This window comes from Trachinotus anak, unplaced genomic scaffold, assembly GCF_046630095.1.
Source record: "Trachinotus anak isolate AG129_WGS33_773 ecotype Australia unplaced genomic scaffold, CSIRO_AGI_Tana_v1 ptg000002l, whole genome shotgun sequence".
NCBI classification, from domain to species: domain Eukaryota; kingdom Metazoa; phylum Chordata; class Actinopteri; order Carangiformes; family Carangidae; genus Trachinotus; species Trachinotus anak.
Genome location: NW_027273853.1, coordinates 13,038,979 through 13,539,164, shown reverse-complemented (window position 1 = coordinate 13,539,164; position 500,186 = coordinate 13,038,979). Strand labels below are relative to the sequence as shown.

At 40.4% G+C, this 500,186-nt stretch overlaps 28 protein-coding genes, 1 long non-coding RNA gene and 1 other non-coding gene across 57 annotated transcripts; 15 read left to right on the top strand and 15 right to left on the bottom strand.

The window, feature by feature from the left end:
- Positions 1-34,559: 34,559 nt before the first annotated feature.
- znf710a (zinc finger protein 710a) lies at positions 34,560-40,384 on the top strand. Its single transcript, XM_071499520.1, has 5 exons — positions 34,560-34,700; positions 36,755-38,245; positions 38,998-39,189; positions 39,283-39,457; positions 39,886-40,384. The coding sequence occupies exons 1-5, from the start codon at positions 34,656-34,658 to the stop codon at positions 40,053-40,055; spliced, it is 2,073 nt and encodes a 690-aa protein (XP_071355621.1). The 5' UTR covers positions 34,560-34,655; the 3' UTR covers positions 40,056-40,384.
- A 1,377-nt stretch (positions 40,385-41,761) lies between these two features.
- Positions 41,762-53,603, bottom strand: idh2 (isocitrate dehydrogenase (NADP(+)) 2). The gene is made up of 11 exons (XM_071499532.1): positions 53,347-53,603; positions 47,920-48,011; positions 47,297-47,462; positions 46,694-46,854; positions 46,439-46,582; positions 45,221-45,357; positions 44,809-44,960; positions 44,556-44,668; positions 44,238-44,335; positions 44,072-44,164; positions 41,762-42,175 (listed from the first exon to the last, which is right to left on the bottom strand). Exons 1-11 carry the CDS (start codon positions 53,462-53,464, stop codon positions 42,091-42,093), a joined length of 1,359 nt encoding a protein of 452 aa, XP_071355633.1. The 5' UTR covers positions 53,465-53,603; the 3' UTR covers positions 41,762-42,090.
- A 3,540-nt stretch (positions 53,604-57,143) lies between these two features.
- On the top strand, positions 57,144-60,978 carry LOC139633678 (retinol dehydrogenase 13-like). Its single transcript, XM_071499505.1, has 7 exons — positions 57,144-57,336; positions 57,935-58,075; positions 58,155-58,346; positions 58,492-58,653; positions 58,775-58,891; positions 59,025-59,229; positions 60,374-60,978. Exons 1-7 carry the CDS (start codon positions 57,264-57,266, stop codon positions 60,468-60,470), a joined length of 987 nt encoding a protein of 328 aa, XP_071355606.1. The 5' UTR covers positions 57,144-57,263; the 3' UTR covers positions 60,471-60,978.
- A 675-nt stretch (positions 60,979-61,653) lies between these two features.
- ankrd34c (ankyrin repeat domain 34C) lies at positions 61,654-64,471 on the bottom strand. Its single transcript, XM_071499491.1, has 2 exons — positions 64,342-64,471; positions 61,654-63,429 (listed from the first exon to the last, which is right to left on the bottom strand). The coding sequence occupies exon 2, from the start codon at positions 63,377-63,379 to the stop codon at positions 61,790-61,792; it is 1,590 nt and encodes a 529-aa protein (XP_071355592.1). The 5' UTR covers positions 63,380-63,429; positions 64,342-64,471; the 3' UTR covers positions 61,654-61,789.
- A 38,440-nt stretch (positions 64,472-102,911) lies between these two features.
- rasgrf1 (Ras protein specific guanine nucleotide releasing factor 1) lies at positions 102,912-129,505 on the top strand. Its single transcript, XM_071499445.1, has 27 exons — positions 102,912-103,625; positions 108,080-108,186; positions 108,490-108,637; positions 110,764-110,856; positions 111,269-111,522; positions 113,338-113,417; positions 113,638-113,831; positions 115,638-115,747; positions 116,039-116,157; positions 116,676-116,836; positions 118,052-118,115; positions 118,437-118,579; positions 118,714-118,796; positions 118,892-119,140; positions 120,649-121,019; positions 121,113-121,232; positions 122,243-122,413; positions 122,558-122,664; positions 123,207-123,319; positions 123,429-123,489; positions 124,153-124,256; positions 124,339-124,423; positions 124,534-124,731; positions 124,822-124,901; positions 124,983-125,100; positions 125,195-125,263; positions 126,868-129,505. The coding sequence occupies exons 1-27, from the start codon at positions 103,350-103,352 to the stop codon at positions 126,958-126,960; spliced, it is 3,771 nt and encodes a 1,256-aa protein (XP_071355546.1). The 5' UTR covers positions 102,912-103,349; the 3' UTR covers positions 126,961-129,505.
- A 523-nt stretch (positions 129,506-130,028) lies between these two features.
- Positions 130,029-135,431, top strand: ctsh (cathepsin H). Its single transcript, XM_071499479.1, has 12 exons — positions 130,029-130,537; positions 130,695-130,726; positions 130,904-131,009; positions 131,093-131,163; positions 131,242-131,346; positions 132,685-132,771; positions 132,919-132,974; positions 133,086-133,167; positions 133,279-133,347; positions 133,438-133,544; positions 134,892-135,017; positions 135,103-135,431. The coding sequence occupies exons 1-12, from the start codon at positions 130,474-130,476 to the stop codon at positions 135,170-135,172; spliced, it is 975 nt and encodes a 324-aa protein (XP_071355580.1). The 5' UTR covers positions 130,029-130,473; the 3' UTR covers positions 135,173-135,431.
- Positions 135,432-136,112: 681 nt separating this feature from the next.
- blm (BLM RecQ like helicase) lies at positions 136,113-144,864 on the top strand. 3 transcript variants are annotated; one of them, XM_071499435.1, is made up of 22 exons: positions 136,114-136,465; positions 137,465-137,525; positions 137,616-138,240; positions 138,335-138,473; positions 138,903-139,006; positions 139,126-139,240; positions 139,334-140,007; positions 140,426-140,602; positions 140,692-140,810; positions 140,924-141,037; positions 141,145-141,243; positions 141,335-141,483; positions 141,579-141,685; positions 142,068-142,228; positions 142,375-142,570; positions 142,715-142,905; positions 143,007-143,154; positions 143,310-143,509; positions 143,622-143,817; positions 143,916-144,038; positions 144,146-144,353; positions 144,455-144,864. In XM_071499435.1, exons 1-22 carry the CDS (start codon positions 136,371-136,373, stop codon positions 144,639-144,641), a joined length of 4,188 nt encoding a protein of 1,395 aa, XP_071355536.1. In that variant the 5' UTR covers positions 136,114-136,370; the 3' UTR covers positions 144,642-144,864. The 3 variants fall into 3 exon arrangements, with proteins under 3 accessions (XP_071355526.1, XP_071355518.1, XP_071355536.1); XM_071499425.1 differs by having other exon boundaries at positions 136,113-136,465; positions 137,465-138,240; positions 144,149-144,353; XM_071499417.1 differs by having other exon boundaries at positions 136,113-136,465; positions 137,465-138,240.
- Positions 144,865-144,974: 110 nt separating this feature from the next.
- On the bottom strand, positions 144,975-202,889 carry frmd5a (FERM domain containing 5a). Of its 2 annotated transcripts, none has more exons than XM_071499459.1 (14): positions 201,897-202,889; positions 164,044-164,148; positions 162,293-162,335; positions 161,607-161,685; positions 159,579-159,676; positions 158,717-158,840; positions 157,605-157,692; positions 157,350-157,438; positions 156,628-156,691; positions 156,406-156,497; positions 155,381-155,455; positions 154,294-154,362; positions 153,982-154,088; positions 144,975-150,511 (listed from the first exon to the last, which is right to left on the bottom strand). In XM_071499459.1, the coding sequence occupies exons 1-14, from the start codon at positions 201,996-201,998 to the stop codon at positions 149,934-149,936; spliced, it is 1,713 nt and encodes a 570-aa protein (XP_071355560.1). In that variant the 5' UTR covers positions 201,999-202,889; the 3' UTR covers positions 144,975-149,933. The 2 variants fall into 2 exon arrangements, with proteins under 2 accessions (XP_071355560.1, XP_071355568.1); XM_071499467.1 differs by having other exon boundaries at positions 156,406-156,488; positions 201,897-202,887.
- Positions 202,890-203,391: 502 nt separating this feature from the next.
- Positions 203,392-203,463, bottom strand: trnah-gug (transfer RNA histidin (anticodon GUG)). Its single transcript has one exon. It is a non-coding gene; the product is annotated as a tRNA-His (tRNA).
- Positions 203,464-203,915: 452 nt separating this feature from the next.
- On the bottom strand, positions 203,916-212,248 carry malt3 (MALT paracaspase 3). Of its 2 annotated transcripts, none has more exons than XM_071499395.1 (15): positions 212,110-212,248; positions 211,744-211,814; positions 211,507-211,631; positions 211,033-211,171; positions 210,676-210,851; positions 210,413-210,509; positions 209,863-209,901; positions 209,557-209,760; positions 208,633-208,810; positions 208,359-208,433; positions 208,026-208,153; positions 206,446-206,595; positions 205,639-205,793; positions 204,846-204,962; positions 203,916-204,730 (listed from the first exon to the last, which is right to left on the bottom strand). In XM_071499395.1, exons 2-15 carry the CDS (start codon positions 211,784-211,786, stop codon positions 204,389-204,391), a joined length of 1,968 nt encoding a protein of 655 aa, XP_071355496.1. In that variant the 5' UTR covers positions 211,787-211,814; positions 212,110-212,248; the 3' UTR covers positions 203,916-204,388. The 2 variants fall into 2 exon arrangements, with proteins under 2 accessions (XP_071355496.1, XP_071355505.1); XM_071499404.1 differs by having other exon boundaries at positions 212,128-212,199.
- A 1,755-nt stretch (positions 212,249-214,003) lies between these two features.
- alpk3a (alpha-kinase 3a) lies at positions 214,004-227,620 on the top strand. Of its 2 annotated transcripts, XM_071499362.1 has the most exons (15): positions 214,004-214,316; positions 214,617-214,905; positions 215,276-215,305; positions 215,670-215,791; positions 216,251-216,368; positions 216,517-217,885; positions 220,627-223,012; positions 223,488-223,635; positions 224,202-224,329; positions 224,427-224,462; positions 224,572-224,846; positions 224,951-225,039; positions 225,138-225,355; positions 225,445-225,493; positions 225,606-227,620. In XM_071499362.1, exons 2-15 carry the CDS (start codon positions 214,766-214,768, stop codon positions 225,943-225,945), a joined length of 5,448 nt encoding a protein of 1,815 aa, XP_071355463.1. In that variant the 5' UTR covers positions 214,004-214,316; positions 214,617-214,765; the 3' UTR covers positions 225,946-227,620. The 2 variants fall into 2 exon arrangements, with proteins under 2 accessions (XP_071355463.1, XP_071355472.1); XM_071499371.1 differs by lacking the exon at positions 215,276-215,305 and having other exon boundaries at positions 214,005-214,316.
- Positions 227,621-227,702: 82 nt separating this feature from the next.
- On the bottom strand, positions 227,703-234,432 carry slc28a1 (solute carrier family 28 member 1). Its single transcript, XM_071499383.1, has 18 exons — positions 234,300-234,432; positions 233,974-234,053; positions 233,819-233,895; positions 233,315-233,406; positions 232,944-233,133; positions 232,676-232,817; positions 232,299-232,412; positions 231,527-231,601; positions 231,353-231,433; positions 231,171-231,251; positions 230,897-231,022; positions 229,469-229,599; positions 229,202-229,370; positions 228,783-228,980; positions 228,597-228,678; positions 228,407-228,505; positions 228,201-228,303; positions 227,703-228,097 (listed from the first exon to the last, which is right to left on the bottom strand). Exons 1-18 carry the CDS (start codon positions 234,301-234,303, stop codon positions 227,977-227,979), a joined length of 1,965 nt encoding a protein of 654 aa, XP_071355484.1. The 5' UTR covers positions 234,304-234,432; the 3' UTR covers positions 227,703-227,976.
- Positions 234,433-236,979: 2,547 nt separating this feature from the next.
- On the top strand, positions 236,980-245,329 carry znf592 (zinc finger protein 592). Of its 3 annotated transcripts, XM_071499187.1 has the most exons (10): positions 236,980-237,097; positions 237,186-237,295; positions 237,902-240,138; positions 240,229-240,407; positions 240,518-240,691; positions 240,778-240,937; positions 241,383-241,643; positions 242,643-242,755; positions 242,882-243,023; positions 243,140-245,329. In XM_071499187.1, exons 3-10 carry the CDS (start codon positions 237,922-237,924, stop codon positions 243,635-243,637), a joined length of 3,744 nt encoding a protein of 1,247 aa, XP_071355288.1. In that variant the 5' UTR covers positions 236,980-237,097; positions 237,186-237,295; positions 237,902-237,921; the 3' UTR covers positions 243,638-245,329. The 3 variants fall into 3 exon arrangements, with proteins under 3 accessions (XP_071355288.1, XP_071355298.1, XP_071355279.1); XM_071499197.1 differs by lacking the exon at positions 236,980-237,097 and having other exon boundaries at positions 237,181-237,295; XM_071499178.1 differs by lacking the exons at positions 236,980-237,097; positions 237,186-237,295 and adding an exon at positions 237,321-237,460.
- A 1,288-nt stretch (positions 245,330-246,617) lies between these two features.
- Positions 246,618-250,454, top strand: kti12 (KTI12 chromatin associated homolog). Its single transcript, XM_071499326.1, has 9 exons — positions 246,618-246,854; positions 247,703-247,754; positions 247,841-247,893; positions 247,989-248,044; positions 248,165-248,244; positions 248,383-248,542; positions 248,658-248,720; positions 249,420-249,490; positions 250,252-250,454. The coding sequence occupies exons 1-9, from the start codon at positions 246,704-246,706 to the stop codon at positions 250,391-250,393; spliced, it is 828 nt and encodes a 275-aa protein (XP_071355427.1). The 5' UTR covers positions 246,618-246,703; the 3' UTR covers positions 250,394-250,454.
- Positions 250,455-251,358: 904 nt separating this feature from the next.
- Positions 251,359-252,546, bottom strand: ch25hl1.1 (cholesterol 25-hydroxylase like 1, tandem duplicate 1). Its single transcript, XM_071499339.1, has one exon. It carries the CDS (start codon positions 252,409-252,411, stop codon positions 251,587-251,589), a length of 825 nt encoding a protein of 274 aa, XP_071355440.1. The 5' UTR covers positions 252,412-252,546; the 3' UTR covers positions 251,359-251,586.
- Positions 252,547-252,630: 84 nt separating this feature from the next.
- On the bottom strand, positions 252,631-257,563 carry LOC139633510 (uncharacterized). 4 transcript variants are annotated; one of them, XM_071499213.1, is made up of 12 exons: positions 257,448-257,563; positions 256,106-256,681; positions 255,596-255,655; positions 255,461-255,513; positions 255,220-255,364; positions 254,732-255,084; positions 254,386-254,614; positions 254,132-254,246; positions 253,911-254,022; positions 253,697-253,808; positions 253,273-253,385; positions 252,631-253,134 (listed from the first exon to the last, which is right to left on the bottom strand). In XM_071499213.1, exons 2-12 carry the CDS (start codon positions 256,667-256,669, stop codon positions 253,065-253,067), a joined length of 1,926 nt encoding a protein of 641 aa, XP_071355314.1. In that variant the 5' UTR covers positions 256,670-256,681; positions 257,448-257,563; the 3' UTR covers positions 252,631-253,064. The 4 variants fall into 4 exon arrangements, with proteins under 4 accessions (XP_071355314.1, XP_071355306.1, XP_071355330.1 ...); XM_071499205.1 differs by lacking the exon at positions 257,448-257,563 and adding an exon at positions 257,240-257,412; XM_071499229.1 differs by lacking the exon at positions 257,448-257,563 and adding an exon at positions 257,086-257,266.
- ch25hl1.2 (cholesterol 25-hydroxylase like 1, tandem duplicate 2) lies at positions 257,445-259,909 on the top strand. Its single transcript, XM_071499316.1, has 2 exons — positions 257,445-257,570; positions 258,962-259,909. The coding sequence occupies exon 2, from the start codon at positions 258,963-258,965 to the stop codon at positions 259,794-259,796; it is 834 nt and encodes a 277-aa protein (XP_071355417.1). The 5' UTR covers positions 257,445-257,570; position 258,962; the 3' UTR covers positions 259,797-259,909.
- Positions 259,910-260,742: 833 nt separating this feature from the next.
- Positions 260,743-266,124, top strand: tspan3a (tetraspanin 3a). Its single transcript, XM_071499349.1, has 7 exons — positions 260,743-260,935; positions 262,608-262,799; positions 263,134-263,208; positions 263,352-263,453; positions 263,578-263,730; positions 263,843-263,926; positions 265,196-266,124. The coding sequence occupies exons 1-7, from the start codon at positions 260,873-260,875 to the stop codon at positions 265,286-265,288; spliced, it is 762 nt and encodes a 253-aa protein (XP_071355450.1). The 5' UTR covers positions 260,743-260,872; the 3' UTR covers positions 265,289-266,124.
- A 1-nt stretch (position 266,125) lies between these two features.
- pstpip1a (proline-serine-threonine phosphatase interacting protein 1a) lies at positions 266,126-274,432 on the bottom strand. The gene is made up of 15 exons (XM_071499255.1): positions 274,293-274,432; positions 272,877-272,977; positions 272,709-272,783; positions 272,504-272,538; positions 272,288-272,394; positions 272,135-272,197; positions 271,344-271,448; positions 270,098-270,143; positions 269,764-269,843; positions 269,176-269,274; positions 268,976-269,072; positions 268,721-268,805; positions 268,494-268,570; positions 267,711-267,808; positions 266,126-267,589 (listed from the first exon to the last, which is right to left on the bottom strand). Exons 1-15 carry the CDS (start codon positions 274,320-274,322, stop codon positions 267,458-267,460), a joined length of 1,230 nt encoding a protein of 409 aa, XP_071355356.1. The 5' UTR covers positions 274,323-274,432; the 3' UTR covers positions 266,126-267,457.
- Positions 274,151-277,833, bottom strand: rcn2 (reticulocalbin 2). 5 transcript variants are annotated; one of them, XM_071499268.1, is made up of 9 exons: positions 277,813-277,833; positions 277,268-277,485; positions 276,621-276,761; positions 276,419-276,521; positions 276,137-276,333; positions 275,929-276,042; positions 275,713-275,806; positions 275,458-275,600; positions 274,151-275,268 (listed from the first exon to the last, which is right to left on the bottom strand). In XM_071499268.1, the coding sequence occupies exons 2-9, from the start codon at positions 277,316-277,318 to the stop codon at positions 275,125-275,127; spliced, it is 987 nt and encodes a 328-aa protein (XP_071355369.1). In that variant the 5' UTR covers positions 277,319-277,485; positions 277,813-277,833; the 3' UTR covers positions 274,151-275,124. The 5 variants fall into 5 exon arrangements, with proteins under 5 accessions (XP_071355369.1, XP_071355398.1, XP_071355389.1 ...); XM_071499297.1 differs by lacking the exon at positions 277,813-277,833 and having other exon boundaries at positions 275,980-276,042; positions 277,268-277,415; XM_071499288.1 differs by lacking the exon at positions 277,813-277,833 and having other exon boundaries at positions 277,224-277,338.
- Positions 277,834-278,025: 192 nt separating this feature from the next.
- On the top strand, positions 278,026-335,536 carry scaper (S-phase cyclin A-associated protein in the ER). Of its 4 annotated transcripts, XM_071499174.1 has the most exons (32): positions 278,026-278,338; positions 282,468-282,585; positions 283,587-283,663; positions 284,381-284,578; positions 287,047-287,147; positions 287,599-287,715; positions 288,333-288,460; positions 288,583-288,662; positions 288,738-288,869; positions 289,377-289,727; positions 290,958-291,125; positions 291,241-291,307; positions 291,417-291,534; positions 291,906-292,017; positions 292,456-292,596; positions 292,869-293,024; positions 293,133-293,275; positions 293,678-293,759; positions 293,863-294,015; positions 295,159-295,266; positions 298,960-299,096; positions 303,501-303,566; positions 304,206-304,332; positions 311,509-311,624; positions 319,412-319,535; positions 321,192-321,418; positions 323,077-323,232; positions 325,395-325,629; positions 327,161-327,310; positions 333,362-333,553; positions 334,430-334,478; positions 334,774-335,536. In XM_071499174.1, the coding sequence occupies exons 1-32, from the start codon at positions 278,171-278,173 to the stop codon at positions 334,869-334,871; spliced, it is 4,395 nt and encodes a 1,464-aa protein (XP_071355275.1). In that variant the 5' UTR covers positions 278,026-278,170; the 3' UTR covers positions 334,872-335,536. The 4 variants fall into 4 exon arrangements, with proteins under 4 accessions (XP_071355275.1, XP_071355270.1, XP_071355277.1 ...); XM_071499169.1 differs by having other exon boundaries at positions 278,027-278,338; positions 288,583-288,869; XM_071499175.1 differs by lacking the exon at positions 278,026-278,338 and adding an exon at positions 279,356-279,501 and having other exon boundaries at positions 288,583-288,869.
- Positions 335,537-337,230: 1,694 nt separating this feature from the next.
- isl2a (ISL LIM homeobox 2a) lies at positions 337,231-342,200 on the bottom strand. Its single transcript, XM_071499242.1, has 6 exons — positions 341,883-342,200; positions 341,190-341,379; positions 340,486-340,745; positions 339,776-340,062; positions 338,663-338,830; positions 337,231-338,011 (listed from the first exon to the last, which is right to left on the bottom strand). The coding sequence occupies exons 1-6, from the start codon at positions 342,121-342,123 to the stop codon at positions 337,895-337,897; spliced, it is 1,263 nt and encodes a 420-aa protein (XP_071355343.1). The 5' UTR covers positions 342,124-342,200; the 3' UTR covers positions 337,231-337,894.
- A 1,567-nt stretch (positions 342,201-343,767) lies between these two features.
- Positions 343,768-351,388, top strand: etfa (electron transfer flavoprotein subunit alpha). The gene is made up of 12 exons (XM_071499144.1): positions 343,768-343,915; positions 344,867-345,016; positions 345,185-345,266; positions 345,570-345,652; positions 345,954-346,053; positions 346,365-346,475; positions 346,652-346,753; positions 347,376-347,444; positions 347,529-347,611; positions 349,002-349,067; positions 349,501-349,581; positions 350,915-351,388. The coding sequence occupies exons 1-12, from the start codon at positions 343,877-343,879 to the stop codon at positions 350,948-350,950; spliced, it is 1,002 nt and encodes a 333-aa protein (XP_071355245.1). The 5' UTR covers positions 343,768-343,876; the 3' UTR covers positions 350,951-351,388.
- Positions 351,389-351,390: 2 nt separating this feature from the next.
- tmem266 (transmembrane protein 266) lies at positions 351,391-376,524 on the bottom strand. Of its 2 annotated transcripts, none has more exons than XM_071499131.1 (11): positions 375,634-376,524; positions 374,075-374,173; positions 368,498-368,686; positions 358,784-358,938; positions 357,428-357,501; positions 356,378-356,434; positions 356,086-356,224; positions 355,199-355,314; positions 354,386-354,578; positions 353,272-353,334; positions 351,391-353,184 (listed from the first exon to the last, which is right to left on the bottom strand). In XM_071499131.1, exons 2-11 carry the CDS (start codon positions 374,086-374,088, stop codon positions 352,547-352,549), a joined length of 1,638 nt encoding a protein of 545 aa, XP_071355232.1. In that variant the 5' UTR covers positions 374,089-374,173; positions 375,634-376,524; the 3' UTR covers positions 351,391-352,546. The 2 variants fall into 2 exon arrangements, with proteins under 2 accessions (XP_071355232.1, XP_071355223.1); XM_071499122.1 differs by having other exon boundaries at positions 374,075-374,184; positions 375,648-376,524.
- A 1,425-nt stretch (positions 376,525-377,949) lies between these two features.
- Positions 377,950-379,598, top strand: LOC139633443 (pro-neuregulin-4, membrane-bound isoform). Its single transcript, XM_071499157.1, has 5 exons — positions 377,950-378,075; positions 378,292-378,325; positions 378,440-378,533; positions 378,713-378,865; positions 378,994-379,598. The coding sequence occupies exons 2-5, from the start codon at positions 378,316-378,318 to the stop codon at positions 379,064-379,066; spliced, it is 330 nt and encodes a 109-aa protein (XP_071355258.1). The 5' UTR covers positions 377,950-378,075; positions 378,292-378,315; the 3' UTR covers positions 379,067-379,598.
- Positions 379,599-380,792: 1,194 nt separating this feature from the next.
- On the bottom strand, positions 380,793-384,289 carry lactb (lactamase, beta). 2 transcript variants are annotated; one of them, XM_071499100.1, is made up of 6 exons: positions 383,748-384,289; positions 383,560-383,626; positions 382,367-382,557; positions 381,936-382,254; positions 381,676-381,841; positions 380,793-381,462 (listed from the first exon to the last, which is right to left on the bottom strand). In XM_071499100.1, the coding sequence occupies exons 1-6, from the start codon at positions 384,126-384,128 to the stop codon at positions 380,937-380,939; spliced, it is 1,650 nt and encodes a 549-aa protein (XP_071355201.1). In that variant the 5' UTR covers positions 384,129-384,289; the 3' UTR covers positions 380,793-380,936. The 2 variants fall into 2 exon arrangements, with proteins under 2 accessions (XP_071355201.1, XP_071355210.1); XM_071499109.1 differs by having other exon boundaries at positions 383,760-384,288.
- A 1,850-nt stretch (positions 384,290-386,139) lies between these two features.
- Positions 386,140-397,712, bottom strand: tpm1 (tropomyosin 1 (alpha)). Of its 8 annotated transcripts, none has more exons than XM_071499080.1 (10): positions 397,479-397,710; positions 396,946-397,071; positions 396,633-396,758; positions 393,062-393,195; positions 392,535-392,652; positions 391,927-391,997; positions 391,045-391,120; positions 390,753-390,815; positions 390,597-390,666; positions 386,140-387,064 (listed from the first exon to the last, which is right to left on the bottom strand). In XM_071499080.1, the coding sequence occupies exons 1-10, from the start codon at positions 397,590-397,592 to the stop codon at positions 386,982-386,984; spliced, it is 981 nt and encodes a 326-aa protein (XP_071355181.1). In that variant the 5' UTR covers positions 397,593-397,710; the 3' UTR covers positions 386,140-386,981. The 8 variants fall into 8 exon arrangements, with proteins under 8 accessions (XP_071355181.1, XP_071355153.1, XP_071355144.1 ...); XM_071499026.1 differs by lacking the exons at positions 386,140-387,064; positions 396,946-397,071 and adding exons at positions 388,921-389,137; positions 389,898-389,976 and having other exon boundaries at positions 397,479-397,707; XM_071499034.1 differs by lacking the exons at positions 386,140-387,064; positions 396,633-396,758 and adding exons at positions 388,921-389,137; positions 389,898-389,976 and having other exon boundaries at positions 397,479-397,705.
- Positions 397,713-409,390: 11,678 nt separating this feature from the next.
- On the bottom strand, positions 409,391-488,272 carry tln2b (talin 2b). 2 transcript variants are annotated; one of them, XM_071499001.1, is made up of 57 exons: positions 487,757-488,272; positions 458,011-458,184; positions 457,826-457,923; positions 457,505-457,634; positions 456,708-456,863; positions 456,069-456,211; positions 450,359-450,486; positions 449,998-450,061; positions 449,688-449,792; positions 447,386-447,541; positions 446,545-446,646; positions 446,351-446,427; positions 444,911-445,094; positions 444,312-444,425; positions 443,787-443,895; positions 442,952-443,160; positions 442,605-442,703; positions 441,855-442,022; positions 441,216-441,510; positions 439,666-439,832; positions 438,799-438,927; positions 437,489-437,602; positions 437,190-437,303; positions 436,937-437,071; positions 436,578-436,706; positions 436,379-436,481; positions 435,124-435,332; positions 434,593-434,712; positions 434,225-434,422; positions 433,544-433,683; positions 432,882-432,975; positions 432,310-432,399; positions 431,674-431,796; positions 430,945-431,088; positions 430,562-430,723; positions 430,270-430,410; positions 429,363-429,544; positions 428,417-428,549; positions 428,202-428,303; positions 427,908-428,078; positions 426,922-427,068; positions 425,248-425,349; positions 424,993-425,112; positions 424,169-424,315; positions 422,963-423,129; positions 422,405-422,588; positions 421,816-421,941; positions 419,988-420,104; positions 419,222-419,407; positions 418,633-418,740; positions 417,610-417,715; positions 416,298-416,422; positions 413,681-413,806; positions 413,520-413,582; positions 413,239-413,421; positions 413,030-413,155; positions 409,391-411,676 (listed from the first exon to the last, which is right to left on the bottom strand). In XM_071499001.1, the coding sequence occupies exons 2-57, from the start codon at positions 458,144-458,146 to the stop codon at positions 411,548-411,550; spliced, it is 7,635 nt and encodes a 2,544-aa protein (XP_071355102.1). In that variant the 5' UTR covers positions 458,147-458,184; positions 487,757-488,272; the 3' UTR covers positions 409,391-411,547. The 2 variants fall into 2 exon arrangements, with proteins under 2 accessions (XP_071355102.1, XP_071355092.1); XM_071498991.1 differs by having other exon boundaries at positions 430,538-430,723; positions 487,757-488,271.
- Positions 488,273-490,548: 2,276 nt separating this feature from the next.
- Positions 490,549-492,364, top strand: c2cd4a (C2 calcium dependent domain containing 4A). Its single transcript, XM_071499014.1, has 2 exons — positions 490,549-490,708; positions 490,891-492,364. Exon 2 carries the CDS (start codon positions 490,918-490,920, stop codon positions 492,262-492,264), a length of 1,347 nt encoding a protein of 448 aa, XP_071355115.1. The 5' UTR covers positions 490,549-490,708; positions 490,891-490,917; the 3' UTR covers positions 492,265-492,364.
- Positions 492,365-495,599: 3,235 nt separating this feature from the next.
- LOC139627563 (uncharacterized) lies at positions 495,600-496,471 on the top strand. The gene is made up of 3 exons (XR_011692584.1): positions 495,600-495,763; positions 496,078-496,251; positions 496,338-496,471. It is a non-coding gene; the product is annotated as an uncharacterized lncRNA (long non-coding RNA).
- Positions 496,472-500,186: the final 3,715 nt, after the last annotated feature.

Below are 500,186 nucleotides of genomic sequence, written 5' to 3'. Positions count from 1 at the left end.
TCTAGTTCTCTGAACTGGATAATTTTGACACCACAGTTTTTACTGTCTTCATCCTCCATACTGGAAACAATTGGGATTTGAAAGGTACAATTCTGATGCATCACAAGAACAACTGATGAGATATTGTCCTGACATTTAGAGTAACTATCTGATCTCGTATTACAACATGACAGAAGTGCAGGAGGGAAAATAACTCTGTAGTAGATGACAGTCATTCTGGAGGGTAACAACTTTAGAAACTAGGCCCTATTCTATAACCTCATTCATTCATGAACTGAAACTAGAATTACCACCTCACCGTTGTATACCTCCACCAACCAGCAGAGTTGTAGGAAATATGGTAACAATCTCCCCTTCCTGAGTTACAGTGTTAAATAATGGCCTGTAGTGTTTTTGCAAAACATTATGATGTCACAATGAAGTTGACCTTTGACCATTTAGATACAAAAGGTCATCACATCATCATTTTATCTTATCAGATATCTGTGTTAAATTGTGTCATAATTAGCATTCCTTTTTTGCCAAAAACATATTTGTGAGGTCATTGTGACCTTTGAGCTTAGCCCACCAAATTCAAATCAGTTCATCCCTGAGTCCAAGTGAATGTTTGTGCCAAATCTGAAGAAATTTCCACAAGGCATTACTGAGATATTGTGTTCACTTGAGTGGGACCAACGGACAGACATACAAAAACATAATGCCTCATTCGTTGGCTGTCACCAGCACGAAGCATAATAAGGCTAAATAACTCTATTACCACACAATCCTACCCACACAAAAAGCTAACATTAAAAACATTACTTTCATACTTTCATACATTATGTTCATACATACTTTGTGAACTTGTAAAATTGTGCAGCAACTTTCATGAAGTTTAGGTGGCACATACATGCCAACAGTAGTCGTCAGTTTACTGAGATTAAGCCAGACACTAAATTGAATTACGCAGTGTGCGCAAACTTTTGTGCCATGCCAGGCCTAATAATATGCTGACCAGAGCATACGGGCCATAGCCTATACAGCAGCAGTTGAGGCCTCCATTTCTGTGCCTCACCCAGAAATCCTCTCAGGTCACTCCTCTCCGCAGGCCACTAAACTTAGCTCAGCCCAGAAACAGACCAGATCAGAGGATGTCTGCCTGCTGCTGGGTCGCGTGGCAATCCCACAGAGGGGGCAAAGAAATGTGACAACTGCTCACATTCTCAGGCAGCACCACGGACAGGATGGAACCACAACGACAGCTTAAATCCCTCCAGATGACAGGAAATAAAGAGAAAATAATCAGTCATTGACTTAGAAGAGGTAAAGTTACATAATTTAACACACATTATAATTGCCAAGGCAATTTGGAAATCCCAAAGACCAAAATTCACATCAGTCAGGGTGAAACTCTCCATTTCTCTACACCTGCGTATAACCAACCTCACGGTCAAAAAACGGTCGAAGCCAAAGAGGCTGAAGAACAAAATTCTCTGCAGTATTTTTATTCTTAATTTAACTGTGATTCACCTTGGTGTCACAGTTCTGAATCCCAGCCCCAGAGTTATGGAGCTCTCATGGTCAACAATTCCCCAAATAACTCCGGACATCTCAGAATAATTTTAATGTTTCCACAATCACAATGGAAAGACCAACTTCAGAAGCTCCAATGACACAGGTCTGTCTGTGGCAGACAAGTCAAACCACATGTGGACGTCCCCACCCTTTTTATATTACCACCGCCTTGACCATTTCAGTCTAGTTTTATCCCATGAGTAACAACAGTGTATTAGGCTCGCTCCCAGCTTCAAAGCTAACCCGGAGACCTGGTCAAAATTAACCAGACCCATTGCTACAACAGCAAATCGCCAGTTTTCCAGCTTAATGTCTGTCTCATGCTGAGCCAAGCAGACAGTTTCAACAGTTTCACAGCCTTTGTCAGCACTAGTTCTCTAAGGTCATCTTGATGTGTTACAGCCCTTACCAGCAGATGAACAGATGCAAGCATACTGACGGGTGTTTGACATTGATCCTACTAATTAATAAAGAATCACACAAGCAGCTGCAGGAAATTTTATTAGTTGGTGTGTGCCGTGATGGCTCTGCAGTAGAGAGGAGAGATTTTTTGGCACACGACACCGGATAGGCAGACATGTGCACTGCACTAACAATGTACTAGAATATTTGCAGTGTTAACCCGGTAATCAGTATCTGGTTATGCCCAGCGCCGCAATCAATTTATGTGCAGCAACAAACAACTGCCATGCAAATGTGATTCCACCACTCTTTCCTGGAGAGAGGAGAACAAGGATTTGGAAAGGGAAATGCTGAGTACTTGCCTGCATTTTAAAGGGATACTTCAGTTGAGTTTACTTTACATACTTTACTGATCAGTGTCAGTAAAGCAAGAAAGAAAACTTTACTAACGTGATAAATACAGAGTCTTGTGCTTCTTCTCTTTACAAGCATCACCACCAAAGAGCTGGCCTCCACTGAGTTCTTTATTATCACAATGTCAGCGTGATCTCCAAAGTCTTAGATTTAGAATATCTACCAGCTTAACATTTCACCATCTTGCCAAGGGCATCAACACTGCAATGACGACCAGCACTGTGTACACTCAGGTCTGAGACAGTCAAGGATTCAGGGCTTCAGACAGAGAATGAATCATAATTATAGTGACTTAGTCAGCAGAAATGAGACACACCTGAATCGTGGATTACACAAAAAAAACAACAAAAAAAACTATGTCAGCTCTGTTCAGCCATGCTAAAGTATTGTTATAGTCACTGAAATGTGACAACAGAAAACAGACTGGGAAGCTGCTGTACCTTTTCCTTCTCATTTATGCCAAGATGGAGCTGCAAAGAGCACTGCATGGCTCGACTCTGACCTCTCATTGGCTTTTAAAAATAGATGCACTCAGTCAAAGACAAACATTTGCGACAAATGGGCTTGTTCATAGTCCTGGAACAGGGTTGAGAGGTTACAGAGAGGAAAAGCAAGCTCATTAGTGTCCCGTACAACCACATAGAGATACATTACCATTAACAACCTTTCCACAATGAGAAAACAAACTGATGAGCATTGACAGTTTAGCCCGGCTCCGGTTTTGAGTGATTTTTTTTTTCATATTAGCCTGACATACATAAGAGTAAATACCAAAAAAAATCGGAAAAAAAATCAGTAACACAACTTAAACATAAATCCATGTACTGCACTTCCTACCAATGTACTGAAAGCTTCATGCTTCAACAGGCGCAATTACTAGTTCATATAAATATAGTAATTATAACAGATGTGTGGCTTTACCCTAGACAACATCTGCAGGCTTAATGGTGTAAGTCAATGTCTGAACATGAAACCACAGTAACAGCAGGTTTTATTCTGGATTAATTGATTGTTTCCTGCATGTGACAAATACAGCTGAAAATGATATCATTGAGTAGTACATTCTGATATCGATTCATAAAATCATGACATCAATCTTTTAATATATGGCCTTTTCCAGTGAATGTCTGAAGCTATAACCCTGTTAGTGTCATGTGACCAGCGCAATGAGATCAGGCCATGTGAGAGACAAAAACTTGGCTACTATTACCTATTGCATCTTGAGATGTGTGTCTTAAGTGTTGGTCATGTTAAATCAAAAGTAAAAATATTTTTAATAACACACCAGGTGAGAGGTACAAGCATTACCTTTCTGAAAATCTCCTCCATATCCAAGCAAAATTGGTTTTGTGACTGAAACATCTATACCTGAATCAAAATAGAATCAAATTGGAAATCACATTAATCTGCCATTTTTTTTTCTCAGTACATGGATTAAACATTTGGTTGACAAAATAACTGATAAGAGCCCAATTTCCTGAAGCCCAAGGTGACATTATCAAACTGCTGGTTTTGTCAGATCAATAGTCTAAAAAACCCCAAACCCCAAAACACAGAATATTTGATAGTTTTGCTTGAAGAGTTAAAAAACTGCAGATTATTTTTCTGTTTATCGACTAAAGGTTTCAGCTCTAATCCACACTGTAAACAAAGATGCTCATTTTTAGTATCCAACTACAGCAATGTCACCACATTTAAGTCCTGTCAAGCCTGCTGGAGATACTGGGTGCAAGCCTGTAAAAATACAACAGTGTCATACTAACCTGGAAATAGCCCAGTGCTTTGGAGTTTGAAAATGCCTCATCATATGAATGCTACAGTACTTGACACAGAGACAGAGGAAGCCCTGAGCTGGTGCATGCTGTGATCTAGCCTGGTCACTCTTGTTTCTGACCATCTGTCATAGAAAGCACTTGTGATGTTCGCACCTCCTGTGTATATTACCTCAGGTGTTGACAGAAATTGCTCTCTGATGCATTATTTGAAAAGATATATTTTGACAACACAGGACTCAATCTGCCAGGATTACTTCTGACAACTGTCAGGAGGAGCCCGCAGAGATGATTTCAGAGGGCTCCTTTCTATAATTTTAGCTCCACATGCTCGCTCTGCCTTACAGGTCAAATGATGATGCTGCGATATAGCACAATTACAGATTCATGGTTGCACAGTTATGCCAGATCCATGAGCCAATTCTCCTTTCTCAAGGTTAAGAATCGTCAGAATCTAAAAGTGGTTTTGGATGTTGATGATGTTTTAAAGCATAAGCAGTGACCAAATACCTCAGGCATTTTGTCAAGACATTGTAGGTGTGGAGAGAGGGACATATTGTAGTCAAAATAAAGTGGAAAAAAAAAGTGCAAGTATCACACAGTATCTGTTCCACAGTTCAATCCTGAATGCTGTCCATGATGATTGAGGCTATTACTGTTTCCATAAAATGACCACAGAGCACAACCTCAAGCCATCCAGCATTTTTAATATCAGATCAAGAACAGGAACACTACCTTGCCTTCTCCCCAAGTTTTCATGCCCCTGGTCTTTCTGGTTTGCTCTGTCATCTCACATACAACTTGACAGCTAGCTATGTGTGAAAAGGGTGAAGTTTGAGTTACTGGCAAAGCTTTGATAATACCACATCAGTCACTGAGGTGGCCACCATGCTGACGAACTTCCACAGTGATTAACTGTTTAATAACAAAGGCCATACACGGATCCAGCTGCCTGATCTGATAGGGGTTAAAATGACAACACTGTAGCCTTTAAAAGAAAAGTTGAGACAGCCATAAAACAAATTCCACATTGGATATGGGCTCTTCTCTTCTAATCCAGAAATAAAGAACAGGTGTCTAAACATCTTTGCTCCTATATGAGAGAGTGGAACAATAACAACCGTCTGATAAAAATCAAAGTAGCTACATAACCTATTTCACACTCTTAGGATTATCTATGACTTGGATGTAAAAATAAACTTTAACATTTACAGCACAGCATAGAAGAGTCCTACTCCAAAGCTTAAAAAAGTCTTTGAAATGATTATCTTTTGCAAAAAAAAAAAAACTTAACAGATACAAATGAGAATGTGATTACATTATTTTTCACTTAATTATATCATCCCAAGGGTAACCTTAAAATCACATCCAGCAACCAGCCTAGTTGCAGAAAATATGGTAACAATCTCCCCTTACTGAGTTACAGCATTAAATAACAGCGAGAAGTGTTTTTACACAACATCACGATGTCAGAATGAAGTTGACCTTTGACCATTTGGTCCTCACTTCATCATTTTATCCTATAAGACATTTGTGTTAAATTGTGTTATAATGAGGTCACCATGACCATGACCTTGATCACCAAAATCTAATCAGTTCATCCTTACGTCCAAATTCATGTTTGTGCCAAATCTGAAGAAGTTCCCTCCAGGCGTTACTGACATATCACGTTCATAAGAAGGGGACGGAGAGACAGATGGACAACTCAAAAACCTAATGTCTCCTAGAGGCATAAAGAAAGGTCCAAAAAGCTTTTTTTTTTTTTTTAAAGTTATTTTTTTGGCCTTTTAATGCCTTTATTGGATAGGTCAGTGAGAGAGTGACAGGAAAGACAGAGAGAGAGGGGGGATGACATGCAGCAAAGGGACGCGGGTCGGATTCGAACCCAGGGCCGCTGCCTTAATGGTATGCGCTCTACCAGGTGATCCACCGAGGCACGCCCCAAAAAGCATTTTTATGTTAAACTCCTATTGGCAGCCCATGTGAAAATGATTTAGTCTGCACAATCCAGCCTGGCTTCACTTTAATTCACTGTTAAATTCAAAATACAAAATAAAAAAAAAAATCCAACAAATATATATTATTTTGTTGTCCAATCCTCTGTTGTCCAATTTTGGTGAGCCCATACGAATTGCAGCCTCAGTTTCCTGTTCTCAGCTGACAGGAGTGGCACCCAGTGTGGTCTTCTGCTGCTGTAGCCCATTTGCTTCAAGATTCAACGTGTTGTGCGTTCAGAGATGCTCTTCTGCAGACCTTGGTTGTAACAAGTGGTTATTTGAGTTTCTGTTGCCTTCCTATCAGCTTGAAGCAGTCTCGCCATTCTCCTCTGACCTCTGGCAGAGGAGGCATTTTCAAGGCATATTCGCCCTGAGAACTGCTGCTCACTGGATATTTTCTCTTTTTTGGACCACTCTCTGTAAACCCTAGAGATGGTTGTGCGGGAAAATCCCAGTAGATCAGCAGTTTCTGAAATACTCAGACCAGCCCGTCTGGCAGCAACAACCATGCTACTTTCAAAGTCACTTAAATCACCTGTCTTCCCCATCCTGATGCGTGGTTTGAACTTCATCAGGTCATCTTGACCATGTCTACTTGCCTAAATGCATTGAGTTGCTGTCTGTGATTGGCTGATGAGATATTTGCGTTAAAGAGCAGTTGAACAGGCGTACCTAATAAAGTGGTCGGTGAGTGTATACACAAACACGCATATATGTATTTAAAATATTATTGTTATTATTATTATAATGATTATTATTATATTAATATAATTCTGTGCAGTTGGATGATTTATCAGCTACAGTTTCAGTCTCAATACTTTGTGCACAAGGGGTTCACTTGTGTCATACGAATGGGTCAAATGTAGGAGTAACACATGCTCAGCAGACCTGCGTCGACACTCAAATATCAAAGTGCCCAACACTGTGTAGGTTGCTGAGTAATGTGAAGTGAACCTAATGGCCTTTTATGGCCTTTCTTGTGTCCTAAGGCTACTGCAGAAAACCAAAACACTGAACTGATATTTCACAGGTGAAGCTAAAATAACTACAAAGTCACCCTTGAATCTTAAATTTCTGATGCAGTTTCACCATGACAACGACCAGAGTTAGCTTTATGAACACTGTGGATGAAAAACAATGACTATAAAGAGAAAAGGGGGATTGTACTAAGCATCTACACATGACAGAAACTAATGTATTCTGAAGTAACTGAATACCGCACCAAAGCCGAGAATTAGGCCCGCAGCACAACATCACACATAGAACCTAGGCCTATTGACTATCAGTAGCCTGAAGGGGTGTTGTGATGAAGTTTCAGTCAGAATCAGAATACAAAGTACAACTAAAGAACAAGACAGTGGGATCTATTTGCCTTCAGTCTCTGATTGTGGATTTTGGAAACAGCACATATCCACTTACAGAGCTGTATACAGATCAAACAAAACAGTTTCTGTTTGACCAGACTTCAGGCACACTCAAACTGGCCAAAGTAAAGGGAGCGGGAATATGTCCTGACACAGGTTAAAAACTTCACTTTTACAGATGATATGGCCAAAAGATTCAAACCACATCTATTATGCTTCTAGACCTGCCTTTTTTCTTGTTTCCAGTCCTGGCCCATCCAGTAGCATTATGAAACGTAAACTGCCATTTGCTTGTATGTCAAAATGAGAATATTTACAAGCTGAAATGTAATTGTACTTTTAATTTAATAACTTTTGATTCCCTGCAGCCCCTGTCTTGGGCAACTACACTGCTGGCTAGTTTTTATGATTTCTTAAATGCAACAAAAATTTCTAAGTTTAAAACATTTAAAAGAACTTACATTAAATGAGTTATAAGTTCACTTGGCTACTTGGGGAAATTGTCTCTCTTCAAAAACTCACAAGACCTACAGGATGTCTGCCTGCATAACTGGCTTCTGTTTGAACATCTGTTTTGGATAGGAAAAGCAAATCTGCATCTAGACCTGGACTAATAAATTAATAACCTTCAGTACTGTTACTATATTGTGATAGGGACTATTTTGAGAAGTTTCACAAGTGGGCAGAAAATCAGAATCCAGTTAAAATGGATCTGAAGAAAAACCTTCACCTTCTTATCTATGCCTTCAGCATGTTTTAACAGCTCAATGATATGATACACAAGGGCACAAAACATGACATATTTCAGAAAAACACATTTCCAATAACATGACATTTCAGAAGACTTGTTAAAAAAACACTACATTTATGAAAAAAGTCATCTGACTCACACAGACTCAGTATGGAGTGACTAAAACCAAACTCCTCTTCCATTATTCCGGTGGATTTTAACCAGGCTAGTAAGATAACTAGCTTTTAATTAGATTATGAATGTTTTGTAAAAACTGATAACAGTGGTCCAAGATGGCACTCATTCATTTCAACAAAAACTGCTCGCCCTGCAGATTAACCAAAGACACTTCAGGCTTGTGTCTTTCTCTGGCTGAGCTGGCCAACTGCCAGTAGAGTAGCCTGAAACAGTGATAATGAATCACTTTTTAATGGCTTTTAAATACGAGATCCTTAGTGCCTTTAAAAAGCATTAATAGACTGTGCTGTTTAATTTATTTCCTCAACATGAGTCTATTCTATATTTAGCCTATCCATACATGGATTTTGATCCATCGTAAAAAAGATACAGCATCTAATCTTAACACAAACTCTTCATTTCAAGCCTACACTAGCTCTATAATTTATTATTTATTCTTTTCAGGTCATGGTCTGACTAACAAACAGGCAATGCAGGAACATACTAGTGTGATCCAGTTTGGAATATCCATATACTGTAGCTATTCTATACTACATTGTGAAATAAATACACAAAATCAAAGACTCATGGCCACCCTTGGAGCACAGATTAGTGAGTGCATACGAATGATAGCATCAGATTTTGCATCAGAGTCACACACGTGTGCACACACATACACACACAACCCTATATCAAAGAGCCCTTCTTGAGGCTTTGCATAGCAAACAGGTGCTAGATTAAATCAGAAGGGTAGAGACAAAAGCTTAGTGTCTGCTACTTGGCTTGTCACCACAAAAGTCAAGTCAAAGCCTGAAACGATAAACCTAGTCTCATGTTTAAAAGCAAGGAGATTTAAAAGACACATGTGAATGCCAAATAAAGACAAATAAATCAATTCTACTGACTGCTCAAAAGCCATTAAACTGAGGTGGCAGTGGAGATTTCCATGCTTTGTGTGTGTACTAATAGCGAGTTTAGTTTGGGAAAAGACCATGAACACACAAGGCAGTTAGTGAATTAAACCAAATGTCACACTCAGAACGCACAATTAATAAACAAACAAACAAACAAATAATTTTGTATTAGAAGTTTTGAGGTTAATTAATCAAAGCAGCACCAGATCCACCATATAAATATATAAAGTAGACTATATGGCTAGTGTTAGTCTGTTGTTCTTTTTTTTTTTTTTTTTTTTGTTTGTTTGTTTTTATTATTTTTTTTTATCACCCTCAATAAATATCAAGAAAATATCAAGACCAACCATATGTTAGTCCATCAGTCATTTTCAAGCTTTCTACCCTATCTGTGGCACTCAGCTCCAAGGCCATTCATACTGAAGATGTAAGTGAAACAGGCCACAAATATATTGCCCCATCTTCTAAAAAGGCTCTAATACAGCTGGATGGTGTAGTTTTTACCAAAATGTTACTCAAACAGTAGGGCATAGATTTTCAGCTGCAGCTCATTCATACATATTTGGGGTAGTACCGAGAATTACAGTATGTGGGACTCCTGCAGAACAAAACTCCAGTGAGTGCCCAAGGTCATGGCGATGTGGGCTCACTGACATGCATTGTAACCACTACATTTTCCCCTGGAAAAAACAACTGATTGAGTAAAACGATGAATCAGTAATAAAAATATCAATCAGTTGTTTCAGATATATATATCACTAGAACACAAGGTCAGATAATGAGCTTTGTAACATTATCAAATTTCAGAGGTTAGTGTGGACAAAACTAACTCAGTAACTTTTTTTGCTGCTTGTCGGTTCACTATCTCTACATCCCCACATGTGTGCACTTGGATGAAAGTCCCTGACACTGTGATCATAAATATTGCATTAAGCTTAAAGGTGCTGGCTGTTCTGAGAACAAAAGGAGTAAATCAACAACAAAGTCATGGGCAGGACAGGTCTGCACCTGTACAGCTGGGTGCTGCAGGGCCGTGACATCATGCAGTGTAACACAATCTCCAGGCAGCACTGTTGTGAGCAATGTCGGCCCAAAGGGGCATCATGGTCCAAACCACGAACAGTGAACAAAATCATCCTGTTTTCTTAAAAAAACTGTTCTGTAGCTTTGAAGTTCTTCATATTATACTTCTCTATAATAATATATTTTCGAGCAATAGCACAAATCTTGGCTGTTTCCTTGTGTCCAGTGGTTTTCAGTCAAGGTTACTGTCACACTGTCACGCAGAGCTGCATCTTGAGAGCAGCCAGACCAATGAATTTTCTACTTCCATCCTGCGTCATCTGTTCAGTGTCAGTCTCAGCGGCGTCTCATGTATACCAAAGCCTCACTAAACACATCAATCACGAAAAACACACAGAGGTTATCTATGACTCTCTGAATTTGTAGCTGAAGCTAAAGAAAATTTTGAATGCTTATGTTGTTTCATGGCTGACAGTGAGCCATGACTTTGCCAAGCTGTTACTGACAGAGTAAAAGATAACCTTCAATACGATTACTGTACTGAATGCTAAAAAATAAATTCAGGGGAAAAAAAGTCTTGTTGGGTTACTCAAACATACCTAAATGACAACAACTTTGTATTTTGAAATCTACTTGAAAACATTAAAAGTAAATGAAGAAAAATTAATTCATTCACTCTGATGTAACTGTTCATCACATTATTGTGCTTTTCCCTATTGTTGCTCATGAGTAACATTACTGTTACATACTCTAAGTTAATGTTCCTGTTAGATTGCACTGCATTACTTTAGAGTAAAGTGTCCCCAATATTTTGCTACAAGATTATTGAAAGAAATACCACCGAGCTTAACTGATGTCTGTCTTACACCATCTTACCAACAATTGAAAATGTAATCTTTAGAAAGGTGGTATACATTACAAAGCTGTTGTACTGGCTTGTGTTATTGTACACAGTTTGCTTTTATTGTGCACACCCCTGCAAGATACAGTCATCTTATGCTGCACCCAGATCTCAAAGTAGACTGCAGTGAATTATGCCATATGATGATGGATTGGGTTCCCTCTAGTGGCCTCCTCAGCAGACCTCTGTTAACAATCTGGAGCTTTTCTCTCAGTCCCAAACATTGCTCGTCAGGTCAGAGGCTTTGCTGCTTTTCTCTGTTTCATGTCACTGTAAATTTAATAAAAGCTCTGGGCGATCTGGACCATTTGTCAGAAAAGCTGAATGAAGACATTACTCTGGGCTCTGAGAGACGCTGAGAGGCATTTCTCAAAAAATGGTTAATCAATAATCCAAAAATAATCAATTAATAAATCAACATATTAACATGATACAGGCTTAATGAATGCTACTGTTTTCATTTTGGGGCGACAAACACTCTCTGCTGTTGTGTAATTAAAAGGTCTATGAAGCTGTTAAAGTTAATTACATACCAGATCTGATGTATTAGTTTGTAGCAATAAGACCAACTGACTGCACCGCTTACCATCATTTAATTAACCTATTAAGATAAAAGTATAGGAGGGCATGCAGCTGAACTCCCTGTCTTTCACACACACACACAAACACACACTCACACACACACACACACACACATATTCAAACGTAAATGCTGTATAAAAACCTGGGCTGCTATATTGCTAATTCCTTCCTTAAACATAGACAGAAACTATTATTGAATTAATTGATTAGCCAATTGAGAAAAAATTGGCAACTTTTCTAACATGGGATTAATCATTTGTCGCCTTTATAAAGAAAAATGTTAAACGTTTGCTGGTGTCGTCTTCTTAAATGTGAGTATTATCATCTTTTCTCGGATTAATATCATTAAACTGACTGTCTCTGGGTTTTGGACTGTTGGTCTGACAAAAAAAAAAAAAACACGTTTGAAGATATTACCTTGGACTGCACTGGTTTGTTGGCAGGAAGCTGGTGAGCAACCATGTCTTTGACACTGCACTAGTTTATCACAGTGCATTCAAGTAGGGGGTGGGGCCTTGAAGGGAATATCATAGACCTCTGCATGTATGCATGTATTATATGCTCCCCTGCAGACCTCTACATTGGCAGGTGAAGAGAAGTGTGTTAAAGATGGGGCATATGGCAAGTGTTTAAAATGTGTTCAGAATGAACTTGAAGTTAATGTCAGTGTCAGCCAATCTGTATGCAAGGCACGAATTGAGGTGAAAACCCATAGGCCTACTCTTGATCTAAAAAGGTTTCAACCTGAGCAAAAAGTGCAGACCTATTCCAAACTGTATGACTAACACCTTGAATGCAGTAGCCATTTAAAATTGTAGCATGTTTGCAAGTTAATTCAGTGCTGAATGGCAAATGAGCTGTATCCTGGGAACAGCAAGGAGGGGGTGGGGGGTCACATCACTGGAAAAACACTGGTTGATCAATTTTAGTTTAACAAAACAGCAATGAATTCTTTGTAATAAAATCATATTGGCAATAAGTGGAGATTAAATTATCGTTCCGAGTTACAGCAATATAATTTTATTGCTCTTGGCAGCCTCCCTACCCTGCAGCTTTTTCAATCCACTCAGGTTCTTGAAGACCTGATTCAACTGAAAGCTACACATTTTTGTTACCTTTTGCACAAGACTGCAAGACTGGACCTAGACTCCAAGACTTTGGAATATTGCAGACCTATTACCTCTAATTAAAATAGTAAAAATTGGGAAGAAATAGGTGTCCAATCATGTGTCCACCAATAATGTGTTCATCCAGTCCATTTAAGTCTTAACTCACCTAACCACCGCCATATAAAAGCCCATTAGGTACTTAAGTTAGAGCTGTGAGATGCGAGTCAGAGATAATGTCACCAGGATACCACAATACCCGTGGCCAGAGTAAGGTGAGTTACTTGAGAGTAACGTTGAATGTCTGTTTTTAAAGGTAAGACAACACTTTCACACTCACCGCGGTTGTGAAGACATTTTCAGGATTGTCGTAGTCTCTTCTGTCCGACTGAAATAAAAAATATTCCGTCTGTGGCACGGGGCAGAGAAGAGTTTAACAAAACTGTGTCGCATGTTTCTTCAACCAACCAAAGATGGCAGCCGGAAGTGACATATGTCTTCATTGGTTTAAGATCAAGTACATTAAAAACAAGGAGGCAATGAGAACTTAATATATTTTTATGGCATACACGCAGTGTATTGGTTTAATGTACTTTTAGTTTTATTGATTTATATCGCATTCAATATATAGCATATATGTACATACCCTGTATGCTTGCTATATCCCTGATATAATCAGTTTTGTTTATATATATTTTATATGTAGCCTATATATTGTTGTGTTTATCCAAAGGTTATCGTTATCTTTTATTCTATCTATCTATCTATCTATCTATCTATCTATCTATCTATCTATCTATCTATCTATCTATCTATCTATCTATCTAAAAGATATCTAGAGTACAATCTTCATTTCATCCTGGGTTTTAAGAGAGTAGCAGTTATTAATGCTGTCATATGCTGCAGTTCAGGTTCAGATTCAGTCTCAAGTTTGTAATCTTTTCAGTACATACAGCAAAAATAATGTTGTTCCTCATGGACCTCAGTGCAACATAGAACAGACATATAAGCAGCACACAGTCTTAATGGTAGGAATGGGCACTCTTTCAATAGCAGTCTTTAAATGTCTCGCACAGTCTCAAACATCCCATGAACCAAAAGCAGAGCACCAGTGCCATCTACTGGAATATTTTAGAAGACACATGTTCACATAGGCACCTATGCAATGACTCAAAACTGAGTTCACGCATCTAACTGTTGCCTTCACCACAGTCACTGTAACAAAGGGTAGCAATGTTTATTTCTCCATTTTTATTAAATCTACAACTCATTAACCGACTAACTTACTAGTAGTAAATTAACTTGTACCACCAATGGAGTAAATAAAAAATGTTCTAAAATGTATTTTTGGCATAATGAAAACACATCACTCCGGTGTGATGTTGTCACAAGATAACTGGCTCTTGTGCATAATAAACCTACATGATCTTTTTATGGTTAGACTGAAGAGAATCCCAGTCACTGTAATTTAGTCCTATGTATATCCTGAAAACGTAGTAAGGCTGAAAACACAAACAAGAACATTTACGCACATCTGTTAAAAATGAATATTAAAAATTAAACCAGTAACATATGACAATATTTGTTTAGTACAGGAGACATCAAAATAAGCCTTTTGGTCAAAAACCATACAGATTGTTGCTTGATTCGAATATTTTTTTCATTTTTAAATTCAGTCTGCTTTAAAATGTAGCCTGAGCACAAGATCGGTGAAGGTAGAATTACTAATTTAAAAATAGCAGAATGAGCAGAGAGGTGTATTGAATTCCAACAAGCTACTCTGCTAAATCAGGCAAGATATACAGGATTGAAGATATACAGGATAAACATCTTTTATCCTTATAAAATCGAGTCATATAGTATCTCACTAGATGAAAGTATGTTACAGCTCCTAAAATCTCTTTCACACCTAATATAACTACAGAATCAGATACAACAAATAATCATTTTAGAGCCTGTGTGTTTTATCTTGAGGAGGAAGCATGTCTCCAGCCCTTCAAAGAACTAATCTCCCACCTCCCTTCATCATTACTTTACAGGGAATAACAACACCTACTAAGAAAATGGCTAAAGATGCACATGACCCATCTGGAAACAGCAATAATGCACAGTATGTCTAGCTTTGAAGAGATGTGTTTTCAACCTTATTGGTCACAGAGCGACCAACAAAATAAAAAAAGTCAAAAAAGCTATCTGTACAAAATTATCACTATTATTTCTATGCACATTATTTTTTTAACCACCAATTAAATATCAACGAAAATGCTACCAAAGTCTGCAATTCTTCTTAAATATTCATGGGGCACCATATGGCAAGAGGACATGTGTATAGCCAGGACAAGAGTACAGGTGTTTTAATTCATTGGGAACATAGTTATGTATTTTTTACCAATAAAATACTGCACCCCATATATTCTGCGATTCTCTGCATAAACAAGAGGCAAAGAGCAAGAGTGGGGGGGATCTAAGCCATTTTTTTTTATCTCACACTCGGTGGGTGAGAGTTGGCAGCCCTGCCATGTTCAACCAATAGTAGAAAAGTTTTTTCTTCCTCTCTCTTTGTGTGAATCCTAGGGGAATAGCACCTCTCTGAGAAAGCACTGGCTAAGCAGAGTAGCACCATATGTAACCCACAGCATATAATGCATGGTCATTGTTAAATGACCAGTGGAAGGTAGATCAATGAAAAACCAGCACAGGTGATACAGTTTCTGTGTTTAAGAGGTTTATAAAAAACAATTCATCTTTCAGGACGAGTATATTCAGTACCTTTGAAATGAATATAGTGCAAGCTACATTAAATGCTCCACAAGATTTCTAGACATGTAGCCTAATATAAATATCCTTAAGTATGTAATACTCAATACTGCAAACCTTACAAACCCATCTGAACTCAAAACAAAAAGAACCTGATAGATGATCTGACTTATCTTGCTTGATATCTGGATCAGTTGTCAAAGCAAGTCCTTGATAAAACGATGACCAATCATGACCTTGTTTGTTGAGATGGAACTGACTTCTGTCCTTAGAGGCAAAAGATGGAAAAATGATCTAATTATGAAATTTGATAATAACCTGCAAGTCACTGAGAAATCATTAAAATATTTTTCTGTGATTATCAAAACCCTTTTTTCACAATGAGGACTTGAATACATATTAAATAGGCTAGACAATGAAATGAAATTAGATGCCTGACTGTTATCAGTAAAGAGGAACCAGCAAGCGTGGCATTTATTTATAACATTTCAAATGTAATTAGTCAAATACACACTAAAAAGTATTAAATGCACTTGCAGAAATTTAGCGTCAGATTTATAAATTAGGCCAATAAGTATATTAAGCCAGCGATATTGATTACTGAACTCAGTTTGCTGGAAATTTGCCGTAGAATTCAATTTCTAGTTTTTAGAGTGATCTTGGTAGGATTTTCCTGTATTTCATAGCTTGAATACTGTATGTTTATGGTGGTCTCTTAGTTTGAAATTAAAGCTTCACTGTGCAGTCATACTAAAAAAAGTTTGGCATATGTTGTTTTATGCAACCATAGAGCCAGCCAATCATGAGCGCATTTACATAAAAAGCACTCAAACAGTCATAGGAGTGTTCATCATTTTTGACATCAGTTTTGTCTTGGTGCTCAAGGTGCATTTCTTCTTTTCAAAATAAGAGTGCACTGCTTATCTAAGATTAACAAATCAATCCTCCGGCTACATTTGAAAAAATAAGTTAGTTGGATGAAAATTATCAGGATCAAATTATGTGGCATCATCACATTAGCCTGGATTAGTTCAGCTGCATTTGAAGAATGGAGAATGTTTCTTACCAAAAGACAATGTGTCTAAGTTGTGACATGTTGAGGGCCTTTAATACCTGACAAAACATTCACAGAGCCTTGATGTTTTGTAACATCTATTTACATCAGCTGCTACTGCCTTCTTCTTCTACAGTTTTCTCGTTGCTACCTTTTACAGCATAAAATCACCATCAACTATTATTGTCATCTGCAGTCTAAATGTACATCACATCATATGTTCATGTGCGCAGGTACATCATGTGCTGCTGAGAGACCATTAGAAAAAGGAACCTGCTCATCAAAACATTGCTCTACATCACAACTAGGTTTTTAGGTTCCTTTAACCTAAAATTAAAACAAACAAACAAAAAACACCTTGGTATATTGTAGCTACTGTTTAGCAGCATTGTTGTGCATACATGACTGCTACATGTGCAGGTTTTTCCTTTTTGTAAATGTAATTTTCACCCTGTTATAATCGACTAATTTAGAAATGTGTAGAATATTTTGTAAATAATTAGATTAATTTAGTATCCTGCAGAAAAAAGGATTGTGAGGTGAATTGTGAATTTCTGTAGAACCATGCTACCTATGGATTAATGAAAGAATATCTGCAAAATTCATTCATTGAGAACAAAAACAACAGGCATACTATGGATGGGGGTAAATAACAGACTTTTGAGGAGGGAGATGAATTACAAATAAATTCAAATTAATCTGAAAATAATAATCAAGTGCCCCATAAGTAGATTAATACTTAGTCTAATGGATGTCAGTACATTTTCAAGTCAGTCTGTGAAACCTAGAGGTACTCTAGTCTACAGTGTGCAAAGCTGCATCGAGGCATTGCTTACAGTAGGAGGTAGTCTATGAAACATGTCCAGGATGCTATCTGGAAATGAGGAAAACAAATTTTTAGAGTTGAATAGATTTGGTACAAAAATAGCTCTGTACCAGCAGCCAGTGATTAAGATTTGACTGATGTGATAATGATTTAATGACTATGACAAAGTAATTTAGTGCAGAGTCAAAACCAAATTCTCATATAAATAGGTGTGATGCTAAATTGCTTGAAAGGCAAATATGAGTTTAGTGGTGGTCCATGCATAATCAAAATACTTTTAGCACCCTGTACTGGGGAAGGCTGTATGGCTATCCAAACAATTCCAGAGGTCACTGTAAAAAACTCAAAACAATTTAAGCCATTAAACTTAGGAACATATTCTTTCATTACATTATTAAAATATGAGCACAAGTGGTGTGTTTTATTTTTTTAACCAGAGTGGGCACTTAAGGTCAGTATTTTTATTTACGCAAATAGTTCAGTTGGGAAGAATACAGGGAGAAAGAGTAGAGGATACACTGCACAGGACAGTTCTACGAGGATTCAATCCTCCGCCAGAAAGGGGCTGTCCACATCTTCCTCTCTTTCCTCTTCTGCTTGCAGTTCATCAGATAAATTTTTGTTTTGTGCATACTAAATTCTATGGTATTGCCAAAAAAATGTATTCTAACTATTCAAGCTCTATAGTGAGTTTCCCTCTCCACTTGGTTTTTCTCCTGCTCCTCAGCTCCCCCTGCTTGCTCTCTGTGGGCATCATCGACACACAATCACTGTTATCAATCCCTGAACACTTTTCTGGTGGTCCAGGTGCATACCATTGATTTGCATTTATTACTCAATTCTTTGTCAGGCTAGCAGCTCACAGCTACATTAGCCACTACTAGCATAACAATCAAATTTCTGACCAAATTGTAAGCGATTAAGCTACATTGTGGGTAATATTAAATTCCAGGTTATGACAAGGCAGCAGACAGCATGCGATACAAAAGATGACATGTCTGTTTCTGCTGCACCAATTTTGATTGAAACTTTTTTTAATGGTCTATCATCTGACAATCTTTAGGGTGCAATGCTAAATCTTTGGGTACTTGTTTATTCCCTAGAGCACCAGGGCACCCGTATACTATCCATTCCTCATGAATGCTTGCTAAAATTGATCTTTAACCTTATTCTTTCTCTTCAAAGAGGTCGTAGCACTGTACCACATCTCCCTGCTGAAGAAGAGCTTAGCATTCATCCAAGTAGGAGAAACAATCACACCATCTGGACTGGCACTACCTGAGGGAGAGTAAGAGGGAGAAATGGCTAACTTCCTCATCATGCCATCAGACGGCCCTCCGCAGTTGTGAGTGCTATGCCAGACATAGCAAAACTCATGGAATTAAGGTAAACTTTATTGTCTGGAGAATGATAACATGGCCTAAAGGAGTGTTTGTTTAGTACCCATTCAGGATATTTTGTGTTCACCTTTTTGCTAAAAGGAGGGGCTAATCGGTAGAGGTCCTGCTGAGCCAAATTAACCTTTCCTGTCAAATTGTTTTATGGACACGAGTCCATGATGTGGACATTGGGATTAGGCCTATGTTATTTTCCTCAGTGAGTTACCCTCACTGAGATTCCTCCAGAACATAAGGAACTAAAAGAAGTGTTCAACAAGTTACATTGCTCCCTGCCCTTCCAGGCACACCCAGTCCTCAGGAACCTATGTACTTGCTGTCTCAAGGTCTCCACACATTCTTTTATTGTATTTCCAGGCAGTGGGCAGATAGATAGGGTTTGCAGGAAGCTCCTGTATTTTTCCAAATCCTGCAGGGATTTCACACTATACCTTGGCTGGTCCCATAAATGCACTTGCTTCTCATTCTGTTCCTTGAAAGTAGTCATCAATGTAGGATTTACAAGATCTCAGGCGGTATTTTATCTCAGGCCCTGTCCGTGTCAGCCCATATCCAGCTTTACAGTTTGTGGTTGTAGTTGATGCTCCTTCTATGGAAGTGGGAAGTCTCTTATTCCAATGTTCAGCCCAAAACCAAAGTCTCCAGAAAATACATAGCTGCAATCAAGATCCTCCAGTGCAGCCATGTCTCAAGCCTCACTTGCCATATAAGTATCAGTTTCATACTGGACTTCTTGAGACATTGCTTCTGGAAACTGTCACCCAAGAACATGTCGCAGCCTGCCAAAATTGCAAGTGTTTATTCCATGTTGGGTGTCTGCACGGACTGACGTGTAGTCACTGTCAAAGTACTACACTCATGTGCCTCTGACCTACATTCAAAAAGGTACAGTTTGTTGGAGGAGACACCTAGATTCCCAGCATTACCCACAACCTGTGCTTAAATTCACTCACATAGGCCAAGACATTCTGATGTGGCTCAATGGTTTTGAAACCATGCTACAAGAAAACCAAAGGACTACAAACACTGTGGTGAAACTCCAACTAGTTCAGGCTGACACCAGAGCTCTCCTGAGATTCCTAGCTGCCAACATGAGCCATGCCAAACCTTCCTTCCAGTCCTATTCTAGTTTTACACAATATGCTCTCAAAATTGATTTTAGTGTCTGGTGGAACCATGTAAAGATGCCCTGACCTGGGCACTCTGGGCATAATCCCTTTAAGGGATACTTACAAGAAGGTAATTTGTCCCCTGATCACTGGCTCCAAGTCTTTCAGAATAGATTTAATTGTTATAAACTGAAAGTGATACTAAGCAGCATGAAATCACATAAATTTGCTAATTACTGCAAAAACCTGTGGGGTTCACAAAGAAGGCACCTTGGATATATGTGAGTCAGTGCTGCACATGATAATTTGACCTTGCATTAGGTCAAAGTCAACATTCAGTTTCTGTGTAGGAGAAGAGTCAGAATGGTTAAACCAACACTCTTGAAACATGCAGACTCTGGATTAAAATAATATAAATACCTGCTTCCATCATTACCAGGTCTCCACTGCTTCTTTGCCAGAGCACAAACAAGCCCTCACCATACATATACAGAAATAATCATTTATGTCATATAGCCAAGGGAAATGTACTGTATTTAAGAGTTAAAGACAAGGCGTTGCATGTACTCTAGTCAGGGCTTAGCTTGAGTAAAGATGGGGTAGGTTGAGCACTTAGTTACTTCTGTTGCTGCCCATTAATCAGATGAATTAAATAATCCCAGACCAGATTTAATCCATGCCCATGCTGTCTATAGTTGAATTTCTTGATGCAATAAATAGACAAGGGCACTACTTTGAGGCTCTCACACCAGCAGACTGTAGCACACTGCAACCATTCACTCCTATCTAGTTCTTCATTGTGCTGTTTCTAGCGTTAACCCATAGTCATCCAAAAATGCTGTATGGTGTCTTTTAAAGTCAAACAGACCAACCCTGTCGACTAGAATGTATGTTTATATACAACAAATTTGCGAAACAGAAAAATAAGTTTTGTCAGAAACATAATCGTAACCAAATTACCAGATTTTCTATTAACGTAATAAGGATATGTTGTTAATTTAAAATAATATTGGGCAAATTGCAAATATGTTGATACTGAACATATCGGTAAAATGTTTGGAGACAACACATTTGTTTTCAATTAAAATATCCACTTGTAGTGAAAACAGTTGAGTGGTATATGAACATAATTTCTAGGACACAGAACAGCAACAGACTATAGACCAAGTTATTTTTCTTCGCCTGATCAAAGTTGCCTGAAGTTTTCTTTGAAGTGGTGCAATAAGTTGGTTCATTTGTTAGTGCTGGAGTTGGTAGTTCTGTTAATGTTAGCTACTGGGTGATGTAAAAAAAAATAACAACATAAAAAGTTTTCACATAGATGAGATTTCTTGGAGAACCACTTGATTGCATTCAGTTGTAGTGTAGTGTATCTCATAAACTTCGACCATTGCAACAAACCTCTTATGCATGTGTCTCCTTTCCTGTTGGTGTATGGATCTGTCAGTCTGCAGTTAAAAAAGCAGATTTCATTTCCAGCTTTGCTAACCAGCTATCCCTTGAGCTTCTGGCACTCACTGAGACCTGGATCAAACCAGAAAACACAGCTACCCCAACTGCACTGTCCAATAACCTCACATTCTCCCATACCTCCTGTCTGTCCCACCAAGAAGGCATGACTGGTCTCCTCGGTTCCAACAAATGGACATTTACTCAACTGTTGCCTCGAAACAAATATTCCTCATTCGAGTATCATGCTGTTATGGTGTCTGCTCTAGTGACAGTCTCTGTGGTTGTTATCTACTGTCCACCGGGACAACTAGGTGATTTTGTGGCACACTATTGTGTTCTGTTCCTGACCATGGCTGTCTGCTACTCATCCTAGGTGATATGAGCATCTACTTAGATAATCCAACCTCTTCTGATTTCCTGTCCCTCATACACTCATTTGACTTGAAACATGTCTGCAGCCCTCCAACTTACAAAGCTGGTAAAGCACTTGACCTCATTCTCAACTGATATTATGCCACAGACTGCCTAACAGTCACACCTCTGCACCTCTCTGACCACTATTTCATTTGCTTCACTGTTTGTCTCCCTGATCTGCCATCCATCCCACCACCTCTGGGTTCATTCTGCTGCAACCTCCGCAACTTGTCTTCCACTCATTTTCCTCAGTGCTCACCTCAGCTCTACCTTCTTCTAGCACTTATTCTTCATCAGAGGTCAACGATGCCACAGAGTCTCTCTGCTCTGCTTTGAGCTCATGCCTGGATACTCTGTGTCCTGTAGCCACCAAATCTGCCCAATCTAACTTGCCTCACCCATGGCTGACCAATACCATTTGAAAACTGCGTACCAATCTCAGACCTGCTGAGAGAAAATGACACAAAACCAGTGAACCTGCTGACCTCATGGGCTATCAGTCACTCCTAGCCTCCTTATCCAAAATCATAGCTTCAAAACTGCTTTTTACAATGGTAAGTTCTGCAGTACCACAGACACTTGGAAACTATTTTACGCCTTTAAAACCGTACGGGATCCTTCACCACCCCCACCAGACACAAACCTCTCAGCCAATGTCTTTGCCTTCTTCTTCACTGAAAAGATAGTGGCCATCAGCTGCCAATTTCCTGAACCTCTGAGAGACAACCAGCCTCTGCTAATTAAGGGCACACCACTCTCCACATCATTCTCATGTCCTTCTCTGCCTCCTCTGGTCAGCCCTCTAGCTGAGTGCAAGGCTCCTAAAATATGTAGTAGGCCTACCACATTTCCATCCAGGTCTCCTCCGGTGACCTGACACAACTTTTTTCTTTCAGCCCTCTTACTGAGAACAATGTGTCAAAACTTGTGACAGGTAGCCATTCTACTACATGTTCACTGGACCCCATTCCCACAAACCTCCTTGCAGCCATATCTCCATCCACAGTGCCAGCAGTCACACACAGGATAAATGCTTCACTGGCTTCGGGAACATTTCCAACTGATTTCAAACTGGCTCAGGTAACTCCTCTGCTCAAGAAACCCTCACTTGACCCTGCTCAAATGGAGAACTATCGACCTGTCTCACTACTTCCATTCTTACCTAAGTAGATGGTAGAGAAGGTGGCTTTTAAGCAGGTTTCAGAATTCTCATCATGGAACAATCTCCTCGATCCAAATCAGTTGGGCTTCAAGCATGGCTACTCCACTAAAACAGCTCTGAAGTCTGTGACAGAAGTCCTAAAGGCAGCCAGAGCTGCAGGTCAGTCCACAGTTGTTATCTTGCTGGACCTCTCAGCAGCCTCTGATACAGTGAGGCATCATATTCTGCTGTCCGTACTCTCTTACATGTGCATTTTGGGAAAAACACTTTTTTTGTTTGAATCCTATCTGGGTCCTCCTTCATTGTGTCGTGGCAACGGAAAATGTCCTTAGCCTGTTCCCTCTGAAAGGAGTGCCCCAAGGATCAGTTCTGGGACCCTTTCTCTTTGGGATATACACCACCTCCTTGGGTCCAATTATCTGCTCACATGGCCTCTCATATCACTGCTATGCTATGATAGTCATCCTGGCCAATCAGTCTCTTCATCATGATATCAATATCAAAATCGTCTCTTCATCCCCTACCCCAACTGAGATTGCAAGAAACATGGGTGTTGGAAACCTGGTAAATGTTACAAACCCTAAAATACTATATTCATCATAGAGAGAGTTGTTTAATTTGTTGCCTTGAAACCAAAATCATTTTTTTGTAATTGACCCATGTGCAGCCTTTAGTTTAGCAACTTGAGCTCCTCTTGAAGCCAATTTATTATGTACATATTTTAACAAATAGCTTACTCTTCAGAAGCAAGTACATCGCATGGGTGTGGCTCACTGTATAAAGTACACCAACAACTAAACAAGATCTGCAAAAAGTAGGAAACTTTGAACATGGGTAGGTTGTTGGTGGTAACCAAGCAGCCCTGTCCCCTTAGGAATTCAGTTTGTAAGGAGACACGACTACTGCTTGAATCTCTGGCAAAGGTTTTCCAAGAATAGCAGGGATGGAGGATGGAGGGCTAACATAAAGACATGGATTTGTATCTGGTGTGTGGTTAGGTTTAGCCAACAACAGCACTTTGTGCTACTGGTGAGGGAAGGATCATGCTTTCAAAGGCTACCCCCATTCTATCTTGTGCTTCAAGTCACTTTTGATTTGATTTTGAAGACCACAATCTTTCACTAACCTTAACCAAGTGCTATGGATACCTAAAGCAATCATACTTTAGTTGTTAGAAGTGGGTTGGAAAGAAAATGTTGCCAGTGAACATTTTTCAGATAGTTTCTCAATGAACATTTTTCAACTTGGAAGATATGGTTATTGAAATATTTCCCAATCATGTCATTCAGTTGGAATCATGTTTCTTTAAAATTTATTTTCTGTTCTGGATTAGTATTGTATAGACATAATTTCTAGGAAAAGGTTTGAGCCAAGGCACCAACTTGAATCAATGTCCAGACAGTTGGAATAAAAATGTATGATTAGGAGATTAAAGGGTATATTTATGATAGCAAGCAAGTTTCCTCTATTCTTACAGCTCAGTTAAAATGGCAGTTTTAGTTTGGAACCAGATGATGAACAGCAGCAGAGGACGTTCAATCAAAATTTATTGTGAGGGTACGGGGGGCACATGATATCCAAAGTCAGACATCTGGATAGCAGAGGAACTTGAAAATGTCCATAAATATTCTGAACATTTATATGCACTAATTTCTTAAGATTAAGTTATATATTTATAAATTAACTTATAAACGCTGCCTATTGCAACTGACATGACAAACAGAGCTTGGTTACTTGTCAATCTTTTAAATTATTCTTTGCATGTATCCATTAATCTGGTTTCTTTCTGTGTGGTTTGATTTGGTGCATGCACCACCAAGGTAACAGAATATAGCAGATACAATCTGATGTGTTTGAAGCAAGAGCAGTGTAGGTAGCAACAGGGGGGACACAGATTTTTACAGTGAAAGAGCATTCATGTTACCAATCACTGTAAGCACAGTTGCATTAGGGCATTCTACAAATTAATCCACAAGGATACACAATACATATAAACAAATGCATACCAAAAATAACGATCATCAAATTTCTCTGTTTCACGATTCTATCCCTGATTCCTTTTAGGCAGCAGGCTAACACACATCCATAACAGTTACTGAGGAAGACAGTCTTCTGTGAACACCTTCATCAAACTATTACCTTATTCTGTATATTAAGTGAGTCGCATGTAAAATCAGTGATTGTTGTTTCACAGGTTTATCTCTTAATGTCACAGTTCATCAGTTTTTCAAATGAATTTTTTACAATAGAATAATGTTGAAATTTTACCTGGAGCACGATAATAATGAGGTTATTTTTTGCTGCACAAAGATGCCTTCAAAAATCTGCAAGATCTGCATGATGGTCCAGTAATGATTGTTTGTAAGAAACTGTAACAAGCTGGCCATGGCTTGCTTACTAATATGGATGTAATGGTACCTGCCATGCTATTGCTGTTCCTTATGTAGTGTAGTAATAATATGGGCCTGTTACTGTTAAAATATGTGATATATTTTTTTAGTGACTTTAAATTTTGGTCTATATGTTTTTGCTCTGGACCCTAACATTGTTAATTTGCCAATTTAAAGAATGTGTAAAACTTAAATATGACTACATTGTGACTGTAAAAGAAATTGTGATGGATTTCAGGTAAGGGAAATGTTTCTATGTTTCTATTTCTGTTAGATATTATACTCTAATATGGACTATCTTCCCTATGTAAACAAAGAAAGGAAAAAAGTTCTAACTTAACATTCCTACCACTCATTTGTGTAGGGTGATCTTGGATTAAAATGTAGATTGTATCCACACTGTGTTACAGACGCACACAGCTGTAGCCACTCATTACATGATCTTTCATATTGGCCAACACAATTATTATTGTTTGCCACATGCATCTTTGCTACAGTAAAGCTGGAAGGTCAGTGTTTTCAATTACAGATTGTATTGCTGATATCCAGTATCAGATTCTTGATCATAACATCACTGGTGCCAGTGGACAGAGTTAACCTCCTGCAGGCCACATAAGCTGAAAACTAAGCACTGTTCCTACTTCAGTTGCAATCAAATAAATAAAAGTCAATGTGGGCATAAGTGAGATGTGTAACAGTTTCTCAAAAGAACATCATAAACATCACCTTTACAGCTCCATTATTTGTTTCTGCAGGGTGAATGTTTTAGAAATAGCTCAGTCTACTTGCTGTGAGAAAATAAAGGAAAATAAAGAAAATCTTTATTTTATAGGTCTCCACTTTCCTAATAAAGTCTTGAAAGGTTCCTGGAAAGACCTTTGTAGTTTGGTACTAATTACAGGGAAAAATTATGTTAGTTGGTGCTCTCAGTGGTCTTCAGGTTATTCTTGACTTGCAGGTAAATTTCCCAAAGGGAAATTTCTCAATTGAAACCCCAGTGAATATTAATTTATTCTTCATTTGTGCTGAATTATTATTAACACTTTGTATGTGCAGCTCACATGCTATCCTCTGAACAAAAGTCTCAACTGATCACTAATTATACCAAATAATGTACCAAATTTATATGGTTCTTAGTATATGGTTATTTCCAGGAAACTTCCACCGAAACTATAAGAATAAAGCATTACTGAATGACTGTTGGTGTAACCTCTGAATTTACAGAATAAAACCGGAACATTTTCGCAGTTAAGCTTATAAGAATGGCATTTCATGGGAACATTTGAATGTAAATCTGTGTGTTAATAAGGGGATAGCTTTAATTGTTAAATTGAAAAAATAGTTTGTCATTATGGGAATTATACTTATTTGTATGTGCCAGACTATTTTAACTTGATGAAATTATGTTGTCCACTATAAAAACTGCAACCTGAGCTTTAGAGGTGTTGGTGGGGGGATTTTGTTTCATTGTACGAGGCTAAGCTAATCAGCTGCTGGCTGTAGCAATTTATTTAATCTACATGACACTTAACATTGCCTTCTAACTCACTCTTTATATTTCCCAAGATGTCTTGTGGTTTCTTTAAATATTGAAGTCAACTCTGGCTGGTTGTGTATTTTTAGAGATATAAAGATGTAGGATGAATTCTTCTTGCCTATTTATCATGAAAACAACAAGTTAATTTTACTCAACAGTGTGATCGTTGTCAATTTATATATATATATGATGTTACAAAAATACAATTTCAATAATACAATAATATTACACAATGTATATTTATAACCTATGCAATGTATGTTCTAAACAGTGCAGAAGGCTACATCATATAATTTTTTTCCTTTTAATAATTTCTGCAAATTATAATGTGAATGATGAAGTAGAACACAGGGAAATACATAGTCCAAACCACATGTATCCCTTCTCTCTGGTGAGAATACACCTTGCATTAATAATGATAATAATAACAATATCCTGGCAGACACACCGATGATGACTAATGTCAACTAAAACACAGGGAGGTGAAATTATGCAGTCAATTGAAAAGGCCAAATCTTTTTGGTTCTCTGTTTGACATAATATGAACAGTTTCATGGAAATAGTCAAAGCATTTGTGTGTGTGTGTGTATATATATATATATATATATATATATATATATATATAATCTGTTCTTTGTTGTTTCTTATTATGATTGAAAAGGAGGACTGCAGTCAGCTAATTTAATGCAATTGTTCCTTTAACACAAATTAAAATATAAATGTATCTTTAGTATTTGTGCAATCTCTACTAATTCTAGTTTTTTTAAAACCATTTTGGCCAATTCCAAATAAGCCTTCTCCTTTCCAATATATTGCTCTCTTCGTTTTCTACTTAGAATTTATTTCCACTGAAATGTTCCTGTCTTTCAGAGCTTTCAGTCTTTTTTCTTTTTTTTTCTCTTTTTTTTTTGCCATGCTTTTCTCTCCTTGCTTTATGCTCCTTTTGCTCTGTATCTTTTTCTGTCTCCCCTCCCTCTCTCTGTCCTTCTTTCTCTCCTTCCTTTTTTCTTTAGCTGCTTTTCATTCTGTTTTCTTTCATTGTTTTTCTTTTCTTTCTCGCCTAGGGACCCCATTTTTTTTCTCTTCCTCTATTCAGGTTTTCTTTATTCTCTTTTCTGAATAGTTGTGGTACTTTAAGGGGAAGGGGAAGGCGAGGGAGAGGGGAGGGAGGTTAGTTTCAGTCAAAGCTGCAGAACAAAACTTCCTCCCACACCACATGCAGTGTCTCTTGGAATGAGTTTGTCACTGACTTGAAGACACACTCCCCCACTCCAACCCCCCCACCCCATGTATACCACCAGATGACAACCCTACAGTGAATTGGCCAACAGACATACATATGTTCTATAGTGACGATTGTCCTCTTAAATATCAATGGGACATGTTGTGAAGAGCCTCTGTGTCCCAGTCTGTTTGTGGTTAAGTGATGTCAGTTCAGTGTGCAGTATCACATGGTGACACATGATGTGGTGGTGCATTAAACCAACCACAGCTGTGTGTGAATACGATTATCTCCCAACTGAGGTGCGTAGAGGGAGGCATTTGTGCTTCACAAGAACATCTTCATCACTGCAGAGAAATGACAGGCTACCTTACAGGAGGCAGCCCCATGTCGAGGAGCACTGCCTCCTCAGCGGCTTCTGTCTCAGTGGGACTGAAGTCAGATAAGCACGATTGCAGTCCACTTCTAAATTAAAAATTATAAAATCATGAGGGCCAATTTGTAAATTTGTTGACGTACACTAGCTGTTGATGTGGAAATGAGAAAATAACACGGGGGATAAAAAAAAAAAAAAAATCCAGTACTGCACTCCTGAAAGACAAAACCACAGCAGCCAGTTAATCTCCAGATATCATGACAGAAATCATTCCTCTTTCTTTATGATAGCAAAAGACTACAGCCTCCTGCACCTATGGTTTCCATCTCACAGTCACACACACTCACACATTCTGCCCAAGACAATTTAATGCATGATTCAATGGCATTGAAAGCGGTTTGGATAAATTGGAAATGATTAAAAATGCAGAATTGACAGGGAAACCGATAAAACTTTCTCTCTATAAGTAAGAACCAAAAACCAGCATGATGGAATGGCAGGCTTGAAGGGGAGAGAAAGGTGAAAGACAGATGAAAGTGAAGAGAGATAAAAGCCGGAGTGAGGAGGGTGTGGGATAAAGCAGGAGGAAGGGAGGCAGAGATGAAAGCAAAATGAGAAAGATAAGAACAGAGTGAGAGAGACAGAGAGGGAAACGGAGGAAGAGATAGATAGTGTACAGAGCAGAGAGAGAGGTAACCATGGAAACAGGAGGAAGGTACAAAAGAAGAGATAGACAAAGGGTTTGATTTAAAAGAATGAAACTTGGACGAAAGAAAAGTAATTCCGACTGAAATTTGTTACCGGGAGGTGGAGGAATAATACAAAGGAGTGACGGCCATAGAGGGACAGTGGCTCTGTCCCTACTATCTCCTACAGCCAGTTTGAATGTGGTCGCCTCTAACCAGCATATAAAGGCACTCCAGAGACCTCTAGTGTTAATAGGCTTCTGTGGTTCATTGTGGGCCTCACCTTGAGTAAATCTGGGGCCATTTCACTATGTAGGACACTCACAAGATCGTCAAAATCGCATGTTTCCTTTATGTACATCTGTCTGTCACGCAGTGATTTCAGCACTGACAGAAAGAATATGGTGAGACTGTACAGTATATTTTATAAGCATACTTTTCCATGAATCACATAGCAGGAAGAGACTTCAGAGCGACTAAAATAGGATAAAGTACCTTGGTAAAATTCCTCTCCCACCTTACTGCAATGAAAAACTGCATTCCTGATAAGAAGATATGAGTTCTCCATGGTCCTACATTGTGTTTGCTGACTTATTGAATGAACTTGAGGTGCATGTTGAATTCTGCACTGTTGACTATCCTTTCCCGCTGAATAAATGCAATGTGCCCATATATTAGGATTCATATTTGTATATCTATATAGAGTTACAGACAGACAGAGGGTTTTTATTCTGTGGTTTTTGAGTCTCTTGTGGCTATCCCTCTTTCTCCCTTCCCCCTCTCTGTTTTTCTCTCCTCTCTGTCTTTCTCTTTCGTCCTCTGTCTCTGTTTCTCTCACTCGCTCCCCCTCCCTCCCTCCCTCTTTCTCTTGATCTCTCTCTCCTCCTCTCTCTCTTGCTCTCCCATGCCCCCCTCTTTTTCTCGCTCTCTTATGCTCTCTCTCTCTCCCTTCTCTTTCTCTCTTTCCTTCCATAGCTCTCTGTCTCACTCCCTCGCCCCCCTCTCTGTTCCTTTTATATCCTCCTTGCTGAATGCTCTTCTCCTCTCCTCCCTCAACTCTGTCTTTTCTCCTTTATATTCAGTCTTTTTTTTTTCAAGCTCTCCCCACACTCCTTTCTCCAATGTTGTCTCCAAGCAGAGCTACTTCATTGCTAATATTCTGTCTTTCCATTTAGTACCCCCACTACAAAATGGGGAGAGTAATCTTTTATTTAGGGTTTTTTGCTCTGGCCATCTCTGCATCTTGTCTTGACGTTTCCGTGAGAATGATTTGTTGAGGGAATTTAAGACTTGATTTGTTTAAATTTTAGAATACAAAAAGGAGTAAAAACAAGCAAACATGGAAGGCATCAATATTGAATCAGAAATGCAGAAAATGCTGCAGATTCTTGTTTGTTTATTTGCTCGAAGTTGATAGTGATTCACCTATAGTCTACCTCGTCTAATCACGTATGCTTCACATTTAAAGTTGCTCTGCCTCGCAGCAGCGGCGAGTGAGGCAATACTGATAAAGACTGTAGCTTTGTTTTTTTTTTTCAGTTTGTGTTCTCTGTCTGTGTGTCCAGTCTGTTCTTACTGACCTTAATGGAAGAAGCTGGAGGCGTACAAATAGGGTGTGGCTGCTTTTATACACTTTTGCTATATTCCATCTGCATTGCTTAGATTCATGCTGTGTGAGATTGTCTGTTCTGTGCTTATGAAAAAGCCTGCTGTGTTTTTTTTTTTTTGTTTTTTGTTTTTTTTTTGTGAAAGCTTAATTACAGCAGCTAATCATGCTTGAGACTTACTATTATATCAGCATGCCGTGCAGAGGTGAGACTGATCCAGCACTGAAAATAACAGAAGGTGTGTGGGCTTGCTGCCTGAGACACAGGTCTGAGAGGAATGGCCAGCTAAAACATCAACATCAGTCCAATAACTCAAAGTTCAAAACACAGAGCAAACTGATTCCTCTCTTCTCTTCCTCGCTTCCTGATCATAAGAAAATCCTCACCTGAACACTGTAGCTATAACAACCCTATACAGAAGCCTACACAGCTTCCAGTTTGCCTGACAGTGAAAGGATGTTGAATTATAGCCATCACCCAGCACAGCGTCTCACACACAGCCAGAGCAAACTCGGGCTGTATGCAGCCTGTCACTGGGCTGGATGAAGAAACAACACTGTCAATGTGAGCTCGCTAACATGCAGCAAGAGGAGTGGGGTGTGTATGTAAGAGACTAACATACGGCTGATGCACTTTCTCCACTATATTGTCATTTGCATCTGACAGAGTGTGTACTCACGCTTGTTTTAACCATAAGAAAAATAAAACAGAGTTGTCATCAATGAGTCCTTTGCAGTTCTATGATTCATTGAGGTTCTCTCAGGGGTAAAACAGACAGCTGATATCTGAATCTGCCCCCCACTCCTCTACCCCCCCGCACCCCCCTTCTCTCTCTCTCTCTCTCTCTCTTTCTTTCTCCCTCCCTCACTCTCTATCTCTCTGACTTGCTCTTCCTCTTGCTAGAAAAAAAAAAGTTATAACTTTGACCTATATCATGGAGAGGATGTGACACTGCACTGCATGGTTGTCCTCCTGTAGATAAACAACACAAAACCAGGCCGGGGTTTGGAAATGGACAAGTAGTTGCTGGTAAAAAAAAAAAAAAAGAAAGAAAAAAATACAGCATAAGTCATATGGACACCCGTGTCAGAAGTGTGTTGTTTCTGGGCTGTAGGGAACTGAAAGCCTGTTGGTGTCAGGGGTTTGTGTGTGTGTGTGTGTGTGTGTATGTGTGTGTGTGTGTGCTTGTCCCTGATCTCAGACATCAGACAAATGCGCACATGCAACCACGCACAAACACACATTTGAAATCCCTGTTGAGGGTTAGTACACTTGAGAGCAGGGCAATGGCTTACTTCCCTTACGCTCTCTTTCACTCTGTCTCATATGTACATAGGAACCTGTAGAAATCTAAGAACTGAATGAAATTTTACGCTTATTATCCATCGTAGCCTTCTCCACTGTTCATTTTCTGTATCTCTACACACACAAATGTACCCAAAGTAAATGGACAAGCAAGCAGGTTTTGCTGTTATGAAGATTCAGGCCTGGAAAGGAGCCAGTGTATTTCTTCCCCAAACTTTTGTTGTCTGTGTCTTTTTCATTTTCCCCATAGGCTAGTTCTGTGTTGTTTTATGTACGTGTCCCTTGTTGTTTCTTCCATGTGGTTTCTTTGTCTTTCAGCCTCTTATCTCTTTGTTTCTTCCCTTGCTCTCCTTCTATTTTCTCTCCCATTCTCTCCCTCGACTTCCTGCTATCTCTCCCCCTCACTCACACCCTCACTCAATCTCTTTCTCTTTCTGTCTCTCCCCCCTCCCTCGCGCTCACTCTCATTCCCTATCTCTCCCTCCTCCCCCTCCGCTCCCCTTTCTCTCTATCTTTCTCATTCTCGCAGCACTCCCAGCCGCTGATGATTGATCAAGGTTTTCAAGGTTTGCCCTTTCCTGTTATTTAGTAGGAAATGTTTATGCACAGTCCTCAGCCTCACAGTTACAATTGGCATGTGTCCACACAATGTTTGTCACGCTCGCCTGCACCTATAGATATATGTTTAAAACACACTTTTTTCTCCCCCCTCCCTCTGTTTACTAGTTAAAAGGTAAGGTAGGCTCTGGTATAATAGAATACCTGTCTAATTATCAGGATCATCTTCAGTGCCGACTACTTAAGCACACAACCTGTACTTAGCCCGCAGGTACTCTGCCGCACTGTTTCTCAACACAGCCTGAAAGAAATCTGGAAGTTCAATAGTTAATGTCTTCCCTTGCTGTTTTTCCTTTTCCTCACTCTCTCCGTCTCTCTATCTCCTTTCCTCTCTCCATTCCCTTTGCTCTCACCTCCCCCCCTCCCCTCCTCCTCCTCCTCCTCTCCTTCATTCTGCACACCCCCCCCCTTTTCTCTTTTCTCTTGCTGATGGACTCTTCTTTTTTATTTTCACACTCCACCATCCCCCTTTTTTTCTTCTCTCTTTTTCTCTCTCCTTCGTTCCTCCTGCCCCCCACCACCCCCTCCTCCGCTCTTCTCTTTCACTGCATTTTCTTTCAACCCTCCCTCTATCTCTCTTCCCATCCCCAACCCCCCTCCACCACTCCCCCTCCCCTCTTTCTTTTTTCTTTTATTCTTTCTTTCTCTTTCTTTTGCCACATCCTTTCTTATGCCTCAACTACCCCCCCCCCACCCCCCCCACCCCTCCCACCCCCTCTCCCTTCCCGTCTCTCCTTTCCCTTCTTCCTCCTTTTTGCTGCATTCTCTTCTTCCCTCCCCCACCCCGGCTCTCTTTCCTCTCTCCCTTTTTCTTTCTGTCTCTCTCACCCCCCCCACCCCCCCCCCCACCCCTCCTCCTCTTCCTCCACTCAGCTTCACTCCCCCTCCCTCTGCTTCTTTCTTCCTTATTCTTTCTCCCCCACGTCTGTCTCCCTCCCTCCCTCTCTCCTAACTGCTTTTCTCTCCTTTCTTTCTCCTTCTCTTTTCTTTTGTCACTCATTTTTTTCTGAATTTCTCAGACAGTATACTTCAGGCTGTCTCAATAGTTAATTAGTTTGAATCTAGAAATAATGGCAGCAAACTACACGGTCTCTGGAAAGTTAAAATTTTAGCATTTCTCAGACATTATCTGTCTGACTGTTTTGCTACTGACAGACGCACCTCCACCCATAGTCTCTCTGAGTGTTTGTGCGTGTTGTGAAAGTGTGTACGTGCCTCTGTGTGTAGCTGCTTACATACATATATATATAAACATGCTTGTGTGTGTGTAAATTCACATATATCTGTCTGCACACAGAGAGGAACTACTGACTTGATTTTATAATTGTTTGTGCGTTTGAGCACACGCTCATGAAGAAAAAAGGAAATGCAAAGTATAAAGTGTGATCAAGAAAAGATAGAGCTTGTGTCTCTGTGTGCCTTAAAGAGAAATGTGTGTTGAAGGGTCATGCTAAATTGTATGTAGTGAGAAAGGGAGATAAGATGTGTGTGTGTGTGTGTGTGTGTGTTTGTAAGAGAAAAGAGGAGAGAAAGAGAAGTGAGATGGGAAGGAGAGGGTGGGAGGAAGAGAAAGAAATGGGGTGATGCTGTGTGTGTGTGTGTGTGTGTGTGTGTGTGTGTGTGTGTGTGTGTGTGTGTGTGTGTGTGTGTGTGTGTGTGGTGGGGTGGAGGGCTGGTGGAGGGGGGCAGGCACAGTCAGTTCTGATAACAGCAACAGTAGGAGGAGGATGAGCCGTGGGACCGCCCCACTCTCCCACAGATATAAATAGGAGGTGGATTTTTTTACTCCACTCATTTCTCCTGAAGGATGAGATCCCTGAAACACCTCAAACATCACTCCAGGAACAATGTGGTGAGTTTGAAACCTAAAGATGCAGAATGATGTGTTGCCATTCAGGGTTTGGGGGGTGGTGGTGCTTACTTGTTTTGCAGGTTGCAAAGCAGTTGGTGAGGTATTTACACTCTTGTCTGTGGGTGAGTGTGAGGGGAAGCCTGATTACTTTTCACATTCATATGAGTACCGCAGTGGGAACATCTTTTAAAAAAAGATAAGAGTTGTGTTTCTGTCTCTGCCGCACGTTTTCTGCTGCTGCTCTAATTGTTTGTCCTTAGGTGTCTTTCAGTTGCAACTTTAAATGTGAAAGTACGGACTCTTGCAATTACTACCCTACCTTCTCTGTCTCCTTGTCATTTGTCTTTTTCTCTTTCATTTTGTCAGCCTTTCATTTTGCTGTGCTTTTTTCTTCTCTCTCCAGCTCCCCCTCCTTCCCTCCCTCCCTCCTTCCCCTCTTTCTCTCTCACTCACTCACTCACTCACTCTGTCTTTCTGTCTCTCTCCGGCCCCCCCCCACCCTGCACCCCCCCTGCACACCCCTCCCACTCCTTTTCCTTTCTCTCTTCCCTCCTCTCACATGCTCACTCAATCTCTCGTTCCCCTTCCCTCCCCTCCCTCTCCTCCCCTCTTTCTTTATCTTTCAGCCCCTCCATCTCATTTCTCTCTCCGTCTCCCTCCCTCCACTCCTCCCCCGCCCACAGCTCTTTCTCCTTCTCTCCATACCTCCCTCCCTCTCTTTTCTCTCACTCACACACACGCACAGACACACACATGCACGCTTTCAAATACACACCCAGTCTCTTTCCTTTTCTTTCTCACAAACACACAGTCTGTCTCTGTCTGACTACTTTAAAAGCAGTAATTATAAATGACGTGGTTATCAGGGCATCCAGGTCTACTCCCCTCTCCCAACACACACACACACACACACACGCACACACACAGATACACACACCTTTATTCCTGCAATATCACTATCTGCTCTTCCCTTTTCCCTTTTCTCCATCCACTCTTTTCTTTTCTCTTTGTATTCTGTCAGGAAAGGAAGCAGCTCTTGCTTGTATGGCACAGAGTGAAGACTAGTGTATAGTCTGAAAAGAAAGCAGGAGTGAGAGCTGCTCTCTACACATTTTCCTACCAGTTAGATTCACCTGAAACCAGCGGCCTATAATACTTGCTTCTCCTTTACCACAGAGAGCCAGTTTGGTCATACCACAATTTTTTTCCTCACAGTTTCACTGTTCTGCTTTTACAGGCAGCAGGGTAAACATGTGCATGTGAGTCTGAAACATTTCCGAACCATACAATTATGTTAGCAAGTCTTATGCATCGGTCTGGAATACAGAATGAGCTCGAAGCTCAATCTAATGTCTGTTATGGATATGAGACTGCCTGCTGGCATATATCATCTTGTTAAGGAAGCCCAGTGTGGCAGGCATTATAAAGTCGGCTACGGCGAGAGTCTCTGAGTGTAAAGCTGAGACACTTGCTCCTCATGAATGGGACAGATAGCTCTGATGAGCTGACTTTGGTCAGCCAGGCTGCCCCGGGACCCCACAGGAAGTGCTGAGGACAGTCCACGGAAGTCAACTTCCTGGCTGGACCTGCATCCCTTGTTGTGTTCTTTATTATTCTAAAGCCTGTCAAGGAAGGAAGGGGGGTGCTAACACAGATCTGCCTTATCTTCTAAATCTAATGTTCTGTGGATTCAGAGCAAAGAAAAAAGGCGTAGTCCAAATGCGGCTTTCACAGAGTTACCCTGAAAAACATGATCTTAATACTCTCCTTGAGTCTTGGGCAAGAAGACTGTATAGTTTCTAGTGTCAATCTGGGACACTGACTCTCCAAAACTAAATAATAACATCATCATTTTAATATTATAACCACAGAAAACCTTTTGTTTGTATTAATAGAAACGTTATCATGAGGCTACAATGGGGAAATGGGGTTATATGAGGAAACATTGTGAAAGACAGGTTTTGTAACATCGGAAAAAAAAAAAAAAAACGAAGCTCAAAGACATATTATTACTTCTAGTTTTTTTCTGACTTATGTTGTATGTTTTCTTCCAGGAGGAGGAGAGTAGCCGCTTGGTGCGAACCTACCCCAAGATGACTGAGGGCCAAGTGGATGTGGGCACACAGACGGAGCCTGTGGTGGTGCTATCTCTGGCTCAGGCAGCTGTTCTTGGCCTCATCTCCCAGAATGAGATCTTTGGGGCCACCATCGCTCCTAATGGTTTTTACACTGGGGAGCCCCGAGAGTGCCCCCCTCCTCCACCTGAAGCAATGGAGTATGAGTACGCTGACCAGCTGATAGGAGCCAACGGGGACTACCTCGCTGAGCCTGCTGGAGAGCCTGAACCCCAGCCCCACTGCAGTGAAAGAAGACGGCCTGGGCCTCGTGGGAGGACCAAAAGGCCCAGGAACGATGGAGAATTAGAGGGTCACCCACACAAAGCACCAAGTCCGCAGGCTCAGGTTAAAGGTGAAAGACTTGACACTGATACCCCTCCTTCTTGCATTCACATGAACAGCAGGCGTAGTCCTGGCAAGTCAGAGGATCCAGTCACCCAACGAGAGTCTCTGAAAGAGGAGCAGGCCTGCGGAAACTGTGCCTCATGTGTGAGAGATACACCCAGGCCACAGAGAGATGGGCAACCAGAACAGGAACAAGAAGAAAGCACTGGTAGAGACAGAGAGAGGAAGGAAGAGGAGCTGGTGGTGGCGGAGGAAGAAGAGGAAGAAGCACTAAACCTCAAGACCAGTGGAGAGACTGGCAGTCCTCTGGAGAACCGCTATTATGAGTCCAATGAGGTGGCCTATGAGTCTGCTGACATGCCCCTGCCAGAGTATGAGGAGAACGGTCAGGCCATGCTGTGGTCAGACCCAGAGGGTCTTGCCAGGCGAATGCAGATTGACCGGCTGGACATCAACGTTCAGATTGATGAGTCTTACTGCGTAGATGTGGGAGAGGGTCTGAAACGCTGGAAGTGCCGCATGTGTGAGAAGTCATACACATCTAAATACAACCTTGTCACTCATATCCTGGGCCATAATGGAATTAAGCCTCATGAATGTCTACACTGTGGAAAACTCTTCAAGCAGCCAAGCCACCTCCAGACTCACCTGCTCACCCACCAGGGAACCCGTCCTCACAAGTGCACAGTTTGTGAGAAGGCCTTCACGCAGACCAGCCACCTCAAGAGGCACATGCTACAGCATTCAGACATCAAGCCCTACAGTTGTCGCTTCTGTGGCCGTGGCTTCGCCTACCCTAGTGAGTTGAGGACCCATGAGAACAAACACGAGAATGGTCAGTGCCACGTCTGCACTCAGTGTGGTCTGGAGTTCCCAACCTACGCGCACCTGAAGCGCCACCTGACCAGCCATCAGGGCCCCACCACATACCAGTGCACAGAATGTCACAAGTCCTTCGCTTACCGCAGCCAGCTGCAGAACCACTTGATGAAGCACCAGAACGTGCGTCCCTACGTTTGCCCCGAGTGTGGCATGGAGTTTGTCCAGATCCACCACCTCCGACAACACGCTCTCACTCACAAGGTACTGGCAGCGCACACCCTCTTACTTAAGGTACTGAAACTCAGTGATGTGCTTTTGTCTCCCAATTTATATGATCAAAGCCAAAGCAATAGAGGATAGGCCTCATGCAACCATACAACATCACTAAACCTTCATTTAAAATAGAAAAATCAATATCTAAGCATATAAGGAATTTAGGAAAAGAGGAAAGTATTTTAGCTTCTTTCACTCAGAGTCCTCTGTATGAATTCTCATTGGAAAAAAAATCGAGGACATACTGCACACTTGCATCAGTCTTTTTTTTCCAAAACCAGTTGCTTTGTAAACATAGTCATCAAAGACCTTGAGTTTTTTTGTGTGGCTCAACCCCCCACTTGCATGTGTTTTGTGTTGTGTGACGTTCGCACAGCTACTTCCCTTTGTCTCGTGAATCATTCTGGTCTTTGTCTCCATTTCATTACATAGTCTGTTTTATTCTATAGGAAAAAAACATTCCTTTTCATGGCACTTGCTTTTGTTTAATATTAAACTAAAAGATACAAAAAGTTTATTCTTTCCTTTGTTAGACTTTTCCACTCCGTCTTTCAACACTTGGGGGGGCTAATGTAATCTACATGAGTTGGATCAAAAGCCAGAATGCAAATGCTCAAAACACGTGACACACGCAAGCTCCCCGTGTGTTTCCTCACTATGACTCATTATTTATTTTCCTCGAAACCATATATTTAGCCAAATTATTTGGAAGACCCAAACACTTTTTTCTGTTTCCTCAGGGTATGAAAGAATTCAAGTGTGATGTCTGTGCCAGAGAGTTCACCCTGTCTGCCAACCTGAAGAGACACATGTTGATCCATGCCAGTGTGAGGCCCTTCCAGTGCCATGTCTGCTTCAAGACCTTTGTCCAGAAGCAGACCCTTAAAACACACATGATTGTCCACCTGCCAGTCAAGCCTTTCAAATGCAAGGTGAGTGAAGCAAGTGGACTTATAACAAGTCAAACTGGGTCCTGTTGAGGTGGAGCAAGGAGAGGTACTGACTGTTTTGCTCTTGTGTCTCAGGTGTGCGGAAAGTCGTTTAACAGAATGTACAACCTCCTCGGCCACATGCATCTCCATGCCGGCAGCAAGCCCTTCAAGTGCCCTTACTGCACCAGCAAGTTCAACCTGAAGGGCAACCTCAGCCGACACATGAAGGTCAAACATGGGATCATGGACGCCTCAATAGATGGACAAGGTGAGCAGCTTCATTAGTTGTCTTTAATTACACTCTACTTTAAAACAGATGCAACTCCTTGATGACATTTGAAATTGTTGATGAGTTATGTGTAGTAAATTTCCTACTGGGACTTCTCAGTGGGTTTCATGTCACTTTATTGTCACTCAGTCTGTCCCTAATGCACTTTGACTCAGCATGTACTGTAATCTAGTGGCCAAGTGTTTTGATGTTTCTCTGTCACTCCCTCCCTGTGTGTTTAGTAAATATAGAAGTGCCTGGATTAGACATGCCTGTCTCTATCAGCGGAGACTGATACTGAGGCAGGGGAGGAGGGGCAATCTACTGCCTGTCCTCAGTGGGGCCATGTGTCTTTAGAAGGAGCTCTGTATCTGCGTGTTATTGAGGACAGAGTGGGATCATATTTGTGTCTTTGTTTCCTTCTTCAGAACCCCCCCAAGACACAGAAGGCCAAGAGGACTATGAGGAGGAGAGCTTTGAATTCAGTGAGCGAGAAAACCGGGCAAACAACAACAATACACCAGACATTGCTAAACTATCTCAAATGGAGTATTACAGCACCTATGGGAAGGGCTCAGGTCGCTTCAGTACTGCATGAATTATTAAATTGACCCTAAATTGAATTCAAGCGTGAACTAATGAAAATGGGATTGTTTTTGTTTGTTTGTTTTTTGTTTTTTTTTGGGGGGGGTTCTTGTAAAAGCATAGTGTTTGGGTTGTTCTTCAAGGGCATGAAGAATACCGGTAAACTGCACATTGATATGCACTGGAATCACTCGTAATGCTACAAAATTTGGAAATGTATACTTTTTACCTAATTACATATTTTTCACCTCTAAAACACTGCAAATCTACTGAATACATATATTATATTTGAAAAAAGGAGAAAATAAAGAAAAAAATAGGATCATTTAGGTAAAAAAAAAAGATCTATATAAATACGTATATGTTGTCAGTTGCTGAAAAACAGGAACATCATCTGAGCCTAATTTGGAAAAGCACATTTTTAGCTACAAGCGTAAAAGCGTATGGTGATGTTATACTGCACTTACTCATTCAGACACTGCAGTCTCTCTCAGTCTGCTGGGGTAAACTAATGTGAAGGGTTAAAGAAGGGAACAAGTGTTACTTCTCTTCACTTGCCAAAGCTTTTCAAGTTGCAAAGGTTTCAACAATTCTCTTTGATTTATACTGTGATAAATTAAATTTGAGGTCTGAGAAATGACTGAAATTCCATTGGATTTGCAATCCGTGTTTTATTGTATATTACTGTACAGAATGTATCAGTCCTCTTGTATGTTGGCTGGTACTGTGATCAGTGCATTGCACTGAGGACCACTGTGTCTACTTTTTAGGTTTCAGCATTAACAAGCATCACCCTGTATTGATCTCTAGTCTATGAATGTAATCGTTTCTGTGGAATGTTTTAAGATACTAATGAAAAGAAAATCAAAATACCCTTTTTAATGGACAAAACCCTTCTACCAAAGAATTGGATCAAAACTTTCAGCTACGGGCAACATCATTCTCTTTTCCTTGATGTTGTGTAGAGCTTGTACATTGGATTTCTTGGGGTCCAGTCAAAGACCTCATGAAATTGCATTCAGGTTCCCCTCCCACCCATCTGTAGATCTCTTCAAAAGATTACCACAGAGAACAGACTGTGGTACAGCTTCTCTTTCAACAAACCTCACCATTTCCCCCCAAACAGGGCTTCAAGAGACAAGACTGCAGCATTTTTCAAAAGCAATGCAAACCCTGCATTCACATTGCAGTTTTTTTTTTTAAATGGATGAATCTCAACAAGAATTGTCCCAAAAAACCCGGACAGAAATATTAAGTGCCCCAGTGTGTCTGCGAGAGCGTGCCATCCATCATGCTGTACACTGGTCTCAAGTGATGAACGACAACCTCCCAACATGTGACAGGGCCATGGACCTCATGGAAAATGATTTGGGAAAAGCTCAATATATTCAGTTTCCCAGTGCTTAGCTTTTCAAACTTGTAACCTGCAAACAAGGTATCCATTTGCAATGTTGATATAGCGCATTTATAATAAAAATGCTCAGTTTTGTGCGTTTCTCAGCTTCTGTGTTAACTCATCACTGTTCTAGTGATGATACAAAGGGAAGATGTTCAGCTTCAATGGCTTTCTGTATTAGACATTAGTGTGGAGATAATGTGGATAGAAATGTTATGTACAATGTTGTGTACCAGACAATAATGTAAAATAATAAATTTATTTACCTTTAAAAAAAAATGTGGAGCTTTCATTGTTTGTTCAAAAACAAAAATACTAATAAGTGGATCAAACGAGGGATTTATTGGCAAATATGTTTGACACAGGCTTCAGTCCTGCCCAAGGCATTACACAGTACTGAATACAGTATTTCACATTACAAAAATAAAACCTTGCAAATACGAGAACAGATAGTAAGGGAGGCATCAGGTGGAAGGACATCTCTCAACTGTTTAATAACCTAATAGAACACTACATAATCCTATAGACAGTACATTTTCTTTCCTTCAGACAAAATGCAAGTGGATTTATTGACCTTTAAGTTAAAAATGAGGTACAAAAAACAGAAGAGTGACATTGCCATCTCCAGGCCAACTATATTCTTTCAAGTCCTTCACTTGCCGAGGGCTTTATCCAGATTTGTCTTGATGGCGTCAAGGAAGTCTGTAGTATTGACGTAGTGCTCGTTCAGCTTGACACTGAGAGGGAAAGACAAGACAGAGCAGATCAGAAAATTCAATTCTACGCTTTAGGACAACAAGAAGACAATAAAACATAATAGCAATTGAATTAGTAATTATTTTATCATTAGGGTTTTGCACCAAATTATGTTGTTGGTTAATAAAAGCATTATCATTACTTAAACTTTAGGATTGGCAAGGTGCCTGATATTAGCAACTATATTAAAACACAGTATGACTTGGCACTACAGTCGTATTATTTAAAAAATAGCTGTCCTCCTGTATTGACGTATCTCTAGTTTCTGGAGAATAGTGCCTTCGTTAACAAGAATAATATCCAATCATTAACAGATGTGTGAAAAATGCTTAAAATCAAAAGACAGATGTGCAGGAACATGTTGGTGACCAAGACAGCACATACAGTACCTTCATCAGGGCTACCCAACCCCTAAGTAGGGGTTTAAGAATATGTTTTCAAACAATCTGTCATCTATACCTGCATCTAGATGGACAATCATGCAATGCATGGGCAGTTTGTTCTTCATTTGAAATCAGCAAAAATGCACTCTTAATTAATATTTCATGATATTAGGAATGCTTTAAAATCTCCTGGATCCACATTTTGAACTACAACAAAAACCAATCAATTTTCTCTTGGACCATGGCCTCACATTCCAGACTTCATTGATATTGGCAGTGTTTTTCAGATATTCAGCTAACAAACAAATGGTAACAAAAACAATCCTTCTCTGACAGAGGTATAAAAATTCTCAAACATGCTCAAAGATGAGGGCATGTTTGGGGCACAGTTTCAAGTTTCCAACCTGTATTACATGTTGGCAGAGTAGAACCAGGGTAAGAAACACCCTGTCTTATGCCAGTGTTTTAGACTGATGGTGGCAGTTTAATCAAAGGGAATATTTTCATCTAAAGTTAAAAGAAGGAAATGTGCCTGTAAAAGCACTAATCATTTTTTTTTTAGGTGCCATTATAGGCTTAATAACCCATAACATAAAGATGCTTCATGGACTAAATGATACATTATTCAAATTAAGCCTGCAAATAATGATTATTTGTATTATTGATAAATCTACAGATTATCTACTCAAATCATTTGGTTTATAAAATGTCAGACAATAGTGAACAATTTTTCTAAAGCCAAAGTGACATTGTCAAAATGTCTTGTTTTGTCTGCCCCCAACAGTCCAAAACACAAAGATGTTAAAATTACTGTTAGAAGCACATCCTCACAATTAAAAAGGCTGAAACAACAATTATGTTTGGTATTTTTGCTTTTTAAAAACAATCATCTTAGCTCAATTTTAATCACAGTCCCTGTCATGGATTAAATGAAATATTGAACTTTCTATTTTTTGTGTACTTATGTAGTATTTCCAGAGCAAACAGAAACCTAATATCCAAATAGTTCCCTCATTCCTTTTACTCAACATTTTTAGGTGTGATTTTACATAGGTACCAGGAGTTTTCCACTCTTTATTTTTAGAGGTCTCTGCAACCAGACACTTCCTTACACCTTCAGATGCCTCCCAGGTACAACATGTTGGTTATGTAACCATGCAGTACACCTAAGACATTTAAGTTTGTTATTCGATGCCCTGATGACTCCTTTCAAACTACACATGTTATGGGTGTGCTTTCATTGACGTGCTGCATGACACTTTGTGGATAAAGATCCCTATTGGATATTTTCCAGGACATAGCTGAATCAATAATGATGATGTGGAAACAAAACTAATAGTGGTAAGAGTTAGGTGTGTCTAATGAAATGACTAGTGAGTGAATCATCATCATCATCATCATCATCGTCTTTGTAAGTAATGTGTTAGAGAGCAGTCGGTGCTACATTAACAACTGCATGGTAAAACTAAAGCATAAACTGGAAAATAAACCTACTTGGAAAGGCCATGAATGCAGCCTGCCAGGTCCTTGGTCATTGTACCGCTCTCAACAGTCTCAACACAAACTCTCTCCAGTGTCTGAGAAAACCTGCAGACAAACAAAGATATTAATGTCTCATCTAAGGGTCAGTATGTTCACTGTAATGTTATATTTCTCTTACTTTATAAGGTCAGGATTGCCGTCGAGTTTGCCACGATGCTCAAGGCCTCTGGTCCAGGCAAAAATGCTGGCAATGGGGTTGGTGCTGGTCGGCCTTCCCTATAAGTAAAGTTGAGGACAGTGTTAGATTTTTAACTACAAGACAGACTTTTTTCCAATTGGTTTATAATACTAGTATTTCACCACATGATGGCAGTACAACTCCACAGATGACACAGTCTGTTTGCTACGCCGTGATTTGGCTACTAACATTTTCTGTTTTGTTACCATGCTGAGATGCTTTCCAAAACAGCACTGACAGAACTGTGATGGTACTAACCTTCTGGTGCTCACGATAGTGCCTGGTCACAGTGCCATGGGCAGCCTCAGCCTCAATAGTCTTGCCGTCAGGGCACACGAGAACTGATGTCATCAGTCCCAGAGAGCCAAAACCTATAACAAGAAACACAAAATCCTGCTTGAGTGCAACCCACAACTGTTCAAAAACTGGCAAGTTCTTCAAACTCTTGTAGGTTTCAGTATTTCATGGGAGCATAATTTTCAGGAGCAGAGGAGCTTTCCAAATATCTCACCCTGTGCAAGGATATCAGACTGAACATCTCCATCGTAGTTCTTGCAAGCCCACACAAAGGCTCCAGAAGACTTAAGCACCTGGGCGACCATATCATCAATAAGCCTGTGCTCATACCAGATCTTCAGTTTGTCAAACTGAGGCTTGTAGTTCCTGTAGAAAACAAATACAACATTTCAAGCTACTTTTTTGTCTTTTTTTTTTACTATGTCAAAACAACATTTAAGATGTGGTCTAATTTACCATAATACTGTACTACTGTAATAATTTTATGCATGTACAATACATTAAAAAAAAACCAAATACTACCACTGTTTTTATGTCAACAGAAAAGAAAGTTTTACATAAACTCATACAAGTTCATATGTGCAGTAAAAAAGGGATCTAATCAAACAAAGAGAGGGGACACTTACTTTTCAAAGATATCCTCAAAGATGTCTTTAAATCTGCCATCATAGGCTTTAAGAATGGTGTTCTTTGTGCTCATGTACAGGGGCCACTTCTTGGCAATAGCATATTGGAAGCAGCTGTGTGCAAAGCCTGTAATAGACTGTTGGAAGAAAAAAAGCAAACAGTTCATGACTGCTGTAAGTTTTATCAGTAGTACAGAGGTTAACAACCTTCCTCTTGACAAATTGAGAGTCATCTACTGTGACCTCTGATGTTGTTAAATCAAACAGACCCGCCCCCTCTGACGAAAGCAACCAAAACAGTAGCGACACAGGTTGAAAAGAGGGTAGTCCACTGCGGCAACTGTGTTAATTTTACAAAAAGCCTTAGGCATAATTCAACTGCAGCATAACATTATCTTTAAGCATGAAAAAGTTAAAAAAATGAAATGAGTATATGAATTAGGGAAGTTTTTATGAATATTTGTAGAGCAACAAATACAAAGAAAAGGCCACACACTGTTTGAAGATTACACCAACAGCACTTCATTAATAAGCAGACCTTTCAAACTGACAAACATCTTACTCAAGTATATGGGACTTGTTGGTGTCTTTCATCCAAAGAGTGGCTTTTAGGACACAACAGTCTCAACATTTTCATAGAGCACAGAGGGGGATCTTTTGTCTGAAGGTGATAATAACTTCAAAGTAAAGACATTTCTTATTGTTGACAAATCCCATTAAAATACCAAAGCAACAAATTGATCGTACTAACAAATATCTTCTATGTTGCCAATCTTAATATACTGTAGATTATTCCTCTGGGCCATACAGCTCATACAGTTGTGCTGGGGGACATGTACTGTTATGATCAACATGGGCCCTGCAATTTATTTGTTGATAGTTGATCGCACATACATTGTCCTGCTGCCATAAATATTTACTAGTGCACAAAATCAATAGCAGCAAATAGCCCCGACAAATACACTACTCACTGCTGTTTTGTCCATTTTCTAAACCTGTTTTTAAAAAAATGAAAGTATTTATTCTTGACCCATTTTAAAAGATTAACATCTGCAGTAGGAACAAATGGATCTGGGGCTGGGAGCCACAAACGCAGTGTCGTAGTGAAAAAGTACTCAGAGTGGGACTAACATGGTGTTGAAGTTTGTTTTTTGATGGGATTTGTTTAGAATAACAATTCAGAGTATCTCCAGTTTTACCCATTAAGTGTATGCTCACCTCATCTGTGTTGTACATGCCCATGCCACAGCCACCAGCAGGAAAGTCATAGACCTCCCATTCCTTGCTTGCACTTCCATCAGCAGGTGAGAAGATAATCTTGAATTTGCCGGGCTGGTTCACAACAAAGTCTGTTGCTCTGTACTGTTGAAGAAAGACAAGTTAAATTAACTCTAAATAATTTGTAAAAAAAAAAAAAAAACATTACTGGAAACTGAACTGCAAAATTTTCCTCAGCATTTAGGGGAGACTCACCTGATCACCAAAGGCATGTCTGCCGATGGTGATGGGCTGTGACCAGCCAGGTACAAGCCGGGGAATGTTCTTGCAGATGATTGGCTCACGGAAGACGGTGCCGCCCAAGATATTCCTGATGGTTCCATTAGGGCTCTTCCACATCTTCTTCAGGCCAAACTCTATACAGAAAAACCCAGGAATCACTTTAAGAAACATGTTGTGGAGCAGAAACTATCAAATCAAATGTATTTCCATCATCCAACATTTTAACAATGCCAATTAAATATGCAGAATGCTCACTGTAAATACTGCACACTGAAGAAGGACATTTGACTAAAACATCTATGCATTAATAAATCAATCAACTGGAGTTACAGCTTATCCTTTTTAGCAATTGTCATCCCTCAGTAAATGTAGTAGAGCAGCAAACTGTCTAAGCAGCCTTGCCTCCTTAAGTTTTGACGTCTGTTGTAGTCAGCCTTGCGTAGAAACAAACAGACCCTCTTGCCTGGACGTGCTTTTTGATATTCCTTTGACTGGCAGTGAATATTATTTTTTTTCTGGCAGCAAGGCAAGTGGTGCAAGTCTAAGCTACTGTGAAACTAGAATAGTATGATAAACCTTCCACTCTGGCTTCATCGGGTGTGATGGTGGCACATTTAACCGCCACATGGTACTTCTTTGTAGCCAGGGCAGAGTCGATGGTGACCTGGTCATCAGTCTGGTCACGGTACGGCAGACCCAGGTCATAATACTTCAGCTCAACATCGACGTTGGAAAGGATGAGCTAAAAGAGCACAAACAAAACAATTGCAAAAGAATTAGCTTAATCTAACTACAAGAGTACATTGTTTATAGAACTAATTTCAGTGTTTTTTTCCCCCCTCACGGACTAAATTAAAAAAAAAAAAACTGTCATGCAATGCATTCTGGGATCACTAACAGGAAATACAACTCATCATAACATGTCAGAAAACACTCAGAGATGTTATCTCGTGCTTCTCCACGTTTTCTTGCTGTGCCAACACACCATCTGCTCTCTCCCAAAGGCAATCAGCCAGTGACTGAATGAAACATCACAAAAGCCCCTCCCCCGCATCAAACATACATAATCTTCCAAATAACCCTCCCCTCACAACCACGTGTTAGTCTGTGATATAAAAATAGTCAGCCAGCGTGGGCTATCCCTCCTCTGAGAGTCACACGAGTGTTTACCCCTCCATCCCTGACCGCCACTTTATCACCTTTTCTTTGATGAACTCCCAGATGATCCTGGTCATCTCGTCTCCGTCCATCTCCACCACCGGCTGGGCCACTTTGATGCGTTTGTCGGCATCTGTTGATCATACATACAGAGGGGTATGAGTATAACCGGCTTTTCATTCACAACAAAATGCTCATTTATTTTTGGGTGAAAGACTGCTGAGCAACAATTATAAACACAGGAAACTACACTGATTGGGAGAGGGAAAAAAAAGAGATCCTGTTTTCAGGCTATCTGCAGAGGACAGGCAGCATTTTCAGTTTCCTGTTTCCTTTTGTCTGATAATATCTGGGCCTCAGCAATAACCCTGCAACAAACAATTAATCCCACTATTAATTAATCTGCCTACTATTTTCTTAATGCAGATGCTATTTGCACCCAGGTGTCTGTAGCCAACAATGCCAAACTGTAACTGAAAACTCAATACAATAGAGAAAAAATAATAATAATTTAACTAAGTCTAAAAATAACTAAATATCTTAATACACACAGGAGTCAAACCCCAGTTTCCTTTGGGGAAAAACATACGCTGACCCTTTCATTCACCAGAACCATATATAATTATCTCTTGCCTGAAAACTTCCTAAAAACTTTATGTTTTAGTGTTTGATAAGTGCAGCACACATTTAGAACACCACCCGATGTATGACCCTTGTTAGGAGGTACATTGCGAAAATTTGCATCGCCCAGTATAGCAGAAAATCCTCCAATTTTGGAAGCGGGAAAAGGTTTGCCATTTTTGCTTGAGGGAAGACTGAAATGACTAATTATGTTAATATCACATTACACTTTACAACACGTGTTTCTAACCACAAGTGTATGTCTAACAAATGTGTTTAATACATTTTCTTTCTCATAAATCTTTTACAAAGCCAAGTATTTTTTTGGATACTGAATCCGGTGTCAGGAATATTTCATATTAGTGCATCAAGCACATGTGTGCATGCACTAAAGCACTGCTTTATAGTGGGATTAGTTGCCAAAACTCCACAGGATACCTTTAATCTGTTCCAACCCTAATCATAAGTTATAACTGGCAAATCTGAAAATACCAATTCAAGGTCTACAGTTACATCTTTGCTAAGATTATTGCTTTTACTCTTTATCTGCAGTCCATGGTTTTCGTCCAAAAACCATACATTTCAGTTATAGAGAAAAAAAAAAACACTTTCTCAAAACTCATACATTACTTCATGTTTAACAACATAACTACAGTCCCAAGGTAGCGTCTTTAAACACATCTACACTTAATAACTCAAAGTGTGCTTTATGTTCATGCCAAAAACGACTTTTGAGAGAGTGATTGCTTAACTTCTTTGGTTTCCTATTGCATCAATGTAAATTAGTAATCATATCTGCTTACATTCTCAGAGTGCGAGTGTCCTGCCAGCAGGATCATTTCAGTGAATAGAAAAGTACAGGGGGAGGGGCTGAGGATCAAGTGACTCTCAGATTTCCCTGCCAAGTTAATGCTCCCCCACTGCTACCAAAGCCTTCCCACAATAATGCAAGTAAAAATAAGGTGTCTAGTTTTTCTTACAGACAAGACTTTAAGATATTAGTGTAATAAAAATCAAAAATCCACATGAGTTTGTGAAGACTTTTGACCTACTTTGGAATATGAAGCCTTGGTGGCACCTGTCACAACAGCCTGTGCTCTGTTCCCATGCACCAAACATGACACATGAGCCCTGCAGACTACAGATGCATGGTGACCATGAAGCACTGAAAATAACCTCATAGCAAAGAGTAAGTTGTGACCTTTATGTTACAATTATGTTCCGCAATAGCATAAATCATAAAGAGAGCAAGGAAATAAAAGCAAACGAATTATCTCAGTGTCACTGGTTAGAGTGAACATTACATGCTCTTTAATTAACTAAACACTCACCACTTGGGCCTTGCAAAGAGGCTGTCATTTTGGCACAGTAGATCATCTGACAGAGGGAACTATGGCAATCATTTTGTTAGGTTTATTTTACTCTTTTCCTCTGAGACGACTGAATTTAATCCACAACAGAGAATGGAAACCATAGACCATTGTCCCTAATTTTATCTTATCAATAACTTGTATAGCGATTCTGTCATTAAAGGTGAAATAAGTGAAGAACTGATAAGCCAACTGATAGGAAAATAATCATGAACTTTTTTTCATAATTGATTCATCTTTTAAGTAATTTGTGAAGCAAAAATGTTTAAAGCCCATAGTTATATCTTATCTGTTGTAAGTATGTGCTGATTTTCTTTGTGAAATCAAAGGTAAACAGAATATCTTTGGGAAATTTCATGGGCATTCATTGAGAAAGTAGTTGACAGATTAATCAATGATGAAAATAATCGCTAGCTGCTGCTCTATTCTTCGTCAACAGGTTTGAAAATTGAAAGCAGTCTATCAGACTGTGACCAGAAATCAGCTTTTGCAGTTCGTTGAGTGTTTCACTTTCAATCAGCTGAGATTCGGTAACAAGATTTTGTTCTTCTTTACCTACTACAGCAACAGCTGAATCTCTGCCTCAGTGCATCATGGGTAAGTCATAATTTCTTATTCGTCTAACCTAAATCTGCAAAAACAGGACTATCACAGTGTAGGGGGGAGGGGACCGCAGGAGGGAGCTGAGTAGGTTATGTAACTCTGGAGCGTATGAACAAACTGGACGCTGAAGGGCGAGCTGAAACAAAGTCATGTGGGCCTGCCTGCCACATCATTTGCACATGCATTGAGGATAGATCTGTGAGATTTTTTTCCTTATTGCACTGGTAGCTAGATACAAACCTACACAGTAGTAAAAATAGAAAAAAACCAAACACATATGATTTGGCAGATCTAAAGCATTGCACAGGAGATCACACTGCAATCCAAAGCTTAGCATAGGTCTTTTGAAAAGAGCTTTCACCATTAAAAAAAAATAAATAAATAAAAAAACTAAACAAGAGCAAATGGAAAACACAAGAAAACAAGTCAGCTATTACTTTTAGTCTAGACATAATTTTGACTAGGACTCGTATCATTCAAAATGTTTTTATGCCTAGGTTCAGTGGTCATACCAAACACTGTTTAATACCCAACTTTGCGTATAAACACATTTCTCTACAAAACCTTTTTTAAATCTAATAATGCTATTTCTCAAATGTCTCACTCTTGAACTTTTGTCAGAACTCAATCAGCTGTACAAGAATTTACCTAAATGAAGTATGTCAACAAATTGTGGTTTAAGCCCAGGAAATATCTGATGAAAGATAAAATAAGTAAACAAGATTAACAATCTGACCTACCATTCAATGCCAACTTTCAGTATCTAGCGGTTTTAAATACCCTATCTGTAGAACAAGGTATTTACAACTAATTTTAAATCGAACTATGAGGTTGGATACTGAAGTCTTTACTATGTGCTCATTACCTGTGCACTATATTTTAGTGGCAAGTAGTCAAAGGCAATCTAACACAATGTGTGCCTTAACAAGATGACCTGAATAACCTCTGGCTATGCGTCCTCTGTGGTTAACTTTCAACACAGACAGGAAAGCCTCAAACCATTTCAGCTTTAATCCTACACCAAGAAATGGCATTCACAAGGTAAACAAAATGACGATGTTTGTGACAAGGTTGTTTAATGAACTGTTTAACTGAAGACAGAAAAAAAAATGCAAGGCTTCAAAGATTATAGACTAAAGTTGGAGACTGACAGGAGTATTACACCTTTCCTCTCCGTAAAATCCACAGCCAAGAAACAGAAATTGGCCAATTTTACAAGCAGTGTGAAATTTAAAGGCCATGTAATTGCAGCAAAGAACTGCTAGCAAAGACAATGCAACTTGTGACTGCAATAAAAAAAGGAAGCAATCAACATGGTCACTCTTACAGTCTGAAAAAAAAAAAAAAAAAAAATGTATTTAGTCTCAAAGACTGAAGCAAGATTTATACCCTAAATAACTGTGAAAGAAACACTTAAAATATAGTTAAAATGCTGCTGTAGGTGGATGTCTTAACATATTTCACACCTATTGCGAGTAAATAAAGAATCTTTTCCCCCTACTTGTGTTAAAGAGCAGTGTTTTATCTACTTGTTGATGCAAATTGTGCAACTATCATTCACCACGGACAGCTAGGTACACTTCAAAGCTCAAATGACATGTTGATTCAGTCACACAATGAGCCAAAGTGCCCTTCAATTGACCCACTGCTTTATCAACACAAACTGGTGGTGTTAGTACGCTTTGCATGAAGACTTGTGTCTACAATACCAGAGCTTATAGTTGCAAATTCCTGCTCTATGAAAATTTAGAAATGTCTGCATGGCCCATATGATAAATCTGGGTCCCTGCTCCAAATCAGAGACCAAAAAAAAGCAACAGATTTAGATTGGTCTCCTGGCACTAGTTTAAAAAGAAAAGAAATAAGAGTCAAAGTCGTAAATCTAACGAGCAATCATGAAAGTAACAAGCCACACAGTGTTTTACAGTTAAATGCTAGGGTCAGATGTGGCATAATATGCAGCTTTAGCAGCAGCAGCCTGGATGTAACCCAGATGGAAAATATTATGTAGGACAGACCGAGCACTGGCAGCCATTGCTCTCCATAGTGAAGTCTCGTATGCGGTGGCTGACCTTGGCAAAAGTTTTTCCACATAAGAGTTGCACTAATAACCCGGAGGCTGAGGCGCAGCACATCATTTTCGATGTAGACACTTGATACGACATGATTTTTAGCGCCAGTTATTGTATTTTCGGCTTCAGTGATGAGCGATGACATTTCCGCAATAAAAAGAAAACAGAAAACGGGAAGATTCATTTGATTCATCCACAGCCAATTATTGCAAAGCAAATTCCTCCTTATACATCCGCTTCTTTTCGAGGGAAAACGGAATCTAAACCTGCCCGGTCATACTTGTTTTGTACGTGGGGACTGTTCATTCAATGCTTCATTCATTTCTGAGACAACATATCTTCAACCTTGCCCCCAACTGTTCCTCAAAGTTTACACCGGGAAGACAAAGACCGCTCTCCCCGGCTCGTCGGTTTACCGTCTCGACCCTTGTCTCCCGGGGTTTACAGACACCTCACTGTTTAAACAACCTGCACTCGACCGACCACACAACAACCATTAACACACACCGAGAAGCATCGTTGCCCTTAAGCTCAGCAAACCATTAAAGCTATTAACAGCATCCCAGTTGGCTAGCGGCGCACACAGGTTGGCTAGCATGGCTGCGCTAGCTCGGCGCCACCGGTTTCTAACTGACGGTTCATGTAGTCGCTCACCAGGCTGATACTACGCTTGTTTGCCAAATGTAATCGAGGACACATTGAAAAGCGCCATCTTATCACAAAGGTAGCAGTTAACCGTCGACACCGTGATGCTGAGGATGACCCCGGTTATCTCTCTCCCTCTCTCTCTGTCTCCACTCACAGTTTCTTTGTTGCAAAGTCTGGCAGTTTGCAGCCGGCGCAAGCACCGCGGGGTTTCTGGAAAAAGCAGCACCGGCAGACCTCGAAAGAGAGCTGAGGACTTTCAGATATCCAGCCATGTTTCCGCGGCCGAAGTCACTTTGCGGTGAAACACTCGACGAAACTCAGAGCAAAGAGAGGGCAGACCGTTCCGGGGCTCCCTTCAATATAGAGAGCAGCAGCAGCACCGCCCCTCTCCCCCCTCCCCGGCGGGACACGCCGAGGTCTACGTCAGAGCCACACGGACCCTGAGGAGGGGACTGGATTAATATCACCAACAGCCGCCTTTTACAGTCTAGACAGCAGAGAAAGTCCTGACCCCTGACCTTCTTATGTCAGGACGACCCCAGGCCAGTCCGCCATCACCAGTGTTTATACATAAAAATGTAGGTTCTTGATTTCTTCCCTCACAAGCCAAATACACTGTATATGACTACAGATTAGGCATATTGGTTCTGTCAGTATAGGTTTGAAAATTGCCTTTTTTATGGTTCTACACAGAAACTGTGGATGTGCAATGGATATTGGACAACTTATAGGGACAATCTACGTCTATAAAGTTGTGAGACTGACAGGGGTCATGTATTTTTACAAAGAATTGTCAAAATGAAACTGAAGCAGCGCCACTGACGAGTCTCAGGTAAAGGTCAAGCCCCCTAAACACAGGACCCTACATTTCCAATGATGTACAGCGTCACTTGTTGACTCCTGTTCCCTAGATTTCATGCAGGTTTTCCCGATGCAAGTCAAATCAGAATGACCCTGGTGACATTACCAGTTTTTTTTTGTTTTTTTTTATCAAACTTTGTGAAACTTCCTCCAGAGCCACAGAAGACATAGTTTAACAGTTTTCACAAGCTGAGTGGTGGGCAACTCCCCGTGATACCTGCAATATGAATTGTAATCTGAATTGTAAAATTAGTGCCATGCCCCTTTAAAAGGGTGTCCTTAAAAGCCCCTTTAAAAGCCTACCAACACTTTGCCTGTCTGACTTGTTGCATGTTTGCAAAATATATTGTTTGTAGAAATATTATCATTCTAGTTTTGATAATAAGAATATTATTATTATTATTATTATTATTATTATTATTATTATTATTATTATTATTATTATTATTATTATTATTATTATTTCCCACAAGTACCTTTTGGACTTGACTGTGCCTAGTCCACAGATATTTAAGATCATTGTTATTGATCCAGGCCTATAATATATTATGTGAGCTAAATGTACAGATGTGAGTTGCAAGAATATGGACCAAAAACCAAGCAAACAAACAAAATGCAATTACTGCTCTTTAATTAATTCTACTTATTAAGCCATGTCCCGATTTATTTTAAAGTATTTACCACTGCATCTCTGAATACATCACACTTGTTAATTTTGCAATATTAGAAAGAGAAGAGCCCATTAAAATGCACCTTATGACACAGGAAAGTAAAACTGTTTAAGTCAACCATTCATTACTTAGCTGATCTATGCAGATATTAGAAATATACAGATCTTGCATGTATGGTTATGTGAAATTATAGCTGTTTACCTAATTAAAAATCTAGTATGTCATTAGACAGATGGATGCTCAAAGACTATTGATGGCGTGCAAACAAACCAGTGTGAGCTGCTAGATGTGTATTGTGCAGAAGCATATTCAGATCACCCAGTGAAGAGATTTGCTCAAATCATATCCACTCTGCCAAAACACCACAGATTTAGAACTATAAGACTGACACCTATCTGCATTGCACTGATATGCTTGCACTATTATTTCACTGCTTCTCACTCTTTATTGACAGCACTGCCACCTTAAAGCCAAATACACCTTAGACTGTGACCCAGGTGCACACGTTTCTCACAAAATCTTAATTCCTTTCCATGCCTACTTATCTTTCTTTTTTTTTTTTAAATCATATTCATATGTCATTTTTCATTCCTCCTAAGTTGCATGATACAACACACTGAATCTCATTGTACATGTACAATGACATTAAAAGTGTTCTATTCTATTCTAAATGTCTCAGCAGACGGCCCTCTAATTTTAGCAGGGGAAGGTTACCATACTGGGAGAAAGACTGGGAAGTGTGCAGTGCAGTCACATGATTGGTTTGGTGGTGAGCCAGTAAAAGAGACAACCAGGTCACCTCTAAAGTACTCTTACATTTGAGAACAGGGGGCCTTGCACTGCCAAATGTCAGATATACAAAGACTAATAAGAATTCATCAATTAAACATACAATGTCTTAATCTGTATAAAAATGACATGATTCTTCAACTAGTGTTTATAACGTTATTGAGAAGGTGAATGAAGGTCAGCTGTCCCTGAAATGCACAGTCTTGTCCTGCACATGTAATAAGAGACTATAATGCAGAATGTGGTTATGCGGTCAGACAGGGGACAGTGGCAGTTATGTAATCCTCTGACTTTCTACAGCAACCTTTGAACTCATGGTATGTAAACATGTCTACATGCTGCCCACCTTCACAGATGCTCAGCGTTTGAGTCACTCTCACATGTAGCCCTGAAACCTCAAAGCTCTATATTTAGTACCTGTTCAGACTCATTAGCCTACTCTTTTGTACTTCAGAGCCCAAAGAAAGGGGTGACCTATTGATTCGACACATTAAAACTTTACTCTGATCAATAAAGAAGGAATTAAATGTTTTATTTCAAGAGTCAGTTGCTGCTCAGCTGCAGCTCTGATCAGGCTTTAATTTACATTTGTGGGTGTGATGCTATTATTACTGTCATCTTAGTTCGACTGATGGATTTCTCCTTTGTCTGCTCATACAACAGCAGAAACGCATCTTAATTTGCTTGTTGGAGTTTAGGATATAATTTGATGCTATATAAAGTACTTTCCCAGCATTCTTAGACTTGATTGGTAAATGTGGATGTAAAAAATAAAGCATCGTTTGAGGCCTAATATGTTGAATTTGCTCCCTCTACTGGAGTCCTTTAGAAGGCACTGAGACTGTGTTGGTGAGCCTCTGGTGACCTCTGCAGGAGGATTGGTTGGAATTGCAGTAATAACACTATTCAGTAATGCATTATAGTAACAATTCATTTTAAACTTAAGCTTTAACTTCATTTTCTCCAGAAGGCAATTTGTCTTGCAGCCAAGTGAAACACACACACTTATTCATAAGATATATTCATCATAATGAAATACATGAAACATCATATTAATGCTCAAATCGCTACCCATGATCATCCATCATCATCCAGCCCAATTGTAAATAGTTAAAAATCAGTATAGGATACAGTGTAAGATTGCCCTTGACTACTTGCTGACATGCCCCTGGTAACAAAGACAAAGCTGCTTTTCATAGTTCTGGACCCGAAATGTAGACAAATGAGGACACGCTTGAGGTATTAAAAAATCACGTTTTTAGGCTTGGTTTTGTTTAAAATCTGTCATGTTCACGTCTGCTTAATCTTAGTTGTCACTGATATATTCTTCATTTCACTTCTTTCTTCCGTTTTGTTAACATATTTTGTTCTAGTTCCCTTCTTAATTGTATTTAAATTCAACTTTTTACTTTACTGTACTTTTTAGATCAAATTGTTATCATTATTATTATTGTTATTATTATTATTATATTTTAAATTTAAAAAAGTACACTTTTCTCTCTGAACAAACAGACTATTCAATATGGCCACACAGCTTGACAGGTTTAATATTTTGCTTTAAAATATCTTTTAGTTGATTAACAGGAGGAACCAATAAGATTCCTCTATTTAGTGACTGTAGGCGGTACTTCCTGGTGGAGCAGTGTTATGTAGCTGTACCGGAATGAGAGCTGTGATCGAGGGCATTTCTTTTCGTTAACAGGGGAAGGTTTAATTCACCAGTACAGGCAGTGTAGGGATTGGTGGGACAATGCAGACATTCACAGCGATGCGATCGTTTGTTTTCCAGTATCCTAAAACTGCTGCGCTAGTCACAGTAACAGGTAAATGATCTTTGTTCACCTTCAGTCTACTACTGGAAAAATAGATGTTATCTTTACCGGAAAAAATAACTTGCTGTCATAGTCTGTTCATACCTGCTCACTAATGACTGATAATATGCCGCACAGTGTAAAGCTTTAGTTAATGCCATTTACATGCTTCTCTTGATTGTTGTTTATATGCACATGCAAAATGGACAGATCTGTGTACTGTATGCTGTTGGTCTAGATAGACAGACAGACAGATAGATAGATAAATGGACAGTCACCTATTCCTAACATACAATTCATTTATCACGGATAAAAAAAAATGGAGTTTAAATTTCCATTGTGCTCCCCCCGAAGAAAGGGATTTTCAAGCCAGGTTAAAACACCTGCAGTACCTAAACAACTACTAGGACAAAACTGACTTTACTTTTTTGTTTTGTTTTTGTAATGGAAAAAAGAAACAGTGAATTATTATTTTTGAGATGTTGGTACCAATTTCACCTTAAGTCATTTTTAATCTTTTACAAAATGAAAAGCTGTAAACGTTTTTCTTAGTTCTCTTTGAGGTGGGTTGTGATTATGACCTTTTTATTTTATTTTATTTTTTTTACAGGAGTGGGACTTTTTACTGTGAAGAAATGGATGGCAGGTGGAGTATGTCGCAGCAAAGCCCGACTGGATGGGAAGGTTGTCTTGATCACTGGAGGCAATACTGGAATTGGCAAAGAGACAGCTGTTGACCTGGCTAGAAGGGGTTAGGGACTAATCTGGGTTTTGTATTCTTGCCATTCGTAATCTAATTTAAAGTAAAACTGTTATCTGCTGCGTTACAGGTGCGAGGGTCATTTTGGCCTGTAGAGACATGGACAGAGCTAATAAAGCTGCAGAGGATGTGAGGAAGAGGAGCGGAAATGACAGTGTGATTGTCAAAAAGTTGGACTTGGCATCTCTGCAGTCAGTACGACAACTAGCGAAGGACATCCTTGCCAGTGAAGAGCGACTGGATGTTCTTATCAATAATGCGGGTGAGCTTTATAAATCACGTGTGACCTCTGACAGTGTGATAAATCAACATTCTAACAGCTTTAAGACAGTACACAGTAATTACATAAACAGCACATAAACAGTAAGAGGTGTGAAGCAAACTTCCATGGATATTCTTGCTTTTAGGTATTATGAGCTGTCCAAAATGGCAGACTGAAGATGGCTTCGAAATGCAGTTTGGTGTGAACCACCTGGGTCACTTCCTATTGACAAACTGTCTGCTGGATCTGCTGAAGAAGTCTGCTCCGAGCCGCGTCGTCAATGTCTCCAGTTTAGCTCATGAGAGAGGTGCAGTTTTTCTCCTTTATTGTGGTTTTTTTTTTCCTCTCTTGATAATGTCATCCTTTAAGTTGTATTTAATGTTAAATACAATGTCTGCGACGAAATGTGTATTGCTTTTACTCAACAGGTCAAATCTATTTTGATGACATCAATCAGGAGAAAGATTACCGCCCTTGGAAAAGCTATGCACAAAGTAAACTAGCTAATGTCCTCTTTACGAGGGAACTGTCCAACAGACTACAAGGTACTGAAACCTTTGATATCTCACACCAGATGTTAGGCAGGATTTAAACAACTGTGTCTACACCACTATCAACTCTTCGATTAAGCAATGTTGTGAATAAAGTGAATACATTATGTCCAATGTAATTTTACAGGTACCGGAGTAACGACATACAGTCTCCACCCTGGAGTGATCCGGACTGAGCTCGGCCGGCACTTCTGGCCCACAGTGCCTCTGTGGAAGAGAGTTGTATATACACCACTCATGTTCCTCATCAAGTCTCCAACAGAAGGGGCTCAGACCACCATCTACTGTGCTGTTGAGGAGAGTCTGCAGAACCAAAGTGGACTGTACTACAGGTCAGTCATCGAACAGGGGTTAGACAATCAATATCAATGCAGCATATTGCACTATAGTGAGAAATGGTGCCAGTCTTGGCTGCGCAGGAGCAAAAATAAGCCTCCTTCCTCTGTCTGTGCACTATATTCCAAGGCTAAATTATTATATAACCACAGGTCTGCTTTGTTTTCATACAATTAAACACAAGTAAATTTAAGAACATATACCGCGTACATATAGTGTACCATTAAGTCTCCTTAAAGCTGCACTGATTTTTGCTTTTTTTTGGCCACTTGGGGGCAACGGAACAAACTCAAAACACAATATTGGGACTCCCGGGGGAAATATCTGTCTCTTTAGCTGCCAAATGCTCCACTATGTTCACCACTGTTCACCAGCTGGTTGTTAACTTTGTCAGTCTACTGTTAAGTAATAGACAGGTAGTGGGTTTAACAGAGAGTTTTGTTGAGAACAGCTGCCTGCTACAGGTGGAAACTAAATTGATGAGAGCCGAACTGTGAACTCTATACATGCAATACAGAAATCACTTGATCTTTTGATACTGTAAAAATATTGATTAGTGCAGCTTTAAAACTAGTATTTCAGCACTTTTCAAGACAGAAGCTCAAGATCAGGTAATAATAGTCCCCATCTAAAGACCCTCATTTTGTTAGTGGATACTGTGCTTTAGCAGTGCACACAGTAGCCTTGGTCATTTGGGATCTGGGGCCTTCAGGCATTTGGCCACTTTGCCCAGTTGGTAATCCTGACCTGGCAGAATGTGTCTTTGAATTGTCTCTGAATTGAACTGTTCTGCTTTCTAGCACTTCAGCCATTTGCTCGTGAATGACTGTTTGACATTTAAGTGTCAGTGCTTGAGTTCATCTTGCTCTGCAGGAACTAAAGAAAGAAATCTAAGAAACTGAATGGTCCTTATAAATAAAATAGATGTCCTTTTCTCCTGCTTTGTGGCTGTGGTACATATTCCTCTTATTAGAGAGAAAAATATGTCAATATCTTGCTTATCACATAATTATCTGAAACTATCAGCTTGGACAAAATTGCATCCTCTTTCATCGTGATAACTTGTTCTTGTGACTAAATCAGCACAGTAGGAACAGGTGGAGTCGTGTGTCTTAACACTAAATTCTGTGCTGATTACAGTGACTGCGCCCCTAAAACAGCGGCCCCCCAGGGTCTAGATGATGAAGCTGCCAAGAAGCTGTGGGATCTGAGTGCCTCTATGGTTGGTTTGACATAATCACAGTGACATCGATGATGATGATTGCCATCATCACAGTACCAATGGACTTCCAAGGGGCCTGAGGAAATACTGGTGCTCTCTCTAATGAGCATCTGTGCGGCTACTAGTGGCTGAGCTCCTGCTTAATGTGATAAATGAATAAATAAACAAACACCAGAAATTCACAAGTGATAGACATTTATTTAGAATATACAACAACCTACTTGCAAAAATACTAAAGATTAAATTACGTTTTTTTTTTTTTCTCGAACAGAAGCAATGCTTCACAGGTAACTTACATGGAAGCTGTATGATCTTTAGTTTTGATTGCCATTAGCGTGAAATGACATTATAATCGACAAGTTTCACCAATGTCTCAGTTGACTACGGGCTTGAATGTCATTCAATGTTTCTTGAATTCATCTTAAAGAATTTTATGTGCTTTTTATGTGTTTTTCTTAACACTGTTAATAGAAACTTTTGAGGTTTTTTTTCCTCCTGGGCAATAAAGTGCGGTTATACAAAGCCCATTGGTTTACCTGTTTCTTAAGGCATATTGTTCATTCATTCACATCACATCTAATCTGAGACTACATTTTGTTCCACGTGAGACCAACAATATTGAAATAAAACACATTTTGGTTACATCGTCATGAATTAAAAATGGTCTTAATACACAAAATGTATCTGTCCACACTCTTTTTTTTTAGGTTTCTTTATCTTGAAGGCACTTTGTACAAATTTGCTACAAACAGTCAAATTTCATCTTACTCAAAGCTACATCTCAGACAAGTGCATCACATTTTTTCTTTTCAAAGAAAGTCCATTAATGGTGCTAATTACATATGCACAAAGTGCACCCAAGTGGCCTGCTGGCTACAAATACACAAAATACCCTGTGTGTTCCCTACACATTACATTATCATGTAAGAGCTAGTTCAGAGGAAAAGTACCATGTCTTGGCATTTACATTCAAAACTGTAATACATAAACAGCAGATGTAGTCAAAAGATAATAATCCGTAAGATTGGGTGTAACAGAGTGGAAATCTATCTATATTGCTCAGTTTCTATATATATATATATATATATATATATATATATATATTTATATTTATATATTTATATATGTCTCATATATATGTGAGTGTGTATATATGAGTGTGTGTGTATACACACAAACACACACACACACATACATATTCATATCTATATAGATAATATAAATTATACGTTATTCAGCATCTAGATGGCTGTGAGTGAACTGAACAATTCTGACAATTTATGGTGTTAACATTTATACTCCCACAAAATGTGCTGCATAAACACCATCACTAACTAATGAGCCAGCTCTTCAAAATCAGAAAGCTGTTTCATCTGCTCCACTTGCATAGAGTGCCTTCTCACAAGTTTCTTCTTGGACTTGAGGCCGCCTCTCTTTGGTGTGTTTGGTGCTACTGGAGCTATAGATCTAATACCTGTGGCCAGAGGGGAGGAGGGCTTGCTACTAGCCCCAATATCAGGAATGGGAGGGTTGGGGTTGACATTGAGAGGGGGCAGGTGGCCAGGTCTGGTGTGGGAGATGTGGTCCAGCAGCAGGGTGCCTGAGCCTCTCCTCTCCAGGAGGCCAGGTGCACGCCTGCGTGCTGAGCTGGGAGAGGATGTGCTGGCGTTGCTGTCTAGAGATTCTCTGGAGCTGGTCAGCATCGCTAGTGGAGAAGTGTTTAGTTTTCTTCGCTCCACTGGGACCTTCGGAGAGTCTAACATTGCAGAGTCTGAATAGAGCTGTGAGTCTGAGTCATAGTGATCATTCCCCAGACGTCTCCTATGCATTGTGTCTCTCAGACTGGCTAGTCCACTGCTGCAGCTGCTGCTCTCTTGCTCTGTGGGTACAGTACTACGCCGTGCCAGCGGCTGGTGCTGGCCTAGAGATCTCTCATATGATGCTTTAGATGTAGGAGGAACTGATAGTGAGGTTGTCATTTTGCAGGGTTGTTCACCTACTAGTGGGAATAAGCTGTCCTTCCCATCCACACTATTCTGTCGAGATAAAGCTGATCTCTTGCTCAGACAGAGTCCGTTTACTCCTGTGACAACGTCCTCATCAGAGCTGGCTTTCTTACCCTCCTCGTGGGCAGCGGCTGCAGCCAGGACAGAGGGAGCAATCAGCCCCCAAGGCTCTGACTGCAGCCTCTTCAGCTGAGGCAAACGTGCACGTTTGGGGTTTGCAGGCCGCCGTGTTGGAGATGTGGGCCCGTTGGCAAGCTTTGCAGCTGAACTAGACGTTTTCAGTTTTGTCTGGAAACTGAAGAGTGTGTTTTGTTGCTCTTGCTCAGGTGTGGGAGATGCAGCAACATCGATATCAGAAGGAGAGGTGCAGTATGCTGGGGTGGACCTCTCATCCAGCTCTGGCGATGGGGGGACATTTAGGTACTGTTTGGTAGTTTTAGTACCAGATGGTGACTTGTCTGTGGTGATTATGATGACCTCCTTCCCTTTAGCTTTGCATGCATCCAGGAGCAGTTTTAGAGTCTCCTTGTCATCTGCATTGATGGCGTAGACCAGGGCTGAGGCCCCACTCCTGTCCTCCAGACTGGGATCAGCTCCATTGCTCAGCAGATGATCTACTACCTCGTGACCAGCCTTGTGGATGCAGGCGTGCATTAGAGCTGTCCTGCCCGTCTTGTCCTGTATGTTGGGGTCTGCATGGTTGTCCAGCAAATATTTCACCAGCTTTGACTTGTTCACACTTTGCTGGTCAGTATGTGTGGACATACAGGCCACCATGAGCGGTGTCTCTCCACGCTCATTGCTCTCATTGATATATGCACCTCCTTCCAGCAGGAGCCGGGTGAGTCTCAAGCGTCTGAGCCATACTGCCTTCAGGAGAGAGTTTCCATCTGTCCGCAGCTCCAGTATATCTGCCATCTCCCAGTCAATCACAGATCTTCTCAGTATTGAACTTACAGCTCACAGCCCTTTGAACAAATCAGTGAAGTAGTTCAGCATACACCACAAAATCCTTGTATTTTCACACTCAGATTGTGTTTATTCCTCTAATTTGCAAAACCACCACTACCAGCAGATGGCAGTCTGTTACAGCATAAAAGTTACAAATATGATTTACTATTCCAGATTTCTGATATGGAAATATATTCTTTATATAATAATTCTGATGGAGGTAATATGTACAAAATGTAGTGGAAAATGATCATGCCTATGGCCAGTAATCATGAGACAGCAAGGTAACACCACCTGTTGGATTCACAAACATTATTGATGGATGATCAGGCAATGTTATTTGGAAATCAAAACGAAAGTTTATGTATGCAGCACTGTCAGAACAGCATCTTGTTTCTGTCGTTTTTCATCATATTTATGGAAGAGGGACGAACGACGCACAAAAGCATCCACCAACCTGTAAGTGCGTAAAAACAACAGCCTTGTTCATCTGTTTATTCGAGCAAAATATGTCAAAGAGACTTCACGTCAACCGGATTTTTATGTTAAATTAGATTTAAATCTGAAATACTGACAATAGAAACATCTATGTAGGCCGGCGACATGAAATAAGAGTCGCTGTCCATGGTCCTCCTTTTGGATAACTTGGCGACAGAGACGCGCTCCATTAGACACTGAAGGGTTGGTCATGTAATCCTCTGCTCAACTGAGCATTTGAAATCTTATTTATGATGTAAATATTAATTTTCAAACATTGCCCATAAATCTGACGGTACTGGCAGTTCATCTAGTTTTACCAGCCGCCTCCAAGATGAAAAATGCAGCGACGCAAGAAGACGACATAAAGGTGAATTAATTAACCCTCGATTTCAACAAATGTGCTGTTAAATAATTTCGCAGAGCAACTTAGTGTCTGCTAATTTTCTTACCTGGTCGGAGGAGAGGCTCTCCATGCTCAAAGTACCCAGTGCTTTGTCACGTAAAAGGCAAGAAATCGGGATAAAATTAATTATTCAAGAAAGAAAGTTTGTTACAGTTCTTCGCAAATGCCCCTATTTTGCAGCCGTGACGGTTCCCATCGATGCGTCCTAGTTTAGGTTACAGGGTGCCGTACCTCTCTGGCACCATACCACAGGAGCTGTGAGGCTTTTGTTATGGAGGCACACTACATCAGTCCAATGGGGAGTATTCCTTTCACTGCGCACTCAAGGATCACAACCTGGAGACGCTGCGGGTTATAAATAACTTACTTTCTTGCCTGTTGAATGAAACGTGTGTTCTCTTGACGTCAGAGTCGACCAAAATAAATTGCGTCTGATGAAAACCTCTGTCCTGATCTTCCTATCTGCAAGACACAAACAAAACGAACCTTACCTCCTAAAGACATGTAAATGTTCTGCGTGTGTGTGTGTGTACTTAATTTTAATCATTTCAAAAGGATAATTTGTAAATGAAAGCAGTGGGCATAGTTGGGCCTACACATAATGGAAATGAGGGAGTAATATTTTTGCAGTGTTTGCTGGTTATGGTACTTTAGAAAAAAAATTAAAAAAGAAGGGAATTCATGCCTCAGATAGAAAGTCTGTGCTATAAATAAGGTTTAATCTGTCACCAGTGTGGAGCGTCAGTGCCTTTTGTTGGAGTAAAGGCAGGTCTCATATCTGCAATGCACTAAAGGGCAGAGCTAAGACGTTCAGCTGGGAAAAAAGATGTGAAATGTGAAAAAAGATTTTTTTTTTTTTTTTTTTTTACAGATCACCATCACACTGCTTGTTGCAGAAAATGCCAGTATGTCACATTCTTGGGCTTCCTTACACATTAAAATCAGATGTCATATTTTCTAAACAGTGATTATTTCAGTTCATAAATTGAGCTCATTTATGCAAATCTCCAACCAGCTGTGTCTCTGAGTGGCAGGTTTCACTGCTCAGTAAATTAAGAAAAAACATTTCACACCTATATATATTCACTGCACAACTAAAGAGGCCAAAACTTGTAGCCGCCATCATAGCTATACAGCCTAATAGGGACATTTCTATTTTTAGGTTGCTATGAGACAGCACAGAAGCAGTTTCTAATGAGAACAGTGATATTCTCAGCCCTGCAAGGAACAGGTAAATCAGACATTTAACATTCCACCAAGCACCGGGAGGCTTTTATGGCATTTACACAAATGCTTTTTATTTTTTATTTTTTGGATGGTGGTGTTTTTTCCCAATTACACAAGTAAGCCACGACCACCACCACCATGTTCGATCATTAGTCCTCTGACCCCTGCTCTTTTCCCCTGAGACTGGGACTAATCACTTTATTACCCATCCAAACACTTGACGTCTGAGGACTGGAGTCGTCAATGCTGGCAGCGATTTCTCACCTGTGATTGCCTTCGCAGTCCCCTGGGACATGTTGTTTACGAGGCACATGGATAAGGTGGTTTTATAAAACCAAGTCACCAAGTCAAAAGAATGTGTCTCTCCCATTCAAGAGGCATTATTATGTGCATTGAGCTGGTCTTGATTTGGTCAAATAGTTTTTATTATAATAACTACTGGTATGCTCAATGCTTTTGGGAATAGAAAATCCAAAGTGTATCAGTTATACAATTTGAATTTCGGTGCATTTGACTGGAAATAACCTGTATCATGGACAGACCTGCTGTCCACAGGGACATAATGGATCAGGGACCAGACCAAGGCCAAAGCTCACTAGTTTAGACACATTCATTAGCACAGGGAGCCAGTGGGACGTCAGCAGTCCTCATGTAGCATGATCTTTGCCCCAGCGATGCTGTCGTTGGCGGTATATTACAGGGAAAATAAATAATTAAAGTGGAGAGAATAAGCGCTGTCACCCCTGGGAGCGGTTTCCATTTTCAGATATCTAACATCGCAGCTGCTGCTCTTCCGTTCCTCTACCATCTAAATATAACCATTTCTTCTGTCTCCATTGTGAGACTTTTACTCAACAGACTACAATAGATCTGCAACTATTTTTAGATCCTGACAAAGTGCACATAAAAGTTATCAACAGTCATCAAATTTAGAGTCTGTCTCATGAAGCAATCAGCAGCTGAAAATGCCTCATTTCTCGCAACATTCAAGAAAAAAAGATGGAAGTGGGAATGGATTCAAATAAAAGCTCAATATAAGCTCAAAATGAATGTATGAAATCTGGAATTGATTACAATGGTACCAGACCCTGATTTGGCCACCATGTCTATTTTTAAAATGTTATGTTGATTAAATGTCTGGAATCAGTCACTTATCAGAGGATGGTGGGAAATTCAACAATCATGTCAGCCAAGTTGAAAAAAAATGTTCTGCTGATGTGTCACGCTCTTTGTATTTAACCCCTACAGTCCAATGCCACTTGCATTTGTCTGACTCTCAAAGTCTCTCATTAGCTTCAAATATGGATGCGCTGCATGCTGTCTTTTTCAGGATAACCAAGGGTGATGGCTTATATGTATGTGCAGATAAGTCTGCCTGGAAAATTTCTGTAAAAAAAGACATTTTACTTCATATCTAATTCTCAAGGTTTTAGATATGACAGCTCATTGCAGCATCAGTGACTCTCTGAGGTTTTTTGATGTAACTGGTGCTATGGACAGCCTCATTACCAAAAGATAAAATAAAAACTTGATTGACAACAACAACAAACATTTCTCAAAGCAGCTTCCCTTCTAGTCAAACCTTTCTGACATACAAATACTGGCACTATTGATATTGACTGATAAGCACACCTCATCTAAATAGTGGCTGATTAGGTTAAATTCTTGCAGAGTTAGACAGTGAGGTTGATGCAACTCTCGTGTCTGCATGCTAAATATGAAGCTACAGCTAGCAGCACGTTAGCTCAGCTTTGCAGACTATAAACGAGGGTGAGATGACCACAGGCACCACGGGTTTTTCCATAATTGTCCCGGTTTCAAGCTGGGTGTCTCGAGTCCCGACAAATATCCTGGTGTTCAGCATTCACTACCAAATGGTCCCCTTTCTCTCAACAATTAAAACAATGAATTGAATATTTGACTTCCTTTCAGCACTGAGATGTTTATCACATTTTGTCCCACACATTATTACCTAACCCAATATAAAAGCATAAGCAATGCACCATGCACTGGCAGCTCTTTGCACTGCACGGCTCACCGGTGGCTTAATATACAGTACACAGACTTGAGAGTGCTATCAATGTACAGATCTTGGCAAGAAAGCAAATAAGCATATTTCTCAAAATGTAAAACTTTTCCCTTAAAAGACTGAAGACAGGGCCTGATAGTGGAGTGGTTAGGGTGTGCACCACATGAGCTGATGCTCTTAGCAGGCATGTGCCGGTTCGACTTCCGACTCCTGCCCCGACTCTTTCCTGCATGTCATTCCCCCTCTCTCTGCCCCTTTCCTGTCACTCTCTACTGTCCTGCCAAATAAAGGCAAAAATGCTCAAAAAAAAAAAAAAAGATTGAAGACTGAAATAGAAGATAGAATTTTCTATGATGCACACTGATTTAGACCGGAAAACTGTGTGTATATGAATCTGAACTGAGCCCAGACACATCTCCATTGTTCCATTGTAGAGCTGATTTGAATCTTCTTTCACAATAAATTTGCTGCTTTTATACAGAAAAATGTTTGATACTGAGAATATAGAAAAATCCACACAAGCACGTTTTTAAACAATTAACTCATAAGAGAAATCTTTTATCCTGCCCATCTTTTTCATCTTGACTTCCCCATTTGCATTTTGACACAGACGTTGATTTTTCCAGAGCGTATATCCTGTGTTATTGTGGTGCTGTTTGTGTTTCTTCCTCAGTGCTGGTTGTCTCTTTAAAGACTGAGTTTGACATTCTCATGGCATTTGGTGTCTCTGCGATTGTATCAGGCGAATGTGTGGGCTGCGACAGCAATGAACTGGCACGAACCCTGCTACAGATTTGCACTGGACGGCTCCATGCCGCCCTCCCACCTCATCCACCCATGATTATGTCCCATGAAGTATAACATATTTTCAGACACTTTGATCTTTTCATATTGAGAAGTGCTACTTTCTCATACTTGAAATCTTGAAATGGTTCCACACCTCTTCTGCCTTCTTCCCCTTCATCACTCCCTCTGTTCTTTCACATCTCACAGTGCAAACCAACACCTGCCCTTCTGGCAGAACAGTAATTGAGTAGAGAATTATTCAAGAGCATTATACAGGCAACAATTTTGCTGGGTGATCATTGTGTATGTCGGCTGTATCCTAGGAGATTGGTGCATGTCTAATAAGGAGTTTGTTACTCATATTGCAGAGTGGGTACTTTGATGTCCTCCGTGTTGAATTTTCTGTTTTAGCTCAACATCCTACTAATGAAGCAGAGGGCTTGAAGCTGCAGAATTGGTTGCTTATCAACTCTACACCCCACTTATTAGGAGTTGTTGTGGAGCCTTTAATTGGATTTTGAAAGAGGAGGCACCTTAATGGTTTGTGACTAATAAAGTGGTCAGGATATATCCACAGGTGACAGAACTGTTAACATCATCAAAGATTTTGCCATAAATGTCCAAACCAAACGTTCATGCTCTCCCACTTTTTTTGTCATGTTTCATCATGTTTCATGACTGTTTTTCTTCCCTGTAAATCAACAGGTGTTTCGACAGTGTAGGTTCAGGCAGTTTTATAGATTCTGTGCAGCCGCTTCACTAACTACAAAAGTAATTAGTTGAAAAATGGATGTTTTGGGAGGATCTGTCACTCCTTTGTTCACACCACCAAATCAAAAGCTTACCAATGTGTCTGCCCCCCATCTAGCGGAGAGCAGAAACTCTCCCTGCTATTAAATAAGTTATCTAATGAAACCCTGAAAGAGAAACCCAGAGAAAATACACAGCCATCAATAAAAAGTCCATGGGAACTGTGTATCAAGATTACTCAACCTTCAACATTTTTTGGTATAAAGATTTTTTTTTTTTCATCTAATCCTTTTAAATATTGCTACTAGTTACAGTGTGCTCTAGGCAGAACAAGGTAGAAAATGTTGATGTGGCTTTCAATGAATTTCAGTGCAAAAAGTATTTTACGCTATGAATGCATCACAGACTGTTTCAGAACTGTATCTGTAAGAGGTTTGGGTCTGTCAGAGTATGTGGGTACATCAGTGTGGATGAGTGGAAGTTCTGACAGGCAGTTAGAGAACTTCACTCTGCTCATGGTTCACACCCCTGAGACTGTGACGTCTTTGACACCATGAGGCACTCTGACCAAAATACACCTCCTCTGCAGCACAAGGTGGGGAAAGAGCTTTTTCTGTCTGTTGTTGTTGGTGACGTCAAATCATTCCTGTCTATCCTTGAGGATGTCAGGGCTCATCTGTAGAATCAGACATGACAGGACCAAACACGATCAGTGTGGCCTCTGCAAAATGAGTCCTCTCTAGGTGACAGAACTAACAATAGATCTGAAGCTTCATACACATGGCTGCAAGGCAGGATACCTGCCACCTATTAATTTAAGACTGAATCATGCTCCACTGGGTACATCCATAATTAATCACTGAGCAACTGATTCAACCATACCAGCCTATAGTAGTCTAAAATTTACATCTCTTTACATATCTCCTATAATAAATTCAAGAAGGTGTTTATTCAGCCATAATCCTGTTCCAACAATAAGAGGCTAGTGAATGGAGCTTTTGTTCAGAGAGGTGATTGTTCTCCAGGTTCCTGATAAGAGAGTAAGACGGCACAAGCCTGTTGCAGCTGGGTCTGATCAGCTGTGTTAGGAGGTGGGAAGAGCTGGCAGGTACCAAAGGACAAACACAAGTCAGTAATTATTGCTGGGTGCTGTAAGAAAGGCGCTGCGAGACAATGAAAGCCGTCACAGTGAATGCACTCCAACTCCTGAGAGATTAGCTGCTCTTACACACACTTTCTGATCTGTTTCTCCATAAAGTTGAACATGCAGGTTGTTAAATAAGACTGAGTCATCTACAGCCACACCAAATGATGCTAAAATAACAGTATGCTAAAATGTTCACAGTGACAAAGTTAACATGTCGATGTTAAGCAGTTGTGTTTACTATATTCTCTATCTTATTTTTAGCTTATTCGCATGCTGACATTCGCTATCTGCTAATAAATACAAAATGGTCAGTATTTCAGGTTTGTGGTCATATAATTCAATAAAGCATAGTTGCGTCAATAAGCAGGCATTGATCTGAATTAACCAAAAGGGAGGTTACATCATCTTTAGGGTGTTTCTTTATGTCAAATAACTGCATGTACTGGCAAACCAGAACTTTTAAAATGTTCAGCATCCTGGTGCTGAGAGTGTAGTGTCACCTGTGTATCCCTCACGCTCTTGCTCATTCTCTAAATCTGAGAGGTTTAGCTGACACAATTGGCTGAGCTGCGTGTGTTTGTGTCCTGCTGTTTGCGCACACAGCCCAGGCAGGATTGGTATCACAGTGTCCAACAGGAGGCAGAGCCAGCGAGGGCTCTCTCTGCTTGAATCATAACTGTCCCGGTTTTTAATCCCTTATCCTGTCTGATTTCAATTCAAAACAGACATGACAATAAAACACAACTACAGTGTGTTTTATTGTCATGTCTGTTTTGAATGCTTAGTGCGTGGAAGATAATAGACATAATTAAAATACATGATGCTCAGTTAAAGGGAAGGAAAATTCATCTACACTCTGGTGCCCAGTGTGCTTGTGAGGCCCACAGCGCTGAGATCCCTGTGAGTGTTCCCCTGGGCCAGGGCCTCTCATACCTGACTGAGCAGATTGAGATAAGAACCAGTTATCTTTGCCTCACAGCACTCCACATCCCAGAGGGAGATCACCTCTCTAGGCAGACCCAGCAGCCTGGGATTCAATCAAGCCAGAATAGCACCATTTACTCTGTGTCTTTCTAACTTCCATCTACAGCGCTTTCTGCGCTGAAAAGTCATTAATTGTTAGCAATCACAGAAGATGGTTTCAAGAAAGAGTGCCAGCTTTGAGGGCTTAAATCCTATTTCTGCCCAAATTATCTGTAGGTAAGATGTACAATATTAACTGTTTGGGGTTAGTTTTTTAGACGGATCATTTCAATCCTATAGTGAAATCTCTTGTATTCAATTAGGCCAGTGCTTGATTGTAGTCATCTACGGTGCAACAGGCACAGAACTGCTCCATCATATTTTATGCACCTTCAGCTATAATGTATAAAAGCCTGGAGTTAAATGAGTTTAAAAGGTGACCCACTGATTTAGTATTGCATTCCTATAACACTGTCGGACCCAGGGACACTTTAAAAAACGGATCAAAAATGATGCAACAGAACCAGAGCTGTCATTTTTATTTCACATGTTCTTCTTTCTCTGCAAAACCTGGTGCTTGGTTACCTACAATGCAACTCAACTGCCAACACTTCACTCAGAGGTTCGAGTGTGTTATGCTAGCAGTGGCTATGTAGCTTCAAGCTGCGAGCCTTAAGCAGGAACTTGACATGCCCAGATTTTTTTATATATTTATTTATTTTTATTAGACTCATAGTCTTCAGACCAAACCCATGTTTATCAAACATTTTTTTCACATATGCAGTAGTATCATCATCAACCAACACCTGTAAACAAACTTTGATCTATAAAATTCAAGTAGCTCCTTACGAGTCTCTGAAATCCTGAGATCCCTGACATCAACAGGAATTGTCCTGGATTGACACACAACATCTTAGCAATATGATGTTGAGAGTCTACAGTTTGTTAATGTTGTTAACCACTGACTGTTGCACTGATAATTACAGGATGGTCAATCTCTCCATTATGCACATTTTAAAACCAAGAATTCATTACAAATACTACATTGAAGAAATGACTCAGAATGTGACAGTCATTTAGACTACACGGAGAGTCAAAGCAGAGATAGACATGATTGGTCTGATGCTAAACTCATCATATGTGAAGTGCCACACTAAATCTCTGAAAACCATTATTGTTTAAACCACGCTACACCATTAAAGATACATTAATTGATTTTTTTTCTGGGCCACTTGGGGGAAGATAACACAATGTTGACATATTATTACCTCATAACGTTCCTGATGAACATCTTAGGAAACAGTTGCTTTTTCAGGCACTGGGCAACATTAGCAGATGTGTTTCTGGTCACCTGATGAATTTGAGTCCAATAAACAGTCTCTTTTTAGCTGCTTTTGGTCTCCACTATTGCCTTAGAAATTTATTGGGCTCTTTAGCTGCTAAATGCTACGCTGCGTTCATCTTGTCGCCACACATAGTCATTTGGTTCATAGCTAATATAAAAAAATATTGATTTGTGCAGCTCTAAGTGTTTTTTTTAATGATTTAGTCTTTGAGCAGATGGAGGATGAACTGGTGTAGGCCCTTTTCATTACACTGGGCTCTCCCAGCATTTGTGTGAAGAGGAATCAGTTTAGTTTGGCTCTAAACTCAGGATGTGAGCCCTCCAGTTGGCACATATCTGAGAACAATATCTTGTGTGGTGGGATGACGGCATTATGTCTTGTTTTGAAAGGCTTTCAAAGGTATACCGCTCTGCCCAGATAAAGATTTCCTATCTGCTTGGTATAGAGCTAAACCAGGGCACTGCTTCATTTTGCAGGGTCACACAAGGAAAGAGTTGGATCAACCTAATCTTTGCTTTGACCTCAGAACTGACTTCAAGGGGAAGCTTAAAGGTTTTTCTTGAAAATGTGCTCCTTTTCTGGTCTTACTGATATCATATTAATTTGCATTTTATTAATTTTACTGCTACATTCATGATGATTCATTAAATTCAAATTTTAAACATCATAACAATTATCAGGCTCTTATTCTCAAGGATTCCTGGTCTAAGCCACACAATGGCACACTTCCCTTGGAGTTAGAGAGACTGGGATGTTTTCTATGGCACAACTGTGTCAGTGTCACAATGTGGTGACTCATGTTTATCATCTTCTCTCCTGCTGTGCCTCCTCCTAATGTGCGGTTTTAAGAATGTGGCAGAAATAGTGTGTACATATTTGTGAGTGTGTCAGTATCTACAATGCATTAGTGCCTATGTTTATGTTAAAAAGTCATTAAACAATTCATTGTAAAACTATCTATATCATCGAATACATGAAATACAGTATATTATATACAGTTGCAGTAATGTTAACATACTAAACATCCATAAATTAAAAAAAAAAGTCTAGTGATATTTCTATTCACTTTTAAATAATTTGTCTTGTCTGGCAGCACATAGCTCTGTGTCATCCTCACATTCAACCTTCGATGCTGCTCTCTATTCAGGGGGATGTGCTGAATGCTGAACAGAGAGGGAACTTGATTTCATTAGTGCTGATCAAAGGGTTCACGGTGCATTTCATTGACCAAGTGTGCCTTCACGAAATGGCCACATAGTGTAATGTAGTGGCTGTTATATCACAGCAACAGATGTGATCCACAATAAGTTGTGTTTCCTAGGAAATGATGCAGCAATTAAGGCATTACTGATACAAAACTCAGCCATTTATTTGGACCTCGCATTGATCTGATTTATCTGCAGAAGCCCGTACACACTGGCATGTGAATTTCATGAATACCCTGTCTTTGCATGGTTATAACCACTATCTGGATACAGTTCTCTAAAGAAAGCAGGCTTAGAAATACTCATTAATCTATGCTCACAGCCAGCTGTGGTTATCTTTGCACCCAAATTGGTAAGTAGATATCAGGGAGGAAGATTTTGGGTCATCACTGTGAAATCAATTACACGCTCTGCAGTTGCACTGCGACAACACAGCTCCAAACCTGCGATTTATCCAAATGATACATGCTCCACATCAGCGTTGCTGCAGAACTAGTTGTATTTATTCTCTGCTGCTGTGATCTTGACTTTTACACTTCATCACAATTGAGCACATATGTTTTACTGTGTCACGGTTTGTGGGCTTTTCTATGTGTCAGCTAAAATATTGTCGTATCACAAGTGTTGCACCTCCACAGACATGAGAAGATGTGGTTGTTTCTGTGTTTTCAGTGTCACTGTTGATACAGGCACAGATGGAGGGGATGTGCCCTAAATAAATATGTAAGTAGCCATGCTGAGTTCCTGGTCCTCCTGCTGCTCTCTCTCTGATGCCATTGATCTAATTGCTCTTTTAAAGCCCAAATGCCTCAACTGAAATGTTCCCAGTGTAAGCTAGTCAGCAAAAGAGGATTCAAGGTCCCTTATTGTGAGCTGCTCACTCAGGGATCATCCCATTCATTTTCACAACTCTCCACTCTCCTGCACACAGTGACTTTCCTGACAGTGAAAGAAAGAGATACAAACCAATAGCCAAGTTCATTATTCACACAAATGTGTTATCCATTTATCCATCTTGCAATGTTCATACGGTATCATTCCTCGGTCCCAGACGAGCTGGGTGTATTGAAGTCCATAGTGTGAACCTTAACCCCTGATTAAACACTTTACATTGAATTTATTTCTCCTGAAAATGTTCCAGATTTTTATACAATCCACTCCAATGCCAGATATAACCAATTAAAATTTTCACCAATTACTGTCATGTTCCACTTAACAGTTATTGAGCACAGAAGAGTGAATTATGAACTTTTCACACTGGCAAAGTAATACCAACAAGAATATTTTTTTTCTGTGTATTTTTAGGAATGATTTATGTGATTCTCAAACCAGGACAGTCGACTTGAGAGTGCAATCCTTGAGGGACTGTGGACGGAGCTGAATGGGGTCATCCACAAGAAGAAAACACTGAAGCAGTGAGCGTGCAGATACAGTAGAGTGCTTTTACTTCTTTCTTGCACTTTCAGTTTTTAGTTGAATAACACCTGATCATCTTTTCCTGTTTATACAATTAGAACTTGAGGGTGTAATTCCTAACATGTTCATCACATTTCTATAATTAATGCTACGTAATGTCAGCTCTTTGTACTCTGCTTTGATCTCTTCCAACTCCTCAGGAAAATATGTAGCTCTTTAGCTGCTAAATCTTGTCATCATCATTACAATAATAACCATTTGGTTAACAACAGCAGCCATGGTAAAAAGAAACCAATGCTGACTGTCAATGAAAACGAAGGGCTGTCTCCAGTGTAAGTCTTGTTGACGTGTCCTCTTCCCTCTGTGAATTTTGTTACTCAGTGGTAACATCAACCAGCTTCTTTCCTCGCTCCCCATGCTTAAGTCATAATTACTACAGTTGTTTGAAGGTTGTGGCCCTTTGATGTGAAAAATAAAACCTCGTCACAGAGACACAAATATTGTCTCTGCATATGACCAAATATAAACACAAAAACCACCTTCCTGATGAAACTATTTGAAGTATTGCAACTTTTATTACCTTTTTACATTAAATCTCACAAGGTAAAAATAAAATGTAACTTTTAGTAATGATTTTTCAAAAAGACCCTCCTCTGCTCTAACAAAATCATTTTAGACTTCAGCAAAAAGAAAAAAAAGCATGCCATACATTTTCATACAGTCCCTTAATTAAATTAATATCTGTCATAAAATGTCTTTCTAGTGTTTGATAATACATCATGCAGTGTTCTTGCACATTAGATGTCAGTTTTATTTTGTATGTTTTGTTTTTTGTTTGTTTTTCCTTTTCTTGTTTTTTAGATTCTTGTTTTGATAGTGTCACATGCACAATAAAGGTTTTTGGGTCTAAATAAATTCTACTGTACCTTTATCTCAACATCATACGGACATTTGACAACAGAGGTATGATTGACATTTGTTGTGGGGACATTTAAAAAAGAAGATAAAACATGGATTTGAGGTGTTTAAGGCACGCAGTTGTTGTTGTTGAGTGCTCATTGTTACTAGAGGATTTGCTCGATCAATGTGATCAGCCATGCATAGCCAGGTGTGTGGAGAAGCTCAGCGAGGCACAGGGACAGGGTTTATAAATAAACCAAATAAAGGACGGTGCCGTCAGTGACCCTTGAGATGTGGCTTTGGAAGGGGTGGAAAGGCAGGCGTTTATCCTGAAGAAACTAATAAAGCACTGTCTGTCAGCTGGGAGGTGAGTCAGCCCAGAGTAGCATCATTAGAGAGAAGCAACGCTCTGATCATGTCTCTGAGGGGAGATGACCACCACGGTGCACCACACATCCAGCCCAGACCACCAAGAAATACACAGAACAAGCAGGCTCACAATACAGACTGTTCCTGCAAACAGCAGCTCTGCAGCACATGTAGGCTCCAAAATAGAAAATCACTTTGGTGTTACAGTCAATTGTCATGGTGATAATCTCCAAATAGAAAAAAAAATCATTCATCTTATCAAGCATCTTTTGTTGGATAATGATGTGTTACCTTGCCAAAGCTGTCATTACACCTCTCTCACACAAATAGTCATCTAGAGTCCCTTTACATAAGGATATTCTTTAACTTTTCAAAAGGTGACAGTTGGCAAATAACCAGATAACTGCTGCACTTCAGAAGTCCAACATTATTGTTTCCTTAAATAGAAAACATAGCATATAATATAAATCATTGATCAAGTCATTACTAGCTTCCATAGACCATCACATGACTTCCAGATTTCTTTGTGCTTGTCGGTGACAATGTCAGAATTTCATTGAATTAAAAGACAGTGATTTTTATGAGTAATTTTCAATAATTATAAAGCTGATAAATGTACAATAGCTATGAAGCTACAGCCAGCAGCTGGTTACCTTAGCTCAGTATATAGACTGGCCTGGCTCTGTCCACAGGTAAGACAAAAAAAGTAGTACATCTAAAGCACTTAACATGTTGTTTAATCCCTGCAAAAAAAAAACAAAAAAAAAAAACAAAAAAAACAAAAAAACAAACAAACAAAAAAATAAGCTTTGGACAGAACCAGGCTAGCTGTTTCTAAGCTAAAACTAACTAAGCTAATCACCTGCTAGCTCTAGCTTCATCTTTATCTTACAGATATGATTAATCATTTAACTCAAAGCAAAAAAAAAAAAAAAAAAGATGGATGTTTCCAAAAAATGCTCAACTATGTCTTCAGCATTTCGTAACAAGGCTTCAACAATGGTGAAATCTCTCTCACAAGACATAGACTATGGACCTGGCTTCAAGTCTGCATACAGTATATTCACTGCTTAGCTGTACAAGGCAACAGTTTCTTCCTGTGTTCAAGCGCTGAGACATTTTTCAGAGCTGATGAAAGTCAGAAAAGGTGCAAGCTACTGCAGATATCAGGTACAAAGACGAAACAGGGGTATTGTATTTTAAGCTCTTCCACATTGCTGAGCAGTCCTAGTCCTTAATGGGACACTGAATTTGCACTGCTGTGGAGTATATGTAGAGGGACGGTTGGAGTCAAGCAGGAGTAAAAGCACTCACATTAGAGGTAAAAATACAGTCTATAGTGGCATGTCACTCTCTTGATGAGCTGTATAAATCTTGGTCTTCTGAAGGAGATGTGGCACGACTTTTAGACATGGTTGAAGATGCTGGGTTTTGCACTGTTTATATTTACAGGCTGATTAATGTTTGAAGGGAGGGGAGGGAGGAGGTGATTCAGTCTCTTCCCACAGAGTTACTTCAGACCCAAATATGACATCTAATGATTAGACTCTTGTTGTTTGAGCTACAGTGGGTATCATTCAGAACGACTTGTTTTTGATTAATTGAGGCACACAGGTCCATTGACTCATTGACCATTTTTTGCTTTATATAGTTTTTAATGCTTTGTACAATATTCCAGTCTTTCCCTTTTATTTAATTTACAACTACTGAAGGACATTGGAGCAACCTATTGTGGCGTACCAGTGGCAGGTGTACCAGACCTCATGGTAGATCATGGTAACAATAATAAACATGTGATTAAGGTTATGCAGCAGTCATAGATAAGAGAAACAACAGTGAATATTGGTTTCATAGAGGAAACTAACGCTGGTCTCCTGTATGAAAGTCCTGTGTTTTTTTGACGCATCCATCCAATCCAACCTCCAACAACATGTAACTTCCTCCTTTGCTCCCATGATAATTCATGTGGCCACTAGAGGGTCGCAACTGTGGGTCGCAACAAGTTGATTTTACAGAAGACATATGAGTGCATTTTTTAGTCTCTTGACTTTAATTCTCTGGTCTTCTTGTGCCACTGTCACATTATGTTTCAGTCTTTAAACATTATCCCATAATCATCATTTATATCCACAGATGAAATTTGCTTATTATTAGTGACCCACACCTTTGTAAACCTGCTGAAATAAATGACATATGTGTCACTTCTCTCTGGGTTGAAACTGTGCGTTAGAGCTTGAAAAAGCTTCTAAGCTAATTGTGCGTATTTTTCCTCTGTCTCTACATTTTGATGTGGGCTTACACAATTTGTTTACCTGCCCTGTTTATGTCATATGCAATTGAAAAGGTCAATTGATTCATGCTTTTGGATTGTTAAAGGTCAATAAGATGATTGGCAAAGGCCATGTGTCCTGGAGGGAAAGGCTCTCTGGTCTTTTACCCGCACTTAGAGTGTCCAATAAAACACAATGGAGTGAAGGTTTTATAAAAAAAAAAAAAAAATCCAGACAGCTAATGGGAGGAAAAACTAAAATAGCTGCTTCCAGTGTTTTATTTATTCTGTTGCTTGTTTGGTGGCTCATCTTTGGGTGTGAATTTCCCTTCCTTGCCTTGCCGTATAGTTTACTAGTTGGTGGCAAACATGTTTATGAAATAAGAACATTTGGCAAAAATATGCTCATTTTTGGCAGCACATCTCTTATTAGCACTTTGCCAGACTTCCTGTCAAAGCTGACACATAGAGGCATGAAGATGTCACTGGCAGATTCCTCACAAGCCACCTTCCCAGGTCTTGTCAGCATCCTTTGGCACATGAAAGAGGAAAAATGCAAACGCAGTGTCACAGAGCAGCTGGGAACCACTTGGGATCTGCAAAACTCAATTTGTTATAGGGGAAATAATTTTAATGAGTTAGAGAATTTAATATAAAGTTACATGAGTTTTCATTGATGATACAACTCGATGAATTTATGGGTTAATTTCTTGACTCACATGTATCTACATCGCTATTTGCATGAGATGTGCAAAAAAAAGAAAGTCTTCAGGGATCGACCCTGCTTTTTTCTTTTTGAAATTGTTGTCGTAGATCCCCAGCCCTGCAGCCTTATCTTCGGTGTCGTAGATGCCACTTGTGAGTAAGACTCTGACGTCAGATCTCACAGCAATTAGTGTCAGCAATCGCTTTGCTGCGTGTCAAGCCATAGTAACTGCTGAGCTCCATACCAAGCACATGGATGCAAACTAGTCCCAACAGGCACAGTGTAGCTCTCCAAAAATTAATTGCTGGGCTCCTTCTCTGGGTGTCCTGAACCCACCCAGGGATTGTTTCAATGGGATCTGTCATTCAGCCTGTCTCCTGTGGTTGGCTGATGTACAGATGATGCAGGTCTGAAAAGACTGGTTTTGTGGCACGGCGTCTGAGGCAGCGGCTGCCTGGGTAAACACTTAGCACATGGCAACAGCTAATGGTGGGGAGCTTTAAGCATCAGTGGGTGGTGTGCTGTTAGCTCAAGATGATGGGGATGTGTTACCCACTTGATTTAAGGTGGGCTTCATCTCTTTTCCTCCTATAAAAAAACTATGAGCAGGCCATTTTTCATCTCTTGAATATCCTGGACATAATCATATCTCATTAACTGTTCTATATTTTGACCAGTGAGGAGCTGCCATCCATTCAGAGGGACCTCATGTGTCATGATGTCGCCACAGCTGATCTGAAGGCCGTGTCAAAATAAATTAGCAGCAGATATTAATAGAACGCAGAGATCGTATCACGAAATTATAGCCAAACGTATGGTGATGCGCTGTGCCCTTTCCACTTCCCAGGGATGCACACCAACCCCATCTTCCTTCACCTCGGTCTTTTTATTGTGTCGTCATGGAGATGGGTTTTCGTCTTTGTGTCTAATTAAAGGGAGAGCTTTAGATGTATTAAATATCTCAGATCACAGAATACTTCCAATACATTTCCTCGTGTGTCGTCATCAAACGGTCAGTCTTTAATTAGAAACGTGCACACGCAGCCACAAACAACATACAGAATACACGAGGCTAGAAACCAATGGCATCAGAAACGGAGACGGTTGTCACACATTGTTATTAATTCAAACTGTTATTATTCTTGATTGACTGATCCTTTGAGAGAAGATCCTTCCTCCTGTGATCAACTCTCTCACAAATAAACTCTGTGTGACCTTTGCTGACAGACAGTGGTGTCAGTAAACAAGTTTGTTTTTAGAAAGACACAACCCTGGAAGTGAGAAAATCAGAAATTTATCCCAGAGCGTGTCAGCAATCAAAAATCAAGTTCTTAATTAAAACACATAGTTTCCATAGTTACCGGGAGAATGGGAAAGAATGAGCCAAAGCTCTCCAGTTTCAACGTGACTTTTCACGTCATGTTTTCCATGGTTCCTATTAGAAGAAGCATTATCTTTTTAAAGTCATCCCTTATTGTTTTTTTTAATATCTCAGAGTACCTCTTTACTGAGATGTTTGGTAATAATTTGGGGTAACTAAACAGTCCAGGGTGTCATGAGAGAAGAAAGCTCTTGGTCAAAGATGAGAGAAATCCAGTTATTGTTATGTAAATATGAACTCAGTTATAAACACAGTCATAATTGCCTCCAAACTACAATAAATAGTGGCTTCATAATAGCAGTACAGCCAAAAGAAAGACTTCAAAGCAGCATCCTTGTGTCCCCACATTATCCTTAAATAAATTGAGGCATCTTTTTTTGTCCTATTATATGGGGTATTACACTTTAATCTTTTACTCTACTGGATTTCATTTTTGTGATACACTTACTCACAAACAGTATTGCACCTAATCTTCTGAAAAATACTCCCCAGTAGTTTTTTTCCTTGGTCATTTCCTGACCTTACTGTAAAGAAGAACTATTCTTAGAAAATTCAACAAGCTATTTCTTGCCCATCAAGACATAAGAGAGTGTCCCTTCAAAGCTTTGACTAACAAATCAGGTAGGACGAAGCCGGAGGGTCCTTTACCTGACAGGTGAGGATGCTTGAAGCACAAGTTAATAATCCCTGCATCTAAAGTCCACCCGGTACCATGGATCAGCTTCAGGTGACATTGGCTGACCTTGCACATTCAACACGGTTGATGGTCATTGGATTAGATTTGGTTGATCTAAGTTGATTAAATTTGTTACTCTTAGGGATGTCATTATAGGAGATGGGTGTCTCATTGGTGTGTACTGTGTGTACAACATCCTCTCCGCATGTTCGTGACCAACCAGTGAGCTGCTCTGCAAAAGTAGTGAAACAATACCCTCTTCTGTCGACTGATGCAGCTGCACTCTGTATAATCTAGATTTTTCTGCAGTGTATTTTTATTTTTTATCTACTGTTAATTCCAATAATGGTCCTGTAATTACTTTAATATTTGTATTGTTACATTTCACACTCACAAATACATCCCACCACACCATAAAAACTGATGATTCATAAAAATGTAATAACATTTTTTTTTTTTTTTTTTTGAATGTTTTCAGAATGACTATTGTCATTGAGCCTGACTGAGCCTGACTGAGGGGTTAATATTTGTATCTGTGTCTCACACACAGAGCAAATCAGTGATTGTGAAACTGAGTCATTCTCTATGTTTAGCTGGTATTGCAAACACTTGCTAACACACTATTAACTGATAATCTCTAAAATATGCATTAGGATGCCCTGAAGACAGAAGGATTTCCTTAAGCAAATGCTACGCGAGACATCATGTACAAATACTTGTGGTTAGGTCTGTCAACAGATGAAAGAAAAGTTTTATTGTTGCTGTCAGAGCAAGTGGAGCCACACAAATGATGTTTAGGGAAAAGTTCAACTTCATATTTAGCTAAAAAAACAAAAAACAAAACAAAAACCATAAAGTACAAAACAAAAAGTTTTCAGAAAAGTAAACCTGTAGTCTTTTAAAATGTGTTAGACGTGTACACTGCTAAATAAAGAATAAAATTACATTTCGATGAAGTGAAACAGGGTTTGTAGGTAAATGTGGTCTCATCTTTAGTTTTCAATTTAAGGGGCAGAGTACTGTTTTCATTCACATTTTTTAAAACCCAGGCTTTTATCACAGGTGAGGTCGCCAGCCTATCGCAGTTATAGCTATCACTAGTAAGGCATTATTTGTGGATTCATCCTTTAATCCTGAATATTACCAGCACCACTGTTGTGTGACAGTATGCGCTGAAATAGAGGTTAATCATACATGTGCACATAAGAGATGTAAATCAAATCTCCATGAGAGAGAACAACCCTGATGAGCATAAAAAGACTGATAAACTGGGTGCTTTGACAAAATTCCACCACACAATTGCAAATCTTACAAGAGCTCTGACGGTAGTTTTCCTGCAGAAATGAAGATTGTGCAAATTGCCGAAATTTTCCCTCAAAAAGAAAAAATTCTCTCACATAAAAAATGCTGTCTAAAAATGACAAAAACAATCAGTTAATCAAAAAACAAAAACATAGTGCAACTATTTTTGCAACTATTTTTTTGTAGACTTGTCAGGTGAAAATCTTTTCACGTTAAAATGCCAAATCCAATGAAAAACAGTTTTGCTTTTAGCTTGACACTTTGAGTCCAACTGATTTTACAGGGATTTGATTTCCTTAAAATGGAAAAATGTTCAAAAAACATACATAGAATAAGTGTGAAATATTATAGCAGAAATTATAACACAAATTTCACCAAATACTGGGTGTATAAGATTTTCAGCAAACAACAATGATATGCTATTGAAATGAGAGTAAAAGAGAATCAGACAAATTTCGAATCACTGAAGCAATGTAGTTATACTTTTGGGAAGGTTAAGACCTGGTTGACCTAATGACCCAGTCACTGGTTCATATAATGACATTTTTTTTCTTCCCCATGGTGAAACCATATTGTGTCCAGTTATCAGTGATGGAAAGTGTCAGACACATACCCTTATCAGTTCTCCGTCCAACAAATATTTGATAGATAGCTGGGCTGGAAAAGTGATAAGGAGATGTGCTCGACAACATTATAACCTGAACAGCATTTTCTAATAAAGCAATAATGGAAAATATATAATAACATAAAAAAATAATAAAAATAAAGCAAAAGCAGCTCATAACCTGACTTTAGCAAAGGTCATAGAAAAAAAAAACATATCAAAGAAAAAAGTCTCACTTAGTCTTCATATCATCAACACAAAATGTTCGTCCAAAACATTTATGAGAGGTTTTTGTCCACAATTTGCAGATAAACACAAACGTCCTCAGAGGAAGCTGAACACTGCATCACTTCATCACCAGAACCAAAACGCCGTCCAGCAGCAGCCTTTGTCCGCTCATGTTAGCACAGCTCAGTGTCCATCTAGCATTCATCTGCATTCAACAGGCAAAGTAAGTTTGAGGACACATCTCATGAGCAGTTTTATGTCACTCTGGCCCCACCTCATCCTGCTGTCCTGCCCTGTCTCTTACGGGTTGAAAATGAATACTCAGATTTTCTTTTCACTGCCTGGTATCTGCTTTGTCAGTCATTGTTGCACAAGGCGACTGACTTTTTTCCCAGGAAAAGAAGATCATAGTTATAACTTTGCCACAAAACTGTAACAAAGTGCTTTGCAGTAAAAAAATGCACAAGTATCAAAATCGTAACAATAATAAATCATTTTTAATGATCAAAAATAACTGAAAAGCTAAATAAATCAAAATTGTAAAGGATAAAACTCACATTCACGACAAATTACAATTTGTTAGGAGAGAGCTATAAAAGCTTTTTATAGCTATTTAAATAAATATACTCTCTATATATATTTTCATTTTTTCTCATCCTGAAGAGGAGGAGGATCTGATCACATTTACACCTACATTACAGCTACATTTGATTATAGAGGTAATCAATGTGTCAACAAATCAGTAACTCATTAATCTAACATGTCAGTGTCCTAATTTCATAATTGTTCACCAATTGTAATTCTATAAACTAGGTTGAACTATTAGTTGAAATAAATATTAGTAGAGATCTTGATCTTATTCAATTTTCCAAATTGCTGTATGAATGAATAAAAAACTATGTTCATCATTTGAAAAGCAGAAACTTTATCACTTCACTTGTGAAACTGTGTAGACATCAGAACATGCCATTTTATTTCTTTATTCGACTTTTATGCATCAATGTATCACAGGCAACCATCACATTTTTAGGAGTAGGCTCTTTAAAATTTGCTCTTCACCTTTCATTGCAACACAGTCTTGAATCAGGATCAGTGAGGATGAACAGACAAATACATGTGTGTGACATGCTCTGACCCCTTCTGCATGTTATCTATAGTCACTCCTGGGCATGCAGTTGGCAGAGGAAGGGCAGCAGACGTCTCTGTATGCTTTGGTGCTGGTTATCTCTGCCTAGTTCCTCCCCTCGGTGTGAAAAGTCCCGCGCAAATTAAACACGGCTGGCTCGCTTTCTGATCCAGTTCCGGATTTCTTCTCCACACCAGCCGCCAACAGCAGTCACACGGATGAGGGGAGATCTGCCAAGCATCTCCTCTGCAGTGCTCTGCTCTCCTCTGGGATTAGCTGCGCTGCATTCCCACCGTCAGCAGCACTGGGGCCATTGCACACACACACAGACACACACACAATTCAGTGTAGGCAGGGGCGGGGGTCGTCTATACAAACAAACACACACACACATAAATTCCTTTTCTCTCTCTTCTCTGTCTCCCACAGACTCACACCAGCCTGGTTTTACCTCTGTTTCCTCTCTAACTCTCCAGCTTTATCTCTCTTTATCTCTCAAACTCTCTCTTGCACACACACACAAATACACACACACACACACACATACTTGTACTTCTATCTTTGTGAGGACACTCATTGACATAATGCATTCCCTAGCCCCTTACCCTAACCTTAACCATCACACCTGAGTGCCTAACCCTAACTCAAACCCTAACCTTAACCTAAACCTAATTCTAACCATAACTCTAAAACCAAGTCTTAACCCTCAAAATGTGATTTGAAGGTGTCTCAAAAAGTGAGGACCGGCCAAAATGTCCTCACTTTCCCAAAATGTCCTCACTCTGTTAGTAAAATACTTTTTTTGGTCCTTACTATGTAGCAAGTACAAGTACACACACACACACACATACACACACACACACACACACACACACACATACACTCAGTGTACAGCAACATCCACTTTGTTCACTGAGATGCAGATGCACTTCCTCTCAGGTACAGAGTTATGCTGTAGGTTGACAAAAAGTTTGTAAAGGTTGTGGTTTTGTTGTGTCCTCCTGCACTGACAGGACCCAGTCCCCTTGTCTCACCCACCCTGGGGACGATGGATCAGATTGTATGAACAAGAGGTCAGCGCACACATCATCGCATAATGCTGAAAGCCTGCAGCACTACGTTGCAATGCAATCCAGCCACACACAACCACAGCTTATTTTGTAAGAAGTGATTTGCACTTATTTGTAGCCATAATAGATAGAGCAAGAGAGCTGCAAAAAATGTCATTTATCTCTGCACTGAGTTTATGGTATTTTATTTTCCTCATGATATTCCTTAAAAGCAGAGACCAGAAGCTTCCTAACTCTCACCACATTTAATGAAATAAATTAGTTCTGTCTTCCTTCTTTTATGCTTCCATGGTCAATCTTCTATCTCTTCCTCATCTGGTCTAAAGACTCCTGCATCCAAACAGAGGGCTGGCCCCTGGTGTGACCTTGGACCCCCTGCTGCATCCTCCTGGGACATGATTGTCAGTTGTTAAATAATGATAGATGATTAGCCCAAGACAGAAGGGGATTTCCACTACGCTACTTTGTCTGCAAACAAAAGAGGCACTCAATTTAGTGGAGTCTTGATTAGGCTTTTCCTGGGGAGACCAGGTAATTCCCACTAATGACGCCCTGAGAGAAAGAAGGCAGGAGGAGCTTGGGGACTGGCTTACTGCAGGATGATGCAGGCATACATGTGGGAAAATGGTGAAACAAGCTGGCTGTCAACATCACAGAGCACAGAAACATCTGATCAGTACTGCAGTGAATTTAAAAGTGTCAGTCTTAGCCTTTGTTTTTGCAAGAAACAAGCAGCCTAGTCTTGCTTACATGAAATCCAAAATAACACCACTCTATGAATAGTCCTGCAGCATTGCTTGATGCACAAAATGCAGTGCAGTGCACACCAGTGGCTCAAATTAATCTCCAGCAGAGGGCATCATAGATGCTTTCTATTTATAGAAGTTGACTAAGATTTCTAAAGGGGATTAGAGGCTTCCTGAGGTTGCCTTGCTCTGTTTTCAGAGAAAAAATGTCTATTTTCTCTGACTGAGCACTAACAGGAGACTGCACAGCAGCCATTTATAGTATTAACAGTATTAAGCAACAGCCATCATTGCAATATTTTCAATATTATATCAGTGGATAGATTTTGCCATGCCTTTTGTGCCATGGTATTTATGTACCTCACACCAACAGCAGCAATATTTTGTGTGTAATTTGTTTTTTTGGGGGGGCTGTCACTGAGAGGCTGTTAAATGCAAATGATTCTGCAGACTGCAGTATTGAAAATCTTTGATTTGTTTAAAGGTATGTGCCATGCAAGGTGCTGGCATCTAATACACATATCTCACATCTCTGAGAAGACTTTTGCCTAAACCATTTTTGGCAGCACTAAACTTGACTGAGTTGCTATGGACACAGATGATGTTTTCTTTTTCTTTTTTCCCCATCTTTTTCTTTCTATCTGTGTCCATGACAACAAAATGGCTGTTACAGGAAATGATATGCATTATAAGACTCTAGAAAGAGAGGAGGGGCAATGTCTTCATTAGTAATGGCAAGTTAACACAGGTGAAAAATACAATTTGCTGATAATTCTGTTATTTATTGTGTAGACATCTGCAGAGTCCCCAGCATATGGAACCAATTACACCATCTACTGTTAACTACTACTGTTTTGCAGTCTGTCTAAACCAAATCAAAAGTCTAATTTTAAGCCATCTAAAAGAAAAGCATTTTTCCTTTTGAACCAGGCATCAATCCTGGAAGATTAAAGACAGGTTATAGTTGTGTGAAGCAATTTGATCCAGAGCTTGAGTTTTACAGTTGATGGTCAAATTGGAAATATAGATATGTGTGCACTGATAAGCTGACTGCTCACACAGTGAGTGGATTTCAGCTGAAGCCTGAGGGCAGGATGAAGGCAGATGGAAGTAGGAGGGGTATGGTGGGATATCCCTGATGACGGTCTGTAGCTGTTGGTGTTTTTTGTCGGTTTGTTTTGTAAAGGCTGACAACTGAAGATGTGGCTTGTGGAGAAACAAACTGGGAAGATGTGAAATTATCTGACCAAAAATAGTTGTTCATCATAAAAATGCAAGATATCAAAGACACTCTATTAATTATTAATTAGACATTATTTTAATTACAATGGAACAATTATATTTTATTCATAAATATGTCTAATTTTTATAGATTTCATAGACTTTATTTTAATTCCCCTGTTTCCCATTCAGGGGCACTGTATACACATGTCATAAAACACATTGTAATGAAAGTCTAAGCAAATGTTAACTTTTAAAAGGTTTCTCAATGTACTCATAAACAGTTTTAACTCCCCCTGTGAAGCATCCATAACAGGTGTACAAACAATTGGTAAATTTTTAATAACATAATAATAAATAGTCATGAACAATTACATATCTTTTATGAGTTCTGAATACATCTATAAACAGTTTTTAAAGTATTCACTAACTTTTATATAACAGTTGGGAATGCTTTATAGCAGGTATTAAACTAATAAGGCCACAGCATTTATTAATGTATTTTTTTTTAACTCTTCCTACAAAGCATCCATAACTTTATGCACCTACTTGATACAGACAGATACTAACTTTTCATATTTGTAATCATATGTAATGATTATTAACACATCTATAACAGTTTAAAACAGGCATAAGAATGATTGGTGCACATGTATAAATAGTTAATACATGCTTTATAACACACTGTAAGGGTTTGCTTGTTTGTGTAATCATTTATCATAAAACGTGAATAAAACTATGTTATAATGTGTTACTAAGTGTTTATACACCAGTCATACTGCATATTTACCATCTGCTCATACACATGTACCTGTGACAAATCTGTCACAGGTACATGTGTTATCATATACAACTGATAACAGATGTGTTCAACAGTCTTTACAAAATACCAGAATACATGATTACAAATATGTTGCAAGGTTACGGATGCTTCTCAAGATCAGCTGTGGACAAATACGCTGATTATCACTGGAAATGCCACTATATCTGCTCATGACTACATTATAGTGTGTCGTCTATCAATCATTTAGATACTGCTTATAAATGCAGGAGTGGTTAAAATAAAGAGTTACCCAATAGTTTACTACGCTGATGCCTATAGTACAAGGTCTTGCTTCTCTTGAATGACCACTAGGTGGTAGTGTCAAGTCAACCATCATTAGGATGGAGCTGTGTGGCCACCAGGCTCATTATTAGCACATGATGAGGCTGCACTTCTTGAGAGAGGCAAATGCAGGCTGCTCGATAAATATTTAAGAGGTATAAAGGAAACAAACTGAGTAGCAACAAATTTAACATGAGTAGACATCCAAGGTGATATAAGAAAACCACCCCTGAGGCTCTCAGCTCAGCAGCAGCAGCAGCTTTTATATTCATATTGGATGAATTACAGATGGGCTTAAGGTGTGCACATGTTTTATGTTTTGAGTGTTGGTCATTACAACAGCTTTACATCTCATGTTCAAAGGAACTTCTAGCTGCTACTAGTTTGTAGTGGCCTCTTTTATGGCATTTGTATTTTCAATCAAGTCTCCAATCACACAGGACATGCTGACATCAAAGGACCTAAAATCCAGCTGGTTAATACTGAAAGTGATTTTCAGTGCATGGATCGATGTGTAATATACATGATAAGTAATATGCATTTTAAAATCACCATGAAGAAGAACGGCATTCAAGCCAAATTTAACCAACTTCATACTAGTAACCTCCTGGAGTAACACAGGCCAATCAGGACAAAGACAAGTTACGGTAAGAACACCTCGAGCAGACCAAAGCTTATTCAATAAAAGAAGCAAACAACATGTCTACGTCTGTTCTGTTTAAGTTAAATAGAACTGCCATTTTAAACTCCTTACAGAGCATGAAGATAGAAATGTAATTCATTTGTGCTGAGCAAATGGAAAAGATTTTTGTATAATTTTCACATAATTGTGCCCTCTTCATTGACTAGTCAGTTCAGTAGTCAAGGTTCATATAAACAAGTTTGTGCTGCTAAACCGACTTTGCTGAGTAAATGATTGTAGATTATACTGCATGCACGCTTTTGACTATCAAGGCACAAATGGTTAAGGTTTAAACTGAATGGCGTCACAAAACCACCACAATATGCAAATGTGAGCCACATATATTGACGCCTTGCACATTAAACAGTACTGGGTTTGAGGCAGCCAGGATGTGACAAAACATTATTACACCAGTTTGTTCCAGGGTGTGTGCTTGATTTGGGATGATTGCTCTACTTTAATGATCATTTCCAGATGAGAGAGTGATGACCTCTAATGACAGCACAGGCCTAATGTCTCAGCAGTTGTGACACAAACACATTAAGGGTGAAGGTTGGACAGACACACACACACACACACCCACACACACACACACACACACACACACACACACTGTAAATCATTTCCAACAAAATACTGCAGTAAAAAGGGAGAGAAAAAGGGGTATTAAAGATCACAACCTCAAATATCAACTCTGCACACTGTTGCCAAGTCTTGTTGCTATGGAGATTGCATCCTACTGCAGGTGTGAGTAACGACAGAGGAAGTCAACTGTGCTTCCCCCTCTGTGTCTCTTTCTGTTCCTGTGTATCTTACATGGTCCCCACTGCATGTGCGAGCGCATGTGTGTGTGTGTGTGTGTGTGTGCGTGTTTCCACCTGAGACACGCTAATAAACAGCCTTGAAGGTTAACCTTGTAAATATGTTTGGATGTTGTGCACTTTGGAAACTTTCTATGATCTCCATGTGTTCATTACAGGCACCAGTACATCTCAAGAGAAGGCTCCACTGTCGTCAAATCTCAACAAATTTTCTTCTCTGCCGTGGAGGTCTCGCAAAGCTGACAATGGAGGACCTCTGGACTGTGCAAATGTAATTAGCCCACAGGCAGGGTATGCACAGTGTAGGCTGAAATAAATAGATGCACGCATCCGAGTACTGCTAGGAGATCTCCAGTGAACCGAGATGGCATTGCTATGTGTCAACGCTGTTGGAAGAAATCCAGTTCAAAAAGCCAAAAAGATCTGGCCTGGCAAAATGTGATATGACCCTTTCCAAAAATGTACGTCTGTTTCTTCAGGAGATGGTGTGGCACCTGTTTTTAAGACGTTTGTCTAATATAAACATGAGAAAGGAAATAATTAAATCAGTAACTGTTCAATCGCTATCTGTTTTTCTATTCTCTATCTCATCTATCTTTGTTTGCAGTAACCAGTTCATTAACACTCTTTATCACTTATCGCTATGAAGTGATCAGTGCCATGACCTGTGATCTTTGATGTTTTACACACACTCCTAGAATTACTGAAAATTTCAAAACCCATTACCAAGAAATGATTGGTGAATGAATTGATTAGTCAACTGACAGAAAATTGAATCATTCAATTTAGTTTCAGCTTCTCATTTGTGAGGATTTACTGCTTTTCTTTGTCTTATGTTATATTAAACTGAATGTCTTTGGGGTTTAGACAAACAAACAATTTTTAGACATCACCCTAAACTCTAGGATATCGTTGGGGGCCTTTTTCACCAACGTCTTAAATTTTATTGACCAAATGATTAATACATTTATGAAAATGATATATAAAAATATGGAAATGATTATTAGTTGCAGCCCTACAACAAGTTATTCAAGATACTCTCCCTCTATTGAGTAATTCTACAGCTACAGTGTATGAAAACGTTACATTTTAAATGGTAACTATACATTTTTTTTCCACAAGAATTACTCCCTCACATTGACTTGTCCAGTTCTATCAGATTTGGAGCCGTTGTTATGCACTGCAGGCGGCTGCTGCTCAGCTTCCTTGTGGCTTTGTGGCTTTGAGTCTAACCGAGGCAGACTGAGAGAGGCTTATTAATCCTTTGGCTGCAGCTTCACTCTGAAGGCCACAATCAGGGGAAAAATGCACTCTCTGTGAAACCTAAATAGACTCTGAATGTTGATCATCGAAATATATAGTATGAAGTGCAGACGTTAAGGTTCAGCATGCTTGATCCAGCATTGTTATTAACAGTGTCTGACATTTTCACAGTTCACGGCTCAATCACTCTGTGCAAGCCTTGGTGAGCCTGCACATTTGTATTACGATGTATAAAAGCTCACCCAAGTGTCCGAATGTGTTCATAACTGCATCTCAAAGTGAAGATAAAAAGCTAAAGATAACTGTCTGCAGTAAAAGGACACAGAGAAGTTTCTACTTCCACGATTACTTCTGCTAAAATCAACAACAACAAGAAGACATCAAGGGAGAAGAAGAGGGCGATTTACAATATTTCATCATCATATTTGTCATTGCGATAAGAACCTGTTTTGTCACAATGCTCTATGTACATGGCTCATAAAAAACCCTGACAAATGAATGACAAATTGAACACCTAATGATCTGTATCTCATTAGCAGCAAAGTGGAAAGGGCAGCAGTTTGATAAGCAAATATAAATCAGAGATGGCAAGTCAATGATTGTGGCAGATACAAATTCAACTCAGTGGATTTTAGTGTGAGCAAGTCATCACCGTTGTGCTAGTTAAATCACCAAGACCGAGCACAGTCATTTGTAAACAACATTGGAAGAATTCTCCAGCAATATGCATTTAACATGGTGACCAAACAAAGATACTGTACATATATGCTGAGCAACATATGAAAGGATAGGGAATATTATTTTATTGCCAACAAATCCAAACCAACAATGTGTTACTCCATCTCTCAGTACTTTCCAATTTCCCTACTCTGTCTGTGGCTCTCAGCCCAAAGCATAAATCTTTAAAAATGTGTCACAAATGCAGTTTATAATCTAATTTTTAAAAAGGGCTCAGTAATTCCATGAAACAGCTGGGTACTGTAGCTGACCTTGTTTCTAGCAAGATTTACTCAAACTACAGAAAATAGTGTATTTGTAGGGGACTATTTTAAGATGTGGATTAATATTAATAAATAAATATTTGGATTTAGGTTGGACTGACTCAAAATAAACTGCAGTGCCCACGTTCAGTGTAATAATAGATCATTTTATGGTGCAATGGTGTGCCTCACTGATGTGTTTGTAATAGTTTTTGAACAGTGGGGGGTCTATGGCACAGAGGAATAAACTTACTTCTTTTAGGACCAGTTCATTGTTGGTTTGGGTCTTTTCAATAGATTAACAGTGACAAAAACATAGAATACCTCCAGCCTTATCCTTTAAATCTGAACTGCATGAGTGTCACCCAGACAAGAAAAGACTTATACACTGAACAAGCCTGAAGATGGGTTCACACTAGGTGGGGTGATGGTGTTGAAGGGGCTGTTGATGCACTGCAAGAGCTGAGATAATAGGGTTTTTATTGAGAGCACTCGTCAACAGTGGTATAACCTTGCCTGGGCCTGGTGAGCACTGGACTGTAGTGTAAGTGATGGCGCTCTGCCAGGATGTGACCACCAAGGCTCATTACTCCCTATTGATAGCCCGGATGATAGGCTCTCTGAAAGGACGCAGCCAAGGAAAAGGTCAGCGTATGGATCTTAATTTGACCTCACTAACCCGTCGCTGATTGGCAGCATCTGTCATCCTTAGATTTAATTTAACAGTGATTGAGTACTGCAGACACCATATTGGCAATAACCCCTGTGGGCCATCTCATTGCTCCTGTTCCTCCAGATGAAATCTGTACCTGCCATCCTTTACAGCACAACTGTCTCCTGTGCCCATTTCATTTAGGCTGTGAATACAGTCAGGGACGTGTACCTGCTGTGGCAATTTCTTCTTTGTTTCTCACATTATATATTCTTTTTCTAGTTCCTCTCTGTTATTTGTGGTAGGCAGAGGCGGACAGTAGTGGAGTACATTTACTTGAGTACTGTACTTAAGTACATTTTTCAGGAATCTGTACTTTACTCGAGTATCATGTTGGGGGGAGACTTATGACTTTTACTTCACTACATTTGAAAGGCAAAATTTGTACTTTTCACTCCACTACATTTCTATCCATAAGCCAAGTACTCATTACTTTTTCTAATAAAAAAGTGGAAACCCTGTGGATTTAGTAATTTGTTGACGTTTTCCTTCCAAAATAACATGATCGGATTGTAAAGATGTCACTAACAGGGACAGCCTGTCAGCAATCACGTTCATTTTTCCTTGCACGAACACACTTGGTTTAGTACTTACTTGTTGATGACAATATGGCGGACAAGGAGGCAGGTACATCCCAGCAACGCATAGGCTGTGCCAACCCATGGCCATATCTCTCAAGTATATTCAAGTTTCGTGAAAAGAATAGCGACAGTTTTCGCTTTCAGTGCTTACTTTGCTTGCCAAAAGCAAACTACATCACAGCCTACAAAAATTCGCCATCTAACCTGAGGAAGCACATCCAGGTATGTATATGCATGCTATGCCTATGTTCAGCCCAATAATCTAAGTCCTGAAATGGAGTTGCCTTACTTTTTCTACTAGCCACAGAGTTGGTTGATAAAGTGCACTAAAGGATCGGCTGAGGTAAAAGTGTTAAATAAAGTAACATTTAAAATATGAAAATGACTTACCTCTTTTTTCAGTTAAGTTGTTTCATTTTTGTTACATTCTTCAAAGGTATTTACATTAAAGATTCTACAAAAACTCCATCCAGTAGGTTTCTATAGGTGAAGATATTGTGCTAATTATAATCGATATTTAGAAAATTTACTTTTACTTTTAATACTTAAGTATTTTTAAAAACAAGTACTTCAGTACTTTAACTTAAGTAAAAATTTGACTGTAGAACTTTCACTTGTATTGGAGTAAAACTGAACACACAGTATCTGTACTTTGACTCAAGTAAGGAAGTTGTGTATTTCGTCTGCCTCTGGTGGTAGGCCTCTCTGGTTGACATTTTGCTCTTATTTGCAGTGTTTGAAACAGGTTAGCATACTTTCCAGTGCTGTCTATCGATGCAGTTCTAACCATAAAATACATTTTTGATACACTGAGTCTACAGCCATGTTAGCAGCTCGGTGGGGTAGTACAGTAACACAGGGTAGTGCAGACAGTAGTATGGACAGTAGCACAGACAGTAAGGACAATGACAATGCTATGATGCTGATATTTAGAAGGTATATTGATTATCATGTTAACCATCTTAGTTTAGAGTGTTAACATTTGCTGCCACTACACACAGAGTACAGCTGAGGCTGATGGGACTGTGAGTTTTTAAGGTAGGTTATAGTGTAGGCTCAGATAATTTGAAAATGTTTGACCTAATGAAGCCACTGGATGAAAAGTTAGGGAAGGTTATTAGGATACACTGTCTGCAAACCGCAAATTTCTGTACAAAAGTTTGTGTGAGTCCATCAACTGTAACAGAATCTCATTGAATAAGTGAAAATCTGCTCTGCTGGTCAAGCTAGATGAAAAGTCAAAAGATCACCAAGGTCTGTAGGCTTCATCCTCTGGGGATCATGAGTGTCAGTACAAAATTTTCCTCTTAATTCATCCAGTGCTTGTTGAAATTTTGCGGTCTGGACCAAAGTGCTGGACTGACTGTTAGCATTGCTAAAAGAGTTTTTCTTACTATGAGCACTGGATGGGCAATGGATCAAGTAATGATGTAGCTATACACTGTGAACGCCAGAGGACATATGGAATCACATAACATCAACAATCCTCAGTCCCTGCTTTGGCAAGCAAGCAGAGAGAAGACATGACGAGGAATGGGTGTGTAAAACGAGAGATGCTGCAAGGAGGAAGGGACTGATTATGTAATGGAGGGACTTGTTTATGTGTCCCTTCTGAGTTCGTGTTAGCTGAAGGAAGACACCCTGTCTTTGCTGCTCTTCTTGGGCTCTGCCACATTGCATTAATGTCTTTATTCATAGTGAGTGGCCTATTTTGAGCCAAGCGTTTGTCTCTGATGTGGAACTGTACAGTAAGGAAAAGTGATAGAAACTGCTGATTCCACTTCAGTGGACGTGCAAACACAAATGCAGGAATTAAAATTTGAGAGAAAGATAAATTCTAAACCTGTGGAGAACCACAACAGCTCCAGGTCATTCTACAGTACCTCCAGAATGTGCTTTTAATTGAGTACAGGTTTTTCACTTGCTTTAGGAAGGGACTTTTAATAAACACCAACAAATTCTTAATCTGCTATCAGATCTAAACTGTCTGCATTTGAGTTGTAATAGGGCAAGTTGTAATAAAATGCGAGCTGAGATGGCTGGAAAAATATTTTGTTTTCTGTGTTATTATGTAAAAAAGGTTGGATCATCTAGGTTGAAACTAGATAGTGTACACAGTGGAGCATTTAGCCGCCAAATAGTTGGTTATTACCCCCGGTAGTTGGTGGGGCCCTAAAAGTAAGGTCAGTATTGGTTTTTTTAGGCCCGCACATTCCCTGACTGGCTGACTACTATATTTGTGCTGATTTTTTTGTTTAGTTTTGTTTTGGATTTTTTTCATTTTCCCCACAAACGTGCATCACTTTTTAATTACTTTTATATTTTCATCATTATATTTTACTGTAATTGGGAAATGTGGCCCTTATAATATCATTTAAGATTAATTTCAAAGGAAACATCTTGCTGTCATTATTCAGTAAAATGAACTTTATTATTGTCAAAGTTGTGAGGAAAAGGTGTGTAAAGCCACTTTTTTGTAAACTGAGGAGCTGAAAAATCGATAAAGATCATGTGACGTTTTGGGAAGACAGCTGATAATGTTCAAGCACAGGGAACAGAGTGGCCAACACAAAACCCCAAATGTCCACATACCTCACCTTACAAATCTACTGTGCTGTATACCTTGTATCCACTGTATTGATTATTAGAGCTGTTTGTGGGCTAGCACACAGCCTGGGAGGAGGTGCAGGGGGGGATAACAAGTGTTTCTTCATGTTGGTTAAGGCCTCAGTGACTAGAAATTGAGGAAACCAAGCGGCTTTGCTGGAGAAGGTATGGAAGATTGATAATAACATCCATATAATGGCGTACTGTACCTTTAGAAGGTCAAGGTTCTGGGTGTTTACACAACATCTATGTTTTTTACAGCTATGATGCCAACAGTGTATTTTAAATTAGCAATAGCAATTCATAGAGTGCAGGGGAGCAGAAGTTTATTCTCCCTCATCACGATAATTCTCAAGCATATCAAGACAAATTTTTTCAAGGTACACGCACCTTGCAGAAAACACAGTTAAGCTGACTGTGACATGTGTGAAATTCAATTACAGACCCGCTGTGGATGCACTCTGTGTAACCCAGGGAGATTGGAGGAAGCAGCAGCCAGGTGGCGACCCTGTAGGCAGCAGCAAGCACAAATCACAATGGCCTGGGCCGCTGCCAAGAGCAGGGTTTCTGCCATCACACAGCCCACCAACACTCCAAGAGCAGCTCATGGTCACTCATCACAGACACTCTCCACGCGTTTCTCACTCTGTGCACTCAGGTCGGTAGAAAGGGATTGCAATACACATTGTTGGCCACTTTGCTCTATAATTCATGTCCTGCTCCTAAAATAGAGTACTCGAACAGTACACACTGTTTCATCAGTGCCTGCAAAAAATAGAAGCATGCATACAGAGTAAAAAAGCTGCATATTTTCAGATAACAGGGGATTATATCAATATATTAGAAATGACTGGTTTATTGTCTTTACGATGTGAACAGTGGTACGTGTTTCAGTTTCACCACGTAGGTTCACTAAACAGTCCGATGCCTCTATATGGTCATCGCCTCTCTCCATGAGGGTAAACTGTAAAGGCAGACATGAAATCTGCATGTGAGCAAGCGCACACTTTCTACATGTGATCAAGACTCAGTGGCCCCCAGGGATCCTGGAGCATCTCTGCGCTGTTACACAACGGCTGTGAGCAATGGGAGTGTCAGCGAACAACACATGGACCCAGCCATCTCCAATAACAAGGAAAAAACCAAGTATTTGTCCTGAAAATGTGATTTGCCAAATACAAAACACATGTTCTTTAAAGATAAGATATTGTGTGCCATGGCCAGTATAGTACCACTCTACTGTCTGGACATATAATGCAGCCAGTGTCTGGTGGGTCCAGTTTCTCCCACTCCCCCACTCATGAGCTATGAGTGGCAGGTCGGCTAACCGGTCTTGACACAGGAGAATCAGACTGAGTTGAGAGGGAGCAGCCGTGGGAGCAATGGCTGCCTGCCACACTGGAGACCTGTCAGCCTCTATTCCAGTTCAAGTAAAGTACTAACATTTATAACTGCAGATTTGATGATTTATTAATTAATGAGGAAGAGAAACAACAGCAAAAACTAATTTTCAGAACACAAAATTTGTTCTTATTAATGGCTTGTGACAGATCTATTAAACATTAGTAAATTATTTATTAACTGTTAATTAAGCCATTGTTTACAGTTTATAAACTCCTCATAAATAAGTCTTATCACCCCTGCCACATAGAGAGTCTCTGCATGCCCCTGACTGGAGAATATCCCAGCATGCACTGGGCAGAAGGTATTGAAGCATCCCAGACAGATCTCACATCTATCATAGAGCCTGGGATCTATGTTGGCAAGAGAGGACTATTTCTTCTTGTGCTGTATCATTCATGTGGATGTATGAATTTTCTGTTGAACAATGGCGCACATGATGGTCATTTGCATGCAGCATGAATGTGGCTCCATACGGTTACTGCAGTCGAGGGAGTTGTGCAGCTAAAGCTGGAGCATCAGGGAAACACTTCTGAAAACAGGGAGGAAAATTTTGGTTGCCCTCTTTGAAGAGGTTCTGTGTGGCTCTCACAACTCTGCTTTTTGTCCCAACATTACTGCTTTGAAGCTTTCCCCACACATCTCTCTCCTTTTATTTAATTCCTCACTACAGCTAATCCAGATTGTTTAACACAGCATCATGCTTTAAAGGGATTTGAGATGTCTGTTTGTATGTTTGCTTACTCACTTTCAATCAAATAGGCTGTGACTGCCACAACAGCCAGCTTGTTTGTTCCTACATGACAATGAGCATGAGGGGGCCTGGATAAAATCCAGAAAGCTGTTTCTAAAAAAGGAAGGAGTAATTAGTAAATGTCATTTGAGAGGAGTATGGCGAATTAGAAGCCTGGTGGATCATGTAATTAGGACTGGAGCCTTTTCATAGGCGGCTCAAGGAAGGACGAGGACACCACGACAGCATCCTCTGCTGAACGTTGACAGCACTACGAGCTGTTACAGAAAACACCATTTGACACACACACACACACACACGCACACATACACACACACACACACACAAGTTCGCACTCTTGCACACTGACAGAAACACATTTCTGCACACATACACACGTGCAGGGACAGCTCACAATGTCAAACAAGGCTGACAGTGATGCATGACTGTTGTATTTTTTTTTCCTCTTGCTTCACAAATCTGACCAGAGATTTTGGTTTCTGTTGAATAAGTTTTGTCAGATAAGTTTATAGGTATTTTCTGTAATATTTTGATGTTCTGCGTGACAGTTTTGAGTCAGGTAGTGTTTTTCCAACGAACTGCACACTACTTCACATTGTTTTTGTCTTTGCATCTGTGTTTTCTCATCTTCTCCATCAATTAGATATAAAACTCACATTTTGATGTGAAAAAATTCAATTCACTGGTACAGATAGTATGGACAATAAATAAATACTTTGTCTAGAAGGTTTGTGTTTTCAGTTCAAGTGTGCTTTAACAATTGATAGAAAAATAATTGGAAACAATTTTCAAAGATGATTTTCCATTGAAGTCATTTGTCAAGCAATATATGGCAAATATTTGATCGTTTGTGCATCTAACGTGAGGATTAGCTGGTTTTGTCTGTTTTATATCATTATAAACTGAGTATCAATGAGAAAAATACTCATCTGTTGCAACATAGACCGTTGTCTATGCAATGATCAGTTATCTGTGGGGAAAAAATGTTGAAGAAGTGAACAGCACAGATGAACAGAAATATAACATTGTCAGTCGCTTATGGACACTCAAACAACAGACTCTCCCTCCACAGTGGGATGTTTTCTCACTGATCACTTCAAACACACACAACTTCATTTAAGTATCTAGTAAGCCTTATAGCCAACATTTTACATTTGCTGCTCTCTCCAGATTCAATGATCCACAGAACAGGATGGACTGAAAACCACCACATTAAGCACAGACAGCCCTGTTGTGTTGCACCTTGCCTCATACAGTGCACTCTAACAATACCCACAGTGTTATCAGCCTCTTACATGTGTGTCTATGCAAATCTATTCAAAACACGGCAGCTTTAATTGCTTTGACACGGCACATGCAGCTAACATTGGATCCGTTTATTACAAAATAGATGTTCACTGTCATTTCTCTACATCTCAGCGAGGGTTTCGCTGACCACCTGAATTTTTTTTAACAACTGGTTAATATTTAACTAGTGAGTGATGAATTTTAAAAAAAAGGGGGGGGGTGTTGAGGAAGACGCTACAGAGCCTGGAGGGATTTGTGGCAGAACAGATCGGAGAGAGCACAGATAACAATGGAGATGGAGTAATAAATAAATCTCCTCTCTGAGAAGTAGCCGTAGGACTGACAGCAGCAGATTAGAGCCCGTGCCTTTTAAACAAATTGGGTGCTCAAAGAAGCATATTAGCTGTGTGCTCGAGCATGTTTTATAGTTCGGCTCTGTAACCACTGAGACTCACAAGTCTGTCAGTTCCCACATGACATCATGGTGCAGCTCAAACAAGCTCACACTGCATTTTTTTTTTTTTTTGTAATTACCCTTTTGACCTACAGTAGCTACAGTCACACTCTATAGACCTTTCTGTATTGCACTAAGCACCAAAAGCTGAATCTAGAACTCAGAGCCAACGTCTACAGGAAAGTGAGGAATAAAAAAAACGGATAAATAATTTTTTATTGTTTTGTCCACCTCATTTTTATCAATGAGGAAAGGCTAAATAACAAAAACACATCTCTGTATAATGCAGTTCAACAGCACAGGAAAATACAGCATCCAACTGACCAAGTTTAGCTAGGTGTAGCTAATAAACCGAAGAAAACAGGGGCAGCATGCACAACTGTAAATCCTAAGCACTGTATCAGTTTCACAGTCAAAGCTGACTCGACAAGGTGAACAAAATGCTGTTACCACACACAGTTGAATAGTCTTATTACTCAATATAGGGCATTTCAGCTATAAGCCATCATCGGCATAACTAATGATATGCCAATTGAGTGTATATCATTTATATTATGAAGTGTTTTCAACACTTAATAAAACAATAACATCTTAAATTGTCCGATTTATTTCACACACATCATTCTTCTCAAAAACTTAAAAGTTTCACATTTGACTTGTTCCTCCTCTTTTAGTGTAACCAGTAATATATCTCATAGTTAATTGAATCTGACCAAAATCTGAGCAATGGCACAGTATACTCCAGAGTCTAAATCTTAAGATACCATAGAGTCAATATGGGACAGCAGTTTATCTTCTACCATCTACTTCCTGCCATTGACTGCACTCTGATTTACTGTAGTTGAGTCTCTTTAGGTTTTGCAGCAGCAGCAGCCACTCACAGCAACAACTGACATTACAGACCATGGGACCACCATGACCAGACCACCACTGCCATGTTAAAGGAACAAGCTGGTGTTTGAGCCTTTTTACAAATCATATATAGAACTCTACATTGCATCAACTAGCAGGGACTTGATTGTATTGGTAATCTATAAGTTATAGATGAGTACTAATGTATAATTGTGAACATCTAATAAACTTGGTGGTATGTTTTTTTATGTTGAGTATAAAAATGTCTTTTGATGTCTTTTGCTTTCATATTATACAATCTGTGTCAGTCGCCATGGGACCATGGGATGTGTAACAAAGAGTGGAGGAGGTATTCAAACCCTTTACTTAATTAAAAGCACCAATACCATGCTGTAGAAAGAAGAAGAAAGACGATGGGAAAGAAAAGTGTATAAGAAAAGTGAATAAGAAGATGTACTTGAAGTATCAAAAGTAAGAGTACTCAATACAGAAATGAGCCCTTTGAGTGCAGTGTATCTAATTATGCACTATATACAGTACATATGATTATACAGAATATCATTAGATGATTATCATGTGTGAGCAGCATTTTCTTCTTGTTAGTTGATGTGGAGCGCATTTTTGACTGTCTTATATCAGACCACAAAAGATTATTATTTTCATTATGGATTATGCTGCTGAATATTATCTTTATCAATCCATTTATTTTTTGGCTTGCTCGAGAACATATGGCAAAAGCTGACATGGTCTGTTGTCTTTTTTTGTTAGGCCAACAGTCAAAATGCTCAAAATGATTCAGTTTAATGTCATTTATTGACATCTGAGAAACTGAAACCATAAAATGTTTTGCATGAAAAATGACTTAAACGATTTATCGGTTATCAAAACAGTTGCAGATTCATTATTTTACAATTGACTAATCAACTAGTATATAAATTGACTAATCATGTATTATTTTGTGTGTATTATTATTATTATTATTATTTTTAGAGTGCGATGATATGGAAATACTTAGGAGAGTACACATACCTCGCATTTGCACCTCAGGACGGTTCTTGAGTAAATGCACCATGTTACTTTCCACCACTGGAGGCAGAACAATTTCAGCCCTTTAACTCACACATACGGTGGGTGAAGACCATAAGATGTTGTTAAAATCTCAGAATAGGGGAACCCTGAGCAGTGGTGGTTCTGGTTAGCTCACACTGTAAACTTCAACCTTTAAGTTGAGGGCTGGCTGACAGATTTTGTCCTCCAGTGAATCAACTGCACCAAAAACAAAATGCTCCTTTATGCTAAAGGTAATAAAGGAACTTCTATTGTTCTATGTAACCACTTCAAAGTATCCAAACTGGTTGCTTGCTTTTCCATCGCGAACATGGTGAATAGTTGAGATATCAGAAGAGTCCTGCTACAGAAAGTTTTAGATAAAATATGGAGAATGTAAAGTGAAAATACATGGACTCAGCAATCAGCTGCTCAATGGCTGATTTACATTAGTGTGAGGATTTTTCTCTTGGCTGCTTGTTATTTTCCATATTAGTCTTGTGCCCCCAGCATTTGCTTCTATACTACTTGAAACTCAATTTATGCGGCATCTTGTTGAAACGTCCCTGTCCAAGGTCCTGAAATCTGCTTTCCCAAGCATGCGTCATGTGACTTCACCCAGCACTGCCGAGCTCAGCACCAAGCCTACTGGTTTCTGGAGATTTAATGTGAGAAAGGGACAAACCTCGAACCCCTTTTCTTCCTTCTCCTCTTGCCTTGGTTAGACTGTTTTTTCTCCCACCACTTTTCATCTTTTGTCTTTTTTTTTTTTTTCCAAGATGGGGAAATGTGGACCTTCAAAGCGCTCGGAGTATGACAAAAGATTTTAGGATGCTGGACTTGTGCTGCTCGTTTTGTTCCTCTCTTTTCACTTAAATGCCAACACGCTGAATGCGTCGGACAGAGCGGACAAGCCTGCTGCTAGAGGTCCGCATTCAGAAAGTCAACATCTTGTCTTTCTTGATTTGATTTCTCTCCGGAGCGACTTCAGAAGGATGTAACGGCCGATCCACCGTGTGCAGCTGAAGTCTCCTCATCAAAATGCAGAAGGGAATACGACTTAATGATGGTCATGTCACCTACCTGGGGCTTTTGGCAAAAAAGGATGGTACAAGGCGAGGGTGCTTGAGCAAAAAGAGCTCAGACAACACGAAATGGCACACAAAGTGGTTCGCTTTATTACAGAATATGCTCTTTTATTTCGAGAACGAGTCCAGCTCTCGACCCTCGGGATTATACCTGTTGGAGGGATGCATATGCGACAGGGCGCCTTCTCCGAAACCTTCACTGTCAGCCAAGGAGTGCTTGGAAAAGCAGGTATGGAGAGCGCGCACACACACACACACACACATACACACGCACGCACGCACGCACACACACACGCACACACGCAGCCTCTCTCCCTCTCTCACTGCTTTATTGTTTTTCAGACCACACGTTAAAATATTTGACGCGGGCCACACTGGATGTAAGAAAAATGTTCCTGCGCGCCAGGTGGCTTTGAACTCGACATTAGCCCAGAACAAAACGATTCTCTCATGAACATGTTCTTCTCACATCCCAGCGCATGATGACCTCAAACCCAGCGCAGAAGAATAACACGAGCGTCCAGATTGCTGTACCGCCCGTTATGTAATGCATGCACGGCATTAATGATGAGGTAACAATATTAACACCTAATGATATTACAGCAGCCCTGGCAATGGGCTATGCAGTGTTTTGCTCTGGGTTGCAGCAAACCGGAGCTTGATCCTTTTTTTTTTTTTTTTTTTTTTTTTCTGTTGGTGGGAGAGTTTTCAGTGGTGCATGACATGCACATGATGCATTTGCATCCTGGTTGGTCACATATTTTGCTTTTGACTTTCAGTCATCATCAACATCAGTCATCATCTTTTTGACGTTTCAGGGTGGAGAGTTATATACCTAATGCTCCCTCCAATAAAACATGCAAAAAAAAAAAAAAAAAAAAAAAAAAAAAAGTTGTGGCCTCAGGGTTTCCATCTTGTGGTAAAAAGATAAAATTACAGTTGAGGCTCAAGAAGCAGCAGGGTGCCGGTGATCAGTCAGCTCTGATCTAGCTGACCTGAATGAAATGATTCAATCTAATATATATTCATTTGCATTACACGTGGTTGTTGTTGCATCACTGGTTAGAAGTGCTATCTTTGATCATGTCCCTGTTACAGTGGTATAAAGACTGCGTGTAGCAACATTTAAATCAAATTTGCAAATGTAGGATTCACTTGTTTCTAAGAGATCTCCAGTGACTGCTTCATTAAAACACAAAAGTTCTAAGTCGAAAGGTTAACACGCCTGCTAATATTGTTGTTGTGAATAAACAGTCGAGGAACATAATGCCTCACTGTCACTGTCCCCTCTCCTCTCTCCAGGCTCTGTGCCTGACTCCGTAGGTAGGGCTGCAATCCAAAGTGAGTCCAGGCTCTTCCTGTGAACAGCTGCCCTTGTGCTGACAAAGCAGAATGCAACACACTGGCTAATGTTGTGCTCTCACGGTTACTTTAAAGGCACCAAAAAAAAAAAAAAAAAAAAACCCTCCCAGGAAGAATTTGGATTCTTCTTATATCTTTATCAGCAGTGCTGTTTCCCTCTGCATTCTGCTGTTTTAAATTTTTAAATGCAGTAATGTGAATGTGAACATGCTGATAAAAGTCGGATCAATAGATCCCTGCCGTCTTGGACTTCAATTCATGATAAAATAGATAAACGATATTGATTCCCTTTGTTCTGTGAATCCTGTTTGCGAAGAGAGAGAAAGCACTGAGAGGTGCACAATTAATGATGTGATTGATATGATGCGCTGCCGAAGAGTTACCTCTCAACGTAAACAAACAAACAAACAAACATCCTTAAGAGCACAAATATTGTAAGAGTAAGAAAATATCATCTCTATCTCCCATGCCCACCTGGATTTATGGTTTTGTGGCAACGTTTTAGCAATCCACTATAATCCCTACATTATATTTATCCTCAAATGCAGTTAGTGTGAAAATGATAATGCGTTTGAGCCCAAGGTTTCTATGGCAACCCTTATTTGCATCCTAAAGAATGATGCAGTTAGAAGAGGCGGGGTAACAAAGAGGAGAGAAGTAGTGTGTCGCATCTCTCCTATTAATGTGAGCGCTATCTGGGCTAAATTTGTTCTTGCAGTACCTTGGAGGGGTCAGAGTCCATTTATAGAAAACACAGCTCGCTCACACTGGGAAACAGCAGCACTTCAACCAATAATACAAGAAGCTGCAGGAGCAAGTCATGGCTGATTTGATTCAAACTGTACTGTAACTCAAAGGATGTGAGTGATATGTAGCGGTAACATTTGATGCGTTGAGGTCGGTCGTGTTGGTATGAAGAAGACTAGCATCCAAACTTAAGCTCCTCATTAAAATGAAAGTGGATGCATGCTGAGTGATTACTAACATTCAGCTCTCCAGGGAATATGTTACTGTATAGATCTTGTCATATGGTTCAGCAAAGTCCAGTACTGCTGCAGTAAAACTGAGCTGTTTACCAGTCAGTGGCAATTACACAAGGCACAGGAATTATTCAACTCAGGTAGAAAGAACAATGAAAATATTTCTAAATATTTATTTACCACTCATTCGTATCCACAGCAAAGCAAGACTGACAAGAGTTTTGGCCCCATAACAAAAGATGCAAATTTCATTGATTTGAGAGCAAATAATGATCATGTATCAATATGATAGGATTTATCAATGAAGTTTCTATCTCATATCTATGTTAACATCAGTAATGATTTTTAAAGGTGCATGACTCAGCCATAAACATACAGCAGGAAGCAGACAGTGTGCTTAACATGGCCTCACACCAGACACTCACCGCGCTCTTAGAGAGATCATGAGGGAAAACTACAACAACATGCATGCCTCCCTGACAGAAATAGATTTTCTTTGACGGTAGGATGAATACCTAATGAATGTAAAGATGGACGAGAAGTCAGCCATGAATAATGATCAGTTGCAGGTTGATAGGCGCCTGTTGAACATCTGCAGGCCAAAGATTAGAGACTGGTCTTACTCAACATGGCTGTAGCAGTCCAAAGGGAGGATGACATTTCACTTATGGGAGTTGTGGTATCATTTTATTTATTTTTTTATTTATTCTGATTAGTAATATATGCTATATGTAGTGAATAAACATGATATAAACCCAAGAACACTAATCAATGCCTTTAAAAATTAAAATTCATGAAAATTTCTTTCTTTTGGAAAATTGCAATGATAAATGCAGGAAGTTGTTGAAACTATTTTTTGAAACCAGCCATTTTCATACATACTTGTAGCCACTTTGAAAACCCACAAGCATCACTATATTTCATATAAAAGCAAGGTTGCTCTTTTTACACATGTCCAAATAGTTACACCATTTTGTAATTTAACCATGATAGCAGAAATATTCACATCCTTTAATAAAACATAGCAATACTGTATATTGAATAAAGGTTTTGTGTTCAAGATTTAATTTAATCAAAAGTTCTATGTGCTAGAAAAATGTTGTTTGGTATCAACAGTAAAAGTTCTCATTCGGCAGAATGGCTTCTTGCAAAGGAGGAAATTCCTGACAAATGGAAGCCCGAAATGTGCCAATATCAATGACCTACACTTCATCTATAAATCTTAAGAAAATTATTCAATTGATAAAGTAATTATTAGATTATTTTAAAATTAAATGATGAAAATTAAAATGATTTTAATCCAGTAAATGTTCCATTCCTTGCTACTGGTAAACCCGTTTTTAAGAATGACTGCTTCGAAAGTGTACAACATTTCAATACTATATCCAGTCAAGGTGGAGCCAATTTGATCTATTTCTTATTTACTGCTTGGACTGATGAATATTTCATAAACCCATCATGTGTTTTGTATAAAAAATCTGTATTAGCAAAATACTTCAGAATCAAAACTGTATTTTAGTTTAGGAACATGTAGGTGCCAGAAAAGAACAACTAATCGCTAGTATCTTATGCGTCCTGTCACCTCTCCTAATAAAGTAAAAGAAAAAGTGAAAGCTTGAAATCACAACAAGGCCTCCTTTTTTGAAGAGGATTAAAACAAAAAAAATATTATTTCATTTCCTGTTTAGTTAGGTTTCGCCACTGCATTTAAGGATCCCAGAGGCCTGCAAATGATCATCTCTTCAATCAAAGGATGCACATGAAAGGCATATCAAGTAAAAAAAAAATACTAAAACAGCCTGAAGTATTAACTCATACGCAAGTAGAATAGGTTAAAATCATATAAACCCCTTAGAATTAGTTGCTGCTGGGAGTCCAGCACGAAAGGAATCACGCTTATCTTTAATCGAGTGACACAAAAAAACGCAAACGCAACCTAACTGTTCACATTGACTGGAGTTGCTAGGAAACAGGTATCGCACAGTTATGTAATTGGCCATGGCTCCAGCCTCCATGTCTTATGGCATTTCCTCCTGGGAACCAGAGACATCCCAGGAACCGAGCTGGGGGAGGCTTCCCTCAGCGTGCTCCATCAATTGCACTGGTGGGCGAGGAAGATGTGGCTTCCCCAGGCCCTGTGTGGTTTTAAATCACCCGCTTGATGTCTGCAGCAGCGAGGCAGTGGAACAAACACAGAGACAAAAGCAGTGGAGAAGCTTAAGCCAAACCACTATATAATAGATTTATCTAGAAGGTGTCTAATAATGAATACTCCTTCCTGTTTAGAACATAAAACATGTCAGGTTAATCCTCACTCTCTCTCTCCCCTTGTTTGTTTCAGTACTATTTCACTGTCAGCTTCACCCATGAAAACCAAAAGGCGCTTGAGTTACGTACAGAAGATGTAAAGGACTGCGATGAATGGGTGGCAGCAATATCACATGCCAGGTAAAAGGCACACATCAGTGAAATGTGCAGATATGGCAATTAGAAGTTGAATTAGTCAGTAGAGGGTAAGAAATCTTTGACTGATGTGCTCATTCTGTAGGGTATGTTGCCATGGTTTCATAAGTGCAGTTAAAACTATGGGGTATGACAGACTTGAAGAAAAATGCTTTGTTCACAAGAAAAACCTGATTGCTTTGATGTGAGATGAAGCTACATGCACTAATGTGTAATTCAGTCCTCAAGCTACAATACAAAACCATGTGTGTGTGTGTGTCTGTGTGTGTGTGTTTGCATGTGTTACAGTTACAGAAACTTGGCTACCGAGCATGAGACTCTCATGCAGAAGTATCTTCATCTGCTTCAGATCGTGGAGACGGAGAAAACAGTTGCTAAGCAACTTCGACAACAGATAGAAGATGGGGAAATAGAGATTGAAAGGCTGAAGTCAGAGGTAAAATTCACTGTCATTCCTTTACGCTCAGGAGTAGCAATGTAAACAAATATGAATACATTATTCATATAGGAACAGATAATGCACTCTGAACTGATACGAACAGCATCTGAATATTTCACTAATACTCACCCTTCCACAAACGTCACACCAGTCAAATCTAAATACACCTTGCTACAATCAGCTGGATTCACTCCTTACAGTGATGCCAGGATCTCTGATATCACTCTTAGAGGACATCCATAAATCTGTTTAGAAATCATAGGAAATAATTTCAGGTCGGATTCACTTTTTCTTTAGTATCAAAATAATCAGGTCAAAATAAAAGGTGATTGTTGTCTATACAGTCCAAACAGGAATCACTTCCAGCCAAAGTAGCACCTTTCCATGATGAAGATTTGTTCAAATGTAAACAAACAGTAGGCTAAAACCACAAAGAGAGGTCATTTTAAGTGTGATATTTAGACAGTCACTGAGGTTCATCACCAACAGCTTTTCGCCAGTCTTCACCAGATTTGTTGGGCAGTTCAGGATAAGGTGCTATTTTTACCTCATGATATTGAAGTCTGCACCTTGTGTGACATGACAGCAGATAGAATTGAAGTTAGGGATCATCTCAAAAGTGACTGCTAATCAGCAAAAGTGCTTTTCAGATATTTGTCAGCAGTTTTTGTTATTTTTCTATCACACTTCAGTCAAATTTATCTGAGCCTCCTCCCATTATATATATATATATATATATATATATATATATATATATATATATATACAACCGTTTTTGTTTTTTTTAATGAATAATCATGCATCATGAGTTGTATGTCATCCTACTATATTTATACTGAGCTTATCCATTCCAGCTTATCCATTATTACACTCCTTTAATTTAGACTTAATAATAATAAATACATACTTCTAATTTATTATCTGGTAGATATAATGTTATTTATATTATTTTGTATTATTTTAATTATTTTGTATATTTATTGTACTTGTACATGTACATACAGTAAGAAGAGTACAAATGACAGTAGAAAACAGTTCACCACTTCTGGTATAAATCTAAAAACAGATTTTGTATCATGTTTGTGATATAAACAGATACAGGTCATAGCTTTGCATTACATCCCAGTTATAAGTATATCTTTGAGCTATTTCGGCTGAACTGTGTCTTCTGATACCCATCCTTTTACTGTGTTTGGGTCCTCAACACTAAAGCAAGTGCTGTTAAAATATCCAGGATTTTGTTCTCTCTGACTAAACCACAATACTGGAGGATTACAGGATTTTCTATCTATAGACAAATGTGTGGCAGCCGCATAACAGTCAGACCTGCTGTAAATAGATTTACTGAACTGGCACAATGACAGTATATTACCACTGCTTCTTGCATTGCCCTTGTGGTCCTTTCTAAAATTTGAATGTGTCTTGACCTTGTCTTAACCTGCCAGCACAAAAATAACAGCTGTACCAGTGGGAAAACAATGCATTATGCTGATTATTGCTCTGTTTGCCTCATATGTGGAAACTAGTGTGAGAGGACAGATATAGAAGCACTACCCCGTCACAGAGAGAGCCGTGGTCAGGCCGACCACTCTCCACTTTGCATCTCCTCTCTGAAACAATGCCTCCAATAGGGCTGGGTTCCCAGCTGTATTCTTCAGATCAAATAGTCATTTTACTTTAATGTGCAAATGTGATGCTTGAAATCAAATTATGTGCTGAATATGCATGAACACAGCTTTATATTGTATCTCCTCTATGAAATGCAATGACAATTAACTCTCTTGCTGTCTACAAAGTAAATGGAGACACAGCATCAAACAGTTCAAGGCAGTTCCAGTCTGGGGTTTTTTTTTCTCAGCAGCCTGTTTACCTCTTGTCAACATGCAGGACAGTCTGGTACATGTTGCATTTAAATGACCAATGTAAATAAATATTGATGCAGAGATACCAGCCAAGTGAACAGAGCAAGTTTAGTCAGGCTATAATGTGTCAGTGTTGACAGCACTGACAGGTCTTGTCCTGTTGAGTCAGTCACTTTGTTTACATGCTGGTACACTAAGTGAGAAGAAGAGAAATGTGTAAGTGGGAATGATTGGTCTTTCTTGTGGTTGCTTCCCTGGCAGATCGCTGGGCTGCTTAAAGACAATGAAAAGATCCACGCCAGCCCTGCAGCTGCCCCAACTGACGACGACTCAGAGATCAAGAAGATCAAAAAAGTAAAGCATGCAATCATAAACTTGTTCTTTCATTCATTCATTTTCCATACCACTTATCTGAAATTGGGTCGCAGGGGGGGTGGGGTGGTGCCCAGCTGACACTGGGCAAGGGCGGGTTACACCCCGGACAGGTCGCCAGTCTATCGCAGGGCTGACAAACATAGCGACAAATAACCCCACACACACTCACACACCTATGGGCAATTTAGAGTCACCAATCAACCTAACGTGCATGTCTTTGGACTGTGGGAGGAAGCCCACAAACCCAGAACCTTCTTGCTGTGAGGAGACAGCGCTAACTACTGCACTACCATGCCACCCCTAAACATATTATCATTATATATCTATATATAAGAGTGTATTTAGATTTTGAGGAACTGACCATAGCCCATAAAACCCTGGTCTACTTCAGGTCCAGAGCTTCCTGCGGGGATGGATTTGCAGGAGGAAGTGGAAGACCATCATCCAGGACTACATCCGCTCACCACATGCAGAAAGCATGAGGAAGAGGAACCAGGTGGTGTTCAGTATGTTAGACTCAGAGGCCGAGTATGTACAGCAGCTTCACATCCTGGTGAACAACTTCCTGAGGCCACTCCGCATGGCTGCCAGCTCCAAGAAACCGCCCATCACCCATGATGATGTCAGCAGCATATTCCTCAACAGGTTGGATCCTCTCATCTATAAGAGTGCCCTAAAAAAGTAATCTTCTTAAAGGTACCCTGTGGAGTTTTCCGCACATGGGTAGTAAATCCTTGTGTCTTTGTGTTGCTTTTCCACTGATTGACTGTCAGAGGCAATAATAAGAAACATTTGTTTTTTTGCTATTGCTACATAGCCAACGTTAGCATTAACAGCTGTTTACTTACCAGTCTAGAAACTAGAATTATCGGCTTGTGGATGTATGCCTCTGCCACTCAGCTTGTTTCAGATTACATCCCTGTTTATCAAGAGTCATATAAAATATTAACCATTTGTGTAAAACTTTGACATAATTGTTGTGTGAATTCTTGAGTTATGGCTAGAAGCGTATTTTGTGCAGCCATAGTGACTTTGACCTTTGATCACCACCTTGTCCTTGAGTCCAGGTGAACCTGTGTACCAAATTTGGAGAAATTCCTTCAAGGCATTGCTGAGCTATTGATTTGTAGACACGTTGTGATTGGTCAGTTTGTAGTCTTATTCTGATTGGTCAGTTTGTGACGTTATTTTGATTGACTGATTTGTAGTCGTATTCTGATTAGTCAATTCATAGCCACGTTCTGATTGGTCGATTTGTAGCTTTATTCTGATTGGTCGATCTGTAGTCATGTTCTGATTGGTCTATTCATAGCTGTGTTCTTATTGGTTCGTTTGGTAGCTTATAGCCTTATACTGATTGGTCAATTTGTAGCTTTACTCTCATTGGTCAGTTTGTAGCCATGTTCTGATAGGTTGGTTTGTAGCCATGTTATGATTCATCAGTTTGTAGTCGCGTTCTGATTGGTTGATTTGTAGTTGTGTTCTCATTGGTCGATTGGGTGCCACATTCTGATTGGTAGAAAAATAAGATGTACAGTATGTAAAAGATGTCAGTCACATACAGTGTAGACCATTAGAGACATGTGTTTTATTGCTTCCTCTCTAAAATCAGTGGACAAATCTCACAATAATTATTTCAAGTGTCATTACCTTGACAACCATTGGGTTAATACTGATGTTCATGATGTCTAGACAATAAATCTTAATAATACTGATAATCCCCTGATCTATCATCTCATACAACTGACAGTTTAAAATTTCCATTTTTCAACTTTTAAATTTATGTCAGGATACCTTTAAAACTAATGTGTGAATCCCATCCAATTTCTTTTGAATGTTTATGGCACACAGAAAATGTATTATGGTGATTTTTGGTTGGCCTGTGACCTATCTTTTCCATATCACCTGAAGTTTCCACTTGTCCACCACACACCACAAAATCCGAAAAGAAAAAAAATGTGCTGCATACATTCATGCAACGGTTTGTAGTGCACCTTTAGTCTTTTTACAGAGGGAAAATCAAGTTGTAAACAACGTGAGACTAAGCAATGTGTTCTGTACTTCCTCCATATGAACATAGTTGATTAATGAAAAAAAAAAAGGATTTATGACTATGTCAACTGGGTGTTTGCAAGCTGTACGCCATGTAAACATATTCAGTTTAATATCAAGGTTTCCTGCCACATCAGGAAATTCTTTGCTGGGCATACAGACAGTAATCTGCATGTGCCCTCATTGGCCTATTCAAAGTCCACCCACACACTCATCTAAACACATTCATGGTCAAAACCTGCACACCCATGCTCTTGTACAGACTGTCTGCGCTTCATTCATTTATCACAACTTCACTGGATGTTGGCAGAATTATTAACTTGCAAACTCTGTATTTGTTTGAGAAGATTTTTTTAAAAACAAAAAAACAAAATCAGTTTCACTAACATTTTCTCTTTTTTTTTCCAGTGAAACTATCATGTTTCTACATCAGATATTTTACCAGGGTCTAAAAGCCAGAATAGCGAGCTGGCCAACATTAGTGCTGGGTAAGTGAATTTCTTCTTTCTGACCATTGTTTTACTTGCTTTTATTTATTTTAATTGTCTTTTGTACAGCACATTAGTCAGCTCAAGCTGTGCTCTAGAAGTAAAGTTGACTTGACATTGAAAAGCTCATTCAGTGGTAACTTTGATTAAAGGTGATGACGTAGAAAAACCCCTCAGTATCGTTTTTGTTATTGTTGTCTTGCTATTGATCTCTTTACAGCGGACCTATTTGACATCCTGCTGCCCATGCTGAACATCTACCAGGAGTTTGTGAGGAACCACCAGTACAGCCTGCAGATCCTGGCTCACTGCAAACAGAACCGAGACTTTGACAAGCTGCTGAAGCAGTACGAGGCCAAGCCTGACTGTGAGGAGAGGACCCTGGAGACCTTCCTCACATACCCTATGTTCCAGGTTAGCTCATTTGCCTCACTGATATACAGGAGAAATAAAGGCAGACCCATTTGTTTGCTGCAGAGCTGCAGCCTGGGGCCAGATTTTGTCGTTAATTTTGTGCTCTCGCAGCCATTCTGGGCCAAGTTCTTCTCTCCATATATAAATGCTACCCTTGGGCCATATATTTCACCAACCTAATACTAGGTGGCTATTGCTATTCCAATGATACCCCATTGTAGCTGTCTGTAAAACAGCTGGCTACTTTGTTTTCTGTACATTCACAGCTGGATATCTTTTAAAGGCACTGTCTGTGCCAAGTTTATATGGTCACTAGTATTCATTTCGAGGCCCATACCCATTTTTACCTGCTCTCTTCTTATGTATCTTAAAAGTTTTTTGACTTTTATGTCATTTTAGTATCTTGTGTTTTGTTTGCAATCCAGTATCACTGTTAAACCAATGGATTGGTGTTTTCTTTGAATGATAGGTTGTTTATGTCAACAATGCTTGTAAAATTGAAATTACACATTTAGTTATTCTCTACCTATAAATCCGGCAGTAAGGGCTGAAGGCACTATTGATGATACTGAGGTCATATCCTCAGCATTGTCCCTGTGAATTTGGGGATTAAACAAATGGAGGAGCTTGTTTATGATCTACAGTTACAGGCAAAACTACATAAGGAGGGTGACACTGATATTGTTTAGACTCAGTATCTTTGAATGCAACCATTTTCACAAAGCAATGAAGTTAAATTGATATCAAGAACTGCAGAGAATTGCAGTATATTTATGACAGTGTGGAGAATTTTTTGTGATAGCATTTAGACCATTGTGTGGGTAGAGGAAACTTACAGAGATGTTATTGAGCAGTTGGTGAATTTGCCAAAAAAAAAAAAGACTGACTGGTTATTCATGTGCATAGATTTAATCACACCTCAAATGTTGTGACTAATATGTTTCACCCAGCCAGATTATGTCCAAACACCTGACAGCTGTCAAATTACTTACTTCTTAACCAAACTTCTATCACTGTTAATGTACATTAAGAGTGATTTGATTGATCATCTTTAAGGTATATCATATGTTATTGAGTTATTTTTTATTTTGCATTAACCCCTTGTGAGCAGTCCTTGTATTATCTAAGGCTAAACTGAGGATGAAAGGTGATCCAGCTCCCTCCATTACAGCCCAGGAGCTCTTGAGCGACCCACTGGCTGACTCAGTTACTTTTTTTTTTTTAATGCCTTTATTTGAGAGTGATGAATAGAATGATTTGAATAAGAGAAACCTCATAACCAAACTGACCAATGATGAGTGTTACCAAAATATTTTCATCAATGTATTCTGACCTGTATTCTGGTGACAGCTCAGTCAGGACTTGGCTTCAAAGTCCCGCCTCCTTCCTGAACGCTCAATGGTGTTGGTGATGTCCCATACTGTAGCATCGCTGATCAACCACAGAAACAGCAGGCGTTTGTCTGCTTTTGCTCAGAATATCCCTGTAGTGTTTTTCATGTCTATAAAAAGCGGTTGTCTTTTGAGCTCAGGCTTTAATAATGGCTGCTTTCTGGCAAGGCACGCAGTTTCCCAACAGTCCACCCTGCTGGGGCCTACTGCAGGCTGTGCTGTGTTGATAATAAATTTTGCTGATGAGTGTAGATTGTGCTCTCTACTGATCTACCTCTCATTAGTGTACGTGCACATTGGCACTTGTTTATTCCTGTGTATGCATGTTTGTGTTGTGGTTGTTACATTTATGGATGTATGCGAGCTGATATATTTCAGGCTGACTCCGTTGTTGCTTTCTATTCTGTTTCTGTAGATTCCCCGCTACATCCTTACACTCCATGAACTTTTGGCCCACACACCCCATGAACATGTAGAGAGGAACAGTCTGGACTACGCAAAATCTAAGCTGGAAGAGCTTTCCAGGTACTTTCCTCTAATATTGTCAAAACCAAGACCTGCATGATGTCTCAAGTGAGCAACAATGTAGGGTAAACGACATACAAAAAATCAAAGGCTTAGGTTTGGTCTTGGTTTGGTGTGTGTGGTGGCTGGGTGGGGGTTTAGGGGGAGTACACAAAAAGAAATGTGAATGTTGTGTCCTGAATTAACTATATGAATCTATGATCCCTAAGTGTTATAACACAAAAAGTTAGACTTCTTCTACATGATTTCCTTTTTTGTGTCTTAATGATGATAAAATGTCCCTTTTACTAGAATCATGCACGATGAAGTGAGTGAGACCGAGAACATCAGGAAGAACCTGGCAATAGAACGAATGATTGTAGAGGGCTGCGAGATTCTCCTTGACACCAGCCAGACATTCGTTAGACAAGGTAACAGGGGTGGGGTTGGGGGTGTGGGGGTATATTTCCTGTCTTGTCCCTCCTCACTTGTCTGACAGCCCCGTCCCACATCTTCAGCCCTGCATTTTATACATTAAAATACCAATATCTCTCTCTCTCTGGGGAACAACATGTACTTTTCATGAGTAGAGTCTTTAATTTACAAGTGTAATTAGACTGCTCTGAGGCAAACTGATGATGAATCTGGGACTGTAAATGTCACACATCCCCAACAGGCCTTGATGGATGAGAGAAAACAGAAATGGTAGATTATTTAATCCTTAGTATCTCATGTGACTGTACATATATTCAATCGTAGAGGAATACAAGCAATTTGATATTGATTCTTTCTTTTATCTACTTTCTCCACTATCCCCTCCTCTTGCTCCTTTTTTCCTACCCCCTGTTATTGCCTCTTTTCCATTTATATATGTACCTCTGTATATCTCTCCCCCTCTCTTTCTCCCTCGAACGTCTATTTGCACATACTCTTTTATTCCCACATACAGGGTCTCTTATCCAGGTGCCAATGAGCGAGAAGGGCAAGATCACCCGTGGGCGACTGGGCTCTCTGTCTCTGAAGAAGGAGGGAGAGAGGCAGTGCTTTCTCTTTTCCAAGCATTTAATCATCTGCACCAGGGGTTCAGGGGGAAAGCTTCATCTCACCAAGGTGGGCCTGCACTGCTGAGCTAGTAGTGGAGCTGCTCCTTATTTCAAACATTACAATCTTACAGCGCCGCACAGCCACGAATCTCTGAGCTAAATTGAACGAATTAACTAACAGGAGATGAAAGCTACAGGGTTAGCAATGTTGTGGGTTTTATCAGTGGCAATGACCACCAGAGCGACTCACACTCATACAAGCCTGCGAGTGCGTGCGCACACACACACTCACACACACACACACACACACACACACACACACACACACACACACACACAGACACACAGGCTCATAGTGCATGTTTGAAAGCAGCTGCTTGATGTCACTTTGATTTGTGTAATGGAGTGGTGGTGTATGATTACTCCACATTATTCAACATTACAGAGGGCAACTGATGTTTGGGGGTCTAAGATGAGACCAGAAAGCTTCCAACTGAAGACCTCACATATAGTTACAGAAAAACTGTAACTGTGTTGCTGTGAGATGTTTTGGTTATAATCCTTAAGATTTTCATGAGATCAAATCGTGTTTGTGATACTACGTACAGTTTTATAATTTTTCAGCAATAGCCATGCATTCAGAATTACCTCTTTATTTAGTAGTTGCCATTGTCAGTGGTGGGGTCCGCCATTCTCATACTATATTCAAATTGCCCCCAAACTCACAAGGGATTCACAGGAAATGATACATGCATGTAATCCATGTATTAATGTTTTTAATTTATCAGCCTTATTGTTTACTGGCTAAGAGTTTCCAACACCACAAAGGCAGATTATGTCAAATACTTCAGAAAGTGCACTGATCAATCTATACAGAAAGTAAAGTAACAATCTCTTCAATTGTCATATGTCTTAAGTCTTATGGCTTCTTGTATTTGTTTTACATACAGGCAATCTAAAACGCTTTATTAATGGCATTGGCTCATGATAAAGAATTCATAAAGGACACATGTGGGGTCACTGATGATAACCTGTTCATTGTGTTTTGGCAAGAACTTTAAAGTGGCAATAGATTGTTGACACTGCTTAGCCTCATTCACAATTACATCTGCATTTTCACTTGGAAGGACATTTGAAAAGATGAAAACAATGAATTCCAAAATTCATTACAGCAGTAAATTGGTGATAATTGAACTTTGTATTATAAATGTATGATAGCATGTTGAGTAAAATGACGCTGGTGTGAAGAAACTGAGTGTAGTAAATTATATGTTGTTTGCAGAATGGAGTAGTCTCGCTTATTGACTGCACTCTTATGGAGGACCCTGAGGGGACAGATGATGAGTGTGAGTGTTTTATTCATATAGCAGCTTACAGACATATGCATCATATGTATCATGTGTGATGTTGTGTATATGATTACTAGAGTGTGCAGACTTGATTAATAGTTTATAATTAATATTTGGAACAACAGAAAAATAGTGCTCTAAAGACAAACAGTCCCACAAATTCCAAATAAATTAATCAATAAATAACTATTTTTAGTGTTGATCTTTTCCTTGTTTTTATTAATGTAGATAACGCCTTTGCCATGTCTTTACTGTATATTTGCTTAAATCTATAGAGAAAATGACAGCTTATGTTATGTCTTTGTTTTCACCTCAAAGCCAAATCAGACAAGAGCGGCCAAGACATGGAGCACCTGGACTTCAAGATTGTCGTGGAGCCAAAGGACAGCCAGTCATTCACAGTCATCCTGGTGGCCTCCTCGAGGCAGGAGAAGTCTGCATGGACCAGTGACATCAGCCAGGCACGTCAACACACATCACAGTCTGCAGCCGTCAGACGAGAAGCCGAGGATGTCGGCAGGAATCCTGCATGTCACAGAATTCCCTAACATTTCCTCTGTCTTCTCTGTTTCCTTTGACTGCATCTGTCCTACAGTGCATAGATAACATCCGGTGCAATGGGCTGATGATGAACGCCTTTGAAGACAACTCCAAAGTCACAGTACCACAGATGATCAAGTAAGCTCATTTTTCTTTATTGCAACTCTTTGGATCTTCTCCCTTTTCCTGGCACTTATTTCAAGTTCTGTTTGTGCTTTATTTTTCCTGAGCAGGTCAGATTCAAGTCTGTACTGTGATGATGTGGACATCCGCTTCAGTAAGATGATGAACTCCTGCAAGGTGCTGCAGATCCGTTACGCCAGCGTCGAGCGCCTGCTTGAGAGACTGACGGACCTCCGTTTCCTCTCCATCGACTTCCTCAACACCTTTCTGCACTCCTATCGTGTGTTCACCACTGCTGACGTGGTGCTAGACAAACTCATCACCATCTACAAGAAGCCCATCAGCGCCATCCCTGCTCGGTGAGTCATTTTACATTTGGACAGACTTGATTATTGCCAGGTTGTTGACAGCGTTTACAGTAGACAAACAAATCTTACTCGATCTGTTTGGCGTTCTCCCAGACCTTGCAATGTTGCATAAAGATGAGATTGATCTATAGTGATGTGAAGCGCTGTCATCCTCTTATCAATGCAAGGCGTGTGCAGGAGCCAAGAAGCTTGCAGTTAGAATCTAGGTTTAGGTTTAACTGCAACCATATGAATAGCCTCTTTCCATTTTTATGCATACAAATGTTTGAAATTTTGAGTAGTTTCACCTCAAGAAGCTCAGTTCAAACATCAAGGCAATGCATTCTCTATAGCAGTTCTTACGGGTTTGTAGGGCAGATGGCTGCACAGGAGTAAAACAACAACAACAACAACAATGTCCATGTAAATACAATTTAAAATGGTCAGTCATTAAATAAATATGTGTGGAACTAGTGGTTTGTGGTGAGAAGGGTGGATAAAGAGATTAATAGACAGTAGCCCCTAACTTTATGAAAGCACCATATAAAATCACTGGAGTACCCCCTGAAAAATGTTTCATATTCAGTCTAATTTGTCATTACTGTATGTAGTTATGGTCATGCCAATTAAGTCAATTTAGATTTGAATTTCAATAAGCTAGTCCAGCTGGTGTTTAGGGATATTTGCAGAATTAGTGTTTCAATACTGTATGTGACACTGGCACAGTTAAGTCCCGTAATCTTCAAGGCTTCGCATGTGAATTTTGGGGGTTTGTTTTGTTGGTTTACGTGAGCACAGAGAAGCAGCAGATGGAGCAGTGTAGGAAGATGATGCCTCTGTATCACTGTTTGTGTGTGTGTGTGTGTGCGTGTGTGTGTGTGTGTGTGCATTCGTGTGGTCACTGGCAGTAATTGGGTCCAGTTTCTCCTGCCTGCCTGGGAGAGTGTCTCAACTGGGCTCTGTCGCTCTATGGCAACCAGCCTCGGTGCTGCAGGACCCCACCCTCCCCTCTCTCCCGCTTTCCTTGTCTGCAAAAGATCCATAGTGTGAAATGTTGATGGAGTCTTGCGATGGGGCTAACTCGGCGCTTTGTAGGCCTAGAGCGAGGGCCCCACTGTGGGGCTCAGATCAGGGGGAGCTCCCTATGCCCACACCCTGCAGCATGCTCTCCCGTGGTGCTTGTCATGTCACTGAAACACCTACACTTGGCTGCTTGTGTCAGCAGTGGCCATGCGCACTATCACTCGCTGTGCTATTTATGGGAACCCGTGAGGTCGCCAGGAGGGTTGCAGGGAGTGGGAGAGGTTTTCTGCAACACTGCAGCTTGTATCCTGCTCTAAAATGATGAGACGCGACTGCAAAGGGACTTCTGGTTGCTCAGCTGACTTGGTTTGCATAAATTATTTAGGAGGTGTTGTGTATTTAGCTAAGCTCTTAAAACATAGGGTGTACTTACCAAACATCAAAGAAGCATATTCCTATGTCTTAAATTCAAATGCATATATCCTCCCTTGATGCAGGTCCCTGGAGTTATTCTTTGCCAGCAGTCAGAACAGTAAACTCCTGTATGGAGAGCCTCCCAGCTCCCCCAGGGCCAGCAGAAAGTTCTCCTCCCCTCCTCCACTCGCTATCGCCAAGAACTCATCCCCAAACCGCAGACGCAAGCTCTCCCTCAACATCCCCATCATCACTGGGGGCAAAGCTCTTGACCTGGCTGCCCTCAGCTGCTCCTCAAATGGCTATGCAAGCATGTACTCATCCATGTCCCCGTTCAGCAAGACCACCTTGGACATCAATAAACTCTATGTGTCCAGCCCTATCTCAAGTAAAATCCCTGACGAGGGAGAGGACAAGAAGGACAAGGTGGAAGATACCTCCGTGTGCAAACAAGGTGGGTTGGCAGCAGCCATTCCAAGCGAATTGCTACAATACTGACGTGCTGTAATTATTTCTGAGTAATCTGTGTGCTTCTGTTATGATACAGATCTCTCAGTACGAGAGGAAAGTGACAATGATCAAAACCAGAGTGACGATGGGGACCCAGAGGCCTCTCCCACCAAGTCGCCAACCACCCCAAAAAATGTTAAATGCAAAAACTCCTCAGGTACATTGTGTCCTAGACATGTGCGCTGACGTAATAACGACTGCAATATCCAAGCTTGTAAACTGCACACTGACATGCCACCTGTATCCACTGCCTCCGCCAGTGCCACATTCATCACTGAGCCCTCAACACTATTTTGTTTAATCACAGAAACAGACCACATAATAAAACAAAGCTTGTAGCTGACACAATTATTAAATTTGAAATAAGCCACATTTTACTGTCTATTGGTTTGTTTGCTTTTTTGGGGTTTTTTTTTTTGGCTTGTTTTATATCAAAATTAAAAGCTCTCACTCAGTGTTTGGGGTGAAGAAAAAAAAGAAGAAAAACAAACATGAAACTGTGAAGAGTAAGTCATATAAAATATTAATTTGTTCATGGTTATGAACATGTGGGGAAAGCCAATGCTTGGCTTTAGTAGGTGTTCTGGAAACTTGTGTCATAGCAACTACATCAAGACTGTGTTTTCCCTGCCGCCCCCAGTAATGAGGCTGTTTCACTGGAGCCAAGATTATCTGTGCCTTCTAAATCTTATGACAAAATCACACAATAGATTTTGAAAACAAAGTCTGCTCTGTGAATATGTGAATTAACCACAATTGTGAAGCAATGTGTGTGTATCACATGGTGCAGGATTCTTAGCTGCGAATGATCTGTCTACATTCCCAAGATTTAAACATAGCAGACTGCAGAGAATCTGTTGATTCCTCTGTTATGCTGATATTTGGTGGCTATATTTAGCTGCAACCATCTTGATTATCAAAGCCTCTTGTATAGTCTGATGGGACACTGTTGTGTTATCCTGTAGTGCCCTCTAGTGTAGGCTTGAGTAAGGAGAAGAAACAGGTCATTCTGCAGTGCATCTGAAGTCAGTTAAATTCAGTCATATCAATAGCATTTTTTTAAAGTTCTGAGTCATATAAAATATGCAAATTTGTTATTGTAATATGTTATTTGTGAAGCCTTTTCTCAAGCTGACTTATTTCCTCTCGACCCATGTTTCCTTGAAGAGTTCTCCCTGTTTTCTTACAACAATGGCATGGTGATGCCCTCTTGTCGAGAGCTGGATAACAACCGCAGTGCCCTGTCTGCTGCCTCCGCCTTTGCTATTGCTACAGCCGGAGCCAATGAGGGCACCCCTACCAAGGAAAAATATCGGCGGATGTCCCTCGCCAGCACTGGTAAGCACATCTATCCACTCTCCAATTAAGACCACTGAGCACTGGTTTTAGATTCTTACTCTCCAACCTTTGTAGGAGTTTGCTTGCGAAAACATTATCATACTCATGAGAGCTCAGTTTAAAAACTTACTTACTTTTCTGCAGGTTTCCCAACAGATCAGAGAAACGGAGACAAAGAGTTTGTGATTAGACGAGCAGCAACCAACAGAGTCCTGAACGTTCTGAGACACTGGGTGTCCAAACATTCTCCGGTAAAACATCCCAACACAAATCAGGGCATGTTTACTGTATTGGCACAGTTCATCATTGCAGTATGACTCCCCCTGTCAGGCAAGGCCTGACAGTATCAGAACATGAATTTTGCAATATTTCTGCAAAATTCTACATTTTACATACATTTCTTTTACATGTGTACAGGCGAAATAACAATGTAGTCCATCCGTTCAAAAACTTGCCTTAAAATTTCAGTCAAATTATTATCAATAAAGGAAACATTTACCCACAGATAGTCTGAGATTGTTTGGTGTAATTTATTTGTGATTTTCAGTGATATGCAAAACACTGTATGCAGAACTGCCCACCTGCTTATGTGCAATACAGAGAGGGCTTTCTTTGAGGGCTTTGGGATTGTTGTGTCATTAACAGAGGAATAACATAGACAAGGAAAAAAAAACAGTTAACTGAAAAAATATATATTCTAAGGCTCCTTTGTGTGTGTGTGTGTGTGTGTGTGTGTGTGTGTGTGTGTGTGTGTGTGTGTGTGTGTGTGTGTGTGTTGCATATTCCTCTCCAGGACTTTGAGAGTAATAATGAGCTGAAGACAAAGGTTATTGCCTTCCTGGAGGAAGTGATGCATGACCCTGAGCTGTTGACCCAAGAGAGGAAAGCAGCAGCCAACATCATCAGGTACTGTTATGTGCTGCTTTATTGGAGGACTCAAATTTATTATGTAAACCCACTATTTGTGACAAATACACATACTTCAGAGCTTGACTTTTTCTTCTTCTGCTGTCAGGACTCTAACTCAGGAAGATCATGGTGACAGTCAGATCACCCTTGAAGACGTAACACAACTGGTGAGTGTGAAAGGTTTGCATGGAGCAGTTTTAAAGGTACAGGCAGCAAGACTGTAACAACAATATGCAAATATATCCACTTTTATGTGGGGAGACTCCATCCACTTAAGAGCTGCAAGTAATTATTATTTTAATTGTGAATTAATGTGATGATTAGTTTTGCAGTTAATTGTTTGGTCCATAACATGAGTGATTTCCCTGAGCCAAAGGTTACATCTACAAATATGTTGATTTTTTTTTCTGACCAACAGTCTAAATCCAAAGATATTCAGTCTGCGATCACAGAGGACAAAGAAAACCAAAAAAAATATGTGAAGTGAATTTGTGGCATTTTTGCTTAAGAAGTTACTTGAAATTTTAATAAATTCTCAAAATTTTTACAGAATGATTTTCTCCAATCCACCTTAACTTTGAAGTAGATTTGCACACAAAAATTCTTAAGTCTTGTTAGTACATTTCTCTGCCAAAATAAAGCTGGACACATATTTTTAGATATTCCCTCTCCTCTCATCCTTTTTGCTCTGGGAGTTAGACTGAGTTTCTTAGCTTGAGCATTCTTGCCATTTACCAACATCAAGTTAACTGAATTTTGTGTGTTTGCATTCAGCATTTTCACTCACCTTGTGCATCTTTAATCATTTTTGGGTTTTTTGTGTCTCTTAGATGGGAGGGGGGAAGACTGAGCCCTTTGAGAGTCACTCTGCATTGGAGATCGCAGAGCAGCTCACTCTGCTGGACCACCTGGTGTTTAAGGTCATCCCATATGAGTGAGTACGATCTCAGCTCTTTGTGGCCAAGAAGAACACAAATACATACATCTTTTTAATTGTTGATTTGTTCTTTTCACAGAGAATTCTTTGGACAAGGCTGGATGAAGAATGACAAAAATGAGAAGACACCGTACATCATGAGAACAACAAAGCACTTCAATGATGTATGTTCCAATAAGCATGACCTTTACACCACACCTCTACTGCAACTTTTATTGGTTTTCAAACAGTAGTATTGAGTCTAAACCACTCATTTCTCTCATTCCTCTGCAAGATAAGCAACCTTATTGCCACAGAGATCCTGCATTGTGATGATGTGGTCACAAGAGTATCAGTCATAGAGAAATGGGTGGCTGTAGCTGACATCTGCCGCTGTCTCCATAACTACAATGCTGTGCTCGAGATCACCTCCTCCCTCAACCGCAGCTCTGTCTTTCGCCTCAAGAAGACCTGGCTCAAGGTTTCCAAGCAGGTGTGTATTGTGTATCTCTTTATACTTTGTTTCTTCCTAATGTGGTTAGTGTTATCATTAATTGTCTTCTTGATAACCGTTTTCTCTCAGACTAAAGCACTGATTGACAAGCTGCAGAAGCTGGTCTCATCAGAGGGGAGGTTCAAAAACCTGAGAGAGGCTTTGAAGAAGTGAGTTCAGTTCAAGGACATCGTTTTGGATTTGATCAATAAAGCAGTACAAGTGGATGATGTGTGTGTTTTTCCCACCAGCTGTGATCCTCCCTGTGTGCCCTATCTGGGGATGTACCTGACTGACCTAGCTTTCATTGAAGAGGGAACGCCGAACTACACTGAAGACAATTTGGTCAACTTCTCGAAAATGAGGATGGTGAGATTTTCTGTGTCCTGCCACATGTGGTACTTTGTGCAGATGTGTTATTTTACAGTCAAACCTTTAATATCCTGCTTCTTCTGCTTTTCAGATTTCTCATATCATAAGAGAAATTAGGCAGTTTCAGCAAACAGCATACAAGATTGATCTGCAACCAAAGGTAAATTAATACCAAGATTGTAGACCATTGGTTCCATCTTGGCTTATAACTCCTTAAATAAGCTATGTCTAAAATAAATACAGCGGTCAGGAAAGGTTTTATATAAACCTTAATTTAGTCTCGCTTTTTGGTCTTCAGTGGAGGGGACAAGTCAAATGAAGCTATGTCTACTTGCAGCCCCTCCACACAGGTTGTTTATGTTGATCTTTTGAAGCGAGTTCAACCAAAATGTGATTATTCATTTACAATTACATTTTCTCATTTGGCAGACATTTTTATCCAAAGCGACTTACAACTGAGGGACATCACTAAAGCTTGAGGGCAGTAAGACACCATGGTGTCAGTACTATGTATTACATCTATTTAATAAGTGCAAGGGGATCGGGTAAATCAGTGCAGTGAAAGTGCATAGTAAGTGGTAGTTAGGCATGTTAGGGTGTTGGTGGTGTTAAGAGAGGAGGTATTCTCGGAAGATATGAGTCTTCAAGAGATTATTGAAGATTGAGAGGTTCACCCCCCCATGACTGGGAGACAGATGCAACATGGTCAGAGAAGGAATGCTGGTTATCAAACATGACACTCACGTTTCTCACAACCTTGGTTTGGGTAAGAGATGAAGAGGCAATTTTGATATTAATGTAATGTTGGAGAGTCTGATTAGCTGGGATGACTAAGAGTTCAGTCTTAAACCAGAGAGGTTTAAGTGAAGGTGGCATTCCTTCATCCATGTGGATATGTCAAAGAGACAAGCCGAGATCTACGCAGAGACTGTAGGATTTTCTGGTGGGAATGAGAGGTAAAGTTGAGTGTCATCTGCATAGAAGTGATATGAGAAGCCATGCGAGCAGATAATTGGACCTGAGGAGGTGGTGTATATTGCAAAGAGAAGGGTTCCCAGTACCAATCCTAGGGGCACATCTGTAGGGAGGGAATGGGATAAGGACGTATGTCCTTGCCATGACACACTGAAGGAGCGACCAGTGAGATAGGATTCAAACCAAGAACATGTTTTGCCTGAGATATCCATGTCAGAAAGTACAGACAGCAGGATGTGGCAGTTCACTGTATCAAAGGCTGCTGATAGGTCCAGCAAGATAAGAACCGAGAACTGAGCCGCAGCTCTCACTACCCTTAGGGCTTCTGTCACAGACTTCAGAGCTGTTTCAGTGCAGTGGCCATTCTTAAAGCCCATCTGATTTGGATCAAGGAGGTCATATAGCAGAGGTGAGGGGAATTCTGAGACCTGCTATGGCCAAAAGACATACAATATGCTATTGGAGATGATGGTAGGCACTGTTTTATTCTAAAAGGTCACAAGCCAAAAAGGTTTAAACCAACTGATACAGACAATAAAGAAAATGGCTACCTGTGATGTTTTGTAAGATTTATTTCAACACCCTAACATTCCCAGTTAGCACTTATTGTGCACTTCAGGCACACTTCTTTACCTGATCTTCTTGCACTTGATCTTATTGAATGGATTTTGTACTTAGTACTTACTTATAGGTCTCCTACTGCACTGAAGTTTCAGTGTTGTTCTTCACCTGAACAGTAGATAAGTATGTAAATGTTAATTGAAGAAAACTGTTTTTTTCATGTTTCAGGTAGCCCAGTATTTACTGGATAATGGCTGTGTTCTGGATGAAGAAAGCATGTATGAAGCTTCACTCAGAATTGAGCCTAAAGTGCCCAACTGATGGGGAAGGTGGTCCTCCACGTTATTATCTCTGTTAATATTACACATCAGTTAACATACACACCAATTTTTGTATTGCTGTACATGTTTAATATATTTGCTCTTCTGTACAGTAGATGTTTAGGGTTGTTTTGTCAACACAAAACATTTCAGTGTATTATTTTTTGTTTGTTACCGTTGCCATGGTGCCACCTACTTTAAGAATTCATTAACATTTCTTTGGGTTATTTCAAGCATAATAACAGAGGTCCCTTTGGTTGCACGTAACTGTGTCATCTTTGTGACCAATGACATTATTTTGCATCATCTCATACTGTGTCGACTTTGCACTTTCTGAGCACTTGTGCTGGCGGCCATTGTTCTCTTTGCTTGAAATTTACTGATGACTGAATTTCTCTGCAACCAATGTAGCAATGTAAAAATGTAACTGCATCAAATCAGGTAAAAGAGCACAGAGAATATAACTGTATTTAATGCTGGGAAACAATGATCAGTGGAGATGACAGCAAGGTATCTGAAGCATAACTGTCTCTGTGCTTCCCAAACCAAAACAAGAGAGATTTGTTTCTTCATTTCTGCTCACTACTCTGAGGACAGGGGTTCCCAACCATTTTGAACTGCAAACCATTTTTATATTGATAATGTCATTCTGTACCAGCCCAGCTGGATCAACAAAGCTCTATGTCTTGTTGTGGTTAGTTACTAAATTGAAATAAAAACACTGAATGAATGCCGAAGGTGCTGATGCCAGACTGGTTACCTCACATACTCAGAACCTTCTTTATTCAAGGGATCACCCAAGTCATTAGGGTTCATCCTCTGGGCTCCATGCCATGTACCAAATTTCATGGCATTGGTCTGGACCAAAGTGGTGAACCCACAGGCCAACAATGCCATCTCTAGAGCTATGCTGCTAGCATGTCTAAAAATCAATTTATTGCCATTGGGAATATGACAGCAAGCTTTGAAAAATGTAGCACAGACTGTGCAAACATAATAGTCAATAAAGTTTTAGAACTATTTAGTTGTTTTTTTTTTTTTGCTGAATCATACAGTTGACCAGTAGCAAATGTTCTGAGGCTTGTAATGGTCCACAGCCTTGGGGTTGGGAACCTCTGCGCCCAAGATACATGTCTTCATTAACCCACGACTGACACGTTTTTAAACATTTTTTGTTATTTGTTGCAAAGTGATACACTCTTTTCATTGCCTGTTGTCACATGAGGTGCCCAGACTCACCTTAGACACTTCAATTCATTTAATATAATCAGATATAAGCATACAGCGCTAAAGAAGGATTACACCTCTTTAGTTTGCTGACTTAAGGTGAAAGTTAGTCATCTGAATTTACTGTCTAAATCCTGTGTTTCTTGGTTTTTTTTGTCCAACCCAAACTCATGACAAAAGCTCACATGCGGTGGTAAGTGTTGTACCTTCAGGTTTGGCGATACTTCTGTAGAGTAAAAGGTTGTTGCTCTTCTGTAATTAAAAGACAATCTGTCCTTTTTGCTGTTCCAGTGATTGTGGAACGTGACTGTATATCACTCTGTTATATGCATTGCTGTTAAAAACTATGATAAAACATATGTGAATGACCTCTGCCTGCAGCATTCAAACACTATTTTTGTAGTAGTATAAGAGAGAGTGACTTGCTCTTTATATGAACATGGGAAAGTATTTTGTACTTTGTTGTTAATTCACGTCACTGAGATGTGCTGTACATTTTGTACATGCAACCCTGCATATTTCTCAATGTGGAACAGTGTAATCCTTTCAAAAAAAAAAAAAGAAAAAAAAGTTGTATCTCAAGCTTAAACACAAAACGCTATAACAGTGTGGTCTTGAAACCATGACTTAGAGGTAGGAGGCAACTTAAGAGTGTTTTACATTTATACTGTAATCCTGTCTATAACCATTTCTGTTAGCAGGAATATAGTAACGTAGTGCTTATTCTGTGAATATTTGTATGTATTTTTACTATGTATGTACAGTACACTTTTGAAGCTCATGTGGCAGGCATGCAACACTTCACAGACAGAATAATACTATATACTTATACTGTATACACTTATACATGCACATACTCTTATAAGGTATATAAACAAATAAACATTTTGCTGTTAGCAATACCCAGTGGTATGAAAATTATCTTTCAACCCTCATGTTTCCACACCTGAAGAAATATTCCCAGTTTTGTAAGAAAAAAAAATAGAAAACAGAATAAAAGATTTGATGATGATAATAACAACAAATAAACAAAAATATGTTTCCCAGTTACCTCTTGCTAATAAATCCATTTTATCTCAGGGGCATTTTGTCTCAAGTGTTTTTGTAGATTATCAATCAGTTGACATCATGCTCATCTAATATAATGAAATGTAATCTGAAAGTATTTAATGACACGTCTTTGTGTTAGGAAGCAATGGTGTACAGTATAGTTATGGACAAAATTGTCAAAAAAAAAAAAAAAGAAAATGCAAAAAAAAAAAAAAGAAAATACAAATACATAAATTGGCATAATATGTACATCCATTACATGTAGTTAACTGACACACAGTTTAGGCTAATGCTGAAACCCAAGTTTCTATCAGGCTGTAATGTGTTCTGTCTACAGGGCCTTGTCCACACTCAGATCCAGGGGAGGTAACCTGGATGTGAGGCAGGACTTGATCAATCTGTACTGCACCACTCCCCTCTCCCCCTGTGGGTTTCCTCCAGGTACATTTTCAAAAACATGCCAAATGCTAAATCACTCCCTTCCCTCAATCAGATCAAATAAATACGTATATAAAATTTAAAAAAAAATACATATTCAACTCAGACTGTTTCAATTATACCCTCATGAATTCCCACGTGTATAAAATTCAATGAAATCTGTGGGTTCTGTTGTAAAAGTGTTTGCTCATATTCAAATCACTTACATCATCATTGAAATCATAGTCATGAGCCAGAATAGTCAGTGGGTAAGTTACATTTTGGGATTTGTTTCTTCAGGTCACTTTCAAACCACCTGTTGCCAGGGGTGGGCAGTACAGTATTATACAATGACAATTGGGGGAGGGCCAGTGCGTGCATGTCCTGCAGTAAACTTAGTGTTACAGTCCTTACAGTATCTTGCCTGGTTTACTGTCAGTTAAATGTAGTGCAGTAGAAAATGCAATATTTCCCTCTGAGATGTAGTGGAGTGGAAGTTTAAAGTCGCATAAAAAGTAAAGGGCATACAGTCAGCGCTCTGTGATAAAAGGTCTATTTTGAGGTTGCTGCAAATCCATGGTTTATAATCCGTGGCTTTTAGGTTAGACTTCTCAGCATGTTCACGGTATAGGCTACAGTAGGTCAACGCACAAACTGTTTAGAAATAACAATAGCTCAGAACACGGTGTGGACTTATTCTCGTCAGTGGGGGAATTTCAACAGTCAGCAGTCCACCTTGTGACTTCCCGTTTGTTAGGCAACACTTCACTTTCGCCCTCTGTTCACAGAGCCTGAGGCTTTTGACAGCAACGGGATCACGATGAACCCCTTGATTTTGTTTGCTTTAGTATCGTCAGCTTCAGCTTTTCATCTGCCTGGACAAGGTAAGCTGCTGCGACCGCTCGTTTTGTCAAGTTGTTTCACTTCAGGAGTTTGTGTTTGTGTCGAGCCACGCTTTCACTTTCATATTCTACCATGTCCATTTCTTGTTAAAGTTATTCGCTGTATTGCATTAACTTTGACAACATGAATTGTTTTCAGATGAGTTTCACTTCAAGTCATGGATGGCACAGGTACAGTAGGTTTTATCTATCAAACTCTTCATGTAACAAATGCGAACAGGAAGAAGAAAAATCTCTGCAAGATCCTTAGTGATATGATTATGTGCATAGACATACATACCCATAATTAGTCTAAAATAATCAATATAATAAAAAAAAAAAGTTAACAGCACTCTCCTCCACGCACAGCACAACAAAGCGTACAACATGCAGGAATACCATGAGAGACTTCAGATATTCACTGAGAACAAGAGGAGGATTGACAAACACAATGAAGGAAATCATTCTTTCACAAGTAGGAAGAGCTTGTTGTTGCATTCACTATTTTTTCCCAAATGATCCAAAATGTGTTGAGCTTTGTTGAATTTCTTCCCGCAGTGAGGCTGAACCAGTTTTCAGACATGACATTCAGTGAGTTTCGCAAGTCTTTCCTCTGGTCTCAACCACAGGTAAAGCCATCCATTCGGGAAGTAGTTTGCACAAATGTTTTTGACAGGGCAGGTCATTTCACCTATTGCCTTTCACAGAACTGCTCTGCCACCAGAGGGAACTACCTCAGCAGCAACGGGCCATATCCAGACTCCATCGACTGGAGGAAAAAAGGGAATTTTGTGACAGATGTGAAGAGTCAGGTAAAGTTTACCTGCACAACATCCAGCACACCTTCTATTGTAAGTTATTGTCAGTAAATTCATTATGAATGCACACTAGAAACCCGCATGAGTGTGCAGTTTATGGATGCAATTCTCCTGCAATGAAATGCACAAAGGACGTGGAGGAGCTGCTCACAGCTGCAACAAAATAAAAATTTTATGATTCATGGCTAGAGGTAAAAAAAGCTTCAGGAACATTTCAGAAAACAAAAAATAACAAAGTGACAGTACAATTGTTTTTTCCCCAAAAATAATGGTTAAGTATTTTATGGTTTAAGTTTGATTGATGCCCAGTTGTGCATATCATCTCCTGTCAGTATAAGACATTAAAGTAAGTTTGTTTCTTCATTGCTAACTACAAAAGCAGTATGCTATAAAGACTAGTGCTGTATATAATACAGAAACAAGACCAAGGCAAAGCTGGTGTATAGTTCTTGAATTTAATAAAGAACAAAAACACAAAAGTCCTAGAAACAGAATCCAAATCAAGGGTGCAAATAATCCAAAGATTGGACACAAGTGAAATGAATCAGGGCAGGGCAGACAGACACAGAGGCGGCAACACTTGACAAAGACAGGAAATAAAACATTAGTGGACACACAAGATAAGTTATTTCAAACTAAAAAAGGGAAAAAACAAAAGCTCAGGACACACACACCATATGCAGTTAGTATGTTGTATGGAGTTGGCACAGTTTTGATGTGTCAAACACAGCTGCAACAAATATGGTTAAACACTGCATTCATTTGCAATAGTTGCTGGACCGGTGTCTTTAATGTTATTGATTCCACCTGTGGTTCTCCATTTGACAAGTCTAGTGTTTGCTGTAAAAAAAAAAAAAAAAGATCTATGAATGTGTCGGTTGAGTGATCTGATGCTCGCAGTGCTCTCAAGATTTGGGCTGATGAGATTTAAGCCTCTTCAAAAGATCAAAAATATTTCTCTAAAAAACAGAATGGGCTGATTTTTGACAGGAAAGAAAAGAAAAACAGTGGTGATGTTTATCAAGCAAAGATGTCAGTCAAATCCAAAATATGAGGAAGCATTTGCTCCTGAGTTTACTCTTAATATGGCAGGAGAGCCTTTTGTCATTTGTGTGTAAAAACTCTTAACAGTGTGTTTAACGATTGTTTCCTAGCGAGACATTACAGTGTAACAGTGAGCCATATACACAATGCTAGGACCATGAAAGTGAAGCGGTGAAATGAAGCGGTGTATGCATCATGGATGAAATGTTTCAACTTCTAAAAGGAGGCATAAGAGAAAAAGTTTGGAAAATATTCACAAAATGCCCCTTTACCTTCTTTTCACCAAAGGGAGGTTGTGGCAGTTGCTGGACATTTTCAACAACCGGCTGTTTGGAGTCTGTTACTGCTATCACAACTGGGAGGCTCACACCACTGGTGACTTAGTTTCACTTCTCTATCAAAACTGCTGCTCTTGTACTGAAAATGTAGTTGCTTTGTCATAGTAGGACAAAACATATTTATTTTAATCTTGAACTCCACCTTTTAAATTCCCCTTTGTAATGTAATTTTCCAATCACCCAGTCAGAACAACAGCTAGTGGACTGTGCCCAGGACTTCAACAACCATGGATGTAACGGGTGAGAGTCAAACATGCATTTACTTTCCTCTTTTTATAATATCCCTGTAATTACTGCTGTGTGCACCACCACAGTCAGATTTTTATAACAAGGCCTTGATTTGTCTTCTAGTGGTCTTCCCAGTCAAGCTTTTGAATACATCGTGTACAACAAGGGGCTGATGACAGAGAAGGACTACCCATACACAGCTATTGTAAATGAAAAATCTGCTATCCTTCAGAATAAACCAAACCAAATAATAAACAAAACTGACTTGAAATTACATATTGAACAGCTCTTGATTGTTCAAAATTTGTTAAATCAGGAAGGTGTTTGCAAATATCAACCACAAATGGCAGCTGCACATGTGAAGGACGTGATGAACATAACTGCGGTAAGTGAGCATCAGCGTTTTTCTTTGAGATACATTATTATTGCCTTATTTAAGGCCTGTGAGTGATGATGTTTTTCTTTTACCTGTCAGTACGATGAGATGGGGATGGTGGATGCTGTTGGCAAACGCAATCCTGTCAGCTTTGCCTTTGAGGTGACTGAGGACTTCATGCATTACCACCAGGGCGTGTACACCAGGTGATAGGAAATGACAGAAATAATGTGATGTATAATCTTGGAACGTTATTAATCTGTCTGTTTTTAAGTTTTTATATTGTTTTCGTGTTGTACATCCATCTGTAAGGACTCAAGGATGAACTGATTAGATATTAGAGGTCAAAGGTCAAGGTCAGTGTGACCTCACAAAACACTCTTTAGACATTACTCAAGACTTCACACAGCAATTATGACAAAATTTCACACAGATGGTAATTATTTTATATGACTCTGGATAAACAGGGATGTAATCTGAAACTAGTTAGAGTTGCAGAGGCATACGACAGTGAGGCGGTAATTCTAGTCGTTTGTTTCTAACATTTATAAAACGCTGAACAGTTTTTTTTACACTGTAGTAATATACAGTATGTCTTAGAAAGATATCACTTTTACTTGAATGATCAGGGAGACTTTCATGATATTCAGGCCCAGTATTTTGAGGATCTAAAATAGTAGCTGAATCTGCTATAGTAACATTTTCTCTCATTTATCAACAAAGAATAGCCATGAGAATTTTTTATTTTTATTTCAATATCATTTGCACAGATACACAAACACATAAACTTACTTGTGGATTTATTCACATCAGTTTAGTGTTATTAGGATCACGTTTTGCCAATCATCCGGCACAAGAATTGGAGAGGCAAAGTCAAATCTGGCCCCCCCATGTGTCGGGATTACGTGATTTACATATAATGCAATCAGTTACAGTTACTGAGAAAAAATGTAAATTAAATTACAGTTGCTAATCAGAATGTTGGTGATTACAAAGATTACAAATATATTATTTTCAGTAAAAAGCTTATATGTAGAATATAACATTAATTCTTTTGCCTTCCATGTTTTGGCCAAGTGCCTTCTTTCTGAATATTTGCAGACAACATGGGTCAGATAGGTGATAGGTGTGAGATCTAATAACACTCACTAACCAAATTCAGTGTTGTGTTCTCACTAAATGTAAACTTGATGAGGTCATTAGGTTGTGAATTTTTTACAGGGCACCAACAGACAAAATTAAAGATACTGAAAAGTAATGACTTACATTACTTTGATGAAGTAATTAAAACAGTTACCTTACCTATTACATTGTAAAGAGGATAATTAGTTATTTGTAACTTATTACATTACAAAAGTAACATTCCCAGCACTGTTGCATATGTAAGGACTGGTTTATAAATATTTAATTTGATTTAAAACATATTCTCTGCACAATGAGCATTTCTGTCAGTAAAGCTGTTAGACTTGAAGTGGTTCAGTGCCTCATTCTTTATCAAAACAGTCATGTGTATAAAGTTGGACACTGTTATTCACTTCTCTCCCTGCTTTCAGCACCAAATGCCACAACACCACAGACAAGGTGAACCATGCAGTGCTAGCAGTTGGGTATGGAGAGGAAAATGGCACCCCTTACTGGATAGTAAAGAACTCATGGTCATCCAGCTGGGGGATTGATGGGTACGTTTTCTGTTTTACCACATACAAGTGATAATAAATGTACACCAACCAGAAAAAAGGCCATAACATTGTTCTCTTTTTACAGATATTTTCTGATTGAACGAGGGAAGAATATGTGTGGACTCGCCGCCTGCTCATCTTTCCCATTGGTGTGATTTTTACATGATAGCAAAATACAAAAAGATTGAACAGGGAACACAATCCAACTACTTTTTAAAATTATTATTATATGTGGTCATTTTTATATAATCAGTAGCCTGCATTGTCTCCATGTAGAGTCTTTGCACAATGAAGCAAGTCTCAGGATCCAGTAAAACACTATGAGAGATTAATCAATACGTTTGAATATATCATTTAAGTACCAATCATTCAATTCATTGTTGTTAAATTCACAAATAAAATCTATTAAATCTGTTTGAATCTTTTATCACAATATGCTATTGCAGCCGTCTGCAAGGTGTACAAATATGACGGTTATGGCTATAATGATTGAGGAAGGTATAATTCACATGTTGCTTTCTGTCATAAGGTCATTACACAAAACAACTCTAGGAAGAAAGTGCACACATTAACATTGCAGCTGTGTATCTCATACAGGTTTAAACACTAAGAAGATAAGAGGATTTACAAGAATAAAACATGGTATAAAACATGTTTCACATGATTTTAGGAGACACCAGCTCTGAATACTACAGTCATGGTGCCCAGCAGGTTCCAGTGGTTAAAATATTCTAGAAAGGGCTTTAGGTACATTATGAACATCAAAAATACAAATGAAACATGAAAAACTAAAATAAAAGTTATTAATACTATATACTCCAGCAAAGGGCTAAATAATAATTGAAAAACTAGCCAGAAGTTAAATGTGGAGGCAAGGTTAAAGAAAGAAATTATTGGAGGCTATATATGTATATGTTGAGAGAGCGAGAGAGAAAGAGTGAGACGACTAATATTTATTATATATTAATATTAGTTTTTTTCGCCTCAACAGTTCTTAACAGCCATGCACTACAGTGGAGGTGGGGCTTGCCTGAGTGTCTCGTAAAACTATATTTCCCAGAAGTCTCAGTACTGCTCGACCTAAGCCAATAAGGAGCTACTTTATTGAACTGGCGCAAAATCAATCCGCTGTTTGTCTACTTCATACTCCCCCAACAGAGAGAGTAAACGGCGCGGCTAAACGGTGAAATGAGCAGATAAAACGGTTTAAATTTGATGAACTTAGCTCCATTAACGGGACAAACTCGTCTCATCCCGTGTGGCGGGCGATGCTGAAGAAAGTGGCCGCTGCCTCTACAACTGAGCGCGGACTGTTAGCCGGCTAACGCTCGCTAGCTCAGCTTCTTACCTACAATGTCTAATCTTCCACAAAATAACTTGAAAGAGCAGCTGGCGAGGCACAGCAATGCTGCTCAGAGCAGGTTGTCACTGGCTAAACCCAAACCGGGGTGAGTCTACATTTAACTTAAACCACAGCAGGACTAACACCAGCTAACAGTTAGCTTCGAGCTGTCAGATGTGCTGTTCCCTCTCTTTAGCTGTGTATAAGTCACTAGCACAGGAGGGATATGTTAGCTTTGTTACAGAAAACTTATTGTGCAAATGGGGCCGCATGTGTCCAGAGCTAGTTTCACATTGCAATATGAACAGTTTCGCTTCGTCATGAACCCAGTTTGTCACACAAACATTAAATAATTATCTGGCTGGTAGACGTCCTGGAGACTATGCTGGTTTACTGTGTGTGTGTGGGTTTAATGTGTCAATAAATGCTGCACTACGGGCCTGTAACCTGTCATAAGTTTAAGTGTCTCTGTTCAACTAAAGTTTGCGGTGTCTCTTCAAGCCACAAACCCATAATCTGCAAATGGAGACACATTAAACTAACACTTAAAAATTTTAAAGCAAATTAGAAATTATTTTTACACTGTTGGCCTGGCTGTAATCATTGTAAGATCTGACCCAAGATCCTGTGGCTCCACCTGCTTCAACTGATGTGCAACTGATACCTGGATGCTTGTATTATAGTGAAATATGAAAACAAATTATTCAAATAAATAAAATTAAATTTAATCAATTAAATAAAAGTATATTAAGTACATTCAATTTAACTACATTGATTTAAATTAATTAATTTCAATGGATTAAACAGAAATTATTGTATTCATTAAATTAATTTATGTATTGAATGAAGTTTATTAGATTAAATCAAATTTACTAAATTAAATTATATTGAGTTAAATCATTTAATTAAATTAAATGTATTAGAAGAGATCAAATTAAGTTAACTCGAACGGAATAACTCACTATCATCTTTTCAAATTAAAAGAAAAGGTGTTATGAAGTCAAAATTAGAATTTCACTTTCCTCTAAATCTCTAAATGGGCATTACGTACCTGCTCTCACCTGTTGATCATGTTCTCCTAATTTCATACCTGTGTATCTTTCAGGGCCTTTTCTTTCAAAAAGAAGTCCTCATCGGGCACAACGAAAGTGGAAGTCCCTACCAAGGTAATCAGCTCAACTGTATTGGCAGACAGAAATGTCAATGTCCCTAAGAACAGTTTGGTGACTAAATCTCCTTTGACATTTTCAAACAAGCTTGAGAGACCTCAAAAGTCCAAAATCAACAACTTCTTACCTGTAACTTCAAAAGGCAAGTCAGACTCCATCAGCCCAGCAGGTAACTGTGCTCCTGCACGCCAGACTTCAGCAGTATCCGGTATTAAGGTGAATACAGCTCCCGCTGTACATGACAGCCAGTTTACTAGTGGAAATGGCACCTCCATGAATCTGGATGCATCTCTTGGATTCCCGATGGATGATTGGGATGATTTTGATGACTTTGAAACTCCTGCTAAAGTAAAAAATGACTCATTCAGTTCAGAACAGAACAGCTCCAAGCCAGTGTCATCTTCTGGGGAAGGAAAAACTGAATTCACAGGGGACCAGACCATGACACCAGACTTAAGCAACTGTTTTTCAGACAAGAGTGGTCTTTCCAGAAGAGAAAAATCTTGTGTGAAAACAGAGGAACTGGAGCACAATGTCAGCAAAGCTGCAGTTACACCAGGACCAAGTTTTAGTCAGGACTCAACCGAGTTTTTACTGGATGATTACCCCATTCAAATGCCCAGAAGACGTCCTCTCGCTCATATGAAGGCTGTCATAAGTGATAGTGAAGATGACAACAATGTTGCGTCTGAGCCTTTTGAAGAAAAGAGAGGTAACATATTGTTTATTGCATCATTTGTATATTATTTTTTACATTAGAGAGCACTTACAGGAATGCATTGATTTTTTTTTTTTTTTCATTTTAGACAGTAAGAAAAAAATGATTGACCCAAAGGTAATCGAGCTTGATGACAACTCAGAGCCTGAAGATGGAGACCTAGACTACATTCCCCCTTCACCAGTTCCAGATGTGATCTCTTATACTTCTTCAGTACTAGATACAAGGTCAGTTTTCTAAATTTATTATGCTTTAGCATTCACAGGAGTTACTGTGTATATGTGGTAGACCATGAGATGATTTTTAATGTATACTGTATGTGTAAGGCCTGTAACGAAAAACACACACAGTAATCTTTTGTACTGTTAAAAGGGTACTCCACCAATTTAGCATTGCACTCTTATAACATTATATGACTTATCTTAGACTTAGCAACTTTTTTGTTTTATGTGAAAAGTTATTAGTTGGTATAAAAACCAGATTACTTTTAGAAATACAGTGATTGTAGTTGGTTCACTTTTGCTTCCAAGGGTTCACCCCATTTGTTTTACTGTAGAACTCAACATAGCAAAGTCTCCCTCTTAAATTTCATTTTCTTTTTTGCCCTGGATATGAAAGTTGTCCTTAAAAAGAATTCTAAAATCTTTATCAAACAGACCTAAATCAGCGAATGCTGAAAGCAGAGACAGTCAAGTGTATTCAAAGGGACCCATCACAACTCCACGTGAACCTTCTGATCACCACTCAAAAGACAAAACAAGTGGGTGTTAGGCCTTTTTCTGATTTGTCCAGTACTTGTACACATTTTAGTCATGAAATGAGGACTTGTTGTTCTTCATTAATCAGATTTGTTGTTTCTTTCTTCTGATCGTATCTCAGATGAGCAGCTTTTCAGTATCATGGAGTCCATTTGTTCTCTGGTTGATTCCATCCCTGAATATGAACTAATAGCTCTGTCTTGTGGAAATGAGCTTTTACTGAAGAGGGCTCAAAGGTACGTGTATATTAGTGGAAAATAACCTTGTTGTTATTTATAATATTTATGGATATCTCAGTATGACTGCACTCATCTGCCTCTCTCCTCCAGGAAGAGGATTCTTGTAGCTGTTGGTGGAACTTTTTTAAGGATGCAGCAGCCAGACAGCACTGTGATTTCTGAGCCGAGCCTAAAAGAACAATCTTCTCTTAGCTGTGATACATCTAGTTTCATGTCATCCGGCAGCTCTGTCCCTGTGGACTCAAAGAAACCTCTTCAGATCAGAAGATCATCAGTAATCTCTGTGGACTATGACTCTGATCCCTCTGACAGTATTGTCAATGTGAAACCGTCCTGCAGTAAAGACAGGAAGAAATTGTATGTGGAAGATGAGAGTGTCTGTGACTCTCCATCTACCCACAGCTACACAAAACCATCTTTTAATCTCTCTAAGAAAACAAGCACGGACCTGGATGGCTCAGAGCTCTTCTTCTCACCCAAGAGGCCAGAGACTGTTGCGCAGAACAAATCGAATACCCCAGCAACCATCACAGCCACAGAAGACATGGAACCAGATGACTTTTACCTTGATGACTTTGACATAGATGACTTTAATGACTCAGATATACCTGATTACTTTGAACCCCCAACCTCGTCAGTGTCTAGACAAAACTCTAGCACTGTGACTACAACAGTGAGAGAAGGGGGACCAAGCAAGTCTCTGTTTGAGAAGAAACCAACAACACCTGCATCTGCACCCAAGCCGTCAAAGATCTGCTCCCCTGGTAAATTAGCATGGCATGGAATAATCTGGGCTTGTATTTTCGTCAAAGGAAATTAGTGCCATCTGACCCAAAATTGTCTGTGTAAACAAAAACACAAAATTCAAATAATATCTTTGAAATAGTGTCATATTATTTATGTAGTGTATTTTTAGTCTTTGTTGGTCTTTTGAATGTGTTGATTTCTCAATATGCTAAGAAAAACAACAAGAGGTCATTTATTTAATTTTACAGCCTGTTGTATCTAATACATAGGAACTCTTTTGGGAATTTTTGGCATATTTAACCATTGTTTAATCCTCTGCATATTTCTTAGTAGTGATTCTGAGATGCTTGCTAAAAAAGGCTCTGCTTTTTAAATTTTATATTGTAGGTTTGTGGTGCATTTTTACTGACCCAATTTTATTGTTTTCCATTGCAGAGCCCACCTTTAGAAACCCAGCCCATGATCGATTCAGAGGGTTCAACTTCACCCACTCACAGGAGATGATGAAGATCTTTCACAAGCGTTTTGGTCTTCATCAGTTCAGGTTTAATCAACTAGAAGCAATTAACGCAACGCTTCTGGGAGAGGACACCTTTGTTTTGATGCCCACAGGTTGGTAGACATCATGCATGACAGAAAAACACTAGGTTGTGTAGCAGCCGCAGTAAAGATATCCAAATTTGTAACTGATGCATTTGTAGGTGGTGGTAAAAGTTTGTGTTACCAGCTGCCAGCCTGCGTGTCATCAGGAGTCACTGTGGTCATCTCCCCCCTGAAATCACTCATTGTAGACCAGGTCCAGAAACTCACCACATTGGATGTAAGTATGTTTGTTTCTTCTGATCTGTTGGATCAGATTAAAGTGTGAAGTTGTTATTATATGTGTGCTACTCAGAAGGTGCGTCACTAAGTTTGTAATGTCACACTTTTCAGATTCCAGCAACAAGTCTGTCTGGTGATAAAAGTGACAGTGAAGCAGGGAGGATTTATATGCAGCTCTCCAGGAAAGACCCTATCATTAAACTGCTCTATGTCACTCCTGAAAAGGTGAGAAATGGATGATTTACACTTTATATCAAACAAGAAGTCACAGTTACAGATTCCAGTAACTATGATATTTACTCAAGACTGATGCATCTTTTCTTCTCCACAAGGTGAGTGCAAGTAACAAGCTGATCTCCGCCCTGCAGAACCTGTACGAGCGAGGCCTCTTGGCCCGGTTTGTCATAGATGAGGCTCATTGTGTCAGTCAGGTATGTTGCCCTGTTTTCACTGTATGCACAATCTGCAGTATACTTTCAGTTTTGCAACGGTCATCATGAATGATCCCATGACATTTTTCAGTGGGGCCACGATTTCCGTCCAGACTACAAGAGGTTGTATGAACTGCGTCAGAAGTTCCCTAATGTGTCGATGATGGCTCTGACAGCCACTGCCACCCCCCGTGTACAGAAAGATATTCTCAACCAGCTGAATATGACTCGGCCACAGGTGTAGGTGTTTTCATTTCAGGCTCTCTCTTAGATTTTAAACTGCACTTCTGTTTCACTCAACAGTAACTGCACATTTCCCTCCAATATATGTTCAGGTTTACCATGAGTTTCAACCGAACAAACCTGAAATACGCTGTGCTGCCCAAGAAACCCAAAAAGGTAGACGAGGACTGCATCAGCTGGATCAAGAAGCACTATCCACGTAAAATATTCAGAAGTTCTTTATCTGATCCCAATTCATGCTGTTTTTAAGAACACAGTTGTGACTGTTTTGTTGAATATTCAGCTCAGGTTTTTATGTGAACACATTTTGAGGTCTGTCATATCTGAGTAATCAGTTAAATTATGGCATTTATATGAAAATATGTTGCTGTTTGGTTACTGCATATTAAGGATTTTGTTTTATGGAAGCATGTAAAAATCTCAAACTCCATGCTGTCAAATGATTAATTGCTTTTGTAAGTAAACTTGTCATGAAAGAATGAGCATGTTTTGAATTATCCCACTAAGGCATATTTTGTGATTTTTAAACCCCCTTTTGAATTTGTCTTGTGTTTATGAAGCTGCTTCTCTCCATGTTGCAGGCGACTCTGGCATCGTGTACTGCCTGTCACGTAATGACTGTGATGCCATGGCTGAGAGTCTTCAGAGAGCAGGGATATTAGCTCTGTCGTATCACGCAGGCCTGAGTGATGGTGACAGAGAATACGTGCAGACCAAGTGGATCAATCAGGACGGCTGCCAGGTGAGATCACTACCCAGTCACCGATATCATATAAAGATACAAAGGTAACATTTTGCAAGTCAGTAGATGATTGAAGGATTTACAGTGTAAGCAGAAGGGACATATTGGGCATTGCTCTTGTTTCACTGTTACCTTCTCTCTGCCAGGTCATCTGTGCAACCATTGCCTTTGGCATGGGCATTGACAAGCCTGATGTGCGCTATGTGATTCACGCCAGTCTGCCTAAATCAGTGGAGGGTTACTACCAGGAGTCGGGAAGAGCCGGCAGAGACGGAGAGATCTCTCACTGTATTCTCTTCTACTCCTACAGCGACGTCCATCGCATCAAGAGGATTATCAGCAGTATGACGCAAAAATAACGTAGACCTTTCTGACTGCATAAAAAAAAGCTATGAATTAATTCAAAGCATGTTTTTCTTCTCCATTGAATAACTGTATATAAATTAGTCATGTAGACTCAGATGGCTATCTCTTTTTTTATCACAGTGGACCGAGAAGGTGACAGACACACCAAGGCAACTCATTACAACAACCTACACAGCATGGTGCACTTCTGTGAGAACATGATGGAGTGTAGAAGAATTCAGCTGCTCGCTTACTTTGGGGAGCTCAAGTTCAACAAAAGCTTCTGTAAAGACCACCCCGACGTCAGCTGTGACAACTGTGCCAAACCTAACGTAGGAATTATTTCTTTTCATTTCTTTCTTTCTTTATTACAAATTCAAAACCTACCTGGCTGTTTCCAGTTGAGCAACCATTTGAATATTCCTGTGTGCAGCAATACAAGATGAGAAATGTTAGCGAAGATGTGAAGAAGATTGTGAGGTTTGTCCAGGAGAACTGTGAAAAAGTTGGAGCAAGGTTTGGCAAGACTGCTCAGCAAAACCACCGTCTGACACTAAACATGCTCGTGGATATCTTCCTAGGTACCGTACGTGCTTGTGCTTGCACTGAAAATACATTTTGCAACTATAGATCTTGCATGATATATGCAATATGAGTTGTCTTGTAGAGTTGTGGTCATATTCCATGTAGTAAAAACTGTGAATGTTCACACGGGAGGAATCTTTTATTTTGCCAGGGTCTAAATCTGCTAAGATGCAGACAGGAATGTTTGGGATGGGAGGAGCCTACTCCAGGCACAACGCTGACCGTCTCTTCAAAAAACTGGTTCTGGATGACATTCTGGTTGAGGACCTTTACATCACAGTCAACAGCCAAGCTGTGGCTTATATCTCTGCTGGACCTAAAGCTATGAACGTGCTGTCTGGACACATGCAGGTAGGAGGTCATACATCATATTAAAGGCAGTGTGAAGAGCTAGAAAATGAGTCTGTTTAATGAATTGTTAGATCAAAATATTTAACTCTAACCAACATTTTACTTGTCGAAGGTGGAGTTCTATGAGACAGAGAGTGCGTCTACCATCAGGAAACATAAAGCTGCTGTATCCAAGAACGTCTCCCAGAGAGAAGAGAAGGTTCAGGAGTGTCTGAAGGAGCTGACAGATTTGTGCAAGCAGCTGGGGAAAGCATTTGGCATTCACTATTACAACATCTTCTCCACTGCCACCTTGAAAAAGATAGCTGGTAATGTCTGAAATAATTAGTAAGGACTGCCTATTAAATGCCTCAACAACAATAAGCATTTTATAACTCATCAAACCATTTTTTTTTTCCTACGACAGAGAGGCTTTCCTCTGACCCGGAAGTCCTCCTACAAATTGATGGTGTGACAGAGGACAAACTGGAGAAGTATGGAGCTGAAGTCATTCAGGTCCTAGAGAAATACTCTAAGTGGAAGCTACCTGGTAAGAGACTCAACTGAAGGTTTTGCATCCCATTTCCTTTAATAGTTTATTCTTTTAAAAAAGAAAATCTTGCACATTGTGGTTTTAATCGTACATTGTCTGCTCAGAAGAGGAGCAGACTGACAATGGTGGAGATGGGTGGATAGACACGACACGAAGCCGCGCAAATATAGATTACGATGATGAGGACGACATGGAGTCCTCCACCTACTTCAGTAAGCAGTCCAGACAAGGACAGAAGAGGAAAAAAGCTCCATTCTTCAAGTACTCCAAGAAGAGAAAAGGATATGGCAACACAAGCTCCAATTCTAAAGGGTGTGTAGTGCGTTTGTCTCACATTTCATCATCCAGTTGGAAATCATATTTAACATAACATTCACTTTATAACTGTCTCTTTTCCTCTGTTGCGGATTCAGTCGTGGCTACAACAGCAATAAATCATGGTCATCGTCCAGCAGAGGTGGATCAAAAGCTGCAGGTCGGGGGTCCAGGAGCTCAGCAGGAGATGCATCAGCAGGCAGGAGACCAGGATTCTTGGCTGCCCCGGCCCCTCAGACCAACCAGCGGCCCTTCTTAAAGCCAGCCTTTTCACACCTGAGCTAGGGCTGTCTTCTTGGAAACTACTTGTTCACTACATTTCAAACTAGCTGGTGGTAGTAATTGTTGTAAAGTGTTTATTGAAACAGCTAAATTTGTGCTTGTATGTTCTGTACAGTTATTGCTGTTGTGTCTGTCCAGACTTTGTATTGATTGTTGTAAAATGTATTTGACCAATGACTTTTTCACTGTCCATCAGAATTTTTTATATTAAAGACAATTGAAATTTTATTAAAAACTATTGCTTCAGTTGATCTACATTCAAATCTTTCCTTTTGCTTGAGAAAAATATGCTATGCTGAATTTGTCTTGTTCCACAAAGCCACAGAGGGAGACACATCACGTTTTTATTCAATGTTTATTTCAAGTTTGAATAGTTTTTATTTAATGGCACCAGTTACAAGGGACTATTGGAGAGAAACAATATTTTATACTGACTTGTACAGAAGGTTACCTACAGTACAAACGGGTTCGGAATGGATCAGACTGAACAAGAACTGGATTTGGCACATGGATTTATATATATATATTTGTATATATAACGTAATTAAACAGCAATCTCCAATCCCAGGATAGAACGATGCAGACAACATAACACAACACCAGACATGGATATGCATATACACTTAGTGATGTGTATACACGGTCCTGTGAGGGTCTGTCTACTGGGAGCTGGCAGAGGGGTTAAAAGCAGACCAAGATGTCTTCAGTTATGACTATCAGCTACCCCTCAGTTCTATATGCATCATCCGCTTTAATGTGACAAGGACTTTGGCCAGGAACGAAATTCAAGTAGCCAATTGTGTAAACTTGATCTAAATTGGCTATGTTGTTATTTTTCATCGCATAAATATCAACAAAAACCCTAAAAAAATATGCTTGAAGGACAGCCAGTGATAATCTTTGAAACCTTAGTCCCGATTATGCCATATATGAATAGTTTTTTTTGTTTTTCTTAATAAAGTTATCAATCTGATAATTGCTGAAGATATGTAACAAGACGCAGGGAGTAGACAGAATAACAAGAACATCTCACAGTAAAGTGCAATCCAGTACAAAATCACCACAAACTACAACGTCAAAAATTATCCAAGCAAATCTTTGACACAACCATAGTAAGAACTGATGAGTTTCACAAGTGTAGGATTTGTTGCTTGGTTGTTGTGAGGAATTACTTCATACCAGGCAGGTGTTTCTGTTATTGAGTCCATCCCCTGCTATGTGTTTTTCGTGGCTGTACCTTCACTGCTGCTTTTCAGGGACGGATGGATCAGCTGTTTTTCATATATAAACCATGGATGATGCTAACACTTCATTAATAGTCACACCTGACCAAAACTGTAACCATCTCCAATGAAGTAAAATAACAGTGAAATATGTAAACATGACACAGCAACTGAAACGAAACTGAAATGTAAAGTCAGGTTTGTCACAGGGAAACATGCCTGTAAAGACAAATTAAGACAAGAGATTTTTGGGGCTGCACAGTATACATCACAGTTTCAGACAGAGATGAACACCGTTTTCCCTCTCGGCCTGGGAGATTTAAGGATGGAGCAGTATGTAGTACAACTGACAGGGATGTTGTGTCTTGCTCTCCATTCCTTCATCTTTGCCACTTTGGTAAACTGCAGAGTTATGATCCAGGCACAGGGAGCAATCTGTCACTTAACAATGAAAACAGCAAAGAAAACAGCAGCAGAACAAACATCCACACAAGAGGTCTCCAAGGAAAACAGATTTTTATAAAACGTTATTACTGAATGCAACAAGTGTCTCGGTGGTCACATCATTGTTAGAGTCAGCACAACAGCAATTTGTGGTTTTTCTAGAAACAGGAACGACATATTCATTGTTGGATTTTCATACACAAGTTTGTAAATCACATCTTTTTGCTCTTACAGCTGATTATTGCTCCTTGAATAATGCTGCCTTTTTTGTTTAATTGTTGCATGTTCAGAGAGAGACCACTGAAGCTACATAATGCTGATAGATGTATGAGAAACACCTTTGCAGACTGACTTTTAAAAGATATCCTGCTAACAACTCGGCCTGGCTGGACTTGCCAGTCATGTTGACCTTCATGTCAGTAAAGAAGTAATAAATATGAATTATGAATGTACACAAAAAATAGTCAACCTGCCTACCCTGCTCCGCCCCTTGTTAGGAGACATGTGCTTCATCTTTGCATCTGCTAGTTACTGGACGGATCCAACTGAAAAACTTCAAATTTGACGTAAATATGCTCCTGTACTGTAGATGGCAGGGTGCTTGCCAATGTAGCTCTAATGATTTGATATTCCCTCTAGCATCGTGCTGCTCCCTCCCATCGTGTGAAGGATAATGAGCTAGTAGAGTGGATCCAGCCACAACGCCAAAGTGCATGCTACTGTGTGGTCGGGGCGACAACTTAGCAATGGACTGACAGGCTCGGATTACACAGGAGCAAACAAAGAAGGTAGCACCATCGGGCCTTAAGTGGAGCAGCTGCAGGTGCTGGTGTAGAGGGAGGTGTGTAGGGTTTGAAATAGGAGGACAAACACAAGCAACCTCTGTACAGCTATTAGAGTGAATAGTCACCAAATGCCTTTCATTCCCAATTAGGTTTTTCATCCCACTTTCAAAAAGCAGACTGATCACTTCAACCTCTGATTTCATTCAGGCTTCTCTACCTCTTTCTTTCATTTCATGCCTTTCCACTTTTCCTTCCTGTAAGTCTTTCTCCTTTTTAGCAAAATGTGAAAAATTAACTTTTTTTTTTCAACTCTTCTCTGTCTAAACCTCCACCGCAATCACCTTGAATCTTGCTTTGATTCCTACATACAGACACACTAACACTTACACCTGCACTTGGTACAGGAGGTACACACGCAATACAAAAAACAGATTTTACCCAGAATCCAGCAGCCATGACAGTTATTGCTCCCTGGAGCTACGAGGTGGAAGAGTCTAGAGCCTGACCAGCAAATCAAAGGGCAGATATTATTTACCAGTATTGGCTTATCGTGTGTGTGTGTGTGTGTGTGTGTGTGTGTAATTATTGTGGATGATATAAAAAAAAAAATTGAGGAAACCAACTTAAGTACATAGTTAAGTGCATGAGGTATCTCAGAAAACGTCTTCATTACATACTGTTGTTTGTAGGTTTCCAGTCCCATTGAATTGTTCATTTTTAATTTGTTAGTGACAAAATGTTTTTAATGCTGCAACTAATGCTTATTTTCATGATCAATTCATCTTCCTATTTGTTTCTAGATTTATCAATTCATTGTTCACATCATAAAATGTCAGAAAATATTCAAAAATGCTCAACATAATTTCTAAGAACCAAAGATGACAAAATTGCTTAAAATTGCTTTAAAAAAAATTCTAACCAACAGTCAAAAATCCAAAGATAAATACATTTACAAAGATATCAAACAGAAAAAGCAGAAAGTCTTCACACTAAGGAAGCTGACACCAGAAAATGTTTGGCATTTTTGCTTGAAATATAACAATTATTCAATTGTAAAAATGGTTGCCAGATAATGCTCTATCAATCAATGACCTAATCATTTCAGCTCTAGTTTTGTTTTAACACGCATGGTTTGGTGCTGATCCAGTACCGGTCAGGCTCACAGTCGCCTCACAATAAGATATGGTAGGTTATGAAAGGCGAAAATGAGTTTTTGGATTATTTGGTATTTGCGATGGTGTAATGATATCTGCAGTTTTTATTCTGCACAAATACATATTTTAAACTGCATGTACGTTGAAGGATGATTCACTGCTGGTGGAGTGATGAGAGGTGTGATCAGTGTTGAGTGGATCTGGATAAAAACTCTGTTTTTTTTTTTTTTTCTTTTTTGTTTGTTTTGTTTTTTGATTTTGTTTTTTGTGTCCCCCCCTTCCACATTGCCATGAATGCTTCTGACCTTACTTGAAACACAGCGCTAAAAAAGGTATAATTTAATCTTCAATAACAAAATAACATTTCAGTTCTGTTAAAATATACATGGAAAACCTGTCAATATATATTAGGAAACAAACTAATTTGTACAAAAAGTACATCATTACTCTTATTCTAGTAATAATAATAATAATATAGTATGATACATAAACCTAAGAGCATGGTTGATATGAAACCAAAATAAATCATAAACTCTTCATACAAAGAAATAATTGAAATTCAACGAATTTCAACTTGATGAGAAAATGCAAATCAAATTAATTGGAGAAATAACAGAACAGCTGAATTGAAACAAAGGATCACACTAGAAAGTACTTAGTTATTAAAACCATATGAGCATTGCACATCTATCTAGATTATTATCTACTGGTGCCAGTGAATCTTTGCTCTTCATGAATATATCTCTAACCGCATCTGACACTACTGGCTCACATAACACTATTGGTACTGGTTTAGTTTACTGTATCCTTATAAAACGTTAGAAAAACAACTCTGATCTTCACCAGTTTACTTTGTACACCATTGTATACTAAAGGGTAATTGTGTCTTAAAACAATCCACAAAACTCAAAACTGCCAACAGTCATCGACGTCCTCTGAAAAAAGGCATTTGGTAATCACCCTGTCTGTTCCCTGTTTCATGAACCTCCAGTATTATTCCCTTCAGATTATTCTGTTTTCTCTGATGCGGTGAATCTGCTGTTTGTCTGACTTCGGATGGGGATGGATCAGTATCAGAAGATTTTATACTACTTTGCCTCACAAATACTTCACTGCAGTAGGCCTATCCACTCTAACCTAACCCACTTCCATCTTTATATGAAAAATCAACTTCCTTGATTACCATTCATTATCTCACCTCTTTTTCTTATGCAAATATATGTTTAAAAGCAATAAATAATATACGAAGGCAACATTCATCTGTTGCAACAAAATATCCCGTTCCTGTAAAAGGAACTGTTTAAAATTCTTCAGTTCTTTGATTTCAGTTTTAATTTTTTTCCTTTGTGTTATTTGAAAAAATAAAATACCTGAAATGACTTGAAAAAAAAAACAACAAAAAAACAAAAAACGCAAAAATGTCCTCTGGCTTTGTAAAAAAAAAAAAAAGAAAAAAGAGGAAAACAAGCAAAACGAGGAGGTGGTTGGGTGGGGGGTGTAACTCAAAGTGAAGGAGGGGAAGAGAGATCCTGGCCCGGTATTACCAGGAGTGGTCCAAGCTGTATGTCAGCAGGAGGATGATGGGAGAAGCAGGGTTCATGGTTGGGACGAGGCTGCCCTCCATCACTCCGGAGTCCTAACCGTCTTCCCAGACCCCCGAACGGGCTTACGAACTCTACGACCGCACTCTCACTTGTTAATGAGCAACCCGCCCACCCAGCGGAGCTTGCAGGCAAACCACCGCCTGAGGGGACAAAAGTATTCGTAATGGAACTGCTCAAATTCGGGGGTCTGGCGGATATCACGTAAAAATGCTATGTCAAGGTCTGACTCGGTGAGGATGATGAGGAGGAGGAGCAAGACAAAGAGGAGTCCAATGGTCACAAGGAGCAAACGGAGGACACTTAAGACAAACTTATTCACCTGTTCCACCTCGCTGAGGGCCGAGTCCCCCCCTGCACCCTCCTGTGCAGATGCAACAAAATCACCCCCTTCCCCACGCATGGGAGTGCCTGCCTCCGACTCCTTCTCCTCTTCGATGCTGCAGGGTGCCCCGTTGATCTGGCGTGAGACAGTCAGCTCCATGCTGTGCTCGGCCACCGGGGTGGGCAGGACGCTGTCTGACGGGCTGTAGGCCTCATCCGAGATCACCGCCGTCCCATCACTGGCGTCTGTGGCCTGGCTCCGGGAGCGTGGCATGAAGGATTCCCCATGGGACACTGAACGCACTGGTGTAGAGTGGGCACTGTCACGCAAGGACTCCAGACCTTGTAGAGGTGTTCAGGGAGGAAGAGGAGGGGGGTAAACAGAGAGGAAGAAAGAAATATTACATACATTTTACAGCATGAAATTAGAATTACTGCCTTCTGTCTGTATGTCTACACCAACCAGCCAAGTTGTAGGATATACGGTCACAATCTCCCCTTCCTGAATTACAGCATTAAATAACGGCCAGAAGTGTTTTTGCAGAACATTTTCAAGTCACAGTGACCACCAAAATCTAATCAGTTCCTCTTCATCACCCAAATTTGAAGGGATTCCTTCAAGGTGTTACTGACATATTGCATTCACATGGCCGACACTGTGTTTCGTGAGGTCACCGTGACCTTTGACTACCAAAATCTGATCAGTTCATCAAGTGAATGTTTGTGCCAAATTTCCAAAAGAAATTCCCTCATAGCGTTACTGAGATATTGCATTCACAAGAACGAAAATGAGGATGGACAACCAAAAAACACAAAGCCTCCCGCCCTGGCTGTCTGTGGCACAGAGGCATAAAAAGATAAATGACGAGACATTTTGTGGTCAGTCATACACTATGCTAATGTGGCGTTCACACACACACACACACACACACACACACAGTATGCTGTATGCCTGGTTCTAAGTGCTGAGAGGTTTCCTCTGCTGTTTGTCCAGGAGTGGTCTGTCACTGGGCACAGACATGCTGTCTCCAACTTGAGAGCTGAAATCTGATCATGCTGTTCCCACAGTCAAGCAGACAGGGAGGAGCATTGTCATTATACTGAACGATCAGGAGATTATCTGAAGCCTAATCATAATCTCTAATGGAAGAAATCATCATATAGCCAATTACACTGGAAGTGTAGATCTCATTAAACAACCACAGAGTGGACAAACCCATTCAGATAAAGCATATTTGAGAAAACATAAAATAAACCAAACCTGCTTCCTGATAAAAGTGTCAACATCCTCTCCTCTTATGTTCTCGCTCGTTCTCAGCCCTGGTCTCTCAACATATAGTATAGAGAATATGTCCTAATTAATTCAAACCAAATTAAAAAATATTTTTACCTTCAACAAGAAGTGAGCTACCAGGATGAAATACTGAAATAATAGGACGATGGTAAATGTAATCCAATATAGTGATGAAGATAAATTTGGTGGACAGTTTTTTTTTGTTTCGTTTATTTTGGTTAATTAACAATACATGCATGTCTGTTTACGACTAATCCTGCAGATTAAACACCTGGCAAATCAAGACGTTTGATCATATTGATACAAAAATCATATATCATCAATTAAAAGATCTGCGTGTTGACTTGCAACAATGTCCATGATGGTCTTATTCATCTATAGACATTAAAGGGAAATAGCAGCCACTTTAGTAGCAGACATCTGGCAAACCTGAGGCTTCCGACATTTATATTATCTCAGAGAATATATTGTCATATTGCCTAATTCTACCTACAAACAGTCAACAAGGCATTGGTTGTAAGGCGTGTCAAAATACTGTTACTGTTCCTGTCCAACTGTACTGTTCAGGTCGCAAGATAACTAACAGTGCAGTACATGAGAGCCACGCTACAGTCTACACGTCAGTGAAGATGAGCTGTGGTTGAGCCCTTTGCTGACGATATCACATTCTCCAGTGTGTCATAGCAGCAACGTTACACCTTCACTATAAAGAGCAGGGATTAAAATTCAGCTTTTGATGAGGAAGCAAATCATGAAAGGGATATTTTTTTTAAAAACTGCAGGGAAAGTAGGACAGATTATGTCCAGTGTCTAAGCCTCTACTGACATGAAACTCCAGTCAAGTGAAGAGAAGGAGGCATGAGGGCTGGATAAGTGTCAGCAGCCATTTTTACTCAGTGTTGATCTACTACAATGAAGCAGCGAGCTGAAAATGCGTTGTTTTAATCCATATTTCCGACATTGAGAGACTGAATTTGAAACACTGACATAACTTCAATTTCATACATGAAATGAACACATCACATCCCTTTAAATACTGTATCCTGGTTGGAACCGAATATAGCTGCTACACAAAGAGTCCTCCAGTCTAACTCTACAAAATATTGTTAACACAAGCACCAAGAAGAATCAAAGGGGCCTGTCCAGATGACACAGACAAACATAGGAATGGCGTCACTCTCTCTCCGCCAACATCGATGAGGCAGAGACTGATTTAAAATAGAGAAAGCAACTGGCACCTCCATGTAAAGCACACTTCTGGCTGGCTCTGTGATGAGATTACCTGAAGGCTGGCTGGTCTGAATGTAAGGCAGGGGAGTGCCAGGGAGAGGGCTGGCGCTGGCAGACTCCTGCGGCCCCATCAGAGAAGGGTACAGGGGCAGGATGCCCAGGGCCTTGCCCAGCATGCGAGGCCCCAGGCTCAGCACGCGAACCTTCACATCCCGGTAGCAGTGGTTGATCATACGCAGGTGGACGTTCACCCGGGTGGTGATGCGGATCAGACACTTCACCATGGCTGCAGCATGCACGTGTTTACCCCGTTGTTATGGTCCCTGTCCCGGAGTCCAGGCCACAGTCTTGCTGTGTGTGTTGTATGTGTATGTGTGTGTGTTAGGCTGAAGGGTTCTGCCTCGGTTGCAGTTTGCAGACAAGAGTGTGAGGTGAAACAGTGGGTTTCTGCAGCAGTGCTACAATCACCAGCATTGGCCTGGCCTGGTTTGGCCCCACCCAGGCCAGTGACATACATGGAGTAGAAGGACCAGGCTATTTTCAGCTGGGGTATTAATACCACTGTAAGGCACCCAGTCAGCACACACTGGGGGTAGGAAGCTCTCATGGCTCTCTTGAACCCACAGCAAAAGACCCTCATTATATACAGAGCACCTGCTACTGACCTCTGTTTATTTCAGTGTACATAGAGTTTTAGTATGTACTTGAAAGGCAGAATCAAAGGGTCTCACTACAAGACTGTCTTGCTAACAGACACACTGAGGCCACCTGTTCTGGGCCAGGAGCCTGCAGGTGGGCTGAATGTGTGACTTTACCTGCTTCTGTGTTGCCTCAACTTCCATGAACAATCCTGCAAACACACACACACATCTCTGAAACACTGCACTGAACTGGAGCAGGCTGACTGACGCACACACCTGCAGCATGTCCCACCAATGCCGTAAGCATGAAATGGGCCAAATGGCTCTAGTTACAGCATGAGTGTGTGTGTGAGAGATTGTGTGTGCATAAGTGTGTTTTCTCGAGGAAGGGGAAGAGTTCTCACAAATGGGACTAATGGCTAGCCAATCCATTAAAAATTCTGTGTCAACCAGTTTGTTGTTGCAATAACAAATTATTCATGAGTATATCTGAAGAGGGGAATCTTAACTGCCTCTTGAATGCCACTATAAACAATACCATACTCACTGTACGGCTTCTAAAGAACACTTCATTTTCCTCCAGCACTTCCATGCCCACCACAAGATTTGTTGCTAGCTGAAACGTGGGGGTGGAGCTCGGTTCTTACCCTCCATGATAGATATGTGCACAGCTCTCCGACGTGTGCGCGGCACACTGCTGAGGCGAGGTCCGTGGGTGATGGATGGACAACTTCTGCTGGGCACAAGGCCAGCCCTGCAGAGACAAACACAGACACAAACGCACAACCATCACTGCACTGAGAAACGGCCCAGAGTGGAGGTAACTCATACTGCAGCGAGTAGGTGCTTCTGATATAAAGACATCTACAGTAGCTTGGTGCCTAAGAAAATGGAGGAAAATTCAACAAAAATGTGATCGAGAGCATTCTGACCTCTCCTGAGTTTACATACAACTCTACCTGTGTATTTCTGGAGGTTCGCGTTTGATTTTGGCACTCTGCTCCATCACCTCTTTTGCCACTCGTCCACTGTTATAAAGCACAGAGATGATGCTCAGGATGAGTTTCACATACACACGCACACACATACTACACACATAACCAGGCAACCTGGTGTCACCCAATGCCATGAGAGCCATCACTGCAGTGGATGAGTACAGTACACGAGCATCATGATTGAATTAACCTGGTGAATTCAGCTCTGTGTAACTGAATTACCACCAGTGAGACAAATGCACACAGACGTGCAGGCAAAAATATCAAAACAATGACCATGGCTTGCCCTTCAACTGTAAACTCAACATTTAACTGACTTGGCTTGTGATGTGATTTCATACACACGAATACTACCAGATATTTTTGATGTAAAATTACTTTTCATCCCTTACATCTTGACTCAATATGATTATTATCTTCTTAAAGGGGCAGTTCATCCAAACTAAAAATATTTTCTCTCTTACCTGTAGTTAGTATCTAGCTATGCAGATATGTCTGGTATCACTGAACTTCATTATATTTTCTGGCCCAGGGACATTAGCTTTTGGATAGATCTGCTGCAATAAGTACATTGTGGATTGTAGCTGTTAAATAAATAGGTACATAAATAAATATCTGCTGAGCTTTTGAGATATACACTTTATGCTACCACCCCAGTAAAGACTTCTTTTTTTTTTTGGTATAAAGTAGTTCCACTGAAAATTTTACATTTTAAAATATAGGTAGGTAGGTAGCAGAAATGCTCAAAACATGTGGAAATAAAACCAAAAGGCTAGATACCACTAATGGTAGTCAAGTTGTATAATTTACGTGAGTCAGTATACAGTATATACAAGGTGATACAGCCTCATGTGATCAGTCCCCTTCATTGTGTCCTCTATTTTGTAAAGTGTCAGTCCTATCCTCTGGGCAAAAGTACGCTGACGTTTACAGCACAGAAGGCCAGGAGGCCATGTCTTCTGGGAACACTTCTTTCCACTTCCAGCTGGGGGTTTTCTGCAGTGTCCTCCCCTCCCTGTCATCACTCATGCTTCCTTGTCGTGTACTCTACCTGTAACGGAAACGGCTGCCCTTGAAGAACAGGTTGCTGCTGGACACTGTGCGAACCTGACTTGACTTCTCAAGCCTGCAAGAAGAAAAAAAAGAAAGAAAAATTGCCTTTTGTATCTACTGTAAACAAGGAAAACGGGAAGGAACACCACTGGTATGATCTTGAAAATATAAACAATTCCCCACTCATTTTTGCCAGAATATGAAGATCACACAGTTGTGGCTTGAATATATGTAATCTTTGCTTTCTGAATCCCAGAACAAATCAGAAACTAGGATCAAATACCCTGCTATTAAATTATGCATGTCCTCTCCGTGCACTATAGGCACTGCATCCTCGACATGGCTCCATACACTATTCAATATGTTTATATTGTCGTTGTGAGTGAGACATTAATGTTTAATGCTTCATTTTGCTTTCAAGGGATATGTGTGCTTCTCTGACAGACACAACATTTTTATTGCATTCCCCCCTTTTAGTCCCCCAGACTCCTTATTACAGTAAAATCTTAATAAGCTGAGGGTTGATAAAAAAAATACTTGTCACTTTGAGAGTCATCAAAAGGTCACATCATATTAACTCTAAAAATCAATGCGTTTGCTTCTTATAACCCCTCTTTTTCTCTCTTCTCATCTGCTACCCCACACACACACTCTTCATCACCTGAGTCATTACTACACCATCCCCATCCTCTGAGCTCAAATTGCTTGTCTTTCTTTTTTTTTTTCTTAATAATCACCTTTTATGAACCAGGGAGGGCAGTGGAGACCTGCACTATCTTTCACGGCTGAGACAGGGGAGCCATACCTCATGAGGAGCATTGAAGTGCTTGCAGTCTCGTGCCAGCGCACGCTCATTCACTAAAGGTCAGCGGCAAGTCACACCTCATTTTCCCGCTGACAAACAACCCAGAGGTAAGGGCTTTTAAGGACACCAAAATACTGTGACGGTAACCTGCCTGACTGCACTCAAAGGAACTGAATCAAGACAGTGAGGAGAAATGAAATTATACAACGGAGACTCACTTATAGAAAGCTTGGTTCTCCACTCCACATTTCCAGAGATGCTTGCATGCCTCCGGAGTGGGTGCGAAGTACGTCAAGATGATCTTTTTGTCCTGCATGTTGAAAATAAGAGAACGTGCAGGACAATATAATAAACTGTGACAGAAAATCACTCTCTACAGGCTCTCACAGGGACATGCACTCTGGAGTCTTTTCTCCACATCCAACATGTCATGCTCTCACCTCCTTCTGATTTGCATATATGTGGAACGTCTTGCCTTCGAACTTCAGCTTGGTCACCTCGTTCCTGGCCAGGAGAGACATGGCAACAGTTATACATACAGCAAGTGGAGACAGAAAGCCACAGCCTCTTTAAATATTCATGACAACAACTTCGAAATCAGATAAACAGCCACAGACCTCTGTGTTCTGGATGACAAAACAAATAACTGATAATATTCCCTGTAGACAGGGGGAAACCTGAGCGCTGCCGAGGGCAAACAAACAAAGCCATCACAAATACCGCAAACATAATAATGATTTCATTATGTAACTCTAACTTTCTCACTTAAAAGCGAACAGACAAAAAGACAAATATTAAATAAAAATGCATCATGTTGTTTACATTTTCAATTTCTCAATGAAGCATCTTGTTGAATTAAAATCACTAAGTGTCCTCTGCAAGCTTGCTCTCAAGCTATTGCATTTCTGTGAATTTAGCTGGTGTAATTAGCCATCTGTTCACACGTTAGCCCCCGGCTCCTGTCACAGGTAGAGGCAGATGGAGGAGCTTTGTTGATGGTGACTGTACAACCAGCTGTAGTACACATGCTGTTTCAACCCCTTGCATATAGAGCACATATGTCAAATCAGGTCATATCGAGGCATACATGTGTTTGTGAGTTACATCCTGCAAACACTCGAGGTGTGTGCTCACATTAGAGAAAGTTGCGCATTTCGCTCACCATTTGAGAAAATGAACTCTCTTGTTTCCCTGAAGCACCACAAAACCAAATGGTGTGAAGGCAAGGAAAGCTGGGTTACCAGACACATCCTAAAAAAACACAAAAACAATTTCAAAACATAACTCTGATGAACACATTTTAACGAGAAAAAAATATAAATGTTATTAAAAAAAAAAAAAAGTTTTTCCATTTACTTCAAGTTGAAAAGAAATGTGTTTGGCATGTCTAAATATAGTACAGCAGTGGTTGAAAAACCTTGCATGGATGTGGATCAACGCCATATGTCTCCAGCATCTGGGCTTTCTGCAGGAAATTTCGCTCTGATGTTTCAGGTGTCTGTCCACTGAAGGAGAGCAACAACACACCAAAACAGCTGTGTCAGTTTCAAATGTTAAAAATTCAAAAAGCCAAAGACTTCTGAGAGAGGCGCAGACACAAATTAATGTCCAATGATGTGATATTTAAATTTAGAAAGACAGAAAGAGGCAGACAGAGGTTAAACCAAAACTAATTAAACATCAACATAAGGTCAGCTGAAGCAAAGAAAAAAATGGGATGATATTTAAATAGCACATATTGTTTCTCTAATAACAATGTTAACAATGTAAGTGTTCATATTGTACCTCAGTATTTACTTGGTAGTGAGGAGGAAATAAACCACTAGTGGGCAGCAGAGTCTCATGCTTGTTTCTCATTCTGCTTCCACAGCATCAAAAATAGACTTGGTTGATGCAATTCCACCTCTATTGTGTCTCACTGTCTATCATTAAACAGACATCTTTTGTTTTTTTCTCGCTCATTATTTTTTCCAGAGAGCATGATCCTTTAATCTGCCTCATAACTAGTGTAAAATAACACAATAACACAGTGGTTTATTCAATTTAGAAATGATTCATTCGGAGCAGACAGGAATCATTTGGTGGAGCTGAATGGATCAGTGCGAGTGTAATCATCAGCTCACCTGCTGTCTGTGAGAGTAGTAGTTTGTGTCTCTGTCTGTGTGTGTTTGTGCGCATTCGTCTGCCCTATTGTGTTGTGCTGGTCTTCCAGTCAAAGCTGGGGTTAGGGCCAATCACTAATAACTGCGCAAATAAAGAGCAGGCTATGAAGTCAAGACAATCTGACTGCATTATCTGAGCGGATAGTAGAGAACAGAGTGCTTTTCTCCCCTATCTGCTCAAATAACCGACAGTAATCTGTCTGGCCAACCCAGTGCAGGCCAATGGTACCTCATTACTGCAGTCAATTATGTAAATGTCAAAGGAAGTCTGGCTTTTGATCAGCCAGTATATGGGTACACGATTTGCAGGTATGTGAAACTGCACGAGCTTGACAGTGGAGGTGCAGCTGTATATTTTGGCTCTTACATCAGCTCTGTCTTGTGTATATCTGCAATCCGTCGCTCCAGCTTCTCCGAATGTTTAGGGAAAAACTGGAATTTGGAGCTATAACCTTCCGGATGCTTCCCAGGGTCGTAATCACCAATCTCAGCTGGAGGAAGGAAGAGAAAAGTTAAACAGACATCCAAAGCTAAAACTGACACAATGATGATTTTTTTAGCACAGTGGTTCTTTTGCCGGTGAAGATGGGCTGAACATGCCCAGAATTATTTGTGTTCCTTCATGCCACACTGCACTCCCTCAGATGACCCTGATGCCGATTTCTCTCTGCAAGGAGGAGCTGACCAGGCAGCCCATCTTTAATTCATCAGCCCCTCCTCTGGAGGAACCTGCCTCCCCTCAAACACTGTGCTCTCCATGATGTTAGCTGTGCACCATACCTCGTGTCTGTTGTGCTTGTTCAGGTCTATATTTGTGTGTGTGGTAAAAAGATAAGATGATAAGATAATCACTTCAAAGACTTTCCAAATGAGCATGAGTTCTTGCTTATTAAGAGTGTGCAAGCCATTGAGCTAATAATACAAAATGCAGAATAACCTTTTACTTTTCACTTTGTACCAGTTCTAGAGTCAATATCAGCATTGACAATCACATCCAATGCTTATTAGATATCTTAAACCATGAACAAATTAAAACCACTGCAGGCATACTCTTTGATGTGCATTATACGTTCTTCTTGAAACAACTAATTCAGCTTCTTTTCACATATAAATCTATTTGGCATTGTTTATCAGCATGGTGAACTGCAGGGCATGGTAAAACAGAGGTCATGGACACAGTGCAAAGCAGAGAATGGTGTAAGTCATTTCCATCTGTCACCTTCCATTACCTTGTAGGATGTGGGCAGCAAGCATGGCTGCATCCGAGGTTTTACACAGGAGCCGACCGTGGTAGAGGTCTCTCTTGATTTGCAGGAAGACAAGATACCTACAAAGGACAAATATCACATCAGACACTCTGACAGGCCTGCTTATGAGAATACTAATGATCTCCATAAATACCCATAACTGCTCGTACAGTTACATCGTACAGTTCTCAGTGAATACACGGAAGAATTAAAAACAATAAGAAAAGAAAGAGTAGGAGCAGCAAAACAACAAACCTGATAAACCTCAAAGGCTGTTGAGATCAGGTTCCCCATGGGTAGTTTGAATATTTCTTTTTGATTTAGCAGAAATGAGGGTTTTGTTTTGGGGAAGAAGGGTAGGAGGGCCCCGAGGGAAAAGCTGCTACTGACGCTGTGCAGCTCTTAAAGCCTACAGCCTAGTTTCAAACTCACCCAACCGATCAGCTCCCGAAGCATGAAATTTACTCTGAGACAACATCGGAAGCAAATAGCAGAACGGTGATTATAATGACTATTGTTTTCATAATTATTGTTATTGTTATTATCATTATTAAGAGGTAAGGACACCATGTTAATTGGGATCATAGATCCCCCCAACCCACCCACCCACTCCCCTGCCACCCCACCCCACCCGCCTTCTCCTGACTGTGAATAGGAAATAAGACATTCCCATGAAGGCTAATAACATTTCCTGTATGGAGACATGCATTAAAGAGCTGCTGTCATTTCCTGTGTTGTTCACTTCCCATAACACTGGCACATTTAGACTGATGTTTTATGGTTTTAAGACGTCATTGTTGATTAATGCATGTTGTTGATGTCCCCTCTAAATTAACTTAATGGATTAGATTTTTGCCTTTTTTTCCTTTTTCTTTCCTTTCCTTAGTTTCCTTAGTTTCCTGTGGATTGCACCCAAGCTGTCATACAAGCTTAAAGTAAAGGACTTTAAAAAAGCTTAAAGCCTTTTTAAAGGCCATTACTGCTTTTCCTACAGTATGTACAGAATAATTCAGAATAATAAAAATACCTATAGTATTTTCTTTGTTGATAGAATTTTTATACAGCATTAACATGCTGTCTCTGCACAATAGGAGGAGAACACTGAATGAGCCCCATATGTGACTGATTATTCACTAGGTCCTTCTTTCTGTGTCTAGCACCCTGCTCTGCCCACTTCACTCTCCTCATCATATATCACTCTCTCGCCTCCTCCCCAACTCCCCAGGCTTTCATCCTCCCTCTTTTCCCTTTCCACTTTCAATCAGCACCCTTTGCCCCCTATCTACTCTGTCCGCTCTGTTCATTAGGTACATTCTACATGTGGTGCACATTTCATCTCATTACACCTGAGAGACAGAGTGGACTCGTCTTCCCCCACGGTCACTGATGAATACATCAGTAAACTCTACATGCACTCATTTACCAGCTGGCTGCTCCCAGCATTATCTGGGGGCAGTATAAACTCACTGCTCTTCACTCTTGGTTAGTCACCTTTACCTTCCTGCAAATTCATGAGAAAATATTGTGGCACGGTGATATTTAGGAATAACTATTTAAAAATCTATTTAAACACAAAAATGTAACATGTTGTTTTTTTAATCTTCTACCCATTAGCTTTTGCTTTTGGAGATTAAGCTACTAGCAAAGGCTTTGACATTCCTTTGCCTCTTCCTGCAAACTGTGTTCTGTGTAATATTTATCATAATGTTTTAGACGGTCAACTACTCTGGCATTTTAATTATGAAGAACCATAAATAATGTTTTAGAGAGATATGTTTGCTCTGTCTAAGAATTTTAGAGAACAGTCTGTACTACAGAAAAATAATTCTAAAAAAGGACCAGGCACAACTGTTTTTCACAGGTTTATCAAATGATGACAGTCTCTCTATGAAAAAATTGGCTCTCTTACTGTTTTTACCATTAAACTGAAATGAAGGTAAGCTGTGCCTGTAGAGAAAAAAAAAAATAGAACCTTTATCAACTCATCTGAAGTAAAACAGGAGGTCATACCGAGTGATTTCCTCCTTCAGAGCAGCAGGATCAGGGGGGTAGAACTTGACTCTCAGACACATGGTGAACGGAGGCTGGGCTGGAAGAAACAAACAGCAAACATTTAAGACATGGACGAGAATCCTTTCATAGAAACAGCTCAAACGCTCCACAGGAGATTGAGGGAGACAGCAGGACTGTTTTGACACTCAGATATGGGAAAATGTATTCTCATAATTTGCTAGATTGAATGTCTGGCACCAAACAAGAGTGTTCATATAAAGAAAAAGCTTATGGGGACAGCAACTGCTGTCTTGATCAGCTGTCAAATACATTTTATTGACATTTTCCACTCAAATGTGATGAACAAAAATATCAAGTAGCATAAAATTGAGGTACACAAGTACAACTACCAGAAAATGTTACCTAAGCACAGTTTTCGAGCAAATTATGCAAACTGGATAAATAACTCAGTGTTTGCACTGTTTCATTTTGCTGTTATTAAATTACACACACACACACACACACACACACACACACACACACACACATATATATATATATATATATATATACACACATACACATATAATATAAACATAGTACACCTATCATCAATATCAGTGCAGACCTCTTGTTGAGTATGAAGGATCTAATCACCCATTTCCAACATTAAAAACAAATAAACATAGACTCTATGTACTTACATTTCATTTGCTTTGCAATTGATTTTGTAAACTCCAGCCAGTGCTACATTAGAAAGAAAAACAGATAAACACAAGTAATTAAATGTCACCATAAAAAAACAATTCTTTCTGTAACCCACACATCAAATTATTCAACTGACACTTGAGGGAAACCTGTTTGTGCCGTACATGGTGTTACACCGGCACTGTTCCAGCACTGCAATATGTCAGGCTGCACTGAAAATAAAGAATTTGCAGGGTATTCTTGTATGAAATCTTCAAAGGTTTCAGGTGAATATGTTCAAACAGCTCCATGGCGGTCTCTAGGGACACTGTTAGAGCGAGGAGGCTGATTAGACAACAGAGTAGTGACTGAGCAGTGAGCTCCTGCTGCTGGTGGCAGTTACACAGGCTCTGAGTCTATGGCCTGATTCAGATTCTTCATTCTCTCTGAGAGCATGTTGTCTCTCCGTCTTTCTCCCAAGTTACCTTCTCACCAACCCAACCCACCCACAGCAACAGCCACCAAAATAGTCCGGAGTGACAGCATAGGAAATGCAGCATCAGCAGGACAACAACATGATCTGTGAACATGTGAATACTTCATGAATCAAGCAGTGCTACTACATGCCTCACAGCAGAAGAGCCTGATGGGACAACTATCACTCTGAAAGGCGGCGTGAATAAGAAAAACTGAAGAACACAACTTTTCACTCTGGTCCGCAGCCTTACTCTCATTCTTTGACTAAATCAAACACGATCCATTTTTAAAGTATAGCCACGAATGTATTTTTTATATTGACAGAAAACAATACAATCTGATCTATATGGAGTCATTCTGAGTTCACATTCAACCGCTTTTACTTTTAAAACACTGGATGCATTGGATATAACAAGACAGTTTCAGACTGAGTATGGTAATTTCAATTCAAAGTTTGGCTTACACTACATTTGAACCTTTCTTAAAACACCAGTGGCGACTACCTGATGTTTTCTATGTACCAGACTCTACGTTTAGAGTCTATTTCTCTTTATCAAAAGAATAGTTCAACACTTTAGGATATAACTTTCTTCACCTTTTTTTGCTGAGAGTTAGATGAGAAAATCGATACCACTCTCATGTTTGTGTGTGTTAAATAGAGAGCTGGGGCCAGGAAGCAGTTAGCTTAGCTAATGCTGCATCTATTCGGTTTAATTCATACAAAAAAAGAAATTCTAAAGCAACAATTTCTGGAAGTAGAGGTAGTTGTGTGGTTTGATTATTTCTTCCAATCCTTATGCGCGGTGTTTTGGTATCGTTGTTGCCATCTCACTTGTCAAGAATGCAAAAAACGACTTCTCAAAATGTTGAACTATTCCTTTAAACCAGCAACAACTTTACCAAATCACAGGAATGGTTAGTTTAAAAAAACATCACATACAACACACACAAATTGTAAACTTGCACACTATACTGTACTACACACCTGGAATAAACTTCAGAACACTTTAGCTAAAGTCTTCTCATCCTCCTAAAGGATTTTAAAGCAGTGATGACTCAGTTTGCTTTAGTGTTTGTGAATCCTGGCACATGGATCTGTGTGCTATTGTGTAAGATTGAATGGATATGATTTTTTTTTCTTGGTCTCTCTCATGAAGACTTTACACTTACTAAAATACCGTATTAAGAAAATGATAAATGAAACACACAATTCACAAAAGCATGCACATAAAAACTCCGTCATGCTCACAGACACACACACACAAACACACACACACACACACGCGCTTACCCGCTGCTTGTCTGGATCCACATATCTGATGCCAAAATAGTCTTTCTCCAGCAAGTTGAGGTGGTGGCAGATGAGGTCAAACAGATACTGTCCCTTTGCATCTCGCTGCAATGGAAGAGAAGAAAAATGAGGAATTTACCAAACATGTCAGCGACAACAAATCATATTTGGACATGTGGCCAGGAAAAGATTTGACAAAGAAAAGGCACCGTGCTGAGTTTCAACATGACAAATAATTCCTGCTGGCAGAGTGTGCTTCAGATTTTTTTTTTAAACCCTGCCACAGATATCTCAGATTCATCCAATATTAATACAAAGCCAGAGCCATCTGAGGTATCTGGAATAAACCCCATCCACAGCTAGAAGAGGAGCTCAAAGAGAGGACGGATTAAATATGCTGAGATCTGACTGGGGTTTTGCTAATATTCTGCATTCTGAACTTAATGAGAAAGCTTCCCTCAGAGAAACACTTGCTTATATTGCAGCACAGAGAGAAGCCTGGGCACCTTCTACTGTGTCAAATACATATCTGAGACCCTCCCCCCTATTCACAACACTGTAGTCTGCATAACATTGCTCAACATCCTCGCTCAAACCAGAAAATTTGGATCAGACTGGAACCGACCTCTTTTTTTGTAGTAATCCAACAGTGACACATAATACTGTCAAAAACACCCCGTGGCATTCACTCCTGCCAAAAGATGACAGGACAGAAACAAATTAAGACTTGCTCTTCAACATAATTTGCTGCTCTCCCTCTGGAAGAGTTTTGTACACCTATGAGGGATGCAGATAAAATTTGCAAGTGCATTAAGAGTAATGGCTGCAACTGGGTAAATTACTGCAGCGAGCCGGGCAGAGAAATAGGAGCCACACAGTGCAAATCACTATCAGTCACTGTAAAGAGTTAGAATCAAGACTGAACTCTCAAACTGCATGTTTATATCTGAAAAAACTCAATGAGCAAAACTGAAATTTTAAGTGATTTCTCAAGACTGGATATCATAAACCACATAACACACATCCGTCAAAATAGTTTCTAGTCAATGTGATGAGGTTAGAAAGAATCAATGTCACTAAGACAGCAAACATTAATGCTGGGGCCATTGTCACTAATCACTGTCACCCTCCGTGCCCTCCAAGAGCGCTTGAATGCGTCAATCAGCACATACACACACGTCAAGTGTGTGTATGTGCGCCCTGCAGATGTGTGCAGTCACACTGCACACATCTGCAGGCAACTGAAAAAGCAACTTTTTATTTAATGAAAAGGAATTTTCTTCAGTTTTTTTAATTGAGACTATTGCTCATCTTTGCTATCTTGGTACAAGCTTAATGTAGTTACTGTATGTCCATGTTAAAGCAGCACTAATCAACATTTTTACAAAAAGGTGTTACTCATAGTGAGAAACCCACAGAGAAATGTCACCAGCTTGCAACTTCACCACTCTGGATCACTCTGACAGCTCTCCTTAGTAAAGTTTCCAGACACAGCAGACAGACACTGGAGTGACTTATCTGGTGAATATAGTGGAGCTGACTGCAAATGAATGCTTATGTTACTTGTCTGGGTGTGTAAATAGACTGTAAAGTGTTTAAACTTCAGGAGGTGATAAAATATATCACTGTTGTGTTTACAGCTTGTTGCCCTACATTAAAAAAACAACAAAAAAAAAACACTAATGCAGATTTAAAATGGGAACTCTTATGTCTTGGGGTTGAGTATCAATATTTTTTCAACACCTACCAAGTGTGACTAGTAGATTGTTTTTAATAAAAGTTCTTGCACAGCTGCTTTTGATACACACAGTAATTTGTTAAATGGTAAACTCTTCTACAGAAAAGCCTGTTTTTGTTCTTCAAACTAAGGCAATATCCAGCCCTCTTCATGTCCACCTCTAAATCACACGTTGGCTGCAGTCTGACAGCCACTCAGGTCTCAGCCCTCATCATGACTCATGAGGAGGTCAGCTAAGGTCAAGGTTGGACAGCACTCCTCCCTCCCCACTCTCTGTGCTTGTTTGCCCTGTGATGGCAGTAGAAATGTCAGCGGCAGCACTCCCCTCCATATCATTACTCAGGCTGCAGATAACAGGCACTTCATTAGGACAATGGCCTGTCGATGCCGGGCTTGTCGCTTAACTGCCATGACTCTTGTGACCAAATCCAATAGGAGCTTTGCTACTGGAGCTAACTGACCTTTCTGTACGCAGGCCGAGGGGCTTCATTGGGTGCTCACCACTGTCACTCTGAGATTGTACTCTTGGGTTAACATGTCTGGCCAATCTAACTTGCAGTGCCTTGACAAAATGGAGAAGCAAAGTTCTTTATACAAGTACAAGCATTTCAGGAGGACCACACTCACATAAAGAATATATACACAAATAAAAAATTTACACCCAGAGTGGGTGGTAATTTTCGCAAATTACAGTTTTCATGTTCGAGTATCCAGCTTTTCTACAGTAATTTCTTGTCATGTATAAGAGAAAGCTGATTACCATTATCAAAATAGGTGATTGAAGAAACTTGATTTCCCCAGCTAGATCACTAGAGACAGACAATTTTTTTCATCATGTGTACACATAAAATATTCTGCAAATCCTGTAGTTTAAGATTTTCAGGTTTTCTGCACTTGAAATAAAAAAACAACATAATGAAAGCTAAAGATATTTATGTTTATGTTCTTTAAGAGTAAAGCATGATTGTTTTAATCAGTGGGCTGAGAACCCTGCTACAGGGAGCCATAGGGAGCAACAAAGCCAAACACAAATTGAAAATGGTCCTGTATGGAGAGGACACACCAAGTCAGAAAGGACATCTGCTCTTTTGTTGCAAGGAAAGAGCAAGTTTGTTAGTATTCAAGAGCACTCTCACCATCCACCCTCCCTCTCCCCCTTTTCTTGCTCCCCGGTGCTCCCAACCTCTATCTCTGCCCCACATCGGGCACAGCTGCATTATTCCCCTGCCGGTCTTTCTAATTACAAGATTGAGATGATTTGCAGGAGAGAAAGGATGTCCTGAAATTTCTAATTAATACTAATGAACCATTTCCTCACATGGAATGGCATCTCAATATAACCCTACAGGAGCCTCAGCAGATTTACCCAAGGTTTTATTCGTCTGACCTGCGGTAGTGAGTTTTAAAGCAACCAGGTGTGACCCTATTCACAACATTCAGTCCTGCTGTGTTTGTTGAATAAATACTGTATGCTCCTTCGGTCAATTCCCTACTTTAAAAAAAGTGTTAATACATGAATTGTGAGATAAAAATAGAACAAATTGAAAATAAGTCTGTGATATGGATGGATTTGTTCAGCAGAAAATCACCTGCAGAAAAATATCCCTGTTATACAGAAAATATTTAAATAATAAATCTGAAACTGCATCACTTCAAGATTTGTTTTACTAGAGGGCAAATCCAAAATGAGCTCCAAATCAAAAACAAATGTTTTGTGCTCTGAAAGTGCAAAAATCATCTAGAACACAATCCTTCCTCTGTGCAGTTTAAAAGAGCAGCTCCTACTTGGCTTTGTGAACAAAAGTATTTTTAAAGCATTAATGAACCAATTACTAATGTTTTATGGATCAGTCACAAGTTATTAATAAGAACACCTCCTTGATCGCCAGGTTGTTAAAATTTCTGACTGGTGTTTCTCTTCCTCCAGCATTTGCTTATGAACTACACAGTATTTCACAAACCAATGAGAGAGGACTGAATAATAATGTCTTGTGAAGCATAATTTAGTTTTTTCTTATTTCAACCTCATCTCTAGAGCTCTTAGATTCATATTGTGGCCTGTTTAGGGATCCCAGTCCCTAGTTTTGCAACCATTGCCTTAACAGGTGTGTATAATGAAAGGAAAGTGTTCAATGTAAAATAAATTAGACATTAAAAAACAGAGAGAGAGAGAGAGAGAGAGAGAGAGAGAGAGAGAAAGAGAGAGAGAGAGAGTTATAGTATAGTTTTTATAGTTTAGTTTAGTTTTATTGAACTAATGTTACACACTTTGGATTTTCATAAAGAGATATAGCTCTAGTAAAGGTCCTAATGCAGAACTTGGTTTAGATTTTAAAAAATGTATTTAGTAATTATTTGTCTTTATGCATGTTTGAAATAGTTTGTACCCGATAATTCTAAATATTCTGAATAATGTTTAACTTGCTCCGACCGTGAATGGATTCAGTCACACACTCTGCTTTACGGGCATCCTGACACAATCTGACAGACATCTCAAAAAGACACAAAAGAATTAAAACGATCTTTTTGACGTGCCTCTAACTGAAAACAACACATTGGTTTTCTTACTTCCTAAAGAGCCCCCAGTGTGCAATGGGCACTTTCCTTTCAGATTAATCATTAAAATGGTCTCCATGTCAACGCAGGAGCAGAGACCATTAATAAAAGATTGTATCGCTTTATAGTGAGATGGGTGGAAACACGATGTCAATGACTGTGGGGGACTGTGTGTGTGTATGTCTGTGTGTGTGTGTGTGTGTGTGTCAGGCTAAAGGTACCAAGAGCCCTGAGGCGATTTCTTTGGTTTCATAAGCAGATTGGTTTCTTTAGTCCCAGGAGACTGAGTGATTGCACTGATTCCGTCTCCTCACCAAGCTGCATAGAGTTCAAGCCACGGTCCTGTCACTTCAGTGGGGGCTGAGAGCACACAGAAGTCAACCCGCTACCATTTATAATCAATATGAAGCTCTCTCTATGGTACACCGTACAATCAAGTCTGTTTCAATCAAGTTACAAGGTGAAACACTTGACACTAGTTCAAATTCATTAAATTTGCTCTATAACAATAGGATGAAAATTTCAGTCAGTGCACATATCATCAGTTAATTACTACCTAAATGGTGCTTAAATACAGCCGCCAGTCAGCCCATGCATAAGGAAATCATGTACATTATAAAAACAGCAGGCATTTGGTACATACAGGTGATTATTAGACTATTATACATCAATAAATTAATGCAGGGCATTAAAAAAATGCCATTTTGTTTTAGAAATCAAAAAAAAGAAAAGACAAAGTATTAAACCTGCTGAGGACCATCATGTGTTGAGTTCTGACAAAGACTGGATGGAGAATGGAGAAAGTGCGACTTGGATCTCACAGTAATGTATTCATGATGCAGGCGACTGTCCACAAGAAAGGAAATGGATCAAGGAAAACTGCTTTGTTTAAGTACCAGGTTGTAAGAGATGTTACCAGGGAGTATTGACATGCAGCGAATGATCTTTTCAGGCTCCTCCACCAGTCGCATATTTAACAATCAATAACAAGAAATTAGCTTTTTAAAATAAAACTATAAAATCATACAATTGTAAACACAAGACTGCTATGCACTGCATTTATGGACTCCTCTCAAAATATATCCAGTGACTAATGGGGTGAAAACAAAAAAGCAGTGAGTAAAATGGAGCTGAAAGAGTTAAGTGTCATTAATACAAAACTCTAAAAACTTCCTCAACCACTGATCCAGCCAACACACACTCATCACCTGAGGAGGACAGTGTATGATTTCTGACAGGAAATAATCAACATCATGAGCCTGAGTGGGATCACAAGCTTCATCTCATATCATATGATACCATGTATTGTGCCTAAGAGAGATATCTAAGAGAAATGGTGAAGCCGAATATTCCACAAGCTTTGAACAAAATGACTTATCTCCCTAAGGTGTGGAACCAATTGATCTGCACATGGTCGGACATTTGGTGTCTTATTAGCAGCGCAACGGCAGCTCTTAAACGGGGTTATTAACTTATATACAGCCCCAGGCAGTCAAAGGGGACACAGGATATGTAATAGACAGTGACAGAATATCTCAAGAGTGATTAAAATGCTTCACTCAGACTATTTTAAATCATCAATCATCAAATCTGCATGCTAAAGAGACAGGGCACTGGCATACACATCACAATGTCACAGTGACGGCTGGAGGAACATATAGAGTAAAGACAAGCCAGTGCACATTTTAAGATTCAACAAATATTGACCCAGTTGTACATAGAATATACATACATTTCTTTCTTTTCTTTTCTTTTTTTTTTTTTTTACAAGCAGTTAATCCATAAAAGAAATTGACAAGTTTAAACGGCATATATACAGACATAATGCGATGCAGTCGTAATGAGTCTTTGTACAAGACGATGCTGTGAACCAGAGAAACAGTTTGCAGTACAGTCTCACCACGCGAAAAGTGGGCCATCAAAACACGATGAGAATGTGTGAGGATTTGCCCTAGAAATGTGAGGAATCAAGAGAATAAATAAAGCAAAGAGAGCTGTGGATAGCGCGATATGGGTAATTGCTTTTAAAGCTTCTCAATGGTAGATAGTTTGAAGCGGTGAAATTTGAGTTGGCATTCAATGATTAAAAGAGGAATTCATGAGAGAGGAATGTTCTATTCCGCTAAATGCCAAGGCATCTCCTCAAGACCTCTCAAAAAGGATTCATAATTGATATATTAAGCTGTAACCCAACTTGACACTGTTTGCAGGGTTCTTAACAAATCAGCATTGTTATGACCAATGTTTTTGTATTTTCACACAAGTAACAGCAGAGAAAAATCGATTCAGAGATCTGCAAAATAAGGCCATCATCTACCCTCTAGTCCTATTCCCCATATAACATAGAAATACACTTAGAATTTCGGAGTGGGGTTTATCTTTAATTTATCCAATATGTGATAAGAGGATTGAAAGTGCAATACCCTCATATGACTTCGGTGGGCAGCTTTGTCTGCTAACCCTTTAGGATGCAGGTTGCTAAGTACTCATAGGAGGAAAAAGGTGAAAGCAGTCCAATTAAAAGTGATAATTATAAAACTGTGTGATGAACTCATGTAAAGAAAAGCTGCAAAACACAAGCTGTTCCACATGATGTGTTACATTAGTAGCAGCAGCAGTATGTCTCTGAGCTGCTTTTAATGCATATTTGAAAATATTGTCCCACTCCTCTATGTCCCCTGTTACAAATCATGATTATGACAGGATTTAAGGAATTACTAGTGTTACATGAGGACATTCAAGAAACTCAATCCAAGAAACATAAAAAAAACAAGGGCATAATGCAATGCTTTACGAAGCTAACCAGTTTACAGTCATGCTAGTAGCTCCTTGAGGTTGTACTTAGCCCCATGAGCAGGCTACCAAGCTAACATGCTCACAGTGACAATGCTAACATGCAAGTATAATATTTTCCATGATCATATAGTTTGTTGGCATGCTAACATTTACTAATTACAACTACACAGGGTGATGGGTGGCACTACAGGAAGCGTAACGTTACCTTTGACACATTAGCTGAATATGGTTGCCAGGCTTTTAAGCCTGTAAATACACTGTGTGTCACTGAGCATTCACTGTCATTCATGAAACACTATACATAGATCACTGCAGGGCTACAAACAGGATGAACCCTCACCACCTGAAAACAGGCTCTAGATGTGCATTTGATGAAGAGTTGTTTGTGACATGTGCCTAAATGATTCTGTGCCTTCCTGCACGCACAAGGAAATGAATACGCTTCTCGATGAGGATTTCTGAGTCATTAGTCCTTCAGCCCAGCAGTGATGGATTTCACTGCCAGCCTGGTTCTAATAGCTTTTCTCTCACATCTCTCAGCTGCGTATACAGCTGAGCATTGTGGGTACAACTATTTCAAAATATACTAGGGTTTAAATAAAAATAACACAAAAAAAAGTATATCACCCTGGATTGATCTTTTGTTTCCCAGTGAAATGAGTTTGAAGTTGTTCCCCCTCTGAACAACAGATAGGTTTTCTTATTAAAAAGTGTGACAAATACCCCCCAAAACAAAATGAGCGGCATAATTGGTGTCATGGTTGGGATTAGCATATAAACAATGCTTCATTTTTTGGCATTTGCACAGCTCTGGTGGTGATGCGCCAGTTCAGTCTGCCCCAGTGTAGCAAAAGGCTGTCGGGCAATGTGTCGCTAATTCAAACTGTATCAGCCTCTTAGACCTGACATTTATTCTCATGCACTGTTAACCTCTACATGACATGAAAACTGGGCAGTCTAACAGCATGCAATATTATCGTAACTACATCTAGGTTTAGCCCACAGGCATGACGCATTGTTCCAGACATGCACATTGGAGTTGCTGGCAAAGACTCATTCACACACTGACTAATGTCTGTTGTTTATCAGTGCAATAGCCATAAGCGTTGCACTACTGGATTTCTTGGCAGGGGCAGCTGTTAGTGCCTCTGAGCCTCTAGTTTTTTTTTATCCATTTCATAAATGGCATTTCAGGACATTAGACCTTAACAAGAACTATTCCCAAGCAGGTTCATTGTGAGAACTTAAAAGCTGCACTACATGGTCTACTAATTGGTCTCAGGCTGTAACCTTCACAGTGTGTCTCATGCAGCCCTGGGCTTTTTTAAAACAATGAGGCAACTAGTTCACTGAGCTCCATCCTCATCTTCTTTGCCAAAGCTAACTCCCTGTCAGGAAAAGGCAGCTGGAGCTTACCAGGCAGTCTTCAGCTCTGGCCCTTTCTTTTCAAGCCTGCCGTCTCTAAAACGCATGGAAACCCATTGAGTCTAATTGTCCCACTACCACAAAACCTTCTGCTTGGTATGGTTGTAAGTGATACTGCGCTGATAATGCAAAACCCCTCTCTGTGAGGTGCACACTCCCCGGTTTTATCTCACAATCCCCCCCGTGACTGTACACTGATGAACTCTGATGGCCTCCCTGAGTTTTATCAGCACTTTACTGACTTTCAATTTTCCTCCTTTTTATTATCACACTTAACAGTTAGGTTGCAAAACTGTCCTCTTTGCTGCTACTTACAGAATCTGCTGACACAAACAAAACAGCTGGTTAAAGCATTATGTGTCTCCTTTAATAAACTGCTGCCATCAGATCATTAATGAAAAGCAGGACTGCACTAGATAGAGGGCAGAAAGAAAAAGGCTTTCTGGGAAAGGAGAGGATTCACTCAGACACAGTTATCTTTTCACTGTCAATTGTAATTTCCCTTCTGAATTTTTCGTCTTTTGCTATTATTACTGAAGAGGGATATTTCCCAGCCGCAGCCTCTCCTATTTTTGTCAAGTGGGCTGATTGAATGTGAAGTCACATGAGAAAACATCAGTTGGGAATGGCCCTTTTGTCATTTTACCTGTACATTTGACAAAATTGAATAAAATCACCGGTACTGGTAAAAAATATTGCATCTTTAATATTGGATGAGGAAAGTGAACTGTTATTTCCAGCAATTTGCACACTTAAACTAAACTCACAGAACAATCCCTTTGAGTTGTGTTTCATACCTGTGAAGAATAGCTCTGCACTTCAGCGTCAGTTGGGCTGCAGTGAGGAACGAGCCTCAGGGCTCCCTCTGTGGAGAACTTTGTTGCTGAGAGTCACTCCTCCTCTGTCACTTCAAGTTAGTCTAATGTGAGACTAGCTTGTCCAAAGCGCTCAACCCATCTAAGAGCCTACAACCAGTGTTGACCAGAGAGGTGATGACAGGCACGTCTCCTAGTCTGGTGTGTTTCATAAATAGCTTCAAAAGAGCATAATGGAGTTAAGATGAAACCTGTTCATGTCTTGTTTCATGGAAGGCGTGGGAATGTAAATAAGGATGTAACTATGAGGCAGAAATTCCAGGAGAAATCACTCGTAATGAAACACATTGTTTATATTGTTTGCTCAAGGGGGAAACCAACAAAACCAAAAAGCTTGACTGACACCTGTAGACACAGGCTCTGCTTTCTTTTTGTCCTCAGTGTCTCTGGTACATCTGCTGATCACCGATACAATGACAATAGTGTCTATGGTCAGAGCACAGTGAGAGCCTCTTTCCCTTTTGAACACCTCTAAATTATTACCCAAGTAAAGGCTGTGCGAAGATTGTGGCGCGGAATTTGAATCTTTATATATCTCAGCAAATACACAGGTCTAATGTAAAAGCTCCTGCAAATAGTTCCAGTTTCCAGTTCCCATGCAGCAAATATAAGCCAAAGCAGCACATCGATAGCACTGTGCAGCGTATTGACAGATGGCTTTAGAAACCTAAAAACTGTATTGTGATAATATTCCCTGCTGTTTCAAACTCAAAAGCACAAAGAGGCTCCATTATTTGACCACACAACCTAAGTAAACTGCACATTTGCTGGCAGGACACACCGTGATAAGGCTGCTGCTGTTGAGGCAAAGGCAACACATTACAGTGAGCAAGAAGAGGCAAAGGCAGCAGAATCTGTCAGAGTAAATTCAAGCTTTTCTGCAGCGAGTAAGAGGAAACTTGATTTTTCTGGCTCTGCTGATGAAGTCACGTCCACACTGAATAATGTCTGCTCAACATTCACACTGGTTTTTCACTGTGACTTTGCTGTGTGGACCCACAGAGAAAGTCGACCAAACATAACATGATTTTTTTTTTCATATTTTCTAAGTAATCTTATTGAGTATTGATTAGCATAAAACACAAAAATGTTGATTTACTGTTTTGTTTACTGTTGAGATGTTTTCTTTATTCTGGTTACAACTGGTTACATCAATTTGAGTACATCATACAGGGCTGTAATATGGATAAAATGATGGTATATTCCATTTTATATCTCAATATTGACAGATATCATGATACAGTTTCAGAGAACTCAACTAAGACACTGTTAATGGATTATTGGAAATTAACTGGACAATACTGTCTAATCCAGATAATGAAATACCTGACAAGTCAAGGTACTTCAATACATCATCACACTGATCATATACAATCATATAAAACCATAAAGAACCTGTACATTGACTTGCAACATTACCCACAATCAATCTAATAAATAAAGAGTTGTTAAAGGGATAGCTACCATGTGGTAAATGGTAAGGCAAAATCTGTGATGGTAGACAAATTCAAATATCATATTGCCCAACCGTAGAACTGTACAACATACTTACATCAAAGTTACCTGGTTGGACAAAGACATTTTAATTTGCTTGATGACCGTTAGAGGATGAAAACACTACACTTGATACTCTGCCGTCTCTGCTGTAGTTGGAGGGCTCGTCTAAAGGTTCAGGTTTCTTGGTAAAGACAAAGATGCTGTTCTTTACAATGTCACACAATGCGGTTATAAAATAATGCTTCTTTGCAAACCGCATTCAGTTGGCCTCTCACTGTAGTGATGGCTGAACAATAGCTACCATAGTGGTAGACTATTTGGTGGCTGTACTGTAACATAAGTGTATCTGAATATCTGGGCTTGTATGTGGTATAAGAACAGGCAGACAACCAAGTCAATCATGCGTTTGACTGGTGGAGAAATGCTGAGCTCCATTTCTTAGAATTAGCACCCTTTGGCTGTCTTTAATGTGTCATGCTGAGCAGAGAGGCCCTCTCTGCTACCACTTCACCCTCTCCATTGTCTCCGGAGCCCCGGGAAAGATCACTTTCCAGTGGTGAATCCAGCCATAAAAATGCGGAAAGCTGTTTGGCCCTGGAGACTGGCTGCCTGTGCACACAGGCGTGAAAGGCCCACCACTGCCCCTGTGTGTCAACACGCTAATGGAGGCCCAAGGGAGATGCAATGTTGTCAATACATGATTCATAGAAATGAGGTTTTCGTAGAATGCAGCTCCACGTAGTTGTGACAAGGGTAAATATGGCCATGGGTGGGTCAGAAGACTTACTGCTGCTGCCTCTAAATGATGCCCTGCACGGCTGGAGTAAGACTGACTCAGTTCAGTGGGGAGGAACAGTTTAACACAGAGGGATTACGGAGTTGAGGATGTTATTTTAGGAGTAGTAGTAGTAATAGTTTTGTTATTGTCATGTTGGACTGTTGGTTTAGAGATAGCAAGCAATTGAATGATGTCACCCCGGGCTCAGGGAAGCTGTGATGGATGTTCTTCACAATGTTTTGATAGCCATCAACCACACTATTAATTGATTAATCAAGAAATTCAATAATAAAAAACAATAATTTATTTCAACTGAGACAAGGTTTATGTCTATGCAAACTGATTTTTATACAGTCATAAGATAAACACTTTTCAATAAGAATGAAGTCTGACTATCAGGGGCATCATTAAAGCCAAGTAGGTTCCACTATAATGGGGGGAAATTAGGAAATTATATTATTGGTCGAACACAATTGGCTCGCCTAGTGGGAAACAAAGAGCAATTTCAATGCCACTGAGCTCTACAGTGCCCTATATAACTGAGCTGTCTTTGAAAACTCCCTGAGGATGCTCAGCAAGCCGTTGGACCGTTGGCGTCAAAGCCATTACGCCTCATCAAACCCACTTTCATGACCATTTCACAATTCTCACCCAGCATATTTTTTAACAGACATTTCAAAAGTGCACCACAAGTTTTAAAATGAGGGCGAGGCATTTTTATTTCAGAATAGACCAAGCCTTTATAGCTTTAAGAGTTTTAACAGAGTAATGTCCCTAAAATATGTAAACCCTGTTTTCTTTGGGCGAATCTGATGTGATGTAATCTCTGGCTACTTTTCATGGCAGACACTACACACTCCAAACGGTGGTTATTGAGTTAGACGGAGGGCACAGCTGCTCTTCTCTTACTTTGAACCATCTTAAAGCAACAATAATGAGCACAATCATTTCTTTGAGATTGTGTTATTTTCCTTGATTATTTAGTGTGACAGCCGTGAAGAGTTTAACTATGAAGGCGAGGGCGGCTGCTGTCTGTGACCCACTGTGCTGTACTTGGCAACCAAACAGCGAGGCAGGACAAGCTAAAAAGTGCTGTTGAGTTGTTGGCTGGGGATTTGGAGTGACAGCTTATTTGAGAGATTTACTGTGGTGTCACTTAGGAAGCTTCAAGGAGGAGTCTCCCTGTTGTCTAATCCCCAACACTGTTTGAGCTAAATTGAACACACTGGAACTATTTTCTCAGATCGATGTATTAATGAGGCCAAAGTAAACAAAGTGGTCTTGCATTGAAAAAGAAAATGTGAGAACTGACTCCCATGACAAGTTTGTTTTTATCTCTTCACAAGAAGTGTATACTGTATAATATAAACCACTGAAAAAGTATGTGAAGCTCCAATGTTGAGCTCTCACAGTGTCCAATATAAATCCATTCAACATCAAAAGCCATCTCATACATAAAACTTGCTTGACATACGGACACTCTACATTATTGTATATTGTTTTAGCAGTATGTGAGAATACACAGAATTTCATTCTCAGGCTGCCACTTACAAATAACACTGTCAAATATTTCTATATGATTAATCGATTAATCATTTGGCCATCACAATACCCTGCCGCAAACTGCTTGTTTTGTCCGACCAAGATATTCAGTGTACCATCACATAGGACCAAAAAAAAAAAAAGAAAAAAAAAAAAAAACAACAAGAAGCTGCATATGGGGAATGTTGAGTATTTTGGCTTTAAAAATCTTGAAAAATCACTTTAACAATGAACTGCAAATTCTTTCTATGTTGACCAGCTAGCTGATTAATCAAATAATCGTTTCCAGCCTCTCAGATGTGAAGACATTCTGTTTTTGCTTGTTGTAAGTGACAGCAAACTGAATATCCTGAGATTAAGAATTGTTGGTCAGACAAAACAAGCACAGTAAAGAAGTCTTCTTTGGTTCTGGGCACTTGTGTCTGGCTCTTTTAATGATTCAACAACGTCTACGTCTTCTGTCATGTATTGCAAAGTGTCAGAACAGACACAGAGGATGGCCAACTGTGACAGATACCTTTGGTGTGTGTGTGTGTGTGTGTGTGTGTGTGTGTGTGTGTGTGTGTGTGTGTGTGTGTGTGTGTGTGTGTGTGTGTGTGTGTGTGTGTGTGTGTGTGTGTGTGTCACTTGTATGAAGACCTTGACAGGGGTTTTAAGAGAACTGCCATGGCTTCACATATTGTGCTTGTTCACTTTTAAACTGGAGAGGTTTATGAGTCTGAGTACGAACCCTGTGACAGCGGACGTCTCTGCAGCTAACCTTGTCTGTGGTTAACCAGGGGAAAATGAACACGAGCATAACTTAATTGGTTTGCATGCTTAATTAAATGCTGGTATTTTGAGAGCAATCTGATTGTACAGCTAATGTAAATTAAGCCTCTTAGGGTGAATCTCCAGAAGTGGAGCAAAAAATAGAACTTTCAAAGGCGGCTGTGAGAACTCTTTCAGCCGTCTTTCCATTTCAGGCCCATGCAGCTTAGCTGGTTCTCCTCTGGGGAGACATGGCACTGATTGTCTTATAGCCCCACAGAGACTGAAGGTTAAAACCCTCCCATGCAATCATATGGGATCCAGCATCATCATGTGTTAAGACAAAGCAGAGTTTGAGTATGTGTCTTAGCACTCCAGCTGTGTTACAGCTGAAAATGACAAATTCCTGAGCATAAGAGGATGTATTAACAAAACTGTAACACATGATTACTATAGGTTAACTATGTCTTTTAGCTTTTAGTAGACACGGTCATTTCAAACACATTTTCACTCAGGTGACCCCAAAATTGTGCCCTTTCTAAAACCATCACTGACAATTTTGAGTGTATTCCTGAAACCAATTCCCTCAACCACCTAACACTTAATACAAACCCAGAGGGACAAACATGACCTTTTCACTCCCTGTTATTCATGCTGTGTGAAAATATTGTTCCTCATAAGCTGATCAGACAGCAGTTGACAGTGAAAGAGACGAGAGAGGAGCTGAGCGTAGAATCTACAGCGCACAGTGCACTTTTACAGCTCCAGCTTCTTATTCTCGCTGCTTTCAATGGAAATGGGCACTATTGCATGTTTATCACAGAGGGCTTAGTATAATTGTGGCGCATATTTGGCGCCTGAGCATTAGGTGTTAAAAATATTTTAACTTTTCTCAAAACAGAGCTGTGCTTCAAACACGTTTTCGACAGTCTCATAGCAACAGCGGTATCCATGAGCAGAACTGCTTACAAGCCTCTCCTTACTTCTCGTTGCATGCCCTTTGAATGAAGGTAGGCGACTTCTTGCAGAACATACACAATGTAAAGATAGCACTCAGTCTTCTTAAGTAACACAGTCTCAAATTCATCTTCAGCTATCTCCCACACAGCTTACATAAGGTATTGATTTGAGTGTGCCAGACTTCAAATGGAAAAAAAAAATGTGAGTAAGTCACAACTCTACAAAGCTTCGCAAATAAAATATTTAAATTTGATCAAAGTTTGACTCAAAATTATTGCTTTCAACCTCAGCGTAAGATGACTGCAATGACACCTCAAAATCAGGCAGAACAAACTCATGGAGAATTATTTGCCTGATGCCAAATCCTGAGACCCTATCCTCACCTAAACATGCATCTACACAAACTTAAGACCTGAGCAAAGCATTTTTAATCAAGATTAGAGTAGGTGCTATCATACAGACAAAAAAACAACTTCACTGATACATAGAAATGACCAGTTTGAGAATGTGTAAATAAGTATTCTTAGTACAGTGTTATCTGGCAATAAAGCAGTTGAATGAATTGAAAATGAAGATGAAATGGTGTCAGCACAGCTATAATGTGACACTGACAGACTGTAACATATAATACCTCAGATGAGAGCAAAGTCTCAAATGTGGAAGACAGAAAGATTTTCACCTGCTGCTTGTGAGATGAGGGTATCGTGGTTTTAGCACTTACAATGCACACACTATGTCTCCCTGACACACACACACACACACACACACACAAAGCCAAAGCCAACAACACATCCTCAAAATATCTAAATGTTATCATCCGTCACTTAAAAAACACATGTTGAAACATTAAAACCAGACTACACATGCACACTATAAGCAAACAGAGCAGGAAGAGTCGACCATCTATATGTTAAAAGTTATGCCATCATGAAAAATGCAGTTGTGTTTGTTACTACTACAGTTGCTGTTACTATCGTCATCTTATGTTTCTTCATTTATTTTACTGCAGCAAAATTATTCGGCCCAGACAACAACTAGTCAACCACAGAAAAACTTTTGCAGCATTGTTATTCTGATTCATATCTGTAACAATCACATTGGCAGCGACAGCACACATTCTCTCAGTTCAGCTTCTGTCACACTTCAAGTCCTGACACACTAAGCTGCCTCAGTCCATAGAGATGCAGTACTTACGTAGCTGAATGCTTTTTTTAAGGCAATTCGTCATTGTGTTGTGGAGCAATAGTACGCAAATTAGCTCCAAATACATTATACAGTGAAGAGCACTGCTGCTCGCTGGTCTGCCACACTGGGAATTTTTAGCAACTTTATATCATTATCTTCTGAAACTTAGTTTCAGAGGAGTTTTTTATATCCAACACTTATTCTTTTAACACAAAAAATAGTATTTAAAGCTTCACTTATTTTCTAAATGCTTACAAAGTTATATAATATAGTAGATACAGCAGTAAAACATTATCGCTTATGATAGTCAAACCCCGAAATGACAGCAGCATTTGTACAGGCCACTACACTGCACTTTTACAGTTTTACAAGCCTAATTAAGATCATCATTGTCACAACTGAACACGAGTGTCTTTACAAGAGCCTCCTACTTCACTGGGTAAAATGAGATTCTTGTCCCATGGTACTGTAATACCACAGTGGAAAAAGTAGGCTGTAAGTGTCACCAAAGATAGAGAGCTCCTTGTATTCCCCTTTCAAAATAGCCAACTCTAACTACGAAGGTAGTGCTAACAGTTCGTTCGTTACAGCTCGCAGGCACTGACCGGGTCAGATAATCAAAGTGTGTTCTTAGTCATGCTTTTCCTTCATCTCAAGAAAAGTTTCCCAGATCTATAAAGTTGATCAAGGGTGTGAATGTCAGCAGAAAAACTCTGTTCATGCACAATGCAAATATTCATCATTAATTTATTGCTAGATCAGTCTTTCTTTAAGCCTTTAAAATGCTGCGATGGGTGTATCAATTCTCAGGGGAATGCAAAAGACATCAGTACTGGGTTACATAACTCATGTTTCCTGCTCCCTGGTCTGAAAGCAATGACTCTTTGCCAATGAAGAGAGAGGGAGAAGTGACTGCTGAAAACCAAAAAGTCAATACCCTGACAAAGTCATCTTACTGAGGTATTGATCATTTTTCACAGTAGATAACTAGCAAATTACCTAATGATAAAGAGAGAGTGTGAGAGTTTAACAACAACAGAAGTTGTGAGTTAACTGATCTCCTGGAGGGAAACATCTACAATGGTTCATTTCCCAATCAGACATTATCATAACAGGAACTATTACAATTCCATTTTTGCATCATAGCGAAATTTAATTTACTAAATTTCTCATTTTCTCTCTGTTAAAAAGTAATACTCCTGTCACGAGCCTGTGACTTCCTTCATTCTATTGCAAACAAAAGACTCCCTGATAACCTTAAAAGTGTCTTGAGGGTTCAAAGGCTTTTCTTATCTTATAGGTCGATGCTTGTTGAACACCTTGACTACTGCACAGAGTGACTGAATGAGGCCAGTGGATTGATGCTGCAGGTAAGAAGAAATGGAAGGCCGCTGACTGACACACTGGAGAAGTGACATCACCCCAGCGGGCTGATGGGAGTGCAGGTGCATGCTGGTCCAGACTGCCCAGTTCAGGCCTCGTCAGTCAGACAAATAGCATTTTGGCCCTGGAGCATCCTTAACCATCAAAAGGGAGGTGAGTTTGGGAAAGTCACTCAATATCAGCAAAAAACCTTTAGCTACTGTTCCACTTTCATACTAAAAGGATCTACAGCATCATGCCTCAGGCTGCAGGATATAAGCAAGGTATGTGTTGTGTGATAAATATGATAGATGCTGCAATGCCAATATACAATGCCATAAATAGATTTAAGTAGCCAACTTCTGTTTTCTAAAGGGATTTCATCCGGTCGTGGTGCTCAGTAAATTTGATTTCATTGTTCTCATACAAGGAGAAAGCCATAACATGCTTCCAAATTATTGCATTCAACTTTTTCAAATAAAAAAAACAGCATGCTACCAGAAACCTTTCTGTGCTTTTTCTGGTAAGAGAATTTATATGATGTTGTTCTATATTGAAATTCAATGGAATAAAACAATAAGTAAATGGTTTGGCACAAAGTGTAAGAAGAGTAAGAGACTGAAAATAGTGTCCCATTATCTATTTATTGAATCAAGAATCAATCAAGAATTTATTCTTATACTTGGTGTAATTGTGCACACTCACCAATTGTCTGACTGCTTGTGTTTCTTGGACCTATTTTTAATAATGTTGCTGCAAACTGGTGGCCAGCGTTATTAAGTTCCAATAAACTGTACTCTTCCTTTAAGATGTCAAATTTGTTTGTTTTTAAAGTAAATTTAAATGCCATAGACCATGAACCTTGGCCTAACATATCAAAATCCACACTGAATACAATGATGCATTGCCCCAGACAGTTGAGGAGATGGTTCATCTCTGCCTCCGTGCCCTTTTCAAGATGGACAGGACCAAGCAGAAAATTCAAGAAGCAGAACCAGCCTGACTGGTTTGCGCGATGCACAAACCAGCAAAGCTGTAGCAAGGGAAAGGCTGGGTCACTTCACAGTGAGCAGCCAAGAGGAACAGATTGCTTCTGCTCTGCATGATCACAGTAGGGACTGGCCTGAAAGGGGTCTTTGTTTGCCCAGGGGGAAGCTAGAATGGCATGGCTTGGCTGCACAGGGTGGCATGTGGTCTGGTGTAACTGGGACCGGGGTGGCGTGGGAGGCTGCACTTTTTGCTGCGGGCCCTTTCCCCCTGTCGTTCCAAACTCTACTCAGTCATGCAACTCTGGAAGCAATGATGTCATCCAGCACTGCACACAGTGGGAAGCCTCCTTGGTGAGTCTCACTAAAAAATACTGCACAGAGTCTGAGATTTAAAAGACTCAAGTATTCCTGTGGTTATAACTTGTGCTCTGTGCTTGATAAAAATCCTCAAACAAATCCTCATGGTTAAATGAGAACAATTTGCTTAGTCATCCTTGATGCCAATTTGTGTTCTATTTGAGATGTGTTCACATGCATAAACATGTGCCTCAAATCCCAGTGGAAAATGGTAAGGAAACCAATTAACAAGTGTCATCGACAGAGACAAATTATTCCATCTGTGCACAGCCCTATGCATGAATGTTGGGTACCTTTCTCTTTACAGCTAAATAGAGTGTTGTCCTTGTGAGAACTGAGCTGAATATAAAGTTTTCAGTGGACGGTTTGGTAGAAAACATCCCTCACCTCAGACTAAAGTGCACAGAGCACAGTGGTCCCAGAGGCAAAAGATGTGTCTCAAAATCATCACCCTCTTCGCCCACTGCGCTGCTGCCGTTCTGCTTCAGATGGATGAGCTGGTGTAAGATGGAAATCTCACAGCCCATAAGATGAGAATCTCCCTAGTCAGCAAATGAAAACGGGAACTGGGAACTATGCTGATAGATTGGTCAGCATACCTGGCTTTATGGCTCTGGAGTGATTCAGGCTGCACACCATCAAAACAACAGAGATACAGGACAGGAAATAGGGATTCAAAGAAACATTTGATTGAGGACTGAGAAATTTGCAATGGGTAAAGAAGCAAATAAAAATTTTTTTTGATTCATCCCAGATTACATATTAATTTGAACTGCAGTATTTTCCCAGAAAATTTGAAAGAAGCAAGACACAAGACACCATTTCAAACTGAATTTCTGAGCACAAGCAGATACTTGCACATTCACATCCACTGTGAATCCCGCTTTAAACACTAGTAGCTGTATTTCATCTGACGGAATAAAAGACCTGGGTTGACTTTCAAAAGTGAACAGAGCGAAGTTGTTTCCATCCTACAGAAACAACACAGCCACTAAATCTGTTTTAATCCTGCCAAACAACTTCTCTTTTTTTTGGCTTTTCTTTTTGATGTCCCCTAATTAACAAATACTTGTAATCAAATTGTAATCCCTGTTCTGGGATGAACAAGGGTGCATACAGTTATCCATTCATTTTCATTATTCGAAGAAAAATACTGACATTGCATGAAGTACACACACACACACACACACACCCACACACACACACACACACACACACACACACACACACACCAAACATCTGTAACTGGCTGCCTGGTCCACTGAGAGTGATGAATGAATGTAGCCTTAGGATCTTTAGCATGATGCATTGTCTATTTAAATGCCAATTGTCATTGCTTACTGTGATTCTGTGATTATAAAAACAAAAACAACAATAGCTGTTATTCTAATAATAGATAATCACTCATTTATAGTAGATTATTATTAGTATCATCATCATTATTAGCTTTCATTATGCGGTCCATATCAAAAGACAAATTTGTCATAAGAAGCGGCTGCAGAGCAGGTTGGTAGTTTGATCCTCAGACTTGTCCTGTCCTTGAGCAAGACACTGATTGCTCCAAATGGGGAAGAAATGTAAGTGGCTGGGATCTTGTCTTGTAATCTTGGCTAATGATGGGAATGTCATAACACAATGTGTGGAGGTTAACCAATTCCCTGGACAGGACTGCGAACTTGAGTCAAATTCACCAGAAAATTCCTCTCAAGACAAAAGTCCTCTAAATTCTGCTGTAGAAACTCAGAGAGAACTAGAAGTTGTGCAAACCACCAGCCTTGAGCCCAAAATGCTGATCTCATTACCACCATGTAATCAGCCTTTTTAATGATCAGGGCCCCTTTCAGCCTCCCTCGGATCACGTCATCCATCTGCTCCACTGGGATTCAGTCCTACTCTCCAAGCCCTGAGCCCACTGGAGCACCGGCGCTGGATTAGCAGAATGTGCTAATGCTGCACCCTTCAGGCACTAATTACTGTACCAGAACAACCGGATTTTCATCTGCAGGCTGTATTGCTCACTGTGATGTGCCGCCACTTGCTGTTGATTTACTGCACGCTGAATTTGTAAATACAGGAAGGGAAGGCAGCAGTTTGTTCAGCGAGCCCCACAAAAAACCTCAGACCTAACAGGTCTGATACCCAGCGTGCATGTCAACTATGGTCATTACTCACAGATTGATAGATGTGATGGGAAAACAAATGGAAAAGCACAGTGTAATCATTAAATCACAAATCTAATGATATCTAGCTCTGTCATGACGAAGGCAGTGTTACTTGAGGTGAGCAAGGAAGTGCAGCATGAGGTGAGACGTAGCTGGGAGCAGAAAGAGTTTGGGCACATATTACACAGCACACCTGGGGAGCAGTGACGAAGTGAGTGGTTGCCATGGTGATGAGGTGCCAAAGCATCCCAGAACTCCAAGGACATGGAAATGTCATTTTTCCTTGGCTGCCACCCCAGAGACACCATAGATATAGGCTATGAGGCCACAAATTACAACACAAGTGCTTGTTTAAGCTGCTGTCATCATTAAGTGTGAAAGCCATATGATAAAGAAACATGCCATTTCTATGCAATATTTCTACATTAAACATTAAGAGATATTAAGGTCAGTACATGTCCATCAATCCCTTACAAACATTAAACCAACCACATTTCACACCAGAAGGATTATTATTCACATACAACATACAGACAGTAGGACCGCATCTTCATGGTTCATTGGACTAAATTCTAAAAGCGGAATGTTTTTCTATAATCCTCTCAGGCTAGCGGTTACATAAAACATCTTGATTGAGAGAAATAATCCACTACTGGATATCAGAACAGGGTCACAGAGAAATAAACCTGCAGAGTGGGCTGTGATCTAAACATAACGGACTGTGTGCAGAAACAAGTGGAGATGGAGACACAGACCAGCTAGAAAACCTGGATTAGACCTGCACAGCTACAGCTGGCCACTCGTCTCTGTAGAAGTTCATGCTAAGAGCAGAAAATCTACTGTGTAAGATGATTATAGCATTTGATCAGTCAAAACCTTATTTCTGAGGACAGTATGAAAAAAGAGAGTTTCATTATTACTCATATTTATTTCACTGTGAGTTAAATTCCTGCTGCCTGTCTGTGACCTTATTCTCTAAAAGGAAGGAGGCATCAATCTGTCTTTCTCTGGTGTTGACATACTGAAAGATTTGTGACCGTGCTTATATAATATCGAATTGTGGGTTTTCCTCCTCTCCTATCACCTCTAACACCATCACGTGCCTTACTAGCACTTACTATGCACCTTCAGTACACTACTTTACCTGTTCTCCTTGAACTTATTGAACAGACGTCGTACTTACTCCAAGGTCTCCTACTGCAATGAACCTTTAGTGTTGTCCCTCACTTTTAAGTCGCTTTGGATAAAAGCATCTGCCAGATGAGGAAATGTAAATGTAAATGTAAATGGTATGACAGCCTGCTGTGCACCATCTGCCTTTCTCTCTCTGCCACGGTGACTCATCAGGCAATAACCTCAACAAATGACCTTCAACACCCACACTCAGCATAGCAACACTGACAAGATTTACAAAGCACTTTCAAACTGGCCTTCATTTCCTTCCATCTGTCATCTTCCCAATTATGTAGCTCTACCAACGTTTTTATACTCATGATTCACCTTCTGAACATCCACCAGCGATTTTGATGACGCCTGTGGGTTGGTGCACTCCAGAGATGTGATGCTGCCTAATGCAGAACAGTATTGGTGGCATGCTGGTCATGCTGTACCTAGCATACTGGTGAGTTTATGCAGTCTTGTTGACCAAATTGTCAAACTTGTGCATTTGGGTTTCACAGAGTAGAAAGCTAGTGAATACTGAAATATCTAGTTTTTTTTTTGTGTGTGTTAAAATGACTAAAAATTACTATCAGTCATGAGGAAAAACAAAACCCGCCACAATCTGCCATGAGTATGCAAGGAGGAAAAGTGGAGCAGTACAATATACCAAGAACTGTCCTGAGGGACAAATGCAATGTGTAGCTTCTATATTACTGCCAAAAATGCCTGTGACTGTTTGAACTGGGCCAAAAAAACATGTTAGCATTGAATGCCCCATGTATTTTAGTGGGACAGTGTGTATTTTGAGGATACCCTGTTGTATAAAATTACCAGTGCTGCAGGTGGGACGAGGTCAAGTGTTGTGTCACTGTTTATCGCTGTTAACTATCTGTCTAGTTATCACAGAAAAGGGAGCAGAGTGTTCCAAAACAGATCGCCTTGAGCAACACAGATGTAAACCACCTGCCTGCAAGGACAGTGATATGGTATTCAACCATTTTAACACACAGTCTCAAACTATAGTTTATGTGACAACCTTATGTCCAGAAAGACTCTGACTGAGGTATTAACAAAGATATGTCTTTGAGACAGACATATAACTGGAACAGAGATACTAATATCCCTTTTTCACAGCAGATACTTTGACTTGTCTTGACAGAAAAACCACAGTTGTAATAACCTAATGATGGCTCTGTCCATTTAGTTGTATCAGTTAGTCATATCAACTTGAGTGAACTGCAGTCAAGTCAAAATGCTCCATGACGCAAGAGAGAACAAACAAACCACACAAGAATTTCTAGCTGCCCCTTCACAGTCCTTGTCTTGTGTGCTCTGATACAGAGACAAGAGTCTTCGCAATAAAATCAAATCAAGGTGATGTTTGCAGTGACTGGAGTGGGCAGTGAGGTATTGACTGCAAAGTCTGGCTAACTGTCACAGGGTAAACATCGGCTGACAGCTGGGTGGTAATTACTGCACCATTCACAGAAGGGCACAGCCTTGGCAAAGACTCAAACACTCATATTTTGCCCACACTACAGTTCCAGAAGATGAAAGTTCAAAGCTGCCTGTCCCTGAAATATCAGAAATATCAGAGACAAGCAATATGTTGATTTCTGCCAAATTAGTAAAAACCAACCTCGGTTTTAGTCAAGGAGAAGTGACCCACATTTAGTTTCACTGGGCGTGCACTGTCTATTACCTAGGAAAGTAAACCCATATCTTAATATCCAACATCCTCAGTATTCAGTAACAAATATATATTTCATATATTAACTCATTAATTATTTAGCCACTTGCAAATTTAAGACACAGCCTGGCTGTGGAAATGATGTAATTATTGCAAAATAACAGAGGAAGTACCACATAATATTATAACCTTATCACTTCCCTGGTGGTTGAAATGGTGACTGTTAAACTCGCTTTACTGTTTTTAATGGTGCCCTTGTGTACAGATCAAATCTTTTCCATAGCATGACTAAGAATCTAAGTAAGAAAGTTTCTCCCACAATTACACTAGATTTGTAGCTATTATGAAGAATAATCTCAGCTTGACTGTACCTCCTACAGACCACAGCACTCCTCAGCCATGACTGTCACCACAATGCATCATTACCAAGCCTGCAACGACAGTCTGACATTGCTCCTGCCAGAGGAGGGGGGTAATGGGATGTCCTGAAGGGCACTCCTGGGGGCTTTCCATAAAGCTCTGCTGCCACTCTTCAGTTAGCAACCCTCATTAATTATAGAGACCAGTTAATGCCTACTGTATAAAAGGCGTTTCAGGAAAGCCCAAAGGAGCCAGGAGTGAGAGCAGTGGTCAATGAGGATGCAGCAGCAAAACTTAGCAATTCACTCACTCACTGAAATACTACACTGGGAGGACATGAGTCAAACCACACAGAGAAACCAAATGCCCAGGTATAGATCAACCTCAGTTTTATCTATATCAGGAATGTCTAGAGGTGATAATACTTGCTCTGAAAACACTTTTGTAAGTTTTGAACAAAAACACACATGCACAGTATAAAGCATAAAGAAACAAGCAAACAGGGAAACACTGCATGTCTTATACAACTAAATCACAACACCATGGAAATTTCTGAGGGACAATAAAACTGATGACTGAACATGCTGTTGATAGGTAAAAGGCTTAAGTTAGGCGTGTAGCCAATATCTCAAATAATATGAGAAATGTTCACATTTCAGTGACAAACCTGTTTCTTCATTTGCTTGTTTGTTTTTTGCAGCTATCCTGCTGGTTAGGTGTTTGCCATATTGAATCTTGTTCATGTTGTTGTGCCACAGCAACTGAAACATCTGCTTTGTGCCTTGTTGTGAGCCTTCAGTCAGAGGAGGAGGCCATAGGCTACATATTATGTAATGTGGTAAACTTCTAAGACTCCTTTGGCTTGAAAGGCAATAAAACTGTAGCACAGTATGAGCAACACAATCAATCCAAGACAGAGTGTTTGTACGGAGGGCACCGACAGATCAGATAATGATAGTCACAGAATGTGTTCATGATTCATTAGCTTTGCATTGTGCTTGAGGCAGCATGTGGGCGGAGGTGGCCAGGCCAACTCCTCTGTGGAGTTTAATCTCTGTACCTGCACTGAGGAATGACTGGTGCTAAAAATAGCTGGGCTCACCACAAACTGGACCACAGCATCATCAGCATCATCAGTTTCCCCACAGCCCACAGGATAACTATTGATCTCTGTATTGAGTGGACCAATCCTCATTTAATTGCACTGCAATTTGGATGATTCATGGCCTGTTATGATACATGGATATGAAACAATTCTCCCAATACAAGAGAACAAAAGCTGAAATTTTCATTTTGTCTAATATATTTACCATAAATATTAAGTAAATCGAAACAACTGAGAAGATGTGTGAAGGTTATTGAGCTGGCCTCTTACCATTTCATATTATATGAAACTCTATTGAAGCTGCTCTTCCCCTCCTGCACTGTATACACAGACAAAGAGGCCTGAAGCAAGTAATCACTCTTCCCTTCCAAATGAGTTGGGAGACTGACGTGCTGGGTAGCTGTGCAAACAGCCCTTTATTCTCTTCAGCGGCACCTGTCTCCCACCCTGGGGACAGTGGGGAGCTCCATGAACACCATTTATTGAGAGGGAAGGACCACTGTTGAAACAATCCCCTCCAGACTGCTATTCTGCTGCCATATGGCACACCTCTGTCTGTGTACTCAGCCAACACAAAGACACAGAGCTGCTACCAAAATTATTTCCTGAGGTCTTTTCTTCGTACAAATTCTACAGATTTTCAGTGCCACCATCATGGGCACAAAACAAGCAATAAGAAAAATTAGGAGACAGTCTACAAACTGTTTCATCAAATATTACTGCTGAAAGGGTCCATTTGCAGCCACAAATGCAGCCATACTTTCATCTAAAGGCCATTCTTTATTAAAGCATCATCTCAGACTTACATCATGCTCCCCTTAAGCTTTCCTAATTTGTCTTTAGAAATTGGAAGGGACAACATATTATGTACGTGCATGCAACAAAAATAGACACTCTTGGGTGACCAGATAGCTGAGTGGTACCACATGAGCTGATGCTCTTAACAGCTGGTCGCTGGTTCGACTCTGGACCGGCCCAACCCTTTCCCCCTCCCCTCTCTCTGCCCCTTTCTTGTCACTCTCTACTGTCCTATCTAATAAAGGCAAAAATGCCCAAAAAATATCTTTAAAAGAAATAGACGCTCTTAAGATGCTGGTGTTATTTTTGGCCATGCTAGCAAAGTGGCTATAGGCACAGCAATGTCAATCTGATGACTGACCTTCCACCACTTTGGTCCAGACTGAGAGGTTGAATCTTAATAACTTTGTTGATCCTCTGATTTCATCTAGCACCAACAGCAAGTCAAAGTTCACACTCATGCTGTTAAATATCTCAACATCTACTGGATGGACGGGTATGATATTTTTACAGATGTTCGTGGTTCCCACAAGTAACTCTGGTGACCCCTTGACTTTTCCTCTCTTTTCCATCATCAGGTCAAAATCTAAATTCGTCCAATACATTGGTTTATGACCAAATACCTGCAACGCTAATGGCATCATCATTCAGCTGCACTGTGGATGTGTGCAAAGTAGCAAACCTTAGCATGGTAACATGCTACTCTGAGATGATGAAGATGATCACCATCACCTACTAAACATCAGCATGTTAGCATTGACATTGTGTTTCTATAGTCTACCAGTGTTAGCATTTAGCGTAAAAGATCAATTGATGTGGGCCTTGAGACATACACAGGATTTTCAGTTTTCATAAGCTTTCATAAATTTGACTTTCCCCCTGGTGAGCATCACACTGTTTGAGTTGTTGAGGAACGCTCTAACCATGAACACTGTGTAAACAATATGGATTATAAGTAACATCATTCCACATCCAGATGAACCTTACAGACAATGATGGCATCAGACCATAGTCACTTACAGTTCTTGATGTGATATTTTGGTTTGAAATGATGGAAATAAATAAAATCAACAGCATAAACAACTGAGAGCAGGCTGATGGCTTGTGAGATATCAGATGATTTATTCAGTCAGTCATGACACAAACACGCCCAGAGAGACATGCACATTGATAATCATATGCACAACTGTTAAACCCTAAATCCATGTCACTACTTGGCCTGAAAACCCATTTTCCCTCAAGACAGCAATGCAGTTGTTCAGCGCTTTCTCTGGTTCCTAATGTGATTTTCCTGTGCTAGATGTGGGAATATCTCCTCTTACAATTACAAACATTATCGGGCACAGAATGGAATTTTCTGAACCAAATGAAAAGATGCAAGTGATTGAGTCCACTTTGTGCTCACTCTCCATAGTCAGTGAGGCGTTTAGGCAAATGGAGACAGAGGGCACTGAGGAGAGGAGAGGAGAGGAGAGGAGAGGAGAGGAGGAGAGGAGACACCCAAATAAGTCTTTATCTTGGCTTGTTGTCTAACATATCCAGACACACAACCTAATGAACCAGGAATAATGAGAATGTTTTTCCTTCACTGATTTGCAGCAGCTGTAGGAGGAGGACACCTGGGAAATATGTTGTGACAGGCAGTAGTTGTCCTGGTCACTGAGAACCAGAGCCTGGCTGGTTTCCTGGTTGGCCCACTCATCAGAGACCGAATAAATGACACAGTAAGAAATTCCAAAGGAGTAATTAAAAGAAGTAATCTGATATGATATCTCATTGTGATGCTGTTATAGGTGGGCTAGACCAACCTCTTACCAAGCTTCAATGTTCAATGTGAAATAAAGTAACAGTCAGTGCTGCAACTAACAGGTACTTTCATTGTCAGTTCATTTACTCATTATTTTTTCAATTATTCAATAATTGTTTTCATTATAAAATGTCACAAAAATTGCCAAAAAAAACATGTTGCTTGTCTGACCAACAGCCCCATGCCAAAATATATTTAGTATACTATCATATAAGACAGAGAAAAGCAGCAAATTCTCATATTGCTATCTGCAGGCAGTGTATGAGCCTTAGTCTGGAAAGATAAACAAGCACCAGCTTAGCACAAGCAACATGTTTGCCAACTGCAAATCAAGCCATCTTTTGTTTTTGACTTCAGCACCACAGCAGAACAAGTGGTGTTAATGGAATCATCACACAAAACACATGAATCACTCAAAACAAATCCAAATTTTTAAGATACCAAAATCTATAATAGTGAAAAATTAAATACCTGTAGAATCCCTATTAACTCATTGCTATAATATTACTACAATAGTTTAATGTTGCAAAATAAAATGATTACTTTCCCAGAAAGCCAAAGATTTTGAAATTTAATATATTAGCAAATTAATTCATGTATTTCTTTTACAGGAAAAAAACTATAGAAAAAGTAATTTTATAATGCACCTGAAGGTGAAATTTGGCTGCAGCAGAAGCAGACATTTACGGTCACCGTCACATGCATTACAGACTTACACAGTTTCCATGCCTCTGTAAAGCACTTTCAGTTGTCTTGTGCCTGAACAGTGCTATATCAATAAACTTGCCTTTTCTTGCCTGAGCAATCAAGGGATCTCACAGGGCTTCAGCACACATGGACGTCTGCCAGTCCTCCAAGCACCAGAAAGGTAACACAAGACCTAAATTAAACTGTACAGTGGGAGAACTTTTGCTTTCATTTATTACATTCAGAAAAATAAAAAATCAACCTTTTAATTTCAAACAGACTCTACTGTTTGTGTTTTTCATCAGAACACATTTGCTGAATTGACCCAGAACCTGCAGTGGACAGCTGGCTTTGTGTCTGCGGCTTGTTGTGTATTTCCACAGGCCAGCCTCTTTGTCTCCTGTGTGTGTTCATCTATCTCCTCTCCAGAGACACTCATCTCTTCTGACCGCTGCACTGACACATACACAAAGGAAAAGGAGACTGATTGCATGCATGAATAGCTGTTAGTGTAATCTGCAGGCCCAGACACACGTGGAACAATAGAAGCCACCCAGGCTTTTATTTGATTCTAAGATTGAATGAAATATTGACAGATGGATGATATGGCATGCAAATATACATTTGCACATAGATACAAACAGTGCACGCATACAGTGCTACCACACACAAATAATGACTCTTATAAAGCAGCTCAGCCTGTCATCTATCTACCCGGTGGAAAACACAACTCCTTCTCTGGAGGAAAAGTGTGGGTGGCAAAAAAGACTTAGATGAATTAAAGATTCAGTTGCAACTTTACACATGGTTCTCTTCAAGCTCCTCCGCTCTCTGCCTTTCTCATTTTCATAAGTAATTTGTTCAACTGCGTGCCTTTGCACACCTGAGAAAAAACACATACTGTTGCTCTTCTGAACAGGGAGAGGAAAGCAGGACTGAGATCCAAAGAGAATGAACAGAGCTTGTGCTCTCAAGTAGCCCTCTTCACAGGCTTCCAGCCACAACTGTATGAAGATGACAGGGTCACGTATTTCTCTCAGAGCTAGATGTTTGTTTGTGAGAGTGCAGGCGGCTTTCGTTAGTGACCACTTTTACTGTGATGCTCAAGATCAGCCACCTTCCCCCTGTTAAACAGCACCAACCTGTAAAATAAAGGTATATACAGTTTTTCAAATTGGGAAAAAGCAAGTCTCAGGTTGTTACTTGGTACCAGAAGAGAAATAGTTCGATCGTTACATCCCTAGTTTATGCATTTCCACAATTCTCCTTTTCTTCAATCACAAAATCTCAGCACTTTTACATCCTTGTTCTTAGCTACAGGAGCAGAAATTTGCTTTGTCCTCTGCAGCTGCAGTGGACAGGTTGTGCATTCTGAGACACCTTCATGCAAATTACCACTGCACCCAGCTGTAACTTGCCTTGAAGGGCTTTTGCTGACAAGAAGCTTTGTGGTCATTACACAACTCTTAGCAAACTCATATTCTGCATCAAACCTTTGAACACCAGGCATTAAGATGCCATACTACCTCAAACAAAGTTAAAAAAGGGAATTTATGTGCATGTCCGCTACTGAACTTCTCTATCTTGTCTGCATGCTTCATACTTATGTTTTTTTTTATACATGACTTACTTTCTGGTGGAGTTAACTGTTTTTTTTCCAGATGTATAAAGTAGATACTTGGGCTATTCATATTCAATGTTTAAGTACGGTTTATAAAAGGAGAAAAAAAAGCTGTAACCAACCATAATTCTGTCTGCTCAACACAAAGCCTGAGGGAGCTGACAGCTCTTCATTGGAGGATTCTTTAACTTTTACTAAATATATTTTGTGTGACATTAATAGACATTAAGTCACCTTTCCAGACAGTCAAATGAAAACACTAGAAATAACACAGCAATTTTGTGAAGCTATATCCCAGAGGAGTAGGATCCATGATTAAGCTGCCTTATGAAAGTCAAGTGAAATCCATATGAACACTGAAAACAAGAGGCTACAGCCAACCTTAGAATACTCCTTGGCCTGTACACTGAACACAGAAACACCAATCCAACTCTACACTGAGCTGTAATGTTTCAATCCCCAAAGCAAAATAGCAGGAATACTGTACACTTTATCTAGAAAATTCCTAGTTAGAGAAAAAAATCAATACCAATCAAATAATGTCTACTTATGAGCATGTGCTTCCTTTATAGTCAACAGCATAGCAGAGACATGTACGATGGCACAGCTGGAAGACAGCAAGAAAGTAGTTGTCACTATGCCCTTAAATAATCCAAATCCAAACAGTTTCCTGAACAGCAATGACCACACTGAAAACGACGCACAAGTGAGAGCACACAGAGTCGGTAAATCTGCTGAGGAGACAAATAAAACTCACAACAATGAGGCAATGATGGAGAAAAAGGAGGATGGGAGGAGGAAGGAAGGAACAGCAATCATTAGATCAGAAAACCCAGCAGTGAGGCTGTGTGCATTAGAAGCACACACCTGATGACACAGAGAGACAGAGAGGTGACCGGAGGAGCAGACGAAGCACTGGAAGGACAAAAAGAATAAGCAAGAAATATGTCTCATAAATAAAACGGCTCATTCTCTGTTGAAAAGGGCTCCCTTGCAGGACATCAAACTTAAGTGACGCACTGAAGACTGAGCTGAGAGTTTAGGATGAAATTAATCTCTCCACCTCCACTCTGTGTCAGTACTTCGCTGTCCTCCACTGCTCTGTTGGCTGTTGGCAGGAGGGTCACGGCTGTCAGACTACAGATTAGAGCCCAGCACCTGGCCTGAGTGCTGATGGCACCCACATTACCAGTAATCTCCATCACAAAGCAACTTTTATGCTGGAGAATGCGACTGAGGATTGTTCACAATTACCAAGACTGTTGGTCCAACAGCAACCATACATACGCATGCTCTGTTTAACATTTTACAAACATGAAAAAATATCTTATACAATACCCACATAGCTGATGACAGAATAAGAAGCTAAATGCACACAAACATACTGTAGATAACTACATTTTTACCTGCTGTTGTGGAGCCTAAGTCAACAAAATGTGCTGTTCTGCTGTTTTTCAATTAGGGTGTAGTGGTATGAGCGTATCCCTACGTTTCCTCATTAGTCTGCAGAGGCACAGGGCCTTGAAGTACAGCGAGACAAAGGCTAGATTCTCTAATACAGCAGCGAGGACCAAGGCCTTAAGACAAACAGGACCAGAGCAATGAGGGGGACATAGAGAGGAGGGGACAAAAACTATAGTCTGACTATGGAAAACAGCCCAGTGACGCTCATCACAAAGCTGATAACTTTTTGTAGAAAAGCCATCCCAAATAACATATTCTGTTATGTGTGAAATCCTTGAACTAGAAATAAGTTACAAAGACAGCATCAGCAATCACATTTCTTTCTCCTTCTAAATTCGTATTTGTTTAGACACAGTAGGATAACAAGGTAAAAAAATAAAATAAAAAAATAAATAAAAAAAAAAGAAGCCCATTAGCAGCTGGCTGCAAAGCTGTGATCAAGCAGGCTATGGTCCCAAAACAAAAACATGAGGGTGGTTACACAACAAAAATTGCTCTGCACAAAATGTGACTCGTTATAAAACAAAACCCAATATGCAATATTAAAAAGGATGTTACATTGTCCTCCTACAGTAAATGCAGAGTCTGACATAATACTGCAATTAAAATTCTGTTTGATATTAGATCGAGCTCACAAACTTTTCTCGGTCGTCATTTCAAGACAGTTCTTATCTGATTAGCTCTCTGGCTTGAGGTGGTGCATCACTCCTGTGCATCATGACCGCAGGTTACAAACACCCTTCATTATCTGTAATTGATCAAAGATCAAAGCTTGACGCTGTTTTTCCCTTTTAAATTAGTTAAGCTATCCGAGGCTCTCCCTTTCTCAATCCCCACCAAGAGTTGCACTCCACCTTGTTAATTCATTTATGAGGCCAGTGAAGTATATAAATATCACCAACAAGCTATGCAATCTGTTTGCATTACTATAGCTGTAGGCTATCTCCTTTTAAAGTGAACCTTGGCCTGCTAGGGGAGCAGGACCATCAACACTGCCCTGGTCTTGTCCACTTCTCTTATTAGCAGATTAGTCATCACCACAGGAATATATGGCTCTAGAAGGAGGCTTAATATTCATGCTTCCAGGTGGAGTATAACCTCAGCCCCCCCTCTGTTATTCTTTATACACAATACACCCCAGAGAGCACAATGGAGGGCTCAGCAGACTGCTACCGACACACTGACAGACTGCCTGCCTGCTCTCCATCCTGCCCACACACACAGACACACACAAAGAGACACTGTTGGGAATAGGAGAGGGTCATTTGGTGAGACAACCCCAAACAAGCTCTGCACCCACATTTAGTGGCTTATGACAAGTGCAACAAATAATGACAAGTGATGACATTTCTAAGAGAGAGAAACCAGAAGGAACGTGTTTATGTGTGTAAGCTTGTTCCAGTGAATGCAAAGCAAAAGACTCTTTTGGCATCTTGTCTTCAGCTAAGCTCTTTCATGAATCCCAGTAAGCCAATGCAGGTCAGGCAGAGTTTAATTTCCCTGTCATACCTCGCTGGAGTATCAAGAGCTGTGTGTGAGACAGCAGTGAAACACAAGAGAGAAGATTAAGGACCACATCCAACGGCAGCAACAGAGCAGCAGCCCTTTGCAACCTCGACAAGATGCATCAGCTCTTCCATTATCAAGGAAACGTGATTGATAGAGTGTAAATGGCGAGTGGCTGCTCCCACATATCAAATCCCCATGAAAGAGATTGGAGAGATCCACATGCCGGGACTGTTCTGCCCTGCTCTGCTGTGATAGATGCTGCCGTGATGTAATCCTTAATCGCAACCAGCCATGCGCCATAGGTTCAGCCAATCGTGATGCTGGTGCGCAGTGATGCTGGTAAACACAAGTGACGTTCTCATGAGGTTAGTCCTCATTAAACATTCAGACCTAGCACACATTTTAATCATTCATATGAAGCATAGCAACAGTGTGTCAGCCACCGTGAGCTGTGAGCACACACACACACACACACACACCTGCACCCAAGAGCACATCGAAGTATAGACTCTTTCAACCCAAGTTGAGACACTGTATGCCTCGTAGAACTGGTGCAGGCCATTTCTAGAGGTCCTGATTCTGTAAAGTCAGCAAAGACAGACAACTACAGTCACCAGGGATCTCTTAGATGTCACATTGGACCATATAACAAAACATCTTTGCACCGAGCTAGCTCCATACACAGGTTAAGACCTTGGGTCAAGATTATTTTGTTATCCGTCTCATTTTTTGATATGCATCCATGCAAATACATCGACACAGTCAGTGACAACAAAATGAAAACAAAAATAGTACTGAAAAGTGTTAAGTATCAAAATCAGTACAATTTAAGCATAGACCCATTTCTTAGCAGATATTCTGACTTGTCATAGCAGGAAAAACACAAGGGTTATTAATTAATTATGGCTTTATTCTGTTCAAGGGTCCCAGTAAACAATGACAGTGTGACACTGACCCAAGCCCAATGCCAGGACACCGAAACTGAAGCAGATAAGTCAATACCAAAATGTAGATATTATACCTGCACTACAGCAGCAAAACATTTTAAATAATACCCCACTGTAAATACATTTGCCAGTTTTCCAAAACATCTAGCTCTCCATGTGAACTTCAACACAACCAGACAGCTCTAATGTTACAGAATGACTGTCTCATATATTTGTGAGGATAATGTATCACAAGTCGTACAAGACTGAATGTGTGTCAGGAGAACAGTGGGCCAGTCCCAAGATAGTCCTGGTTAGTGTGGGCATGGCATCAGTCACCACACCATCAGTGCCCTCCAATGGCATTCAGGGAGTGAATTACCTTCCTGTGAGCGCTAACGGCCAAGTCTTTGTCAGGGAGTCAGAGCAAATGTGGAGTCACCGTAGCAACAGCTGGGACCCTAGCACCATGCTTCAAAGTAAAGCACCCCTGAATACACACACACAGACACAGAGAAGCTACCATCCCCCGGCGGTCTCCTCACCAAGACATTAGCAGACCTTCGGAGAACTTATATAGCATTGATTTAGGTCACTGCAGCAGTGAAAGGGCAGAAAAACGTACACTATTTCTTTATTATTTTAGGACCTGCTTCAGAACACACCCCATTTTTTGACTTTTCACTTTTGAGTTGATTTAAGTAACACTGACTCTGGTGGTTGTGGTTTCCTGAAAACAAAACCTTTAACAGAAAATGAAAGGAAATCACAGGTTTCACAAGGTACAAACTATAATTAACTCTGTATCTGGAATAGAGCAGGCCAGATCACTGTGCTGACAGCCATTCAATAAATCTGTAATTAATTAGAAGCACAACAACAAAACACTGGTGGTTTTCAGAATGAGTAACAGACCTACACTGGTGAAGGTGAAATTATGAAAAATCTGCATCTAACTTCATCTCTCTTGCGCTCTATAACCTTTATAAATCATAATCAGTAAAGTCATGGGAAAATACAAATCGACAGAAACAACAGGGCTTCAGTGGAAGACAGCTTAAACACACCCTTCTTTTTTCTATTTTAAAAAAGGCTGCTCAAACAGCCAAACAATCCTTTTAGGGATAAACGATAGTTTTCCCGTGTCTGTGCAGATCGTCTTTCTCACTCTCTTCCAGCCTCCTCTCCCCACACAAAATTCACAGCAGGCAAACAGACATTTTACTGTGACAACAGGCATAGAGACACTTTAAGAATGGAGATCTGGAGGAAATATTGGCAACTGATAGTGTGCAAGTAGCATACTTGAGGCGTCTGTATATGCACAAGCTGAGAGATGGAACTTTTAAGGAAAACTGAGAATAAACAACCTACTTTTAGACGTCTTAGACTCATCAATAATGCACCTGACAGAACTAAATTAGAGAATGAATTTTACGTCAGGAGAAGACCCACAAACAAAAGAGTGTGTGTGTTGTATTTAGATTGATGTGTCATTAGCTGTATGGCATTAACTTTAGATGTGATTTGTCTGTTATTCAGACATGTCAAAAATGTGAGGCACTGCTAAGTCTCAGTCAGACTCTGCTGCAAAACTGCATTAAAATCGGAATAGAGGAGGCCTGAGGGCAACACAGGATTTCAGGCATTTCCATCAACCTGCGACTACATGAGGGCTAAATCTACAGGGCTGTGTAATGATGAGTGCTCACTTTTTCCTCCCCCCTTAACATAGTGGGAAGATCCATAATTCATTGAAGCAAAACTTAAGCCCATGCATTACAGCTGCCGCTGCTTTAAAAAGATGAACACATTTTCTGCCCTTCTTTTGAATGTCCTCAGTGCTCCGCTTTAGTGCACACTTATTTTGTGTTTCTAATTTCTGCTGAAGGTTGCTTTAATAACGCAGACACCACGGAGAGGACCCTGTCACTGGTTCAATGTCAGAGAATGGAAGGAGGCTAACCTAAGCCAGGGGCAAATTAGAATTCGAAGCCATTGTGTAATGGAAGCAGGTCTAGCAGGAATAAAATCTCAGCACGCTAGAAACAGGATATGAAGGTGGAAAAAGAGTAAGAGGAAGAGACAGAAACACATAGAGGGGGAGAGAGAGATTGTGAGAGACTGAGAATATGTGACCTAGTTATGCCTTTTACTTTGCATTCCCTAGTCTAGGTGTCCTGGTATCCTGGGTGATCTGGGGTTTTTTTTTTTAGAGGCCAGAAGGTTTGAAGGAAGGAAGGAAGGAAGGGCGCAAAGTTAGAACTAAACGCGGAACACGCTCCAGCAGTGTGGCTAGTCAGGTGGATTAGCCTGCTCCCTCCCAGGGCAAGGTTAGACAGAAGCATAGTCAGGATGCCAGACAGTCACAGCAGAGCCGGAGCATTCTCCTCTTTCACTCCACTCCCCTCCTTCCAGCCTGCTGACGTCAGCCACCCAGACCACACGACTATGCTGCAAACAGCACACCTGCTGGCTTCACAGTCCATCTGGCCCGGCTCCATCTCTGGCTCATCTCGCCGAGCAGAAATGCAGGTCTGTTTACAACCTGGGCACACAGTCACGATCCTACAGTAATTGCAGTATCTATTTCATTATTGCTCATGGCAGAAAGGAGGAGGTATTGCAGTGCAGCCTGCTGATGATAACACACATTAAAGTGACAAAAAAACATGCATGTCTTATTAATGTTTCATTGTTGCACATGGCAGGTTAAATGTTTCTTTGGTATGTTATGGAGGGGCTTTAGTGTGTCAACATGTTGCTGACTAGTCAGAGAATTCCCTCACAATCTCCTCACATCCCTTTCCCACAATCACACAGCATCCACAAAGGGAACAATATTCCCTTGTAATTGATGTGACAAGCCCTCTCACCTTCTTTTATGAAATCAGCACGAACGTAAAACTGCACAATCATCAAAGCGAGGCTTGTAGTAGTGGAACAAAAGGCAGAGAAAGACATTTTAATATCAGGGCCTAGTCTTGTTTTTACCTTTAAAAGCAATCTGTCTCAGCTGACAATATCAATAGAAGCATGAAGAAAAACACAATGAATGCACTATAAAAGCTGCGGTCTTTAACCGATAACATTCAATCCCACATCAGCATCACATAGCACCTTTTAGCCATGCTTCCATCAGAGCGGGTCTACAAGAGCCACATTGTGTAACTTAGTAGGCATGTTTTCCAGAACAGCAATGGGATACCCTATGTGCATTATTGATGTCAAAGGTTCATGGGAAACTGCATGAGCAACAGCATTAAATGATGGCGTTTAATTGCAACAAGCAATAACAAACACTAGATGAAGCTAAGAGACAAACTGACAAAGCACAAAAAAAATCCTTCCAAAACGCCCTTCCATAGATTAATATTGTAAAGTATAAAGTGCTTTTGGCATCCCATCAACCTGAGCTTGAGGGAAATGCCACAACTGTCTCACAGAGCTCCCTGAAATCTCTAAGCCTGCCACCAAATCCATTGATGGGATCTGGCAATGATGGGTCATGTGGGGGAAGGACACCCCTCCCTTGATTCAGCCTTATGTTATTTGAAAAGACAAAAAAAATAATAATGCTGCACATTCCTATTCAGGGTCAGCAATTTCCCTTGGTAGACACCAGCAGGGCATGCAGGCTCTTGCTCTCCCTCCTGCTCAAACACTCGTCTCTCTGTCTGCCAGGTCAGACACAATTGCAGCGCTATCCAGTGCTCTGCGGAGTGAGTAAACTGTGGTCGACAGGTGACTAACCTGAATGGTGCAGGTATATTCCGTATCATCCAGCAGTCTGACGGTGCAGCTGTATTCCCGCTCAAGATTCCTGATGCTGCCACTCATAAATCGGCTCAACATCTTCTCGGAGAATCGCTGCTCTGCGTCTAGGACCAGAACAATAAACTCAACGCCGGCGTGCAAGTGAATGTCACATTGACCACACTCCCCGGTCCCCTAAACGACCAGCAGCCACGTATATAGCCGCCGAGGCGTGCACCATTGTTGTCCCGCTAAGTTTTCGCGCATTGGGCCCGTGTTAAGCGCAGAATCCAAGGATGCCCGCATCCAGATCCAGAGGCAGCTCAGCCCCGTAGCGTGTCTGCGGCCGAGCCGAGGATTATCTCTCACCACTCACCGCTGCCACTTGAGCAAGCGGGCGGGTCCCAATGAAAACTGACGTCAAAATGAACCAACGGCAGTGTGTGTGTGTGTGTGTGTGTGTGTGTTTTTTTTTTCTCTGCGCTTTAATATGCAATATTGTTTTTCTTACCGCTGCAATTTATTGCTACCCAGGTTCAGACATATCAAGGTCCTCTGTTGATGAAGAGCCGCGGTGAAAAATGCATGCAGTAAAAAAAAAAAAAAAAAAAAAAAAGGTAAACTTTTGTCGGCTTTTGTCGGCTTTTGTCGGTAAATTGTGGGTGTGATTAGGCCAAATAGAGCAGCTAAAATATCTGGGTAAATTTTGTGAGGAGCACCACAAGCTGCGTGTGAATAGAAAAGACAGCACCTAATCTTGTGGGGTATCTTTCTGTGATTGCAATCCTTTGCAAAGGAACCAAAACCAGACTGGTAGGCTGACCAAAAACCACTGGCCTCGGAAGTCACAGCACTCTGATGGTTTCTTCAAACTTCAGGTAAACCACTCTGAGAGGTAGACGAGGTATTTTTTCATCTGAACTCCTCCCATGTCATAGTTGGTGACTATTGGATGTATCCGACTCCCACCTGCAGGCCGGTCGTCGTTAGTGCGCTTTGTACAGTCGTGAATGTGCTTGTGAATGAAAACAGTGAAAATGCATTAGTGCTTGTGTTTGGAGATTTAAGGTTTTAAGAAGGAAGGTGCAAGGCCCCTGGAAAAGCAGTGTAATTTTACTGCCTTTTAATTTATTTACACCAAGCGAAATTTATGTATACACGTTACACGATGGCAAAACTTCATTTATGTTTTGAATATAGGAAGAAATTAAAAGCAAATTTTTACTCTTAATGGTGTGTAGGCTGCTCACCCCTACTAACGTTCAATTTACACATACCACAGACATCAAGCTTAACTGTTCAGTGTAACTAAACCACAATGTACATGGTTTGAAAGCCCCACATGAAAATCCAAGACCTGTATTACAGCGTGCCAAATTTCAAATGAAATGGCTGCAGTGCTACAGTACAGTAATGAGCGTTGGAATTACAATTACAGTAAATACCTGAAAATCCAAAAAAAAAAGGAGGCCCCTCTATTGTATTAATCCTCTGCCGTGACCCGGATTCGAACCGGGGTTGCTGCGGCCACAACGCAGAGTACTAACCACTATACGATCACGGCGAGCTACTGGGGACTGATGCGTTCGACGGAAAGTCTCTATATATAAAGGTAACACAACTACCGTCTGTGAACTCGTATGTTACAGTATCAGGTAACTTTTTTAAGTCTGCTGCGGTAGCGCACACAAATATGGCTAAAGTGAGCAAAGGATGCAACCGTGACATCTGTATCTTTAAGCTAACTTTAGGTAAATTTTAGCTAGCATTCACTAATTTACTAAGGTGTTGCCAAAGACGTGGACTTTTTTAAGCCGGTAAATTGTAAACATAAAGGCTGTTACGTCAACTGTGCTAAGATCTTCACGCAGTTCTTCATCCAGTTTTGGTTTCAGTTTTTCAATCCCTCTTAGTTAATTTAAGTGTTGCAACCTTATAGTTGTACGCAGATGTTTGTGCATCCCTGGGCAAATTAAATATTTTTGCTGTTTTTGAAGTAAGAAGTTAACACAACACTGGCAGCAATCATACATTTATTAAAATGTCAATGCAGTGTTGACATTATTTAACAGTTTAAGTTTATTTTATGGACATAAAATAGGAACAGTAATATACAAAAGAACGCCCCCATGAAAGTGGTAGTCTTTATTTGATAAATTATTGACAGCAGCTGTCTTTGTTTGATAAATTAGGCTAGCCAGCTTGCCACTAATAAAAACGTGTCATAAACAATTATTATATAAATTTATATGATACACATTTTAAGTATTATACAAATTATGATGAAAAGCAAAAGTAAGTGTTAATGTTTCTTCAGTGTTGTGCTAATAATTCCAGGCTAAGAGAAACTAAACACAAATCTCACTCACTCCCTTATTCATTCATCATTATCAACCGCAGACAAGTGAGACACAAATTCCTAATCGGATCAGTAAAAAACATCAAAATGTCAAAGTCGTAAGTATTTACAGTAATAGAACTGGAAAGGTCTAATGTCCAAGAGTGAAGTCTCGCAGTTCACTCTCATCATTCTCTTCAGGTTCGTTGCTCCTTGTCACTGCAACTTTAGCAGCACACTCTGCCTTTCTGGTGAAAGGGCGACATGGACCAGCCAGAGTCTGATGCAGTAGTGGTTTGCTGCTTGAAATCTTGCCCATACTTTGAGCAGAAGCACCTTCGTGTTTTTTGTCTGTTGCTGCATGATTCCTCCTCCTGTACAGCTTACATGATGCCACCAGAGGTTTTCCTATGTCCACATGTTGGCTTTCTGTCTGACGCAGCTTACTGTCTGTGTGAGTATAGTGTAGATCCACCTTGATGACCAGTGATTCCTGAGAAAGGCATATAACAAAGTTCTTTTACATTGATTTTACAGACTTTCTGGTTATGACTTGCTGTTTGTTTTTCTTAGGAACAGAAATGGGACATATATCACTGACTGCATACCTTAAGCCTCTGAAGAGCGCACAGCCTCAAAGTGCAGTCTGGGTTATCAGAGGTCTTAAATAGTAGAGAATCCAAATCTTCTGACCTGCCGGGGCCGGAAAATATGTCTTGCATTGGCTAAGGATTCAGAGCATAAAAGATTTGATTAGCATAATTCGTATTTGTTAACCATCTTCATCAAAACAAGTAAATACGCTGCATTTTACAATGTTTTGGCACTTAATCTCTGCCAGGATGTGGTTGTGGTGTCACAAGTGCCACAATGAATCATCCACTAGATGTCAGTATGGTCCAATATTCTGTAATCTAAAGCGTGTATATTTTACTAAGAGATGTGAAGCAGATGACGAGTTCTACATCCGGCTTTGTCTTTGTCTGTGGTTGCAGCAGATGGGAAGTCTATATATGGGCAGAACTTCCTCAAACATGTGAAACGTGGGCGTGATTGGTCAACACTGAGAAATTTCTGCTGGCTAATGGAAAGTGACTGCATGGTACAGTGAGCAACATGGAATTTATGAGGTAGATACAATTGGAATGCAATTTTTAAACCCAATGTTTTTTTTTACTCACTTACAAAGAGGAAAGTCAGATTTCAGTGAGGTGTCAAGGCAGTTATGCACTAATTTAAAAGGTATACTGTATGCTGTATTTTTATTTATTTATTCTATTTTTATTTTTTATTTTTCTCCTGTACAAATATGTCACTGTATAGATCCTTTGTGGTCCCTATATGGAGAACAATAAAGCTCAACAGGGTGTGTTAATGTTTTAAGTAAAAATTAATATTTACAGGTTTGCTGCTCAATGTGACAGTGCAGTCCTGGGTTTTGGGGCCCTTAGTCTTCACAGTGGCAAAAGCCACCAAGACATTAGAGAACAAAGCTGAGAAGCTGACTTCCACTTCTACTCCGCAACGAAACATCAGTTTCTTCTTCCGTGGTAGCTCTGAAAGAAGATATGAAAAAAAAAAGGGTTTTAGAAAAAACAAAACAAAAACCTGAAACCAGCAACAAAACCGCTTTACTTTGACTGTGATTAAGCTGAATTACTGTGACAGAGCAGCTGATTTCGCAGAGCCACTGACTGAAGACATTATGGGCTTTTCAGTTGCTCTGTTAATTTAAGTTAATTTTAGTCTGAGAGAGACTGAGGAGATTCTCAGATTAACCTACAACCTCAAGATTTCATTTTGAAAGATAAAGTAAATTTGTTATAAGGCGTCAAAAGACAACTTCCTTCCATCAAACAGGAAAATACACTTAGTAAAATGAACCACTTCCCTGTTTTAATTTATTAAAAACAGTGAGTACCATTTTTTTTTTTTGAATGGGACTGAAAATATCACATTAAACCACAGTGCCTGTGCTTGGTTTGTCACGTTGTGAAGTAGGCGGAGTGACGAAGAGTTGAGAGATCAATTTCTCTCTCTCACTCAAAGGGACAATAGATCAACAAATGGCACATTGGTTTCCTTGATGGAAAATAAACTATATTTGGAATGTGGATATTTATTTACATATCCTGTCTATAATGCAATTTGACCTAGAATACAATAAACAGATGAAAAGAAATGAAGCTGTGGGGAAATTTCAGTCACCATTTGCTTGTCTCCAGCAGGCGTCTCGCAAGTGTAGTTCCTTTGTGTGGCCGGTGGTTCGAACTGGATCTGCAAGGGATCGTGGTTCCTTCAGGGTGTGTTTGATCTCCACCGCCTGCTTGCCTGTAACTAAAGGGTCCCTGCCTAGATCTGGTGTAGAGAGGGGGAGAAAATGCAGGTACATATAATGCCTGTAAGACCAGAAAACAAACTTCACATTGAAATTTCAAATTTTATGTCTACTTTGACCAATGTTGAGATGCATCCACATTTCATTGCTAAAATCTTACTACAGCAGCACGTATGTGTGCACTGTTTTGATCATGGGACTGCCTGAGTTTTTGCAATAGCAGTGAGTGAGGAATGAGTGCGTTTTAGAAAGAGTTCATCACATTCACATGGCTGGTTTTGAGGAACTTATGGAGATTTGAAAAATGAGATGGTTAATATTCACTGTAATTGACCGGGCTAAATGAGTTTTGGAAAAACCCCTTCTTCACAAGATTCAATACATGTAAATACAGGAGTCATTAAAACAGGGTGGTGGCCAGTATTGACCATGTAAAAAAAAATTTTAAAAAAATGACACAGTTATACGCTTGTTTTTTTTTTTTTTATATTTGTGTGAAATATTTTAAGTCAGCTGTCTTCGCTATGTTCTCTAAATAAGTCCAATACAAGATGAGTGAATATCAGAACCAGAGGCTCAAGAATTTCTAAGTTACTATCCATACTGTGTCTCTGGGATTTGAAATAAAATTAACACAGAGCTAAAAGTAAAGGGATAAAACCTGTTGTGAATCTTTCATAACCAATGGTACACGTATTCACCTAAATATGTCCACACACACACACACACACACACACACACACACACACACATACAGCGCTGTAAGCAGTGCTTCCTGTCCTTCAAGCACTGATTCGAGAGTGAACCCATGAAAGCAGTGGCAGGGGGTGCCCAAACGGCAGAGCAGCTGTCTTGCACTCTGCAGCTCTCAGGTTTCTTGCTGTTCTTCAGCCAACAGTCTGAATTTCCAGAGAATGAGGTCACATGCTAACCTCGAAAAATTATTTCACCATAGACCAATTAAACAGACAAAACACAACGGGACAACTCGATGACCCCCCAGTCTTGCTAAGTCACAGAGTACTTCCTGAGTAAACAACACTTAAATGAGTTGCCAACAATTACCAAACTTTTTTTGGTCCATCCAGCACACCAAAGAACAACCTGTTCCCCTCAGATCTGTTTACCCTGGATCTGCAAGATCTGCCAGCCTGCTGAATTGTATGATATTATATTATTCCTAATCTGAATGGATAAATGCATAGGGGGTTGGGATGGATTATCTGAAGTAGATGTTGACTTTAGACTGTTGACTCTCAAACAGTAGTGATTTCAGTATTAGCCCTAAATTTGTTCATTTGAAATGACCATATTCATGTGCCTACATCTACTACAAAACAACACAGCATAGTCATAAAAACTACACCTATTCCTTATAACAGCATCATTCCTGAATTCTCAGATTGATATAGTTTAGATTTATTCAAAAACCAAAACCAAAAATTCTTACCCTCAGACACCTTCTCCAAGACATGTGTGACCTTCTCAGACTGAAGGATGTACTTGTTCAAGTACTTAGTGAAGATTCCAGTACTCTTCCCTCCATCCTGGACCTCATAAGCCTCAGCATCTTCACATCTGCAGTAGTTAATGAGGGAAATGTTATACAAAGACGCCAAAAGATTTAGTTCTGCTTTTTTAATATACATGATATTCTCATATCATATGCTAATAATAGTTGCACTTGCACTGTTAAATCACTGAGTTGGCTTGGGTATTGGTTTCTATATTTGTAATTAAACATTTACAGCTATCTTTACAACAACTAATAAAAAGTACTTACGTGGCATAACCATAAACAGTATTCCCGCTAGGTTTCAGTGGCATGATGGCAGAAGGTATGCAATCCTGGTTGTACCTTTGGAAAGTAAAATACAGTTTTTAGAAGAGTGAAGCAACCAAACCAAATCCTTCTAATTTGTGTAGTATGACAAAATCAACTAATATACACAGTATATAATAGTTTACATTTGTATAATTAAGTATATATAGTCATCACTTTGCAAATAAATGTGAAAATCCACGTTTCACTGTCATCTCTTAGTGAAAACACCTACCATTTCCTACAGGTGTCCAGTAAGATTACACTCAGTGCAGTCCGTCTTTGTTGCATACTGAGCATGACCCTCTGCACACAGACACAGTTTTCAGGTTGGTATGGTTGTGGAGCATCAACAGCTACCAAGTAATTCCTCCCAGCACACTCATACCCATGACCCGCATAGTAGAAAAGGCCTGTCAAGAGAGATAAATATGCATGTAGTGACCACTGCAAGACCATAAGAATTATGATCATGACATTTTGCATTGCACATACTCTGCAATCCTCGGGAAAATAAAATAACATTTTGGGAATCATCTTAGAGAAAGGTCACACTGGAGATCAAAAAGATGCCCAATATCTATACAGTATGTTTCAAATCACATCATATCAGTTTCCCATCTTTGTTTTGTTATTAGCAAGAGAAAGCTGAGAATAGTAAGAGACAGTATCACTCTGATTCAGCATGACTTTTACTTGGTTGTTTAAATGTCATCATCTACATTCTGTCATAATGAAGTGTGTACTTTGTGTAACTGTATGCTGTTCAATTATAAAGAGTGAAAGAAGTTTGTCTGATACTAAATTACCCTTTATAAATACTATATAAATACCCTGACAAAGTGTGAAACATATTCAGGAAGTGCCACATGTAGCTTGTGAACACTAAAAACATCTACACTTTTTTTTTTAACCCTTATCTGCCGACTTAGCCAGACATACGTATAAGCAAGATAAAATCAACCACTTGCGGGTTTGTGACCCATGACAAGTGGACAACAACAGATAAAAGCGCATGACACAGCAGAGAAAGCTACAGTGTTCTATTTCAGATCCCATGTAAATCTTCCATCGCAGTCTCATGCACAAAAGCTAAATACATGAATCAACTGAAAAATGTAACTAATTAAAAAAAATCATATAGGAAAATTATAGTCACCATAAACTCCTCTGTCAAGGAGCTGAAGGAACTTGTCAATGGCAGCCAGCATCTCCTCCCTGGTGAGATCCAGCAGGGAAACCACTCTGAAGCCGAGCTGCTGCAGGAGGTTGGCCAGCTCATGCACATCCATAATGGGGGCCATCAAGCCAGGGTGGTTTGAATAATTCAGGTTTCCAATAAGTAGGGCAACTTTATCTGTAGCTAAAAGATTAGGAAATTCTAATACATACCACAATAGTTTCCTTGTCTAGCACACTAAAAATAGCATGGCTTGAAAGTGAGATTCTTTCCGTAAAATCATACCTGTGAGTGGTGCTGGAGGAAGCTGTTCAGTTTGCACTTCTACCATATAAAAAAGGAGAAAAAAAAATAATTCAGAATTTCTTGAACAAAAATCTATTATATTATATATACACACACACTTTAGATATATAGTACTAGTACTGATAGTAATAGTACTGATTCTGCCCAGAGGGCACATACAGGGCAGTGCAATTCACCAATTTGACAAGGAGTTTTTAATGATATGCACTGTACTGGCACATTACAAAAGAAGAAATGCTGCCAGAGATAGTTTCACTTTACATCACTTTCCTGTTGTGTGTCTGAGCCTCGGACCAAACACTATTTGGAGTCTAACAACTTCCTTTTTACTCTGTAGAAATGGGAAAGTACCTCCAGCATAATGGAAACAATTAAAAGCCTCTGTGCTGTGGGATGAGAGGAGTGTGAAGAAAGTCTGTTTTTCTCCACAGCCCTTTCATTGGAAATGGAGGAAGTAAAGTCTGAGGAAAAAACAGTGCTAATACTGGAGAGGACGGAGTCAGTAAAAGTACTTTCATGGATGGCTTACCAATGTCAACATCAACTGGTTCAGTCCATCTCTCTTGTAGCACGTTAGATATTGAGCACAGGTATGATCCTCCATGTTCAGCTGTTGCACAGTCAATCTGCATGTATCACAATAAATCATATTATTTTCCTTTCTGCCTATTACTCAACCAGAAATCAATCCTTTGGCAAAAAATTCACCAAAAAACAGTAAAGATAGCACAGTGTAAACAATCACTATCAGCACTGAGATTAAGTTACAGCTCACTTGTCACCCTTCCTTACCTGCAGCTTGTCACCAGTCATATCCAGCAGGGGCTGTCCATTTCTGTACCACTGATAGTTTGGAGTGGGGATGCCAAAGGCGACGCAACGGAGAGTGAGTTTTTTACCGTGTCGAACTGTCTGGGGTGTAGGGTTGACAGCAATGTGCGGCTCACCCTGCCAGTGTACTGGTAAACCTGATATTTGAAAAGAGACAGATTCAAACCCACAGCAATGAACTATCAATACGCATAACATTACCCGCTGACTGATGCTTTGGCTACACTGCAAATGTGCAAAGCAATAAAAAAAAAAAAAAATTACACAAGCACCATACTACTGTATTAGAAATCAGCAAGAGAATGGCACAATGCATACCTGATTTATCAGTGTCTACCACCTTCACTTTCACCCAGTCGCTGAACACACAGTTACAAAAGTCGTCATTCACTCGGCACACATAGAGCTTGGTTTTTTTGGCTGTGACGGTCAGGTCTGCTTGAGTACCACCGGAGACCTGGGGGGGGGCAAACAAAATAATACTTATTACCAAATACAGCAACATTTTCCTCGTTTCTATTGTCATTCTAAGTATTTAGTTAATTCTTTATTTAAATGTATGTTCAATTGAGATGAAGATCTGTTTCTCAAGAGAGACCTGTGCCCCACAGTAAACATACAGTACAGGGATAGATCAACACACAATTCTCAGACACAGCAAACATTTTTTTTTTCAATACAAGGAACACTATAGAAAGTGCCATTTAAAATGCTTGCGGATTATGCGTTTAAACATGGAAAAGAAATTATTTTTTTTTATTTTTTTTTTTTATGACTGTAAAATCCACATACCTCATTTTCATCATCAGTGAACCACTGGTAGTTGAGGATGCCTGTGCCTTCAGCACGGACACTCAGAGTCACTTTGTGGTTCACGGGTACACACACAGAAACAGGATGGCACACTATGAAGATTTCTGAAAAAAATCAAGTGAGAATTTCAAGGCACCTGAAATCACACCGTGTCACCTCTGTTTCGAAAAAATTCACACCATGCTGAGGTTGTAGCGCTGTCGAGAAATAACATACCTCTGATCATTATTCGACAGGGATTGGGACGGGATCCGCTCATCAGTGCATTTTCCTCTTCTTACGCCAGACTGTAAGAAGTTGGTTTTAAAAGAGTAACTATTTTTAATCACTTATTATAAAACCGCAGCAAATCTAAATATACAAAATATATATATATATATATATATATATATATATGAGGCGATTAAGCTCGATAAATATGAAATCGCTATAAATACACAGCCTCTGAACCTAACTTCTAATTTCTAGTGAAGACAGGTTTAACCGCAGTGTACAGTGCTATATTGCCAAAAATGTGAGAATTTAAACAAGAAAATGATCAGTGATCAATAAGACCATCAACACACATGTGTTAGTGTATACCTGCCGTCAGTCTCGTACCAGTCGAGCAGCTGTCGGACCTCAGCCAGGTTATGTTTTCCTCCTCTGTAACTTCTTGACTTATAGTGCATTGAGTAAACTCTTCCCTTTCCCGGAACGAGACAACGCACACAGACACAACACCGTAAGGTCTGTAATAGGTGAGCAGCTCAAAGGACATAACGAGGCTCTCATCTGCGTTGCACTGACAAAAATCATTAGTATTTTTACTTTTAAATAAGTGTTAATTTGGGGCGGAAAAAACAGACGCACTCTGCGGAGGTTAGACGGGTGTGAATCTTGAAGGGCAGATTAACGCGGAGCCTCTTTTCCTGACATTATGGTAATGAGCAAATCTGGCTCCTCGTCGGGTGTGGTGGGACAATCACCGGCTGAGGTGGAAGTTGGGGTCGGAGGGTTACGAAGTGAAGTATGTGCCGTCAGGGCTGGACGAACTCACACGAGGTTTTCAGCGAGATGAAGAAATCAAATGCCAGATCGGTGATTACTTAATGATAACACAAAAATCACACTAATAAAGGTCCACACATACACACAAAAAAAAAAAAAAAACAACTAACAATTCTTCTGTAACTTATTAGACCACATTTTCTTTACACATTGCACCATTCTCATTTTCAATTGCTCAGCTAACATCTTCATATGTGACTTTCAAAAATAATTATGAAATTGTCCCCATATTTAAGAAAACTAAACTGCACTGGTGGCACAAGGCAGTTTTTCTCTGACTGAGCAGTTAGAAAGAGTTTTAAATCAATGTCCAGCTATAGGTTCCTCAGTGCTCTTCCAGCTATTTGCAATACAGTTTTTAGCTTAAGCATAAAATGACTTGATCTTTTCATTTGCAAGTAGTCCAAAAATAAATACCCAAGGGCAGAAAGGCAACCCAGTATTGATAATGTTTTTTTAATTTTATTTTTGGACAGCTCCAAAACATTATATATGGTATATCATTATATATATTATATATTTGATATAGGCCTATTTCTTTATGAAAACAAACCTTCAAACTAGCATATTCTTAAAATACCTCAATGAGTTTATGATCCCTTATTGACCATTTATTAAAGCATTTAGATAAATATATAGAATATATTCAAACGATAGCCCTATGTTTATTCATCTTTTATTATACTATTTTTGTCATTTTCTTGTAAACATGTAAGTATATAATCAAATATTTATATTATTTTTGGCTTTTCCTTTCACATGGTAAACATAAAGGTTTTTACATTTTTACAAAAGGTATTCAGTTTAAATAAAGCCATTTGTTTGCTTTGAGGATGTGTTTGTGTTTGTTAATGCTACATTTATTTTCTACTTTATTGAACCTCTATTTATCCAAGAAAGGCCGACAACTCTTTTGTCTGTGTCTTGGCCAGGATACAACAGCAAGTTTCAGACTAAGGAGTATTACACAGAAATACACTTATAAAATCATGAATCTTCTTTTTACACAACTGTAAATAATTATAAGTAAAATGCAGTTGTATAAAAGATTTCATCCTATAATGAAACTAAATGTCACATTAAAACAACTGAAGAACTGCCTAAACTGCCAAAACCATAAAAGTAGATACAATCACAATACGATCTAAAATGATAACATATGCAAAATGTTGATATTCTAAAATACCCTTACCATTAAATGCTATTAAATCAAAGTATAGATTTGGTCAAATGAACCTGTTTTTGTCTAATTCATATGAAATGTGAGCAGCAAGTGGGTCACTGTGTTTTGACCATGTGTTGCAATACAACATGAGGGGAGCTGTGCTTTAGCAACCCTTAAGCAAAACATGTAGGATGTAAACCATTGGCCGTCATCAGCAACATCATAAATCATATTCTACAGACATGTTTTGCATGTCCACATCTACTCCACTTCAGTGTCTCACTTTTTCTAACTTATGAAGATGGATTAAAACATAGCAGTGGATCTTTTCCAGTATGACCATGGATCATTTTTAGGAATTTTTTCAGGCTTTTGCCCTAAATTTAGTTTAATTTTTAGAAGTCTTTGCTAAGTCTAAAGCCTAGCTTCAGAAAATCTAATGTGCTCTTGCGCCTATTTGTAGGCCTGCTATAAATAGGCCCCTGCTGGCAACACATGCATGTCTATGATAGGCAGTTACAGAGTTTTTCTCCACAGACTCTGGCTCCAAAGCAACACTAACAACATCTCAATGGTAAGTTGGAGAAGTTTGAAAGTTTTAAGGAGACCAAGACACAGCTGACTTATTTTCCTAACATGTACAAGTTAATAGCATGTTTTAGGAGTGTGTTTGACCACTAACAGCCCTTCCCCAACCTGATAGCTGATCTATTTATAACTTGCTCAAAAGCAAGTACTTTGCTTGGTCAGAAAGGACAAGCATAGAGTCTGAACTGTGTGTTTGAGTTTTCTTGGAGCAAATATCAACTGTTTTTCATCAACTTCCAACAGGTTTTGTTACAACTCTGAAGTGTTTCTTTTTTTTTTTCTCCAGGGTTTTTTACATGGATAACACCATTAAATTTGAGCCTTGAACTCTGACAAGCTGTGGACGTGAACAGGGAGCAGTTTTATACTGTGGGGTGATACATTTATCTTGGATCTTACTTTTTTTTTTTTTTTTGTGAATTGCTTCAGTGGACAATGACTTCCAGAAGGCCAATGACACGTTCTTATTCTGGCAATGGAAGGACAAGCAGCTTCAGTGAAGAGGAGGGCAGCTCTTCCAATGGCCGTTCAGAAAGCCGCAATACTTACCTCTCGAATGTTAGGCCGGAAAACAGGTAGACAGCCTCATACTGTATATAATCCATGTATATGCAGATCATGTGAATCTTTGTTTCTTGTGAAGCAGATTTGTATTTCAAAGAACAGATTATGGTGGTCAAGAAAAAGCACATGGATCAGACAAGTAAACAAGGAGAAGGAAGTCAATCCAATGCTTTTTTTTTTTACCATGTTCAGCACATTGTGAGTCAAAAATCACATAAATGATGCGTGTTTCTCTTTCTAATCTACAAACCATGAGAATAACTAGAAGCTCCGTTTGAAAAAGAGGAGGACAGTTATTAAATCATTTTATTTAGGTGGATTCCATATACGCAGATTTTATTTAATCATTGACGTCCCTTCATTTGCCTCCCCTCTGAATAGCTCAAGGTATTCTCACTACAGGCCAAAGAGGTAATATATACTTTTAAAACATTACTCCCAACTAACATCTTAACCACAAAAACTGGTTTACCCCAAGAATGAAACCTACACACGTTTTAACTGCAATGTAAGTGTCCGGTTTGTCCAGTGTTGCGCTCAGTTTAAGTGATGAACATCAGTTTCAATGTTGGATTGACAGCTGTGTTTTGCTTGACATCTCACAAGTCTCTGTGTCGATGCTTTCATACTTTATTGACTACCAGAAATTTCAATTAACATCCTGTCCTGAGTATAATTGGAATGTACTGCACAGAGGTGGAGAGGTCACTAAAATGACGTGTAAAACCGTGAAAGCAAGACATTTACACTCTAATACACTGGTGTTTCCTTCCAGGAGCACATTGTGCAGCGTCATGGCTCAGCTGACTGAGGACATACAGCCGTCCTTTGAGACCACCTTGAAATCAAAGGCAGTGTCAGAAAACTGTAATGTGAAATTCACCTGTGTGGTGTCAGGTAGGCCTAGTGTATTTGGCATGCCTCAGCTTGTTGTTTGCTGGAGGAGGTGAAATGTTTCAGATTGTTTGTGCTGTGAAGAGACAGGATGTGACTAATCTGGAAAGCACATTTATTCTTCCTCACTTGCTCCTTAAACACAACAGACAATGTAATATTCAAGCTGTTTTTTAGTTGTGTTTTTAACTGCAGCTAGATTGAATGGGTGGGTCCGTGTAGGCCCAGCAGCAGCTGTTGCTGTGTGACGCATCACATACATGATGCAACAGCCTAAGACACATTCAAGCCAAAACCTCTATACTGTATTTTGTTTACTGCATAATAAAGAGGATATTTAGCACAAACTGTAACTGTCTCATGTTTGTAACAAGTATACATGAATAGTACTTTGTGGCATGAGGAGTGTAATTTTTATTACCCAGTGGCAATGAATTCCTTATAGTCTCTCTGTGTCCATAGGTCACCCAGCTCCAGAGCTGAAATGGTATAAAGATGATATGGAAATTGATCGGTACTGTGGACTCCCAAAATATGAAATTCGCCGGAATGGAAAAACCCACTCACTCCATATATACAAGTATGTAAGACAACTTTGCAAGACTAATCTATCTATTACACATGTTCAAAATAGTAAAAATGCAGCTGTTGTTTTTTTTTTTTTTTTTTTTGCTGCTGCTGCTGTTATCCCTTTCGGAGTACCTATAATATGAAATTTCTGTTTTCAGCTGTACTTTGGATGATGCAGCCATCTATCAGGTCTCAGCTAGCAATAGTAAAGGCATTGTCTCCTGCTCGGGAGTTTTGGAGGTGGGCACCATGAATGAGTATAAGATCCACCAGCGGTTCTTTGACAAGCTAAAGCAGAAAGCAGAGAAGAAGAAGAAAGATTTGGAGGAGCAGACTAAGAAGGTAGATAAAGAAAACATTCAGAAAGAGAAACCGCAGAGTAGCCCAGAACCTCCTCCAAGGAAACGGCCCATCCCACCACAGGAGAAGCCAGTGGTCAAGGAGCCCAAGGCTGTGGAACAACTGGGAGCTGCTGCAGAAGCAAATGGAGTTAGCTCAGAGGTCATGGAAACAGACACTATCACATCCACAAACAGCAGCACGGAGAAGGAGGTACCTCCGTCTGTGGAAACCTTGGCTAAAAAGAAAATAAAGATCTCAAATGGCATAGATGCTGGGGTTAACAGCAGCAGTGGCAGCAGCGGTAGCAGTGGCAGAAGCCATATGATGGGGAATGGAGGTGAAAACTGTTACGATGGAGGAATCAGTTTGGCACAGTTTCTGGCAGAGACTCTCCAGTCTCAGGCTGCTGAAGAGAAACAGACCACAACTCGAGTGGAGAAACCTAAAGTGATGAATGTACCTGTTGTAAATGACAGTAAAGAGGCAGAGGGGATGCAGAAAAAGAGCGAAGAACACGAAAAAGCACCAGAGGAGGAGTATGAGAGAGAGAAAATGAGTGACGAGGACTTGGCCATAGAAACAGAGGTAGAAAGAGAAAGGCCATCTGAGATGCTGCATACAACCGCCCACAGTAAACATGGCTCAGAGGTCAAACATCACAGCAAGGCTCATAAGGATCATGACCACCACAACATCCAGGCTTCCCTCTCCTCTATGCTCCACACAGTCAAAGACTTCTTCTTTGGTAAGAATAAGAAGGAATCTCAATCTCATGACACCGAGAACAAGGACAGAGAGTTTGACCACGACTCAATTCAACCTTCTCAACCGGAAACACCACCGTCATTTCGGCTGCAACAGGAGTGTAATCCAGAAGTGTACAAGCCTCTCACAGAGGATGTTGTGCCTATGGAAACGGATAAACCAAAGGAGTCTTCAGAAAGTGTGGATATAGAACAACAATCAGTGTCATTAGAGATGTATGAACACAAGCATGAAGAGAGTGCACTACACACAGAGCTGACGCCCGCTCATAAATTGCCACCTGAGAGCTCAGAGGAGTCCACAGGGCAGAATCTCAAGGAGGCTGATGATGCTGTGGAGGCCATGGAGGTGTCTGTGGGGAGAAGGAGCAGCAGTCCAGGCAAAGAAATGCCATTGTCTGGGCTTCAAGTTCTCACTGAGGTACGTGCAGTGGTGTTGCAGGTCAGCTGGCTGTCACTTGATAGTTATATATAGGCTGCATTTCTGTGACAAGATGAGCCACTTGAGTGTCAAAGCTTGAACTTTGTCATCTATGACATAGATTAGGCTTTGAACCAGTGCTTGTTGAAAATGTGGTAGATAATTTGATGATTCATAGTAAGATATATAGTATATTATCAGTGATCAGTGACTGGTGGAGTGAGTCAGCCTGGCCTAATGAGGCTGTGGTTTCATTGGATCAATACAAGAAATAAAGCTCAAGAGAAACAAGCCAAACAAGATAGAGGAAACCAAAACAACAGAGCAACTTGCACTACATGTATGTGGCAGTGGGGGTTGTTGTGTATCTAGACTGCACACTGTAAGATAGGATGGGGAATATCTCAGATGTTTGGCTGTGCTGAGTGGGACACTAGTGCGTCAGAGATCATGATGAAACCTGAATGTCAGAAGCGGTTCTCACATTACAAACAGGGCTCTGCATGAAAGAGGGCTGTGTGGTCTGGATGAACGGTAGTAGAGTGAGTCCTGCGGCAGGTCTCAGCATGAAAGGAGGGCCTCGGCACATTGGACACATTCCTCACTGTCCCCCCATATCTTAAAATAAACCTGTTCCTCATCTAGAGAAGAGGGAGGAAGGCTGCACTTCTGTGTCCAGCTCATCGATTGTTTCATGTCTGTCACGTTGTCACGTGTGGAGAATCACCATGCTTTGATAAATGCATTGTACAGTATAAAGCTGATAGTGATACTTGGTGACTTATTATTCTTGCTATAGTTGTGGTTGCACTGATTTAGTGACTCTTGGCTTTTTAACATCAATTTGTTTTATGACTTTCTTTGAAGTGATGAAGCTGAAACTGAAACTTTTATTTATATTGCATATACATAATCCTACATCTTGATCTAAAGCAGTAAAAGCTCAGATTTTACCTGAAACTCATTTGACACTGTTGCTTCCAGAGTAAATACTGTACAAAAAGCAGTGACATTCATGGTTGTATTGAATTAAAACTCACTGGGATAATGTGCTCATATTCAAAAACCCATTCTAAGCTTGAACTGGTAGACACGAGGTTCTAATTGCACATAGAAAAAAAGCCACTCAAAAGTTATTCGAATTTTATGTTTCTGCATATTTTGTTTAATTTCTGTATCTGGTGATTTATGTGATAATTATAACCAAGAACAAAATTTCACTCACATTTTGATTGAGATTATTGCTAATAATCAATAAGATCTTATCATATATCAAAATCAAAGTTTCTTGAATTGTTTTGTTCAGTGAACTGTATATTGTGCAATAACATCCAGTTACATAGTGCACAATGACACATGGAAAAAGGAAGTGAAGTCATTATGTTTAACCATTATCCACCTGCAGAGTGATTGTGTGTCCTTAACATGGAACTACAACTGTACCTTTGTTATGCAGATGGTGTAATGTGACTTTATGGATGGCTAAATTGAGGAAGTCAGACCATTTATCTGAACAATGTTTTCTCACGGGTGTGACATCTATTTACACACGGGCATGTAGTGATGACCAGAGCTTCATTTTTAGACTGAATGTAACACCAGTTCCCTTCCATTGAAAGCAGCAACTTCTTTTTTTTTCTCAGTAGTCACTGCTGGCCAAACATGTTGTCACGAGGCAGCACGTGGCTTCATTGCGCTTCTGCACAAGTGTTAATGGTGTGAACCACAAAAGAGGGGCAGTAAGGGGAAAAACCATACAACACTTGAATTCATAGTTCAAAGCTTTACCTACACATCTTCTCTTCAGTACCTAATTTCAATTCATAATTGAGAGTCTTGTAATTTCACATCAAAGTCAGTTCATGGTCTCCTTTGTCAATCACAATTTAGTATTGTCAACATCTTGATGATTGATGCAAATACACACAAGAGATTTGTGTGAAACAGATGTTATGACTGTTTTTTCTTGCTAGAGACTGCCCAGCAAGTTCTGTGTGTAAACAGCACACCCATGTCAAACGTGGGAATTCCCCTGCCCACGTTTAAACATAAGAAACAGAGTACACAAACAAAATCAAAATCAAACTCTGTGGTAGTTTGTTTTTGCCATAAACATTTAGTACAAATTGGTGTTCAGCCAGGACTTACAGTAATTTAGAAAATCTGAACTAAAAAAGATAAACCCTGTTTGTTCAACAGTCTATACATTTTATTGGACCCTTGCATGTGTAAACACTTAGTTTCAACCATGTGACGTGAGGTTCCTGAAATAAGCTGACAGGTCATAAAACGCAAGAACATACTGACTTGCTGTATTTGTTTCACATATTTTTTCCTATTTGCTGTTTATCTATTAACTAATAATTTATTAACACTGTTAATAAATGCCAACTGACTATAGTGCTCTTCCCGTCTTTTGGGGATATAACACTGCATTGTAATATTAAGTGTGTCCAAATTTGTCACTATTGCAATATCACACTGTCAAAGGTCACTGCAGTAAGTTTGCCATTACAAGCTCCCTAAAAATACTTTTAACTCCAAAACATGACACTTTTTTCATTACGCTGTGAAGTCTCTTTGCCAGTAACAATTCAAACTGGTGACAATATTTTGCACGCATAAGAAGTAAAACAATGAGCGGGTTTCATGGAGTTCATTGTGAAAAACAAACACTGCTATAGCTACGACCACAAGTTTTGAAATACCAATGCTTTTTTTGTTTGTTTACTTTCCCTCAGATGGAAGACAAAGATTCTCAAGTAGTCTCAGTTATCAAAGAGGTTCCTGTAAACCAGCAAGAGCCAGATTGCCTGGTAGTTTCACCACAGCCTAATCAACAGACTGCAAGAGATGACTCTTCACCCAGGGAAGGTATACCTGTCTTACCACAGACCAAAGCACCTTCTGAAGAAGGAGAACAGCAGCTGAGTATGGATAAGATGGGCAGAGAGGGCAAACCTGACACAGAGGATGGGCTTTCCTCCAATAAGTTGTGTGAGGAGGAGAAAACTGAAGTGAAATCAAGCAAACAGCCATCCTCAGATATAAACAGACCTGAGATGACTGAATTAACATCTTCAGTGGAAGAGAGAATAGAGCCCTGTGAATTTAAAACACCAGATCAGGTGCTTTTACCGCTGCCTGCTGTGGCAGCAGGCACTGCAGAGAAAGATTATGTAACAGAAGAGGCTGAATGTATTTCACTGGTTCAGGAAATGAATGTAGGATTTCCGCCTAGCGCAGCCTCAGAGAGTTTAGAGACCGTTGACCTAAAAATACAGCCCGAATGCCCTCCTTCTATAGTAGAGGAAAGTGCAGAAGTCCACAATTTCAGTGCAATACTGAGTTCAAGCTCAGGTTTTACAAGCAGTGACGAGAAAAGTGACTTGAAAGATGTATTGAATACTGTTTTAGAGGAAGATGTAGAAGTTAACTTGAGTAACAATCTAAACACACAAGAGCGTGCAAGTTTAGAAGGTGAGAACACTGAGGCAAGGACTGAGTCTTTACAGTTTGAAGTGGAGACAGAGAAGAGAGTAGAGGAATCAAAAATAGATCCACCAACACAAAATGAGGGAAGCCCTGCTAATGGTTTGGAGGAACACAGTAAAATTGCACAGCCAGATGGTGGTGAGACACAGCTGGGTTGGCCCTCAGAGAATATTCCACAAATCCAAATATCTACTATTGAAGACACCCCAGATATTAAACCAACGGTGCCAGATGTAAACCAAAATGAACATTTTGTAATCCCAAAAATTGAAATAATGGAGCCTGAGCACAAACAATGCACTCAGCCACTAACTATTTTAAATGAGCCAGAATCAGAGCCTGCTATTTTACAAAAACATGATGCAACTCATGTGTCAGAGATGATAATCCAAGACCAGAGCGTGACTGATTCACAAGGCCCGTTGCCCACAGAGGAAGGCATGCAGAATAATTACAACCTCTCCCCGGCACAGAAAGTAAAGGAAGTTGCACAATTTGATGACGAGACAGAATCACTTGAGCAGGAGCAGCCAGGCATGAAGAGCAGTGAACAGCTCCCTCAGATGGACTATGCATCAATTCCTGTTATAAATGTCTCATGTACTGATGACAAGAAGAATGATGCATCTGTAAATGCCCATGTTTCGCATACACTGCAGCCTTTTGAAACTCCAATGGTGCCTTTGTTTGTGGTGCCACCAATCTCTATCACTTGTCATGAAAGTGATCCTGGACTAAAACTGCCCACACACAGTGAGGGGACAGAAACAGAAACTTCAGCTGCCACGCAAAGGGGAACAGAGCATAATGTTGATTTAACTGTGACCACAAAGCCCGAAAAAACTCAGAGCAGAAAACAGAACCTTGACAAAGAGGCAGAAAAGAGAATAAAAGAGAACATCCCCTCTTTGCAATTTGAAGTTCCAATACCAAAGGTTGGCAACAATGTGTCATCGTTCAATAAAGCAGCAGAAGACAACATTGTTCCTGAAATCTTGAAGATAAAACCTCTTAAAGAGGCCAAGATAGAGAGTCCTGTGTCTGTTGAGGACCTCCAAAGAAACAGATATACTGTAGAGCGACTCAGCTCTAAACCCCCAGCACATCCATCACTGAGTCCAGCCAGTCTTCGCAAATTCATGCCCAAGGCTGGTCCAGACTTGGACAATGTGATCACTGTGGGTGATCGTCAGAGTGACAAGGCAGATGAAGATCTCAGCGGAGGCTCAACTCCAACGTCGTCCCTCTCCTGTGAAAGCAGTCCCCGGCTGAAACGCAGAGACAGCCTGTCTCTCATACGCTCTGCCACGCCTGAGGAGTTGGCCTCCGGAGCTCGCCGAAAAATTTTCATCCCAAAAACTAAAGACGATGGGGAGGGAGCAGTGCTTGGTGTGTTAGACACTCAAGGCAAGAAGGAGACCCCGTACATGTCACCCAGCCAGGCTCGCAGAGCAGCATTACTACAAGCTCCCACGGGCCAAAACACCCCACCAATGGAGAGGCGCTCTCCACTACTGAGCCGCAGAAAGGCAACCTTGGAGGTGCCAAAAGTGGTGGAAGAGACTCCCAAAGAAGAGCCAGTCACAAAGAGAGAGGAGAAACCAGCTGAAAAGAAGCTAGACCCTTTGAAAGGTATAGACGGAATTTTTTTTTTTTTTTGTCTTGTCAAGATATTATATCATGTGAACAAGAAGGAAGTGGAAGTTCTGGATGTTTTCCAATAAGAGCTGTCTCATTTAGTTTGCACCATGTTGTAACTTGTTTATGCAATGACTTACATTTCTATAGTCTAGACCAAAATATATATGCAATATGCATAAATAATCAGGCTTTCAAGTGATTAGCTGTTAAATGACAATATACAGTGTTACATATTTGGTTTGATTGTTTCAACTTTTTTCAATTAGTTTTTCAATTAATATACTATAATACAAATGTATTATGTATTAAATTCCTTCCATATTTTTTGACGTTTGTCAACAAGATGATCTGATCAGTACTCTGGCACTTGGAAGTGGAAACATTAGAAAGTCTCCACTCTCATGTGCAGTATTTATTTACCTTGGGCCCCATGTTGGGTACCCCCCTTTCTCTCACGTGCCACCAGCTCCACAGGTCATCCGCAAGATCAGGGGAGAGCCGTTCCCAGATGCCTCTGGTCACCTGAAGCTGTGGTGCCAGTTCTTCAATGTACTCAGTGACTCCACCATTAAGTGGTACAGAGATGAGGAGGAAATACTAGAGGTGAAGAGAAGGTAAATCCCCTCCTTGTCCTACACTAACCATCTGTAACACTAATCAACAGCAATATCACATGGTGATCAATGTTGTTACAGTTATTATTATCTTAATAATGTCACCTTTTTTGCTGCTGTTATTCTGAGGATTTCCAGCCAACATGACTGGTAAAACTGGGCAGGTTCCAAATGTGAAACAATAATGCTACGAGGATGAACAGGATTTATTTGGGCCTCAGAGTGCATCCCATGGCCTTCTGTCATTCTCATATTCTCACTGCAGAGACATCCAGCGCATGTGACTGTGAAACCCACAGCTGTGACACAGAGAGGTGAAGCTCTGGCTAGACACAGAAACTGTAACCTGACACGATATTTTTCTCATCTCCAGGGGGCATTAAAAGTCTATATATGTGCTATTGGTTGCTGTGTCAGCACACTGCTGCCACCAAGCATGACCATTTGTCCCACAGTGACACCTTGTGGGCTGTTGTTGCATCTTTGAAGTTAGGTGGTACAAATCTGATGAGCCAGTCAACTTGACGTGTTCATGATTATGTGTTTTTCCCCTTCTTGTCCTCAAGTGGAGGTGATGAAAGCCAAGTAGCTTTGGCTATTGTGCTGGCATCCAGCCAAGACTGTGGGGTATATGGCTGTTCGATCAAGAATGAGTACGGGACTGATACCACTGACTTCTTGCTCAGCGTAGACAGTAAGATACAGTATGCCTGGAAGAATCAAGTTTGAGATCTAAATCTAACAATATCAGTTATGATTTTTTGAGTCTTTGTGTGTTTTCTGTTTTACAGTTCTCTCTGAGATCCTACTAAGAGATGATTTGGAAGGTGAATTTCTCTGTTAGCAATGTACCATGTACCATATTCTTTTTTACATTTTTTTTTTTTTTTTATAAATCCTTGCTTATTTAAAATTTCTATTTCTTTTTTTCTTTAGTTGGGGAGGAGATTGAGATGACCCCACTGCTGTTCACCAAAGGCCTGGCTGACTGTGGAAACTGGGGTGACAAGTATTTTGGCCGCATCATGACAGAGGCAGCGAACATCGGGGAGGGCTGCGCTCACAAAGCCAGCAGAGTGAAGGTTATTTATGGCCTGGATCCTGTCTTTGATTCTGGAAGCAACTGCATTATCAAAGTTCAAAACCCCATCGCCTACGGGACCAAACAAGAGAGCAACCTTGCAGACAGAAATCTAGAGATCACTAAGCAAGTAAGCAATTAATTTATCTCCTAATCTAAATTGCTTCCAACAAAGTCTTAATGATAACAATTGCAATACTTGCATCCGATTAAAAAAAATCTTTCTGTTGCCAGGAATGCAAAGTCCAAAACATGATTCGAGAATACTGTAAAATCTTTGCAGCTGAAGCAAGAGTTATTGAGAATTTTGGCCTTTCACTAGAGTAAGTACGACACTAATTATACGATAACTTTATGCCTATTAAAATATACAGTACTGCTCGTGATCACCCAACCCAATGTTTTTTTGTGTTGCCCGCAGAGTGATTCCTCAGTATCTGATGTACCGGCCTGCAAACTCGGTGCCATATGCTACAGTGGAGGCTGATCTCGCTGGTGTCTTCCTCAAGTATTGTATGATGGATCCTAAAGGCAGGCTGATTACACGAACCATTTCTGAGGTGGAACAGAAATGCAGCACCTTCCAGCACTGGATCCATCAGTGGACGCATGGCAATTTACTCGTCACACGGTTGGAGGGTAAGCCACGCGTAGAAGGTGATTATGAAAGTAATCGTCTATTAGCAGGATTAAAACTATTCATAATCCTCTTTGATTTGTTTTTGCAGGTGTTGAAGCGAAGCTTACTAACGTTAGAGTTGTGACCAAGTCAAAAGGGTTTGTATTTAATACATTCAAATCATTTCAATCATTGATATATTCAATATGTGCAAATGTTAATGATTTTGCTTTTGAAATAGCTAGAATAACACTATCTTCTGTATTTCAGATACCAAGGATTAACTGAGTGTGGCTCCCCTGAAGTATTTGAACAGTTCCTGACACAGCATCAGTGCAACTACTACTGTGGACTTCTTGGCCTGCGCCCCCTTAAGTCTATGGACAGTCTGCTGCAGCCTACCAAGATGAAGGGCTCCAGGAGCCCCCTTCTCAACCGTAAGTTGGGCTCTAGCAGTCCACAGCTGCAGCGGAAAGGACACAGCCCTCAGTTGTCTAGAAAGGCAAATTCTAGCCCAAGGGTGACTAGGAAAGTCCAGGAGCCAGAGAACAATAAATCAGACGCCAAACCAAAGCCTGCAGAAACTGTTAATGCTCTTGAAATGCGGTAGGAAGAAGACCTACCTTTGTCGCAAGCAATATTAAAGTGCTTTTAAAGGTTAACTATTACCTGTTTATTTCCAGTTACCAAAGGCAGCAAGGATATGAAGAATAAGAGTTATGAGAAAACGAATACTTTTTGACCTGACATGTCAAAAAATAAAATACTGTGAATTTCTCAGTCACCATCACACCTCGCAACATCGAATTCCCAGCTATTCAGTTAACTTCTGAATAAAGTTTAAAGATTTATGAGAATGTTTGGAGCAATGGGCTCAAGGTTTTTGACCTTAGAGCTCAGAGATGCCCAACAGCAAATTCAGTGTCTTTACTGTTAAAGAATGACTTGGCCCCATTAGAGTTGACAGAACAATATGAAAACACTTGCCTCAGAGTCTTATCAGCTCTATGAATGGAAAACAACTCCTCGTGCAGTATTTATCAACTTGAAATATGTCATATTATATTTGCAGTCGCTCTTTTCTTTTATTGGATGTCAAGATTTTAGGGTTTTTAATGAAAGGACTGTTGAGTACAAAATGTACATGACCACAGCCACAGAAGTGATTGAGGGAATGTAGCCATATTAAACACACATGTTCATCTATGATGTACAGTATGTGTGTAGGGTATAAAGTTTATTTTGGAGATGTTATTTGTTGTTAGAATTAGAATTGCATATGCAGCATTTCTTTATACAGCAAAGTTGAGCTAATGCTGTGGAATAACAGCACCATTTTTAGGTAAAATATGTTTGTGTGCACTTTGTTTTTGGCATTATTTTTTAGTAGTTTTTGAGTACTTTTTATCTGTTTATTAAAGGGGTTGTCTGTGTCTTTAATCAGTCCTCTTACAGTATTTCAAAGAATATGCTGTAAAATGCCACTGTCAAAACAATACGCAATACGGTGCTTACCAGTATACTCCTTACCAATGGCATGTTTATGCTCACTGACATGCGAACAAGGAACATGAGTGTGTTCCCAGCGGCACGGAAAGCTGCTGAATGAGGTCCACACAGTTATTTGGACCTGTAGTCTGGACTGTGGGATAAAAGCACACTGAACAAAATAACCAAATCAGCAGACTCAGGACTTTCAGATGCCTTTTGATCTTTTAGTAGGTTCTGCAAGGGTATAGTTGGTCAACAGAAACCAGATCACAAACACCAACATGGAATTTTGGGATTAGAACAAGAATGAAAACTCTTCAGTTATTTCTTGGCTTTGCGCAGGTACTCATGGTTAAATTCCAACAGACACCAGTTCCCTTTTACAAGAAGAGACATCAGCTCTTCCCTTTGGTGGGAAATCTTCAGTAATTTTTATTCTTGATCAATGATCAATGAAAGTCTTGAAATGAGTCCAAATAGCCACTCTTGAACTTCAGCTTTTGTCATTTCATTGCATGAAGCCTCATTAATGAAAGGAAACACAATTCTAGGAGAAATATTTGAGCAAAATAGGTGTGGTGTTATGCAAACAAACCATTGCATTGTGTTTATGTGTACATAAAGTCAAAGGATTAAATATCTGTAGTAGTGTGAAGAAAAATAGTAAATGTGTGAGGGAGCGTGTGAATGAGTGAGTGAGTGAATGCTGTAAATGTGTGTTGACAATGTATGCTGTCTTTGGTATGTGACACCATGTCAGCTAGAGTTTTTTTTTTTTTAATAAATGTATAAAACATTTGTGTCCAAACGCACCATTTTTGTTAACATACTGCTTTTTTTTTAATATAGGCCTACTCCTGTAAGTATAATAATAACTGAGTCACTCAACTTTATTTAAAATATTTACATTGATCAAACCGTTGATGGCTGAACATTTCCTGAGATACATTTCTTTAGGTGTGTCCTTTTATTCCTTGGCTTTAAATAAAAACCAATATCTGAATTAATTTACAATATAATACATGAGAGATACATTCAGCTCGAAAAGATATGCATATAGCCTTTACATTTTTACATTAATTGTGACACAAATATATAAACATGGAGAGACTACAGTGCAAAAACAGACAGTGATGTGTGTTTTTCTCCTCTAATTACAAACTGCCACATCAGAGAGACCACAACACTGACAACATTTCGAGAAAAACATAGTGGCATTTGCTACGTTGCTCCAAGAGCCTTCAAATGAGATGGTCCCATTTTTTACAGTGCTGCAAAAGAATGAATTTAAACACATTTAAATATCTATTAATCCTGTGTGTCACCAATTTTTCCCAGTCAATCGATGTGTATACTGAAAATGTAAATGCATACCTTTGAAAGAGGTCTTGACAGCAAGTTAGAATATTTCCATCTGTGGCATTGAAGGCAGACACTTTGAAGAGCTCCACACAGTCCAATGGAGGAACTAAGATTCCTGAGACACAAAGTTAGAGCTACTCAGTTAAACCGCACTGCAAGATGCTCCTCAGATGCACTGAAAACTAATACTTGAGATTTAAAAATGCAAAAGTCCTTACCTGCAATGCAAGCATTGACCAGAGATACACAAGTCCCGGTGATCATAGCTCTCACCACTAGAGAGGAGATATCACTTCTTCTTGATGGGCATATAGAGGCTTTGGTAAAGGAAAATATTGTGTCAAAAAGCATTACTTAGACAGAACCCTGACGCAGGAAAAAAATGTGACAGGATGATAAAATACTTACATAGGCCACCGATCACAATACCCAGTGAGCTAAAGTTGGCGAACCCGCAAAGAGCATAAGTGGTGATTGTTTCTGATCTGACCTGTAACAAGACAAAACAAAATCACTTGCCTGAAAATTTTTTGTGCAGTGCTCATGAATTTATACTTGTCAACACTAAAACTACAGCTAAGGACATTTACTCACAGATATCCATTGTCTTTCACCTCCAATAATTTCATCAAATCCATTGAGCCTGTTGTCCTTCAGTTTAGATAATTTCTCATAAGCCACAAACTCATTGAGGAAGAGTTTTGTGCCGATTAGCTCAGCCACGGTGAAACTCTCATCATAAGGTACCCCCATCATGAAGGCCACAGGCATGAAGACGTAAGAGCAAATTAACTATGAACACAGAAAGGCATAAGTTTAGACTCGCTTATGAAATTTACAGTGAACACAAATCACAGCAAAATGTGTGAAATGTCAGAACAAATAAATGTCAGAATACTTAATAGAATTTTAAAGTTATTACTAGATGCATTAATTAGATTCTAAAACCTAAAAAGTATTCCATGTTATCAAAGTGTTACAAATAATATTATCAGTCTTTTGCTGAAGCATACCTGAAATGTGATTGAGGGATATCCCACCATTCCTCCAAGCCAACTCAAAGCTTTATTTATGAACCCGAGGATGGCCAGAAAGGCTATCAAGTTTGCTGCAATGTTAGCAACAAGACCTACTGAGGCAGATGCTCCACTGCTAGCAGCTTCCAGGATGTTCTGTTCATCTCTGGGAAACGTAAAAAAAAAAAAAGTCCTTTAACTCAAAAAAAAAAAAAAAAAAAGCCCAAAAGGATTGAGAAGAAACAAAGAGACAAATATACACACCCACAAACTACTTTAATATTCTTCTCTGACTTGAAGGCACTCTCCTCTGTCTCTGGATAAGACAGCTTGGAGATGGCCAGGGCACAAGGAGCAGCCATCACAGAGGCAGATATCAAAGAAGCTGCATCAATCTGCAAAATACAGTGCAACGTGATTTGTGTTCGAGTTACTGCAATGACTTGCAATAGATGCAGAATTTTATATTTTCATGATGTGAAGATTTTCCTGTTGTTGAAATAATAAAACCACAGATCAACCAAAAAACCTTCAAATCTGCTTTGGTTCAGCCTGTTCTGAGGAGCAGCACTCTTTATGCCAGTAACCTGAATCACCTTTGAGAAAAATATTGATTTAACAGAATTTTGTGGCTGCAACTGAGGGAACATGGGTTGGGCTCTTTGGCATAGTTCTAGATGGGATTAGGTCTTACCTAACAATGTGAGACTTCGGAGGAAAGTTCTATTTAGAAAGAATAAGAATTTCCTTTGGTGTCCCCTAACGTTCAGTCCTGGGTCTTTTTTGTGAGTACATGCGACCAATAATTTATGCACAGACAAAACAGAGATTTTGGTTGAAAGAGTAACCATCTTTGCGCGCATCTCTAAACACTAATGTCTGGGAATAATCTTTGATAGCAGTTGAAACATTAAAGCGCACCATCATGACTTTTAACCACTTACAGAACTTCACAACAGTCACATCATTTCCTCAGGGGGCAACACATTCATGTTTTAGTTTACACATGTCATCATTACTGTGTTGCACTGTTCACAGCCCCTCAGGGCTCAGTGTATTGCAGCCAGGATCCTCACCAGTGTAAAACTGAATCCACACAACACCCTCAGACTAAAATCTCTCCACTGACTGGGACCATACAACTAATTTCAAGGTGCTTCTAATTGTTTCCAAATTGGTCCACCCCCTCTCTCCACACTACACCACTGGCCTCACAGTTTATGCTCTTAACAAATCCCCTTGCTGTGCTGTCACTATCACACTAACCAGCAGTGATGCTATGTTAGTTTAGTTCATGTGGCCCCAGGACTCTGAAGCAGTTTCCTTCTATCATGCTATTATATCAAAGGGAGACTGCTCCAAATGCAGGGGCCCCGCTGATATTATACAGATTTAATAATGTGCACCTTGCTTATAACTTTTTAAAGAAAACTTCAACCTCAGTTCATCTAAAATTATTTTACTTTGTTTTAAAGCCACAATATTAACAGTTATTCATCAAAAACTTCCTTTTTATGTGCCTGTGTTTTCTATTTCATGTGTTTTCCATCTTTTATGAAATGCTTTGTATTGTATCTTTTTGTATGAAATGTGCAATATAGACATATTATTATCATTATAATTATTATATTAGTATACTATATAAGTGTATTATAAGTATTATGTGCTAGTATAAAAACAGCTTCATCTCACCCCAAATGAGATGAATGCCCCCATGACACTGCCTGCAATTGTGGCAAATCCACCAGTCATAACAGCATGGATCTCAGATTTGGTCATGTCCTTCAAATAGGGGCGGATCAGCAGTGGCGCTTCAGTCTAATGCACAAAAAACATGATGTAAAAGCAGAGTAACTGTTAACTGATTATGTCATAATTAAACTAAAATACAGAGATTCAAACTCATGAAATTTCAAAAAAAGACAAGTGTCAAAGATAGTAAGACATCAAGTCTCGCCCTGAGTACCTGCCCAACAAATATGTTGCCTGCCACACTCAAGGTCTCTGTGGGAGAGGTTCCCATCGTTATCTGCATTACCCATGAGATCTGCGTGGACAAAAACACATGGCACAGGTGAAAGCAATATACTCCTACACTGACAGGAACATGTATGATGCCATGAGGTGCGTGTTTTAGCCTTGTTTTACCTTCAATATGAGCCACTGCATTATCCCCAAAAAGTAAAGGACCGACATCACACTGCTGAAGAACACAACAATGGGCAGCACCTGAGGATGAAATCACAAAATTAAAGTTCAAGACATTCCATTTGAATAATTTATAATCTTGGTTAAGTGAAGAATAAATTGTCATCCTCTTACTTGAAAGGCAAAAACATCTGCGATCAGATCCCCAAAAACAAATGATGACCCTTCCTTGGTATAGTCGAGGAATATCTGTAATTATCACACAAAGAGAGAACAGGGGCTGTTATATTATTTCATATGATTATATATATCCTCACTACATTTATTTATGATATTTATGATGCAGTTAGTTTATAATTTATATTTTACAATAGGAGCTAAAGTGGCAATTTAATAGAGACAGTGGGCTGAACCACACACATCAAAAAGTGATTAACAGACCACATGCCTGTGCACACATGCTGCTGATTCAACCCTTGGCTAAGCCAGGAGTAAGGAGTGAACAGCCTAATAAAGCAACTCTGAAGATAAGCTTGTATAATGCACTCAGATAAAGAATATTATGAGCTAGGAGATAAGGAATACTGTGTGTCATACTGGTTAAGTCTGACGTGCAAACCAAGAGTTTCATGTATCACGTAGGATGTGACAGGAAACAAATGCTGGATGACACATTTCACAGTAATAATACTCTTCTTCATTTGGGATTTTTGTTTGTTTATATTTTGGTGTGTTACATATACATCTGACTCACGAATAGTGATATATGCTGGATAACAAAAAATCATATTTATTTTATTATTAATATTATATATATGGATGGTGTTGATTTTTTTTAAAAGCACTGATACAAGGTAATGGGAGTTAACATTAGCCAAAAAAAACCTTCTTACAAACAGAGTGTTAATTATTTACTTTACAAGAAGTAAACATTCAAATGTAATACCTGCACTTGTTTTCCAAGCCACTTGAAAGCAATGAGTCCAGGCTGCGTTCTTATAACAAAGAGGCCAATACAGAACTGCAGGCCGAGACCCCAAAACACAGGCCTCCATGATACCTAAAAAGATTATTTTTAAGAGGAAGTAATTTAAGAGGCATTGTATCAGGGAGTCTCCATAAAGTCACGTGTTATTACAAGGAAGCACCTCTGCTAAATCTTAAGATGATAGAGGCACAAGGCCAAGTGATATCCAAAGACTCAGCAAAACAGACTGGAGATAAGTGAAGAGATAATGCCCAAGGTATGTTTCGAAACAGATGTCACCACAGCAATTATTAATTCTTGAGTGGAGTCATTGGTTGACTCAACATAAAACTCACCGCTGTCCTGTGTGCTGAGAAGAGGAAAATAAGCACGAGGAACATGCCCACACCTCCTAAGGATATAAGCTGCTCAGGTCGCTGGCTTGTGTCTATGACGAGCCAGACCACAAACAGGACCAGAACTGCTAAGATGAAAATCCTTTAAAACACAATGAAAAAACAGAAACACGCACCTTCACTCATTAACAGATTCCATTGTAAATTCCTTATCACTTTTCTTTATCACATCGAGGACGATGCAACTGAGAACATGACGTCCACTCACCATTTTATCCACCTCAGGTTTGATTGAAAGCATCTGACTGCCGGCCTGAAACAGCGGCTGATGCTTTCTCCTTTGTACTCCTTCAAAAGTTCATATGATGTTGCAACAACAGCCAAACTGGTCAGGACCACAAGAGCAATGGCCCTCTGGAAATTCAATACACAGGCCGCAATGAAGTATGCCACATAACCTAAAGAACAAAAAACAGTGCTTGATCAAAAATCATTGGCTGTATTTACATGATTATTCCCACCTGGTCACAGTCCTCAAAATAAATATCATAAAACCTCAATGAGTGAAGGACACCACCACTAAATTAACTGCTACTTGCTGTAAAAATGTAACCCAAATGATCAGATTTTTAACATTACCTGCTCCAAGTATTCCCAGCACAATGTATTTGAAGGTTTTTGAGTGAGACTTGATGTAATCCTCTGTGGCATTAATCGGTTTGGTGACTTGGCTGAAGTCAAGAATAAATATGAGATGTAAGATCCAATTCTGAACAAAACAACTGTTTCAAATACCCTTCTCCAGAGTGAATCAAAATGGTCTCTTATTATTCTATAGCTTCATATCAAGTAATGGATATTTGCCCCAAGATTATTGACTTTTCGTTTTTTTTATCATTAAATACAATCAAATCTCAACACGCAGGAAAATAAATCCCACAGAGATTATAGCAGCACAGAAAACAGGTGCACAGATTTTGTGTTGTACATTGATGATACTTAAACACATCTATTTACATACTGTATAAGCAAGATCAACATTACAGAGGCATAATATTCTACACCTGCTGTATTGCGCTCCTAACAAACCAAATACTACTTTTGTTTTACAAAGTGCAATTACTTATATTTGAACTGACACACCTTAGGTATGATCCCAGTCCCTTTTTAGTCTTTTTAGTCCGCCTTTTGAAGCTGTTCGCATCAGTAATGTTGTCCTCCTAAGAAAATAAAGACATTTTTTCTCAATAAATGATTATGCAGTGCCTTTTTCTTTCAAAATGAAAGGTGACACATACCTCTATTTGAAAAGCCTCATTGACCACACCATTTCCATTGGTGTGGCTTACATTTTTCAGCTGGTCACCGTTGATTTCAGCTGAAAAATAGAACAATTGTTCACTTCTGTGCAGTAGTTTTTAGGAAAACTGCTTCAGTTTGAACAAGCAGCAATGCCAAACAAGTAACAGGCTGTCTCTCTGTGTACTCTGCCAGATAAAAGAAACTTTAAATAAATCCACAGAGTCCTGGAGGCTTATCTTGTGCAGAATGGTGAACACAAGTACCAGTTCACAACAGCAAAACAAACTGATTAATTCAAGGAAAAGAAGAGCTAATGGCTTACTCATTGTGAGTCCTCCTATACCCGGCTGTGAAATGCGGCGCTGTAAAATACACAGCGGGAAAATATACTCTGCCCTCTATGAAACATCTTATCATTAATTAACAGACAGACGTGTTGCGTAGCGCTCTGATCTTTCTCAGGAAGTACGTGCCTGTGTCATTATGCAAGAGAAAAGATTTTTATGTATGAAGTAACACTGGACTGTTGATCAAGTTTGTGATTTGTCAAATGACAAAATGTGAATTCTCCTCCAGAAGTAAATTAATTGAAGCTAATTTTGAGCCTGAAATCATGTGGTGGCTAAATCACGCATCACTTTATCTGTTAGAGCTTGTGCTCAACATCATATCAGTCATACAGGGTCTCCTATTTATAAAGTACAGGAATAAATTTGTCACAAGGATGTGAATCAACAACATGATAAATTTCTTTTACTCATTTTACTGAACCACAAAACTGAATCACAAAGCATTTTACAGTGCATACAAAAAAAGAATATCAAACACTACTGAGAAAAAAAGTATAATGGGGAACAAAAACATTTGAGCTTTGAGTTTGTGACTGCAACATTTTTAAACAGGTTACAATGGATAAAAACATTTTATATAATTAGAATTGAAATAACCACTTATTCTTTAATTTCAGAACATGTAGCTCACATCACTCAAAGTCAGCGATGTCAAATGAAATTGCATTTCTATGACAAAATCTCATCTCTTTAAATGACTGTTTTGAAGAATACAAACATCAAGTACTCACTGTACTATCAGATAGCCTTGAGATCAGTTATGACCATTATGTGGTTCATTAAATATATAGCAGTGCACTTTCAGGGTGATGATTCATGACTGGATATTAGAGGGGCTATTTGTCCCACTCACTGCATTTCAAATTTGATCTTCTCTCACGCACACAAAAAAAATCTCTGACTCAAGAATACAGTTATTCCATGGTTCATAACATTCAGTGTGGGATCGGTCTGTCTGGATGAAGGTGATAAACATTAATTCTTGTCTAAAACCACAGGATATTTGTGTTCACTAAGTTTTACGAAAGCCTTGCAGACCCTGAACTTCATTAGCAGAGGTTAATGACACTGAATTCCTTGGTTCACTAAGTGAAGACATTCTTTTTATGTACATCATCAACCCATTTGCCAACAGAACAGACTCCTACGACAGTTAAGATGTGGCAGTCATAGCTTGAGAAATATAACGTCTGAGGGATGACTGTACTGCATGCAATACAAAAAAAATCTAATTTACACAACTCAGTTTGGTCAATATCTCACCATTAATTCAGTTTGTTCATTCTTCCCTTCAAGCTTATATAGGTATGTGTGATTCTTTATTTACAGGCTAACCCTATATTCTAAAAAAATTTTTTATTTCATATCGCAAATAACATTACCCTTGCTGTAGGCTCATCAATGCCTGTATATAGGCTACATATGGTCACTGCTACTCCACGTAGCTGTTAGATCCTGTTATATCATTGCCTTTGTTAAGTTACTGACTTATTGAAGCTTTTTTCTTTTGTTATCTGGTTCCAAAGTGCTCCAGGTCTGTGCAGTTATAAACTTAACAGGAATTGTTGTCACTGCTGTACTGCCTGGCTAGTAGTAAGGGAGACTATTGAACCTCTACTCCCTCAAGTGTGTCTTACAGGATCTCAAAACGCAGCTCCAACACTGACAGACATGTTCTGTTCCAACTCAGAGGCTCCTGAGGTCATGGGTCTCCAGACAACCTAAAAGTTAAACTTGCCCTTCCACTCCACATAGCTCTGCTGCACACTGGGCATTGATTCTTAAGTCACATTATAACATCAGGAAGGACAGTTGCCTTTAAATGACTCACAAAGTGTAAATACCACTAAGAAACTGGGCTGAGCTCAGTTCCAGTTCCAGATTACAGTGTGAGTTGTGGTCTTTCACATTGTGGATCTGGTAAATATTGTACCAGTTCTATTGTTAATCTATCTACATTCAATTCCACTTTGCTTTATTTCACCAGGAAATCCATTCAGTATCAATACTGCATACCAGGTAGCCCTGGTTACATATATTAAAAACAAACAGCAAAACAATACCTTATCTTCCTCTGTGATGAACTGTGATTTACAACATATCTAGGTTGCTAAAAAAAAAAGCAAACAGTGGAGCTGATGCCAGGTTTCCTTTATTTACATCCTGATTATAAATTGACAAAACACTCTGTGGATTGGAGGACACTGAGCATAACAAAAAGTACATGGGTTGTTTTGCTGTTAAGATGAACATCCAACTGGTAATCATAACTGTGTTTTGGTGTTTTTATAATTGCCTTTCGTAAACTTTACATAACACAGTGTGTCCATAGAACATCAACCACATCTCAGTATTCAGGGTAATAAAATCAAAGTTCAAAGGTGTTTTGATCATGTACACCATTTTAGTCTATCTTACTGTATTTCTTTACATGCATTTAACCACCTTCAGTTGTGACTGGCAAATGTTTACAAGTTGTTTGAATGTTCACCGTTTTATTCCCTTTGCACTTGAGACTTTTACCAGGCAGGGTGGATCCAATAAAAGAAGCTACAGAGTGGCATTATGGGAATTTAACTACCCAGTGTTTTGGCCTGTTTTTGATGGGAAAACAGATTATACTTTAGTAGTCTGACCCAAAAAGTCGGACATTTCTGAAGTACCCCTTTATGAAATTGACAATGGAAGGAATGAAGAGCTAGTGTTAAATTGTTGCAATGACACCATGTGCGATTAGTCAGAGTCCACTGGTTTTATGTTTGATGTTGGCGTGAGTATGGTATCAACACATCCAGAAATAACTTTCTTACGAATCCTTATCAGACACAATAATACAGATACAATTTTTTTTATTGCAGCTGTTGACTGAGCCACTCTGAAAACTGTCTCCCTCCTACTTCTCGGTGACATGTAGCACCGTCTCAAGCTGTCAGTGGCACCGCCTCTCGTCTGTAAGGCAGCGCCGAGGGTAACAATCGCTCAGCGACAGGAAAAGGAAAACGAAGTTAGCTTGTAGCCTAGCTGTGAAACCATGAAACCCTGCAACAGCCAAACCTAGCTGACGAGTACTCAGCACTTACAATTTACTACGTAGCTAATTTACTAGAGCTGTTAAACATAAGCGGATCAAATGGTAAGCAAACTTGCGCATCGATATGAGTTTAGGTTACTAGCTTGGGTAAATTAATTGCGCGCTAACATGTTGCTAAGCTAGGTTGCTAACTTGCTGGCTTGGCTCCGGTATGTAGCCTCTCGGCTAACTGACTGTATCTTCTGTGTTAGCAACGCTAACATCAAAACAAGTGTCGCGAAGTTCACCCTACCAACTCTGTGAGCATAGTAGTCTGTTTTAAATGTTAGGTCATGTATGATGTGTGTGTGTCAATGCATGTTTCTCTTCAAAATAGCAGCTGCACAGACGAAAAACAGCAGATCTTTGCAACTGCTTGTCAAAGCTAACGTTACCCAGCTGCTAAACGGCTATCTGTCAGATTGTAAATCAGCAGCGTTGTTTAAGCTCTGTCTGCAGCGCCCACTGAGTGCATTAAAACTAACTTTGCATGTGTTTCTATAGGTGGATGAGACTGCGCAGCCATGGGTGACATGAAAACCCCAGATTTTGATGATCTTCTGGCTGCCTTTGACATCCCAGATGCCACAGGGTTGGATGCCAAAGAGCCCATCCAGGGGAGTCATGAGGAGACAGAGAGTCAGCTGAAACACACGGGGATATGTCTGGATGGCAGCTTATTGAGTAACCAAGCTGTCTCAACATCAGATGTTCCCGCTGTAAGTGTTATTGTGAAAAACACAAACCGCCAGGATTCATTGGAAGGTTTTGGTGATAGGCTTCACTCAGGATCATCTTTGCAGAATGGATTCAGGGGACAAGAGACCTCCATTGACCCTGTTGAGACAACTGATACTGGCTTTTCCAAATCATTTGTCTCTGCTTTGAATGGAGAGAATTCCAGAGAGTTTCTCGGAAAGGCACCAATTCAGCACAAACCTGATGGAACACCAGTATTTTCCCAGACACTTTCTCATTTCAGTCCCATCTCCAGTCCTGAATCTGAAGACACTCAGTGTAGTAGAGATGAAATGCATCCAAAACAAGAGAGACCTTGTTTCCCAGAAGCTTCAGTTTTGGTGGAGTCTTCAGTCCCAGATGATCCAAAAAAACTGGTCCTCAGCATGTTTGATGATTGTCCAAAGGACTCTGATATTCCCAAGAACACTCAAAGCGAGGAGCCCTCAGACAGCTGTGTCAGAAATGAAATTGATACAACACCCAGAGTACACAGTGCACTTCCCCCGTTAAGCGGAAACCAGAACTTTATTGAGACCAACTGCAATTCAGGAACCACAATGGATGTTCCACCCTCTTATCCACAGGCTCAGTCTCAGACATCTAAATTATCCTCTTGCCTTGAGGCTTTGGTGGCTCTAAATGCTAGAAAAGATCCCAGTGAGCAGACTAATCCCAGAGAAACATCAGCAGTTCAGAATGACTGCGTGAAAGCTAGCCCCAAGGTACCCATATCCCCACGAAGCCCAAGAAGTCCACTTGAAGCTGTGAAACGGTTAATGAAACCCTCTGATAGCCCTGTAAGCATCTGCAGTGATAGTAGTGGCAAAGCATCCCCTGCATTGGCATCTGGGTCACCCCCTGCTATACCCAGGGTCAGAATTAAGACCATCAAAACCACATCTGGGCAGATCAAGCGCACAGTAACCAGTGTGCTCCCTGATTCAGAAACAGACGAAGTTCATTCTACCTACGAATCTTCTCCATCGCAGAGTATGATTAGTGAAGACTCTTACTGCAATTTGTCTCCTCATCAGTCTCAAAGTGTGGCTGTTGATAGCATTGTTGGAATACAGAATAAAGGCACCTCAGCTAGAGCATCTTCACCGAAAGTTTTACACAATAAATCAGAAGCAAACACCAGGAGGTCAGGCAAAACACAGTCTGCAACAATATTTCATAATACTAGTGTTCCTCTCAAAAGATCTGTTGCATATCAGGGGCAGAAACCAAAGAGAGTGTCGGCCACAACAGGCCATACAACTAGCACAAACTTCGTTCCCAAAGCAATGCACTTAGCTAGTTTGAACCTGGTCCCTCACAGTGTTGCTGCTTCAGTAGCTGCACGGTCCACCTCAAATCAACAAAGCCAACACGCACTCTCCTCTACAGTGTACAGTACTGTCCCATTGGTGCATCAGGTCAAAACAGCCAGCCCTTACCCTCGCACATCCATTCCTAACACAGCAGCAGGAACCCTTAACAGACTTTTGAACAATGCCAACCCTGTGCCTACATATGTGCCCAACCTGAACCCACCTCCAGAGAGCAATATCAACCTTCCACCACGCGGATACTGCTGCCTCGAGTGTGGGGACTCCTTCGGGGTGGAGAGGAGTCTAGCATATCATTACAGCAGGAGGAGCGTTCACATTGAAGTAGGATGTACACACTGTGCAAAGACGATGGTGTTCTTCAACAAGTGTGCCTTGTTGGCACATGCCCGGGAACACAAGAACAACGGTACGGTGATGCAGTGCACACAGCTCCATATGAAACCCATAGCAGAGGAGCAAATGTTTGTACCCCTGAGCACTGAACCTGTGAATGCAGACTCATACTCGTCGCCATTGCCTTCCCGTAAAAGCCAACCAGTCCTGCCCCTATATCCAGACAACGTTATTCGCCACAGACTCAGATGCCTGGAGTGTAACAAGCAGTTACCTGACTACAAAGCACTTGCAGGCCATTACCAGAGGCCATCAGAAGATGTGGAAGGACTAGTGAGTAGATGTTTCAATAAACTTTTAAAGGCTTTGTGACAGGTATTTATCTATTTTTCAAGGCTGATACGTTTTCCTTGTATAACACAGATGTGTAAGGTGTGCTCAATGTTGCTACCCAACAAGTGCAGCTTCAGAGCTCACCAACGCATTCATGCACACAAGTCCCCTTACTGCTGTCCTGAGTGTGGTGCCCTGAGTCGCTCTGCAGACATACAGAAGCATGTCAAGGAAAACTGTCTGCACTACGCACGCAAGGCTTGGTTCAAGTAAGTGACCAAGCATGAAGTGTAGGCCTTTTATTAAAAATTCTCAGTTACATACAGTGCAATGTTTCAGAAGAGTGCTCCTTATATTTTCTTATGTTTCTTTTTTTCAGATGTCTTCACTGTGATATGGTTTTCAAGACCCTTCAAGGACAAAAGACACACATTGAAGAGAAACACTGTGAGGTCTTTTACAAGTGCTCCGCCTGTCCAATTGCTTTAAAGACCTCTGACAGCTGTGAAGTTCATTTGAAAAATAAACACAGTGCTATCAAAGCATCCCCTCAGTAAGTTGACATCTCATGACCTGACTGTTAAAAGTTGTACATTTCTTTTTACAGTTCGTTTTAACTGATTTGTCATTATTTTGCAGGTTAATCTTTAAGTGTTCATGTGAGGCCATTTTCAACAAGAAGCAATTACTGTTTCAGCATTTCCATGAGAATGCCAACAAGCGTGTGACCTGTGTGTTCAAGTGTCCAGAATGCAACTCAGTCTTTCCACAAAAGCAGCTGTTAATGCAGCACTTCAAGGTTGGCTTGATTGTATTTATTTTATAAAGAGATCTTGTGTATGTTTGTTAGGTTAAAATAATAAACTGACTGCAAGTAATTTGTTTGCATGTATTTGTAGGTTGAATTTAGCTATGTAGTAGGAGAAACATGTATCTGTGTACTTGGTTAGCTATTTCCACTATGAAAAGAAATGGGATGTAGTCTATTATCTATTTTTCCCATGAAAACTGTAAATTAAAACTCTGCAAAAAACTAACATTTTACCTGAGCTCTTGGGTGCATTATTGAATTGGCCAAGTAAAGCTCAGCTGCTACTTTGTCAATGTATTTAATCTGCAAAACCTTGCACATGAGAGAAATCAATTTAGTAAATGAGGAGGTCACCCAGTCTAACAACACTGAAGTGCCAGTCTCATATATTGTTACCTCTTGTGATTTTTGCCATTTATTTTCTGTCTTGCAGGGTGTACACATAGGAAACATAACAGCAGAGACAGAGAAGAACAGTAGACAATGTGATAAGACAGACTGGTACCAGGATGTTCATTCTGTCCAACCACAGAAGACTCACAGTCCTGTTAAAAACGCAGATCGTCCCAGAAAAAAGGCTGAGCAGGACGGCAGACCTCGTGTGAAGCCTGCCGGCTGGACATGTGGGGAGTGTCTCCAGTGGTTCCCTGAAAGAGACTCATATGTTTCTCATGTTAAGACCAAACATGGGAAGGTAACGGACCATACATTTCCCATCATTGAATGTGTTTGTGTTGAATCTAAATATATAAGGACTGCTGCACATTAAAATGCATCTTTTTTGAGTCAATATCCTATAATAGAATACACTGACGATTTGCGCTTTGTGTCAAACTCCAAAATCATACTTTTTTCAATCGGTTATTGGGTCCTAATATAATCAACATGTCAAAATTTCTTATTATCAAAACCAGAAATCAATAAATACGTTATTTTCTGAGAAATTGACAAAACTGTTAAGAAAAATGATTAAAAAAATTTCCTGGAGCAGCCCCTTTAACTACATCCTGCCCATTCCTAATCCTGGTACCAAGTTGGGTGCAAATTGGTTCAGTAATTTTTGTGTAATCCTGCTGACAAATAAATGGACATGGGTGAAAATACAAACTCCTTGGTGAAGGTAATAAATTAAGGTAATAAATTAGTTATCATGTAGTCTGTCTGAAAAGTATGTAAACATAATGTGGAACAGAAGTTTGTCTGGTATTTCTAGTCATTCTTATTTAAGACACTTTGGCTAGCCACTGTTCTTTCAGCAGTGCAGCTTGTGCAGTGCTGACAGGGCTGGGTGACGACAATGAGGTGAAGTCAGAGTGGTCAGAGTGGGTTTTGTTTCAACCTATCAATGCCACCATCGCTTTTGTGAATTTCTGTCTCTGATTCTCAGCTACATGACACTGAGTTTATATTCTTCAATTTTGTATGCTACATTTTTGCTTTTAGATGACCCAGTAATACAGATTGAACTGCCCATCATAGCTGAGTGTGGCACATTTAATTAAATGTCACCTAATGTGAATCCTGTGAAATTTCCAAAATAGATCATTAATTATGTTTTTAAATAACTGAAGTAATAAAGTTATTATTTCTTCAATGGTTACATGTGTAGATAATGAATTCATTAGATGTTTTTTTCTGGCAAGCTCATATTGTCACATTATTATTAATGTACCTTTTGTAACTTTTTTAACAGTCAATGAAGAAGTATCCATGTCGACATTGTGAGCAGTCTTTCAACTCTACCACCAGTCTGAGAAGACATATTCGCATTGACCATGATGGAAAAAAGAAAATTTACACTTGTTGGTAAGATTGTTATGCCTGAAAAAGAACTAATCAGTGTTGTCACACTGTTGTGTCAAATTAAACATCATCAACCAAATCATTTATTTCTACTCCATTTCTCTTTTTTTTTTTTAAAAAACACTTCAGGTATTGCACGGATACAAAGACAATATTTACAACGACTGTGATGTTGAAGAACCACATCAGTCTAATGCATGGTATCAAAAATCCTGATCTCAGCCAGATGCCGAAAATTGCCGTCCAGGAGTCAAAAAAGGCTTTGGGAAAGGTATTTCTTTATTATTTTTTAAACACAATGAACAAAAAATAACTGCAGGCATAGATACAGATGTTATAGCTTTTACAGGTCATTATTTTAAAGTGTGTGACTTCTGTGATTGGCAGGAACTTGTATCACAAAAACCCGTCGTTGGCACCAAGAAGGAGGGGAAGGATCGCGCTGGGAGTCTGGAGGTTCCATCAGCGAAGCGTCTGAAAGCTCAGTACCGCTGTTCAAAGTGTGGTTTCATCACAGATGACAGTACACAGTTCCAGCAGCATATACCTCAGCATAAAACTGATGAACACACTCCTCAGTGCCTTCACTGTGGCCTGTGTTTCACATCTGTGCTGTCTCTCAACAGACATCTTTTTATTGTACACAAAGTCAAAGATCGTGAAGAAGAGACAGAGGAGGAGGAGGCGGCGGCGGCAGGGGTTAGGGAGAAGGAGCAGGATAACCAGCCAGCAGAGACTGATGAGGTAGATAACTTGTCACCAGAGCTTAATGAAATGAAGCCCTCACAGGCAGAAGAGCTTCCGCCTCTGCACTGTGACCAGACCACGGACTGTAACTTCAGACTGAGCGCTCACTCACAGACACACACAGTCTCTCCCTGGTAGTAAGAGCCACCTCAAAGTCGCTGTAAGCATGGAGATGGTACAGTGTTTGGGCCTTTAATTTTGAAAATTCTCAAGTTATTCTGAGGCCATGCAGTATATTCAAGCAGATCCTTAACATTTAGTATCAAACAGTATTTTCATAAACAAGAAGACAATTTAATATTCACATTTCAATTATTTTTATTTAACATTGCATGTTGGTAATATATTCATCTTGCCTTCCAGACATAACTGCACTAATAGTACAGCTAAAGCTTTTTTTTTTTTCATTGTTTTTTTTAAATTTTTTTTATTCCATCCACCCTGACAGGAGATCCAGGAATATTTGTTAGTTTTTAGGTCTGGTATTGATTGATGTTACAGTGAGAGGGTGGATTTTTGCCTTTATAACCAACAGTAAATTTAAATTGCTTAAATTTGAAGTATTTAATGCTGCACACTATTACCTGAATGGGATTCAGGTTTCAGTTTTTATGTTGACTATGTTGCAATTATATTGCAGTACGAAGCTAGAATTTTAGTTGCCATTTATTGCAAAACATAATATAGTTCAATATTCATTTAAAAGCAGTACTTCTGCATTCATGGTAATCAGTTATTTTGAAAAAGTATCCTGTAAGATTAATTACAGGTGCAGTGTTATTTTGCTAAAGAAAGCCTACTGAAATTAGGCTATACATAAGAACAAGAGTTTCTTTTGACTCTATAAGAATTCTAAAATGCTTTTATCTTTGTTTGTCGATTTGTGGGTGCCCGTGTTGTTCCAAATCTGGCCTTTTTTTTTCCTTTCTTTTTCTTTTTAATGATTTTTCTTTAAATGAGCATTCAGGAGAAACATGGGGAGGTATTGGATGTGTGATGCAGCAGTATTGAAAATACCTCAAATTGCCAGAAGTGTATTTTTCAGGCAAGTGAACGGTCAATGTTATGTCAAATCAGGGTACATTGTTTTGGATAATCCAGAGCAGGTGTGAAAGTGAAGTGTGGCAGCATATTGGAGATATTGATGTTTTAGAAATCATGACCTGTTAACACAAAGTGACTCATAATGAAAAAATACTAGTAAGAGCAGAGGAACTTCTTAAATCCATGATGCATTAACACTCATAATAGTGGTTCCCTCTCACCCACAGGTTCTGATTTGTAAAGCAGCACCTCTTGTTTTGTAATGAATACGTGACAGTTCCTACCTCCATGGTAAATGGCAGTGATTGTTAAACGTTGAAAGGCTTTGAAGAGTTACAGGTAATCTCAGTGCAATGTAAAAAATTAGTTTATAAAATGTGTATTATTCCACATTATTAAATTTTATAAATTATTTTGGGAATGATAGTAAGGCTATATGGTCATATTGACTGAACTGGCAAGTAAACTTTTCTATGTAAGTGCTATATGAGCTCTTTATTTCTCTGTAATCCTTAAATCACTGCAGTCAGTCTGCAGAGGCTTCAAATAATGACTTGTTCACGACTTGTTCTTTTGTAATGCTTGTTGAAAGAGATTTGTACTTTTGATACTGTGTACAGTGAGGACTTGTGTAGGAAAGTAACCTGTGTACATACAGTAGCCAATGAACCCTGGATTCACAGCATTTCTTAAGCCATTACATCTGTTCAGCATGCAGTGGCCCATGTGCCTTGCTGGTATGTTTACGTAATGTACTTAACAAATAAATTGGTGCATTTAATTATATATCTGCTTTGTCTTTCGTCTTGTGTCACAGACTCCTGTCTGTATTAAACTACTGGTATTTACAACAAACTGGTATTTGGATGCGATAAATGGTGGTTTTACATTGAGGTCACGCACTTGACAATAGCAAATCAAAATGGTACAAGGCATCCTAATGTGCATCGTGCATCCAATAAGAAACCAGTCACAGACGGATGACTTCATGCCATTAGAATATTAAGTCCATCCTCTCTCAGTATAACTGCCTGTCCAGAAGAGCAGAGCAAAGAGATTTTAATTAGCTGCCACCAAATTGCACAGAACACGCTTGAGGAATGAGAGGCACTTTGACAAAGATCTGCAGAGCAGGACTCCTGTCTTTAATCCTTATCTCGTACTTTGCCATGACATCTTCAATGACTCTTGATTTGACTGAGCTGAGAAATAAAGTTTCAAAGATCAAAGTGAATCCGAGGGGGAATCTGTGGGCAACAGGTAAGAAGAATTACACTTTACATATACACATATGTATTCTTCTTAAAATGTACTTTTAACTGTTTACATTGCTATTGTATGTTTTGCTCAATAAGGACATTTCATGGGCAAGAAAAGTGTTATGGATAGTTCCTTTCTGGAGTCCGCCTTTGATGATGTGAATGTTCCCACTGAAGTCAGAGCTGTTAGTCCTCTGCACAGAGCGGAAGACCTGCAGGCACTGCTCATCCACATCCTGAAAACTGCCCAACAAACACAACAGAAACAAGCACTGGACATGTTAGTTTTATTATTATTATTATCATTATTATTATTATTATGCCATCCACTGTACAACTGAATATATTTCTCTGTTCATTTAGAGGAGGAGGGGATCCTGCTTGAGGAACATTTCTACCAGCAGTTGTTAAACCATCAGTGTTTATGAAATCCTGCCGATGAAGAGGAAAAATAAGCTCTAATATGTTTTCTTTTTTTTTACGCAATATGTTATATTGTAAATAACAGTGTGATGCCATTCTGCACTGCTTTATTCTTGTATCCATTTATTTGAACATAATATTTATGTGTCCTCTGTCAATAAACTAGTACTGAAAGTCAGACCAGTTGACACACTTTTTTTTGATGATTTTCACTTTTCTGAAATATTCTGTTTATCATTTGATTAAAATAGCAAATAATCTAATGGAAGTATGTGTTGTATTTTTTTTTATCATAGCATTTTCACACAATACTAAAAATATGAACTTACTGATATGGAACAAAACGAACCAGGAAGTCAGCTTTGTGGCGCCTCCTGTTGGTCGTCTTAATACGGTTTTACTTATTGTATCCGGGTGAAGGCGGCGACATGCTTTCCATCGCATCTCAGGCTAGTTTCTTCGATAACACTCAGCAGCCATGCCTCTGATAGTGATGTGTGGTTACCCTTGTAGTGGTAAAACACGACGGGCAGAAGAGCTGAAGGTGTATTTTGAGCGGAGCACAGAGCGAAAGGTTCATGTTGTGGGAGATGGAGCTCTGGGCGTTGAGAAAAACAGTGTTTACGCAGGCAAGTTAAAGCTAGTCACGTCTAATTTCATGTAGTTATTATCTGTATGTAGCACGAGTTTTTTGTGAATACTGTGCTGTTGGAAGCTACTTTTACATACTACTACTTTTGCATATTTTTTTTTTTTTTTATAATTCATGTAATATCTGGGTGGCCAGCCTCGCCGTGAACCGAGGCTAACTTACTCAAGGAAGTGACGTGAACCAGCTCGTTGAAAAGATCATTTGTTATTAAAATAGATTTGTTCCTGGACCTTTGTTAGATGTGCCGCCCACTGAAAAATTATAGGCTGCAAATTAAAGCGAGTTTTTGCATTCGCGTTGTGTTTATCGGGGGGGAATTGGGCAGCATTAAATTAATGGTATTTTGAATGGAGTTTGGCGTGCAAGTGTCTGCATCACTGGGCTATGATGAAGACTCCACCAATTAGACTGTATCATCTCCCAGGATTATAGTCGATATTCTCTCTATTTTTCTGACATGTACCATATCAGAAACAGTGTCTTACAATAGTACAGTCTGAAGCATGACATTAGTCAAATAGCTGTTGAAGATATTGTCATCCTCCTAAAATAGTGATATAACATGTGGTTCCAGTGATTATTGTCTTACTTTCTCGCCTGACATAAGCAGTTTCTAATTTTTCGCTTCCAATTAAAGTTAATTGTGTTATTCATGATATTTCCATAAAGTACTATAACAGTCTCAGTGACGAGGCTAGTTGTTTAATGAAAAAACAATCATTTTTGCTGAACAGTGGCTTTTTGAAAGAGGATTTCTTCAGAGTAACCTTGGACTTGGACCTGACACACTTTAGCAGTAACTTAATCTTGCTGGATTTATTGCAGATTCCCAAAAGGAAAAAAACGTCAGAGCAGCTCTGAAAGCTGAAGTGGAGAGGTGGGTTTCATCAGGTCTAGATAGTAGATCCATCACTGCTGTTCTGTTGTCTCTGCCCCTTTAACATTTATTTGTTTGTTGTTCAGAAAAGTCAACAAGGAAGACATTGTAATTTTGGACTCATTAAATTACATAAAAGGTAAATAATATTATTAACAATGTGCCGTGCAGATTTTCTATTGAAACATTGCCACTTGTCTGTGCCTTTCCCTTTTTAATATTGAATTCTTGCAGGCTACCGCTATGAACTGTTCTGTCTCATCAAACATGCACAGACACCACACTGCATGGTAAGGGTTATAGATAACTGACTCTATGATTACAGGTTACAATTTAGTATCTGAATAAAAATATTATTAATACATTAATCCCTCAAGTCAAAATCTCTGTGCTTTTTTTTTTTTATGAAGGTCTACTGTTTGACATCCGATGAACAGAGCTCTTTGTGGAATACCAGCAGAGATGCTGCTGAGCAGTACACTCAGGACATGTGAGTGAGAAGCCTCTGCACACACAGTATAGGTGCATATTAATCTGTGATAAGACCGACTTGGGGTTGAAGAATATTGTTATGCCTTCATTATATTTGTTTTAGTAATTTGCCTTGTGTCCATTTTGTCTTCTGTAGCTTTGGCGCATTAGTTCTAAGGTTTGAAGCTCCAGACTCCAGAAACCGATGGGACAGTCCTCTCTTCACCATCCTGAAAGATGACACGCTTCCATTTGAAGCCATTTCTGATGCACTTTTTAAAAGAAAAGCACCCCGACCTAACCAGTCAACTCAGAGTGTAAGGGACATACACAAGCTTTCATGTTTTTTAACACACATACGGTATTCACTACATGTAGATGTATCCTGCCATGCTATCCTTTTATAATAGGTCCTTTTGTGTTTCTCCGCAGCAACCACTGTCATCAGCAAACTTCTTGTACGAGTTGGACAAGATCACACAAGATGCGTTAATGGTATGTTTTTGTCAGATATTTTGGATTATTTGTTCATTTGCCAGTCACCTCAGTTTTTTTCTCTTGATATATTTTTTTTCCTGGTGGCAGTATGGACTGAAAAATACTTGGTTTAATGGCAGGTTCAACTGCACAAGAGTGCAAACATTTCACTCCATGTAGTTTTCAGTGCATAGGTAATGCAGGTATTTACTTGTTCCATGATAGGAAGCCTTTTAGGTTGTAGACATGGCAATCTTTTCAATGTCCCCCATCCATATGACATAAAATTAAAGAATTAAAAGCATTATTTTTGGTCCTAAAGTTGCATTGCAGTGCTCCCTCTACACATGGCTGACCTCAGGATTACTTGACTTCTGCCATTGACATTATCCTGTTGTGTAAATACCTTTGCTCCTGTTATTATATCTACTGACATGTCTGCTAATTGCTGCTAGCCAATAAGGAATTACCTGCTATGTTCCCTTGATGTACTATTGATTCCTGTCACCTGTTATTGGCCTGAAATAGTATGTTCTTTGTTGCATTTTGTTCCGTACTGAAGTCTACATGGACAGTAATGTTTTCATTCTAGCACTATTTTTGCACAAATTCCCTTGAACTCCCTACAGTACAAAGCACCTGGGGGGTTGTGTTTGTCAGTAGGAACATTACCCTCTGTTTGTTATGTGTTTGATAAAGATCATTTTAAAATTTCAGGCAATTTTTAATGCCCAGAAGACAAGTGTTCCTGGGGATCTCATTTCAGTTCCAGGAGCTACAGAAAAGATATCCTTTTTAAACAAAATTTGCACGTCATTACATTACATTATTAAAAACTCAATTTTCCTTTCATATTCAACCTGTTTTCATGTTTCCAGCCCTGTGTGATGTCACAAATCCATGGGGTCGTAATCTGTCACAGCTAATGACTGTTTGAAATTCCTGTTGCCTCTGTTACTTTCTGGTGTCTCATCTGTATCATCTACCTCCTAAGGGAAGTCATATTACCTCACCAGTGGGAGGCAAAGTGCTCTATATCAAATGCCTTGTTAGAAAGGGGAAGGTTGATGAATGCATGTCCATCAAAGGACTTCAGTGATAGGTAGAGCAACCAATCACTGTTAAAGGTCTTTCCAGTAATAACATAGTGTGGGATATGTATGGTGGCGAGAAACCAAATTACGTAGATTAGTGGATTTTTATTGGCAGCTGCAGTGTGTCAGCCTTTCTCAGAAGCAAACACTTTGATTTTCTCCTTTTGAAGGTGTTCCAAGCAGAAACTAACTTAAAAGTACATCCAGTTCTGCACTGGTCAACCTTCAATGATAGGTGCATGCTTTGAATTTGAAATAATGTCCGTAACATTCAGCACTTTGTGTGTGTTGTGTCATTGTGTTGTCTTCCTTAAAGACTGAGATGTGGTACCTGTGACCTTCACATACTTTGGTCAGTTATTTAATGTAGGAAGGAAAAGTTTCTGTCTTCCTGTGAGAACAGCGTGTTCGCTGACAAACTTGTTCTCAAATGTCCTTAACCTGATGTTAAACATCGAGCTCACCAGGAGCATCAACATGGCAGAGCTGCGGAAACTACGGCGCCAGTTCATCAGCTACACCAAGATGCATCCAACAGAGAACACAGGACAAATTTCCAACATGTTTGTGCAGTATTTAAATAAGAGCCTTCACTGAAATTATCTAGCATTGGCTTCTTTTTTATTTTTTGTGACAAATAAATGTATTTAAATATGAATTGCCTGGTTGTGTGTTATTGGCCATTTTAGATTCATTTACAAACATTTATGGTTGGATATACCAAAAGTAACGCATTTAATAAATGTCCTAATCAGAGCAAAAATGTAAATCAACTGACAAAATATAGTCATATACAGTACTTGAACATTATATACAAATTAATTTCTAGACAGAACAGCAGCAAAGGCAGACTGAGAACCCAGTTTACTAAAGCCAGAAGAAGAAACCATAAAAACAGATTTGATTAAAAAAAAACTAATCAAAAGATCCAAATAACCCTGTGTCCAAAGCTTTTAGCCACATCTTACAGTGTTCCTGTTCAGTTGTCATGAGGATGAAATACCAGATAAGTGTGTTAAGAATTTGTTGTCAAACCTTTAAGCGCTACATAAGGCAAAGTTGTGACATTTAATACCATTCCAGGCCTCCATGTGCATTTTTATAATCCCCATGCCTCTCTTTTTTGCTGTGTCATTTTCTGTAATGAATTCTACATTCATGTCAGTCCAGAGCACCTTGTTCAATCCAAACTGAGTATTTCCCCATGTACGGGTTAGCCTTAATTCCAAGCCTGACCAGCCTGACAAACAGTACTTAGATTTCTTGTCCAAATGCTCCTTATTCTGTTTGGCGTTTGTAAGGGAAATCTTGCTGAGCAAAGCTCTTTCAAAGATTTTGTATTATGTAAGAAGATTATGAGAAAAGGTAGAACTGGAAGTCATTTGCAGGAATTAGTATTTGGTGTGCCAGCAACTAATTACCGTTGGTTACTTCACTGGAATGACTCGAATGATGTGTGATTATGCACCTATGACATGCATAGAGAAATAATGTTTTGAATGTGTCAACTTCTATATAACCGATGCGCCATATATCACAGAAACAATATCAATAGAAACATCAAGCCAAAACATAATTTTATTGAATGAATAGCCATCAAAATACACTTTTAATTGACTTTTATATTGTATTTTTTAACAGCAAGGAGGCAGCAAGTGCTACAAAATTAAAGACACAACGGTAAATAAAGATAGAAAAATAACAGAAATTGATTTGAGAAATTCTGACAATAACTTACAAAAAACACTAAACATGCAGTTTGTACAGAATTGCTTTCAGTTATCAGCTTCTCATAGTTTTTTCTTCAGAGGGACAGCAGTGCCAAAGATTATGTCCCAGTGACTGAAGAAAGGAGCGTAGTTACTGCTCGGCTTCTGGTGGTGCATATCATGAGCTGGTGCACCACCCAGCAGACCAAAAGGCACCAGATGGTTGAGGGTCCATGGCAAGTCATAGCCTATGTGGTCCTCCACAGACATCCAGATACTGAAAACTGTCATGCACCATGTGGTCAGTGGGTGACACTTTAAAAGAATAGGGTCCTGGTTGCTCCAGAGTCCCACAGTCATCAGTTCTGGGATGCTGAGCTGCTCAGTCGACCACGAGAAAGGTGCCATGTATTCATGGTGGATTGCATGGATCCACCGGTAAAGCTGTGGATGCTTGTGATGTATGAAATGCCAAATAAAGTACTGAGTGTCAAAGAGGAGAAGTGAAGCCAGTCCATCAATGAATACCTCATACAGAGAAGGAGCCTCCTGTGGCAATGTTGGTGCTGGCAATATGAACATGCCAATTATTACAGCAGGCAGAACAAAGAAGATGTGGTTATACAATGCTGTACAGAAGCTCTTTGCCATCATGCCCACTGTTGGCTGCCTGTCTGGTTGGATCTTGTACTGATACAATAAAGGTGCTTTTTCTCCCAAAAGATCCAGTACAGCAAAAGGTACACTGAAGACAAAATAGCTGGAAAAAGCAAGGAGCACTGGGAAAAAAGGAGATGAAATAAGAGGCAGGTGGTGAAGAAGCAAATAATCCCAGAGAGGCTGAAGCAGACGATCTGAGGCCCTGGAGGGAAGAAGCTGCAGAGGCAGCTCACTGATGTTCAACATCTTGCTGTGGTACAATGAAAGCTGCTGCTGCTGCTGCTGCAAGTCTCATGATCAAGACAAAGTTCTGCCTTTATATAGTGGAGTTCAACAGAATGGGCTTTGCTCCCCACTCAGAACAGACCAGCAGCTTTTTTTTTTCTCAGCAGCTCAATATCCATAAACAGACCTTCACAAGAAGATTAACAAAAGCACTCAAGAAAATACATTAGACGCAACATATTGATAAGCTCAAGACTCATTTTTATCAGCCAGTACAGGGTCAAACATTTTAATCCATGGAAAGAAGGAAAGAGCAAAAACATTATTGTAAAGGTTAAATATGTCACCTCTTCTCCAATATTTCCAGCTCTCTAATCTGAGTAGCATAAATGATTATTATTTTGTGCTAAAGAAATTTCTCATTCTCTTAAAATTAAAAAAAAGTGCTGATTCAACTGCTCACATGGCATGCAAAAGGTGACAAAGGTACAAAGTCCCCCAACTTAATCCATGATAAACTCTGAGACTTTATTAGATCAAAATATTAACACTTATACTGAATAATCATAACAACATGATTTATTGGGGAAATAGAAAATTTCATTGAAACCATGGTTCATGTATCATAAATCACAAATTAATGCAATAGTCTTCTCAATAATCTTCTTCACCAGCTACTTCTTTTCACCGGTGGCCTTCCTTGAGACCGTTTTGTTGGTATTGGCATATTTTTGTCGATCATTTCTGAAGAGAAAACAAAAACAAACTCTTAACATTTTAACCACTGATAGAAATGCCAGTGTTATTCAATGAATAACATGTTTCTAATTCTACCATTATGTTTTCTTCGGTAGTGTTAACAATAAACTTGTCCAGATGTACCTGCTCATTTTGACTTTGTTTCTGCATCCCAGTCCTCCCTCCCAGTGGCTGCTGCGTGCCCCTCTCGTCATCATGCTGCCACAGCTGATGCAAGGTTTTCCATTGGCGTACGGCTGGGAAAACAAATATGGTGGGGATTACATTCAGAAAATGTTCCCATTCAGAGTGAAAGCCTAACACCAGCCTTATGCACTCCTGCTTCCAGCTGGAACCAATCTTTGTATTTTTTTTAATGAACAAATTAAGTGGGCCAGTCAAAATCGCTCTCCTCACTCTCCCCCTCTACTGAGAGCTGAGACTCTTTGCCAGTGTTACTTTGAAAGGTGATGTAGGACATTCTCTCTTCAGTAAACTGAGTGCAAGTCAGCCTAGATGACAGTAAGTTTGATGCCTAAAATGTATTATTATTATGTCTATAGCTCACCTGTTCTTTGGCACAGTAGCCACAGATCATCCTGGTGGCGAGTTCCATGGGGTGATCCTGGTGCTCATCGTGGCACACATCACAGGGGTAAGCCCGGCCACAGCAGGGAAACCTAAGAACATGGGTACGAAGCTTTCACCAACTTCACCAGGTACTTCTCAAAGCTCAGATATCGTACACGTGAAATAAAAAAAAGACACCGTGAGGATGATACCTTAGCCAGCGATGGCTCTGTTTGTAATGTTTGCACGTTCCTTTTTCTGGCAGTGGCTTCCCCTTTTGTACCGCAGGGTCCCTCAGTGTCTTATAATTAACAGCACTTGAAGCTAAGAAGAATTATACATTATATGTATAATGCTCTTATTCAAAGGTTTTCATGCATTGTGTTGCTTTTCAAATACGAATGTGAGGTTACAATGGACACTGAGCTCTGACCTGTTTTGCTGGTGCGCGGCTGAATATACAGGAATCTTGTGCTCTCAGCCAGGATACTGAGTTTGCTGTGGCAGTGTTCACAATTAAACTCCTTTGTTTGTCCATAGGAAAGGTTCTGTTGAAAAATGAAAATAAAAAAATATATATAAAAAAGAGAAGAGAAAGTCAGAGCACATCAAGACATATTTCAGTTATTTCACAATATTGACTTTCACACAAATGTGTGCAGTAATGACCAGAACATGTTTCATTACATGCACAGGGCACTCCTGGGAGCAGCTGAGGCAGCCCACAATGAGTTCACAGTCCTGAAGCACGAGATCAGCAGGTGCAGCACTGTTGAGGTCCAGGTATCCCAGGACATCACTGTAATGGTGCAGCATGCAGGGCCTGAACGCAGCATTGATGCTTGCATTGCACTTTTCGCACTGAGCTGAGCAGGCCGTCCTTCCACTGAGTGTCAGGTCTGCAGTTATCTTGCACCTGCAGACAGGACACGTACATCAGAGTCTAGTTTACAACAGAGGATCAGATCTTACGCTAAAAAAAAAAACTTTCATTCTTGATGCAGCTATCTTATTTTTTGTTCTTTTTCCTTACCTATTGCACTGCAGACAAACAGCAATCTTTTGGGCGACTACAGTGGCTGTGTTCTCTCCCAGCCTCAATCCCAGCAGCTTCACCTCTGTGCCTCTGCGGGGATCACTGATCTTAATGTTCTCCACCAGATGACTAGCTTCCTCCTGCTGCTGCTCTTCATCACAGCCTGGATCCACTGGTTTTTCTCCCTCAACTGACTGACTGGCATCCTCATCTGCATCTACAGCAGCAGCAGGGTCAGGAGCAGGATCAGAGGAGTGACCATTCTCTGATTTTTCACACACTGTTGCCTGGAGCTCCTGGTATGGTATAAACTGCAATCCAGCCTTTTCCAAGTCGACGTCTTTTTTCAACTGCAAGAAAATTCAAAATAAAAATGTTATAATTAACATGAAGCAAAATATTTAAAGCATCTACTTACAGCTTAGTAAATTCAAGGGGAAGACTGATTCACAATAATCCGCTATTCACACAGGTTGTAGTCTCACCTGCCTGGCTCCCTCAGTGAACAGTCTCTCCAAACTGCGATCTAGCCAGCGAAGAAAAGGCCGGAAGAGCAACTCTATCTTTCCCAAAAGCTGATTGGTTGCATGCTTTGCCTGAAGCCACTCCAAGGATGCTTGCTGTACATGTCTGCACAGGCAGAAACATTATCAAAATGACTGCAACTGTTGTCATCACCCGTCATTCCAAACATTAAATATTTAAATAAAGTCCAAATGATTTTACCTTGCCATTACTGGTGGCAGATCCTGATCAAATGGTATATCCAAAGTGAAAATCTAAGGAAAATGTATTAAGGTCATGAGGAACGATTTTGTTTGTCAATTACTTTAATATAGAATCCTTAGTAGTTGTCTTTACCTCCTGTGGGTAATTGTCTGGGAAGCTCACCATGATGTCAATTTCTTTCAGATCAAAAGGCTGTGAGAATGCAGAGGGTCAGTATATTACCAGATAATACTGTATTAAATCAAATGGCTGGCTATCTTTCACCTTATATTGGAGTCAGTTGTTTAAAAATCACCAAATGGGAATAGTAGAATACCAAATATAACTTTCCACTCTCTTGCTGTCAAATGAACTAGTTTTAATCACTGCTTTACCCCATTTCTCTTATAGCAAATAGGATTAATTTGATCTCAGTGGTGCAACTTGATACAAATCCAGTGTTTTCCTGTGCTAATTAACAATTACACTGTGAGAGCTGTCCTACTGCTCTAAGAATGGTTGTATTATCAATTGGTGGATAGGTTCAGTATTTATCTCTGAACAACAGCAATACAGTTTCAATTTGATTTATAGAAATAATATGTAGGTGTATCTTTGCTCTGAGCTCATAGGAGAGGAGCGGAGATAGAGGACAATGTTTACCCAGTCTGGATCAGTAGCTTGTACAGTCGCCCTGTAATAAGTAACTTTGCCATCACTTCGTTCCTGAATAATCAGCTGGTCTTTGGGAAATCGCTTCTTCAGCTGCTTGATCTCGGTGTCTCTGAGCTGCTTGTTGAGATCCTCTGTCAGATCACACAGCTTGACCTCCTGGAGGATGCCGGGGCGAGCTACTGGTGGCATCCTCTGGGAGGGTCTTGTTTGATTGCCAGAGACAGGCAGATTGTCCACTGGGGGGAACTGTGGTGGATGCCAGAAGCGACATCTGTCCTCCATGGTGCAGTGGCCTGAGATAAAGTAGCGACAGGGGCGGCGGCCAGGTGCTGGGGCGGCCCTGGAGTTACTGGCAGGAGGAGGTGTAAAATCTGAGCCACTAAGACTCTCAACCGTTTTCCTCTCATGAGCAGCGGCATCATCTCTTACATGTAGGAATTTACATTTCTTCCCAAAACTGCAGTATCTTCCTTTAGAGAAGAACCGGCACACCTGCTGTGTCTGAGGAACTTGCTCCGATTCACCTGTTTTCCCATCCTCATCGCTCTCCATTGTTGTTTACACCTGTATGAATGAATACAGTAACACAGATTATTGAGATGTATCTAATTCTTTTGCCAATTATGTGAACACTGAGGAGCAATGTAGTGTGGAAACAGGCAAGGAACGACCCAAAACTCCTGCCACAAAGCTGGAAGGACGGAGTGGCTCCCCACCTTTTTTTTGGCTGGTGACCCCTTAAAAATAAATTACTGTCTACTTGTGACGCCTCATTACATGTCACGGCCTTGACGCAAACTATACACAACTATATACTATTGGGAGCAGTTCTGACAAGGATATATAAGAACAACAAGCTTAATAAAGAGCTAAACAGCTAAGCTCAGTAAACTAAGCTGTTTATTCAACTTGATAGACTTAACATGCAGTTATCGGGGGGTAATGCTACAGTAATGCTACTTACTTACTGTTGTCCCTTCATTCAAAGCAAAAGGAGTTATAGTTTTAAGATGACATCACCTAAAATATACGCAAGGGTCCGCAAAAAGGGTTATTCCGTGAAATGATAAAACCATAAGTGTTTAAAAGCTTCAAATAGCAATAGAAAGTGTCTTTAACAACCTGTCAGGTGACGGCGCCGCTACGTGTTGTGCGTGAAACAAGGCGCAGAGGTTACACATCATTACGCACGACGCGAAGCGCCGAAGCTGCAGAGGGAACAAGTGCGTCCCTGATGTCTTTTAAGACATCCATGGATGTAACCAGAGCCTGTTATTTTAAGAAATCCTCTAAAACCATATCAGGGTCGGTTTTGACGATTTTTACTTACAGGCCGTGGGAAGGTCCCCCTGTTGTCCCCTGGACCGAAGTTACTGTTTCCGCCCTCTACAGTGTGGGAGGTTCACGGCTCCTTTTTCAGTCTTATAATACATCCATGTTGGAAACTCCGTTAGTATGTTTGTTTTTATTATCATTAAATTAGGTTCGTAAAGAAACTTTAAAACTTTCTACAGACCCTCCCTTGATGCTGTTTGCAGAGCCAGTTCACGATGAAGACTTGCTGCATATGTTTTATACATGAGGTCCAATATCAAACAAAACATACTGCACAGACTTGTGTACAACTCAGGTCAGTGCTTTTTGCATAAACCTGTACTTTACAGTACTTTAGCATAAATGTAAAAGAGCGAGAGCAGTATGTGTCTAAATAGTTCAGCTAGTTAAGTCAACTTTAATCTACTGAACTTATTTTCTCAAATTCAGTCAACTAAACTTAGTTTTACATCTTCAAAATTCATAAAATGACTTTGAACCTAATTAATTCACAAGTTTAAGATAACAAAACAAAACAAAAAAGGATTTACATTAAGCTGTTCTACACCTTTTGGTCATAAGGCCATTAAGACAACAGGAATAATCCCATACAGTCTTTGGATAATCCTTGAAGTACTCAGAATAAATGTAAATTTAAATTCCACAGCAACAGTATTAACTCCATCTCCTGGTGAGGGCCATGTGAGATAACTGAAAAAAATCCAGAACAACAACTAAATGGAACTTGTGGTTAGATAGTTGTCTCAATACTTCCTTCCTCTTTTTCACAGTAAACCTGCAGTAGGCCTGCTGCAGCAGGGGGTCTGTTAAAGTGCTGAGGTGAAAGGTTTCAAAGAAAATGATGAAAAATCAAAGCTGTTGTAACTTTTCATATATTCAAGATTCACTTTATGTACGTAAATATTAATGATTTCGATATTCTCCACTAAATATTGTCCAGACTGTGCACTTGGTTCATATCAAAACAGACCAGCTGGTAACATCTATATGCATCAGTGCATTTGTGCACTGAAATACGCCTGACTTGTATACAGTAGATTATGTATTTTTATATTGTATTGCGATTTATGTGTTCATTTAAAGTGTGACTTGTATTTTGTTTGTGTCTCCCCTTTAGAAAATATTCCTGTCTCCCTTTTAGCACCATGTTCTCTGCTGGTCTGTCTGTCTTTTTAAATGACCAAGTGAACTTTACAAGAATTTCATTGAGCTTGTACTCGTGTAAAATGGCAAATAAAATAACTTTAACTTGAACGTGAACATAGCTCTAACGGAGAGTAAATAAGTAAATAATTTCTCATACTGAACAATTTATCAAGTGGAGAGCTATATGTAACCAGTTACCCAGGGGGTATGAATAATTAATTTCACCCGTCTTTCACCTGATACCACACAGTGAGCAAAGCACAAGCAGACACTCATGGAATAAAGTCTTTACACAGTCGCCGTTTCTTTCTACATTCCTCAGACATTAGGTACAAGATATTGACCTCGTGTTTTCCACTTCAGGATGGAGCTTACAGATACCGGTGCAGGTCTTTGGATAAGATGCTTAGGAAACGACTCATTGCTGCAGCCTCTGTGGGACAGCCTGAGGCTCAACTACAGAGACTATCTGAGATCTCCACTCTTCCCCGTTGTTCTGACTGTGTCTTCCTACTTTGTTTTGTGCCTTCCTTTCCTTGTTTGTGACATAATGGGGGACAAGTGGGCATGGGTCCAGCAATACAAGATCCAACCTAGCCGACGGCCAACAGCCTCTTCGCTGCTGCACTGTGGAGGTGTCACCTTGTACAACCACGTGTTCCTTGTGCTCCCAGCATCAGTGGCCCAGTGGGCATGGAGACCACCTGTGGATCTGCCGGACCAGGCACCGTCCCTGTTGGAGCTGATATTTGGGGTCATAGGCAACCTCCTGCTCTTTGACTCTCAATACTTCATCTGGCACCTGCTCCATCACAGGATCCGCTGGCTGTATGTCACTTTCCATGCCATACATCATAATTACTCGTCTCCCTTTGCTCTCGCCACTCAGTGTCTTGGCGGCTGGGAGCTGGTCACAGTGGGCTTTTGGACCACCCTGAATCCTGTGATCCTGCGATGCCATCTTCTCACCACATGGGCCTTCATGGTGTTGCATGTCTATGTTTCTATAGAGGATCACTGTGGCTATGATTTCCCCTGGTCCACATCACGTCTGATACCATTTGGCATCTACGGAGGGCCCAGCAAACACGATGTGCACCACCAGAAACCCAACACCAACTTTGCACCACACTTCAGCCACTGGGACAAAATATTTGGCACACATGCTGATTTTAGTTTCTCTACCCCAGTAAAATAGAAGGGTGTTAAACCTTTGATAGAAGCTATAGAAAGGCACCTGCGTTTTTAATGTGTTTGTGTGTTTTTCCAAATTATCTAGATATTACAATTTTTCTTTCTTCACAAATGGAGGCATAGTCATGTTTTGTTTTTGTTTTTTTTGAAAAACAACATTGTTAAAATAGGATGTGTTATAGTTTCCTATAGCTTGAGCAAATCTGTTGATCATATCTATATATATATATATATATATATATAATTTGATCTAAATGCTCTCACTGTGCATCTGGTTTCCTTACACTGAAAGTGATCCCGAGCTTTAGACTTGGCTTACATGACATTCTTCCTCGTGTAAATAATGCAGCCACTTTTCCACTTGTGTCGTGTTTCATGTAATCTAATTTCAGTTTATTTAGTTTCATTTCATGGTGTTTACAGGCCCACAGACAAAAATCATTTGATTACATTTCTATTAAAATCTTCTGGCAGGGGTGTCATTGGTTCCCCATATAAACCAGTTATTTGCACACATTGCAGTCTAGCCCACATGACCACTGATTTGTAGATTTTGCTGTTGATTTTTTGTTGTTTAGGAATAAATGACGTTAAATTTGGATTTGCATTGTCTCTTGTGTTTTTGAGGTCACGTAACCTGATCAGTGACCCCACACTGGCACTGATACTGTTTATATATGAGGGACAAGAGGGTAAAAGTCAGGTTATAAATCCCAGCACTAGATGTCAGCAAAGCACTCCAATTTCCATTTTGACTGAATTCGACATACTTTTAATATTTTTAAATGTGCGTGTGTTTTAAAATTTAACCGCATATATCACAAATAAAAGCAAGTAGTTAGATATAGAAAAAAAAATTGCATACAGAGTATTTTGGTAACTAGGCCTTTATTTGTGTCCAGAGGGTTTCCTGTTGTTATTCCGATGCTGGTGCTGGCGGCGCTGCGACGCCGGGGCGAGCAGATCCGGTGGCGGAGAGCTGGGACATGGAGTGTGAGCGGCGGAGCTGTCCGGGACATGTCTGAGTAAAACAGCTGCGTCATTTTCCAACACGTACAGCTTGAAATCTCCGTGTTGAAGATGGGGCAGTGCGGCATCACGTCCTCGAAGACGGTCCTGGTCTTTCTGAACCTGATATTTTGGGTAAGTTTGCAGGTTTCTGACAGTTTTAAACAGGCGTCATGGCGCAGCAGCAGCAGCAGCAGCTATGTGCCCAGTCAGCTGCTAGGCTAGCCGAGGCAGCCGACCTTTGTTTAACCAGGGAGGAATCAGTGTGAAAACAACAGTGACATGATTTATTGAGTCCAGTGATGCATTAAATAAAGCAACTTTCATCACGTTTTAAAGGCCAAAGAAAATGACAGTGTTGCTTGCCAAAGTCAAACTATCACTTTTTTTTTTTTTTTTTTGCCACTCCAATGGGGAGTAGGTCAACCTTGATCCGCCGAGCAACAGAGACAGAATATGAATCAGCAATACGTGTCGGTGATTGCACTGAAATGCCAGGAGACAGCCAGGCTAACCTAATTCATGATTGATTTCAGTTTGAAGATCTGCATCATCTCGTTTTCAGGGAGGTGGTTATATCAGACACAGAAACACAAACAGGGAAATTGTCAGACAGTTGTACAAAACAAAACCCAGCTCAAACACACACACACACACACACACACACACACACACACATGCATACTGCGTCTCTGTTACAGGTCTTAATTGCACAACACTAAAATGAAATAAATCATAAATTAACAGTGCCAAGCGAAGTCACGTTATTTCAAAAGTTTTTCAGTCTACCTAAAGGCTAAAAAACTGAAAAAAGGTAAATGAAACCCAGAACAATAACAAGTACATTAGAGGGAAACAATAATAGAAGTCTTGAAGCCAGGAGAGGACGTAAGAGATCTGAGCTTGTCAGACACGTTTTTTCAGTCTAATGGTGTTTTAAATTTAAAAGCAGTCCACCAGTTTCTTAAGAAAACACAGGCACATAAAATAACTAGGGCGCTGGGTGTGTCTCAGTAAATATGATTACCTAAATGTGACTTAAACCTGTTTGAAGTATAGAGGATAGTTAAAGAAAATGTGGTTGAAAACAAAGAGAAACTAATGAAGCTTTCCCCAAGAGTAAAGTGATGAGAACAGTAAAGTGTGTCCTACAGGAAACTTCTCTTATGACATTGCCATAATCAATAATAGGAAGTAAAAGCTGTGAGGCAGTTTTGTTTCTTAGAACAGTAGAATAAAAGAATAAAACAATTAATTAACCAATACTTTATTCTCAGGCTGGCATTTATTTCATTTACAAGCATTATCAGCAGAGGGTATTAAGTACATCTATTTATGTGTGCTGCTATTATGTGTACTGGATTACTGGATTATTATAAATAATGCACACATAATGACTACTTCACAAACTGTAGGTTAGTTTAATCTACAACAATGCATCATATTCTCTTAATTGACCTGTAACTGTATGGAGGGACTTGGACATGGTGAAGTTTTGTATCTTAGAACTTAATCTGCAAAGTAACTTTAGCTCTCAAATTAATATAGTGGAGAAAGAATTGCAGTATTAAAATGTGATATGAAATAGTATGAGTATAAGTTTTAAGTATATTAGATACTCCACCTCAAGTGTGTACTTAAGAAGCGCTATGTACTTTCCACCACTGAGGATATGTGTGCTGTCACTGATGGTGTGATGTGTGCAGCTCCTATACATATACATGTACATTGTTGTTTAAGGTGTTATCAGGTGGTTCCCCTTGGTGGACTGCTTTGAATGAAATGTTTGTTTGTCTTCCACCCACAGGCTGCTGCTGGTATCCTGTGTTACGTTGGAGCCTATGTCTTCATTACATATGATGACTATGATCATTTCTTTGAAGACGTGTATACGCTTATCCCAGCAGTGATCATCATTGCAGTTGGAGCCCTCCTTTTCATTATTGGGCTCATTGGATGCTGTGCTACAGTGAGAGAGAGCTACTGTGGACTTATGACGGTTAGTAAACCAGATTTGCAAGTTTATCTTGAAAGAGAAAAGAAGCATTCATACTTTGTTATACCTTGTGTAAGTGATTAATCTATAATGGAATATGAAACATATAAAAATGCAAAGTGGGACTTCAGGATGCACTAGAAGAAGTTATACATATATTAACTTGACTTGGAGAGAGCACAAACTGCAAGGCATTAATTAATACTGCAAAAGAAGAAGATCACTTGAACGTGCCAAAGTAGCAAACATCCTATTTTTGCATTTTCATAAGTGTCTGTGGTCTGCGTATCTATGTAAATATCTTTGTATATCTCTAAATCTGAAATTTAATCCTCAGTTTGTGATCATTCTCCTGCTGGTTTTCGTGACTGAAGTGGCAGTGGTTGTTCTCGGATACATTTACAGAGCAAAGGTGAGAAAATCAAATGTGTGTTTTTTCTGGCCTTGTTGGATTCTTGTAACACAGCTTTTTTTTGCCATCTGTAAATCTGGTTTGTACTGTTTCAGGTGATGTGTCCACAAATGTGTAGTCTCACCCCTCTTAACTGTTGACAGGTTGAAAATGAAGTTAACAGGTCGATCAAGAAAGTGTATGATGAGTACAACGGCACCAACAGCAATGCCCAGAGCCGTGCCATCGACTATGTTCAGAGACAGGTGAGGACAGAAATGCTTTCTCTTTTATGACCAGTGATATGGAGTTGTTTTACCTATATGTCAGTAAGAATCGATGCAAGTAGTTGACAATAATTTTGAGCTGTTATTGTTGTCATTTTCACAGCTCCAGTGCTGTGGGATCCATAATTACTCAGACTGGCAGTATACACACTGGTATGAAGAATCTAAAAACAACAGCGTACCCATCAGCTGCTGCAAAACTAACACTGGAAGCTGCACAGGGTCCCTAACTCATCCCGAAGATCTCTACCAAGAGGTAAAATTATTTCAGAATTTGTCAAGTTTTCATACTGAAGAATACTTACATTTGAAGCAGAGTGCTTTCTCCTTCTTTGATATGTTTGAACATACTCTCTGTGTGTGTGTAGGGCTGCGAGGCTCTGGTTGTGAAGAAATTGAAGGAAATCATGATGTATGTCATCTGGACTGCTCTGACGTTTGCTGCCATCCAGGTATTTAACGTTCATTAAGATACCTAGCTCAATATGTCATCACCAGTCTTCAATATAAAACATGTTATGTTTTTTTGTGTTTTTTTTTTTTTTTTTTTTTTTTTCCCAAGCACCATATGTTTGTGCCATCTCATGCAAAGACAATAGGACAAAACAGTCATAGCCTTTGCCATTTAAGTAGCAGGAAAAGTTGAAGAAGTTGGTGAAGCTTAGGCATGTAGACAATGTCATACTTGACAGTATCTGTTTGTATTAATTTACCACTTGAACACATTTGTTTTGACTGTCTTTTGACTTTTAAGCACCATATGTAAAGCATATAACAGGAACATGGGGAGTGAGTAACAGGTGACATGCTGGATTTACATTTTTCAGCAGCAGTTATCAAAAATGTGTATAGATATAGACTGTAAATATGCTGCTTTGCAGGAATCGTTATGATTCTGTGAGGTGTTGAGCACCAGCTTTCCCTCTTAACTGCTGATAAGTTTGTGTTATTTTCCACCTCATCCAGGTAAAGTATTGAAAAGATGAGACAAAATGTCTGCAGCATTACCCTCAGTGTTTTACAGCAACAAGACACGTGTAAAATTATTTTAAATCTTACTACTTACATTATTTTTCAAAATGCCCTGGAAGAACAATCCCACTCTCTTATCTGTCTGGTACCCAGCTACAGCCAGCAGCTGGGTATCTTAGCTTAGCACATGGACCGGAAAGCGGTTTACAGCTAGCCTTACTCTGTCCAAAAGTAACAAAACACATTTATCTGCACCTCTAAAGCTTACCACTTAACCCTGGTTGCTTGACAACCTCATGGTGGTGACAAGAATTCAGGAAGTTGCTGAACAAATAAGGATGTAACAACTTGTGTTTTGTTTAATTTTTTTATGGCCCAAACAAATCAGATATAACGTGTTAATTAGAGAGCTGAGATGCAATGAGGTGCTGGTTGGAAGATTTTCTTGACCTGTTGACAGAGCCAGGCCAGCTGTTTTCCCCTTTTCTCTGGTCTTTATGCTAAGCTAAGCTAATCAGATATTTACCATTCAGACAATGGTAAAAAGTAAATTAGAGCGCTTCCCAAAAATGTCTAACCACTGAAATTGTTTTAGCCCATAATTTCCATTTTAGTATTGATTATCTAATACTCAAGTCATGAACCCAAACAAAGTAGCATGAGTTACACAACTACAGTAAAACTCCACATGAGGCCCAACACATTTTAAAACTAAAAACACTCATAAAGTGTCTGTCTCTTTCTCCTAGATGCTGGGGATGCTGTGTGCATGCGTCGTGTTGTGCCGCAGAAGCAGAGATCCTGCTTACGAGCTTCTCATTACAGGGGGCACCTACGCATAAAGGAGAACACATTTCTTTCCGCACAGACCTTTCAGGATTAACATCCATTATTGAAGAGAGCATGAAAATAATCTATTACCACACTAACCTTACCACGCTAACCACACTAAAGTTATATATCTTACCAATTTTTCAAAAAATAAAAAAAAATTGATAAAAAAATAAAAATAAAAAAAAAAGCATATGACCAAATTCTTTAATGGTCAGTGAGAATGAGATGTAGAAAGCATCCTGTTGCTCTGAGAATTTCATGATGGTGTTAGACCTCATTCTTACCAAACTTAAACTCTGTAATTCATGTATGGAGTAAAATGTGGACAGGGTAATTTCCTCATATGTTAGTTTGCACTATGTGTACGGCTTTCAGATATTTTCTATTTAAACTTGTCATGTACTTGAATGAAAGAGTGTAAAAAATTCACCCTGTACCTCCACTACTTTAATTAATACAGCTACTACCTATACTACTACTACTACTACTACAGTTCATTATGGTTGAAACCTCAGTTTTTACCATCAGTATTCTGTCAAGAAATAGTTGACACGACAGCCCAAGTCAGTGGCACAGCAGGTTTTTGCGTGTGAATCATGAAACTTGACTTGGCTTTGGCTTCGCTGATCTTTGTTTTAAGAATCAAACCTTTGTAATCCCCTTTTAGTATGTGGGATAGTTCAAGTAGTACACGACACACGATAGATTTTGTCCTATAGCTGTTTTGTTTGTCTTTGTCTCAGTCTACTGATGGTGTTTTTAGAATTTGATTTGCTGATTATCTGGAAACATAAAGACTCAAGAATGTAAATAAAATGTGAGGTGAAAGTTTGAAATTAAACAAGTGTGTTTTTACATTTTATTATTTTATATAAATTTCACATCTTTGTATTCTGATAAAACCTGTATTCAATGGCTGGTGTCGCTGGAAGATCAAGTTGTTTCGGTCCCAAAAAAACTGGCATGAGAAAATGTTGTAAGGGGTTCACATATTCAGTCGAATGATTTGGACTGTCCCTATCTTAAATTTTTCGCTTTCAGTTTTAAGGTCTTCGGTCTAGGTTGTAGATTACCATGGGCTAAAAATACATACAGATATAGCTGTTACTAGAATCACAAGCCGAGCTGTATCTGCACCCGGACAACTGTTGTAGACCTTCGTATACTCTTAAAATGGCAGTAAAAGAACTCCACTTTGGTCACGTGATAGACACCATGTTAGCTGTGCATCACCTGCTGCAGAGTAATCGGATACCTTTTGAACTAAAGAGAGCAGACTGGTCGGCGACATGACTCAAGAATAGTGCTCGAGTGCATTTCAGCTAGTTTGTATGAATTGTTCCGGTGTGGCCTTATAATCCACATTAAGAATAGTCTTTGCTACAATAAATGGACCATAAGAGACATAAAAATAAAGCAATGCAATTTCATCACATGCTAAATGTTTTTTCTTAATTAGTGGGTAAAAATAATGTTGACAGTGCTTAAGAAAACTGAAACCTTGTGATTTGTTTGTCATACTGAATAAATACAAATACATCCTCATGCATTTAGCATTCAGAATAAAAACAATAACTACACATAGAAATTATATACAAGTTAACAATAGAAATCAAACATTCTGCCCAACAATTAGGACTTCAAATATCAAAGAATTTAATTCACAATATATGAATAAACTTAGTGCATTGATCTTGTGCAACAGATCAGTATATCTCCCAGCTGTCATTGGTATGAGGTGCATTCAACACACCAGCATTAAGGGCAGAGTAACATGAATAGGTACCATAGCAATAAATAATTCACCATTCAACATTTCCACGGCTACTGTAACTTTAAAGCTCTATGTATACGTTTTTTTTTTCTGATAATAGAAATTTTAAATTATCATGACTGAAATGGTTTTTGTTTGTAAAAACAAGAGATTTGTTGTCACCAGCCTTTCATTCTGCACTATTCTCCTGTACAATGTGCTTTATATTGACACCAACAGGTGTCAATATAAATTTTGACATGTTCAAATCTTACACATAGGAGTTTTAATGATGAATGTAACAGAAATATGAATAGTAGAAAAAAAATCAAACTATAAGGTAACTAAAGGACAAGGTTTTTACAAAATATTACATGAGGATATGTAGTAGTCTTTAAGTCCAACATGTGACTGTCGGGTGAACTCATTCTTTGGCAAGGTACGAACCAGGGACCAGTCCTTTAAGGCCATTTCTTTGCACCAACCACCAACCATCCTCTCCTTGATCCATGACAACCACAACGTCCCCAGCAGATACAGAGAGCTCATCGTCCCCCTAAATGAGGACAGAGGCAGTCAATCAGTCAGTCAGTCAGATCATCTTAAAGTGAACAACATTTAGAATGTGTGAATGTGTCTCATGTAGAGAGTTGAAGAGTCAGCGCAGAGAAACTGACCTGCGCCACGTAATCATACACAGCCTTATACTCCTCACTGCTCAGCTGGGACGCCTGAAATCCAGGAATGGAAGCATATACTCCCTCTGTTGGTTCTCCTGTGGAGTTTTGACAGGATTGTAGACAAAATCAGCACTGGTTCAGTTAGCCACTCATAGTTTGAAACTTTCTTGACGAACCAGTGACTAAGCTGACAGTACATTTTAGTAGTTTTAAACTTGATGTTATTTAACACAATTATATAAAAGTTGAACTATAAGGCATGATCCTGCAGATTTCTATGTGTAGGCTTGGTTTAACTTTTTTTTCTTTTTTCCAGTAGGTTTCATCAAGTCAAGTCTGCATTTCACAACCTGAAAAGGCAAAAAGGACTTTAAAACCAATTATCTATTCATTTAAGCTATTGATCTCAACGTCTTTGCTTGTGTACCAATGAGAGTTTTAACTTCAGGTTGGTGGGAGGCATGTCTCTGTTTTAGTTTTGTTGACAGTTGTTACAATTAATATACTGTATTTCTGTATTTTTTCTAGGTGTGTGTGTGTGTGTGTGCGTGTGTGTGTGTGTGTGTGTGTGCGTATATGTTTATTAACTTCTTTTTCTTTGAAATTAGTTCTTTAAAATCAGTAGTATAGGTGCCCCTGGTTGGGAATAATTGGTGTAAAGAATAACTGCAGTATGTAACTTGTCGCTCCACGCCCTGTGTTGCAAGGTTGAAGTGGCTTTCATAGTCTAATCTGTCATCATTTTGGATATTATATACTTGAATAACTTTGATACCATACCAGTGGGTTGTGCAACAGGCTCAATGATGCTTGGTTTGGAGCTAGTGGAACCGTTTCCCTGCAGAAGATTTGAAAATCTACAAATAAGATTGAGAGGATACACAAATAAATACACAGATAAATATTGAAAGGATACACAAATAAATACACATATAGATACTGTGAGGAGAAAAAAAAACACACATTAATCTATGTAATTATTTCCATTTCCATTGTGTAACTCTAACCTTTTCATGACTCCCACAAATCCCGCACTGCCATTTCTGTCAGTTGTAGCATCCCTATCGTAGTAATTTTGGTATTCAATTGGAGCTGTAAATATTTAAAAAAGCACAGTTGTGTCAAAGTCTTACACACAATGCATCACCTGTTTCCAATGTACTAAGCATTCTGTTTTCACAGCAGTTGAGAGATAATATTAAAATTTCTGACTTAGAACATATTCAAATCCAAATCAGGAAGGCTGCAGGGCGGGTGCCTACCTGGGGGGGTTGAGCCAGTGCGTTTCATGTCCACAAAGCAGTTGTTGTCTGTGATGATGTCACACTTTTCCAGTGTTTTCCTCACATCCTCATAACACTGAAAGAGCAGTTTGGATGAAATTCTGTTATACAGTACAGTATATTTGAACAGTTTGCTTAGGATCTGTCCCATACAGATGTGTAACAACAGCTGCACCCACCTCATCATCTTTCACACTCTGCATCGATAATTGGTTACAGTGCACCCACAAAGCATTTCTTAGTATGCTGATGCGGTCCTCTTCCTGCTGCTGAAACATCTGCACAACAACGGGGTGAGTGGAGAAAATGTAAATTACCTAGAAAACACTGAAGCACAGTACATTCACTGCACAGCTGGCACTATACAACGCCACACAGTACTTTATGTACACTTCTAGAATATAGTGATGCAACTGGCAACTTGCACAGTTAATGTATCCAGCATGGCCTTTTATGCCTCTGCCATCTATTAACTGAAAGGTTCATAGCTGTCTTTTGAATGCTGCAACCTACAATTGACGTTAAAGGGCTGAATAAAGTTGTTGAATGGCAGCCTCAGCTTTGTTTGAGATTTAGTTGCCCGGAAACACTTTTTTGTAAATTAGTGACTCACTTCAAATTCTGAGTATAGGAAGTATTACACATCCTTGCTGTCATCCCAGATCTTGAGTAGTTCCACTTTTGATTTAAGTCTGTACATTTTAAAATACAATAAGCTTGATAAATATGGTAAGAGGAGAAATACAGCTTCCAGCGACATACTTTACCTCACATGTGCTAATGTGTGTTGATTCCCATTCTTGACGGATCTTGTCCAGCTGTTCAATGTTTGATATGTATTGTTTCTCTGAAGACAAATAAAAACATTATCAATTATGAAAAAAAGGAGGTCAATCACAGATTGAACATTTGATGTTCCATTTATGTCACACTCCCACTATGAATGGGTTTATATACTTTATCTAACCCCATTTCTATCCTCAGTACAAGGGAAGTTAATGTGACCACCATCCCTTAAAAATGGTTTTGGTAAACCACCATTTTTACACTAAACAAAGTGCCATGGTACAAATTCTCAATTGATTCGTTGTTTGTCCTTACCAGCCTCCTCTGCAGCTTCTCTGCACTGTTTAGATTTGTTGTTCATCTGAAAAAGACAAGAAATTACAAAATGACACAGTTTAGATCTGTAAACCTGTGGTTGTCCTAATGAAATGGAATATTCGTGTATTTGTGAGGTTTTATTTAACATAATCAATGTAAGTTCCTCTAAAAAACTGTGAAGTAAGCTCACACCCTGTAAACGACTAAATTAATTGCCAAGAGAAATGCATTTCCAAATTTCTGTTACTGTTGTGGAGTAAGTGGAATAACTGTCTGCTGTTGGAGAAACTATCCCTCTGGTTGCCAAAAACAGTGATTCATTCCAAATATACATTCCTGTTAATGGTAGAAACACATTTGTTAATGGGGTGCCCAGTATTCTCTCAAATGTTAACCAGGGGCTTTTACAATGGACAAAAAGAATTTGTATCACACAGACTATTATAATGTCTATAATGTTGTTACATTTTCTTATTTCTCTTGTTTTGAATATTTAAACTATTCTTCATTGTAGTTAGACTGTCACAGTGCTTAAAAAATAAGAGACTTGGCTCGTGTGAAAAAGTCTGCGACAAAAGCAGAAATAGATATAGATGTTGTAGATATGACATTTAAAACATTTAAATGCAATTAAAGATGCAATTTGAGTTATTGTTGCTTCACTTGGGTGTTTGATGTTCACTGTGCATTATAATGTACATGCGGCGTTTGACACTAGAAGGCTGTTTTCGCATTCATCTGCTGAAGTCAGAAAGTTTCACTGCAACTTAAATGCGAAGACATGTACCTACAAGCAAGATATGGAAACTTGAAACCTCAACCTCGCGTACACTGACAATGGACTGTTCATTGAAGAATGAGACATGTTGTGTCCAGCAGTTAAACGTTTGAAGGGAACAAAGTTTGCATATTGATAGATTCTGAGGGAGAAGGAGTATATGTAATTTTAAAAGTTTTTAACTAGTACATTTTTGTGGAATAACCACATCAGACACAAATTATTACTCAAAGCAGAGTAAGTATATATATCTGTATGTATATGCTTAAAAACACATCGAGAGTCGACCTTATTTTTAAAAGACAAAACAATAATATGAAGGCTGAGCACAGAGAAAAGGGTGCTGATGCAGTTATAAGAATTAGACGTAAACTGGAAGACAACACGCCTCCAGTTAGAAAGTCAAGGAAGGTTTTTTATTGTTGAACTGACATCATTTCACTGAGTCATACAGCACAGATTTACCTTCTCAATCTGTTTGGGAGTGGCTGTGGGAGTGTTGCCCATCTTCTCAGCCGTCTGCTCTGCCTCGTCTGCCTCCCTGCAGCGCTGCTCATAAGATTTTTTAGACTGGGAAGGAAACAGAACGGAAACCATATGAAACTATAACACCCAAGTTTTGTTCATCAGCATCTGGCTCTATGAACCCTTGACAGGAAGGGGATGGGGGTGTGGGAGTTTGGGGAGATTTTGGGGGGGGACTTCCTTCTTTTGAGCTGAGAGAAAGATGGCCTCGGGCTCATAAATGTGTCCATCACACTTTGTAGCTTGCAAAACTATCTTCCTCTTACACATCTTAAATTTACAGAGTGATGCTTCTCTACTGTCTCTCTCTCTCTCTCTCTCTCTCTCTCTCTCTCTCACACACACACACACACACACAATCTTTTGCACATCATGTACTTGCACATACAAGCAGGATGTACCTGCACTAAAATTGTCTGAGATGATTCATGCTGTGAACTGCTACCACTATTGTATAAGTAGTGAATCAAAGATATTTGCTGAGGCTGAAGCGACTCTTTTTATAAAACTGTTTGCAGGGGCTTCCACATACCTAAAAGCCATAAATGTAATAGTACAGATCATCATTTAATTGTCATCTTTTTTTTTATCACTCAAATGTACACTTCCAACACAATATTTTGTACAAAATATGAGCCACAACCTGAAACAATATGATAAACATTCCATGACTGAAAAGAAGCAGGGAGTAGAAAAATCATTCGTATCAAGATTATATGAATTGACCTTACGTCTATTGTTTTCTTGTAGAGGGAGACTTTTGTTTTCTGGACCTTCTCCATGATGACCTCAAACTAAACAGTAAAAATACAACATACCTCATCATCATCAGAAAACCACACTGAGAGTCTCTTTTTAGATTTCCTCTGTATGCAAATGAGAACCTTTTTTCTCTGTTCTTTCTGTCGATCTCTGAACTGCTCCATTCTCTTCACCTCCTCCTTCAGTAGTCCAGAAAGCTGAATGTGCAAGTTTCCTATGTTCTCAATTTCTGAAATATACCAAAACATGCAACTATAAACTCAGAGCTGAGAGAAGCTTGCATGGATGCCTAAAAAATAGTCGTGCAAAATAATGCAGGAAATATATCCTGTGCTTACGTGATTTCATTTCATCAAAAGATGCTCTCAAAGTGCTGTAAAAACAAAACAAAAACAGGATATACTTAGAAGATGCGAAAATGTAATACATGTGTTGTTCAGATAGGACAAAATACTGATGATATGCATATGAGGTAGGTGCATATGAACATCATATTAATGCTTATATGCACCTACCAACACACACACACACACACACACTAACCTGATCTCATATAAGCCCCCAGCTTTGCGTGCGATACTGACCAGGTCCTTGCCATATTTCTCCTCTGCTGATGCCCTACGTGCACAAAGCCACAATAAAGCTGAACCATGTTTCAGTGAGGAAACTGTCTGCATTCAAGTGCAAGTCGCCAGAAATTTGTGAGCCCACCTCATTTTCAAGATCTCCTCCATCTCTTTGCATGTCCGTCGGCCATCATTAAGTCTCTGAATAATGGTCTCATACCCAACATTGCTGATGAAGTCCACTCCCTAGAACCACAAATACTGAACTGTAATACTCACACTTTCAGTGATAAGGGACAATGTTCACAGGAAATCTCACACGATGTAAAATTTTGGAATAAAAGTCTAAATAAAAGCTGTTAACCCAAAATGTTTTATGTCCACTGAAAAGAGAACGCCACTGCTTCTTTATTGCTCAATATTTTAAAGACCCAAATGATCAGCTGATGATTTAAATGATATAAATGATATATGATGATATGAACATCAAGGTTTACTTGGATGATTGTGACTCTTCTGAGACTGTTTTTATTTTCCATGTAGTGGTATTGTGGTATCTCATCTAGAGTGGAAATTGTTACATGATGATGCTGGGGTCTGAATGGAAAGCTACCAAGTGGGAAAAGTACCAAAAGATCCAACTCATGTAGCAGTGGTACTTTGCTGAAAATTGACTTATGTTGAAATAAACTAACTGGTGTAAAAATATCTGGTGTTCATTTGTACTTTTACTGATTTACATTTTACATAGTTTTCCTTATAGCAGGATGAGAACAAAGAGGAAAAAGGAAGCACACAACTTCACACAGTAAACTAAAGCTGCAATAGAGTTCAACCGATTGTTCACTCTGAGCAGTCAGTTCCTGATGCTTTGCTTATGGTTACAATATAAAATTTGTTCTGTATCGGTATCTGGTTTCATTGACGTTTTGAGGTTTGTTCTGCTGCACTGTCACACATGCGTTAACGGGTGCTCTGTGCAGATACCAAAAAGCAGAAACAATAAATCAAACAAACCTTAAGGAGTTAAGCTAAGCCTGAATCACAGGAACACCCCCATAATAATGAAGTTCTCATTTTTACCACTATAAAGTCACTGTCAACACTATAAAAAAAAAAGTTGTGCTGAGAAAGAACTATTTAGTTTATGCGACACACATGGTTTAAGACAGAAACTGAAAGACTTGCAAAATCCAGAGCTAAAAAACTTTACTAAGTGGATTGCTTATCCACTATATTAAAAAATATTAATTCAGTGACCATTAAGGTCAGAAAAAGCAAAATGACAGAAAGCAAAGAAGATTAGAAGTCTTAAGACAAGAAAAAGTGTTGCGCTAACTATGGTTATGCATATTTAAACTGGACAATGATGCAGGAAATACTGTCAGGACAAAATAAAAACCATCAATACAGTAGAAATAGAAAGCACACTAAACTTTATACTTCAAAAACACCAGTGAACTTAGTGACTACAACAATGACTTCACACCTCAGTAAAAACTCACATTCAACTTGAGCTACATTTAAACAATACAAAAAATATACCATCACATTAACTCACCCAAAAGGCATCTTTAAATTCTAATGACATCTTGGCAGTGGTTAAAAACTGTCCCTGTCGGAGAATCCACTCAACTTAAATTCACTTTACAACGCCCAGCAGTGTAACAGGCTGTTGCTTGATGCAAGTGAAAACGGCTCATGACACATTCAGGAAACCAGCTGTCAAACAGTAACACTCACTCACTAACTCATTTGATTTAAATGAGGAAGAGCTGCAACATGTCTGCAGTTAGCACAACTGGACTGATACTCACGTCATTAAACTTTTAGAGTAAAATGGCAACTAATAATGGATCTGATACACAGCCACAATTATTCAATTACAGTTATAACAAATGTTATCAAAGCTCCGGTTTCTTTGATAATAATTAACAGGACTGTTGGTTTGAACACCCGCAAAAATTGTTTTTTTGTTCAAATTGTACTCCAACTCAAACCTCCCCGTTCTTCAGGTGAGGAGTGGATAAAATAACATGAGGGCCTTACGATATTATGCAATCCAATATAATATCCCTGCAACACACACTCTTTTGTGAAGCTTCTGCTGTTCATGTTTTGCTGACACTCTGTCAGTGAGGTACTGAAACACCATTCTGGCTATTGTTGAACAAGCTGCTTGTGCTGGTGCATGTGTTGCAACATATGTTTCCTGTTATTTTGTCCATGCAATTTACTATTGCAAATTGATCAAAGAGAAGATAAGGTCATCTCTCTCCAGACAATGATGTGAATCTCATGACTAATACCAGCATACAACACAGGAAATAAAATAAGTGACATCTATGTGGAAACAAATGATAAAACTCTGCAATAAACAAGATTACATCCAGTTATAATTCATCATGTGCTACATGCAGCTGCCTGCCATAGTCTGTCACTTCACTGTTCATGAAAGTTTCTTGATTTTTCAAAACTTCAGCCTCTGACAGCTGCCCGTCTCCATCACTGTCCATTTCCTTGATGAGGTGAAGAGCCTATTGATGACAGTGGAGCAAAACAATGAAATCAGTAAATCAGAATATGTTGCCATAAAATTATGAAAAGAAATGAAATATAATCCACGAGCCAAATGCTAAAGGAAACCATCCAAATACATAATTTGCATTAAAACTCCAGAATTTTATTGTGATTTAACCTGTTATGTAGCTCAAATTCAGGTTTACCTCTTCTCTTGCTGAACCATAGCTATTAGGCGCAACCCAGCGAAGCTGCTCCTCTCGATTCAACTTGCCATCCTTGTCTTGATCATAGAGGTCTTTAAACCGCACTGTTTCCTCAATCTCCCACTGTGAAGGTGAATTCTCTGCTAAAGAAAAAACAACAAAGTGCTACTACTGCATAGGTGGCAAAAATTAGACATAGTAGAATAAACTAAAAACAAATCATTCTATGTTTTAAAATAATCTCTGTGGTCTTACCATCACCACGGACATCTCCAATAAATTCACTTAGACTGATGAAGCCATCCTTATCTGTGTCATATTCACTCAACACATCTTCAATGGCAAAATCCTATCAGAAAAAAAGATAAATCATTAAGCTGTAACATGCAATAGAAATAGCACTATTATAAGAGGTCAAAGGACACATCATCATATCAGGTTTTGCAGGTGCAGGAGCTAATCTTGTCTTACAGCCATGTGATCCACTTCAGATGGGTGGGTGAAGGCTAGAAACTCTGTTACATTAAGGCCAGGTGTGCCGTCCACATCAGCAAAGTCAAAGCGCCTCCTCTCCTTTAGATGGAGCTTAAGGGGACACAAGCCCATGCTAAGGTAATTGTCACATAATCAAGGAAGTGGCACAATGTGATTATTAACAGAACCATAAACGTATGCCTACGTGTCTGAGAGACTCTTGCTCTGGATCTTCCAGTACCGTGCTGTCATCGAAACTAATCAGCTGATCATGAGCAACCTTGTTGTATTCCTCCCATGTTACAACACCATCTTTGTCAGTGTCAAACTCAGGGAACCGCTCATCTGCATCATCCAGAGCATATTTTCTGTAGACATGCTGAATCCATAGAGTGATCTCCTCTGTGGAAACAGAGCAGGATGCGTATGAAGTTAAATCATTTCTGTTTATATTTGCTCTCTTTCTAAATATCAGCTGTACTTTTACCTGTGCTTAACAGACGGTCAGCATTTGTGTCAATCTTCTTTACAATTTCCATCATCTTTTTTCTCTGTTGTGCGGGGCTTAGTTTCTTGATTTCCTCAGTGTCCTGCAAGTGCATAAAATAAGTAGAGCCTAGAGTGAGCAGCTGGTAAATGAAGCATAGAAATTGGGCTGAAGAGTGTAAGAAAATAAATTATTTAGAGACCTCATCTCCCAGCAGGACATTTATGTCATGTTCAGGGTTGTGCTGCTGGCCAATAAAATGGTCTTCATGAAGATGCTTGTGAGAGCTTTGTCCAAGTCCAAACTGAAGTAACAGCAATACCAACAATGCAGAGGATGCCATCTGTTGAGTAACACACGATAAAAGACAACAATAACTAAAGGGAGTGATGGAACTGAAAATACTACAGTGTCATTAATTAGCTTCCAGGCTAGTTTTCTTGTTGAAAAGTCAAACAACCAAGGAAAAACAGAGCGACCTTGTGGTCAGCTGGTGAAAGTTAACTCAGCTAAACTGAATATGTTTGCTTCGACCGTCCTGCATCATGATCAAACCTACTAAAGCTACAAAACGGCAGGAGCCCTGGTAGAAATACTGGTGCTTTTCCAATTTTAATGCATTGCTGTTTATACTGACTGTGTTTGAGAGAGAGAGAGAATGAGACAGACATGAAAGCGGATCTGGGGCAAAACCAAAGGCGTTAGCAAAATGGACAGACACAGTTAAAGACAACGCAAACAAGCCAATACTACAGTAACTGCGACGAAGCTGACAAATAATATAAATTAAAGTAAATGTTATTACCGTGGTAAGTTCTTCCCGCAAGTGTTTACTTCACTGTCACTGACCCCCGAAGGAAAGATGTACTTCCGGTCACAACTTTCAAAATAAGGGCACATCCTCCAGGAATTTGTCAAAATTTTTTTCTGTAACTAAAACCAGCTAAACTGGGCCCAACAAAGGTAAACACATATGAAGGAAATACAAACATATAACCGTATACTCAAGTATACAAATAGGCGTTTGTATCATTTTGTCCACCCTATTAGTATAAGTGAGGGCATCTCTAAAGCCTTCATAAATATAGGATTTATTGCTGAACTGTTGTATTGTACTGCATTAGATCTGGCTAAGTGTACCTAACAAACTGATGACTAAAGTATAGTTTGGTGGTGCCAATAACTCAACACATTTGTAACTGAACAAATTGCCACTGGAGACAGATGAAACTGTTACAATATGGGAGACATTTGACACACTAAACGGCAATGTAAAATCTGAAGAACTAGTTAACTATATAACTACTACTGAAATGGTATCTACTCTAGGGGAAAGTTTTGCAGCCCAGAGCTTTTATTTTGAAAGCAGACTCACTGTTTAGGCTTGTTCCGGCCGTTTGTAAGCAACTTTACATACACTGAGAATCAACCAAACATCCCGCCCGACCGTCATGGTTGCTATGGTAGACGGCTTGAAGTCCCGCCCTGTGAAAATATGCCCCGCCCCTTGGCCCAAATTATTCTGTACATGATTGGCTGGCACGTACGTTGTTTCCATGTTATGGTGAATTCATTGGACAACGGCAATGTCAGTCAAAAATGTAAACTCAACAGACTTCCTGCTCTGTGGTTAGGTTGTCCTCACTGTCATGTATTTATCTGACATGTTTTTCCATCAACTCTGACAACAAGACAACTTTGTCCGTAGATTTTCAATTCTCGCCCACTGAGCGCTGAACACACGGCGGGCCGATGTCCAAAGACAACCGCCACGATGGACGACGGCGTGGCGCTGGACAGCACCGTCTCGGCCCGAGAGTTAGCCAAGGAGGGGACGGGAGGGAGAGGTCTGGTAGCAACAGCTCCGGCTCCTCGCATGGAGGAGGCAAAAGCAAGAATGCACCCTTAACCGCTTTGAAGGTAAGCAAAGATATTTAATTTAGTCGAGGACATTAAAATTCCGATGCAGTCTTTGCTATCTTGAGTTAACCCACGGGATAACCCAGAATGGCTTCATCTAGCTAACAGTCCCTGGAGGAGAGGAGCATTTTTGGTGACCTTACCTTTTGTAGGTGTGATGTTGTCTGCTCTGGTGGCCTCTTCAGGTCGTGAAATGTTTCTCCCTCCTGTTCTACCATCACATTTATCATCTTTTGATAGTTTTACCAAGGGATTTAAGAGAAGATGTTAATGAATCGTGCGGCTTTTGTGTATAAATATATTGTCATATCACCATTAAACAACATGACAAGAGGCGGAGTGGTATGTAGGGCTAACATAAGAGTAAGGAGAAGTCTGCATTAAATGGTAGCATATCCTAATCTCCCAGTTTGTCCCAACTTCTTGCAGAGTTTGTAGGTTTCTACCATGTGCAGGCACTCAAACCATGTGTTTTGTCCCCAAGCAGCCTATGAATCATCCAGTGCTGAGTCCAATGTGATGCAGAGCATCACTTTGTATGGCTAATGCACGACCAGGCTTGCGTGAGCATACACTGCCTCTGAGCCTGCAGCTATACTCTCATCACTGGCAACATGGGATGGAGGGCAGAGCGGCAGGCCTGCTGTGTGCACATGACTGCGCAGTGTTGTGGCAGAAGGAGAGTGAGAGATGAGAAGCAGGGAGAGAGAGTGGGGGCTCTGATGCAGAGCCGGGAGAGCAGAGGAGAGAAGCTGTAAATATAGGGAGCTGCATGCAGTGGAGAGCAGAAGAGAGTGGATGGCAGATAGACGGCAGTGGGCAGCGAGGTGGGCCTAAGAAGTGGCTGCTAACTCAGCAGAGAGCTGAAGGCTCAGGCTGGATTACAGACAGAATAGTCAAAGTGAAAGGCAGGACTGTCGGGCTACTGAGCACTTGTCTTTCTCAGTCGCCACTGGGAGAAGAGTTGACACAGCTGGGCAAGTTGCTATAGCAGTGTGGACTACACAGTAGGAGTCTATTTTGGTCCCACCGTCAGATGACGATGTCACCTTGCACAAGTGGCAGTGCTGGTGAGGGGGAACAGGTTGCCTGAAGTGGGCTGCAAAAGTATGTCAGGGGTGGATAAGGACGAGGAACCTGCTTACAGACTGTACTTCTATTCTGTATGTATCCTCTATTCTTATAAGTTTTCTCTGTGTCTGTCCTAATGAGCTAGGTTTCACCCACTGTCTTTCTACTTACATCTGTTCGTAGACCTTGCCAGGAGGAAACCTTACACTTGCCCCTTACTCAGCATAGTCTAGAAAATAAGCACTCTCTGTGTTGCATGGGGAGGGATTGCCTGGCCAGAGAATATAGTAGAAGTTATGCTCCACAATGTATGTTATTCTTCTACAGTGCAGCCCAGGAGACAGCTTGTTTGCAGCTCATTAAGTGGATCAAGAGAATGTTGCTGTAAGCCTTTTTTTTTCCACCTCAGGCTGCTGCACTCAGGTAGCCCTCAGTTGTAGGCAGGTAGGGTATTGTCACAACACTCATCTGTCATCCAGTGGCTGCCAAGCCCAGGAAACACAGAGTAAATATTTACATTCTGGTAGGAGATGGTGCATTGATGCTGACCCGCCTCACTAGTTCTCATTTTAGCAGGACCTGTGTTGTTTGATGTTGTTTTATCTCTTTGTATTCCTTGTCTACTCGGCAGAATGAAACCCCGGCCACTCGACATGTAAAGAATTTTGCTCACCAAAAGTAGGTCAGCTGGATATCTCCCTTAGGGACATTAAATAGTATCACACTGATACACGCATGCTGTTTCTACACATGTAATGCCTAATGAGCCACGTTCACATCGTTCTATTAGCCTTGAAGGTTAGTCTGAAAAGATTGTTGTCCTTTTTACCTAAGCACAGGGCTAATTATCACTTGTTTTCTCAAAACCTTTGGAAAGTCAACAACTGTATACCTCATCTTTTCAATTGCAAGTGTCATAGAGGAATCATTTTGCTGTAGCTTTCTTGTCTGAATAGTGGTGCTAGTGAGAGACAGCCAGGAAAAGAGAGAACGGTTTGTTCCATGACTCATTTGCTATTAACAGGAGAACTGGCTCTCGATTTTTGTGTTGGTTTCAGGTAGCAATGTATTTTAAGTCTGAAACCACATCTTGCAGTTGTCTGACCAAAATAGCAAAGTTTGCTCTGGATTTTTGTCAACATGAAATTAAATCATTTATGAATAGTACAGAAGTGGTACAGGCCATTCTGCTGGGAGAGAGAACACAGTGAGTGGAAGATCCACAGTGATAAGCCTCTAGGTATTAGCTTCTGTGTTGTTGTGTAACCAGATTGCCAGAAGTCAGAATATTTTGTGATGTAAGATTACAAAGCCAAATGACACCAAGCAGACCATTGGGTACATTGTGTATTTTTGTCTTAGCCATTGCCTGGTGAAATTGAGTTGTTAGTTCTTGTCGTGTAGGAGATTTGCTTTATGCATTCATGTATGAGCCATGTAACCAAACTGAAAATGTTTCTCCATGACATGGGGATGCAGATCGATGTTGATGCCATGTTTCATCACAGGGCATCTTAATTTTGCATTGGTGAATTCTGTGATGAATGACTTCCACTGCATTTATTTTGGTTCACAGTATCTGCTTCACCCCAGGTTAAAGTCAAGTTCACTCATGCATATGCAGTGTGTAGGTCAACCATGATGCATGCTGGGAACAAAGCGAGTTTAGAGATTCAGGCCTGTAGCTGTTTCTTGTCACAGTTTGGGTCAGTAGACCTCTTGCATACAGTATACCCAATGCTTGCAATATTGTGGCCTCAACCCTAATTTACAACCTCATATCAGGGACTGAACAAAGAATTGAAAGAGCATATTGCAATATGATCATTTGTGGAAAGATGCGCTGTCACCAAGAATTGCTTTTTCATCAAGTGGATGATTTAGATTTTTACATTTATTTAGATTTAGGTTTTAAGATTTTTTTTTTAGCATCAGCTGGTACTTTTTAAGTAACTGAGTTGAAAAGATTTGAGCTGTTGTGAGGCATAACACAGACATTTGGCAATCCTGCCCTTTATGCCTGAATTTGTGTCTGAATTATTTTTGTTAAATGTACTATGTGCACTTTGTTGCACACTGTTTTATGTCAGTGTGCTAAAACGGGTGTAACCATAGCAACAATGCTTATGCTAAAGGCTGTGTTAACACTCTATATCGTCAGCAAATCTCATGAAAAGACCAGTGTTCATTTCTCAGAACTGCCCCATGTCCCGACCCTGTGGCACCCTGTGGCCACCAGCTCTTTTGTTTGTATTGAAGACAGAAGTCTTTAAAAACTTGCCATGAATATGTAATTTCATTTTGAGAACCATGCCAAATAATTTCTTTACAAAGTTGGACACTGTAGTTTTTTAGCAAACAGTAGTCAAACAGCAGTTAATGGTGTGTTTGTTGGGCACTATTTTCAGATTTGGTATACTAGTGAGTGTTTACTGAGACAAATGACAATGTGTGTGGAATTGACTCAAAATATGATACAGTAGCCAGAATGAAGGATGTATGTCACCCAGTGTGACATAGTGTGACATTTGATTTAATAGTTTTTGACAGCAGTGAAGCTCTGTGACATAAAGGAATAAGTAATAGTATATCAGGCTTTTGCTACACAGGCAGCACAGGCAGCTTTGGTCTTTTCATAGGATGTATTGACAATAATAAGAATATAAAATATGATCAAACTCATGAGACTGACCACAATTCCCACAAAGAAGCATTTTTCATCTGACAGCTCTTTATCTCTCTTTCCCCCCCCCTTTTTTCTTTCAACCCTTAACACATAATTAAAGCTATTGCTATAAAATGAAACCTCCAGAAGAGCCTGGCTATAAAATGGTTATCAAATCTACTTCTTTTTTTTCTGTTTGTTTTAAAAATGCACATGGCCCTGTGAATCTATTTGCAGTAACATTTACAGTATCATGATGTCATATTGAAAGTCACCTTATGAGTCCCACATCTAATTGTCACATATGTGATGTCATATTGATCTACACCATTTTCACTTGGCTCTTGGATGTAGTGCAAAACTGACGTGTTGAATCCTCTGTTTCTCCTGCAGGCATCTTTCCAGCGCTCCAACAGTCATGACAAAGTACGGAAGATAGTCGCTGAAGAGGGCCGTGCTGCTCGAAACCTGATTGCCTGGAGTGTACCTCTAGAGAACAAAGAGGAGGAGGGTAGGTAGATACATGCAAAACGAACTTTCTGTGCATGCTAATATTCTGTCATTCTGCTGTGTTGCAGCTTCCCCATTATTGCTACAAGTTAAGGATTCATATTAACATCACAAGAGTAAATGGAGCACATCAGTCTTTTACCTACTATAGGTCTTCATTGTCCAGTGGCAGGTGCTTCTGCTGATATTTTTCTTTGGGTATATTTCACATGCTGTATCTTTAGGACAGTGGAGGATGTTTAGTGATTTGTTTGGAGCACTGCAGTGACCACAGTCTGTGATTTTTCTCACACACAGTGCTGTTAGTTGTAATACAGTATCAGCTGGAACACAATGATCATTTAATTTCATGGCTTAACTGGTTAATGAAGACCGAGAGCGGAGAATCTCCTATGCAGGCTAGAACTTACACCTGATGCATGGCCCTCTGTTATGTAGAATATAAAAATCTTGGTGGATTATTGTGGTGTGGCACTATGGTTCAGGGGGTTTTGTGAATAGATTATTATGTAATAGGCTTCATGTTGTTTGGATGGTCCATGTGATGTCATTTATCCTGTTTTTCTGAGAGAGAGGGCACTGCCAAGATGGCAATGTTCAACTTATCTGCTTAACAATGTAGTTTCCCATGCTCCTTCACATTGTTTTTGGCTTTATTTTGGAGAAAGCTTCTTTTAGGCCAACCTACTCAGAAACCCCCACCAGAGCTCTCCACACTTTCTCACTTTCACTCTGACTCGCCCTCTTCTTTGTGGGTCAGTCCAGTTATTTATTCAAGGCTTATTCAAGTTCATGCCATGAAAACTAGAAATCCTTTAATTGGCATACTTAAGAAGTTTTTATCTTGTCTCTGTTACTGTACATTTGTGACATTTTAATTGATCAATGACAAACCAAAAACACATGACTGCAAGTGGTTTAATAAAAGACCATCATAGGAGCATGTTGATTGTTTATTTCACCTTTGACTGAATGTAAGCCTCTTTTTTTCTCTTTACATAGCAAAGTCCAAAAGCAACTCCAGTGGCAGTTCCAGGGCTCAACGGATCAATTCTGGTCAACAAAGGAATAAGAAACAGGTTGGTGTATCATCTGTTTCCACTAGAGGGCACTATTCACCAAGCTAACTCACTCAGTGCAGTGGATCTGTGATTCTCATTGAACTCACTGTTGTAGCACTGTGCGAGTCAGTTTTGGAAAAAGTTGAGTTTACATTGAAAACAGTGTAAAAGCAGACCAGTGCTGCAACTCTAGTTTGTCAAGTGCTTCATTCAACCAAAATCCACTCTGAGTCTGATCTTTGAACTTAATTTTCAGACCATAACCTTATGTCCATCAGTTGTTGTTGCATAAGGTTGCAAACTTTTCTAAAAGATTGGTGTAAGGCTGCAACAAGCTGCATAGAGAAAGAGATGTGGTGGGATGTTATACTGTATGAAGAGTGTTGCCAAGAAGAATTTGCCAACAACTGCACTAGTAAAAAGCTATTTAACCAAATCTATTATTTTCTTTTAGTTTCCATATATATTGATACTTCCTATTTTGATATTTAATATTTCCTGACGCACTCTGGTTGAAACCACTGGGGTAATGTGTGGCATCATCATTGGCGCAATGGGTTGAAATCTCCCTATATGCATGGTTAGCAATATAAGGCATATAATAGCGGCATCTTCCATCTCAGCCAACAGATAAAAGTGCTGTGGCTGATATGTAAAAAAATTAGCTATTTACATGACACTGTAATAAGTTTGTCATTGTAACCATAATGTTTCGTTCATGCTCTGTTTCCGCAGAATGCTGGTTTGGAAAGTAAAGGCACAGCCGGTGCCTTGTTGGACAAGGGGGCAGAAAAGAGCCCCACCAAAGCCAGACAGCCCCGCAAGGTGGACCTGCGAGCGCGCTACTGGGCGTTCCTCTTTGACAACCTGCGTCGAGCTGTGGATGAGATTTACGTCACCTGTGAATCTGATCAGAGCGTTGTAGAATGCAAGGTTAGTAATTAATTAATTAATTAATTAATTTTATTTACATTTTTTTTACCCCAGTAGAAATGTGAATTCTAGTTTCAGCATCAATGTGTTGAAGTTCTGACCTGACCAAACATTATTTCCTTAGTTGGGGAGATTAAAAGGTGGTATGATATATGAACACTAGAGGGGGACATGGAGATCAGAATGAATTTTCTCCCTCACAGGTCACATTCCTCTTGATTTCTGTTTTATGTCAGAGGGGCTCTCTGAAGGCTTGCTGGCGAGAGAATTATCGCAGGACTCTCTCTTGGGCCTGGCTGACTGGACTAAATATTGATGACAGACTGTAAACAGAATTGTGTATATGCTGTGTTTTGTTTTGAGGCATTTTGCTGAAATGGTGCTCAGCCATTTTGGCTCCTCTTTTAGTCTACATCTTGCACATAAAATCAATTGCATATTTTACATGTTTCTCTTTCTTTGTGGAGTTGTGTGTTTTGTTTTGGTCTGGCTTTGAAGTGGCACTGTGGTGTTGCTCCAGGGCACACTGGCATGATACTGCTGGTCCTGTGTTTTATTGATTCTTCTGCCATGCTGCATTATGCTGAGCATGGTTCTGGTGACGCTCTGCGGTCAGTACTGTAGCCCAGTTCCCTGTGGTGTGGTTGGCTTGCTGTCAGTGCCACAGCACAGCTCCCTGCGGTGTGATCAGCATGTTGTCATTTGGCCTATGTCAGACATCTGGCTGCTGGTTTTTTTTTTTTTTCCTCATGCCACTGTATCTCACTACACCCTAATGCTGTCTAATGGCCAGGGGGCTGGGTGCTGTTCATAATCCCCCAACCCACCCAGCTTGGGCTTAATGGACACTGATAGATGATGGAGTCATCTGGAGGGGAAGCAGAGTGCTCTGATAGCCCCCAGCCACAATCCCCCAGTGTAGCTGTGGGCAATCTGTATTCTGTGCCCAGCAAACAATTTTCCACCTAAAAACAAATGCATATAAACATAACCATCATCAGCAAGTCATGCCTAAATCTCTGCTGAGGTGATGTTACTGTAATACTTGATGTAATTTTGAATGAGAACCTTAGTGCTGACCTAATATAATATGTTTTCCCGCTCAGAGGGAAATTGTTCACCCAGCGGAATGATTCATGTATACTTATTAATAATGCCCCACACCTCTTTACCCCACGGTCCTCAGACCTAATTAGCTCCTATCAACTATTCCTTTATCCCATCACCTGATTTATTAGACATATCATCCAGACCTGGCAAGAAAGGTACTCAGTGTTCCTGTTTGCTTGGAATCAATTGAGATCGTGATTTTATTTTTCTTTAATTTATACATTGAACTGAACTGAAATGGGCAATTCTGGTTTAAAATAGTTTAAATAAAAACAGAAAAACTGTTAATTATTTACTTGAGGGCAATAGGTCTGACCTAGACTGTACCTGTTCATTCTAGTTTCAGTGTCGGGACCACAGGCTTTTACTGCCCATTCTACTTTATGGCAATGCCGCTGGAAGGTTAAACATTTTGTCATTCCTCATGAAATGTTATGTGAAGGTTGTATTTGGGTAAGTGTGCCAGTTAACATGCTGAAAGCCGCTTTATGGTGCCTTCACTCACTGTTGGTTATCTGTCAGAGGAGCAGCAAACCTCTCTCCATCTCGGCCTTCATTACCAAATGAACACCGGGCTGCAACGGTGGTCCTTGCCTGTTAACCAGCTCTAATGAGCAGACCTGCTGCTGGACACATCTTTCACTGGCCTGACTTGTCTATTAACTAAAAGCACTGTGAAGCTTTACTCTCAATTACCACTCCCTTCACACTCCCCATCAATCAGCTGTGTCCGTTTCATTAGAGCTCTGGGAAAAAGCTCCACACAGCCCACCACCCCAAACATTCTGTACTTCTCCAAGTGCGGATAATTTGCTATTTGGAATACGCCTTTTCTGTTATTTCTTCAAAATTTTCAATCAAATGTTTGTCTTACATGAACATGTGCTTTCAGCAACACTCTTGATCATTGTCAGTTTTGAACTCACTTGAGTGGAAGATTGCCAATAGTGGTTTTAGTTGAAAATAATTTGTCTTTTTCTGCACGTTTTACATTTATAATTTTTGTCAAACTAATCCCAGAAATATTTAACCTCAAACACGCTAAGTAGCAAAAACAGATATATTGCAATCTGCTTACATTATACAATGGTTTTCATATCAATACAAATTTTATGAAAACAGGGTAACTCCTAGGTCAAGTTTTGTTATATGGTTCGTTTGAGTGCACTTTTTTCTGACAGTATGAAGGAAATTGTCTTAGTATCTTTCAGGATTGTGAAACTAAATGTATTTCTTGTTACATTTTTGTCCAACAAATATTCTTAAGTGACACACGGCATGCTTCTGATTGTTCCACTCTTCATGTTTGTTTACAGTGTGCTGTGTAATCAGTCTCCTATTGTAACCGCTGTCTTTAGGAGGTTTTGATGATGCTGAACAACTATGTGCGGGATTTCAAAGCTCTCATAGACTGGATCCAGCTTCAGGAGAAGTTGGAGAAAACAGATGCCCAGAACAGGTGATCTTCACTTTGTCTTTCTCACAGTTTTTCTTTGTCTCTCACTTTCATTCACTTGCCATTTTGAATTGCTCCCTGAGGTGAAACTGGAAGTGCCGGTGTCTGGTCCCTGGCTTTGAGTCACAAACAGAATGGATCAATAGCCTTGGCTTTAATTCAAACAGATCCATGAGTTTATTGGCTTCTCTTTAACACGGTGACCACTGCAACCGTAAATTGACTAAGAAATGAAATTCCCAGTGCTGCCTCCCAATTTGTTCATTTAAAGTATACTGTTAATCAATACGACAACCTGAAACTTTTCCATGCTCCATTTATTGCATAAATTGCTGCAAATGAATCAGCCGTTAAACTGATTCGCCAAAGTGTGAGCCAAGCCTGTGTGTGTTTGGCTACTAGGAATTGTAATTAGTGTTAGTCAAGTAATATTCGCCACTTCCACTTTGTTCAGGCCCACCTCTTTAGCCTGGGAAGTGCGTAAGATGTCTCCGGGACGTCATGTGATGCCAAGCCCCTCGGCTGACAGAATGGTTCCTTCTCCAGGTGCACGTCGCACCCTCAACTTTGGGTAAGCTCTGTTTCATTCTAGTCATACCCCTGTTGGGTTCTTTTTTTTTTTGTCACCATTAGGTATGTGATTTGGTCCAACAAAAACTTTTATTTGATTAACATTGTGCCATAAGGTATCCTGTTATTGACCAATCCATATTTGTGATGATGATCTATGCTTGTTTTTGAAGGGCTTAGAAAATGCAAACTATGTTATCTAGCAATACAGTCATTGATTGCTGATGGTGAAGCATTTGTTTAATGCAATTTGTCGAGTCTCTCACTCTTGGGCCATAGAATCAGTGGAAGGTGTAGATGAAAGTCTCAGTTAAAGACTGCTGAAGCATCGGTTCAATATGTGCACTGTTCTGTAATCGGATGCTGCAGGAAATGGATATTGATCATGACGGAGGCCTGTTGGCCAGGACAGTTCCATGCTATCTCTGAGTGGAGAGTGCAGGGGGTTAAGCAGACACTGTCTTCAGACCACTGAAACTTCTTAGACAGGCAGCACAGAAGGAGCTGCTCAGTCAGGATTTAAAGTTGAAAATCCTGACTGTTGAAAATAAAGGTTTCACTGTGTAGCTTCACATTTTCTTATTGTCATGTTTTTGTGTGTTTTTGTGTCTTCTTCAGTGGTCCTCCACCTACACTGGCTGCAGCCCGGTTATCCCACACAGGCCCAAGCTGGGCAGACCGAGTGAAGTGCACTCAGTCCGTCCCTAGCTCCAATCAAATGACCATATCCCCAGTAGAAAAACCTGGTAAGAAATTCCACACAAACCCACCCCAGATTGTACTTAAAGAGAATGTGGTTTCTTCTAACAAAGAGAACACAGCAACACATCCTCTTCTCCTTGATTTATGGAGTGCATGTGTTTTCTAGGTAAAAAGGATGCTGAGGGCTGGGAGACTGTCCAGCGAGGACGCACTGCCAAGCCTCGCTCTGCTGCCATAGTAGCCAAGGTCAGTCCTGTCTTGGCTCATGTCACCCCAAAACAGGACAGCGCCAAGGGTAACCAGTCGCATCTGCCGCCACAGGAAGAGCAACAACTTCAACCTCAGTGTCCCCCGGCCAAGGACTCGAGCCAGACAGACATTGAGCAGCAAGTCCCTCCAGAGCCCGACCCCCTGGAGGAGGTTAAAAGTCCAGAGAATGGACACATGATGGAGGTACTGAGGCTCAGTACCTTGTGACGTCTTTCTCCCCAGGCAGTCCCTGGGTATCAATTATTCAAGAGGAGCAGAGTAACAGTAGACCATTTTATCAGCCGCATTTGTTTTTGTTTTGGGCTCCATGGTATTCATAGACACTGTCCAGACAGGCGTATCAGCTTTAAGGCGATTGATTGTACACTGACATTTCAGAGGCAGAAAACCCATTTTCACCCTCATGAAATAAATACTCTGTCGATGCCTCGAGACACACGTGGTAAGAGTGTGTTATAGCCATCGGTTAATTTTGAAATACAAATCAGTATTTCTGATCGTTATGCTTTTTTTTCATTATTGGATGTTCAGGGCATGTCAGTATCAGCTTCCCTGCATGCATTTGTGTTCTCAGCTGTGTGTTGATCAGTCAGATTTATTTATTTTTTTGGTTATTGCCCTCATGAATTGCTTGAAAAATGCATGTCTTTAATTGAGTTTGCGTGTGTTTGTTTGTGCCTGTTGGTGCAGCCCCCAGCAGAGAGTGTACAAGACTCGGGGCAGTGTGTCGACGCACCCTGTGACGAGGCGCCTCCCCCCATAGCAGCTCATACCCCTTCCCAAGCCCCAGAGCCCACCTCATCCTCAGCCACAATCCCACCAACAGACATTACCTTAGCAGTCCCAGTCCCTTCTCTGGCCCGCTCCTCATCCCCAGATCCACCCCAGACGGAAGGGCTCGATGCACTGTTGGTCTTGGGGGACAGTGGGGCTGAGGGGGGCGCGTCACAGGGCATGGCCACATCTGCTCCAGGACAGGCTGAGACTCCCATGGCAGCGGTGAAACTGGAGAGTGTGCTGGACCCCACAGAGCTTTCTACTGTGAGTGCTGAGAGATGGAGGAGCAGAGGGAGGGGAGGGCGGGGGGCCAGGGATCCCCCAAGGGTCCTTCACCGCCTAAACAAAGTCAGTCTTAAGAAACCGCCAGACCAAATGTGCAGGCAAGACTGCATAGTTCTGTGTAGTGTTGTTATAGCACCGTTCACTGTTAAGAATAGCTGTGAGTTAGATGGCTTTTGTACTCAAGCAAGTGCTCTCAGGTTGTTGACCAAAAATAATCTCTCAACTTGTTTTAGTTATTTTGGCCTCTTTCAAAATTCTGTGCAAAAACAAAGTTCTATCTTTGGCGAACATTGTCTGCCTACATCAGGTGTTGTCACTTTTGTTTAGCATCATGGAGCAAGGTAAACACAGAGCTTTATACACTAAATCAAAGATGCCAACACCTGTAAGTGGGATACTGTCTGATTTTAACAGGTGGTGAATGAAATCATGAAAAAAACTTAAGCTCAAATCTGCAGTGAAATCTATTTGGCTTCAAATTTGTCGACAGGATACATGAATACATGTGTGTAAGAATTAAACCCAGGACTTTTTAACCTTCCCACACATACCTCATGTAAAAGACACAGGGTGTTGAGAAGGCTCGTCTTTATTTACCTCTGTAATTGATGTAGAGTAGTTGCTGCCCTGGAGTAATCTGTGTCATTTCCTTACTGTTGCCATGTCATGAAAATGCATAAACTGCCCAAATACTTAAAAATTTGAAGTAAACAGCCAGTTTCACAAAGCAAAAACCATCAGTTGCCTCCTTCCACCATCTCTTCATCCTCACAGTCAACGTGCCCTGCATGAGTATTGAATGCTTCCTCACTTGTGATTCTTGTGATGATTGTGTGGTACAAACTGTGATTGGGTTGATATGATGTTCCCCTCGGTCTCTGAATCATGCATCCAAGTTTGAATCAGACCAACTGCACAGAAACTAAAATTGATTATTACAGGTGCTTAACATCCAGTACTTTCTGTTCAATTAAAATTATTTATCACATTTATAATAAGTGACCAGGAAAATAAAAAACCTGCATTGTCTCTGGTTGCGCAGGACTGAGAAATGTTCCGAAAAAATAGAAATGATAATTTTATATCTCATAGGACTATTATATTCTATTTCAGTTTTTTTCTGGTGACTCAGTGTATGTTGGTTTGAACAACATAATATTATGAAGTGTGAAACCTGTGTGTGAGGTGGTATCTGTGCCATGTGTTCAGCCCCAGTCCATGGCAGAGGTCCTGGCCAAGAAAGAAGAGCTGGCTGACCGACTGGAGAAAGCCAATGAGGAGGCGATCGCCAGTGCGATTGCTGAGGAAGAGCAGCTGACCAGAGAGATTCAGGCCGAGAACAACGACCTGGAGACCGACAATGAAAGCGACTTCTCTGTAAGATTCAGTCCTTCAAACTGAAAATCTTTTGTTTGGCAGCTAGTTAGGGTTTTGATTGGGATGATTTACTTCATTATATGTTGACATAAAAAAACAAATCTCCTCCTTACAGGCTGGCATTGGCAACGGAGGTTGTGGAGGCAATATAGATTGGAGTGACATGTTGGCAGATTATGATGGTATGTAGGTCAACATCTAATTTATTGGCATCTAATTTGCCTTTTAATGGCAAATATTACATTTAATATTTCATTTTATTAATTTTTTTTCTTTGTATCTTTCCTGTAGCCCGTGAGCCGTGGCGTCAGAGTACCTCATGGGGGGACATGGTAGAAGAGGAACCTGCTCGGCCTCCTGGACACGGGATCCACATGCATGAGAAATTGTCCTCACCATCACGCAAAAGGTGGAAAAACCTTTTCTTTATGCAGTAGTTGATTGAGCAGATTTTCCATTTTTCAACTGCCTGCTTAGTTTATTTCTTGACACACACTGACAGTATCTACACAGTACTATCAGCTTCTCTTCTTCTTTAGTGCCTCCCTGAACAGCACCACAATCTACTCATTTCCAATCCCCTCATTTTATTTTGACAAGGATTTAACCCAGCAGCCTTGGAGTCAAAGGCCCACTTACTACGTCTGACCTCTCTTTCATTTTAGGTTACCACCCAGAACGTCTAAAGAGGCTGAAGCGCCTATCAGTGTCTGTCTGCCTTTCACATTGTTGATAAGGACACAGAAAGAGATGAATGATTTGTTACCATGTTTTTGACAGAACAATTGCAGAGTCGAAGAAGAAACATGAGGAGAAACAGCTGAAGGCGCAGCAGCTGAGGGACAAACTCCGGGAGGAAAAGACGCTCAAACTGCAGAAGCTCTTGGAGAGGGTGAGTAAGCTCTGCCGAGTTAACGGAAAGCACCCTAAAGAAACTCAATGCAAGCTAAGGCCAGACTAGCTCACAACGAGAGGTTCTGTCAGCACACTGCCCGATAGAATCACTAAATATTATAACCGCCTCCAGTCACATCCAGGCCAGCTGGCCGCAGACAGTCGTGAGAGAGACCCCCCGGCCAAAATCAACAGCCTTTCATGAAGTTTGTTTTTGTTCTCCAGGCCATAGTGAGATGAGTGAGTCCTAGAATAAATCAGGATTAACCACATAAATGCATGAAGTGGTGTATATTCACATTAATCCCCACGGGGACACACTAGAGAGGGTAGCAACTGATAGATCAAGAATCCATTGTCTGCATTGTCCTGGAGAATGTACTGTACATTTTATTTATTTTTAACACTCCAGCTATTCACTCTCCACTTTCTGCAGGAGAAGGAGGTGAGGAAATGGAAGGAGGAGCTGTTGGAGCAACGTCGGAGGATGATGGAGGAAAAGCTGTTACATGCAGAGTTTAAGCGAGAGCTGCAGCTCCAGGCAATTGTGAAGAAGGCCCAAGAAGAAGAGGCCAAGGTAAAGGAGGGGACCCCCTGAAACAATATGCATGTGACAGCTGAGGAATTTCTGAATTAAGTGGGGCAAATTACATGAATACTTACACACATGCCCCTCAAATGGAGTCCTTAGGTCTAATTGCAGACAAAGTGTCTTGTTTTTTAACACATTTCATAGGGTAGGGTTCAATGTTTAGGCTATAGGCACCCAAATTGACACCCCTAGTCCTCTGTGTCTATGTTTCATACCTTGTGCATGTTTATATCCTCATCAAGTATGTGTCCGTACAGGTGAATGAAATTGCATTCATTAACACTCTGGAAGCCCAAAACAAGAGGCATGATGCGCTGGCCAAGTTAAATGAGTATGAGCAACGCCTTAATGAGCTGCAGGAGGAGAGGCAGAGGAGGCAGGAGGAGAAGCAGGCCAGAGACGAGGCTGTGCAGGTGACACAAAAAAATAGAAAATAAACCAATTGTCCATTCAAACTTAATTTTTTCACAAACAGTTTTCACATTTCTTTACATCCCCATTTTCTTCCACTCCCTCTACAGGAGCGTAAACGGGTCCTGGAAGCAGAACGGCAGGCAAGAGTGGAAGAGCTGCTGATGCGGAGGAAGGAGCAGGAGGCTCGCATCGAACAGCAGAGGCAGGAAAAAGAGAAAGCTAGAGAAGATGCAGCACGGGAAAGGGCCAGGTTTGTAGTCCCAAATCCCTTCAGTATAGAGTATATATATATATATATACAGGTGGCCGCACCAATTCTCATTTGTTTCACACAGTTATTTAGATTAGGGCTGCACAGTTAATTGAAATATAATCGAAATTGCAATATGACAATATTTTTTTTTTGTTTTTTTTTTTTGATAAGGGTAAAATATGTCACAACATTGTAGTGCATTTTTGGCACCATAAGCATTGTGGTGCTACAGATATGACCCACCCTACAAATCATATTCTGCAAACATAAGAGAATATGCTTTTTTCAGGACTACTATCACAATCACAATTTTTTCTTCTGCATATCATGCAGCCTTAATTTAGATAGATAGATAGATGCTCAGTGGTTTTACATTGCTTTCGTATGTCCTATCTAAAGAGACCGAGAGGAACGTCTGGCTGCTCTTAGTGCTGCTCAACAGGAAGCCATGGAGGAGCTACAGAAGAAAATTCAGATGAAAGTAAGTTTAGACCTTATACCTTAAACCACCTTGTTTGTTTAACAGACACCATGCAAGAATCCTGATTTCCCATATGACTCCTGGTTTCTGGTTTCTTCCATAGCATGATGAGAGCAGCCGTAGGCATATGGAGCAAATTGAGCAGAGGAAGGAGAAGGCTGCTGAACTTAGCAGTGGTCGTCATGCTAACACAGACTACGCCCCCAAACTCACACCATATGAGCGCAAAAAACAGTGCTCCCTGTGCAGCGTTGTGGTACGTACAGTTGTATTCTATCAGTTTCAGGCCTTATCAATGCTGATTGTTGTTCTTGACTTGTGGACACTATGTTGAATCTGACAGTATAACTTCCATGGCTTCTGTTATTGTAGGGAAATTGGATGTAAAAAAAAACCCTCATTGCTTTCAAATGAACTTGAATTGTTCTTCAACCCTTCAATTGATTATTGTATTCTCCTAAACTAATATATGTGTGTCTTCTGTGGAAAAGAAAGACAGTTACTACTTTGGGCATCTCTCCTGTGTTATTTGGCAGGCTGTATATACATTAAAATGCTGATAGGAAGGTGATTCAGAGGATTTTTGGAAGAGGGCACATTTGAATGAGGATTTAACTGCATTGATTAATCAAGGACTCTTAAAACAGAGATTTATGGCTGGGTGTGATTATGCTTTTTCAAGTGTCAGGCAACAAATCCAACACGCAGACACATTTATCTCTGACAGACCGGCTGCCACGGTGACAAGGGTGGGACACCTTGAGTCTTCAAACCAGCATCAGATAAAGAGGGGGTTCCGGGGGTGAATGAGGAAATCTTGTTAAAACGTTAGATGACCTTGGCCAGCATCTGACACCAGAGATCATGGATGGGTCAGCAGAAAGCACTTTATTTAATGACATTAAACACAAACCATTCTAAATGGGCTTATTTCCAGAGATGGGAGAGCAACCCTGCCTCTTGTTGTGGCCGTTTCTCAGACCTGCTCTACATTTATTTATCTGTGATGTCCACTGCACTGTAGGGCAAGCATATTTTAAAAAAATTCTTCAAATATTAAACTTGTCTTTTAAGTAATAAAATCACAGAAGAGAGTTAGAGTCCAGTGGTGTCTCCAGCTAGGCTCTACTGTGCTGAAGACTCAGTTATAAAAAAAAATGATAGAATGAAATACAGCTTTTCCATGTAACACATAATGTGGCATATGTAAGAAATCACATTTCGTCTCCCAAGTCTTTGGTTTGAACGTAGGTTCAGATGAGGCAGGTCATATCTCTTTGAAAAGCCCTTGTTGTATATCGTTTCACCAGCACCCCATGGGACTCTGTTGACCCTTTCCTTCCTCCGCCTCCATTGTGTCCGCAGCAGTGACCTCTGACCACTGTGTTTGTGTTTGCAGATCACCTCAGAGGTGCACCTGTTCAGCCACACCAAGGGCAAAAGGCACCAACAGGCCGTGCGAGACAGTAGCAGCATCCAGGGACGGGAGCTCTCTGATGAGGAAGTGGTGCGTATCCCCCACACCCTGCCAGGAACAAACATCCACTCATACCGTCAAAGAATACTGCTCTACTGCTGCTTGTGTCGTGTAAAAAGACAAAGAGACACAGCGGTTGTCCTTTATGACGTGGTCATTATTATTGTTTATGCATCCCCTTATACACTGTCACGGCTCTGTTGCTGGCTTTGTGTGATTACAAATGGGCCTTGAAATGTACACAGTTAAGGTTCAGTGCTTTAGTGGAGGGGTGACATCACCCCCTTGTCTCCAGGCTGTTTTTGTCATGGAGCTCTTTCCATGGGAAGGCAGCTCGTTAATGCAAGGTAACCTCTCAGGCTGCAATATGAGATTGGCTTTTCAGCAGCCCTCATTGTGAGGCTGACAACTGTTGGTGCTATACGCAGCACCTTTGGCCCCAGCAGCTCCTTCATTCAAAGCTTTTTTCAGTGGGAAATAATTGATAACCCCTCTTTCCTTCCCTCTAAATCATTTCCTTTCCAAACGCAGGTCATTTTTTTCTGTTTGACAGCATGATAAACAAGGCATTGGGGAGAAGCACTTCACCAATACAGCAGTATAAACAGTTCATATATGAGCACTACTTCATATACATTTGCAGTATGACTCTTTTACCAATAACCATAATATTGAGGCTTTACTGTATTCCCACATTGCATCTCACTGCCAGTACTTCAAATTTTAAGCCTTTACTGAATCCCACAAGTCATCCTTGTCCTGTGTTGGATCTGGATTAACCTTTAATGTCATACTTGATTATTGTTGGATTGGGCTACTAGTCATTGTAGTATCTCTTATAGATAATATTTATGTTCAGAATTACTTTTTCTTATTATATGTGAAGCTAATCAAGTTGTCCAATAGGTTTATGTCTGGAGACTTTGTTTAGATTGACTTATGTGCCCACTTGTTATTTATGTCAAAGTTAATTTCGGTGCTCACTGTTTCATTCACACTACCGCCAACTATTTTACAGACTGTAGCTCCATAACTCTTTGTGCAATGAAAGATTTTTAATTAAAATGAAGATAGTTGGCTCAACTGTGCAGAGGTCACCACATAGTTTTTCTGGGGAAGCGGGCAGCAAAAGCCCCTAACCTTCACATTTAGTCATTTTCTCTCATTCTGGAAGAATTCAATTGAAAATACAATGATTATCAACAGGGCAGAACACATGGGAACACAATCCCTCTTTTCGTTCACCATCGGTTCTGGCTTAATACGATGCAGGTAATATCCAAGACGCAAGGCTTCTCACTTCAGGAATTTATTTCTTGATGACCTTTAGATATGACAGTTTAAAAGAACTAGTGGTTTCTGTCACACATGGCTGTCTTCTGTTCTACTTATCTGTGGGTCTTGGCAAGCACAGCCAGTAGAGCGATCACCAGGCTGCAGAGCTGACCTCCCAGATGCACTGAATAGTCCTAAAGGTCTTGTCGTTGAAGCTCTGCTGATGACAAATTGAGAACCTTGATGAAATATCCAGACTGGCAGCTGAAGCAAGCCTCTCCCTCCCCACACTGTTTTGAAATCTGACTGTCATCTAGTTATAGCAAGAAAGCTGCTGTTAAGAGAGAGAGCCAATGAATAGTTTTCAGTTTGTCTTTGTCTGATTTCTCCCCTCCTTAAATGTCAGATAGCATGCAGTCTAATACAAAAATGTCATGCAAACCACTGTAGTTTTGGTAACTCAATCCAGTATAGTGGTATCATATCTTACCTAGTAGCCAATATGAAATACAGCTGTTTGTTACACACCAAATGGAAAGCATACCTCTCACGCCTTTGTGTATAACCCAAGAGGCAATAGATGAACATATCCCATTTGTATTTGTGTAGGCTGTCTTTTAGATCTATGATAAGTCTGCTTGTGTCAGGAAACAGGAGAGTTGTTGAGAGTGGTATCACATTACTCCCACCAGAGGGAATCTGTGGTATTGTGTAGTAGCACTGCCCTTAGGCCATCATCTTTGCTGCTTTGTTACAATGGTTCAGTGGAAGACACCTGTCTGTTATCAAGTCTGATCGTCTCAAATGCTCAAAGTCCACACAACTTCCATTTAGATCAGCCTCCTAGCAACAGGAAATGGGATGTGATCATTATATATTTATTTGTTAAAGCATCATAGTCTGTGTCAGCATTCTTCTCTATTCGACAGTTTAATATTTCAGGTACCTTTTATGTTACCAGTGTGATTTTTGCAAAGATGTTTTGGATGTGTTACTGAAACAATTCCATTAAGTGTGTGTCTACTGCAGAGGATACCCTCTCAGAGAGATTACTGAACAGCTGCCTCCCAAGCGAGGGACAGCTACGGTCATGAGTCATGACTGACCTGTAGTATCAGGGAGGAGAGGGCAGAAGTGTGCGTATACAAATGCAGACACACACAACCTTCTGAAGAAACATAATACCCACCCAAAGTTGTTACCATCCCCCTTCTTCTATTTTGCTTTTAGGCTTGAAAAATATAAATAAATAATAAATAGATAAGATAAATAATCATATCTGAGTTACCGCCAACTTATTATAATATACCTACGTGATCAATATTAAAGCTCATGAAAACAGCACTTCAAATCTTGCATATTTCTCTAGAATATTTAACATTCTTCTTCATCAACTGTGGTTGTCTGAATTGACTGACATTGCTGGCATTGTAAGCAAACACCCCCACAACTGTCATCACATTTTGATTTAAAGTTTTCTACATCTTGACTTCTTCCCATGAGTTCCACCCACTTTTAACCAACTGGGGGGAAAAAAGCACAAAAAATACAGAAAATCCATCGTGAAATAAACAAGACTGTTTGAACTTTGGCCCACAATGTGTTCCTGTGGTACCCCGTTGTTCACAGTAGGAAGCTGATGTAGAAGATAGAATTTCTGGGAAATTTAAGTCAAAATGGTAAAGAAACGTTTAGATTCAGTGCCACAAATTCACTTTTGGACACTTTAGCACACCTAGGGACACCTGTTTTTCCAACCACCTCAGCTGCAAACCTCTATTCAGGCAGCAGGTGCACTGACAACACTTGTGACCAAAGGGTATGGCGTCCCACGCACAGGTTTAGTTCGATTGCTGAACGGAAAACCCTTTATCTGTGAGGCCATCCTATTCTCTGGGGTGCCAGATGACAGCATAATTGGGTAATTGCTTTCTTGCACATGCATCATGTTGTTCAAATTGGGTTACATTCCCCTGTCTCCTGGTGGAAATATCAGAATCATCTGACAGGGCCAGACAGGAAGCAACACCTCCAGCCCTTTAGCATGTCCATGGGCGGGTGGCTTCAGAAGATTGTGAAGCATTTGAGGTAATTACAGGATACGGTGGTGTTATTGAGAGGTGTAGGTCTACATGTCATACAATACATTCAGTGCCAACTTTGATGTGAACAACCTCTATAACAAGGGAAATATCTGCTGTTGTATTTCTGAAATTTTAACTAAATTACACTGTTTTGTAGTCTATCCTGTATTGATAAACTTACTCTTGCAGTTTTTTAATTGGATTGAACTAGATTAATGTAGAACTGCCCTGGCATTATACTATTTGATTAATTATAATGCCCTTTTTTTTTCTTGGTTCCTTGTTATTCAGTGGCATGTAATAACTAATATTCCATACATTTGCCAGCACTGCCTTTTAATGTATTGCTTTTTTTCTACTCTAGGAGCATCTTTCCTTGAAAAAATACATTGTGGATATAGTGACAGACAGCTCTGTTTCCTCTGAGAGCATAAAGGATGGAGAAGAAAGGCAGAAGGCACGGAAGAAGGCGAAGAAGCTGCGAGCCAGGATGAACTCCAGGTAACACATCCATTTCCCCTCTCTTTCAGTCTCGTCAGTCTGTGCGTCTCCGTCTTTCCCTCTCCATCCTCTCAGAGGCACAGAGGACAAAACTGTGCCAGGACTTTTTATGAGTGACAAGGAGATGGAAAGCAGATGTTATGTGCATCCTGGCTGTCCACAAGATAACACTGATGAGCTTAATTTATGACCACTTTCTGTGATTGGGGAGCAAAACTGCAAATCGATGTGTAGGGCCCCAGCTTTCACCTGCAAAGAGCTTTCCTCCAAATTGCTGCCACGGTATTGCCAAACCTGAAGCTTTCCTCCATGTACAGGATGTATGTTAAAGTATGTATGAGCCATGCCTATTTTTCTTCTTCTGAGTTATTGATTTTTAAATGAAGTATCAAAGAAAATCGATAGTAATCAACAAATAGGAGGCAGAGCTGCTGTGTGTCAGAACCTGGACCTGAGCTCAATCAATTTAACTGGCTGTCACATCAGGGAGGGAGGGGAGTGCAAAGAGACACTATGTTGACAGTATTCACTGTAAGATGTTACTGATGCAGATTATTGGGAGGGTGCCTCCTCAAGCAGGATGACTAGTTTATCTGAGATGTACATTACACAGAAAGGAGCCTTGCATACTGAAAAGAAAGTGTCATAAAGCAGGATATGAGTTTATCAAAGAGTCACTATTATTAACATTAATATCTCTATCTGTAAATAAAGAGGTCATAGTTTGTCTTAGAGACAAGTAAGCTAAGAAAAGCAAAAACCCTTCACGAATCTACAGAAGTGGCAAATCACATAACAAAATCCTGTAACATTACCGTAATACTGTAAAATTAATACTTGCAAATTTTGTGTATCTCAATTTGATATGTTTGCTATTGTAAAACTGAAAACCAGTCCTGAGGGTGAATTGAAAAGCTCTTTGGTATTGGTCAGGAACCATATGAAAACAATACAGATTCTGTTTTTGCAGTAGAGAATGAACATGCAACAAGATAAACACAGCGCTAACACACATCACAGCAACAACATAAAGCCTGAATATACACTCAGAAAAACCAACTAGATGATGAGCAAATTGTGCAGGAATCGCAGGGTTGGTAATTCAGCATGTAGTTCAGTAGTTGAGCAAGACATTGTAAAGTCCCTGTGTCCTCCTCAGATTGACAAGTGCAATAAAGTGCAGTCCATTTACCATTTATGATACATAATTGGAGGTAAGTGTCCCTTTCCATGACATACAGAACAATATTTACTGTATTCTGAGTGTGTGTATTCATCAGTACTAGGAACAGTACTTCTTCTATTTTCTAGAAAAAGATTTTGAACATGCCCCTAACAGTATTGATAATAGATACTTGTTCATCCAGGCCTTCATTCCGGCTTCTTCTGCTCAGCCATATAAGTTGTATTAACAATAAAATATTTTTTTCCTATGGTAAAACTGCAATCACTTTTTTTATTTTATTTTTATTGTTTTGTGTTACCTATTGCGCAGAACAGTTAGGAACAAATTGGTATAATGAGCAGACTTGGTGAGCAGCTGGCCTCACTCATCTTTCAGACTTATGCATCACTTTTTCATGAATCTCTGTCTCAAATTTAACACCGTCCGTGGTGGAGTACAGTTTTTTTCATCGTTATCAGTGTCCTTCTGAGTGTAGGCAGACCTAATGATCCTAATAGAACCTCCAACCTCCTATCATGATATGACCATCAGTGGTATTTCTAAAAAAGAGAATTCATAATCCGCTGTCCAGGAGAAAGTATTTTTTGAAAAGGAGAATAAGAGGTAGCTACAGGCTGAAACACCTATTCTGCCACAGTGCTTTATTCTCAGTGCTGCTGTTTTTGGCTTTGTGAGGCTCAGCGGTACTGAGAAAGTGACAACATGATCTGTCTCTGTTCACTGTCACTCCTGCAGCAGCCCTGCTGAGACTAGCACTCAAAGGCAGCAGGCTTTCAGAGGTCATAAATAACACAGAGCCCCAGTAAACATAAAGGTGAGCCGCTTCACCACCAGGTGGAAATGAACCGTTTTATTGGAACGCCGTATGGTGTCCGTAAAACGTGAGTGGTTCTCACTAGCCTTTTCACTAGGCCAGCATGCAGCTCTGGTCTGTCATAAAGCAGTGCACACGCATTTTAGCCCACATGTTTTTTTTTTTGTGGCTTGGCTAACGTTCTCTAATAATAAGTGTTTTGGGAAGGAAAATATTCTATTAAGATTTAATGTAAGTAGCCTGTCTGTTAATGTTAGGATGGGTTCAGAACTTGGAAACCGAAGTCTCCACTTATATGCTCTTGTACGAGCTGCTTCCCTGTAGCTGCATAGCTTGTGGTTCACTCAGCGGGGAACAGAGTGGCCAGTGTGTTGTTGTGTATGCGTATGTATATGTATGTAGACCTCGGATGGTGGCCTGCATATACAAAAACTCTCTTGTATGGAGCATAAACTACAGTATGAGGTGGTAAGCATGGCTGTAACTTGTGTTACTTAGTCTGCTGCCTTTAGATTAAAGGAAAGGTCCTGCTTGTACATGAATGTTTGTCCTTAAACCTTTAATAGACACCCCCCATTTTTGTGCACAAGCCTGAAAATAATGGAACCAAAATAAAAAGGTTACTGTTCTTCAACCCTTTTGATTACAGCCATAACTCTAGATTTTACAACCAAAAAGTCAAAATGAGTGTAAGAAATACTGGACCAAAGTTACAGTAGAAAGTTGAAAGTTGGTAGAAATGTGAGAAATGTAGAAATGTAAGTTGTTGTGTTTTTTCTCGCTTATGTTTTTTTTTCTTGTTTTTTTTTTTTTTTTAAAGGGAATACAAGAAAACCACTTTAGAGCCAGAGCCACAAATATGAACCAACTCTGTGATAGGGGGATCCTAAAATGCTTTGCACCGATAGAATCAGGAGATGAAGAGTTTTGAAACAAAGTAGCTCTGCCAAGGCCAAAGCATCCCACTGGTGGGACAGCGCATTTTAAAAAGTTAATAATGCAAGCTGGGTTGAATATATTGGGTTAATATCATTTTAGGTTTCTATAGATTGTATTCCTTTTTATTGCCATAAAATGATGCTTGTGTATTGTGTACATTGTAGTCATGGTTCCTGTGTGAATCGTGTATGTTTCTGTTATAATAATAATAAGTGTATAGAGAACTGAGATCTGTCATGTTGTGAACTGCTTATAGTGCTATACTATAGATCTGCGCTTTCTCCCTCATTGCTGATCACTGTTATTTATTGCCCGAGGTCCATTTCACTTGGACTGCTTCTGACAGTAATAAATTGCTCAGCAATTGCTCCCTTTTTAACTTGGTTAGGTATAAACTTGTCAGAGATTAATATTGTAATATCCTGAATGACAAACAGGGCATATATAGTTCAAGCCCTTCTAAAAGCAAGCCTGTGCTACTTAATTATCCTGCTCATAAGACACAGAAAATTACTATGTTTAGAGTCAAATGCATTTATTTTCCATGGCTGATCTTGTAGATTGTAGATTGCCTGTTTAGACTTTACCTTAATATTAATTCAAAATACCATTCCCATACTTGTGAGTATATGATAAGACGAGGCTGTATATAGTTTTAAAACAGCGACATCAAGACAGATAATAAGTAAACAGTTACACAGTGGAGCAACAGATGAGTGATAGCATTACTGTCTTTCTGAATGTTAAAATACATGCCCGGGCTGTGCAGGTAGAAGGGTTTTGGTATCTCATTGTTTTGGTCTACCCGTGAGGTGACTTATCAGTTGCTGCCCTTGAATACAAGAGATTGTGAGCAGTAGATCAGGCTTTGGTTGGTCCAGGGCCGGTCTGCCGGGACAAATTCGTTTTCCAGGAAGTGTTTGATTCTATCAGTGTAGAAATGGGTAACTGGAAGATGCTCTATCCAACTCTGATCAATAGTTACTTATCATGTCTGGGAATGCCTGATTGACAGATAGGCTGATAGATTCCACACACACAGTTTCTCAGTCTGGCTCTTGGACTAATGCCACAGAGATGCCAGTCCCCTAATGATCTTGACCTTTCAGGAGGTCATCCATTCAAAACACTGGTTGTGAAATCTCAATTAAATTTTATTTGACAGTGAGTGAAGTAAATAACGTGAGCCTCCCTTGTTAAATAAAACTCAAAGGCAGGAGGATTTAAAGGTAGATTTAGGTCTTGGAGATATGAGTCAATGGCAGCAAAGCACTCGTCCCTATAGAGCCAGTGTCTGATTATTTTAAGCCAAGTTACTTGGTGAATGGCTGACAGGCCAAATAAACAGACTCAGCTTGAACTTTTTCTTTCCTCTTCACACTGTCATCTGCCGTGCTCTTTACTGACAGGCCAAAGACTTTTTTTTCTGGGATTCAAAGACCTTTTCCTACTTCTCCCTCTGCAGGGCAAAGGAATATGAGACGTCAATGGAGGCAAAGACACAGGTCCCTGACTCCCCATACAAGGCCAAGTAAGTGTTTTCCTTCTCTGAACTTGACGTTTCACATTTTTCTTCATTTTTAATGTTTTACTCTCATGCTAATAAAGATGTGGTGTAGGACAACAAGTAACAGTTATGCTCATAATTGATTTATCTGCTGCTTATTTTCTCAATTAATCGCTTAATCATTGGGTCGGTAAAATCACAAAATCAGTAAAAATGCCAATTTAAGAGGTTTCCAAAATGCAAGATGATGTAGTCAATTCTTGGGCAGCCATTAAATAATTATTTTCCTGAAATGAGTTAGTTAAGATTCATTAATTCATGCCAGAACATGACAGAAAACTTTCAGATTTGAGAAGTTTAAACCAGTGAATTTTCATTTTTGCTTTAATTATAAATATATTTTTAGAATTATTGCAGATTAATCAAATACATATTTCAATTCTTTAGATTTGTTTGTCAGACCAACAGTCCAAAAAAAATTACTTCAAAATGTTTGAGTTTTCTGTCATTCAACTAAGTGACTAATAGTTTCATGTCCATGGTGTCTATTTCATGTCTATTTCATGTGGTGAATAAAGGTTGGCCGAGGCAGCATGGAAGCATAGCTTGTCAACTAGTGTTTGTAAACAGATTTGTAATAACAATTAGCTTCTGTATGTTCAGGTTGCAGCGCTTGGTGAAGGACCTGTTGAAGCAGCTGCAGGGCCAAGACAGCGGCCAGTGGGCCAACAATAAAGTGTCTGGTTTGGACAGAACTCTGGGAGAGATCTCTCGCATTTTAGAGAAACAGGTAGAGTTTGCATGTTACTATCTCCCTTTGCAGAACCTTCTAGTCTTAGCGTCCTGCTTTGTTGCTTTCCTGCAGACTCAACAGTTTGCAGCAGTGCGCAGGTCGTGCCAGCCCTTTGGCATGTCTCTTCAGTGATGAGTTGTGTTTGGCCGTGGCTCCCTCTGTCTCACCCTCCTCTGTGTAGAGTATCACTTTCTACAAACCGACTTGCCTTTGGTCATTGGCTAACGAAGACCAGATTAACTGTGTTTTCATTGTCCACATGGTCTCAATAGAGGAGCTTCCTAGTACGAGAGCAAGCATTGTCTCGTGTCTATGTGGCTTGCACGACTCAGATGTCACCAGTTTAGACAATAGTAAATTCGATTTCCAGATGAAAAGCACAAGACTTGATTGAACAAAAGGCAAGAGAACAGATTTTTTTTTCTTGCACTTCTTTACAGCTGTATAAATATACAGTATATAATTGTCAGATATAATGGCAGACATTTATAACTATAGTTGATTTGAAACATGTGTCCCAGAGGCTTTGTTGCATTATGTTGTTTTTTTTTTTACAGTAAAATTCACATCAATTTGAGACTGAGGGCAGGAATTAAAACACCTGCCACAGTGTTTATGATGAGGAGAATATACAGCCCACTTCCTGTAATGAGGCATAAATTTCCTGTCAAGTTGTGGTTTGAGCCATCATAACATCCCACTGTGCATGCCTCTGGGTGTGAGCGTAGAGAGATTATGGTGTCCCATCAGTGACGAGGGGGGCGGCTGGAGAGGCTATTACCGAATTTCCCTAGAGAGGCAAGGAAAGAAGTGGCTGAGGTGGGTGGCACAGCATCCTGTAAGGAGAGAGGAGGAGACCAGTGTGATGTGAGTAGCTCACAAGCTGTCACTACATGACGGCTCCTCCCCTTAGCTCCACATAATCCCAGTGGGAGGTTAGAGGTCAGTGGGCCACAGGAGGTGTGCTCTGTTCAACAGTGGTGTTGTGGGCAAAGAGGGAGATCAAGGTTCTGTTTGGGTGCTTTGGCTTTGTCTTTTACTTTAGTTGAAAAGCACATTTTTCAACAGTTTTGTCAAGTTCTGCTTCACCAGCTTCTTACAGAAATCCCCCTCCCCAAAGATGAGTGGAACAATGCGATTGGCCCATGAGGCAGTCGGGAGAACACCTCCCTCTCTAATCCCTGGACAAAGTCAAATAAATAGAGGCTCCGTCAGCATGGCTGTCTGGCCCCTGAGTCACTTCAAGTCAGGACCGTTTAGATTATTTGACCTAACAAGCATCTCTCATGTCATTGACTCACCTAAAGATTTGTTTTTCTCCCCTATATCTGATTCAGTCTCCACTTTCTCTGCTAATTCCTTAGACAACACCCGACACTCCCCTTCTGCATTGCTGTTTGGGTACCCCTCCCCACCCCTCACTCCTCCCCTGCTTTCTCGGCTGCGTCTAGTCTCTGACCTCAGTGTGTTTCTCCCTCTGTGGCCTCTAATGGTTTATTTTGTGTCAAACCAGATTTTTTCTTTACTTTGGGTGATTGAGAAGAGCAATTTTCCCGATGTGTTGTCCTTTTCTTTATGCTGCACACTGGCCTTATTATTAACCACTTGTATTTATACATTGCCCAAAGTGTTTACCACTGTTTTCAGTTAAAGCCTGCCTAGAAAGAGGGCAGCATGTATGATAGGTTAAGGAACTGTCAGGAAACAAGTTGCTCTCAGAACCAAAGACTGCAGACTGTATTTACATTTTCATTTGCCAGCTGTCGGAGGCTGGTTGGGCCAGCCAGTGGCACTGGTGGGAAATATATCTGGGGACATGGGGGAAGATGGAGGGCAGAGTGGCAGGATAACAGGGTTTGTTGCTTGGGCCTCCAGCAGACTGATGGATTAAGCCCATATCAGCAGTGTCAGAACTTTGGTTTTATGGCAAGCGTTTGCATTGACCATTAATGAACATTCAACAGCATCAACCCAAAAAAAAAGTTTTTCCAGAATAATGGTATAATATTTCCTTTTCTTCTCCACTTTTAATACCATGTCACACAGAAAGACATCAGTATGTGAATAAATGAGTGAAGTGCTTTTGTTTTAATAATTTCAATCATCAGTGTGTCAATTTTTATAAATGAATAATAACTATATTTCCTTATCAAGCAGAACTACTACTAGCTAATTTAGCCTGTCATGTGTATAGATTTGCTTTTTTTAAAAAAAACTTTTTAGAATTTGTTTAATGTCATAAAAAAAAAAAAGCTTTAGTCAGAGTTTAGTCACATTTTAGGAAGTGATTATGATCAAATAAATAAAAGATAAAATTTAATTAATAAATTTAATGCTATATACTCCTAACTCTTACATTTCATGTTAGTCTAAACAACTTTTAACGATAACGAGACCTGTATACCATTATGTTGGATGCTGTCATTTGGTTGTTGGATATTTGTTATTGTTGTTATTGTTGGTTATTTGATTGTAAATTAAAAGAATTATTGATACATTAATGGGACATGAAAATTGCCTATTATTCCTATATATCTTATGTTGTTGTTGTTTTTCCTAAACAGTCTCCTTTATTCCTCACCACAAGACCAATAGGGAGTGAAATGGTTCTATGCTTCTTGGTGTGTTAGTTTACAACTAGAGGCTGACTGTGGTTTCTGTGGCAGGTTTGATTTTGTGCCACACTGGCCTTTGATTAATCTTGGTTCATTTTACAGAATAAACAGAGTTTGTAGAATTATCCATTTCCGTGTTTGCCTGCTTTCATACAGTGTACTAAATCACATGCTATTATGTCTTGTAAACACACAAGTTTATACTCGACCTTAAAATGTTTACTCCAGCAGCCTTGTTGTGGTTTACAGTCGACTCAGCCCACAGAGTTTTGTTTACTACTTTCAGGCTTTTCTTTAAGGCTGTTTAATGATAAAATCCATGCATTGAGAGGGTGATCTGTCATACTTGTCTCTGTCATTATTAGCTTTTAGTTGTGAAGGAGTGAACTCAAATCAAAGATCAAAGTTGAAGCAAGTCCTTAAAGAACTCTGCCAGTTGTTGCCCATCTGTTAGTGGGGCAGGGCGACTGAGGCTATGCCCTCCTCTCTGCTCTAATTAAAGTGTCTGGTGGGAGGAGACTACAAAGTGCAATCTGGCTGGTCTGCTGGTCTGCTGGTCTGCGGACACTGTCGCAGGAATTACCAGCTGCTTCAGCCTTCCCATCAGCTGGGGTAACAATGGTCACCCTGGACAATAATTGGATAAGATTCCCCCTGTTGTATAATTCAAGAGCCATCCGTCTCACTTTTGTCTTAATGCCCAGGCCTTTGTGGTGACTCCTCTTTTCTTTTCTTTTTTTTTTTCTTTTTGTAGAAAAATTAATTCATCCTCTTACTGTGTTTTGTTGTAGCTTCTGCTGAGTTGTGACCAAGCACAGAGAGGAACTTACAGGAACAATCTGACATTTTGAGAAATATGATTAGTATGACTGTTTACTGTACTTACCCAAACCCACAATTTGATTCTCATCCCTTTTCTTTCAGTACAGAAATACTGTGGGTCTTGCAATTTAGTAAATCAACTGAGCAATTTTCTCAGACCACAGGAGATATTATGCACCTGTTTTCCCAGGCTAAACAGTATTCCACATCACCAGTAAATTGGCCTTGACATAAAATTTGTGCAGTGACCCTTTAGAAGTGAAATAACTAAATAAGAGTCAACAGCCATGTTAGTGTCTTTGTGAGTCTGTAATAAGGCTCAGTGATACTCCAACAACCACACAATGACAATGCTAACATGCTCATGTACATTAATTACCATTTAACATTTGCTAATTTCAGTATTACAGTTTGCTAGGTGCAGCGGAGCCTGATGGTCATATTATTAGTTTTGCAGGTATTTGGTAATAAACCAGTGAACTAAGAAAATAAAGATTCTGATCTTTATGATGTCAATAGATGAGCGGTGGCTATAGAGCAGGTTGGCCACTGATTCCTGTGTTGGCGGTAGGCTCTCCACCTATATCAGCTATATCTTCTCAGGTAGGAAACCAGTCACTTATGCATCCAAGATGCTCTTGGGTTTTGTTCTTAACAGTGAGAATGTGCAAACTTTGCACCTTTCCTGTGACAACCAAACATTTGAGATGCTGCACAAATAATTTGCCCAACTGTTTGACTGGCCTTGGCCTCCCAGGTGGCCTCAGTGCACATGGAGGAAACTGTTTTTCTCATAACTTTGAGTAAGACTACAAACAAGTGCATTTCTCAGTGTAGGAGTATCTCTTTAAAAACACTGGGTGGATGGTCTTATTGTAACTGTCTCTCAGGAATGTAATTTGTGAATCCTTGCTGGTTTTATAGAAACAAAAACATTGTTTTCAACATGTTCAGTTTGCATGCAAATTCAGCTTACTGTGTATATACACTGTCAATGCAATTACATACAAACATGATTTCTGTTGCCCTGCATGGTTACGTTTGTAGAAAGGATATATCATCACCAGATGCGTTTTCCGTTTGCTTAGAACGTTAGCTGCTTTGCACAGCATAAAGCTCAACGTTCGCCAACCACGAAGCTGTTAACATACAAAATTAGCCTTTATTTTAAGCATTTTTGTCAAATGTGTGTCTGGGAGTTATACCTAGGTGCCTTTTTGTTTTCTGTGGTCCATTGCATGCATAGAGTAGACCACCTAAAGATAATATGTCAGGTAGTTTGAACTTAATCCTCTTCACCAGTATTGTTCTATCATCATAACAGATAAATCTGTCAGCAGAGCAGCAAAGGCACGGACTAGCCAAGCAACTCCTGTCTGGTTTTCTCAGGAGACAGCCAGGACTGGGCAGGTCCCAGTTACCCCCTTTAATACCATTTGATAAGCTGCTATGAAAGAGCTGCCTTTTTTTTCATTTAGCCTAGAAGCTTTTAGGAAGGTGTGTTGATGTGAGGGTTAAGAGAGGGGTTAATCCAAGCTCAGTGACTGAGACCCAATTGATTGGGTATGGAAACTGCTGGCATCTTACAGAAAGGAAGTCATAATGAGGTCTTTACACAAACACTGCTCCGACTCATGAGACTGTCTTTCAGGCATTATTCCTTATGTTGAAGGTAAAGGATGTTTGGTGTGTTTGTTAATGTTTTTGTCCCACCTCCAAAATGACTGTTCATTGCGTCGTCTTCTGTGTGTGTCTAACACCGGAATCGAGGAGCAGTTACCTCAGCAGCGGGCATGAATGACAGATGAAGAGCTTATCTGTAATTTGGTAAAGCGCTTCTCTCTCAATGTGTTCAGGCTTGTTGGCAACTTCCCATCTGCGGAACAAAAGCACTGTGAAGTGGCTGGATTTTCGTGCTGTCACAGCGGTGAGGAGCCTGTATCCTCTTTAGGTGGAGGAGTGACCTGCAGTGTAACACCCTGCAGTTGTCTGAAGACGGCCCTCCATCAGCAGCTCCCCTCCAGATCCTTTCCTCCCGCTCTACCCAGGCACAAACATGCCCGATAGTTGCTGCTCGCTCTTGGCTTTGTACTTGTTGATTTATAAGACACTGTAGCAACAGCATCTGACCCACTGCCAATTACTCTATCATCACAGGACGCCAGGGCCTAACTATTTACATGTGTTCATAAATCTAATGCACTGTTATGATGTCTTTTTCATGTACTAAATTATTTATATTTATATTCTGCTTTTTATATTGTAACTGAAGTGAGAAAAAAAGAATATAACTTAAAAACATCAGAAGACAGTAGACTCAACTTAAAGTAGAAAATAGTCCAAATTCCTTTTTTTTTTTTTTTTAATCAAGTTCAGAAAAATAATTTAAAATAATGAATATAGACGTAGTAGCGTGAATTTAACTAATTTTAACCAATACTGTCATCCATGAGATTACTGCTGACCAGATGTATTCCTGTGTATTACACCATTATGTGGAAACATCTGGCAGTTAAGTTCATTAAAGTTCTAAGCGACCGGGGGAAGCAGTTTGTGATGGGGATGTGTACCTAATAAAGCTAATGTGAGTGTAGTCCATCAGTTCATAAAAACAGACAGAAGAAGTCAAGCTTATCTGTAACAGAGTAATAAAATAAATGCAAAACAAAGTTCTTGTACAGACAAAACAAATAAATGGCTTGTAAAAATGTTTAATGTTGAAATTAAGCATTGTGATTCTGCAAGCAATGGACATTTTATTAGTAGTTTTACTTGAGTTACCAGGCAAATTAAAATACCCTCTCTGAGAATGACCAGGAATTCAAAATGATATTAACCTTCCTCATCGCTGTCTCCAACGTTTGAGTGACTTTCACTTTGTTCATGAGGTATTTTCAACTTGCTCCCCATTCTGTTCATGAGTTTATAAAGCCATAAACGGAGCACATTTGAAGGTGCAAAAATATATCTAGAAAATAAACCATGTCCACTGTTACCCCCTCAAATTGTATATTTGAGAACCTTTAGTCCAACATACTATCACACAAGAAATCTAAAATAAAATCAATAAAAAGCATAATTTCAAGTCAGTTGAGGCAAAGCACCGCTTTGAGATGGAAGAAGAAGAAGAAGAAGAAAAGTCTGCTATCAGCACAAAACTTTCAGATAGTAACTAGAGGTGTGAGATGAGCTCCTGTGTAACCATGTGAGGCTGGATAGTGTTAAAGGTTGAAGAAGAATCTCTGAACAGGATTACATGACTCTTTAATCGCTGTAAATGCTGACACAACAGGTGAAGTAATGTAAGTGCAGAATCTTTTTTGCTTCAGGTAATGCATTATCAGTTTAGGTCAGTTTTTTGTATCCTCTCCTATTCGAATGATTTTCTTCATTTTACATTTGTCTAATTGTCTTGTTCTTTGTTCAGCCATGTTGCATTTTCTCCGTTGCACTTAAGTCTGTGGTCATCCATTGAGACCACCCTGGCGCTAACTGGAGCCTGCAGAGCTTTGGCTTTCCTCTGAAACTTGACTGTTGTTGGGGCGGAGCCGGGTTGTGCACTTTTGAGATTAAACAGGAATACTTCAGGGATCACTTTGTTTCAGATTTCAATCCCTCGCCCCTGTAGGAGAAAGAGAGGTTCCCTCCCTGGTGAGAGCCATGTAATCCCCTGTCCAGCGGGTGGCTCGTTGTCCCCTGACCGTACCTGTTTCTCTCTCTGTCCTTGCCTCAACAGAACAATGCAGACCAAGTTGCCTTCCAAGTGGGCGGCGGCCTGTCGGCTCTGGAACAAATTCTGCATGTCATCACTGCTGCTTCCACACCCACTGCAGTTCCTCGTATTCCTCTCAAGTGAGTACTGTCACCAAATTGAAATATTAACATATTAATTTACATAATGATACATGGAAATATGTGAAAGCAGATGGCGTGCTCAGGTATTTTCCTATGATTGAACGCACAACTCAACACATGAAAAAAATCTGCTGCTGTGCCCTTTAGTTTATTTTCATGACTTTTAATCAAGTTTCTGTTTCAAGCCAGCAGGGTGAGCTGTCTCTTTAGCTTATGATTGGTACAATTTGATTTGGAAAACGCTGACCACTTGTTGTTGTAGTTGAGACCAGTGCTGATGTTAGCTATGGTAGAGTCGGATCTTGTTGAGTCAGTTTAAGACAAAATTTAGGTTTATTGTCAGCTGGAGCAGGTGTGGCATAATTTTTTTGCAACGACTGAAAACACACATTCTGTTACTTGGTTTATGAGTTAAGAAAAAAAACTTGATTCAATTTTTATCAATTTCAAATTTTGGATTAACCACTGGATTAAAAATACATTGTCACAAAGCTGAAATTGAGCTGTTTTTTTAGCTCTTGAAAAGTTGGTGTTTTGGAGCTATACATGATTTTCATAAGACAGCGACAAAATGTCAAAGAAACAAAAATAGACTAAGGCCTTTATATGGCTTGCTGTGTACCTTAATCTCTGGCAAAAATATAATTACTGTAATTCATTTTCCCCATAGCCTTTCTTTGGGGATAAATGTCAGTCATGATGTTGAAAGAATAAAAATAATATTAACAATTAATTTTTTTTTTTTTGCATTTCTGGTTGTGCCCACAATATCTAAACTACAGGAACACTTCTAAATTATCCATAATGTTTAATGTGCACTCAGCTGTACATTCATAAGGCGGCAAACAGCTGTTACACTCTGTCTTCTGTCTGACTTCTCTTTGACTGTATCCTTTTACTGACCTCACTGAAAACACACTGCTTTATTCCCAATTTGTAATTGTTTATGCAGTTGCATAAAGTGAATCACTGTTTGCAGTTGCTTCATCTCAATAAATACTCTGAAAATGCAATAATGAGTAACAGCTCTGTCCTTCTAGAAATGGAAAGCATTTCTCCATTTCTGTAATCAATTTATGTTCATTCTTTTCTCTGGAAACAGAAAAAGCACATGTGTCCCATCTATCATTTAGAGTGCAGAGTATTTTTGAGTTGTGGGTCTGACGTTTGCATGGCCTGCCAGTAGATAACCTCAAAGAGGCTGCCGTACTCACAAGTGGGACTCAGTAATGGACTCGAATGGCCTTGCTCTCCCATTCATTAGCATTTACTGGTCTCTGAATCTCTGCTAATGGACAAATGCTTCTTATATTTATAAGGCTTTTAAAGGGCATCACATGTATATTGATTTTCTTGTACTCTCTCTTCTTCAATCATTGTAATCTGAGGGAATTTCTAGCAGACTTCTGAAATTGGAAGAAATGTTATAATCTTAGATGGAGAGACTTCTTCTTGTACCAAGCATTTGGTTGCTGAGTTTGTTGGCACATCCATGCGCAACACTGTGTTAGCTTAAGCACAGACAATACAAGCTTGACTTGTAAGACATCTTCTTGTCATGCTGTGGTGATAGAACAGAGGTGAAGATTAAGCTCATGTGTTTTTATACTCTGCAAACCAGTCCAATACAATTCTGTAGTTGCTTATGAACAATGATAAAAGAATGGTCTTGAATAAGCTCCTCTTTGTAAACCTTTCACTTGGCTTAACAGGTTTCTCTGCAGAGGAGTTTTACCTGCAAGGTTAGTTTAGTTGCTTGTTCAGAAGTGAGCTTGATACCTTGGTCCACCGGTTTGCATTTTAGTTAGTCCTGTGCTGCTGACACAAAAAATAGAAACAACAAAAAAAAAAGAAAAAAATAGAATAAAGTATTGTAACAAAGTAGTAATAAAGTATGAAGTAGAAATTGTGCAACAGCCAAGATGAACAATGCACCAACAGAACTAATACAGGAGAAGAGAAACTGTATATAACAGTATGAAAAAGTGTCCAGAAGTAGTGAGTAGTCCGAACAGCCCAGGGGTGTAATGTAGCATCAAAACCAAGGTCTTCATAAAAACACAATACAGGTGAATGTTGTGGTCCCTGTACAGTGAGGTTATTAATTACAACAGCTGTCACTGTGTTGTTGATATAGATGTTTAACACAGCATCCAGACTGTAACACAGAATGGACGAGAGGTCACCCCTGTGTACCAAATAGCTTAGTTGCTGATATAGTGTTGTGTGTGTGTGTGTGAAGTAAGTTGTGTCAGACAGTTATGGTGGCAGTTGGATAGATTATGGGGGGTTCTTGATGGACTGATTCAGAGCAGTTATAGCTTTGAGGAAAAAGCCTTTCTGAGACTGTGTGAGCTGTTAATGTCTTCCAGGGCTGGGAGACGACCCACTGAAGAGCTTTCCTCTCAGCTGCTGTACAGCTGAGATGCCACACAGATGTGCAGTATATTAGGATACTGTCTGTCGTACATCAGTAGAAAGTCACCAGCATCTGTTGGGACAGACCATCTTTCTTCAGCGTCCTCAGGATAAACAACCGTTGCTGCTCTTTGTTGACTGATGCAAGAGAGGTCACACCTAAACCATTTGATTCAGCTCAGTCAGCTCAGTGTAGTCGGGAGCTGGTGACGAGGTGCAACTCAAGGACGCAGCCCAACTGCGTCTACTTATCACTATCCGTCATCTGGATGGCTGTGTGGCCTAATGGGCTGCTATACAGACGCTGGCCCCCGAGTTCGCTACATTATCTGTTTACAGTGATGCTGCTGTATTGATCACCTCCTCCTACCAGATAAGCAGAGTGATTTACAAAAAAAGGCAGCTGCGGAGATGCTTTTGCCATATCTCTCCCTGGGGAGGCTGATTCCATCTTGTTACCATTACATTAATGAGCTAATTCCTCTACGAGGCTTTGCTAATGTCCTGGTGTAACCCTGTGGTCACTGGAATGTCTAGATCAGAGTTTATGCAGCCACTGTCATTAACTTCAGCTGGAGAGATGATATCTCAAAACGCACAATAACATACTAAATGTTAACTTTTTTTTTTTTTCAGGAACAGGATTAATTTTAATTTTTAATAATTTACGGTAAATAAATTTTGATAATAAATAACTAGCCAGTTAGTTGACAAATTGTTTCATCTCTTTTATTTTAATTCATTTGTCTTTAATATAAATAGAGATACATCTATATATGTAACATTGTACTGTGTGAGGAACTCATCATACTCATTATGCTGTATGTACCAGCATCAGTAGCAGTATTACTGTATATGATCCCTGTTTCAAAGTTGAAACTGTTTTGTCCCAAATTGTTTAATTAGTAAGGACAGTAAACTAAAGGGCACAACTATTTTGGTTAGTGTGGAAGAATCCCTTTTTTTTCCAACTCCAAACCTGTGTCAAAGATGACAATCTTTTTTTTTTCTTTTTTTTTTGCTTGTGGCTTCTGTCTTCCAATAGGTGTCACTGGAGAGAGGAGGGGAAGAGAGACTTGCTTGCTGCTTGTGAATGGTCTCAGCACAAAGCTCAATCCGCCTTTACACAGCTCTTAAAAACCGAAAGAGCAGAGGCACTCATCTGATGTTTGGGTTGCCAAAACCTATTTCAGAAGTTTATATTCTAACGTTTTGGTGGTGTCTTGACCATTTCCATTGATTTAAAAAGAAAGGCAGAGCTGTGAAGGGAACTTAAGCAGGTGATCTCCAGAGAAAGCTTTAGGAGTCCTTCAACACTGCTTGTTAACCCAATTTGTATTTTCACTTCTGTCTCACATGACCTGGTGTATCCTGTGAAATCAGACCTGCTACCTGTGGTTTTATTTCAGGATGTTTTCCACCATTTGAAGGTGTGTGCGTCCACGTGTGAGTGTACACACTCATGCTCTTGTGCATGATGCTGCGTGACGGCTCATCAGATTTCTCCCCCTTCATACCTGGCCAGTGTGGCACGACAGCCAGAGTAGATGTCTTGGAAGCACTCAGGGTATCAGAGAGATCAACAGCAGAATCAAATTAAATGTCATTTAGATAGCAGTGAATGAAGGGATTGTTTGACAGGACAAGGAAATGGATTTGCTCCTCACCTTTTATTTTGGCTTAGGATTCTTTTTCTTCCCCTGAACACAAATTTACCCTGTTTAAGAGGCAGGGACTTAACCTGATCTGGAAGTTGGTCAGATTTCTGCAGCGTTGCTCCAGTCAAGCTTGACTGTGCACATAGGAAACGCACAGAGAGGGCGAGAAATGTGAGACTCAGGTTGAGGAGCACAGATCTCAGCTGATAACTCAAGGTAGTGACAAAAAAACATAAGGAGCCTTTTACATGTTTATTGTCCTATTGTCAACTGAATTGAGAGTCAGCTATTTACTGTAATAAATGACAAAATCCATAATGGTATATCTGTCTGCTAGGTTGTTACTTCTTATTTGTGCTTCAGACAGTGAAGTCTGGATTATTTTTAGCTGTATTGTGGACAAAGTTTCTTCTTTTAGTCTTTTTTTCTCTCCTTGTTTATCATACATTTACCTAAAATTAAGTAATATTTTTGTGTTAGAAGTTTAGGTGTAGAGGTCAGTTGTACTCCCATCCCCAACCACCCCCCCCAGTCCTCTACCTTATCATGTGTAGGCCTGTTGGCCACCCAGGCAGAGACCTAGAGGGCTGCAGGGTGGCAAAACAGGATCAGGTGTGCTTCATCCTTCTACCTCTTGGCCTCATTTCTCTATGCCTCTGAATAGCTGTACAGGTAAAATGGTATTCCCTAGTTGTGTGAGGTTAAGCTGTTTGGTGTAGGTGTGCAGAATATATCACTCATTATTTGCTTCTTACTTTCTTTCTAAATTTCCCTTTCTGATCAGCATCAGCTCCCACTGGTCCACCAGTTAAAACTTGTGAAAATAGTGTATTGCTTCTAATTTCAAAGCAGCATTGTTCTAAAAGTGACAGTGCGCTAGGTGGGTGGCAATTGATAGTGGCTGTGGTCATTTTGGAAACATTGGAAGCGCCATCTGTGTAATATGATGAGACCCCCATAATGGTGTAGGTGGAGGAATGTTGCCCGCTCAGACAGTGGGACACATCAGCCCCTGAAAAAAGTTTTCGTGCAACATGAGACCGGCTGGCGTGGCACTTCACCAAATTGTTCCACAAAATCTTTGGCTGGAGCTGTCATTGAGGGGTATTGAGATAGTGAGATTCCCAGAGAGGGCGTACTATCAGGTGTCATGCTCATCAAGCTCAATTAGGTGGGAGGAAACCAAAGACAGATCACTGTGATGGTTCATTGTACAAGTTGGTGTAAGGGCATAACTCAAACATAGTCTTTGACAGGCCCCTCATTTGTTCAGAGATGGCCAAAGACAAGCCTGATTAGATGTGTTACAAAGCAATTGCATGCTCATTACAAGAGCAGTTGAGTGAGTCAATTGTGAAGCCAGAGGGCCAGAGCTGTCCTGCCAGGAGTAAAGCGGTTTAATCAGAATATGCTTATCAGTCAGGGTGAATACAGACATCCCTAGAATTACGTATTCTAAATTTACATTCACGGCGCCCTGTTCATACTGTTACAACCATAAGTTTTAAGTTTTAAATCAAGGGAACAAAGATAATGATGGAAAAAAAAAAACTTGAACACAAGCTACGGTATACCCAAACTTGAATATACCTAAAGAGGAACTGTCCCCAGCATCATTCCACCATAGAAATGATGACAGTTAAAAGTCTCTTACCATTGCAAAACTTCCAAAACTAAATTTATAACAGAATCAAATGAACATAACTTTCACAGAATTTCATTGTATCTTTTTTTTGTAAAGATTTTTATTTTTGGGTTATTGTAGCTTTTTGACAGGAAACATTGGAATTGGGCTTGAATTAGATAGTGACACTCGGCTCTCAGGATACCATAAGGAGTTGTTGTTTGTGTGTCCTCTTAACCACACATTTCCATACAGTAATGTACCTGTTGTGTTAAACAAACACAAATGTGGTTTCATGAACTCTAAGAAGAAGTCAGAATATTTTTCATTGACTCTCCAGTCCACTGATCGAAAACCTCTCTAAATCTTTACGAGAAGTTCAGAGTTCAAAGTTCTTCGGTCCTTTTTGTAGCAACGATCAAATATCCTGTTACACACAGTTTTGGACTTACAGGGCAGCATTCCAGGAGGGATTGAAGGTGTTCTGAATACGGTGATGACACCACCGCTGTCACATTTTTGCTTAATGTAAAAGTCATACAAGAAACAAGGATTACACTGGTAAATCTGATGAAATCTGAATGCGAACACTGACAGTTGTGAAACAGCTCTTTGACGGTAAAAGAAGTCAGTCCTGCCTCATCATTTAGTCTCTTTACTATTGTGCACTATTGTGGCACCGAAAGTAGCTCTTGTCCTTTAGAGGAATGTCCAACAGTACATGCCAGCCATCACAGTTTGAATTTCAGAAGATGTGTGAAGCATATAATTACACATTTGTATTTGAGAACAGGTATTTGAGTTGTCGTTTTGGTATTTGCATAGAAGCTGCTCTATGTCTCTAGTTCGCTAGGGAATCAGAGTCCTGATGCTGCATGGCTGCACACAGTATAGTTTGGCTGGGATCTCATGTTACCTCACCTCTTGCTCCACACAGGCTGCTCTATCAGTGCACTTAACCATTATGGCTAGACTTTTTCCACCGTCTTTATGCTTTAATAGAATTACTGTCAATATAGTTGGCACACAGGACTGGAACATTTAGCAAGAAAGTTCATTTTGTCTTTTTGTTTTTTTTTTTTGTTTTTTTTTTAAGTGCTGTGTTACTGTTTTCAGGTGGACGGAAGTAAGCTTCGATGTCAGAGTTGGACACTGTCCGATCACTCAGAATATAGTGCCTCTCACATTAACACCACATTCCATGTCTGACAGCTTTACGCTGCAATGTCAATAATGATACGGCGAAAAGACCGATCTGCCCACTAGCAAATGCAAAGCAAAGAATAGAGGAAGTTATTGACAGACTTGGGGTCTGCCTCAGCCTAATCTATTTTCCTTTACTATGCCAGCTTGGTTTGACCGAAAACGCACAGCAGATGTGAAGGTTTCAGTAGATATCAAAATGTTTACCAGTTGAAATAAACATGGCCTACTTTAGGCACTGGAGAGGCAGATTCCATTCTTCCAGCGAGCAGATAGGACACGCCATTCCGCCAATGGCTAAAATATACAGTTGTCAGAAAATATTAACTGATGAAACGGGGGCAAGGGGGAGTAGCAGTCACAGCAGGACGATTGGTCAGTTATCTGAAGCATTAATCTTCCCTGGGACTTGTTTTAGAGCAGACATAATACAGAGGCACGCTGGCTGGCTCAGCGCTGGCTGCTGCCTGGGGCTGCCTGGCGGCTGTGAGGAGCTGCTGAGAGGAATAGTTTTATCTCTCCAGCGGAAATGCTGCACCATCTCAGCCAAGATGGGACTGAGATTGCGTTCAGCTTCTCTGAAGGTGGCTCTAGTGAGGGGAGTCTCGGCATAAGTAGCTGATATGAGTGTTTTATTCCCCAAATCGGCTTCCTTACTCGCGCTGTCAGTGAGATACGCTTTTGACTTGTGAAGACAAACTACACCCTTAAGGAACCACAAATACAGAAGAGTGTGTTTGGTTTCCTGATGACTGCAGATAGTCGTGTCAGTGCCCAGGGCTAGACATTTACATCCCAGTAGTAGTGTTTCTGTTATGAATTGCGAGGGGAGTATCAGCATGCCTTGTGATTTATAATGGTTTGTCATCTTTCTGTGTTAGGTCTCTCTGTGCTGCTGTAAATACCTACTACCTGGCATGTTCCTGTTGCCCCGTCAACTGCTCCTATGTGCTGTTTAGCAACAAGATAGCGCTTCTCATGGACCTGCTGCTGCATCAACTAACAGTAAGTCTGTGCACCCCAGCACATGAACACATGAAGTCCTAATTTGCCATCACAAACAAAATATTTCATAAATTATTCAATGAGTCAATATTTTTGCAATTAGTTTGTGCCAACAGCAAAGTCCTGTAAATGTAGAGGAGACGCTGAATATGTTTACATACAACACACCAAGGTTTGATCAAATGAACACATTTCTAACACATACATTTACATTTACATATCCTTCCTTGTTTCCTTTACGTTAATCTGTGGATATACAGTTCTTCGACCACAGAGAAAGCCCTGCCTTTTTGCTCCTGCCACAGTGTTAATGAAAGACAGAGCAAGGCACAAGCTAGCAAGTAACAAACCGTTGCCCAACCTCTCCACAGTTACCTCCTGACTTAGGGAATGTGAGAGCACAGTCAGTCAAGCAGGCAGGCTGCACTGCGGCGACATGTCAGCCCATATCCTTCAGCACTCTGTAAGGAGGACTGTAAACATCAGCCCACTCCAAACATCTAACGGTGGTGGCTCGCTGGGGCCGCCTACACTCACAACACAGACAGGACAAGGCATAGGCGCAGGCACAGGGTTGTGGTACATGCATGAACTCTACTGGGGCTTCCTTCTCCAGTGCCGAGTTCCAATCCAAAGCAGTCATATTTCCTTAGGGCACACAGGGAGAGGTTAGACTGTATGTTTCAGTTTATATAAAACATATCTCAGCAGCTGCTCTGCTGACTGACATATCCAACAGCACTACAGGAGACAAACTAACTGTTCTCCATGTGTTCAATGCAGATTAGGAATTGGGCTCAACAACTATTCGTGCTCCTACACACCTCTCTGATGAGTTGTGATTTAATTTACAACTGTTAACTTCTACATATGTATGTCTGTGTCCTGGTATGCGTGTGCGTGAGCAATAGAGGAAAGCAGTGGGGGTAGTGCTGCCGTATGAGCATGTCCCCTTTTAATTAGATTTGTGGAGAATGTCGGTGGATTTACCTATGCTGTCAGCATTCACTCCAACCATTAGACCAAATGAGAAGGTTTTACCTTTACAACGTTCTCCGTGTTTAACAGCAGCACTATATTTTCAGCATGGACCTCTGCTTGTGTGTTTCATGAAATTTGACTGGAAATGTGAAATGCTGATCTAACTGCACTGTCGTCTGCAGCATTTTTATTTAAGTCTTCATCTTGTCAGGATGTAGCTTTTTCATATTGTGTGTTTAATTGTTTACACCAGCTGTTTTTGCTGTCTGTGTGGCTTAGGAAATGCCTACAGTATATACCATTATTGTAGCCATTACTTATCACAAGGATTCTACTAATTTGTAGCTGGTGAATAATGAACTCACTAAACTGTATAATGTAGCAACAATGTGGGGAAAAGCTAAATGAAAACAGGGCATTTAACATTAGCCTCTGAATTAATTTAATGGCTTTTAATGCGCAGGCTGAAGGTTAAATTGCCTTGTTTTTGTTTATCTCTCTGCACTTTCACACTTATTCTCTCTAATGGCATTTGGATGCTGTCAGATTTCTGCTGCAGCCAATCGGGGTTTATCAAAGAGGCAGTCACCCTAGTGATGTAAATAATACAGGCTTATTAATTTCTACATTGTATAAGAAGGCTACTTTGTTTACAGTCTTTTTTTATTCTTGTAGCTCTATGTCCCAGATGAGGACAAGTCAATTTTTGGGCGCAGTGTGAACAAACAAGTCTTTGAGGGTTTGACAACAGGCCTGCTGCAGACCATTGCTACCATCCTGGGGTCCCTGTGGCCACATATCTCAGAGTCTGGACAAGGCGAAAACACATGGATTTCCTCCCCTGATGCCAAGGTCAAGCCTGCCACAGACTCCTTCAACACTCGCACACAAGACCTAATCAGGTATTTTCCTTCCAGTGCTCCGTGCTACTCTCACACTGCTTCTCTTCCTCCTACATGGCACCTCTTTTTCTCATCTCATGACCTTTTTACCTCCTCTAGTACATCCCTCCTCCACTCCTCTTCACTGGGTTGAGAGTTGGTCAACCTCTGATTTCTTCAACAGTGTGCTTTATGTAAAGAATAGGCTGACAAAATGTCAGATCTTTTGGAAATGGTCCAACTGGTGTCTTGTTAGAATGGGAGTTGTGTGAGAATGACGGTGTATTCTGGCATCCTTCCAGCTTGTACTTTTTCCACACATTCAGTGCCACATTTCAAGTAAAATCAGTTCTAGGGGGGGCTACAAAGTAGCATAAACAAAGAGCACTTCCAAAGCTTTGAAAGGTCCCTTGAACCTGGTGTTTGAGCTTGCCTTGTGGGTCTGGGCTGTAGGAGTTGGTGCTGTGTTGGAGAAATGTGGGCTGTGAGGAAAGGCAGGCCCAGCCTGATGAAGCCTTGTGGAAGAGTGCAGTCTTTCCACCATCCCTCCCACAAGCCATGATTCATCTGGACGGAGCAGCTGCACAGGCCCACCACTCTCATCCACTGACCCAGTCGTAACCCTGGAGACAGGGGAGGGCCTGAGAAAAATGGTATCGTCAGACTGGTAATCCCAAGTACGAGCTCAAGATTTACCTCAACTGCCTTGTATAATGTATATGCTAGTGAGGAAGGAACAAAAGATCAAAACAGTTTTAGCTTTTGTAACACTCTCCCATTATACCAACCCATATATCACATAGAAAGGAGTTCACCATTTCCTCTCCACTCATTACCTGTTTCTCAGTTTGGCTTTCAGTGCTTTTAGTGTCCTATCATTGTCATTAATGTTTTCAATCCATGCTCAAATGATGAGATGGAAAGGAGTGAGTTCGACCACCAAGCTGATTGTCAAACAGAGAGCAGGCATTTAACAGATCACTAAGTGTGAGGACTGCGTAAAGGTGTGGAAGAGGATCAAGTCAAAACAATGGGACTGGGTTCAAGTGTCAGATGACCCGCAGTGGCGGCCGAAAATGGTCATAATAACCTGTTTTGAGAGGACCTCAGTGAGTGACAGTCCTTAGAAAAAAAGGTATGTGGGAGAAGCAAGCAGAGTCAAGACGGTGGTAAGATGAGGAGCACTGGTTTCACAGTGACCATACCAGTGACTTGAAGGCTGTGATTGGCAGCTGCAGTACTGGCCAGATTTTCATAAGCTGTTGGTGCCTGAGCTGAGCCTGAAGGTGCAGGCATACCGGAGCTGTGAGAAGACAGCCCCAGGTCAGCAGACTGTCAAGGGCCCAGAGCTGGGCTGGCACAAGGGCCACAACAGCCCTCTAATGACACTATTAGCAGTGATTTGCGGCTGAAAGAGTACAGGGAACATGATCATGAGACCTGTCATTGGCAAAGACAAATTGGAGATATCACAGTAATAGCAGGGGGTGGAGGGCTTAGGTGAGGTATCCGCTTTCAGCTGCAGTGCTGTGGAAGTATGCACAGTAGAGGCCTTTGTTTGCCTGTGTGAGATGAGCTTTTTTACGAAGGAAGTCACCCATGGTAAATGTGTTTTAACATTTAGGAAAAAATGCTATTAACCACTGCATGTTTTTTCTCTTGTTCTGTGTTTCTTGCAGCTATGTAGTAAACATGGGTCTGATTGACAAGTTGTACGGGTGCTTCCTGTCGATCCAAGGTCCTGTAGACGAGCACCCCAAGATGTCTTCTTTCCTCCAGCAAGCCTCAGCTCTGTTGCACAGCATGTGTAAGCTGTGTTTCGTCGTAACCGGACGGTGAGCATCTCTCTTACTCTACTGCACGCCTTAAACATCTCTGTGATCTCTTTACACATACAGACCTCTCTCTTTGCATCTAATGACAGGGACTCGGTTCTTTAATGTCACAAGGATCCACAAAGATGGGCTCATGCTTACTCAAACAAAGACTCTGGTTCCTCTGCAATCAGCCAGCAGGTCGTTTCCTCCAGCCAGCTCGCTGGCTAAGCTGTCGTTACTGCAGATAGAGATAGGTATCTACTTGACCCAGTGCTCTGTCACTCACCATAAACCTTAGCCTGCAGCGCGGGGGGAGCCCACCCACGTGTGCTACGGTGACCTCCACAAAGGGAGGTTCAGTGGCGCCGCTGACAGAGGCTAAGCACACAGACACGCTGAGGGACATCAGCGGCACAATTTCTCACTTAAAAGGAAAATAAATGTTGACCATGGTGGCAGGCTGAGATGTGCTTTGATGTTATGCATTACAATCGAAACTTAATCGGAACAACTTTGATGCATTTAACCGTTATAGTGAAGCAAGGTAGCGATCGAGCCATGACAGCCTCACTGTCATTGCTTTTTCAGTTTCACCCATTGTACTGCTTTATCTTGCCAGCTGCAAGGTGCTTTAGTATCAATGACCAGCTGCTTCACACCAGGTCTATGTTTGTCACTGAATATCTGTGAGAAAACAGTGTCTGATCTCACAGGTTTAATGAGAGCAGTGTTCTGGTCAATACCACAGCCAGCAAACTATGTTGTGCCAAGATTCTCTGTTTGTCATATATAAGAATGCTCAATGGGCTCGTAGAATATTTTGGCCATGCCAGTTGCTGTGTCAGGGGATTATAATGGCATTAGGAGGCTGTGTTCTTGCCTAGCAGCATATTTCACGCAGAGCCTGTTGGCTAACATCAAGTATCAGCATGCACTGTAGCTTCCATCCAGAGGTCACACACCCTCCATTCTACATGGCTGCAAATCATAGCTGCTGCTGCTGCACTAGTCTTAAATTGTCTGTCTGCACTAGCCAAGGGTTTCCACTGGAGTCTTCTGACTTGTGACTTAATTACTTACATTTACTCTGGTGTGTGGTGACATTACCCCTGTAGGCACTGAAGAGACAAATTTTTTTTTTTGTTTGGTTTATTTTCTCATTTCTTAAGATTTGATTTACCACCTAAATGTCTGTCTTTTGTAGCGCCTATCATGGCAAATTCACTTTTCAAACTGAAAAACTTCACTCACAAAAATGTTCAAATCTTCCACCCTAATGCCAGGCGGGTTGGTTATATCTTGGAGCCTTTTCTCCACGCTGCACATCCTCTTTCCAACCAGCATTACCCTTACCTTTGTTGTTAAATGTGAGGTACAATTAAAGGATGATGTTACCATCCCTTTAACCAACCAAGTGGCATCTTGTTGGAGCCCAACAAACATATCACATTAAATCCTCTCAGGTGGGCTTTGATTAAATGTGCCAGAGCACTCAGCACCTTTTCCGGCATCAATTACTATCTGCCATCTTGGAGTCACCGCCATGAGCTTCTCATCATTGGCATCATTATGTTTACTGGAGCTGGAGTGGGAGCCTAAGAGCCGATCTTGAAGTTCCCACTCTTTCACTGCAACAAAACTGGCTGACAGTGACTTTTACCAGTTAAGTCAAAAAGTGAAACATATTGGAAGCTCCTTGCATCCAAAGAAAAAAGTGGTTATTCCATAAATAAAAGAGAAGCACGTGAAGATCTCAAGATGAACTTCACAGCAGCTGTGATCCAACATGTCAATATACAACAGATTTTAAACTTGGTGTTCTTCCACCCACAGTAGTCGGTTAAGCCAGGTAATACAGCAGCACTAACAGGGTAGTATGTCTTATCTAGAGGGAAAGTTATCTCTAAGCTCTTGTCTGGTGAATAAATCTACAAGCTGCTGTGTCCTCAGCCTTGGCTGAAATAACAGTATGATTTTCATTTTGGTTTGTCTTCTTTTTTTTTGTGCTTGACAGCAGCAGCCGAACAGCACAAAATAAAGACACAAGTGCTATGTAGTATCATACCTGTGTGTATTTTGTAATTTTTTTAATTTTTTTTTATTTGGTTTTTTTTTTCCCGGAACTTTTCCAGTTATTTTTGGTTTTGCTGACCATTCATTTTCCCTCTCTTACTCTCCAGTGCGCCCAGTATATTTGACAATAAACGTCAGGACCCGACTGGATTAACGGCCTTGTTGCAGTCTACAGACCTGGTGGGAGTGGTGCACACCCTGTATTGTATCCTGCTGCACAGTTTCTTACCAGAGTCTGCTTCCCAGAGTCAGGAACCCTACGGCCCTGGGGTCATCCAGGTGGCTTTGCAAGGCATCCGCTTCCTCAACAGTTTTGCCCTGCTTGACCTATCCGCCTTCCAGGTATTCATAATAAATCCAAAATATATTCTGTTTTCCACTTGTCACAAATTAAAAAAAAAAAGAAAAATCCTTTGATCCAGCAGATTTTGTGCATTGGTGACAGACGGTGAGACACAGACAGCATTTTTTGTCTTTCTTTATAGTTCTGCATGTGATCTTTGTTTGAGCATGTTTCCTCTATTCCCATTCACAGTAACTTGAATAAATGGTAAAAAGAGCAATTTACGTGACTTGTCTCTTATCACAAAGGGAAGGGTATCATAAAAATGGCAAAAAAAAAAAAGTATTATCCTACCTGGATTTAATAAAATTGTATACATGGTCAAATTGATTCTAGTTCCTATTAGTTCCATTAGAAGAGGAGTTAGTCTCCTCAGGACAAAGCTGACCTGTGGACATAAACACAGGTGCCCTTTGACCCTAGGTCAGTTGTTGGGGTTGAATAGAGCCTGGTGGGTCAGCCGTTAGGATGAAGCGGGGGTGATTAGCACTGTATGCTGGGCCGTACATTACCCACCTCGAGGAGGAGAGGGCGACAGCTTCACTGTGCTAAGTCACCGCGTAGACGGAGAGGCACGAGAGCAAGCGTTAATTATTTTAATGTCTTGCAGTAATTACTTTGAAGCAGCTTCCTCTCACTGACCCATCACATTCAGGCAACTCAAAACAGCTGGAAATGAAAGCATTTCACTGCCGAAGTTTTATGAACATTTTAAATAATGTTTCTTTTTTTTGGCCAGGAGTTGTAATCACCTTGTGTTTCACATTACCTAACAGCACAGACTAATACATATTTTAGTGGAGGGATGATCAGAATTTAGGATGTTAATTTACTCCTCTGCCACATCAGCTCCTAATAATATGTTTAGAAGGGAATTTCAAAAGGGTCCTTTGCAGTATAAATAACTTGGTTTTGCTGTGGCTGCGTGTTGGCAGAATATGCTGCAACAAATCTGTGAACTTTGAAAAAAACAGAAAGGGAACATAAGTTCACATTCAAACCAGAAATGATGTTTTCCCTCTTAGCTTAGTGGTTTTCCTGTTTGCCTTTTCATACTAAATTTTCTTTTTTTTTTTTTTTTAAAAATAACATTTTGGGTTGTTTTTTTTTCATTAGACAGCTGCTTACATGGTCACTAAGTTTAATATATTGCCTGCATACATTTTGATCCTTGAACATAATGCGCAGCTTCTCAGGTATTGTGTTTATGGATGTTACAATGCTAACACACCCAAACTTCCAGTAAATTGTGATGATCTTATGGTGCTCTGTCACACTGACATGTTTAATAAATACTGTCTGTGAGCTGCTCCTAGCATCTCATTTCTGAGCGGGATTGGGGTGTTTTATGGTGGGACCCCGGTTGAATTGCTTATATACTTACACCATGTATGTTCCCACCAGCAAAACATATAACCTTTTATTACTTTGTGTTGTTAATGTATTGAGCTCTTTGTAATCACAATGATAGACGATTTATGGTTATTTTTCTGTGGTACACAATAACATGCTTTGTCTATGACTTGCCAGTCTGTTCTAGGAGCTGAGGGCCTGTCTCTAGCTTTCCGACACATTGTCAGCTCCCTGCTCTGGTACTGCTCCCAGCATTCCTCTGAAGAGCTGCTGCACGAAGTCATCATCTGTGTGGGATACTTCACCGTTAACCACCCTGACAACCAGGTAATCCAGCTTCAACCTGCACAGAAATTAATTCTTTTTTTTTTTTCATTTTAGTTTAACAAAATCAAACTACTATAAATATTGAAATATGTTTGTGTGTTTGTATGTGTATGTGTTATGTTAAAGCTGTAACTTACAATTTTTTCTTTTATTAATCGGTCGACAAGTCTTGTCACTTGATTGCTTAATTGATTGCTGTCTAAAGTTATGACAAATTCCAATTTCAGCTACTGAAAGAGGTGAGTTTTATTTGTCTTTGTTTGTCAGGGCAACAGTTAAAAAAATAAACACTTCAAAAGTACTCAGAAATTATAAAAGCAAAAAAAATAATAATAATAATGATTTTTTTTTATTATTAAAGTGGTGCTATCACCAAATTTTACTATCACCAAATGACTTAAATGCATTGCTGCTATTTCACAACATTTTGTCAAAGAAACTTATTCATTTCCCATAACTCAAACTGATGTCTGTGAATTGCTTGTTTTATCTAACTAACAGTCCAAACCCCCAAAATATTCAATTTATGATCAAATATAACTAAGAAAAGCATCAAATCCATCAGAGAGTATTTAGCATTTTTGCTTGAATAATTAAAGAAAAAATGAATCCATTATCTAAATAGTTGCCTATTAATTAATCTGTTTGTTTCAGCTCTACTTAACACAATTAATCAATTGCTATAATTGTTGTAGTTTAATGTTCTGTCAATCTACTAATTGTTTGATTGTCACAGCACATGTTGCATTTAATGCTTTCCATTATGAAAAGCTGTCTATTCAGTTAACAGGGCTGGGTAAATATCATCTTACTTTTGTTCTGCTCATGTATTATTTGTCAGAAAAAGGGTGTAGTTTTGTGATTGTAACAAAAAGCACCTGTTTAAATATTCATTCCTTGGCACCTTCCTGCCCTTGGTGTGTGTGTGTTATCTATTGTCCCACAGAGTGACCCATTGTTCCTGCCTGGTAAAGCAGGGCTTCACGCTGGCCCCAGTGTTACAACTACTTAGGGGGCTCTATTGAAGTGAGCAGGATGTGATGGAGCAGACCTGGCTGCTGTGTAATTGGCTGTCATGCATGGCCCGTCTACCGGGCCCCTGATTAGCTATGCTACAGTTGGCTGGGCTTTGATTACGTTAAGCCTGACCCACACAGGCAGCAGTCACAGCCTCACTCCCAAACCTCTGATATGTCATTTAAGTCCACACAGTTGCAGTCCACCCCTATCACAACAATTTATAGGCTGATTACTGATTTTAATTTGCCAGATTTTTTACTTCTAATTAAAAGTTACTGGTCTATGGCACTTAAAAGCTCTCCTCTCTGCTCCTATCCACTTTAATTATTATGATGTACAGAATTAGCATTTGTTGGTCATTGTAGATCCAATTTACATATTATATTGAATAATTAAATGAAGACAGATGATTAAATTAAGTGGGTGACAGATGATTTGTCTTTGTGCACCCACAGCGGCATTAAAAGAGCAGCCATGATTGACCTAAAACATTTGCTTGTTGCTAATTTGATGCAAAATCTGTAATTTCTCCACAAGCTAGGCACTGCCAAGATGAATGTTTAGAGAAAAAACACCAAAAAAATCACTTACCTTGCTTTTAGTTTAAGAATTAAATTTTTTTTTTTTTAAATCACATTTGAGTATAGCTGGTCGGGAAACAAGATCCCACACAACCTCCACGCAGAGTTGATCTTTGCCAGTGGTCCAGTTCCTGGAATGCGTCCATTCAGTTCCGCACCGAGATGGATGGCGTTAAGGAGAATATTTAGAGCAGCTTGAGCTTTTCTCAAGCTAATGTAAGCATTGGCAGAACACAAAAGCGGCGCGACTCCCAGGGCTTGTGCAGTTGTGGAGACTGCTGATTCACTGTCGGCACACCGGCTTTTGTTTATATATATATTATATATATCTATATGCTCTAGAAATAAGTCTGCTCATAAAAAAGCAGAACTTTGAAGCAGCAACATACGTAGTGATGTATTCCCTCTGTTCTGGGGGCATGAATAATTCACCTTGTGACACAAAAAGCCATTGGGAGAGTGACATATGTAGGCTTGTGTGTTTTTCAAGTGTCTCTGCTCATGGGGGCCGATGAGCCATTTGGCCATATGTTTCATTGTCTGTTGGGTGCGTCCATAGAGACCTTTCCACAAAACAAGTAGAACAAATAAATTCTACTTTGTAACTGACATGTAACTGTACTTCCTTTTCCCTGAAGAGATATTTACCAGTAATCTCCTTGTCTTCAAATACAATGATTCATGTGTGATTCATCCGCAGTGATGATCTGTTGGGTCTTTGAGCTGACGGGACTGTAATTTTAAACTGTTGACATGTTAACCCACCTGATTCCCAGTTGCTTCTTTAGAAAGACACAAGCAACTGGAGAGTGTGGAAATCTTAAGAAAACTTTGCTTTTTCTTAAGTACATGGAAAATGGCCACACACACGCAAGCAGAGTGAGCCACACACACAAACGCACATATGCTGTTGTCCCCATAACACAAGTGTTGTACACACACAGGAACGGGTGTAATTTCAGGTTTTTTGTTTTTTTTTTGGTAAATGTAATGGGATAGTTTTCTCTGCACTGGCTCCTGATATTACATGACTCCTCTATGCTTGTGTTTCATAAACTGTTTTCTTTATACCTGTAAGCATCTCATGAGCTATGGACATCTCTAGACCCAACATCCCACACACATCTCCAGAGCTCAGCCTTATCTGTGGGGTCATTCCTCTTCTTCCCATTCTCTACGAGGGCGTTTCCTCTGCCCCGCAGGCCCAAGCCAAGCTTTAGGCCTGTAATTCCTGTTAACCTGATGTTGAAACGCTCCCTTCAGCAGTCCATTACTGCCAAGACAACCAAGCCCTCACTGCCTGCAGGGTAAGTGCAACTCGTGCAGACCATAGGGAGCCAGTGCTGGGGAATGCACACTCTGTATCACCCAGCAGAGTAAACAGAGGCAGAGTAACGCAGACAGACACACTGCACTGACTGGCAGAAGAGGGCCTGATTGTTAGCTCGGTAGATGATTTACACTGTGCTTCAAGGGTGAACGCAGGTCCAACTGACACAAAGTGAAGCTGAGGACATTTTTATCCCTGAAGACCTTTCAGTGAGGAGTTTCCATTTGTCTGTAACACTGTCGTCAGATTAGTTTCAGAGCGGAATTATCTGCAGCACAATCTGGGATGGAATGACAGCGTCAGCCAATAGAGATAAATAAAGAGTTATTAAGCTTTATTGTGTAAACAGCAGCTTTTTATTGGGTTTTAAGACGACTGACAGCTACCTTTAAAAGTCAAGTTGGAGTGTCTGTGTCAATGTCCGCCTCACTGGCACCCAGTTGTCCAAAGGTAATTTACACATGTCCCTTGCATGTCTCAGTAAGTCATTGTAAATGTTGTAAAGAAGCACTAAACAGTTGTTTGACTAGCTTTGCTTTGTGGTGCCTGCTGTGCTGCTTACCTTATCAGTAAGGCAGTTCCACTGTGATGGATCTGGTTTATATTGTGGATTCGAGTGACAGATATATGGCCCTGCTCTGATGCCGGTTCTTCCTGAGGTGTTTGGGCTGTCTAGACGCTACAGTGAACGGAAATGCCTCTACACGTACGAGAATGTCACTTTCCTTCCTTTCCTGTGACATTAAAAAGTTATAATTAGATTTGTGCAGTAAGACATTCGTAAGATTTCTTTGCCTCATCTAGCAGTGCTGCCGCCTCATGCATGCAGGCTAATTATGCTATTTGAGATTTATTCTTTAATGCGTGGCTGGATGACAACTTTTTTTCATCTCTGTTCTTAAATCTGCTTTAACTTTGGTTTCCGCCTTAAGAACTGGGTTTTCCCAGGAATTTGTTTGTGTTTCAGAACATTAACTTTACACACTCTTTGTTGTCATTGTGGACAGTGAGGAAGTTATGTAATGGAAGCATCATAAAACTCGGCACTGTTTGAAAATGCCAGTTCTCTGAACTTAAGAAAGAACAGAGCCGCCAAGACACTTGAGTTTTTACAGGGGTCTGCATTATATGCGGGCCAGATGCATGTGTTCAGATGCTTGTTGTTAGTTTTATGATGTCAGGCTTTGAGCTGCAGATTCTTCAGCGGGATAAGTAACGCTACAGCATAATCTCTAGTTGGAAACCATTTGGAGCTCTGGTGTTGCTCTTCACCTGGTAGAGGCGTGGAAAGTTGGCAGGAGGCTCGGTTTCTTTGTTACCTCCAGACTCTCGCTGCCACCAGGCTTTGTTTTATGTCCTATTGCGTCAGGCACTTGAGGGTGGACAATTTGTTTAGGCAGCTGAAGATGGAACTGTGCACAGTGGAGGATTATGAGATCGCTGTGTGATTTGTGGGTTGGATCTCCTCAACGCCCCAGCTCAAACATCCAACACTTGCTATGGTGTTAAATTATGATACCTGAAAACCATAAATGTCCTGGATTAAAACATGAACACAAAGAACGAACAGACTCTTTAGCTTTTGCAGAATCATGATTTTTGGCTCACTAATGAATTCAGCTACATAAATTTATGACTCTTCCCTCCATTGCCAGTTCGTCTTTGGTCAATGTTGCAACAGACAAGATAAATATGATATCGTAGGATTTAGTAGAAAGTAGCATGAAAATGCTAAAACTACATGCACTGAAAATAAGCAGCTCTACGTTTGAAAACAACCAGAGCTTGCCTTTTTTTCCTTCCTTCAGTGGATGAATTTGTGCAGCGAGTCCCACATTCCTTTGTGAAAAACACTTATTGAGTCAGTAAAACTGTGGGGATTTTGTTCTTCCGCCGTAACACGCACATATTCACAGCAGCGGTTTTCATCTCTGCAGTGTTTTCAAAACCATTCTTTAATTAGATACTACACTCAGTAACACCCAACAGAGCAGGAATTATTTACATGTTCTCTTCGCTTCAAAAATTAACACTCACATTTGGGGTTGACAAATGCAGTGCTCTTCAGATTTTTAAGTATTTGTAATGCATTACAGTTCCGTTTGTTTGACCTGTCCGTATGGATTCCTTAAACTAATGAAGATAGGAAATGGCACTGTTTTGTGTCCCTTTGAACGCCGCTGTAGAGGGCAGCTCTGAGAAGCTTCACCTTGAACTGATAAAAGCGAAGAATTATCGCTTTGTTTATCCTGCTGCTAAAACTTGGAGTGCACTATCAAAGGAGAAGCCAGTGGAAGAGTATTAGAGAGTGTATTTTTAAAATCTTGTAAACCTGGTGAATTTATGTCACCATGACTTGGGGACCTCACCGTGCCCTTCTGGTTTCCATTTGCATTGATCCCCAGTCCTGCACTCTGTACCTGTAAAGCATCGTTTTGGTGTTTTGTTGTTTTTACTTTTTTTGCCTGACCCCCTGGCTCTCAGAGGGGTGCTCAGTGCTTGGTTCTCCAGGGCTCAGGGGAGATGACCGGAGCATTAGGCTGGGGCCCCTTCGTTTGGATTTGGATTTAATACTGGTGGCCCGGATGTGATGGTGTGTGATTGACGGGCTGTGGTGGAGAGCAGGATGTCGGCGGGGTGAAAATACCATTAATGGTATTGCTCATTTCTTAAAGTGGGGGTGGCCACACTGTTGGTGGAGGTCTCACCCTGCCTTGCACTCGCCACCCCTTCGCACTGTGAGTGCCCTCTCAACCTGAGGTTCACTCCTGCACTGATTCTGCTCCCTGAGTGTTGCTTAAGGAGCTTAACGCAAAACTCGAAAGTGAAGTTTCAACCGCTGATTGTGACATCAGTTCTCATTCCTCATTTTCCCTTATGTTACAGCAGCTCTGCTATTGCTGTTGGTACAAAGGAAGAACAAAACATCCCATCATTGTGTTTTATAGCCTGTAATTGTGTGGTGGGAGGCTATGCCCCCCAGGTCTCCTCCTAATGGTTTTTTGTGTGTTGTTTTAGTGGCAGATTTACATGTGGGAGGGACACAGGCCAGTGATTTACAACCAGCAGTGCCACTGACTGGCTTAGTGACTGACTGGCCCTGCTCCCTGTGTGTTCCAGGTGATAGTGCAGTCTGGCCGCCAGCCCAGCGTGCTGCAGAAACTGTGTCAGCTGCCCTTCCAGTACTTCAGCCACCCGCGCCTCATCAGAGTGCTCTTCCCCTCCCTCATCTCGGCCTGCTACAACAACCCCCAGAACAAGGTCATCCTGCAGCAGGAGATGAGCTGTGTGCTGCTGGCTACATTCATTCAGGTAAATATGGGATCATAGTCGCACATATAGTGTGTGAATGCACATATACTGTGTATTAGAACACACTTACATACTATAAATAAAAAAATCTGTATTTAAACTATCAAGACCAAAAAACTTTGCTGTTGTTGATGTAGTGTTGATTAAAAAGAGGTTTGATTTTCTCTTAAGGCCAACATTAAAAATGTATTCAAACATGTAGCTTCTATAATCAAAATCATCCTCTTTGGCCTTGAGCATCTTATGCCCATAAATAAAACTCAAAACTCAATGAATTTCTTTCACATCAGAAGGAAAACTAAATGATTGCTCTTCTGGTGCCCGGTGAATCTGTAACAGGCAGGTTTTTTACAAAGATAAATGGCTTCCTTCACAGTGGATTTACCTGCCACTGGTTCAACTCCCAGTAAACAGCTTGTCTCCTTCATCTTCCTCCAACAACAGGCCCCTCACCACTCCGCAGCCACCACTGTTTAGACACCGATTAACTTCCATTCAAAGGGAGACAAGCTATTGTCATTTCTTTCAAACAAAGCAATAATGCATGGCGTCCTGCCCCGCTGCCCTCATTGTTGAGTTAACCTCAAGAGCATTCCTCAAAGTGAAACAGTTGGATCCAGGATGGTCCAATATCACTTTGAAAATATTTTGTTTGATTAGTAAATTATCATTTGTTTTAACTGTAGAGGCAACTTTAAATTTCGCTAATATATATATAGGTTTTGTTTGTTTGTTTGTTTTGTTGTTTTGTTTTGTTTTTGGAAGGTTTAATTAATTAATCTTAGATGAGCCAAATAACTTGTACACACACAGCACTACTAGTACCCGCAGAATACTGTTCCTGTAGGCATTGATGCTTCTTATTAATTCTCCCAGGACTGCGCCACAAATGAGAAAGAGTCTGACAACAAAACAAAACAAGCAGGTAAGTTATTCTGATAAATTTATCAAATGCATGATGATGAAATAATAGATTATATTGATTATTAATGTTAAATTATAGAAAGATATTTTAACAGTTTATAAATGGTGTTGTGTCATGTAAAAACAGCTGCTTTTGACAATCAGGTTCTCCAATCAATTCCAGTAATATTTTCTATGTGCTCAACACATGTTGGGTTTGTTTTGGTGGAATTCATGTTTTTGCCTGCTGTAAAAGGATTAAGGATTCCTGTTGAACAAGCAGTGTAATGTAGATGTTCTTTTATGTCTGTGTAAAGTTTCCCAGCCGCTGGATTACTGCGAGTTGTCCAACCGCTTCCCAAGAGATCAGTGGGACTCAGCGCTGCAGTTTTTTCTCAAGAAGCAGGAGGAGTGATGGAGTTGCCCACTGTCCTCAGAACGGATAAGCACAGTATAAACACTACAAAAGAGACTGAGATGTGGAGATGTTCTTTTGTTTGTTTGTTTCCTTTCTCCTGACTTAAAGTCTACACGAGTAAAGTATTTGTTCTTCAGACTGTGTCAAATGTAAAGATTGTGAAGCCTTATCCTATGTCGGTGCGTTCGTTTTGACTTCTTGAAAATCTGATTGATGTTTAAGAGGAATTTGCACAAAATATCTTGTTTGTAAGTTGCAGTTACAGCACACGCACAACTATTCCATTTAATGTCTAAACAACCATGTGTTTCTCTTTGTTTCTGTTGTAGATAGAAATTGATCCGTTTTCAAAGCAGTGACAACTTCAACCTGAAATATGTACTTATACTGTAATTAATAATTTGCCAAACACTTCCATCATGTTTGTGTTAATTTATTGTATTTGTCTTATTTTTGAATGTGAATGAACAGAATGTTTTCCTAGTCTACATTAGGCCAGTTATACGTTACATGACCTGCCTTGATTGCAAATATGTGTTGTTATATTTTCCGTGTTTACATCCTTTTCTGTTTTTTGTCTCTGTGTCAAGAGGCACTTAAAATTAATATAATTTATTGAGTTATTTGCCTTTATCATATAAAATAAAATGCTTACGGTTAAATACTGTTCTTCCTCAGTTTTATTCTGTGCAAAACAAACAAATTTAAAGTAATATCATGACTTAAGAAACATCAACACATCCACTGTTGGCGAGTTTTGTATTTCTATCAGTTACATCCCTGTGAACAATTTAAGACATATGAATTGGTCAGACTTGATGGTTTATTACAAATTGAAAACAAGTGCCATTATTTGAGGTCAGACTGGTGTAAATTTGACATTGAAACTATAAATCCTCACAATCTGACGCCCTGAATGAAAGAAAACATGGTTTTCAGATGTACAAAATATTTTAAAGGACTCAAGATCTCAATCTACTTTTGGACACCACCAATGTCTCTAGATGCCTTAATGCAGCCACGTCCCCATGTACCTGCCCTGTGCTGATCACTGGAAGTTTATTGTTTGGCGTATCGTCGATTTTAAAAATGATGAAGTTTGAAACTGAAAATGCTCCACCAGTACAGCGTCAGTGCTGCCTCCAGGTCTGCACCTATCACAGTAAACCTGCACATTCAGAAACGGGCTGAAAGCAGGTTTGATTTGATGAGTCCAAGAATTTCATTACTGGTAATGATGTTCCATTGTTACCTGTGCATCACGATAAAACTTGAAACTGAAACTTGAAACTTAAAAAAAAAAAAAAACACTAAAATAATCCTTTTAAAATCCGGCAAAGTGAGTATTTATTTTAAAATTTATACTGATGTCATATCTAGAGGAATTTATGCTTGTTGGATATCGCTGTGTAGCATTTTCCTAATGAACACTTTCTTTATGAATATCTTGCTCCTACTGTTGCATCTCTTGTCCACCCTTTAAAGACTGAGTACGCCAGCATGTCTTAAAGACTTAACAGGATTCTGAATTCAATGAGACTCCACGTCCTTCACTGATAGAAGCCGATCCTCCCCAACAAATTGTTAAGGTGTAGAGTGTCGGTGGCCGGCTTGACCTGTGTGCTCTCTTGTCCAGCGGCTATTTGCCATTCAGGATTCCTACTGGAATGAAAATAAACTCAAGACACGCCAGGATGCGTCCGCGGGCTGGGAGTCCCCTCAGCGCTGCGCGGCCGCGCGTTTTGTTGTGGGTCCACTCAGTGTATCCTTTGCAGGTGATGCCAGATGCAGATAAGAGGCCGCCGCTGCCTGTCCTCTGTCTAGACTTGTAACCGTGGGCCTCGGGTTTGTTTAGGTAAGACCGGTTTTATCGTTTTCTCACTGTAACGGGAGCAAAACATCGTGCTAAATTTACTATAAATATAACCCTGGGCTACTGCACTTGGAGGCCTTAATAATAAGAATTGCCTAATAATAATAATAATAATAATAATGACAACAATGATAATAATAATAATAGCTTAATCATCATATGAGGGGGAGAAGTAAACAGACCTGAGCCTATTGTGTCTGATTCAGTGACCTATGACACACAGGGCCAAATGGTGACTAATATCCTGTCAACCATCAGTCACCGATCCACTTGGCTCAGAAGCGGAGCAGGTCTAAATATGACCTCTAAATGAGGCTTTCGTGAAGTGAAGCTCGCACCTTAAGGGCACCCAAAACTCTGGGCAACTGCAGACTTGCTAACACCGAATTGTTAAATATCTGATTGCCCAAACATGTGTCTCCTCCTCAACAAGCTCTTAAAACAGTGTCAAACATTATAAGCAGCAGCAGCAGATGCGTTTCCATTCACCTTAACACTGATTTATTTTTCCGGCTAGTATTATTAAAGTTCCTCTGAAAGTAAATGGATTTTGCATGCAATAATCAGTTCGAACTATGTTTTTATTGATAAGATCGGCTATGTCAGTCTTCATAATAAATAATAATAACTTATTTTCTGGAGGAAACGCGAACATTGCGCATCTCTCTCAGCTGTTTCATTAATTTACAAGAGTGATACTGAAACTTACAAATCATGCACATCTACACAGTCTGTATTTTCCTGATAAACATACTGTAGCCCAAGTGTTTACGCTCAGACGTCCAGTACAGGCTGACGTGTTTGAATCCCACAACATAGGTATTCGTCCAGTTCAGGCACTGGCACCATGGAAGAAGGCTAGGCGTCCCATAAAGAGAAGCCCCACCAAAATAATGTCCATCAGCAGCTGTGTGTCCCGCCGAAGTGTCCTTGAGCAAGACAGATGTAAAGGGAGCAGTCAGACCTCCAATCGTCCAGCCGGGACCTGAATGTAGCCTCGAACATAATCCATCCTGGTCCTCTATGCGTCTTTCTTGATTGAATGTCACTGAGGTCTTTGCGTCTCCCCTCCAGCTGACCTCTGGGGGTTGGGAGGGGTGGTGGGGGTGGTGGTGGTGGTGGTGGTGGTGGTGGTGGGGGGGGGTCCTCACGTATCCACGGGGCTGGGCACCATGCTGTTCGGTGTGTCCGGTAACTGCGACGACAGGGAGGTCACATCGCTGCCCGACGAGTTGCCCAGAGAGCCCGACTCAGAGAAAGACACCTGCCGGAGGAGACAGAGGCCCCCATGTCAGGTCAACAGGAACATCTGACCCCCCCCCCCCCCCCCCCCCCCCCACACACACACACACACACACACACACACACAGATGATTCATGTTTTTATCAGCGTGTCTCTGTCGGTGCCAAACTCCTCATGAAGGCCCAGTTAAACACATGTCAGCGAGTTAGTGAATGTGCTTATCGCCAGGTTTTGGTTTTTTAATCAGAGTACTAGGCTTATCTAACTGAACACACATGGAAACATATCACTTCATCAGTCTTGGTAAATCACAACTTGTTTGCTTGAACCTTTTGAAATGAGCGGCATCCATAGACCAATCACATGACCCGGATTTTCTAAGTTATGACTTTGCAATTACTCTGTCACATTAATTTAGGCCTTGTTGTTTGGTTGTTGTTTTTTTTCTTAAACCATCACCATCATCATCATCATCATCATCATCATCATCACCACCGTTACAAAACCTCTTGATTGGACAATCAACTATCTAAATTATTCTCCAAATGCATCTTGACAATTAATCTCTTTTTTTTTTTTTTTTTTTTTCCTCAGTGTGAGCCTAAAGCGGTCTGTTTGTATTCTGTTTAGTCATTCATATTTAATATATATATATCTATAATTCAATCCTACCAGTTGTTGGAAGGCGGGCTGGTCCAGGTCGCTCTGCAGGGCGAAGTCGCTGAGGGTTTTCCAGGGGGGCTGGTAGGTTTGCACCTCCACAGGATTCCCCTGCACCGTGTTGTCGTGCCGGATGGGACTGCCTGCCACCAGAGGTGTGCCCGTCAGGCCCTGCAGATTCTGCAGGGGGAACGAAAAGCTCTCAGTTCACCCAAATATAGGCCGTCGATTTGGACAAGGTAAAGTCATCTCAGCGTCTGGGGTTTGTATGAGTCCAGGGTGAATGACGCAGGGAGAAATACAAATCAAGACGTGCGTTTGCCACTGCGAGGGAACCAGCAGCCAGTTTTGTGAGACCACAAACAAAACGTTGAACTTCATGATCATTAACTAACCACTGTTCTGGAGAAATACATAATAAACTTTTATAGGCCTGTAAACGGCCTCAGTCTGATTCTGCGATAGTTCGGTAAAGTGAGTTTAATTCGCTCTGCTCTGCCCAAAACACATTCATGATGAATAAAAAAAAAACAAAAAAAAAAAAACGATTCAATAATTCAATTTACATTTTGTTCTGTTTTATGAAAAACATGCCGTCTGAATATTTAGAAAGAAACCGAGTAGACGAACATTAAAAAAAAAAAGAAAAGAAGCAGTTGTGAGTGGTGTCAGAAAGACTGAGGTTATTACTGTTTCCCAAAGGATTTGTGGAACGAATTATTTCATTTTCTGTCTTTTATATTCGCGATGATCGGTCTGAGTGCTGCTAACATGGTCACTACACTGCTTTTAAATATTAGACTAAATGTGATTTCATTTCATTTCACTTTTTTTTTTTTTTTTTTTTTTACAGGTTGTCTTGTCATTTGATTATTTCTGTCTTTATATCGAGCAAAGGCAAAACCTCTGCATGGATATTATTTAGTTACCTGGTTATTCACACTGACTGCATGTTGTTGAATATTCCTTATGCTTTTTTTAAAAATTATATTAATCATAAATATGGGGGCAAGATACTGTACAAGATACTGTGCAAATGAGGCAATGATAAGCAGGTGTAACACACACTGATGTGGACTTGTGATTGGCGTAAATCTTGAAAGCATGGAAACATCTGCCACTCACGGTTTTGTCGCTGTGTTGTTGCTGCTGAAGCTGCTTCATCAGGATGGACTTCTTCTTGTCTTTGCAGCGCTTGTTCTGAAACCAGACGCGGATGACCCTGGGGCTCAGGCCGGTCATCTCCACCAGCTGCTCCTTCATCAGAGCGTCCGGTCTCGGGTTGGCGTTGTAGCAGGTCCGCAGGGTGTGGAGCTGCTTCTCGTTCAACACCGTCCGGACCCGGGTGGTTTTCTCCGACTGCTTGTGGACGTGGTTCCTGTGATGAGGAGGGTGCCGGACCGAAACCGGGTCTGAGGAGAAGGAAAAACTGATTAACTTACTAAAAAAAAAAAAAAAAAAAGATCCTGGATAAATAAATAAGAAGGCCTACGTGTTTTACGTCTATAAGGAATCATATTAAACTTAAATCAAGATATCAAAGAAACAAATTAATGGATTTACAATGATCTACAATTTATGAAAATATTAATACTAAATATTATGAACAGGGTCAGTGCCAGGGTCACTCTGCAGACTTTATAGACATATTAGCCTACAGGATATGGTATATGGCTACAGAATAATGACTGACTATACTTGCCTCAAAATAATTTTCAGATGAGGCCTATATATGCACACAGAATATTAATATTATTAATGCAAGACAGCGACAGGAAATTAAATGTGACATAATAATAATAATAATAATAATAATAATAATAATAAGCTCGTACCTGATATGTGCAGCGGTCTGGTGTGAATGTTCCCCGGGCTCAGCGGGCTCCCTGCAGAGGCCCGCTCCACCAGCAGACCGTGATCCGCCAGACACAGCAGCTCGTCGTCCCGCAGGGAGAACTCGTCTCCCGGCAGGAGGTGTCGACTGCACACCGAGCACCGAAAGCACTCCATGTGATACACGTTGTCCCGGGCTCTCATCACCAGGTCGCTGCTGCAGAAGCCCATGTTGCACTTTGCACATTTGATGCCAAATAACCTGAAAAGGAGCGCAAAGATGTGTCGGTCCCACGCATTATCCCTAAATTGTCCCCCTTCTTGCGTTAAACACATACAGTACGCTGAGCTCAGGTCAATGCTCCAATCAGAGGCAGCACAAAAAGCTGTGAGCTGATCACACCCTAATGATCACAGGGAAATTATTAAAAAAAAACAAAAAAAAAAAAAAAACAAAAAAAAACGGAATGCCCGCAACACAAATCTGATTCAGGTCCACAGTTCGTGATCCACATTTTTGCGCACTTTCATTTGCACACCCTGCACATTTGCCACTGAAATCGACAGTATCATCATGGGAATATTATTTTATCTCCCAAAATCCACCACTCTCTTCCCAACAGCCCAACACATGGCCTCTTAAATTTAGGAAAGTAAAAAACAACAACAACAAACAAACAAAAAAAAAAATCCTGAAAACTCCTACCTTGCATAATCTCTTTTACAATAAGTCTTTCCATCTCGGACGAAGCAAGTGCAGGTCTCGTCCAGGTACTGGCTGCACTCTGCACACTTGAGGCAGGCTGCATGCCACTCCAGGTCCGGGGCGACTCTCAGGATGTACTGGTCGTGTATCTGACTTCCACAGCCCACACACATTGCGATTCCCGACTTCTCTGCGTGAGGAGGGAACGCGTTATAATGCAACGCTGTTTGCGCTCTTTTAATCCCCTTGACATCCCTGTTAAACCCCTTCACCCCTTCACCTTAAGGAGAGAAACTGTTGTGCGCGTATCACAACAAACATGTAGTCCAAGTCCTTCCCAGAATATTACTGAATTATTATAATGAGGCCATAGGGGCTAAAAATATCTCCAAGTCACCCAAGGCACGAGTCTCTTTAAACGCACGAATAGGCCTACTGCAAATGTAATATAAGTTTATGTAGCCTAAAGCCAAAGGATATTATATCAGTCTTATAGTGGGGTTTTCGTTAGGAACTTAGGACTCAACTGCTGATCATGTCCCGGTTGTAATTTTCTTTAATTCTGCAAACATCGCAATGAGTCGAGCGATTTATCATCTAATTCTAGAGACTGCACGACAGAAAAGAAAAAAAAAAAACTCTCTTTAAACCCCCCAGAGTGGTAATATATGAGCAGAAAGCGGAGCATCTTACTTTTTGAATGATCCCCCATATCATCCAAGAAAGAAGTATTGAGCAGGATATCCACCATACAGGAGAAGAAGCTCCAGTGCAAGCCGACAGATGGAGGAGAGGAGCGGCAGAGGAGACCGTCCCGTCCCTGGCTGGATGATAAACTTGTATTCCTCCACCGAGAGGTGGAGAGAAAACAAAGATCCTCGACCAGTGACGTCTGTAAACCTGGACCTCTCTGAGTCCGGGGAGAGGGTGCCATGCAAATCTCCTCTTGGACCTTTGCTCTTTTTTTTCTTCTTTGGTTTCTCGGACTGGCTGTGAGAGAGCGTGTGTGTGTGTGTGTGTGTGTGTGTTTTTATCTGTTTGTCTCACAGCGCTGCCTGCATATCTCCGGTTCCTGAGTGAAGGCAGTTTTCTGTGTTAACTCGCTGCACAGTTATACTCACTTATTGCGTGACATCCAGTGTGAGTGTAGATTGTGTTGTTATTATTGCCTTTGGCATCACATTCCCTCGTTGTTTATCTACGGGCTCATAACCCATATTTGTTGTTGTAAGCTTGTCCTTGTCAATATTCTAGATCATTATGATATTGTGTCTTATAGTTTTGCTGTGAGATTTTTTTTTCGTGTGAGTCCATACTATTATCTTTGGATTTCCCCCAAAATACAGAAACAGAAACAAAAGGGGTACACAAAATACAAAAATAAACAAAATACTGAACTGAAAACATGAAAAATATAACGTTTAATATCACTGGTCATAATTTTATTACTGCTATAAATTACGATGAAGATGATGATGGTGATGAAGATGATGATGATGATGAGGAGGATAAGGCCATTATTATTATCATTATTATTATTATTATTATTATCTTTATTATTATTATTATTGCTGTTGCTGTCGCTGTTGTCATTATTGTTAATATTATTATTGTCATTTTTCATTGTTGGGTTCGAATCTGGTTGTTTATTGTAAAAAATATTAAAAATGTGTGTTGTTTTTGCTTTCTTTAACTTCTTTAACTGACCAAACCAGTAGTCCCACACTACTGTAGAGAGCCCTCTACTGGATGAAATACACAGAAATCTTGGCTCCACAGGGCGATCGTTTAGAAATAGATCCTCTTCTCTTGTGAATGGACACGCTGGGCTATATTTGGTGAGTGACAGATGATATTGAGCTTCGACAAAAATAAATTAATTAACCTTAAGGACCCGACGTATGAGGAATCATAATTCCTTAACTGCCACATGCTTATAAACATTAGTATGGCTGAGAGAGAGTCGCACAAGGAAATCAAAGCAAATAAGTTACTTTCGAGATTTGTTTTTTTTGTTTGTTTGTTTTGTTTAGATTTTGCTTTTGTGGGATAGTAGGTCTGCAGTACAAGCTGCCAACGTGGCTCTGACCTGAACTTTAGATTCCATTTAGATGAATGGTAATAAATACATTTTTCATATTGTATTTTTCACATATTTGTAACATAATGTATTCTAGTATTCAATAACATTCATGAAATGTGATGATGTCTGTACTGTACGATTTACTTAAACAGTTTGAAAAGACATCTTGGAGACACTGGCTATAACAGTAGCAGCATAATTAAGAAAAGAGGCCGTAGAGCAGCGAGACCCACAGATTTTTTCTCTTCCTATACTTTATTTCACAATTTTTCTATTTTACCTAAGCTATTTGGTTTAGTCTCTGACAGTCTGAACACAACTTTATTAATAGAAGAACTTGTCGGTTATGAATCAGTGGATTTTGAATTTATCCATATGTTTAAGTTATTATTATAAAGCATCGATTTTATTTATTTATTTATTTTTAGAATATTTGGATGTCGGGAGCCGGGGAGAGAGAGAGAGAGAGAGAGAGAGAGAGAGACGATCGGTGGAGTTACCGTTTTTGATCGATCTATCTCGCGAGAAGTGGTCGTAAACGTCAGATGACCTTTGGCACAGTTTGGTCTCTGCAGCGCAGCAGGAGCAGCCAAAAGGGTCCAAGATGAACAGAGCCTTTAATAAAACAAGTCTGAAACATTTGGTAAGTGTGTGACAGTTGGAGCTTAACAATATAATTTACGCAAACATTGCATTGCTCTGTTACAGCAGACTAAAAGCGTGAGACACCTGTTTTGTTTTTTTTTTTGATGCTGCTAGCTAGCTGGCTAGCTAATTCAGGTCGTACTCATGTGGCAAGTCGTGGTCGTATTTTGAATTAGTGCATGTGAGAGGATTGTTTGACTTATTCTGACTTTAATGTTGTACATACATCGCGACATAACCAGACGACCAGTTAACAGGTTTTGTTCTTGAACTAATGCTAGTTGGTGTTAGCATAGCTAGCCGAGTGGTTATGAAACCTCTTGACGTTGAACGACAGTTACGAAACTGAAGTGTTACCAAAAGGTTAATTGTCAAAAGCACTGAATCTCCTGCGAGACAACAGTTTGTAATAGCTTCAAAAGTAGCATGTGGTATTTTATATTTTCTCCGTTTGCTAGTTTTCATCTGAATGACCTTTCATAACTTGTCATACTGTTCAGCCATGTCCAGATGAGGCTGGTATTATCCTGCTTTACCCTGAGTCAGATGCAGCTGTTTCAGAGGTTGTTTGCGCACCAACCTGCGACATTTTATCTGAAGAATGCTTTTGAAATAGTGTGTACTATAGTGTGTACTATTAGTAGATCCAAAATATACGATACGAATGTAGTTTTATTGAATAAAGTAATTGCCAGAACTATGTGATATTATGAAACAAATGTATATATAATGTACTTCCTTAATCACATGTGGAATACATTTTATCAAGATTGCGAAAAACACATTGTCATTGATCAATACTGATACATTGGCCATTTTTTGACTAATAGCTGTGAATGCAATAAACAGTGTATTTAAACCATCTCAAATATGACATGCCGTTTAAAAGCCGGCGTCACAGGATCTTTGTGCATTGTACACTGAGATGTCATCATTTTTCTCCCAACAGACTGGTATCCTCCAAAGGTTTCAAAGCACCTTGGTGGTTGCAGAGCACAACAATGACAAACTGACCCCTATCACGCTCAATGCCATCACTGCTGCCAGTAAGCTGGGTGGAGAGGTGTCTTGTCTGGTTGCTGGAACAAGCTGTGCAAAGGTTGGCAAAACTTTTGAGACAGACCTGCTTATTGAACGTGGTGTACTTGTGATAGTATTTAAATGTTATTTTGGCTATACCATACTACCTTAACATATGGATAAGAAAAATAGCAGAGAGATCTGAATGTAGTTAAGTGTATTGATGTTTTTTTTCTTGTCTTTTCAGGTTGTGGAGCAAATCAGCAAAGTCCAGGGTGTGAAGAAGGTTCTGGTGGCCCAACATGATTCTTATAAAGGTGCCATGCCAGGTATGTAACACCAGAGGTACTTGATGCCTGTTGTTTATTTAACCTTTAGCCAGAGAGCAAAACATACTGGACTAGTCTGCCTCTTTTTAGTAACAACCTGCTTTATATTTGCACAGTCCCATGACTTACAGCTGGATGATGTTCTGCTTGACTTGCTAATATCATGGCAGTAGTAATTGAAGCAGGGGAGACTTTTTCATTGGATCCCTACTTATATGTTTATTTTGGCCAGAACTGGCACCTCTTACTGTCATTTTTGCTTTTGCTTTCTGAGTCAAAAACTGCTGTTTTCTTCTTCCTCAGAGGAGTTGACTCCCCTTATCTTGGCAACGCAAAAGCAGTTCAGCTTCACCCACATCTGTGCTGGTGCATCTGCCTTCGGAAAGGTAAAGCACAGGCAAGACAAGTGCCTGTAAGATTTGAGCTTAATTATTGAAATGCATTTATTCTGTAATAGTTAAAAAGATTTCCTCACCTTACATCTGTTCTGAAGAGTCAAATCCTTGATTTTAAAACTTGATATTGATTTAATTTTTTTAAATATCCAACAATTCACAAAACTCTTTATACCCATCAACATTCATATCTACAGCACTCTCTCCTTTACACATTAATATTTTACATGCACGAGTATGATCTACGTAAATTTCCATGCGTTTCTCAGCTAATTCACCATTTTGTATGCAGAACCTGCTTCCCAGAGTGGCTGCCAAGTTGGATGTAGCCCCAGTTTCAGATATTATTGAGATCAAGTCTCCAGACACTTTTGTCAGAACCATTTATGCAGGTAAGCCTCTTATTATGGTAAAGACATAACAAATGATTTCTTTTATCTTCTCATAAATCCTTTGTTAAAATCCATAAATCCTTTGTCAGTTTTGACATCAGAAAAAACGTTCACGATCATGTACTTGGCTTTGGTTAAGCCTTGATATGATACAGATGTAACTTAAACACTGCTCAGTTTTTGCAACAGGAGTTGGCTCTGGCAAGTGTTCACTGATGAGTTCTTAGTGCTTTTTAAATATTTCATTAGTAACAATAACAATAATAATATTTGATAATTACCATAATATTAATGATACTTTACTTTTACAGGCAATGCTCTCAGCACTGTGAAATGTAATGAGCCGATCAAGGTCTTTACTGTCAGAGGGACGGCCTTTGAGGCAGCTTCAACAGAGGGAGGAGGTGCCACATCAGAAGATGGTACAGTGGCTTACAGATTCACTCAAAGAGCTCTGCTGTACTAGATGCAAAAGAATTGTCTGATATTCTGGATGATGTTTAAGACAAAAAGTACAGCTACAGTCAACCTCTACAAACCATATTTGTCATTGCAAGTTTTCATTCTTACTGATCATTGACGATCCTCTTATCTGCAGTGGCTCCTTCTTCACCCACTGGAGTTTCTGAGTGGCTGGAGCAGAGTCTGACAAAGAGCGACCGTCCAGACCTGACAAGTGCTAAGGTCGTGGTGTCAGGAGGTATGAGTTAACTGTCTATTACTTGTGTTATGTATTACAACTTGTGGCCAAACAATGAGACCATATGATGTATTTGAAACCCATTTGTGAGATGGCAGATTTAGCAAAGCCACTTTTTTAGCTGAAGAATTAATTACAATATTATCAAAATTGCAATATGGCTAAGTGCAATATCGAAATTTTTAGATTAAGGTAATGTGTCACAAAACTATTATAAATGAAGCTTTGTGGTGCTACAGAGATGCCACAGCTTACAATTCCTATTCTCCAGACGTAAAATCACATCATCACCATCATACAGTTTTTTTTTTTCTGTGAAAATGAAATGCAAAAATGACCATGCCCTTTAAGATCACGACTCTTCACAATAAGTCAAAAATAATCGTAATGTTCTTTTTTTTTTCACGCATATCTTTAAGCCCTAATCAAAGCATTGCTGAAGTGCCTTTATTGTAGGTTGGACAAATTATATAACATACTATATTGGAAGTATTAAGACAAATAAAATATGCTTTATCATCTTATTTTGGTGACCAGGGGTTGAGGTTTGAAGATAATTCAGTAGCATGTGAGTTTGTCTAAAATTTTATTTGTACGGCTCTGGCATTTTTTTTTTTTCCAGGAAGGGGCTTGAAGAGTGGGGACAATTTCAAGCTGCTTTATGACCTTGCTGACAAACTGAATGCTGCAGGTAGGGTGGGATTGTCATTTTGTTTTATGAATTACCTGGATTATTATAAGGTAGATTTTAAATTGCATAATATCCCTTTTTCAGTTGGTGCATCCAGAGCTGCAGTGGATGCTGGGTATGTCCCGAACGACATGCAGGTTGGACAGACTGGCAAGATTGTAGCACCAGTAAGTTATTCCCTTTCTGAGGTGGTTGTTTGAATTAACTTCATTTGCACAGCACATTAACAGAAAGAGAGGAAGAACATTATCATGTCAAAATGTGAATAATTACGTTATCATCACTCATGTTTAAAGGCAGGCAACTCTTGAACTCAGATGCAGTATCCAATGCCTGTTAGCGTTTACATAGCATGCTTGCCACCCAGTATCATCAGGATGTCTGCTCTGCCCTTTTAAAAAGGTTAAGTTCCCATTATGTGATTCAGCTGGGTTACCACAGCTGTGATTATCCACACATTAGACCCTGCCAAATGTACTTGATGGCACATTTAGGGCTCTAAATGATTTAGCTGATCCATTAAAGCAGAGTGCAGTGGATGTCAGGTTGGAGCCTCAGACCAGAGCACACTATCCAAATTGGATATTCCAAATGTTATGACAAGCTTGTTGAATTTTGCTAAGTTAATTAAATATAATTCAAATCTGGTTTGTTTTTTTTCATCCTACCAATCTAAAAATGTTTAGTGCATTCAGTGAAATGAAAGATTCACATTTTATTCACTTGCATGCATGTAAGATATTATCTCCTCTATGCTGATTAAAGTGCAATTTATTATCACCAACTCTAGTGTACACATCAGAGTCAAATGTCTTTGAACAGTGGCCAGTCTTTGAATTGTTCACTGCAATCAAAGCTGTCAGATTCCACCTGGGCAGACTGGTTGTGTGTTAACAGCCTGGCAGAGGTGGAGTGAAGTTGCAAAACACTGGTCAGAAGTCGTCACAACAAAATTCTTTGCATCATTAAATGATTAAATCCAGCGACATGATTATATATAGAATTGATTGTTGCTGTTAAAAAGAAAGTTGTTGCTGTTAAAAAGAAAGTAATGAATACAATGACCGAATCACACAAATTAATTTTTTTAATTTTTGTCAGAGTATTTTAGATTTAAAAAATGAGATTCAGGTGGAATAGCCAAAAGCACCTAACTTGGACCACCCGTATCTAATCAGATTGGAATATGTTTCGCTATTTTTAGACTGATAATGTCTAAATGGAAAGGTCAGTGTCTGGTTGGTTAAAAAAGGATGTATACATTTTCTGCAGTTATGAAACACTTTTGTCTTCACACATTGATGGACTTCTCCACTGAGACACCATTAAATAATTCATATGGTAGTACATTTAACAGAGGCACAGATGGTTTTCCCTGCAGGTTTGGGAGGATGCAAGCATGACCCTTTGCACCCCTGATAGATTACACACCCGTGCTCATTATACCATCAGTTGGCTCTGCTGTATCGTGGTTCTGAGGTGTACCTTTTCCAAAAGCCTGAGATTACACTTCATGTCAACAAGAAAGTGACACTTGTCTTCTCTTTATGTCCACAGGAGTTGTACATTGCTGTTGGTATTTCTGGAGCTATTCAACATCTGGCTGGAATGAAAGATAGCAAGGTAATGCTACTGGAGCATTTTTTTTTTTTGTTCATTTTTTTTTTTTGTTTAGTGTTTTCTGTTTTTCTGTGTATTATCGGTTTTGTTGGGCAACAGACATTTGGCAACATTTGTAAAAACAGTTGTTGCCTTGCTTCAAGGGAGTTAGCATCATGTGAAACAAAATCAAACATTGCATGCCGGTGTCTGCATTCACCCATCTCACACAATGAGTATACAGCACTCACAACCATCAATGTGTTCACCCAATCTTTTGACATGATGTATGAATGTTTCCATATTGTTTACAATTAAGAACCGAATTTTAGGCCATTGCCATAAAACATCACATTTCTGTAATATTTAGCATTAGGGCTAAATTCCACTATTATTAATTGCTTTTGGTTAGTGTTTTGTTGTGTATGAGTTCTTAATCTGTTCTTTTTTTATTTAGACTATTGTTGCTATCAACAAAGACCCAGAGGCCCCCATTTTCCAGGTGGCTGACTATGGCTTGGTAGCTGATCTTTTCAAGGTGAGCATCTGGGACTGATATTGCTGCAAGAATGACACTGACTCTTGCATTAGCAAACAACCAAGCACTGAGGCCAAAACACCACTCATGTACCTTCTATCTGTGTGTTTTGACAGCTAAGAGTTCAGAGTGACAGTCAGAATATAACATTTGCTTTCTCTCTGATAAATTTTGCACGATGTCTTATTCCACCTAATGGAAATGTGCATCTGTTGAATTATTAAGTTCTTGAATTAATCAGAGTGGAGTTGTGGCTGGAGCTTGCTGCAGAGACAAAAACACATTAGCATTTTAGAAGATATAAAAAGTTACTTTAAAGGTTGCTTCAGCTTTGTATTCAGCTTCTACTTGCCAGGCCTTTTACACGCTCCGCTGCTTTCTTGTGTCAGCCTGGTACTTGGGGATAGTGAGCCAGGAGTGTTGGCACGACTAACACCGTTCAGTGCTGCTTGTGAAAGGCTAGTAGGTTATATTTTCATGTGCGTCCTGTTGGTCATGTTTTATTTAGTGCATGAGCAGCCCAGGTGTCCTGACAAACTCTGTAGAAGTGATTAGTAATAATAGCTAGTGGCAGTAGAGTTGTGACCTCTTGGGTGAGCTCACCTTACATGTGATCACTCCTCAGATAGCTGATTAAAATGGATGGGCTTTCTACTTTTTCCCCCAAATGGATAATTGATACCTCAGAACAACTCAGGCAGTGACTGATGATTCAGTTCTGAAGTTGCGCGACTCACAAGGGGAGTCATTTGAATAATTTTGTACTCGTATCTACCACAAAAGCCTTTTGAATTTGTCTTCTTTAAATCTACATGACTGGCAATATTAGCGTGTTCATTTATGGGCGAGATGCCCCCCTTGTAGAATGTCGCTCCGCATTTATCAACCTTGCAAACACTGATAAATGTTTGTTTGCTTCCAGCCTGCCACTGTCTTGATAAATCTCAGTGTACTCATTTATACTGTGAGCACCAGCATGCTCGATGCTTTGTGTAATAAACTAATAAATCTTATTATATCCAATATGGAACTGGGAATGAAAATGACAGGTGCTGGCGAACATTCATCCCCACACGTAAAGCCTTGAAATATTTCAAATGGTTTCACCAGTTATTGATGCAGAATATAAATAACTTGAAATTGATATTAATGCATAAGTTATTTCTACAGTATATTTAGTTGCTTTTAATGTAACAGAACAAACATGTAGTTTGAGTTTTCAGGGCTGCAACAAACTCCTGCAGTAAATACACTTTACAGATATATATTTGCAAAGTTTGGGTAAAATGTCGATTAAGTGTTATATTCTAAGTCTGCACTGTTTCGTCTTCAGGCTGTTCCTGAGATGACCGACGCACTGGGCAAGTGAGGAGAAGCAAAGTTCCACCAAACATCCACTGCATAGCTGCGATAACAAGCACAGGATCCCACAGCCTCTGCCTTAACACATTTCTGTAGCTGTGAGTGTCTGTGTGCAGGAATAAACTCATCATCAATGGCTCTCTGACTTGCATCAGAAGAACACTCTTGATCTGGACATAAATGCCATTTGTTTTTATACATACTGTACAAGCATTAAATATCAGTGAATAAGCTTGTACCTACCCTTGGCAAGAGCTTATTATACACCTACAGTAGTACACATGTTGTAATTTGTATTTCATTTTAGGGTACAGTAAAGGACATCTTTGGGAATGCTTACCTTGTCTTTAGACTTCTGATTGATGTAGTGGGCTGTAACCCAGGGGATGTTTAATTATTGAAATGTTCTTGGAAAAATATGTATTAAATGGACAACTAATAAGTAGCTTGCTTGTTTTGCCATGATTTCCCTTTATTGGGTTCATTTTGTAATGCCCTCTTTCCATAATCAATATAGAAAATGCCTGCTGACAGTACAACAAACAGGGTTAGTTTGCAATATTGAAGTTTCAAATCTTGAAGGTTCATGCTGTAATTTTCGTTCCAACATTTCATTGTAGTGCCAGTCCCTCATTATTTTTTAGCTGTGATATGATAATCAAACCCAACCTGAAATATTTACACAGCTTGCGAACATTAAAATCATAAAAAGGTAATACTTTAGACCTGAATGATATGAAATCTATCATGTGCAGGTAGATTTTTTTTTAAATTATTTTGGTGCATGAGGGACATGCTGTGGTTTTCAAAATCTCAGTAAACACTGACTCAGCTGGGTTTGGTCAGCTTCCAGTCATGGCACCTGGATTAAAAACTCACTTGTGAATCACCCACCAGTCAAAAGATTTCCACACTCTTTCCACTTAAAGAATTTAGATAAAAATGTTAACATTGCTGATATAGAAAGACAAAGATTAGAAAGAAGTTGAGACTGATCCGATGTACCCTGCAGCAGTCCGTCAAAGAGGACTGTTCTTGGTAATTTTGGAGACACTAGACTGACTACCAAAACAGCTGACACACCTGCTCTTGTGATAAATCCATGCCTTGTAGCTTGAGGGAACTGATTCACAGTTTATAGCTCTCCAATAAATCATCAGTCCAGCATCTCCAATTCCTATAAAGTGTATCAGGGGAACTAAGCCCTCAGCACCATCCCCTCACTGGTTTCATTTCCAAGGAATCAAACCACAGCTTTACATATCAAAAGCCAGATTTTCTGCACGGACCAGATGTCTGAAAATTTTGGGCTTGAGCCCTGTTGCTGGTTTCTTTTGGTAAAATTTTTCATAAAACTCAGTGTTTTTGTGAGTGTCAATTCCTGATAAGTGGTGCCTGATAACAAGTCTGTCTCCTGTCCTCCGTGCTCTATTTGTGCTGCTCTGGCAAGTTCATTCTCTCAGCTACAACACTACAAAGAGGATGACAGACATAGGGTTTATGTGCCAGTGACTCCCAACAACATGGGAGTTAAGTAAAGCGTTAATTTTTGCGGTTGATCTGAAGAGCAAGTCTTGTCAAGTTCCATGTGTCAGACAGAGTCTTATGTCTCTGACAGACGGTTGACTGGGGCGTCTACTGGCTCCATCATCCTGTACTTCTCCTCCAGGAGAGGCTCGTTACCCTGCAGATGGATGAGCGGCTTAGAGTGGAGCCCAACTCGGCTCTCCTGGTTCCTCTTGTTGTAGATGTTGACCCTGTGTTCCAGCTCAGGGCTGGTTTTGGTGGAGCCTGCTGGGCTGGGTGGTTTAAGGTTGACAGGGTCCAGGCCCTTCTGTGTGAGACAGGAGTCCTCGGACAGAGAGGAGAGCAGCTCCTGCACCACAGCGCTGGGGCTCCCTCGCGGCTGAGTGCCCAGGGCTAGAGGGCTGCAGTAGGGTGGAGGGTAGCAGCGCTGGTCGCTGTAGTCTGTGGACGTGGAGGCCTCTCGCACCGTGGAGCTGCAGTCCGTGGTGGAGCCTAGCGTGTGGCTGCTGATGCTGTGCTGGCAGGCGCTGAAGCTGGTGCGCGACACTGTGGTTGTGGAGGCTTCGCTGACTGAGCTGCCGGTGCGCTGCAAACGGCTGGACGGCACTGCATCTGCACTCACCAAAGAGGAGGGAAGCTGGCTGGGGTTGTTAGGCAGGTGCACGTCTATGGCTGCTGTGGTGATGATGCGTGCAGGGTCTGGGATCCCCATATCTGCAAGAACAACACACAGACCTTTGAAATATCATGGTGCGACATGGGCTGTAGAAAAGATTGAAGTGGGATCTTGTTGATGCTCACCACTGCTCGGCTCACTGTAGTACTGGCTGATGTAGTTGTTCATGTCATCTTGGCCATGGTGATCTGAGGAGGATAAAAATGGCCACTTAATAAACTGTAACTCAGGCACAACAAAAGTGAATCCAGTGTGAATTTAAGAGACCAAACTAGTGTTAGTCAAATAACAGTAACTTTGAATTACTGAGATAACAGGGTAATTAATAAGAAATTAATAAATGCTGCTTGATAAGTTATTTAAAATCAGCTTTTTTCTAATAGAATAATCAACACATTGTTTTACTATAACCTGAACAAGCAACACTGGGTGTGGATGTGTTTCTCAAAAGTGCCATTCAGGGTCTCACGGGACTGTCAAATAACCTATATTCATTTATGTTTGGGTGTCACATACAATCTGCCACTCGTGGTTCGGCCTAAGATGTGACGGGGATCATCTCCAGATGATCAATACCACATGAGTGTATGAGAAGCAGGCTCAGTTAAAAGGATGTCTGACTTAAAACACTGTGGCTCAGATGTATTGCAGGTCACACTATGATTTATAGCTTTGATAAAGGAAAAGCCTCACTGTTTTGAGCCCTGACAGCGCTTTGTTGCTTTAGGTCCTGTAAGTTATGACCTGTCACTGCGTGAGAGGTTTATAGTCCATCTAGATGTGGCACCAGAATTTTGATGTGGATTGTGAGATTAATGTTTTTGAAAAGAGGACACCAGCACTGTGCTGGTGCATTATATTAACACACAATCCTACTCTCCAACAGAATGCAGCAACTTATTACTATTTGCAGATGCGTTTGGTGTCATATTTTGTACTTTATTTATTTATATTTTTTGTTACTGTCAGTAACCAGATCTCAAGCGATCTTGCTGCACAGGATGAGGAAGGATTTCTAATTCAACCAGCCCAAAGGATTTAAACCTGCAACCCTCCAGTCATGAGCCAACTTCCTCTACATCTAGCCCATCACTTGCCTAGCAGCACACTGAACATCTCTACATTAAGCCATCCACTTGTGTGAACATAGACTTGGTTAAATGTCAAAAGCACAGCCTGGACGAGAGGTCCCACCCTATAGCCTGTAATACGGAGGAGTTGGGTGTTCCAGGTGATTACCTGCAGGGCCCCCGGGTTCTCTAGCTTTAGCTGGACCATGATGCTCGGAGGCACCAGAGGCCAGTCCATCCACCTCCTGGAAAGTGCTGCTTTGTTTACCCCACATATGGTGGATCTGCATGGCTGCTTCACGCTCTGCTACCAGATCCAAGTCCTGCTGGGCCAGGTGGGCCCTCAGCTGCCTGATTTCAAACTTAAAGGAAAGAGGGACAAAATGGCAGAACTGGAGAAAACTCTTATTCTTCCTTAAAACATTCAGTGTAAATACACAAAGGCATTTAAAAATACTAACTTAATACTGTATATTCTCACTAATAATCCATCCACTTGTGTCCAAACACTTCATTTGCATTTCATGCCCCTGATTTCAGGAGCTGGCTGTATTGCCTGCATCATAGCTGATCTTTACATACACAGAACAGTGAGCATATGCCAAACTGCACATTCCAGTCCACAGTAATAGTTGCAATATGACCCTCAGACATACAATAGACACCTCTGAGCACTCAGTGGATGCACTTGAGGCTACACTAGATTATTAAATTGTGAAGAAGTGAATAGATTGAATAGATTGGTTTGAGATAATGCACAATGCTGGCTATCTGATATCCACAAGACTGCTGTAAAAAGTTTTATCTAGTGATAATATGGGATCAATTTTGTAGGCATCTTTTATGCCTTTTCAGTACAGGTTTGATTTTATTCTTGTCTTGTATAGTGCTTTGCTGCCCTCTGCTGGTTAAATGCAAAGATAGATAAATAATGTGTGGATTGTAAGTAGGAAGGAGATAGGAGACAAATAAGAGGACATACTGCCTGCTCCTGGCAGATCTGAGTGAGACGGTCAAGCTGTTCCTCCCTCACCGCCTTGGCCTTCTCATACTGCTGGATCTCCAGCTCCATCTCCACCTTCACTTGCAGCACGTAGGCTAAAAGAACACGGTAAATTATAGTGAGTTTTCCTACAAAAGACCATTTTCATTTTAAGTAAATACATTGATTAATGAAGGCTGCCTAAAGATCCAAAAGTGGATCCTTTTTACGCTGTTAGCCACAGTTTTGTTGAAATAAAAACTTAGATAGTCTCCACATTTACTGGCTCATTACTAGGATTGACTATCAACAAGCTTTACACAAGGTGGACAAAGTGGCATCACTATGATCCTGCAAACAATGCCCCCTTCTGTAAGGCTTCGGTCAAGGTGAGCTTTTGTTGAATTTGTGTCAGAAAAAAGTGCTCATTTTATGGTATTGTATTGGATTGGATTGTGTTTTAATGTGTTAGCATGACAGCTTTGGAGCAGCTTGTACTGGAGGTGATAGCTCCCGCTAACCACTCATCACTTTGAACAGGTAATGTATTATATTCAGAAACCACCAGGGGGAGCAACATTGTTAAAAAAAGCTTTCTTCCCAATAGATGAAACGTTCAGTATGCACCGATTTGATAAAATCAATTTCATGTGGCAGCTATTGCGTGAGCACTGAAACCGCAGGTTCATTCCAACAAATGATGTCCTACCATCATTCCTGGTGAAAAAGAATTTAAAAAACACTGAGCAAACACCTTCAAGAATGAATGTAACCGACACCGCAGAGAGCACACTGCAGTATCTCTCTGTCCCCTGAGTCCTGTCCTTTACCTGACAGTAAAGGACAGGACTCAGGGGACAGCAGCCCCCAGCCCCTCCCAGTCTCACCATCAATGATCCTCTTGACCCGCCAGATGCGCAGTGTGATGATGAGACCGATAGCGTCCCAGGGGCTGCTGGGGCCGTTGGCCACTGTGGAGGCCACCATGGGGGCCAGAGAGAGGACGATGACAGCTCCATCAAACACCTGATAAAATGTGCACACACACACACACACACACACAAGGTTACTGTTGTGTCTGTAGCTTCCACAGTACCCACACTGAGGTATGACATTGAGGGAATGACACTGCAGTGAAAGGGGCCCGAGTCAGGACTAATGTGACCCATGGGAGCTTACCTCTACTTTGTTCTCTATGTAATCCCATATCCCCAACACCACGATCCTGAACACCGTCTGAGACAGACAGGGGGACAGAGATGGAGACAGAGAGCAGGTTACACAAGGGTAAGACGGAAGAAAACAAGGACAGCTAAACTGAGAGAGACTGGATGATGTTGCACGTTGGGTAGTTGATGGCATTCGCTGTTGCAATTCAGATTTCTTTTGTCCCTCTGCTGGTAATTCATCAATGACATCATATTCTTACACATCACAAGGTGGCGTGGTAGGATTTCATCTAAACAATTAGAAACACCACATTTAGCTCCTTCTGCTGACACAGCAGAGGCTGCAGAGGGCAAACAGCTCACTCCTTTTCTCTCTGTTCCTCCTCTGCTATCCCCTAACCCCCATCCTCATTTCAGACAGTCAAGGTTGCACTGGAGCAGGAACCAGCCTCCCTGTTGTCTCAAATGCTTCAATGTGGCACTGAAGGCTTGCTTTTATTTATAAGGGAAACTCCAGCTTCAAAAACCAAAAAAAAAAAAAAAAAAAAAAAAAAAAGTTAGCATTGGGGTAATCAAGTGTAGGAAACTAAGACAAATGCAGCTGGCTGTAAAGAAAATGGTAATCAATACGGCACACCTGCAGCCATGAAATTATTTAAAACTAGTGGCACAGAAAAGCTCCATCTGCATTTTAAAGTGTTTGTGGTGCGGATCAATGCAATAACCCGAGAGGGACCAACCGTGCCAGCTTTAACAACAGCAGTTACGTACGTGTTTTTTCAAAATACTGATGCAGATCTTTGTTGTATGATTTTTAATCTTTCAGTTAGGTACACTATCAATGGAGCTATACACAAGTTCAACTCCACTAATCAGAATCTAATCATGCTGTGACAGAGGGCATGGGGCGTTACAGCATTGTTAGTATTATAATGAGAATCTGTCAGTGTACCTCACTGGCCCCACATACTGCACCACATAGCATTAATCGACAGGCTGCTGCATCAGCTGTAAATGAGACTGTTTTTTGTGTAGAGCGACGGGGTTGGCGGAGACTCACCTCGGTGAAGAACACAGAGAGGATGGCCAGGCTGATCCAGTGGATGATGCTGGCAAACTGGAAAGCATTATTAACTGTGGGGATAAAACAGAATAACTGGTGTCTTTTAAATTCTCGTTCCATGATGTGGTGAAAGTTGGATGCTGCAGTTTGGTGTGATTGTATGTTTGTTTATTTGTTGTTGTTTCTAACAGCTGTTACCTCATCGACAAAGTGCAGTAAAGTGGTAAAAATAGGTGCATCCATGTACACACACCTACATGAACGCACAGGCAGAGGCATGAAGCAACATTGTAAATATAAATTCAATACACACTGTACATGCACGTCTATTCCTCAGGCTATTTGTGGACAGCCTCAAACAGCACTCGGCTGTCATCTGAGGAATTTCTCTTCGCGCACCAACTCTCCCGCCCATCTGTCTTTGTTTGCCGAGTTCAGTGATCTGTCCATCGGTACATTGATCTTCCTCCAGTCAACCCCACACTCATCAACCAGCCAACTCTGTATTGCCCGATTTCTTTGACTGCTAATCTCCCTTCACACATTTGTCTCACTTATGCCCCTCTCACATGTCAGCCTGTCGGTTCCAGCGGAACAGTAAAGGTACCGCATGTGTTCTTCAATCAGCTCCCTGACGTCAAGCAGGTCACAACCCCTGACCTTCTGCTTATGATAGATGACGATGTATCCACAAGTCCAGATGATGTAGATGAAGGCAACACTGGGGTGACATAGGTCAACACTGTTAACTGTGGAATACTAATGGAAGGGTTATATTCCCCAGAGACTGATCAGAGCCTCCAGTCACAGGATGGATCATCGGTGACATAGACTCATTATACAGTAGATGTGTAAGAGCGGGATAGCAGCTAGTGTTTACACTCTTCTGCACATGATCACATACCTGTTGCACATCGAGTTATCTTCTTCACAAACAAATGGTGCATGTTCTTACTTAGAGGTGCGCCTTCACCTATGAAATTCCTTTTTTTCCACAACCAATTTTTGTTACACTGTGATGAAAAAAAAAATCTATATTTGTCTGTCATTTACTCTGCTGTAACCTCTATGAATACAAGATCTTCCTGCAGCTTAGCTTTTGTGCTAATTAAGCTCTCCTTTGTGTTAAGTCTTTATTTGAGTCGATAACATTGGCCCAGTGCCTTTGTTTAACAATTAGTAAAACAGTTGTGCTGAGCGGTCCACTTTTCTCCATCTACAAGAACATTAGTGGTAGCCAAGCCTGAGCGTAACAAACCGTCTCCCTGGTATTATGTCCACAAAATCAGTATTATGTCCAAAAAAATCACTACTATATCATACTGATAATCTCACAGTATTGCCAGTACTCACACTGCAACAGCTTGATGTCTATGAGCAACTCCAGCGTCAGCAGCAGCACCACAAGGATAACGCAGGCCACCAGGAAACAGTTGAAGCCCGCCGACAGCAGACAGACCTGCCACAGCGCTGCCCTTCTTCCACAGCATGGCTTCAGCCAGTTCGACCTGATCGGGGGGGGGGGCAGAGAGAAGAGGGTACAAAGATAAATGGTGTGTCTTGTTGTGGTGTTATTTTAAAATGTAATACTGGTAACAGAGAGCAGCTCTGACAGCCAGCCTGCGAGGTCAAATCAATAAAACACAAGAAATGTCAGGATACACAAATCCTGAGGTGTATTCAACCTTGACTTGGCTCAGTTTTCAGTCAACGTTCTCCTAAATGATTTTCAGCAGAAGGCACAGTTCTGCATGCAAATCATACGAATGCGGAGCATGCATGCTGAAATTAATTTGCGCTTAAATTCAATGCAAAGAATAAATACACCGATTCTGCTGGAAATGAGATAATTTATTAGCATGAAGTAATTCTCTGCATGGATTCAGGGCGTCACTTCGTCCTTGTCCCTTTCCTCATCGCCTCATAAAACCATTCATTCCTGCCTTTTCTGCAACTGTTCTCTTCTTATTAGAGCCCTCCTTTTACACCATCATCATGCAGTGTAGCCTACCTACTACAACAGCCATGACGTTGTTTGTGCCTATTTTTGGAAACAGATTACATGACATCTGTTGTAATCCATATTCAAGCATATCTCAGATCATGCTTGTATAGCGCACTTATAGATTTAATGCCTGAAATATCAGCGACATCCACAGAGGAGGCGATAGCTGTTCTATACAGTCCGTATCCCATATGTATAACCTCAAAGTCAGTAAAGTGTTGTTCTGGAGAGATTAGAGTCCCTCATGCTTAATTCTTCTCCCTGCTGCTTCACTGGGTGTCAGGATGGGGCTTGGGATGGAACGGGCTAGCTGACTGACAATCTTGGGGACTGGTGTGCTGTCAACCTGGCCAGCTCTGGACAAGTGACTATAGGTGGTTCGTTGCATGGTATAGCTCTCCCAGTGTGACGGTGGGGTTTCAGATGCATCCAGCCAAAAAGAAGATTGCTTAACTGACAATGCCTTCATCTGATTTTTTCATGACACTGTTTGTATCTGCGTGCCTGGCTAGTTGTTGAGGGAACATCAGAGTCAAGGGATGAGGGAGAAATCTGAATCATTCGTAATTCCTTTTCCCAGAACTGGTGTGTTATACGTGCTGCCATTCCTACTAGTGGTTTAGCAGGTCCAGCTTATACATATCCCTCCACATTGCAATATATTTTCCATTAGTTTGGAGGGTACCGGTGTCCCAGTGTGCTTGTTCCTTGTCCAGGTGCATTGAGCCCAAGGATGTGAGTATCAGACCTGCCTTAAATCCATTCCTACTCTCTACTTCAAATTCCTCCAATCAGAGACTGTGACTGACTGAAACTCCTGGGGATTTATGGTCAATAAATAATGACAAATCTCCAGGAGGCACACAGGGTTTTCCCTTCCTGTCACAGCTTTGCATTCCACACACATGCTTTTTAGATGTACTCTTAGAAAACCAGATGCAAAAAAAGGGAGGTGCGTGTTTGTGTTTGGGGCTGGGGAGGTGGGCTGGGTGCTGTCCTTTCTCGGATGCAACACTTTGAAAGGCAGTATGTTCCTCAGCAGAAAATAGCAGTGATTCGTTGTCACCTGTCCCCCATAGGAGGAAAGCTACAGGCAATATCTGCACAGGACAAGGGAGGATGCAATTTATTCTACTCTCCTCTTGGTTCAGCTCAGAATAAAGGCAGCAAACACTGAGAGAGGAAGCGGGGTGCAGCCGGTTCAAAGGCATTGGGACTCATCCAAAAGTGAACTGGAGAGAGAGCCAGAGAGGAAGGAGGGGGTGTTGGAGGAGGAAGAATGAGAAGGAGAGAACAGAGGAAGATCCTGATTGAGTTAAAGAATAATTCCAGTTTTTTATAACGTGGATTTTATTTGTCTTGGTTTGGCCATCATGGTAACAAGAGCGCTGTACTTACTTCTGGTTTTACCTCTAAAAAGAGTTGGCCTGTTTATGACTTGTCTAATTGTCTCATGTTTCTTGGCCAATTGGGCTTCACTGAAGTGATGTCCCTCTGTTGAGTACCATAACCAATAGGAATCATGGCCAAAACTATAAAAAAAAAAAAAAAAATACCTAAAATGTAATAAACTGGAGCTATCCTCTGAGGTGATCCATCTAAGTGGTGTCATTTTGCAGGAGTAGCTGAACCTCCTCTCCATCCTTCACCAAGGTCAGCAGAGAGGCTGGAGCTCTGCCATGCTGTGTCAATGCTCTCCCAGAGGCTAACTGGTACACTCAGCCCTCTGCAGCAACCCTCTGTACCAGCCAATGCCAACAGATTAGGAGCTCAACACCTGGGGTGACAAAGAGGTGGTGGAGGGTAATGGTATCATTAGCAGGTACCATAGAGACTTTCCCCTGCACCAATCTGTTCCCAAGGAACAATGTCAAACCCCATCTGCCAGTGGAGGAGAGCCAAGGAAAAGAAACATTTACCTAATGATATGCCTAACACACAGTCACTGGACATTTGTGGACCATTAGTTAAAAGACAGAATGAGTTGCCCAGAATCCAAGAGACACCTCACTAACCTTCAGGATTGAAAATCATGATTTAACTGGTACTGTGCGGAATCATAATTCATTCAGACCTCTCCTATAAGCCAGGCAGAAAAGGTATTAATTTAATAAACCTGTAAAGAAAAACCCTGTCTGGAAGCAGAGTAAATGGCAGTGATGGATTACTCCAAGCTCAGAAACTTAATTTTAGGGAAATCACTTTAAACCTTGAACGCTGAGGACCTGAAGTATTTATGAGGAAGTGAGGCTGCTTCAGTGGTGGAGCAAGCCAAGGATGAAAATCACCTCACACTCTCCCAGGGTCAGGGCTGGTTCAGATCAAATGGGCAGTACCCCGAGGGTTGGTCATGCACACATATGTGTGTGCACACAAATCATCACTCACACACTCACTCTCACACACACATACACACACAGACACACACACACACACTGGGCTAAGAACATTGTTTGTGCAGGAAATGAGAGATGCAGGGTGGTGTGAGCTGTGGACAGGTTCATAAAGACATCAACAGGCCAGCGGCTGCAGTGGTAACACACTGAGGGAAGATCGAAGTGTGCCCGACAGCAGCGCAGAGCAAGGGGATTAGATCATGAGGCTGATCAATAGTGGCCTGAGATGGAAGTGATGGCATGCCGTACATGACACCGGCTGCATGCAGTGGCCCCCAATGCAGCAGAATGGCCAGACAGGACAGAGCGGACAAAGACATCAGGCAGAGTGACTGGCACAGAGGAAGGTGTCTGGTCGCCCTGTTGGGGCTCATTCACACACACACACACACACACACACACACACACACACACACACACACACACACACACACACACACACACACACACACACACACACACAGGACAGAGGTTTGGCTTCAGCCCCAGCTGAGAAACTCTCACCGAGATGAGGAGCCTATCACAAAGAGCACCTCTTTTATCAGACTGTCACCTCTAATTGAGACAGGATAAAATACAATGTAAACTCATTAAGCACAAGTGAAATGGAAATTAAATCAGAGAGGTGGTGCTCTGTTAGTGTGTGTGTTTGTGTTAAGAAATGGAGTGAGAGCGCATGGGGAAGGGCTGAAAGGGGGAAAATTCATTCAGAAGTAATGAGTCTGAAAGACTATCAATTCGTCTGGGGTATTGATTGTAACACACACACACACAAAAAGTGAACAACTGCAAACACTAACTTCTCCTTCAAAAACGTTTGCAAAGGAGAGCCTAGAAATAATGTTGCTGTGAACAACTTGCAGTGCTGGGCCTGTCCTCTAAATAATTGATTGGAATTCTTGATTGATGTCTTGATTGCACAGTTACAACAGAGCAACATTGCTCTGCACATTAGGGTACAGATCTGTGGCATTTGCCTCACAATTACATTTGCTTCCAAAGCCATTAATCATGCTATGAGTGTAAAAAAGAAAAAAATTAAGACAGCCAGTCAGTTCTCTACAGGGTCAAGGCTCGGGTCACTGTGCCTCACAGCCATTTGTCTATTCAGGCGCAGAAGCAAATTAAAAAACCCTTTTCATACAGTATGCTGTAGCATAAGTGCACTGTTTGCCAAAACTTTCGGATATGAACCCTTAAGCAGTGTCCACTTGGGCCTTCGTCACAGGTTATGGTCCGCACAAAAGCAGAGCTGGAACAAGTAGTCCTATTCAATAATTACTTAATGGACAGAAACTAATTGGGCAGCTGGTTTCATAATTGATTACTTAATGAAGTCATTCTTTTCAAGTAAAAATGCCAAACATTTGCTGGTTCCAGCTTCTGTAATGTCAACATTTGATGCTCTTCTTACATCTGTGCTCTGCAGCTTGATATCAGTTTGGATTCTGGAAAATTAGGCATTTATTATCATTATTTTATGACATTTTATAGACAAAGAAATTCATTGATCAATTTACCAAATAAGAAAGATTTATTAATAATGGAAATAATAATTAGTTGCAACATGTGAGTGTCAGCAGTTCGACTTAAGTGAAATATTCTCATATTTATTTATTTTTTGAAGAATTTTAAGAGCTTTGAATGGTTGAAGGAGCACAGAGCTGAGCACACACAAATATTATTTAGAAAAAAGTAAACATGATCTTGTGTAACAGAAATAAATGTTTGCGTTCGCATACCTTTAAATCATCTTGTGAACCTTTTATATTGTGGCCTGACCTTTTGGCAGTGAACCATTACTTAAATAAGTCAATTTGATTGTTAAAGGTTTAAAAAAAAAAGCCTCAATATTTTTCATTTTCATGCTAATTATTCTTTTGACAGACAACTTTTTTTTTTCTTGAATTGTCTTTGATGGTGTAAGGAGTCATGTCAGATCCTGGTCCCACAGAATTTACTGTCTCCTCTCAATGGCTCTCTCTCTGCACTGATAAGTACACCGCCCTGTGGTTCCCTCCATATAAACTTCAGCCAATTCACACCAATCTGCTGAACTCAGCAGGCCCAGGCAGGGGAAAATGGACCACAACAGCAGAGGTGCGAGGACTTCATCCCATTCAGCCTGTTCAAGCTCTGTGTCACACTTGTTCCTTTGCTTACTTTATATACTTGAAGAGGCATTCCATTCTGATATATGCATTTTTTTTTTTACCTGAGAGCTTCTGTTTCTTGACAAAACACAGGTGGGGCATGTACCTCGGTTGCATGAGATTCAAGACAAATGCCGACATAAGAACTGGCTAAATTCTTTCCTGTGTAACGAAGTCATCTGTTATCACAGCCAAACAGAGGATGAGAAGCCCTGAGAGAGGAAAACCAGCTAAGCAATAAATATGCTGAATAAAGTGAAGTTATAGATAATCAATGGTACATTTTAGAGTTTGCATGTTTCATCACTATTAATCTCATCAGGTCTCATACTGTGAGCATCATCATGGTGCAAGCCAGCGGAGGAGATTCAGAGCTAGTCTTTGCTGGAGAAATGGGCCACAGATACTAAGCAAATGGAGATGGATGGAGCTCCATGTGCAGAGCAGCAGACAGGCTGTCCCTGATAAATGGGTTTTCACCAGGACACTTGATCTCTCTCGCTCTCAGCCTAAAAAGCAATCTCGCACTTTGCATGTCTGTGAATATTAACAAACCCTCAAACCCTGCACTCAAATGTCATCTATTGTGTCGCACATGGTGCCAGGCAAGAGGGCCAATTTGATGGAGAGGACTGTTCCTCTGTGTGTTTGAAATAGAGTCAGAGGGAGGGGAAAGAGAAATCCTTCTCTCTTTTCAGACATCCATCAACACAGTACAGGTATAGTATGGCTCTGGTTCCAAAGCCCCATGAAATATTGCTGCTGCCAAGATTCATACTAGAGCCTGGCAAGGTCCTTCAGATTTAGATTGTATTATTGTACAGCCTAGATTTTCTCTAAATATTCCATCTTACTTCAACCTTGAGCATTATCAACCTAGGTTTGATTATGTGATTGCTGACATAATACCATATTAATGCACTGTAGTGAAGATCTGAGCACTATGTTGAGTGATGTAATCAATCTAGGCTGGCCTGGGCATATATAATATTATCTAATACCCTACATTTCCCACACAATCAGCGAGCAACTATGGCTGTCACCGTGCAACATGGCACAGGGTTAATCCCACATCACTATCCAACATGAACAGAAATGACATTCATCAAATGGAGCCATTTCCTTGTGATCTGCACTCGGCAGCTTTGTGAATGAAAGCAGGGAGGAGGGTCATCTGCTCCATTCCTCCCTCCATCCTTCTCTTTATCCCCACTGCCTCCCCTCTCCTCCAGTCAGAGCGGCAGGTTGACCCATATGAACCATCTGTCATTTCTGCAGTGCCTCACACCTCTCAGTCTGGCCCCTGGAGATCAACAGCATATGCTACTGCTGCTGTGGACAGCAAGCTGATGTGGGGATGATAAGCGAGGGCAAGACAGTGCAGGATGTGCAGCCTGGGGTCCACAGACTGAGGTCAGGGAGGTTGATGCCCTCCTTGAGGTCACAAAGGTCAGGGATAGAAGAAAATGTCAATATAATACAATACTGTGTTTGATTAAAAAAAACAGGAAAAATACCTGCACAAATTTTGCCATTATTTTGAATGGCTCAGCTAAAAAAAATAATCTTAGATGCAAATGCTGTGATCTACGACATGTACTATTCTGAAATCATTGTAGCCAGATAGTTATAGTGACACAAATACAAAACTAATTTTTGTTCAGGCAAATTAAAATAACATTTTGATTAAAAAATTGATGCACACTCCATAACGTTGCCATTGTTTATTACAACTACCAAAATATTTAAACAGACAATGAATGTCTGCTTTTCACAGCCACAGCCAGCTGTTGTAAGGGTGTACCCCGCCCTTGCCCGAAGTCAGCTGGGGCTGGCTCCAGCCCCCTCCTGCAACCCGGTTTCGGATAAGCGGTGTAGAAAATGGATGGATCGAATACAATAATACAAATAGGACAATAATTATGTGACCAAAGTGTGGTAGTGAGACTACATCACCCTCATCTTGGACTTTCCACCAAGTTCTGGAGAAGATGGCGCTGCCAAAATCTATTAATAATTCCATCCAACTCACCACTGCACAGAATCTGCAAGTACTGCATGTGCCCCTTGTAGTCCGCAAGAACATCCACCTCCTACATAAAACACCCACATCTCCTGTTAAAGAGCCATGAGAAGCTGCCGTGCAAGACTAAATGCGCTTCTCTGGTGTGTATTCTTCTGCTCCTTTTTTTCCCCCACAGCCATATGGAACAAAACAAAACCAAGGTCTCATCATCAAAGATTTAGACTCAGATCACAAGTAATAAGCCCTTTCTTTTCCCATCTCTGGCCACTGGTATGAAGCTCTTCCAGTGACCGGAACGCTCTTCCTTGCCCCATGTCCAGTTCCAAACCAAAGCACTGAACAAGAAATCAAGATAAACTTTCCAAACTGAACAACAGTAATTTTTATGATTAAACTGAAATTAGATTACATCCGCTCATGGACTAAACTACCACAGGATTTAATCACATTCAGACATCAAAGAACATGACTAAGATATAAAGGCATCGCAAGAATGTAAGTCATAGTAGTTTGTGAAAACAAACTGTCCTGCTAATAACCAAAATAGAGGCGAGGCAATGAAAGTGGGTTTATATTCTTCTGCACAGTCATTTCTAAAGAGCTGAAACTAGCCTACAGTATGCAGAGGAATCTCCATGAACATACATTCCAACAAACGGGAGAAAAAATGGTTTACTGAGCCAACAGAGCCGACAGATCAGTCAGCCCTCTGCTCTGCCATCAGGACCTTTGATAGTCTTGATTAATTTAAAATCTTGCAGCACACGACACATCTCACCTTTGTGCCATTCCTCTGATGTTACACACACAAAGGCAGCCAGAACTTGTGACAATGAGCTAGCTATGTGGATTTTCCCAAGAGCACTTCCAAACAACGACTGTGTATGAAACTGTGATGACAGTTATGTGTTGGAATGTCTGTGACCTGAATCAGGAATACCAATCTGAAAAGCTCACTGAACATACTGTAACACTCACATGGACGTGAGACAGCACATTGTTTTCACTACACTGCTGAATATTTCCTGGCTTCCTGGATGCGTTTTCTGAGGGTGTTTCTCTGATCAAAATGAATGAGCCCTCCTCTTAAATATAATGAATATTTACATTGTTGCCTTGATAAATTCCACATAGGCATGTCTTGGCAATGCACGAGTTTTCCACTGCACAATGCCAAATCCCAGGGGACCAGGGTGTCATATGGTGCCATATGAGAGAGCCCACTGTGATGATAATGTTGCTGGGCTGCCAGATCCTGCCCTCTGCTGTGACATTGCTATGTGTGTGTTTTCTGTCCTTTTTGTGTACAACAGAGAGTGAGAAAGACATGAGATAGGATAAGAGGGTGGGTGTTTGGGACAGGACCCATCTGTCCCTGCCCTCCGTCCCACAGAGACATCGGCCCGGACGGGGCCAGACAAGGCAAAGTCCAGCCGGACATGGTCAGCTGACACACCAGGACTTGGATGGCAAAATGCCGAATGCTCTAATTAAGCTTATGCTGTTTGTCGACTTTCTCTGCATGGTTGCCAGCATCGCAGCAAGCCAAAGGGTTGTGAGTCACACTTCCTGAGTTGAGAGCCATGGACACTTGCTACAGGGGTGCTCTAGGAGGGGTGTGTCCTGTCCTGAGAGTACTGGGCCTGCAGCATGGCGATATGGTGATAAGAAAACAACACAAACCCAGGACAAGCAGGCCTCGTGGACAGAAACAGCGCAGCCACAAGGCTCTGACATTTCAGGAAAAGCTATGGCGCTAACAACACTCTTTGTTTTCTCCCAGAAATCGACATTATGAACAGAGGCCTGTCTGGTAGCGAAAAATTGCTGTGTCATTGAGCTGAAATGAACACATCAGTAGAGACATTGTCCATTTAAAATGGTGACACTAATAAAATCATCGCCAAATATCCTCGACTCCTGGACTCTAATAAAAAACGAGGGGTGATTCAATATGCCAAGTGTAATTACCATGTGCAATAACGAGCAATAGAGAGAGTGACGGCAGAGCTTTTCTCTGCCAGGGTAGATTATAGATTGTAGTAATTGCAATTCTGCCTTAATTATGGATGTAGCACTTTCACACAACAAGCAGAGACAGTGTTTCAGACACCATATCTCCAGCATCTTCTTAGCTGGAGCGGCCAACATCAATCAATATATAATTACATCGTGGGCTTTTTAGTATACAAATTAATTATAGAAAGATTTCATTGATAATCATACAACTAATTTGTTTCCAGCTTCCTCAAAATGTAGGGTCTTTGATACCCTTCAAACAATGAAAATTAAAGTGTTCAGTTTCGTGTCGTTTCAGAACCAAATTATTGGGCTTCCTTGAATACAGTGCCTCTTTGTCTACATGACCACACTTAAGTTGCTGTAGTTGCAGAATCATCACTACAGATTGTTTGACTGGCTGTGGTCAAACTGTCAGGCAAAAACAGAAAGTGAAAGGGCATGTTGGAGTTAATTTATGGGACGTACCCCTCTCTGTTGTCCTCTTCATCTGGGTTCGAGATGAGCTGGGATCCAGCGAGGGATATGTCCAGGGCGGCCAAAGGCAAGTCTCTGTAGGCGAAGCTGACCAGTTGGACAGGGGCCACGCACTGGTTGTCCTCCTCCACCTGCTGGGAGATCACCTCTAGCTCTGAGGCTCCAGCCTTGGGAGGAGCCCTGTGACACACACACACACACACACACACACACACACACACACACACACACACACACACGAACACACACACACACCACACAACCAGAGCAACATTTGTTGGACGAAAGTGTGCTGTTTGTTTGAATTAGCCAATGTACGTACTTGGAAAATGCTCCAGGTACCAAATGTGATAACAACTGCTGGGACCATGCTTAATTTTGACGAATGAAAACACAAACATGGTGTTTCCAGTGTACACTGGCACCCTTAACAAGGACACAAGGACTGAGCAAACTTAAAACCTGTGATGTGTGACCTAGTGTACAATTTGATGCTCTGTTGTTTTTGTGTTAAAATTATGTTAGCCTATTTGCCAGCAGTGACAACTTTAAAATCTCTATTAGTGTAACCAAGTATGCTCACCTGATACACCTGTCATCAATAAATGATCAAAACTGACAACTCCATTGTTCCTCACCTGGATTTGATTTTCCAAAAGTATAGCACGTGAATTCGATGTGTTAAAGTTGTTAGGTTGTAAAATACATAAATATAAATAAAAGTTAAATGGAAAACAATGACTTCTTATAAATAATTGATACAAAGACCTATGGCATACTTTAAAAAATGGTCAGGCCAAAACATACAAAACAACCAATACAGTACAACACAACAGTATTTGTTAAATTTAATACATTTGAAGGACAAAAGAAAAAGGTTGTTTCAGTTGTGTGCGGTTTTTTTCCTTTTTATTTATCTGCTGTAATTTCTCTGTTAGTGATATTTGACAGAACCCAACAAAGTGTCATTTTTCCTGCCAATGAGGTCTAAAAATTTTAATATCTAAGGAGGGCTGTGATCCTTCCAGCTCAGCCAATAGTGGACAAGGAGATGTCAACCTGTGAACAGCAGACTTACACGGCTTGGCAGTCGTCCCAGTGCAGCCACTGTGGAGACATCAATAACTCCAGTGCTTAACAGTGGAAGAAGGCATTGATTACAAGATACAGGGAACAAAAGCCACTGGGTTGGTAAATTCTACAACCTCTGTGTTGGAGGTGGAACAGAGTTGGAAGGAACAGTTAGTATTAGATCACTGAGCAGACCCACCTTCCTGTTAAATGTTAATGTAAACGGTCCTGGGGAGGAAAGTCTGTCTTTTTCCTGACTTACATTGTGACTAATACCTGTTTAATTGTCTCCCTTGAAAGGGAATTTTGTTATTCCAACAGGGAACCAAGAATCACTTATAATACCATATTGTCCTAACATGGAACAGTAGGACTATGCAACACCTCTTATTCTCATCTCCTCAGTATATAAAATGCCTTGCTCTTCCACCCTTTAAATATCTGATCCTTTTCTTATGTGAGTCGTGCTACATGTGTTGTTTAGCTTGAGGGTCAATCGCCCATATATTAACGTGCTCACCACAACACACGCCTGCGCATACCACTGTTATCTGTGGACTTGGCACCTCTGACCAACCGCAACAAGGACGCTAATCAGTCATGACAGACACAAACTGTTTAGTGCATCAAAATCACATTTCCAGACAATCACAGAGCAGGCCAGGAGCCATTATGTGCAGAGCCCAGTGGAGTGGCTGGTTGCCATCCTGGGGAGGGGAGCAGAGGCTTCCCATCTGAACACTCTGCACCCTTCAACGACACAGGCAAGGACAGCCAGTAACGTGCTTAAGGCTGGGATCTTTTCAGAGCATGTAATATTAGCAAACGCCACAAGGAAGCAAAAAGGTTAACATAGAGCATGCATGGCTGGGGGGAAAATCTTGCACCCATACAGAGTAAGAACTAAGGCGTACCACGAAGCACCTAACAGAGCCTGTTTGTACAGCTACGTCTTAAGGCCATAATTACATGAACTTACTATATCATATTATATTTCAAAACACTCAAATGAAACTGATTATAGCTTAGCTTTTCCAAAATATCCATCTATTCACTTTAACTGGTAATGCTAATTAAACTATGTATTGGTCAAAGACATAACATATTCTTAGGAATTTATTTATAGTATGTGTAAATATAAATGTGTCTTCTAGTGAGTACAGTAGCTTTAAAATTTAATCGGTGTTTAATGGAGGTCTATTTGCTCCTTGTGTATAATAACTGCAAGGAATAGGCTCCTCCAGAGTAACAGCAATCACAGTTATCCCTCCAGCACTTCTTTAACATCACATAAATATAAATCACCATGCTGTGATCAATGCATATATGAAAATATAATAGCCTGTTGACATCTCGCCCTTTCCAGTTCTAAATCATTGCATAAACAATTTAGTTCTGTTTGTCATGACATGACAGGAAATAATTATTTACCTTAAATACAAAGCTAAGAAAATATGTGATCAGTTTTTAGATGGTTTCTTTGTTTATATTCTTGGTGGTGTGACTCCTCTCATTTGCCTTGTTATATTCTTTTCATTTACAACAAGGTATAAACCAAATAACACCCTCCACACAGAGACACTCCCCAGTAACACATTTCTTGGAAACACATACGAGACCATCTTTTTTCACTTAGACATTTTCAATAGGAACATCTTCTTGGCAAGACTCAGTGGTTCCATAGATCTGCAGTTTAAATGAATCTCACTTATCTATTCCAACCTCAGTTTTCCCCAGCCTTCTGCAAGAAAGGTGCTCAAACACCACTGAAGTCCAATATTGCTGAACTCAACAGAAAGTAAAACTAATTTATATCTTTTTACACTGAATACCAAAACCCATGCTCATACAGGGGGTTCAAATGCCGACATAAGATACATCAGAGGGGAATATGCTAACTTCCAGGGCTGTAGCTGGGGCTGTGTCAAGAGTGAGTCGATGTACAGTGCTGAAACATAAAGTTAAGACAAACTATGATCAGTTAAGAGGCTAAGACTAAAATAATTTAATCTTTTCCTAATGTCAGGTACATATCAAATACCTTGTGAATGTGATCAAGTTATATAATTTTGCATTTTACATCATACAAACAGAGTCTGGTCTGAGAAGAGTTTGAAACGACTGACATCTCCGCCCAACTTTTCTCTGTATTGTATTGGCAGATAATAGTCTTCAGTTTCGGTGAGTGGGCTTTACTTTAGTTTCATGTAGCAGGCACGTCCTTTAGCACAGCACTCAACCTTCACCACCCAGGTGTGACTGCACAGCAAGGCAGTTCTTAAAAAAATATGACTGTGTGTGCAAGAGTCAACTTTCCATGGATAAATAACTGTTTATATGAAGTTAGGTCAAACCAGACATTTACGATGTCTTATCATAGTTATAGTCAATTCCAACCCTGGACAACAACAGTGTTCAGATAATAAATAATATAGCTATTCTGTCAAGGTGGTAGGGGATGAGACTGATGGCTCTCACTTCATATTTTAAATCACCTATTCAGGGCAATGAATTCTCTGCTTCTGTCACTTCAGCAGAGTTTAAAGTGTTGCCTCAGCATGAACTGGTGATTTGCAGAGGCCATCAGTATCATTGTCATTCTGAGTGCTCACTGCCACTGTATTCCAGTTGTCTACAACCCATCCACGCTGTCTTACCCAGTGAGTTTGTACACGGATACTTGGCTACTCCTCGGCACACAGTAATTCACTCCCCTGATATCATCAGGAAAGTGGGACCAATGCGCCAAATCACTTATATGGGCACCATCCAGATTCCTCAGCAGCACCAACCCAGCCACAGGCTCCTGACACAGTGGTACATTTGCATGATCAGATCTTTTAGGCAAAGCCTGCTGTTTTGAGGTCCAAGGTCCAAGGCGAAATTACAGCAGTTGACAATCCCACTGCATCAATGAGGAGTGAAGCTGTTTGTCTCTGGAGTCTTCTCTTTACTGTTAATAGAGAAAATAGTCCAATCCATAAAAGAATATCCATATCATCTCAGTTAGTGAGCGGAGAAAATGACGTCTGAGACATTAGGATTTTCTCTGTAGAGATCCCAACAGTAGCTGCTTCATCTACAAAAAAAGGTGCCAGCAACCAATGTTGAAAAAAAAGTCCAACGATGAGTTGCCCTGTCTATCAATACTTTCATACTTCCCTCCAGTGTCTGTGGCACTCACCCCAAAGTCCATTTACTGCCCCCGAAGAAGTTAATCTTAAAAAGGCTAAATAATTTCCTAAACCACTGGGGCACTCTCGTTTTTAGCAAAAGTTCCTTGACAGTACTAATAATGCATTCATTAGGGACCATTGATCCTCAAATTTAAAAAACCAAAATGATGAGATAAACATAGAAAACAGTTCCTTAAACTAAGGGATCACGTGACACTGAGGTTAGTTACAGTAAATGTTAGCTGACCTGTTTCAAAGCCAGTAGGCTCCTCTGGGTGTATGGAGTTTGCTCTTTGTGCACTGAATGAGGAAAAAAAACAAAACAAACAGCTCCATACATAGGAGAATAGGAAGAGCGCTGCCTCATCAGTAAGGCTGTGTCATTTTTCTTTTTCAATTGTCTCTTTGCATACGCTGCTATTTAAATATGAACTATGTTTTTGTTGTATCTGACCATCTAATATCTTTCCCCATCCTGCCTCCCACTGTTTGTAGAGTGAGAGAGAGAGAGAGAGAGAGAGGATTTACAGCAGCATCAAGTCTGGGAGAGCAGGGGTGAAAATAACTCCAAAGACCTTTCTCTGCATGAGTTTTCCATCTGTCACTTCACAGAGAGTCACCGGCATTCAGCAGCATTAAATCATGCCTTTGTGCTACTAACCAGTTGTCAACACATTGTCTCTGGTTTAATTTGTTCTGCACTAATGTCTCTGTTTAAATGGACTTGTAATCAACCATCAGCTGTACTAATCTGCTGTTCTGAGGCCTGGACAGAGATCTCTGGTGGTTGGAAGCAGCATCCTGTGCCTTTAACCAGAAGATGCAGCTGACTGAACCCATTTTGCATTCACCCCTCACTCCACTCCACTCCACTCTACTCCACTCCACTCCGCCTCCACCTACTCCAATCCACTGCCCTTCTCCCTCCCTTTTCCCTTCTCTTAGCCCCAACCCTGGCTGGCTGTCATCAGAATGCAGGACCTGTCTGGAGGACCACACACAGAGTAATTATTAATAAGAGAAGATGACAAGTGAACATCCCTCCTGAATGCTAAGAGATGCCAATGGAGACTGGAGATGTCCAGTCGCTCGTCCTCTCTCACTCAAAGAGATGCTGGACAGAGCTCCGCTTTTGCACTGATCCCCGTTCAAAGTCATTCACAGGAGGGCCATGAGAATATGCAGGTCCCATTCTGCTAATCACATCCTACCATGGTGAGATGCCCTTTGCACAAGACTACGTGTTCATAAATAGAGATTTAAGATTTCACACTCTCTCAGACATAGTTTCAAACAAGACTCTGGCAAGTGTTATACTTACTGGGGATTGCTCATGTTGAGGTCTTGTTGCTGCAAATAGACGTCCACGATATTTGACCCTAAGTGTGAAATGTGATTTCACCACTGCAGAGACCTGGCTCTATCCTACACCTATAGAAAATACAAAAGAACAATGTCATTACTACAGGAAAAACACATGAAGTAAATCATGGGGCAAAATCTGTCTGCTGAGCGATGTTATGAGAGGACTGGGACCTCCACTAATAGACATTGTGTGGATATTGTTTTGCCAACTGCTGTTTCCAAGGTCAAGAATGAACTTTCAATCTCAAATTTGTGAAATATCTATATAAAGTTGGGTTGCATAACACAAATGCATGCACAATTATCAATGTAGTATCAGTGCTTATGCTTCTCCTGAAGGCACCCTGTCCTCACTTCAGCTCTGTTCAACTTTTTTCCTGGGGAGCACTAAACTTTAATGGATTTTAAATCCCCTCCAATATACGCCGCGCTCTGTGAGTCAGGGGCTGAGGAACATCACACCTCTTGCATAGCAAGTACAGCAGGATGCTCGCTCTTTGTGCCACAGGATAGAGAGCCATTGATGTCCAAGCCCGTTCAGTGAAAGCCCACTCCAGCTGCTTTGCACAGAACAGACATGACACGACCAGACAGGACAGCCACAAGCACCTATCCACCACTTTAACATGAAACATCCACTTTTACAAAAAAAATAAGTGTTGCAGTGTAAATCTAACACTGAAATCAGTTCAACACCAGATGAGCAGTAACTGCATTTATTACCCATTTGCATTTCTGTTCACAGCTTCACAATTTAAGGGAGAAGTGTGTGACACACACAGTGAAACCTTCAGACATGGAGAGGTGAGGAGTCAGCATTTACAGCCACAGCAGAGTAATGTAGTGAAGCACAGCAGATTAAATGCTACTCAGGATAAATCAACCCAGGTCATTCAAGGGCTGAGAGCGATATTGTTTCACTGCAGCACCCAAAAATATGGACTTTAGCATTATACTGAGGAAAAACAAGATGTGCAGAAAGTCAAAGGGTTTAATTCACTGCCAAAACACTAAACCCTGTGCTTCTCTTACTGCAAGAAATCACTGTAGATGTGACCAGAAAGCTAAGTGGCATCAAAGATGTGTTTATTTCTTTCTGGAGGAAATTCACTGCACAGCAAAGTATTTATGGACTTGGGGTAAATCACAGTATCGGAGAGATCGAATTTCACAATCAGCATCTGGAGTTGCCACTTATTACTCTAAGTACAGTCTATAGTAAGTGCTTCATCAGCTGAGGTGGTTGTCCACAAAGGCAGCAATTTTTACTATTTCATTTCACTAAACAAGCACTGTGGGCTATTTCAGTCCAGGCTCTCTGCATTCAACATAATCAAGATGCATTTGCAATCATTATCCACCAAGACGTAGCTACATAAACAGTTATGGGGCTGGTAACATTTTCCCACTGTGCTTAGAGGCCATACAGTCTCAGTCTTGTTCTTGTTAAATCCAACAGAAATAAACTAACTACGGTGGGTGCTTTAGCTCAAGCACTGACTGGAAAAGAAACACAAAGACACACTAACCTCTTGTGTTTTCTTGCTCTACATTGTGTAAAGTGTGGTCGTGACTCCTTTGCCCTCGCAGAGATGATGGTTATATCTCCCTCCTCGCCGATGATGGTGATGATGATGATGGTGGTGATGGTGATGATGGTGATGATGATGATGATGATGATGATGATGATGATCAGTGTGAGGGAAGCTCGGATCTTGCTGTGTGTAGGCTGCGATTCCCCTTAAATTCGCGTTGGCCAAGCACCCGTATCGCCTCTCAGAAGACAGCGCACGACGAAAACGCCTACTCCGGACTGAAAGCACCATCCTTCAGCGGAGACGACAAGGCTGTCACTGAGTCAGGGAGATAACGGCATCTTCGGAGGGATGCATAATGTGCTTGCAGGGCTTCCCCCACAATCACACCAGGGAATCCATGTGCCCGATAAATAAGAGGAGGTTCACGACCGGGAGCTGTCCAGGTGCTGAAGATGGGATTCCAGCGGCGACAGATGTGTGACGAGAGGTCCGCCGTCAACGCGGAGGAAACCTGGCTAGATTACAAATCACGCACACACACACGCACACACACACACATACACACACGCACGCACGCACACATACAAAAACACACAATAATATCGATAGATGTACTCTGTGTTCCTGTTAAGCCATAGGAGCCTGCAGACGTCCCTCTTTCTGTGCCACCCTGGAAGCGTCGACGTAGAAAAACACTCGCTTCACTTCACCTCTTGAGCTCCAGAGTTCCTCGCGATAACAACCCACCCGCACGAAAATAAATAAATAAATAAATGAAAATAATAATAAAATGAACAAATACTCTTACACTAACTTCAAGTCATTCTGTGGCGCTCAGTCGTGACTTCAGTGACTGAGTCTTTTATTTACTCGATTTTTTTTTATGAGTGTGCAGCGCCACTGTAATAGTCCCAGCGTAGATAGGCTGAGATATCTGAGTTGTATCCTAAAAATGCAACAGAGGAATTAGGCCCCGGAAACACCAAAAAAGGATAAGTGGAGAAAAAAAAAACAAAAACATGTCTGCATTTTATTTAAAAATATATGGAGTACGGATTGATGATAATGGGCCAGTCTTTATTATAGGTTGTAAAAAAAAAAAAAAAAAAAAAAAAAAAAATCGGTTTATTAATGGCAGATCATTTACTAGTGCTTTATACAGTAGATCAGTTCGAGCCAATAGTCAATAATAGCCTTTGGGTTTCCAGGTTGTCAGAAACCCTTTTGAGTGCAGTACATCTTTTCTATTGGGTTAGAAAAGTCATTTTCTAATAAGCAGTTCAGTCTGCAGCTATAAATGTTAATCAAGTTTTTACAGTAATTTATCAGACCTGCATCTGTAACTATTTAAAAGTTATTAATTCATAGATTTTAGCCCAGAATCTTACCAAACTCTCTCTAAAGAATCAGAGAGTTTTGTGAAAAGATAAAGCAGGTATCATGCTGAAAGATAAATAACACCAGACATGATGGGTTTTTGTTGTTCTTATATAACTGCAGGTAATTCATCTGTGAAGCATTAGCGTACGATTTAATGCCATTAATATACTCATTAGTTACTATAATTTATAAAGGGTTTATAAAGTGGCATCCACTTCAGCCAAATGAAACGTAACTGGCAGGCCTATGAGGTGAGGCCATTTGTAATCTTCTCAGAAAACACAATAGAAATGTCATCATCTCCTCTGTGTCACCTGAGTGTGGTCTGAGAGAAGCCCAGCCCCATGAACATTAGCTCACTGCAGAGCTCCGACCAACAAAATTTCTTATTGCAAAAGCAAGCAGAAAACAGTTACAAAAGAGGGAGAGCGAGGGACCAGTGGATGACTCAACTAACGGTTCTGGGCATGAAGCAGTAATTATTTGTCTGAAGGAAGTGGTGTGATGTGTTCTTAGACTACAAAAAAGTTCCCACGATTCCATTCATGCCTTCTTTGCATACCTTGCATTCACTTGTTTCCAACCAAACCCAGACACGCTGGGCACACATGCACAACATGTGATTTCCTCACCCATTCAGCCGAACCTCCATGAACAGAAACTGAATGTAATCCACTCAGTCCTCATCTGATACTCTGACACAGGGCTCGACACTTTCACACCGACTTTAAAGAGACTTTTTAGACCTCTGATGACCTTTTATGAATTACGCACACACCAGCAAATGACACTATTTATAACACACTCAAGCAAATTACCTACAATCAGCAGGTGGTATCCTGACGTTTAGCATGCCATTTACAATGTGGACAAACTGCAATCACAACATTTTTCTAGGCCACAGGTGGAACACACCCACATGACAGTTTCTGCAGAGGTCCAACAAAAAGCAGTCCTGAGTTATTTTGAAGCATCATTATGACTCACCTTCACTACTACAACCTGCACTAACTACCACAAGCTGGGATTTCACGAGCTGGTAAGAACAGATTTTTTTATTTACTTCAGTCAGGGTAATGATATATTCCTCTCATAAGTCAAACACTTTTTTTTCACAATTCCGTTGAGAAACTGTTCAGATATATGTAGATTTGTTTTCATTGTTGGCATCTGAAACTTCTGGTTATGTCATTCTTTCCTTGGTGGTGAGAAATTACTTCCTTCTCTGTAACAAAAATGTTTCTTGTGTTCTCAGGAAACAGCAAAAAAGGCACTATAAATGATGGCAGGTAAAAACAAGAACAAAGGATTAGAAGAAGCAACAAATGTAAAAAAAAAAAGTGACTGTTCAGTTCTGTTAAAGATATCTTTTCTAAAATGTTAATGTTAATATGTTTGTGTAGATCATGGAGACCCCTGTGATGGGCAGGAGGCCACCTACTGCATGAATGGTGGGACATGCTACAAAATACCTTCGATGGATACACTTTCCTGTGTGTAAGTTCAATTTTTAAAAAACGTAATTTTCAATCGTCTCAGCTGAAAGAGCAAGGCTTTGGGGACCTTTATCGTTGATGTAGATACACCTGCTGATTTCACAGCATGACAGTATTGTTGACAATCTTTCTCTGTGATGACAGACTGTCTACATTTTTGTGCATCATATCTTACTTCAGGTGCAATGAAGATTACAAAGGCAGCAGATGTGAGCAGTTTCAGCTCCCGAGCAAGGACAGCAATGCAGGGGAGGCAGGGTTAATTGCAGCCGTGGTCATAATTGCCCTCCTCGTCTTAGTGGTGCTGGCAGTTGTTATCTACTACGTACGCAGGTCAGTACATTACGGATGTAGGATTGTCAATTTTCTCAAGATATCTAAAAATAACAATAGGTATTATTGTGCTTCAGCCAGTATATATTCTTGTAAAGCTAATGACCATTACTTGTGTCCACACACAGGATGTTGAAAGCCAAGCAACAGAGCCAACAGAACAACCAGCAACCGTACTGGAGAGTTAAACCAAGAGTATAACCTCTCTTGTGGCGTCTGTTCAGTTTTCTCTTTGGGTTGTGTGTTGGATGATGAAATAATTATATGATGACTATGAAAGACAAATAGATGGAGGAAAAGTGCTGCGCTGACCTTAACTAAAGTCAAGACGGGTGAGGAGCTGATAGCTGATTAATCGTTTCATGAGATTTCTGGATTCCATGGAGTTTGCCAAAGAAAGGTGTAATTCATTAACACACACACACACAGACACACACACAAACAGGGTGTGAGTGGATGAGAACTGAATCACACCTGGCACAGTAGCCTGTTTAACACAGCTAAGACGTTGGCACTGGTGTTACTCGTGTTAAATCACATTTCAATCTTTGTGCTTTGAATGTATTCACAAAGCATAGTCAGACCATGCAAAAACTATTTTGTGAAATATTATTCTAAATATTAAACTAATAATAAGGAATTATGAAACCAACTCTTGTATTAATGAGTGAGTATGCTCAATATGCTATTAGTAAATGTTGTGTAATTGTGTAAATATATGCAATGATCCCTACTGAATAATTTGACTGTGTGATTTCTGGTCGGAGACTACACACACACACACGCACACACATTTGCATTTGTATACATGAGAAGTTCCTGATTGACCAGTCATTCCTCAGCCTCTAAGCTTAACCATCAGCACTTCATTCCTAACCTCAGTCTGTAGCCTGTTCTTAACCTAATCCTAAATCTAATCTTAACCCTAAACCATAATTGCCCCTTGAAGAAGTCAGGACTGTTCAGGATGACCTCACTTTTTAAAAATGTCTTCACTCTGCAGTTTTAAAACACAAACTGGCCTCTCACAAAGCTGGACATGCAGTAACACACACACACACTGCAAACTTAGAAATACACTGTGTGTAGGAGTTTGTATAATTAGCTTATCCCAAGCCATTCATCAGTCCCCTTAAATCTAAAAACAGGGGCACAGGAGATCCCAGGAGTTTTCTAATGAGAATGGTGGCATCATGTCTGCTTCAGTTCAGCTTGCTTAGAAGAGGAATTAAAACTCGTTGGACTGCATTGCCAATAGTTTGTTAGTCTTTCTGTTCTCACACAGTTACAGCCAACTATGGAGGAAAAAAAAAAGACTGGATTTGGACTGCTGACAGTTTAGTTACTCCAAAAAATTCCTGTCACCATTAAGGCAGCAAATTCTGGGATTGTTCTTTATTTGTTAAATTCAAAAACAAAGTCATGATTGTACTTGTGACTGAAGTCAATTTAAACATGAGTGCATTGTGTAAAAGTTATCTTACGTTTTTGTTTTGATTTTCAACAGCGCAACTGTATTAGGTCAACACACAATGGGGTTTTTTCATAAGCATGTCAAGATGCTATGAGGAAATATCTGGGCAGGGTGGGCCCTAAAAGGTCATTACATGTGCTGTACGAACTTTAAGGCTATCTTTAAATAGCAACCAGCTTCTTTCCACTGTGTATGAAATGTTTTTGTAAAATGAATATATTGAAAAAATGTACGGGATTGTTGTATTAGCTTTTAATGGGAGAGCTGCATTACTGTGTGCAGAGAATGGCTTCTGTGTGAAGCCTTTAAACTGATATTATAGGTCAGTGGGCTCCCTTTTGTGTAGGAAATGTGGTAAACTGCTTCCCCCTAGTGGCTGAATGGCCTCCCTGCCAAGTGTTGTAACTGAAAAAAATCTGAAGTCAATTTGCATTTCATAAAACGTACGTAAAATACATGTTAAAGATTTATTCCACTATCTAAGACATTCTCTACACATATTTGAAAACTGTATCAAAATTACACACGATCACACAGTTTATCTGAAATACTTCTCAGTAAAATGTAAACTCCTGCATTTCTGTAAACAACTTACTTTTACAGGCATCTGGCTTTGTCAAATTCATGCGCAATTTTGAGTGCTGTGCTATTGAGTCCCACAGACTGCATATTAGTGATGATTGTGACCACCACTCCCTGTGGGAGGAGGGGTCTCTGTCCTTGACATTGGTATATCTCCTCACTGGGTAATACAAGAAGGACACTACTAGCTCCAACAGCGCCGCCTGTGTGCGACACGTAGTGTCTGCGCTTCCTGCACTGGCCGTACTTCTGCAGTTTCTCCACTACCAGCCAGCCTTGGGCATACACTCCATCCTTATCCCAGCTGCCTTCTGTCCTGTCAACTGGTGCCCAGAGGTTTAAGGCAGTTTTGGGTTTGAGGAAGCCAGGCTGCAAGCCCTCAGTGTCCTTTAGGTGGGCCACCTGGTAGCTGTAGAGCAGAGCATTACCGAACAACAGCAGGTCTCCCACAGTGGAAAGGAAGCCGCCTCCTGCCCACTTGTAGGAGGTGTCTACATATGGGCAGTTAACAACACGTCCTTTCTTGCTGAGACGATAATATCTGTGGAGGAGCATTATCTTTAAATATAGACCCACCATTGGATCTTTAGCATGCAATGTGCAATGAAAACGAATCATGAGCAATCAAAACAATCTCAAAAAAATAATAGATCTCCAAATAGTTCTACTCTGATGTCACTGATACATCTCCGTACTCAACTGTTTCTTGTCACAGTAATTTGGACATAACTTGATATTAGTTATTGTATATTACCTGGAGCGGTGGTAAATAATAGGGTCATTCTCATCAGGCACAGTGTTGAGCATTCCCAGCTCACGAAACATGTTCATCATGACATCCAGGAAGCGCTGGCCAGCAGCTTGCTCCACAACAGCACTAAGCAGGGTAAAGGCATGGGTGGAGTACAAAAAGGTGGTGCCTGCATGTAGCAAAACGTACATCTTACTCATCAATATATTAATATCGAAAATGCATTATATTTGAAAGGCTTAGTAAGCAAATGTGTGCTTTACCAGGTTTGAAAATGAGTGGGTCATTCTTGAAGAGGTCCAAGGCCTGAGTAACATTTTCGAAATTGTCCTTCAAGTAATATTCTTCATGCTCAAACTCTTTTTTCCTCTGAGCCTGGGTGGCTTCTTTGCCTTTAGTGTTCTGTTCTGTTGTGGATTTATCTTTCTTTTCAGATGACCTTTTCTCATCCTCTTTCTCTTTAAGTGGTGGCTTTAGAAGTCGCTTAGCTTTCTCCTTGTCCTCTTTTACTTTCTTTGCATCCTTCTCATAATGCCGTATACCACTCAGATGGGACAGAATCATGCGAGGGGTTATTGTGACCTGAAAGAAGAGAATAAGTGATGTGCAGCTGAACACAAAAATGAACAAGATAGGATTTATTAAATAGAAAAAAATATATACATTACATTTTGCATTACTTCAATTGACTTACATCCTGTCCATCAAATTGTTTCTGTGGAAATTCTGGGACATATTTCTGGACCGGGACATCAAGATCTAGTTTCCCTTCCTCACACAGTCGTGCAGCAGCTGCAGATGTGAGGGGCTTACTGATGCTGGCGATTCGCATCACAGTTTCTGGGCTGCATGGGACACGGTTCTCCAAATCAGCATAACCGATCCCTGAATTACATGAAGAATTTTAAAGACATAAAGAAATAAGTAAAGCACTATCATATCATTTTTGGGACAGTTCAGGAAAGGAAAGAGACCACGTAAGAGAATTATGCTTAATTTTATATTGAGTGTTACTGGGTCTCTGGTTTCTCTGGGAATCTGCTGGTTAATTTGACAGCTGCAACTGGGCCACTTGTGTTCCAAGGCAAATAGAGCAAAACATTAAAAGCCATTTGTTTGTTAATAATTTATCCTCTTCTTGTGTTTCTTTCATATTGTTCCTAGATTTCTTATGTCTAGTAAACAAATGCTGTTAATTTGCTTCACAATCTCCAAACAACTTTTTGCCAAAATTGGCATGAAATAAGAAACAATGACAGAGTTATGCGATACTGGCAAATACTGTGAGAAACTGGCAAGGGTGGGAACTTTCAACAATGATATATTGTGGCATTGATGGTATACTAGCATTAATTTGTCTTGTGGGCCAATGTTGAACCATCCAAACTGGTGCGAGTGTCGACATAATGTCAGCAGGAGTGGCAACTTTAACAGCTATTCAACATAGTGAGAACACAGTTAGCATAGCACCAACACACAAAACAATTAGCCGATAAATCAATTAGTTGATGGACAAAAAAATTAATTCCTTTATTTTGATGATCACTTTATTGTAAGAGTCGTTTTACAAGCAAAAATCATAAACATGCTCCAGCTTAGTCAACATTTGAGATTTTTTTCCACTGAACTAATTGGCCAATGAATTATTCATGAAAAAAAAAGTGATAGCCCTGTTGTTGTGTCCCAAATTTGACAAAGGTAAATCATGTTGGCTTGGTGTCTGCGCTGGTAGAACCAACCAGCTTTTATTTCACCTGTGGGTCAAGATTGCAGCAGCCAAACTGGTATGAAATAATGTGGGAGAAATGAGACTCATTACATTGGCATTGCAACTTTTTTTTTTTTATTTTAAAATGCTGCTTTAAAGTGGACTTTGCAGGCACCAACCTTCGCACCAGACCTGAACACCATCCACAGAAACCCCTACCACCAGTCCAGGAGCCCCGACCTCGGCCTGACAACAGACAGATACAACACCGAGCTGACACAGGCGGCACTGAGGCTCGGCAGGAAACACAGAGAGAGCAAAGGGAGACTGCTCAGTAATACACGGACCCCGCAGGTCACGGGCCTACCTCCATGCCTACCTTTATCCGCTCCACAAGGTCTCTGCTAACTTTCACTGCAGCGCCGTATCGACCAGTCCTCTCCGCCTCCGCAACTTTATCAACACACGAGCTGTTGACTGTGTCAGCGCGATATTTCAGTCCGACAGCTAAAGCGATCCCTACCCCAACGCCCCCGCACATCCAAATCCAGGACTTTGTCCGGTATTTAGAAAAAGCTGCACTGGACCCTCCGACGTATCGTCTTTGTTGCCGAATAAAAACACTTCGCTGATCCGACTGTTGCTGCCTCGGTCGGGCTCCGCCTCGCAGCGTCCACAGCGGAGACCCCCGCACCGACGGCAGGGGACGTGCGGCACAAAAGCGGCTCGGCGAAAACAACCGCGACATTTTTTTTTAATTTTTTTTATTTTATTTATTTATTTTTTTAAAAAAAGAAACGCAGCTCCTTTTGTTGGCGGTTACTGGCCCAGGTCGGCGAGCTGCAGACAACTTGCTTGCTACTAACAACTTGCTCGCTTCCTGTATGCGTCCTCGAACCAGACCGGATGAATCGAATCAGGATTCAGACAACATCGAGCCGTGAGACGCCAGCTCAGACCTGTGCAGGCTCACTGACACGAATAGCGATATAAATGCTTTGAATAGTTAATTGTTAAAGTAGAAATGCACTTTCACGTAAAGTAGAGAAATATGCCTCAATACATTATTAATAACAGAATAGCTGATATTTTGAATACCTTCAAAAAAAAAAAAAAAAAAAAAATGCTAAGTAGCCTACTTAATCACATCTATGTTTAAATATAAGAGTTTTAATGGTAAATAAATGTTCATTGTGTGAATTCTCCGAACTGAAGAGACTCACTGTACATGCACACAACAGAAGCAGAGATGCAAATAACAGCACTTACAAGAGTGTAAATGTGCCTTGACTGTGATCCAACATGAGCTAGATACATTTCTTTTCAATCTTGTACATACTACACTGATACTACCAATCTATCTGCAAAACAAAATTTCATTGTTAAACCCACACAAATGTTTTTTTTTAGTTAATTGTGCTTAAATTTATAAAGTCAATATAGCCTAATTAGTTCAAGGCCAATTAACAACACATACATTGTACACTTATCTTATAATTTTGATAATTGAATGAACTAAAAAAATGTTTGTAAAAATATGCGCTAAATGTTTTTATGTTCGTAAGACCAGTAGTCACTTTCTTGCTCAATAAAATTTTAAAAATGTGTTACATAACAAAAATACAAAACAACATTCGCGAAGTTATGCTGAACACAACACATACAAAGCCTAAATTTGTGTTTTATGCAATCAATACAACTTGAATATTTAATGTTAAAACAGCATATATTGTCCAAAGCTGAAAGCTCAATGGATAGAATTTGTGCACCATGTAAACATGTTTGTAGTTGCTTGAATTTAGTGTAAAAATATTTACTCAGTTTAATGTTTATTTGACCAGCTGTCACTTTCCTGTTTAGTGAAATGAAAATTTGTTCACTTCACTTCACCAAACAAAAACACAAAATTACAAACATTAGGTGATGCTGAACACAAAGATGAATTGTGGTCTTATTGTTAAACTGCCACAACTGTCTGTACTTAAGTAAAAATTTTCACACCTAAAATTTGTTTGCTCTGGTCCAGTTCAGTTTATGAGTTTGGGTTTTTCCCCATTGGTTTGGTTTTCTTACATATATGTATATATATACACACACATATATATATATATATATATATATATATATAGTTTTGAGGTGCTGTCCCTTTAAATAGTGCATTTAACTCTATTGATGTCTACTGAGTAAAGTTAGATAACAATGCAAAATATATAGGGCATGATAAAGTCATAGTTTATGATAGGGTCATAATCTATCTAAATATCCTTCTAAAAAGTATACTTGTAAGTTAGGTCCAGGCACACCAACACAGGTTAATGCAACAATAATGTCACACAAGTGAAATGCAACTTAATTCAGGATCTGACTACAGAAACTTTTATCTTCTAGTAACAATCTCCATTTTGGTGGTAAGAAAATGTACCACTCTTTCTGCATGGTTTGATTAGTTTGAAACTGAATTGATATGGTCCAGTAGCGCAGAGCTGCAGTGAACCAAAGAAACACATGACAGTGTTTTTCCCCCAGCTGGAGGTCAAGTTGAGGGTCAAGTGCACATGAGCCAAAATGAACAGATCTCCATTTGTTCTGAAAAATTTAACACATTCAACATCTCTGTGAGGAAGATAAAGTCTATTTAATATATTTTCTTTTCATTTTAAGTGCATCAGGTGTTATTCATTCACCCCTTTCTATTAAAACCTTAAATTCCCTTCACCTCTAGGATGGACAAAAGGGCTATATATACACCACAAACAGAATTAGAAAACTTTCAAAACGTGCTTTTATTTTATAGTCTTAATTTGTACATTTCAGATATGATAAACACTTGAAACATCTACATTAAAATGATGCTAAAACAATGCACAACCAGATGATTTGAATCATACTTTATAGACAAGATGAAAAAAATATTTGAACAATGTTTTTAAAGAAAACTAAGACTATACTGTAATGCATTAGCATTTTTCTGTCATTGCTTAACAATACAGTAGCACCAGTATACATACAGACAGGCAAAGCCAATGTATACTTACTTCTGAGAGGAAATTTTCTGGGAGGAGGGAATGTATTTTTTTTTACATATAGTTTTCTTACATTATGCAAAATGTGCATTATGTTGAGGTTTAATTAAGTGCAAAATTTCTCCACTTTATACTTTGGTATGTGCATAATCAGGGTGGAATGGAACGTACCGGATCAGCTTCAATGCAGATGTAGAAAACAATTTTTATAACCAATGGCACATGTCATTTCACCAGATGACTTGACACACAAAAAAAAAGAAAAAAAAAAAAAAACTATCTCAAGGATTGCAAAAGGCGGACATCATTACAAGATGAAAGCTAGCTTGCGAAAACAATGGTGTTTCTCAGTTTAGGCTTCATCAAAGGGAATGGTTGAGCTTTACTTCCCTTTAGCTTTGCTCCTTGGTCGAGTTCCACTGAAGGCAGAATGGTGCAATAGGAATAGCATCTGGCTGTTTGTTCTCCACCATGGGCAAGGTACGAGAAGAGGGGTTTATGGTAAGCAAGGTGCAAGTACAAAAAGCCAAAACCACAGTGTGTGTGTGTGTGTGTGGGGGGGGGGTCAGACTATGCTTTCACAAATTGTTCAGTTCCATTAGAGTCTGGTCCAGCATCTGGTGCATTTCGAGGTTCTCTTCTTTAGCTTGTGACAGTTTCTCTGTTAGAACATCAAATGAAAAATTTTAATCTCACACAAGCGAGCGCAAGTGAGTCAGTTGGTTAGCTTGCATTAATAATGAAGCTGGCTACATCATTCAGGTCAGTCATTAAATCTGAATGCTTTTTAACCCAATCTACACAGGACTGACAAAAATAAGAGAAACACACTGACTAAACAAGCTCATATTATGAAATGCAAGCAACCATGCAAACAGGTTACAGTCTCCAGGCCTTATTAAAACACACAAACACACCAACGGGGTTTCAAAAATGATGATAGTATAATTTCATGACAATAAACTGTAAGATTAAAAAATGATGTATTTGAAATAATCCCTGATTTTCACCATATTTCCACTAGAAATATATTTCCACAAACGGCAACACAAATTTCAAGCAGTGCAGGTGTCGAGCTTTGGATCAAACACTGGATCAGATTGTCATACACACATCAAAGACAAAACCGTAACAAACAGATAAAACATTCACACAATTTAGTCCTCATTCAAGGCCACGCGTAGTTCATTAGTGAGAAGGCGGTTTTTCTCAAGTTGCTGGTAGAGGCGATCTTTGCAGTCAGAAAGCAAGTTGAGAAACAGAGAGAGGACAGGAAATCAGAGAAAATTGGAAGAGATAGTGCATTGCCTGTTGACACCTACCTTCTTTAGTATAGATCACTGATGACCTTTTTAGTCTTTGTAAAACAGACTGAAAATATCCTTTAATTAACATGATCTAACAGCGTTTGGATGTCCTTGTTTTTTGACAGGGAGTTTTGGTAGTCCAAGGTTTTTTTTTTTTCTCTGCAGCATGTGACACATGGCAGGACAGTGTGTTGAGTGAAAACAGAGTAGGAAGAGATTTAACCCAGAAAGGTTAAAAGGAAACATGGCAGCAACTTAAAAAACTTAAACCTTTAAATTGGACAGTGTGGCAACAAAATAGAAAAAAATAATGAATTCTATGAATGCGGCATCTGTCTGCTCAGTCATGATATCCTCTATCAAAAGCATATCATTAGCATATGCTTAAATATGGCTGATCAACATCAGAATAGGATAAACTGCTACTGAGAATTGTCTATTCTGCAGCCTACGTTTGCTTGGACATTTTTGAGTTAAAGGATGTGGCTCGACAATTGTTCTACTGTCCAATATAAATTATAAAGTCTCAAAACACACAGCTCCAGAAACTGCTCGATTCTGCTTGTCTCTCTGTGCCTGACTTTATAGATATGGATTTAATAAAAAGACTCAGAATGTGTGATCGTATATTTATTCAAATATATGACAGGATACTGTGCATCATACAAAGCCCATGTGTCTTCATAATCACTGATCATCTTTCATCCAATTTTTCCAGCAAGCAGATGAGGCTCAACAAATCTCACATACTTTTCTGTATTCCACCATTACACCCATTCCTCTACTTCACCACAATCTTCCTGATAACAATCCAACACTGATTCCATCCACTGCTCAAATCTTCCAAGTCAGCTCATCCTGCCACAGTACTAAATATTGAAAAGTGCTTGCATGCATCAGTCTCAGAGAAGACAACTCAGCTCAGTTTTCAGTCAAGTCCCTGCAGATGTTTTGGTTTGTGTGCTTTAAGCACTATTGTGATATTCCTAATATCTTAGCTTCACAGAACAATGTCTGAAGAAAATAAAAAGAACATCCATTGAAATCTGTAAAACTACATCAAGGAAAGCAGGGTAAAGCTCAGCTAGTGGTTTGTTGAGATGCAGAAACAAAATTAGAAATATAACTTCCTGGTTCTATCAGAGCCACTTTAAAATAAATAGAAATTAAAAAGGAAAAAAAAGGACAGAGTAAAGAGATACAGCTTACATAGAAGGAAGGATGTTTATTTTTTACACAACGCAGAAAGATTCTAGGATTCTGTACAAGAGATGGGATGCAAGTAACGTCGACATGAGGATGAAAACACAAATAGGAAAGGAAAGCAAAGACAGAGAGGGAAGGGAAAATGGAGTGAAGGCTGGAGAGAGCAGACAGATGCCGCTCAGCCGGCAGGAGGCGTCTTTGATGAGGTGTAAACAATTTATCTGCGTGGGAGAGAAGAGGTAAAGTGAACCTGGGGGTCAGTTGTGGGACCTATGGAAATTTCAGATGCACACCACAATACACCAGAACCAGAGGAGTTATGGCACTGCACTACAAAACCACAATGCATAGTGTCAGTCTCCCACTGAATGGCCAGATGTTTAGTAAAACTGGGGGCTCAACCAAAACTATGACAGTTCAACTTATATGATGACAGGACAATGGATGAGGGTCTCACAAACACACAGGGGGCCTTGCTTCTGGACAGAAGTAGACCATATTAGTAGAAGAAGAAAGACTGAATCACATTCATTGAAATGTTTCCTTAACACAGTACATTTCAATAGACAATCTGCATGCATTGTCTTGGATGTCAAAATATCAGGTAAAATTACCATGACTATTTTGAAAATTAGTGATTCATAAAAATGCGTAAACTGACAGAAAGAACAATCAATACTTACTGCAAAAAAGTATACAACTCACAATTAAATAAGTAAATACTGTTTTTGTTCGTGCATTAGATTACCTCAGTCCCGTTTCCAGTATTCTCTAACATCAGTGATACTGATACAGATACACTATCATTATAACCATAATAAAAACAAAGCATAACCATTTTAAGTCTAGGGACAGATGCACGAGTGGGATAACGGGTACAAGAAACTATCAGAGAGACGATGGAGGCGGCGCAGGTGATGTACAGAGAAGGGGAAATGAGAGTGACGGCGGAACAAACAGGCACAGCAAGTTGAAAATTACATGGAAGTCATGTCGTTGAGGGCGTGGTCCAGCTCCTCACTGATGGCCTTGTACTTCAGTTTCTGGGCATACAACTCATCTATTGGTGGGTCAGGGGTGTAGTGGGAGGGAGGTGCAGTGAATGAGAGCAAAGGTGGAGGAGCACATGACATGGAGGTGAAGGGTGAAGCATCCAGACCATAGAGAAGAGAGGGAGGAAGACAGGAAGAAGTGATAGAAAAAAAAATGGGAAAAAGAGGAAAACAAAGTTATACCAGAAAATGATAGAATGAAAGTGCAAAAAAAGGGTAAATTCCTCAGCACCGTCAAGAAATGGACCATTTATTTCACTGGCACATGGCTCTCAGACCTTAGCTTTCACTGTGACTCCTTGAACACTAAGTCAACATCTAGGCCCTGATATCTGATAAACATCAAAGCCACTCTTTCCTACCTTGAAACTCAAAAACAAATATCAACCAGACAAGAAAGCATAAGAGTCATCACAACAAAAGAATGATGCTGTCTGAAAAAAAGCCATGATGAAATTAAAAGGGAAGCAGAAATAGAGATCAAGAGCAAAGCAAAGACTAGGCTAATAAAGAGATTTTCTAAAAAGCATTGAGCACTTACCAAGTACCCTGACAAATATACCAGAAAACCCATTTCAAAATAACCAGAGTAGTATTCTGGGGTGACGTGCATCAAAAAAAATCATACCTTCCAAGTCATCAATGGTCTTCTCAAGCTTGGCTACTGATCTCTCAGCGAACTCAGCACGAGTCTCAGCCTGTGGTCAAGAGACAGATTTATGAGTGAGTCCAACACTCAATCTGTGACATGGATAATCCCATACAAGGCCCTGTGATACTTTACCTCCTTCAGCTTGTCGGTGAGGACCTTGATCTCCTCCTCGTACTTGTCCTCCTTCTGTGAGTACTGTGGGACAAAAACAATGATGGGAGTCAAACATATGGGCATGGAGTCAAACTCTGAATGTCCTAGTATATTCAAAGTGATACCACGCACATTTTCTAAGACATATATTGTGAAGTAAAACTGGCGTGAAGAGATTCGGCTACCCAGGCTCCTTTGCTCCCCGTTCACCAAGGCTACAGGGGAACTGATGGGTTTGACAGCATGCACTTGGCCAGAGGGTTGCACTTACCTTCTCAGCCTGGGCCTCCAGTGACTTCAGGTTGTTGGTCACAGTTTTCAACTCTTCCTCAAGCTCAGAGCATTTGCTGGTGTTTTAGACAAGAGGATAAAGTTGCAAAAGAGAAGGAGAAGGAGGGGGAGGAAAAGGAGGGAAGCAAGGATGGACAGAACCAGAGGTAGACACAAAACAGGTGGAGGGAAAAAAAAGGAGGAGGGAGGGAGAGGACACAAAATGAATAAGAACTACAGGGATTAAACAAAGAGGGAACCCCAAGTGCTTTAAAAGGTGCCTTAACAGAGCAGGAATGTGAGAATAGCAATGTGAGTCTTGTCATCACACAGATAGTAGTTGAAAAAAATTATTTGCTAAATTCTTTTTGAGCTGAATATCATGCTTCTCTTTAACGTGAGGTGTTATTCTTGCACAGTCCCTGCTGTGTTAGAGGCATGAAAGAGTCTAATAGCCAGAGTAAAAGAGCACGAAAGAGGAAAGTAACAAGCACAGCAAGCGAAGCAGAGGCTTCATTCGGCAGCACGAATGAAAGTGAAAAGAGCCACTCAAAGATATATGTATGCGTTAGTTTTTGTTTGTAGTACCTTTGTGACTGAGCAGCTTAGTGATTTCATGCCTTGCTCCAAAACCCTTAGCTCTTCCTCCAATCTTCGAGCTCGTCTGTTAGTGGGTGTGGCGTACGCGTGCAAGCCAAAACCATTCAAACCATGAAGAGCATGCAAATAATTAGCACATACAGTAAGAACACAGGGCACACTGTTTGACTGGAAACAGGTCCTATACTCTGTGTATTAGTGCTGAAAGCTTCAACTGTTTAAATGCTGGTGGACGTGTGAGTGGAAATGCAGGTTCAGCCATGACAAAGGGGAAACATCTTACCCTTCTGACAGCTCAGCGCGCTCCTCTGTGCGCTCCAAGTCACCCTCAATGATGACCAGCTTACGGGCCACCTTTAGGTGCAACACAACAGAGTGTTACAACACAACTAATACTTGATGAGTGACACATATGAATAAACTGTACCTGATAACACTTCACTTTAACACACAGTCATGTGGTTACAAGCAGATAGTATTTGTCAACAGTTATGACTTCTCATATGAATCAATATGTTACATTAATACAATGGATTTTCACTATATTGTCCTTCATTATCGGTTTAGACACTAGCCTCCACTTATGAGTGCCCACAAGAGTTATTGTTGTTGACAAATAAATAAATATTAAATAATAGATCTGCTATCAAATTGTAGTGTAAACTCATAAATTAATGTTAATATATTGGGGCAAAATCCAAAAGTGGGGCCATAATTACATATTATGAGTAAAAGTGCTTTCTGATTGGTCATTTAAGTGTTTAACAATTGTCAATAATTATCACAGTATTTCACAGTGGTACTGATTTACTGATTGCAGAAACTGAGCAACTGGATGTTTGGTGTTGCAGATTTGTTTTGGGGTGGCTTGCCGGTGGCTGAAAAACTCGCCTCCTCATATTTGCGGTCAGCCTCCTCAGCGATGTGTTTGGCCTCTTTCAGCTGGATCTCCTGCAGCTCCATCTTCTCCTCATCCTTCATGGCCCTGTTCTCAATGACCTTCATGCCTCTGTGTGTGGGGACAGACAGTTAAGGGATGTTAGGAATCAGGAGCTGAGACCCAACAAACAGCCTGACAGTATCCCTGAGGAAACACATGTCTGGTGCACTGCAGCGTTTTCTGGTAAATCTTTAATCTTTAATTTCTAAGGGTAAACGGCTAATTGTTTTCTGACATTAAGGAGAGGCAGAATTTGGGATGTGAGGAAATGACTGCACCATCTGACACAACTAGTGAATCAGTGAATGAATGAATCCAGCTCTGCAGCACAGAGGGGCTGCTTGTACCCCACACAAAGGGATGCAAACACAGCTGCGCTGGATCTTCATGCCCTGCCACCTGGTCTCTGCAGCAAGAGAGCCGGGGTGAAACGGCAGAGATCAGACGCCTGAGTCTTCACTGCTCAAAAGAAACCCACCTCTCGCTCTCATCAGCAGCCTTCTCAGCCTCCTCCAGCTTGGTCAGGGCAGTGGCCAGACGCTCCTGAGCACGATCCAACTCCTCCTCAACCAGCTGGATACGTCTGTTAAGGGAAGCGACATCTCCCTCAGCCTAGGGAGAGAAGAACAGCGCGTCAGAATTTGGAGGTCTCCTTCTTTAACAAACAACCTGGAAATCACACACGTGCACACATACATGTCAGCCCAAAGAATGTCGATGGTGTATGTGTTTTTGTTTCAGGGTGGGGGAGTCTCTGTAGTGCTCTCAAACTTTGTTTCATCCTCGATGGGTGAGTGCAGTCACGGTTACTTAAGTGTTTCCGTGTGACACCTGTTGAGAAGAGGCCTCTCCCGAGAGGCTTGCCTGTGCTCCTCACTGATTACATAATAATGATAACAATGTCCCAAGCTGACAGAAGGTTGAATACCCTGCCTCATTTGCCAGGCCCCCGAGAGAACATTAACAAGGCTCAAGCCAAAGGGCCTGAGACAATTATACAGTGAATGATTGCTCACATGGTTCACATACAACCACTGGGGAGCCTCTCTAGACAGTTCCCAACTGTAGGAGACATTTAAGTGTGATACAACTGGTCACATTTGCGACACTGGTCCATGCAAATAGAGATGTGGTATTGAAAAGAGAGCAGGGCTTTTCTGTGAATTATTCAAACCTGTATCTACTTCTGCTTTCTGATGTCTGCTCAGCAGGTATGAGACCTGCATTGTCCTGAAAATGCATGGTGATGGTGAAAACAGGATACAACTACCAGAGAGTCTGACTGACTCAAAAGGCCTTTCTAGTCTGTTTCCCCCTTGCAGCCCATGTTCAAGCGTACAGCGCTGGAGCAAAGTGCATCTCAAGGTCTGAAGTGTGACAAGGAAGTTACTAATTATGTATAAACTGGGGCGGTGGTTTCAATTCCATTTAAAACATCTTACATAACATAAATTGCAAACTGTCAGACTGAGGCTGAGGCAGACTCTGACTGCTGTAAGTCCCTGCAGAAAGATTTCCCCCCCTCTCGATGAATGCGGTTGTGTTCACACTGAGGGAAAATCACACTTCGTAGCTATGAAAGCCTAATGCCCTTATATGGGAAAGTCAAAGAGCATAAGCGCACAGTGCACACTGGCACCTTAAATGTTGCCACAGTTTTACTTGTAACTTCCTGGTTGCTTAAAAATCTATATATTTTCCATGTGTTTAACCTTGTGCTGCGGTGCCTGCAGCACGGAACAAACGGAACTCACTAGAAAGCAGGTTGAATGGGACCGTTACAGCGAAACGCAGCGAAAGGAGGTGCGAGCGAAATAAAAGTAAGGAGATTAGGCAACACAGTGACCCTGATGTGTCAGGGTCGCTCAGCGGCTGAGACCTGGGCATCAGCGGCCTAACGTTACCAATTAGGAGCGCTTAGCCAGGAGCAGCAGGCTATCAAACCCTCAGCACACTACTCTGTGGTGTCACTGCACGGAGCCGCCTGCAGCACTGCGGTGTATCAAGAGAAACCCCGCTATCTCACTGCGTATCAATTCAAAGTGAGCGCACGGAGAGAAGCGAACACACATAAGCAGGCTACAAAGGGGAGGATGTGTGACTGCGTCTGATAAGCGGCTGCTGTCCGCCTGCACGGGCGGTAAACATGCTTACTTGTTCCTTGGCTTTCCTCTCCGCAAGCAACTCCTTCTGTAATCTTTCGGCTCTGTCTTCGGCACTGTCGGCCTGCTCTTGCAATGATTTGATCCTTCGTTTTACCGCATCCAGTGATGTAGCCCCAGCCATTGTTTTCTGTACAACTCTATATAAATAATAATAATAATAAAAAAAAAAGCCCCACTATACTAAGCGCAGCAGCACAATTTCCGAGAAAACTGAGAGGCAACGAGGTGACGTCCTTGATTGTGCTGAAAGCTGCGTGAAGACAGCCAGGTCAGTGCGCAAGCTTTCTGGAGACGCGCTCTGCAATGCCTCTCATTTGTCCAGGAAGTACCGCTGATATCAAAACAAGCCTAAAAACTAAGTGTTCTGCACGGTTGTGCAAAGCGTCACACAGTGGAAATCGGCTGCATTGCCCCCTAAAATAATAAAAATGAGAGATTTAATTGATGCAACGTAACAATGCTTTTTTTTTTTTTTTTTTTTTTGATGGCGAGAACACGTCCTGTCAGTGCATTGGGATAATCATGCTTGTGAACTGACAGGGCTACAGCGCCACCTGCTGGTCAACTCCCGGCAGCACATAAGGTAATAAAATATCCTGAGAGGCCACAGGCAGTTCAGTAAGTCTTCACTGGCTACGTTCTGGACTTCGCAAATATCACAGGAAATCACTCCAAAAATATGAAAAAAAAAACAAGGCCATAAAAACAGTGAGTGGTATTTAAAGGCACCTGAGCACTGCAGCGATATTTAAAGGTTCCTATAGGGGTATTAACATAGAAACTACAGCAGTATCTAGGCCTGTAGGGAATACAATGCGGCATCAAATGTGACAGGCTAAAACTCACTGGACTATAAAGTAGCCTACAGTCACTATGGCCTCACTCCCTGATGGAATCTAATTAAAGGATTATTACAAACGGGGTTTCTTCAGGGCCACACGGCAAACCGAGCTTGTCCTTGACCCTGAGTCATTAACAGGACTGTTTGTCATGAGAAAATGTTTATGAAGAGCGAAAATGTGTTTTGTCTCCAGCAGGGTCGCGGCCTTTAAACGCCTCCGTCGGAATTCTTCACATAGTTTTCTTTTCATGAGGGTTAAAAAGCAACTATGGGCAACAAGAAGATAATTTATTTAATTGTTCTGAAGATGAGCTAAATTTAGTTATCTGTTTTTGTTTTGTTTGTTTGTTTGTTTGTTTGTTTGTTTGTTTGTTTGTTTGTTTGTTTGTTTTAATGAGGACGCTGCCTGGGCCAGTTTGACGGGAAACAGCGTTTTTCCTTTGGTAAGCAAAGAGCGCAGGCCGCAGATGTGAGCTCTATCTTGACCATATAAAGCAGTGAGCTATATTTATCCGGGCCCCTGCTCTCAGTGCTCTTGGGAAGACTGCACATTAGACCACTTCACCGTTCCCTCTGGAAAAGACTCATTTGGCTAAAGGCATATAAGACTGAGCACATGTGGGTCAAAAGCACAAAATTATTATACAATAAAATGTTTGAGTTAATTAAAAATTTCAAAAAGGGTTTCAGTTTAAAAGCCAATCTGACTGTCTTTGGGCTGACTTGTAAGTGACTGTTCACGTGATCCTTAAACAATGAAATAAAATAAAGCGACAATTCAACAGTAGTTGGACATGTGATCAAAAAGCCAATTTGGAGTTCGCTGATCAGTTTTTCCAGGATGGGCAGATGTGCAAAGCCTACCCATCCAACAGGAAAATGATTTCAGTTCATAGATGAAGCCAGGTTGGATTAGCAGAGAGAGGAGACTTTATTTCTCTGCGGTGTTGAACTGTCGCTTCCCACACACAGTGATGAGAGACTGAAGGTGTGAGGAAGCGTGGTGCAGGAATGGTGCCTTTGTGAATCCCTTCCCTACTTACATCGGTAGCTTTCTTCTCAGCCAGCTCAAGTTTCTCCTGGGCATCTTTAAGAGCCTCAGAGTACTTGTCCAACTCATCCTCAGTTCCCTTCAGCTTCTTCTGCAGAGCTACCAAATCGTCCTCAAGCTGAGGCGAGTTTCAGTGCGGGACAGTTTCAGAGGTGATCAGCAGGGAGTTGCGTGAGCGCGCACAGGGCGCAAGAGCGCGGGCAGATGGACACACAGGACAGGAGAGGAGAGGACAGGACAGGACAGGGGAAAGGGAAGAAAGAAGAGAAAAGTTAGGGAAGCTCATGCACTTCAGGATCAGATACCTTGGTGGCGACCTCCTCAGCGGTCAGCAGCTTTTCCTCAGCAGTTTGGAACTCCTCAAACACTTTATCTCTTTCGTCTTCAGTAACACGCAATTTCTTTTCCAACTCTCTTATATCGTCCTCTAACTATACATGCATATAAAAGACATTATACGGTTAAACAGAATATGAAATAAACATGCAATAATAATGACAATAATTCATTATCAAATATTCTCTACTCTAATATTCTCTTCAATTTCTCTAAATGATCTACATTATTTCCAGACTATATTTACATCACCAATTGCCAAAATAGACAAGAAGAGATTTATAACATCCCCCCAAAAAATCAAGAAGGTTGGGTTATTCTTAACTTAATCCTTATTTGGGATTATCCAAGAAAGTAATTAATCCGGATTTAGGACGCGATCCATTTAAAGGGCAGCAGCTTTATACTGCTACTGGCGCTCCTGCTTTTTCTATGGATCTTTGAGATTTTCCACAAAAGAGAAAAAACAAAAAAAAACAAAAAAAAAAAAAAAACAGCCGACCTGTTTGCTTCTGTCCTCTGCTGCTTTCTTGTCTGACTCAGCCTGCTCAGCTCTGTCCAAGGCATTCTCCTTGTCGAGCTTGAGCATCTGCATCTTCTTCTTGATGGCATCCATGGCTGCTTATTGCTGTTCGGCGGCACCAACAAAACGTCCAAATGAAAACCAAGGAGAGAGCGAGAGAGGGGCTAGGGCGTCTGTGCCTAACTGAACGCTAAGCTGGAGTGCAGGCTCTGCCTGACTGTGCCCTGTCAAATATGTACTTTCAAGGGGGGCTGACTGGATTCCTTTGGACATCCAATACTTTTTTGGAGGAGGCGTGTGTGGGTGCCCGGGCGTTTTTTAAGGATCTGCTCAGCGATTCGTTGCTCCCAAACATTTGACTTTTGATACGCCTGTATATGGGGTGTGATGGACATGCAGGCAGCTCCCATGGAAAGGCTCCCTAATGGTAATGTAACAGAAGCCACTTAATGCACAGAGAAGATGCAGATGAAGACCCAGTTCTTACTGACTGAGCACATCATGAAATCTCTGCGTGGCACTTCTGTACAGTTTGTTTTACCACTGTGACAACTCATCTAAAAGCTGCCTGTGGTAGTTGTCTGTTTATTAAGTGCCATTTGAGTTTGTTCATTCCAGTATTAAAGAAATCTGGGACGTGATTTATTCTTTTTTTTTTCATGCAAATGATGTTTTCTGATTTCACAGTGACGGGGTTCTCTTTTTGCTCTGTGACAGACTGGGGGTGGGACCACACGCAGCCACAGCAACAGTTTGACCAAGCATTTGTCAATCTGCAGCTACTGGTGTTTCTGTATCTGTGTCAGAGTGTGTTTGGGTGGGTGTGTGAGTGTAAGTTCCTGTGGGACAAGTTGTAGTATCTCTGGGCAAATGGGCTGAGTGAGAAGAGATGCTTTCGGTAAGCCAGGCAAGCCCTAGAGGCATTGTTCACAGTCTGGGGGGCTCAAGACAGGGAAGTGTTTACCTGATAATGTATCGGATATCCCCCCTGTAAACTGTTGATGTGTCATTTGAATGTGGCACCACAACATCCAGCACCAGCCGGGCAGGATGAGTTTTATACCTCAATTACCACAGCTGAGCCGCTGATTAACTTGGCATTTGAGAAACGTTAACTGCTTTGCAAACTACTAAAGGAGAATACTTCAGTTTGTGTTCAGCTCAGTTATTAGAAGCTTTAATAAATCTGAAGGGGTAAGACTGTGTCACCTTATATTCTATACAATTCATCATACAATGCATGAATTACAAATTAATGATTTAATCCAATAATCCCCTTAAAACTTCAACATTATTTAAATGCACTGAACTAATGAAAGGCTAGAACACAAAACTCTGGTGACCGAGGACCTTAGACTGTATATAAAGAGCTGAGGACACCCCAAGTGTCTTCAAGTCTCCACAAAGATTCTCAAGGATATTTTTAGCCTCGCCTTCTCTTTCATGCACCTGCCTTGGTCTGTAATATGGATCCAAGAGTCTGTGCCAAGAGTCCAAGGTCTAATGCTATTAGATATGTCCCCTAAAATAATCCTTGTCCTGCTCAGGCTTTGGTCTGTTTTGTAGATTATTATTGCTACGCCTGGCAGACTTACACATGCTTGCAGTGTCAAATAGGGTATTCTTCAGAGTTAACTCAACAAAAAGTAAACTTACTTACTTACTTACTTCTCTCTAATTTAATGTATGGTCCTGGTAATTCAGGCATTAGCCTTGTCTTAGACTTTGACTGAAAGGCACAGTAATAGAGAAATATTTTGATAATCTAGGCCCAGCCCATTTTCTAACAGACTGGCATTTGAATAAGTGTGACTGGAACCAAAAAACACAGGGTCACAGATCCAGACCTATTTCTAGTTGATCACATTTTTGGAAATATGTGACCTATATAAGTTAAAAAAAAAATCTTTAACCCCAGTAAATATATGAAGCTTGGAAGCTACATACAGAGGTGTCTCTGAGTCTCCCAAGACATTGCTTTGTTGACTTAAGTCATTTGCTTTATTTAATGTTTATTCTGTGAATATTCATTTTTCATTTTACAAAATATACTGTATTGTACATGGAGTTGTAAATGTAATGTTTTAGATGTGACGTTGTATGCATACAGTCTTGTTGTTTGAAGTCATATTCAATAATTCCAATCCTTTATAATATAATATCACTGACAGTAGAGTGCTGGTTGTTTCCTTGATTTGCAATTTGATCTTAATTATCTTTGACAGCGTTTTCATTTAATACACTCAAGGGAGGTTCGTGTTGGCACACTGGATTTACTGTGGCATTCTGGGCATGGAAATAAGGTCCATTATGATGTTTTCCCTTAACACAGAGGCACAGTAAAAATAACCTAGAGCCCAATACACTTGTTCTGGAGTCACAAGTCTTTCCTTGTGTACTAACATTATTTAAAAGCCAATATGTTCTAACTTACATCCCATTGGAAAATTAAAAGCACTCACAAATTAGGACAGAGCAAAGTTTCTTTAATTTTACTACATTACATGTGATATGAAGACAGCAGTGATAAACTATTTCAGTATCTAAGGCAGTTTTTAAAAAAAAGTCCAGACAAATAAATTTTGTGGTCTTTGGAGAAAATCTGCTTCTCAAGGACTCAGAAACCTCCAAAAAGAGCAGCTGATGAAAGTGTCTGAAAAACATTTCAACCTATCTCTCACCACTTACCTTTTGCAGCATTTGAATAGCTACTGAAACATAAAGAATCAAGAAATGTACTTGCAAGAACAACAGGAATTATTGAACAAATTAAGGTTTGTCTTTCATTCCCTCCCTCCCAGATCTTTGCCATCAGTCACATTAGTGATGAACGTGTTGCCCTTGTCTGTGTTGAAAACAGTGAATACACAAGCTCATTCAACAGCCAAGAATATTCTCAGCATTCATCTTTCTAGGCTGCAAACAGCTGTGAGGCTGTAGTCTGACTTTACTGAATGAGGAAGTCATTACTTGCAACATAGAGTGTGTCTTACTGTGAAAAAGCAAAAAACAGACTTGTCTATCAAACAACTGTTGTTCCGGTTTTCTGGACAGATCTGAGACACTCTGACATGTTGGAATCCCGATCATCTCTGTATCCTGATTCAGGCGTCTACACGAGGCAACAGCTGAGTGAAACAGGTGCAGCAATGAGCAGAATTCAGATTCACATTCACTACACTATCATTATTTTTACTCTCCTGCCATGTTGGATTTTTATGGCTCATGGATATAAACAAGATTGTAAGAATTGCAGTATCACATTAAAACATGAGACAACTCTGAGTCCATAAAATATTTATAATGTTACGATGAGTAAATATAGATGTAACAGGGGCAAAAAGTGGGCTTGTAAGGGGTCAAATAATCAAATTTCACACGTACATTCAGGACATTGACAACTGGGACAAAAGAGTCCCTGAACTCTCAGACTTTCAACTCTGTAACCTTGCAGCACAGCTTGTCCTCTTGTCCATTTAAATGACAGATCAGCCTTTCAAAGTGCTTCAACACTAAGGCTAATACTGTAACACTGTATTAGTGAATCTGTTAGGCCTACAGTGACAACCCACTGTGTATAAGGAATGTCCGGTTCTCCTCAGTTGCCGCTCAGGGAGGAGCCGAGCTGACTTGGCTTGGCTGTTGTGCCTGAATCATGTTTTCATAAGAGCACCCTTGGGAGAGACATTTAAGGTTCTCTCATGTCTAAAATCTTACTGCATTAGAGAAACTATGTGTCTGCCTCTGTTGAGGCTCAGCCACAATGTCTGCTCTTCCAGGAAAATATCTGACACTGCTTGTTCTTTGGCAAAATTCTGCCATTTGGTGTGAAGATATAATAGTCTGAAGAACAGCACGCGTGGTTATTTTCTAATGATGTACTTCTGATTTCAATAAACACAGAATAGTGAGGGAATACTGAGGGGGAAACTCGCCCTTCATGTTGAGTGCACAGCCACTGGGTGAAACTCTGAGTAGCACAGCTCTGGCAGGCTCCATGTCGAATACCATGTGAAGACTTCTGCAGACATGGTCCAGATATATATAGAGAGACCTCCTTGGCTCTTTAGGACAGTACCCGTGGGATTAGATCGCTCCATGAAGGGGCATAATCATTATGCATAGCGAAAAGGGAGAGGGGGTACTGGGAGGGTGCAACCCAAGCTGTAACCCAAGCCTGGTCGGCGCTGCGCTGCCGCTGGGTTTATTCACAGTAATGTTCCACTGACATATACCGGTAGTTGTAAGACTCAAACTGGTATATTAGTGACCACAGGTGGACATCTAACCACAGCTAGGGCTCAGAAACAGCAACTGCATTTTACTTGATGGATAGTTGCAATAAGGCTGTGACACTTTGACTCACACAGTTTGGTGTGGTGATAAATCTGTCATTAAGGATGTAAATCACACATAAGTGTCCCTCAGTAGGTTGTAATTCCATTTAACCTTTCTATTTAGTTAATGGAAACTGGGAGTACGGGACAAGGTGCTCAAAATTCACAATTTCCACCACTCCCATTTGAGGAGTCAAATTCCTGGGGTATGAAGGTCAAATATTTCAGCTGCAGGTGCTTCATTGAAGATGGGTAGCATTCCTCCTGTGCCAAGCTTTTGCTACTGTATAAGTAGCTGCTGTTAAATGAAACGATCTGTCATCTTTCGGACTGTAAAGACCTGTACTAAATCTCTTACAGGCCTGGAATGAGGCACAGACTTTTACTCTTACATAGTTTTATAGAAATCCTCATGGCCGGCATGTTTTAAAGGCTCTGCTGAGACTGACCCAAGGGAAAGCTGTGAAAAAAAATTCTCTTTGGTATGCAATGACAATAATGACCATCTACGAAGTTTGTATTTTACTCTTGTATGGATACATTGGTGAAAGATTTAGAGATTTAAAGAGATTTAGATGTGATTTCCAAAGTTTAAGAGACAAAAGTTTGCAGAGGCTCATGAGTGACTCTATGCAAGCAGCTATGACTTATTGAGAGAAAACAAGCTGAGCTGTGGAGTAAAAATACCAAACGTGGCGGCTTCCAGTGCTGCAAACACAAATGTGGGTAGAAGTCATAATGGAGGAATATTTGTGGCCTCGACAGCGCTCCTCCCAGACTGTTTGTTTGTGTTCCCCTTTTACAGATGGGGACACACAGAGAGGCAAGAATGTCAGCCATATCTGATGCTGCTCAGTCAGCTTAGACCAAAAAAGGGGAGGGGGGAGGGGAGAAAGCATTCGGGGGGAACTGTCACGATTCATTTCAAACTCATGCGGGATGCCATGCTAGAATCCTAGTGTAAAATTAAATTCTCAAAAAGGCCAGACAAGTCCTGACATGAAAACTGGAACAAAAAAAAAGTCAATCTGACATTCAAATCTGTCTTCAATTTAGGAAAACAACAGTTTTTGCACTTCTGTTGTGTTTATTTGTACGCAGAAAAGGGCAAATCAAGAGGGAAGTGGGGAGTAAACGATTGTTTACAGGCAGCTTGGACTTCTCCCATTTCCAGATAACAGATTCCCTCCACAGCATCTCAGTTGTGTCCTGCTCAGAAGTTCTTCCCTCAGGGATCAGCCGCTGTGGAAAAATCTTTCTAAATCACTGACATTAAGATTCACTCTCCTTTGCTATATACTCAATGTCTTCACCCTCTCTCTGCCTAATTATTGTTTTTTGGTCATACTCGTTCACAGCTGCTCAGCATCTTGTTGATAGCTCTCTTTAAATATTTGCCTTCAATCCTTTGCCCTTCATGTCACAGGGCTAGGAGGTTCTGTGTTTGCACACGGAGGGAGAATCTTTCATACATGTGTCCATATATGGGCTCTCTCTTTCTCTCTCGTGTAAGTGAGGTAGAGGAGACAGACAGAGGAGAGAGCTAAGTTGCGGGGGCTTTTTGTGAGGTCCAAAGACGTACTCGATATTTCTTTCCATTCCACAGGGCTATAAAACTTCTTGGTATGCACTTCCAGCTCAGCCACTGTTCTCCCTGTTACAGTCCTGACTGTCAGAGCTTTCTGGCACTGGGAAATGAAACCATGGCAAGACAAAGAGGATGCTGGACTTCTATGGTAGTACAGTAGTTTGCCTTTGTATTGTATTTTTGTGACTTCAAACTTTTCTTAATACTTGGTCCCAACAACAAAATAAATCTTAATTCTTCCTAAGGGAGAGTAAATGAAAATTTGAAGTGAGCAGAAAACGTCCTCTTTTCTAATTTTGAAAAAGAAAGTGAAGCTTTATATCAAGTCCCAAACCACAAAATGACCGTAGCTTTGCTGAAGAAAAGCCATAATGTGGAGTGTGTGTGAGAATCTATGGTGATGAGACATTCCAGTGTGGTTTTGAGTGGCTGTTTGAAAGCTTACAGGCTGTGTTCACCGTGACTGGGTCACAGTGGTCTCTCTACAGTGAGGAATGCCACAGGAACCCACAGCTCTGCAGCACCTGCATTCTTACACCAAAGCCTGCGTGCAGCCCCACGTTTGATCAGATGCCGTGACCGTTTTCCAGTCAGGCTCAGACTCACCGCACAGCCGGGGAGCTAGATAAAACAGTTGTGGAAAGTCAGTCATAGAAAACAACTGTCTGAGGGCACAGCCATGAGGATAAATAGACATCCATCTGGTGTGGGCTGGTGAGTTCCTGCTCTGAGGCCTTGGATGTCTGAGATAACAACATATAGTATGATAAGAGGATAATTATGCTCTTAGGCTGCCTAAAGACAGCATGCTCCCATCACAAGCATGGGAAAGACCAGTGGAGGAAGAGACTCTCAGATCCATCAGTTACATCAAAGTACCAACACATTAGTGAATTGCATTTAAAATCCTACTTAAGTTAAAGCACATAAGTATTATGAGCAAAAATTACACTGTCAAAGAACTCAATATTATTAGAAAAGAACATAATCATTGCTAAAACACAACAGTGTGTTCTCAGCATTTTACTGTTGTAGCTGGATGAGAGTTTTAGTTTGTTCAGTTTTAATAAGTTTATATACCACTGAGTACTTTAGTCCAATGGTTTCCAACCTAGGGGCTGGGCCCCCTCCTAAGGATCACATGATAAATCTGCAGGGTGGTGATATAGTTAATGAGATGGAAGTGATAAAACGTTCTGCTACACAAATGTGTCTTCAGTTTTTTGGACTTCTCTCCAGTCTTTTCTTTTAAATAAAACCATCTGAGAAGTTCAGACAGGACATCACTCTTTGGTGCTAAAAACTCACTGAACCATGACAAGGAGCCCCACCTAGACACTGTTTTTTTTTTTTTTTTTTTTTTTTTTGTAAAGGGTTGCAAACTAAAAGGATTGAGAACCGCTGGTATAATAATTAACAACAACAGCTTTGATTAAGCTTATCACGTGTTTTTTTCCATGTAAAATCTTTGAAAAAGTAACTAGTAACTATAGCTGTCACATGAATTAAGTGGAGTAAAAAGTTCAGCATTTTCCAATAAATTTTAATGGAGTATAAACTAGCAGAAAGTGTAAATACAACAAATACTTAATTCAAGTTCTTCAAAAATGTGTTTTGTTTTTTTTTTGCAGTACTTTGGGCTTCCAGGATCTGTCAAAGTCAGTCAGCTGAGCCTCTGGCTGAGTGAATACAGTAGGAGACAAACCCTCCATGTAAGACATAGAGGTATGGATAAAGTCACACTGATTAATCATTTTGGCTGTCCCCACACCAAATCCTCTCATGAAAATTGGCATCAGTGTTGAGAAAAATCTGCTGAGCACTGAGTGGAGTGACTGTTTATTCAGCTTTAATACAGGGTGGGGAGGCCGCAGGATTGAGAGAGGAAAAGGAGCCAAGGACTTTTTCCTCTGCAGAAATGTGGCCTGTCATCTAACGAGTGTTGAGCAAAGTTTCCTTATTAAGACAGAAGGGTTTGGATGGACGAGTGTTAGATTTCACTCTAGACAGCTTAAATCCCAGGAGACACTGCAGATCAGTTCCAGTCGGCAGCACAGTCTGAGACACACGGCTCCCCTGCTCCACAGCTCACTCTCAACACTGTTTCAGGCATGAGCAAAACCAAGAGAAATCACAGTAAATCACAGAGAGAAGCCTGACTTTAGAAGAGAGTGTACGAGTCAGACGGTATCATTTAATAGATGTTCCTGATGCTACATGCTGGGTTGTCCAAAATTAGCACCCAAGTCTTAAGTCTCAGCTCAGTCCCAATATAGCCTTGCTGTCATTGCTGACTGAGAAATACTGCGCCTTCCTTACTTGATGGCTAAAGAAGCTGCTGTGCCGTCATGGGAGAAATAGGCAGCAAATACTGTCACTCAGCAGAGGTTGGACTCTCTGAAGGTGACTGCAACTAACTCACATACTTCACATGAAAGCACCACCCACCTGTTATCTCATGGAAATGGGTGAATTCAGCCTGATGTAGCATTACATAAGGGCCAGAATATGGGGCACTTCCTGCAACTTGACACTCACAATACCACTTTTATGATAGTTGGCTGGAGCGCTAAAGCCTGGAGTACATGAACCAACTTTGTTTATCATTGTTCAGAGAAGCACTGGTTTAATTTCCTCTAATCCTCCCCACTTGGTCTAAGGTGAATTCCATCTATTTGAAATAAAATTACAAATGGTGAAATCAAGCGCTATGGTTTTTAGAGTGATATTACTGTACACAGAAGTCATCTTCCATAGAGTCTGTTTACTATTCTCATTAAATAAGAGGCTCTACACTGGACAGGTTATGGAGCCAGTATGTTGGGAGACCCCGGCTGATTACCTAAAATAGTCAAGTGTTGCAGACCTGAGTAAAAGGCTCTCTTAGATCCATCAGCTGCTGTCTCCCAGGTTTATGTTAGGGAGCACTGCTTCCCCGAGTAGGCAGAGGGGTGGTATGTGAGTATGAGTAAACAGCAGCATCCTTATACGACAATGACCTCACTTACTTTGGTAAAACCATATTTTAAGTCACTGCTCTATTCCACAGTGTGTCTATTCTTCAGCCAATTAATTGCCAGGACAGTGCAAGTGTGTTTACATGAAGTCCATACACTAGCATCCCTGGACCATGAGGTGCCTGAGAGTTGGGTAAACACAGACAGCATGATGACTTTTATCACTAAACCAGCTAATGTGGTTCAGTGATAAAACGTCGTCATCCTCTGATACGGGACAGGAGTTGCATGATGAAAATACAGCTACAGTACAGGATAAGCAACAAGAAAAAGGAAGCTGGACGGAAATTTCTGGGAGGCTTTGGTAATTTTCTTAACAGTTTAAGTGCCTTCTTACTTCTCTCTACCATACCATCTTTGGGTCTGGACTATGTGAAACTTCCTGAGAAAGGTGGACTGAAGCCAAACATTAACTACAGCCATTCAACCCATGAACAATGCTGGCATCCTCTGTTTTATCAGCTTGAGCAACCTGTTAATTTCTCTGCCTGACATGGCTGCTGAACCACTGCTAAAGCCCTTCCTTGCCCTTCACTTTACTGAATTCTTCATAACACAACTTCAGTAGGATGAGAAACACAAAAAAGGACTACTGAATACTGTCATAAAAATCTTGGAGAACAGGTGTGCTTGGAGAGCAGCCACGAATGACAAAGGAGGAGAACATCACTCACATTGACCAAAGTTTACAACTACAGAAGAACCTTTTTGTTCACAGATGTTTTAATCTGACAAGGACCTGAGAAAGACACTGTTACACTTGAAATGTCGTCTATGAGCACAGAAAAATCTAAGAAGCATGCTTTGGACAAATGGCCCAGCCCAAAACCCAAAAGCCTTTCCTGGTGTGCATTTTTTCCAAACCTCACTTCCTCTTTCATCCTTTTTCTCTGGAACTGGAGAAAACCGGCTAAGGGCAGAAACTCTCTCCCTCTCTCTATGCTGTAAAAGACCATTACGCCCTTCTCGGTCTGTTTTATCATTTTATACCAGAACTGGGTTCCAAAAAATAATACAGTGGGCAAATTGGCAATCAATTCACACATACATTTCTTCTATAGTGTGATGCCTGTTTTTTTCTGTTAAGAATTCACAATTGTTTATTCTAGTTATTGCAAAAAAAGCGATTCCCCAAAAGGAAAACTGAGAAACTGATTTCAAGGAGTATCATTAACATGCTATTACTGGCTACATAGCCTTCCAGTGTGACAACTCTCAGTTTCACTGAGGCTGTTCTTAGCACAAGCCATGACTCCACTGCTGCACAGTATCACATCTAAGCATACAGTAACTTGCCTGTTATGCAAACTGGAAAATATATAAACATATGGATTTAAGACACATGTATTAACCAAGTGCAATAACTGTTGCTCTGCCATATACTGTAGATTAATGCTGAAATGGTGAAAGCAGAGAGTTGACCCTGTGTTGTTTGGTTTAGCTATGGGTTAACACGGCTTCAATTTTGAGAACTTGAGCTCGGAACAAAGCATGAACTAAATGGTGGCCATGCTGTGGGGATTAGGAGCAGCACAAGACACTGTCACCACAAAACACACATTCTAACACATCATAGATGAAACACTGAGGATGGTAGAGATGCACACAGTTGATGCTAAGGATTACTGTGCTGTGTACTGTGTCACGAGACTTTTGGAAACTCAAAAAAAAAATAAATAAATAAAGTTCTAGTGCATCACTTCATTGAACAACTCAGGTGAAATATTGAAACCATGATGCCATTTCTGAATTTTTTTTGTAATGTGCCTCAACATTTCTGGCATCTTTGTAAAAGTTGGGATTTTGACTAGAGTTCTGGAGGTTTAAAATATGAGTGTGTGGGGTTGAAGAGGTTAATGACAAACACCACGGTGTAACAGATCGGGCTGAAAAAGTGCATCTGGAGTCCACACCTGCGTCCATGCTCAGGAAACTCTCTCTTTAGAGCTTGAGGAATAGATATAGGTTGAAGAACAGAGAGTGCATGAGAAACCCTAACCCTAAAAAATGTTTTATTTTTCATTGCAGCCATCATGCTGACCATGTGGCTTCTTCTGCAAAATGGAAATTTTGCAGTAAAAGACTGTAAACGCACATCCCTTGTGGAAACTTGATTATAGCTATAACAGAGTGGTTTGCTAATTAGTCTGAAACCATGAAGTTCAGGACAATAAGAGGAAGAACTCGACCAGACCACATCTCTGCTTTACATCATTAATCCACTGAGGTTTTGATGGTTTTGCACAAACGCCAGAGTTAACCGGAGAAACATCCTCCTGGTTCTTGGGACTGAAGGGAAAGAGAGGGTGAGTACTAGATGTGCACTCCCAGCTAAACACATGGCTTCAGTTTCCCCTGTCCACTGTGTAGCCTGGCCTTTCATGAGACCAAAACACTCAAACAACCAAATATGGTGTTCATTAGGACGACCCATTGTATTGTGTTAGCCACCTTTAACCATTGTTTACACACTCTGCCCCATATGCCGCTGACGCACAGAGAGGTTCAGCTTCAGTGTTAAATACTGTATCACCTGAGTAAAAAAACGGACAAGTTCCAGTCTGATTCATTGTCAGCAGACCAACAAACTGTCCACACGAGGCTACTGATCAACAGCACTTCAATGGTTTTAGCTGTGTAACTGTGTAACCCAGTGTAAAATGTGAAATCCCATTCTTTACCAAGACATCTAAATGGGAATCTCTGCATACTTCAAGGTCCGGGCTGTGAACTAAGAGGGAAAAAAAACACACAACCACTATGTCCATATTTGGTCTGGCTAACTTTGCCAAACCCTCCACTAGAACATATCTCTCCAAACATCCACTGACCCCTCTGACTGAACTATGAAGGATAATACTGACATCTGCTGGAAAGAATGTAGCATGATGTTTTTTTCCTATTCCCTTCCAACTAAGTGCATTGATATGAAAGAAATGACACTAATGGTACTGATTGTTTGAAAGTCTTTATTTTTTTGTGAATACAAAAAATACTTTTGTGACCAGATAAATATCATACATACAGCATCAAATCATAAAACTAATGCAGTCTGTTAAAGAAAGCACAACACGATTCATAACAGAGCTAGTAACTTTTTCTATTTCCGTTAATACTCAGACAAATCAGTTAGACAATATATTTCAGGGTAACTCTTACATTTACTGATAAAAACTTTTTTTTTTTTTAATAGTGATTAGACAATGAAACAAGTAAGTTATTCAGTCCAACATTTAGGAGGGACTTGGCGTAATGAATTTTCTTGACTTCAAACACAAATTGCCACATGCTCATGGAATGCAGTCTAGTGTTAGTCTTCTGATATGGTCTCTTAATCCTAAGGTATCCACAGATGCCCTTTTATATCAGCATTATAACATTGTAGGCAGATAGGTCACCAGCCAAGGCATTGTACTGTATGGCAAAGGACTAGGTGTCAGTTTATTAAGACCCTGATGGGCATTAGACTGGCATAATGTTCTGATCCAGAGAGGAAAAGGCTCAGGCTCCCACCCAGCCTGATCTTCGGCTGCTCACAGGGCAGACTCAAGTAAGGCACTAGTACACAATGCAGACCAGACACTGGCATGGATAGACTGAGATGAGCTGCTTAAAATTTGCAATATATTAAACATTAATATACTCAAGAAATAAAAATTATTGAATCACTTTCCTCAATCGGAGCTTGAAGCTATTTCCTTCTAGTTTGTTAGGAGAATGTCCCACATTTAATATAATGGAAGCTTTAAATTGCTTTCTTCAGTGCTTAAGTTTATGAGCAACCTCAGTGCATAATGTCTGCTTGTTCTATTCAAGAGCCCAAAGCCAAATATCATTGCACACATCCAATCTTCCTACCAATAACAGTGCAAGCTCTCATTATTATTATCTTCTGCGTAATGTATTGCTATAGACAGTCCAAAGTGAAAATGCCTTTACCAGGACAGGGCAGTGACTAGTGGAAAATAACTGTACGTGAGTGTGTAGGTTTGTGTGTGTGTGTGGTTGCGTCTGTGTGTGTGTGTGTGTGTGTCTGGCCAGTGTTAATGAGAGAGGAATTAAAACATGAAGACAAGAGAGAACAAACATGACAAATAATGTAAACATGTATTCCTTACACAGCTCTGTGTATGTGAAGGGAGAACTTGTGTTGGGGTTACACAAAGTGGCATGATGTACAAAGAGCGTGACGTATTTGGTCATATATAGTCCCGATTCTGATTACAGAACACAGATTACACCTGTCCGCTCTTTTAGAACTTCTTGCTTCTTAGAAAAATTTGTCAAGAATAAATATATTCATAGCTATTGTTGGCAATTGGTCTGTTATTTCTTTTTTTTTTTTACTTGTCATTTACACCAATCAGAACCCCTCATGGTTTGGTGTGAAGCTGAACAACATAGTTCAAACGGAATTCTTGATTTCCAAAGATTTGCTAGATTAACAGCAAACCCTAATTTCACATTTTTATTAGTAAAATACAAGTGCTTCTCCACTCTAAACTACTCTATTGGTTAGTAGCTTCATTGATATGTAGACATTATGGTGCATGCAAGCCAGTGGTGAAATGAGGCATCCCCTCCTGCCTTTTTCTTAACCCTTTGAGGTTTTTTACAAATAGAATAGAAGCTATGGACCCTTAGGTTTGTTCTGCCAGTTGCAGAGATATCATCAGTTCATTTCTATTTGCTCTGAACCTTCAACAATTATAGAACATTCAAAGATTATAGAGGATTTTTCTGCATTCATAACATCTTCAATTCATGATTGTAACAGTCAGTAATGCTCATGATGCAGGAACACTCACAAAGCAATGATAAATGTATCAACTTTATCATACTGTCTTGACTTGCTTATATTGACAACTGTAACTCCTTATTGAATGTCAATGTCATTCACTGACAAATACATACGCACGTGATGCACATACATACACACACATACAAATACACTACAGAGCACAGGCACTTGTTTTTCTCACCAAACAGGCCTGTTTCAAGTGCTGTATATTCCTCGGTTATATGAGAGTAAAGCAGCCATTGGCAACATCATCCCATGACATGAGGGTCTCATCAGCGCAGTACACAGCCTCCCTGCTCTGCCCATCAGCCCTCATCCTCCCTCAGCTCGCTGGGCAGGAACTTGTACTGTTGCTGTCGGATCTGAGCCAGCTTCTTCCGGGCTTCCTCCAGCTCTCGCTCCTTCCTCAGCATCTCCTCCTGAGCCGCAATGATCTGAGGAGAACAGCGGAACAGATGACAGAAAATGTGCCTTTCACTCATCCTAATCCCATTCCTGTGGATAGCTTGAAATGAAAAACCTACTGTACAGCTGCACCGTACTCAGCTCAAACTGTACAGCCTGTTAACTCTTAGTATGGAAGAAAATGCACAAAACAGCACTACACACAGAGAAAGAGTGTCTTACAGTGTACAGAAAGAAGCATTTAAAAATTACAGGAACATTTTTTAATCTTAAATTTAATGTGTTTTACAATAGCTGTCATTCACTCGCGGTGGATCAATCAGACTTCAACATTTCATGCATACTATGCATATGTGAATGAACATTTTTGGTTAAGTGGTTTTTTAAAACATCTGTTAGAATCTAAAGATAAATGAATTAAAATAAATTACATTAAAAATGTACAAATGCCACAATTCAAAATACACAAATCAAAACAAACAACGACTTTGAGCTTAAAGTGACGCTTTTCAGCTTTAAGGGCCAACAATATAGGAATTACAGCCCTTGTCTATACAAAGTGCCCCAGTTATATGGTTAATTAATTTGGACAGTGAACAGTAAACACACAAGAATAATGTTTTGATGATAAAAAAAAACAAAAAACGAGTGTTCAGGTATGGTGCCAAAAAGCAAAAACGTTTCACGTCTTTTCTGTGATTTTTGCACAAAATATACTAGGCCTTTTCTGTGTTGGTCATATTTTCAAAAACAGCAGTTAGAAGAGGAAGGATATAACATTTTGAAAAAAATGTCCCTAGAAAAATCTAAAAGATTTATTGTTTCGTCTGTATAAAAATATACAGTCTGTATAAAAGAGAAGTCAATCACAGACTAAAGTGTTTAAAAAAACAAAGTTGTCCAAAGCCCCCCTTTGTGCAACAACGATCAGACATGAATGAGACAGTGAGTCTCACTGGTCAGACAGAGAAACTGACAAGCTAAAGCCATAAAGGGCTGCAGCACCGACTGAGACAGAAACTTAATCAATCAAGATGAAAACTAAAGCTTCCTGTCGCACCCTGGAGAAAAAAAAAGACACACTCATCATCAATTACTGTCAAATATTTTGCAAAGATGAAAAGGAAGAGAGATGCCAAAGTCTTTATGAAATGTGATGTTTTGAAACTGTGGGTGTCTGCTAAACCTAGTGAACATCTTTGAAAGCTGATGAGCTGTTTATCCACAAAATCTCATCACAATTCCAGAAAGACGACTGTGGCATTTTGACAGTGGCATTATCAGCGAGAGGTGAAAATGTTCCGTGAAAAGGGCAAAACCACACAATAGGGATCATTTTTGTTCCAGGTCTCTCATGAAGATCTTTCAGTATTTTGTCTCACCTGAGCTATGCCTCCAACGAATTTGGTCTTTACCACCACACTATCATCTTCATTCTTGTCAAATGCTGCTTTCTGAGCCGCCCTCACCAGGTTGTCTGAAGCTCGCTTCACTGCATTGCCAGCAGCCTTCAAACAGATAATCTCAAAGTTAGCATGCGCACAATCCATGTACACACACGGTTACATTAAAAACTGTGTGTCAGTGTTACCTGTAGTCTCCTCATGGCTTCAGAATCCTGGTCTGCCTTCACCTTGCAGGCCACCAGCAGCTGAGCTGTGGAAGCTGCGACCTGTTTGGCTGAAGAGATGAGCTTCTCCTCGCTGGCGTGGCCCTGAACTGAGGCGTTAGCTGCCTCACACAGGTTACTGGTGGCTGCCGCTACCATACGCGCCTAAAGCAAGCGACAAGTTCACATTTTGTTTTGTATTTTGCTTTAATCTGGGTTAAAATACAACAAGTTTGTACGAGTAATTGTTTATAGCAACTTACCGCTGATATGAGACCCTGTGACCATTGGCCATCATCCACTGCATTGGCTAGATTGGATCCCACCTGAGGCAGGGTTTGAGGAAGAAATTTAAATAATGTATTACATTATTAGATACAGTGTATTCATCCCCCAGAGTGTCTGAGTGAACGTGCAGACTGACCTTGCCTTGTGCCACTAGTTCTCTCTGAGCCGCTGATGCAGATTTAACAAGAGCACTAGTTGCTGCAGCGATGGACTTTGCGGCCTCCAAGATCTGCTCCTCAAAATCCAGCGTCTCGTCTGCCTGCTGGAAGGAAAACAACATATCAACTTGGGCTGTCATGATTGTCAATGTCAGCTTTTCGCTACATAATTATTGTGGCCAAAACAATTCATGATAACTAAATTATAGTGTTCTCTATCTATAGAAAATTTAGGGGGAGGGGGGAAATAACAATGCTTTCAGTCATATTCATCTTTCACTTTATTTATTGTGTGTATTGTCTCTTTTCTGGCAAATGCATTAGACTCAAATATGAGTGTAGGGAGGTGGAGAGTGTCTGTAACCATAACTGTACAAAAGCACACAAAAAAAACAATTACATTTAATGGATAGTGAAGAGGTGACAAACTGATAAACAAAAGATCCATAAGGCCTAACATCTGCCAACATCATATTATCATATGTGTATTATTAACACAACATCAATATTTCATTTTTTAAATATTAAGTTATCGTCAATACCAGTACACCATGACACCCCTAATATCAATTTAGACAAAACTTTTGAAAAGATTATTTTCTGCAACTATTTGCTTATTGTCTGAAATTTCCCAACAAGAATGTCTAAATATTCTTTTCTCTGGAAATCATTTATTTATCTATTCATTTATTGGCCTAAAAGTAATAGCATGTATTCATATTAAGAGTATAAAGATACTTTAATCAGCTTATAAAATATCCACTAGTTTTTAAATTACAGAAACACCTAGTTTCTTAAAAAAAAAAAAAAAAAATCCCCAGAAAAAATAGGAAGGACATGATTTCAGTGTCCTCTATGGTAGCTACGACCCTGAGCATAACCTGTAATGTTCAAGTTTAAGCACAATCGCACAATTGAAAAGAATTATTTTTCGGTGACAACAGCGTGGCATCTAGATATGATGCCCTGTTTCCCAAATATGAACTAAATACCAGTACGAAGATCATAGTATATGAGTTCAGGGGTCAGTTATCAATTGGCCATCTCTGCCTCAGGAGCCAACAGCATTTGATAGACCTCCATAAACACATAAGGCACACGTGGCTGGAGACAGGGCGGGACACTGTAGGAATATGTTTGATATATAGTTGGACTAAATAACAACCTAATATATCAAACATATCAGACAGAGCCCTGCAGAGAAGGCTTCCAGGTCTACAACGAGTCAGAGGGGGGTGGGGGTGGGGAGGGGGCGCAGAGCAGGGAAGCATGCTGGGAGCAGGAGAATGCCCCCACCTCCTTACAGGATGGGAGGGATGAGGGAGCAGAGAGGAGAAGGAGTAAAGAGAACGAAGAAGGAGAATCCAAACTGCTTCGCACAAATGAATAAATGTGTGATGGAGGCATCATATGGTGGCTTGATGCCTTTAAGAACTGTAGCTGTATCAGTAGCTTCTCATTCAGTCTGCCTCAGAAAGAAATTCAATTTTGTTTAAATTTGTATTTGTTCTTCTGCAACTGAACACAAATTAGGGGTGGAAAGAGTAAGGCAGAGTTGTAAATAAAAGTGGAAGTGAAGAAAAAATGGAGTAAAGTTCAGTGGTATCCCCCCCTTTAAATGCTTTTTTGTAGAGTTGCTTCCTGTTATATCACTAGAGGGAGACACTGGCAGCAAAAAGAGGAAAAGCCTTTTACTCACTAATCCCCTTTCATAAATGCAGTCTGTGGCTGTGGAATTATAGTATGAGACAGAGCATTATATGGTCTTTATTAAAACTGGGGTAACCTAAATATGAAATCCTTCAAATCATACAGAGGATGGAGCTGACAATCGATGTGTACAGGAACAGATATAGAAAAGGGGGAGAGCACTACAGGCACACAAGGAAGAGCACTAGGATCCAACTATTCAGTCTCCAGAGACAGATAAACAAACAACACAATCATCATGCAGTAGCACACCACAAACACAATCCATATATTGCACACAGAACAATATGAAAGTAATTTCACTTTCCAAAACCACCATCACTACCATCTCCCATCTTTTGCATGTTTTCTCGACGTATTATGTGGTAAAGCTTGTTTTTTAGGCAATATCCCAGCATGGGGGAGATGAATAACATGCTGAAAAAGCCTCCCTGAGTTTAGTTTAGAAATGAGGATCACTGCAATAAAACAAAGGAAATACGTTCAATAAGACAGAGGCCCACTCTTTCAGAAAGGGTCACAACAGTTCATCACACACTTGAACTCATTCCAACATAAGCTTGAGGACCCAGCAGTGTAATTGCGTCTCCTGGCAACGCAAGTCAAAATAATGTCCAAAAGTGCGTTTGAAGAAAGTTTTCCGAGCATTGTATGTTAGCTCACTGGACCAGCTGTCTGACTCAACACAGAGTGTGTAACACGAGAAACATTTTTTCTCCTTAAATGATATCAAGATAGCAGCGCAGTGATGGGAAAAGATGACCCCACCTCAAAGTCAGTGTCACCTTTTCCTACCTTCGGCCCACATGGACTCCCTGCTGATTAATCGCAAAAAGCTGTGCGTGGGTTTGTGTGGGTGGGAAGGATTGAGAGGGGCACTTATACCTTGGGCTTGGCCCTGGGTTTCAGCTGCTCTAGTTTCTTGGCTGCAGCTTCAATGGATGCTGCTGCTCCAAGGAGCTCAGTCTCGGCGATGACGGTGGGGTCCTCGGGGTCCACACACTCTGATCCTGCAAAGGGATCGACACATGCCCAGATGTCGGTTACAGCATGATTGTCTAGCACAGACTCACAAAAGAAACACCAGTGCAAAACATTCTATTTTATGTCAACACTGAGGTTTGAGGTCAACATTAAACTTGAACCACATGTTCTTTTTCATGCGCTCATTCACACAATCCAGGCATCACAGAGATGCTGCATCTCTACTTCCTTCAGCAGCAGCAAAGCTCGTGAGGTCTGCACACTCCAAAGAGTCGTTTGAAATATGACAGTAATGTCTCAAACTTAAATAAAATACACTAAAACTTAGAGGCACATTTGATGGATCTTTGTCTTTTTATAGGTTTTTAAGTGCCCATAAAATGGAGATGTTTGGGAACAGCTTGGTAAAACAGATGGAACGATGTTTTCATAGATTATGTTGAGCTCTGGGGAAATCTGCTCTGCACCCCCACCCCCGAAGCCGCCTATTCCTCTACCCCCTTCTGACTCTATGAAAGGTGATCTGAGGGAACAAAACACACTATATCCCACTTACCTCCATCTGAGGCAGCAAGGAAAGGGCAGGGGAGAGAGAGGGAGAGAGCACAAGGGACATTAGAGAGGTGAAGTGGATAGCCCCACTGGGTCTCAGGCTATACGCTGAAATCTAATTCTCATCCACACAATCTATTACGCCTGTCAGATGTGGCACTGCAGTTTCAACAGGAAACACTCCAGTATATTTGTGTCATAACCATCCTACAGAGCTTCGTTTGGAATAATTTGCAGGGCAGTCACTCTGTGGTGCGATTTCAATATTCTAAAGTGATTTTCATGACCTATCTTTATTAGGGACGCAGACAGGTTTGGTGGCTTGACTCAGTAACACTATAATATTATGCGTGCACAAGAGGATTAGGTCTCTTTTGACTAATCTCCAACATTGCCACAATCGTGTCATGTGCCAATGGTTTTTGGAAAGCACACAAGCTTCTGTAAAATTCATTCCCCCGAATAAAATAACATAACATTGTTTCATAGAGCACCAAACGCTAAATATACACAACTTTCATGTGTGTTAAATGGTCCATAAAATCCTGACAGCAGTGAGAATGGGGTCACCGGTAACTTAAGTTTGTCAAGCCGAACTCTTGTTTGTGTGCGTTGTGTAAGTGTGTGTGACAGTGTACATCAGCGGTGTGTGTGGCCTCACCTTTCATGGCCTCAGCTGTCTGGACGAGCTCTGTCACACACCCCGCCACATGCTTCGAGTGTACGGCCAGCTGCTGCTTCTGCTCCGGCGTGGGTTTCTGCAACACCTGAAAACACACAAGCCCAACACGTGCACAGGCGCGCACACGCACGCACACACACACACACACACACACACACACACACACACACACACACACAGCTGACAAACATCTATATCTCTTCTACTGTCTTTCAAACCTACCTAGTTCATAAATCATGTGAAAATTAACTCTAAAACACTAATAACTGAAACTAATAATAACTGACTTGATTTGAAAGTCATGCACTCCCTTTCAGTGAGTCTATTAGTGTTGCCTAGTTATTATTTCGTTACCTGAGAAAGTAGTTAACTGGAAAAGTAGCAACAGTATACTCTTTCTACTCTACTCTTTCTCAAATTATAAAACACAGTGCTGTTAGTGGTCTAATGTCCTGCCAGAATTAACACAAGGTACCAATAACTAATTATGTAGATGAGGTGATTCATTGAGCATGTAAGTGTGTTGACTTACATGTCAGTACACTTGTCTTCACAAAACATATGTGGAGTGTTATAATGAACTAAGGAATTTCATAAAAATAAGTTTTGCTCATTAATATGCAAACGTATGCAACAAGCTGCTCAGGAATTAAACAACGTATAAATAACTGGGATACAGACAGACAAACTGCAGACATAGAAGAATATTTCCAGCCTTCAGTCCTGTCATTCATGCTTAAGAATAGTAGTCATTCATGAGCCCTTCTTTCCATTATCACTTTGTAGTGTTGTTATAGTAAATGCCAAGTGTGAGTGACAGGAAGCCAGGAGAGATTTGTCAAGCATCACATGATATAATCTTGTAGATAAGACATGTGAGATTTCACTTGCCAACAGTGAAGACCAGGATCCAGCCATCCATAGCCAGAGACATACGCATGCACACAAACAAAAGCCACCTCAATTAATTATTTATCCATGACACATGTTTCTGACTCCAACCTGCAGCACTTGCTCCAGAAGGTTGATATAGCCACTGGTGCACTCAGAGCCGTATTGCAGGGCCCTGCTCCTCAGTTCCTCGCTCACCTCTTGGTGGTAGGCTGCTTGCTGGAAGGGTGAGAAAATAATGTTCTATGTTAGATATAAAAACGGATACAAACATTGTTCCCAGTGGAATGTTGAGATTTAACACAGATCATAACATCACAGTGAAAACGAGCTATGTGAGGTCTGGAATAGCCTTCATACAATTGTACTTGTGCAGATGTACCTTGTGCCCATAACAAATCAAACATATAGCTAATAAAACCTCTTATGTCCTGACTAATTTGTTTGTAAAGCCTTGGTTTTCAAACACACAGCCTACAATGCTCTATCCTCCCTCTGTTTCATCTTTCTGCAGCTGCTCTACGGTCACTGAAGGACATGCTGACTTAAAAGTGACTGAGTCACTACCAGCGGGAGCAGCCATAAAGTCGACTAGACTCTAATGTCCTATCTGCTCTCAGCAGGCTGGGCTCACATGTTCCCTTGCAGCCTGGTGCTGTCTGTGTGAGGCCTGTTCTGGCAGGGCGGTGTGGATTAGCACCTTGCAGGTAGTCAGCATATCGTAGATGGCTTTGCGGCTCAGGTTGGCAGTGGCGATCACATCCTCCTGCTGGGCAGAGTTACCTGCGGCCACAGCCTTGGCCGTTGCTATGGTGATGCCCTTTGTCATGCGGATGAACTCCTCGGGCGTGGTGGGCTTGTCTGGGATGTCCTTGGACTGGAACAACTGACATGGTGATGAACCGCAGACAGAGGCAGTTGGACATAGGCATGACAGGGGCTCAGATAGGTTAATATAGATGGGAACATTCTCATAAAGGAACTGATGAAGTGCACACGAATGCCGTGTAGGCTCAGAAAGTATAATCAGTGTAAACAGAAAATCCTGATATGGGTAGCGGTATAATTAGTAGCTAGGTAGACTGTGTTGAATTTGGCTCTGGCTGCAGCTCTTGGTAAAGCCTCCTCTCAGGCTGGGGGTCCTCTGATAAGGATTAACAGTAAATTACAAAAAAACAAGCTCTTGAAATCTCCTTCCTGTCTCACTCTGCCTGTGCCTGCTTAGCAGACCCTGATAAGAACAAGAGCTGTGAGAAACCTGCAGGGGCTGAGAGGGAAGGAGGAGGAAAGGAGCTGGACAGACAATAAAGGAAAAGAAAGAACAAAGAGCTCCCCTGTTTTGTTCAGAATAATAGTCATAGATATCCCTGACCCTCTTTGGGCCAGCTTTGCGGAGAGGCCGTGTCTCATCAGTTGACTCCCAATAGACCATAGAAGAAGTGGTTTGGCCTGTCAGGCACTCTTACTGTCAGCTCCTGCTTGATACACTCAATGGTGGCCTCCAGTGCCCTCGTCCCGCGAGTGGCTTCATCCTCCACTGCCTTCACTGTTTTTAGAAGAGACGTCACGTTGGTCACCATGACCTGTCAAATAAAAGGGAGTAATAATGAGGCTCACAGTCAAACCAGGAGGTGGAGCTCTTTCTCTTCGGCTGCAAAATATTATATTTGTAAAAATAATAAAATTTGCCTCCTCCATCACTGATTCCATTACAGTGAATAATGGTTACATGTGCTGAAGATGCTTATCAAATGAAAATGAAACACTCAGCTGCTGAAGAAGGAGAAGACTGGTGGATTTATTTCAAATTTTAAGGAGGCTGATTTAGTACTGGGAATACAGTTTTATTCAATGACAACTAGAATGGAATAAATACAATTCATGGTGACACATTCTGTTCTGTCTGTGCTGCATTCAGCAAAGTGTATATTATTAGGTTTGGAATTTGAGCACCATGATTGCCAGGAGTTTGAGAGGGTCCCATTTGGAGGTCGCCATATGTTGGAAGAACAAAAACAATTTGTCAACATGACCAGGTCCATGGGTGGCCCTAATTCCATTTAGATGAGAAAACATTAGACACCCCAGGCAGCACTTAGACTTACACGCTGCGGTTGGGATGATAGTTGTGAGTAAAATAAATAAATTAACTAAGGAAGTTTGCAGAAGGTTTTTTAGACTAGAAAATTGAGAGGTTCAGAGTTATCTTAGGCTCTATCACTGATTCAGTTCTTTGATCTTTGTTTCTCTATTGCAGTGACCGAAGCTGCAATAAGGCCAGACCTAAAATCCCTGGTTCTTATTCCTCGGCAAGTTGGCAGCTATGGTAAAGTGGTAATGACAATAAAGAGGAAAACGACAACTCTCGCCTTTTTTGTGTGTGCACAGTATAGTCCAGATTCTCCCAGGCCTGTGGTGGCATCTGGAATATACACAACATCTTTTCACTGATCCAGTCTTCATAAGAAAGACTGTATTTGTAGAGGAGGAACCCCTAATGTGTTGCTTCTCACCTCCACCAAGGAGGTTATGTTTTCACCCATGTCTGTTTATGTATTTCACAGCAGGCTTATATACTGAATTGATTTGCGCCAAACTTGGTGGAGGGATGGGGCATGAAGCAGGGGTGAACCCATATAATTTTGGTGTTGATCTAGTTTAAGAGGTGGACCCAGGAATATTTTTTTTTTTATCACTTTCCTTTACATTGCAGGATAAAAGCATTTTTCAACATTTTCGGCAATTTGGTAGGAAATAATGTATGGATCATGAAATATCATAACATATTTATGGTGTTGACATCATATTTCAGATGTTTCAGATGCAGATAAAACATCTGGATCTGGTGGAATTGGTTTAGTTTTATTGTTTGGCCTTAGTGGAGGTGTGTGCTCTGCTGACAGTTATACTACTTAAAGTTCTCAGTAAGGCAGATTAGCCCTCTCTCTCTCTCTCTCTCTCTCTCTCTCTCACACACACACACACACACACACACACACATATGCATACACAAAATGTATGTACATCTTTGTAATGAGTCTGCTCCCACATACAGATTAGTCAGAAAGGTTGAATAAAATACACACCCTGATAAGAAGAGTCATATCCTTGTAAAACAGCCACAGATTGCGCTGCCAGATACAGCAGTAAAACAAAGAGAGCATTTGTGCATTTCATATCTACATGCTGTATCCTCTCAGTGAGAAAGCATCAGCTGAAAAATAAATTGAAGAATTGGAGATACACAGTTAAACCAGATATGACAGTCGTTTGTTTGAGAGGTCCATCCTTTACCTTGGCAGCACTCTTCAGCTGATACATAGACGGGTCATCAGCTGGCTTCCCTGCGGCACATTTGGTGGCACCGATGAGTTCGGCCAGAGCCTTGGCCACATCACGCACCGCATTTATCAGAACCACCTGAGGAGATAGTGCTGGAATCAATACGGCACAATGGTCAGAGTATAGGTTCATCAGTCGTTCCCTAGGGAGAGGATTTAACACTGCGGCCCTTATCACTCCCACCTAGTCATGATACTTCAGACTTAGTTCAGGGAAGAGATAGAGGCATACACACAGGGAAAAGAGGAGGCACAATGTGTATCGGATGAAACTGCAATTACACAAAGAATATAACACTGGGTGTACAGACAGATAGAAGTCATTCATTGTAAATGACTGATATTAGAGAATAGTATAATGAAAAGAATCATTATAGCAGAGCAAAACTCCATGCTTCTGAATTAAAAAGTAATAACTGAGCTCTATTAAAGATTTAAATCTTTTAGAAAATTAAAACATACACCTGTGACTACATATGACTGAAACATCTGTGTTTCTATTAGACATTCTTTAGTTTAAATGCGCTTTGAATTTTCATCACCTGTGTCTCGGGGTCCTCAGAGCCCATGCTGGTTGCTCCTAGTTTGACCACCTCAGTGAGCTGGGTGATGGTCTTGGCTGAGGACTGGGCGGCCTGCGCCAGTTTCTCCTGGCTGGACGCAGCTCCAGCAACCAGCAGCTTGGTGTCCTCCACCAGCGCCTTGGCTGTCTTCAAGATGCTCTCCCTGAGGGATGGGACACATTGTGTCACAATCTGCTCCACAGTCACACTCAAGTACCAGCAATATGAAAGGAAGCTGTTGCTTTACTGAACAGAATGTGTGTTTAGTACGAACAATTTTCAATTTGCATTCATTATATGAAATGCATCTCAATATTCTGGACTATTGGCAAACTGCTCTTCTCCTGAGTGAGTCATCAAAAGAAAGAAAGGAGCTCCGGTGTTGCAGCGTAAAAAACTAGCAACTGAAATCTTGAAAGCTATTAACCTATGGCCTGTTTTTAACATAACCAAATGCTGCTCTTTTTAGTGACTTGAGGTTTTCATTTAACATCATGTCTTGTTCTGCTTCTCTTGTTTGCAGCAAGGTCATTGCACCTGTGGTCAGCGAACGACTCTTCATTCTCAGGGTTCAGTGTTCCAGCTGAGGCGAACATGATGGTAGTGTCCAGATCAGCGATGATGCCAGAAACAGCACTGGCTGCTGTGATACAGGCCTGAGTGCCCTTGTTCCCCGCTTGCAGTGCTGACAGTACCAAGGACACCTGGAACATGTGAAGCATAGCTTTAGATATGCAGAGAAGTCCTTCAAACATGCTGTTTTCAGAGGTGTAAAAACAGCTATAAATAACCCCAATTTCTGCATGCACTGCAAGTGTTTAATGATTAAACTGTATTTTTTCCTAAAATGTTGGCGGGGCCTTTATAAAGCAGGTGAGTGAGGCTGCAAATGTTTAGAGTGAAAGATCTGGACAGAGCTGGATTAACGCAGGAAGCTGGGACTAAGAGGAGAGAGCAGGGTTAAGCATGCATTAAATCAGAGTCTAGTGCACAATCACATTAAGTCAATGAGACTGACTCTGCAAATCACACAACTCCCTGGAAGACTGACATCTGCTCATCTCTCATAAACAAACGGAAAGTCCTGAGAGGTACATTTCAACAAGGCACAAGATTCAAGTATCAACAAGCGTTACACCACAAATTAGTCAAGTTTGATATGAGCCCCGAATCAAATCACAGGCTCAGAGTAGAGATAAATTCTAATGTGTGAGCAGCATTGGATAGCTGCTGCCAGGGTCACAGCAGGGAGACATTAGCATTATTATTAACTGCACAGTGTGAGGGTGGTCAGGAGGGCATGCTCTCGTGACCTGCATGATTGGTACAATGGCCCCGGTTAGTACCACCTAAAATAGCATGCTCTATCTTTATGATTCTATACTAATTCAAAATTAAGGCTGAAGCCATTGCTTAAAAAATAAAATAAAAAAACAAGGCATACAGATCTGCAATAGTGTAGTAAGGTCATCATCTTAAGTCTTGCAGTTGCAAACACTTATATTTTCTCTATCAGTTTATTTAAATAGGGATATACTGTATATATGGCAGCAGTGCTGAGAAATGCATGAAATATTTTCATATAAATGCTAATGCTGAGTCGATGCTGCCACCAAACTTCAAACAGCAGAGATGGCAAATTATGAAAGCAAAAATAGACTTCCCTTAAAAAGTAACTATTAAAAAAAGCTTCCTTCTGCAAGAGTTAGAGATGCTGTACCAGTTTCTGTCCACATAGCTTACCTTCTCTGTGACTGCGCGGGCGCACTCGATGAGCTCCCTTTTGGAGAAGCTGTCAGTGGGGCTGAGCTGCAGGGCTCCAGCCTTCTGGACCAGGTAGATACAGCCATGGCCCAGCTCTTGCACCCGTGACTTTATCTGGAAACCAACCTGAAAGCATAAGCCGGCACTGACTTACACTTGCATCCATCTTCTAATTTGTGTCACTGTGCTACACAGTCACAATCATATCCTAAACTGGCATGTCTCTTATCCAGTCGGTGGGTGAAAATTTCAAGCACCCTCAGCGAGGGAATGCTGGCACTACACCTTTAATTTCCAGACTGAGATTCATGGGTGGGTGGTACTTCATTATAAGCATCACTATAGGCTTTTAGACTTGTAGAGGCACAATGCCGCTATGGTAACCAGCAGGGTTTCCAGCAGCCTGTACAAGACATTGATAAGAGTTGTGTGCTTATTAGTGCAATGTTTCCACTCATTGTTGTCCTCTGGGCTATGCAGCAAAGCTTTAAGTAAAGAATGTATGGGAGTGAGAGTGACGGAGGCTGGAGGGGGGAACAGTATGTTTCTGTTTGATCTCACACTGTCAGAAGCAGCCTTGAGAAAGGGGTGTCAACAAACTGCTCTGATCAGTTTGTGAGTGAATCTATCCGAGAGCATTTCTGATGTAAAATGCATACCTAAGCTGTTATTTCAGTCTGACATTTCAGGGGAAAAATAATAAAGAGATATACGTCATGATTTGTTAAATCTTTCACACAGTCCAAGTACTGTATGTAATTTTCTCCTACATCCTCTACAGGACAGAGGGCATGGCCTCTCACCTCCTCTGGCTCTGCGGTGGCTGCAGCAAAGCGTCCTTGGTGTGTCAGCTGTCCATAGTCCACTGTCACCTGAGAGGCAAGGCCACCGAGCTCTTCAGGGCAGGTTACTGACTTGGTCATCTGGCGACAGAGAGAACATACATCATCAGCAGGGGCAGATTAATGTTTCTCTAGCTCTACTGACAAATATTGCCAGTGTAGATTGGAAAAGTAACACAGTCAGGCATGGATATCCCAGCGCATTAGTGCACTCACCATCTCCTGTGCAGTGATGGCGATGGCCTTGGAGAACTTTACCATGGTGGTCTGGTAGTCCACAAAGGAGCCCTCAGGTTCAGGGGGTGTTCCTTCATCCAGCTGTGAAGATCAACCCTTTAGTACTTTATCTATTTTAGGCCATTCTATGCTTTTTTTTTTTACCTTAGGTGCTATTAGGTAAGACTTTTTCTTTTTTTTTTTTTTTGGTACCACTTCACAATAAGGCATACTATAAAGGGTTTGGGGGTTTTAATTAATTATTTTATTAATTTTTAAAATGTCTAATAGCTTTGTTAAACCTTTGGTAAGAATATGTAAATTCTGGCATAATTGACATTCTGGATAATAAATTCATAATCATTTCTTCATTCTGTATCATACTATGAATGCTCTTCAGATATTAGTATGAAGATGTTAAAATACTGAATAGAAGGAGCTTTTGGTTTGCTAGGTTGTCAGCACACAATGAAGTGAAGGATTACCTTGGTTGGCTTATTTCTCTTGCTTTGTCTTTTGATGCAGGTTCCATAAAGGAACCATCCCACTGACTTTCTGATCCCCTTAAGACGGCTTTAGACCAAATTACAGCCCAACTATTAAATAAGTCTTTTTATGGATATATCTGTTTTATCATATATATATGTATATGTGTGTATACACATGTATATAGATTGATATAGAACAAGAAACTGCAGTATAGAAATGCCAAAGACATTTAATGTTTGAGGTCATTTATAAACAGTGTCCCCATTGTATAGTTTGTCCATAAGTATCTTGGTCACAATTACTTAATAACCAAATTCAAGATATCTTTACCAGTGTCAGTATTTGCCTCCAAAATCTGGTATCAGTCAGGCTAAACATACGAAGTTTAGTACATTTATGTAACCTTAACCCTGATGTGTTGTTGTGATGTTGCGAATAAATATATACTGAAGTCTAGATATCTCTACCTATTGAGGATTTTTCCACATTACAATAAATGATCAAATCTGCAGTTGCAAATACTCATTACTAAACAGTTGGTCTCCAACCTTAGGGTGATTAATTTAAGAAGCAGCTACAAAGATAAATCGAGCTGTGCTGGCAACACTAAAACTGGACGCACACCATTTGGTATCCCAAGTTCTTTTTATGTACAGATTATCTTGTTAATTGATATATAATTTCTTAACAATTAAAAAGCTATTTGTGAGAACATTTAAATCTTTTTATGTATGCATTCATGTAAAGGGTTTCCACTTTATATATGTTAATGGGGTTTTAATGATGTCCGCCTTCCTATGTTTAAACTGAGGGAAAAATAAAAGTAAAGGATGAAATCTGAGCTAAGTGTATGTCTGAGAATGTGCAGATCATCATCAATTATTAACTGCGCTGTCAACACATTGACATGTCCCCCAGCAGGATGAGTGACAGCCAACATCACCAGTGGGCTATGGATTTAAAACTTGTCATCTCTTGGACTAATGAGAGTCACTGGCAAGAACACAGCAGCTCCACCGTGGAGCCACTCTTGCAGGGAAAACTCATTCTGTCCTCAGACAAATAAGGTAGGGAATACGTGTTAACCTGAAATCCATTTAAGCTATCTGAGCAGACCTCTCACAAGATGGTATCAGACATGTATGCATTTTCTGTAAAAACACACACAAACATATTTGCACTCACCCTGCCCATGGCCTCAGCAATGGACTCCACCATGCCCCCAACCATGCCCCCCTCACTGGCTGCCTCATTCAAAGTCACCATGATGTCATCCACAGCCTCCTTCATCAGCTGGGCTGCTTCAGAGATGGCATCGTGGGTGTGGGACGCCTGGGGACAGAGTCAGCTGATTAACGTCGGTGAAGGAAATTTATCAGCTTGACCATAGCTTTGGAGTGTCCCTACAGCTGGTAACTACTCAGCATCTCACTAGAGGACACTTCACCAGGCTGGATTCTTGCTGTCAAAAGAATTTGTATTTTCTAATAATTCAAACTTGAATATCAAAATTTAAGTTGGGGTGCCCCGGTGGCTCATCTGGTAGAGCACATACCACAACAGTTTAGTTCTAACCACAGCAGCCCAGGTTCTTACTGCGACTGTCAGAATAAACGCAAAAAATGCAGTGTAGTTACTATCATTTTAATATTATTAGTATTAATAAAAATAAGAGAATTGTGGAGGGCAGGGGAAATTTTAATCACACAACACAAATTCCTCACAATGCAATTTTATTATAGTGTCAGTCTAAAAATGGTAACTGAGTTTGAGCGACAACAGAATCAACTCTGAATAGGATCAGAAACTGTGCGTCGAATGGGTTTTAGAAAATGATTGTTAAAATCTTAAAAAACAATTCTAACACTCATAGAGAGCCATAAAGCTAGTGAAAACTCCTGTGGCTTTGTTCTGTATGAGAAGAACAAATGATTTATGGCTGAAAGAGGAACATATAATAGAGAATTACAGAAACTGAGGCAGAAGGGAATTCTTCATGCTCAGCAATAAAGAACGACTTGAATCTCTTTAAAAAAAAAATAAAGCTCCATCTTGGGAAAAAATGACTGCATTACTGTATTGATCTGCTCATTGAAGTTTAGCTAACTACCCCAGATCACCCCTGAAATAGTGTCATAGTCATAGTCAGGCATGATTGGGTAACATAGTACCTTTGGATTTCCCCCGCCTTCCTTGGCAGCATAGAGCATCTGCAGAGCAGACTCAGACAGGGTCTTGGTCTGGTCCAGGATGGTCATCTGCTGCTGGTGGTCCTGGAGCTTCGAGGCCAGGCCAACTGATGCCACAATGAGTGGATCGAAGTAACTGGCCAGCTGGGTCACCTGGGAGAATAAGTTTAAGTGACCTGTCTGAGGAAGGATTGGCTCACAAGACAGAAAACAGAAAGAATGGATTTTTCTTTCTAAATCCAGATGGGATGAAGGGATATATGATCACACCAGCACCTTGTGTCCTAGTTGGGCAGCTTCGCCTCGGGCTGCGGTGGAGACAGGATCAATCAGATGCCCAATCTCCTGCACAGAGGATGTCAGCTGCTCCTGGAGCGCCTGGTGAGTTACAAAGGCAGAGAATTACGGCATAAGTCGCAACAGAAAGACTACAGATCCCATTAAGTTCTCTCTCTCAGACAAGATAGAGCTGATGGGGTACTTGAACTCACTTCCATGGAGATATCATCTCTGCAGGGCAGAGTCTGCCCAACAGCGGCTAGGGAAGCTTGCTCAATGTCCCGGATACACTTATTGATGTTATCAATGGAATAATCACACTCCCTCTGTCCTGGTGCCTTGTCCCTATGACCAGAGATATTGAACAATTAAAATACATATGTATATTTTTTGTGCAAATGAAAATACTGTATAAACATAGATAAGACAAGATCATGGCACAACATTAAGCAAATTTGACATTTAACATTTTTTATTTCTTTTAGATGAGAAAGTTAATACCAATTTCAAATCTTTACAGTAAATATAAAGCTATAGAGCAAATGGTTATCTTAGCTTAGCATGACTGGAGACAGGGGAAAACAGCTAGTCTGGCTCTGCCCAAAGGTAAAAGCACCTCTAAAGCTCGCTTATAAAACCTTATATAACCTTATATCTAGTTTGTATACAATATACAGAAACAGACATGTAAAAATAAAAATGAAAGGTTGTGGTGTTAGAGGAGGAGTTTGTGCAGGACTTGGCCGGGTGCAGTGACTTCCTGGAGTCTTGCTATCAGCATGAGGTTGCCTGGCAACCAGCGGACACCCCCAGTCTTTATGCTAAGCTTAGCTAATGCAGGCTACTCTGAGCTGTATTGTAGCTGCTGTGAGAACAGTATAGTTTATGCATGCGATTTGAGGGTGATGATGAAGACAGAAGTGTTTCAAATCCACCGTAGCAAGTCTCATCATCTCATCACTGTTCTGTAGTTTTCATTAATCTACCTCAAGGCAGCGGGAATTGTCAGCAGCTATAAACTAATTTGGTAATTTGTTGCTTAGCTGAATAGAATAAGCCCACCAGCAACATTTTTTCATCCAACTGTGAGCAAACCTTTACAAACTATGATTAAGGATAATCCTGCAGAGACAGAAAAAGGGTAGGATTAATACCAACCTAATGGAGGTGATGAGGCTCTTGATGGAGTCAGAAACTGTCCTGGAGTGGCCAGCTAGTATGGACCAGGTGGGAGGATCTTTGGGGTTGAGGACCAGTGAGCGGGCCGTTTCTAAAAGGTAAGTGGAGCTATCTAGCATAGAGCGGGCGGAATGCACAATAGGCTCCTGTGCCGCCGAGCCCTGTGGAAATGAAAAGATTAGTGCAGGTGAAACAACAGCCCGGGTAACAGCTCAACAACAAAGCGGTGGCCACATTGGTATGACAGAGTTGTTAATATTCCTTGACTACCTTGGGGAGATCAAAGGTGTGATCAAAGGGAGGGATGAGATTAGAAAGGCAGCTTTACACAGATGCAGGAAGAAACACCTTCAGTCTTTATGATCCGAGCCAAAGCCTCCCTCGACAATTAGATTAACAAGCTGAAGATTAGAGCAGCTGTGCTGAGAGAGAGTGCCGTTAAACACTGCCCTCCAACAGATTACAGCCATAAAGCTTTTAGAGGACTGTGCGAGAACTGTTCCGCTCAGATTGAAAAATAAAAATCCATCTTTCTCTTTGAGTCTTTCATGACATCAAAAGAAAAGGGAAAATTGGACCTCAATCCAATTCCCCACATGTTTGCTGTACAAACCTTGTCGTGTTGGCTCATATAAGAGTGCCTGTTTCAGGGGGGTTGAGTGCACAAGTCACAAACATAGTCATTAAATCTTTCTGAAGAGTAGCTTCAAGATCCTCTGTGGGATGAGTGGAAGAAATTTACAAATGGGATGTTTCTGAGAACAGAGGACATCGTAAAAAATTGCCATTCATTTTCAGTCAGTTCAGTCATTATCAACTGTGGAAAAAAAAGACAGAGAGCATTTTAAATGGGGCATCACAAACAGTCATCAGAATGGATGAATACCTCATTGCTGATCTGAGCTGGGATGCTCGCAAATTCAGGGTTGCTGGCAAAGGTCGAGAGGTTTTCCACAGCCTCAAGGAGAGGAGTTGTAGCAACACGGCACCTATTTCTGTTCTCCTCAGAAAAATCCCCATCTAAGGCCTGAAACAAGACAACGCCATTTGAGTATGTGTCAATTTTTGCTGTATTTTTGTAAGTGGCTGGATTATACAAACATCGACAGCTTCTCACTGGACGAAAAAAATGCTGTAACAAATTTACACTCAACGTTTTGATCAGTTGGGGAGTTGACCTTGATGGTTTTGACGAGGTTGGCTGTGGTGTTGGCCACCTCTTTGGCTGACTGGACAAACTGTCTCCTAGCCACAGGGTTGGAGGTTTTAGAGGAAGCCAGGCGGCAGGCGTTACAAAGAGCTGAGGTGTGTTTGGCTACAATTGTTGCTGCAGACAAGACCTGACAAACAGATAAACAACGTTAAAACAAGAAACAGAGCTGTATAAAATGAGGCCTTCTGGTGAGTTTTGCAGGGTAAATTATTTACAACATTCAGGTCGATTTTAACATTTTCAAACTTAGTGAGCCATTTAATTTAAGTTACAAGAGATCTATATACCCTTGTGTACACCAGGGCAGGGTTGCGTAATATTTTGCAGCCTTGGATTGGACTTTCTCACCTGTGAGGGGCTACTGGCCGGGTCCACTAAATTCTGACAAGCCATCTGTATAGCCTGATGGGCCCTTGCAAACTGGATGGGATCCACCAGCCCCTCGTGGCCTGACTGACTATTGGGATCAGACACACCTACAAGATAAGATGCCTACAGGGCAGAAAACAGAAAGACAGTTGTACTAATGCATCAGTTTGCCACTAGACAGTTCTTTTATTGTCCTCTAAGACCACATTTTGTTGTCACAGATAAGCTCACACTCAAACATGAGGTCCACACTCTCTGACATTCATACTTAAGCGCATGAATACGTGAATAGGAACATACATAGATTCATATTGTATACATGGTGCATAATAGGGGAGCTTTCTGAGAGGAGATAAGCAGTGGGAACAAAGGATTTGTTGGAAAAGTGTGTCCTTTTCCACAGAAGGAAACTGAATCTTGCATGGAGGTTGTTGTTTTACAGCTGCAGGGGTGGGAGTCTGTAAAACCTCCAATGAAACCTGCCTCACTCTGCCTTGCTGTCAAGGTTTCCAATAGAAAATAAGGTATAAGGGTATAGAGTATAAATACCATTTATGAATGGTTTCCAACTTGGAAATGTTTGAATTTCTTATCATGTATTGATGTATTGGCATAAAAAAAAAAAAACTTTGTTTTCCTCACTGAAATGTGACACGATTAATATTAGACAGATCTGGGTTGCAAATAGGAAAGGAAGTTGATTCTCACCTGTCCTGCAGCTTCTGTCAGCCCACACAGAGCTTTGGACGCCACACCCACGCTCTCCCCAAAGGCTACCACATCACCTGTCTTACAGTGCTGAGAAATGCCTGCCATTGACTCTCCTAGGACCTGAGGCATTTGGAAAAGGAGAAACGTGTAAAAAATTAGAGCTTCAGCTGACCATTGCATAAAATATCTATCTATACATCTATATGTAAGTTTTCTCTGCTGTCAAACGTGTGTTTTCTTCCTGGGAGCGGGTAGTGGTGGTGATGGTTCGTTGCCAAGAGCTTCAGCCATTGTTGTGTTGTGTATAAGATAAGAGGTTAGAATACGTCCCCTGATGTTTGCTGCTCCTTCATCCTCTAATGCTAAACTGAGGGCAATCAGGGCTAGCTGCTTAGCATGCTAACTTCAGTAGAAGGAAAGATGTGATAAAAATAGAAACTAAACAAGAATCAACATTGCCGTTGCTTTCCACTGCTGGAGGCAGTAAAGGAAGAAATTTGATGCTGAATTCACAACATTTCTTCTAGACTGGTGAGTTAACAGCTATTAACGCTGGCTATGTGGTGATGGCAAAAACTTGCATACAGCACTTTTAATATATACAGTATGTGCAATTATTTAAAAAGCCTGTACCTTTGAGTTTTCCATGACGCTCTCAATGCAGTCAAAGTAGGAGAGTTCATTGACAGGCTCGTTGGGATTATCTAGGAGCCCTCTCACAGCCTGTATACAGAAAGAGATGGTAATAACCACAACAGAGCACATTACTGAAAAATTCTGCTATGATACACTTTCATCAGCTATTTAAATTAGATTTATAAAAAAAAAACACTATAAATGTAAATCAAGCTGATTGTAATATGCTGCCATGATAAATCATGATAATCAAGGCTTTTAAATACACAGCATCATTGTTATCTTCATTTACTTGAGTATAAGTGAATGTAAGCTTCAGTATGCAAAATGCTCTTGTTCAACCAGGGTCACTAATGCAGTAACTGCAGTTCTCGATTTAATGTCCATCTACAATGAATGTCTCCATGGATGTAATCAAATGCAAAATAGATGGAAGGCAAGGGTGAAAAAATGCACTTAGACTTGCTGATGAACAACAAACAGCACAGGCATGCACAGGCAACATAAAAACAGGCCTGAAGAGAAGGAGGTCTGTGTGTGTGTGGTACAGTGTATATGAGGACGGCTACCTCCAACTCCCTCAAGGCGTTGTCACACTCCTTTTGTCCTGCTGCTTGCTGAGTACAGAGCGTGATCAGCTGGTTAATACTCTCTGTCACCGCCCTGAAACACACAGGCAGCCACACAGGCTTTTTAGCTCTCACATGTGTCCTCTGCATGCATGCACAGCCTGACTGCACTCACACTCACTCACACATGCTTTTAGCTCCCCTATTCAAGCATGGCACTGCCGGCCTCTCACTGAGATAGGCTAACACAGAACACAGGAGTGCCGAGATTGTCTTGAGTTTGCGTTCAGCCTTGCTGAGCACAGACAGGCTCTATCCAAGGCTTCCATCTTCCTAATTAGACAGAGAGAAGTCAGTCAGGCCCAAAGCCCTGCGGGACCAGCTGCTTGGCTTCTCTCCACCAGGGGGAGGATACGTACTCCCTCCAGCAACGCTGAACAGACAAAGCTTTAGGAGTGGCATACAGATGCAACAGGGAGACGTTTTGAGACATTTAAGTATAGAATCTTAATTTTTCACAACTTTGCACAGGCTTGAATCTGGACCAGGATTCATATTTAGGACAAATGGTTCAGTTAACCAACAAATATTGTAGGAGCTTAATTGGAAAAAATGAAGAGAGTATCAAATACATATCAGGTGCTATTCACATCTCATCCCACCTTGCTGCCACAGCTAGAAGATTCTTAGCATTGGCTGCACCTGGATCCACAGAGAGAGATTTGGCAGCCAGCAGCAGCTTACTGGACGCCATGGAGATGTTCTTCAGATTACCAATGACTTGGATCTGGTCCTCCTTACTCTGTGGGGGAAGAAAAAAGAAAAATACAAGTGATTTTTAGATGGATTTAGAGCTGTATTAAATATAGTCAAAATATACAGTATTTATTGTATCAGCAACATCTGTTGAGAGGAAAAATATTGCAAAGAATGTTCTTAATGTGTCCCTACAACCTATATCCTCCCTCAGCAGGCGTCTTTGAGCCTGATTAAAGCTCGGGTGTCATGCTACATCAACTCCAATCCCAGACGATCTTTCCAAATTAATGAGCAAAATTTCTTGAACAAGAACATCACAAGATCTCATTACTTCTGACTATGTAAGTGCTCTTGGGGACAATCATGTGCCTAAGTGAATTAGATGAAAAGGTCTAATTAACAAATGACTTAAATAGCTAAGGTACTAAAGTGCCACAAAAGTATCAGCTTGATCACTCAGTATTTCTAGCTTTCATGTCCATCAAAGGTTTGGATACTTTGCTCCATGTGTAAAATACTGGTGGCAGCAGATTATCACTGAACTGCTACAGTGGAGTGTGGGGTTGTATGATCATGAAACCTACCTGGGTGTGTCCTGCCATCTCAATGCCAGCATCCAGGAACTCATCAAAGTCTTGGCTGAACTTCCCTGAGGCTGCAGCCAGCTGGCCGCTTGTTCCACGAGAGGAGTGGACGACCTCGCCTGCAGAGTGGTTGAGTTCAGCTGCCGTGTGGTTCAGATCAGTCTGGGCCTCCTGGAATGTCTTACTGCAGGGAGGGAGCTTCAAAGACAAGACAAGCATTAGCTGTGCCGTAGAATATCAAAAGTCAAGTCAAATGTTCAGTTATCTGAAGTGATATCTGAATGTACTTTCACGGTAGAAATGTTTGTGTCAATACACGGACACAAGATGTCAACAAATCCCTAAATAAAAGCTTGAGCAAGACTTACAATGTCCACCAACAGCTTCTTGCTGGCCTCTCCAATGCTCCTGAGGGCCATGTCAACATCCTTCTGGCCTGGCAGGCAATTCACACAATTATTCAGGGAGTGTGACACTGCTTTGGCCACCTGAAACACAGCACAATGCTCTGTCAATGATTTGCCATTAGTCATTCTAACAATGTGCTACACAATATCAAGTTCCAGAGCAAAGCTATAAGGGGAAATACACCTCAAATGCAAATCGGGCTCACAGCAGTGCACAGTAATCCATGTCACTAATTTATGCTGCTGCCAAAGATATATGCCAAACAATATGTTTATCCACTGAAGAGCAGCAGGAGAATGAGCAGTTTTACTCTGGCACTCCTGAGAGAAGAATACCAGGTGAGAGCAGAGAGAAAATAGCAACGCTTAGAGGGGATGATTGCTATGGAAAGAAGAAACATTTACAAATCAGTGGAGGAGAGAGACGGAACAATGTGATCGCTTCACGAATACCACTCTCTCTGGGGTATATATTACTGGGAGCTATGCTACCTGTGCCAGTCTCTGCTGACTCTCAGCATCTCCAGGATGCACCAGGGCCTGATGGGCTTCATGGATCAGCATGGCCGAGCCCTCCATGACACACTGGGCTGAGTCAAGCATTGCGGCTGCAGCCTGTGGCTCCTTGGTGCTGGCTGCCACGCCTCTGGCTGCTTGGGCCAATGTCCTCAAAGCCTGTGCTGTCTCTCTGGCAGCCACACCTGCACACAACCAGCCAGACATTGAAATGACAATGAATAATTTCAATCATAGGGACAAATACTGAGAGAAAATCATGCAGCAAACCAAAATATATCTGTATAATAATAGTATCAGTAAATGCAAGAAACTGAAGATACAGCCTGACTGTTGCATGTGTGCTACAGACAATCTACTATAGTGTCTATGACTATGACACAGGTGTAATATTCTATGGATATAGAGGAAACATATAGTTCACCTTCTTCTGTGCTGTACATTTTAATCTATTGAGAGTAAGTAACCATATTTCTGCAGAAATTGAAACTGACATTTTACTTAACGCACTCATTTCAACCTAATTACTTTTGCTTTGCAGCAGTCTGTTGAAGCAATACAAATCAAGAGGTATGTGTATATCCTGTCGTTACTCTAATTGTAATTGCATTGTGAAAATCAGCTAGCAGGGCCTAGCAATACACACATGCTGAGCACAAACACAGAAATGCCCTCATTGTTTAAATAAATGAGTTAATATAATAAAGATGGCCTCACACGGGAGGTGCCCTTAACTTATTACACATGGAGCCGAGAAAAGAAGCAGCAAATTGCATCAAATTGCATTAACTAGCCAAGTGGAGCCGTTTGCTGATGGAATGTTAAATCTAGTGAAAATAAATTAATGAGTAGCGAGCAGCACCCTGAGCCACAGCATGAAGTGCAGCATGGGAGGATTCATTGTTAGAAATGTTATTCTCTATCTGTCTTCATCTCTGCTCCCCTGAGATCTTCAATTGAGCCAGAATTGATGGAAAAACAGCCAAGGCATGTCAGATTCAAAAGGTCTCAGTTTAGGCCAACAGTAATAGCACAAATAAAGGAGTCGTAATTTTACCTGCTCTGTCCTCATACTCCCACTTGGCACAGGAGATACTTTTTGAATAAACATTACAGTCAGCAATTTATATATATATACTTATTATATCCTCGTGGCAATGTAACCAATTTAGAGGGAAATTAAATATTTAACTAAATAGCTACTTGTGATGTGTAGATAAACCTCTCCTACCTGTATAATGTTCATTGCCTTGTGCAGCACATGTTAGCAGCTGGGCCATGGATGAGCCCACAGCCTTCGATGTGCTTCCCAAATCCTGAGCACACTTCTCCAGCTGTGTGAGCAAAAGAACACACAAATACAATTTGATTCATAGTTATGAACTCCTCATCATGTTAGTACTTCACAGTGGATGTTGCTATGTACTGACTGTTTCCCCAGGAAGAGGTTTGAGTTGGCCTTCAATGACAGACATCTTGGCATCCTGAAGCTCACTCTTGAGGGTCTGTACTGTTTTGAGGGCTGAGTCAATCTCCAGAGGACCACATGCTTCATGGGCCTTGAAACAACACACACAGATAAGTGTTCATCACATGCATGCATCCATCCATTATACAGAGCAGACAGGAAGCAAACTCATGTACAGCGCCTGGTATCTCTAAATGAAATCAAGGATGAGGGCTCACCTAAGTGCAGCCTTAGATCCAACAACACTTCACAAGAGACCAACAAATTTCCTGCATCAGTGAGATGACTCCTGCAATGTCTATCAGTGTTGTTTACAGTTACCTTCTGGGTGGCAGTCCTGAGCTCTGCCAGGCAGGTAGCCAGGTTCTTGGCACATTGGCCCAGTTGCATAGCGGCAGCCTGGTCAGCCACTGTTGGAACTGCTGCCTTTGCAGACGTCACCATTTTACTTCCAGGCTGAGGGATGGTGACAGAAAAAAAACAAACTAACGTCCTTGAAAAGAGCAGTTGTTTGTGTGTGTATCTGATAAGAGAGTTTGATAGTTGCTGGTTGTGTTATGGTGTAGGGACTGACTTGTAAAAAGCTCTGACTGGCCATGATGAGGGCGAGCTGGGCACCCAGCTCCTCAGGCTGGGCCTGGCTGCTCCTCATGCCCTGCACCAACTGGGGTATGGTATCTGCTACTGCCTGCATTTAAACATACTTATAATGTATGCTTCATATCCACATCATCATGTTGCCCAAGTTTACCAAAGCATATATATTTTATACCAATATGTATTGTAAGATTTGAGTTTTCTAGCACATTATTTGACATAGTTTTTTAAAAAAAGAAGTAAAGAGAGTAAATGAGAAAGAGTACATGATCATACCTTGCAGCTGTGTACTAGCTGTTGGTGTGAGACAGTGTTTTTGTTGGAAGCAGCAGCATTTTGGGCCGCTGCGATGGTCTGAGTAGCAGCAGCAGCAGCCTGCTTTGCAGCTATCTGTTCAGAAGATACAAATACAAATCACTTAGGCTACAGTAAGAGAGTGGCTCCTGGCTAACATTCACTTTGGCTCTGTGCAGTGTTATGCTTATCGGACAGAGTTGTTCTAATCAAACAAAGAGGGGTCACCAACCATCATGTTTTGTAAGAAGAGGAAATGGGTGGGATTCCACCGCTCAATCTTTATTTCATGAGAAGATCAGCATTGCTTCCCCTTTCCTATGCTCCCAAAACTAAAGCACTAAGAATATACTGCTTAGCTCACATTAATTCATAGGCACAACAGCAGCTTTGAAGTTGTGACAAGATTGAAAACAGAAGGGAAGATATTCCTTGTTGAGTGGATGAGGAGGCGAGGATGAAAAGGAAACATGCAATAGATGATATCATTATACTGATAAAAAAAAAGAAACAGGACTTTAGAACTGACACAATAGGTATGGAGTGGCATTTTCTATCTGTGGTATAGTGTGCTCTCTGTATTTTTAATGTTCTATACAGAATATTGTACTTGCTTCTAAATAATGACAGCGTGTCAGGAGACAACAGGTAAGATGAATGGGGTCTCAAGGGGCCTAAATGTGTCTGTGATAATTGCTACATGCACACTTGCAGATTCATGACACTTTGGTCTTCACAGACCCACACACTTCCTTGATGGAGGCGACCATTAGCACCATTACTGTGACCATCTGATGCAAGGAGGCGGACTGAGATATATGTCTGATAGCAGGCTGATCCCAGCCCTGGGTAATGCACAGTTTATGTGCCTGGGAAATTGGACATTGGGCACTCTGGAGCAGAGAGGGGCTGGTCATTAGGGGCAAACTGATACCAAGGGCTGCACACAGATCTTTAAACGCGGATGGTTCATTCACAGCACTAATGGGATTTATAGCTCACTCCTACAGGAAAGAGAAATAACACAGACAAATACTAAATGGGCCAGATTTGTACAAATGACTGCTGGAGCATTTTATTATTTGAATTCTGGGATGTGTTTCCTTCTTCCTAATGTCTAAATTCTCCATTTATTTCTATTACATTTTACGTCACTATGTTTACACTACATGACAAAATATAGGGGACAGATGCTTGCATGACGTCTTTGCTGGGAGGGGGGCTCAAGTAGGAGGATTGTGTTTAGATCAAGGTCAGACAACACATGAGAACAGTTGACCCCTATCACTCACCTCCAGCCTGTTGACCAGTTTTTTCTTTATTGCATTCTGAGCTGCAGCATTAGTGGCAACACGGAGCCCCTCAGCTGCCTCTCTAAGCCTCTGCTGCTGGTCCTCATTCTCTGGGTAGGCAGCCGCCCCCTGAGGGCACACGAACACACAGGAACACACACATCCACGCACACATGCAGATGCGCACACACAGATACAGATGATGATGACACATGCATACAGTATATAACAACAGCTATCAGACCACAGAAATGAAAGTTTAACAACTCCGGTTATATACATTGTAAAATAGACGCAAAGAGGCATTTAGCTCTGTCTGCTTTCTGACAGTTTCCAAGGAAACCGTCAGTGCCAGATTCCCACTTCCTCTTTCATAATGGCAGTGATGTGGTGATTAATGTGTCACAGATCAAAAACATCTAACGAGCCATAAGCAGCGATTCACTTGCTTGGTTATTTCACACTGATAATCTCCTCCTCAACAGTGCCAGGGGCTTATTAAGAGCCACTGACGCTGCACCCTTTCATTTTGGACGTGTAATGATGCTGGTAGTTAGTGCTCACAGTAATGCCAAAATGTGGATTTTATCAAATGAAAGCTATTCAGTTCGATTAATCTTTCAACACTGCATTCAATGTGACATTAGACATGCAACACAACAGCGCTGATAGAAAAAAATAGGGAAAAAATGCACAATATCAACAGTTGTGAATCAAACTAATTGTTTGCAATGTGGTCAAGTTAATGAGAAAAGTGTCGTCTGTATGAAACCACAGTTTTAGTAGATCATATAGCTGCATGCTTTAACAAGTAATCAGTCATATTTATTGCATTACATTGAGACAGTAAACCTGTTACACTCTCACCTTGGCAGCCTCCACCATCCGAGCTGTGGCATCAGCCAGGAGTTTGGCTGCAGCTAGAAGTTTCTTGGAGTTGTCAACATCCACTTCTGCCTCCGCATCAGATCTCATGGCAGTGACCAAGTCAGACGTGGCTTGGGCTAACACCCTGGCCTGACGCACCATTTCACCTGTTCACACACACAAATATACAGTACGTGAACACATACAAGCAGATGCCACACACAGACACCAAGATTATCAACTAAAACTGCAGCACAAAGACAAGCCAATTCACTTTGTGATGCATAGCTGATTTTTGGCGAGGCTGATTTGTTTTTGTTTTTCAGTGAGGACTGTCTGTTGCGAACTGACTGTTGTGCAGATTGTTGTAGATTTGTATCCATTTTGACAGGCAGAACTTTGAAAGTTGTCGCCCTCCATTTAACCATCAGAATCAAAAGCATTCTTAAACACACTGACACCAACAGCAGCACAAACTGTCAAATTTGTTTCAGGTCAGTGATGGATTAGTGTGTCTGCACACTAAATGTATTCTTATGTTTCAACTGCTAATAGCGCCTCATTTTACTGACATACGTGCACCAAATTAGTGTGAAATTAATAGAATCCTTATCAGATAGGTGATTTTATATTGCAATACCAGTATATGTTTACTGTGAAATATTACATTCTTTGTTTATTACACACAGTTGAGACTGTGGAAATAAAATGACCAATGGGAATGTGTATTTATCTAATCCAGTGATTTAAATGGCTAAAAAAAAAAAAAATCAAGACATATCATTTAATTGAAACAAGTGTACATGCAGTATTGAGTTAAAAGAGTCTTTGGATTAGGCCATTGTGGATAATGTTGCAAATCAGCAACCAGAGGTATTACAGGGATAATTACTTCAGTAGAAATAACAGTATGACAATGGTGTATCAGTAAGACATTTCTGCAAGTGTCCTAGTCTTGGGAGTCACATCATTGTTTTCACCTTCATGTACTCTTAATGCTGAAGGTTTCTAGTGAGTCATCCTCTCTTGCACAAATGAAAGTCTTCAGAAGATATGTACCATCTCCCCACACACCTGCTATAAAAAGCTTGTGTTTCCCAAACACCCACCTACAGCTTGAAATAACTCAACCAGAGAAGTCTATGAAGTCTTTTTTTTTTTTTTTTGCGAGTTGATTTATGGAAGAAAAAAGTTTGTCCTTCCAAAAATGCCCAGGTCATGTGTTTCCTTTTAAGTTTCAAAGCCTCCCAGACGTTGATTGGGACCAGATTGAGAGCTCTGTAGTGGTTTTGGATGACATGTTTCCTACAACCCCTTGAGAATTGGCGGGGTTTGGAAATTCTTCAGCCTCATGGCTTGAACCATAAGAAATAGCCTAAGCTTTGAAAATGTTTAAGCAGGATTTTTCAGATCACTGCCCTCTGATGTAGTCAAAACAGGTGTTAATTAAAGACCACCTGATTTTGAGTAAGAAACACCAGACAACTTCAATTCGAAGCATTTCTGACTGTTGACTGTTCTTCACTCACGCAGACTCCTTTTGTACTCACCAGCATCACCCATGGAAGTGAAAATGTTCTCTGTCACATTCATGATTGTGTCCGTGGCCTGATCATAACGTCCGATGGGCTCTCCACAGCTGGCGTAGTGGCGGACGTGCTGCAGCAGGTCGCTGAGGGCCTGGCTCACCACACCAGCTGCTGCCCCGACTTGCTTCAGCAGTTCGCCGTCGTCGCTGGCCGAGCGGCAAGCTTTGACACAGGTTTCCACCGAACGGTCCACCAGCTTCCCAGCCTCAACAAGCTGCTCCTGACACACTGGGGAGCTGATGGTTGGACTCACCACCTGCACCACACACAGTCGTTGGCAGAAGCTTAAGACATGTTACAAGAATTGAGGACTACACTGATATTATACAGACTATATCTACAGTAATTCTTTCGTCTAACCAAGAATAAGAATTGAGTCCTTTAAAATGAAACGTGGAACAGTTATTCATTAGTTTCTGATTTCAAAAAAGTCACTTACTTCATTTGAGATGTGACACAAAAATGTTCTTGACTTTTAAAAAGGTTCAACATCGCATATTTCCAAAGTAAAATCTAACAGAGCCACAGTGAACAGTGTTATAAATTGTGACCAGTGGAAGTCCCTGCCTGTTGGTATGGTAACAAGTTTTAGATCAGTACCTTGGTGCAGGCTACCAGCTGTGAGGTGGACAGGGCACACTGAGTGGCAGCTGCGATCACCCGGTTCTGCAATATGGTGTCCTCGGCCACCTGGGCCACGTTCTTGGCCTTCAGGACTAACATAGCAGCTGCATTGGCCACTGCTTTGGCCAGATTCATCAGAGTGTCCTGCAACATATTAATCAATGTCCTTCACTGAAAGACTGCACAGCTGCGCACATGTGACCAGGAGGGAACTAAGGAAAAATAAACATAGTAAACTCATTTTGTTCAGTTGATATAGTGTGAACACTGGACAACCAAGGGACAAGGAACAGTAGTGTAACAGTTTAAGCTCCTTATCTCTGCATTATTAAGTAAAGGTAATGGACTACAAAGGACACTGATCTTCATGTAGAAGAGGAGTATTGGCTCAAGAATGTGGGTGATATATGAGCCCTCTTCTAACACCAAAGACTGTGAGAAGACATCTAGGGAATAAAAGATGTGTATGTAGCAGGTAAATGAATTTAGGTAGAAAACTGAGACTGATATTGAAGGCTACAGATATGTTTGTGTTAATGGATGTCTGAAACACTATATTATTATTCTACTAATAAAAGCTCTCCACATAAAGTAACAGTCTAATAATAAAGCTTGAGGTGATTACATAAGTGTGTATTGACATTTTTAAAGCGGGCCTGAGAATATGTGTGTGTCTTCCTGTTTGGCCGACAGTGTTATAGGAACAGTGAGTGGGTGGCGTCCAACCTGGAACTTCTCATCAGTCTCGCCCTCCCCCATGTGACGGAGCAGGTCCCCGCTGGCCTGTCCGATGCTTCCTGCCGCAGTCAGCACCGTCTGTCTGGGCTGTGTGAAGATGACATCACCACATTCATTACACTGGCCTGGCCTGTTCTCACACAGGCCTCCATGAATTATCTAAAACAGACGTCTGGATCAAAAATCATTCCAGAAAGCCCTTCTGTAATACATCTTCACTGGGACACAGATAACAAGGAAAACATACAGTTCAACACTGTATGTGGCTTCATGGCTACCAGGATTACAGTGGAGGATGAAGTCCAAGATGGTACGATAATCAGTGGGCGTCTCACCTCAGCGGCTGCAGGCTCAACAGATCTGAGCAGATCTGATACAGCTCCTGCCAGCATTCTGGCAGCACCCATGAGCTTGTGTCCACTGCCCACCTCATCGTCCAATAACGCCGCTAGCAGCTTGACACCCTTGGACATTTCCGTGAGATTGGAGGAGATGGTGGTGATGGCGCAGCCCACTGCTGTATAGTCAGTTTCTGTGGGCTCACCTGCAGAGAATGGACGGTCATCATTACAGATTACAACTCTACTGTGCATCATAATTTGTTGTGCTGATGCCGCATTGATTTAACTCAAATGCACAGGGCAGCTTGCGTGTCATATGCTGTAACTAACACATCAGTGTCAGTGTCATAATTAGAGCCTATTTGAAATGGTTCCATGGAGATGAGCGTGTTGATGGAGCAAGTAGCCGTGAAGAAGAAAAACTTTGCATTAGATAGTGGAGGGTGTGTAAGTGCAACCAAACAGATGGTGAGGTGAGATTAAAATCCTGCAAAAGGCTGGCAGGAAGTTGACTGGCATTGTGCCAAGCAACATGGGAAGCAGAGAGACACACTGCCAGTAAGTTGAGCTTCAGGACAAAAAGTTAATGATTTATTTATCATTAGAAATATTTAGTGGGAAAATGGCAAATGATTGAAAAAGATCATCGTGTTTAACTCTGACTGGGAAAACATTTTTATTGATTCACACTTTAGGGTTACAATAATGTAAAGATAAACAATATTTTCAATAACAAGGCCTTCTCCTTTAGAGCTGTAAAAACAAATGAAAACTGAACATGATACCACATTCCATCCTTTAGCTGTTTAGTATTCTCTTGGGTACTCACCTGCTGTGAGATTGACCACAGATGCTGTTCCAGCAGTGATAGCATCAACCTGAGAGTGGATTTCATGTTTGGATTCATCCACTTTGTTCTGTACCCAAACCCTGGATGCCTTTCGGTGGAGGAGGAAAAGGAGAGCTATAGACTTTCATCACAGTGGGTGATTTTCAGCTCACATAAACTTTCTTGTGCAGGATTAAAAGACTCTGGCTGTAACACCTACATCTTTGGAAACACTCAAGCATTAAATACAGCCTCCACATTTACAGTCAGTTCTAGATCTTAATTGTATCTGAGAAATATGATGGACTTTGATGTGAGGAGAATGCTTGATTCTCCCTAAGCTCTCTTTGCTGAGCAAAACCAGAGGCTGTATTATCAGAAAGCACACACTCATGATTGTTAGAAAAGTGGAACACAAGGTGTGGCTATGAATGTTGGGATGTGGAGGGGTACTCTATCTATCCATGCTGCATCTATCCTAAAATGTTTTTCAAAGCTAGAGCAGTAAGTAGAGGGGAGACTCACCAAGTCATGGCCCAGTGGAGGGAGATTATCAACATGTCCCAGGTCAGCTTGGGCCTGCTGCACAGCCTGCATACTGCTGTTGATGGTCCCCATCAGGGCCTGCTGCGCCAGACTCTGACAACAACAAACAACAGTTTGCAAATGACTAAACAAAAGCTAAATCTAAATACACAAGATGCATTGTATGCTGGTGCAAAATTGCAATCTAATGTCTATAAACCACAGGAGACAGATGGGCTTTTAGTGTGAGTATAAGTCACTCCCTGTCTCACTTACAGACACATTCATATTGCTATTGTGGTCCAGTGTTGACAGCAGGGACCACAAGCAGTATTTCAAACACCGCAAATCAGATTTACATAAAAAAATGTGAGAATGATACACCTCAACACTGTGTTCTGACATTTTAAAAATGAGAGCACTTTTCTCATCCCATCTGTTTACTTTTTGGAGTAGACAGTATATTATATTGCACAGAGTGGTGGATTCTACAAGTTTATATTAAAACATGGTAACACAGAGGGTATATTTACATATGCTATAGTCACATTTGTCTGGGACACCATGTTTGCTTGCAATCTGCAAATCCTCTTTCTCACCAGAGGGGGCATGTGTCCTCTGTGCATCTGCCCTGTGGTGATTTGCTGCTGGGCAGAGGGCATAGTCCCCATATTAAAGGTGTCAGGGCCTCCGATGGATCCTGACCGAATTATACCAGGAAGTGCCACAGAGCCATGCTCCACACGACCCACCCGATTGAACTGTTGCTGCAAAATTGTGGACCTAATACAGGAGAAAAGGAGACAGGGAGTGCATGGTGAATTTCATAATTAAACACACTTAAATCACGAAGTTGTTTCACTGTGTATGTGCATGTACATTCAACACACATATACAGGATGCACGCAAATGCATTCAAACCTTTGACCTTCTGGTTATGTGAAAACTAAGGACGGAAAGCTCAGTGATTTAATGTCAAACAGAGTGAAACACTAAATTAACAATTTCATTCAGAGCTGCGGACATTGTAATGACATACACGGAGCATTTCATCTAATCTTCCATCCTTTTGAAAACTCATCAGATCAATTATAAATGATCCTATTTTAGGATAGTTATCTCTATGTCTAGACAGTGCCGTGTGCTTTGCAAACTGACTTGTGGAGGTGTTCTACATTTCTTTTTATATTACTTAGTGGATCTTTCAATTCTGATAATTAATCTAAATAATAATGTAACTGTTAGATGACGCAAACTTAAAAAATTGTAATTAAAGCAATTACCACGCTTGTTAGCAACTGTTCCCAAGGTGAGTAGGCATTGTCAGAAAAAATATTGTACAGAAAAATGTCTGTTTTCCTTCCCAGCTAAACAGATGCTCCTGACTCTACTGGTTAATTACGGCTTGTTTTGAGAGGCAGCAATTATGTTTTTGTGCTGAGAACCACGACATGAGTCAATTGGCCCGCGAGCAGCCGGAATATGATGCCCCATTCTGCCAGAGAGTGGTTTCACTAAGAGCCATGTGAATTTCCAGTGACGACAAATTTCCAAGCTCTGTGTGATAGAGCAGTGGTCCATAAGCATTACCTTCATTTCCATCAACATCAGCCACTAAGCTACATGGGAAAAATCGCAAGAGATAGAAAAGATAAAAGGCAGATAAAAATGAATCAATTAAAAAGAGCTTCCACGTGAGATGATGTCTTAACCTGTGTGATATCTTAACCTTCCAAAGATGCCGCCTACTCTTTTGAAAAAAATGTAGTGTCTGTACCCTTAGGCAAGTTTTATATCTGTGTTTGTAAAAATAAAAATCATTCAAGGAAGCACTTTAACAAATTGCCTATTGGAATATTTTTGTGTTTCATTCCAACATTACCTCTCTTGGGGGCACTACACTGACAGAAACGTAATTACATGCACAATTAAACAGCAAGGTTTAAATTCATGAAGAATAACTGGACTGTGCACACTGAATTGGAATGGTCAGCATTCTGCACAGACGATACAGTCGATGATACATGAGCACTACCCACTTCTTAGGGGAAACCGATTCCTCCAACATGGTGGACTCCTCATCTCCCTCAAGGCCAAAACGATCCTTACTCTGCTTCTGTAGAGAGGAGAGCCGCAGACATTACAGTGAACAATGGAGGCTAAGTGTATGGAGATGTATATATGCATGTAGGTATGAATTCAAAGAGCTTTCTTTCAATTTTCAATTACTTGCCTTTTTAAGAATGATGTCAATGTATCCAGCAATAAGTTGAGATATCTGCTCTCCCTCTGTAGTCTGGACAGAGTAGTAACTCTCCTGGTACTCTCCAAAATCCTTTGTAATGCAATGAAGGCAGCAGAGGCAGTCACAGTATTTTAACATCTATCTATCGAGCACTGATAAAATATCCTATACCTAATAAGAGCCTCACAGTCTGCTTACAGATTAAAAAAAGATGCCTTACTGGCACTGAGGTTCTGGGTAAACTTGGCAGCACCTTCATCATGTCTACCCCTAAAAAAAAGAAAAGCTGGCTGGCTTCTATGGCCCATACTATTCCTCCAAAGAGCTGATTAAAAATGAGATGCAGTGAATCTCAAAACTGCTCACTTCAAAGCTTTCTACAGAAACACAAGGGTGAATATTTTTGTTTAAATCGATGTTGGCAAATATACCTTGGAGTATTTTTTTAAAATTTGCATAATCTATTAGTCTTTAAATGAAATACTCCCCTCCAATACAAGAAGAAAACAGTCAGTGCTACTGCCAACAGCTGGTAAAGAAAATTGAAAAAGCTTTCAGATAAATAATACATCCAAATTCTGCACGTTCTTCCCGGGGCATCTATTGTTAACTCAGATGAAATAGCTGGCTAGCATGCTGAAAACATTCAATAATGGAGTCTGAGGTCTCCACAATTTTTAGGATGCTGTTTGTATTGGAAAATGAAAAGTGGGAGAAAGATTGAATATGTGTAAAATCACACTGTGCACAGAACAACTGAATATGTGCATAGGATTAGGAGTGTATAACATCTGACTATCTAAGTAGTGCCGAGACAGTCACACAGTACCAGGGTGAAGCTCTTGGGGGAGGCAGCCCATCTCTTGACTGTTGTCAGAGGCCACTCCTGCACCACATCCTTCGTCTTCTCATCCACTCGCATCACCGACTCTTTGGTTATCCCCAGCAGCCGCGGCACCAGCTTATTTTTACCCTTCATCTTTTCCTGTCGGATGGAACAACATCAGGCAACATTTATGTCGGCGCTAAACACCTACACAGATGATTCATTCAAGGTGCGAATGCAAAAACGGTGTGCCATTCTGCTTGTGCTGTTGTAATACACATGCTGTGTCCGTGGCCTGAAGCCCCAAACGGAGGAGGGAGAAGGGCAGCTGTGAAGTGACCGAGCAGAGTTCAGCCTTGTTTAACTGCTGCTTTATTGAGCAGGGTCTCCACAGGGTTTAGTCACTGTCAGCACACCAGCGTGGTGCTTCCACTGGCGCTCTCTGCCTGACCAGCTCCAGTGCCCTCCACTCTCTGCCCACTGAAAATCTATTACAGCTCACTTTAGAGAGCGAGCCCACACTTGGCTCCCCTCCAGGGTTGCAGAGGACAACACAGAAATTAGCAGGATGTAGAAACAGGGGATTTCTAATATATATATATATATATATATATACACATGTGTTATGTTTCCATGCCTTTTTTTTAATCACTGGATTAAAATGGAGAACTCTGAGAATGGATCAAAGGCCAGTAAGTAGAGCGGTTTATAGGGTCAGGGCTCTTAAACACAAGGACAGATAACATTATTCCAGTGTTCATGATATCGTCACACAAAGGTTTATTAAAAACTTTCATTGTTTGAGGTTACACTACTTGAATGTCCCAAGTATCAAGGCTGTATTCAAGCAGGAAGTTGAATTTTCTAATCTAAAGTGGTGTAGCTGAGGTATTATATTATTTCAAATAGTTAACCTTGATTATTGTTTGGGAAAATTTCACTGTGCAACAACTCACAATAGAACAACAGAGACACACACACAGACAATTTACAGGCTTATTTACTTCTCATGTACAGTATTTCTAACTCTGTGAGGTTTGCAGCTATCGAGAGTTTGCCAATGCTAAAACCTGCAGTGATTAAAGAACTGTCAGATAAGAAATGGAAGGTTACAAAACTCTCAGATCTGCTTCAACAAAGCCAGGTCTGTGCTTTCTCCTCTGTTAGCAGCATGAGCGGAGTGCAGCTGGAGTGAATTATTTATCAGCGTCTTGAAATCTCCATCAGTACATCTCCTCATCGGAGGCAGACCGTGCTCGTACGCGGAGACGCACGCGCGCTCACACACAAAGATGATGTGAACCATGCAGTCTGCTTTAACTGTGGGGCCAAATATTCCATTTATCATCCATTAAGACCCCAACAGACAACTGCGCTCTTCCTCTTTTTCCCTCCCGCTCGGGCTGCTGTCAGAGGGCTTTTACAATACCCGCTGGTGCGACTTCGTCCCATTCGCATGCTGCACTTCCAATCCACTTTTGTGTTCGCCAAACCAGAACAGAACAGAATTGCTATTGTCACAAGTATTTCAGAGCACTGAGTGTGCTGCTGAACAGCGAGGGCACAAGCTTCGACTCTAAAGCTTCCGATTTGTTGTGATAATGGGGTATTAGGTATTTTCAACAAGCTTTCAAACCTGTTAGACAGTGCAGTGTATATCAGAACTGCTTTCTCACAGCCGCCACTCATCGGCACAGAAGCATTGCGTGCCCGTTTTCCACATCCAGATGTATCATTAAGCTGATATTGCTCAGTAGTTATTAAAGGAAAATCTGGTTTATTACAATTAGAGCTTGATTTACATAGTGTTGTTCCTCATTTACATAATTCATGGTACTCTAAGTGAACTGCTGAGATCTATGAATGTGGCAACATTACTACCACAAAGTTAAATGGGACAAGAACCACAAGACAGAAGATCCCACTTGTAAACAAACCAACCATTTAGCAAGATTATCTACCCCTTTATTTGGAAGCAAAACGAAAAGCGCCTCTGTTTTCTCTTTCAAATAAGTTTAGCTCACCTTGGGGCTTGTTTACAACCTGTATGATCATCTGACTGCTTGTGTCTCTTCTGTGTTTTGTTTGTTTCTGAATTCAAAGACCTCATGCAGTACACTTGGTGAGTAAAGTGCTACCATAACTTTGTAATGCAATAGTGTAGTGCAATAATGGAAATGATGGTACAAAGAGAAAGATCCAAGTTGTTAAGTGTAGAAATCACATTTGTAAGGAATGTGGGCTTATTGTCCATTGTGCTCATGAATCTACTGTATGTGTAAATTAGCATGGCTTCAGCTCTTACTTTCACCAGGAAGAAGGACACGCCGTACGTCTGCAGGGACCTGGCGAGCTTCACATACTTCACTTTTGCCTCAATCTCCGTCATCTCTCCACAGTTCTTATGTTCCTGGTGAAACGACAGCAGTTACACATCCACCTCCTCAGGCCGCCCATCACATATGTATGGTAATATACTTGAAATGCTGTGATGTACATGTTTTGTATTGTGCCAATTTGTGCCTTAACAGAGAACAAATTACTACAATTTCGCATGGGTTTCAAACACATTATATTTACTTAAATGCACCATTCGAGCAGTGTAACGCACATACTTGGAATATTTTCTTCTCGGACCCTCTCTGCTTGATGTACTCTTTAGGTAGGAACTCCTTCAGGCTATGGAGATAAATTACATTTTTACATGGTTACTCTTTTGAGCTACAGGCATTTCCTTTTCTATTAACATACCTCTACATATGAGGTCATTCTTGCCCTACTATCAGAAAACAGTTGTAACAGCTGACATCACCCCTGAGCTTTCCACTAGAGGAAATCCCTGAAGTAACAGCCTGTACTGAAGCAGGAGATAACCACTGCATATGTGCAGCTGTGAACATAGTAAAAGCACAACACGCCGCACAGACTTATTGTGAATGTTTGTGTTAATGCATCTTTTTGGAGAGAAAAACTTACTCCAGGAATCCGGGCTTGTGCTTGTGCTCCACGTGGGGTCCGAACTGGATCTGAGCCTGGATCCCTGCGAACTCACAGGCTTTATCAAAGGAGACAGGGTGGGATCCATTCAATATATCATCCCTAGCCTGGAGGAGACATGAGGAGGGGGAGAGGAGGGGGGGGGGGGCGGGTTAAGTGAGAGGAAGAAGCACACATCCAGGAAAAGGATACAACTACAAAGGCACGAGATTTCTCCAAAATTCACCCAGCAGAGCTCCGTAATGAGCTCTCATTGTGTGCTTTGAATGTGCCGTGGCTCCAGAGAAGATGTCTTCTAAGTGAATGACTAAGTGCATATCTAGAGCAAGAACATCATAACTGAGACTCTGCCACACAGGGGAGCCAAATAAGATTTGTTTGTGACAATAAAAGCCATTCTGCCAGCTTTCAAACATAACAGCTCCAACAATTTGTCATCACAGCCCATTACGTGTTATTAAAGAGGAAAACACATTACTGAAATGCATCAGTCTGTCACAATATCTCATCTGCATTACAGAATGGCCATCTATGTGTTGTTAGGGAATCTAATGACTGAAAGTTTTTTTCCTGCTGAGCGAAAAAAAAAAAACAAAAGAAAGGGCTTATGTCTGTTTGGTGCTGCTAAGACATCACTTATGTTTCAATGCATTTTCAGCCAGGCTGTCTCCATTATCTTCACCATTTAGGTAGATCGAAAGGGAGAAGCCTTTGTTGACATCTTTCAAATGGTTGTCAGTGTGTGTTGTTTTCTCCAGGGGCAGTCAGCTCTGCCTCTCTCTCTCTCTCTCTCTCTCTCTGTCTTCTCTCACTCTCTCTTTCTAGTGCTCTGCTGCAAAATTAATGGCTCCAAAAGCTGAGAGGTCTTGCTGACAGTGTGAAAGGATCCATCAGTGCTTTTACCATTAGCATATCAGTGCACAGCGTGGACTTGACTCATTCTTACGTCCCATTACATCAATGAAAAACTAAGCAGCAGCTTACTGCTGTAATGAGGACAACAATCTCCTCCACTCACAATCAAGTCCTTTCCCCAGTGCAATTCACAGTGGAGTACATAAGCTCTTACTGAAGACAAGAAGACACTCTAAAATTAGCCCTCACACATGCCATTGACTCTGGTATGCACTGTTACTACGCTGTATTATTCTGAGATGCTGAGGGAATAATGGAACAACTTGATTAGTTTAAATGTTGATATGCAGATTAGTCATAGAGTGTGGTGAATTCACCAGTGGGCCCCCAGCTATTTAGTAAAATTATTTAGGTTGCAAGAGCCCCTGTGTGGGTTTGCATGATGTTTACAACCTGACCCACAGATACACAGAGATACATCTTGAAAATTCACAATTAGTGATTTACGTGCACACTAGTATTCAATTACCAGGATTTTGGAGTATCCTGGTTATGTGTTTGCATATACTGTATAATAGTTTCATCTATGGTTTCAGAAACCTGGACAGGCCTATCCTGGTTTTAAAGAAACTCAAATATGCCAGTAGGAATACACTGACAGAAACCAAGATACTGTTGGATGCAAAGACCTTATCAAGGTTTTGCAGATGCATCCTCAGCTGGAGTTCCTACGACTTTGTCAGTCAAAGAAGGATGCATTTTATTAGGTGTTTCTCTCATCTCCCATTACTTGTGATTAGACGAAGGAGTCAATATTCAGCAGAGAGTTAACTCAGTTGATCGAGAAGTGACAGTCTGACACACAGAGGAACAGCAAACTAGATAATAGCCTGTTAGAATAATGCATACACAAGAAGGTAAATGACCTATTTCACCATGTTTCATGCAAATGTCATGACCCATTTACACTTTCAGCAAATGGTTATACAGTTAGATTTGGCAGAAAAGGCTCTGCTCTTTAATGAGGCTGGGGTGGTGATGGTGCAGCAGACAGTGTTGTCAAGTGCATATCAGCAGAATAGAGTGAGAGAGAATCAGGACTGTGCTGTACGCCAGCCTGAATATGATAGGATGTTACTGGTCAGCTGATGAGTTACACAGCTGTGAGTGAGGAAGAGCACTGAACCTGACGCTATCAAAATCAGGATAAGACTAAAAAAAAAAGGGGGGGAAAAGGATTATATTCTTCAGTTTGGCATTGCTATTATATGACTTTCATTCAGAGAACCACATACAGTAAAGACACTGAATTTATCATTGGCTGGGTCATTTCATCAGCAAACCTCAGATTCAGCAGTCAATTCACAGGCACGTCTCTATTTGGTCAAATGATCGGCCAGATAACTCTACCACATTTGTCAACAGGGCAAGACAGTGACACCAGTCTCCGGTTTTCTCATAGCGGATAAGACAAGTGATACAGTCGCTGGTTGTGGGACATTTTAATAGAGCTGCATGAGTGGAAGTGAAGCACAAGACATCAGAAGCTGTGACACATACAGCCTGGGGCTACAACACCGAGGTCAACAAGTCCACCACGGCCCAGCAGAGCACACAGAGTATAATACAGCCATAAAAATAAATGCTGACGTAGGGATATGCTAAAGCAACTGAATGCACAGTGCAGTGTTCGATCAGGACAGTTACTAATAGCTCAGTGAACAAAGCATTTTCTAAACACTTCATGTCTTAGTTGACACAGTTTTGCATGCGGACAAGTCCTTAATGTTAACTACAGGATCATACCTGAACTTGCTTTGGTTCAAATCCAACCTGACTCTTCTTTCTCTATTTCTCTGCACTATTTTTCCAAGTAAAAATGCTTCAAATGCTCCAAAAAGTGCTGTCACAAACTCTTACAGAACAACATGATGACCTTGTGTAGGATGTAGCAGGTCTTTGATTGACAAAGCAGCACTAAAGACTGGATTCTAGAGTGAATTTTGAGTTAATATCCTTTTTTTTTTCCCCCATGGATACTATTTTGTTTAATGCTTTTTTTAACACTTCATCTGATCCTGCTTTACACTGTGCTGTCTTATAGTGCAAAGAATTTTCTTTCAGAGTCAACTAAAGTGAGCAAAAGTAAAAGCAAAAGAGCAGAGACACACAGAGCGATGCTATTGCTATGGAGGTTTATCCTGGTCTTAGCACAAATACATGACAGAAAGGGAGTGGTCGAGTAGTAAAGGAGATTAGTCTGTTACTGGCAGAGCTTCCATTACGCGCGTGTGTGTGTGGGTGGGTTTGAAATCATGGAAGCTTCAAATCATTAATAAACATTTGAGATCATCGCTGATTCGCAGGGATGCTCTGTCAAAGAAATGTCAGCAGTAATGTCATCATCTGCACAATCTGAATTCAATTACTCTATACTGCTGAGAATCACCGGGGTTGTGAATGATGGAGGACATTAAAGAGGAAAATTGGGGGGGGGGTTAAAAGTTGTGTGTGAGAAAGAAAAGAAAAAGAATGTGGAGAAGAAGCCCGGAGTATGTTCCATTCTGCTGGAGATCTCTCTTCTGGCTCTGTTTGGCCTTTTTAACACAGTGACAAATTAGAGACATTGCCATGTGAAGAGTCTCTGTGATCTGCCTGTGTAGCAATCCCAGTGTGTGTGTGAGTGAGAGGGAGTGAGAGAGAGAGAGAGAGAGAGAGAGAGAACAAGGGAAAGATAGATGGGGAAGGGCAACAGAGACGCAAATGGAGGCGGGGGCAGGGGGCGGGGATGTTATTGTGAAAGGAAATATGAGTCTGTGTTGAGAGGAGAGCATGATATGCACTGTGCTGTAATGTATGCCAGGGTAAGAGGGTGGGGATGTGTGCGATTATGTCAGAATGTGTAGGAGATGGAGCGGGAGTGGAGACAAGGGAAGGAAACGAAGGGTAAGAAAAATAGAGGCAAAAACAGGAACAGACAGACAGAGGGGAGGAGCGCGGCAGGAGGGTGGATGGCTGGTTGTCTTTTATGAACACGTTCAGGAGGCAGCAGGGAGTGAGAAGATGGAGAGAGTTGAATAGGAAAGACTGAACATATTTCAGACATGGTATATAGTATAGTTTTTCAGAGCTGTATTTTTTATGTGGCAGAGTATTCAATAATCTCTGTGTAATTCATTTTCAAAAATACTCTCTTTCCTATGCTGAGTACATCTTTATGTGTGTGTGTGTGTGTGTGTGTGAGTGTCTGGGTACTGTACACCCTGCTGTAGCTCGCCTCTTCTCTCCTGGAAAGGCCAATGCGAATGCAATGATATATGTGGTGAGCAAACCCTGACTAGTGCGGTACTGGACTCGGCTGACCCCCATCAGGGAACCACGCCCCAAAACTGGTAGAACTAGCAACTGCCACAGTCAGACAGAGACACAGCAAGACAGAAGAAAACCAGCTTAATAAACACACACTACCTCATCCAGCCACAACTCCAAACTATTCCTCTCCAACTGAGTCCTACCACAAAATCCAGCAACAACAGGAAGTGTTTAGATAGTGATGTAACTCACGGCCACCCAAAGCTCCACCTTATGAACCACTGCAAGGTTACAGAGTCAACCTCTTCAAATCACTAACTGGTCAGTCAATACAGCTCATGCTGTGTAGTCAGTCATTGTTCAAACGCGCTGAACCTTATTTGAAGTTGCAGTCAGGATCCTAAAGTATCCATGGAGACCAAATATGTCAGGGTGAATTTTGGGGAAATGCGTCTAAAACGATGCACAAAACATCTAAAATATTTCCATCTGAAGAAATGGTAGAGCCATTACATTAAATATTTCTTCCTCACTGTTAAGAATGTGAACTGAAGAGAAGTCTGGACAGTAGCATGGTCTGTCCTGCACTGAAGCAGTGTCCATCCTCAGATAGACACATGAAAACATGAGGCCATTTCAAGGTTAGAGCCCAACCAACAGCAACAGTTCCAATTATTAAATGTATATGTGGAGAAGACTGTGTGCTTGTAATGCACAACTATATAAAAGTCAAAAGAGCAGCGTGATGGTGGGAACTATAGAAGAACTTTAAGCTGCACTCATGAATATTTGAACTGTCGCTCAACTCTGCAGTTCCGCTCAGCTCTGTGGAGCATTTTAGCTTCTTTAAGCTCATTGTTTTGGTTTTAACATCTGCAAATGTACTGTTTTGGTACTCTCTCCATACTCGTCAGGCTTGTTTCAAGCCACAGCAGGCAGACGCTCTCAGTGGAAAAACTCTTGTAAACTCGCTGTATGTCAATTAGCCAGCACCAAACAGAAAATGTGCTAGCAACTAGCTGGTGAAGAATCTACTTGATTAAGAGCCGGATACTTTTCTGAGGAGACAAAGCAGAGCTAAAAGTAGAGTGAATATAGGACTTAGGTTCATCAGGTGGACACAAACACAACACCAAATGTATGCTCGTGTCACTCCATGTCTGCTGAATCTGCGCAGATTATTCTGTGCATATTATGCAAGAAGCAAGAAACAAGTCAAACCTGTCTGGACCACATCTCAGCTAACAACATTTCAGTCTGTCCAGGCCTGGCCAAATGTTAGATGCACACTAAAACATAGTTATTGAGTCTAATTACACTCCTGTCTCAACTCCTGTTACGTCTCTTGTCTCTTCTGAAAAACATTTAAATAACACCCAAAAAAACTGCAGTGTGATTCAAATGCTAGGCAGCTTAGGCCTTATTTTTACAGGCTGAGCTGTAACAGCAAAAACATTTAGGCCTCAGTCACCTCTCTCTCTCCCCACAGTTTTTTGCTGGTTCATCCTAAAGGTGTGTTTACCTGAACGTAGAGCAGGTTTAGCTGGACAGGGTCCCGTGAGTCCACATTCTGGTCCGAATAGAAGAACTTGCGCCTGAGCAGCAGAGTCTCGCTCTCCTCCACTCCTTGCTCTCTGAATGTCCTGCTGTGGTCCAGCCAGTTCACTGCCCAATCAATACACACACACTCTGTTACCACACGCACTGAAATGAATACACATTCACTTAACAAAGATGCTACTAGTGGAGGATACTGATGGTGAAATTAACCAGGGCGTTCAAACGCATCAGAGGGGGAAGACAGATCAGCTTAGACAGACAATTTACCACATTAATCACGGAGAAGTGAAAATCCTGACTGGGAACTCGAACTGTGTCGTTTGCTTTCTTTTCTGCTGAGACGAAAGCTAGTTTTCAGTTGGGACTGTGATTTATATATTCGCATGTTTCAAAATTTAATTGGTGTCCTCTGGGCAAAAGATAACAGTAGTAATTTCATTAAAATTTGATTTGTCCATGCAATAAATTAGACTTGAGTGATAAAGCACATGTCCAGATGATGGCATTGAGTCAGATTTATTCATGTGAAAATAAGAAACGGGCTTATAAAACCATCAACATATGAATGACACTTGTGGAGGCTTCTGCACTTCGCACTCACAGTCATCATCTGTGTGGAGTTTGGCTTTGAGCTTCTCCATCTTCCTCTCGTCTCGTAGCAGCAGCGTTCTGTCTTTCTTCAGCGTCCCCATCCCATCTTCCTTTTTGTCCTCCATCACCTCTTGAATGAGGGAGTACTCCTCATAGTTGGTGATTCCTGAAAAGGGCGCAAGTTAGCCAGGGAGGAGGAGATGCCTTGAGCTGGCACGATAACTGCTGCCACGATGGAGAAAGCAATTCTCTTACGCTCTCTTTTCATCTCTTTCTCTCTGCTTTGAAACAGCAGTGAAGGAAAGCTGGTACAGAGCCAGCAAACTAAAATGGGAGCCGAGGAGGAGAAGAAGCCAAGCAGAAAGACCTACTCCAAACAAACATTTTCCAATAAAGCTATCTGCCAGACACACATCCCTCTCCTCCTCACCCAGTCGAGCTCGATGGCAGCCCATTATAATTGAAATATACAGCTTAGGGAACCCCTGTGTGACAGGCAGGGGGGGGGGCACGGTCTGAGCCTTAGGAAGAACACTTCAGCATTTGTTAGAAACAAGCTTGTTTGAACTTGATAAATCATGCTTTAAAAAAATCCGATCAGGACTTAATCAAGTGTACATGAATGCTCCAAAGCAGTTAACTAATGCTGCAGTTCAAATATGAATGTATCAATGTAACATAATGCAACTCAGTGTGAAGTCAAGTGGTATGCTGTGGACTAAAAATAAAAAAGAGGATGAATAATTCAAGCCGTGGATGACGGCTTGACAAGATTCATACCAGCAGCACTGGGAGACTATCGCTTACCTATTCTACTGCATATGGTGACGAGCAGCTCCCCGACTGTTTTTGAGTCATCCACCATGATGGTTTTAATGGCACCATCCAGCATTTTGATCTTTTGCGGCCTTTGCTTCTTCTTATACTCCAAGATGTCCTGAGAAAACAGGAGGGGAAGCTCAGCTACATCGACAACCACGCTGATCGCTCTCGACAGTAAACTGCAGCCGCTCACAGCGAGCAGGGACGCATAAATATCTCAGGTGCCTCCAGAAAACGTAAATCACTTTAGGAGATGATAAGTGACACTGACAGTTCTCCACCCCAGACTACATGACTTAATCTTACCCCATTTCGCAGCATGTAGTAATCCAGGGTTCTTCCAGACTCCAGCCAGATTCCTTTCCTGGGATCATCGTCAGACAAGAAGAGGCCATAATCTGAGGCTGAAACAGAGTATGCAAATGTAGATTCCTATAGATTTCCATTATGTGAATTACTGTAGATTCACCATTTGTGAGTCATTCACCAACCTTGTCCTGTCTGGGCTTCTGGTACTCTCTCTCTGATGATTCTGCAGGCGTCATACACAGGCGTGGATGGCTCAAACTGCATTGTCTTCACCACGTTGCACTGGCGTACACAGATCTTTAGCGACAAGGCCACCATCTTGGTGGGTAGTATTATGGCCTCACCAACCTACACACCTGGAAAACACAGAAGCACAAACAGTACGTGAGGTTCAGAACGTGTAAAGTTATACTGCTGGTTAATATCTCCAATAGATGTGGCTGATGTCAACAAGCCATTATTAAAATGTCCTCTCAAGAAACAATCATACTCGAAAGTGTGAAGAGGGAGTCTCAGGGGCAGAATAAAACACCGCAAGGTACAGAACAAATCATCACAATTACCTTCTTGGGGACATTTTCACCTGTGAAATTGAATGTGTGTTATACTGCATCCTGTCTCAGCAGCTCCTCGTTCCCCCCTGCTGTTCTGATATTAGGGGGTTACGTGTATGGACAGCCTCTGTCTGATTTGCAGTGTGTGTAGCATTAGTTGAACCAAGACAAGCGACATAATCTTTCAGCAGAAAAAAGGGGGGGAAAAAAGGTGAAGGAAGGCAGGAATAACAGGAGCCGAGTGAAAACACCGAAAATGACGTTTCCGCCACTGCATAATTATTCCCTTTTCCTCTGGCTTGTGCTCTCCCCCAGCAGCAGACTTCACTGTGAGACAATCAGTGGGTGTTTTATCACATACCGCAATTAAGGTGAATCAATTCAGGTATTCTGAGACACACATGTGCACAAGAGAGGACAGAGACTGATACTGCAGTGTGTTTCTCCTCTTCCTTGACCTTGCCTTTAACAGGGAGTGGGATGAATGTGATAAATAGGGCCATCTACACCAGGGAGGCCCTCCGCCTCTTATTTACATTATATATATAAAATCCTGTTCTTACTTTTTTGTGAACAAAAGTTAGGCAAATTAGGCCTTCAAAGGCAAGAAGAGTGGTATATCAGCATAGATTCAAATACTGATGTGACTATATTCCAGGGCTTCTATCAATATTCTTAATTATATTATATATTTCCCATTGATTGATTAATCATTGGATCCATAAAACATCAGAATATTGTAAAAAAAAAAAAAAAAAAAAAGAAAAGAAAAGAAAAGAAAAAAAGCCCAAGTCAACATGTTCATATTGTTTGTTTGGTCCAAAACACAATAATGTATAATGTATAGTTTAATATCATAGAAGCCTAAGGAAGTGGAATGGATTTTTGGTATTTTTACTTAGAAAATAACCAAAGCAATGAACTGAAATAAAATAGTTGCCAACTAATTATCTGGTGACTGACCATTTGATGAATTCATTCAGCTGCACTATCCTCCAAATTCTACTGTAACACCAGAAGAAGATTTTTCTCCATAGTTGGATATAAAGGCAAAAGTTCAAATCTTCACACTGACACAATTCAGACGTCAGTCACACTTGGAAACAAAGAGTTATTTTGTGCTCAGGATTCACAGCTCGTCCACAGACCCCTTTTGAGCCAGAGCAGAGGAAGTCTGAGAAGTAAATTTTCTATAATGATCGAGTTGTGAATGAACACGTCTGTGACTGCTACTCTGTCACGGACAGGGGTTCCTCTCCAATAGACCCTCTCCTTCCCTGAGTTTTTCTTCATACAAAGAGAGAAAGACAAGCACAAAGAGGAAGGGGGTAATGGCGCCACATGAGCTCTCCTCTGTACAGGCTGGTGGAGAAGCCCCACCGAGTTTTTGTCATCCAGCTCTTTCTACAGATACCCACTTCTAGACAAGCAGCTTGAGGTCCCAGACTGACAACACAGCAGGCCACATGGGCACGTTTGTGGGCTCACAATGTACACTCACCAAATATACAGATAGTGCAGATAAAACATTTATATTGTTGCGGAAGTTTCACAAGGACATTTCAGACGGTACCATCTCAAAAAGCCGACGGCAGGTTATTTGCAATAGATTACTGTAGCTCTACTGCTAAAGCAACAGTCACTTTAATATCTGTTGTGAGTAGCATCACTCACTTCAGAGTACTACAGGAACCACATGATGAAACCCAGGAGGATAATGATAATCCCTGAGCTTACAGTAGTTTGAGAGCACATTTTTCACCAGGATCCTAGTGCAAACACTCCAATGCAGCCAGCTCCTCATTAGCTCTGCTTTCAAGCATGGATGGATCTGAGTCTGAGAGAGGAGCAATGACAACAACTCACTTATGAGAGGCTGTGTTGAATCTTATTTATTTCATTACCCTTCCTACATCACTAGGTAGATCAAAAAAAAAAAATTTAATTTCAAAGCACTCCCATGACAATCACTGATCCATCAGAGGGGGACCCTTTATTGAATTAGGTTTGTTTACTACTAAATATTAAGACATGAAAATGGCCAAAGAGCAGCTTGCTGGGGAGTCTAAACATGGACAATTCAATAGAGACCAGGGGAGGCAGGTGCCATCTGGAGAGGATGCAACTCTAATGATTGACTGTAATACCAGCAGCAGCACAGAGCCCTTCAGCGATTAATGCACCAGTCTGTCACATACGTAAGGAGGCAACTGGACAGGAAACTTAAACAGTGTTGGTGCATGGCTGATCGGTTTGTTTGGACCAGTGTCCAAAATGCTTCTAACAGAACAACAAATGTGAAGCTGAAGGGATGTGAATGAACAACCTACTTACATGGACACCATGCAACAATGCTGTGCTTCAAATTTGTGGTTTTTATTTGATCAATACCAGAGTAAATGCCTGTGTGTTTCTCATGCTGAGTAGAGACGAGAATGTAGAGAAGGTAGAATACAACAAAAGCCAGGATCAGCTGTTCTGAGAAATACGCCTGGACTACAAGGAGCCACAGCCACGATTTCCAACTGTGAAGCGCACACATGCTCTTTGCAGCTGCTTTGAACATGTTCAATGCAACAATCATATGGCAATTACTGTACTGTACGTGTCAGCCATACTGCACAAGGCTGTCCCCTGCAATTTGCATCAGATGCCAGGTTTCTGTTGTCTCTTAAACATATTCATGGTTTATATTTTTCAAATACATGCCATGTTCTCCAACCAAATGAAACAGTTTAAGATCTATGAGTGCACAGTATAAACGCTGAAAGCAATCATGCAAATGTAAAACAATAACAAATGAATACCATCTACAATTCCATATTCTTAAAGAACCAAATCTAAACCATCCACCCACATTGCTCCAGGATTTTCAAGGTCAGCCCATTAAACGGACATCACAGGAGAAACAGTAATGATTCCCTGGTAAGCAAGGCATTTTAGACTCTTTCTGCATTGGCAGCATTTCTGAACAGAAACAGAGGTAGTGATGCAGATGCAAACATCTCTTGTCTTACTTACACAAACAGCAGCAATTTCTGTGAGTTTACAGCCACTCTGCGATAAAAGGTAGATTAGTATGCCGACTCTATAAGAAAGCACTACTATTGTAAAGGTTGAAGATTAGACTTTAACAAGCTGTGGTGCAATTGAAAATAACCCCAAAGCTGAAATGAAGTAGCCAGTAAAGCAGCAGGAGGATACTGTGACTGCAGCCCTCACTAACCTCACAAATACACAGAGTTTGTATTTACTATACCAAATTATCTCCAGCCTGGTGAGCCTTTATTATTGAGTAATTTAAGCATGTAGTATGTCAGTGACATTGAATGCCAGGCTGGGATTAAGCCTGGCCTCAGTAGCTCTCAGGGCTGTTGAGAACAGCAGGATTAAAGAACGCGTGCATTGAGAAAATGCTAATTGGCGAAAATGCTCTACACCACACCTCCTTTTCTCTCCTCTTTACATCCCTCTGCACTGACAGCCTTTTATCCCACTGCCTGATTGAAAGCAAGGTCAGTTTCCTGCAGGACCTCGGTATGTCTCTGGAGACCACTAAGTTTTCCTGGAACACAGACACTCCAGTGGTGGTTCACATAACAGCAAACAAGGGTTGTTTTTTTTTTTATCATCCTTGTATTCAAACCCAATATTCCTGCAATCCAGAAACTACATTTCCATTCAGCCCCACAGTGGGGAGCCTTGTCAAGGTCAGGTGTGCTATTTGCAGCATGTTGCCTCTAAATTTAATGACTGCTAGGTTATCATTCTGAGCACTTCACATCCTAATTTGAATTGGTATATCAGATCCCTAACAGTACACAAGAGGTAGGCATTAATCAACCTCCATTAATACATCTTTATTATGACTATGGGACATATTTGATTTACAACAAACATATAGCAAATGATTGTACATCTATTTAATAGCCCAGGGCTGTAATCTCAGTAACACATGGGGCCACAGAGACATCATTCTGTCAACTTGCCTTCACCACATTGAAAACATGAGGAGAATATGATTATGGTCCACCGATGCGAAAAGTCAAATATTCATAGGCTGACAAAAGAGCTATGTATGGAGCATTTTTTCCTTTAGAAGGTATAGAGAGTGTATCAATACAGATAAACTGCTCAGCATCACGTCTACTTTTCTCTTAGCAGATATAAAATTAACCAAGCCCTTATTACATGTACCATTTCCAAATGTCCATATATCAAGGTGTCTTTGTGTTCATTTCCTTGCAGAGAACACCCACTGAATCTGGATTCTACCCGAATACAATTCCAATAATTAATAAGTCAAAGGCTTTCACCTCCACCCTTATCACTTCCGCCATACGTTTCATAAATTAATCATTGCTCCTGCAGGAAACGGCTATCACCGGACAGCATTATGAAGCAGAACTGGCCCTTGCTATTTAAAGTTCACCAGGATTAGTATGAACAAGCTGTCATGTTATAAGTGGCTTGCACAGTATTATTTTTACTTAATAGAGTGTTAGTCAAGCAGTGCTTGTCGATTCAGATAAAAAAAGGCACCGGACCAGCGCTCTATATTCAGAGCCGCTCACAGTCACAACGGCTTATTTTTTGAACATTTAAAAATGAACCTTGCCGCTATGACACACTCTGAGGACTACATGCTCTGCTCCTAGTCGACACCCTCTGCTGTAATGCAAATTTGAGGGAAGCTATAGACACTGACAGAAATTATGAATCTTGCCCTGGTCACGTGGAGCGAGAGAGAACAGCTCCTCTTACACTAAAAATATCCAGCGATGTAGAGCGTCCTCCAGCAGCAACGTTTCGAAAAGAGCAGCACAGCAGACGCAATGAAATAAATGTAACAGTTTCCCCCTAATCTCAAAAGACAAAGATAGTCACTAATACCCACACCTTTATGACAATAGATCAAAAGAAACCTATTAATTCTTAAATTGCAGTTATTGAAGATCGGAGAGCAAATCCTTCAGTACATTGAAAAATGATCAGAGTGGGTAAAGTACACACTTGGCTATTGAGATATTATTGGTTTAGGTAGTCCTGAAGTCAGTACATTGAGTCTTACAACACATGGCATTATTCAACATGTACCATCCCTCATCCTCACTTCAAGCTGTGAAGAATGAGCTTCCTAATGGATGGAGACAGAAACAGCTACAGGAGGAGGAGAGCTCCACCCAGCAGCTGCAGTCAGTCAACCAATGAGCTAGTTCTTCAATCACTCAGTGGTAGTGGTTAATAGTGTCTCAGAAAGATGTTGCCCAAACATTTTTCTTCCATTACATACACTGATGGGTGCAGTTCAGCCCAAAACAACAAAGGACTCAGCCCACGATGATTTCATTATCATTATCAACTACATTTTTAACCATAAATCTCTCATGGCCTCTGGTCCACTAGCCTACATCTGGTTTTTGACTGATAACTAATACAGACAAAGTGATGTAATGATGTGAGACAGGAAACATGTTTGGAGTCAATAGTTCAGTGTTTTGGACTTTAAAAATAAAAAGTCCCAAAAAATTTTGGCTAAATAAAGAAGATACATTTCAGTGTCTCACATGGAACATCAGTTAACATTGTGAACACACTGTAAGAAATGTGATAGCTGTATGAATGACTATTGTGATGCTGTCGAGTGGCTTCAACCATTCAATCCGCACAGGTTTGCCTATTATGTACTGTTCACCGCATATGGGGGGTTTGATGTCGACATGCTTCATAATGTTCAATCTGGGAAGAATTTCTTAACCCACAGTTACGGCGACAGATTTCTCATTTTTATGAAATTATTTATATCTCCCTGTTAATGCTAATATAGACAGATATTCAGTCATACACAGTCAAATATAGTATGTCAGTGCTCACATGGTAACATAAACATGAACCGAAATGTAGTAGATCAACCAATACATATTTGCATGTTGAGTTGCTCAGAAGCTGGGTTTCCGTTGCATTGCTTTGCATAAAATAGAAGCGATAAAACACAATTGCGAATAGTCTGTGTTTCCATTGAGATATGTTATGCAAATAAAACTGATTTCCAGTAGCCTGCCTCTCAGTTGGAACTGGCTCCCTGGGGCATGATACGGTAGGCGCCACCACTTGAGTAAGAAAACAGTGTTTCCATTTCAACTTTGCGAAATATTTCTTTGTCAAATAGTCTGGAAAAAAAAGCAACCTCATGCAAGCAATTAGCTTTTTTTGTGACATTTGAGTTTTTCAAAATTCACATTTCCTTTAGCCTATTCGTTTTTTTAAGTTTGTAACTTCAAATTGCGCATTAAGCAGGTTAATGGAAACGCAACTAGAGAAACACCACCATTACTGCTCAATCCTTCTACCAACTGAAAATCGGAAACATACTGTAAGCTGTGACACAGCTGCTCTTTAACAACATTTGAACATGGGAACATAGCACACCGCCTCCTCTGTGCTATTGGTTATTAAAAAAACGCACCAGACACAGTTTGCCTGTAAGTAAGTAAGATGCAATCTGTGTGCAATCATTGAAGTGTACTCAGGTCCTTTATGCTCACGGCTGGATTCTACAAATCACAAGAGGAGAAATGATGAAGTGTTTGCATATTCTGCTGTATTTACTGACTTACTTTCAATCTATTTGTGAAGGTTAGTTTAATATGGAAATGTTTCCACCTCTCAAGAGCAGGTGCAGATTTGTGCAAAGAAATAGTGAGATGGAGAAAATAAAATTTGATAATAATAATATTGTTGTATTTTAATAATATTTTAGGAAGAAAAAGAAAAGGAACAATATACTGCATCAGCAGCAAACATCTATAATGTCTCTACAGTGATAACAAACACCCAGAATCTACACTGACACTTTCATGTTGTGAATTTACATTTTATGGTGGACAAGAAATCCACTCTATACAGTACACAGCATACCCACAATGTACTCACAACACAAGACGTGTTTTAGTGGTCAGCAAAATCAAACCAAATCAAAGACAGTGTCTTCTGATAGATTCCTTCAGCCATGTCACTCGGACCAGTAGGGAGACTGGTGGTGATAAGCCTCATTTCTGCTCTCTCCTACACTTCGCACCATGATAGCAGGATAACAGTATGTGCCAGCATTACAGTTAAAACATGAGTGAAATCGAGTTTTATCAAATGTAGACAGACAGGCACACGGAGATGAAGGAGTAGCGAGAGAAGACTTCGCAGATGTGACAGTAATTAGTGTAAGGCTATAGAAGTACAAGGCAGAGCCGGCTCATGAAATCACTGCGTCAGAATTACAAAGGTCACACGTAAGATGCCAACCAGTGTTCCCATCATCTCGGTGCCAATCTAACTCTCCCTGCACCATGAGGGAAACTCAAACTGAGGCAGCCATTACTTACGAAAAGCAGCAGCCTGCAAGAGCTGTCTGCCAAACATAACTTTATCATAAAATGAAACATGGAAGAAAAAAGAAACAAACAACAGCAACAAAACTGATCATCCTGCAGAGGGCCTTTGAGTATCAGATCATACTCTCACACCTCTGGCTCCCTCCACCAGTGCACTCTGCCTGAAGTGTCATGTCCTGTAAATCAGGTGACTCCAATCTCCTGCCTGCGCTGCCTCCCCAGCGCTGAGCCTCTCTCTCATATTTCTGACAGCCTACTACAACTTGCATGCTGATTACAGTATCAAGAGCAGTGGAACGGAACATGCACTGGCTTCACTCCAAAGTGTGATATCCCAAGGGACTCTATCAACATTTTATTATACTCTAGCATGCTGTAAAGGAAGAAACGTGACATATAAAAGGTGGAGATTCACTGTTCTGGCTTTTTAAGCAAAATCAATCATTTACTGTAGCTAAGAACACATATCAGTTAAATTCCTATTAGTTTCTCCTGCCCTATGTCTTGTGTTATCATCTGTACTCTCAGTAAGCTTAGTAGAGCATTACAGAAGGCAACACTGAATGATCTTACAACAGTATCAAAGTGGCCTTTGTAACAATAAAATCCCCTGTCGATGGTGAGTGAAATCATGTTGTTGCATGAGAGGAGGTTCAGGGAGAGGCCATGTTGTTGGCCCATTGTTTCCAGATCAGCGACTCTGCCCACAGTTGCCATGGCTGCTGCTGTGCCCACCTTTTCCTGGACATATAAGGCTGGACAGCAGCAGCAGCCACATCCACTCTGCCCCCAGGTCCACGTCTGCAACTGCTTCCAGGGTCATTTGGTAAGCTCTGCAGTGATTTAGGGATTCCAGCTTTTAAATGTCAAGCAGACAAGGTCAAAGAGAGAGCGCTCTGACAGTGTGAAGGGCTGCTTTATGTAGGGCTGTGTGTACATGACTATACAATCCCAGTTTCATCCAGAAGGCCTGTCAGCTATCCTGTCACACGTGCATGGAAGTGTTCAGCAGAAAAAGAGATTGAGGGAGTTGACTCTGATTCACTTTGATAGAGCATGTCTGAAAAATTAAAACACTTCTCTGGGAAGGTGTCACTTCCGTTACACTGCTTTGTTGAAGGTGCTGCAGAAAAGAGCTGCAATGAGAGATGTGAGGCTCGTCAGCTGGTGCATTGATCCCCACAGTGTGGTGGAGGAGACGTATGTAAAGACAGGCAGACACAGAACATACAGAGAAAGCACTTAAGGAGGAACATTTTCCCTCTCCTCAATTAATCAAACAGCTTTCTACCCTCCCAAAATGAAGAATGACCGATCAACATCTAGAGTGGACAATAAAAGTTGAAAGTAAACTGTGCAAGGCCAAGGCAAACGAAAAACTCCATTATTCTGTTAACATGGGAGTACATTCCGAGCGCGGTAACATTGCGCGACTCCTTGCAGCTTTGTTTTTCTCTCAGCGAGGACTAAAAGCACTGGAGAATCAAATGTTTAAATTGGCTGGAGAAGGCGTATACAACAACTTTCCCGCAGACAAATACTGCACACTTCAGAAAGTTCTTCAAGCGGAGGCTGTGTGCAGGAGGCCTGCTGGCAAATTGGGAGTCTGAAGAGTGTTTCAAAGATGTTTTTCACAGGACAGTTTTTTTCTTTCTGGTATATCCTGCTGCTACAATCCCAAGGTGAGCAGAGGTGCTATATAACAAAAATGTATTTCTCGTTTGTGCTCGCCTATTTAGATAAAACATATCATCTTGAGAAAAGAGCAAATTCCATGTTTTTAAATAGAAAAAAAACTAAAAAAAAGACATTAATAGGAACAATAAAAAGTTCATGGTGACTTTCTCCAAAGTGGTGACCATGTATAAAGCTTTCTCAATATTTAAAGAGAGAACAAAAGCTCAAAGTAAACATTATGATTTTGCCATAAGAGCAGAAGTGTAGACTGCTCTGTTATTCTTGTCTTTCCAAAAGTAGATGAGAGAAATGCCTTGTGGAATATTTACTTCATTCAAAGTAAAATTCTTGGTTTTGGAAAAACAGTGGCATAATTATGCAGTTACAGTAACAACAGCTCTTGTAATTAGTTACTCTCCACCCCTGGGATCTGGTTAGGTCACGTGAAACATAAAATAAAGCTAGAGAGCATCACATGAAATAAACTTTACAATTCAGGGACACATAAATTATATACCATACAAGTTTTCTGCCATCACATTATTTCGTAGACAAGTTTTTTCAGCCTTCTCACTGGATTTCCACCCCTGCACTATATCCAAGTGTTTCTGATTACTAGAAACAAACATCTCTGGCTTAAATCCGCCTCATAAACATCTGGTCAACTAACCACCCACACACACAGCATGGATATCCTTAGCATATTGCGCAACAAGGTCAACCGAGAGAACCATGCTGACTACTTGAAATTCTTTTTGTGCATGCTGTCAGCTCAGTGTCATGTGGACAGAGGGGAAACACAGCTGTACACCTCTGGACACAACTTGCAGCTGGAGCTACACTGAGACAGAGGAGCCCCACGATGCCGAGTGGAGCATGTAAGGGATGCTGCCATGCTTAGTTAAGGACACGCAGCCTCACTATTTCATGCTCCACATCTGCTGGTTGCCATGGCAACCCTGGTTTGGGGCAATTCCCAGGTCAGGTGGCTTCTGTCAGCTCCAAAGAAAAAAAAAAAATGGGGCCATTTCTGTGCAGTTCACTCTGCAAAAGAAACCAACGATTGAGAAAAGGTTCTGACTTTCATTAGTGGTTCTTAAGATGGTCACTGAAGTGTTTTCAATGGCTACACACTCAGGGTTTAAAGAGACAAGCTGTTACTACTACATATGAGCTGAAGTGCACTTTTATTGAACTTGTTCTGTGCTTTCTGGTGAGGCTAGATAAAAAAGACACAGCAGTAAGTGTTCAAGGGTTTCAGTAGATATTTTACAACCCAAAATACAAAATAAAACCAAGGCACAAATAGGAGGGACCAATGTGCAAGACTATTATTACTGCAGAATCACAGCTTCTGTGATTCAGCAAAATATAAGCTCCAAAACCAAAAGCAGCAAAAGTGAACAAACACCTCTCCCATACACAGTTATTCTTCATTTGTAAATACAGTCACCATTCTGCTGTTTCGCTGTGCCGCCTTTGCAGTTTTGGGAAGATAAACTGTTTTTCATCTGCGCGTCATTGTTTATGCCTCATCTGTGCAAAAACACAGTTAATTGCAGAAAGCAGGATTTGCTATTCACTAAATGTGTTAGTGTGACCCACAATGAATGGATCAGAAACCTTGCAAAGAAAGACTGTATATCAGACGCTCTTTACAATTACAAGCTGGTCATTATGACAGCATGGGTGCAGTTGAATAACCCAGTGAGGGTTTCATACAAACAGTAGCAGCAGGCGCCGATCATTAGGAGCAGGCGTCTGCAGAGCTGGGTCCCAGAAGCTCAGCCGGAGCCTGTGTGAGAGGTTCTCCGTCTCACAGGGGAACTCCAGAGGAAACATACCGCAGGCCAAGTGCTCCCTAGTTCCCTTCTCTTTAACCTGATTACCGTAATGAGCTTAAAGACTGTTGGATGCACAACATCTAATGTGGGTGCAGAAAAAACACACAGCACTCTCTGACTCTCACTGGCAGCTGAATGCCAAGCGCATCATCAGGCTCAAACCCAGCATAGCTCGAAGGCTCATTGGCCATAGAAATCGTTAGGGTAATGGATGAGAACAGGAAATTGCAATTTATTCAAGGGTGAAGCAGGTTTAAGGGGTAGCTCAGAGAAAAGTTGTCAAAATGCCAAGAAAATGATGCCAGACACGACATAAATATACATGCCTAAGTGGAATTTGTGCTTATAGAAGCCCACGCTTCTCTTCAAGCAAATACTTTTGACCTTCATACCTTGATTTAAACACTATACACCCAAGAGCCAATTTAATTCATACTGTGCCTCCAGAAATGTATAAATCAATGTGTACACCCCTTTAGTCACCACTACAAACAAATTCTTACGGCATCTGCATAGTAATTGTATTATTTTATTGGATCATCTGAGCCATGTAAACTTGGAAGTAATGATTTCAGCTGTGCAGTGCAGTCCATTGGTCTATGGATAATTGTTCACAGACAATCTAACAAACCTCCACAACAACAATATCAAGATGTAACCAACCCTTCATGTTTTAGGGAGATAAATGAGCATCTACAGAGACAAAGTTATTATCATACATGGAGGAAATGGTTTGATACACTGAGTTTAAAATAAGTCCTGTGTATACAGTATTTCTACAAGGTCTACAATCACGTGAGGATGCACATCACTGTCTGTATAATAAATTATCTCCCTGTTTGATAAATTCCCAACTCATAGAGATCCTGCAAGGCTGTTGCACCATCAAGAGTATCAAGAAGGTGCATGTTAGATGGAGTTGTTGTTGTAATATATCTGCCTCTTGCTTCGAGTCGCAGCGCTAAATTATGATGAATAGAATTGTTAAAGTATATTCGCAATAGTGTACATGTACTAAACACCAGTGTGCAAATACAAAGTAATGAACATTTCTCTAGTTGCAGGCTTACGAATGTCATGGTAGCCAGGTTATCAGTGTGCACACAATAGCCTGAAAGATACAGGAAAATAAATCATTCCATCGACAATGTGGTCCACAAATTTGACAAAGTGTCCCAAGTTTAGATGTGCTGTAGTCATGGAACAGGACAAATGGCTCATGCATGAGTTTGCTGAAAGCAATTATTTCTTTCAGGCTAAATAGTTTCAGATTTTGAGTTTATTCTTATGTTTGTATAATTAATCTCTAAGAACCCTGTAGCCAATTTAATATTCATGCTGTAGTTCTAAGAAAACCGAATTAGAAGTGTACATACTTAATTGCAATGCTTCAGCAAAAACACTTGAACATACCACACCAAGAGAGGACAGAGATTGCAAGCTTAAGGCACTGCTTGTCGTTTTCAGAGTTACTGTGCATAACAACTTTGCAAACGTGACATTACATTTAAAGAGCAGTGTGTTCGTACATAAACCTTCATAATATTCTTGCTCATAGTTTATTTTATAGCGTTTTCACTCTAAGTAATAAGTAACCCTGGGAGCAAGGATTTTACCCAATTTATTTAAAAGATCAACCAATAAATGGCATCAACAACCCCTTGGGACCTGGGAAACTAGGGAAACTAAATGGTTTAGCGACCAAAATATACTTGAAGGTGAAGGTATTTTCCTCTCTGCAATCTAAGTCTGTTACCCTGCCTGTCAAAGATAGAGCGTCTGGTGAAGGACACAGCAACTGTGAGAACATTTCTGTTCTCAAATTGACAAAAACTGCGAGAGTATCCTGTCCTTGAAGAAACTAGTTTTAATGGCTCACACTGTGCTGATTAAAAATCCATGAAATGATAATAATGCAACATAATACAATAATTCAGACATGAGCCCAGTCAACACAGGAGCCCTCATCCTTCCCTGAGAGCCTTGATTAATGCCAATAAGCAAAGACAATTTGTGGCTGACTGACTCCCATTTGGGCAGAAGCGACACACCTCACCCAGCGACTGGGGATGCTGCATCCCTTCAATTACACCACTCACTATCTCACAGTTCTACAGGTCACTCTCCTTTATCCTTCAAAAGAGGGACAGGGTTTCACACAGTGGAACAAAAACACTGTCCCTTCGGCTATTGTGTGTTGGTGCACCTAATGTATGTACTGTAACACAAAACTGAGTCTGGAGCCAGCCTGTGACATTGCATCTCGAGGTTACTGAAAGCGAAGCCCATTAGAAAAAAAAAAGCTTTTCTCTGTGTTGGTTTACCTGACGTCCTCTCAGTGATTGGTATATAACACATATCCGGAGGGAATGAAAAACATATTCTATCATTGAAATCTTAACTACAGTTGGTGACAAAGCCCATTACGAGCCCATCTGCAGAGTAATTACACTTTGCATCACACAATGCTTCCTTGATGATCAAAGATGCATCTACACTGAATGTATAAGTCTTAGAATTGTAAGGATAAGACATCTACCTGCCACAATTGTCATGCTAATCTCAGTTTCCTCTCTCGCGTCGCGTCCACAGGAGAACAGGCTCATGTGCAAGACACTGCAGCATTGCAAAATTACTTGAAGCTTCATGCTGTTCTTACACATCAGCTAGCTTTCTCTGACCAATGCTTCTCAGTCAAAGAAATTGAATTGGATGAGACACAGTCTTATCATTTTTGCCTGAGAAACAATTTTGAACCATTTTCTCAGCCTCTGTACACACAATACAGAAAATGTGGAATATGAAGAAAAGACTATTATAGAATTTGTTATTTCCATGAGAGAGTATATTCTAGTGTCTTTAAAAGAGACATGGATTCAAGGATGCCAATGTCCTGTCAGTCAGTGAGTCAGTCCACCCTCTTGGTCCTGACTGAAGTATATCAACCACCACTGGAAAGATTGCAATGAATCTTTTATACAGACATTTACTGTTCGTAGAAATGTGTCCTAATGACTTTTGTCATCCCCTGACTTTTGATCTCACAACAACATCAGGTCAAAACTTAGTTTGTATTTGGTTTATAACCAAATACCTGCCAAACAGATAGCAATGTTTGTGTTTCGAGCTGCATACCAAATGTTAGCATTCTTACATGCTAAACTTAGATGATGGATATGGTGAACATTGGACCTGCTAAAGATCAGCACGTTAGCACTGTCATGTTAGCATGCTGACATTAGCATTCAGCTCAAATCCTCACTATGCCCAAGCCTCACAGAGCTGCTGGCCTGACTTTAGGCACAGTATTTGATCAAATGTATTTTCTCCATTAACCCTTTAATGTTGCTTCACAGAAAACATATGATGCGGATGTTCAACTTTTTGCAAAATGTTTTGAACAACTCATTCCAAAGCCAACAACTGGGGTCCAAAGCACTCCAGATAACTGAATGCAACTTTGATGTTGAGGATCACAAAAGTCTCTTTCACAGAGTTTCCTCATCATCTGCTGCTGATTTCTGGCGAGTTAATTGCTCACTCACAGAACAGATTTTCCCACCACGCTCATGCAACAAAACTGACTACACGATTCATAATATCATTTCATACAGCACTCCATGTATCAGTATAACGGTTAATTTGACATTCTCATGTGGATGACTGTCGTTGTCAGTGTACCAGGGGTCATTCTTGGGGCTGCGTATTGCTGATTGCTGTCAGTTGTGAGTGACCTAACAACTGTGTGGCTCAGCGATTTCCCATGAAGTGTCAGGCTTTCTGAGATTCACTAATTGCCTCAATGAATTCTGCCACCATAGCACACAACTCATTAATGCTGACACAGACTTCCAATTAGTTAAGTAGGAGCATTAAGCCAGCTGATAACTTGAACACTTATTATTTCTGCTTTTTGAGTTGCTATGAGAACATTTCATTATCTACACTAAACACAAAACCTACACAAATAGCGTGTCATCAACAGCCTATTCAAAATGCACATTATTTTCATTGACAGCTTTTGGCAGTTTATCATTAATTGAGAAGTGCGGTGATTACACAGAACATGGCAATTAGCTACCACTGAGAGAGGGTGTGGGATTGAATTCCAAGTAAAAACTACACCAGGTGAAAGCAAAGTATCAGGACATCAAACGCAAAAAGAAGAAATCAAAGAGCTGTTAACACCAGAACGTCGGCTTCTTATCCTGTACAAACTATTTATCCTCATTGCAGTTAACATTCTCATTAGGAAGCCTAACAACTGCTCATCTCTTGATCTATTCTGAAGAACATCTGGGCATGATCAGCTTTAATGTACCAAAGCTCTTCCCCATGTGGAGCAGTAAAGTTAGTAATTAATAGAACTTGGCTCTGAGCAGATTTAACTGGCTCCTTTGTCCAAAATATTATTTTTTTTTTATTATTATTTTTTTTACAAATACATATGTTCATAGAGTGGCAGAGAATGTGCTCAGGAGTGGCAGAAACAAGAAGAGGAAGAGTGGACAATAGCTGTATTGTGAGGATCTGTCTGAAATGAAAATTCATAAGTACCACAGGCCGTGCCTTGTACTCCAGCAGGGGAAGTTCATAAGATGCACTTTAAGGTTTCACTTTAATCTAGTGTATGCGGTAAATTATGCTTTTGCTGTTAGAAAACCAGGGTGGTGTGCCATGCCAAACGGATTACAACACAAAGGCTATCTGAGAAGTAAGCATTTTGGATTTCACAGGACTGAAAATCTGACACTGAGTTAATGTTGTTAGTCGAGTCAGGTTTTAGTTTGTCAGTGAGGCAGCAGAGGCACGACAAATGAATGGGGCAGCTTTAGTTCTAGGCTATGTGAATTAATTTCCAGCTGTATAGTAAGTCAGGAGGCAGAGTCAGGCTCACTATTTTCCTCCTCCTTAAGGACAACACATAAAGTACTGTACTGTATATTTAGAACAGTTCAGTGGGATAAAGGCTGAAACTACACAAGTAAAGACAGTACAACTCCTGAATTCAGCAGCACATGACTGCAAAACAGAAATAATGGCATCTCTCATTGAATATGGCAATTTCAAAAAACCTTGAAGCAGTGGCAATGTTTAAACAAAGTAATGTGCTAAAGGCATGAGAGTGTAGGGTTTTTGTAAATGCCCCAGTTGTTTGCAGTGCCTTAACACAAATACACTTGAGGCATTTCAATGCATCTGCTTCAGACTTGATTGGATTCATGAATCAGATGGGATGTTGATGCTTGAAATGTCCTGCCCGCAGTGTGCCACACAAATGTGGAATGAGGCGCATAAAATGATACATGTCAACAATTATATCCATTTGGTCCTCAACACATTAACATTATTGTACCTCAGGGGAATTTCAAATGATAAAACCACAAAACAGAGAACGCATATTTGTCTGTGTGTGTTGCAATAGCTCATGTAAACAGTCTGACGGGCAGCACAATGTATTGATACTTTGAAAGTGCTCTAAAATTAATGAGTCATGATGTACTAACTCATGGTACACTATACTCATCTTAAAATACCATCGATAAAGGATGTGGAGGAACTAACCCGGGACCTGTGACACAGTTTTACTGACTATTATGGAGATTATTTTTTGATTAATCACTGAATTATTTATTCAATAAAACAAATAAAATAATGAAAAAAGAAAAATAAAATGCCCACAATGTTCACAATTCATGATACCTTTTATATACTGTGAGCATTGTGATGTCTTCAAAATGCTTGTGAGTGTTATAAAACACTGAAGCGCATCAAATCCTCACATTTAGGAAACTGAAAGCAGATAATGTTTGGCATTTTTTCTTTAGAAATTACTCTAACAAACTGCCAATTTGTAAAATTGTTGGTGATTAATTTTCCTGTCAATCAACAAATTGATTAATCCACTAACTGCTTCTGCACAAGATTGTAACACACTGTACTCATTGAACAGCGCACTATATCTGTGTAACACAATTGTGCTTTTTTGACAGTTTTCATATTGCAAACTATAGTTTATTCTTGTAATAATGAACTAAAAGGTACACAGGAACCATGAGGATATTTCAGCCCTTATGAGATAAGGAACCACCAACAAAATGATTTTTTTTTTTAATGGTCAAGATTGAGGTTAAAGAATTAAATTTGTGTGAAATGGCACAAATCCTTCATATTTACTTTGTTTCCAGTCATGTTTTGTCAGACTGCAGGCGCTAGGTGAGCACATGGGTATGAAGGCAGGCAAGCATGCAGGCGGGCAATGAAATGTGCCCTCCACTGGCCCATAATAACTGGACAGCCCATCCATTTCATCGTTGCCTCAACACAGATCTCTGACAGGGGTAGTATCATACGACTCATTGGCAGAGATGTGTAGGAGAACCTGACAACCTCCACATCCAGCCTCGGTTAACAAGGCAAAAAGTTATGCTCCAAAGATCTGTAGGAGAAGAGAGGAAGCCCATGGTGCTGAGTGCCATCTCTACTGCTCTGTCTTAAATGTCTGCATCTAATTGTGAGGCTGAGCACACAGCTGTGACACTCCAGTTGGGTACAGATTCTTTAATCTCTCCTTTTATATGACATCGTCATGTAATCTCCATCTAGCTACCCGGAGAGCAGCCAGAGAGGCAGGAAATGAAATCAATGCTGTGTCTCTGCACTGGGTGTTACTTCATTAGCATGGGTGCGACAGATGTAGCAGTAAATCTGATTTATGAAAGGGCGACAACGAGTGCACCGCAGACAGACAGAGGAATTCATAATGATAGCAGATGATAGGGACACCCAATGTCCTGTGTTTCACCGATGCTTTACCGATGTTTGACAGAGGGCAAAGAAAGGGGAACAACATCCTCTCTAACGTACAGCATTCTTTCTTTAATGTAGCGGTTTAGTATTTAGATCCAGAGTCATGTTGTAAGAAATACTATTAGCATCTGATGTTCTTAGCTTGTAACTGATTTCCATGTCCTGGATATCATGACGGAAAGTAAAGCAATAGAAAATCTATTTCCTAGAAACAGAAAAGGCAGGTAAAGTATGGCCTCCAGTGACCGTTAATCACAAGGCATACATTACACAAAAATCAATTATTATTTCAGCGCATTAATTTTCACTGCACTCAATGTTTTAATTTGTTGTGTTGTTTTTCCTCTCTGTACACAATTCATTGCACTATGGATGCTGGAGACAATGCTTTATATCAGCCAGACTAGTTAAGTAAACTGGGCTTAATTGTGTTGGGTGTTAATCTTCATTATATCCTTCGTCACAATATTAAGCTGTGAGCTTAGGACTCCTGGCAGGTTTGACATTTAATGATGTTGGGCATTAGCGCACACCTCTTCTTCACACTACGGGGCAGGGAAAGGTCCATTATCCTAATTTTATTTCCCAAGGACATTTCAGTGTAGAATATAATAGGTAAAATGAAATATATTCACACCATCCAAAACACAGACTCCAAAGAAGCACAACCATTTAACCTAACGCCATAAAGTCTAGTAAAACATGTGTGGAGTGAGGTCATGAGCAATGTTATACTTTATCAAATTTAAATATTGTGCTTGGGGGGAAAAGTCATCAACCAACTTCCTAAATTGAACTTTCCTTTCATTAGTGAGCAATTCAACTTTGTGGGGTGCATCTGGCCACCAGCTGTGGCGCCACAACAGCCTTTAGAGGTCAATAGGTTAAGAACCTTCTGGAGTGATGACATCTAATCTTACAGTTGGTATGGCGATGTTATGGAAAAGTCATAGCAACTGTATAGCAGAGGCTAATACAGTTGGTTGCTCATAGGAGAGGCATTGATGTGGTTGCCCCTCCCCAGTCCTGAAAAACAGAGATTCCAAATGATTAGTTGTGCACTCCCATGGGACTGGGAAGCTAAGGAGGGGGATGTGTAATTCAATTAGTCCCACGGTTCTGCACCAAAGGGAGGCAGACAGATTCATCTCATTGAGACATCCAGGATGTGCAGGCCTGGTGTGCACACAGAAGATATTGGCAGCACATCATTAGTGCTGTTGGTTTGAATTAAAGATAGTTTTACTCGCTAAAAGACTGCTGGTAATGAATAAATCCAGGAATCTCAGCACCAAGCAGGTCCTCCTAAAATACCCTTAGCGATCTTGAAAACCCTTATCTATACAACAAGTGGCTGAATGAGGAGGGTTTGCAGCCTGATTCCAACAGAGAGTAGAGCAAGCTGCCTTACATGACAAGCCAGCTACATTCGAAGCGATACCTCTGAGCTTGTGCCATGTGTCGAGGATGCTGCCTCCCACTGAAGTTGCATACAGATCGCCCTTTCACAGCAGAGCCTCCGCCGCTGTCTCTCTTTGTCCCTCCTCCCAGTCGGGAATTTATAAAGCTTCACAGAGCCATGAGATTCCTATAATTTATGACAGCCTTTTCCCAGGAAGAGAGAAATCAAATCAGACTTTAAATATAGTGCATGTTTCCAAGTATGAGTTCTTCACACAGATCGTAGATCACAAATAAATGCAAAGGATCCTGACAGTCATTAAATAACAGCATCAATAATCCCACATGTGGCAGCACTGCATTTGATTTTGGATTATGAAAAAGGCAGAAAGCATGGATAATGAATGAGACACAGCAGAAACAAATGAGAGGAAATGGCACCAAGCTGCACATCAGCCACTTTGTACTGTTTTCAAAGGCAGGATCTCCCGTCCTGCTCATTAGTATCAGACTGACCCTTGACCTCAGGCTGGCGCACACACCTGGCTATGTTATAGGACACTATTCCGCCCATAATGAAGAAGGAGGGTGTCATCTCGTGGGTATAACCCAGGAGGGGTAACATGTCCACTGTGGGTGGGCAGTTACCCTCCATTGGCTACAGGTCCATCAATCTCCTGTCTGAGGAAACTGAAGACTCGACGGAGAGAGAAACTAACAGCTGCCACACAGTGGATTGAACAGATGGCAATGGTGGCAGGAAATTAACACCGTATCATTTTAAACTTCTACACAGCATCTCCATTTAGGTGGAGAGAAGATACATGTCTGCGACTTCAACACTTCAACACTTCTCTAATATTAGACTTTGAAAAAATTGACTTCTCAGACTGTCCCTTGTAATGTTGATTGCTGTTGTTTGTGTGTTTTTTGCACATTATATATTCTCTTAGAAATATCTGCAACGGCACACTGCAAGCACCCCTGGCAATTTGTTCACATCTATCAGTATGAGAATGGGTTTTTGATGTTTTCTTAATGAAGGTGAGTACTGTTAGTGTATGAGAGCCTTCTAGTAAAAGCAATGGTGAGTATGCAATATCTCAGACATGATCACTCTAATTCAGTGATGCAGATTTGTCATAAATGTTGCATATATAAAAAAGACCGAACAGACAGCTGTTGCAGCATTTCATGTCCTAAACATATAAAACCTTTCCTTATATTGTATTTACAGAATCAAAAGAAAATGGTCTGATCCATGTGTGCAAGGCCTGTAAGTCATCCTCAAACGCCATGGAATCAGTGGGACTGAAAAGTGTCCTCAGTAATCCACATCTACAGCATCCTCTTCGCCTGCGCCAACTGCATTGACAGAAATATGACAAATGCTTCAGTATTTCATGTGGGTTTTAACAAATTCACTGAGGTGCCAGCAGCACTTCAGCCACTGCAGTCAAAGATGAAAAAAAAGTTCAACTTCCTCTCTGAAGAGTGTGGCCATATCTTAAAACTGCAACACTGAACTGCAAAGTGCCAAATGTAACTGTATGCTGGCATAAGTCTAAACTTCATGATTAGCCTGTAATAAGCATAAAATACCCCTGTTCCACTAGGGCCATAATATTCCTTGTAGATTTAACATCAGCTAGATTTGGTGGCTTCTTTTCACTACAGAACTGTCATCTGTTCATACACCAAAGCACATTAAGGGTTTGGAATCAAAGCAACTAAGCCATTACTTTGTCAGAGTAGCCACTGCTTTATCCAATTAATATTGCATACAGTTATTAGCAGCCCAGATATTATGCTTTCACAAAATGAAAAGGAGCAATTCTTACAGCTTGAATGCTTGGGAAGCTCTCTGGGACAACACGCAAGTGCACACAAGCATCGAGTTGGCACATAATGGTTGCTTTATTTAGAGCATTTTGAATATCATCTTATGTAAAACAGTGTCCATTGATGTTGTGCTGTATTGAACAGGCAGGGCATCATCACAACAATAACCGTGTGTTTGGACGGTTCACTGACTTTGGCAACATGATTCAGAGATGTTGATTAAATTCAACAATGCTTCTATAAATAACATGATTATTCCACTGAATAACCATCGTGTCATGCTGCACATGTTCATAAGCAGGTTGAAGTGTCACAACACAATAGCCACAGGGAAGAAATTAGAGAGCATAATGGAAGGAAACAATCAACTAGGTAATGTACACATGATATGATGTGCTAGTTCTGTTGACCGCGCCAACAGCTCCTTTAGCCTGGGGTCTCTTTCTTTCCTCCCTTGTAGAGGTCAGATGATGTGATCCGTTACACTTTACAGGAGGTTTTGGTTAGTAGTGTACAATGTTATACTTATTCTTCACAGTTTATTTATACACAAAATCTCACAAGATCCAGGAAACGTTTCAGAGAAATAAAGGTTCGATCCAGCCACTCAGTATATTAAACTAATCCGACATTAGATGTCATGCAATGGCACTAACAGGCCAAGATATATGAATATGATGGCAAAACGCATACTCAGATAGATTATAGCTTTAGGAGGACGTTAATTTCTCCTGGACTCCAGTGGCTGCTGACACAGTTACAGGAAATTGAACACAAACTCAATCAGCTCACTGGTTCTGATTTGCCATCAGTATGGCATGTTCTGAAGAAAAGTCCACATTTGTATTCAGCTCTTGTTCAGCTCTGAGAACAACAGCGTACCGACAAACAAGGTTACAGTATGAAACATCAGGATTTTGTATAATTAATGCCTGACTTGAATTAAAATCGCCTTCTCTGCTAATGATTTTGTACCATCAGGCCAGGTGAACTTATTCCCACAGCGCCCATTTACAATTTATGTCGCACTCGACCCAGAGGATCAGCGTAACTACAAGGTTAAAAGGTTACATCAACACATTTATGAGGGCAGGTGAATAGAACTGTTATACAGTAACATTAACAGATGTTAGATTTACTTATGAGCTTTAGTGTACAGGGAATGCTTTATTTGTCTGTTTCCAGAGCTTGAAGCGGCATCTTAGTTGAGCTGCACACTGATATAGTCAAGTAATTGGTCAGTGGGTAAATTTTTTGATACTTGTGCTGAGGGAATATCTGAGTCTGCTAATGATAAAACAGTATCATTAAAAAAGGCAGAAACTATCTAAACAAAGAACAAGTAAACAAAATTCAGTCAGTACTAAAAAGGTATTGATTCAATACATATCCCCATTGGTCATAGGGTCAGGGTAGGGTTAGGTCATAGCTCTGTTTTGGTCTCCACCAACTCCTGTATATTGTATACGTGAATAAATGTGACTCTTCAGAGGCTAAATGCTCCATTATTTTCACCAGCTAGTCACTAACTCCTAGTGCTGGGCAGATTTTTGTCAGCTGCAGAACTGTGGCTAGAAACTCTTTGGTTTTGGCATTTAGAGCATATCCACATTCGGATTTAATCCAGTGTTAATATAAAAATGAGCTAAGAATGAGCTAATAATCAATAGTCATTACAGGAAAGTGACAAATGTTTTGTCCTTTATAAGGGCAACACTGGAGAGATTATTTGACATGTTTCCCTTCAGTCGTTGAATTTGCATGACTACTGGGAGTTCTTCAGTCATGAAGAGGCCCACACCATGGTCCAACACAGTGGGGTATATCTGGACTGTGCTAACTCCAAGTACAATTTACCCATCCCAAAGGTTGAGCCAGGTTCAAAATGTTCACCGTAAAAAATGGTTTATGAAGAGTATCGCTACAAATCATGTCACGGACTCCTGAGTCAACTTTATCATTCCATCTCCAAAAACAGAGCAACCAATGTAATCCTAGATATTGCCTTCCACTGAGGGTAACCAGAGATTCCCTCTGCCCTTAACACAAGGTCACCGCACTGCTGATGAGCCGAATATACAAGGCTAAAGTAACACAATCACTTATACAGCACAGCTTCCAGCTGCTAAATGCACTTCTGCCAGGCCAATGTGAAATCATTTCGACGAGTATGTGTCAGAGCAGTTCCTCTTCGAGACTCAAGGTGCTGACGCGACATAGCCCTGAGCCAGGGGGGAAAGAGAGTGAGTGAGAGAGGGAGTAAAAGAGAGAGAGGAAGAGAGAGAGAGAGAGAAAGAGAGAGAGAGAGAGAGAGAGTTCTCGCTCGGTCAGCAACCCTCACAGCCTGCAGAGGATCAGAGCAGAGGACAGCAGTAATTTCAGTGCTGCTCTTCAGACTGGAGAGTCCTCTCCCCCGGACAGTCACAAAAACAGCCTGACAGCTGCTGTACACACAAAGGACCTGACGGTCCTCAATTAACCTTGATGTGAAACTACTGCCTTGTCAGTTTTCCCTAACACAAGATCAACTGTCCAATTCAACAGCAATATCATTTTGTTTACCCTGTCTGCTCTTCCATCTCGCCTCTTTCCCAGTGCAGCTAGCCTTTGCTCTCACTGTCCGAAAATTGTGTAAGCCTCTAAACCTCATGGCATCTCCCATTACACATAATTTACACTGACTTGGATTACTTCAAATGCTGCTCTTTGATTGTTGTCAGTGAGTTAAACAATTTTGTCATAGGTGTCATCAAGTGATTAATGTCTTAACTGTGCTGCGGTGCAGGACCCCTACTACTCAGCTGTATTTGGCTGTGATGTATCATTGATGCAGATCAATCGCAAGTGGCTCGATCACCAGGATCTCTGCCCCACTGTCATTGACCTCTGGCTCTTGTAGTGCTCCTGTGAGACCCCCTGCCAGTGAAAAACACTCCCAGCATGCTGATGAAGGGGCCAAAACCATAAGAGCTTTGGGGAGTATTCCTCTAATGTGTTTTCCTAGTCATACTGGCAACAAAAAATAGCCCCTCCCAAAAGCACTGCACAAACACAACAACGTGGTATACTAAAGCTCTCCACAAACAATGTACTGTATGTAGTGGAGTGATTATAGTCCTTATCATGGATCAGGATGTAGCAATTCAGAAGAGACAATGAATGCACAAGAACATTTAGTTCTCAATCCCCTTTTTTTTTAGTGCAACTTCAAATACACCTCTCAACAAAGAGACAGTTTCTGGCAGTTAAATACTCTAAGCACAAGGGGCCACAATAGAGCATAAAGAAGCTGGGCAGGTTACAACAAGGTGACTATTCACAGAGCACAAGCAGCCATTTTAACTGAACAAAGACAACCAGGTGATAAACCCACTTATATGGATTCTGTGACCATTAAAATCCAAAGCAGCAGTTTGCACTGTCTGGAAAATATTGACTTAAGCAGAATAACGTACATCAGCTCCTCTTGTACTCAAATGCAAAGTCAAATGAATTCATATTTGTATTCACTCAGACTTATGTTATACAGAGACACAGACATGGCAGAGACAAAATGAGTTCAGCTACTCTCCCCTTTTCGGAGGAGGCTGTGTATCACATGAGCACAGGTATCACATGATCTTTACCACTGATTATCACTTCGCCTCAGACAGAGCGGCTCACGTTCCTGATCACATTCCCGTGGTTCTCTGTGGAACCATAACAGGAATGTTTTACTCTACAAAGATGCTGTGTGTATTTGCACCTTTCCTAATAAAATTAAGTCGTGTTAATTGCACACCTACTTACTCACAGTTGACAAGTGCAACTGAATATTAATAAAGGAATTTACACCATTTTGCACAGCAGTGAACCATTGACAATTTCAGCAGAAACACTGAAGCTTTTGTCAGATCCTCACTCTGCTCAATTCAACCAAATCAACCTTCAAAATACACAGACACATGAAGAGATTAGGTGAAAGACTATTCATTAAATTAACAACAACGCACAAAACTAATTTGAACTAATTTGCAAACGTACAAAAGCAGCCAGACAGCCAAAGACAGCTCTTGACTTAAGCTGACAACTGGTGTTCAGGAAACCTGCAGATCACACGTCTTTTCTTTTATGCCACCAGCCGAATTTTCACCACAGTGAAGTCAGACCTGTCGTCTGCTACGTCAAACTGGCATCTCATTTGACCCGCTGATAAGAAGCGCCACGGGCTGTGCCACTGCCTCTGACCTGAACCACACCACGCCGGCATCTACTGACCTACTTCTTAAGTCTGCTTACGCATCGCTGCCACAGCCGCATCAGTTTAGAGCACATGTACAGTAAATGCACTGTATCAGCCACCACTGCCAGCTTTAATATGGTGCCACTTCACCTATTGTTTGCTCGCTTTACATTCATGCACAGTCATATTAATAAACAAGGTGATGTGTGTGACACAATGTCTACGCAGCTGATCTATCATTATAAAACATAAGAATTACCTACCTACTACTGTCAGTCAAAACAATACATTTATATTGCTTATATATTATGATATTATGAAGTATTCTGCAAGCTAAAAACAGTGAAATGAAACTGTATTATCTTAAACTGCCACACGCCACAGGATCCACGACTGAGTGACCTGTGAATGTGCTTGTACTGAACACATTCATATGATGGTCAACAGTTATGAATGCAGCCAACTGAATCTTATCCCACTAAATCTTTAATTTCAAAGGAGATCAACCTCACTTCAAATCTGAAAACATGTTAGGAATGTGTTTGCTGGGGCCCATCTGCATTGTAGCTCTCATGTATCGACTGCCTGCCACATTCATCTGTTGGAGAAAAATATAGGAAACTATGATTTCAGACTGATGTACCAGTTCAGGGGTGAGAATGGCAGCCTGTTCCTGCCTCTACCTCTTGTTCTGTAAAGAACAGATCTGGATGCGAGCCAAGCCCTAAAGAGGCTGTGATCACAGAGACAGCGGCTAAAAAATACGTGGGAGAGATCTATTTCACTGGTAAACACGAAACACAAAGGCTGGGTCACAGCGACAGCATGGGGTGTGTTTTAGTTTCCACCTCCTACACATTCATGCATTAAATATGGTTCAACAATCACACTCTCCAGTGGCTCTCAAAGCCCTTACTTCCCAGCCTCCAACTCAACATTTCCTGGGGAATTCCGACCAGGAATGTGTTCTTGATGACGGAGCAACTGTAACAGCTGAGAGGAAAATCACTTTCTAATGAGCAGCACGGAAACGCAGTTGAGGCTTTGTCTTTAACAATTGCTTGTTCTCAACACTTTGTGTGTGGGTCAAAATAGGTAACATATGACTTTGTTGTTGTTCTTTATATAACTGTTTGAGGGTTGTGTATTTCAGTGCGTATCAAGATCATGTTCAAGACTTGTGATTCCCAGTAAATTAGGTGCCTGGCTGAAAGTGTGAACTAAAGTTGTTGTAGCAGAGATACCCTTAATAGCTTCCCATAATAAAGAATCACTGTGGTAATGGCCTCCTCAATAGCTGGCAATAAGTGGGGAAAAAGGCACCATTTAAATAGTGCTTGGTTTTAATTACCACTGCAAAGTGAAATCGCAGCATTAAATATTTCAGAAGCTTGGAGGAAGTGGTGTAGACTGTTGACAATATCAACAAATGTGTGCTACTTTTTATGTTTTAAGTTTCAAACTTTTCTGACTTCTTTTAGCACAATCTTACAAACAGGCAAACGTTGCTTTTATAACCTTGGGACTTGTGAATAGCATCTAGTGTGTTGCTCGATGGAACAGTACGCCTTTATCAGTTGCCACTGGCAGATGCTTTCTGCATGTGAGCTTGTGACATTGGTGGTGCTGTGATCTAATTATAGCCGTGTACTGTGTTATGGGAAAGTATACAGTGCTCATTGTAGATGTTCTGACTTGGAAGGTCTCTACTTTTGTATTAAACTTGGGCAAACAAAGGTGTCATGCTGTGAACCAACAGGTGCAGTGTACCACTGTTAAGATTTACATCCCCTCAGTATTTACACAAAAAGAGATATCTGAATGCACAATGTTATTTGCTCTTACTACTGCAAACAGCATTTCCATCCATTGTCACAAAAACTATATATATATATATATATATATATATATATACACACACACACACACATACAATGATCAAATATATTATGGCTAGTCTAAATTTACATACATTAATCCAACAGACAATCTAGCTCAATACCATGATATGGAAAAGGTATTTATTTCTGGCACTATGTAATCTAGAGATTATTCTCTATTGGCACATTTTGACAATCTGCCATTCAACAAATCTTTTCTCTACACATCATAAGGGACACACATGTGATCCTATTACTCACATTTTCTGATTGTTTTTTAAATATGCTGACATATATCATAGATAGAGATAAGAAATTCCCAAAAAAGGCTTAAAACAAAACACGCATTTGGGTGATGTGTCAACATTTCTGACAAAATGCATGTCTTTAGTATTTCTATTAAGGTTCAGTGATTCACCAAGACCTCTATCCATCACACCTGAAGCAGACTACAAAGCAAAGGTGCCAATGTCTGACACCTCCAACTGTCAACAGGCAAACTATTTTGCTTTGAGACACAGTATGCACACTGTATGGATGGTGCAGCTTTCAGAAGGATGGATTCTGTCCAACCAGGCTGCAGCAATCTAAGCATTTACTTTGCACACAACTACATAAGGCCACGAGAAACTGTGTATAAATGAAACAAAGCAACACAAAACATCCTGTAAAATGGAAGAAAGTTTGCATGTTTTTCATTAGTTATGCTTTAAAACACTACAGAGGAGCTCATGTAGCACTTCCTATTGTGTACTTGGTGGATGCTTTTACCCTGCACTAACTGGTACCATCAGGGAGTACATTTTTAGTGCAGGTACTCCCTGTTGGAACCAAGCCCCCAGCGTGTCAGTGATGGTAAAGATATCCAGATTCTCAGCTGAGGCACCTTGACATTTCTAGTTACATCACTCAGGTGAAACATGTCACTCTGCTGTATCGTTCTAAAAACCCTCCTCACAGAATGAGTATCCTTGAATTGACCCTTGCTATCCAAGATTCCTCTCATAGTACATAGTCAGCTGCTTTATAACGTAGAGGGGCGGGGTGAAATCTTTCAAACAGTTGGTCATAGCAGCCAAAAGCCCCTTCAGTAAATGACTATGTCAAAAGAGGCTAACGTGGTAGCTAATGTGGTTTGGTGTGACGAGTCAGCCCAACAATCATTCATTTGTTCCACAAACTTTTGCACTGTATGGAAAACCAACCATGGAAAGAATTGTTGGGGTTTACTGTGCGGCCCCTTCACCCCACAGTTACTGCATAGGAGCAACGTCACTCTCACCCATGACTGTGTAAAACAACCACTTCACTAGTGTAGTACCTAAGCATCTATATGGGCAGCAGGGCGGCCTAGTGCTAAAGCAGACATGTCCTTCAGTCAGTCAGAGGGTGCACTTCCTCCCTGCTGGCGCCTTGGAAAAAGTAACTGCACCATAGCCAGGTGAGTGTGCACTCTTTATCTCTGCAAGCAGGCAGGTGTGTCAGATGAAAAGAAGGAATTTTCCTACTGGGATCTGTGAAGTAGCAGATTTTTTTTTTTTTTTTTACCACTGGGGCCAAGGATGACTGGGCATGCAAGCCTTTACAGTCTTAAGAAACTTGACCAAACTGCCCATTATGGACTGTCCTCTGCCTATTCTGCCCACATTTTTTTTTTTTTTTTTTTTTTGCCAGCCTACTCTAAATCCTCAGTGGTTACATCCCAAGCATGCCCACTTCAGCCTCACATTGTCAATGTCAGCTTTGATGTTGAGCAGATCCAGATAACATTCAGGTCAAGTCCAAGTTACTGTACAGCACATTTCTTTGCAGAGCAGCACTGATGCTGAAGCCGGGCTGTATTAGTTTCCTATTTAACCTACTTCAAGGCACAGAATTCGGCCAGCTTAAATACATAACATGCAGAAACAACGGCAAACAAACAGGCCAATGAAACATTCATCTTTTTTCACCTTTTATCTGTCAATGTCAAAAGCAGTCAGTCACATTTCAGGCGAAGAAATGAGACTTGTCAGGCTCATAATAGCACCAGCCGAAGCAAATCGACTGATGTGGGATCCAAAGAAGAAGAAGGAGAGGGTGGAGTGGACCACATCCCACTAGTCATGTGAAAAGGTCGTCTGCAGGCTGTTAATATGAAATGTTTTCAGCGCTTCATGCTGAGCCATAACATCGAGCGGGTCCGCCTGCCTCCCTGTAGTGAGCCCGTTTGGGAGGAACAGCACCTTCATCAACAGCGCCGGGGTTTTAAGAGACACAGGAAAATATCTTAGGGAAGAAAAAAAAAAAAAAATGAAGGCGAAATCCTACCTGATGTCTGTCGCTTGTTAATGCATTCGGGCTGACTTGGATGTAGGCTAGGCGACACACACCGCAAGCGGGTCAGCTCAGCTCAGCTCAGCCTGCCTGCCTGCCTCCTCCACGGCATCAAGCCCCTCCTCGTTTATCGTACAGTGGAGAGAGATGGGAAGAGGAGAAAAAAAAAAAAAGCGACCACATATCTATGCGCCGAAAAAAAGGAAGCGGCGTCACACTCACCCACGGTGCCTGATAATCATAAAGATGTAGCCCCCCAGCTGGACAGATTTAAAGCCTCAGGAGTATTCATTCAAACCAACGACCCTGAGAGATAAAATAGACCTGACAATCATGTGGATGCATCGTGCACGCATAAAAAAAAAAAAAAAAAAAAAAAAAAAAAAAAATGAAGAAAGATTTGAATGACTGAGTCCCCTCTTATTTTGAAAAAATGCTTTGAATGTGTGCAGTGAAGTGCGTCTGCCAAAAGCGTGTCAGCACACACGAGCATTAGCGGGGGGACGGTCCCCGTTGCTGTGCCGCGCTCTGTCCCACTCTGACACGAGGGTTGGCCTTTACGCAGGGTCACATTAATGCCCCGTGGAGGATGCTGTTTAAACTGCACAACAGCAGGCCGCACATCTCAAACAGATGCCATCTGGAAAGAGCATGAAACCTGTTAAGATTTTTTTTTTTTTTTTTTTTTTTTTTTAAGGAACGCCTGTCTCTTGTGGAGGGATTTACGCGAAGCTCAATGATGAATTCATAAACCATGTTCTTCACTTCTGTATTTTGAAGAGAGCACTTTGCATAAATAATAATAATTAGGGTATATTTGGAGTATATTTAATGTATCAATCAGACTAGAAGCTCTCTTAGTGGGTGTGCTGTTATTTTGTAAACATATACTGCCCCCTAATGGAAATTACACGAACATCCACGCAAAGAAAAGCTCAGACGCTGGAAATAGAAGACAGACCACAGGATTTTAAGTGTTGTAATATCTATCCACAACGTATTAATGTGCATTATTAATATTTCATACATGCAAATATTATAGGAGGGATGATCATCTGTTTCTGCATAGATACTCAAGATATTTTTGCTTGACTCCCACTTCTCCGCTGAATCGCAGAAAATGCTGGACTATTCCCTAAAATCTGTTGTTGATGACAGCAATGAAATTTGGAACTTTAAAACCTTTTTATCCTGCCAATCAGTACACATGTTGTGCTAAATCACGTAAAATGATTTTGATTCTTGCAGGTATCACACATGAAGCAGACACACACAGAGACCCACAATAGGCGTGTAACGCATGTCTGTGCATGTCAGGTTGCATGATATTTTCAGAGAAATAGAGTTCATATTTATTTTCTATTTATGCCTATACCATCTCTAAAATGTATCTCAAATCCATTACATTCTTACACTTTGGCTTGCAAGGAACAAGAAGTTTGAGAGCTACGCTTGAATTGCTGATGTGATCTGAACATTTTGGAAAGCATTTCTGAGAAGTACCCCATTTAGGACACTTTCCTGGTATATTGTTAGCACTGACATCATTCTGTCTTTTAGTGCCTGGTAACAGGTGGTAACCAAGTTACTCCACTTGAACCTTGTCCTGTGCAGAGTAGAGCTTTTTTGCCTTACCACTTTTCAATATAGAGAGCCAAGGGACAAAACTGTCAAAAAGACTGTGTTTATTGCAGTAGCATATCAAACATAGGCAACACTGGTTTGCTTTCACTGTTTGAGTGTGTGTTAAAAAACAATAACTGTCAAGTTATAGCTCTCCAGTGCAGGCTTGACAAAATTACACCTCTCTGTCAAGCATGAATCAGTCATAATACAGCTGCTTTGTGTCCTACCACAAGAGGGTAGCACTGACATTACAATGTTTAGCAAATGCTGAAGACCTAAAGAGCAACGGTGAGTGTGGGTGAAAATAAATCACTGTTCTCCTGGGCTGTTTTAACACTGATGTTGACTTTTCAGAAATCACATCTCTGATAAAGAGATATTATGTTCTGCCTTACAAACACTGCTGCTCTTTAGGATGGTAAAGTGCTGGATGATGTGAAAAGCTCATCTTAAATTTCAAGTCAAGATCCTAACAGCTGGAAAGATATATCAGGCTGAATTACAGGGACAGGGGTTTGTTGTGATGGAAATTCTATTGAGAATCATGTGATGATGCAGCCATAAAAATAAAAAAAAATTAAAAAAAAATTTAAATCAATCACACTCATTTCTTTCAAAATGAGGGTAAGTACTAAACAGATATAGAATATACTTACGCCAGATGGCTCAACCAGTAGCACTTGCCAAATTCATTTCAATACCACAAGGACTTCAGTGGCAAGTTATTAACCATTATTCTCACTGAAACACTTTAGATGGAGGACTGATTGACCTGTAACTCTCCTAAACTCAGTTCAGCTTGGCCAGTTTTATCCCTTGAACCTTTGCCACTTAAAGTTAGCACTTCAAATACTCTAAAAATTATGCCAAATCATTATCTTATCAGATCCCTTCATTTATCTTTGCGGATCAAGGTCATGCAACCATCTAATTTAAATACATGGAAAAGCAAACATGTGAGTTAAAAGCCTACCATTTGTTTAAAAACAGTTTTTAAGTAGTGAACTTATCTAAACCAACAGTACAATGGCTACCACAGGACCATTGAACTCTGTTGTGGTTTGGATATTTCCATGGGAACCGGTGGCCAAGGAGAGAGGGAGGATCCTGTTCAAGCAGCATAGGGGGCGTGTGTTAGATACACTGGTTTCCTGCTTCATTTAAACTGCCTGCGTCTCTCAAACAGCCACAGATGTGCTGCTCTTGACAAGAGGGAACCTCCATCTGCTGTCAAGAGAGCCTCAGGGACTTTTAGCAGGAGCAATCAGTCCGTCCTGTTCGGGAACACTTAGTGGCTGATCCATATCTTCAGAACATAAGGTAAGAAAGTCTTCCTGCAAAGTTTATGATTTTAGATGTTAGGGCACAATTTTCTTTTTATAGTCTGTGTGTGTGTGTGTGTGTGTGTGTGTGTGTGTGTGTGTGTGTGTGTGTGTATGTGCATATGTGTGTGTGTGTTTGATTTCAGGAGACTTCACAAGCATATTCTTTTGATTTTCCAGAGTATCTCCATTTCTACCAGAGGACCCATGTGGGTGGTGGAGAAGATCCGTGTGTCAGTGGAGAGATCTAACCTGCCCATCCCATCAGCCGAGCTCAGCTTTAGAATTGGTGATATCATGTTTGGAGAAAGAGTTGACAAACCCAAAAGGACTTCTCTCTGTCCTAATGTCATCACCCCTGACAACATCCCAGAGTTCTGCATCCCACCAACTATCCCATCGCTGCATGAGATGAAGTCTGCGGAGCAGGGCAGAGCCGCTCGTGTTATGAAGGTGTCTCCCTGTGAGAGGGCTAGCCCTGAAATAGAGGTGACGCATCATGAGCCTCTCAACCCACACATTATTCAGGTGGAGAGCGTGGATGAGAGCCCACACGATGGCTGCAGTGATGAGGAGACCACCAATGCAGATCCCCAGAGTCAGGCTGCCTTGTCCCTTCCACACCTGGCCAAAGCCCAGACCTGCTATGGCTTTTGCACATTACTGGAGAGCCCCCACACTAGAAGGAAGGAGTCACTCTTCCACTCTGATCCTGGCTCCTCTCCACTGCTGCTGCCCAGGAGTCGTTCCAGCATGTGCTCCAAAGTCTCCCCCTCCACCTCACCTTCGTCCTCTCCTTCCTCTTTCAGTCTTAACACCCTGACCTCCAGGCTGTCACCGAGATGCTACACCCTGAACTGGCAGACCACTCTGGACAGTGATACGACTTCCTCTACTGAATCCTCTCCTTTCAGCTCGCCACTGCTGACCAGGTGCCCCGCCAAGTCTTCCCTCTTCAAAACACTGAGTCATGAACTTCTGTTGTCAAGGAACATGAGGAAGGCGATGGTGTCCAGGAACAATTCTCTATCCACAGATGAAGGCAGCTCCACAGACAACAGCCCCAATGTCATGAGGAGGGCATCAGAGGGGTTAGCTGAAGGCCTGCCCAGTAACTACAGCCTGGCGCCACCCACCATCTTCCCCATGGACTTGACTCTGCACAGAGAGAGGGTCATGAAGGAAAGAATGGTACCCATAGGGAAAGACGGCAGCCTGAGACTCTCAGCTGAGTACTGTCTGGATAACCAAAGACTACGGGTTCGACTGATCAGTGCTGAGGGCCTATATCCGCTCTCTGTAGATCCTAAGATTATCAACTGCAGCATCAGCCTCTCTCTGGTTCCTGGAAAAGTCCAGAAGCAACGCAGTACAGTCATCAGAAAGAGCCGTAATCCCATCTTCAATGAGGATTTCTTCTTTGATGGTATCTCAGAGGAGGACCTCAGCCAACGGTCCCTTCGCTTTAAAGTGGTGAACAAAATGTCCACCCTGAAAAGAGACTATCTCCTTGGTGATTGTGATTTGCCTCTTTCTAGCATTGTGCCATTATAAACCTAAGTATTTCCTCATCAGTTTATTTATGAATTCAATTATTTATTTTCATTTTTGTATTGTAAATCGAGATTTTATAATGATTAAATTATGGAAAACACTGAGGTTGTTTGTCATTAATACATTTCAAAATAAGACTCTGTGCTGACATGGATTCATTGTAATATCATAAACTGTGTCTGTGCAGACCAGTTCAACCAGTTTTTAAAAATACATGTTTTCAGAAATTCTCAGGATAATAATGATATCAGAAAAACAAATGCACCGCCAACAAAAAGCTAATCCTTACCTCATCATTTCTCATAAATAAAAACAAGAATGTTGAAATAATGATTTACAGCCTTTTCAGCCATCTTTTATTGGTGTGTTAGTGTGGCTGCAGTATCAGCTGGCGTGAGATAACCACCATCTCATATTTCTCCTAAGCCTGTTGTTTTCTTCCTGACCTTTCCAATGATTAAAAATATCACTCGAAACCAGATACCTTAGAGGGGAGTTTTGAGTTGAGTATGCATAATTTCAATCAGTGCACAAAAGAAGCTTTTTTTCCGCTGTGATACAGAACAGATACAGACATACACTGATACATTATGACACAGACAGTGTTACTGTCCCGTTTCATGAATATCAACTGAAGCTGTATGAGGAAGATTTCCTCTGGTTGTTCATAAATTATGAGGATAATATTTCTCAGTAAAACCTACAAATAGTTTCCTTGTGAGGTAGATCATTTAAGTTTTTTTTTTTCTTTTTAGTCACAGGAAAAGGTACTTTTTTTCTCTTACAAAATGTTTTATCTTAATGGAGGCGTGACAATACAAACCACAGCTCTGACTGAAAATATCAACTGGCCTGAGAATTTGAATATAATTCAGGTGGCTAAAAGGCTAAATAAAAGAAATTAACTGCACTGCTTATAAGTGTGAACTAAAACAGGCTTCTTTTCTGAACTACTACAGAGCCAATCACTATATTTTTGTTGAAGCCAAAAGACAGCATCTCTCTATGCAATATAGATACATGTTTACACAACTGAACAGAGCAGCAGCTCTTAATGTAGACTCCAGGCAAGTATATCCTGCTGCTTGCTGCAATAAACATCAGGCTTAAAAGCACTGGCTGCCACTATAGCTCCTAGTTAAAGATTAATAGGTTTCTCAGGGCTCAGAAAAGCTCTGAAAGGGGACAACTGCTGGTTATACAGTATATGACAAAACAACATACAGTAATGTGAGCAGATGGGAAGCATTCAAAAATACATATAAATGGCTATTGCTACCAACAGTAGAATATAACCTGCTGGGAGACTGGTTTCAAAGCTCAGTGTCTGTAATGACGCATGCTTTATAATGCAAATATTTTACCAGATTTTACAGTTTGCATTGTGCCACTGAGAAAAGCCTCTGGACAAATATAGCTCGTGATCCACTTTCAGTTTGAACTACAGTTTCAGCAGGGCCACAAAGAACCTGCAATCCCCTCTCAATTGTTTTGATGGAAATAAGGGTTTTGTGTTTCGACAATGCGTGGCTTAATACACAGGCTTTGACGTTACTGTAACACAGAGGAACATCTCATTTCTGTCAAAGAAGCCTATAAAAATCCCACACAGACAACCTACATTTTTCAACAATACCTCTCTGCATACAGGATGTGTTACCAGATTCTGCAAGGAGGCTGATACTGTTGGACACTTTTGTACTGAGTGTTGACTCAGCTGTGAAATGCCCTGTAATAAATGAGAATTACCTGTGATTCCCCTTGCTGGTCAACCACTGATAGGATTCAGAGGGATTTCCGCTAATCTATCTTCATTCAAAAGAGCAGAAGCATTGGTTTTATAGAGCACACTACAGCTGCATTAGGACCTTGATCTGTGCTGGTGCCGCCCATACAAAAATGTGTCTACCAAATGGACACTGAAAAAAAAAGCATTAAATAATGACAACATTTCCTATTAACATCCTGGAAAACCACTACTTCCTCAAACACAGCACATCTTTAGTGCTGACCTCGCGCTGCACTGTTTAAGAAGAAAGTCTGACCAATAAAGTTGTCATAAATACACAAGGCAGGTCAGACAATCCTAACTAAAACACACAAAAATATTTCTAGAGTAGATCTTTATATTTCCCTTTAGAACATATGACTCTAAACATGAAGAAATATACTAACATTTACATCAGAAATGGAAATACAAAGATGTGGGCTGTTTTGCACTTACAACTGATTACTACAAGTAATTTCATATCATCTGTAGGAAACATCTGTCTCCCTAAGAGCTATGCATCATGAATGTAAACGCACAAAAGGGGAAGTGCACTGGCTTAATCTCAAGTGTCTGAAAACAGTTGCCTGGTTACCTTCATTCACCAGGATGCCTTTGCCCAGCTAATGCACATTTACAGTATCAAAGTAACGAGCTGGAAATGACAACAACTACATTTCGAAATTATCGTTGAATATTATAAATCTCCCTCTCCCATATTCAGCTCTCTATTTACATCAAACCCTTTTCACTGTTCTCTAGTTTCTTCAAATGGAAAGAAAATGTTTTCTTACGAAGAAATGCAAACGCTCCCCTTCCCCTACCATATCTCACTTGTCTTTTTTTAAACCTTCCTACGTAAATGAATCTGTTCAAACCAATTTCCTTATCTTGTTTTCTGTTTTACCAGGCTCTTATATTGTGCCAAAAAATATAACATACACCTTAAAATATCACTGTAACAGTGCTTGAGCAATGTAGTCACCAGTACATTCCTTACTCCACCTTGTACTTAGGGTACAAACTGCTTTGGATTTGGAATGACAACAGCTAGTGGACCCCTATCGTAATTTGTTATCCACCTCCCACTGCAATCCATTATATATCCTGCAAGAATGGACTCCTGTTGTCACTGCCATGACACTGTTAGGACAAAGTATTCAGATGTCTGATATCAATAGACCAGTAAGGAAAGGAGTTGAGCTTATTGACTGCATATACACAGATTAAATGAGACTGTTAATAACAATCTTTGATTGTCTTTTAATAGGTCAGCATGTTCAACACATATATATTATAAATTCTGTACTTGATACAAGAAAGATATATCTTATCAAATACCTAATTTGATCCCCAGTTACAACATTAAACAACTGTTGTCAAATTACCTCATGAAACAGGGTCAAAATCTTCCATGATGTTAGTGGTGTTGCTGTGGGTGATTGTTGTTTCAGGGCAATGACATCACCGTTTATGACCCATTCTTCAAACCAGTGAATTCTACCCTCCGTGTTCAGCTTTGCACCAGATTAGTGGAAGTAATGAGCAGGATATATGATGTATTTTAGCTGCGTCATTAGTTCGTGTGAGGACACATCACGACACAAGATGAAACCAGATCTGACTGACACACGCACACACACACACACACACACACACACACATACACCCACACCCTGGTAATGCCTGATGATGCTCCAAAATCACTGGAGTCTGCAGTATTTAATTGAGGTAAGAGATCATAAATTTTATGTGAACATGAATTTAATTTGTTTATAAAACATTTCCCTGAAAAAAATATCAATTTAATTTAATTTAATTTAATATTAATAAACATAACACTTGCATGTTGAGATGATTGGTATAACTGATATGACTCAGAATCTTTGATTTGACTGAATGCATCCCACTTTATTGATATTTCCAGTGTCAGACTGACAAGTCAGGTCATTCATTCTGCCTCTGACTTATCAGTTACAACATCTATTTAACCATGGCACAAAATCAACTTCCTGCAACCGCCTAACATATTGTCATCTGTATAGACATTCACAGCTAACGATAAGGCCAAGAACAAACCATGCTGTATCTGCACGTAGCAGACTCATCACTGGGATTGTGCACCTGCCTTGTGTTACACCACCTACTCAATCACCTCAGGAACAGCATGGAACTGAGTCCAACCGTGACCTGTTTGGTACATAACAACCAAACATACTGTAGGTTGGACTTCCTCACATCAGATCAGACTTATATAAACAGAACCAAGGTGTTTGAACTCGTTTGACCCTGCTCTGTTTTGTAGGTGCTGAAACTCCACATGAAACCCTCTGAACACCGTGCTGGTCCGGCTTGGCAAAGCGGTTATGCACAAGCATGGATGTTTCGATACTGTGTATCTTGATGGTGTGTCAGTGAGAAGTAAAGGCTAATAATAACTCATCATGAGGCCTTGTGTAACGCACCGGTTGTGTGTGTTCATTTCTCAGTTGCTCCATGTGACATGTCTGATTGCACTCAGGAACAGACACATGCTGATGGGATGGTAAATTGCATTAGGACAATCAGAACAGGGCTTGCACAATATTGGCTGAACAGCCATTACACAGTTAGGCAAACAGTTTGCCACGTACAGGTCATGTGACAGAGGTGGGGGGATGGGAGAGGGGGTGATACAGGAATAGCTGGATTTGTTTGATTAAAGCTAATTTTAGACCTTAAAAAATGATTACATGCACAATATATACTAGAGCTTCTTTTACAATTACCTTTAAAGAAAAACTATAATAATAACACAATGAAAAGTATATTTAGACTCAAAGAGGAAAAAAAAACTGCATGATTAGGTACATGGAAAGATGACACTGTCTTCCTGCCTGTCTTTCTGTGTTTTTCCTTTTCCAATAGAGCCTTCCACTCCCATGGCAACGAGGCCCAGCTCCAGGGGAAACCATGGAGATCCTGCCTTTCATGTGTGAGATGCTTTTATTTCGACACATAGGTTGATAGAGGCTGTCCCTGTCTGTTTGATTCAGATGCATCTCAGCTTCAGTCATGCTGCTGCTGCTTGTATCCAAAGCCAGCTGTCGATACATCCTTCCTGTGAATCTAAAATGAAGTGGGAAGCAGTTTACATATTGTGTTGGGAATAATCTGTGCTGTTCTAAGACAAACATACAGATACATATAATTATTGTTATATTATTGTCTATGTAGATGGGCACATTTAAAACAGATATAGAAAAGAGTTTTACATTAATTTGCAACATGTTTTATAGATTCAAAGAGACCTAGCACCTAGTCTACCAATCACAACGTCAAGATTCAGTCAAATGTCTAATCATTTAACTCATGATTAACTGGGGGTTAAATTCACCTCTTCTGACACTTTTACTTATATTGAATATTTTTTTAAAGAAGGTTCACTTTAAACAATCGATATGTCATTTTAGATCAAATCTCCTTGTGCCTAATGTCTAATATTCATTAGCCAGTGTGTTTAGTCTGCCCAGTCAATATACAGTCTGGTGCTTGATCAGGTTCCCTGAGAGGGAGAGGCAATGAGACACATCTAGGTCTGTCTGTGTCATTTTTACTGTCCTACTTCCTATGATCCACTTATACAACCAACATCCAAACCACAGAGGAACTTCACAGTCCCAATTCCCCCGACTTTGTTTGTCCTTGACTTTGAGATGTTATAAAAGTTGTGGGCTGTACAGCTCATTGTTTATTCTGGGAGAGTCAATTCATACGCTCATCCTATATAATTTGTCAACTTAATTATCATATTTGAGGGGAGAAATCCAATGTCGTGGTAGTTCCATAAACACCAAATTTATTGAATTGCCATCTTCATTATAATAAACCAGCGAGACAGATAAATTATAATAATTTAGATGAAGAACAGGCTCTTTTGCTTTCATTTTGAAGAACCAACAAATCAGGTAAAGTCTAATTATGATTTCAAGGCACTGTGGCGTCTACAAAAAAACTTCTCCATAATAAGAGAAACCCTCTTTCTTGCTCACAGATTTGAAATGTAATAAGCATCTGTTCAGCTCATCAGTACTACAGGTAAAACCATCCTCAGTCATTGGTATGGTGATTTATTAATGCTTAAATGTGTTGACTTAACAAAGGGCAAAGAGGAGAAACATGTCTTTTACTGAAGTGTACTTAATGACATCACCTTTACTGGTAAGCTGTATCTGATTTTTACATCTTCAATATTGTGTAAATTGAAGCACACAGACTTTGGAAATCAATTTCCTCTGGTACATGAAATTGCTGTATCGTCATATGATTCACAAAGGGGTTATAAATATAACCAGGGGCGATAGATAACAAATGGTTCACAGGCTCTAGACATGTTTAACTGAGGGTAAACATGGAAGCTAGGTGATGGGTCTTTGTTTACCAGTTTGGTTTACTGGGCAACCAACTGATACAGACCAGGGTAAACTGCAGTGTCATTTTGTACTAGAGTTTCACAACCCGTGGCGCTGAGGGAAGAGTTTGCCTTAGGAGAGACGGCTGAGTTTAACCATGAAACATTCAGACTTCAAGCTCCGAGACTGCACTTTCAAGTTAGCATAAGCCTCATTTTTCATGGTAGTCAAAGTCAGAGACCACAGCTGCAATAAGTCAGATGTGGGAAGAATTGGCTGCTTTTGAAGCACTGATACCGCCTTAATAAATTTCTCATCTCTTGGTTGTAAGCAAGGAGTTACTGCAGTTATTGATGTTAAGAGTGCACAGACTCAGGTGTCTTGGGCTGAGTTATAAAAATGAAATCCATTGGGTGCAGCTTTGCTATCAAAATCCAAGTTTTTTTCTCAATTAGGTATCTCCAGACATGTATTCTAGTCAAAGTGCCAGAATTATGTCTTGCCCCAAGGGACGAATAGAATGATAGCACCTTTAAACACTAAATCCTCTGTACTGCGTCATAAAAATAAAGTCATGCTTTCTTTTTCAAGATAGGTTTGCCATTTTTAAATGTTTGCCTCCATCTTTATATCAATTTGAACAGTGCTGTGCTTCAATGTTATTATATTATGTTATGAGCATTTTCTCTGTTGCTGACACTAACTCAGATCTCTTTGCCAAACTGGTAAGAGAACAACGTTGTCGCCGGACTATGAATTGAGTTTAGCTTTTCACACAGAGGAGATGAATTGCTATATCAAAAGTAATCTTATGGATCGACAAGCGCTGTTAAAACTGTGCAGCCCCCGTCATTCTGTGATCTAATCTTCAAAGTCTGGGATGCACACACTGTGCAGTTTGTCTAACTAAACAAGGCCCTATTCATGTACTCAGTGCTTTGTGAAAGCTGGGGGAGAGATGGAAGTGTGGGTAGCCCAAACTAATGAGACTGAGAGGTGGCAGCTTTGGAAGACTCACATTTTATCAACTGACTCTCAATTTATTGTCAAACCTGTATACAATTTATACACATATTGCATTTTTATATATATATTTATATCACTGCTTCACCTGACCATGCTGGTAAGCATTAAACTTTTTGTGCCAACTTGTCTATCTTAAGTCATTAGCTGTGCTCCGTGGGTTTTTTTAGTCATTGGCTCATTGAGGATGCTAATGCTGCTAGCTACTTTATTGATCCGCCTCATGGTATTGGCTAACCACCTGTTAGTTCACCATTTGTCCTTAACTTCTTTGTGGCAATGAAAAATATTTGCTTGTAGATGAGCTGTTTTTCTCCGCAGTGACTGTTTTGACCACAATTTAAATGATTAATTAATTACGAAAATTGCTGTTCATTTAATTTGGTGTCAATTGACAAATGAGCAACAATTCAACCATGTAACAATTAATTAACAAATTGGAGAGTCCTTCCTGGCTGCTGCACTTTAGATGGATTTCTGGGTTTGGTTTTTATCAGTTTCTATTCACTAGATCCCCTGCATTGATAATGTTGCTGCGGGATTGTTATGTGGTTGCTATTGCCCAGTTCACACAGCGTTTATTATTCCTCTTATGGCCCATATACCGGTAGTAGAGGCCACACAACAGCAGCTGGCGTCAGCCTCTGTATGTAATGTCTCTGCTTTGCTGAGCCTGTATGCTTAAGGGGAGTGATGAGGTCAGAGCGTAGATGCCAAATAAAAACTGTGCACATTGTCTA

Excerpts from the sequence above, each read along its gene's own strand:
- rcn2 (XM_071499268.1), bottom strand. The coding sequence starts at position 277,318 with ATGTGCCCTTATTTTGAAAGTTGTGACCGGAAGTACATCTTTCCTTCG. Across the intron at positions 276,522-276,620 it reads ATGTCCTGCTGGGAGATGAG|GACACTGAGGAAATCAAGAA; the intron begins GTCTCTAAATAA and ends ATGCACTTGCAG. Across the intron at positions 275,807-275,928 it reads CTGAAGTGGATCACATGGCT|GATTTTGCCATTGAAGATGT; the intron begins GTAAGACAAGAT and ends TTTTTCTGATAG.
- idh2 (XM_071499532.1), bottom strand. The coding sequence starts at position 53,464 with ATGGCTGGATATCTGAAAGTCCTCAGCTCTCTTTCGAGGTCTGCCGGT. Across the intron at positions 46,855-47,296 it reads CGATGAAGCCAGAGTGGAAG|AGTTTGGCCTGAAGAAGATG; the intron begins GTTTATCATACT and ends TTTTCTGTATAG. Across the intron at positions 44,961-45,220 it reads TTTGAGGATATCTTTGAAAA|GAACTACAAGCCTCAGTTTG; the intron begins GTAAGTGTCCCC and ends TGTTTTCTACAG.
- isl2a (XM_071499242.1), bottom strand. The coding sequence starts at position 342,123 with ATGGCACCCTCTCCCCGGACTCAGAGAGGTCCAGGTTTACAGACGTCA. Across the intron at positions 340,063-340,485 it reads CAGACCGCTGCACATATCAG|ACCCGGTTTCGGTCCGGCAC; the intron begins GTACGAGCTTAT and ends CCTTCTCCTCAG. Across the intron at positions 338,831-339,775 it reads AACAACACAGCGACAAAACC|AATCTGCAGGGCCTGACGGG; the intron begins GTGAGTGGCAGA and ends TTCCCCCTGCAG.
- slc28a1 (XM_071499383.1), bottom strand. Across the intron at positions 228,981-229,201 it reads ATCCCTCAATCACATTTCAG|TTAATTTGCTCTTACGTCTT; the intron begins GTATGCTTCAGC and ends CTGTGTTCATAG. Across the intron at positions 228,098-228,200 it reads TGTCAAGACCTCTTTCAAAG|CACTGTAAAAAATGGGACCA; the intron begins GTATGCATTTAC and ends ATTCTTTTGCAG.
- tmem266 (XM_071499131.1), bottom strand. Across the intron at positions 357,502-358,783 it reads AGACATCAAGCTGTTGCAGT|TTAATAATGCTTTCCAGTTT; the intron begins GTGAGTACTGGC and ends TTATCCCCACAG. Across the intron at positions 356,435-357,427 it reads TCTCTGTGTTCTTCACCGAG|ACGGTGTTCAGGATCGTGGT; the intron begins GTGAGTCTCCGC and ends TGTCTGTCTCAG.
- LOC139633510 (XM_071499213.1), bottom strand. The coding sequence starts at position 256,669 with ATGGAGAGCGATGAGGATGGGAAAACAGGTGAATCGGAGCAAGTTCCT. Across the intron at positions 255,365-255,460 it reads CTGCCACCAGTAATGGCAAG|ACATGTACAGCAAGCATCCT; the intron begins GTAAAATCATTT and ends CTGCCTGTGCAG. Across the intron at positions 253,386-253,696 it reads GCTACTGTGCCAAAGAACAG|CCGTACGCCAATGGAAAACC; the intron begins GTGAGCTATAGA and ends TTGTTTTCCCAG.
- pstpip1a (XM_071499255.1), bottom strand. The coding sequence starts at position 274,322 with ATGTCATTAGAATTTAAAGATGCCTTTTGG. Across the intron at positions 272,978-274,292 it reads AATTTAAAGATGCCTTTTGG|GGAGTGGACTTCATCAGCAA; the intron begins GTGAGTTAATGT and ends TTGTGGTTCTAG. Across the intron at positions 269,275-269,763 it reads CACACATTAGCACATGTGAG|ATGTTTCAGCAGCAGGAAGA; the intron begins GTAAAGTATGTC and ends GTTGTTGTGCAG.
- LOC139633678 (XM_071499505.1), top strand. The coding sequence starts at position 57,264 with ATGCAGACATTCACAGCGATGCGATCGTTTGTTTTCCAGTATCCTAAA. Across the intron at positions 57,337-57,934 it reads TGCGCTAGTCACAGTAACAG|GAGTGGGACTTTTTACTGTG; the intron begins GTAAATGATCTT and ends TTTTTTTTACAG. Across the intron at positions 58,076-58,154 it reads TGTTGACCTGGCTAGAAGGG|GTGCGAGGGTCATTTTGGCC; the intron begins GTTAGGGACTAA and ends GCTGCGTTACAG.
- scaper (XM_071499169.1), top strand. The coding sequence starts at position 278,171 with ATGTCCAAAGACAACCGCCACGATGGACGACGGCGTGGCGCTGGACAG. Across the intron at positions 287,148-287,598 it reads AAAACAGATGCCCAGAACAG|GCCCACCTCTTTAGCCTGGG; the intron begins GTGATCTTCACT and ends CACTTTGTTCAG. Across the intron at positions 334,479-334,773 it reads CAACAAAACAAAACAAGCAG|TTTCCCAGCCGCTGGATTAC; the intron begins GTAAGTTATTCT and ends GTCTGTGTAAAG.
- ch25hl1.1 (XM_071499339.1), bottom strand. The coding sequence starts at position 252,411 with ATGTTGAACATCAGTGAGCTGCCTCTGCAGCTTCTTCCCTCCAGGGCC.
- ctsh (XM_071499479.1), top strand. The coding sequence starts at position 130,474 with ATGAACCCCTTGATTTTGTTTGCTTTAGTATCGTCAGCTTCAGCTTTT. Across the intron at positions 132,772-132,918 it reads CTGGGAGGCTCACACCACTG|TCAGAACAACAGCTAGTGGA; the intron begins GTGACTTAGTTT and ends CCAATCACCCAG. Across the intron at positions 133,168-133,278 it reads ACTACCCATACACAGCTATT|GAAGGTGTTTGCAAATATCA; the intron begins GTAAATGAAAAA and ends TTGTTAAATCAG.
- kti12 (XM_071499326.1), top strand. The coding sequence starts at position 246,704 with ATGCCTCTGATAGTGATGTGTGGTTACCCTTGTAGTGGTAAAACACGA. Across the intron at positions 248,245-248,382 it reads GAGCAGTACACTCAGGACAT|CTTTGGCGCATTAGTTCTAA; the intron begins GTGAGTGAGAAG and ends TGTCTTCTGTAG. Across the intron at positions 248,543-248,657 it reads CTAACCAGTCAACTCAGAGT|CAACCACTGTCATCAGCAAA; the intron begins GTAAGGGACATA and ends GTTTCTCCGCAG.
- etfa (XM_071499144.1), top strand. The coding sequence starts at position 343,877 with ATGAACAGAGCCTTTAATAAAACAAGTCTGAAACATTTG. Across the intron at positions 345,267-345,569 it reads TTATAAAGGTGCCATGCCAG|AGGAGTTGACTCCCCTTATC; the intron begins GTATGTAACACC and ends CTTCTTCCTCAG. Across the intron at positions 349,582-350,914 it reads TGGTAGCTGATCTTTTCAAG|GCTGTTCCTGAGATGACCGA; the intron begins GTGAGCATCTGG and ends TTTCGTCTTCAG.
- znf592 (XM_071499187.1), top strand. The coding sequence starts at position 237,922 with ATGGGTGACATGAAAACCCCAGATTTTGATGATCTTCTGGCTGCCTTT. Across the intron at positions 240,408-240,517 it reads GCACGCAAGGCTTGGTTCAA|ATGTCTTCACTGTGATATGG; the intron begins GTAAGTGACCAA and ends TCTTTTTTTCAG. Across the intron at positions 240,692-240,777 it reads GCTATCAAAGCATCCCCTCA|GTTAATCTTTAAGTGTTCAT; the intron begins GTAAGTTGACAT and ends ATTATTTTGCAG.
- c2cd4a (XM_071499014.1), top strand. The coding sequence starts at position 490,918 with ATGTGGGTGGTGGAGAAGATCCGTGTGTCAGTGGAGAGATCTAACCTG.
- ankrd34c (XM_071499491.1), bottom strand. The coding sequence starts at position 63,379 with ATGGCAGATATACTGGAGCTGCGGACAGATGGAAACTCTCTCCTGAAG.
- frmd5a (XM_071499459.1), bottom strand. The coding sequence starts at position 201,998 with ATGTTGAGCCGATTTATGAGTGGCAGCATCAGGAATCTTGAGCGGGAA. Across the intron at positions 161,686-162,292 it reads AATTGCAAAGCAAATGAAAT|CCCAGCCTCCGTTCACCATG; the intron begins GTAAGTACATAG and ends TGTTTCTTCCAG. Across the intron at positions 150,512-153,981 it reads GCACATATCTATCATGGAGG|GTCTGGAGTCCTTGCGTGAC; the intron begins GTAAGAACCGAG and ends CACCTCTACAAG.
- blm (XM_071499417.1), top strand. The coding sequence starts at position 136,371 with ATGTCTAATCTTCCACAAAATAACTTGAAAGAGCAGCTGGCGAGGCAC. Across the intron at positions 141,038-141,144 it reads TCTATGTCACTCCTGAAAAG|GTGAGTGCAAGTAACAAGCT; the intron begins GTGAGAAATGGA and ends CTTCTCCACAAG. Across the intron at positions 142,906-143,006 it reads ACAACTGTGCCAAACCTAAC|CAATACAAGATGAGAAATGT; the intron begins GTAGGAATTATT and ends TCCTGTGTGCAG.
- alpk3a (XM_071499362.1), top strand. The coding sequence starts at position 214,766 with ATGACTTCCAGAAGGCCAATGACACGTTCTTATTCTGGCAATGGAAGG. Across the intron at positions 215,792-216,250 it reads ATTCACCTGTGTGGTGTCAG|GTCACCCAGCTCCAGAGCTG; the intron begins GTAGGCCTAGTG and ends CTGTGTCCATAG. Across the intron at positions 224,847-224,950 it reads ATCTAGAGATCACTAAGCAA|GAATGCAAAGTCCAAAACAT; the intron begins GTAAGCAATTAA and ends TTCTGTTGCCAG.
- znf710a (XM_071499520.1), top strand. The coding sequence starts at position 34,656 with ATGAGATCCCTGAAACACCTCAAACATCACTCCAGGAACAATGTG. Across the intron at positions 34,701-36,754 it reads ATCACTCCAGGAACAATGTG|GAGGAGGAGAGTAGCCGCTT; the intron begins GTGAGTTTGAAA and ends GTTTTCTTCCAG. Across the intron at positions 38,246-38,997 it reads AACACGCTCTCACTCACAAG|GGTATGAAAGAATTCAAGTG; the intron begins GTACTGGCAGCG and ends CTGTTTCCTCAG.
- tpm1 (XM_071499080.1), bottom strand. The coding sequence starts at position 397,592 with ATGGATGCCATCAAGAAGAAGATGCAGATGCTCAAGCTCGACAAGGAG. Across the intron at positions 396,759-396,945 it reads CTGAGGAGGTCGCCACCAAG|CTTGAGGACGATTTGGTAGC; the intron begins GTATCTGATCCT and ends AACTCGCCTCAG. Across the intron at positions 390,667-390,752 it reads TCACCGACAAGCTGAAGGAG|GCTGAGACTCGTGCTGAGTT; the intron begins GTAAAGTATCAC and ends TCTTGACCACAG.
- tln2b (XM_071498991.1), bottom strand. The coding sequence starts at position 458,146 with ATGGTGGCCTTGTCGCTAAAGATCTGTGTACGCCAGTGCAACGTGGTG. Across the intron at positions 456,864-457,504 it reads CACCATATGCAGTAGAATAG|GAATCACCAACTATGAGGAG; the intron begins GTAAGCGATAGT and ends CGCCCTTTTCAG. Across the intron at positions 428,079-428,201 it reads CTGCCCAACTAGGACACAAG|GTGACCCAGCTGGCCAGTTA; the intron begins GTGCTGGTGTGA and ends TTATTCTCCCAG.
- LOC139633443 (XM_071499157.1), top strand. Across the intron at positions 378,534-378,712 it reads ATGGATACACTTTCCTGTGT|GTGCAATGAAGATTACAAAG; the intron begins GTAAGTTCAATT and ends ATCTTACTTCAG. Across the intron at positions 378,866-378,993 it reads GTTATCTACTACGTACGCAG|GATGTTGAAAGCCAAGCAAC; the intron begins GTCAGTACATTA and ends GTCCACACACAG.
- ch25hl1.2 (XM_071499316.1), top strand. The coding sequence starts at position 258,963 with ATGGAGCTTACAGATACCGGTGCAGGTCTTTGGATAAGATGCTTAGGA.
- rasgrf1 (XM_071499445.1), top strand. The coding sequence starts at position 103,350 with ATGCAGAAGGGAATACGACTTAATGATGGTCATGTCACCTACCTGGGG. Across the intron at positions 123,320-123,428 it reads GCAGCAGCCAACATCATCAG|GACTCTAACTCAGGAAGATC; the intron begins GTACTGTTATGT and ends TTCTGCTGTCAG. Across the intron at positions 123,490-124,152 it reads TTGAAGACGTAACACAACTG|ATGGGAGGGGGGAAGACTGA; the intron begins GTGAGTGTGAAA and ends TGTGTCTCTTAG.
- tspan3a (XM_071499349.1), top strand. The coding sequence starts at position 260,873 with ATGGGGCAGTGCGGCATCACGTCCTCGAAGACGGTCCTGGTCTTTCTG. Across the intron at positions 260,936-262,607 it reads TTCTGAACCTGATATTTTGG|GCTGCTGCTGGTATCCTGTG; the intron begins GTAAGTTTGCAG and ends TTCCACCCACAG. Across the intron at positions 262,800-263,133 it reads GCTACTGTGGACTTATGACG|TTTGTGATCATTCTCCTGCT; the intron begins GTTAGTAAACCA and ends TTTAATCCTCAG.
- malt3 (XM_071499395.1), bottom strand. The coding sequence starts at position 211,786 with ATGAGCGGATCCCGTCCCAATCCCTGTCGAATAATGATCAGAG. Across the intron at positions 211,172-211,506 it reads TCACTGATGATGAAAATGAG|GTCTCCGGTGGTACTCAAGC; the intron begins GTATGTGGATTT and ends GCCCCCCCCCAG. Across the intron at positions 208,434-208,632 it reads CTGGACACCTGTAGGAAATG|GTACAACCAGGATTGCATAC; the intron begins GTAGGTGTTTTC and ends TACTTTCCAAAG.
- lactb (XM_071499100.1), bottom strand. The coding sequence starts at position 384,128 with ATGTCGCGGTTGTTTTCGCCGAGCCGCTTTTGTGCCGCACGTCCCCTG. Across the intron at positions 381,842-381,935 it reads CCCACTCATTTTCAAACCTG|GCACCACCTTTTTGTACTCC; the intron begins GTAAAGCACACA and ends TGCTACATGCAG. Across the intron at positions 381,463-381,675 it reads ATTATTTACCACCGCTCCAG|ATATTATCGTCTCAGCAAGA; the intron begins GTAATATACAAT and ends GCTCCTCCACAG.